The sequence below is a fragment of the Tauraco erythrolophus genome, chromosome 10, assembly GCF_009769465.1.
Source record: "Tauraco erythrolophus isolate bTauEry1 chromosome 10, bTauEry1.pri, whole genome shotgun sequence".
NCBI lineage: Eukaryota > Metazoa > Chordata > Aves > Musophagiformes > Musophagidae > Tauraco > Tauraco erythrolophus.
In genome coordinates, this window is record NC_141474.1 from 10,180,388 (window position 1) to 10,756,761 (window position 576,374).

The following is a 576,374-nucleotide window of genomic DNA, read 5'->3' on the forward strand; positions in this document are numbered from 1 at the left end:
ATGGGCATTCATCAGCGCACCCGAGTGACGGCGTGGGAACCCCCGCCTGCCGACCGACGGGAGCCCCCTGGCTAGCGGGCAGGGCAGGGGGCTTCTCGCCCCTCGGGGCGCGGGCGGGGCCGGGCGGGGCGGGGCGGATGCTCCGCGCCGCCGCGGAGACATCGCGGCTCCTGCCGCGCTTCGGCCCCGACGAAGCCTTGGGGTGGCGGTTCGGCGGGCCTTGCCGGGGGTCGCCGGGTCTCCAGTGCCCCTGCACGCCGCGGCAGGGCAGGGGGCTCCGTGGGGGTGGTACCGTGCCGTATCCATTTTAGGCATGGCTGGAGGAGTGGTGCTTGGCTGGAGGAGCTGCCTCACATCCCGAGCCCCTCCTTTGGGGGCGTCCATGGGGGCTCCCTCACAAACAGATAGCAACCTCCTCTTGTATCACCTGGGGCTTCCTCAGAAGTACTTTACTGTAAGCCCCAAAATCTGAAAAATGAGGTGTTTTGTCTCGGCAAGCTGTAGGTAGCCTCTGCGCAGACCCCGTGGAACTTATGGTAGGTCATCTGAGCTTACTTGGGTCTTTCATCACTTCATCTCTTGCTCATCTTTAGTCAGTCAGGCATATTTGGTTAGTGACACATGCCTGATCCTGTTTTGTGCCAACTCTTCTGAAATCTCAGGTGCAAATGTGGTAAGCCATTGGTCAATCTCCACTGTTAATTAATTTGGGTTTGTTGTACATATCAGGAGTGGTGGCAAAGGCCCTGTAAAAATAAAGGAAACTTGAGTTTTTCCAATGGTCAAAATTTGTAGGTAATGCCTGAAAGAGGGAGACACTCTAGAAAGTATTTTAATTTCTTACGTGACTGATGAAGCATATATTACCGATATGATGATTTGTTTGCATTCACTGTCACCAAATTGAAATAATTGGAAATAATGTTTTTTAGATTTGCTTTTAAAGGTCCACTGTAATCTGAACTGTTATACTTAGCATCCAATGCCCCAGTTCTGGTAAATAAAAGTATTACTACATTTTAGCAGCCTGTCCACCTTCCCAGCTCAGGTCTTCATCCAAACCATTCAGTCGTAGTGTTCTTTTCCTGGAATGAAGTCATGCACAATCTTAACACTGGTGCAGTTTTTAGGTGTGGATGAGATTTTTAGATTTAGCTGAATGAAAGTCTAAGTGATAAACAAGAAGTTATTTTCTAAATGTGGTTTAAATACCCCATACTTAAGTGCATGTATTCATACTGTGTATTGATGAGTGAACCTTCTATTCTCCATTCAGTTGGATTTCTGTGTAGAAGGAAAGCTAGTTAAAAGCTGATATGATACATACACTATCAGCTTAAGTATGGCAGCCTGGAGTGTACCACGTAATAATATGCCCTGCTGAGAATCCAGCTCTGAGCTTCATGCTGTGATAGAAAGATTTTTAGAAGTAACCAACAGGTAGTCCAATTCAGGACTTAGATTCTCTCTGCTGTTGTGACAGACAGTGCACCTCTCCTTGCTTCCTTAGTACACAGTTCTTAGGCATACCTCCGCTGATTGCTGTTTCTTTAGAGAATGCAATGTTGTATCCCAGGTCCTGCGAAATTCTTGTAGAATGCTGAGATCACTGGAGTGTGGTGCTTACTCTTTTTCACAGCTTGCTGCGTTCAGCGCTTGCAATGTGCTTCTCAGAAGGGCTTGTTAGATCAAGCATAACAGACGTGCAGATGTGGCAAGAGTTCAAAGGTAACTCACTCTTTGCTTTGGCTGATATGGGAAATAAATAAATAAAATTATCCCACTGCCACGTTCTTGTCAGTTTTACCATGCTGTGTTCTGAGGTCAGAGCTCTCAAAAAAGTGTGGTGGGTTTTTTTTTAAAAAAAAAAAAAGTCCAGGATCTTTTTTCTTTAGAATATTTATGAGCAGCCAATTTTTTCTTTCTTGGCTGCTTCAGTTGAACAGGCTGTCTGTTCTAAGAAAACATTGTTTCCTCTCTCTGCCTGCGTATCTTAATCTTGCCAAAACTTGAGGTTGGATGGAGCCTCTATATTATTATGGTTTGTTACAAAAGTAAAGTAGTTAGGCTAACTGTAGTCCGTTTCTGAAGTCTAGGAATCATAGATTTTATCTTCTAGCAGTCTCATTTTTTCCACCTCAATTGATTAATTTAACATTTGTTTTCATACTTGATGAGCTAAGTTGCAGTAGAAGCTTTTGCACTTTTTCTACCGCAGAAATGCATTTCTGAATGGTAATAGCTGACTGGTAAATTAGCAACCTGGTAAATAGTTGAGCAGAGCTTATAGAAAGCCAACTCATAACTAAGACTATAGTCTTAGCTATTTATACAGAAGCTTGATTTGGTGCACCTAAGTAATATAAACTCTGCAATACAAAATTAGCTGTGTTTTTACATGTCTGACAGTATGAGGTCTGGTCACTGTGATTAGCTCTAAGTATATAAAATTGGGCAGAGATGAGATTTTAGGGAGCTAAATCCAGTATTTTGATTAGCAAGTCAAAACACCTGGGAAATGCATTATATTCAAGCTGAGGAGACACTGAATCATCCACTTACAGATAGATGCTTTTACATATGAACTATTACACTGGGTCACTATGCTCAAGCTAGGCATTCCTTCTGCTGTGTTTGTGTGTTAAAGAAAAGCTGTGAGCCACACTCAGTTCTTTTTGAAGGAACAAATGTAGGTTTGTACTCTTGGGATGATACCAGTCCTCAAAAGTGTCAGAAGCATCTGTGGCCCTGACTTAGGAACTGAAAATAGACTTTAATCAATTTTTTTTTTTTTTTTTTTTCCCCCGTAACTGGTGATATGCAGGTGACTAACTCTTTCCAAGTACTTAACTCTGAAGTTTGGGAGAGAGAGGGGTGTTAAGAACTGTATTACTGAGTTTATTGCTGGTGATTGGATATAAATCTTTGGTCATACTGAAGTACAGAAAGAAGAAAAAAAGTATTTAGGTTTCTTTATTAGGCTACTTATATTTTTGATGACATATAGGTAAAACGGACTGGCACAATGCAAATGGCTTCTGGACTTTTTGAACAGTTGCAGTGTATATGGAGGTTATTAATACTGTTCTTAATTCAAGATGTTCTGCCACTCCATCTAAATCTGAATTATGCATTCTACTGTAGTAAAGTATATCAGATTATCTGGTTAGTTTTTGATATTTTCCTTAAAAAGCTTGTAAAGTTTTCTTTATTATTATTCAGTTTAATTATTGACACTCACTGGGACATTCTTTACTGTTGGTATTGATACCTAAAATTATTCAGGTAAATCAAAACTAAACCTGACTGCAAGGAGTTAGAGGAGAATCTTGCCCATGATAAACTGGTGAATTTCACCCTCTTGAAGTGTTGGTCCTCTGCATTGTGGTGCTGAAACAGTCTTAACCAGACAGAGCTCTTACTCCTGTTCCCTCCATTGCTTTTCGATTGCATACCGTGACTCAGAGAGTTGTCTTCCCCAGCTGGCAGGCTTGTCATCCTATTGTTTTTATTCTCCTAAATAATATTATGAGGTTGTGGTTGGAGTAAGAAAGAACACTGGTACAGATAAACTTTTAAAACAAAAGGTGAAGAAATATGAGACATTTATGCAGCAAATGCACACTAAATAATTTTAAAGAGTTCTGTGATGTGAACAACTTGTACTTATTGTCCTTCCAAGGCAGATAGTCTAATACCGTCTGAACGAGATTCAGTTAACTCATAAAGCAGACGTACACAAGACACCATAAGGAGTAGTACAGGCTGCAGTGAAAAACAGTAAGTGGAACTTCTTTGCAAAGTTTGCATGCTTTCTGCTGTTTGTCTGTTGGTGCTAGTAAAGAGTTAGGCAGGCTGAAAAACTGATTGAATGAAAAATAAATAAAACTCAAGCTCATTTTGAGGCTTTTTCTCAGGTGCTCACTTTTTTGATTATTTTTTTTTTCCCCATAATTAAGAAGTATCTGGGTGATTGTCACTAGTGAGAACTTTTGAAACTCTTACATTTCTGCAAGTCGATAAGTTCTCACTGGTATGTGCCTGTGTGGTTTTGAGTTTAAGACTAGAACTGGGGACTAGAGTACTAGCAGTATTGGAAAGCACATGAGACAGTTCTGCAGCTTTACCAGCTGAATAGAATATTTAGGAATTCAGTATTCATGGTTCACAAAATTATTTCAGGTTTAGATTAGTAAACTGTACTTTATTTGATCAACTTTAGCTGCAATTTCTTTTCCAAAATAGACTGCGAAGGTGGAGTCCTCTGTACAAAAAGGCATAATGACATTGTATGTTAAAATATGCCTAGATTAAGTTCTGAAATGAAGAGTCCCTGCTCATAAATATTGTTTATCTCAGAAAAGAGAGTTTCAGCATTTAAAAAAGTATAATCCTCAGTTAGAAAACAACTTTTTTGGTTTTTAAAGAAATCTTGTAGTATCTTTTTTTTTTTTTTCCTTGGCTTTCTGACCATCAACCTCAAAAACAATCTCAAATCTGAAGTGCAGGACATAGACGCCTTACAGGAGTAAAGTTAGGCATTCTGAACTTAAGAGTCACAGCATCCTGTAATCTGAATGGATCTGAGAGGCTAAATCAAACCAACAGCAAAAACTGGTGAGAGGTGTATTTTAAGGACTCTCCCTCTTTGCCTACCACGATACTTAACTGTTATTTAGTGATGTGGAGTATATGACTAAAAACTACATCAGTGTGAAATGGTTATCTAGAGGATGCCTTAATGGATTTAAGCATTTAAGCTCCTTGACTGCAATTTTGACTTTTAAAAATATGTCTAAAACCCATATGTATCACCACTGTATACTAATGATATTTAGTAATTAACATAGCTCAGGCCAAGATGCCTGAATGGGTTCCTATTGAGTTGCAATAGGGCAAAATGACCTCTAAGCCATATAGCTTACCATTTTACCTTTACCCAATACTTGCACTTCTTGAGGTTAGGCGAAAGCAAGGGATGTTGCTGAACAGCGCAACAGTTGTAGAGCCCACTACTTCAAGATTGCAATTTTGTATTCTTGCATCTGCAATATCAAGTTGTTGCACATTTGTTTTGTAAAATTTAACATACATTCCTTCTTGGATGCATCAGTTTGTGTGTCAGTTACTGCTTGGGTAAGTGAACCTTTTTTACCTTTCCCGTTTTTCTGGTCATAACACCATATCTGTTAGATGAAAGATCAACTACTTATTTCCTTTTCAATTCCAAGACTACCTGGACTTTGCCTTATTCTTTTGTGTCATTTCCTTTCCAGATGATTACTTCTGTCTTGCATCTTTCCCTAATACTCTCTGTTCCCACACATTATAATTTGAAAGCATCATCATTTTCTTACTTCTCCTTGCTGCAAAGGAATTGCCACTGTAATGACACTCTTCTCTTTCACATCCTTTTCTCAAAAAGAACTTACTAGTGAGTTAGGTTAATATGAGCATATGGATTTTGTCCATTTTTTTTGTTTGTTAATTTAAATATACATTTGTTACAGCTTACTAAATTCTTGACTGTTAGGGATGAGGCCCGTTTTTGGTGTGTTCTGAATCAGTCTGGGTGCAGAGAGGGTCTGACTACTACCATAACATAAATAATAATTACAATATCCAGTAAGTTTCTGCAGTGTTTCTGCAGAAAGAAATGCTTATATCACCTCTTTGCTAGGTAGCTGGATTGTGTGCTGGAGTATTAACAGAAATAGTTGATGATAATTTTAATTGTCCTTTAAGAAAGTGCAGCCATTGGGGAAATACTACTAATATAGTGAAACGTTAGAAAAAAAATTATAATCATAATTTTCTACAAGCAATGGTACAAGTTCCAAACTGCTCCATGTGTTTTTTTTTTCCAAAAGAAGTATTTATTTCTAAACAAATCTTGTTATTCTTACGTATCTCTAAATCTTTAATCATCCTATTTACTTTTTATTTTGCAGTTTGATTTTGCATATCTCTTCATTTTACTGTCTGATACACCTTCCAGAGTACAATGCTGCAATGTTTGGAATTATTTAAACTTCAGGGAAAAAATGTTCTTGAAGTCCTTTCTTTCCACTTGGTGCCTATTTTTTAAATGGCTATGCAGTAGCAGACTGTTCTGCTGGTGTGAAAGGTTTGATAGTGATTCAGAAACAGTAACAGGCTGAAATAGCCCAAAGTGAGAACAGAGTTTTAAGGTCACTGTAAAGCTGCAAAGCTATGGCAGAAGGAGAAATGTGAGGAATTTCCAATTTGATAATTCCTCTGAAAGGATTGGGAAAAAAAAAAATGGATGTGGTTTTGGGTGTTTTGTTATGTGTTTAATTAAACTGAAATCTTGGTAGGTATAGGGCATGTTTTCCATAGCTTGATGAGCATGACTCTGTACTGCAAGCATGATCCTCATACGGCTCTTTCAGACACGGCACACAGTATGACCTGATCTTTGTATACTTATATGCTAAACCATCATAGCACAGATCCAAAAAGGAACAGCATTCACTTCAGGGCTTCCCACAGTCCTCTGACATCTGTGGTGACCTGAAAAGAAACTGTAGGAACAAGAGGAATAGCAACACTGCAGCAGGAGGGAGAGAGCTGGTGGGAAATGGTGATAACCTCTGAATTGCCTTCCAGTAAATCTCCACTTGGCTGCAAGTAGGAGAACTTAATTTAAAACTAGAGATACTGGCAGCTGATTCTATATAGGAGGGCATCTTTTTTTGCAGAGAACACCTTTTCAAGTAATTTTCATTTTGCTTTTGAGTACAGAGCACCAAGGCAGGAGAATGACATGGTAATTTAACAAGAGTAATCAGAAGTGAAGCACAGAATACTTTTAGAATCGGACATGAGGACCTTCCCTGAACTCATGCTGTTATCTAATTTGCGTTAGAAGAAGCTGAAGGAATATTCAAAGAATTCTTAGTATTGTTTTTCTAGTTGCAAGGGAGCTCACATGGCCCATCCTTGATAAAATGACCTGAACAACAGCAGCTGTTCTGATAGGAATGTGAGTTCCAGCATCCAAAACTGTCTGAGAGTACACATGCCACAGCCGACTGTATTAAAGGAGTTGACGACCATAACCCAGGTTAAACAGTAACCAGAGAGTTATAGAGTGAGTTTTGAAACAAGGCTGGTGCCACTTTGTGAAAAAGTATACAGGACAAATAAAACTTTCTTACAATAGGGAGAACAGTGGAAACAGAGCAAGCAGTCAAAACCGGAGTTGGGTTTGACATTGTTGTGTGTTCACCCACAGGCATCAAAACCTCTGTCTGGGCCAGGCAGATCATCCTCTCTATCTGACTCTGCCAGCAGCCTGCATCCAGCTCAGGCATTGACAGTGCAGGGTGCAACATGCAGGGACTCACAACTGGGTGTGTGTATGTGACCTTGTGTGGTGCTTTCTCCCCAGTGTGTGCCTTAGCAGGTTGTAAGGCATAGCATAGGAACATATGAAGCACCCACATCTCCTACAGAAAGTGTGTGAGAGGGGGATTGTGTGTATAACCATGGGTGGGTGGGTGCACAACTTCGTGTGCTTGGTTAGAACTTTGGGAGACTGGTGAAGAGAGATCATTTAGAAATTTGTTAGGTGTTTAGCATTTTGTCTATTAACAGTGTCTTGTATGTTATATTGCCAATACTGAACCCAAATGTATAGTTCACTGATTACTGGTTAGTTATGTGCTATTAATAAATCAATAAACTAATTTGATTGTGTTTCGGTTTAAACTAAGTGAACTGTGCAGTTTTTCCCTGTATCAAGGAAATATAGTAGAATAGGACCTTTTTGTGAAGCTTTTTGGGCAAAACAGTGACTGGTTCTAGAATTCTGTGGGCTTTAATGATATTGTTAAACTCAAGTGTAACAGCAAGCATGCTACTGGAACACACTGAAATTATACTGGTCAGAGATGCTATTGCGGCAGTGACCAACTAAGCTTCTGCTACTAGTCATTACTAGTTCCCTACTGGAAGATACCGACTTCCTCAGATCTGTCTGCCTAGCACAAATGACTTCCAAACACTGTTCCCAAAGTTATTCTGGTCTGAACACTCTGAAATTTGATGTTAAGCCCCCACATTGAGTAGGGAAGAATAAAGTCTGGTTACTTGAGTAACCTTATAACTGACTCTACTTTGTGCAAGAGTTTTGGACAAGGTAACTTCCTGAGGTCCCTTCCAACATGAACTTTCCTATAACCCTGTATCTTGATACGCAGTGTTGCTAGTACAGAGAATATGTGGTGATATTTTGGCTGACTGGCTGTGCTCACAGCAATATTTGAGTGCGGCTACACCAGCTCTCTAAGCAATAGCTCTGCTTCCATAGGTAAAATCCAGGTGCCTTTAATCACATAACTACTTCAATGTTTCTGCCTTTTTTATTATTAAGAGGTAAGGATACTCTAGAGATGCCTTTTTTGCCTGCCTTAGAGGTCCTGATGCATGTTTTTCCTATGCACTCTGTTTTGGTAGAGTCTGGAGATGACAAAATCAGACATGATTGAAGACATTAATTTTGCATCAATTTATAGCCCATGGAAGAGGTAAGGAAGGGAAGAAAGCTTAAGTTCCTGATTTTATTTCGATTTAGTTAGGGAAAGTTTAATCAGTGACAAGAAGATCACGAACACAAGACTGGAAAGGACTGAGTCTGGTCTCTTGCTTTGTGATCGAAGGTGGTTACTTTGTATAGGCCTACTTTATGCCTATACAAAGATTACTTCAAAGCCTCACTAAGATGAGTCTTCTAATTTTCAGCTTGAATTTATTCATAGGGAGTTTATACCTATTGGCTCTTGTATGCTGGTGTTATCTTTTAGCTTAAATAGTTTTAACATTGCCTGTATTCATAGAGAGCACTCAGGAAATTTTTGGTACATTTTCAATTCAGTTGCAGTTTTGGTTCAGTCGTAGCTGAAAGTATCTTTGACTGTGTTTCAAGCCTGTAATGATTTGGCAAGTGGTTTAATAACCCAAAAGCAGTTGGATAAAACTGAACCACTTTCAACTTGATGACATCAGAAGATACACCTCAAATTGGAGCCATAGAACCCATGCCTGCTGCATGGATTTTTACAGCTAATTGGTTTGAGCCAGTGTCTCTGAGTCGGAATCTGAGTGCTCCTAGCACTCTGCCTCAACCTTTTTCCCACCCTTTGAGCTTCCCACAAAGATTAAGGAATTGGAAAGCAGCAGTGTCAGTGCCACATTTGAAAAGCAGTTAGTACTGCTACTGTGATGACGGGGAAGGTTAAAGTGTCCTGAGTTCCTCACCATTGCAAGGAAACTAGCTTTTGCAGCCAGCAGCCCACTGCTACAGAAGCATGTAAATGCATGCACATATGGTAATGTAGTAAGATTGGTGCAGAGAAGACACTTGGGACTGTCTTGGTGCACTTAGACCACTGCTATCTGCAGCAGCATGTGGTTCTCAACCTCAGAACAAACGGAATTAAAGATCTGGTCAGTGTAGTTCTGTAAGGGGCTGTTTCTTAGAAGTCAACTTAGGTAGGTGCAAAAAAATATCTTCCTACTGATCAGATATGCACCAGTAATTGCAAAATGCATGCAGACCAGTCATCACAGGGTCGTGCAGCAGAGTGAGAGTTCATTCTTCACATATGAGTTTCTTGGCAAGAGAAAGGGGGAGGGAAAGAAAGAGATGTTATGCTATCTGGAAGAGTTCTTGAGGAGAAACAGCTGAGTACCAGTTTTCACTAAGACCAGTCCTTTGAATTGAATTGGTAACTGAAAACACAGCCCAGGTTAAAAAGTAACTAACTAAATAAATATATGAGCGATAAAGAAAAAAAAAATTTAATTCCACCTGCATTTTGAGATGAAAAAAGTTTTAACTGCTTTGGAATTCAGCTTTTATTTGGGATCTGTTCTCTAAATGTACCCTTTTTTATCCTGTATCAGTAGACTAAGCCAGTGATTTTAAAGGTATGCTATGTGGTCTTTTGGAAGCATGTACTAGATCCATCTGCGTACACTCCATGCAAGTCAAACATCACCACTATGAGGTAGCTGGTCTGCAGCTGTTTTGTGTCTATATCCTGAGAGCACTTTGTACTCTCATATTTTTTTCCCTAACTCTCAGTATCAAATAACTGTCTTTTTATGATCCACATTCTCACTGGAGTGCATTTCTTTTAAAGCCAAGACATTTAATGAAAAATATTAATAAGGCTGTTATTTACATGAATCCATGAGGAGTTCCTCTGTTAGCCCAGTTTGTCATATAGTTCTTCTTGTAGCACAGTCTTTATTATTTTTGTTTGAACAGTTAATTATCCATATTATAATTCATTTACATCTTCTTATCTTAACATTTTTCATGTGATACAGAAACAAGTGCTTCAACATCACCTAGGTTTATTTGATCAAGTGTTTCCTTTGCTCTGGGTGGTTGGTTATCTTATGCAAGAACCAGTGCATTAGTAAATCACTTTGAATTTTAGTCTGCTTTTTGCTTCAGTTATTTTCAACATAGATCTTGAATGATATGTGTACAGTAGAGAAGTTCAGCTTTACACACATTTAATGTGAATTTCTGTTTTTTCAAGTAAGCATGCAAGACACAGGGAATCACAAAATAATGTATTTGTACAACTTCTTTTGGATACCAAAAGAAATAAGCTTATATGACTATGAAAGAGATTAGTATGAAAAAAACGAGGTATGATGTAAAAACAAGCAGACCACAGGGAAGGACTGTGTCAACCAGAATTGCCAGACATTTATTTATTTATTCATTCAGCAAACCTTGGAGAGGGAAAGAAAAAAAAAACCACAGAAAAAAGAAACACTTGTGTGTTGCAAGAGGATTAGGGGAAGTGACTGCTGAAATCAGAGTATAAATGCTTTACAAGGTCAGTCTCTGGAGCAGTTAGTAAGTAAAATAGGAGTGCAAATAGCACAAAGGAAACAAAAAAGTAAGCTACATTACTGAATGTGTTTCCTGAGTTTCTGAATCTCTAGGATGTCATTCCTGGGCTATATGGCTCTGCTCTTATGTTGGATGTATTGTACTGCAGAAAGAGGTAAGCTTTAACATTAAAAACCCCCTCACCTTTCTTAAAGTGTATGCAAAGATGGTTACTAAAGCAATATGTAATTAAAATATTGGCATTGTAGCTGATTTGAATGAACTTTTGACAACAATAATTAAGATTTCTTCTGGCATTATTTAGCACATTTAGCATATAGTATCCTGTCATAGGTATTTTATCTATTTATTTGGATAACCACTGCTGTTATTAATCTGTTGCACAACTTTTTTGATTGTTACTATCCCTTTAAACAAGAGGCAGACAACTCATTTGTTATTAATTATGTTTGTTAATTATTCTAACATCTGAGACTTGCAAACAGCTGGTAGATTAAAATAGAAAATATTCAATAAATGTGCATTTCTTTCTGTCTGGAATAATCTGTGAGATAATATGAGAAAGATGAATGATTACAAAATTGACTGAAAGGTTTATGAAATATCTGTTGAATGACAGTCTGTTTTTAATCCATTACATGATATAAAAGTATACATGTATGCTTTCATACATGTTTAAAGAGATAGCTAGTGTTCTGAGTATCTTTTCAGAATCTTCTGATATATTCTGCTTCCCTGTTGGATTTATTTTTCTTGATATTATGAGTATATTGTTTAATGTATGTTTAGTAATTTAGTTCTTTTGCTTTCTGCCTGAGTTTCTTTACATAGATCGTGGTAGAGTATTATGTTTTTATGAGGCAGTGTGTTTTTGCTTAGTTCGGGTTGTTTTTAATTTTAGGTAAAGATTATGAAGACCTTATTAATCAAAACAATCTGATGGATTTTGCTTTGGAAAATTGAAAAATCTGGACATTAATAAAATGTATTGCCTTTTTCATATATGCCTATAATAAATACTGCTCTAAAGCAACTAATAAAGTTTAATTTGTTTGCAAAGTAGTCTAGAAAAGTCCTGGAATTTGAAAAGAAAGTTTTCCTGAATTTGCACTTTCTTTTCACAATGCTTTCTTTAGATCAGAGAGATTGTAAAGGAATGTGAGTGTAGCAATATTTGATTTATCCAGGACAACAATTACCATGGGTCATGCAGGGTTCTTAGTTCAAGTTTCACATTGAAAGGCTATGTGAGTTGTTCAAGAGCTGGGGTTTTGCACAAGGGCTGAAAAATGCTTCTGCCCAAATTTGTAGTTTGTTCTTGACTTTATGGAAGTTGCTGCCAACATAATGACAGCAAGAAAGTAGCTTGAGCTATTTCTAACTGAGGTCAAGTCACATATAAATACCGAAGTATTCATTCCAGCTCTCCTGATCTCTCGCTAAAGGATTTGAAGGTATGCTTTTAGTGCATGCTTTCTAATATAAAAATAAAATCCTCTCCTTTTTGATGAGTATACATAGTGAGTACATGATGTAGTTAATATAGTTTTAAGTACATCCTGTCAGCAGATTTCTTCTTCTCAAGCTACTAAGAAATTGCATTTAAAAAAAAAATAGCTGTAGTCAGAAATATGTATACGTACTTGTTGATGGTAACATATAGTTTGACATCAGGACAGCAGTGGTAAAGAACAAACAGAGAGAGTTGAAATAAAACCCAGAAAGAAGTGTGCCTTAATAATGATGAAGAGACTATCAAGAGATTATTTTTTGTGCCTTTTTTTCATTTTTGATGTAAACAAGGAGGAGTTAAGAGGCTCCATTCTGCACAACAGACAATAAAAATATAATACAATTCAGAAGTGAGGAATAGAGCAGAGAAGCTCTCCGTGTACTAAGTAGTCTATTTTTTAAATCATAGAATTCCGAGCGTGCTTTCTCAGCTTACAAACTGAAATCACTAATTTTAATGAGCTCTAAAGAAATATTTGTAGAATTAGAAAAATTCCCTTTCTCTCCATTACAAAGAACTTTTTTGGGTAAACTAACCATTTGATGTGGTTTAATCCAGCGGGGCAGCTGAACACCACACAGCTGTTTGCTCACTCTCCCCCACTCTGTGGGGTGGGGGAGAGAACCAGGAAAAAAAAGTAGAATTCATGGGTTGAGATCAAGATAGTTTAATAGGACAGAAGAGGAAGGGGGGAAAAAATATGAATAATAGAATATACAAAACAAGTGATGCACAATGTAATTGCTCACCGACCAACACCCAGCCAGCTCCCAAGCAGCGACCCCCTGGCTAACTTTCCCTCTGTTTATTTACTGAGCATGATGTCATATGATATGGAATACCCCTTTGGCCAGTTTGGATCAACTGTCCTGGCTATGCTCCCCTCCCAACCTCTTGTGCACCTCCTCGCTGGCAGAGCATGGGAAGCTGACAAGTCCTTGATTTAGTATAAGCACTAACGAGCAACAGCTAGAACATCACTGTGTTATCAGCAATATTCTTGTACTGAATCCAAAACACAGCACTCAACCTAGGAAGAAAATAGGAAGAAAATTACTACTAAGAAGGAAATTAAATCTATCCCAGCTGAAACCAGGACACCATTTTTTAACATGTGAAAAACAAGACTAGCTAGAGGAGTCTTGTTTCTTTTGCTTAGTCCTTCATTTTGCAAAAATGTTGTTAGAAAGTGAATGTGTCTTAATCTTGCTTTGAAAAGTAGAAGTCCTTACCACTTTTTTTGATGGTAGGGTAATACCTTCTAGTGAGCAGAAGCAATAATTTTTGCTCAGATGTAACCATTCAGAGGAGGAAGCATAGTTATTAAAGTAGTTGGAAAACAGGTGAACGTGTGGGTATACTTTAACACCTCAGCAGTATTGTCAAAGCTTGTTTGCTTGTAGTTACTTAAGATAGCCAAAATAAAGCTATTAGACCTCACAATTAACATTCTTTTCTTTATATTTTAAAAATGTCATAGCTACAGAACACTTAAAATTGTACAGGTCTTTTCCTTAGAAAAAATAATTTTCCTGATTTTGAAACAATTTTCTAAAATTATGTCTCTAATTTGGTAGGTATTCCACTGACTGGAAAAAAACAAACAAACAAACAAACCACAGTCAGTGTTCAAGTGTATGTCTTTGTACAACTAAAGTAAAATCCACTTTCCTCATTTTGGTGTGGAAGAATGAGCATTTAATCTGCTCACTTTGTATTAGAAATCACAGCTACTTGACCTGTGGTTGTGGTCTCCACAGTTTAGTTCAGCAAGCCATAACTCTACATCCCTCACATGAGGAAAGATCCTAAGTTATTTTTCTGTAGTCCCACTTTCAGGCAGCACCTGGAAAATCTGTAGGAAAGATCCAGTGAGAGTATTGCTGCTTTCTGCTTTCTTAAACCTATGGTCTTACCACTAAACTGGTGAGAGGACTTTTGTGCCAGCTGTCTGCTGAGTAATGAATCTGCTCACCAAGGAATTTTCTTCCCTGATGGACATTTCTTCTCCCATTTATTTTCTATATAGAGGTTTCATTTTTTTCACAAAGTTTCATTTTTCAGAGCTTGTTTTATTTATTCTTGATGAATTCGCACCTTTCATGTTTAGATGGAAAACAGACTTCATTGCATTCAATTGACTAGACTCTGCTACTCTAGGTAAAGCTTCGGCCTTTAAAATAAGTACCTTTCAGTCACTCAAGCACAGAGAATTAGTCACTGAAATTAGATCAATTATTATAAACAAACAAAACAATATTTCTTAAGAAAGATCATTTAGTCTTTCATTAACAGCTTCCCAACATTTGTTTCTTTCCCCTTTAGTCTGATTTTTCTCCTTCTCAAGCTGTTGAGGAACTACTTAATAAAATTAATTCGGGTTTATTTCTTGTAATTCATATGGCGTTGGCTGTACATTTCATGGACACTAAAGAAGGCCCAGGAAGGAGCTTTTGAGGAATGACTGTATAATACTGAGCTACTGAGAAATATCAGACAACATCATCCACCCCCAGATTGAGTCCAAATGCTTTGACGCTAACAAAGGTCAAAGTGAATACCCAGAATTAATTACATCATGTAATAAGTAACTTGTCATAAAATGTAATCTCATGGACAGGAGGAAATAAGTTTTGAAATATCAGGTGATCTCAACCTGGAAAGTTTAGGTGGTATAAAGCTTGGGGGAGATTTGACAGAACTAGATCAAGTGACACATGACCTTAATGTCAGTAAGGGTGATGGTGGCTCCAGAAGACAATAGTTTGAAAGGAAACTCTACAGAGTGCACAGAGTTGTTTTCTGGGATAACAGAAGGGCAGGCATGGAGGAGCTCCTGCAAATGTAAGGGTAAGATATGTCTGTGGTTAGAATCAGGGCACTAATCACGTCTCAGTCTTCGTAACTAAAATCTATTTAGTGAATTATGACTGTCCTCTGTCGTTTCTTGGTACTTGCTTGACTATTCTTATGTCCTTCTAAATGTCTATTCATATTCCTACAAAAGATGGTTTCTTGGAAGTTTGATGCTTAAGTAGAAAACATATGCTTATTTGATCACAAATGTCCCCAGGATTTCTTGCTACACTTTCTACTATAAAATTATTTTGGCATTTTTAGCATGTGATTCAGCCACCAATATTTTCATTTACAAGTTTTAGATTGTAAAGAACCTCCTCCTAGGAGGGTTAAAGAAGTGCCTACTGAAAGATGGGACAGACCTCCCTATCCACATGGTACTCAAGTAACATACAGATGTCGGCCTGGATATATGAAACTTGGACGAATTGTGTTTGAGTGTGCTGATGGAGCATGGAAACAAAACCCCCCAGGGATAGAATGCAGAAGTAAGTATTTATAAAAATACAAGCAAACATTTGCCCTGACAGATCACATTCCTTGCCAGTGCTGTCAATGTGAAATTGCCATTTTATCTTTACCTGTAACTTAGTTATTTCAGCATCCTTCAAAATATCATCCTAAAAAGTATGTATGCATAAGGAAACATTTTTACAAGTTCCCTTTCTCCAGATCAAAGGATTATTATTTTTTTTTAACAGGAGAAGATCTTACTCAGGCCAGGCTTATTAACCCAAATTATTTTATTAAGTTATTAGGAACTTGCTTCCAAAATTTTAGAAAAACTCTAATGTAGAGGAAATTTACAGTCTAAGCAGAATAAAGCACTCACCTAGCTTCTGGATGCGAGTCAAGAGACAGTATTGTCTTCTTTTCAGTTTATTCAACTAGTTCTATGAAAGAGGTAATTTTTTGGAAGTGGGAAACTGTTTCCCTGCCTTCTCTTTTAATCTGTGAAGGATAATTCATTATTAGGCTGACAGCTGCTATTTATTATCTCTAAGAGTAAACCGTGTTAGGAGTTTATAAGTATCTCATACCCTCGTACAGAATTCATTAGTGAAGAAATGGAAGTTTATTATTGTTACTCAACAGATACTGCTTTTCTGTAATAAATGAGTTTTAAACACAAAGAAACTTTAGACACACAAGCTTCTGTTCTTGCATATCTAACATACAAATTTTTTACTAGTAGAATGTAAATGTTTGTTTAAATGACACCTGGAACAATTTCATATTATCAAATGAAAGATGAATGCAAATTGTGAGAAAAAATGAATTATAAAGTTGTTACTATTTTCTTTTACATTTTTTTATTTAGTCATCTTCTCAGTTTTTATATGTATTTGTGTCACTACTCGGTGAACACAGATCTTTCAAATTATACAAAATTTGTTGTTGCTTTTAGTAGCATATTTTAGTAAATACTGCCACCCAGTGAATGGATGCTGACACTGGCAAGGTGCGTATGAAAGGAGAAAAGGGATGATCTGCCACAGGTTAAGTGATAACGTTCTCTTCTCAGGATAGGCCACCCTAGACAGCAAAATTGATCATGAGATTGTCCATTCTCTCTGAATCACACTGGAGCAGATTTAAGGCCTACTCAAACACCTCTTCCTTGACAAAAATGAAGATCTTGATACGCTCCAATAAATGGAATTGCCTAGGTTGACAGGGACCAGGAAAGATTTCTTCTGAGGAGGACGAATAGGTTTTAACTGTGCAGTTTATTTTGCAGTACATATTGTAACGTCAAAAGTGGATGAATGAGAGGGATAGTGTGTTCATCTTTGCAGTTCTTTTGAGAATACAGGGCAAATAGGGCCAAACCAAACTAAATGTTCTATGGGGAGCTTTGAGCAGAAAGGACTGAGGATCAAAAGATTCCCGCGGCCTTAGATCATCCCTCTTTACTCAGCACAATCCCCATCAGATTGAGGAAATTTCGTTTCCAGTCGTGAATGGACTCTGTAGTGGAACCTTTGCATGAATTTATGTTACAAGTTCTATGAAAAGCTGAAGTTACATTTTGCCTTTAAAATTGTCATAAAACTTATGATGAGTTCAGCCTTTTTAAAGGAATAAAACCTACTAATTTGTTATTTCATTTAAAAAAAAAAAAATCAGCTTATCCTTACTCCAATACGTTCTCATTGAAGATAGTTATTTAAAACAGAGAGGTTAATAATTTTTGAATTTTCGTAAGGCCCATACTCACTACTAATTATGAGAAAAGGCTATCTTTCACGCTTTCACTTTCCTATGTATAGTGTAATTTTCTTCTTCTTCTTCTTCTTCTTCTTCTTCTTCCTCTTCTTCTTCTTCCTCTTCTTCTTCTTTTTTTTTTTACCAGATAAGCCCTGTGGACATCCTGGAGATACTGAGTTTGGTTCCTTTGAACTTACAAGTGGAAGTGAATTTGTATTTGGTGCCAGAGTTGAGTACAGATGTAATGATGGGTAATACTTATTTAATTCAATATATGGGAGTTAATGTAAGGTGTTAATGTTAAAAGAAATGTCAGTTATAGATTTGTTGTCTGTAATGCAACTGCACCTTACTAATATGTAATGCTTGGTTATTGTTTAACTTGAGTTATCTTTAGTATTACTGTAATTGCAGAAATTTCTCATGTCTGGTGCTTTTGGAGTAACTGAACTCATGCACCTGAAACTGTCACCCAAAGTGTCTAAAATACATAAGCCTGTAGGTAACTTGAAATCATGGCTGTCAGAGTAGAAAACAAAAGTAGTAATCTGCCTGCAAAACTGCCTCATGACTCCACCAGCCAACCAGTTCAGATGGAAATGCAGCTTTGTATGCTGGAATCAGTGCTCTCAGTAGGCAGTCATGATGCAGTTATGTTACTGAAGTCATTAGGCCATATGACAGAGTCTCTGTTCAGAACCACAGCTCATCAGTCCTGCTTAAATCATTTTTGTGCATTACAAAGTCAAATGTATTGTAAAAAAAGTTTGAAGGAAGAAATTTCTAATAGACTCACTAATATGTCTTCACTGACTGCTTGGAAAAAATTCTTCTCTCTTCCTCCTGTATTAATCTTTTCCAATAAAAACTGCAACATTGTGTTGTGTTTAGTTAAGTATGCCTATGACTGAATTCTTTCCTCTTAAAATGCAAATCAGCTATATGCGTGGCACAGTGATTTAGCCATGCTTTTGGAGTCTTTATACTGCTGGAATCTAGTCTGAGTTCCTGGAAAAGCGTTCCAAAATCAATATTCTCCTTACTTCTTTGAATTCAGACAGTTCTTCACTGTCATTGCAGACTGGCTGTACTTCCTCTGACTATATTTCAGACAAAGCAGAAGCCATGACATTGTGGCCATGTTGCCCTCAAACCTAAGATAATACTAGTTCATAGAAGCATGAGATACGTATGGTTTGGATTAAATTGTATTTTGATGCTGTCACATGGCTTTCAGTCATACTAGATCACAGACAACAGGAATTTTACTCTGTTTGCTATCGATTGTGTAAATTACCCCCAGGTTATTTGTCATGTAGCCAAAGCTTGCTATCTCTGTGATGGAGAAACCATCTTACTGATGCCTTCCTGCTTTCTGATTTTTTCATATTTTTTGCCATATGCAATTAAAAGAAACAAAATAGGGAAGATGCAAGCCAAAAAACTACTCAGTTTTGTCACTTTTTAGTTAGTCTGTGCTAGAACATGTGAAACCTACTTCTTTTGCTTCAAAAACAGCAGCACTGCTGTTTCTGTCACATAATGAGGCTGTATTTTAGCATTGTTTACCTTTTATTCGGTAAGGTACCAGATGCTCAGCCAAAGAAACTACCGTGAATGTCAGGCAGATGGATGGAGCAATGACATCCCTCACTGTGAAGGTAAGTGGAATTTGACATTTAATTCTTTATCCAATTGTCTTTTTATCTGTCTGATACTCTCTAGAACTTGTCTGTGATCTCTCTTCTGGTATTAATGCACATATATTTAAATTCAAGTTATGCAGCAGTGGAACTCTTACAATGATTGCTCAACCATTTTAGTCCAATATGCACTCAAGTTTTTGTTAAAAAGCGTTGACAAAATGGCATCTTGTCACCCCTAGAATGGCTTACAGACCCTGATAGAGTACATACCTGCAAAACATGATTACAAAAGACAGCTGGGGTGAGGCAGTTTGGATATATGTGAAAGCATGTATGTTTTTAGCTAGTTTCCTCCTCCACCCTTGTGAATATCCTAGCTGTTAAGATTTTGTTATTAGTTCTTTTCCCTATTAGCATACTGTGGAAGAACTTCAGTAAGTAAGAATGATGGCAAGAGAGACCCAGACCTCAAGACTTAATAGACTGGATGGCCTCAAGGAAGGCCTGAAATCAGCATCAGGCAAGATGATACTTCTCTGATTTTGGAAACCTTTTCACCAGTTTCAAACCTGTACGATTACAAAAATAAGCTTCCTTTCTTCCCAAAGATAATTTTTAACTGGTCTATTTTAATATATGTGTAGAGCAGTGAAATTTCTCTTAAGGATAAGCATCTAATGTCAGGAAAGGGTCTCTAAGTAAAGAATCACAAGTGAAAGCAGGTATCTTTCTCTTCTCTAGAGTTTGTTGTCTGTGATTTGACATTTTCTTGGTTTCAGAATGTGAGCTCATAGAAAAGGCAGATGGCTTATAAGATGGAGAACATTGTCAGAAAGAAGTGGGAGCTATGGTAGGCCAAACACCAGCCACTTTTGTACATGCTCAATGATATCTACGTGAAAAGTTAAGAATGAGCTTTGATAGTCATTTCCCCGTTAATAAGAAATATCTGATGACAGACATTAATTCTTCCTTTTTCTGCAGTTACAAAGTTAGGAGATACAAAAGGTCTAAATTCATGGCTCACATTGTTTTTGCTTACTTTAAAAATGTATTTGTTCTGATACCCTTATCTAGGATTTGTAGTTAGTAACTAAAGTGTTGTAGTCAGTCAGTAACACAGCAATTTGCAGATATTTGTCTATAGCAAATTCAGTTTGGCATATCTCTAAAGTAAATTAACCCATTTTGACAAAGTGTAATGGCCCTATGTGCCCGTCAGGGCTCATCTAACTAGATGACCTCAGGCGGGACCTCAGGAGGACATCTAGTTCAGTGGGTGCTCTGTCTTTAGCCCTCAAGGCTAAGAGGATGATCAAAAGGATGATGAGAGCTGGTTTACAAGCTTCCTCCTATGTCAGTCTGTCTTTTTGCTTAGAGTTTTGTATTATATCTGTTGCAAATGGTGTCTGCCTACATAACAAGAGTGTATATTTTTAAAACGTGTAAGGAAATTAGAATGAGTTTTCTGTACTTGAACTTTTTTGTGTGTCAATGTATTTTAAAGAATAGACCTCAAACTGGCTGTTTTTTTTTTCCTTTTGTTTTGTTTTATTTTTCAGTGGCAAAGTGTTTACCTGTACAAGCACCAGAAAATGGAAGAATAATTATGACCGGTGCATTTGAGCTAGGCCAAGAATATTCCTTTGGCCATGTTGTAAATTTTGAATGTAATGCAAAATACAGGCTTGTTGGATCTAAAGAAATAATTTGCTCTTCTAATGGAAAATGGAATAGTGATGTGCCTCAATGCCAAGGTAAAAAAGAGACTATTTATTATCTATAATTAAGAAGCTTTATTCTCACAGACTTCTAAGGACTGGTTACCATATGGAGAATGTCTACAAAGCGTTCACTTTATTCCACAGCAGTTAAGCATAGTTTGTCGTAAACAATCTCCATTGCATGTATGTAGAAGTAGGATGAGAAAAGGAAATCAGAGAATATTGGATGCTAATGTAGTCATAATGGACCATCTGTTTGTACCACATTTTCACTACAAGCTCTACGTTTTGCTAGGCTGCAGTCAATTTCTTTGAAACTACCTTCGGTATGTCTACATAAGATTCAATCACTTCAGTATTTATTTAATCAAAGTAATTACAAATAATTTTGTATTAAGTTTAAAAAATAAGTATGATTTTGAATCTTTCATATTCTTTGGGTACATAAATACAAAGAAATCATTATGAATTCTTTCTTCAGAATAATGTGTTTTCACGAGTTAGAAGGTTAATTCATGTTTAATTTTTTAAGAACAACAGAATCACAGAATAGGTGAGGTTGGAAGGGACCTTTGAAGGTCTCTCAAAAAAGCCAGCTAGGGCAAGCTACTTAAGACCATATCCAGTTGACTTTTGAACATCTCCAAGGATGGAGACTCGACAGCCTCTCTGGGTAACCCATTCAAGTGTTTGACCACTCTTAAGTAAAAATGTTTTTTCTTATGCTTAAGTGGTATTTCATGTATTTCTAATTGAGCCCATTGCTTCTCATCTTGTCATTGGGTGTCAAAGAGAAGAGTCTGGCTCCCTCATCTTTACTTCTGGCTACCCCACCACAGTCAGGAATTTATACATATAAACAAGATTCTCCCTCCCCCGCAAGGCTTCTTTTCTCTAGACTCTCTAAGCCTCTTTATATGTGTCATTTTTTCCAATTCCTTAATTATCTTCATGTTCCTTCACTGGACCTCCTCCTGTATGTCCATGTCTTCCCTGTACTGAGGGAGCTCAGACCTGGACAAAGCACTTCAGATGTGGTCTGACCAGTGCTGAGTAGAGGGGATGGATCACCTCTTTTGGCCTGCCGGCAACACTCTTCTCAATGGAGCCCAGGACGCTGTTTCTTTGTTTGCTGCAAAGGCACATTGCTGGTCCCTGTTCAACTTGTCCATCAGGACTGCCAAGTTTTTTTTCTGCAAAACTACTTTTCAGCCAGTCAACTCCACCCTGCCTTGCCCATAGTTTGTACTGGTGGATGGGATTATTCCTCTCATTTTGCAAATAGAGATAGTATGGGGTTGGAAGGAAGCTTATGGTAACAAGCGCTTTTAAATATTCTATTCAAGTTTCTTAGATTATTTATATGTTATCTAATTGGGAAGTATGTGTTCCGAAGAGCAGCGTACATATGTCAGGACATTTTTTTTTCACAATTTCAACACTGCATTTTGCTGCTTTAAAACTCCCGTTTATCATAGTTTGAACAGTATGAAGTTGGATTAAACATTTGCTTTAACATTTGCAGAATATAGTGAATTTTATTAAACAATAACTATTCCACTGAGCTATATTTCATTCTAAATACAAAGTAAATCCAGCAAAGGAATTCAAGAGAACTCTTTGGTGTCCTGCTCAAGGACTAGGAATATTTTCTGGCTTTATGAATGCAGGTTTTGGAGACTGCAAGATCTCGGTGGTTTTATTGAGTTTGGTGAGGAGCTGGGGATGCCAAGGTCCTTTTACAGATAGTGAAGCATTCTACTGTCAGTTTTCTAGACAGTTTAATTATTTTTTCCTGTTGATGCCATGATTTAATTAATCATCTACTGGCTTTAGGTTGGCTGGAAATTACAAGGCAATTAAATTATCCGAAAAATGGAAAATCCTCAATTTCTGCTTATTTTCGAATGTCCCCTGCCTTATATATTGATTCTGAGATCCATTAAAATCCAAAGCAAAGCCCTGAAATCTGTCTCATGAACCAGTTTGCTATTGATGCTGTGCTATACCACACTTTCTACCTAGCACTCTGTCCTGGTTTTAGGTGGGACAGACTTAGCTCTTCTTTTTACCAGCTAGAAGAGCTCCGTGTTTTGGTTTTACTCAGAGGCTCACTCTGAGAAGAATGTTGATAGCGCACTGATGTTTGTAGTTGGCACTGAGGTCTCAAGGACTTTTCAGCTTGCCATGTTCTTGCCAGTGTACAGGAGCACAACAGGATAAGGGGGGAGCATGGCCGGGACAAGGGGGCCACGATTCCCTTTGTGATTTGTACTTGGACTTAAGATTGAGGGCCAAACTGGCCGATTAGTATTCCATATCATGCAGCATCATGCCCAATACAGAAGTGAGGGTCAGCCAGAAAGAAGGACTTTAGCCCTTCCGGGACTCTCACTTTCGGACTCTCAGAGTGTTTTTTTCTCTCTCTCTCTCTGTGTCGGGGCCTCCCGTTCATCCAGGTTTGCGGTATCGGGTTTTATCTGTTTCGGGATTGCAGCTTCGGGACAAGATGGGCCTTGGTCAAGGGGTGGTGAGCAATTACACCGTACATCACTCATTTGTATATATTTATCCTTGCACATATCCATACATGTATTGGTAGCACATATATTGCACATATATTGGTAGCGGTAGTAGTAAATTGTTCTTATCTCAACCCATCGATCTCTTTTCTTTTTCTTCTTTGATTCTCTCCCTCATCCCTGAGGTGGGGGAGTGAGTGACTGTGTAGGGTTTGGTTGCCGGAGCGGCCTAACCCATGACACGCTCACAATCAGGTAATTGAAGAGTTCTCAAATAAATTTCAAACACTTTCTAAATGTAAATTTTTTTGTTTAGTCAAATGAAAAAAACACACCCACCTAAATTTTATTTCAGTAGGCATTTATATTCAGCAAATAAAAATAAACAAAAATGTATGGATTTTGTCTTTCTCAATTTCAGAGATTATCTGTGATGTGCCAAATATTCTGCATGGACATATACGTTCTCCAAAGCGGTCTTATAAGGAATCTGAACAACTGCAGTTTGCCTGTGATGAAGGATACAGATATGGTGAAAGAGCAGATGCACAATGTACTGAATCAGGATGGAATCCAACCCCCTATTGCACTGGTTAGTCTTGTCCGAAGTAATTTTGCACGTTTGCTGTGTTTGGAAGTCATTTCAGAGATTAGTAATGACAAAAGCTAGTTTGTTCATAACAAAAGAAATCCATCCACATCTGACCAATATTACCTGAAAATCTGGAAGGATTAGATGTTAATAGGACCAAACAACTATATAAGAGTTTTTCATAGAGGCCAGAAGCAAAATCAGTCAATTCAGTCTTTTGTTACTTCCGTGTAGTTAAATAGGTCCATGAAGCAACAGTTGCTCCAGTATACTGCATAAATGAGATTGATGCTAAAATACTTCATGCAGCACTAGTAGCTGTTGTTATTTTATGCTTGTTTTATATGATTCTGAAATGGTGGGGAGAAGATAGGAAAAAGATTTCTTGAGTTAGAAAAAAATCCTAATTTGGAAAAATAGAAAGGATAAAACTGAATCTCTTTACCTTCTACAAAATAGGAGGAAAATGTTTTCTCTAAGGAATGGAAAAATCAGACACAAAATAGAATATTTAAGCAAGCAGGAAAAAAAAAGATATTAATACCAGAGAAATTTGAACTACACAAGGAATCTGAAATATTTACTGGCACAGGAAAATTAACTTTTGAATCAAGCTTCTTGGACAAGTGGTTTTTGAAGACATTGTCTTCATATCAAGTCCTGATACCTTTTAAAATGTGTTTTATGTGAACATAACTGGTACAAGTCAGTGACTGCTGTATGTTGGAAGACCGGGTAAACAAATATTTGTCTGATACCATATGAATTGCAGCAGTATGAATAAAATTGGGGAAAGCTAATAGTCTTCACTTGATGACCTACTTATGAATCACAAGCAGTTCTTTGAGGTGGAGATACAATTTAATGCATCTTCAGGTCTTCTGTGTTCAATGTCGAGATGCTGTGTCACCATAGCCAAGACTCAGCTACTTGAAATCATAGGATTAACCTTTCAGTAAAATAACACTCAACATCTCACCCTGTGTGAACATTTGAGACAACAGAAGTTTGCTTCACCTACCGAACTGACCTCTGCATTTTGTCTGAGTGTTCTGATGAGTCTTGTAGTTTGAGCAGACTGAGCACCTGGTTGCTAGTCATTATGTCCGTTCTTAAAATTTGCAGGCTACTAGTGCTGATCAACCAGTTCCAACCAAAGAGGAACAATTCAAAAATGATCCCTGTTTCACTAATGGAACTTGGTACAAAATTGTTAGTGTACTGTGCAACTTTTCAGAACTGACTGGAAATTACAAAAATATCTTTCAAATTAAAATCCTGACTTAAGTTTCTAAGCTGCCTTTCAATAGTTCTTCTGAAATAGTAAGATAGTGTTGTAGGAAGAACAATCTGAAGTTGACAGCCATTTCCAAAACAGTTCAAACAAATGTGAAGTAGTCCAATTTCAGAAGGATAGGTAGTCCATTAATGACCATAAGTGTCTAAGCTGAAAATTGCACTAGAATTGTAGTGCTGCATTATATGTCAAGCTGAAAACAATTAGTACTTTCTACACAGCCATTATCTCAATAATCGTGTACAACATAGATTTGAAGTTCACTAACCCTAAGAACAATGGACATAAAGTGATGTATAAACAAAGACCAAAGTAACATGGTACACAGGAATCCTGCCACTTTCTATGACCCTTAGCCTAGGATGAAGACAGCAATTTGTTCAAAGTCATCAGAACTGTAATTGTACAACTGCATTATCCATGATGTTCAAACTTCCTACCAGAACGTCTGAGAAATCTCTACAAATCAATATATTTTAAATGCTGACACTGCCTCTAGCTTTCTAAGTCTCAAATGCCTTCTGAGCAGTTAAGATGGCAAATCCAGTATTTCTGAGGCTAGTCCTGTTTGACATCAGCTCTCTGGGTCATGGATTTTACATTAGTTTCATTCAACTACAGCACTTAAAGAGTATAATTAAATCTCCAAATCCCACAAACAGAAATATGCATGTTATGCCCCACCTGAAATAGTTTGATGTAAATTTTGGGGAAATCATTAGTGCCTCAAATTATCTTCAAGAAATTGCCAAATATTTGAAACTGGAAAAAAGTGTTGGCAACAGGGCAACATTGTAGGATGTTATGGACCACCTGCCTTCCTGGGACCTCTTCCAGAAAGACTGCTTCAGAGATAGAGAGTAGTCAGTCTCACTGCCCACTCAGTTCTTGACTTTTCTGCTTCAAGATTAGTAATGATACTACTTAATATGCATTGTCAATGCTTTAGCAGCATACTGCTTTTAAGAAGTGCCAATCAAAACATTCTTCCACACACTGATATACTGGGCTCTCATACTTGGGACATATTCAAACAGCGGTTCTGAATCCTATTTGAGTTACCACTGAACCTATGTATGTGCATGCAGCTGATTTTCCCACCTTCATTCCACAGCAGGACCAATCTGCCCTTACAGTCATCCCCTTCCAGCCCTGAGTGTGTTGATGATATTTACTTAATTGGAAGTAGAACACAAAAATAAACCCAAAAGACAAGCTCAAATTTATAAATAATGTGTTTGCCTGGCTTCTCCTAGTGTAAAGATATCATGAACCCTAAGAAACATCTTTTTAATAATTTTATGCAGTTATGGTCAATATACTATGAAAATAAGAACTTATGCAATAAATATAAACATATTCTTCAAATTACCATCCGATTTTTGTCTTTTTGTTTAGAAATTGTATGCTTTCCTCCAAGAATTCCCAATGGGAACTTTGAACCTCAACAAGACAACTACACAGTAGGTGGTACAATCACGATACAGTGTAATCCCGGATTTCATTTTAAAACATTGACTGGCGAAAGCACAGCTAAATGCACCAAGAGTGGCTGGGTGCCTGATCCAGGTTGTGTCCGTAAGTAGCTCTCATGAACATACGACATGTAAAGTTGTTGGAAATTTCTCAGTGATAGCGTGTAGGCTCTGGGTCCGAGCACTTCAGGAGGAACCTACCTGCCATGGCCAAGTAGGACACCCTGGATAAACGTGACTGAAAGCCTCTGGGAATGTCCTTCTGTCCTTGCCTTGTCCCTGAAAAGGGTCAGTTCTCTTGAGAAACTGAAAGCACAAAAGTAAAATGTAGTTTTAAAACAAAAATGAGAAGGGCTAGGAAGGGCTTTTGGTGCAGAATCCCAAAAGTTACAGATGAAAACAGTGACAGGAGTCATCTCAATTTCAAGAGTCCACAGTTCAGTTTCTATATCTGAGCTAGCCGTCTGGGCTGCCATTCATGGTCAGTATAGTAAATTTAGTCAAGACGCTCTACAAAAATAGTGTCATCTCACCATAGAATAAATACTTACATTTGGTCTCATGAATCAGCCTTTGATGTCCACTGAGAATATTGAGTGGATTTCTGTTGGTTGCAATGGAAACAGAGGGAACCAATGTAGACCTAGGTAGTGACAAAAGACATCAGAAGCAGAGTGCAATTGTTCCTGCACTTCTTAGGATCTGCCAAGGTGTGCAATTCTGATTCTGTCAGTTTCAGAAAACACTCAGATGATGAAGCTGCATTAATTGCATCCTGAGCATTTTTTTGTCATGCGTGTGTTGATATTGTTGCTGTTCAATTCTATTTCAAGAGAAACCGTGTGACTACCCAGCTATAGAAAATGGCAAGTTAAGTAAATCACAAGAGTACTACAAAAACTACTACTTTCCAATGAGGTTTGGGCAGCATGCTGATTACCACTGCAACAGTGGTTATTCAACCCCGAGTGGAACATACTGGGTTCGAATCGTCTGTTCTGAAAGGGGCTGGTCTCCAGAGCCAAAATGCCTCAGTAAGTACTTTTCCACTATTTGCTCAGTTCTGTTATAATTATCAAAGGTCTGTGCAGGAGAAATTGTGCCGGTGGAGCACAAGATGGAACAACAGTTTGTTAAAGTACAACTGCTTTAGCTGACCACTAGAACTGCACCCAGACTGTCATCCTGTCTGCAGAGCTCAAACTGTCAACTGGTAAGTGACGCTCTGAAGTGAGTAAAGCTGAAATGATGCTTTTGGATTTTGGAGATTCTTTACTCCCGAAACTATCCATGAGATTAAGAAATACATAGGAAACGTTTCTCCTCTCTGGCACGCACAGCTGCACATACAAACAGAGAATTTCTAGTCTGTGTAAATACATTCTTCCTTCTGTGGCTTGGTCACTTTATCTAGACTTTCCTCTCTGAAATCCATTACCTGGTCCATTTGGATAACATTTGGAGCTGAGAAGGTGGCACACTCTTGCAACAAGCTGTAAGCAAGCATGGCATCAGCAAGAGATCGAGATGCGCTGACTTAATGAGTGAGCTATAGAGAATAGATTTAAAGCAGCGAGCTGAGTCCTCCTCTCCTAACACACGTCTTCAGTCACAGTAAAGTTATGGCCTACTGATAGGGCTTGGAAGTGGATTACAAAAGGTTGATGTTTCCCTGCTGCCCTCAGTGGAGTGGTGCTCATTGCAGAAAATGAGTCCTGCCTGGAGGAAAGGACCAGTTACTCAGGTAACACAGCTGTAGCGTTCCTTCAGCCATCTTCCTTGTGTCTGGGCACAGGATGCTGTAGAGCCAGCACGCCTAGTTGTTGCTAAAATCTCTAGAGCTGGTTTGAGAAGCTAATGCGTTTGCACAGAGCTGATAAAATCTCCTGGAGGCAGACGCTGAAAATCCCTCAAGGCAGACATCAGTATCTCGGAGACATGGCAGACCAAACCAGAGCTGGTGGACGTGACACTAGATGCACTGAAGTTAGCCAGCCTTGCTTATGAACACTGGCTAAGCGATAATGCTTACTGGACCACTTCTCAGCACTTTATGTAGTGATTTGCACTCCTGGTCATGTGATTCGTTAGTTTTGGGGCAGTGAAACAAAACATTTTTTCGTTCAGGGTTGAACACAAAAGTCCTTTTGGGATAGAAGGATGCAGAAAGGCGCCAGGAGGATCTATTTTAGTAACTGTCTTGCTAAGAATTAATTTGTCTCGGTTCTTGCTGTACAAATTACTGTGGTTAAACGTACTTACCTTTCTTCTTTAGAAACCTGTCATGTCAGACAGCTGGAAAATGGTGAATTCTCACCTATCCAGAAGAACATTTATAAGGAAGGTGAAAGAATTAAATATATCTGCAGTGATGACTATCATACTGAACAGGAAGATGGGGAAGTGACATGCACCAAGGATGACTGGTCACCTCCTCCAAGATGTATCCGCATAAGTGAGTATGTTTGTATTTTGTTGAGGTTTCTAGCTAAAACCAGTAAATCCATCGTCACATCACCTACATTAATCCATCATCACTGCTTAGTAACTCTAAGTCTAGGTGCTATACAACTGAAACACAATGCTGTGATTCTCTCAACTGGCTCATGCAGCTCTCATGTCCCGCTATACTGCTAAGGTCAATCACTCTACAAACATGCAGAATGTAACCTTGTAAAAGGTCCACATGTGGCTCAGTCAGATCTCCTAGAATGTAAGCTCTGGGATGGGAGTCGTAGTCCCTTTGTCTTCAATAGTGAAATCTTGTTATAACTTAGCTGTGCAGTAACATAATAACTAGTAACCATTCGCCTTTTGCAGCCTGAAATTGCTGAAATGTCTCACAGAAACTTTGAACACTACAGATAATGATTTCATATGGACAAAAGAAGCAATTCAACCTAACTGTCGTGGTTTAGTTCAGCTGGCAACTAAACGCCACATAGCCACTCGCTCACCCTCCCCCACCCCCAGGGGATGGGGAAGAGAATTAAAGGGGAAAAGGGAAATAGATCCGTAGGTTGAGATAAGAACAGTTTAATACTACTAATAATCACATAGGAATATGTACATATGTGTAATTATAATAATATATACAAATAAGTGATGCACAGTGTAATTACTCACCACCTGGTGACTGAGACCCGTCCCGTTCTAGACTAACAATCCCGAAAGAGATAAATCCTGACACTGCAATCCTGGATGAGAGAGGTCCAAAAAGAGCGTGAGAGAGAGACAGCACTCCAAGAGACTAAGAGTGAGAGCCCTGGAAGAGCAAAAGCCCTTCTTTCCAGTTAACCTTCATTTTTATACTGGACATGATGCTGCATGATATGAAATACTTCATTGGCCAATTTGGCCCTCAATCTCAAGTCTAAGTTCAAATCATAAGGGGAGTTGTGGACCCTTTGCCTCAGCCGTGCTCCCCCCTATCCTGTTGTGCTCTTGCACACTGGCAAGAACACGGCAAATGAAAAGCCCTTGAGGTCTCAGTGTCAACTATAAACATCAGTGCGTCATCAACATTCTTCTCAGAACAAGTCCCAGACTAAAATCAAAACACAGAGCTCTTCTAACTGCTAAAAAGGGGAACTAACTGTCCCAGCTGAAATCAGGACACCAACTTTTCCTAGATTGTAAAAATATTTTTTTAGGAAGCAATTCCACCCTGACAGAAACACCAACCATAGAAGTCTTGAACCACCACCCACTGACGTTATGATATAGCAATGAGAAAGCAAAATAAAATTTTGTGATTCCTAGTGTTAGGTAATCATGGGCATTACTGGTATAAACACCAAAAAGTTTGATGTGAAATTTAAACTTTTGAATCTCTTGAATGAAAGTATCATTATCTCTGCTCCCAACATTCAATTCCGTCCTCTAGTGTTCCTCAGTCTTTTTTTTTTTGTATCTTTATTTACTTGACTATTTAGTATGCAAATATTGATATTTGTTGGAGTGTTAATTTCTTAACTTGAAGAAACTCCTTCATAGAATAATTTATTAGGAAAGAATTTAGCATAATACAGAAGTTCACTTTCAGAATACAAGACGAAAACATCCAACCTAGATGACTGATTTCCATCGATTAGACTGGCTTGAAGGATGAATTCCAAGTGATGTGAAATCAGTTACAACTGTCTGCACTGGTGTTTTAGTAGGCAAGAAGGAGTCCTTTTATGTAAATTTGCTTTTGTTATGCAGTACACGCACTCTGAATGATTTATTTTTGGTAAAACTGAGGTGGTACCTCCACACCATTGTGATCTTTGGCATGGTCCCCCTTGCAATGTGGACAGAAGGTCCTCTTTATGCATGCACGGTGCAGTGCATGCCCAACATGAATTTCATTTCTACTGAAGACCAGATGTGGACACATAAGTTTGGAAGCTTACAGGATTACTGCAAATCAAACCCCTGTCCATCCCTGTTTGTGCTGCACGAGCTGGTAACTGTGAGCTTTGACTTTTTGCTTTCTGGTTGTCCCCCAGGAAGAGAGCTCAATGCAGAAGAAAAAATTTATCTGCTCTTAAAAATGGTCTAAATTGTACTTCTATTTCATTTGTCCTCTTTCTTCTGTGTATTATAAGCATGTAGTTTAGAAGTGTTTTACTTGAAAGAAATTCTGTCTATCTCTTTCAGAAAAATGCCAGAATATCAATTTTGACAATGGTTATTTCACCTCGGGAAAGAAAACATTTCATTTACAGGAGATGGTCAGCTATAGTTGTCATACTGGCTTTGTAACTCCAGAAGGACAAGAAACAGGAGTGATACAGTGTCAAGAGAATGGCTGGACTCCACCTCCAAAGTGCATCAGTGAGTAGCATAAAGGCTTCAGGGCTCCCTTTCATTGTCACTGCTACAGACATGATGTCCTATGTACTCGGACTTCTGTCATCTAGATTGGTAGAGTTTTCTTAATGAACAGAGAGAGACTCAAATAGAGAACTGATCCTCCAGAGCTTAACCTTTCCAGGGCTCCAAGAAATAAAAAGAGAAAACATAAAGGAAGTGAATAAGGCAGGAAAATATCTTCTGTCTTCTAGGTGAGCTATCTTTTTGGACCTCTAGCGCAAAGTAGATGGTAATCACTGACTCCTCCAGTGATTCTTACCTAATACAAGGTACATATACCCGAGTTTACTCCCAATTCTCCTGCCTTTCACACTTGTGAGGGAAGATTTATGAAGAAATGCCTGTGAACCAAGGGATTCTGCCAAGAACTTTCTTTAAATGTGACCAGACTAAAGAAAAATGGAATTAATTATTTGGAAAGACATTATCATTATGCATAAAAAGCACTATGCGTATGTCTGCCCTGGTGATAAAAAGTACATTTGTGAAAAACATCAGAGTGCTTTTTCCTGACAATATCTTCATCCTGTTGTCGCCTTTTTCCTCTTAGAAGTTCCTTCCTCTCCTGAAGGGGAATGTAGGATAGTGAAAGAAGAGACTTAATCTTCCGGTGTTATGTTACCAAGTTGGTAATATTGACCAACTTTAGCTGGTATTTTATCTTGTTCTTTAATTTCAGACCACCTTCCCCTATGATTTTGCAGCTTTTTTTTCTGACCCCCCTCACAAATAACCACGGGAAACAGGAGTAAAAGCTGTTTACTATAGCATCAATAATAATAACATGCAGAGAAGGAAAGAAATCGAATCTAAGGAAGAAATATTTAGGTTAGATATAACTTCTATACATATATTTATGGAGATTAATGCAATAGATATTATGTGAGTATGCTACATATGGTAGTCTACATTCATATTCTGGCAACGCAGAATTTTTAATATTTCAAATATACTGGGTAGTTCAGTAGACTAGCACACACTAAAGCACCTACAGAAATGATGGTGTCAAAGGGCAGTGTTTCTGGATCACAAAATGCACTAACTTTGTTTTATTCTACAGAATCATGTAAAACATCTCATTTGGACATTTTGCATTACCATACAAATAAAACTATGTTCATGCCTGAAGATACAATTGAGTATGCATGTTTGGAGGGATATCAAACTGCAAATAATAAGCCAACTGATACCACAACGTGTGGCATAAATGGTGAATGGAGTCCAACGCCCCAGTGTCTTGGTGAATATTGTTGTGTTTGCTAATTGGTGTAACTCTGTATACACTTTGTGAAGATTTTTTCTTTAAGACTTTCTTTGGCTTTGTTCTAATCATTAATATTTTGTGTACTTTTTGTAGAGTCTACGCTATATGTTAAAATACTTTGTTTTTGTAGCAATAGAATGTGAAATGCTGACATTGGCCAATGGAGATTTTTCTCCCAAGGAGGGTAAATACCGCAATGGAGATGTTGTGAAATTTACCTGTGCAAACAATTACGTGAGAGTGGGACCTCCCTCTACTCAGTGCTATTACTTTGGATGGTTTCCATCACCACCAGCGTGTAAAGGTAATTCTGTTGTTAACTTTATTGTAGTAGGAAATACATGAAAATGCTTGGTCCTGAAGACTTCTGCAGACACTTTCTGTAGGCTAGTCTTACTCCTAAGAACAATTATCCCGTGTCTAAAAGGGCATGAGCTGGTCCTCTTTGGATCATTTCATAATGGTTTTTTATTTTTTAAGATTCTGGACAGTCAAACTTTCTGTTAACTTTAGTTACGCCAGTTGGAGTTCTGCAATAACTGAGAGCGAGCTGGTAAATGACTTGCACAAAATGTCACTGTAATGTATGAAAAATTATTTATTATTCAAAAAGGCATAAATAATGCAAAGCAAAATAAAGTCAGTGAAGGGTTTTCCCTGTGAAATTCCTCAGCTTCCTCCAATAGGATGAACAAAATCATGCAGAAGGAAGATAACATGCCCCTATTCTTCTCATCCTTTTTAAGACAGAGCACAACTTAGTGGCATCTGAAAAGAGTTTATTTTGCTGGTGCTATACCCTTTCATGAGACAACTTGAGAGGATTAAATGATCTCGTATTTCTTATCTCCCTTCCCACTCGATCTATTTCCTGTTGTCTTCCATGCGCTTGTCCTTCTTTTTGCTCACTCTCTTTCGCATTTAAAAACAAGTATATTTCATATAGTTGGCTCTTTAGCTTGGGAACATTTTAAACTCCTGTAACATGAGTTCCATTCACTCCATTGGAAGTGAATTCCTTTAATATACAGTACACATCACTTGCTGGGAGATTTTTATAACATAGGTTATTGTTACTTGCAGAATTTCTACCTTTTTTAAACAATATTGAAGTTGTCATCTACTTTGTAACAATTTTTTTCTCTTAAAACTGGCTAGGTTTTATCAACCACTTCTTTTACCGTAGCAGGAAATTGACAGTGCGTGGAAGTAAGAAAGTAGAGTGATCCAGGGTCACACATATCTGTTTGTGACCTCCAGCCCAACATAAATCTAGATATTCCAAGGCATAAACCAATGACCTGTTTAACCTGTTCTGCTGATTTTTCTTAGCTTTGAACAACAAATTCAGTTTATTTTTTGTTGCACTTAACATATAACTGTGCTAAAAGTACTGAGTTCAGAGCATAGATTTGATCTCTTGATTTCAGTGAGTGTCAGAGGCTGTGGACCTCCACCTGAGATTACCGATGGAAATATTGCTGGTGGCATTATGGAACAATATCGGCATGGGGACAGAAAGCAATATGAATGCAACATCAAATTTAAATTGGTTGGATCAAAGGAAATTGAATGTGTTGATGGACAATGGTCATCTCCTCCCTCTTGCATTGGTAAGCTACATGACTCTTACTTGTGAGAAGTCTATAATTCACCGTAGACTAATACTCCATAGATATTTTCACGATTAAAATTACATGTGTGCAGGTATAGCATGTCATGTTCAAAATCATGTTGCGGATGAAAAGCAAGCACACACTATGTGTAAGGCCCAAATGTTATTAGTAGTATGATTGAAATCTTAGCAGTCCAATTAAAGAATTTTTGTGAGTCCAGATGAAATGATTATAGAAATAAAAAGAAAATAAATACATAATATATAAAGAATAATTATAAATATATAAATAATACAGAACATCTAAGTAATATATATTATTTATAATATATAATTGCAGTTGTTATACACACATTTCCTCTTATTTACCCCTTTTTCTGCTGCTATGCTCACCCGCCCACTGCCTCTTTGAGTCCTAAAGTCAATGGCTTCAGTCGGGTGTGTTTTGGAGGGAAGTTGCAGCACATTATCAATATCTCAAGTTTTTCAGTGGGAGGAATATGATGTTGATGCGCATGATTTCCTCCTTACAGGATCTGCTTGGGGCAATTTTTAGGTTTGCTAGCATGCTTTTGCACCTTGCCCTTTTTTCACTGGTCTACAAATTCTGAATTAGATATGTTAAGGGTGTTTTAAGTATGCTAGATCCTTGTTCTTTGTGTTACCCTAAATCCAGTTGTGATCAGCTACATAAACTGTGTTTCTACTATGTATATAAAACTATAGTTGCGCCGTACAGAGATAACTACAAGTAAAATAAATTAACTATAGCCTAGTCACTAGAAAAATTTCTATTATGGTTGAAATAGGTAAAACCAAGACTACAGACAGGTCAGGACAGATTCTGACAAAGTATGCCTCAGAAGCCTTTATCTTGAGGCCTTGCAAGTTCAGAACGCTGTGGCCTCTTTCTAGCAATGGCAGTATTCTGTGTTACTGAGGCACAGGGCTGCAAACACGATGCCTATCAACGCTTTAGGTATGTTGCTGTCTTCCTTCAGCTAGAGTCAGACATGTCCAACAGTTTTTTATTGTCCTGATATTGAAATGGTGAACAGTTCTACAGTTGAGTCTCCTGCCTAAGCAAAAGCACCCACTTTCCATGCATGTCATTAAGTAGGGTATCTCAAACCTGAGAGTATGAATGTCAATGACAGGAGTTAAAAAATACTTCTGCAAAACTGCTATTTGTTTGTTAAGACGGTGTCTCAGAATTGAAGTAGAATGGAATACTCAAGCTGAAAATCTGTAAATTCAGAAAATAATTCAGGGTATTCTTATCACACAGGATCTAACAGCAGAACCAATAAATTGTGGGGTTTTATGGACTGATTTACTCTTTTCCTATACATATACATTCCAACACATCTTCCTGGAGCAACACTGATGATTTAAAAATGTACAGGATGACACTTGCATCTTTTCAATCCTTGATCTAGTGAGAGTAGTTTCAGTGCACAGACTTGAAAGAAGTGGTCCAAACTTGAGTGCAAAGTTGTTCAAATTCAATTTTTGAGTTTATCATGGATCTTCTCTCTCCCACATGAAGAGCAGGCCACATGCCCTTATTCCCCTTACATGTCTTTTTCCTCCTTCAAAAAAACTACTGACTTTTGTGCAAGCCATTACCCTTTGCTGTCACTACCACTGCAACAGTGACAGCCCAAAGCAGGAAATGCAATTATCACACAGAGGTGTCAGCACTGCAGCCCTCTAAGTGATGTGATGTTACAGTGGTTTTCAGTTCTCATACTGAAATACTAATTGAAAGTACACATTACAAATGTGTAGGTGTATAATCAAATATAATTTTGACTGATGAGAATCAGAGATCTAGGTGAGTTGGATTAATTGGAGGGTTTTTTTACACTTTAGGGTTTATGTACCAATGAAAAATAGTTCAGGAAATTAATGTTAGCTGAAACTACTTGTGGAGAATGTTGTGGGTTTACCACAGTAATGGAAAGGGAAGGGAAAAGACGAGAGAGGGATTGAGTAAACTTACTAAAACACATACATACTCGAGCTGTGTGGAAGTATAGCTGTTACAATTAATGGGAGTCAGTTTGACTCATCAAATGCAACTATAGTTATTTTTAAGTTCTTTCAGCTATTCATATATGACTCCAATATTACTGTGGAATACTTTTCTTTTCAACAGAAGACAAAATGCCATGTGGATCACCTTCCTCTATTCCGAATGTTGTTCTTCATCAGGAAGACCAGACCCAGTTTTCACATGGTGATGAAATAATTTGTGGATGTAAACAAAGCTCCGGCAATTCTAATGAAATGAAAATCAAATGTCTTAATGGGGAATGGAAGCCTTTACCTCTTTGTGCTGGTAATCTATTTCCATAATATTTCAGATATGAGTGCAACATAGTTTTATTCACATTTCAAGGATTTCAGCAATCAGTATGTAGCCAGAGATACTATAGTTTCATGCATCTCAATTAAGGTTTTTTTTTATTTATTCCTCTTTTATATGTAAATGTGTCCTTCATCCTGTAAAGACTTTGCACTTACCACTTTGCAAGTGCTCTGAGTAGGTCTTGGGAAGGAAATGAAAAATTGCACAGTGGGTAGAATCAAGTATGGGGGTACATCTTTAGTGCATGGTGGCTTTTACCCATTTTCCAGTATTACTCTTCGGTAACAACCCTTCAGAAGCCTTAAGACGTACCTGCAATATAGTAGTGTGCCTGTTGTATTAATTACCTGTAGTTTTAGGTCTCTGTATACTATTTTGCTTTTTAAAAATCCTACTGGGAAATTAGTATTAGTAGCCACAATGTGCTAGGCTTATCCCATCTTCACTATTTTTATGCGGATAGTCCTTTTCATTTCTGATCCATGGTTTTCTCTTTTTTCTCATCTTCCTATTTAGTTTTGCAGTGCATAAATTGAATGAAAGTAATGTCTTCTAAAAAGATCTAGAATGAAGCTTTTTTCCTAAGAGAAAGAAAAAAAATACATCGAAGTCAATAATTTAAGAAAAAAGCGATACTGGACAAGACGGAGTCTTGTCTGGGATAAATTACTCCAGCACTGCACTTATCTTTAACAGAATACAGTTTATGATGCATCCAATTCTTGGTTCCTCCTTCCTTCAGAACTGAATTTATATTCATCAGTGATTCAAGTACAGTGTACCTTTATTTACAATTATGTTGAGGATTGAATCTGGCACAAAACACAGCATGCTTAGCTTTCCGAGTAGCTTGTGTTCTGACTCTCAGAATCACCAGTCAAGGACACAAGACCTGGTTATGATTGATAGATACTTCCACAGGAGGTGGATACCTGCTACATATTGGGTGTGGCGTAGTGCTTCCTTTATGCTACTGTTTCTACAAGCAAAGAAAGGTTTGGCTTCTTCCTCATCTTACCTTTTTGTAGTTTTAGGGAAGAAAAAATGCATATTTTTTGTGTTATTTACTGCACTCAGCAAAAGACATCCTGTCAACATAAAATTAATTGCTTTGTGAGCAGGAACAGTCCCTGCTTTAGATAGCAGGAACAAAAAATCATTCCGTTTCTGTAATCTGGGAATCTCAGGCATTACTTCAAACTACAGTAAATAAAAAACCACTTTCACATGGACATGCATTAGGAAACTGATGACTTCTTCATCGGTAAATGTGTGTGTCTGTATTACCTTAACTAACTCAATTTTTTTAGCTCTTTTTTATTGATTTTTTTTTTTCAGATCCATCCCCTCGGTGTGTACTTCCAAGGGATGTTGAGCTTCTGCCCAGTGGTCGTGTTTCCAAGCAAAGAAAGGAGACTGGTTTCCGTAGAGTTATACGTTATAGATGTACATCAGCTGACAAAACTATTAAACAGGCAACTTGTGTGTCTGGAAAATGGTTACCAGAGATTCAATGTACATGTATGTTTTTAGATTTGCATACAATTCCTTCTTTTTATGTAGAGATGATAAATGCTTCTTATTAAGGCTTCTTAGCATTGTTGTGTCACTAGTCTGAACTAGAAATTCCTACATGTTTATACGTATACTTACTTGACTATATGCTAAAAAATAGTCGTGAATAATTATGGGAATCATTAGAACAGTGAACTAGGGTTAGAGATGCACTATTTTAGTGAGGCAGACTTGATCTCTGCTCTGACAATTGGAACAGTTGTCACAGTCACTTCCGGTGTGAGAAAAGAGGCAATGAAAATTTGAGCTCGGTTCTTCAAAAGGGCTTTATCCTGGTGCAAACGAAAGTAGCACATAGCTCAAGCTCCAGCCAAAGTTCCTTTATTTCCTGTAAACATTCAAAACTTTTCTATTCCCGATTTTTCTGGTTTTTTTTCCCTTCTGTTTTTTTCAAATTGCTTCCTAGTGAAACAACAAGAAAAGAGCTGAGTAGCCCAAATCAAAAGCACAGACGCAGAGGAGACTCCCCTTATCTAATATACACCAAAGGTCAGATACCTGCAGAACTGCCTTTATGTATAGCAGAGCGGGATATTGCCTGTAGAAGGCATAACTGTAAAACAATCATTACCTTATTGCCTGCTTTGATTATGCCATATTCATGAGAAATAATGCTTGGAAGTGGGAGAAGTATGCAGACTGGCAATCACTCGAGGGAATGTTCCCTTTCAAAACCAAGTGTTCCTACCTTCCAGGTTTTCTGGAACCACTAGAAGCAACAAACCAAGCTCTTGAGGTCGCCTCTTTCCTAGATATACTGCCTTCCCTGACTTTTTCTTTCCTGTGGCAGGAGCAGCTTTTTGTTCCTTGAGTGGTAAAATTGAAATTTATTTCTTTGTTTCTTTTTGTGATCCTCATTTAGCTCTGCTGTAAACTAAGTCTGAACTAAAAAGCAACAACAAAAGAAAACAGAACAAGAACCCCAGAAGTTGGTCCAATTTTCATAAAGTAGTTCACCATAGAGAAAGGAAGAGGGAGAACACACAGGGAAAGAGGAGACTACAAGATGCTTGAGCATAGATTGGTGTAGGCAACTGTGACTGTCTTTTCTGTAAGGTTGAAAGCATATGAGTATTTGAGAGCAGTTCTGATGTTTCTAGAGCAAAACAAAATGACCATGATATTAATTAAAGCTTGATATAGCTGCTGAAGAATTATCACCAGTGTTTTCTTGGTTGTTAGTATTGTAATCTGTGATGAACTGTTATATTTTATCTTATGTTCTATTATAACATGAGTACATGTCCTTAGCTGAGGAGAGTACGTGCCCACCTCCACCTCAGGTGCCTGGTGCTCAACAGATAACGGTTGGAAGAAATTACAAGCATGGGAGTAAAATAGCTTTTTCATGTCTGAAGAGTTTCCAGCTCATTGGTGTGAATGAAATAACATGTATAGAAGGGAAATGGCAATCGCCACCTCACTGTGTGGGTCAGTAGTGGATTTTTTTTTCTGTTTATTTAATTATGAATTTCTGTGTTATGCATTTACAATCATCATTAGCAGGAGAATGATATTATTTACGTTAAGATTGCTAAAAATTAAGTTGCTAAAGAAAGTGCAACTAACCAGCTGCTGGACAGTAAGACGTTTTATTTACACAGACTTACCTAAGATGAGATATAAAACTTTCAGATAGTCCCTCAAGAGCTGTGTGTTTATTTGCTTGTTTAGTATATTGCAAAATGGAGTTCCAGTTTTGACTGGAGGCCTTTAATAGTATCCTGGTTAAAAAAAAAAAAAACAACAAAAAACCAACCAGTACTGTTTATTATTTAGTTGTGTATAACAATCTTTGGGGTTTTTTTGTTTTAATTTTTTATTCTTTCTTGATTGTTCTCCTTTTTTTTTGTTTGTGGCTTCTTCCCATAATGTAAGTATAAAAGATATGGCATAACTCAGGCCATGTATTCTAAGAAATCCTCAGGAATCTGTAATCTAATTGTTAAAATATTACCGGTGCAGGTGATATCTTGTAAGCAGAACTTAATTAAGGGATAGAATAAGGTGTTTTCAGAAATGAATAGAAAATAGATAAGCACAGGACAAATGAGGTGCCAGCTGGTGATTGAATTGCACAACATGCCAGCCGTGTTTGTATTTTTAAGATGCAAATTTTTGATGCCATGTGGTTTCTCTTCTTTTACATTGCCCGGAAAGAAAGTCTCCCTTTCTCCTGACAAGTGGCAGACATAGAGAAGAATAGCCTAAAAAAAGGCTAAAAATACAGCTCAGTTCATAAAACAGCTTTGCTGAAATAAAGTTCCCAGTCCTAGTCCCTGAACAGGAACTTTGACTGCAATTAGGTCTTTAGTATTTTGGAATTCAGTGAAACATACGCTTTCAACTTGATGTGTCAACTAATAAAACTTGATTTAATAAGTGACTGAAAATGCATATAAAACATAATTTAAGCCCACCCGCTCTACAGTAGTATACGAGAAGAAAGCGTTGGGATAGCTCTGACTCAGAAGGGCTTCATAGAGATTTAATCCATTGTATGTATTAGGAAGCACATTATAATACTTTGTAAGTTTTGTTCTCTTCTTCATTTTCATCATGTCGTCATGAAACCCCTCAGGACATTGATACGGCTTTATTAACGGTGGAAAACTTCAATAGTTAACATTCTAGAAACTCAGTCTCCAAAAGAAGACAATGTCTCTTCTGTTTCTCTATGCCTATGAAATTTTCCCTGTTCTTCATACTAAGCTGTAACTGTATCTCCTTGGTATGACCTAGAAAATGGCTTTAGAGTTGGTTCAAAGGAAAAGAAAGAAACCCCATGTAGGAGAGAAAGAAGTGAGAAGTTTTGGGTTGTGTATCTTAGATGTTTCTTCATCTTCCTTTCAAGTAATCTGATTTATTTTTGGATGATTTTTTTTTTCCTTTTCAGTCTTAGACAGCATACGTCATTGGAATATTAATTGCCTTACATTTAATTGTCTTGTCTGTGTTTTCTGCATTTTATAGAAAGACCGTGTTTGCCACCCCAACCCGTAGAATGTGCTGATGATCCCAGGCTAGAAAATCAAAACTTAAAAATTGAAAGAGAAGGAAAAACAATTTATCTGGCTGGTGCTAAACTTAAGTATGTTTGTCATTCTGGATACACATTAGAAGGACCACCAGAAATAACCTGTTCTATGGGAAACTGGACTTCAGCTCCTACATGCTTGGGTAATGTCAAAAAATACTTTTTTTGAAGCGCATTTAGCAATGAAATTGGAAGAATTTTAGACTGGAGGTTGATCAGTAAGAGCCAGTAACTCTGTATTTTGATGTGGAATCTTATCCCTGGTGGATGTCTTCAGAGCAATCCTAGTTGGACGCAAGACTGACTTTTTGAACACAGTTTAGATTTTAAAATATTCCTTTGTATTCTTGCAATCTTTGCTCGGTTCATATGTCTGCCAGGTGAGTCCTGGGCACGTCCTCGTAATCCAAGGATCTTTCCTCTACAGAGTCAGTGGACTGGCTGAGTCAGGATGACTAGGACTTGTTTTGGTGCTTCAGTCAGGGAGACCACTTCTGTGTAGGAAGGGACAGAAGCCTTTCTTAAAATTTTCTGGCATGGTTGGAAACAGGTTCTAAATATTTCCCTGACTGAAGTCCATGCCTATTTAGGGGAATGACTTCTTTAATCTTCCGTATGCTACCTTTTATATGAAATCCATTATCAGCAGATGACTGTGCTGATGTTAGATAAAGCTCTCTAAAGCGTCTCTTTGGTGGAAACAGTACGCTCGTTCTATATGTATCACGTTAACACAAGCATCAAGTTTCCGTATCTTTTCAGAAATGCCCTGTGGAAGTGTTCCCAAAGTTGCCAACGCCCAGATTGAAGGCAGAAACAAGAAAACCTATGAGCCTGGTGAAACAATTCGCTACCAGTGTGATGCAGGGTTCCTGATTGTTGGTCCCCCCGAAATTATCTGCAGAGAAGGAAATTGGACGGCACCGCCCTTCTGCGATGGTATAAGTTCTACTTCCAAGTAGTCTGTGATCCTTCTTAAACTTTCATGCTGTGAATTGAAGTAATGTTAACTCAGGCACACAGGTGAGTCAGGCCCATAGAGCCAACAGGTGTCTTGCTTGGAAGAGGTTGCTACAACATCTATTTTTCTGGCTCTTGAGGAAAAACAAGAAGGGTAGATGAGCAAAGAAATCTTTTTCCCATGGACTGAAGCTGGTAGCTGAAAGTTAGCTCACTGTTGAAATCAAGCAGAGAGAGGAACCGATGATGTCTGCAAAGGAGGAGATAACTGGTAGGGTTACGTCTCTTGTTTTCACATCCCTAAGAATGTCAGTTTCTGAAAGGTGCCTTTGAATAGGAAAGAGGCAAAACTAATATTGACCGGTGAAGCGTTGCAGAATAAAGACCGTAAGACCTTCCTGTTCTACCTGTAGAAAATGATCTGCATTACACAAACCGTTTTTGCTCATCGGGGACAACGGTGCTCTGCAATGTAATATTCTGTGATTGCTGTATTGCTGCACTACTGTTCTTGAACGCACTCCTCTTTTCAGATGTTAGCTGTGGAGCTGCGCCTGAAATTCCCAATGCTTATATTGCAAGCACTCAACAGGAGAGGTATCTGCCCGGTGCCAGAGTGCACTACACATGTGAAAGGAATTTTCAGATGATGGGTGGAAATTATGTCACTTGTTCAAATGGAGAATGGTCACAAGCACCAACCTGCAGAGGTAGGAATCTGGGCTTTCATCTTGCCTGTTAACACAGCGGGGACTGTTTGTTTACAGAAATACTCTAAAGACACTACCTTTTCTACTTCTCTTTTCTTTGTGACCTGCAACCATCACTGCAGCAGTGTCTCTTTTCAGATGTGACGTGTGAACCTCCTCCAGAAATTGCTGGTGGTAAAGTTCAAGGTGTTAAAAAGTCAAGGTACCTTCCTGGGGAGAGTGCTCGCTATCAGTGCTGGCGAGGTTTCCAGATGAGTGGGGCTTCCGCCGTTGTGTGTCAGAACGGGACCTGGACAGAGCTGCCAAGGTGCAAAGGTAATTTCTCTTTCTCTTCTCCTCAAACAATCACCTGTCATGAGGCTGACTCAGTGGCATTTACTCCTGCAAATTTCAGTCTCACTACTGTGCACAAACGTAACGTGTCTGGCACGCTCAGGAAAAAGCTGTTTTCCCGGGTGTCTATTCAGATGAGTCTACCAGCTGAGTGACCCAGGTGGCTTCACTCGAGAGGGCCCCATCTGGAAAACCACCCTGAGGCTGAGAGCAGTTGCTGGCCAGGTCTAAGTTTGAGACTCAACCCTTGGACTTGATAGAATCTACTTTTAGCACCTGCCTGATGAGAAGAGAGTGCGAAACTTCGCGGTCTGTGTTGGAGAACAGACCCCGAAGCTGCCCTGTTAGTTGATATCCAGATGATGCATTGCTATATTGAATGCCGTGGAGTCAAACCAACTGTAATGATCAACTGAGGGTAGAATGTGGTGTGTGAGCCCATACCTAGATACTCTGTTGGTGCCTCCTAGGTTTTGGGGAGCTCACTTGAATCATCACAGACATACATCATTAGACATACAGAAAGTTTCAGCACGTGAACTGATGCAGCAGCATTTGACTCAACCACCACCCAGCTGGGAGCCTAAAAGGGGTGTGGCAAGAGCAGATGATTTAAGACCACACTCCATATTGTGGCTCCAGCACACAATGCCAAGCGCAAAGAGCGTCACTGCTGGTACCGAGGGATCTGGGTCTTCTGAAGATTTCCCAGTGCAAGGTCCAAAGGAAGGCCAGACTTGGCAGCAGCATGGTGCTTCAATAGCTATAATAATCCTATAAAATGAGGTAGCAGTGCTTCGGGATTGGCATGTGCCAACTCCCCAGTGCCGTCAGTGCCCCACAGAGCCCAAGGGCTATCCCATTAGGGATTGCCGGGGCGCGGTCTGTGACAGTCGTTCTGGTTTGCAACTGGATCCACTGTTCTCACTGCCCAGGCAGTACAGGGAGGAGGAGGTGGGCATCAGGCTCTTCTGCAGAAAGAGCTGTGCCAAACACTCCACCGTTATGCAGGATGGGAGGAAGGGCTGCAGGTGGCTGCAAGCACTTCAGCCAGGGTCAAATGGGGTGAACTGGCAGTTGGGAGTGCCAGCACTGGAGAAATTACAAACTCTTGCTCTTGTTCACCTGCCAGGTATTTGGTTTTCTCCCTGCCTTCCTCCAGGACTCTCAGAGCAGTGCCAACGTACTGTTCGGTAGTATTTGTGGCCAGGCCTCCGTTGCACTTAACGTCTCATGGCTTTCTCTCTGATGGGGAATTTTCTTCCAGGGGAAGGTGGGAAATGTGGCCCGCCTCCAGTTATTGAAAATGGAGACCTTCTTTCCTTCCCCATGCAAGAATATCGACAAGGCACAACTCTGGAATACAAGTGCCCAAGTCTCTATGTCCTGGAAGGATCTCGGTATATCAGCTGTACTGACGGGCAGTGGACAAGCCCCCCGGTTTGCCTAGGTAGGCTGAAGCACGTGCCGTGTGGCCAAATGCTGTGTGACTGCTCCTGTTTTCTTTTTCTCAGCTCCTGAGGGCATCACCTGTGCAGCAGCACTTGCACTGGGGCTGCGATGCCGGCAGGGCAGAACAATGATGAGTCCTTTTGTCCAGAAGGAATTTCTTCTTGAAGTTAGCTCGTGTAGTCCCTGCTGCTGCCTGCTGTCTCTTGCCACCCCAACAAGATCCCGAGGCGGGGAGTTTGGCTGAGCCTCGCTGTGTGAGGGGATCTCCATCATTGTACAGGGCTCCCAGAGGTCCCGAGTTGGGGTCACCACTACGGTCAGCAGGCTGTGAGCGGGGAGGATGGGTCTGAGTGTGTGGCAGCGCTGGGGAAATCCTGGGGTGCATCTGTGACATGGCCATGAGGAAACAAACTTAGAGAAGTGCTGGGCAAAGGGGAAGGGAAGATCTCAAAATGACGCAGGGAAGTACACTGGTGCCTGGTGACTTCCCCCCTCTGTGCTTCGATTGTGTCCTGTGGGACTGTCAGAGCAAAAAGGCTTCTCCTTAGCTCTGCATGGGGTCTGAGCTGTGGTCTTTTTCCCTTTGAGCTTGGATGTGAATGTCTTTCCTCTCACAAGTCACAGAGGACAGAGCAAATAGCTGGAGGTGTTTTGTGACACGAAGAACTTCTGCAGGGTCTAGGGGAAAAAAAGTTACTCATGGTGATTCTGTATGAAGTGATGACACTCTTCTCTTGCCTTATTCAAGTGGCCTGCACAGCATCTGAAGAAGACATGGACAGAAACAATATTGAGCTGAAATGGAAGATGCAAAGAAAGCTGTATGCCAGATCGGGTGACTTTATTGAATTTCAGTGTAAAAGAGGATGTGTGGAGGACCCAGCATCATCCCCCTTCAGAGTGCAGTGTACGGAGGGGATGTTAGAATATCCACGGTGCATGCCAGGAGGTAAGTCACCTCCACTTTGGCCACAGATTAGCTGTTCTGTTGCATTTTCAGTGCTGAAGCCGAGAGGAAAGTCTTTAGCTTTCATGGGGAAGTGCCTGGGGAGGTGCCTGGCAGGGCACCAGATGTGGGAACATCCTGTGTGTTGCAGCCCTTGAGGGGCAGTGCCCACAAGAAACCATTGACTGGCGTACCTGCACTTGAAAGACTGGTGGGGAAAGGACTGTCAGATGGTACTAACAGCTTCAGAGCATCAGTTGTCCAGTGTGAGGCCTACAGGCAAATAACAAAAGTACTTTTTGCAGAGAACTGTACATTGGATGAGAGCATTATGCAAAGGAACAATATCCAACTACAGTCATCAAGCCGGTCGCGCACTTCCACCTATCGCTCTGGGGATTATATTTTATTTGAGTGCAAACGTTGGTACCATAGAGTTTCACGCTCTGAGCAACTTACAGTGGAGTGCCTGGATGGAGCGATCACGTATCCTACATGTGGATGTAAGTGCTCGGTGCCGAGGACACAGGGGGCTGTAGGAGGCAGCTTTTCTGGAATTGCCTCTCTACTGCTCTGAGGTGTGACACGCTGCGCTGTCTCAGGCTTGGTCTTCACGCCTTTTCCCCTTTCTTTACATTGCAGGGAATATTGGATAAATGGAAATGGCATGAAGGAGTCCAGCTGTAGAAATGAAAGATCCCTCAACCGACCCAGTGATGATTCAAGCTCAGTTTTTCCTGACATTTCCCATTTTGTTGTGCTTTGTTTGCAGCTTAGCCAATGTTCTGTCTTGGAATTTGTTTGTTGTTGGTTTTCTTTTTGTTCTCCTTTTTGTTATTGGATGATTGTGACTACATTTCATTCACATTTTACCTTTTTTTGTAAATGTATTTCCATTTTGTAAATGGGTTTACATTTTATCCATCCGAATGGTTGTGCTTACATTTTATGTGTTCTATATTGATCTCACTGTTACTTTTAGAAACAATTGTGTCCTGCAATAGGTTGGCTTTGGTGGCATACTGAGACGAGAATTAAAGCTCGTAGGTAATGTGATCATCAGCAAGTAGAGTGTGTTTGGCCTTGTCTGCTCCTAGCTTCTTCTCCGTGCTCTTGCCTGGAAACTACCCCAGGGTCATGGCAGAGGTGTGTGTTCTGACTGCCTGATCAGGATGAGCAAATGAGCGGAGTCTCCTTCAAATGACTCAAGGCAGTCTCTAGATCACAGCCCCAGTTCTTGTGTGGCCCTTGAGCCTCCATGACATTTGCTGGAAGGGCAAGATGTTGGGATGCAAGTAATTGGGATTTCTGGATGGAGGCAGGGATGACTCTTTGGTCCTGGAATGGGACATGCCATCCTTATATTTGTAGGAGAGTTTGTGATGATGTCTTGATTTTTTGATCATTGATTTGGTGATAACATATTGCAGCTGATATATGGGAACACCTCACACAATTGCGTATCATTGATGTCTTGCTTGGTGAGGGATGGTTAAGGGCGTATTTTTACTGCCTCTTACCTCGACGTTTGTAGATGATACATGGTGAATGTTTTTGCTCTTTAGTTTTCTAATATTTTTTTGAAAGCCAGTATGGGCAGCCCATCTGGCACTGTGCAGCGAGAGGTAATTTTGCGTTGGCCTCTGGTGCCTTCATCTCAGATTATTTTCCTCTTTAACCTCATCTAAGTCCACTAAGGTCATGAAAATCAACGAAACCAGCACGCTGTATTTGTATGTAGTTAAAGTGCAGAGTCCTTCACTTGGGGTATAAAAACCCCAAGCATCGCTATAGGCTCGGGGAAGAGTGGCTGGAGAGCTGCCTGGCGGAGAAGGACCTGGGGGTGCTGGTTGACTGCCGGCTTGATATGAGCCAGCAGTGTGCCCAGGTGGCCAAAAAGGCCAATGGGATACTGGCGTGTATCAAGAATAGTGTGACCAGCAGGAGCAGGGAAGTGATCCTGCCCCTGTACTAGGCACTGGTGAGGCCGCACCTGGAATATTGTGTCCAGTTTTGGGCCCCTCGCTTTAAGAGAGATATTGAGCTCCTGGAGCGAGTCCAAAGAAGGGCGACTAAACTGGTCAAGGGGCTGGAAAATAAAACTTATGAGGAGCAGCTGAGGGAGTTGGGGCTGTTTAGCCTGGAGAAGAGGAGGCTGAGGGGAGACCTGATTACAGCCTACAAATACTTGAGAAAAGATGGTGGGGAGGTGGGGGAAGGGCTCTTTACATTAGTGATGGGTGATAGAACAAGAGGAAATGGATATAAGCTTAGTCAGGGGAGATTCAGGTTGGATGTTAGGAAGTATTTCTTCTCTGAAAGGGTTGTCAGCCACTGGAATAGGCTGTCCAGGGAGGTGGTTGAGTCCCCATCCCTGGATGTGTTTAAGAATAGGGTGGATGATCTACTTGAGGATATGGTTTAATGGGGATTAGGGATGGTTGGACTCGATGATCTCTAAGGTCTTTTCCAACCTAGAAATCTATGAAATCTATGAAAGGAGCCTATCTCAATATTCATGTGGAGTATTAATACGGGTTGATTTCTCTCTAAGGAAATGAAGCAAGAAATACTTCTGTTGTTCCTTTTGCTGGATGATAATGGATATTTCAGAACAGCTACATCTTTGCTTTGGTTGCCCCATTTTGTCAACCAAATAACTGGACATATTTCTCTTAGAAGAGAAAACGTGACCTGACTCCCTGAGCACAGACAGGTCTTTTGTTGCAGAGACCTGGAGAAGAGGGAGCCTTTCAGCTCAAGATCAGATCAATCAATGCTGAGGATCCTCTAGAAGAGTAGGCTCCAAAGTGGGGTGCATCACGCACAAGATGATCCATTGTTAGAACTCCTATCGATATTTATATTTTTGTAAAAAAAATATTGTTTTACTGATTTTTAACATGCAAATTTGACAGTGGTGTTTTCACTTGATCCGTATGTCAGAGGGTTCCATGTCATATATGGTAATGACGGTTCCTGGGGAGAGTGGGTGCTCCACAATGCCAAGGTGCTTACAGTAGCATCTTCACCCATTTGTTCTCTTTCCGCGTATTGCAATGCATTGCAGTTTTTTTGTGTGCCCAGTTAAGTTCATTTGTGCATTGTATTTAGTTTTAACCAAACTAACTCTCACAAAATAGACAAGTGGCTTAAAAAAATTCCTTGCAAAGAAATTTCAGAGAGAAGATAGCACACAAGCAAACAAGAAAATAGCAGGCTGACACTTCTAGTATGAGCTCTTCATCAGCCACCTCGAGGTAGAAAAAGTGTCTCTCTAATCACACTTGACAGGAAGTCAATCAAAAAAATTTGAAATTGTGAAGACCATTTGAAATATGGATTTAAATCTGCTGCTGTTAACAATAAACCTTGCCCTTAGTACATTGTGCCTTAAGATATTAGCTAATGCTAGCAAGACATTAAAAAAATAAGCATCCAGAACATGAAGACAAACCTCTGCAATTTTTTCAGTGATGCTTTATGTCGTGTTATGCTCAATCTGGTACTTCAAAAAATTTCACTAAACTTAATGATAAATGTTTAAAAGCTGCTTTCAAGGCTTCTCACTTAATAGAAAAAGACAAAAAGTGACATACCATTGGGGAAACACTTGTTCTTCCTACTGCAGTAAAAACGGTTGAAATAACACACAGAAAGTAGAAATGAACTCTTGTAACACTCACACAATCACAATGCTATGCTTGTCTGAGAAAGCCACGGCTGCACCGTTCTGTCCCTGAGCTCAAGAACTCACTGAATCATAGAATGAACGTCTGGAGATCATCGGCCCTCCTGCTCAGGCAGGGTCACCTGGAGCTGGTTCTCCAGGACCATGGCTTTTGAATATCTCCAAGGAAGGAGACTCTACCACCTCCCTGGGTAACCTGTGCCAGTGCTCAGTCACTCTCACAGTGAAAAGGCGTTTCCTGATGTTCAGATGAAACCTCCTGTGTTTCAGTCTGTGCCCATTGCCTCTGGTCCTGGCACTGGGCACCACTGAAGAGAGCCTGGCTCTGTCTTTTCTGCACCGTCCCATGAGGTATTTATATACATTGATGAGTTTCTCCCTGAGCTCGCCTTCTTTAGGCTAACCAGCCTTCTTTGGCTCTCCTCTTCTCTAGGCTAAAGAGTCTCAGCTTTCTCAGCCTTTCCTCATGTGAGAGATGCTCGTCTCTTAATCATCTTCATGGTACTTTGTTGAACTCCCTCCAGTGGCTCCATGTCTCTCTCATACTGGGGAGCCCAGAACTGAACACTGTACTCCAGGTGTGGTCTCACCGGTGCTGAGTAGAGGGGAAGAATCTTCTTCCTTGAGCAGCCATCAATACTTCTAATGCAGCTCAGGACATCATTTGCTGCCTTTGTCGCAAGGGCACATTATTAGAATTGATAGCTCAATGAAGTTCAGGGAAGATTTTTTTTTCATACACACAGGTCAAAATATCTGCCTGTATCCTCTTCAGTTATATAATGTGTAGTGCGGTTATCTAGGACATCATTACAGGATCTAGAAAGCAAAGGTACTTTTTTTCTGGAAAAAGAAAGTGTCATCAATTCCAGCAAGATCTGAGCCTTACTAGGCCACGGAGAATAATTTGCAGGCATGGAAACTGGTCACAGCCACCAGAATGCAAAGGTAATTTACCTTCCAGTTTTATAAACAGCGTATGAAGGATCCAGTTTTATTTACTGGAAAAAAGAAACTTCATTTTTTGTAAATGCTCATGCACCTTATAATATTTAATGCACTAAATCACATTGTGCTTTTTCAGCTTTTCTTGTAAATGCATCTGAAAATATGCTCTTACTTTGTGATTTGGAGCTCTCAGCACGCATTGTATGAAAACATCCTGGAAATAGACTCGCACCTCTGCTCTTCCTACACTCACAATGATATTGAATATGAATATGGCACATGAGTCTAACAAACACTTCCATTGCTTTTAAAGAGAGTTCTGGGTAGACAGTGGTTCATAGCCTTGAGGTGTTTGTCCCATTGTCATGCTCAGAAATTTCACTTGCTTCCTCCTGAATCTTAAAATAAGAACGACAGTCTTCTCTTTTCTGGTCTTAGATGTGTATGAAAGTGTTTCTACCTCAAAACTAAAGGACAAAAAGAAAAAAAAATATTTGGGATTCCAGTTCTAATCAGAAAAGAACTAAAGAAGTGCTCCTTTTTTCAATGTGAACTAAACGCAAATAAATCAATCTAAATGTATCATGGCTGAAACCCATCATGAACAATAGCATCTTCAGTGCTGTATGACACCCATCTATAGATGTCAACAAAATTATTCTAGTGATACTGGAAATATACTTGTATTTTTCAAACATATATGAAACACACTGATAAACAGGTAATTTATCTGCTCTGGTTTTAGGAAAATAACCAAGTCAAGGTTATCACAAAGTAAAGAGCTCCTTGCTGGCATCAGTGAGCCTGTCAGCCAGCAAAATAACAATCAAGAAAACATCAAACCCTCCATCAAACTATATCCGATGGAAATATTACCTCTGAAAATGCAAAGCCTTTTCCTCATTTATCTTGACCACAAAAAAAATGACAGCCACTATTTGGGTATAACTTTGAGATGATTTGAGTGATTATAATTGTCTTGAAAATTAATGTGCTTCCACCATCTGGGAAATGGGGACTGCTACCTCCTTTTGACAATAGAAATAAATATCACTATCTTCTCCTTGAAAGAGTATACACCAACTTGACAATGGAATATGAATATCTATTTCTGTGAAATTAAGGAAAATAATGCTGTCAAATAAAATGCTGGCCAATGGAGAGAGCTACTACTTAGGTTGTTGAGGACAGATATTCTATAAAATAAAATGCGAACAGAAATACAAATATAATAGAACTAGAAAGATACAAAAAACATACTTACATTTTTAACATAAAGTGCCTTTCTATTGCAGCCCCCAAACCTCAACAAACCACCAAGGGAAAAGGTATATAATTTTATATGAAGAGCAGCTCTGTATCCTGATCACTATTTTTACTGAGCAAGCATGCCAAGAGAGAAAGAGCTTCACCAGCTGTTTGTTGCTTCACAAGCAAAATAATAGATTTGAATAAAAAGAAAAAATCATTACTGACAATGAATAAATGTTATTAAATCCATACTGTCTTTTTAGCTCAAGTCGTGAATATTTCATTCCATTATCAAAACTCCTGCTACGTTCATTTATTAAAAGATATAACCAAAAGTGAGTCTATTTTGCCTGTTTTCCTAAAAAGGAAGGAATTCTATTAAGCACTAAGGTAAAAATATTGAGAGACAGGAATTGTTTGGATTATCATTTGATAGTCTCATTCTTAATTCTGTTACTACAGAAGAAGAGATAACTTAAATAGCCTTTTTTTTTTTCAACCTCTGCTGATTTGACATGCATCCTCACTAGATACAGAGAGAAGCAACACTAAGCTAGAAAAAATTTCCAAGAGTACAAACGTTTTTGCTTACTGTGGGGCCCAAGGGTGCTTTCCCTGTGAGTGTTACATCCCCAGCGCTGCGTCACCGAGGGCAGTGACGCAGCAAAACGGCTGCAGTAGCTCTCAATAAGCATGGCCAAGTCTCTGAGATCCTTTAGCCCCCACTTCCCCTGGACGTTAAGCACAATGCTGGACATTCATCTGTGAGCAGAGAGCAGGATGGGGTGCATTACAGAAACGTAGATGCATTTTGTTGATGAATATTGAAGGAAAAAATGCTTCGAGTACTTCAGCTTCATGTGGGGCTGCAATCACTGAATCACCTACCCCACTCAGTGACAGAGAACGTTTTTCTTTTTTATTGTTTTAGTGCTAGCGTAGTCATAGAATATCTTCTTGTGACCCTTGATGTCTCTTGCAAGTGTTACTCAGGTGATCTTCAGCTTTCCAGACATTATCAATACATGCCAAGGCAATGCCATGGACAGTTCACCTTGTAGCTTGTTTTTGCCACAATCTCCTATACTTTGATTTCTTTTCTGCTTTGGAGATCTATGTGAGGTCCCTGGTCAGTCAAGCCAGAATCCTGATAAATGTGTTTTCTCCTGAGCACCAGAATCAAATATTCTTGTACTTGGATGATTATGTCCTTAAAGACCTGTAAGCTTTTCTGGACTCCTTTAGAGGACTCTCAAGAAATCCCACCTACTAGTTTCCTAAAAAAGCCAAAATCTGCCCTCTCCTAAGGTGCATACTTTGTACCGTGCTACTTGCTTTTCTCTCTCCCCTCTGAATCACGAATTCCATTAGTACATGGTCACCACGCCCAGGGTTGCCATGGATTTCCACAACTGTAGACAGTTCTTCCTGGTTAGTGAACAGTAACTGGAGATGTGCACTGCACAGGTATGCCCATGCCAGGACTTGGACCAAAGAGTCATCCCTGCCTCCATCCAGAAATCCCAATTACTTGCATCCCAACATCTTGCCCTTCCAGCAAATGTCATGGAGGCTCAAGGGCCACACAAGAACTGGGGCTGTGATCTAGAGACTGCCTTGAGTCATTTGAAGGAGACTCCGCTCATTTGCTCATCCTGATCAGGCAGTCAGAACACACACCTCTGCCATGACCCTGGGGTAGTTTCCAGGCAAGAGCACGGAGAAGAAGCTAGGAGCAGACAAGGCCAAACACACTCTACTTGCTGATGATCACATTACCTACGAGCTTTAATTCTCGTCTCAGTATGCCACCAAAGCCAACCTATTGCAGGACACAATTGTTTCTAAAAGTAACAGTGAGATCAATATAGAACACATAAAATGTAAGCACAACCATTCGGATGGATAAAATGTAAACCCATTTACAAAATGGAAATACATTTACAAAAAAAGGTAAAATGTGAATGAAATGTAGTCACAATCATCCAATAACAAAAAGGAGAACAAAAAGAAAACCAACAACAAACAAATTCCAAGACAGAACATTGGCTAAGCTGCAAACAAAGCACAACAAAATGGGAAATGTCAGGAAAAACTGAGCTTGAATCATCACTGGGTCGGTTGAGGGATCTTTCATTTCTACAGCTGGACTCCTTCATGCCATTTCCATTTATCCAATATTCCCTGCAATGTAAAGAAAGGGGAAAAGGCGTGAAGACCAAGCCTGAGACAGCGCAGCGTGTCACACCTCAGAGCAGTAGAGAGGCAATTCCAGAAAAGCTGCCTCCTACAGCCCCCTGTGTCCTCGGCACCGAGCACTTACATCCACATGTAGGATACGTGATCGCTCCATCCAGGCACTCCACTGTAAGTTGCTCAGAGCGTGAAACTCTATGGTACCAACGTTTGCACTCAAATAAAATATAATCCCCAGAGCGATAGGTGGAAGTGCGCGACCGGCTTGATGACTGTAGTTGGATATTGTTCCTTTGCATAATGCTCTCATCCAATGTACAGTTCTCTGCAAAAAGTACTTTTGTTATTTGCCTGTAGGCCTCACACTGGACAACTGATGCTCTGAAGCTGTTAGTACCATCTGACAGTCCTTTCCCCACCAGTCTTTCAAGTGCAGGTACGCCAGTCAATGGTTTCTTGTGGGCACTGCCCCTCAAGGGCTGCAACACACAGGATGTTCCCACATCTGGTGCCCTGCCAGGCACCTCCCCAGGCACTTCCCCATGAAAGCTAAAGACTTTCCTCTCGGCTTCAGCACTGAAAATGCAACAGAACAGCTAATCTGTGGCCAAAGTGGAGGTGACTTACCTCCTGGCATGCACCGTGGATATTCTAACATCCCCTCCGTACACTGCACTCTGAAGGGGGATGATGCTGGGTCCTCCACACATCCTCTTTTACACTGAAATTCAATAAAGTCACCCGATCTGGCATACAGCTTTCTTTGCATCTTCCATTTCAGCTCAATATTGTTTCTGTCCATGTCTTCTTCAGATGCTGTGCAGGCCACTTGAATAAGGCAAGAGAAGAGTGTCATCACTTCATACAGAATCACCATGAGTAACTTTTTTTCCCCTAGACCCTGCAGAAGTTCTTCGTGTCACAAAACACCTCCAGCTATTTGCTCTGTCCTCTGTGACTTGTGAGAGGAAAGACATTCACATCCAAGCTCAAAGGGAAAAAGACCACAGCTCAGACCCCATGCAGAGCTAAGGAGAAGCCTTTTTGCTCTGACAGTCCCACAGGACACAATCGAAGCACAGAGGGGGGAAGTCACCAGGCACCAGTGTACTTCCCTGCGTCATTTTGAGATCTTCCCTTCCCCTTTGCCCAGCACTTCTCTAAGTTTGTTTCCTCATGGCCATGTCACAGATGCACCCCAGGATTTCCCCAGCGCTGCCACACACTCAGACCCATCCTCCCCGCTCACAGCCTGCTGACCGTAGTGGTGACCCCAACTCGGGACCTCTGGGAGCCCTGTACAATGATGGAGATCCCCTCACACAGCGAGGCTCAGCCAAACTCCCCGCCTCGGGATCTTGTTGGGGTGGCAAGAGACAGCAGGCAGCAGCAGGGACTACACGAGCTAACTTCAAGAAGAAATTCCTTCTGGACAAAAGGACTCATCATTGTTCTGCCCTGCCGGCATCGCAGCCCCAGTGCAAGTGCTGCTGCACAGGTGATGCCCTCAGGAGCTGAGAAAAAGAAAACAGGAGCAGTCACACAGCATTTGGCCACACGGCACGTGCTTCAGCCTACCTAGGCAAACCGGGGGGCTTGTCCACTGCCCGTCAGTACAGCTGATATACCGAGATCCTTCCAGGACATAGAGACTTGGGCACTTGTATTCCAGAGTTGTGCCTTGTCGATATTCTTGCATGGGGAAGGAAAGAAGGTCTCCATTTTCAATAACTGGAGGCGGGCCACATTTCCCACCTTCCCCTGGAAGAAAATTCCCCATCAGAGAGAAAGCCATGAGACGTTAAGTGCAACGGAGGCCTGGCCACAAATACTACCGAACAGTACGTTGGCACTGCTCTGAGAGTCCTGGAGGAAGGCAGGGAGAAAACCAAATACCTGGCAGGTGAACAAGAGCAAGAGTTTGTAATTTCTCCAGTGCTGGCACTCCCAACTGCCAGTTCACCCCATTTGACCCTGGCTGAAGTGCTTGCAGCCACCTGCAGCCCTTCCTCCCATCCTGCATAACGGTGGAGTGTTTGGCACAGCTCTTTCTGCAGAAGAGCCTGATGCCCACCTCCTCCTCCCTGTACTGCCTGGGCAGTGAGAACAGTGGATCCAGTTGCAAACCAGAACGACTGTCACAGACCGCGCCCCGGCAATCCCTAATGGGATAGCCCTTGGGCTCTGTGGGGCACTGACGGCACTGGGGAGTTGGCACATGCCAATCCCGAAGCACTGCTACCTCATTTTATAGGATTATTATAGCTATTGAAGCACCATGCTGCTGCCAAGTCTGGCCTTCCTTTGGACCTTGCACTGGGAAATCTTCAGAAGACCCAGATCCCTCGGTACCAGCAGTGACGCTCTTTGCGCTTGGCATTGTGTGCTGGAGCCACAATATGGAGTGTGGTCTTAAATCATCTGCTCTTGCCACACCCCTTTTAGGCTCCCAGCTGGGTGGTGGTTGAGTCAAATGCTGCTGCATCAGTTCACGTGCTGAAACTTTCTGTATGTCTAATGATGTATGTCTGTGATGATTCAAGTGAGCTCCCCAAAACCTAGGAGGCACCAACAGAGTATCTAGGTATGGGCTCACACACCACATTCTACCCTCAGTTGATCATTACAGTTGGTTTGACTCCACGGCATTCAATATAGCAATGCATCATCTGGATATCAACTAACAGGGCAGCTTCGGGGTCTGTTCTCCAACACAGACCGCGAAGTTTCGCACTCTCTTCTCATCAGGCAGGTGCTAAAAGTAGATTCTATCAAGTCCAAGGGTTGAGTCTCAAACTTAGACCTGGCCAGCAACTGCTCTCAGCCTCAGGGTGGTTTTCCAGATGGGGCCCTCTCGAGTGAAGCCACCTGGGTCACTCAGCTGGTAGACTCATCTGAATAGACACCCGGGAAAACAGCTTTTTCCTGAGCGTGCCAGACACGTTACGTTTGTGCACAGTAGTGAGACTGAAATTTGCAGGAGTAAATGCCACTGAGTCAGCCTCATGACAGGTGATTGTTTGAGGAGAAGAGAAAGAGAAATTACCTTTGCACCTTGGCAGCTCTGTCCAGGTCCCGTTCTGACACACAACGGCGGAAGCCCCACTCATCTGGAAACCTCGCCAGCACTGATAGCGAGCACTCTCCCCAGGAAGGTACCTTGACTTTTTAACACCTTGAACTTTACCACCAGCAATTTCTGGAGGAGGTTCACACGTCACATCTGAAAAGAGACACTGCTGCAGTGATGGTTGCAGGTCACAAAGAAAAGAGAAGTAGAAAAGGTAGTGTCTTTAGAGTATTTCTGTAAACAAACAGTCCCCGCTGTGTTAACAGGCAAGATGAAAGCCCAGATTCCTACCTCTGCAGGTTGGTGCTTGTGACCATTCTCCATTTGAACAAGTGACATAATTTCCACCCATCATCTGAAAATTCCTTTCACATGTGTAGTGCACTCTGGCACCGGGCAGATACCTCTCCTGTTGAGTGCTTGCAATATAAGCATTGGGAATTTCAGGCGCAGCTCCACAGCTAACATCTGAAAAGAGGAGTGCGTTCAAGAACAGTAGTGCAGCAATACAGCAATCACAGAATATTACATTGCAGAGCACCGTTGTCCCCGATGAGCAAAAACGGTTTGTGTAATGCAGATCATTTTCTACAGGTAGAACAGGAAGGTCTTACGGTCTTTATTCTGCAACGCTTCACCGGTCAATATTAGTTTTGCCTCTTTCCTATTCAAAGGCACCTTTCAGAAACTGACATTCTTAGGGATGTGAAAACAAGAGACGTAACCCTACCAGTTATCTCCTCCTTTGCAGACATCATCGGTTCCTCTCTCTGCTTGATTTCAACAGTGAGCTAACTTTCAGCTACCAGCTTCAGTCCATGGGAAAAAGATTTCTTTGCTCATCTACCCTTCTTGTTTTTCCTCAAGAGCCAGAAAAATAGATGTTGTAGCAACCTCTTCCAAGCAAGACACCTGTTGGCTCTATGGGCCTGACTCACCTGTGTGCCTGAGTTAACATTACTTCAATTCACAGCATGAAAGTTTAAGAAGGATCACAGACTACTTGGAAGTAGAACTTATACCATCGCAGAAGGGCGGTGCCGTCCAATTTCCTTCTCTGCAGATAATTTCGGGGGGACCAACAATCAGGAACCCTGCATCACACTGGTAGCGAATTGTTTCACCAGGCTCATAGGTTTTCTTGTTTCTGCCTTCAATCTGGGCGTTGGCAACTTTGGGAACACTTCCACAGGGCATTTCTGAAAAGATACGGAAACTTGATGCTTGTGTTAACGTGATACATATAGAACGAGCGTACTGTTTCCACCAAAGAGACGCTTTAGAGAGCTTTATCTAACATCAGCACAGTCATCTGCTGACAATGGATTTCATATAAAAGGTAGCATACGGAAGATTAAAGAAGTCATTCCCCTAAATAGGCATGGACTTCAGTCAGGGAAATATTTAGAACCTGTTTCCAACCATGCCAGAAAATTTTAAGAAAGGCTTCTGTCCCTTCCTACACAGAAGTGGTCTCCCTGACTGAAGCACCAAAACAAGTCCTAGTCATCCTGACTCAGCCAGTCCACTGACTCTGTAGAGGAAAGATCCTTGGATTACGAGGACGTGCCCAGGACTCACCTGGCAGACATATGAACCGAGCAAAGATTGCAAGAATACAAAGGAATATTTTAAAATCTAAACTGTGTTCAAAAAGTCAGTCTTGCGTCCAACTAGGATTGCTCTGAAGACATCCACCAGGGATAAGATTCCACATCAAAATACAGAGTTACTGGCTCTTACTGATCAACCTCCAGTCTAAAATTCTTCCAATTTCATTGCTAAATGCGCTTCAAAAAAAGTATTTTTTGACATTACCCAAGCATGTAGGAGCTGAAGTCCAGTTTCCCATAGAACAGGTTATTTCTGGTGGTCCTTCTAATGCGTATCCAGAATGACAAACATACTTAAGTTTAGCACCAGCTAGATAAATTGTTTTTCCTTCTCTTTCAATTTTTAAGTTTTGATATACCGAGATCCTTCCAGGACATAGAGGTTTGGGCACTTGTATTCCAGAGTTGTGCCTTGTCGATATTCTTGCATGGGGAAGGAAAGAAGGTCTCCATTTTCAATAACTGGAGGCGGGCCACATTTCCCACCTTCCCCTGGAAGAAAATTCCCCATCAGAGAGAAAGCCATGAGACGTTACGTGCAACGGAGGCCTGGCCACAAATACTACCGAACAGTACGTTGGCACTGCTCTGAGAGTCCTGGAGGAAGGCAGGGAGAAAAACAAAACTTCTATGGTTGGTGTCTCTGTCAGGGTGGAATTGTTTCCTAAAAAAATGTTTTTACAATCTAGGAAAAGTTCGTGTCCCGATTTCAGCTGGGACAGCTAGTTCCCCTTTTTAGCAGTTAGAAGAGCTCTGTGTTTTGATTTTAGTCTGGGACTTGTTCTGAGAAGAATGTTGATGACGCACTGATGCTTATAGTTGGCACTGAGACCTCAAGGGCTTTTCAGTTGCCGTGTTCTTGCCAGTGTGCAAGAGCACAACAGGATAGGGGGGAGCACGGCCGAGGCAAAGGGTCCACAACTTGATTGAGGGCCAAATTGGCCAATGAAGTATTTGATATCATGCAGCATCATGTCCAGTATAAAAATGAAGGTTAACTGGAAAGAAGGGCTTTTGCTCTTCCAGGGCTCTCACTCTTAGTCTCTTGGAGTGCTGTCTCTCTCTCACGCTCTTTTTGGACCTCTCACTCATCCAGGATTGCAGTGTCAGGATTTATCTCTTTCGGGATCGTTAGTCTAGAACGGGACGGGTCTCAGTCACCAGGTGGTGAGTAATTACACTGTGCATCACTTATTTGTATATATTATTATAATTACACATATGTACATATTCCTATGTGATTATTAGTAGTATTAAACTGTTCTTATCTCAACCTACAGATCTATTTCCCTTTTCCCCTTTAATTCTCTTCCCCATCCCCTGGGGGTGGGGGAGGGTGAGCGAGCGGCTATGTGGCGTTTAGTTGCCAGCTGAACTAAACCACGACAGTTAGGTTGAATTGCTTCTTTTGTCCATATGAAATCATTATCTATAGTGTTTAAAGTTTCTGTGAGACATTTCAGCAATTTCAGGCTGCAAAAGGCGAATGGTTACTAGTTATTATGTTACTGCACAGCTAAGTTATAACAAGATTTCACTATTGAAGACAAAGGGACTACGACTCCCATCCCAGAGCTTACATTCTAGGAGATCTGACTGAGCCACATGTGGACCTTTTACAGGGTTACATTCTGCATGTTTGTAGAGTGATTGACCTTAGCAGTATAGCGGGACATGAGAGCTGCATGAGCCAGTTGAGAGAATCACAGCATTGTGTTTCAGTTGTATAGCACCTAGACTTAGAATCATTGAATCATAGAATGGTTAGGGCTGGAAGGGACCTTCAAAGGTCATCTAGTCCAACCCCCCTGCAAGGAACAGGGATATCTTCAACTAGATCAGGTTGCTCAGGGCCTCGTCCAACCTGGCCTTGAACGTCTCCAGGGATGGAGCATCCACCACCTCTCTGGGCAACCTGTTCCAGTGTTCTACAACTCTCATGGTAAAAAATTTTTTCCTAATATCCAATCTGAATCTACCTCCCTCTATTTTAAAACCATTACCCCTTGTCCTATCACAACAGGCCCTCCTGAACAGCCTCTCCCCATCTTTCCTGTAGGCCCCCTTGAGGTACTGGAAGACCGCTATAAGGTCACCCCGGAGCCTCCTCTTCTCCAGGCTGAACAGCCCCAACTCTTTCAGCCTGTCCTCATAGGAAAGGTGCTCCAGCCCTCTTATCATCTTCGTGGCCCTCCTCTGGACCCTCTCCAACTGGTCCATGTCCTTCTTATGTTGGGGGCTCCAGAACTGGACGCAGTACTCCAGGTGAGGTCTCACGAGGGCAGAGTAGAGGGGAAGAATCACCTCTCTCGACCTACTGGCCACGCTCCTCTTGATGCAGCCCAGGATGCGGTTGGCCTTCTGGGCCGCAAGAGCACATTGCCGGCTCATATTGAGCTTCTCGTCCACCAGTACTCCCAAGTCCTTCTCCTCAGGGCTGCTCTCGATCCATTCTCCGCCCAGTCTGTATTTGTGCCTGGGATTGCCACGACCCAGATGTAGGACCTTGCATTTGGCCTGGTTGAACTTCATGAGGTTGGTACGGGCCCACCTCTCCAGCCTGTCGAGGTCCCTCTGGATGGCATCCCTCCCTTCCAGCGTGTCGACGGCACCACACAGCTTGGTGTCATCGGCGAACTTGCTGAGGGTGCACTCCATGCCACTGTCCACGTCACCGACAAAGATGTTGAAGAGGGCCGGGCCCAACACGGACCCCTGAGGGACGCCACTCGTGACCGGTCTCCACTTGGACATTGAGCCGTTGACCACTACTCTCTGAGTGCGGCCATTGAGCCAATTCCTTATCCACCGAGTGGTCCATCCATCAAACCCATGCCTCTCTAGTTTAGAGAGAAGAATGTCGTGCGGGACAGTGTCAAAAGCTTTGCACAAGTCCAGGTAGATGATATCCATTGGTCAACCCTTGTCCACCGATGCTGTCACCCCATCATAAAAGGCCACCAAGTTGGTCAGGCACGATCTGCCTTTGGTGAAGCCATGTTGGCTGTTACCCACCACCTCCTTGCTCTCCATGTGCCTTAGCATGGTTCCCAGGAGAATCTGCTCCATGACCTTGCCAGGCACAGAGGTGAGGCTGACCGGCCTGTAGTTGCCCAGGTCCTCCTTGTTCCCCTTTTTAAAAATGGGGGTTATGTTCCCTCTCTTCCAGTCATCGGGGACCTCGCCAGACCGCCACGACTTCTCAAATACAATAGCCAGTGGCTTGGCAACTTCATCCGCCAGTTCCTTCAGGACCCGCGGATGGATCTCATCAGGTCCCATGGACTTGTGCACCTTCAAGTTCCTCAGATGTTCCCGAACCTGCTCTTCAAGTACAGTGGGCGGTGGTTCATCCTCACAGTCCCTGCTAGTTCTTTCCACAGCTTGGGCAGTAAGACAAGAGGCTTTATCAGTGAAAACTGAGGCGAAAAAGTCATTGAGTACCTCAGCCTTCTCTATGTCCCGGGTAACCAGAGCACCAGTATCCTTCCGGAGGGGGTCTACGTTCTCCTTGGACTTCCTTCTGTCCCCTACATACCTATAGAAGCTTTTCTTATTGCTTTTTATATCCCTTGCCAAATTTAATTCCTTCAGGGCTTTAGCCTTCTTCACTTGATCCCTGGTCACTCGTACAGCTTCTCTGTATTCCTCCCAGGCTACCTGTCTCCGCTTCCACCCTCTATAGGCTAACCTCTTCATTTTCAGTTGGTCCAGGAGCTCCTTGCTCATCCACGCGGGCTTCCTGGTCTTTTTGCCCGACTTGTTCTTCATCGGGATGCACCTCTGCTGAGCTTGGAGGAGGTGCTCCTTGAATGTGGACCAACTTTCCTGGGCCCCTCGTCCCTCCAGGGCCGCCTCCCATGGCACTTTGCCCATCAGGTCCTTGAAGAGGCCGAAGTCCGCCTTCCTGAAGTCTAGGGCACAGAGCTTGCTGTATAGTTTCCTTGCTGCCCCATGGATCTTGAACTCCACCGTGTCGTGGTCACTGCAGCCAAGGCTATCCTTAAGTGTCACATCGCCCACCAGTCCCTCTCTGTTGGTGAGCACAAGGTCGAGCATGGCACCCCTCCTTGTCAGCTCCTCTATCACCTGCAGGAGGAAGTTGTCATCCACGCATTCCAGGAACCTCCTGGACTGCCTGTGCCCTGCCGTATTGTCTCTCCAACAGATGTCAGGGTGGTTGAAGTCCCCCATGAGGACCAGGGCTTGTGACCGCGAGGCTGCTTCTATCTGGCTATAAAGCGCCTCATCTGCTCTGTCCTCCTGGCCAGGTGGCCTGTAACAGACCCCTACTGTAACATCGCCTATCCGTCCCCGTCCTCTAATCTTGACCCATAAGCTCTCTGTCAGCTCCTCCTCCAACCCCAGGCGAAGCTCCACGCACTCCAGCCGGTTGCTGACGTAGAGAGCGACACCCCCTCCTCGTCTCCCCTTCCTGTCCTTTCTAAAAAGCTTATACCCCTCCATGTTGACACTCCAGTCATAGGAGTCATCCCACCACGTCTCCGTGATGACTTAGAGTTACTAAGCAGTGATGATGGATTAATGTAGGTGATGTGACGATGGATTTACTGGTTTTAGCTAGAAACCTCAACAAAATACAAACATACTCACTTATGCGGATACATCTTGGAGGAGGTGACCAGTCATCCTTGGTGCATGTCACTTCCCCATCTTCATGTTCAGTATGATAGTCATCACTGCAGATATATTTAATTCTTTCACCTTCCTTATAAACGTTCTTCTGGATAGGTGAGAAGTCACCATTTTCCAGCTGTCTGACATGACAGGTTTCTAAAGAAGAAAGGTAAGTATGTTTAACCACAGTAATTTGTACAGCAAGAACCGAGACAAATTAATTCTTAGCAAGACAGTTACTAAAATAGATCCTCCTGGCGCCTTTCTGCATCCTTCTATCCCAAAAGGACTTTTGTGTTCAACCCTGAATGAAAACATGTTTTGTTTCACTGCCCCAAGACTCATGAATCACATGACCAGGAGTGCAAGTCACTACATAAAGTGCTGAGAAGTGGTCCAGTAAGCATTATCGCTTAGCCAGTGTTCATAAGCAAGGCTGGCTAACTTCAGTGCATCTAGTGTCACGTCCACCAGCTCTGGTTTGGTCTGCCATGTCTCCGAGATACTGATGTCTGCCTCAAGGGATTTTCAGCGTCTGCCTCCAGGAGATTTTATCAGCTCTGTGCAAATGCATTAGCTTCTCAAACCAGCTCTAGAGATTTTAGCAACAACTAGGCGTGCTGGCTCTACAGCATCCTGTGCCCAGATACAAGGAAGATGGCTGAAGGAACGCTACAGCTGTGTTACCTGAGTAACTGGTCCTTTCCTCCAGGCAGGACTCATTTTCTGCAATGAGCACCACTCCACTGAGGGCAGCAGGGAAACATCAACCTTTTGTAATCCACTTCCAAGCCCTATCAGTAGGCCATAACTTTACTGTGACTGAAGACGTGTGTTAGGAGAGGAGGACTCAGCTCGCTGCTTTAAATCTATTCTCTATAGCTCACTCATTAAGTCAGCGCATCTCGATCTCTTGCTGATGCCATGCTTGCTTACAGCTTGTTGCAAGAGTGTGCCGCCTTCTCAGCTCCAAATGTTATCCAAATGGACCAGGTAATGGATTTCAGAGAGGAAAGTCTAGATAAAGTGACCAAGCCACAGAAGGAAGAATGTATTTACACAGACTAGAAATTCTCTGTTTGTATGTGCAGCTGTGCGTGCCAGAGAGGAGAAACGTTTCCTATGTATTTCTTAATCTCATGGATAGTTTCGGGAGTAAAGAATCTCCAAAATCCAAAAGCATCATTTCAGCTTTACTCACTTCAGAGCGTCACTTACCAGTTGACAGTTTGAGCTCTGCAGACAGGATGACAGTCTGGGTGCAGTTCTAGTGGTCAGCTAAAGCAGTTGTACTTTAACAAACTGTTTGTTGTTCCATCTTGTGCTCCACCGGCACAATTTCTGCTGCACAGACCTTTGATAATTATAACAGAACTGAGCAAATAGTGGAAAAGTACTTACTGAGGCATTTTGGCTCTGGAGACCAGCCCCTTTCAGAACAGACGATTCGAACCCAGTATGCTCCACTCGGGGTTGAATAACCACTGTTGCAGTGGTAATCAGCATGCTGCCCAAACCTCATTGGAAAGTAGTAGTTTTTGTAGTACTCTTGTGATTTACTTAACTTGCCATTTTCTATAGCTGGGTAGTCACACGGTTTCTCTTGAAATAGAATTGAACAGCAACAATATCAACACATGCATGACAAAAAAATGCTCAGGATGCAATTAATGCAGCTTCATCATCTGAGTGTTTTCTGAAACTGACAGAATCAGAATTGTACACCTTGGCAGATCCTAAGAAGTGCAGGAACAATTGCACTCTGCTTCTGATGTCTTTTGTCACTACCTATGTCTACATTGGTTCCCTCTGTTTCCATTGCAACCAACAGAAATCCACTCAATATTCTCAGTGGACATCAAAGGCTGATTCATGAGACCAAATGTAAGTATTTATTCTATGGTGAGATGACACTATTTTTGTAGAGCGTCTTGACTAAATTTACTATACTGACCATGAATGGCAGCCCAGACGGCTAGCTCAGATATAGAAACTGAACTGTGGACTCTTGAAATTGAGATGACTCCTGTCACTGTTTTCATCTGTAACTTTTGGGATTCTGCACCAAAAGCCCTTCCTAGCCCTTCTCATTTTTGTTTTAAAACTACATTTTACTTTTGTGCTTTCAGTTTCTCAAGAGAACTGACCCTTTTCAGGGACAAGGCAAGGACAGAAGGACATTCCCAGAGGCTTTCAGTCACGTTTATCCAGGGTGTCCTACTTGGCCATGGCAGGTAGGTTCCTCCTGAAGTGCTCGGACCCAGAGCCTACACGCTATCACTGAGAAATTTCCAACAACTTTACATGTCGTATGTTCATGAGAGCTACTTACGGACACAACCTGGATCAGGCACCCAGCCACTCTTGGTGCATTTAGCTGTGCTTTCGCCAGTCAATGTTTTAAAATGAAATCCGGGATTACACTGTATCGTGATTGTACCACCTACTGTGTAGTTGTCTTGTTGAGGTTCAAAGTTCCCATTGGGAATTCTTGGAGGAAAGCATACAATTTCTAAACAAAAAGACAAAAATCGGATGGTAATTTGAAGAATATGTTTATATTTATTGCATAAGTTCTTATTTTCATAGTATATTGACCATAACTGCATAAAATTATTAAAAAGATGTTTCTTAGGGTTCATGATATCTTTACGCTCGGAGAAGTCAGGCAAACACATTATTTATAAATTCGAGCCTGTCTTTTGGGGTTTCTTTTGTGTTCTACTTCCAATTAAGTAAATATCATCAACACACTCAGGGCTGGAAGGCGATGACTATGAGGACAGATTAGGCAATGCATATTAAGTAGTATCATTACTAATCTTGAAGCAGAAAAGTCAAGAACTGAGTGGGCATTAAGACTGACTACTCTCTATCTCTGAAGCAGTCTTTCTGGAAGAGGTCCCAGGAAGGCAGATGGTGCATAACATCCTACAATGTTGCCCTGTTGCCAACACTTTTTTCCAGTTTCGAATATTTGGCAATCTCTTGAAGACAATTTGAGGCACTAAAAATTTACATCAAGCTATTTCAGCTGGGACATAACATGCATATTTCTGTTTGTGGGATTTGGAGATTTAATTATACTCTTTAAGTGCGTAGTTGAATGAAACTAAAGTAAAATCCATGACCCAGAGAGCTGATGTCAAACAGGACTAGCCTCAGAAATACTGGATGTGCAATCTTAACTGCTCAGAAGGCATTTGTGACTTAGAAAGCAAGAGGGAGTTTCAGCATTTTAAATATGTGCTTATCTATTCTCTGTTCGTTTCTGAAAACACTTGACTCTACCTCCTAATGAAATTCTGCTTACAAGATATCACCTGCACCAGTAATACTTTAACAATTGGATTACAGATTTCTGAACATTTCTTAAAATAGATGGCCTGAGTTATGCCATATCTTTTATACTTATATTATGGGAAGAAGCCACCAAAAAAAAAGGAGAAAAATCGAGAAAGAATAAAAATGAAAAAAAAAAAAAACCACAAATGTATATTTCTGATGAGCAAATACATAAAAATAATTTACATCTATAATTTTGAAATTGCTTTCACATTCATACTGTGCTCTGGCACCACACAGATACTTCTCCCATTGAGTTCTAGTAATATAAAAACAAGGTAGAATTGTCTTCATAAAACATCTTTGATGAAGAAATGATATCTGAAACAATTTTATGAACTCAGTTGGCACCTGTATTCAACTTATTGACTCAGACATCTTTATCCTAGCCAAGCATGAAAGAGTACCTTTACAAGAAGTGGAGAGAAACAGGTAACTGCAGGACAGACTTTTCTGCTCAAGTAAAGGTATCTACAATTGTTCAGATAAACTGTGCATCTGAAATATAAATTTTTCTTTTTATTTAAGTAAAAAGGAAGGGAGATATTTTCTCACATCATGCACCTTTAATTTTGGTGACTTCCCCTCTGTGCTAGATTTACACACACCCTTGCCATGAGTAAGTGTGTGTGTGGTGGAAAGACCAATTGCCCATTGAATAAACAGCCTCTGATGTTACAGGCAGATGCAGCTCATGTATGTGAAGAACTGCAAAATTGCACACCAGATCTATTTGACAGATCAAAATTATTCAAGAATGGTGCATATTTACCAGCGATACATGAAGGAAGCTCAATATGCCCATTAAAACACTGCTTGACAGGAGAGTCTTGGAGTTTAAATCCTGTCATGCACATAAATTTCTGCCACTGACCGCTTTGAATCAAAAATGTGCGTCTTTGTCCACTGGAAAGAAGTACGTTTTGGGCTTCCAGTTGCTGTTTTGTAATAATACATGGTGCTAGGGGAAACAAGAAAATATAAAAATGACAGAGTATGAATCTTTGGTGGCTTTTAGCATATGAAGCACATCCTCAGCAAAGACAGTACATAAACATCTGGGTTCTCACTCAGCAGTGATTTTTAAAAGTAAAATACAGACCATTTAAACTACCTAAAACTAAACATCCTGAATAAATTGTGACAGAGATGAAGTGTTTCTCAATGATATGGCACAACTTCCAAGCATATTCTATCCACACGTATAAAAGACAGCTTTACAGACTTTGCAGACATCAGTGATAATCTCAAGAGGTACTGATTTCTGGAGGCTATAGTCCTTGAAACGATTAATTAATGGAATCAGAGGAGTAAGTCTAATTTTATCCCTGTTGTGTTTCCATTACCTAGGATTAAAAATGCATTTTAGAAGACTCCTAACAAAGAGCTCCAAGGAGGAAATTGCCCACAAAGCACGTTAACACAGCTCCTCCTCCATATGAGGGACAGTTAGGAAACTACACGAAAGGATGTCTTAGCAAATGTAGTCACCGGCAAAAAGAGGCTGACACCATTGTCACTGACACCATTGTCAGTACCCGTACCTTGTTTCACAAGTTCTTGGAAGTACAGACAGAATGTTTATCTGCTTGTAACCTTCCAGACACTCCAAAATTCTCGCAATAAAAAACACGACTGAGTGTAAACGATTTTGTGACACTAAAGTCCAAGTACTGAATCCAGGGATTAATTTTGGTCCATTACAGGCTTGGTAATCAAGCAACAAATGTAAATCTGATTCTGAAACTCCTACTTTAAGAATTACTAGAATTGTCTACCAGTACAAAGTCAATCAGCAATAAAAGCTACACTCACCCAAACACTGTGGTGGTCCAGGTACCCAGATTTTTTCATGGCATGTTACCCATTCTGATCCCGATAAAGCATATCCAGGGTTGCACTCGTACTGCACTCCGTCACTTTCCTTATATTCTGATTTATGCCCACTAACAATTTCTCCAAAGTCAATGAGAGGTGGATCTTCACAGGCTGCTCCTGCAGAAGCTGTACACAGATTCTTGTTATTTGACGGCACACTGCCATTTTCTTTTTGTCCTCATTTATGCCTACTAGCCAATTTCTCCAAAATCCATGATGGGTGGGTATTGCATGCTGTTCCAACAGAAACTGTGCGCAAGTTGTTGTTAATTGATACATACAGGACAGTACTGACAGCTGCAAATAATGGCACTACACAGGAGTTAAATAATATTCCAATGGCCTACATCCCTCCATCTGGGAGTATACAGCACTATCTCCTTGCTCGAAGATATTGTCATCATCTTTACTATTTTCACCATCTTTCAATTGAAAAACGTTACTAAACTAAAAGCATTTTAATTGAAAACATAAATAAACTTCTAAATTTCTCAGCATACAGTTTCTGTTTTCCAGTATTATGCTGAAATAGAGTTTTACACATATGGTCACGATTCTCAATTTTCTTTATTTCTACAAATAAGTCAGTTTGTCCCAGATGCCTAAAATTAGTTCCACCGTTTTGAAATGATGGAAGTTAGATCAATTTTTTAATGTATAAGGCATATACAAGAAGCACTTTTAAAGGCAGAGGGTGGAGAAGAATCTTGATATGATTAATAGATTTAAATGAATCAATCGTGGAGTTTAAAACTGGTTATTTTACTAAAGGTCTATATTCAGTGAAGATCTCCTTCAGGCAGCATGTTTTTGTATCATACAACTTTTTGAAATAACTAAGTACCTGTATTTTTGAAGAGTTGTACAATGTTTTAAAATCAAATCAGTATTCTGCCTTTTTAACAGTATGTATTCAGATAATAGTGGCTAAATTGAAATACAGAGGACTTTGTGTGGATTAAAGCATTTAGAGCATTTGTGGCTAGTAGTAAGTTAGGTTCTTTATGAAAGCCATTAAGTTCAGGCACGAGGCAATGAAGCAATCTCATACACGAAAATACAAAGCAAATATTCTCAAATGCATGTTTCTAAATTATAACTCTCATTACATACTTCTGAAAGGAATTCAATTAAAACGAAATGGTATATTTTAATTATTCTTTTTTTTTTTTTTAAGTTCATTTTTCTTGTCACCAGCTACGTCAGTTAAAAGCATAGATTTCCACTTAGTGACTCACCTTTACGTGTAGTACAACTCACCCACAGCAGAAACACTATGGTGTGGCTCAGCAGTGCCATTTCCAAGCTTTAGAAGTTAAAGATGTTCTCTGCAACAGACTTGCTGTTTTCTGTACTCCAAATTGCATGTACTTGTGTTCACTCCCATGATTCCTGAGGCTGTCCTTGCAATCTCTTCCCCTAATATTCTTGCAACACAGCAGTCAATCTGTACAGATAAATTATGCAATTGTTGCAAAATGGCTTCAATGCTTTTTTCACAAAAACATTTCAGACTGAATTTGACACGGAAGCATTATGAAACTCATAATCGAAAACCTCATTTTTTTTTATAAATTAAAATTTTGTTATGGGCAAACCCACCTTATATATGGACCCTGTAATTTATTATCAGTCTGCTTAAAATCTTAACCACTTCATAAAAGCACTAAGTTATTGTTAGTCCACTTCCAATAATGCTAATATTCATAGTCCAAACTAACACAAGAAAGCCTTAGTAATGCAAATTTTTTTAAAAAAGTATTTTACAGAAAAACTGTCCTACTACCTAACCACTTCCTCTGATGTTACACTCGTCCTTCCGCTGCTCCTCTGGTTGATAGCACCGGTCTTTCTAAGGGAGGCTAACAAGACAGGAGAGGAATGTCACAGTGAACCATTAGCGTACCACATTTTTTGTAGGGAAGAGTTCAATGCAAGTGGCAGGAGTCCCTTTCTCCTGAGTACCGAAGTCTCTCTGTGTTTCCTTGTGTGTATTTTCTTAACACGGACCACTTTTTTGGATCCCAGTTATTCAGCACCTCTGTTCACTAAAAGTGGGTTTATCTGGACAAGACCAAGTTGCGCTTCTGCTGGGGCTGCTGCTTGACCACTGTGATTTGTTTTCACAGTCTTTGACCTCTTTTCATCCTCGTGTCATCCTGCATTCTCCTTTCCCGCACCACATTTTAGTCTGGAGTCATAGAGAGCTCAATAACTGCTTGTCACCGGTGTAGATTAGAGCTAAACTAGAATGCACTTAGGTAGCCAAAGGTGTGATTGCTAAACAACTTCTATCACAGCTAAACAAGCTAAAATCAGCTCAAGGCAAACTCAGGCAAGCCCAGAGATCCTGCATTGCCAACTCAATGCAGAGCCTGTGTTCTTTTATTGGCAATAGCAAAAATCATATTTATAGGGCTAAACCAGCAGGACAACTTTGACTGAACCGAGCTCCACCTTCACGTGACAATACTAAGATTATTTTCAATACTATTTTCTTTAGAGTTTGCTTGCTGCTAGGAACTATTGTGAAATACGGGATTAAATAACAGCAATTGACTTTGAGTTGTTTTTTCTCCATTCAGAAACACACACGGCATTGTTTTGTTTGCCGAATGATAACATCCATACAGGACCAACGGGTATTGCTATTACTATTTACACAAAATTAATTTCATCATCATTGGTATGTCACTTCATACAACTGGCAGAACTTCAAAGCACTTTGCAGAAAAGCTTTTTTCTAAATGTAAGTCCACAAAGGCTTCAGTGACAAATGTCCAATATTAACACCTATATTAAGCATTTTTTAAGGAAATGAGCACATTCCTTAGAGAAAACTAGGAATATAAGCACACAACTAATATTTTTAGAGGCATGTGGCATTTATTTGTATTTAAGATTCTTGCATACCAGTCCCACATGATCCTAAGCACTAACCGTTGTTAGTCCTGGCAGGTTCACTATGTAAAACAACAAATCCCATGAACAGTATATAACAAAGCTTTCTGGATTTCACTCCAAGTCCAGTCTTTCTGGTTCACTTCTTCCTCACTTTCTAATCCTCCTGTGCTTCAGAAAGACAAGCCTCTCACTCAGGAATTTTTGCTTTTAGTATAGCACAAAGAAGAACAAAAAGGTGAACTAAAAGAAAATTAATTTCCCCCCTAATCTGCCACCATTCCTGTCCCTTTTAATAGGTCATTAACTTTTATAGATCTGTATAGGTCATTAACTTTTGGCCTCATTTGTAATCCAGTTACTGGAAAACACTATGTTACCAGAAAACACTGTTACCTTTTCTAAACAGCAATTGTTGATCAGGCAGCTGTTTCCAATAAGTCAGCTCCAAACTGGTAGCATAATTTTTGTTACACAAGTACATTTCTTTCTTTATTTCTTTCTTTTCATAAAAAAGACAACAGAAAGTGTTCTTCCAATTTAGGATCATGTTTCCTTATATTCACCTGATAAAATATAGGCAATGTTTAAAAGATCTGATCTCCACACCAAGATAGTGCACGACGATATTCACTGTGTACAGTCACTTTGGCTTTGCCTTAATCTAGGAGGATGCTCAGCAAGATCAACCTTCTGCACTAGTGCCACGGGCTGAAGCCTACCTGAAAGCATCACTCAGTGAAGTGAGAACCTGACTGCCCTTGCCCAGCTCTGACTAGATGAATCTGATATAGGTTGGGTCACAAAGAAACAGCAGACAGACTTCACTCTTTAACATTTGCCAACTTCACACATTTTGTAACACACTGGGGTTCGGAGACCAGAGGTTCACAGAGATCCTGTTGACAATCTTTAATTGAACTCACATGCAGATAAATTGAGTAGCTTGGGTCTACCTGATTAGAGAGGCCACTAGCAGGTTATGCTGACAATCTAATTCATGGTGAAAACCACAGCTTCTCAGGACAGGGGAAAGGGAACTCCATACATAAATGTCCAGCACTGTGTAGAAGACTGAGCCCACTGTGTGTAGGGGCAGTCAGAAGCCGGCTCTGACACATCAACTGGGTGGAGCAAGTGGCCTATTCTCCTGGGACCATGGTGTCAATTCAACATGGACCAGAAGAGCAGGGCTTTTGATTTGTCTGTGTCAGAACAGAAAGCTTACTGTAGACATTACTATCCTCCTGCTCTACCAAACCTGCTGCTTAGTAAAAAAAAAAAAATTAAATTATGTGCCACTGAGTGGTGTGGTACTGCTCTTGCATCCGCTCTACTCAAAAATCCCCAAAACAACTTCCCCTTCTGATACCAGATATTTTATTGGAGGCCTGTGATACCTCACTGACTTTAAAACCCAGTGATTTCACATTAAGACTTCAGAAAATAAATCACTGTTTATTAAAGCATAGGAAATTGCTCTGAATTCTACTCCCAACAGATGTTCTGGAGACTTACTTTGCCCTCCATTTTCCCCAGTTCTGCTCTTTAGAGTCTTTTTACCTTTACCAAATATTCTTACGCTCCATCCAGAACTCCTCAAAGGCAACATATCTGGGCAACAGGCAGGCAACAGGTCCACCAGCTTCACTACATGAAATATTTTAAAGCCAATATAAGTTGTTGAAACTTCACTGGGACACAGGTTCACCTTGCTTAAAACACGCCAGTCCAAATCAGCACACACAGCACTCAAAACTTTGTCTGTTACAGGAATTGCCCTGATCTGTGAGTTTATATCCAGACAAAAGTCAGTTTCCTCAATTATGTACCATGGAAGTGAGAACTTCACTGGAAAACAGAAATTACAATTCATAAAAAAATTTGAACATTCTTAGAGATATTAAAAACCTCAGCCAGACTGGGTCCTGAGCAATCTGATTCTTGCTCTGCAGTTCTATATCGTCTAACCATGCAGAAAGCAGCAAAACTTCAGGACTGTTAAAGGGTTAAATTGAGGTCTTTGGTATAGTGATGGTTATTTTTAAAGTTATTCTAGCAAGCACCATGGTTTGCTAAGTCTTTCTCTGCTTCAGAATACACTTAGGAGGTCAGAAACACTCTTGGGCTTGCACATCACTGAGCCTCATTTGCACTATATATTCCACGAACACCAAGCACAGAATTTTGAGAGATGTGCTTTCGGCACCCCACCCACCCTAGGCTGACAGCAGCCTCAGCTCTGTGCCTGCGGCAGCTTCTCTGCTACCGCAGCAGCCTGTTTGGCTGATCTATGTCTTCCCACACTGCCCAGCCACATTTGCATGACATACTCTAGGAAAATAGAGGCAGTGGAAAGGAGTCATTAACAGTTTCCTTACCTGCTAAAAAGCATCTTGATCACTTCCATGTCTTCATTAACTTCTGTAAGAATTCTCCATTCAATCGGTTTTGTTATGTTCATGTCGTAAATCTTTCTTTTTCAAGATTTCACACAGATATTTCTGAGCTTTTTTCAGATCTTGAAACCTAAACTGTAGCTCTCATTTTCTTTCACTTAATTCTGCTGTGCTAACTAACAGAAATAACATAGACCCAGATTTCAATCTGCAACAAATTTGTTTTCAAATAATTTGTGAAAAAAAAAAAAAGAAATGGGAAAATGAAAGAAATCTACATTCTCTTTACCAGAGAAAATACCTGGGTGGTGTTCTGAGCATGCTGAAAAAAAAAAAAACAAACCAGAATAACCGAGAACAAAAGAATTAAATGCACTGGCACAGGCTAGTGTTAGGAAGCAACTGGGAAGCTGATGCCGTCAGGCCTGGAATGGGCACCAAGAGAGTGATATGTGGATGTTTCCATCCATTTGTCTTGGGTGTTTCTCCCTGCTACCCAGAGAATGTGCCTTCCCTCCCTGCCCTGAACGGGTCTTCCAGACCACAGAAATAGGTTTGACCTCTGTGGTATGGTCAAGGCTATGGATTTGGGGTTTTGGCCTGACCTAAGCTTAGGTGATCACGTGCAGAGCTGCTTGACTGGTATCCCTGGAGAGTCTCAATTAGATCACATGCAGACCTTATTACCCCTTTTTCTTGTTTATAGATCTTTTTACCATGCTTGTACTTCCCCATCTCCACCCTGGTCTCCTTCCAAATAAACAACCTGCCTCGAATTACTTTTCCCCCTTTTGACTCAGTTTGGTTACATCTGTATTCAAATTTGTTTTTTTCTGATACTGATATCTAGGTAATGTTGACCATGTGTGGTGTTACTGATAAGGTCATAGATGTACTAGTTGCCTTGAAAGATTTTGCTTACAGATCTAGTCTATAATGAAAACACCCTTCACGTTCAAGTGAAATACAGTTTTTATTCTTCCACAGACAGAGGAATGATTAGGATGTAAAACTCAGAGGCTTAGAAGAATTTCTATGTATTTTGGCTCCAGCACAAATAGTTTCTGGATGTATAGCAAGCCTAGACAGCAGCTATTAAGGTAAAAAAGCTCAATATCCCAAAATTCACTTGATAAAAACTTATCACCAATCAATTTGTTTAACTGAGTTCCTACATCATTTCTTAACTGAGACTTGCCAATTCACATTACAGTCGTTGCTCACAACATGACCTAGAAATAAAAGCTATAGTGAAAATTTAGTTCAGACTTACGTGTCACACATCAAAAGTTCATTATATTAAATTGCTAAATGTCATTGTTCTTTGTCCTAATTTTTAAACACCATTTCACAAAGCAATGGCTTTTTAATCTACTATAAACATTTTGGAATGCTATTGATTTTTATCAACCTTTTTTCCCAGCAAATGGTTGACTGGGTTTTGATTAAATAAGAAGAATTTGTATATTTCTTGAATGCTTTCATTTCTTTGCTGTTTTATTTAGTCGCATAGCACTCAGAAAAGCCTTGGAAAACCATACAGAACAGCATACGTGCAATGATATCACAGAACATGGAGTTTAGAGACAAAATACAGAAAAGACCGTTACAATGACTTTTTTATTAAGACATACTAAAAGGATGCGAGACAAACATCGTCTGTATTCCTGAGTTTTCTTCATCATTTCAGTCACACAACATGTTCAAAGGCAGAGCCCCAAGAGTACCAATGCATAAGTGTCATAGGAAATCATACAAAGTAGTTGGACTAGACATTTTAATAGTTTAAATGCTCTCAATTAGCAAAACAAAGATGCTTGCCTGACTTTTTTTTAAGAATTATTAACCACTGAGTAGAATTTGCATATATTAGGTTTTAATGGTTTCATAGATCCATCAAACATAAGCTTTTTTTTAAAAAAAAAAATAATACTTGCTTTTTTCCCTTGTTTCTAAGCCTTGTCCTTTAGAGGCTTCTTACCTGTGAAAGGAGACATGCATGCTGTTAAGAAGTAAAAAAAGAAATAGGCCTCTCTATCTGTAAAATTAGGGTTTCACATCCATTTTCCATTGAAAGGCATGAAACTAAATCTCAATTTAGCTATATTCTGTAGTCACAAAAGCACTCCTGCTATCGAAACCACCAATATCCTCCCACAGGGCACTACTTGCTCAGATTCTTCTCATTGTGGCACTTTGCTCCAGTCCTCCACATTGTGATGCATCCTCAGGTTTATCACTGTAAGCCTTACAAAACTCCTTCATCCTAAACTTTCCACGTGTACAGCAATATTGCATTTTTCTCATGCATCCCCAGTGCTCATACTGCAAAGCACTTCCCTCTCCCTTCCGCTTAGAAGCAACAATGCCACTGAACAGCCATTTCTCAAAGCTGACTGTAGTGATCTTGACAATGAGGCCATCTTATTTCAGCTGTAAATACTAGATAAAAACATGTACCTACCTTTCCTATAGGCTTTCCCAAAGTCCAAACCTATTTTCCTCTTTCAACACATCTTGGATATATCAGCTGTCCTCTCTTACACTGCACTTGAAATAAAGTTGTACCAGATTCTGCTCCAAATGGTTCTGTTTACAGTAAAATCCAACATAATCCCCATGGTAAAAATAAACTTGATTCTCATAGAATCCTTGCAGTAACACATTATTTTTTCCATTTCCTTTTTTGACAAAGTACATGGCTCTAAAGAAGGGAGACATAATCAGTGTTAATAAATTGATTCTTTTTGAAATCACATTGTTTTGACTAGTCTACACTAAGACTGTAGATTATTTTCCCAATCTTTTAATATATATACATGAAATCACTGTATTTTTGGATACTGTAGGCATGTCACATTTAAGGGGAAAAAAAGCTAGACAAGCTTATACTGATACTACTAAAACTTTCATCTGTAACAAAAAAAACTTAGATCTTAAATTTCTAGTTGTCAATACTAAATTTATAAATTCTAAGTATCTGAATTGTAGAGAGAAATAAGTGCTTATTATCGTATCATACCTACCTAGACAAACTGGTGGTGAAGTCCACTGTCCTTCAGAACAGTAGATTTTCTCAGATCCTTGCAAAAAATGATAGTCAGAGCAACTATACTGAACTGAAGAACCACTGTCATATTGGGTCAGGGTGGGAGAGTAAGAGCTCCATTAGCAATAGAAGGTGGAGAGTGACATTTTTCTGTAGGAGCTGGAAAGACATTAAAAACATTTAAGAAACATTCAGCTTAAGAAACTAACAAATTAGCAGCTTTAAATGCCTGTCAACATTGGATATATATAGATACTGTATTTGCTTACTATTTCATTATGTCTCAGATCAGGATGCAACCTCCTGCTTAATTCTAACCGTAAGAAATCCCATGTGTGCATTTAACTGTTACAGATGTCTTCCTGCAGAGCTTTGAGTTCCTTGGACTTGGAGAACAGCTCCTCTCTCCTTTCTACAGCCTTCCTCATCAAAGAAAGGTATATTGTTTTCCCATGCTTGCATATATTTAACAATATAGCTGTCTTGTGCAAGGATATCTGTGTATATGTATATATCCTGAACATCTGTTATTTCTAACAGATTCTAGGCCCACAATGTCAAAGAAAATTGTTTCTAGATAGATCTGAGATTGATTAATTAAAAAGGCAATTTAAAAAGTATCTTTTACCTTGCCTAATGCATTTCGGATATTCAGTTTGCCATGGTTACACTGTGTCCTTCCAGGAGATGAAATCGTATTCTGGAGAAAATGGTATCCCTGTTTACATTCAAACTCTATGAGATCACCGTGTAGGAAAATTAATTCTTCCTGTCTCCATTTTAACTCTATGTTGTGCTGTTCATATCAGTTTCATTAAGAGTGCATGGTTCTAGGAAATAAAGCATACTTCAATAAAACCAACCTTAAGCGATTTCTTAGCTCCCTTTTGTATGAGCCAAGAAAGAGAAATCTAAATTAATAGTTCTAAAATGTTTTTGAATCTTGCAAGTGATAGAACTATAGATGCATAAAAAAAAGAATGCAAATGTAAAGAATGAGCTGAAGTAACAGAAATGATATGCAAAGAAAGCCTGAACTGGGAACAGTAAATCACAGAAAACACACACCTCTGGCAAAGTCTGATTTCTACAAGTATTGTAAACATATGGCAGCCCTGGGTTTACCATTGAAGAAGAAAAGAACTTATTTACTGTAACTTGAAAGGACTTTTTATAATTAAAATAGTCATCTATCAAAACTAACCTGTCAAATTTGGCTGACGGGTTTGGTAAACCCTTCAAGGATAGTAGTAGTTAATTAATACACAGTAAACTGAAACTATTAACCTAAGGAAGTGTTCTGATAGTTCTCTTTCTTTGTCTTTTTCTTTGTTGTGTCACTGTTAAAAGAATCTAGAGATCTTCCAAAAACCTTTAGGAAGCTTTGTGTTCTTCTCTGGGTTTTTTTTGGTGCTATTCAAAGTCAATATTGTTTTGATTGTTTTCTAACAGGTTTCTTAAAATTTAGTGCCAGGAACACATCAGGCAGCCTAGTTTCCCATTAGACAGTTAACCTCATTAACTTTTGAAACCACTGTCAACTTTAATAAAGCCTGACAGAGGGACAGTTGTAAAAATTAATTTCTACAAGTTCCATGAGAATCATTGCCTGATAGAGGCCCTTATTAATGCTTTGCTGAGGGAAAGGCAAGGAGAAATCAGTATTATGCATTTTGATGACAGCATCATAACAACAAATTGGAATGGATATTTTCTTGAAACTAGCTGCAGTGTATGCTCTTACTGGTCTGATAAGGTGAGGGTTGAAAAGAAATCTTAGCAAACATGGAAAGGATGATGTGGTTATTTGGATGCTTAGGAAAAACGCTCATAGGAAATGAGTTTTCATTATTTCACAGGTTTTGTTAAATTTGAGTATTCAGATCTAAGAATGCTGATCTGGACCTTTCAATCCAGAAAAGTTACATTTTATTTGTTTAGAAATAAGTAATTAAACCCAAACTGGTTATTTATTTACATTTTCACAGTAGATTACAAACTTAGAGTGAGTCAATTAACAAGGATGCTAGTAAAATGGAATTATTTCATTACAGGAAGGAAGGAAAGATAAGCATAAGCAACAAACTCTTGTAGATCATCAGAAGTAGTACTCCTGCTAGTATTGATAATTCCTAAAGGGAGTTCTATACATTGTTTTGAATAGCATGCATAAGAACAATGTGGAAAAAATTAGAAAGTCCAGGATATAAAGACACAGAATACAAGCAAAGGTAGAAGATGTAAAAACAAAAGTCCAAGAAGTCAATTTATTCCTTGTTAATCATATCTAAAAGCCATTTTGGCAATGGCTGCAGTCACTCCTTCTAAACACAGAATCATAGAATGGTTTGGGTTGGAAGGGACTGTAAAGATCATATAGTTCCAACCTTGCTGCCATGGGCAGATACACCTTCTACTCTCTTGAAGGACAGGAAGAAATCACTGAATGGAAACTATGAGAGAAAGAAATTAGAGATACAGTAAAAGCTTGTGTTCTAGAATAGCCCACTCAGAAAATTGAGGAATCTATTTAATAGGGTGTTGTAAGAACAGAACAGAGGACACCTAGCAGGAATGGCCTAGGTATATTTGATTTTGGTTCATCTCATGCTTCTGGAATCTTTATTAACTCAAATGGAAGAGAAAAGGTGCTCACAAAGGGTTATCTAGAGGTTCTTTCCAGTTTTACTTTTTGGTATCATGTATGACAAACTTACCTAAGCAAATTGGCTGTTCTGTCCAGTTTCCATGTTCACAGTAAACAGTACTAGGTCCATCCAAAAAATGGTAAAGCTGACAACCATATTCTACTGAGGAACCATTTCTGTAATTTGTCAATAAGGACCAAGAAGAACACCGTTTTTAATCGCAGGTGGAGAGGTACAGTTTTTGCTGCATTTCTAATATGAGGTAGGGAGACAGGTAATTAGATCTTTAAAACAATGTTAACACTGTCGCAAGTATCAGACTAGCAGTAGAATGAGCAAAAATCTACATACAAATGTAATGTAAACCAATATAATTTATTTCTCAAATTTCATTTTCAGAAACTCTACACTTGCCTTACTGAATTGCAGATAGGCATTCTATTTCCCTCTACACTCCTCATCTATGTCCATTCTTGACTTCTGCTGGTTTGCACTTGATGTAGATTAGTTCTTTTTCTGTGATGAGACCATCTTTATTTGTTGCTTGAAATGTTTAGCACATGTGTGGTTCAAAATAAGCAAAAGAACCCTCACTGGAACTAATCAAAGGGTCAGCAAATACTCATGAATTGGCGTGTTCAGACAACATAACCAAAGGGGTACAAAACGACTGAAGGTAAATGCTAATGTATGAAATAAAATTACAGACACAGCACAAGCTTATGGGTGTAGTTTATAATCACTAGAAACAAGCAACAGTGGCCTTTCATTCAGTCAGTCAGATTGCTACATTGACGTCTGCAGAACATGTAAACATTTTCAAGAGTAAGAAACTGTACTATAGCAAAGAGCGGTAAGAGTAGTCATAAAATGCCTATAATAGCTTTAGAGCGTATTGAAATCCCTTTTAAATAGAAATGTCACCTACTCGTATCTTCATTGCGATACATTTTGCTTGCTGTTATTGCTGCATCTGCCTCGAGTGATGGTGATGCCTCAGATTCCTGTTCATCCATCGTTCCTATAACCATAGCAAAAACTTAGAACCAATTTTCTCAGAAATAACTCATTTTCAAATACCGAAACAGACAGACACTTGATGCATTGTAAGATGTAAAAAATCAACGTTCCAGGGGAAAACTACCAATACGGATATCAGTTGAATTCACCTAGCTCATCCTTTATCTTTAATCTGTAAACAGATTGTCTTCAAATTGTGCATCACTTTCCTCTCAAGCATTTTAACAGAGGAGGACATAAACAGTTTTGCAGATGTGGAACTGAGGCTCTCCAGAAAATTAAGGCATCGTTTGAAGAATCGTTTCTGTTCAGTTGTCAGTCTTCACAAAAGTACTAACCAATACAACTAGGCGGTGATGTCCATTTTTCCTTTTTCACACTGGATTTCCTCAGATTCTCTTGTTTCAAAGATACTTTGACACTGTATACGAACTTTGTCTCCATTATGATACGTTCTTCTAGCTGTGATGATACGGCCATGAGGAGGAAGCGGTGGTGGAGGACATTTATTTTTTACATCTGAAAACAAAAAGCGCATATTGTTTCTCACTAATCAAAACCATGTACACAATTAATTTTACTATACAGCACACAAGCTTATCACTCAAACACATTTTTCGTTGATCCAGAGTAATTGCTTACTCCCATTTCTTAATAGAATGGGAGACCAGAAAAAAAAAAAAAAAGTGATTTTACATTCAACAAATATAAAATAGAAGTATCATGCTATTGCACTGCTATAAACAAATTTGTAATTTCTCCACATAGACTCAATATAATGCTCTTTAAAAGACTTCAGGAAATAAAATTTTCCATACTCTCTACTGATATAATATTTAAGCAGCTTATGTATTAATTTTAATGCTATAGAAGCAGTCATAGCCCCAAATTAGCATTTCCTATCCCCAAATTAAGTTTGTGATTACTGTATCCTCAAAACTAGACTTAGGCCATGTTTTCATTCTCCTGAGCGCCAGACCTTCTCTGTGCTCACTCAAGAAAAATTCCTGAAGCGTCATCAGAATTAATACAGGGCTACGATTCTAACATACGCCATTTAATGAGAGATTCTAGTGTGTTTTAAATGCTACCATCTCTTCTAGGAAAGCAAGATGAATTTCATCTTTGCATTCAATCATATAGTCTTCACAAGATTACCTATAAAGGAATTACAAAACACTAATTTTACTGAAAACTGTGCTTAACATCTATATTTTTGAAAATATAATTGTTTTAATCTCAAGCCTGCTACACAAATTATTATTATATTTGCTTCAGAAAACATACTTCATGGGAAAAATTCCTATTAAAATATATTGGAAAAGAATACCATAGGTTTAGTGAACAAATCAAAACAATTGAACGTCCCATCTTCTGTCATCAACATCTGGCATCCCTTGTATATAAAGGAGAGAATTTCTTATCATAAGACAGTGAGATCTCTTAAAGCTTAGAAGTAATCCTCATGAAGACCACAGTATCCCGACAAGACAATGATCCACAACTATTAGAGTATGTTGAAAAATATAATAAATTCTCGGCTAGCCTAAATGTTGATTTGCACTGTTTTCTGCTACATACTATATGTCATCTGGTTCATTAAACCTTTTGTTCTTTGGAAAGTTTCTTTTCCGAGAATCTCCATTATCCCCCAATGACTAGGGAAGTGATAGAAATTGCTGAGGTGTGTTTCTGTTGTCAGGATAACCCTTCTAGTTAATTCAGTTGAAAACATACAGTTTGGTGACGCTGCAAACTCCGCAAAGTACCACAATGCCCAAGCTCCAGAGGATCTTGTTACAAATTTTATTCTTAATGTCTCTCAGGACTCATGTTGCCACCTCACAAGGCAGGATTAAACATGTTTGATTAAACCTTCGTAAACCCGAACATGGTTTAACTTGAGCTTCAAGGGTGAGCAACTTCCCTGTAATTGGTGATTTCTGCTTCTCCAGGATATGATGTTCAGAGAAACAACAGCAAGAGACAGTATCTGCTCTGTTGTTAGAGTCCACTGAAAACTAATTCCAATTATCATTGCCTCCCTCCCTGCTAGACCTTGGCTCCATACCCTTTAGCTACCACTTGATTTCTATTTAGGCTGTGAACTGGTACAAAAAACATATTTTTATTTTTTATTCATAAAGAATTTCATAAAAGAATGTGCTACTATTTCGCTAAGAATTTGACATAGTAAAACTATAAAAATAAGGTACCTTCACACACTGGAGGGTCTGGATACCATCCAAAATAGTAACATTGAATAGGTCAAATTCACTGACAGAATAATTTTCCTCGCGAAAAGTGAACTACGTCTCCCTCTTCATAGATTTTCTTCACAGGATAAAAACCTCCATGTGCTATTGCACTCAAAGAGGGGCAAGTTATTTCTAGGAAGAAAACACCAAGCAGTGAAAATTAGTTCAGGAAGGCTTCCCCCTTACAACAGCTCATAAAACAAGCCTTTTTGCAATTTTGTTCATTTGTAGAATATAAATCACATTTCCAGCAGAATTATTTTCCAGTCCATACATACTAGTGCAGTTTGGAGTAAGGGACCACCCATGTGTTAGACACACTGCTTCTTCTGTAGTGTTTCCTCCTGCAGTATGATATCCCTCATCACATTTGTATAGCAGTGTTTCGTTCAGTCGAAGCTCTCGTTGGGTTGTGAAGTAGCGGCCGTGATGCAAATTGGGTACTTGACACAACTCTTAAATAAATAAAGCATATGCATAATATTAATTGCTCTTTTCATTTCAAGTCTTTTATCTAAAATTTTCTTTAGATATACCTTAAAAGTGATCATATCCAAGGCAAAGTCTTTGAAAATAATGAATAATTAAAAATGCAGTAGTTTACGCAAGTTTTCCAGTTGTTATTTAGGAAGAAAGTTTGGACAACAATGGATTTATTTGAAACAATGCGATTTCATCTATACTGATTCCTTCTATGTATAATTTTACCTATACAAATTCACAGAACTAGCAGCACGTGAAATCCAACAACTTCTTTCCATGAGGTACAGCTGAGGACCTATGTTAGGAATACTCAAATGATAGCCTTACAGGTACAGCAAGGACAGCAGAATTATATAGATATAAAACAGATTATAAAAGAGAAAAACGGAGAATCCTACCAAATTTTTTAGTACAGCTTGGCTGGGAGGACCATCCTTCTGGCTGGCATTGTACTGTATCTTCAGTACTACCGCTTGGAGTGTGGTAGCCTGGATTACATTTGTATTGCAGTTTCTCATGTATTTTGAAGTACATTTCTGTACCATAAAAAAAGCCATTTTCCAAAAGAGGCTTGCCACATTTTTCTAAATGAAAGGAGACAGCTTGGTTAGAAGGGAAGAATTAATGGAATGTTTTTGTTCTCTGATAAGTAAGAGAAGGGGGTTTTTAGCTATCCTGATCTCATCTTCTTTTCTTGACCTATTGAAGAAGATCTACCACAATTGTCAAACTGATCAACATCAGACTGATAGTAATAACATGGACATGACAACCAAGGAATCTAGAGCTAGGAGGCTCTAGAAGATCTATATATATGAGCAGAAATTATCTGTTAGCTTTCCCAAACTAAGGAAAACTGGGTAACCGTCTTGGTGTTCTTATAAAAAACATATATGTAAAAGCCCTTAAATAATGTTTTAGTTTAAAAATATTCTATATATAACCTATGTAGTTTGTATACATAAGGATTGATTTCAACCCTGTCCTAACTTATACATTTTATCCCTCCTGCTATGCAGCTTCTGTTCCCGTATGTTCAAGGAAATCCAGCTAGAAAAGTTTCCTGCTAGAAGCACTGATGAGACTAATAAAGCTAACTTACTGTAGCATTGTGGCACTGGAGACCATCCTTTTGCTGTACAAGTTATTCTTCCATCTTGATTCCCAGTTTCAGTGTATAACCGACTATACAAGAATAGGAAAGTTTTTTTTTTCCTTACGCATAGGGAAAATAGTAACTTTTGAAATCATAATAGTACTGGGCAATCTTTCCATTTCTTACGTGTGGCAAATCACAACGGTTATCTGCAAAAAGATAAATATATTTCTCACTAAAATCTCAGTTAGAGCTAGAACTTTTTTTGCATTCATTTATTTAATATCAGTTGAATTGATTAAGGCTTTCAAACTAGGTGAACGAAATTCTGAATACTTACAAGTATGAAGGGTCTTGTAAGACTCATTGAAATGAATACATATCAAAATTTTATCAGCTTTTGTTCTTTAGGTTCACAGGAATATCAGCTGTAGAATGAAACTTCCTAATGTGAACTAGGCAAAATTGATGCAGAACACATTTATTTTATTCTTTACGTAGCCCACAAGACGTAAGCATGAGCACCTTTTGCTGCAAAACCATACTGATGATCGTTATAAAATCCAGTGGCAACGGTGTTAAGGTTAGCTGTGTCATAGCTCCTCAATTTAGCAAACATTATCAGAACAGTATGACAAACTGCCAGGAGGCAATATAGGAGTTAAACTTGCTGAAGGAAAGGAATTTAAGAACAGAGTCAATGGAAAAGAAAGAAGAAATGGAGGTTAAGGAAAGAACAAGCAGAACTACAATTAAAAAACCTAAACAAACCAGTAATAGGAGAAAACCTTTAAAAGGAGTTGAGCTGAATATGACATTAAGTTACTAAAAAATACACCCAAAAAGCAATACTTATGCTTGAATTTCTTATAAAATTATCCTTTGGGTCTCAAAATTTCTCTCCTTACAGAGAATTACAAGGCACTCTAACCTGAAGAATCAAGTTTTAAAGACTAAATCGCTACCTATGAATCTCATTATAATTGAGCAGAATTTTCCCACGAGTTGGCACTGCTGCATTCACTTTACACATATTAAAATAAAACTAACAAACTATTGTTCTTTCATTCCATAATGTGACCAGAATTTACTGCATTTACCAGAATTCTCTGCAAATTTAGTATTTTTACTAAATAGAAAGTGCCCAGATAATTTTTTTTAATAATTCCCTTTCACACACAGCCACTGTATCACATCTAAATTAAAAAAAAAAATTACACCACCAAACCTGAGGGTAATTAAGATTTTTAAGTAATTAAAAGACAGAAATAGTTGCTACCTACATACCTTTTGTTTGATTTTCCAAAGGTTATCAGTGTAATTTCGACTGCTTTGCATAAGGACAAAACTCTAGTGAAGACAGAGGTAGTTGCAACAAATATGTCGGAGTTAAATATACATTAGCATACACAAAATGAAATGCAAAAAATGGGACACCTTTTCCATTAGTGGAGGTGTACTCTCATATACAGTCCACAGTTTTGTGAACTTCAAGTGGTATGTGAAACGATATAAACCCAGGAATTTTAAGTAATACTGAAAATAGGAAACGCAGAACCACCCCGCACTAGCTTCTGCAGGTTCCATTTAACTTCCAGTCTTGCTTTGTGGTAAACCAAAACACTTTAATCACGAAGACACTTCAATATAAAAAATGGTTTAATAGGACAAAAATCAATTTGTCAAAAATGCTCAAATACATTTCAAAAGAAACTTTTTCTGAATAAAAGTCTGAACCTTTCAATATTAGAGCTTTTAAGCTTAGATATGAATCTGTAGCCCTGAGCTACAAGCAACAGTTGAATCACAATCAGCCATCTCACAACAAAAATATACTTAAAACCAGCATTTACTCTTGGTAAAGATATAAAAGACTTAAGTTACCTTAGACTGCATATTCTAGATTCAATGTACATTTATTAATTATAGAATTCAGTGTATTTACCTTCTGCAAACAGTTTGCCTGAATACATCATAATTAGGAAGAAAAAACAGCTTTTGAATCTCATCTTCATTACTGTCTCCATCAACAGTTTCCACTACCTGTGAAAACTCCCTAAGTATTCCCTTTTGTAAATAATTAACTGGATTTTCAAAGGTATTCACAGATGTTTTAGAGTCTATGGTATTTTGTAACAAGTTATTTCGCTGAAAACACTATTTTCATTTATTTTAGTTCTCCAAATACCCTAACACTAGACTTGCTGAATTCTACTTCCGTTTGACATACTTTACATCAGTAAAGAAGACAGAATTTGTCATTTTACAGTGAAATCAGACAACAAACTATGGGACAATTTAAATTAATTAAACACTGTTCCCCTCAGAACTGTCTGAGTTCCAAGTTTAAAGGGCATTCTGTTATCAGATTGTTTGCCTTGGCTGAAATAAGAGGAAATAGAAAATTCCCCCCTCCTCCAGCCTACCCACATATAACCAGTCAGTTGGGAATGAATATATATTATTCATTCTGGAGCCTCTTACATTAAGAGCATAGCCACTACTGTTATCTGTCTGTTGGGTTTTGTTGTTTGCAGCTAGCCCCTTTTGAAGCTTTTTTTAAATAAACAAACGAAAAATTAAAAAAGAATCTCATTTACAAGGCATTATCATCTAACTGACTAACGGCTACCAGTTGATTTAGCATCACATTCCACCCTTGGAAGGTATAATCTTTAAATTTGGGAGTAGGAGGGTATGATTTTACAGTTTTCAATTTTTGGCCTTGCTCTAAGACAATGTAATTCCAAGCCACAAGAGAACAGAATCTCAGGGAAAGGCTGTGATGAACACAATCTATTCAGCTGGATGAGATGCATGCTTGTATGTACTGCTCACTTGATAGAAAGAAAGCACTCACGAATCACCTCCCTTAAAATATCAGGTCAGAATTTCTAGATTCACCCTTACAACATCATAACCTTGTAGGGTTTAAAAAAAAAAAAATTATGAAATTATTTTTTTTTCCTACAGTCACACATGATCCCTCAATATCTTACTGGAACTAGAAAGTAAACTCGTGCTCCCCAAAACCAGTAGTCAGTTTTGAAAGCTACAGACCATAGTCCTATCTATACCTCTCCAGATCAGACAAGCCAGCCTAGTTGTCCCACACAAACAACTGTTTTTAATATTCTACAATATTTAATCAGTATGAGGAATACTATGCTCTCTGTAAGATTCACAGTTGTGTAATAACATTCCAATACTGCACTAGTGAAATTTCCAGGACTTATGATTTTATTGTACAATTACTTTTGGTAGTAGTACAAAATAGGATTTCAAAAGCTGCATACAACACAAAAAGTTACAGAAATGTTAATTGCAATTTGAAAAAAACATTTCAAGGGTAGCTTGACATTTATTTGCTTTCTTTCAAAGTCATTTAGCTGTCTACTACATACATGCTGTACAAATACATTTTCATATACATCATTTACATTTCAGTAGCAGGCAATGCCAAGCGTGTCCATCACCATCAGAATTGCTTGCAGAGGATCCACAATTTCTTGCATGTTATCCTTCCTCAAAACCCAGTCTGGTTTAATTCTGTGAAAATATTAATGGCTTGTCATTAAAATATTATATTGTCACAGCAAAACCAGCAAACTAATTTTTAAGCTCTTACCTTGAAACTGTTTTTATTCTTAGAGGAGTTACTGGAACAAAGGAAGTTCCACTTAAGAAAGTGTGTGTTTTCTGCTTCACAAGTGTTCTCTCTGCATCCATTTTGTGTTTACGAGCTGTAAGTTTATATAGGCTTTGAATGCAAGTAACAGCTCTTGGAATGCTTCGGATCTCCTGAGAAATGGTGAAAATAGCACACGGTTAATACTACAAGTTTGAAAGCAACTTAACAAATCAAGGAATCTGTTTTATTAAATGAAAACTGAACATTTATAATTTAAGCTGAACTTCTACCCGCAAGTACTATGAAACTGCTTTAAAGCCAGCACACCTACAAATCAGTGGTCTTTATGCTTTCAAAATACTTAACAACTGGTATGCGACTTGAGATCTCCGAAAATTCAAGCTCTTAAGTCAGATTTTACTAATTTCTCATTAGCATCATTTTCTACATATGTCTTTGGCATATGCCTTCAACGACTGGTACAGAGGAAAATTAGTGTTAGTACCCATCTTCATAGCAATGAAAGAATAATGCAATGGCCAGAGGTGACTGGATAACTTAAGTGCTTATATCTGATGAATAAACAGCCAGTAAATTTATAGCATAGAATCCAGACTACTGTACCAACCTTATTAGGGATTTTAGCAATAAGTATGAACAAAGTAAATTTCTTTCAAAACAGGCTGTGTCTCTGTTACAATAGACTATGTCAACACAAAGACATGGACAATTACATTGCCTGTTGCTACTGACAAAGATCTTAACTTTATCTGAAAAGCAGAAATGAACTTTTAGAAATTGAATAAATGTTAATTAAATGGCAACTAAACTATATCTAATGCTAAGCAATTGATACAAAATCATCAAAACCCCGTGGAAAGAAAGGATTGCAATATTATAATCCTGCAAGGATTGCAGGAGCAGAACCTCAACATCTTATTGAATAGCTCTGGGTTACCAGGGCATACAAAGCACAAAATAATGAGTGTTTTCATCATCTTGGAAACGCCTTTTTTTAATCAGAGTTTAGTCATAAATAATATTACGGCTATAACAGGTATGGTAGAGAGGGAGAGAAAAGAAAAATTACAAACAACATCAAAACATGCAAGAAAAACATGTTAAATCAAATTATTAAACTCAAAATATTTAAGTCTTACCAAAGCTCTTTTTGAGTCCTTTGAAAGGATGGCCAACAAACAACAGGTCTTTGTGAAAATGCTTCCTCCTTTCTCCGAAACTTTGTCCCCAGCTTTCCCTCTATACATTTGCAGTAGGTCCAGTAATGTATCTATAGAATTTTCTACTTCATAAACTGCTTGAGTAGTTTTTTCATACTGTTATGCAAGAAAGACAAGAGAGTTTTACAGACAAATCTTTGAAATATATTTCAAGTTAGAGGAAAAAGCAAAATTCATATTCTCCCCCAGATTAAATCTGTAGCTGGTCTGGCATCCAAGTGGTAGAAATCACCTCTGCATGCTACACTATCATTCATAACAGGTTAAAAAAAAGCTACCCTTTGTGCTTCTCCCCTTGTTTAGAAACCCATAGAATCTGATTTTACATTTAAAATGAAAAAATAGATTAGAATAAGCTTAGAGAAATTTAAAAATAAGTTTAGTCTAAATGGTTGGTGGTTTTTTTTTTCCTGAAATAAAAATAAAAGAATTTGAATGTGACTGTCTGTAGGGAGGATACAAGATCAAAAGCTATGTTTAGCAAATATTTTAAATTTCAAAGCAAACAACTCTGGAACAGTCAATCTGCAGTCAATAACTACAGTACCACCACAGTACTGAAGCAGCTTCAAGTATTTATAAACATGAGTTTTGTAAGAAATCAAAAAGTTTGAGTATAGTCTTTTCTATGATGTAAATTTGGAAAAGTAGCCTGTCTTCTGGAACACATACAATTCTACTATAAAAAACTTCATAGTTTAACCTAACTACTAGTTTTACATTTCTACAAAATTTTATGTATTTCTATGCAGTTTCATGCAATACTTGGGATACCTTGCAATGTAATCAGTTAAAGTAAAATTATTACTTTAAGCCATGAAATTATTTTCTCTTGCCAAAAGGAAAATTAAATCATAATTATTACAAAGTAGATAATCGGTTTCAAAATAGCACAGTTAAAATTCAGAAACTTTTTTTTATCCAAAAGTATTAATTTTGTTGTTTCATGTTTATTCAGAAATGTTTTGGATAAATAAATACTACAATAAAGTAGTTTACAGCTTATGAACCTGCGAAAGAAAATATTAACATTACCTTTGAAACATTAAGTAGAACCTGAATTGAATATCTAATCACATCCATGCATGGAACACTCCGGTTGCAACTTCGGATCAGAACAAAAATAGTGAAGATTGCTCTGCTCTGGGCCATATTTTCACAACACAGTGGGGACAGCCTGGTTGCCACCTCTATAATTAAAGAAAAATAAAATAAAGAAAACTCTGAAGCTCAAGCAATTTATTTGCAAACCAAGGTTGTCTCTTATTTTTAATTAGAAGTGCAAAGGAGTAAAAACTGCAATTATTGGTTTTTAACAAGAATTTCTAAATTAATAGTTTTAATATTCCAGACTAAAAATTAAGCAGACAAAACAATCCACAGAGAACACACACTAGTAGTAAATATAACTGACTTATATAAGACACAGCATTACTAGGACTGCCAGGAAATCAGAGCAATCATATAGGATTTCTTTTCTCTACATAAACATTTTAATATTGTTCTTAAAAGACAAGGGGCAACGGATTTAACTGAAGAGGGGAGATTTAGATTAGATATAAGGAAGAAATTTTTCACTCTGAGGGTGGTGAGGCACTGGAACAGGTTGCCCAGAGAAGTTGTAGATGCCCCATCCCGGAAGTGTTCAAGGCCAGGTTGGATGAGGCTTTGAGCAACCTGGTGTAGTGGAGGGTGTCCTGCCCATGGCAGGGGGGTTGGAACTAGATGATTCTTGAGGTCCCTTCCAACCCAAACCATTCTATGATTCTATGATTAAATCAATAATATAATATAATTTTAGTCTGGGGAAAAACACATTATACTCTCCAACACATTCATATTTTGCAATCGTACGGAAAGCCTAAATATCATCATGAACCCTTCTCGGCTGAAAAATTCCAGTTTGCATCATCCTGCAAATCTATCACTTATAATAAAATAAAATACTGGACCAAGATGCTTTAACGCTGCAAGAATGTAAGAGAGATGTTTGTATTTCAGAAGGTATTCAATAGCAATTGCAGTTCTGTTGCACAATTTGTTTTCTTCTCTGCTCTTTCATTAGCCTTTTCTAAACTGCGTCTTAAAGCTTTAGTTTTTGCTGTGTCATTACCCTTTCTCCAAGAATATCCTCTCCATAATGCCTACAGAAAGGAAATTTCACAAAGAGAAAAAGGTTGTGAACAAAAGATAATAGAACTTCCATTACAATTCCAAATCAATTTTACACAAGTCTGACAAATTATTTAATTACCTTGGTTGTGAATCTTTAAGTAATTACCATTCAGTGTTTAATCTTCCAAATACTGGATTTTCAAGATAAAAGATCAAAACAGACATGCATATACACTCCACACACACTCCCACATAAGTCATCTCAACCAGTATCTTCTTAATATTACTTTGTGATCTGTTTGCACTTAGCTTTGATTTCTAAACTGAAGCTGACTTGGCTTGCAATTTAACTGACAAAATCACCAACCAAAGCAAATATCGTTCCTCTCCTCAAAAACCCAAAAGAGGAAAAAAATAAGATTTTTTTTTTAAAAAAATGTAGTTTTCTTACAAGAGGTATTTACCTGAAATTTAATTATGCCAACTGCAAATTTCCTCCTACGTCTGCAGGCAAGGAATCTTCGTACATTTCGCTGGATTATGGTTGCTGCATCATTTCTGTGATTTAGCCAGCCCCGAATCACACGTTGTAATTGAATGATTCTTTGATAATCTCTTAGAAATCTCTTTTGTTGCATTTTGCTCGGAACCATCTCTGTTTAAAATTGAAGTGACCTTGTATTTATTTATTTAAGACTTTTCTCTAAATTCCCTTTTCCCATCCTAAACAAGCATTGAAAAAACTGAGGAACTAATTTAACACGAACTTTGACAGATACAGGCACTATAAACATCACTAGCCCTCATATAACCACCATGAACACAGTTCTGATTAGCCTTGGGGTAGCTGAAATGCAAGGTTTGTTGCCCTCCTCTGGATGCATTCAAGGACCTTAACATCCTCCTTAAATTGTGGAGTCCAGAACCATACTCAATACTCGAGGTGTGGGCTCGCCATGCCTGAATACAGCGGGATAATCGTCTCTTTTGACCAGCTGGTTATACTGTGTTTGATGTGCTCCAGGATGTGGTTCACCCTCTTGACTGCCAGGGCACATTGCTGACTCCTAGTGAGCCTGCTGTCGACCAATTTATACTTGCGCCCTGTGTTATTCTGTCCTAGGAGTTTTCTTTCTCTTGGCTGGCTTTAAGGAGAACTACCACTCCACTTTTCTCATTTCCCAGCTCTGTTTCTTTCCCTCTATATACAGAGAAGGGAGACAGGATATACTGCATGCCAAATCTGAGCAAAAAAAGCCTCGTTCACCCATTCGCTCTTGCCTTAAGGAGAAAATATAACTTATGGGAAGAGATAATCGATCTGTATATACGGAGGAGTAGCAGGGCAAAGTTTGCCATAACATCCTTGACTAGAGAACAGCTCTTTCAGGGTTCCTGTTTCTGCCTCTCCATTTATCTAATGCTGACCTTCCATTACTGTGCCTAAGCTAATGGTCACTTTGGAAACCTGAAGATAATTTTTACTATTACGCAGTGCTGCAATACAGACCTGATTTTTGATCTTGCTTTTAGAGAAGTAAATCATGGTTATATTAAAAATGCTGCAACTTAGACAGGTTCTGGTACCACTGGCACGTTAGAAACATCCAACCAATAAATGACTGTATGCCAGGGGACTGTTCGTGTAAGGAAATGCTCTTCATTTCACAAGCCTTACAGGTTGTCATGTCTGAAGTTTCCTACTTTCAGTAGGATGTAAAGAAATAGGCTAAGACAGCGCTCGGATTCCTTTAGGAAGTTTGAAGTTCTGAAGGAAGGAAACTTTCTATCCATCCTCAGCTTAAAGTGCTTAAGCCTCCAGTACCTGCTGAGATCCACTTTATTATGCTTAGCTGGGTATAAGCAGCATTATTTAATAAATCGTAGTCTCCATAATTTAGCTTATTTTCACATGTGAAGAAACTATGGTTTCTTAGTGCTACAGTTTAGCTGACAGAAAAGAAGTTAGACTATGCTACACAAAATCCTTCATCCTTGGACTAACCTGTATTATAAGAACAGACGAGATCTGTTTTTGTGCAAGTTTTAAGATTAAGTGAATCCTATATGCCCTTTGAATTTTAATTGCAGAGATATGATGATACGCAGCTGCTGTAAAATAAAGTAGTCTCTTCTTTTGTTTCTGTTCTGAAATCTGTAGAAGGAAAACAAAACAAGGAATATGATTAATTTTCATACTAAGAGGTAGCTGGTCACCTATGGAAAGACCATAATACACAGCAATATACTATTAGATGCTGAAAAATTGCCTCAGAAGTCATCACCTCAGAACTAAGTAAGCTACATTTCGTCAGTACTAGATCTCTAATCTGAACAGTAACACAGAAAAGTGATTGTAAGCAATAACATTAATATATAGCAAAGAACAGCTTCATTGTGTGTGCAGAAATATCAGCTATAGGTAAGCCACAAAGATCTCAGAAGATAAAAAACCACCCAACAAAAACCTATTTTAGTACTAAAGGACTGCGAGAAACGGGTCAAACTGTATTTTGATCTATTCTGACCCACAATTCTCAAAGCAGTCAACAAGAATCTGAGTTCAACAAGAGCGATCAGGTTTTCCCTTTCTCATCATCCAGAATTCATGCTAAAACAGCTCTAGAGATAATTTACATCAAAAGTATAGGTTTAATTTGAAGCATACTAACCTTTTTTCTGACTAAATAACCCCGTATAAATGCTTGCAGTTTAACGACAGCTCTTCTAGTTTTGTTGTATTTCATAAATTGAAGCCTGCCTTCCTGCCAAGCCCTTAGATGTTTTTGGATAATTACAGCAGCAGCTGTTTGTTGAGCAAGTTTCTTTCTTGCCTTGAAAACTCTGTATTCTTTTTGGATCAAACACACAGCTTGCAGTTTCTGAAAAAGATTTTAAAGAATACATTGATAATTAAGCTTTTGTTCATTCCTGTCACAATCAATACACATTTACATTTTAGTTCTAGATTTTGTTTTCCATTGTAAGAAAGAGAACAAAAATAAAATTGGAAATATAAGCAAACTCGTGTAGTACTAGTTTATATAAAAATGCACTTTCACAATTGGGAAGGTCTTTTTCCTTACCAAGATGGGGTCAAAACATGGGCAATTTAATTTTATCCTTTCTAAGCAGTAAAGCCAGCAGAAAATTTTACATTTTATCTTGTTATTAGAATAATCTGGGGTAATTCAACAATTGGAACTGTTTGAAAACAAGAATCAACCTGATTGTTCAAATCAAAACTGTTCAATCTTCAAAATATTATATTTCCTTTTGGCTTTGAGCAATCTTTGTTCTGGCCTCACTTTTTTTCTTTTCTATACTCTGCATAATCATGACAAAAATCACTCAAATACATTGAAAGCTTTTTAAAAACAACCATGACATAGCAGAGTGCAAGTGAAAACATACCTTTCCTAAAAGTCTTCTAGCCCTGTACCTTCTATATGCCAACTGAATCTTAACTGCAGCATTCTTAGTTGCCAGAAACTGATGTTGAATCATTCGTGCAGTAAGGGTTGCTCTCCATTTTCTCTGAATGGTAAGCGCACAGAACTTCATTTTCAAAAACCTAACATGAAAATATGTTTTAGTTTTTTTCCAAAAGTTGAGAGGAATTGCATTTTAAAGTAAGAAAACAGTGAAGGCTTATAAAATTGTTAAGACCAATATTGTGAAAGTAGAGCTGTTATTAACCAAATCATGGATCACTAGAACAAGGGGATAGCTAGCAGTGTTGTCAGAAAGACTGGTTTAAAATAGCAGATACTTTCTGGTTTCCCACAGTAGATACTTCCAGAACTTGCTGCCAAAGGAGGCTGAGGAGGGAGATAGCAGTTTAAAAGGCATTAGACAAACTGACATACAACAGGTCCATAAAAAGAAATAAAGGGAAGAGGCAAGGATGTAAGTTCTAGCATCTATAATCTAACAAGCACCAGTGCTGAAGGAGGACCTTAGAAAGTCGTCAGGTTAACATATTCTCCCTAAACAGCATCTTCTTCTGCTGCCTGACAGAGGACACACTTATGAATGAGACAAGCTATCAGGCCAATCTAGTATTTATTCTAAAACCATCTCACAGCAAGATAAACACAAAAGTAGTTTAACTATTCTATTTTACATTATAACAAAATAGCTTTTCATCCTATTAGTTCTATAATGGAAGTTTAATAATATCCACAACATCCTTCCTGTAAAAATACGTAAGTGAAAAAAAGATCAAAACCTATTCTTTCTAGATCCCCAATATGTAAAATTTAAGTTTGTGAGGTAGCTTCCAGTTCAGAAAAATATTTAAACATAAGAAAAATTCTATGCAAATAATAATCCCACCTGCATCAATAGGATTACGTTCGTGCATGTTACATACATGCTGCAGGGTCAGAGCCTGAGAATCTATAGGCATTTGCCATAGTGCAAAGCATTACTAAGTAATTATATAATAAAAGCTTTGAAAAGTAGAGAAATTTACATCAAATTCAGCATTACCGGGTCCGCTGCTGTTTTGTTTTGAAGTGACTCTGAATTACACGTACAGCCTTTAACACAGATGCATATTCCTTTCGTGCTTTGCAGCCTCGAAACCAAGCTTGAATCACTTGTGCTGCTCGCATTTTGCTAACCCACTGCCTGGCTTTATATCCTCTATATGATGCCTGTTAAATACATAAAAAGAAAAAAAGTATTTAAAAACATGATTTTTTGTGGTTTGTTTAAAAGAATAAACAAAATTTAAAAGAAAAAAGTCACATTAGCATGAAAGACTTTTAGGATTTCTGTCTCTACAGTATTACAAATATCTAATTTTTCATGTCTAGATGTTTTCCAAAGCAAGAGAAACACATTCAGGGAATTACCACAAATGTCACTCTCCTTAATGTCTGTAAAAATATTTATGCCATGAAGAAACAAATACAAAAGAGATTAAAAACCAACCAAACAAAAAACCAACAAAAAACACCTGGGATTACCTGAATTCTAATGGAAGCTCTTTTCATTTGATGGTATCTTTGTTGTTCAATATTTCGCATTTGATGGGCTCTGTAGTGCCGCTGTATTAATACAGCGCAAAACTTGAACTGAAGGTATTTCTGTCTCTGAATAAATCCACGGAAAAATGCCTTAAAAGAAAAAGACATAACCTTGGAATATTTCACCACTTGCATGGTACTGACTGCAAAGATGTTTGCATATTTTTAAGTCCAGCTGTACTCACTGGCTTGTTAGAAAAACAATGTAAGTAAATATATTTCTGATTTCCCAATTAATTCTTTTTTTCTACTTTCTAAGTAAAGTAATAGATCCTGAACAATTTAAGTATAATAGGATAAATATTCAGAAAATAGCTAAGAAGCTGCCACTTCTCCAAAACATGGAAGTGAGGAAGGCACACCTGTTATCTGTTAAGTAGAGCACGGGCTCTCCAACAAGATAGTAATAGCAACCTAAGAAATGATTATGAGAGATTATTCATTTCCCTTTCTGCCCTGATTTGGAGGGGAAAAAAAATCCTTTAATTCCAATAATATCCTAAAGAGAAACTCCTTTTAGGGTAAAATAAATAAGGCTACCACAGGAAGTCACTTAAAGCTTTTTCCAGAAGGAAGAAAAAAGTTTACTCCCACTACATACAAATCATAATACAACAAAGGAAACATACCTTCCTCTCTCACCTTCAAATGAAAAACAAAACTAAAATTGAAACAGCACTTCAAAGTAACTAGTCTTCTAAGCCTCTCCGAACTCACACTGGATGGATATTTAGGCTTGCTACACAGAAATGAAGAACGATTCTCATTACTTCTTGCTGACTACACTGTTATTGCATCAATGATGGAAGGAAAAAACATCAGACTAAATACTTCCCACTTCCTACAGTACCTCTGAGAAATCACCAGTAAAGTTTCACACTAAGTTTCACATGGCACCACTCAAGGTACCAACTGAAACGTACAATAAGAATGCAATTTCTCTCCTTACATTCCTCTTCAAAATGTTAGCTAGGCACTCTAGTTAGTCTAGGGCCATTTAACAAACCTAAAAGAACATGATTGATTTACTCATGCCTTCCTAAATATAAGTCTTAAGGAATGCAGCAGTCATGCCTTTTTGCCATTAATACCCACACTTTATAAGCAATGCTGGTGCCCACTCATTTCAACATGTCAAGACAGCTTTCATTGACGTTTCAAAGAAAACATTCACTAAGCTACTAATATGTATATAGGTCAAAGCCAGTTAGGACAAAAGTGTTCTTAAAAGAACCACAGAAACACAAGTATCAGCAATTATTTGAAGTGGTAGAATTCTAGAGGAGAAACAAGAAGGAAAAGGAAATGTTACTTTTTAAGATGAGTAGTAAGCTTTATACATCTGTCATGTAGTATACTTCAGAAATTGATTCTACTTTAACATATAGCTTTAAACTGTTGCTTGCAAGAGCAGTAATCTTAAAAATGCACAAAAGAAAAAAACCCTGCACGCTAAAACCACTACTATACATTCAGAAGTACCTGAATTTTTATTGTGCTTTCTCTAGTTTTGTGAAACTTCTTCTTTTCAATGAATCCTCTGACTCTAGCCTGCACAATGATAATGTTCCTCCGGGTTTGTAAGTAAGTCGTTCTTTGGTATTTCACAATCAAGTGGGATCGGTAGCATCGTTGCAAGACAACTGCTGCTTTTTTATAGTTTGTATACTGTGATTTAGCTTTATGCATTAAGTAATAGGCTCGTAACGTAACAGCTGCTGTTCTAAGCCGAATAAATTTTCGACGCTGCACAGCCATCTGAAGAAAAGACTGAATCTTTCTTGCAGCTCGTATTTGTCTTGCTGTTTTTCTTGCTTTCATACCACGGAAGGCAGACTGAATAATTACTGTTGCTTGTCTTTGAGCAGAATACTCCGCTTTCTGTAAACGAGCCCGGTGACATGCTCTGTACCACCTCTGAATAGCAACTGCTGAACTCCGAATTAATTTATAGTGAGTCCTTGTTCTTTGGCATCGGAACATAGACTGGATCATTACCGCCGCTGCTTTCTTTTCAAGAAAACGCCTCCTCTCTATGCGCATTCGTAAGAATGATTGTATACACCATGCAGCAACATTGGTTCTATACAACTGCCTAGCTTTTTTAGCACGAAAAGAGGATTGAAGGCAAACGACAGCCTTTTTTATTTTTGCATAGTTTTCCATGTCAGTTTCCTTTGCCATTTTGGCTCTGAACCTCTGCTGTATAACTCTGACAGCCCAGCACAACTGTTTATAATATCTACGTTGTATGTACATGCGATAACTAGACTGTATTACAATTGCTGAAACATGCATGATTTTCAGTTTCTGTCGTTCCTTCATGCCTCTATACGATGCTTGAATAACAAGAGCAGAATTCTTCATTGTCAGATATTTCTTTCGTTGATTACTTCCTTTAATGTAGGATCTATAGTAGTTCTGTATAACAACAGCTGCAATTCTCATATTCTGATAGGACCTTCTATCCCTGTGCATTTTGTAGGCTGACTGTATTACACTAGCAGCTAAATGCATATGCTTAATACTCTTCCGCACTCTGATACCTCTGTACACAGCCTGTATATGAACAGTTGCTTCGCGAAGAGAAAGATACTCCAAAGAACGCTGTCTTGACAGAATCAAAGCTCTGTATCTTCTCTGAAAGACAAGAGTAGCTGCCTTAAGAGAGAGATATCTTCGACGTTCTCTAAAAGCTTTAAAATTTTTCTGAACAACGATAGCAGCATGGTGCATTTCTTGAAGTTGTTTTTTCGCCTGCATGTCTCGAAAAGCCTTCTGAATACAAGTTGCTGCTTTCTTTAATGAAGAGTAACGCTGTACTGCAATTTTCTTTAGTTTATTGGCTCTATATCTCGTCTGTATTAGCTGGGTTGCCCACTGAACTTTCCTGTAATGGTGGTACTCCCTATGCATTCGGTAGTTTCTCTGTATTGTAAGTGCTGCCTCATGCCTTTTCTTCAAGAAGCATCTTGTTTTCATTCCTCTATAGGCAGCCTGAAGAACTAAAACAGAATTGTACAGTTTTAAGTTCATTTCTCTCACACGCTTCCCTTCTCTGTAAGCACGATAACGTTGCTGTATGACTACGGAGGCAAGCCTGAGAGCTTGATAAGAAATGTAAATTCTACGCATTCTTAACGTTGCTTGAATAACTGTAGCAGCTTGATGCATCTGCTGCATTTCTTTTCTTACCACAAAGCCTCTGTAAGCAGCCTGTATGATAACAGCAGCATTAAGGAAAGAGAGATATTTCTGACGTTGAATTTTTGCTAGTTTTGTTGCTCTGTATTTTCTCTGAATTACAATAGCAGCTGTCTTAATAGAAAGAAAATGTTTTCTTTTGAGAAAAGTTCTAAATCTTCTTTGAATAAGCTCAGCCGATTCACTCATAGTTCTTATAAGTCTTCTTGTTTTCATACCACGGAATGCAGCCTGGATACGAAGCGTAGCACTTTTCATAATCAGATAGTTGCGAACTTGTGCATCTCTCTCCTTACAAGCACGGAACCACTGCTGAATTTGCCTGGTTGCGAGCAACAATTTTCTGAAATCTCTCTGTTGTTTGTGCATTCGATAACAAGACTGTATTATTGCCGCTGATTGATGCATAGTTTGTAAGTCTTGTCGGACCTTCATGCCTCTATAGGCAGCCTGAAGGATAATGACAGATTTCTTTAGCTCCAAGTACTTTTTACGTTGTACTTTGCCTAAACAAAATGCTCTATATTGTCTTTGAATTACAATTGCTGCCATTTTCATTGCCCAGTATTTTACACTCATGCGATGCATCTTAAAAGTGGCTTGGATACAAATAGCTGCTTGATGCATACGGTGAATTTGTTGTCTAACTCTTACACCTCTATAAATTGCCTGCATTTTGACCGTGGCTTTCTTTAAAGACAAATATTTCTGCTTTTGACATTTAGCATGAATAATTGCACGATAATGCCTTTGGACTACTATAGCTGCAGACTTAAGTCTTTCATAGTCCTTTTTGACCAGGTAACATCTGAAGGCAGCTTGTATACTTGTAGCAGCTTTGTTTAGTTTGTTCAGTTGTTTCCTCACAGTCATCCCACGGTAAGCAGACTGCAAGACTAACACAGCTGCCTTTGTTTTTAGATAAATTGCACGTTGTTTTTTTTTCATGCAGTAAGCTCTGAAGTATTTCTGAATCACTAGAGTGGCTTGTCTTAGTTTCTGATATTTTAGTTGATTTACATGCATTCTGTAATGGGACTGGATAATAGTTGCAAGATTATGTTTCTTTCGAATTGCTTTTCTCACAGTTTTCCCCCTCCATATTGCCTGAAGACACACTACAGAGTTACGCAGCTGAACATACTCTTGCCGTTGTTTCTGGCCTATGACACTGGCTCTATAATGCTTTTGGATAGTGAGCACAGCACGGTTCGTGAGTCTGAATTTTTTCAGGGCCATGAATTTTCGGAAGGCAGACTGTATCTTAGTAGCAGCAGCAGATTGTCTTTGAATCTGCTTTCGTACCTTCCAGCCACGAAAAGCTGCTTGCAAAGAAAGCACTGCTGCTCTTGTCATTAAAAAGTCCAGTCTTTGTCTGTAACCAGTCTTGTAAGTCCTATACCACCTCTGAATCACAATGGAGGCCTGAACCATTGCCTTATATTTCATTCTTGCAGCATGAGCTCTAAAAGCAGTCTGAATTTTAATAGCAGCTCTATACTCAAGTTTAAGCTTTTTGCGTGTTTTATAACCCCTGTAGGCTGCCTGTAAGCACACAGTTGCTTTTTTAACTTGTAAGAACTCCTGCCGCTGACACAGTTGCTTTTTGTACGCATGAAAATGTTTTTGAATGACAACAACAGCTCTATAGATGCTTAAATAACGTTGCCTATCCTTTCTCATTCTGTAGCATGCCTGGAGAAATATTGCAGTCTCCTTCCACCTTTGTATTTGTTTCCTGACAAGATAGCCTCGAACTACAGCTTGAATTCTTATGCAAGCTCCCTTCAGTTTCCTATAATCTTCTTTAAGTTGCAGAGCACATCTATGAGACCGATATCTTCGCTGGACATAAAGTGTTGCCTCCCTTAATGCACAATAACGCTTGTGTGCTTGCCTCATCTTTACAAAAGCTTGAATCTTCACTGTTGCATCTTTCAACTTTTTGTATCTCTTCCGGACAATATAAGCACGGTAACTTGACTGAATTTTTATCACAGATCTCAATACATGAGCCTCTTTCCTAGCTTTCATTCCTCTGTAGGCAGACTGCAGGACAATAGCAGCCAGACGCATCCTCTGGAAAGCAGCAGCTGCTTTTTTAGAAGAGGCATGTGCCCTATACCAAGTTTGAATTACAGAAGCAGCACTTTTAATCTCTTTGTATCTTTTTACTTGTTGGTATTTTCTCACATGTGACTGCAATGTAGTGACAGATTTTTTTAATCGTAGAAATCTTAGTTTCTCTTTTTTCTTTCTCCACAGTGATTGAACAACACAAACTGCTTTTGTTTGTCTGTATAGTTTACGGGCCTTCATGCCTCTAAAAGCAGCTTGGAGAACTGTCACTGCTGCATGCTTTTGCAAATAGCATTCTCTTTCAGTTTTTCCTAGTTTATAAGCTCTGTAATACTGCTGAATTGTCAGTATTTTTGCCCTGTGTTCCTGGTAAATACGTCTAGCCAGCTGACACCTGTACCAAGCCTGAATCTTGATAACACTTTGCTTAATACGTAGATACTGCTTCAGATCTCTGTGCATCCTATACCACGACTGTATGACAAGGGCAGCCCTCTTTCTTTTAGCCAGTTTTGAAGATTGCCATTTTCGGAAATAAGTCTGAAGCACTAAAGTTGCTTTAATTTTCTGTTGAATTTTGTATTTTCTCCATTTTCTGAATGCAGACTGAATAGTAAGTGCTGAAGACTTCAAGATTTCATATCTTTGCTGCTCTTTTTTTGCCAACTTAGATGCACGCAGATGACTCTGAATTGTAACTGTAGCCCAAACAATTCTTTTATATGCAGCAACAGACTTCACCATCCTTATCCTTGCTTGCACAAAGATAACATAGTATCTTAGTTGTAAATATCTTTTCCTGGCAGAGTATTGCCGCCAATAAGCCTGCAGGAAAAAGCAGAAAGTTTAGTATTTTCATTATTAAGCCTAGATTAGAGAACTATTGACCACAGACTTTTATAAGATTTCTTTATTCCCACTCAGTGCCTAGGAAGATAAGCCCAGATATCTACATAAAAAACCCAGAAGTCAAATGCTTGAATCATTGCTTTTTTTAAGCATTTTAAATTCTGGCAAAAAGCTAGATTTGCCCTGGCGACAAGAGATTCCCTTTGAAACTATTTGAGAAACCAGTGATTGCTTAATCTCCATTCCAAAAAAAGTCTGAAGAATGCAATATTTAGCTTTGGGTAATAGTGGGGAAAGTATCTTGAGAAACTGACTTAATTGCCCCACTACCAATTGGTAAATAATGTCTGCCATTCTAAAGGTGCCCACCACAGTTGTCACAAGACTAAGAAAGTAATTTTTCACTATCTTTTTTTAAAGCTTCTCCAGTAATGTAGGCAAGCCAACACAATCTGATCAGTCCTTACACGTTGACTGGTTTAAGGCTCAGTGTTTTATTGTATATGGAGTACCAAAATATTCACTAATTGTCAATTTAATAACACATTAACATTTCTCTCTGAAGAAAGTTACCCAAACATCTCAAAAGGCAGGGGAAAGTAGGGGGGAGGTATTGTGTTTTCATTAAGACATCAGTTGGTGCAAGCAGAACAAATGACCCTGAGCAAGTCTTTTTTTTTTTTAGAGGTTTCAAGCGGTTTCCTTGCTCTGTAATCTCACTTTAGATTGTCTTACCTGAATGACTGTGGCAGATTTACTTCTGGCTTCATCCAGTTTTGTTTTTTTCAGATTTAAAAAAATCTTCCTGGCTAAGTATCTTCTCCAGTGCTTCTGGATGAAAATTGCTGCATTAACTTTCTTCAGGATGCGTCGACGAGACAGGAAGTTTATTGCAGATTTTTGAATTATCCGAGCAGCTCTGTCTCTTTCCTATAAAGAGCGAATTTCCACTGAAGAGTTAGGATTGGAATTTTCACTCAAATTTTGGGTGTATTAAAATAACTATCTAAAGCAATCTCATAAAAATTAGGCTTGTTGATGAAAAAACCTACATAAATATAAACTCCGCCCCTTTCTATACCAGAGATTTTCAGAATATTTCACTTGAACACTGTTCCAGCACTAAATAGTATGTATCTCAGTTAGACATAGTGGTGGCATTTTATCAAGCTTAATGGTGTCATAGTTTGAAAATCATCACGATATCTGGTTTTACTATCAGAAAAGAAACAAAGTATCAAAACTCATGTGACTTGACTCAAAACACTGGTGGAGTTTAGCTCCTGAACAAAAATATTAAATCCATGCAGAAGTTTAATTACTCTTTTCATTTTGTAGACATTAAAAGGAATTAAAGATTAACTACTCCCTTTTTGTTTTAAGGGAGCCATGCAACTATTCTATATTTGAAATACTGGGAAAAGGGCTTAAGTGGTGACATGCTTTAATCAGAACACAAAAGAAAGAGCAGTAGGCTTTAAACAAAAGTAATTATTTCAGAATAGTCTTAAACGAAAGTGGTTTTTATTAGATTACACCAAGAATGTTGTCTATTTTGATAATAAAAATTGTACTCAATTTACATGCTAATATTATTCTAATAAACCTGTATACTCCAAACAGTGAATTTATATTCTTTATTGAGTATTTCTCAAAGTAGAAACTATGAATATTGCACAGGGAAAGAGTACCTGAGAAAGTTTCAGTTCCCTTTTCAGCCTGTAATTCCTCCAAGCAGACTGAATTAATCGAGCAGCTCGAGTTTCTTGCCGAAGATCTAGAAGCCGCGAACACAGAAATGATACGTAGGTAATAACAACCTATATAAACACAGAACACAGCAAGTTAAGGGCTATACAGAAGAGCAGGACATGTTCTCAGGAGAGCAGAACATGTTTACATCAAGTCTACATCTTACCTTCTCATCAGGAATTGTATTTGACATGTCTGAGTGATGAATCATTGCTGGTATTCCACCTAGGTCAGAAACTGCAGCATTGATCAGCTGGAAGTTTTTCCTTTCATTGTCCAAGAGTTCCTTGTATAGGACTGAAGCAGCTACAGCTTTGCAAAGAGAAAACATTTGTCAAATCAAATTGTACTTAAAATAAAAAGATTTATCACGAATTTCCACACATCAAATAACTCACCTTGGTCAAATATTCCTTCCATAACATTTAGAGAAGTATCAGACTCTGAAGAGGATGAGGAGGAAGAGTTTAGTCCCACTGTATGAGTTCTTGAGCATTCCACTGTTTGAGTTGTACGCTGGCATACAGCTTCCAAAGGCACGTAACATGGATGATAATGATGAATCAAATGACACAATACTCTACCATCTGAGAAACACACTGTGAAATTTTCCACCTGTTAAATAAAATACGGTAAGATACAAGTTCCTTGAATTTTTGTTACCCATTAATTGACATAAACTTGATATAGAATTTGTTATCTTCTACCTTTGAAAGTGACCAAGTGCAAATTTTTTTTGAACAAGAAAATTTATGAAACTAGTGCTTCCTTTGTACATTCACTGTGTAGCGACATACAGCTGCGAGAAATCAGAAACAAAGATGTGTGAATCACTACATAGTGAATTTCCAAGGGAAACATTTAAGAAACCAAAAAGAAAGCAATCTTTCTACAGAAGGATCCCTAAGAAACTCCTATAGATACCTTTACATTAGGTATTCAGTGGAGAAATAAGCTCTAAACTTGCATCACTCTCAAGTGCTCTACCTTGCCCCTCAGAAAAAATAGCAGGTGTGACTGTATTCTGACCAGAGACAAGTCTCTAAACTGGCCTTCTCTTCTTGGAAGGAACCAGCAACATGTCACTTCTAAACAAGCATCTCTGAGGAGAAGAATCACCCTTATGCCAAACATTAGTTTAATTCTCACATTTCCTATAAATGGTGAACGTTTTATGCACAAATACTTTTAAAATGAATGCTCATTAAAAAAAACCTCAAACAACCCCATATTCTAGCAAAAATGTTGTATTTTAAAAAGGCATTTTTATGCATAAGACTAACTGGAAGGAGACATCCTTTTGCACACATCTGTTTAAAAAGAGAGCTGCAGCTAAACCCACATAAAGAGAGTTATTTCAAATCAGTTTAAACAAAGTCCAGAAGGATATTTAAAACTAATTACCATTGTCTGTTACTATATATTTGATAGCTTGAAGAATTCTGCTCTACAAAGAATAAGGATTCTTACAACAGCAAAAGATGTATTTCTGAAATGTACACAAAACTATTTACCTTGATATTGTAAAATCCACAAACAGCATTAATCCATGCCATCAGTAGCTTCACATTTTCACTGTAACATTGAGGTGAGGAGTTACTACTATTATCTTCTTGTACTCTACAACAACTTGGAAAAGTCTTGAGAGCGCTCAATTGTGTTTTTCTTTTGTGTGCATTGTTTAAAAACTCGATTTCTTCTTTTAACTGTTCCACATTTAGGAAAACATCCACCTATTAGGAAGGAAAAAACACATTTTATTTGTGTCACCAACAGTCTGACATGTCATGCAATAAGGCAGCTGGATGCAGAGGCTTTACATACAGCATTTTAAAGAGAAATTACTCTCGCTACTTAGCAGTACCTGCCACACTGAATCAGTAGTGGATAATCTGGACTTGCCAGTATAGATGGCAGTGTCTGCTACTAGCTGCTTCAGATAACAGAACCTACACCCACACCCCCACTGTTCTGTGTAAAACAGTTACGTCGCTAATTAATAGCTGGGGGAAATAAGGGAATTTCCTGAAACAGCCTGTGTGATTTCACTGTCCTTTCAGAGGAAACAACAGTTCCAGAGTCTTGCCTGCATTTCTACTGAGTTCATGTACCTACCACTCCTTCTTATTTAAGGGATTCCAAGAGGACTTGAGCTGGCGATGTGATGGTGCGAGAAGATTTGGAGAACAAGTAGCATATCCACAGGGCTTGGATAAAGCCGCAGCTCACCGAAATTATTTCTTTAATCAAAAGCAATGCAACTATGACACATGCATCAGAGAAATTAACTGGAGGAAGGTAACTACTCAATACTGTAACAGTAGTTAAGAAAGAAAATAGTTAATTTGATTTTTATTATGTTCTTCTGGCTCTCTGATAGTTCTGTGGCTACAGTCTTTGAAATTCTTGCTTTAGATATAGTTAACTGTACTTATATTCCTGACTACTTAGTGGTGAAATACCACCTCAACTTGTATCTTATTTTACCTTTCATACTTCATGTTCCTTCCAACTGGATTAGTCAGCTGGATACTTGATTTTCAAAAGCTGTTTGACTCAGATTAACTCTTAAAATAGCCTTAAGAAAGCTATTTTTGCTTCCTCTACTAAATCTTTCCAGTGGCTTTGAAATGTCATTGCAGTAACACCTAAGAAATCTTCATTCTTATTTCAAGAATGTTTCTTCAAACTGTTTCAGTCATTGGAAAAATTGGAAAAACTGTTTCCACATTGGAAAAATGTGGAAGAGCTATAGCCTCAGAGCTTACGCTATAATCACCTATCAGTGTAACCTCAAAATGCCCTTTTCAGTTAGTAAGATCTTACCAGCATTTTGAGACCGACATTTAATTATCAATTCTCTCGGCATATAGCATAAGCCCTAAAGTGTTTTCCCAAAACCTGTAAGTAAGTATATAAGAAAACGCATAGATAAAATGTTATCTAAACTGTATTGTTAAGGAACAGTTAGCAGATTTAGGTAAAGTTCGGATGGCACTTTGAACATACAAAGCGGATCATTTCACAGTTTAAAATTTGATCAGTAGAGGCTTTCACAGACAGTAAGTATTCCTGAAAGACTGGTGTTTTCATTATCACTCATTTGTAGCTAGTAACAAAGAAACAAAATAAGTAATTGAAAGGTACCTGGAAGGCAAAGACAATTTTCCACAAGAGTGCTAATGTTCGTTCTCTGTGTCTATCCACAATATCCCTGGAGTCAATTGAAGAACCTATCAAATAAAACAAGGAATTAAAGTGTGCACTAGTCCTCTGACGCACTTAGAACAACCCTGATTTCCAGGCCTTACCACTTTCATCTTTCAAGTGAATTCCTCGCTCTTTAAGGACATTGAGAACAATGTCAACATTATGCATCTTCTGTAGACGACTTATTGCAGGAACTCTTAGTTGTTTTGAAAGATTCCAGTTTTTGGTGAGAAGTTCCATTGTTCTCCTAACAAAGGGAATTTCACAGTTTAATGCCTTTAATTTCTCAGTTTAGCTGAGCTCATATTAAGTATTGTACGAAAGAAAATAAATAGTTCAAAATAATTCTGTATCAACGCACACAAGACGAATGCCACACTGTAAGTCCACAGCCAGATTTGTTACAGCAAAATCAAATTCATCAAGGGGAGTTTGAACATGACTGACAGGTAGTCCTAGGAAACCAAGATGGCGGGAAAGGTCCCCTTCACCACTCAGGAAGTCCCGAGAAAAGGCAAGCAGAAGGTCTTTGCTAGCCTAAAAGGAAAAAGAAAAAAATAAAAGAAGAAAAAAGGAAGATAATCTTAACTGCAATATTGGTCAAGCAAAATACAATTTTCATCCCTTGTCCCTCAAATTGCATTCCATATTTCCTTGCCTAATACTTAAAATGGTAATTTATTTTTTCAATGTACTTTTAGCTGGTTCACACAGCTTTATTGTACCCAGCTACCGTGTCACTGAAAGCACCATCAAATTCAGTAATATTTTTTTCTCAGTCTGTCTACGTAGTGCAAACCCAAGAAAAGCAATTCTATTTGAACATGACATATTTGTTAATCAAAGCCTTGGTATGACAGATGTCGCATAGCATTTCTTATCACAGCAAAACAACAGAAAACAACAAGGAGAAAAGACCATCAAACTGACTTGCAGTTTAAGGTCAGCTGCAGTATGCTAGAGTGATATTTAAAACCAATGCAGAAGCTTAGCTTTAGGGAAGGAAGCCAGATAACACAAGATAACGGTGTCCTTCCTACAGGACCAACACCTCAGAATGTTCTTGGGAATTCTTTTACATGACCGTGAGATGATATGTTGAGAATGTTCATGCAAAACATTGAACAGTCAAATATGGCTATTGCAACTGTGGCTATTGCCCAGATTGCCCAGCTGGATGGAATTGATTGATTTTCTAATTAAGGTTTAGACTCTGCCTACAAAAGGCCGGCCATTTCCTCCTGGCTGTGGGAGATGCAACCACATCCTTGGAGCTACAGCCCAGGCTGGTGAGCAACAACTGGTGACCCCAACGTGATACATCTGAGAGACCCTGAAGACCGCAACTCCCTCGCCGGAGCCAGAGCCAGGGGCGGAGTGAGAGTCCTTCGGTAAAGAAGGTAAAGTTGCAAGCCCCAATGTGATATTCACGGGAGGGAAGCATGCTGGAGTCAGAATGAATGGACTGGGTCTCTGCTCACCATAAAGCCTTCACCTTCCTTTAAAAACAAAAAACTGGTAAAACAAAAAGGGGGAATTATGGCTATTGCAACTGTGGCTATTGCCCAGATTGCCCAGCTGGATGGAATTGATTGCTTTCCTAATTAAGGTTTAGACCCTGCCTACAAAAGGCCGGCCATTTCCTCCTGGCTGTGGAAGATGTAACCACATCCTTGGAGCTGCAGCCTAGGCTGGTGAGCAACAGTCAAGAGTTGTTAAAAAAAAGTATATAGATTTAAAAAAAATAATAATTTAAAAAAAAGCCTTCTACATCAAGCCTTAAGACAATATTTAAGGGAGACATCAAATCACAGCTCTCCTACCTTGAACTCTGCGTCCTTACAAAAGAGGCAAGGGTCATGGTCAATCATTCTTGACCGTTTGGCACAATCCAGAAAGCAAACTAACAGAAGCAATTTTTTCAGTGTGAATTTTGACAGAGCTTCTTCATGACCTAAAAAGATAGAACCCATTAAGTGATAGTTCAAAAATTAAGTGCTAAAAATAACCTGGTTTTGGAAGTAGCAGTTACCTTCTCGGTAAAGGTGGGGAACAGTGGGATGTCTGTATTCAGCTGCAATGTCAGGGTTCCAAAGCAACCGATTAAGGATAAATATTGCCAAACCCATAACATCACTATTACTCTCCAAAGTTATCAGTTCTCCATAAACAGTCTAATATGAAAGGATGAAAAAAAAAACAAACACAGAACCATTAAAAATTACCTTAAATACTATGAGGGTTTTTTGAGTAAAATACATTACTGAAATTCTGAAGTAGTAAATGGTAATTAGACTCCAAAAATCAATCAGTTTTTCAAATCAGTCACTGAAGGATAAAACCAAAGGAAATTTCAGAAGATCCAGTTTCATTTCAAAACACATATGATCATGTGCATCTGAGGAATCAATAAAGAACTTCCTTAAGACAACTGCATTTTTCTCCAGTTTAGTAAAGAGGGAAACTGATAGGAAACTGCTTTTGTGTTATTGGTCAGGGAGGTAACTTCCACCTTCCTTGATTAAATATTTTCCTTTCTAATAAGGTAAGCACTTTTTTAAAGCAAGTCTGTTGTAATAATTTAAGAGATGTAAACACACTATAACTGAATTGAACCTACCTGAACTAGTAAAACAGAAAATACAAAGAAACCCGAAACATCCTCTACTAAAAAAAAATTGCTAGTGTCCTTTAAACTTTAATTTATAGACCATAAAATCCACACTTACCTCCAGACCTATACGCAGCCATAAAGGGTTGTAAGATAAAAGCCAGTTAAGGACTTTCTGCCTCTCTCCTGCAAAAGAGCATCTTGTAATATTACATCCAGCAAAGACTTCATATAATAGCAAAAATTTCTATCAACCAATTTTAGATTATATCAGCTTAGTGTGTGAATAGTCCTCTTTCTACTTGCAAGAAAAGAGAGGTTGCAAAGTCGTAGTGTTCTTACCTACATCTTTCCAGAGGTGCCTGTCTCTACGAACTAGCAAACGTCTAGTTTCAATCTCAACTTCCAGCTTCTTAATAGCTTTAACCATAGTTTCAGATGTAAACAAACGGCAAGCATCACGCCGTAACTTATTCAGCTTACGATGAGCAGTATAAGCTTTTAGAGATGCTTCATCTTTAGTCGGTGCTTTAGGAACACTGGTTTTGTGATGGTTCTCTTCTCCCAAGATAAGAGCAGCTGCATTTACTGTTTAAACACAGACAAAAAGCATGCATTTACATCTCAAATAAGGGTAACTTTGCCCATCTCATTAATTCTATTCTCTCTAAGTTCACATTTTGTTATTTTCCTTCTGACTAATGATTTGATACCTCAGGAAGCTTATCAGCTGTTGCACTAAATTTTCAAGTACATGTATATTAGTCAAACATTTAATACAACAATACATATTTCATAAGCAAGCAGTGATAAGAATTTGGTCTTAAGATCAGTTGTACTACCTTCAGTTTTTTAGATTGAAGCTAAAGATAGAGGAAAAAGTATGTTACAGTCATTATAGTAAAGTGACAGCTATAATGTTTTTCAGCAAGTGGGGATTCCCCACTCAACATCCACTGAGGACTGCCACAGCCATATGTTCCAGTGTGTGTTTCTTGCTGCAGAACACACTTCCCATTCAGGTGTGTGGTATGCTGCACTTGGCATGAGCAAGTGTGCCATCCACTTACCACAAGGGGAAAATAAGACTCTGAAAAAGGTTAGATGGTTAGAAAATTCTGCTGGGATGGACAGCACTGTCTCCACTGTAAAAGCTGCTTTTACCAAATATTTGATTTATGATTATCACAGTATTAAGTCAAAGGCTGAAAAGGTGATACATAAAAATCAAAATCCAAAAATTTACACTTACGTAAGAGCTTAACATTACACAAACTAAAGTGACAAGCTGGGACTAGTGTTAAGCTAGTACTGTCGTTTGTTAATATTAATAAAGTACATTATATGTTTAAGAACATTAAAAGACAAAGTGAAAATTCTTGTACTCCTACCTTGTGGTGTGTTTGTTTTTACACTGAAGTCATCAGGGGTAAGTACAAAATTTAACCACCAGGTGAAACCTCGTTGCTGCTTCTCCTTCCAACGTTCATCATAAAACATGTTTTTAGCAGCAAAAGGCATTGGGTGCCTAGGGATGACTTAAAAAAAAAAAAAGGTAGGTGTCTGCAGTTCTTGAAAAGTTTAATAACCAATATACATTTCATTGTGGAAAGGATTAATGTTTGACACTCCATTTAGTACTATAGCAGAAAAATGCAGATTATAATCTTCAATGACTTGCAGATCAGTCACCATTAAATAGATTTCAGCCACAAAACACAGATGAAGTTATTAAAGCACTAGAACAAAGACAAGATTTTTAGAACCTAGGTCATTTGCAATGCACATCTTGGGGCAAGACTCGAGTTGAATTGCATCCAGGAAAAATCATTTTATAGATGCTTTTTTCTGATCAGATCAACTTAGTGTTACTAGCTTTGCAAAATCAGTATCTTTTTGGTAGGAGGTTTACTCTTCTTAGGTATTCTGTTGTATTAAAATGTTATCAGATATGGAAGAGGCATTCCACTGATAACCATCAGTCAGCTGGGAACGTATCTGTAACACAGCTTTTACCCTTACAGGCAAAACTGAAGCAACATTTACCTTCAGCTGGCCATGTGTTGCAATCAATTTTCTTCTGAGTAGTCGAAATGGAACATGAAAGGTTACATATGTTCTTCTACTAGATCTTGATTTGTTGTAGGTACAATCTTCTATTTCATCTCAACTCTAACCAGTTGGGTCTTACCAATCACTAGCCGTACAGCAATTGTGACATTCAGCTCAGTGTATACCATTTTACTAAATACTGGAAGTCTGCCCACCTGTTTTCAGTGGTTTCACAAACGTCAGGTGGGACTGGGCCAATCCAGGGATGGGTTTACTAATTCTGTTGGTAGTTTTAGATGCTTTCTGAAGTGAAGAACCTACGAGCATTAACACACAAATATCAACAACATAGACATCAGTGAAAGTTAATGTATTAAGGTTCACATCACTCATAAAGCACGGAACTAGAGTAATTCTCCGTGAACCTATACAAAATACCAATAGTCTCCTGTTGATGGAAAAAGTTAAGCAAACCAGTTTGACTACAACTAAATGGGAAAAATAGTTAAGAACAAATAAGTGCTACAGTATTTCACAGTTCTTCCATATGCTACGGAAATGCACTGTTTGCAATTCATTATCATGTGGTTAGACCTCTAAGTTAATTGGTAAAAACATTCATTAGAACATGTGAAAGTGTGTATTATATAAATATCTGGGGTAAGAGGCACGATTTTTATGGCTTGACTCATCTCTTACCACAGTTAGATTGCATACTACATTGATATTCATTTCAGAGCAGCCTGGCTTCTGTTAGTTTAGGCATCAAGGCACTAGGTAGTAAGTATTACCCACCATATAGCAGCAGAAAGATTTAAAACTCAAGGGAAAAAATGCAGATCTAGGCTTTCTCAAGATACAAAAATACACACTTTTAGCACAATCATTTTGTTACACTGACATCAAATGAAGGATTAAAAAAAGTATGCTGTTGCAGATGCACTATAGTTGCTGCCTGATACTCCCTAACAAGATGGTACTTCCGAAACAAAAAAGATAGAGATCATAAATTACAGGTTGCACTCTCCTGCTTAGATGACAGTGTTTTCCATAGAGCATTCACTTCAGCCTGGAGAAGAAAAGGCTCCAGGGTGATCTTATAGCAGCATTCCAGTACTTCAAGGGGGCCTACAGGAAAGCTGGAGAGGGACTTTTTACAGGGGCATGTAGTGATAAGACAAGGGGCAATGGCTTTAAACTGAAAGAGGAGAGATTTAGATTAGATATAAGGAAGAAATTCTTCACTGTAAGGGTGGTGAGGCACTGGAACAGGTTGCCTAGAGAAGTTGTGGATGCCCCATCCCTGGAAGTGTTCAAGGCCAGGTTGGATGAGGCTTTGAGCAACCTGGTGTAGTGGAGGGTTTCCCTGCCCATGGCAGGGGAGTTGGAACTAGATGATCTTTGAGGTCCTTTCCAACCCTAACCATTCTATGATTCTTCAGAAGTGAAGAAGTCATTCCAATCTCCCATGTGTTTCTAATAAATTTTAAATACATTCATTTTTAATAAAGTTGGATCTCAAATGGATCAAATTAACGATGGGCATGTCAAAGGTAACTTTTAGTAGTGAAATAAGAGTTTTCTTTTCGAAGTCCAGAGACAACGCCTGTGCAATTAAAAGAACAAGAGGTAATATTTCTCAAGAAGAACATAACTCAATGCTGTCATCATTTTTGTGTTTTACAACTGGGATTAAGAGACACTAAAGTCATTCTGGGCTCACAGAATACTTCTTTATCGAGCCCATCTATCCATACCCTAGTGGATGAATAGAAATAACCTGGTAGATAACACAGCTTTTCCTTCTGCACACTAACACTGTTAGTGTGTTATGTTTTTATGTAGACTATCTCAAAAAGCCTGAAATCAAAGTGTGTTACTGAAAGCCTCAAATCAAATTTAGATTACAAAACAGATCATTTGAACAGAAGAATGCGGCGTATGTTACTTTGATCTGAATGCCACAATGAATTCTTCCTGCTAGTTAAATTGCAGGGACTCCACGAAGATTCTGCAAATTAAATGCTGCTTTCAGTTACAGACCCTCCTTCTTCTTGTATTCCAAAGTGTATTTGGGAACGGAATATTTAGAAAACCCAAAATACATTGACAGACAAGAAGTCAACTTCTTCAACTTCTGATCTTCAAGCAACAACTTACTGGCAAATAACACGTGACAACAGCAATAGTGTCAAATATTCACCATGTTCAGTTTGCTATACAAATTTCAGGATCAAAGGCATGTTTCAGAAAGTGGTAAATGAATGAAATACTGCTCACCAGCTTTCTTTCTCTGTCCTACTCTCTCTCGGTTTGTGCGTTTGAAGGCCGATGGTCTCATAGCAGTATGCGTTTTATTGTCCACGCTAGATGTAAGAGTTCTTTTTCTTTCCACTTCTTCCACATACACTGGAGCTGAAACTCTACTATTTTCTACATATATTTCACTTTTCCTTTTACGACACAAAGAAGTTGATCCAGTAGGAGATGAATTCACTTTGTCATCATGACACTTGCTTTCAGCTGAAATGGGACCTATAACTGGAAGGTGTTTAGATATTTCTGCTTTTGTATGTACAGGCATCACACTACCACATTCCATTATTGCTTTACTGAGGCATTTTTTAGATTTTGGCTGGAGGGTTTCCGTTCTTTTTTCTTCACCAGCATCAGGCTTACTTTTTACAACAGTGGCAGAAAGAACTGGACGCTTTTTTAGTTGCTCTCTCCGAGAAGAATTGTGAGCCTGTTCATCTGTAGAAGGAATACCAAAGTGATTTTCTTTGGGTTTGTCATGATCAAGTACCTGTGATTCTACATTATGCATCTTAAAGAGTTCGTTTAAGTTGTGTTCTATACGAACATGTGTTTTTGTCTCAACGTCTCCATTTTTTTTTCCATTTTGAGGGTGGGAACTTCTTTACAACGTAAGTCTCTGTAGTAGACAATACTGAAGCTGTCTCAAGTTTAGGAGTCTTTGACTGCTTATCTGACAAGCTGTCTTTCACAAATTGATCAGGTGACAGAATTGGAACAGGCTGCTCTGTTGTATCTATATCCACTTGATAACTGTCATTTACAAAAGAATCTGGACTTAAAATTCTCCTTGTACTTAGAACAGGCACAGACGCCGAGTGTTCTGGTGTGCAAACTGGTGAGAGTGTACAATTAAGAATGACTTCATTGTTTGAAATTGGCAGTTGTGCTAATCCAGTAGAACTGTATGCGCTTTCAGATTTTAATTCATTGTGCTCATTAGCAAATTTCTTGACATTACAGCTGTCTATTTCAGGCAATAACCCCTCATTTACATTGCCGGCAATATCCGAGAACGTAGTAGATCTTCTCATGGCAAGTGGTGTGCAAACAGTATTACGATGTTCCTCTAGCACTGGCGCAATAGGAGATATAGGCAATTTATTTTCCGAGCCAACAAAGTCATTCCCTGGGGATACACTATTTTGCACGGTGTTCTGATTTTCACATGGCTGAAGTGGGCTTCGAAGTCTATCCACCTTCTGGGAAACTTGAAATGTTTTATTAACATTTTTAACTTTTGAAATACTTTTTTTAACTTTCATTGAAGCAGATGTTTCTGAAGAGTTTTTCTTTTTTATAGTATCCCAAAGACTCTTCTGAAAAAGAATCACGATTAAAGTTAGTATGCCGACTTTCTAAATACTTTTGCGTGTAAAAGTGAACATTACTAATGTATCCATTCAAAGTCTAAAAATAAGATAAAAAGAACACCCAGTCCAAAAGTCACCATAAATTATTTCCAGGCTTGAAAACAGACTTTTTGGTCACGTTTTAGTTTCATTTTCTAAGCTGTAATGCACAAGTATCTACTTTCCAACCCAGCTGAAAAGACTTGAAGGCAATGAGCGTTCCCACAGACAGCATCATTTATCAATTTTTAATTCGTCTTCACTGAATTTTCTACTAATACAAACAATATCTGTGTCAGCTATGCCAAAGTAATAGAATTAAGACACATAATAAACACACATTTACCTTTTTCTTCAGAGGCTGCTCAGCAACACCTAGGAGCACAGCTTGATGCTTTACAATACCATTAATAACAAAAGTTACCAGTTCTCTGACTTTTCCTTCTTCTAATGGTGTCCATGTTACAGAAACAAAGATTCTTTCTCCTGACTATTGGAGAAAAAGAAATGTTTAATATCTAGCACTTAGGTACACTTGTATAACATCAAAGATCAAGTAATCAAATCAAATGAGCAGCAGTATACAGTGACAACATTAAATGATAAGTAATTGTTAAATGTTCAAATGTCATTTTTTCCCCTCTGACATGTAAAGTTAAGCAATCTCTATCAAAAATGTCATACTAAAAGGGCATATGCCTCTTGATGAAACTACAATGTAAAGCAAGCAAGAACACATATAAACATAGTAGAAAGGACAAGATTTAAGCAAAGGTAAGTAGAAGCAATTACATAATTTTTTGCATGTATTAACCAAATAAGTTCTCCAAAGTAATTTTGAGAGAATTATAGTTGGACTAATAATCAGAAGTCAAGTTTTAGGACCTTAGTTGAATCTAAATACAAGGGTCAATTTTTTTAGTCAAATGACCTGCCAAGGTGAGGTTTGACACACAAGTTCATGGAATAAAAATGAAGGCACTGCAAAAGAACAAGGAAATCATAGAGCTATGTATGATCTATGTAAAGATTCTTCATGCACAGTGACCTCTACCAGTCGTTTTGGTGCTCTGCTGATAGCAATACTGACAGAACAAAGAATGCTTATACCTCAGACAAAATCAAAAAGTGTGTGAAAACGATCAATTTCTTGAGCGTTTGAATTAGGATTTCCACCTCCTCAGGCAAACACGTTTAATGAAAACACGCAAACTAACTCAATATGTGCTTATCCAGTAAAGCTGGTCAACAACAGGTAGTATTCATTCATTACTATGGGAAGATGCTATTCAAATACTCCACAGTGAGAGTCCAGCTTGTTTTTTATAAGCACGTGTTTGCTTATCTCCAGATAAGCATGGATCTCCAGAGAGTTTCTTCCTCTCTCACCAAGACTCTGGATGACCGCAGACACATGTTTGTCTAAACTTTCCTTTTAAAAATCGCCACTGATTGGATGGACTATAGTTTATATTTCCTTAGGAATCGTAAAGATTTATTCCCAGATTACGCCGGCTTTGCTCTCTATTGTGTTGTTAATTACATGCAGAACAGTGAATTAGCATCCTCTTCACAACAAGCTCCCTCAGACTTTTTCCAAACTAAACAGATGTTCTCCAACATTTTGAGAGGTCACTTTTTAAACACCTCTTATTCTTCTGTCTCCGTCTTTAAAACCACGTTCTCAGAGAACAATTAATTTCTGGTTTTGCACCTTATTGCAAAAATAAAGCCCTCCATTTGAGCCAGGATTTACGCCGTTCGTAGCCTGGGACAGCCCCCCGGCCCCAGGACGCCTAACCCTGCCATCTAAAGCTCCGGCTCTTCCCCTCCAACGCGGGGCGAGACACGGACACGGCTCCCACGAACACCGCCCGCAGCGAGGCGGCAGCTGCCGGGGTACCGGCTGCCGGAAAACGCGGTGCTACGCGGCCAGGGGCCGCGGGAGCGATCCTGGGAGTGGATGACGCTGCGAACCGGTAACACTCCTAACGCCGGCGGAGGGGCTTCCTGCGCCGCCGAGGAGCGGGCGGCTCGGGCGGGGGGCCGTCCGGCGCCCTTCACCCCCAGCCGCTGCCCGCGGGGCACGGCTCGGGGTGCCCCCGTGTGTCACACCCTCGTACCCACCCGCTCCTGCTCCTGCCGCAGCCCCGCGGCCCCGGCGCGCCCCGCTACCTGCACGAAAAAGCGGCGCTGCTCAAGGCTGAAGCCCCGGGCAGAAGCCGGGAAGCGGTCGACGACCACGTCGGCGTCCTCCGCGTTGGGGTTGTCGATGCCCAGGAGGCGCGTGCGGGAGGCGCCGACTCGCAGGCTGCCAAAGCTCAGGAACGGCGGCCGGGAGAAGTGGCTCAGGACCAGCACGGCGGGGGCTTCCTCGGCGTCCTCCTCGCCCCCTCGCTCGGCCCAGCGCCGCCGCCTAGGACTGGCGGCGGCGCTCGGCGCCCGCACCGCTGCTCCGGGGAGGAAACCCGCGGCCATACCCGGGGCAGAACCCCGGCGCGGGGACCCGCTCCAGCTCCCCCCGCAGCCCGCGCTCCGCCGCCGAACCAACGGCCGCGCCTCCGCCCGCCCGTTCAAACCCGGCCCCCGCCAATCCCCGCGCGGCGCGGCGCGGCCCGCCCCGCCCCCTCGCCTCTCCGCCAATCAGCGCCGGGCGTTTCATTTGAACAGGCCGACACTGCCGGGGCAGGAGAGAGGCGCCGCCTGGTGGCGGCGGGAGGCCCCGGCCCCGTGCAGGGGCCCCGGCCGCCTCCGCATGTGAAGCTTCCAAGTGCCCCAGCACGGAGCTGTGAATGGGAGAGGGCCTTGGGTTAGCCTTGAGTTACATTTCAAAATAAAAATTAAAAAAAAGAACTGGATTAAATGGATTTAGCAGCCCTCCATTAAATGGATTTAGCTGTCCATATGAAAAAAAAAAAATCAAGCAAAGCCAAGTATTTTTCTAAATAAATTTAATTTACAAAATATTTTAAAAGTAGAATGCAACGCTCACAAATGTGATGAAAAAGTTTGCCTCATCTGTTTATCTTTCATGAGCTTTAAAACTGAAAGACACACAGAATACTGTTTCCATGCTGCTTAAAAAAAAAAAAAAAAAAAAAAAAAAAAAAAAAAAGAGGGCTCAAGCACCCCTGCAAGAAATCCTGTGAGGCAGGCAATGTTAAGACAAAAGAATTTTACTTTTCCATAACAAACAAAATTACACATAGGACTGAGTACTTCTACATTTACAGTACACTTCCTAACTTTTCCTTACAGCAAAGAATTTCCCCTAAAAAGACGACTTTACCTAAAGACTTCCATCTAAAATATCAACCTATACAGATCACATTTAAAAGACATTATCTCATATACCAGTGACAAAATATTGAGTTTATTTCACCTTAATCTTTCATATAAAAGGACCAACATTTAAACATTATCGAAATGGTTATGGGGGATTAAAAAAAAATTGCCATCATTACTTTAATCCAAAACATTTCTTACGAACCATGAAAAAGACCCTTCCGGGCTCAAGCCAAGCAACTGCCCTGCACTATATTCTGCCAGTGTCGCTCTTCAACGCATCCCGTGAAACAACCAAATCACTGTGAGATGATATTGTAGAAAAAGATCACACGTGACAGGAGTCACAAGGACCTACAGATAAACGCACTCTATTTCCCTTAAGCTCCAGCCACATGGAGAACATACAATCTGGATCAGTTATGCATGTATGCTCAAATTACAGGAAAATTTCACATCTTTTTTCTTGTTTTCAGGGGAAAAAAAACTGTTTATCCACAACAGCCTTCTCAGAATTCATTCGCAAATCTACATTCATGAATTTCTACACAGAAATTATTTTAAATTTAAAAACTTGAGGGTCATTTATTCCTAGCACTCGAAAACACATTTCATGTTCGATTAAGCACGTTACGAGGTGATTCCTTTGAAGCATTCTTCAGAGTTCCGGATGCTCTTTCACATTAGTTACGAGGGAAATAAACTTAGCTCTTCGATGATACCAAATAGATCTTTTGCCATTGTGTTCTGGCATGACCCATCTTTAAAAATAGCTACCCGAATTATAATCCAGACTAAAATAGCAGTATATTTTTAAGGAAATCACAGCCTTACAGAAGATATATCATCACCATTACAATTAATGATGTTCAGCATAAAAAGAACCCATGAGAGCCATACCTCTGTAGGAAAAGTGTCAGTGCTCAAAGAGGAAATTCCAATATAAATAAATAAACTGAACACAAAATTCACTTAAAGGCAGTAACCCAGTCAACAACCAGAAATTTGTTCAGCAAAAAAATACAGAATTCAATGTTTAAACAGCATGAGTGCAGTAAGTTCTCAGAACCATGTAGTAGTTTAGAATTTAGAGTTCCAACACAGACTCCACTTTTCTCCCCAAAGGTCAGCATGCGGAAAAGACCAACTTTCTGCAGTGTGCCACTGATCGCTCTTCAGCGATATTTTTGAGAGACCTGCTTCTTCCTTCTTTGGCGACAAACGGTCAACCGAGCCGATGACTGCCAGATAAAACATAGCCTTTATTGTAAAAGTGCCCTCCAGTTCAACAGGACATGCACTCTTGGATAAGTACATATACGTATTAAAATGGAGGTACCAGACACCTATGGAGTTTCAATCCATGCAGCTGTGAGGTGCAGATGTCTGCCCTTCAACTTTAGTCCTCTTAAGAGGAACTCTGTCCTCCATCAAGCAGAGATCAGCTACTTCCACTTACCAAACAAAGTACCAGTCCATGAAAATTTACTTTGCTCATTTATGAATTTTAAATAGATGTAAAGCCAGAAGAATTATAGCTCGTGATATTAAAAAAATAAAAACTATGTATCTAGCACATAAGCTTTCCTATTTTCTTCTACTGTCAACTGGCAATGATCCAGCCTGACCAGCAGGTAAAAACGCTAACTAGTAGGGTTATCTGCAAATAAAAGAACGCCAAAGAACTAGTAGGTCATTTTTTCCAGGAATGACTAGTAATTCCGGTCACCCAAACAGCAAAGGTGGCACTCGTTTTTCTGAAAAACGAGCCCTTTTATATTCTGTTTTTTGTTGGGAACCCAAAACCATGAAGCCCTTTGGAAGATATTGACCTTAATGTTTTCTGAAAAATCAACTGAACTAGAGAAAAAAACATTATTCAGAATATATATAAAAGGCACAATCATGACAGAATTTTTAAAAGGACATTATCAAGTAAATATGCTCCAAATTCCATTTTAGTATTTTCCTAGAGTGCCTTCTGAACAGATCGGAATTTAAAAGAAACAAATTAGTTACCGACTATTTTTAAGCCACTGTTTTGTCGAACTCCTACAATACTTTTTTCCTACCGTAGGACAGAAAAGACAAGAAATAACAACGAGTTAGGCTTTCTAGTCTGAGAACTGCACTGACACCATTTATGTCGGGTTATGTTTAAGGGTACCATTACAAAGGCTGCAAATCATGTGTCACATCCACATGCAGTAATATGAGTGATACACACATGTTGACTTGAAAACTACACATAAACCAGCAGTTTTCAAGCCATGGAGTGTAAGGATGATAGAAATAGTTTTATTTTGAAAGGAGATGAAGGTGGAGTTAGAAAGCAGGAAGAGTAGTACTTGATAGTGTCCTTTCAGAAAGTGGCATTCTATGGCCTCATTATTGCTGTATATTTGCTATTATTCAGCTTCTTACCAGATATATTTACAGCATGTCAGTCTGAACATTCCCAGAGCACAGCTCTAAATTTTACTTTAGAGATACAAACATAGAACAGTTAAACATACATAGTCCTGTTTTACAAACTGAACTTTTAAAGTTTAGGACTTCTATTGTGCTTCTTTGGCCAAGTCCTATTTAAATATCGATAACACTTAAAATTCTATAATTCTGCCACTATTTAACAGCTAACAGAAATCTTTGGTGTGTTTAGGTTAAGAATCCATTAGAGTACAAGCTTCGAAATATGGACATTCAGGCAGCTCTGGCCCCTCTCCTGCAAACTGCTCAACACTGAAGTAGACAGGGATTAAAAGAATCTAACATCGAAATATTTGAATAGGATTTAAAATGATCCGTGCCATTTAGAGTTTATAGAACTGGGATGATAAACAAGCTTTTCACCACAGATCACTTGTGCTCAGGTCATTGGACAACTTTAACAGTTACAATAATACGCCCAGTTTCCCATTTTAAAGTTTAAGATAATAATTTCAGAATAGGGAAAACTGGGGAAAATTTTGCCTTGATATGCAATTCTTGTGAGTGTAATGAAGATTAAAAAATTACTTCAGATACTTTCTTTGGCATAATATTCACCAAATAAACATAGAATAATTATTTTTAAAATAGGCTTAAAATGGAAAGCTTGATAAGGTTAGATTATACTAGATTTTATGGTGAATTACACTAGACTTGCAGTTCAAAATGGTTCTTTTGAAAAAAACCCTTATGCCTAGTAAAGAAAAAGCTAAAAATAATTAAAGACATAAAATACTTTCAAGAGTTTGACTTTGTTTTATAAACACAGCACAAGAAAGCGAGGAAAAAAAAATTTCATTAGCAACTCACAAGAGATTTATAGTTACTGATTATTTCTTTTTTTAAACAGAAGTTGAGTACTGTACTGGAAATAATAGCCTTTAAATTTCTTCTCTAGCACAGATAACCTGACAACAGGCATGCTAATGCGGGACCCTGTTATAACTCCTGCTCTAACAAGGATAAACCATGCCAATCTTTTATGACTGTTCATAGATTAAAATGACCTTGCAAATACTCCTATTTCTTTCAAAGTTAGAGTGTGGGGCACACTTCAGAAAACAAACAGGATTGAAAAAGCAAGAAAAAACACATATTAAAACTATATAGGACTTAACTGTAGAAAATTAGACAATATCAATGTCTAGATCTTCCCACATAATTCAATATTAGAGATCAAGGAAGAATTAAGAGGCCAAATGTAGGCAGCCTAATTATACTCAGGGGGAATCACCAAACACCCTGTTTAGTGTCTTCATAAAATATCTGAATCACTTTTCAGAAGAATCTAGTTCCTGTGTCCATTGGCTAGGCTCCAGAGTCCAGCAGACTTTAAAACCCTTCAAAAATGCGTGAGGGTTCAAGTAAAATTATATTTTAATTTCTGTATCAAACATAATTCAAAGTTTGTGTTTTATATCCCTGCCTGCCCTTACAACTTTTAATTAATTTGATATAGTCCTTAATCTTTCAGAATGCTTTCAATTACATTTAAAACATTAACTTGAAGTAAGATGCAGAAAGGCAATGTTTTTTAAATTAATAGCCAGATATGTAATTACATTTTTCAGCCACTACCCTTAAAAGATATTTCAGAGCATAATTTTTAAAAGACCATCTATAAGATTTTTAAAAACTCTTAAAAATCACAAGAAATGCTTTCAGTATGCATCAAAATGTGCCTAAATGTTCGAATATTATGTAAACAAACCTGTTTTTCCAAAACTATGCAGAAGACTCATGAGCCCAAATAAAATATAAAATATAAACCTTAATTGCCATATCAGCCTTCTGTGGGCTAATGGCTTCGTAAATTAGGTGGAATGTTATGGTCTGATCATGAATGTTCATTGTTTGAAATATTCTGTACAGTAGGAGCTGTATCTAGTCCCAGTAAAGTTCCAAGATATGACTGGTCTCTAGGATCCAACATTTGCTCAGGCCTCACAGGATGAACAATATTTGCAGGTTGTGGAGTAAGAGTATATTTCTCTAGAAATGATAGATCTGTTGCTCGTTGATAATCTGTCTGCTCAGGTTGTGGAGGCAGAATGCCATGTGACTGAGGAGTATGCTGTACTAGGTCAGCTTGCGGATCAGACATCTGAACTGGTACCAGAGTCACAGGCACACATACTTCTGTAGATACATTCTGTAGCAAAGTTTTGGCTTCTGATTGATATGCTTTGGACTGTTCCACATACTGTTTAGCTTCAGTTTGGTAAACTTTGTCATCAGAGGTGTACTGCACTGGTAAAGAGACTAGCTTTTCCTCTGAAGAAGACGTCAATGCGTCTTCTGCAGCCTTTGATCCGTGAACATGATCAATATGATATTTCAGCTTGTCTTTTCGTTTAAATGTTGCATTGCAGTGTTGGCAATTAAAAGGTCGAGCATCTGAATGAATAACCATGTGTTTTGTTAATGTCTTCTTAATTCTAAAAGACTGATTACAGATTTGACATTTGTAGGGTTTCTCACCTATAAAGACACAGAAATAAGAATTAGTTACTCTGAGTAACACCGTGTCACACATAGATATGCAAATACATACATGGATTACGTCATAGAGATCTAGTATAAAACAATTTTACTGAAAACAAAGAGCGTATGTTTAGCATCAATTTTGGAATCAAGAGAGCCATTAGAGGTTTGTTTAGAAGTTACATTAACATACTCTTCTCCTTACATATAATTCTCTCAAAACTTGGGATTTCTGTCAGGTACACGCAAAGACAATCAGAACATAAACCAAATAAAAAACCCCCAGTCTTTAAACTGTTATGATACTTGTATTAAATGAGCTCAATTTGTACTTTTGTTCATTTCAAAAGGACAATGATTACCCTAAACATAAAGCAGGAAAACCAAATTTAACCATATAAGGACATAAACCTTTCCAAAGGGATTTCAAATCCTTGTTTAGGTTACCTCTTGAAATGAAGTATTCCCTGGACCACAAAAACGATTAGAAGGTCTGGGTAAATTTGGCAAGAACATATACCAGTAAATTAAAGGAAGAGGTGTGGAGAGCATATCACATATCTATGTTGAGGATTATGTCAATGTTTCAACTGATACATTCAGAGGCAGTATTCTGGAATGATCAACATAGGAGAAAGAATAAAAGGTCTTGCTGCTTCCTGCCACTCTTGCCCCGAACACTCAACAACCATAATGAATTGAAGAATTCCGTCAATGTTGATGCATAAAAATACATTCCTACATGTTTTGTGGTTTTGTTGGGGTTTATTTTTACCTGAATGCGTCCTAAAATGCATTTCCAAACTTGATTTCCCTTTAAAAACTTTCTTACAGACTTCACACTGGTGAAATGTTGCTTTGTATCTTTAAAGAAGAAACGACATTTCATGTTAGATACTTTTTTTCTTTAAATCAACTAACAATAGCTATGTGCACAGTCTTTTCTGAAATCTTTAACTGCAAAATAGCTGAATATCAGTTTCCAAATTTCCTCACTCATGTTCATATTTCCTGGCATCTGCATACCAAAACAGTCAATTAGATTCTTTTTGATATTCAATCTTATTCTCTGCTGGGATTGGCACTTAGTATTTGAATAGCAAAAGACATGAAAATTTATTTTCTGACCCCAAAAATATGCTTAAGTAACGGTTTTTGCCCGACATCCACAAAAGGCTTTCACTTTGGCAGAATTATGCCGTAAAGTACTAGGAATGGTTCAGGCTACTGGCTACCAAGAAAAACCACGGACAACAAGCAGACAATGTACTACACTTTCAACAGCACGTCTTTAATGGCTTCCACACAAAGCCAAAGAGTACCAACAGTTAAAACACATCATTGGAAAAACAAGTAGGTCTCAGTTTATTCGAAAATTTCTGAAAGGCATATTTTTGGAGCTCAAGAATTTAAAAACCCCATTGCATTTTCAATTCATAGACATAACTCAGGTTTCAAAGTTTTTACCTATTTTCAGAGCCACTAATCTGCTACCAGCTTCTAAAATATCTCAGTGTAGGATAGTTCTCACAGTGCTTAAATGATGTCTAATAATTCAGTCTTAACTAGTCTGCAATGACAATGTTACAGCAAACCATTAATTTAGAACAACATTGAGACAGCTAATTGACAGATTAAAATTTGATCCATTTTTATATTTTTATTTTATTTACTTAATTAAGCTACAAAGAAAACATGTAGCTTAAATGGTGAAGGCAATTTTCTGATATCCACTTCAAAACATAATAATCTCTCTCAGGTAACGGGCATGACAAACACACAGACTACTAGTAATCTGCACAAACAAGCAACTCCCAACAAATTCAGTTACAGCACAGAAGTATTTACACAGTTATAAAAAACTCACACTTACTTCTGCCAAACTTTTTCTCCTAGGTGAACGCTTTTATAATGAACAGTAAGGTGATCTCTGCGGCCAAAACATTTTCCACATTCCTCACACTGATGTGCTTTTTCACCTACAAGGGCAAAAATGAATAAATTTTGCTTAAATTTCTGGAACTTACTAAATGTCTAAGAGCTGTAATCATAAGATGCACAGTAGATCCATGTTCACAAAGTCCAGCCAGTCAAGCTCTTCCATATCTTACTCAGAGAAGGATTCTCTGTTATCAAAGAACAAAATTCAGGAAGCAGGTTGGTAGGTTGGTTCAATAGGAGTTAGGATTTTTACCACTTGTTAAATATGACTATTACTGACCATTTGTCATTTCTACAAAGAAATTCACGTTCATGAATTAAGGGACATTTCCCCAAACACCCACTGCATGACAAGTACAAGTGAACGACTATGAATCTACCTTCTTCGTTATGACCCAAAACGTGACACCTTCCAATAATTCAAGGGCTTTAAAAGAGAAGCTTAAACATACCGATTATTTTCAGCTACTAATTTTTAGAACTTAAAATTACATCACAGTATTTATCTTTTTAATTATCCTGATTTACATAGTTACCTTTTTCTTTTATGGTGATGTTTATAAGTATCTTGATTCTTTTTAGTCATCTTGAGATCTTCCACAAAGGGCAGAATATTTCTTCTCATGTAAGTAGGAGGAGTGTGGACAGTCAAAGAATGTAACTTTCTAGAGGGGGAAAAGCAAATAGAGTAGAAAAGAGGATTTTTTTTTTTGTACTTGAGTTTTCAAAAGATTTCTTTATTTTATAGCAGACATTATGATTTCAAACACCAAAAAAGAAGCTGTCCTTTGAAATAAAGGCTCAGGAAGTTTAGACTCTGATCACTTTCATATTTTTATGCTGCCTATAAAGTATTTTGCCTCCTAGAAGGCCACATTCCCTTTGGATCCTGTTCTGAAAAAGGAAAAGTCCCTAGTGAATCTTCGCTCTTCTTATACGTTTGATAACCTTTTTGCTCTCAGTGCAACAGAAAGGACGTTTTTCTTCCTCCTGACCATCCTCATCTGGCTGTTCTCAGCATTGACTCCCACCACCTTCCTTCCTTCCCTTTTGCCCAAAACAGAGACTTCGGAAACACTTCTTTGATATTCTTACATTAAAGTGATCAGTGTACAAACTTTGACAGAGACTGTGACAGCTTCTTCTGTGTTGTGGTAATAATGTTTCACACAATTGCTATTAAAAAAAAGAAATCTGAACTCATTAAAAAATCCTCCTTTTTAACTTTTGCTTTTATCTATTATTTTTAAAGCAATTCACTGTTACATGTTTTTGACTGTCCCTCAGCTTTCTATGCTATGGAGGAAACACTTGACTTTTAAACCTTGAAAACATGTAAGTTTAACCCTGCTTTAGTAGACCTTAAACATCGTGAGAGGAAATTTTATCAGGCCTAAAACATTGCATGTACTGAAAAAAAATAATCCATAATTAATTTTTAACTTGATCTTATTTCAAAATAGTAATTTCAAAGCCAATTTTCAAAGAAAATGCCTACCTGAGTGTATTTTTTTGTGTTTTGTCAGATGGTCATGCCGAATAAATGTTTTCCCACATTCTTCACATTCGTATCTCTTGTCATCATGGTGGACTCTTAGATGAAGCCTGCATATTCATAGTCATAAATATAATCATAAAAAGTAATTTTTTTAACATCATCTGTACTGCTAATTCAATGCAAAATACCAAAAACCACAGTCTTTAATGCTTCACGCAAATATCACGAAATAACTTTCAGTTGAGGTATGCTTAAACTGCTCTTAGAAAACAAGAGAGAATAGAGCTAAACTCTCATACCTGGTGTTAATTTAGCAGGATATTTTAGTCCTCTGCATATTTGGTCTTTGAATAACACAGATGCAAAAGTTTTAGATGTGCAAGAAAGTCAACTTTGATACAAGATTTATATGGGATTCTGTCTACGTTTAAACCACTAACGTCTTGTATTAGAAATTAAATGACTTCTCACAGGTTATTAATATTATTTTCAATATTTAAGCATGTTTAAAGCATTTTCTAATGCTTTAGAGTTGGAATAAATCAAAACACATACACATTATGAAGCATTATGTTGACATCATGAATGCATATATATCACCAAATTAAGTGAAACGGTTTGGTAGCTTATTTAATAAAAATCTGTACCTGTAAGAGCTTCCGTGACGAAAACTCTGCCCACAAATACTGCAAAGATGAGGCTTCTCTCCACTGTGAATTCTCAGATGTTCTTTCAAAGTTGTTCTGTTTAACAAAGACAGTAACATTTAATTTTGAGCAATGTCACTGTTACTTTAAAGTGAAACAAACTATCAATTTCTCAATTTCTTTAACTGTGATGGATCACAATATATCCAAATAACTGCATCAATTTATTCAGATACACAGACATATATATACATTCAAAGGCAGTACAGCAACCTATCTACTATTTACTGAACCAGTTTTATCTAGAAACAATATAAGCAAAGAAATAAAACATCGTCCCAACATACATTTGGACAACCTACATTAAAGAAAACATCAATTCTGACATTATTTTCTATGTAACAATTTCTTTGTTACTGTATGTATAAAGTCAGAACTTCAAAGTCAGACTTGAAGAAAATCTAGATCATGTATGTTAATTTAACTTAACTCAGCATATAGGTTATTTAAATACATATATATTTATACATACGTACATACGTGTATATATGTAAGTCTATTTTTACTATTGCCTCTCCAATGTAAAAAAAAAAAAAAAAATGCATGCAGGTGAAAATTTCTGTCAAGCAAAGGAATCAGACAATATAATTTACTGTATACACACCTGGTAAGTGTGTGAACTAAACAATAGAAAATTCTTTGATCTCCTTCCAGTATTACTTATAAATATTATTTTTCAAAGATTTTTTTTATGCTTTACACAAAAGTTTTATCTGTTCTACTGAGAGCAACAACACTTAAATATTCAACTGCCTTACATAACATAAACAAAACTTTAAGTGTGTGAACATATTGCCTTTTTTTTTTAAACAGAAATTCTTTTTGTAGTTTAAAGTGAGTTTTATAGAACTGAAAGAGTATCTGTGCTTTATAGCTTGTTTGTTTACTATTTCGTTACTGCATTAGTACCTTTTCTTTTAACGCATGCATATCCCATTGAACAAATTACTAGAAAATGCACCAGCACCAAAATCCATTAGGGGCAAATCTTCCTCTTACAATACTTCCAGGGGTCTTTGTCAGTCATTGGGAAAAAAAAACCACAAACAAACAAGAAAACACTGCAGTACAAAGACCTTTTCATATTGCCCAAATAGAACATAACTAGAATCTTTGTCACAGTTATAGAGATGAAGCTGTATTCTACCAAAAAGAAAAAACAACTATAAGGCTTATTGTTTCAGAATCTAAACAAAAATCACCACTTGGAAAACTTAAAAGATCTCCTTTACAGAACAGTGCAAGACACCTGTACTGAAGCCATGTTAACAACTCCTTAAAATTCACAATTTTTTCCCCTCTTGTATAGAATAGAAACAGAGGGGAGGAGGCAGGAAGAGAAATCTTATTTCTACAGCTTTTCTATACACTTATTTTTATATACTAGAATTTATGAGTCAACTTTTAGAGCTTCTACTTTTCAAAGTTCTAAATTAATACTTTTTTCCTCCATTTAGAGCACAGCAGCAAAGGCTGTACAATATTATCCCATCTTCTGTGAAACCATGTTTGTAGGAGTCCAATTTCTTCTTAGTTACGCTGACCAGCGTTCCTCATCTTCCCATCCTCCTCAGTATATTTACCAAAGTAACTATGGCAGAAAACTCTTTCCCGAACAAATGCAAGATGTTCTTGCACAACATAGGAACCCTAAGTGAACTGAATTAGATGTTAAGACTTACAGTTCTGCCTCATAACTAACTACCTACAGCTGACATCTATAATTTTAGAGGTCACCAGAAAACCACACGCTACCCGTGGCTCTGACACTACCTTTCAATACAGTAGCCCTCTGAAATGGTGTCATTTATGTTAAAATCTCAAAACTAAAACATATTCAGAATCAAACAAAGCACGTTAAATTTTCTCAGTTCTGTTGAAGTCCAAGTAGTCACGCAACTCCTTACCGTTCCCTAACGGATTTTCCACAGATGAAACAAGTCCATTTTCTCTTTCCTCCATGAGTACATTCTATATGGCGTTTCAGATTTCCTGTATCATTAAACTGGCGGCCACAAATATCACAAGGAAAAGGCCCTACAAGTAGACAGACGCACATAGTATTATTAACTGTCAGTTAAACCAAACGATGCACAGACTGGTTACTTGGGAAAACCCAGATCAATTTACAAAGCAAAAGCTTTGTCTAACAAATTAGTACAGTCAGCATACTTTAATTAGACTTTGTGTACTTTCTGCTCAGGTAACTTTTTTCTAATTTGGGTTTTTTTTGGCAAGTTTCATGGTTGTAAAGCAAAAATTTAGAATAAATAGTCAGAAGTAATTAAGCCCACTTAGACTGTTTGAAAAATCAAATTCCCATTACTATGACCAATCTAGTTCCTACCTGGCAGAAATAATTAGTAGGAATAAAAAAGTCTTTGGAATACTTCAGGAGGAAAGAAAAAGGTCTTTGGAAAACTTCAGGAAGAATCTGACTCCATAGTTGAGAACCAAGTTCATGCAAAAAAGTTTTAAAACAAAATTACCTTAATTCTTCTTCCCTCTCAAAATCTTGCTTCTATTTAGAATCATAAAATGGTTTGGGTTGGAAGGGACCTTAAAGATCATCTAGTCCAACCCCTGCTGCAGTGAGCAAGGACATCTTCAACCAGATGAGTTTGCTCAGAGCCCCATTCAACCTGACCTTGAATGCTTCCAAGAATGGGGAATCTACCATCTCTCTGGGCAACCTGTTCCTGTGTTTCACCACTCTCATTGCACCCCGGGATATGGTTGCATTCCAGACTGCGAGCACACATTGCCGGCTCATGTCCAATTTAGGTACAATACAATGCCTCAAAATCACAACTGAACAGAACAGTAAAAAAAATAACCAATAAAAAACCCCACCCAACCCCCTCATAAAACTGGAAAAGAGAGAACTGGAAAAGGAGATGGGGTAGAAATCATACTGATTGGGACATACAATGGTGGAGGAAGGTTTTACTTTAAATCTATTGTTTACATGTCAGAAGGAGGTTTCTATACCGAGATGGAATTTTTCTTGATGTTTCAGCCTTGCAAATCGGGATTTAAAGTGCTCTTCACAGTAGGTACACTTAAAGGGTTTATCCTGAGAGTGAAGGATCATATGCTCTTCTAAATGAGGTCTTCGAGTGAAAGATTTCTTACAAATCTAAAATGATAATACATTTTGTCAATAATACATCAGTTATAACCAGTCTTTTTTCCTGTTCAAAAACTCTAACAGTTTTGTTCATCTGCTCTCTGCAGCAACGTAAGATTAAACAGGTATTCTTCAAAAGCATACTCTATCCCAATTTCTAAAACCTTGCATTCAGTACCAAAATACCTGTGCTTTACACAAACCTACACCAATTAGGATGGTGATCCACGGCAGCCTAAATCAAACTACTGCCAACTCCTGCACACAGTTACGTGTTCCATCCCCGCTTCTTTCTACTGACTCCAGAGCTTACCAGACTCTCTTCCTAGAGTGTTTCAACACAGTAACTCAGCAGAAAATAAACCAATGGAAAAGAAGCAAACAGCTTTTGTTTGGTTTTGGATGCTGGAACAGCTCAGTTGGACTGTGGTGAATGCTGTTGTAGTATAAGCTACTGCTGAACTAGGGTCATACCTGTTCCTTTAATTCCTCTGGGAAATTATCTGACAGCATGTATTAAAGACAAAATGCCAATAGCAACAAAGAAATTTAACTCAAAATATATTTTAGAGATACAGAACTTTTGCAATGTTAAAATTACGTAAGCTTTTTAGTACTGTTTGCAGATTAATCAAAACCTAAATGTACAAGAATTATTAGTAAGCATGCAGTTCAATTACAGAATTGAAGCTACAGCTCAAATATAGGCATTTAAACTAGGTATTAAAATTCAACATCAAGGTCCTATGCCTTAACATAAATCAACGTGGAGCTCACTGATTTAACTGTGAAACTGTTGCCATTGTTTATAACAGCTGAATTCAGTATTACCTAACTCCCATACATTAAATTGTGCAATCCGTTTCTCAGAGCACACCTGAATAACACTCTTTTAGCCTCAGGAAATCAGTACCAACAGCTTTATTTGTTTAAAAACTCATTAATGTTAAATATAAGTGTACGAAAATCCCATACCTGTAGAAAGTGTAATAGCCTTCTTGTTTTTCTTTACTATTAATACTCTACTGTTTCTGTGAATTTGCTCATGTTCCTCAAGGATATGGTCACCAAATCTTGGTGTTCGCACATGGACTACAGCAGAAATCAACACCCTGAAGAAATCCTGCAGCTTACATCTGTGGCACCTCAGCCCATAGAACATACTAAACACCCTGAAACCAAAGTCACAGCTCCTAAGAATCACCTCCCTCGACCTTCTGGCCATGCTTCTTTTGACATACCCCAGGATATAGTTCACTTTGTGGGCTGCAAGCGCACATTGCAAGCTCATGTCCAGCTTTTCATCCACCAGTATTCCCAAGTCCCTCTCCTCAGGACTGCTCTCAATCCCTTCATCTCCCAGCGTGCATTGATACCAAGGTTTGCCCTGACCCAGGTGCAGGACCTTGCACTTGGCCTTGTTGAACCTCATGAGGTTCACACGGGCCCACTTTACCAAATTTTACTAAATCTACCAAATCATTCATCTAGTAAGAGTACTTTCCGAGAAATTAACATCAACTATGTTGCACAATTGGTTTCCACTATTAAAATGTTTCTGTCTAGTAACAAACAGGATCTGTAATATGTTCTCACAAAATAACTTCATTTGGAAGATTACGTCCTTTGGTCAGGCACGTAATATCTCCAACCATGGTACCATCGCCAGCAGATGAACACTACAAATTCCTACAGTTCATATCTCCCAACCTCCGACTACATGCTTATAAGTGAAAGTTCATAAACAAAGCAAAATTAGTAATTATGTTAGAGCACCTAATATTACAGACATAAAGAGGCATAAAGCAGCTTGCATAAATAAAACAGCTGCCCGGGGCGGGGGGGGAGTAAACTAATTTCCTTATTAAAAAAAAAAAAAAAGACCAAACCCCCACATTTGAAAATTTAAAACATTATTTGGTAGCAGACAGGTAGAGAATGAAAGTTCTATGGATTCCTTTTCACTGTAGATGTAGTTTAACGCATATAGCTCTCCTGGGAAAAATTAAGGAAAGGATTCTATGATTTCACAACTAGAGATAAATTTAGTACAAATTTACTACTCTGTTGATGCACGTATGCAGCTAAATGAAAGTGTTCCATATTTAACATATATTTTCCTCACTACTGAGGAAGCCTTCCAAAAAAGTATACTCTTCAGTGTTTGATGTGCATAACTAATGGAAAAGCAAATACTCGGGTTTTAATGTATTCATAACACTCAAGCCTAATAATCTGCAAATTGATATATTTTAACAACGGTAATAGTTGATCACATGAAAAAATAGTGCCTTCCACTATTTTAGAATTCAGTCTGGTATTACCTACTCATTCACAAGCTGTACATACAGAATAAAGTTCAGTCTTTATATCAATACATAAACAGGAAATTCATACCATCACTTATAAAGCTGAGACGCCACAGAAACACATACCATATTTTCACTTAAGTATTCAAGTCACAAAACAAGCACAGAATTGATTTGAAGAAAACAAAAGTACTGAAGTATTACTTACATCACATTTCCAACCTTCGCTCTTTGTTTTCTTGATAGAAAGAAATTCTTGTACATTCTCTGGATGAAATCTAGAAGACAGACAGAAGCTGAAAGTACTTATAACTTTCTAAGATGAAGATCATCCTAATACTAAATATCCATTTCTAAACTTTGTGTGTCGTGAAAGTTGATCACCAAACCAGCACAACAGAATACTGACAACTGAACAATTCCAAAGGCACAGGTAACTGGAAAGCAGTGTTGACTATAGACTCCTGTAGCATCTCGTATGACAATTGGCAAGACAGATGATAGTTTCAATTACAATGCTTTATGGATATTTACAATGAAAGAGGAAAAAAAGTAGTACGTAAATAATAATACTTTGTAATTAGACCTGTCATAAACAAATTATCCACTAAGAGAATCCGCATGGGAATGGTTTATCCATCTATTATCATCATCAACAGTATTGCATCAACATCTAATACCAAAGAAGATATTTCACTCTTCCACCAAATTAAAAGCAACACAGGTAATTATTAAGACTGTTGTGTTTTGACAGACTGTGCTAGCTAATCCGAGCATTGTAAAATTTCTAGTAAAAACCTGTGGTAGAACTCCCACAGAACCACTATTGGTATTCAGTCAGTTCCTACACACTTCTTGTGGCAGGTTAGTTGGTACTGCTAATCCTCGTGCCCTTTGAAAAGATACTTGTTTGAAAAAACAGTTATAGAAGTAACGCAGAATATGCTTCTTGCGTACATACATTCGTCTTTGCTTTTGAACTGAAAAAAGCAATTCTTCAGAATGTGAGACAAATTTGCTCATACTTGCCTCTTCACGTGCTTTGCTAAAGTCTTTTTGCTTGCATGCAGCTTATTGCAGTAGGGACATTTGTGTTCCTTTTTATGGAAGTCAGTATCGCTAGAGTGTTTCTTTCTGTGCACTGTCAGGTTGGACTTCGTTGAATAGCGCTGATGACATATATCACACTCAAAAGGCTTCTCACCCGTGTGTACACGTGTATGGCTCTCATATTTGCCTGTACAACAACAACAAAAAACATCTGTTTACATGAACTGTAGCGGGTATAACAGGTATAACCTACAATATACATATTTGGGGTTGTTCTATAATCTCTCTCTCAAATGTGGTCAAGGTCTAAGTACCTTCCATATACATCTGAAGATTTCTACTGGTTTATACCACTGAAAACTGCACAGTGATCACATATGCATTTGAAAGGTTCCTCCATACAGTCCCATCTTAACTTTAAAAAGAGTAAAATAAAAGGGCTCTGTATTACTGTTAAATCTACTCAAGAGTTACAAGTCTCTCTTGTTCAACCCTGCAGCATGCTCTGTTCTTAAGTACTGAAAGTTATACTACTACTCAACTCTTTACACTGATTGTGAAGTACCTTTTCAGAACAGGGAGCAGCCTTGCAACAAACTGGTATTTTTAAGGTACATTCAAATAACAAAACACTGAATGAATGATACAGAACCTTGCCAATGATCTACATTTGGGACCTAAGATATGACCATAAACAAAAATACTACTCTCTCATTTCTTTCACACTGCTTGTGTTCCCTCTTCTGTTTGCCAGCTTTTTTTCCTGAGGATGGAATTCAATCCTTCACTGAGGATCTACCTACCTCAAACCAATAGCAGGCTCTCAGCTTTGTACTAATTTTTTTCTCTGTACATTATGCATCATACTTCCAGGAGTTAGAAAAAGAAACAAAAAAAGTACTATAGCTCATAAATCTAAAATACAAATCAATTGTCTACTATAATACAACCTTATAGAGAAATACTTTATTTATCACTTGTTTTAATGTTATTTCTCACAGTTTTTTGAGCACAAAACTAGAATTCTAAGTTATAAAGAGCACAAAGGGCTTCTAATGTGTGCAAAACCAAAACGTACCATTACAACCCTAAATACTCACAAGCCATTTATTTCTGCACAATAGTCTTTCAATATTAATAACCAAGCTCTCAAGTTCAGAAAGTTTCCTATATTACTTTAAGATATGGCATTAAAAGTACAGTTAAGTCCCATATTTTTAATGTTAAATAGCTTCTACGATATAATTTGTAACCTCAGAAAACTTGTTTCACCTCAGCAAACTAAACACACCATGTGAGAGTAGGAACTAATACACACACACCAGCCCCACCTCATTTTCATAAACTCCTAAAACTTCAAAATTATTAAAGACACAAAGCATCTATTATAAGAACACCAAAAAATGTCAAACGCTGTGAGGAATCATTTCTTTCTTAACTCTCATGACTGAAAGGAAGTTAATACATTACATGACCATAATTCAGCATTTATTCCAGCTGAGAGAACACAAAAGTTCTGGAGTACAGTAGTGATCTACTTGTAACGTGGGAAAGAACAGGAAAGCATTGGATGGGTCAGGACTGGAATTTTTACTCTTCTGATATCCTGAGTAACCACACACCTCGATTTGAGTGTAACATAAGCGATCCCAATAGAACAGATTAAGCTGACAAAGCATTACTTGGCGCTAACCACAGACCCAAAAAATCAAGCTACAAGTCAGAGTGACTAAGAGGTCCTAAGCATCTATGCATCATGTAGAACAGAAGGATTTCAGGCTGTTTGACAACGGTGCTGTTTTACTACAGCAATGACAACAGCTTTGTTAGTTAAAATTAATTTGGCAGAAAATATAGTACCGGTTTCAGGCTTCACACAATTTATTGTTTAATATCTTGCTATATTTCCCTCCTTTTTCAAGGCTGCTTTTACATAGCATGCTAACAACCAGAATCCAGAGCAGTGAAAGAGAAATAAACTTAGTATTTGCAGATTTTTCATATAATGCACTCAGTTCATTTACTGAAACTGCTTAACACCCCAGAAATGACAGCTTAATACACTTAGAAAAAACAGCAGCATACTAGATCAGTGAGACGATCCAGAAATTCTGATCTTCACTCTCTAGGACAGAGAAAAAGCTGCTTATTTCCCATACAAGTAGCACCACCATATGGTAAAAAGGAAGGAGATCAAACTTGCTCTTACCTATGCGATCAAATTTTTTGTCACACTTGGGACACTGCAGTAGTTTTTTGCTACTGCTTTGAATGATGACTGGAGCTAGGCCTTCAGGAATATTTCCTACTGAATCAACTGCCTCAGAACCCTCTTCAGTATCATTCTGTTCTTTTTCACTTTGTTCTTCAGACTCTGAATCTTCACCTGACATTTCCTCTTCCTGTCCCTCTTCATCAGCATTGCATTCACTTTCACTGTCTTCAAATTCCGTTCTATCAGATGTTTCCTTGTCAGAAGTGACTTTTTCCAAATTGCTGTCAGAGACACTTTCATTGTCACTGTTCTCAAATTTAGCTGGACATTTACGGTTTCTCATAGAACGCCTAGTGGAAAAGTCAGCCTTCTCGACCATTTTTAACCCATGTTTTCTTTCCAATGAAAAGGATCTGTGGGCTTTAGCCAAATGATTTTCTAAGGACTTCTTGTAACAGAAACTTCGACCACAAAAAGTGCACTGATGACTATTTAATAGTTTACCTGTCAGTTCATTGAGTGTTTCTACCGGTGTAGGTGCATCAGTTACCACATCAGTCTGTACACTAGAAACACTTTCATTATTCAGTAACTTCACTGCATCTATGATGTCTAAAAACTTTGCTGCTTCTAGCACTAATGGAATTTCATTTTTATATACAAAAAACTCAGAGGTGTAGAGAAACTCAAGCAAATGCTGAAAGACAGAATGGGTTACATGATCTAATGTGACGACATCGGTGCTCGGATTTTTGCTCAAACAAGCATGAAAATAACTACTCCCAACGGCCACTACAACTTTGTGAGCACTAAATTCTTTTCCTTCTACAATTATGAGTAAATCACAAAATGATGGATGCTTCTGTCTATCATCATTTAAGTATTTAAGTAGATTTTTGTTATACTGCAATGAGCTTAGGAGCTTTCTTTGTTCTGATGACGGTGAAAGTTCTTGGGAAGATTCAAGCTGATCTGCAGGAGCTATTTCTGCAGACTTCGAGACAATTTCTTGTGCGCAGTCTACTACAACAATCTGTTCTGAAGTATCTTTCTCATGGCCAAGATGAACTTTTTCATTTAGATTTGCAGCGAGCCGTCTCCTTTTCTTCATTGCAGAAGTGCAACTTTAAAATCAGGACCTTCATAGGTGATTGGCAAAAAAATTCTCCCGAAGACTTGGCTCCGCTCCAGACCTTGAGAAAACACGTAACAGTAATTTCATAATCTGCAAACGAATTATGATAAAAATCACTCTTAGTACTTAACTGTAAATTCTTTTTTTTTTTTATTAATGCTTTCCGTATTTCACTCTTAGTTTTATCTACACTGCACACCTTGTTATTATTACGACACCGAAGCGCATTTGCTTTCCGTTTAACCCCCGCACAGCCAGTCAACCCTTCTGCTCCTCCCGCCGGGCGCCCGTCCGCCCGCGCCCGCCCAGAGACCCGCCAGGGCGGCGGCGCGGAGCTGCGGGGCCGCCCGGCGCGGCGCGGCCCTCTCCCCGCGCCTGTCACCGACAAGTGTCAAGCCCGCGGCCCGGCTCCCCGCCTCCCTCGGCCTGCGCCGCGGACGGTGCCTTTGTCCCAGCGCCAGCAGGCCCGCCGCGCAGCCGAGGGCCGGCGCCAGGAGGGCCCTGCGGCACCGAGCCTGCGGGGCGGGCAAAACGGGCGCCCCGGACCCGCCCGCCTCAACGGGGCAGCGGCGAGGGCCCCCCGGCCGCTGCCGAGCGGGACATAAAATGGCCGAACCCCGCCGCCAAGCTCCTCCTCACCCGCTGCCCCGGCGGAGCGGCCTCACAGACCCGCGCGGCACCGGGCGCTCCCCGGGGCCCGCTCGGCCGCTAAACGCCGCTGCACTCCGCGGCCCCGACCGCTTCCGCCGCTTCCGCCGCTTCCGGGTCCCGGCGCCGCGCGCAGCCTCGCTCCGTGCGCCGGCGTGAGGGTGACGGCGGCGCTTCCGAGCATGCGCGAGTCCGGCGAAGGGGCGCCCCCCGCCGGCGGGGCGGACGCGGAGGACGCTTACCGGGAGGGCGGCGGGGAGCGCAGAAGACGCGCCGCCCCGCGCGTTCGGGGGCCCTCGGCGCGCCGCTGCCGCCTTTCTGCCCCTCGGCTGGCGGTTCGCTGCCGCCGAGCCCGCCGGCGGCGGCCCGCGGGGTGGCGCCGGGAAGCCGCCGTGAGCGGCCGCCGTAGCGAGACGGGCAGCGAGACGTGTTTGTGCGGGGCGGGCGGCAGCGGCGGGGCGGGCGGCAGCGGCGGGGCGGGCGGCAGCGGCGGGGCGGGCGGCAGCGGCGGGGCGGGCGGCAGCGGCGGGGCGGGCGGCAGCGGCGGGGCGGGCGGCAGCGGCGGGCCGCACCGCAAACAGCCGCGCGCCTGAGTTTACCCCGGTGCCTAAAAATGCTGTGCGGGAGCGGGGGTGCTGCGCCTGGAGAGCAGTCCGCTACAAATAACTTCCCAGCTGCCGGCGTTTTTTCTCGGTGCTTTTTGCATTTGTCTTTTAGTGGAGTATTTTGAAGCACTTCACGAACGTACTTAGAAATTCCCGGTTTTCGTGCGTGCTGGATGGCAGAAAGACAGCGGACCCACGAGCGCCCCACGGCTCCGGCGAATACCCCACTCGGGGGTGCAGTTCCTCGGCGTTTCAGCAGACCTTCGTCCTTCTATTGATTATGGGTTTAGCTTCCGAAGAGAATTAATTGCCAGTGACAACGTGACGCCGAAAATAAGCTTGTTTTTCTGAGAGCTTTAAAGAAGAACCGTTAGTGCGGGATTAAACTTTATTCCACAGCATGTGTTCTGTATTCATGAGAATGATTTTTGGCTTGATACTGGCGGTCACTTAGAGCAATAAACACCGTGTGACTTTCAGGGGTTGCCTTTTTCCATAAAAATACTGAAAATTCTCAAAGCATTTGTTTCCTCGGGATTGTTGCTATGCTGTCTGTACTCAAGCTCTCTTGGGCATTTAAATTGAAGTCCACAATTATTTAACTTCATTTTTTCACTGGAATAGTGCATTAAAATCAAATTATATTTTAATATTCAGTAATTTCAAATAATATTTTAAATAGTACCAGTTCTTTCATTCAGTTACTACTACTGAGGTGAAATAATTATTAATAAAAATAATTAATATATAATAATAATAGAGCCATCAATATCACTATGTGTTTTGTGCACTGAAGGCAAAAATCTACTTACCTTTGGGGCATCTGCACTTTTATGATGTTGCTTATGCTTGCCCAAATGTAATTTCTGTAGAGTCACAGTTAAGCTGCACATAAACTGTAAAAATAAGTTTCTGTGTTCTGATTTTGTATGGAAAAAGGAAGTTTTGAGCAACATGCTGTAAGGTTTAAGCTGAGCCTTATGTTTCACTCTAATCTGAAGAGCAAGTTTGTACAAACACCATTTTGTCAGGTATCTGGCTTCTTGGGTCTCACTGTTTCCATAGTAAGTATCTTCAGGTTGGAAGTATAAAGCTATGTGCTTTATGAGTTTTCATGAGTGAAATCTAGAAGGAAAACACGACCTTGATGAGAACCATTTTGCCAGCAAAGGTAACCAAGATAGGAAGCTGTGCCATGGAACAGGCCTGCGACTTGCTTAGTTGTTACTGTGCTGTAGTGGGATTCAGGGGTTTTACAGTCTGCAACTGCTAGATTTCCATGGTCCAGAATTTTCCATACTTGTTCCTTGGTGTGGAAAAATTCATCCAGATATTCAGCATACTTATTTTTTTTTCTGAGATTTTATACGTCTGCATATACTTGGGAGATGCTCCAGATGCAGAAAGTTGAATTGCTAGTAGAAGCCATTTATTCCCATTTGAAAACAAATGTAGCACCTGTCCTTAGATGTAAATAAGTAAAGAATTATGGCCAAACAAAAATATCCTGGGCATAATTACTTCCATCAACGGAATTCAGAGTTGGCATCCAGTCCCACAAAGAAAGTAGAAGTTGCACCTCTTGCATTACAGCATGGACTTTGGCCCAGTCATAATTTTCTTCCCATTGCACTTTAAAAAGTAAATTCAATGTCTTTGATTGTGCCATTTATTTCTTCTATGTTCTTGTGTTTTTTTTTTCTCTAGATAACTACCTGGTTTTTTACTTATTTGTTGCTGATGGTATTTACTCTATGTTGAGTACTATCTGAGTTCTTGGCAATCTACAAAGCATCTACATATAATATCCTAATTGCCAGAGTCTACAATTTGAACAGGCATTTTGACTTAGCACAAGCCTAGGTAACACTTTGTCTCTTTTGCTGTTTTATGTTACATGAAGGATTTGGTTCAAAATAAAATTATACAATGCTAAGTGATCCATTACCGTGGCTGCCATTGCTGCAATTAATTACTCTCTGGAAAAAAAATGTCCTTGAACTCTCAGGTCATTACGGTTCTTTCAGCATTAATTCTTTTATAGTTAAAGTGGTTCAGGCAAAATGTAACTATATTAATCCTTTTTGTTCCAATGCTTATTTATGCTAAATTTTCTTGCCAGTTAATAGAATATCTGTCACATAGATAAAAAAAGCTTTTACATTAATTAGAGAGACAGCATCAAAGAATAATCGCTTCCTCACCTATGTGAGACTGTACATAATTTGCAAATGCAGCTGTTTAGATTTGTCCAAGAAACTAGTATATTTACCAAATAAATAATCTTGAAATGTTGTAAATTAAGAAGTAACTTTGTGCAAGAGAGTTTGGTGTTCGAGTAGGCAGTTTCATCTTGAAATACTTATTTTCCAGCTCAAAATCTTCGCTTCTGAGATACAGTGAAACTAGAAATGACAGATATTTGAATCAAATACAATTTAAACAATAAGCAGATAGGGAATCAACTCTGATGTTAAGTACTTAGCTGCCAGCCAAACAGAAATAAAATTACATAAAAATAGCAAAGGCCTGGCTGAGTAATTCCAATTTATTCCCAATATGTTCTTTAACAGCTGTTCACTGTAAGTACCCAGTTATAAATCTGGTAGCGTAAACGTTCACATTCCCTTCTAAAGAGCTGCCTTCACTTTGGCCACGTTTATCTAAAGTAAATGTCTATTTCTCTAGGAATTCTAGAGCTGATTTGCTATGGGTTCACGGTGTATGACACTGCGACCTACACTGTCATTCACATTTTTTGTATCCCAGATGTGTCGGCGATGGGTGGGACCTGGGGAGGAACCCACAAAGCCTATATTTCCTTTAGTCTGAGGTTTTTCTCTATTTTATTGCCAGTCACCACATACACACAAATGTTTTAAATTAGGCTGTGAAGTGAAAGGGTTATAAGATTGTCTAGGGACTCCAACAAGTTTTCTAGCCAACGGTGCTGAATAAAGTCCATTGCTGGATCCACTGCCAAGAAATTCTTTCAAATAGGCCATGAAAAGACCACCCCCGTCTCTCAATTCAGGTCTCTCTGGGGCTCTAATCAACTGGAGGCCTGTTGTACTCTTATGGATGTTTGGCATGTGAATCCTGTTGACCAGGCTTCTCTTCTTGTCTCCTCTCTGAAGTGCAGCAAATGAAATGTGTAGAGAAGGAGGTTGGATCCACTCTTACTGGATCAGCCTGCCCCACTCCATCCGAGAAGCTTAATGCAGGGAAGGGCGGGCACTGTACCTCTGCTCAGGCTCTGTTCTCTTGAGCGTTTTATCGGCGGGTATGGATTGAATAACAATGATCTTGGCCGCTGCCATCTTTTTCTGGGGGATTAATGCAGCATGGAAATTGCAGAGCGCTGTACAGCTACAGACTCCACAGAGCAGATTTCCTCCTGGAACGCTATTCCAGTGCAGCCCCGAGTTGAAATCAGCGGGGGCCAGGAACAAGAAACTCACTGCTCTCACAGTAGTACAGAAGTTTTGTTAGTTCTGGTAAGTCTGAACTCAGTACTAGGCTTGCTCTACAGGGAGGTTCATAGATGTGCTGTGTTCCCTTTGCACTTTTTGAAATACACCAGCCAGAGAAGTCTCTGGGTAGAGAGAAATTGCCCGTGTACGTTCCTGTGAGTGCTCACGGGGCTGTCATCCGTGCCTGCTCCACCACACCCACTAGTGCTCGGCAGCCCAGGGGAAAGGAGGGAGAGGGAGAGGAAAGCTGAACAAAAGCAAATAAGACTGGAGGAAATACCTGGACTTCCCCTCTGCTGATGTAAGTCTCAAGCAGTGTTACAAAATCACTGTAAATTAGGACTGTACCCCCTGCCTGAAGCTGTGCAAAGAAGAAACGAGGATTTATATCAATTTTCTGTTGTTTTGGACTGTACTTTCAACAGAACAAACTAAACCTTTTGCAGTAATACACCACTAGCATCAAAGAGGTGTTTTTCCTATAAGCATGGCAAGATATGGGGAGAAACATAGTCTGTTATTAAAAACCAGATCAGCTTTGGGCACATGACCTCGAGAAGGCTTTGTGTGCCCAAAATCATCTTTGTTTTTCCAGCCATATCAGCTTTTTTAATAAAAGGTATTGCCTCTCCCAATAAACCTTGCCTTGTTTATAGCCTTAGACCATCATGACTGCAACAATATTAGCAAATTTCCAGTGAAAGAAGCAAAACCAGACTTCCCAGTACAGAAATAATCTTGGCTCTCAGAAATTCTCATATTATGAAAGCATATGGGGTAAACAACTTGAAAAGGTTTCTGTGTCTTACACTGCTGCATTTCCATTGCACTTCACGAGGAGAGACCTGCAAACGCTGCCGGAGCACCCCATGTGCTGAGGCCCTATTACGATACAACAAGAATTTCAATAACGAAGGGTAGCAGAGAGCTGATGTCACTGTCACTTTTTCAGTCAACCAGAAACCAATTATCCCTGGCTGACAGGCCCAATTAAATCATCGGGTAGAGGGCAATGCCAGCTATCCTCCCCTAGAGTTAGGTAATTGGGGCTTTATTACAGTCAGACCTGGTGCTGCTTGTTGTGCCACAGGATACGAGTAAGTTCTAGTCTCTTTCTCTCTCCGTCCTTCCCATAGACATTCATGGTTTCTTACCCCCAAGAAAAGTAGTTGCATTTTGCATGAAAGTGCTAATCTTTTAATATATATTCTCTGTCATAGAAGGTCCCTAAAGGTCATTCTAGCTCTTCAAATTAATAGAGAAATGAAGTTAGGAGTTCTGCCGTGAAAGGCCTCAGGTGAAGTCTTTGTGTTGATTTATATTTAAGATCCTAGGTCTTTTATCTAGTATGCTTGCAAGGATGTAGAGACTTTACAACTCAAATTACTTTGAAACTCGAGAGCATATTTGACATTCTATTCGACTGATGTACTGAGGCGTTGACTAGTTTACTGCATAGATTGTTTGGAGCTGAAGAAATGAGGCACTGAGTGTGCCAAGGTCCGTTCTTGTTCAGGTTAGTTGTGGCCCTCCAAGGTCTTAAGGAATGCGTTGCTTGTGATGACACAAGGAAGAGATACTGAGCTAGCTCATTTCAAATTAGCAAGTTTAAAAGCTTCTTTCATATTGTAAGCAGTCCAACTACATTAAAGCAAAGTTCCACATGAGCTAAATGCCCTGCATCTGTTAGCCAGCCAAGCTTGTTTAGGGTATGGCACAATGCAACCAGATTGTCTATGCCTGGACATAAACACCTTGTTGAATTACGTATGAAACAGAACGTATGTTGCCAGAGAGAGCCATCTCCTGCAGCTTTCCATAATGCAGCTCTGTCACGCACCTCTCCATCCCATTGACCCACAGTTCCTTTGCCAAGTCAGGAAAGACCTCTGCTATACTTACAGCACCTCTGTTCGTGCCATCAGAGCCAACTTATGGCTGCTTGAGCTGAATGTGAGAGACGCTGTCGCCGTTTGAGCCATACAGTCAAGCACTTGCAGAACCCTTACATTGCCCAGTAGAAAGTAGAATTTGGTGCACAGTTAAGATACAGCTATATATATATATAAACATTTGTGTACAATATGCTCAGTAATTTGTATTTAAGAGGAAAACAAAACATTTGCTATTGAAGACATTTTCAGAAATAAAGTTCGATGCATAGAAGTTTCTGAATGGAGTAAAAAATTAGAAGACTGATAATTGTATTTTGTTGGAAGGTTAGTGCATGAAGCTGACAAATTACCATCAGCTTTTAAAACTTTGTGTCCTTAAACAATATCTGCTATGTGATTATAAGGAGAGCTATAAGCAGTGAGATAGGCCTACCAGCTCAGTGTTTATTGAGGCTTTCCAGAGCTGCTCTTCTTCCCTTTGTGATGAACCTTCACATGGTTACAGTTGTCAGGCAATCAAAATTCATCTCATTGCTAGAAAGGCAGGGTGCTTCAAGGTGTCGGAGGACATTAAAATGCTATTCTGTACTCTCTTTAATCACTATCCATATAATTTGTAGATGTAGATTCAATTTATTTTGAATTATGAAGTTAAAGGTATGTATAATCTACTTTTTTTTTTTCCCAAAGACATCTGTTTGTAAAAACTGAAGGATGTTTTAGAGTCATATAAACATTTTTATCTCTCATTGTTCATTTGCCAAATTTACATATTCTATGATGCATTGCCAGTTTACTTACAGTTAGAGTGAAAGGCTGCAGTTACGAAGCTTACGTTGTGTATAACTGCTCACTATAAGAAAGAAACACTAGATAGTGAGAGCATTATATCTGTTTCTGAAACATCACTACAGAGTGAGTGAGAATTTCAGGACCATCTTTTATTTAAGGTGACGTTCAGTATCTGATTTCTTAATTATATCTGAATAGTAATTACAACATTTTCCCAAGAAAATGTAATTAGATTCTGATATCAGGAGGCAGATTACAAGTAAATTAATTATGCTTTGAGGCCACTGTTGAAAACCTAGAGCAAGACAAACTTGCTTCCAGTCAAAAAAGCAGTAGTTAGAAGATGCACTGTGCAAGCACAGAAGAGAAATGTTTAAGTAAAAAAACCCACCAGAAATACAGAATTAATTCTGTTTTGCTAGTGATCCAATATTCACAAACAGCCAGCAAAGGCGCTTGTACAAAAGCTCCACAGGAAAGTTATTTAAAAATATCGTACTAACTAAAATAAAAAAAAATAACAATCAAATGACAACTGAGTTAGCAAAATGTCAATATAAATGCAATAGCAGGATAATGTCTTCTTGTAGTCATTCCAAAGTGCAATACAATGAAGTAATCCTGTAACAATGACCTTCCTGAATTAAAAAAATGAACAAACTAAAATTGCTGCCTGGGGTGTCACTGGAGCTAAACCCATTTCAGTGAATTTCAGTACAACATTAGGATCAGTTGTACTATGTCTCTTTTGGTGTGGTTAGTTGTTATCTCAAGATTAATGTTACTTTATTTTAGATGGAAACATGCCTTTCCAGTTAAAATAGCTGAAAGGGAGAATCAGTTCTTAAATTAATTTTCCTTTATTAAGAAAAATAGATAGAGCACTGTAATACTTCTAAACAAAAGGCTCGCAGCTCTTTTTCTGGAGAAGTTACACTCACTCACATCCTTTTCTATAGTTGAATTTTGTGCCACATGTCTGTTCACTAACAGTAGAGCAGCTTCGCTGATCTTGAGCACGTTGACCGTGAGTGCTCTGAAAACTGTTGGGTTCGGTGGTGAAAGGGCTGACAGGTGCCTTGGGATACTAAAAATCCACTACTGCTTTTCCTTTTATACGTGTTTTTTAAATTCTGCTTACACTAGTGCATTTAATTTGGATCAAGATAGGGAGAAGAGACTTCAGAGTAAATCTGGGAATAAGAATGCCTTCCTCTGCTCTGAAAATATTTTCCTTTTGCCAAACCAAACCACAGATTGAAATCTTTAATATTCGTTTATTACCTTGAAAATATTTTATATAATTGCCTTGGATTAGTTGAAAGGTTTGGTTGGAGGAAGCTCAATTTAGGTTTCAAACTTTTGAAAACACTTCAACATTATTTTACTTGTCCAAAGGAAAAAAAGAATAACAAGATGGTTTTACTTTTTAGAATTGTCAAAACATTTTCTCCAACAGTCTTAAAATAAAAGTGAAGAAAAAAAACACAACAAGACAAACAAACCACAAACCCCGCCCTCTTCCTTCTAAAAGGCTCCAAACATTCCTGGCCAGCTCCACTTCAAAGACTGGATGATTAAAAGACAGCACCATTTAACTTCGTATTCCTGCTCAATTTTTGGAAAACGGCTCTTCTGTTTATAGTGGCCTACAGTCCAAAACAATTATCCTTACCTTTGCTTACGACAAATGTGAGCGGATAAATTTGTCTCCTATTATTGCTAGAGAATGTGTCAGACTTGCATCAAATTTGGCCAGATACAAAAAAATTTTCTTCCTATCTTGAATTACAAGTGCAACATCTATTTACAGCATCAGTGTGGCTTCTGCACGTAGAAGGATATGGTCCTAGAGAAATGCCAAATTGTTAGAGTCACATTAAGTGATCACAAATAGTGCAGTCTACTAGCTAGTTGTTTCCGTAGCTTCTAATGTAATAAACAGCAAATGCAGTAAGTTCTGCCTGCCCAGTCTTCAGAAAGTTAATTCAATTTCTCGACCAATTAGCCGATTGCAATTACCACGTCAAAATGAAATTTGGTGTGATTAAATACTTTGGGGTTACTGATTTCCCACCTTATTTAAGAAGAGTGTTATATAAGGATACATTATATTAATCTACTTCGTTCAATTAATACTGAAGTCTGACTTTGCTGCTGCAGGAGTGGAGGGGGTCAAGGTTAACATGCCTCATGTTTGATCCATTCTTCAGTAGTCAGATGCTGCTAGAGACTGTTTAATTCACTCTGATTAATCTTATTTAAGAAAAGAGTGAGCTGTGCGAGCTGCGTCTTTAGACTACACTTCATTTCTACCATTTAGCAACATTCAGGGCTACGTTTTCAGAAGAGCTCAGCATTTGCTGTTCTTCAGCCATGCGAGTTGTTCCCCTAGGTTAGCTGAGGACCCAAAGCAGAAGTCCTTCAACCGTGGGGATATGGAGTTTCTCCTTGCTCTGCCACACCAGCGGTTAACGTCCTGAATTCTGAGTGCCACTGAAAGCTGAGGAAATCCTACCCTGCCAGCACAAGGAGCTCCTGCAACACATACAGGCCTTCAGGTGGTGGCTGCTGTGAGGATTTCTTGTTTGCTACTGTGAGCACATCTTTTCCTGCAGATGCTTCTTTGTGGGACAAGAAAGCTTGCTTATAGTCAAGGTGTTGAAGATGCAGTCTCTGATAGCAAAATGGTATTTCTCTGAGAGTGGTAGCTATCTTAGAAGTGCTGGCTTAGAAATTCCTGTACACCAGAAACTCAGGGGCTCAGATTTAGAAGTCAGTCTCACAAAACTATGTTTGGTGAATGCTGGAGATAAAGTCCAAATCTAAGACCTCTCAGCAGCTGCCCATGCACAACAATCATGTTCACCCAGGCTTTCACTGTATTGGAGGAAGTTACTATCAAAATGCCTTATTTTACATGTTGTTTGTTTTGTTTTGTTTTGTTTAAAAAAAAAAATGTAAAAAAGTGTTGGTACCCTAGAAAATAGAAAGCACTGGGTGAAATTCAGCCTCTGTAAAGGCCTCAGCATGCCCATACACAAAATTTAAGATGCAGTTCAGCAACTGAATTCAGCAACAAACCACCTGGTGATTTAAGGGGCCCTCTGGATTCTAACAGAATATAAATCAATTACAGTAGTAATGTCAACTCTTTTCCCCTCTCACATCCAACATAATGCTTAGAGATCAACCTGTACCATCTCCATCCAGGGAACATTTTCTTTTCGCTGGCATGGGAACATGGTGACATCATGTCAGCATGTATGTCATTTTCACTGAGGTCAGTATCACTGCCAGTGATTAAAATAGGTGTGAAATATTCTGAATTAACACAAGTTTGGAAGCCAGAATATTTCATTTTACCTTGTGAACAATCTAATTCGAAGTGACAATCTTTCAGGATTTAGTTTGGTACAAAACTGTGGCCTTTAAGAAATGCATTAACATTAAGATGAATGCTGTCTTAACCAATACTTAGCAGGAACTTGAAAACCCTTTGGGGCACTTACTGTTACCTATTGTTTCCATAACATTATCTAATACTTTAGCACAGAGGCCAATATTTTCAAGAGGAATTTAGTACTTGCCAGGACCCTCACTGAGACACTTCAGAGATGTCTGCAGGGAATTTTTGCTTTGCACTTTCTGGAAGTCACATCCTTCAACTGGAAACCTGCAAAACAAAGAGCTCCAGATCATCAGATGCTTTTCAAAACCTTGTCACAAACAGTCAATATAATGACTGAATAAAGAAAAGGGAAAAAAATTACAAGGGATATTAGAGATCAGGAAAAATTAAGCAGCTTCTCTATTTGCCTGTTACCAATATTGCTTGTTGATGAGTACTGTGTTTTGCATTTCCATTGCAAATTGCAGTACCACAGAATGATTTAGCACTGAAAACAAACGTCGCTTGCCTCACCTGTGAGCACAGTGAGGCAGAACTGGGGAAAGAATTGGTTTCCTGGCCCCCAGCCCAGTGGTCAGCCTGTGAAACTAAGTAGGTTGTCAGCTTTCTCAGCACAGGTTATTTCAAAAGACCAGAATTTGAGTAACAGTCTCAGAACCATCTCCTCCTTCCCAGCCTCTCTGTAGGACTGTAATTATCCTCTTGCCCTGTCCCTGGGACAATCACAGTATTTACTGAAAGGACAATGTTTACATATATAGTGTGTGTTAAAATGAGGCCACCTTGGTTACTAATCCTGCCTTCCTGATTCTTGTTCTTTCTCCTCGTCTACACTGTCACCTGCAGAAATTCTTGGGTCTGAATTCCTCCTGATACCACTTAGTATTGATCAGGTGAAATGACACAACATACTAGCTTAAATCTCTGCCAAATACTTTTGAAACTGTTGCTTGCCTATACAATTATCTCCTCTGAAAAGAGATGGGGTTTTCGATTTAGTCCCAATACTTACAGTTTCAGGACTTTCTGGATTGGTGTATGAATTATCCCATTCTGAAGGAAAGAAAAAAGAGAATTAGAAGAAGCTTTGTAAGTCTGTTAACATGTCTATTCTACTGAGGTGGAAAGCATAGAGGTAAAAAGTAAATTTACCACCTGTTTAGCACTTAATATGTCAGTGTTTTTGTAAAAACACTATTTGCCTCATTTTGTCAAGCACTCCGGTAACCTCAACACTCACAGGAAGATTATTGGTACAGACAGAAACTTCCTGATTAGACAGTTCATTAGCAGCAAGATACAGAATACTAATGGCAAATTTTCATCTGCATTGACAAGGCCTGACCTAGCATTCATCTGACAGTGGAATTGCTTCCCTGGTGATATCAGCCACATACAATACGGTAAAAACATGTTGTTTTGCAAAAATTAATCAAAGATGAGGATAAGTGAATCATACGCTGTTGAGTTCTGCAGGTCCCAGGAGAATCCTGTCGTACCTTACAGAGTCACTTTGTTTTGCCTATCTAAGTGTAAAATGCTCAGGAGAGACTTCATATGAAAAAACAAACAGCTTAAACACCTTGCCAGAAATGCAGTAATTTGAACAGCGAGCATCTTACCTAGTACCAGACCATGGCTAGTACAAGGTGCTAGCAAACACTGCTTGAAACTCATGTGGTTGAAATTACAGTTGAAAGCAAAGGCTGGGTTACTGCTCTCATCATATTCAAAATTAAATATATCTGAGTGAATCAAGCTGACACTTCTGTAATCTCTGGTTAAATTTATATTTTAGGTTAGCAGCTAGAAAACCCTCATTACTTAGCAGGAAAATGGCTACACGGAGAAGCAATAAAGTAGTCATAATTTCAAAAAAATGTGTTACATTTAAGGAAGCAATAGGCTTGGCAGACCTTGCAAAATAATTTTACATTTTAAAATATAGCCCTTCACTTTAATGAAACCATTTATAATCTGCAAATTGGCAGAACTGGAAGCTCATGCTCTGCTGGGTCTTCTGGAAGAAAACGTTCTGCTTTGAAGTGCTACTCAGGCTAAGGAAGGAATAAAAAGAGCAAAGCAAGAGTTTAAGGGGAATAAAAAATAAAAATATTTGAACACCCGTATAACAAGGACAAAGAAGCTCCAAAGTAATATTTGGAGACTAATATAAGAGTTAAATATAATCATAAAATGTTTATCTGTGGAAAAGAATGGACCAAGGGAGTTTCCAGTTGTTTCTTCCAGGCATTTAACTTTGCAAGTGTTGTGGGAAATCAATGCATATTGTTGCATACCCAAAACCTGATGTCAGACTTGATTTCATGCTCTCATTCTCCATAGTTTTTCATAAAAGGAATTTCTCCCAATGGTGAACGATGGCACATATCTATGATGAAATTCAGCAAGAACTTAACAGAAGATATAAACAAGAAGCAATGCTGAATGCTAGCAACAAAAGCCAAAGACCCTAGGAAAAAACAAGCACTGCGTTGTAAAACAGAAGGTATAGGTATACAAAACTGGGGACTGAGCTAATATATAGACTGGAGCTTGTGCAGAAAGTCTAATGCTATATTCAGAGGATCAGATGGGTGGGAAGGGACCTCCAGAGGTCTCTAGTCCAACCACCTGCTCAAAGCAGGTCCAGTTTGAGCAGGTTGCCCAGGACCTCGTCCAGCTGGATAGTGCATATCCAAAACCTCTTTAGGCAATATTATCTTTAGCTGAGTCACTCTTTTACTTTTCCATGTAATCACTCGCCTGCTCCTGACTAATTACCAGTGTTTTATTTGCCAGTGAAGAAAAAGGATTTAGTAAAAGCTTCAGGTTAGTCAGCAACAAACACTTTGTAAACTCACATCTTCCACTTTCAAGGGAATTTTACGCTTTTTATGAATTATTTAACTGTCCTAATTTCTGTTCATTTTATAGTTTAGATTAAAACTACCATAACATTTTATAGACTGGAAAAGAAATACAAATAACCTAAGAAAGTCACCTATAATTGTATTTGATCTAGAAGGCACAGGGTGGCATCAATAAAAATTGCACTTTAAATTGGAGCAACATTGAACAATCAGAAAACAGCATGCCTAGCAGTGAGAGGCAGAAGATACACAATTAATTAGTACTGCTGTCATCTGAAAGTTGAAAACTGTGCTTATATCAGGCAACAAAAGATGTTAGATAATGAAGGCTGTTGGCCAGAGATGCAGTATAATGTTTTAGAAGATATGACACTGACTAGTACAGTCTGATACCACACCGCAATGTAATTATTGCAAAGAAGCAATCAGACAGAAAAGGGCAGCACTTAAGTGAAAGAAAAAGGCAACACAAACTCTTTTTCCCTGAGAAAATGGCATAGGCTCTGACTCACATGACTGCAGAATCTCATCAAAGCTAAGCTGTACTGAGAAAGTATGGAAATTACATTTAGATGTTATGTTTCACTATGTACAAATGATGCTCAGGAAGTACCAGCGCTGCAGAAATTATAACTCTCTCCTGTAGGCAACTTCAAGCAACTGGGGCAGCGATAAGTTAATTTAGTTTGCTCCCCATTAAATTCTGGGATATGAATAGCTTGTGAAGAAGAAACATTTGAAATAGGCATTGATAAATGCAGAGCTAAGTTTCAAACAGGGTGAAAAAGCAGCTCTTTTGGCTATCCTGAAAGCAATTAAATCCTAGTAAGTTTCGAAAGACCTAGGATTTGTTCATACACTTGCTATATGACTTGCAATAACCACAGAATTACTTGGCCGATTATTTAATTCAAACGTCAACACATGCTTTTACACACTATAGATATGTTCTCAGATTGTTGGCAAATCTTTGTGTCTGAGGACTGGTAAGTTTGCTTATAGCACAGATTTTACATATACTTGTGTAACTTTCAGAAAAACATCCAGATTTAATAGATGTGACTGCTTCCTTGCAGTACTTACCATGTATTCCTCAGAATTGAAAACTTCCTCTTTTCTGATTAAGAATTTTAGCTCTATTTCTGCATATTTGAAGGATTTCTTGTTTTAAATTGACTGGTACATTGAATCTGTAGGTCTTCAGACCAAATGTATTCTAACAATTGTTGGAAGTATGCCTTCTTCCTTAAACTTGGACATTAGTACACAGTGTTTCCCTAGTAAAGGTGAAATGAATTTAATCAGCAGTTATAACCACCATAAAACAACGTGTCAAATTTCTGTTAATGGAGACTAATTCCACAAAACAATTTAAAAATTGTTCAAAACTGTAATGGAAAATGTTGTCCTTCTAAGTAAGCTATATAGTAACAAACTTAAATAATAATGCACTAAAAGCAGGTGATCAGCACTGAGCTCAACTGCGTAATTTAGCCCAACAGAAGAATTCCCGGATGGCAGAATAGTATTTTCATGTTCATGTTGTAATGCTTATATATTTTACTAGATAATTTCAAACATAAACTAGATAGACAGATGGCAAGGAGAGGAAAATAACCAAACAACTACAAATGTACATATAAACCAAAAGGTACTACTAAAAGAGAAAGAGCCAAAAAAGACATTTAATTATGTTTAACTTTATAGTTATCTGAGTACTTTCCACTAGGAACCCAGTTCATAGTCCTATTCATAACTCAAGACAGTTGAGCAGGCAATCCAGCTGGGGTTGCCATCAGGGCTCTTTGAAGCCCCCTGAAGAATGGCAGGTGGGGGGCTCGGCCTGCGGGAGGGTGGAGGCCTCTCCAAAAGCAGAGGTGCTAGAGCTGCTGGTGCCAGGAGGAGCAAAAGAGAGTCTGAAAAGACATGCCACAAGGTTAGCAGTGGGTGAGTGCAGTTGCACGTGAACAAGGTGGAAAAGAAGGAAGGGGCTGGCAGCAGGAGAAGTTTTGAAATTATTCTGTTCACTGAGCTGAAAGAGTGGGTGTGAAAATACCTATCCGTTCTTCCTTAAATTCATATTGGCATGAACGGTCCGCTCTCTACTCACCTGAGACCTTAAGCATATGCTTGACTTTAAGTGTGTGCTTAGTTCAGTCAAGTGCACATGTAAAGTTAAACGTGTTATGAAGGGCTTCCTGAAATGGGTATTAAGATTCCGCTGAACTGGGGAGGACAAAAGACAATGCCAAATATATTGAGCATTATTTGTTTTACAGTATTATAGCATAGCGACGGCCAAGCAAATTTTTCAGGGTTGTTCCTGGGCTTGGAAACACCTGATCTCTGCGCTGCGGCATGGAGAGCGAGTGGGAAGCATGGAGGGCCAAGAGCCGGAAAGGCTGGTAGAGGTGAAGATGGTGGAAAGAGGAGACTCACTGCCAAACAGGCTGCTCATCTCTCTCTCAGCCTCAGAGCCTGAACACTGCTACAGTTATGGTGTGGCTTACCCATAGTAAACATATTAACTTAATGCCCAGGTTTGCACTGAGACCGTAGATCTGAACATGGCTGCTGGGGCTGTGGCTATCTTCCTCCTCTCTCCCTTCTGCTGGCCCAGGCCAAGTCTTTAATATCTGTGAACAAAGTTGAAATCAATGAATGAGGCGTTAGAGACCGAGACAGCCTTGGGCAGAAACAGGGCATTGCCGGTGCCGTGCAGCAGCAAAGAGCCATGGTGCTGCGGTGGAGGCTGGGGAAGGCTCCGCTGGGCACGGGCAGACTCATTGCACTCACACCAGCCACAGTTGCCCGAGACCAGCTCTGGCTAGAAAGAAATGGAGTTTGTCCCCTGCCCCCAACCTTTTCTCTTACCGATCTTGCTATGTCATCTCCTGAATCTGTGAGTGACCGGTTCCTCTGTGAGCAGTTCAAAATTACAACACAATCCGATGAAGCTCAGAGGACCCGTGTCAGCTCCCAATTATGCTTTTTAGTGATGGCAAAAGCATTTATATCCAGTGCAAACAATAACAACAAAAACAAAAAAACAATTATGGAAGAGAGCAGGGTAATAGCTAACTACAAAAAAGATTGAGAATGGAGATGTTTCATCTTTTTACTTCATATGCTAATGAGGTAAGATACAGAAAAAAACCGCAGTAAGCAGAAGGTGCTTGTTAGCTGACTTGATGCGAGCAAGCGTAAAGCGTTTATGCTATGAATCAGGAGGACAGCGATGCAGCGGAGGTCTGGCAGAAGATGCTGTGTGATGTGTTTTGAAAGATGAGAGAGCGCTGTGCCCTGCGTGCTGTGCGGTGCTGGCCGGGCTGGGCGCCCCGTCCACCACGCAGTTCCACAGCAGAAAGCCGGGGAAAGACTCCAGTCCAGCTCGCAGACAAATCTGCACCAGGTTTGAAAAATCACTCAGACCTGCCAAAGTAAAAACCTTAACAAGCACAACCGCCTTTGGAATCAAAGCCTGTAGGTTCGCAGCAAACAGGCTGATGAGGGATACGGGCAAAGATGGCTTGTAGGGGACGGGGTGCCTTGGGTGTCACCGTAGTTTCAGAGATGAGGAGAAAGCAGTGAGGATCAGCACCAGCCCTTTGGACAACAGACAGCTCGGCAGAGGATGTCCTATCAAGATGAATATGGCTCATTCAAGAATTAACTCTCTACTCCTCTTCTACCTCAGTTTTTTGCTGCTCATCCATTTAAAAAGTAAGATTTGCACTTTTTCTTATTGTTCTGACATGTCCTCTGGGTAGATGGCTAGACGTGCACTTCTAGCAGGAAGCTTGTGTTGTCAGGAGGGTTTAAAAATTTGATGGAGATGCCAAAAAGATTTGGTCCATGAAACTAAGTTACATGAACTCGTTGCGTGATAGCTTTCCTGATCTTCATGCTTAAACTTCATTTTTAAATGAAGGATGAAAGTATGTTTAATACCTTGCTTCATGTATTGAAAGTATAGCACTAAAATGTTCTGTTAAAACTGTACCTATACTTTAAAGTCTGCGTTTTGATACTATTCATCCAGTAACTTTAAACCTCCATATCAAAATCCAGACTAATTTATCCTTTGCTAATGCTGTTCATGTTATGTGGTTTAGTAGCACCTATTGCTTTATTGTATCAGCATTTTTAATTACAACCTCCAGAGAAATCAGTTATAACTGTGATATATTTGGTGTTCTAAATATCTCCATTATAAGGGAGTATAAAAGTTCAACTATTTTTATAAAAAAATACTCTCAGCAAACTTCCACATACAGAGAAGTATGCAAAACATTGGAAGTCACGATGGATTTCCTTGATAATTTTGTCAGATGATTGAGAGTAAATACAAGCCAAGGAGGCTAAATGGCCTCAGCTGGTGAGGCTGATATATGTTTATGAAAAGCAGTAGCTCTTGAACATGTTTAAAACGAAGACAGGCAGGATGTGTGTCTGTCTGAGGAGCCTGTTTGATTTGTGTCTGTTGAATGTGAATCACAATAAGACAAAGCTTTGAGCAGCTGCCATTAAACAAGAAGACTTGGCATTAGCGTACAGTGTTGTGTAATCTGGGTCACCTTCTGTTGCTGCATCGCCCAAATTGTTACTTGGACAGTTTACAGCCCAGCATAAATTAAAGACTGAAAAGCAAACAGATGCAGTTGGATCAACCAGCACCGAAAAAAACCAAACCAAACCCCCCAAAAAAACAAATGAAAAAACCAAAACAAAATAACTCAATAATAAAAAAAGACTTTAAAACATACGAAAAATGCAGAATGTCATAGAAACATCATTTTATCGTAGTAGCTTTCTTCCTTGGGGATGTACTGATGTGAATCAGGAAAACCAAAATGTTCTTTCTAAATTAATTCACAACAGGCCATACCCTGAAAAAAAAAAAAAGAGAATGGATCATCCACTTTCAAAAAGCATTTTTTGAAGTCTGTGTACTGTAGGATGAACAACTAGAAAGTCTCTGAGACAGTCAGCTATCTAATTAATAGAAAGTGACAGGAAAGGTGTTAGTTAAGAAAATTTCATTTATACATGAGGCAGGCAAATTAGAACAAAATATAAAAGCCTTGGGAAAGGGAATAAGAAGTTAAGTTCTTATAAAATTAAAAAGGTCATGTTAAAAGCACCAGGCTCAAAGAAAGTATTACTAGAATGTAAACAAGAAAAAAGCCCACCCAAGAATCATTTAAAAAAAGAAGATAAACACAAGTTTTGGCTTTGACCTTGGGTGAGCTTTGGCATCCTGGAGGGATAAGTAGTTGTATGTCATTTTGTGCCTTTTCCTTAGCACAGTTGGCTGGGGTGACATCTCAGATGTGGCATGAGTTTTCTCTGGGCTATGGCCATACAGCCAGTCTCAAGCAAGAGGCTTTTCAGCCTTGGAGGTCTCTGCTTCTCAGGTAGATTTGTGGCTGTTATAAACTGATGTGATACAAATCGATATATCAGGATGGAGCAACTACAGCAGGAGCCAGAACCAGGCACGCAACATATTCGATGCAGTGTATTTAATGATCCTAACAGGTATTTTCTCTTGAGAAACGTGGTACACTGTTTGAAACTCCTAATAATTTCTGTTAATAAAAACATAGCTGTTAACACATAAAACAGAAATAGAAGCACAAGAATTGACTGCAATGACTTCCTTACTTAAAAATTAAAGCTGAGAAAGACCAAGGTAGAAAAGCTGAGAGTAAAACACAACAGAGATGATTGCTGATATTTATAAAAGTTTTATCAGCTATTATATTTTTAAAATCAATTTACTGGACTTGTCTTCCCTCAAAGGATTCTAACCTGAGGTCTTGCTTAAAGTCTTCCTTGTAATTGTTTATTCTAAACAACTTGGGAAATAAATAGTATTTAGAAGCCAAGGCTTCCTAAAACCATACCTGCATATAACTCTAATTCTGCAACTCTGTTTTCCTGAGGTGGATAGAGGTATGTGTACATTGAGATGTGTCCCATGCATACAGCAGGTCTTGCAGTAGCAGTTGCAATGAAATGAAAGCATTTTTCAGGAATGTTTCTACGTGAAAATAAAATATATTATGCTAATATAGCATAAAATGAGTATGTTGAACTAAAAAGAAATACAAAGTTATTCAACATTATTAAAATAATCATGTGCCCTCTTATTTGTAAAATAGCTCATGTACTTTGGAATATATTGAGATACTGTTCTTTAATTCCTGTACAACACTGAGTGTTGAATAGATGGTAAACTTTTGTTAAAGTCTTCTGGCTGCACATAAATCTTCTATAAAGCTGAAGGCTAAGATATTAAAGGATGTAGTCCTGTTCCTTTTGAATCCCCAGGATAAGTAAAAATGGTATTTCACGTTTGTTATCACTAGTAACAAGACTTAACATCAAACTGTACAGTGACAGGATTTCAACCTGTAAATCACAGCCTTCCTACAACCAATACCTATTTTTTTTCTTTTTATTCCAATCGTATAAAATACTTTCAGAAAGACCATTTGTCTACTGCAGCCCTGGCTGATACGTGATGCTGTCAGGTGCAACACTTGTAGAAATACGAATATGGGTGTTCAGAAATATATGTACTTGATAAAAAACAAGCAGGTATAGTTCCATCCTGCAAAGTCACATTTCCAAAAAGATTGTGGTCTTAGTCCTTAGCACAGAAAAAAGGAGCCTGTTGGAGAGCTCTTGATGCCTCCTTGTTTGTACACTGGCCTGCCCTGGGGCAAGAGCATCCATCAGGTTGTTCTGATGTTTGCTGCCATCATCTTAGGTGAAGGGATGCTGCTGGTGAAGGTGTGGACCTTGTACACCAATCCAGGGGCAGGATTTTTCTGCTGGCAGGCAATGTTTATCTAATTCCCATTCTGTCTTCTTGATACCACAAGAGAGATCATCACAACTATGCTACAACACAGGAAGCCTTTGGAAAGATGTGGGCAAATTGTTAGAATCTAGCCCCAAATTCATGTGTTATATGTCTCTTGAGGCTCTGCAAAACACGTTTCACAGGCTGTTTCCTTCCCATGCTGGCTTACCAATGGAGCTATGAGCCAGTTAGAAGAAAACTGTGCCTTCTTTTCTTAATTATTCTGTGTCTCTTTCTCTGTTGAAAATTTCTGTTCTGCTGACATTGGCAGATTTTATTTTATTGGGCAAAATTAAGTCATATAAAAAATACTCGCTATCTTTCCATTACCACTCATTACTTTATATACCAGTTTCTCCAACCCATAGGTGCTCAAGTCTTATACATAGTAGTATATATCTGCGTAATTCCCTGCATTTTTTTTTCCAGTATCCAAAACACAAACATGAAGAACATGTCAGACTACACAGAACCAATTATTTTTGCCTCTTTTTTGACTCTCTATAGACAGAGAGTTTGAGGCTTTCCCTAAAATTGCAATCATATGAGTATGTGAAGCAGTCTTCCCCATTACGTTAGTGTGAAAACAGTGATACACATCTGCAAATTCATTTATTCCTTGTGCCTATGGTTATGAGTATTGTATGCAAGCCCTCAATACAAGTTGGTTTAATATAGCATTTTGTGAACATAATTTGTTTCCATGAATTATACCAAATGAACTACTTATAGAAAATTAATCTAGGGGGCATCCACAGATGGTCAGCTCCATATGAGGGGGGACCATGAATTATTACATACAATAATTGACAGGAAGCATATCCCAAATCCAGAAGAACATTGATAGCTAATTGCTGCCATTTATTGTCTAACAGGAATTGCCAACATATAACACTTGGCAGATAGTTGCTTAAAACAGAGAGGAAGAGAAATTATGATAAATACAGGTATATTTAGGCATTGATTTTGGAAGTGATTCTGTCAGGGTCAAGTGCAAGTTCAGAGTCTTTTTTCTTAATCTGACATCCAACAACTCATTTTTTCTTTTCTTTTTTTGTCTTTTTGTTTTTAAAACCAGTTTTACAATGGATCATCTCTCAAAATTATCAAAATTATGCAAAATTATCTCTTTTCATTTTGTAAAAAATTCAGGAAAAAAAATAATTTAAAAATTATTTTCTCCACTTTAATGTCTTTGTGACCTTTCAGGAGAGTGGGAAAAAATTACTATTTACTTCATAATAATCCCTCCAAATAGTCATAAATTAAGAATGGAATTTAAATTGGGATTGCTATTAATGTGAGTAAAATATCTGAGCATTACTTGCACCCCCTTTTCCATCCCTCTGAGATACTGGCATTATGCAATTTTTCCCCATGGACAAGACCTTTTAATTTCCTGCAACTACTCCCATTACTCACACAACTTCTAATTACCGCTTAATTACTGCGTTAGGAATAAAGCTCCACTTATAAAGAGAGTTGTGGTTTTGCTCATACTGCTCGTCCCTCATGCACACTCAGATGATGCAAGCAGCTTTCCAGCAAAGTATTGTTAGGATGCACGTTTGATGAGTCCATAGGAGATTCGGCACTTCAGCAGATCCTCATTAGGCTGCTGTGGACCGCGGGACCTGTCAGAGCTGCAATCAGCAACGTCTGAGCACAAGCACCAGGAGCCCTACAGCTTTCCTTCTCTCCTAGCTGTAATATGTTCCATCTATATCATAATAAAAATGAAATGTATTTCAGATGTTTGCTATCATCTTAAGTGAGTTTAAAGCAACAGCTTCTTGACCCAATTGTAAGGGTGTTGGTTTGTTGTTTTTTTTTTTTTTTCCCCCTTTTCATTACGTACTGGAGAAGCTGATGCGGGAATGTTCAAGCATCTCAAACAAACAAAGGACATAAACCTCATGTTTTAATATATACCTAAACCTTTCAATGGTATCTCCATCCAAAGTTTACAACTATATCTAGCTATCCACAGGTTGTTTTTTTTTTTCCTGTGTTACTTTTAGTGAACCTAGGACACTTGGGGAGTCTTTCCTAGTGCAAGTCTCTACACATTTTCCTCTCTGCAGGAGGAAATTCAGGAAAAAAGTAGTGCTGTTTAGAGAATGCTCAAATCTTGATGGCCAAATTAAGTACTTCCCTATTGAAAAGCTGTATGGAAAGGCAAATATTTTGCTGTTATGTGTTGACAGGAAAATGACATGTAAGACACAGGAGAGTAATCAATCTACTATTCAGTACTGGCTGTATCCAGTTTTGAGTGCTCCTGTGAGAGAGAGAAAGGCAATTAGGAAAACACTGAAAAGGGACAGCAAAAATAAGAAGACATTTAGAAAGATGTGCCCTGTGAGAAAGGGTCATGAGAAGAAAAGCCTGAGGGAGGACATGATTACAGTAGTACCTACACAAAAGAGAATGGCAATCAAGGAAGATGATGAGCTTGGTTGCTCCCTGTGACCTTTGGCAGGGCAGGCTTTGCAAAATATTCAATTCCATATGCAGTAGGGAAGATTTAAGTGAATTTCCCCAACTGAAGGATAATTAAATCTCTGTATCAGAACTATTTAATGAACAGGTTAGATAAATATCTGCCATTGATTGTCTAGACTGCTGTTTCACAGCGGGTGTTACACAGATGAAGGGCAATCAGCATCTCCTTGGGGGTGATCTGCGAACATCTCAGGTGATGGAGCCCCAGAGGAGCACGGGTCCCTACTTGCCCCAAGGGCTGTGGTGACACTGAGGCTCCAGGGCAGCTCAGGCACAGCTCCTGGGCTGGGCAAGTGGATGGCTCCCTCTCTCCTGCACCACAGCTGGGGATTATCTGCTGTTTAATACAAAGGCAGCCCTGCACCCAGCTCCGTTTGCCCCATTAACAACCAAATTGTTGTCTAAATCTTGGTTGGAAAATAGTTTACTGGTATTCTTTGATACATTAAGAGCATACACTAAATTTTTTGATACCCTAGGCTTTAAATAAGCACTTCAGCTATTGAAAGCACTCATTATGATGGGGATTGATAGTCCAGCCCCATGCTAGAAATCATGTAGTTTGCTTTCTAGCTTTTGGAGTCAAATGACTTATCCTTTTACTTGCAATTTGAGTATCCTTGATATATTGGCAGTACAATGCAATAAAATATCATGAATTAATGGATTATTAACAGTATAATTTTCATAGTCAAAAAACCTGAACATTTCAAAAACACTAAGATTTAAAAAAAAGTACGCATATATCCTGCCAAATATCAAACAATAAAAAGATACGCATTAGTCTGTTTTCCATAACTCCTGATATGCAGTGCATTCCCTCTAATAAATAAATTACAGAAACAGCAGTCAAAGTGCCTTTGATCCTGCCTACAGGGGTTTGTAGCCAAAGACCTCTCAAAGATACTTCTACTTTTTTGTTCTTTTTATAATTCACATCTCAGCATTAAGAAATTAATTTAGACAAGGCCTCAATCTCTAGGCAACCTTGACTATTCTATTTGCTCTTTGTGGGGGCCCAAAAAAGAAAAAAAAAGTCCTGATATTTATATATTCTAAGGGAAGCCTTTAAAGCTAATTGACTCATTTAGAGTCACAGACAGTAGGCAGCAGGTAGATAAATGATGCATGTTATTTTCTAGATTGATATTACAGATTAATTTGTTGGTTTTAGAGACTGACACGTTTTATGAGTTCTCACTGCACTTTTCTGTTTCCTCAGCCAGCCACAGTGCCATAACGTATGAAAGTCCTCTCACACTAGCAAAGAGCAAAAAAAAAATCCCGCAAAACCCAGATAATCCTTTTTCCAATGAGATTCTTGTGTTTACTTTATATTGATTATCTTTTATTCACCCATAAAATGGGTCAGCAGAAAATTGCTTCCATCTTTTGACAAATACTCCAATTGACAAGGCTGCTCGGCGGGCAGCCTGACATGGGGTAACACGCACCACGCAGCTGCCACTGGAGCTCTAAAGGACTCCTCCAGGCTGAGCAAAACACGCTCCTCTCCAGGCATCAACAAAGCAAGGATGCAGTTGCTGCTGCAACTTGAGGGTTAGGGCAGCTTCTGCCCGCCTGAAATCTTATCAGCAGGGACAGAAATCAGAATATTTCTAGGGCTAAATATTTCTGTGGGTAGAAAAGGGGCATGGGCTGCTAACCCATTGCATACAGTGTCCCCGCTCCAGCAACTAAGGATCAGGGCACTTGCCTGATGCACCCTTCTGTGCTGGGAAGTGCTGTGCTTGAATAATTGTGGCCTGGGTGGATGCCTGGGGGAGAAACTCCTTGCTTCTTTTTCACTGCTCTTGCTTGCCTGCCCGAGGCTGAGCATACTGGAATCCTGTTCCCTTAACCTTTCCTTGAATAATGAGACAGACAAAGCGTCTTTAATTGAATTAGTCAGGGAATATGCAGACAGAACGAATTCCTTCACAATGCTCTCAATCACAGTGATGGAAATCAACATCAAGATTGTGGGTAAACAAACTGACCTGGGTACCCTGACCTAAGTACCCAGCCATGGATGGACACAATGGTTTGATGTTGCCTTTGCCACCCATTCCCGAGAGGTACCGTGAGGTACCACTGTGTTCCTGTAACACGAGACTACGGAAGGCTGGCTGCCCTCAGAAGTCCTTATGCTCAGGGCTGCTCTAATTCACCCTGGGACTGGCAGGGGAGCTACAGGAGCAGATGAAAGGCAGCATACATGGGTCACACTCCTCCCTTGACAGTTCCTCTTCTCCCTTGTCAGGGTTTCTAAGAGAGATGGTACAGAGGCTTCATTAGCTCTTTGTTCCACTTCCACAAGGACGCCCAAGCTCTGAATTGGACTGTGACACATTTCTCTCTTTGAATGTGAGCTAGAGGGCTTTGAAAACAACGTAGTGTGACAGGAAGCCAAAGCAAGGACTAAGAAATATAGACAGTCATCAGTCTGCAAGGATCCAAGCAACTGCAATTTAAGTAACCTGCCCTGACGGATTACTCACAGCAGGGAATCCAAAACTCCCACTGTAATAATCTAGCCTTGAAAAGACATCTGTATACAGCAGTAGCTTCAGATGTGTTTTGCTAAGCTTTGTGGTAATTTGTAGGTACTTAAAAAGCAGCTGTGGCACTGCTCCTGCCATGGCTAACCATCCATGAATCTGAACATAGTCAAACGTCCACACAGCTGAAAGAAGAGATCAGGGTCTGTTGTCAGTGAGAAGTCTGCAGTATAACTCACCAACCTCCTAACAGCTGGAAAGAGAGCCCCTGAGAGCGTATCTGAACTAATACACATTGCCTTGCTGCTGCTTGGACATCAGCCACCTCTGGTTGGCTGATCAGAGATGATCATCAGAGATCATGTAGTTGTGTTAGCACTGTGCTGAACCCAAGGTTGTGCTGGGAGGCAGAGCATGATAGATCAGGCACTGTGCTGTGCTAATACAGGTAAACGGCACCTGGATCAGAGCTGGCTCAAAGCATGCAAAAAAGGAGTTCTGTCTGCACCCATCTACCTATACCTTATTTATACGAGCATCTTTCCAGAGTCTCTCTCTTACATGCAAGCAGGCAATGCAAAAATGTATCTCAGCAATCTGCTGGTGATCCCATTTTGATGGGGTAGAAGAGTAAGCTGGAACTGAGAGGGATACAGATGTCTGGAAACATTAATTATGAGCCACATGAGATGCAATTCAAATGCAACGACCAAGATAAAGATGAGCTACATACCATGTGGCTGTAGGTTTGCTGACTCCAAGAAGGGCAAAAACATTGCTAAGGTCTGACACAGTGTAAAGAAGTCCTAACTGCACCTGCTGTTCTCCAGCAGCCCCTTACCTCCCTTTAATAGCCTCATGGATAAGGTACAGATAGAGAAGGCACCAGTCTCAAACAGAGGCTGCATAACAAAAGAAATACACAATGACAGTGAGAGAAGCAGCCAGAGAATGACACTGATATATCAGAGAGTACATCAGAGCTATTGAATGGGATGAAAATGGGTAAGGCCTTTGTAGGCTCTTCCTGTCCATGTTCAATCTAAAAAGCAGAAGTTAAAAGAATGTTGAAAGTAAAGCTCCACTTTGATTCCTATCTTAAAATGTGGGAAAATATGATAAATGTGTTTGTGTGAATGATTATCCGAGCCTCTTCGATCACTATTTGTATATGTATTTGGAGCAGTACATATAATCAGAGCAGATGCAAATAGGTGCCTCTACAATGCAACTGCAAAAAGAAAATATCTGGCCAGCATTTTGTAGGATCTACCAGTTCAGACTTTCTAGCTGAACCTGTCCCATCTCTCACATTAAACACAGCTGACATTCATAAGTCTTTATTCACTACTAATGGTACTGAACATTTTGCAAGCCTCAGTCCATGTAAAAGCACCCTCTGCTTGATATAACAAGAACTATCTGTTCTATTCTCTCTTGAGTGTGTCTTAAATGTCTGATTCAATTTAGTCTAACTACTATCCATTTTGGAGCTCATGGAAAAGTGCAAGAAGAGTAAAGCGACTAAAATCAATTGCTATTTTCACATTTAAAAGGCTGTTTTCAAGGAATATTGGATTTCCTGAAGAATAAGTAGACAACTTGGAACTTCTACCATTGTCCATGGTAGCGAAGTGACAAGACTGAGAGGTAGTTGGAGCAAAACTTTCATGGGATTAAACAGGAGAAGGCAGGATTAGCACTGAACACCTTTGAAGAATCTGAATAAAAGTCTTTCCAGCAAAGAGACTGAGCTAATTATCTGTCGAGTGGTGGAAAAAAGTAAGAAAGGAAGAAGATTCAGTTCTGTGCACAAAGCAGAACAAAACCCAGTCTGCTTCTGCTACATCACTTCTACAATAGCCTGAAAGCCATAAACACTCCTTCAGATACTGGATTTAGTTTAGAGAAGTGCCTGCCTGTTCACATGGGCACTTTCTGTTCCCAGAGATCTCTGTAGGCATTCTTGCTGCCCAGTGACAGAGGGAAATAGCTTACAGTGGACCTGCTGTATCCACAACCATCATTCCCAAGCTGACAGTGGTTTTGCTACAGTAAGATATGCATATGTTGTAGATACTTCTGATATTCCATGAGTAGCATTCAGCAGAGCTGATTTCAGTTTTATTTATTATGGTTTAACTTTGTAAGTCCATTTGTTTCAGTGAAGATGCTGCTGTGCTGTGTCCAGTCAGGACCAGCATGGCTTTGCTTTATGTAACCAGGGGGCTTATGGTTATAGTTGAGTGGTTTCTTTTCAATTTGGAGAATGATGGCTTTTGAGATACTTGAGATGCCTCAAAATAGGACTACATTCTTTAAACTTAATTAAAGAATTTGATTGGCTGGCAGCAATGACCTCTGCTCATTATATCTCAGTTCTTAAATTAGACTTTGAGGGAACTGCATTCTTCATTACTACTAAAAGCAAACAGAGACTGTTATTACACTTTACAGGGATTTTTCTGTATCAGATAAGCAGCAAAGAGAAATGTGTTTGCATCCTGAATTGCAACATTTCTTCTTTGGGCTAGCATAGAAAAAGTTGTTCTAGAGGTAACCCACACAACAACATGCCAAGGCTATTGAATTGCACCTCAGTTTCAGACATGCTGTGTCAACTTTTCTACAGAGAGGGGAACCTTTTCCTTACTTTTATTAACGTAACTGCAAACACCCGGACAGCTGAGAGATTGATTTTCCTGTCTTCTTTTAACTGTGCATATCTTTTCTACCATGGCTCTGAATCAGCCTGAAGAATTCCAAGTCTTCATGGGTGACTGCTCCTGTTTTGCCAATCACTGATGAGCACCAACACTTCCATTAAACACAGGCATGCAGTTATGCATGCTTACAGTAAGCCTGGCTTCCTGAAAATAAGGAATTTTTATGAAATCATTATGGAAAGTTCTGAGAAGTGGACATAACATAGGTAATAGATGCTGAGCTTTCTGCTCTAGCTGATGCAGTTTTGAGCAAGCAGGTTGGAAGAGAGATATCCAGAAGTCCCTTTCAACCCCATCTATCCCATGATTCTGTTATGTAAACCATTTTCAGTTTAGCTGAGCCCATTACTACAGTGCTGGTAAAGCAGTCATTTCAGGAAGCACATCAGTCGTGCTGTCCAACCAATTCTGGAACATTTATTACCATCCAGTAATACAAAGATCATTAGAGTCTGTGGGAAGCAGGTTAGTGACAGGAAAAATTGGGAAAAGGAAAGTATGAGGAAAAAGACTGCAAGGTATATTTCAGACTCCATTTGGAAAAAAAAAAAAAAAAGACAGACAAAAAATTAGTTACTAGCTTCAGGAAAAAAAAAAAAAATCTACAATCTTTACCGTGTTACCACTCTAGTGCAGACTTGGTGACTATTTCTTCAGGAGCCCCTGCAGAGCAGTAGGAATGTGAACGTGGTCCTGAATAAGACCCCACGCTCAGAAATATATCCTGACGTCAAAGCTGAAGAGAGTCTTAACACAGGGAAAACTCCTAAGTGCAGAACTGAGCTTGAATATTGTAACGAATGTTCAGCTGCTACAGAAACACCTGCAAAACTTGTCACTTGCCTTCAAAAAAGTTCTAGTGTTCTTAAAATCTTGACCTCGATGAGAGGTCCAGCAATTCAGCCTTTCATACTGCAGTCATGCCCTATTCCGACTATTACATGCCTCATTTCTGTTAATCTTCTCTAATTAGTTCTGCTTCTCAAGCGAAGTCTTGGAATCTAACATTTTTCTGTGCTAATGGTGAGGGCTTTGCTTTCATGTTCAAGGTCAGTCCAGCATTTCACCTTGTAAAACTCATTTGTCCTCCTAATGCTTACACTTCTATATTAAGTTTAGACATCACTTTAGACTCTCAGACTTTTAATGACTTTAAAGTTCTTGTTAAAGGCATGATCGTACCCAAAGCCAGCAGAGTCAAGAAAGTGAGGATTCATTTGGATTCTTTCTCTTCCTTGCAAATGTGCAAAGATTTTTTTTTCTATAAAAATACTTTCAGCTTTTTCTTTGCAAGCTGTATTGCGTATTTTACAAAACATAAGCAGATTGAGCCTCATAGCCTGCAAGCAGGCAGCATGTCAGTTTTACAGGTGAGAATGCTGAGCTGGAGAAGGGCGAGGTGAATACCTCACTTGCAAAGAGAGGGCTGTGATTACAGTCCAGATGATCTCCATGCTCAAGCCACTAAATTTAGATCTTGTGTTTCTCACTTCATATGTTATACACATACAAAAATATACATATACTGGGGAGAGGAGACACACACACTTTTCCAGATTTTTATTGAGCCTGAGAGATCTGTAATATGACATGTAGTTTATTTGTTGGTTGTGGTGGGGTTTTTTTGTGTGTTTTGGTTTGTGTTTTTTTTCTTTAAGAGTAAATAAACACTTAATGGTTTTATCTTACAGCAAATGTAGGCAGTCTTTGTATCTGTGATTTCCATTGCTAACTGTAAGGATTTCCTTTGTATATCACTTCTTTCATTTGATGACTCTTAGCCTTCTTTTATGAAGGGACCGATACACTCTTTGTAGTCACTCACTTGCTATCCTACAGACTTTCCTTTGTGAGGATTGGTGAGATTCAGTGATTACTAGAGGCTCATGATGGCGGAGGTGTGAGCACTAACGGGAGGAGGCATCTGAGCCCCAGGCAAGAAACATTCTTCTCCAGCTGATGCTCGATTCAAAATGGCAGACCATTTTGAGGTTAAAAAAACTTGACTGGGCAAGGGGGAAAAGTCAGCCCTCAGCAATGTATAACTTAGACTACAACCAGTTTAAACAGCCTTCTTAGAGCACTGCTGCTGCAGCTATGGATAGAATTTGCAGCTCATCTAAAAAAAGTCACCCAGGTTTGATGCTTTTAGATTTAATGCTGTCATGAATTGCAAATAGACACAATGCTGCAATAGGATAATGATAGAGTAGCATGCATTTCTATGGTTATTTTCAGCTATTTCATAGGAAACAAGTAAGAAAATCTGTTAATTATTCAATCTATTTCCTTAAAATAAAATAAATGATAATAAATAAGTACGTACAATATTTGGAAAATACCTATCCTTTTCAATTTCAAATAGTTAACACCTAATTCTTACATAAGAAAATACTACACCTGATGTATTTTGAGGAGTTTATGGTATGTTATTTCCCAGAATCTATCTACGAGTTTCACTTTTCTTAAACCTCTTAAGTGGTATTTGTAAGTCATTTAGAAGTCACTAACAGTAAGGTTTTTATATTTCTGGAACTGCAATGATATTAACTAATATCCATCTAAACCTTCTTACATCTGATTATCTCGATATTCAGAAACAGGGTAGAAACAGTAAGAAAACCCTTCATTCTCCCCACCTCTAAAACTGAGGAGGAATGCACAGAACACATGCACAAAAAGCAAATTCACAGACTTGCTACAAGACCAGTGCTTAATTTCAAATCCTGAAAACTGCTCTAAAGGTGAATAGCACCTCACTCAGCAGGAGCCTCCAGCAGAGCAGAAGTACTGCCATACAGAGCTTCGGTGACAGAATTTAGCCTCATGAGCTGTACATCTGTCCCTTTTTTGCCCTTGTAAGAATGTTTCTCCTTTCCAAGGATATTTAAGAGAAAAAATTATACACTGCAGCGCTGAATGAAGTATGTGCCTTAGTTCTGCACTGACATGGGAGTAGGATACCCAGCACCTTGCAGCACTGAACTCTGAAAGCAATTAGATCACACTCTAGACTGTTGCTGCAATCACCGTGTACCACAAGCAGAGGCTGTGGCTCGTAACATCCAAGAATGTACCCTGGATTTACATCAGGTGGGAAAACACTCCACCTTCTCGTAGGTGGGCAATGGAATATCTTTCCATGCTGAGGTATACTGTTTAGAAGAAGAAAAAAAAATATTTTTTTAATCTCTGTTCTCTAACTTTGTCAAAGTGTGCTTGTTGCAAATTAATATCGCAGAAGCTTAAATTGGAACGATGCTGTATCGGTAGGTTACTAGGGACTGGAACATGGTCTAGAAGATAATATGGAACAAGAGGAAGGGAAGAAAGGCATCCTTGCAAATTACATTTTTAAGTCCTTCTTTAACTCCAAGTTGTCACCCAGACATGTTCATAGTGCAGTAACTTCAATATCTCCACTTTATTCTCTCTCTCTTGCTCAGCACATGATGACAATGGTTTTATCATTGAAATATTTTCTCTACAGAGCACTCTGAGTACTGACAGCTCTTTTCTCTTTGCTTCCTTCACACTGTCACCCTTCCGTATTTGCCTTGACACTGTCTTCACATTGTCTTGACATTGTTCTGACAGATACAAAAACTCAATCACTGCAGCAAACAGCCATGACAATGTGGAGAAGAAAAAGGAAAAGTGTTATGAAAATTGTTAAGGAATTGTGAAAAATTACAGACTAGTGAAAACAAGATCTTACTTTTTCAAAACCATATTTCTAGGGAGTTTTTAAGAAAACCTGCTTTATTAAAGCTTCAGCCAAGGCTGGCAAAAGCCATCTCAGTGAAGTCAGTTGGCAGTTATGGATTCTATACCTGAAATTCAGATGTTCCCAAGTGACAAACCCTCTTACTGCTGTGAGTTCAGGTCCTTTATGAGAGCTAATTCAGCCCACCTCCCAGGGAGTAGGGCATGCTGGATTACTGCAAAATGCTGACTCCAGGAACTCATCAACCACACCTTCTCCTGAGCATGTCATTCAAATTGGGATTCCTTTTGGGGACAGGCAGGAAAGACGACAAAGGAGGAAGAATATCACAACAGGTTAGCTGGCACATTTCTCCCCTTTGCTAGTAATAAAACAGAATTCTGTTTTGTTGGTTCACAACTTAGAAGAGAGTAGCCTAGGAAGAGAGCATCACCCCTTTGCAATCAAGCTAACAAATGCCAAATACTGTGGTAGCAGGCAAAAAACCCAGCATGAGTGGGGTAAGTTTAGCAACTGTTAAGTGTTTCTCTGGTTGAATTAAACTTCCAAGCGACTTCTTAACAGTTTTGGGATAGTAGGGACATACTGAAATGCTTGAAGACTATGCATGTACTTGAAAAGTTAAGCTTTGTGATTCAACAATTCGACAAAATTACTACTGATTTGAGTAGGAGTTCTGATCATCAGGAACCATGTAGAGGTTTGAGGGTCTGGTGGCTTTTTTGGTTTGTTGGTGGTTTTTTTTTCCCAGAAAAAAAGAAATCCCTGCATTACCTGCAGCTTTGATCCTAATCCAAATTCTTGGTACTTATAAGAATACCTAGGTAATACAAAAATTACTTTTAAAGACTGTATTATATTTGCATACATACAATCCACATCTTACCTGAAAAGAGTAATAAAGTGCATCCATTGCAAAGCAAAACAGAGCTCGTTGGCCAGGCAGACTGCATTGCTCTGTAGCTGACGTGTAGCGTTCTCTGCAGATCAGACAAGCACTAGTTCTCCAGAAGGAGCATGGTTGTCCCTCTCCTGCTCCTTGCTTTCTTCTCCCCAGGTTAATTAGGGAAGGAAGAGTCTGAAACTTATTCCCTTTGCTGCAAAGCCCCAGGGTTTTCTCAGAGAAGACCTGTGCTTCATGGTCCAACCAAACAAGTAGCAGTCCTCACAAGAGCAGAGCACCAAATCTCCCTGGCAGGGTTGACCACTCCAACCATAGGGACAGCAGGGCTGGTGACCAGGCACTGAACCTCTCCTCACAGAGTATAGGCTCTCCACCACCACCTCCCAAACCACACAGATAGCCTGGCAATGGACACCCAAATGATACAGCAAAGATTTGGGCTCCAGAGCTATAAGAAACTTCAGCCATCCCCTCTCCTCCTCCATGAGGTCTCTAGGGAGCCAAGGAAGGGGAAGGGGCTAGAGGTGCTAATTTGTAATCTGCTGATAGACCCGCACCTGGCTGTGCATACCCACCCCAAAAGGAATCTGACCCACATTGCTGAAGAACAAAACTTTCTGCTTTCTTAGATGTAATCCATGAATGCAATACATAGAAAATACAGTAATTCCCACATGTATTTCTAGCGTGTATATTTAAGATTGCAGGGTGAAGAAAATGTTAGTAAAAGCTTCTTGCAGCATCAGAACTTACAGAAATAAACCTCTTTCTGTCAATGAATGTAATTTGTTGATGACAAGAATGAATCAACTCATCTAATAATGAATGCGTGATGCTAAGAGTAAACTGAGCATACACATATACAAACTGATGCTTATCTGGTTAACTTTGTGGCTAATTTTGTACGTTCAATCATAACGGCTAAAGCACAGGTAAGACAAAAACAGAACAGAGGCAAAGTTAGCCTAAAGAATTATTAGCAGAAACAATACGCTTCCATGTATCCAGAGAGAAAATTAAGCTTTAAGTGCACCTGCCTGAGATCACTTGATGCAGCATGGGCTGGATCCAATTAAGAAAAACGGCACAAAGGAGAGGACTCCACATAAATGCAACCACTTTTGAACTATAGACTATACTCCATAGTCTAAATGGTACATTGGACGGTGATACTCCAACTGCCCCAGCAAGCTGAATAACAAATGTTTTGGTGCTTCCTTCCTACACCATTATGCATATAACCTCCTCTGATTACTAAGGGACTAATATTTGTTACAGTAAGCTACCACAGTCAAATCAATACCAAAGAGTCTTGAAAAGATGTCACAGCTGAACCTCTAATAAAGTAAGACATTTTGTTCCTTTTAAATTAGACACTTTGAGGAGTACAGTAACAGTGCCTTGTTCTGTTCAAGGCTATCTATAATTAATAATCCCAATGATCAAAGGAAATGCAATCCTAAGAGAAAACTGCTTTTGAGAATCCCCAAGTATTAAGTACTGAGAATTACTTTCCAGTCTGTTCTGCAGTCTCTCAGCATGGTATGTTGTATGATGCCCTTTGGGATCATAAAACAAGCCCCATTGTAGAGCCCTGCTAAAAGTGCTCCCAGAAAGACAGTCACTAGGTATTTATCATGTATTCATTATTGCTATCAAATCTTAATTTTTTCCTGGCCAGACCTTTACTATTACGCAAATCTCATTTATATATATATATATATCTCAATCATAATTTAACACAAAGCAGGGTCAGTATGCTGCCCTATGATGTATTCTGTACCGGTAAGTCTGGACTGGTGTCATTGTGAGGAAGGTCCCTTCTCCCAAAATAGGATATTCTTTCTGTTTCTTCAGATAGAGAAAGCTTCTTGACGTCAAACTGTAGAGGCTTTAGTTCTCTCCTGCTCGCTAATCTCATCTTCCTCTCCCCAGCCACTACATTACCACCATACTGAACTCTGCCTGTGTCTTAAGAGCAGATTTGTGTGACACAGATCTCCGCTGTCACTGCAACAGGGATGGCTAAAGCTTGTAACCAGGGGAATAGCAGGCCAGAGCATCTTTATTATCATCCAGATCATTTTGGGGAGCATGAGCGCTTCAACACAGCTCCGGAGGCATCTGTGTTACCCTGCCGAGCTGGTGCCATAAGCGACCTTGTATCTTGGGGCTAGAATTACTGCAGGCTCACTTACCAGCCACACAAAGTTACTGTAACTCCCCATTGCTGCCCTGTAAAACCAAGTCTGCTTTGGACGTGGCCTCAGAGAAAGAAAAGAATGCATGGAAAAAATCCAAAGCAGAAAAGCGAGAAGTAGGAAGGAGATATAAGGAGTCAGATCTCTCTCTTATGTAAATTAAATGAACACAGGAAATAAAGGAGAATATTAACAGAGAAATAAAATAATTAAAATAATTAAAAAACCACACCTGCAAGAAATGACACCACTATACTGATTGCTTCTGGATATTGTTTATCTATTCACGGTTTTAAACTTTGTATCGTTTTACTGGCAAAAATCTTACTGCTCTAATGTTGATGCAGGCTTGCTGGGTAGCTCTTCATTTATAGTGGATATTTAATGCTCTAGTAGCAGGTGTATTTATTATAAAACACACCATCACATTAAGCTTATAAAAACAATTTGCCTTTCAGTGATATTCCTCTAATATGAGAGGCTGATTACTTAGCTTGTTCCCCAAGGAAGGCTCCTGGGCATACCCTGATGCTGGTGAATATGCTGATTTTGCTTTAGTTCTACAATGAAGCGTCTTACAAAAGTTTCAGAGAAAGGCATCTCTAATTATAGAGTGAGATTTCAGTACCTACTCTTGCTCTTTCTTTGGGTCAGTCACTCCTCCTCAAAGGATACAGGCACACTGGAGACTGGGATCTGTGCTGCGAGATCAGGAGATTCCCTGGCTCTGCATGGCTCATGCTGGTGCAGCTGGTGTAATTCACCTGAGCTATAGGATGCTTGCACAATGCTTTGAGCATGGAAAGTGCTTTGAAAGCACTAACACTTCAATGTAACACTTCAAAAAATAAATCATGTCCTTCTTGTCCATGTCTGGCCCATGTAGGTTTGCAACGTGAGATTTTCTTATCTTAAACTAAGAAAACCAGTTCAATCTGAAAGGCACTGCCAGGGAGCAGTAAGTGTGGGCTGCTCTGCAAGGGAAAGGAAGCTGGGAGCTGAGGGAAGCCAGGGCAGTGGCATTACCTGGAGGAGGTCAGTCCTACTGGACCTGAGCAAGGCAAACAGCGCAGGTGATGGTAGCCAGGGTTAGCCACAGCCGGTGATTGCCAGACAAGTCTATAGTGATGATGCAGGGATGTCAATGAGTTGGGGTCAGGATCAGTTCTGGGGCACAGTAACCAGGGTCAAGCTGAGGTCCAGTGATCACCAGGAAGGTCTCTAGTGAGGTTGAGCCAGGAGGGCAAGCCCAGGTGAGGGTCTAGGACTGGATCAGTGGAGTACACAGCCAGGCAGATACCAAGGGTGAGAGCCTGACCTTAAAAGTAGCTTCCCAGCAAAGGAGGGGCAGGTCCCTGCTGAGGCTTCTCAAAGCCACGGAGCTGTCCTGTCAGTGTCAGCCCTGAGCCCTGGCAGCCAAGCGGAGAGCCGATGTGCCCTGGGCCTGAGCCTGACAGGCAACAATCTTCAGTATAATCCTGTACCTGAGTTGTGAGCAGTCACAAAAAAAAAAAACCAAACCAAAGATGAACTTGTGATCCATCACTTCAAGTGGGTTTTGGGATAAAAGGCAAGTGTGACATCCTGCTTTTCTGTGATGAAAGGCTCCTGATACATTGAGTTAGAATAGAGACTTTAGTGTTGCAGAAATATAAGCTGCATTGGAAACAACTTTGGCTATGGCTATACTGCTAAATGATCTGACACTTCTGGGCATGAATTAGTATTTGTTAGTTTCAAAAAATCAGGCATAAAAAGAGGAGTTGTGAATACATTATATTGCAAGGGTTTTTGTCCATTATTGTTATGTAAGAGACAAGGAAAAAAAATTATTATCTCAGTAGAGCATCTGGACTAGTGTGACAGCCTTGAACTCTGAGAAAGTCATCAAGAGGCTCAGCCAGCCAGACAAGTGCTATGACATAAGAATATGCCAGGGCTGATAAGAGCAGGAGGTCTACCAGCCTTGTCTGACCTGGCAGTGTCACAAGCTCAGTGCACTTTGCTGTGATCACCACTACACAGACTAGTCATCGTGTTCTGCTGCAAAGTGAAAGGCAGCCAAATGAGCTGCCTAAATAACCATATGATAGGGCCAGCTCCATACCTGAACAGAATAGTAAATATCAAGCTGAGGACTTGCTTTGTAGATATGAGTAGAGTAGGAATTCTGATTCTCCTAGCAACCTCCAAAAATTCACGAATACCTCTTACAGAAATAGTTTCTGTTGTCCCACAAAATCAGTTCAATCCAAGTTCTCATATGACAGAGAAGACAATGTGACCTGCAGCTGCTATTCTCTTGGCTTTTATTTAACTTTCATTCTTTCATTTGGTTGCACTGAGTTGCTGTCAGGTGCAATTGAGTCCTGGAGTGTCATCAAGAGGGAGGGAAGCCAGGCCAGTCTGCTCTAGGATTGTAGTATGGACAAGGAAAGGGTGGTGGCTGTTAAGGAAAGGCAGAGCTTGTGTAACATGTAGCCTGCCCCAAAATACAGAAGCTGTGACATTTCCCAAGCAGTTTCTAAATCCCAATTGGTAATTAGCTCATGCAGAGCTAATTGTAGGTGATTTCTAATGAGAAGAATTTAGTAAATAACAGAAAGAGCTGGTATGTGAACTTCTCTACAAAGTTCAAGCAAGAAAAGAATGACCTTGCTTTCTCTGTATTCACCGTGCATTCTAGCTGCACTGAAGGTTTCTTCTGATTCCTGTGGCATTTAAATCACAGTACACTGTATTTCCAGCAACGTGATGCTGATCTGCCACAGGGCTGATCACTTTTTAAAAGTCTGGGGAGACAGGAGAAGCAGCATCATGATTTTGATATGAGAGTACTGTTACAGAGTATGAAACTGAAATTGCGTGAGAAAAAAACTGTGCATTCAGCAAGCCCAGAGGGATAGCGTGCACTCCAGTGGCTATGGATATCAGTGTGGTGCTAGTCTAAAGTTGGAGCTGATCTTGCTGTTCTGCTGCATTTTGTTGGCTTCAGCAACATTTAGTTCTCAGCTGCGCTACTGAGAACTTACTGGAGGCAATCTCAGCATCTGCACACATCAGTACATAGCTTTCCACCTACAAACTTTAAAACATCCATTTCTTTACAGACTTCAAAGCAGAGCATTGTAAGCCAGTTGGGAAAAAGAACAGATGTATAAAAACCCTTATGCATTTTGTCATAGTTTTTGCCCCTGTTCTAGTATGTTAAAAATCTTTATTTTCCGAATGTGCATTTTGTTGCTAGAGATTTGGCTGTGCAGAAGGGATATGGTGCATCTGATACTACGTGCCTTAATGAGATCTGCTGGTTATCCGAATGACATAAAAAATGGTGCTTGTGGAGACTATGTTGCATTGGGAGTTGTCAGAAAGTGACTGTGAACATAGGTCTGCGTGATACACCTGACAATAACATTTTCCTTATTATTTACTAGTGTAGTACATTTAACCAAGGAGCATATATATATATATTTGAAGCCAAAATCTAAGTGTGACTTACAGAGGGAAAAATCGAAATTTCTGAAGTCTGTGACTGGCAAAGTGGAGGAGAAAATATCCCTCACCAGAAGAGAAAATTTTGCCCCATGTTACAGGTTAGCATGGCGCACTTCTGACACTCATGGCTTTAAGCCTATCCAATTTTGACTCACAGAAAGAAATCACACCTGGGTCAGTGTTACAGACATTCGAGGCTATGTTTTAAAATCACAGCACATTTACATGCTACTGTATATCAGAATCACTGCTGTATGTTTTCATATTAAGAAAAGGAAAGAGGTAGTGGAGGACAGAACCATAAATAAAGAGGACTGAAAAGGATGCCTTCTAACAGCTTTCAAAAGCAAATAGCACTCGGTCACAGAATTTGGACCTGAAGCCAATTTTGTACTCAATTTTTAGCCCCTCTACTCCAAGCTCAGTAGGTTAAAGATTTAGCAGTAATTGGCAGCATTTCTGACTGCATTTTCTTTCTTGTGTTAGTAGTTGAGCACAGCGGTAGCACAGCTGCGTGCATGTTCTGACCTAAATGAAATCTCAGTGCTGCAAGTCAGCAGTAGCTGGTCTGTGGGAGGGGCAGCATCTCCCAGCTCAGCCAAGCCCCCAGCTCCTCACTGAGACTGAGTTCAGCAGGAATCAGGAGCTTGATGGCAGCTGGGAGCCACTATCTTACACAAAGGCAAAGTGCCACAAACTCCAGATACCAGATAGCTATGAATACAGGTGTTATATTTCCAACTGTGAGGATTACTTTCATTCTTCTGCTTCCCCAGCACCAGTTGCACCACTCTGGCTTCATATATCAGGTTTGGAAATGCCAGATTATGCCTCCATTAATTTTAAAAGGCTTGATGCTGCCATCTTAGTAACTCTTGGGAGCAAGGCAGGAGCAACACCTTTCACAAAAGTGTTACAAATCCATGAATTCAAACAAGTTCATCTAGGCGTGCTAAGGAACCTCACAAAGGGCAAGCAATATAGGATAACATTTTAAAGTATATGACATCATTCACACCTCTAGGTGAACCACCTAGGTTTTATCTCTTTATTTCTGCAAAACCTTGCATCTCACAGGAAAGATCTTTACACACACAGCTCTGTATCCTGAGTTATATGCTGAGGATATCCCCAGCCTTAATGAAGCTCTAAGCAGTGCAGGCAGGAAAGGTATTGATCGAATCCTTGGCACAAAGACATTTAACCTGGAGAATCGCCAAATCTTTCCTATAAGCAATCAAGTTTATTATCTAAATAAAACCGTTACAGATTGTGAGCACAATAAATTTTCCATGTTCTTTTCTTCCAAAGAGCTGATAGAAAGGCAAACTTGAAGCTGGCCCCCAGGTGGAGAACGTGGAGACATATTGTGAAACTATTAAAGAGGAAAGTTATATTCAGATAGAGCGTATACAGTAGTGGGGACTGCAGAAATCAGTAGTTTTTACATCAGTGTCTGCATCATTTACTGTAATGGATATCACCTACCTTCTGGGCCTCATCAGCCACTGTTCTGCATCTTACAGAAGCAATAATCTCTGTGCATAGTAAAAGCACGACAATCACTGTGCACTATCAACTTAAACTGCAGTGCTGTAGTGCTAAATGTAAAGGTAGAGAAGCAGTGGATAAACTTTCATCCACATTAAAAACAAGTCTGTTTGCATTGCTAGTAGCACCATGCCTTGATGTCCAATTGAACTAAAAATTCTCCCAATTCAGTCTGTTGGAGCCCTGTCGAGCTCCTGGGCCTGATTCTCCTCCTGTTCCTAGCAGAGACAACTAGAATACGATGCAAAATAAAGTGAAAGCCAAAAAATATTTACTTTTAGAGGTAAAGAAAGCATTTATGTAATTTTCAAGATGTTTGGTTGACTTGTCCACTGCTGAAAACACAACTCACAAGCTAATGAGCTGCACCCATTCCCTCCTTTCCTCCTGCACTCTTGCACTAGCTGGAAAGCAGCCATGCATGTGCTCACACCAAGTGAGCGCCTTTGAACTGGTGCACATCTCACCACCGTGCAATAAAACAGTCACTGCACGGCTGCTTTGTAGGAAAACCTGCCAAATTGTTGCTGTGTTCAGTTGGCACAGCTGTAAGGACTGGTGCTGCTCAAGTGCTCACAGGGTAGAGAACTCTGGGATGGTGCAAAGGTAAAAAGACAGCGAAGGAAAATGACAGCAAACAGTAATGTCCTTCATTCTTGGAGTTCAGCACCAAATTAGTGTGAGCTTGCAGGGATGCACCCACGGGTGCTGAGGGAGCTGGCGGATGTCATTGCCCGACCACTCGCCATCATCTTTGCTAAATCGTGGGGAACGGGAGAGGTGCCTGAGGACTGGAGGAAAGCAAATGTCACTCTGGTCTTCAAAAAGGGCAAGAAGGAAGACCCAGGTAACTATAGACTGGTCAGCCTCACTTCCATCCCTGGAAAGATAATGGAACAACTTATCCTTGGTACTGTCTCTAGGCATATCAAGGATAAGAGGGTCATTAGGGGCAGTCAACATGGATTCACTAAGGGGAAGTCGGGCTTGACAAACCTGATAGCCTTTGATGAGGACATCATCCAGTGGGTGGATGATGGTAGAGCAGTGGATGTGGTCTATCTTGACTTCAGTAAAGCATTTGACACAGTCTCCCATGGCATCCTCACAGCTAAACTGAGGAAGTGTGGTCTGCATGATTGGGTAGTGAGGTGGATTGTGAACTGGCTGAAGAATAGAAGACAGAGAGTAGCAGTCAATGGGACAGAGTCCAGTTGGAGGCCTGTATCCAGTGGAGTCCCTCAAGGGTCAGTACTGGGACCAGTATTGTTCAACATATTCATCAATGACTTGGATGAGGGAATAGAGTGCATGGTCAGCAAGTTTGCTGATGACACTAAACTGGGAGGAGTGGCTGACAGACCTGAAGGCTGTGCTGCCATTCAGAGAGGCCTGGACAGGCTGGAGAGTTGGGCAGGGAAAAATTTAATGAAGGACAACAAAGACAAGTGTCGAGTCTTGCATTTGGGTAAGAACAACCCCGTGTATCAGTACAAGTTGCGGACTGAGCTGTTGGGGAACAGCACAGGGGAAAGGTACCTGGGGGTCCTGGTGGAGAGCAGGATGACCATGAGCCAGCAATGTGCCCTTGTGGCCAAGAAGGCCAATGGCATCCTGGGGTGTATTAGAAGGGGTGTGGTTAGTAGGTCAAGAGAGGTCCTCCTCCCCCTCTACTCTGCCCTGGTGAGGCCACATCTGGAACATTCTGTCCAGTTCTGGGCCCCTCAGTTCAAGAAGGACAAGGAACTGCTTGAGAGAGTCCAGCGCAGGGCCACAATGATGATTAAGGGAGTGAAGCATCACCCTTATGAGGAAAGGCTGAGGGAGCTGGGTCTCTTTAGCTTGGAGAAGAGGAGACTGAGGGGGGACCTCATTAATGTTTATAAATATGTAAAGGGTGACTGCCATGAGGATGGAGTCAGGCTTTTCTCAGTGGCATCCTATGATAGGACACGGGGAAATGGATATAAGCTGGAACATAGGAGGTTCCTCTTAAACATGAGGAAGAACTTCTTCACAGTAAGGGTAACAGAACACTGGAACAGGCTGCCCAGAGAGGTTGTGGAGTCTCCTTCTCTGGAGATGTTCAAAACCCGCCTGGACACGTTCTTGTATGACCTGATCTAAGTGGTCCTGCTCCGGCAGGGGGATTGGAGTAGATGATCCTTTGAAGTCCCTTCCAATCCCTAACATTCTGTGATTCTGTGATTCCGTGAACAGTGAAATGGAGACACTGATTTAATAACCAGTTCTGTAATTTGAATCACAGATGTCTTTAAGATTAAAGTGTGTCCTAAACAACACTTTAAATTTTTAATGCTGTTCAGTTGTTACTCTTATACTAATTTTCTGAAGCAGAAGTATTGCATATAAGTTGTTAATTTATTTTCCTTATTTTTCCTGATGCAAATGTACGTGAAAATAAAACTGGCTTTTTTGTTAGAAATGGAATATTTGTGTAACTGTCTTTTTTTCTTTTATGCCTGTGTGCAGTGGTGGTTACTATGGTAATAATTGTGATTCAAGATTTAAAGCCTGAAAGTGGTTTCTATAACAACATGCCAGGGTGTTTTGGACGCACATTTGAAGTTAAAGATTCAAGATTAACCCTTTAGGACCACAGTATTGTAGACACAACAAGTGCTTGCTTGTTTGGCAAATGGTTGTTCATACTTTCCCAAGGTATACTTTGTCATTGAGCACACTGAGTAATAATTTCAGCTGTGGATAGATCAGGTCAGGTCCTGGGGCTAGTGCTTCTGTTCCAGGTGAAGCTTGCAAAGGAGAAATGGCACCACAGTAACTCCAAGCTGCTCATTACATTAACTAACTAAGATAGCAGGCAAATGTTTTGGGAAATGGGCAGGGAAGGGGTAAAATAGCATTCGTGCAATGTTTATGAAGTTTGAGACTTTAGTCTGGCAATCAGAACTGTGTGGAAAACCTGAAATTATTAATTCACAGAGAATCTCGATGGAAAAGCTATTTCAAGGGCCACGATAGCCCCTTACCTGGCTCTGTTTTATCCAGAATGGCATGGTTTCGTGCCTTTTTCTTCCCCATCTGCCAAATTCGGATCCTCAAACAACATCTCTGCCTTTCAATCCACGGTGAAGGTATCTGATCCTAATCTCTGCCACTGTTGATTATGCAGCTGTGCTCATCTCTTAGTTCTTCAGGATACTTCAAGATTGAATATATACACATACCTGCAACACTCCAAGGCTGTATTTGCAAGGAAGCTATTGTCATAGTGATGAACTGTATTTTCTATGTCATAGCACACTGCAGATAAACTGAGATATACCTAGTTATATCAAAGCCAAGCGCTTTCCAATGCAACACTACATGCCTCGGGCAATATTTTAATATTTCCAGTTAAACGCTAATTATTTCAAGATCTCACTAAAGTCACAGAGCTTGATATTTTAGTGACACAGATTCACACACTTGTTTTAAAATCCCAGGGGCAAGTTTTAAACAAGAAACGAACACAAGCATTGAAGGTTCTCATTTCTAACTCCAGACACTGGGTCATCTAAACCCTTGCTACCATCATGTTATCCCCTGACTTTTTAGTGAGCTTATTTGATCATAAGGTGAGCCTTCCGTCGTGAACAAATCCTCTGTGCTGTTGTTGAGTCAACAGAAGACAGATTGAAGGAACAACGCTAAGAGAAATGACAGTACCTTCATTTATCACCATGGAATTCTATCTTTCTAGTGATTCATCACAACCAAGATGTCAATTATACAAGCTATTTTTGCAAATTTAAAACAACAAAAGCCCACAGCCAACTCACTTTTTCTGAGTTGTTGGTTGTTTTTTTTTTAAAAAACAAACAAACTTTTTTTTGCTATTCTAATTCAATCATTTTTTCCTTAGGAGTATTTTTAGTTTCAACTCTCAACTCATAGACCCGCATATTTTTGCTATCCGTTTCTTTCCAAAATGTATGAGTTAATAAAAAGTGAGATTTTGCTGTGAACTGCTTTATCTGCATTAGCTGGTGTAACTTCGTTGTTTAAATTAAATGTGTGAAGTAATAACTCTTCGTTTTTGTTTTTGTTTTTTTTTAAAGAAACTAAAAAAAAAGAAAGAAGTCTTCCTCAAAGCACAATAAACTCATCAAGGTTGATGATTATACAGGTATCAAGAAGTTCTCTATCTCCTCATAGATTTTTTTTTTCCTAGAAAATAGACTGGCTCTGTTAGGAAGGTCAGAAAATCTCCGCAGCATATGTAAAAGACCCCGAAGCTGTTAGTGTTGAGAGCTTCTGTGAAGCTTAGAGTCCTCCTTCAGGGGAAGAAGACACATTTGAAGAACAGCATTGTGAATTACAAGCAGCCTCCAGGCATGATGAGATGATTAGCAAACTGCAGGCATGACCACAGTCAAGCGAACTCCAGTTCATAACAATGTGATTAGCAGTGATTGAAATTTGATTTTAAATTCTGCTGCTGATTACGATGTTTCACTAACTTGTAGGGAGAGTCGTGTCCGGAAAGAACAAGTCTTTACTGAAAGGCATTTCTGCAAAAAGCAACCCAGCACAGTTTGCTAGGTTTTGTTTGTGGGCTTTGAATGGCTGAGATTGTTAATCAGATTATCAGAATACGGGATCATCAATTTACTTTACTTTTGATTTTACCCACTTAAGATAACAGAATATTTTGAAAAGCACACATGAACTCTATAGCTGTCTGATTTGAACAAATGAAAAATCCACATCCAGCCTGTCAGGAAAGACATAAGGACGAGCTCTTCAAAATTACCTGCTTTACAGAGGAACACTAGTTTCTTTATCAGGAGTCAGAAGATCTATGCCGAATTGCTTTGGCCCTTTCAAAGCTCCTGCCCTGTTTATGTTAACTTTCCCACTAATTTAATTTTGCCCTCCTACGCTCATTGGCATGCACTTCCGACACCCAAATTGGTTTGTATCACTTCAGTGGTTTCTGATCAATATGAAGTCTTTACCAGATCAAAATCATGCATTTTTAGTGCTAATTAATTATATAAGCTCAATTATTCATGCACTAACAACAATGTAATGAATTTAAGTAAGCTTATCCAAGAGGAAAGAAATGGCTCTTTCTCAGCATTTCTTACATGTAATAGTTTGTGCCAACTTTAAAAGATGCAGGTATTGACGCGTTTCGGGTCGTTCTGAAGATTTGCCAGCAGATGGCAAGCTTTACTGCAAAGAATTGTACTGCCAAACACCTCATCTGCATCCCAAGGGTTTAACCATGGGCTAAAACGCTTGGCATTAATTCCTCTCGTAATTAGATTAATGTACCAATGTTTATAAAGAGACTGATAATCACCTCAAGTGTCAGTCAGTGTAAATCCAAAGTGATAGGCATTTTATTTCCATTTTTCTAATGTTACATACAAGTTTTAAAAGACTGTCAGAACAAGTCACAGCTGAAGTGACCTTAATTGCTTAAGAATGAAAATGACTCCTCTGCTATCTAAGCTAGAACATGAGGCTTTTTCAGGTTATCCCTCTGCAACCTTACCAAAAATCAAGCCCCCCAAAGCTCTGAAATATTTCTGACTCTTTCTGCAGTTTTGCTGCTGGGGCAAAACTAATGTAGAATACTCCTAACAAAAACTGTTGCTTCTAGCCTTTAAATCACAAGTAAGCTAAAACTTGACAGTGATTACATCTCTGCTAAGACCTTCAGAACTCTTGTGTTTCTCAAGAACTATACAAATAAGAAACATGGCACAGCACATTAGAATGAAGATAAAACTCCAAAAACTTTATTGCTTCACTGTAAACTCATAGTACAAATCAGACAAAAGCATCCTCTAAGGAGTATTAAATTGTCTGTTGGCAATTTCTGCATAAGAAATTTGTTTTATAAAATCCAGAAGTTGAAATTAAAATACTAGTTAAAAAAAATCCAGGAAAGGTTTTCCATTTCATGTTTTTCCCATTGCGGTGTCACCTTGGAGACAAATTGGTTGCCTTCACTACAGGCTGTACTTTTAGGGCTTTCTTTCCTCTTCTCTCATTTTCCACCCACTATTACTGCCTCAGAGAGCTATGAAGCTTTTTAACCTGTGCTCAAAGCTGGTATGTTGCTATCAAAACTGCAGACTGGCAAATGCTTCAGTATCTCTCACACAAGGCCATTACAACAAATTGAGTTGTTGCATGCAAATTATCTCTGGAAAAACAGTAATAATTAACTAAATTGCTTCTCATGTCACAGTGGTCCTACTTATGAAGCACTTGAATAATTGACCTCACCTCTTGTAGTTTACACAGCACAATAGTTAGATAATGTTCTAACTTAACCATAGTTAATTTCTTCAAGTTTGCAATGTTTCTTCAAACATGCTCTTTTAATGATTTTTCAGTAGGTGGACTGAAAGGAAAGCTCTTTAAAGTTGTGCAATCTCAAGAAAAATGTAGGATGTAAAATTTCTTAATGCAGTTTTGCTCATTTTAACTGCAATGAATGAAGTAAACTCTTTATTATCTAGGCTAAAGAAAAGAAACTAAATACATGGGCAATATACAAAATTATGTAAACTAGAACATCAGAATGTACATGTTGTGGGTGTGTCGAGGAGGAGAAAGGTCCATGATACTGCTGATGGTGGAGCAGGTCAGTACACCAAAGCCAATGTCTTGAATTCTGCATGAGACCTGTGAGCTGGGGGAAGTATATGACACTGCACTAGGAGGAAATACCTGCTCCCAGTGCAAAACTGAATGTTAACAGGTTTGTGGACAGTCCTTTAAAAAGCAGGCTAAATCAGAAGTACTATTTTTGTCCTGTTTTCCTTCAAAGAGCAGGAGGTAAAGCTCCAGTTATTCTCCTGCTAATCAATGTTTAGCTTGCTTTCTTAATCAGGTCTATGCTAGCCTGCTTTAAATAAAGATAATATTTACCTAGAAAAGACCATGCCTTTTCTAGAGATTTCTTCTCTGCATCTCAGCATGATAACAGCTAAAAATAGTTCAAACAAGAACATTTCTTGAGTTTTACTTATACGTGCAACACCTCAAAAGAAATAATCAAGAAACTATTTCTCTGTAATCCTTAAGACCACTGTTAGTTGGTTTTAAATCATGACGTCACTGTTACTATTGACATTACTACATAAATCTCTATTCTGCTTGTTTAAACAAGTATTAATTAGGTATTTGGCTCAGTAAATGTACCTATTTTTGAGGATCAAGTTAATTCGTATTGGTGCTTTTTATCCTCACAGGCATTGCTGCTCCTGTGTACACCTCAAGTCAGAAGGTGCAGCAATGAAGTGCAGATAACTTTTCCAACCTCTCTATTTATTCTGCTAGTGTCATATCTACATAAGCTGTCTTTCCTAAGCTGGCAAAGCCTTCTGAAGCTTTATTCCTCCACTTCCCCTTCCCGGGAAAAAAAAAACAACAAACACACAACACAAAAAAACCCAGATTAAATCATATTATGTATTAAAATACCCATTAGGAAAATACACCCTCATCAGTCAGTTTGTATTCTCTGACAGTCCCCAGTGGATGGTTGTTACCTTCAGGTGACCAATCCTACCCTCTCACTTTCCCAGCCAGCCAGGGATCTGTCCCAGGACTTTATGAGCATTGGTCTTACCCCAGTTATTGATAAGCATCTCTACGTGCTGCTTCTCTTTCAGCGCCTCATCTCCTTTTCTACTGTGTCCACCCTCCTGAGTCTCAGTTCCAAGAACCAGGAAGAAATTAGAGACCAATGGTAGACAGGTCTGAATTTCTCTGAGAAGTTCAGCTCATCTACAACACTCCGTTTGCACAAACATAAACTGTTCTGCCATTCATTTTCAAGAAACGGCTGTGGAAGACACATACCCTTCGTATTTCCAAACAAGACTACAGAATAAAAGTATAAACTGAAAGAAGAAAATAAAAATAGGATGTTTACATGACTCTCATATAGATCATTTAATGCAACTTCCATTCTGCAGCTCACTAGTCTTTCCCTTCTGAATCACTATGTTCTCTCCAAAAGGAACATTCAGTTTTATTTCATAGATTCTCAGCCTAGATATAGCTGCTTTTTTCCCTTCCGTGATAAAAATAATCTTTTTTATCTCTAGCAATACATGAAATGTTTGTTTAGAGTTTTACTCTCATATTGTGAGGAATGCCACATCATAATCCTATTAGAAGTCTGATGGTATTCAGATGTTCACTATACAGTAGATGATTTCTTACAACATAGTGAAAATCAGTCACAAAAGAAAAAATTGTACTGGATAGAACTCTCCTTATTATACTCCAGATAAGATTTTTTCCAATTTGATCAGTAGGAATTTAAACAGGATACATGCATTTGACTTTTTAGGTCAGTATTTGTATCATCCTCATCTTGTCGGCAGCTTATGTGAGTAAATAACTACTTGCCTTTCTTCTCTCCATTAATCATTGTCTATGAGGTTTGATCTGCCATTGTTTTGTTTTACGAGCACAGTATTTGGAGGCAACTGCAGGATTGCTTCCACTAACCTCTCCTCAGCATTCAGAAGCTTGACCTGTAGATCAAGATAGAGGTCTAGAGCAAACACTCCATTTGTAGTCATCCCTTTGGGTCTTACCATCTCCACAGCCTTGAGTCAGTTTATGGGTGAGTAACAAAATTCCCCAACACTATAGGATGCGTGCCGATGATTAACACTGTTTGCACTGACCCATACCAAAACATTGGCAAGTCATGACAGAAGCAACATGATTATATGAGATGATTTTAGTGATCAATAGAACCCCATTGCACTCTTCACCTATGCCTGTGCTGCATGTGGGAGATCTGGTTATAGCATACATAAAAGTACACAAGCTTCAGTCTGGCTCACTCGATATTGTTGGCAGTGCAGCTGTGATTGCAAAGGATTCAGCTCAGGTCAACATAGCTACCTCGGGCACTCAGTATTGGGCACCTTGCTGCTATTGCTTAGTATGCCAAACACTGAATTTAAGGCAGCAGGTATATACCTACACATGTAAGCTGTGCTTATCTGAATACAGCCATTTATTTTGTTATGGAGACAATAAATAATGATTTAAAAAAAATTATACCATTTCATAGCAAAATTCTTGTTTTCTTTTACTAGGAAGAAAATCTTTCACTGCTTTCACTGCTTTAAGTCTTATCAGTGTTTCTCATTTGTGAGTTACAAACCATGCTGATAACAGCTCGATCCTCCTTGATGAGAAGTCTTTACAGCAGCAAGGCTACTCCAAGTGGCCTTTAATTACTGCCAGGAGCTCAGTTCCTGGAGGGTAAGGAACATGCTTACACAGTGCTCGCCATGTCCTTCCAGTCTCAGAGGCTGGAAGGCTCTCAGAGGGCTATTTTGAATCTCAAGTGTTTGGGAAATTCTTTGTGGTGGAAATGCTATACAGCTGTCAAATTACTATTTATAATCAAGAAGTCAAAATGAAAGTGCATGATAGTTTGAACCACTTACTTGAGCTATAAGTGCATCCGAGTCATTTAGCTTTGTTGAACTCTAATATAAAAAACTTCCACCACAAAGAATAAAAAGTGGTATTGAACTGAAAACTGTAGTTCAACTCCTTTTTCTGGTAAAAAAAAAAACCCTGAAATTTGTCTTAAATACACTTAAATGCATTCCATATTGTTGGATATCTGTTGACAACTAACAATATTGTTGCAACTGTACTCTTAACATAATGTTAAGCAATCCTGACACTCCAAGCCATGGTTCTTGGAAGAGGTGAGAACAGGAAATTACAACCTCCTCATATTTTCATAATTGTTTTCATTTCACATTTATTAGTCTACTAATATGTATCATACAGTTACCAGCCCTGTTTTCTTCTCAACCGCCAACAATTTGAGCAGTTAGTTTTGAAGCGCAGTCGTGTTGAGTTGCACTTCTTTCACTCTTGGTTACTCCCAGTGCTGTGGAAGTCTTCAGGATTTTTTGTGTTTCCTTTCTAGAGTCACTTTGCACGAGCAATGATTCCAGGTGCCTGTCAAACTCTTGCCAAACGAACTCTACATGCAGTGCTGGTCATAAAGATGATATTTGCCGTTGTGCAGATGCATCAGTGGACAGCATGGAGGAACTCTGCAATAAAACCTCTGATCCTTGCTCCTCAAACCCTTGTCTTCAAAACGCTACCTGTTTAAGCTCTGCTGGGAACCTCAGCTTTACTTGCAAGTGCCCTGTTGGGTATAACGGACCTACATGTGAGATAGCCATGGGCGTGTGTGACACAAACCCTTGTGAGCATGGAGGCACCTGCCAAGATGGCCTGGCTGGGCCCACCTGCCTCTGCAGTGCAGGATACACAGGTACACTCTGTGAAATGGATTTTGATGAGTGCGTTTCTGAACCGTGCCACAACGGAGCAGTGTGCAGGGATGGGGTTGATGAATACTACTGCTACTGCGTCCCAGGCTACCAGGGCAAGCACTGTGACCTGGAAGTGAATGAGTGCGTGTCAGACCCATGCATGAATGGAGCAACGTGTCTCAACCAGATAGGACATTATGACTGCATCTGTCCGCTTGGCTACACAGGTAAGCACTATTAAAGCAACTTTTTCTTTGTATCGTGGAGAACCATCATAATTCCTGTTCCAAGTTCAACTCCCCCACCCACACACTTATTTAGCCATATCTGTATTACCACCTTGCCTTCAGCTTTGGCACCTGTGGCTGTTGGTGTATTATGGGTTACCTTATCACTGTGAACTACTGATATCAGATAGAGAAGGATTAAAGGAATGTCACATTTACCAAAAATTACAGTGTGGTTTCATGGACATCAAACTATGCCACAGGGCTACGTTAACTTCCCTTTCAAAAGAAACATTGTCAAAATGCTTGTCCTATGCTATACATAGTTTTTGGTCATCAGACAAAACCTACGTTTGACAGAGTTAAAAATTAGATCTAATTAGACTTGTTTGTTTTGCAACTCACGACAAACTGTACTCTTAAACCTAGACATTTCACATCAACTTCCTCTCTTCTGCCCTTCCCAGAGACAGAGGACTCATTTGCAACTAGAGCATTACATAAGTTAAATAGAAAGAAAAGTATTATCAGGTTCCCAAACTGCCCGTTTTTTGGTAATCTCATTTTATGTGGCTCCATTTTTAAGGTATGGGTGTGATTTTTCTTGCCTGCTTCCTCCACTGGAGAGCATATAATCCTTGCAGGAGACAGCTCCCTTCAAATTTCAAAGTTGTATTCACAGATAGAACTGCAAGAGGCAGCACACTGAATCATTAAAAGGAGAAAAGGGGAAGCATTTTAGTGATAGGTTGCCAGTCAGATAAGAAGAGAAAAAAAGAGTCATAGAGCAAAAGGGGGGGGAAACCAACTATTGCTTCAAGTGATTCAAATGAATAAGAAATAAGAGATGTGGTTTACAGCTCTGTCCCCAAATCCCCATGCAGGAGAGGAAGTCAGAGGTAAAAAGCAGCTTTCCTGTGTCTGACACAGCACCCGTTGGAAGCCAGCCCTCGGTTAATATCCCTCATGAGCACGGAGAATGTTATTTGAAGGAAGCTTGTTACCTTCCCACCACCCCGCTGCTGCCAGCGGGTGTCTGAGCACAGGCCAGCCGAGGAGAAAACTACACAACCAGGGGAAACCTGAAGAGCAGAAGGAAGGAAAAACCTATTAACAACCAGCGTGGTTACTCTGCAATGATCAGACTCAGCCCAGACCTCCTGTTGTACTCAGGAAGCTGTATTTGTTTAACTGGCACAGTTAGTGGGGTCCAGGCCTGGATCCATAGCCCGGGAACTCCGCTTGAAAGAGACAGAATATGCACCTCAGAGACAAAGAGAGAGAAAAGATAATAAAATAGTAAAGCCCAAACAAAAAGAAACGAAGATTTAGATCAACACAAACCGCTGGAGGAGACTCGCTCTGCTGGAGTCGCACCACTTTCATTGCAAAATTCTGCTGTTTCCCAGGCTGATGCTCTCTGCTTTCACCAAAAATCAAGCGATGTCATCAACTGCTCTGCACTCAGCACAAGCAGAGTTAAGAAATGAGGAGAGAACCAAGGCAGAAGAGGTCTAAAATATAGAGCAGAAGAGGCTGCAGTCTTTTGACATACAGCTCCGACCCTGCTTCCAGCAGCAATGAGACTAATCGTAACAATTCTATAGAGGAGTAGCAGGCTGCTCCTTCAGCAGTAAAACACCAGCTTTTAAAGGCTACTTAACAAAATGATTTATCAGAACCACTCTTGGTTGTTGTTTTCTGCACCTTGCTGTGAGTTGTGCTAAATGCACAAGCCAGAGGGATTACTGGATGGAAGCTCTGAAGTGTCCCCACTGGTAATAAAAACCCTCATTTACTCTGTCAGGGGATACTGCCAACCATTATTATCCTGGCCTGAGACCATGAATTACTGTGGGAAGTCATCCAGCCTCATCTCATTTCCCTAAGATGTTAAAAAGGTTATATCTCTTGATATGTAGGCAGAGAACGTACAGAAAATCTACAGCAGTAACGTTAACCAAATACTTGAGTTACTGGCTGCAGTTGCTACTTGTTTCAGGGACTATGGCTGCTATTTTGTATGATTGGTGTGCTACAGCATTTCTTAAAATAGCTGCGGAATGTCACTCAATTCTTACACAAATGGAAGAGGTTAGAACACATCAAGAGCCAAAGAGTGGAAAATTTAGCATGAAATTTGCCATTTCTGTGATAGTGCTCTGCATGTGTGAAATTATTTACAAGACATGCATCATGCAGCTGTTAAATAATGAAGCTCAATTGGTTTGTTGAAGTTTTGCTGGCTGCCTTAATCAAATGCCTTTTTTCCTCCATTGCACTAATTGCACTTGCTTTTAATTCACTCCAACAGAGCATGGTGTAAGAGCCTGTTATTACCCACAGCTAGGTACGTTAATTACCTTGCTAGACACAGCTGAAGCCAGTCCTCCATTGCCAGTGAACATTTTAAAAACCTGAACTATCAGGAACACGTGGCAGTTCCAAAAACCAGTGCCAGCCCAAGACAAGAGCAGGAAAAGTGTTTCAGGGACAGACCCAATAGTTACAATGGGCTGGAATCATGTTTGGTACAATACCTGTTACTATGGTGCAACCAGCGCTGGGATGAATTCTGTACAACGAGAAAATGATTCCTGATGGATCTTTAAGCTCTCATGCAGTATTCTTATCAAAAATATGTACACCATACAAATATTTAGAGTAGATGCATTGTAAGTCTTAGGCATCCAAAGGTATGCAGAGGCACTGAACCAAGTACCTCAAGTACTGATCTCACTTCCCAACAAGCTCATGGCAGTGTCAGTGTGGATATCAATAGCAAATAGCATTGTTCATTCAACAGCAATTGCCAACCAAGTGGAAAGTCTGCTTCCTTCTCCACCTTTCAAGTTTCAAACCAGCACTCCCTGCCCCACACCCAGGCTATCAGCTTGCTGCTGAGACTCCTAAACCGCAAGACTGTGACGTGAAAGGAGCCCAGCACTACTGGCCACATTTCAAATGGTTTCAAAGTAAAGATTAGCAGAGGGCGCACACATCCAAAGAGCGCTTGTTGCAGTTCGTAAATTCCCGGCACCGAAACCTTTGACTGGATTTAGCCCCGCTGTTCTCTGATAGCATCTGGCTAGTGCAGTGCTGCAAGAGCCCTAACAATTTAGGTCTGTCCATGCATGTGGGTACCTGGTGCTTAGTACAGACCTGTGTGCAGAAAGGACAAGCCTTGATCCAACAAACTGACCTCTTTCCCCGGTCTAATTATTCCTGCCCTTTTAAAGCTGATGCCTAGAAAATAGCTATCTGACACTCTCCATCCAGATGATGGCATGTAAGATTACTATACACAGACCGCAGAATTTGAGGACAGTCCTCTCTACCTGCTATGCCCCAGCACAGCACCGCAACACAGGAGAGCAGAAAGAGTGATCTGGATACCAATTTCCAGCCATACTATGAACACGCAGGTCCAGCTGGAACTACACTGAGTCTGCAAACCTCTAGCATCTTTGACCAGGAGGTGACTTTACAATATGTCTGTAGGCAGGCAAGTCTGAAAATGTTGGCCATATCTCTTTCATCCTTGCCTGCATTTATTTTTATTGACCAAGGCTGTACAAAGTGCACTGTAGGACTTGTTTGAAAAGCAAGTAGTATAAGAAATAATCCTAGTTCTTCAAAGAAACTGCAAAAGTTGTAAGTATCACTTATATCCACCTTCCCCGTCTTTCAGTTCAAACCATGCGTGCGGTTGGTATCTGCTGAAACACTCTGCCTGCTCTAGGACAGGACGCCTTTGCTCTCGCTGCCGTAGCCCCATGCAATAACTGCAGCAGGGCTTGTTGGTGCTTTTTTTCCTTTCTGGCATATGATATTTGGCATACAGCATATTTATGACAGAATGTTAGGCTGAGGTGCAAATGCAGATCTAATCTTTTCATCTCTCCTCTTCACGTATAAGAAAGCCTGACAGGAGATTCAGTAGAGGCTAGGAAGGAATTCCCCCCTTTTGCAGGGCATATCGCATTGGCTGGATGCATTATGCAGAGAGAAGTTTTCTTCTGAGGCAACATTGCCGACGGCAGGTTACTGGGCTTGATAGATTAAAGACATGAACCAAAACAACAACGCTGTGTTCTCGTGTTAATCGTCAGGCTGTTCTCAGGCCTGTAGTTTTAAATTTGGCTGAACTGAGGATCAGTTGAACAGGGCTTGTTTTGTCACATGATTTTTAGTGTTCACAGTAAGCTGTTAACAAGCTCTGGCAGATTTACGGTCACTAGACATACTTCTGCAAACACATTGTTTACAATTACAGTGAATTTACAGGGCAATGACCGCAGAGGGATTGCTCACTATATCTGGATATAATGTACATTACCATAAAGCCATAAGAGAGCATTCCTGTGCTAGGGTCTCGCAGTAGGCTCCCGCTGAAAGTAGTGGCTAGCTGAGCAGTGAACCTGAAACTGAGGCACGGGATGGGCAACTTCACCCGTTCAGTGTTCTATATGTGATCTCAAGGAACTACAAAAATTACAGCAGTAATATTTCTTTACTACCAGAAAAATAAACTTGCACTTTAATGTTTAAATACAATGAAAAATAGTCATGAGCTAACATCCTCAAAATTTGTTTTGGCATTTTAAGATATTTCCTGGTATTTATCCATAATATGGATATTTATTTATTTATTTTTAAACCAAAGATGCTACATGGGTCAAAATAAATTAGTAATCAAGTAACGGTGCTAAATAGTAGCAATCTCACTGTTTTGAGAAAGATGTTCTGAGAATGTACAAATTTCACAGCAGAACAGAGCTGGCAAAAGCAGCATAAAAAAAGAAACAGAGGTGAGCTCCCAAACAAATTGCTAAGATAATACTCACCCTCAAAACATGTCTGTTCCCATCTTTTGAAAGCCTGCTCTATCATCCTGTACTGAAAACTCCAGCTCTCAAAAAAAATAGAATCCATTTTCAATGCTGCAGATTCTCTTTCAAGTAGGAAATTCCACTGAAAACTATTTACAATACTACTGCTACTTTGGTAAGCCAAATAAAAGTCAGGGAAGTCTACTTAAAAGCAGCTTCTTCATTATAATTTGCCATTTTGCATCTGTTTTGTGGCTGATACTGTGGCTGTTAAAACAAATTGACTTGGCAGGTGAAAATTATTTAAAAAAATATCAGTCTGTTACTCAAAATACTAAATAAGTGCATAAGTATACAAAACCCTGGAATAATCAATGCAGTAGCTGCAAGACTCCTAGACTGTGCTAGAGTTAAGAAAAAGGAATGTATATTTAACCTGCCAACTATCATAAATAGCTGTAAATTAATATCAGAACTGACTTAGTTCCTTCAATTATCTCTGAAGAGCAGCTCCAAGATTCTGACCTGTTGCGAACATGGAATCATAGACCGATTTATTTACACATTGCTAAATCTTTAAAAAATTAAGCAATAAAACACAGCTAAACAGACAGCGTCCCAATGAATTCAATTAACTGTGCAGCTTTAAATGGACTCTTCTGAGGTCATTAAATTACTAGTCACTTCTGTATTATATAAATAGGATAGCAGCATGGGTTGAATAATCTGAAAATTAGTTTGTTCTGTTTCTGTGTTCAAGCTAACATAAAAAGTCATTATTCTACCTATCCTTGTGAATAACAGCTGGTTTGTGCTTTTGTAAATTCTCCCAAGCCTTGAAAAAAAAAATAGTCTTGTATTTAACATTGAGGAGGAAATGCCTTTTAAAAATAGGCAATTACTTAAAAAAAAAAATCAGGTGAATCTCATACTTGTAAGCTTGGAGTTTGCTCATTTTCTTTGCTTTTGAAGGCACAAACTGTGAGCTGGAAATAGATGAGTGCTCGTCACAGCCGTGCCTGAACGGTGCGACCTGCCAGGATTCCCTGGGGAGCTTCTCCTGCTCCTGCGCACCAGGCTTCCATGGAGACCTCTGCGAAACCAACATCGACGAGTGCGCCAGCCAGCCGTGCCTCAACGGGGGACAGTGCATGGACGATGCCAACGGGTACGTCTTCTACAGCTGGGTAATGCTAATGGGAGCTGCTATTAGCTCTGCTGTTTGCAGAAGGGAACGCTACCAGAGCCTGCACTGCCAGGTAGCTGGTTTAATTTCAAATTGTGGATTTCAGTCCTTGATCCTGTACCGATTTCACTTTAAATTTGAAAAGAATTAAGGAATGCAAGTCTGGTGTCAGAGACATATGACAACAAAACATTTATGGCAAAGACTGATCAAGTGGTATGTCTTTCACATTTATTCTTTTACTTTAAATATTTACAACGTGTTGTTTGTCTGGCCCTGAGGTCTGTCATTTACAGATGAATTCTGTTTCTAATGGTCATCAAATTTTAGTTTACAACAGAGATATGAGAGCATATAAAATTGAATTTGCCAACAGCAGCTGCCCACACTGACAGAAGGAAGCATTAGAAAAGAGAAGCAGAGGAAAACTGTAATAATAGTAACCATAGTAATAGATACCATTAGGAAACATATCAGGAACTTTACAGGCATATAAGACAACAGCTCCTTACTCAAAACAACCTACAGTCCATGGACAAAGAAGAACTAAATAAATAAAGACAATACAAGGCAACAGAAGAGTGAGCTTCTCCAGCTACTGTTAATAGATCTACACAGAGGTCCAAGCATAGCCCAGGCAGACAGAGTTCTGGCATTCGTTCACCAATACTGGCTTTGCATACACAGCATGAGAATCCTAAAATTGAAAAAGTATATGGATAAGCTGAAGTGTATGTTATAGGAAGAAAAAAAAAAGCTGAAAATTCATGAGTATATTCATGCAGGCGCTCTCCTCACCAGTGTAAGATTTGTCCTCTACTGTGTATTTTCCAGTTTTTATAAAGCAGTTTTGAACATTTTATTGCGTTAAACATCAGTCCAAAAATCATGTCAGCAACTGGCATGCTTGCCTTGAATGAGAGGAGGAAGAGATCATGTTCTGGGAATGAGCTTTTGCACAGTGTGGTGACATGGCACCAACCTCATGGAGCTCCTTTTCAGCAGCACTGAATGACTCTGACCAGGACAAAGCAATTTACTATTTTCCAGTGTAGCTAAAGCATGACAGCAGGGAGAGGGAGGTCACCTTTCACCCGACTAGTTCACAGCAGCCCACTTAGTAACCTGCAAGCCTTTTGAGGACACACGCACGAGGTGAGCAACTGGGGTGCTCATTCAGGCCAGACTTAATCCTGCTCATTTTTCTCCTACCTTTTAAAGCTGAGGTACACGTAAGAGCAAATTTAATTGGCGTGTAATGCTGCAGGATATCTAGAGAACGATTGGAGCTTTTTCCACATTTGTTACATGATGAAAAGGGTCAGACAACAAAGCAATTCAAAGCAGAAGGATGTCTAGCAATTTCCTTCCTTTTGTGTATTTTTTTGGCAAAAGGAAGAAATTGTAGTCTTTAAACAGCAGTTTTCCTTTCTGACTAATGCTACAGTACAGCTGAGGCTTTTGTGTGTGCCACCAGCTCTCACAGAAATGTGTAAGGCGACAGATTTAGCGTTTAAAACCATAAATACAAACACTGAACCAAATTCTCTCCCAAATTTTAGACCAATTTTTCCAGCGAGGTTTCATGAATGCAATGAAGTAGAATTTGATCTTTTAAAAAAAAAAGTTTCACATTATTGTGCATTTTTTAAATTCAACAATTTACAGAGGTGCCTTAGTTGGACCTACAAAACCTGGTGTATGCAGGCACAGAGGATACCTCTGATTCCTCCAAACCTTTTTTCCATAGGAAATACTCCCAGGACCTTCAATGCTCTTTTGATTGCATAGGAAAGAAAATCTGCACTTATTGCTTTCTGCATATTCTGAGAACGTCAAACAAGAAGCCCAAAAAAATATGTTAGGTCGTGTGTCTAAAAGTATCGCTCTCAATAGGAAAAGCCATCTGCCACCTCAGTCACAGCCTGCCCATAATCAGGGAACCCTTCCAAATCCCTGAAGGTCAACAGCAATATCAAACACTTAAAGATACCTCAGAAAAAAGGCACACAGGTGAGGTTTCACATTAAGCAGTGAGTTGTGAATACTCCTCACTGTTCCATGATTCTGGACTAAAGGGAAATGGAGTACAGACTAAGGCAGAAAATAATCTTTCACCACAAAACTGAACAGCATCAAACTGAAGGCACATGGAGAAAACGTGTGAAAAATATAAGAGAAGAAAGAGACTTCTGTTTTGAGAACGTACTTCGGAATGAAAATTCTTTTTCTGATTCACATCTTCCTCATTACTTTTTATATCCAAAATTCAAATACCACCTGGTCTAAGTCATCTCTGATTTTGATTTAAGAATAATCCATACACTAGTAATAAACTGGCCTGCCAGAAGTTTCTACTTACATACACTCAAATAGTGTAGTTAAAAGTTTACACTTTTTGGTCTCTTAGACTGCAGGAACCAGTTGTTCTCTGATGTTCCCTTTGTGTTCAACAATTTCACTTTCTCTCTGTATATTTACGCCAAGTCTAAGACTTAGATATTAAGCAGAGAAATTACCAAATAAGTATACTTATCTCTTGTTCAATAAGATTCCCCAGGATTTCAACTGTACAATAACCAGTGTATCATTTTAATGTTAAATAAACAATACAAGAATAAATTTTTGTTTCTGATAATTATTATTAGACAAAGATCATCCAAGCATGCATATAACTTAATTATCTTGCAAAGGCCTGTCTTTTTTTTTAGGACAGGTGCAAGTTGACCTTATACCTTATGACCTAAGCACAGGAGGTATTTATTTTGAAATAATTAGCTCACCTGAAAAAAAAACCCGCATACAAAAAAACCTCAGACATTGCTGATTACCTGTACATTGTTCATTTATATATACTAGTTTGTTTACTTCTAAACCCATAATCATAACATTGCTTTCAAAATGAAGCTTGTATTACTACTGTTATTGGAACTATGCAAGCAGTGGACATTTTTGTTCTAATCTAACAATAAAATATTGTTTTTCATCAAAGAGAAAAAATCACTTAGTTGAGGAACAAGAATTACCTTATTTTTTTTGCCAATTCAATTTCTATCAGTCCAAAAGAAAGGGATACTAACACACTTACTGCCTCTCTCTTTTTCATTTTGTGAATAATGTTAAGCCTACAAAAATTGCACTGGAAATGACAAACTTTTTCCCTGAACTTAAAAAAGGCAGAAAAAAAAAATTCTTAGAAGAAATGATCTGTCAAAACCAATTCAAATTCACAAGCAGGTTTTTTCCCTAGACAAAACCACATATTTCAGGAAAAAGCCCATTGTTGGTTCCCAATTTCTGCAGTTTCTCCTAGAGCACCCAGATAGTAGTCTCGAGCTGGATTCAACTACGCAAGGTGCTAGCCAAGGCTACACAAGAAGCCTGCACAGGTTTGGGAACAAAGCCCAGATCTCCTGACTTCTAGGTAAAGTGAACACTACATTCTGTGTTGCAGGTACAGCTGCAACTGTACCAGTACTGGATTTATGGGCCTACACTGTGAGATCCTAATTCCCTTATGTTGGTCACAACCATGCTACAATAACGGCACCTGCGAGGACAACGCTGACAATTACACATGCCACTGTTGGCCAGGTGAGCTCTAAGTTCTCCTATAAACACTCTCTTTCCTTGTGTAGTAGATAAGTCCTCATTTTTTTGCTGATACAATAAAAGGTTGAAGCTACGTAACCTTAAACATACTGTATGAGCCTGTGTTTAGACGGGCTTCACTCATCATGAGTCAGAGCCCTATGGGTAAATCACTCTCTTTTCCAGCTAAGGATTGATACCCTTGAACAGCAGAAGTGGGCAAAACCAAAAGAGCCAGTATTATGGAATCAAGACAGGAGATAAATTACAGTTAGGATCCATCACCCAGTTGCTTAATCCTTCAACCCGTGTGATACATGAATCACTGCTGTGGTTATTTTTCAGTCTTCATTAGCATGACCTTTAAACCAGCCTAAAAACTTCCTTTCCAGTGCAAAATGCGGTCTGTTAATGAATAAAAATTAAACTAGGTGTTACATTGGGAAACTGGTCTCCTTCATATCACCAGCGCAAGTTGTTCTAGCAATGTAGAGTGAAACACACTGGGCTGTATTCTCCTCTACCAGCAATGCTTGCATATCCAGCCACTTGTGGAAAGGCTCCCACAGCCTCACATGGGGACACAGACCCTGTGCTCTTGAGAGACACTGTGACTCTTTCAGCACGCAGACTAACTACCAGTCTCTCTAGAAAGTTTAATGTCCGTGCCCTTACTGAGGACGGAGGAGCACAGCGCGCCATGAGTAGTAAATGCCACAGTGTTGTTGGACTGCATGAATCTTGGTGCATTAGAAATGGAAAAATTAGGCAGAACCCTTAGCATTTGCCAGAAATTGGGGGGTTTTGAGGCACTTCAAACTCCAGATAAAGCACTTTACAAACACCAAGTAATTCATACTCCCTGCCCTCCTCTGTCACACGGAGGTGGTGCAAAAGACATGGAAAACTTCATACAACCTGGAAGCATATCCACACCAGAACGCAGCACCTTGTTATCCATACAAATCTGCACAGAATGTCAGGTATTGGAAGGGACCTCAAAGGATCATCTAGTCCGAACCCCCTGCCAGAGCAGGACCACCTAGATCAGATCACACGAGAACGCATCCAGGCGGGTTTTGAACTTCACATTACTTCCTAAAAACACCCAAAGTCTGTACAGCACAGCAAAGCTCAGTTAGCTAACGCAAAGCGGCCATAGCAGTGTTCTGCTGCTGAGCCCTGACGGAGAGCCGCAAGGAAGCGTTCACACCTTCGAGAAGCAGAGGAAATCTTTTAGCACATGGCAGAGCCTGAGACAAAGTGCATCTGATATTCACAACAGTATTTTTGGGTCTGGAACGAACAGATAGCACGTCAATTAAACGCCGCCTTCTCACGGCTCTCCGCAGGCTACGCGGGTTCCCGCTGCGAGGAGGACATCGGGGAGTGCAGCAGCAGCCCCTGCCTCTCCGGGGGTGACTGCGTGGAGCGCTCCTGGGCCAGCCGCTACGGGAGCGTCCCAGGCCTGCCGCCGGCCTTCAGCTACGAGCGGGCCGAGGGCTACATCTGCAGCTGCAAGCCAGGCTTTGCCGGTAAGGTTCCTGTCGCGACAGCTTAGGGAACCGTGTACCGCAGCATCCTGGTGTCTGCGCCTGCCTGTAAACAAGTCTTTAAAATAAGTTGTGTTCCAAGGTGCCGTAGTGCAAAGGGTCCCTCTGGCGGTCACCACCCACACGGTTCGGAGGGGATTTGCACGGAACGAAGGGAGTTGGTGGCGCAAGTTGCGCGTTCCGGGAGGGAGGGCGCAGCGGGCGGCGCAGCGCGCAGCCGCGGGACGGCGGCTCTCCCGCTACCTTGTCCGCGAACCTTCAGCGTTCACACGCACATCTGCTGGAGTTATGCCATAAACTTCAGTTAGCGGGTGTTTTATCGCGAGTTTGAAATTCGCTGTGCGTAGGTACATGTATGAAAACAAGGGTTCATAAGTAACACGGTATTTGCCTAAAACAACCACGAAACAAAACTCTCAAGCTTTCTTTTTTTGCCATTCTACAGCAGCACTGGGGATTGGCAGGAACACTTCTTCATCTGAGCACGAGGCAACATTTTGTGTAAACTTGGCAGTGTAGCGTTTTGGTGCTATTCTACAGCTTAAATGAAAAATAATTTCAAGTTGTGCACATAGATGTGTTCTTAAGGAAAAAAAAAAAGAAACCGATTGAAATTACATATAACCATAATCCTAAAAATTATGTGTTAAGATTAGCATTTAACACAGCCTTTGGTAATTAGCACAATCACAAGCAAGTTTGGTTTGGATTGTACACTTCTGGGTCTATAGTATTTTCCTGTCAACTCCATTCTCTTGCTCCTTCTGAAGAAAAAAATAATTAATAGCTGGATTAATTTAACCAGCCTTCAATTTCTCACTCCATTCATCTCCTGAGTAGTTTATACACTTTCCTGTATCTCCCAGTGCATTGCATGGCTGATGTCTCCAACATAGCAGATACAGAAGTATACAAAGAGCACTTTTATTCTGAATTCCTAATTTATTTTTCTTCAAAATGGCATTGAGATTTGTTTGGTTTTGTTCTGCCCCTTCCCCTTAACTGCCCTTCCCTATCCTGTCACTAAGTGTTGCTGTCGTACTTTCATTCTGCCTAAGAGAGTATAATATGAGGCTTCAAATAAGGCTTGCAGTATCCCCCAGGCTGTCCCTTACCTTTTCACATAGCACTTCTCTCTCTTTGCTTCTTTCCAGTGATGTTCAGCTCTCAAGCTTCTTTTCCTCGCCTCTTGCCCTGCTTTAAAAACTCCTGTGTTCTGTGAGACAACCTGGAAGGTGTTTTCTTGTTTAATCATCCTTTATCCTACCATTTCCACAATTGCCTTCACCTGGCTTGTTTGCCTGATTTGGATCATGGTTCTGCTGGTTGCACTTACATGGAGGACTCTTTTACTCCCCAGGGAGTCAGTGAACCCACGTACAGGCAGACTTTAACTGGTCTGAAAAAAAGTGTCAGAATTAATTTAAATGTAATAATCTTAAATAAATTTTTTCAATAGGTAAGCTCCTAAATCACAATGCAGAACTCTCCAAAGCACGACTAAGTCTTGGAGACCCTGAAATTTCTGCTGACTTTATATACAAATAATATTATGTTTTTTAAAACCTTATGAAAATTTAGTTATCTATGTACCTGTTGGATGCTATATATAACTTTTATTAGAAAAAAACCCACAAAATAGTTATTCTTACCAAACAGTGCCCAGACAGCTGGAGGCAGGAAGAACGTATTCCTTCACAGGGATGGTTGTAAAAGCTGCACATGAAATGTCATTCAGTAACATGCTGCAAAGTAATGGCAAAACAAGGTTAATCTTGCTTCTCTTGTCAGCTCCTTCCCTATCTTCGTTTTTCAGCAGGGCCTGAATTTTAAACTCTTCTTTTTGCTGGCCTATGTGACATACAATGTGGTCAAGCAATTTATGTATTTACTATAGAGAAAACAGCAGGATTTCTCCAACTGGCACTTAGCATCCAAGGTTCCCAGGCTTTGCTCTGGCAGCCCTTAGGTACAATGCAGCCAACCTCCCCAGTCCTCCCAGTAGCACGTGCGTTTCTCTCTGGCCCTTCTCCTTCTTCCAGGTAATCTGGAAGTGGAAAGTGCTCAAAATGAGCCTCAGCCTCCTTATGTGTCAGAAGCGTTGACAAAAGCCTATAAGGTGGAAAGGAAGCATTCACTTCTGATGGTGATAAATAATTTCTCCAATTATAGCCAAATTAATAATAAATAAACCACATTTTAATGAAAATTAAGGAAGATTTAAGATTAGAGTTGATAGCAGTAGTATGATTCAAAGTAGCAGATGAACGCCGGATCAGGATCACTCAGTATATGGGTGCTTTATCCGATGTATATGTACTAACAGTCAAATGTAAAAAAGGTGAGATCCTTTCATCTGGGTATCAGTACATTTCACTGACAGCCCAAGTTCTACATTTCTGCTGCAGTAGGTCAGGAGTTCTTCCAGCCTTAACACCTGAATAGTCGTATGTGCTTTAGGTGTAAAGCCTCAGCTTCCTATTGAAACAGGGCAAAGAGTTTCTTTAATAAATCACATTCAATATTTTATTATGCCTCTTTCCTCAGTAAAGCATTTGCAGAACATTATAATCATACTTCACTGTTCAGGGTAATATGAAGAAATAATAATCCACATACGCTGCATTGCGGGGGCCTGATCCAAAAGCCATTGAAATCAGTGGAAAGAATTTGAGGACAGTTGCAAATTTTGTAACAAACATAAAATGGTGTCTTTGAACTCACTGGGTATGATTGCAAGCAAATCACTGTAATTCAACTGAAAAACTGAGAGTATCTATCTTTTGGACCACAGTTTTTAGGCCCAAGGGCAGGAGATAATGGAGCCTAAACGTTTGCCTATGTCAGGATAGAATATTTCCCCTCCCAGTCAGGAGAAAGGACTAAATATTATCTGATAGTATCTTGTTATAGATAGCGCTCATTCAGGTGACTTGAAAAATAGTCAGTAGTCCCACTAAAAGTCTTGGAAGGAACAAATATGCAACCAACATTATTTACACAATTTGATTCTTAAAAATGAAAAATAAAAATCCCAGTCTGGAGACTTTATCCCAGTTAGGAACTGTTTGAGGCCATTGTTTATGTGCCTTATCCTGGATCCAGGATAGAAAATTCCCGTGCAGGTTCAACAAAGAGTTAAAACTTCTCCAGCTCCCTTTTAAATCAAAGGGTTCAGGGATACTCAGATTTCAAGAGGTCTCAATAGTTCTACAGTAGCAAGCCCTAGATTTTTTTATATTACACTGGTCTGTTGGCCCCCTGGCACAACAGTACTTTTAATAGATAGGTTGGACTTTCTTTTAAAAGGCTCGTGATTTGTTACTGCTAGCTAAAGGCAATAGTTACCCTAGATAGAATATATCCCTTTCGTATCATGGATATATCGTATTGCTCTAGCACTGCACATTTTTTTTTAAAAAAGATTGCTATTTGAAAGGTTAAACTTTTCACTTTCCTCATGAAAACATGTGGAAAAGGAGAAGAGTAAAGCTATGGATTTGATAGTGACTCATTTCACCAGGTTGTAATAAACTTAACACCATGTCAAAATTAAAGAGCCTCTGAACTCACAAGGTCTATCAAGTGGCACATTCCAGTGTTGAACTGAGCCTGAGGAGAGGTGAGCGTGCAAGGCTCCCCGTGGTTCGAAAGCAGTGCTGCCCGTGGTCCTCATGTGCGTGGGACAGTGCTGCTAGCAGGGATGAAGACTGTCCGTTTTGCTTCAGCAGAACAAGTGTAAGAGGAGCAGAGCCCACTTACCCGTTTGTAGGCAGGGTACCTCCTGCCTGCTGACATGCAGATGAGCACTGGCTGCTGAGGACCTTACCACTTCTGCTGTCTCATTATCAGCTGTGTGCCAGTTGTGCCAGCAGCACTGCTGCTTGCTTTGGCATCATAGATTCCGGTGGTTTTTTGGCATTTTTGTTTATGTTTTCCTTGTTTTCTGTTTTTCCCTTTTAAATCTCCTTGGCCTTTTTCCCAGTCTGTTGGACTGCTGCAAGAGAAAATGATATGATCAGACTGGTGTCGTATGCGTATTGAATTCCTGGCATATGCATGGGGGAAAAACTGTCTCCTGGAGCCAGAAGATGAGGCAGATAAATGGCCAGTATTGGAGAGTACTGAACACTCTACTAACTAAAGAAAACTTCAACCCAGATACTGAATTGTAAACATCATGAGACCAGTGCTTAAAAACGGAATCATTTGGACTCTCATTCTGCACTTAAGTCAGGGTGAAAGAAATGCAGAAGCACACAGGGCATCAGGCTTCCATTTCCCTGCATATCTTTAGATGATGCTATAAGCAGACCACTCTATGACAGGGTAGACAATGTGTCAGCCAGCCATACTCCTCTCCCCTGGGCTGTGACAGTATTATACAGTCATAACTTATTTATGAGCAATGGGTAGGACAGTAGGCACATAATCACTAACTTGGGAAGCTAAAAATACAAACATATATTTTTTTTTATTATTTTTCAAATCCCCTTCTTTACCATCAGTACAATGATCACAGAGCTGCCATCTTAGATATATAAAGCGATGTGAGTCTTACAAAATTGAAATCAAGCAGATGAATAGTAGAGTTCTCATCTTGTCTCCAAACTCCAAATTTTGTTTTTCCCTTTATTTCCTTGTCTGTCCTTCAGACTACACCATGGTAGTCAATCATTCCTCCATCACACCAGGCTAATTTACTTTATTTCATGGCCTGTCATCACAGTTTAAAAGGTTATTTTCTCTTGATTCTGAGACTTTAGAAGAAGACAAGACTGTTCAAAGAAAGAATGAGGATAAAAAAAAAGGAGGAGATACAGAGAGAAAAGGTAATTTTTAAATTAAGAAGGTGTCAAGGGCACCTCTCATCTTTTCAGTAGGACTCGGGCTTCTCCCGCAGGCAAGGCAAGCGCTCAAGTTCAAAATTAACAAGTCTGAAGGTACTGATAGCTAATTATTATTCCCATACAAGCAAAGATATGAGAAAGAAAATGCTGCTACTATCAAGCACTTATTCAAGGTTAGTTGGTTTGAGGAAAAATTCCAAATACAAGTACTACACATGTGAATCACTGAAAAACAGAATTAAGCCCTGATGTATATATAGGCTTCTTACCACTCTGGAAGAGAGTGCTGTAACAGGGGTGCAAACATACATCTTTTCCACCTAAATTCAATTCACAATCAGCATAGGATTGATTTTACACTGTTAGACTGCCATGAAAGCTTCCCTCACAAAATCAATTCTGTGGCACTGGGTGGTTGTGCAGCAAAACATGAAAAAGTGTCGCTATTTTCTGAGCATGGGAAAGAAATCACAGCTTTCCCAGAGATATTTTACAGTGCTGCCCTATCTCCATTCCAGACTCTGTGATCTCCATATATTCCTGTGTTCAAAAGCAGAGCGGGGAAGGAGAGGGAAGACCTTCTCTCACTGCTCTCAGCCAGTCTCTAGCAGCACCAGCATTACGAGACCAGAGTAGGTGAGAGCTGTACCAACACAGGATGCCTTCAGGGCCTGGCAGGCAGTTGCTGCCTGTGAAAACCCTACACAAAAAAGACAATTAGCACTTTAAAGTACTTTTTCCATCCCTACTAAAGCCTCTGATCTTGAAAGAACATTTGGACAAGCTTTTAATGATTCTATCTTCTAATACTAGTTAACATTTCTTCAATCGGTAGCATCCTGGTAAGGAGTTGTTCACTTGTCATCAGAATTGATTTTTTTCTCAGTTTTCTACTTCTCCTCTACTTTTGTCATGGAGTTCTTTCTTCTCCTTGTTTTCTTAATTTTTGGAACTGGTCAAGGTATTAGCTTTGAATGACAGAGTGTGTCCTATAGCCCTGGCTTGTGGACTGCTCTAGGGACAGAGGCAGAGAGCTTTGAAAATGGTTTCAGACTACAAGAATGCAGCATGCTAACTAGTTTCTTGCTTGTCTCTTTGTTTACTATAGATCAATCTTTCTTTGCAATCACTTCTCACATGCTTAGCTCCCAAACTCATTGGTAAGTTAATTTAATTCATCTTTCTCTGGATAGTGCCCCAGAAAGAAAGCTGAGGTTGAACTCACAATTCACAAACCCTGTACTATAATAGCCACATGAAGCACCTGTATCTCAGAATGTTGATGGCAGCACTGAAATTTGGCTGTATCTGGAGGAATTTATGAATTTGTCATTCCTTTATCAGTTTCTATTACAGAACTCATGGGAGATTTCTATTTGATTTCTACCACAGGTTATGCTCCTCTTCGACAACAGTAAGAAATACTATCTAGTGCAAGAATGTGTAATTTTTACATTCTTCAGCCATATAAAACATCACAACACCTGAGATGTTACTCATGTCAGCTCTTTCCTTAATGACTTATATCATATCTTGAGATACGTTGTGAAAGCCTAATACCATTTTTTGAAAAAATTAATCTTATGACTTAACTTGACTCCCTGCACAGCAGTGAGCTGTGAAAGTGAGTGTTTACATGCACTGACTCCTGTTGTAATGGTTACCTAGTGTTTACCACTGTTGTAGGAATTCCAATTTAGTGGAAGACATTTCAGAAAACAGCAACATGTATCTCTAGGTCGCATTGATTCCACCTGATAACCTTGCTGTACTTACCACAATACTGGATCTATTTGTACATCAGTATCAGATCCAGCTACCATATTTAATGTGCTCCAAGTAGAGACTGAAATAGTTTCAGATCCTAGGCACAAAATATGAACCTAGCATGGGCCCTAACCATGCAGAGGACTCCTTTTAATGAAATAAAGTTCAGCTTTATTGAAAACTTCAGCTTGTCCCTATTATTCCTATTGTACAAGGGAACCTTTTGATAGGAGAGTATTTTTTCTGGCAATGACGATCTATGTTAAAATTTTATAAAAGCTGTACCATAATCATTAAGAAAGGAGCCCTTGAACTTTTCGTAACAATGCTTTACAGAATTAGCCCCTAGACCTGACAATTTTTTTGTAACTCTGAGAATTATATTTAGGGCCCTGATATATCTATGTATAGCATCTCTCCTAAGTTGCAAGTTGCACTGGAAATGGCAGAGATCGCAGCTATCACTTCTGCATTATTTAGCACCAAAAGAATGTACAAACATCAAGATGGTTTGACTGTTTGTTTTGAGTCAGAAATATAGGAAATTAAAACACTAGAAAGCATCTATCAATTTTATTTTGAGAACACATACAGAGTTTTATGCTTTAAAATTCCACTGACCCATCATTACTATGATCTATTTTCTGTAGCTACACTGATATTTTAAGTGATTGACAGAGCCTGCAAGCAGTGGGTATTTCAAATCTGGCACATCTCTCTGTGTTAAACAGTGTTGCACATCAACACTTTTTAGCATGAAAAGCTTTCTTCCTTGAAGGGAAAGAGGAGGGGATGAATGGCTTTTCATCCATCAGCTCCCAGATCTTGCAACGTACAGACAGAAAACGTCCTTAGATTTAAGGAACCTCGAAGTCCAGTACCTGGCAGAAAGTGCTTTAAAAAAAAACAAACAAAAGACAAAATAAAAAGATTAAAAAAAAGAAAAGCAGTTGTATATTATTTGGCATCAGGAATACTGCTTTTCAAGCACCTGTTATTTTCCTTACACTCTTTTCTGGTGGGTCATTCAATCATATGATTGACTACTTGTTAAAACTAGTCTAAATATCCAGTAAGAATTTTCCTTCTGGGGCCTTCTTCAGGCTCTACCTACTTACCTTTTTGATTTCTTTCTTAACTGTGAACAAACCTTTCCTAGCCTTTCTAATTGGCATACCTCAGATATTTATAGTCTCCTACAATCCAGTTTTGCCACCTCTTGGCTGAGCTTATGAACCTATTCAGTTCTGTCTTCCCCTATTGAACAATCCCTCTGGCCTTTTCATTTCTTGCTTGCTTTGCCCTAGCCCAGCAACATGCTATGCAGCCTGGAACCAAACACAGGACTCACTTCGCCCTACATTTTCTGTTGTTGAACACCCAGTAACCTTCATTTCCCTAATATAAACAGAAACTGCTGTGTATCTCCTGATATACATCCTAATGCTAGTTCTACATGTCTAACGCACCCTGGCATTATAGATAATCCTGTTTGTTTCCTAACGAGAGGCATTTCTTGCATACACACATGCATCCAATAGCAAAGACAACCGCTAATGAAAGCAGAGTTTAAAGTGTGGTCTAAGTGATAAGGATGCACAAACCCTGCTGAAATCAAAGGTATTGCACACACTAAACTGACAACAGAACTTTGCTCGTCTGCTCAAGAATTTGATTGTCCATCTCAGGAGCTACTTTTTAGCATTGTATTGCATAAGCCTACATTGTTCTGGTCAAATTGCAGAGTCAAGCAGATGCACCACTTTTCCCCAAACAGAAACTAACTTTCTTTAAATCTACACATCATACAGTTTTCAGTAGTCTGGAGAAAGTGCTTAACAAGTAGATAGTAAAGAGAAGACCTGTGCTATGGGACTAATATATTAGGGACTAATAATATATATGGGACTAATATATTTTACTTCCTCAATATGTTCTAATTTGTGGAATATTTAAGGTCAAATGTCAAGCGATAAACAAAATGACCTAATTTAAGAGTTCAATGGCTTACTCAACAAATGATTTCGAAAACAGCCTTAATAATCTCACCATAGTGAACCTCATCAAAATCCAGTTTATTGGAAATACAGTAAATTATACAATCAAACATTTAAGGGTCATTACTTCTTTCCCCCCATAATGGAGGAACTCGGGAGTGACACTGGAGAAGCTGGAGAAGTTCAGTCAGAATTAGCACATGAACAAGGAGTTCTGAACGATATGCATGTATGTATGAATGTGTGTGTACACACCCACATGTGCTAATGCACATATATATGTAAATAAATACATTATAGCTGCTTCAGAGTACTTTATTATTCTGCTTATAGAAAGCTTTTCTTTGATCACTAGTTACAAAGATCCACAACATTCATCTTTTCTATTTTGAAGTGCACATTTTTCTGGCTGGATTGTTTTGTGGTAGGAATGAAAGATTTGTCTTCTTTCCTTTCTGCAAGATTTGCAGCATGCCATGTGTATACTTCTTAATAAGCAGAGTTTATGTTGGTGTTCATCACTAATTAATTATTTTAATTGCATGGCTTCTAACAGTGGGAAATGTGTGACGTTTGCACGCCAAACCTGTATACATTTGTTATGAAAGTAATATTGGCCTATATTCATATAAAAAGTCAAGATACATGAGTAAACTTATTTAAGATTAAAGTATGCAAGCTGCTGTTATCTTGCTGTGGCATCAAATATAAATGGTATAATGCCATTTGTTGCTTCGTTCTTGTAGAGGTTACAGTTTTTATGTAGCTTAGCTACTCTGTTTTCACACTCACAGATTTTTACATGCCTTTGAAATACTATTTCTCATATAAACATCCCCAAATACCCCACAGCAGTGGTATGGCATTCTCATTCACCCTCGGTAAGGGGCTTTACTTGGTAAACTGCTATCTGTGTTAGGCCATCCAAATAGTATAAGCTGCCCTAATATGGGAAAATACGCAATTTGTTTGAACTGGCAACAGCATTTTAGCACTAGCAGAGCTCTGAGAGAACTAAGAGCTCTTTGAGCAGTTCTCTGTACTCCTTCTGCACCTATTAACCAGAAGAGGGAGCACGAAATACCGTCTATGGGTAGCCATCTGCTACACATTAGCAACATCTTGGTTTAGCTGATATTTCAACGCAGTCATTACAGCCTGATCTGGAAGATGCTATTTCTCAAAGACTTTGTGATGGACGCTGTTTGCTAGTCCAAATTCTTAACATCATTTTTTACCTTTTGTACCACACAATTTGATTAGCAGAATCTTACATGTGGGGTTCAGGGATATTGGTCTTTGGCAAGTCACGCAAAGTCCACTCAGGGCTGTAAAAGCTGTGAAAAAAACAAGCACTGTGGTTTTAAGTACAGAATAGTAATTTGATGACCCAGATCAGGGCTATTCCTAGTTAAAATCTATTAGCACCTTGGAGGCTTGGCTTTCACACAAGAAGAATAACATAATTTTCCATTCCAAAGTATTGGATTTTGCTGATTATGCAAAGTGGTCCTGCTGATGGAAATATCGGGGTGAAAGGAGTCAAAGGAGTTCCTGTCCTGCTAAAGGCTAAGCACTCACAATGAATTCTACACTCTTGCTTGACAAAAAATATGTGTTTGACCCAAGTGTTGTGCAAAATATTTGTGTTTTCCTATTGATCCTTAAAATACCAGCAAAGGACTCTTTTAGACCCTTACATAAGGTTCCCATAATGCCAGTGGCATAAATGACATCAGTTTTTAAAGCATAAAAGGCACCTCATCTAGGCTCAGAAATGTCAGTAGTAATTACAAACTTTGTTTTCAAGTATAATCAATTCTTTATTTATGGTGTGAAATGTTTTTTACCCTTTTGAACTTTTGCTATTCTAAGCCAAGCAATACTGTTGGCATGTTCCTTTAAAAATAATTGCTTCTGGACTGAGAAATTGAATGTCAAGTTCCAACTTGATGTAAATTAAATGGGTTACATTAATAGTCTGGCCTGTGGTAGAAGTGAGTGTTTCAATTCTGGGACTGACTTCAGGACATGACCTCTTGATCACATAGGTCAGCACAGATGGGAAATATTGAAGAGGTACCCTAGGTTGACGTGGGGAAGAAAGTGTCTTGTACTGATGTATCACAAACTGTCCGATCCATTACACAGAAGCAATGTCAGACTGCACAGAGAATAAAACTTAGTTGTCATAGGTCATTATGCTCTTCAAAAAAACAAGAGTTGGAAGGAAAATCACGGTGATGGAAATCCGCAGGGCTGTCATGTACACATAATCTTCTAAACCTTCCTGCATTAACGCTGCCAAGCTTATATACAGGGAGAACAGAGTAAAGAAATCAAATATTCTTAAATTTTACAGTACAAGTATGTCTCAAATTTCCCACCTGTACCTGTTATAAAGGATTATTTAACAACATACAGCATTTTAAATTTAAAAGGAGGATATCTGTACAGCTGAGCCTCACACTTATGTGATCAGGTCTTAAGAAGAATTGCATGCGTGCTTACAAGACCAGGCAATACATAGTTCTTCAAGGGGAAGGAACAGGTGAATTGAGGAGAAGTTTAAATGTGTTTTTTTCTTTGAAATGCTATCTCTTGCCTTTAAAATTTACTTTCATATCAACTTCCGAGCAACCCCAGCTCTCACAGCCTCTCAGCACAGATTTTCCAATCCCTTAATCATCTTCATGGCTCTTTGCTGGACTTGCTCCAGTACATCCACTTCTTTCTTGCACCTGGGGAGCCCAGCCCAGGACTTGGTGTGGTCTCACTGGTGCTGATTAGAGGTGAAGAGTCACCTCCCTTGACCTGTTGGCAACATGCTTCCTAATACAGCCCAGAGGGCTGTTGGCCCTCTTTGCTGCAAGGGCACACTGCTGGCTCATGTCCAACTTGTTCACCAGCATGGCAAATCTGTTTTCCAGTCAGTTATTATCCAGGATGATGTTATTTGTCCCCAGGTGCAGGGCTTTGCAAATCCCTTTGCAGAACTTCATGAGGTTCCTGAAGATTACCCATTTCTCTTGTCTGTTGAAGTCCCTCTCAATGGCAGCACAACTCTCTCTCTTCTCAATTTTGTATGTGCAGGTGTGTACATATATACAATTCTGATTTTAATCTACCATCAAAAAAAAAACCCTGATGCCTTTAATGCTTTTGTTCAGTCAGGACTCGGGAGTTTTATACTTTGCTGCTAATTAATTATCACTGTTGAGTCCCAGGTCTAAGGTCTTCTCAAGGACATAAAAAGTATATTTGGACACTGAATAATAAAAATAAGCTGGTAAAGTGATCACTAAAATAAATTTTATGTGATATACTACATAGAAGCTCTTACGTGAATTGTTCCCTGTAGTATCTAGCTCTTTAGTCAGTGATTGCTAATAGGAGGAACAAGTGATAAAGCCTAGTATTTTTATGTCTTCTCGTTTGCATTGTTTGAAATAAACTCTGAGGTACTTATAGTAAGGCACAACCTACTTCTGTTTAGGTACCCTGATTTTTTTTCAAGTGCAAGGACAATTTCAAAGAAGTTAAGCTAGCCTTTTACTGAGCACCTGGGTGCTGATCCCTTTTATAAAAAATACTTGAATTAACTTAGAAAAGGACTTCTGCTGATTGCGTAAGGAGGCGTGGATTAAGGAAAGCACACTCCTTCCCTCGCTGACAATGAACTTTACACTTTCAATAAACAGTCTCAGATAGAAGAAAAAAAGCCTAGTCTAGACAGCTAATTTGTACTGATAATTAACTGCTAGAAATAGATTTGTTGGATGTGATTCAGATTGGTCTCCTACCACTGTAATTTTTCAAGTCTGGCTGTGTTAACAACACGACGCTATTACAGAGAATCATAATGATCGATATAGTTATGGCTGTAGCCACTGTTCTATGGGTACTATTTTTTCTTAAGAAAGAAGGTTCAGAAATCTGTTATTAGTCCCGTTTGTGAGGTCAGAACATCACATTCAATCACTGCCTATAGTAACAAACAAAGAAAACTATTTAAATGCTGTACTGCAAATATGTCTGCGCAGCTACAGAAGCTAACTGTAGCATACAAAGACATATAAAAACTAGACTTAATCTAGCTAAATCACATCTACATACTATGACCCAGGAAGTCTCCTAATAAGACAGCCAGAAGTCCATGGCAATCACACACAATCCTAGCTGAAGTCCATGCTATCCCATGCCATTGGGATTGTTAGTGACCTAGTGAATGTGAAGTTAGTTTTGGTCTCACACATCCCAGCTTCATGATCTGTTAAACATATGAAACCTTGGATAAACAAAGCCATCATTTAGACGAATTTTTAGAGTGCAGAAGAACTACCATTAGAAGGAACTGCTGCTGAAGTCAAGAGAGGTATGATCTTCTGCCATTCCCAATGGTACAGATTTTGATTGAAATATCACAGTCCAAAGTCTAAGGTCTTCTGCTTCTACATCTGCTCTATAGCAAATCACAGCTATTTACACAGGGAAGAAAACATACATCAGGTAGAATAATTGCCTTATAAAAAATTGTAGCAGTGGATAATCAGGATAAAAGACTTGGTTTTCTGTATTTAAACTGTTAATCAATTATGTACAAATATATACTGCAGGAATAAAGAACTGTAATTATACATAGCATAAATATAGATCATATTCATGCTACTTATACAGCTATGCTATGCACAGCTCAAAATACACACAACATAAATATGTTATGTATATTCACACATTCATATTTCATATTTTTCTATTTTCAGGTTTCCATTCTCAGTTAAGCTCCATAGGCCTTATTAAAACTATGATTTTCTAGCCTACTGGCTTTTTCACTTTGTTTCAATATGGACTGACAATGAAGTTACGTAAATACAGTCACTTTTATATGTTGTGGAGATTCTCATTGGTTTTAACAAAACGAGAAAATCTTGCAAATGACTGAATATTTTCAAAGCACCGTTTCCAGGGCAGAAGCCATTTCACACTAGACAGCACAGTGGCTGTGATTGCCTGCCTAAGTTAAAGCAAATAGGAAGCAGCCAACAAGAGACAAGGTAGAAAATCCCTTTTAGGAGAGACTAGACACAGCATACGTTTCTCAATGGATCTGTTCGTCAACAGCAAGCACTCTTTTAAAGCCCTTAAGTGTTTGTAGGACTGAAAATTAATTTGTTTTCCAATTCCAAAGTGAATCATATGCTCCAAACAGATTTTCAAGTCAATGAAACATGACCTTGTATGATCTAATTAAACAACTCAAAGGTATTGGTTGTTTTAAGATCCCTCTGGACATACTTCAGTTCAAATGCACACACATCATCTGTATGTACAAGCTCATAAATCTACAAAAAATGCAAATCAGATCATTAATGCTTTGAATTTGACAGTCTTTCTACAGTTTTCTAAAACGTAAAACATGAAAAATTCCTGAATTATATATACTCCTTTTACAACTTAAAGAACACACAGGAAACATACTGGAAGCAGAACACCAAATATCTTTCTCTGATTTCCAAATATCTAGTCCATAATCGGGTATAAAGTAATCAAATTCTCTGAAACGCACTATTCCAATTTCTTCTCTGCATTATGTCCTGACCCTTTGAATGGACCACATAACCTTCAAAGATTCCTTTCAATCAAAATTTTTCTATGATTCTTTCTGTGAATTGACTTCTCTGCACATGATTATATTTTATTCAAAAAAATCTATGACTGTTTTTTTTTTCTAAATATTTTTCAATCTTTTGTTTTAGGCATTGCCCTGTGGTCTCCTTTCTCCATTCTCAATTTTAGCTCAGACCTCTGTGTAGACCTTATCTCTGCTCTGCAGCCTTTGTAAGCATTCCTCGCATTTCCTACATAGGTTAATGGTCATACACATACACAATCGCTTCTCTTACTACCCATAAATGCCTCTTTTTCCAACAAGAATGCTGTCTCAAATGCCGACACAAGAATCTTGGCACCATTGATTCCGGCATTTTCTTTTCCTTTATACTGAGTTACCGTTCATGTTTTTCTCTACTTTTTCATCTGTTTAATCTCCATAATCTTATCTGCTATTTTCTTTTCTTTCTTAATGGTGTTCTTCATAAATCACCTTTCTCCACTTTGACCTGTCACACCCTGTAATTGTGCTCTCCCTCCTCTCATAGACTCTTCCTTCCTCATATCAGTGCCGTGGCCATAGCTACATTCACCTCAGTGCAGCCAGAAAACCCACTCGAGAAGGATGCTGCCTGGGAAAACTGGGCTGCCACCATTTGATTTTCTTTCTTACCTCCATCAGTCAAACACAACAGCAGCTGCCTCTCTTACCTATATATAAAGCTGACTCTAGAAGTAGGGAAATGAAAGGAAAATGAGTGCCATGCAGGGACATATTTCTTCACCGAGTTTTTCTTTACTCAGATTCAGACCCTAATCCTACAATTGGAGCCACATGGCTGGCTGTGTTAATCGAAATATAGGATGAAGGTGTAGGCTACAAGCAACAGTTTTGCCATGCTGCCCTTCTAGGACATGGCCCCTTGCCATTCACAGGCTATATGTGTCTGACCTCTGGCTGTGCCGCTCACACAACTTTGCCTAAGGATCACTCATGGTCTGCAGAGCAGGCTCATGAAAAAGGCTGGCTGATCTACCCGGAAGCTGAAGCCAATGCTAAACTCGATCGGCTGTTTCCAATATTTATAAAATAAAACAAACACACCAGATCTCACTAAACAACTAATCACCTACAGCATGTACATGATTTTCTTTCTTTTTTTTCCTTTTTTTTTTTCAAATGAAAACTGTTTTAGGTGTGACAAAACATGTGAAACAAGTGGAAAAACATTTCCAAATACTTTTGCTCTCAGAAAACGTTTAATGATTGAAGAGATTAAGGGATTGGGGGGGTTTACTACTTTAAAAAAAATCAATTTTTACTGAAAATTCAAACTAGTCTATGAAGCTTCAGGCCAGCAACATTTAAAAAGATTGAGTTACAGCATGCCATTCTGAATGTAGCACGTTATGAATTCCATATCCCTCAGATAGAGTGACATATTTAATGATTAAGCCAAGTCACTCAACTCTATTTCTATTTTAATTTTCTTTCCTAGCCAGTATTAACTTTATATGTACATTTCAAATGGCAAAAGGAAAAAGAGTAAAATAGTGAATTTGTCTGCAATAAAGGAATAACTAGCAAGGTCTTACGACTTTACAAAATTAGAGTTCTGTGTGAAAGGTATCATGTGCAAATCAGCCCAATGTTAGCAAACGCTTATTATCCTACTATTTTAAAGTATCCAATTTTCCATGTGCTCAAGCTCTGCTTTGTACTCTGTCCTTCATTTTACATGAGCTTTTCCTGCTAAGATAGGAACAAAAATTGCCGTACTAGATCAGATCACTGGTCACATTGAGTTCAATATCCAATATAAGGTAGTTCTTTACTGAGGAAAAATAGGAGGAAAAAAATCCATTTAAATACCCCCCCCTTGCTCTACACTGATGTACCTAAGAGTAAAATCTCCTTCCCGACCTCCATGACAACTGATTTATGCCCAGAAGCATGAGTTTTAATTACGATGACATAGAGATGGCCAATTTATTTCCTTGCGCTTACTCACTCATGAACGTGCATTTCCTCCTTCCAGCAAAGAGTAATTATCTCTTTGCAATTATCAGCACAGATGTGGTAAAGTTAGAACTTTCGTGATTGTCTGCTAAGACCTGGAGCCCTGAAGAATATATGCTCTGATAGATCCTTCTGCTGGCCTCAGGATTAATGAGTCACTTGAAAAAAGTTGTTTCTGCCTGAAGTAGGATTTTGTAACAGACATTTCCAAAATTGTAAAATATACATGGAAGAAGCATTATTGCAAACTCTTTGTCTTCGTTTTCATAAATCATATTCTAAAGGGTATGCTACAATTTGAGTTTTTCCAGGGTTTACTCCTACTTGCATTTTATACCTATCTGTGTGTAGATAAATATATGTGCATGCATAGTTTGACACCTTTAAAGCTAGTTGCTGGGAATTATTTTATTTGAGGAAGTCACAGAAACATGGAAAAAATAGAATTGGAAGGGACAGACATGCAGGTATCATTTGAGCTATCTGTGTGTCTAAGATAGGATCAGCTGACTTGCGTCACTGCACTTTTGTCTCTGATCTATTTTTAAGGATCCAAAATAGACCTTATGGCTCCCCATGGATATCGTATGCCAATTGTCATTAGAAATATTTTCCTAAAGCATGACTTGGATCTTCCTTGGTGCATGTCAAACCCACAACTTCTTCACTTGTTTACTATAGTCTTAGGGAACAGTGTGGTCTCTTTTTTGTACTGAAAGACTACTACTGTGTCCCATGTCCTCTGCTTGTCTTTCAACTGAACAGCCCTGTTTTTTTAGTCTCTCCTCATAAGCCATATTTTCTACACCTGTAGTTATTCTCATTGCTCTCCTCTGAATTCTTCCCAATTGATCCAAATCTTTCTTGCAGTGCAGAATTAAAAGTGGACTCAGTATTCCTGCTATGGCGTGATCAAGACTTTTTAAAAAACTGAAACTATTGTTCTACCTGATTGCTGGTTACTCTGGCCTGAGACTACAGAAACTGGATAAGTCCTTCCAGAATTGAATCCAATATATTTTAGGCCATTTCTGCAATTTCTTATGTTCACCTATAAAGGTAATTTTGTCTTTAACACACTCAAAAGTTTCACTTAACCCTGCTTTATCAGACAACTTAATAAGCAAACTTTCTATACCATCACATACGTCTTACGAAAACATCAACCAGAGCAAACCCAGGACAATCCCAAACCATACTCAATAGAGCCTCCTAGTTTGAATTAATTTCTGGGTAGGGTTACACAAATTTTATACCCGCTTTATGGTGGTTTCGCATAGATTTTTCTCCTTGATTTGTATATGAAAATGTTATTAAAGACAATAGCAAACCCTTACTGTAATTAGAGTAACTACTACCTTCTGTAAACCACTTGTTCTTGACAGATTTGTTCTAAACACCCACCAGCAGTTCTGACATGGCTTCAGGCAGCTTGCTAAATATCCTGGTATGAAGTTCCTCTGTCTTGGAGTGTCATCAACTCTGTGTTTTCACTGAGCTGTAATAGCGTATGCCTATCCCAACTTGTTGACAGTGTGTATGTTCATAATCTTCCCTCAGAACACTCATCAGGGTCATATTGCAAGAGGACTGACAATTACCAAGCATCTCCAACTTTTTCTTGTTATTTTCAGAGTAAAAATGCATATTAAACTTCAAGCAGTATCACGAGACATTTGATAAGCACTACTAATAAAGTACATACATACTAATTTATCAACATGGACGTTATTTTGTTTAAAGCTTCCTTACTTACCTTTCAAGGAGTCTGGATGACATTCTTATCCCATGGTAATCAAATTTATTATAGGAAAAATCACTCAATGCCTGTATCAGAGGCTGGAAGGAGAAGCAGTTTTCTGATCATCACCATAAAAGCAATTGTGAACTGTAGATGAAATTGATCAAAAATTGTAGCCTGCATACGAGTCTTTTGGTGAAGCTAGAAACAAATTTGATGCAAGATGTGGAATTTCTTCATTAATGAATAAATGAGTTGAGGGAGAAGGAGGAATTGAAAAATACGTTTGCCAAAAATCAACATTTTTGGGGGGACAGGCTGAGAGACTTCTGGATCCATTGCTGAAGTTGTAAAATGGGAAACTGCCAAAAGAAAGATCTGAATCCACAGTTTTTCATATGCTGGTTGGATGGTATAAATACCTACCTGGGGAAAGACTTTCTTGCTTTATAATTTTTCACTAATTACATAAAGAGATATTACTTTAGCAATATTTTCAGCAATGCATCATGTAAATAAAGTACAATTGAAAAAAAATACCTCTACTGCTGAAATTATCACAGAAATAAGTAGTTCAATCTCCTGAACTCTGTTTTCCTCTCATTAAATTAAGTCCAAGTCAGAATGTCTTGTTCAAGAGCTGAAGAAAGAAAACGTTTCAGTAAATTACTTTTTTCCTGTCTTTAGCACACTCAAAAATCTGCAGAAATTAATTTCCATTAAGTAGTACAATGAGAGCCAATAGAACAAAAATACTCTATGAAATATTAAATAAGATACAATTTTAGGTCCTTCCTATCTGCTTATCGAGACATAGAGTTTCTCTGAATAACAGTCACTGTAAAAGAGTTGATCTGGGTTAACAAACCTCTTGAAATAAAATATGGTCTTAAAAAGGAACACCTTGCAGAACAACAAAAAGTGACAAATCAATTTTGAACAGATCCTAAAAATATGCCCTTCTGTGAAACACAATCAAATTTTCATGTGAGCATACTTGGACAGAACATGCTGAAAAAGAATTTAAGTAGGATACATATCTATTGCGTAAGCAGTTTAATGAGTCTTACTTTAAGCCTTGTTGATCTGGCTTGGGCAAAATACACCATCAGACTACATCAGCAGGTACAGAAGTGGAGCAAGCTAATCCTGGAAAGGAAGCCTTTATACTAAGAACTGGTTTGAACTTTACAGAAACTTACTTTGTGGACTGCTTAAGTGCTAAACAGCCTTTTTCCTTTTCTTTGGAAAAAGATGGTTGCAACTAGGATACAGGTTTACATCATTTTAATGACAATGTTTACAGGTAAATATTTTCTTTTTGTGAAATTATATGTGCACTTAGATTGTACCAAACATATAGTATCTATCCAGACTGTTTGTACTTGCTTGATATTTATATAGCGTCAAGGGACTGGAAAGGCAGAAAGCTGTAAACAGATTTCAAACCAAAAGTGTGTATCAAAGTGTAACTTGGATAATACTTTTATAATTATTTAATCAAAATGAAAATTAGTGCTGTTCAGCAGAATTATGCTTGAATAATTGCTTTTGTCATCCTGCTTCTGCAGAAAACCTTTGCTGCTATATTTGAAACAGATAGTTTAATGAAGAGGTTAACAGAAAATAGCTGCTCCGTGGTAATAATGTGTAAGTGAAAAAAGGAGACAGGAGTGGTATTGTCAAACTGAGTCAAAGGAGCTGTTTCGTCTCTATTTTGAATAAAATTCCACAGGAGGAGAAAGTAATCATTATCTATAAAAATATGATAAAAATTTCACATTATCTGAAATTTTAAGTGGCTGTGTAATATATTTAGAAAAGAAAATGCTGAATGATTTGTTTTACTTTTCACTTTAAAAACGTAAATATGTTTAGCTGATCTAATGCATGTAACCACTGAAAAGAAAACAAGAGTTCCCCTCGTACTTGCACTTGCTTTTGGTATGTCTGACATCTTTTCAGAATACTTTTTTTACATGCTAACTTCTCCTCCAACCTAAGCTATTTGAACTGCTTATACAGTTCTATAAATATTGTCTAATCCTTTTATCTAGAGTGCTTTTATCTTGAGTGACAGTGGTCTTTGCTTGCTTAGCAATTGGCAGATAACAAGGAATATCAACACAGCTTGTAGAAACAGCTGATTTATTTATTCTTTAAATGAAAAAATGGCCTATTACTTGTCTTTTGATGTGACCTATATTTATTTTTGTGCTAATCTTATTACAAAACAGCAGGCATATATATGCAATTGTATACGTATAACATCCTTTGAGGTCCCTTCCAATCTCTAACATTCTATGATTCTGTGATATATACAACCCCACAAAATAATTATTTTGCAACATATTATTGACATGATTACTTAAAAAATAAGCATTTGTATTCAGACACTGAAATGCTTAGAAATTGCATATATTTAAGTGACTCTGTGATAGTCACTTTGCATTTAGTAACTGATGTTATTAATTTTCTATAGGCAAGGAATATACTAACAATAATATGTATCTGTCATCATAAAACTAATTTTTTTTTTGTTAGATATTGATGCTTTTGTTATCAAATGTGTTCTCTAAATTTAAAGGTAGAAACATATGTGATTACCAAACAAGTTTAGTATTCTCACAAAAACATTTCATTAAGTTAACATCTAATTTGATGAAGTAGAGGACAACACAGACAATAAACTTTACCGTAAAGTTGGGTTCAGTTTTTGCAGCTGTTTGATCCTTTCCAGGGACAAGTCACTATTGCAAGGAGCGATTCAGTCCACAAAGCTACAAGGCAAAGGTGATGCCTTGCAGGTGCCACGGGATAATAAACTAATACACACAGAGTCATCACACATTACTGAAAATGCAGCAAGTATCTAGCCATTTGCTTAGCTGATTTTTTTTTCTATGAAAGGTTTAATAGGGGCTCCCAGTCTGTAAATCCGTAAGTATGCTCTGACCACTCTGCAGCTGTATGGCAAGGCTGAGTACATCCCTGGTCCTACTGCTTCTAGGCTGCACTAATTTTTATCTTCGTCACAAAACCCAACGAGACTGATGTTTCTACAGCCATCATAATAAGACTGAGTTGCACACAAGACCTGTGGACACGTTGTTCTTGATGTTGAAGCAGGGAAGGGCGCAGTATCGGGCGGGAGATGCACTAAAACACTGACCGAAACAGGAAACTGCTCACGGTAACTTCACTTTTCATAAACTAGAATAGCAAAAGCAGGAGAAGTTGCTAACACAGAAATTGCCAAAAACTGGGCAAAGCAGACATCGTTCTGGCCCCCAGTCAGTAATGGTTTGGGAAGTGCGCTTCACTTTGAGAAAGTCAGTCCCAATGGGTCATATTTCTGCCAGATGCCACTACACATTAAGGTATACATAGACATCTCATGCTGGAATAAATACAAGCCTGGCTGGAAAACAGAGAGAGACTGCTGCTGTAGAACCCCACTGCCAGACCAGGGAGATAGCACGAGCTGCGTTTGATAATCTGAAGCTTCAAGTGGAAACTATATACTACAATTGAAGACTGATGAGTGAGCAGGATCATTGCTAAGAGGGCCTTTTATATACATGCTATGACCACTTCACTTTGTCTAATCTTTAAAACAAGTCTCAGCCAATTCTCAGTTCCTTTCTGGCTCTCCTATAACTTAACTGCTCTCTGAGATGGGTCTTGTTACAATTGTGATTGAATAAAGTGGACAGGCAAGGAATTAGCCGGAGTAACTACATTTATCTACTGCTATTTGAAGCAATTCATTGTGGCTGAACGCTGCTCTGTAATTTTCCATGAAAAATGGCTGCATTTTGCCATAAAAGTAAAGCTTGTTGCGAATTTGTATGTAAAGCTAGGTGTGGTGCCTGGTACCTAGCTGCAACTCTGTGAGTCTCAGCACACCTGATTAGCTAATTTACAGGCACCAGTTTTACTGCGGGGACAGGCATGATTATGTCTATTTGTGCTGATGATACTAGTTTGAAAACTAACTGCGAAGTATTTCTTATTTTTCTCTAGAATAGCTGCGAAGGAAAGTGGAAATATTAGGAGTTGCACTTAGCATGAGTTTTCAAAAAAGCATTTGTATATTTTGACTGCTTCCAAGGGAGATAAGAAACAGATTTTCCCTGATTCATTGCATACATATTGGTCACTTGATTGCTCAAGGGAGAAGTTACTATAATTACCACTTTATAGATGAACAACAGTGCAGAGGGATAAACAGATTAGTTTTACAAGAGGAACACATTTGTTTTTCTTTGTGAAGTCTGATGCAGTAGACATACTTAGGTCACATCTATCAAATTACAGTGAAGTTGAGATGAGGAGCTCTCCTTTTACCCAATATAACAGAAGCCAAGCATTGTATCGAAGGAAATACAAGCACTGCAGAAGTGCTCTCATCACCAAGCTCTGAGATGTTTGAGAAAATATTCCTTTCATCTTTTCTTGCTTTATATTTTTGTATATAGGAGAGTTAAAGAAAGTTCCACTGTAGATACATGGTAGTAGGACTATACTGCTGGGACATGCAGGTTTAAACCCCTTCAACATCTTCTCTCAGATCCTCACATCCCAAGTGAAGTCTCCTCACTTTATGAGACCCTGACTGATGGATCAGAAGTCATTGCTCCCTTGTTTTGGAAGAATAAAGATCCATTGTTCATTTGTGAATAACTGCAGTACACACCTGTTCCTGAAATGTGACAACAGCCCACTCATTGTGGAGGGGGTGCATCTCACTGCATCTTGCCCGGACCTCCAACAGGATGTAGGTTTAAGCTCTTCTATGGATTTCTTATTGTCAAACTGTGCAGCCCCTTGCTCACTCTGTGAATTTCATTCTTCAGATGGGCAGCTCGCTATACGTACATTTTGCAGGGATGTTCACTTGTCAGTCTGTCCCACTATATTGCGTAGTACTTTTAAGTCCTGTGACACTCACTTGAAGATTGTTGCTCCAAGATGTTTCATATAGGACCAGGAATATTAGACTGTAATGCTTCTACCTTTTGAATGAATGTGGAAGAGAAGGAAAGATGGGCAGACAATAGTCCAGCTCATAAACATACAGTATTATGAATATGAATTAAGCAAGAATTCTTGGCTTTTTATATGTGATAAATAATTAAATTCCTCTCAAAGCATTCTAGATTTCTACCGCAGAACAGGTGGGAAACTTGATTGCATCTTTTGGAGGTGATGTTTATCTCAATTTCATCACATTATCCATATCAAAACTGTCAATTTGTTTGGTTCTTCTCTCCAAAATCACTAAGGTGTTTACGTAAGACTTTGCACAAAAAAGTTATGGCATGTGAATGGTATTTTTATGTTTAACATATTTTAAACTTGTGAGTCAATAATTTCTTTATCAAGACATTCTCCTCTAATTACAGATAATTTAATAAAACAGATGTTATTAAAAATGTAATTTTGGGCTCCAGTTATTCAGTCCAGACTGCCTAATTCATTGTTTATTCTTCAGGTACTCACTGTGATGAAGACATCAATGAATGTTACATGAACCCTTGCCAAAATGGTGGAATCTGCGAGAATTTTCCTGGGAATTACACTTGCCATTGCCCACCTGCAGACAAAGAAGGGATTTATTATGGTGGCTGGAACTGTACAGAAGTCCTTCGTGGCTGTACTGAGCAGCTATGCCAAAACAATGGAACATGTATCCCACATTTAAAAAACGGCCAACACGGATTCAGCTGCATGTGTTCACCTGGGTATACTGGAATACACTGTGAAACTGTAACCACGTTTTCTTTTCAAGGAAACAGTTTCCTTTTGTTGAAGAATCCCATCAACCCGACAAAGGAATTCTTCTATAACATAAACCTGAGGTTTCAAACAGTGCAACGTACAGCTTTTCTGTTTTACAGAGGGGAGAAAAAGACATTTGCAAAGCTGGAGTTACTGAATGGCTACTTACACTTATCTGTGCAAGTCAATAACCAGCCGCAGGCTGTGTTGCGTATATCACATAATGTCAGTGACGGAGAATGGCATTCAGTGGAGGTAACCTTGGCAAGAGCTGTTACTCTTAATTTGCTTGACAGCTCTTGTGTAGAATTGTGTCTCAATGAAACATCTGCTATGATAGATAACGATGACGTGATGCTTGCATTTCAGAGCACGTTTTTGGGCAGCTTACCAGTGGGGAACATTAGCGGCAACTCTCTACTTAACATCTATAACATACATTCTGCACCTTCATTTGTAGGCTGTCTTCAGGACATTGAAATAGACTTGAATGTTATTACTCCAGAGAACATATCACCTGAATCATCTTTAAATGTCAGGACAGGATGTAGTAAAAAGGACTGGTGTGACACCCACCCTTGTCAGAACAGGGGACGCTGCACCAACCTGTGGCTGAGCTACCACTGTGATTGCTACCGGCCGTATGCAGGGCCAAGCTGCTCAACAGGTAAGGGAATGATGTTGGCATCCGCATTTGAAGTGGTTGCTGCAAACGTGATCATAAGCAATTCTGTTTACCTGGTGATGAAACAGCATGACCCTGAGGATCTCTGGAGCTTAATGTCAACTGGTAGGAAAGCACAAGAGGTTAGTAGTAGGATGTCTGTGTTATTTTCTAGTTACTTTCCCAGGAAGGCTGCTTTTCAACCTGACAAAAAGAGTCAGGCTAAACTGGGGGATTCCACTCATCCAGTTTTAAAATCTTCTTAGTGCTCTTAGCATGCCACAAACTCTGGAAAACCATAGTTCACTGGAGGTTATGCACCCTGAGTAAAATTTACAAAGCAACCAAGTCACTTGAAGTTTAAGTCATACTTTCAAAGCATTCTTTGAAAATTTTATCCTCAAGCTCTCTAGGCTTTTATAAAGAACCTCATTTAAGGCAATGAAAGGCAAGCAAAAGTACTACAAGTTAAAAAAAGACAGATTCCAATTTTAAAAAATGAATGAGATTATACTATTAACTTAATCTGATTAGCCCAAGGAGAAGGCAGGGCTGCAGAGGCTGGAAACAGGGCCCATTCATCTCTCAGCTAGTCCCGGGGCAGCTCTGGACAATTGCAAATGAAGGAGGTTGTTGCCAGAGAGCTATGTGGTGACCAGAGAAAAATGTCTCCATGTCTCAGCAAACAAAAGAGCATATCTCAGCACACAGTGTCTTTGGCAGCAATGAGCAGGAATACAAAAGCTACAGATGCCCCTCGTACTTTCCCTGCTACAAACAATCTTTCCAAGTGCGGGCTGAGGCAACGTAGAAGGACAACAGCAGGACTCTGCCCAGCTCCCTGCTATGCTGCATCTGGTCTGTGAAACCCTCTGGAGTTGTAAAGACAGCACCCCTCAGGAACATTTTGGGGTGGACTCTGCAATCCTTCCTCAGCAAAAGTTTTAGGGATTTCAAACAACCAGTTTTGTTTAAGAAAACTGTACAGAACTGAGTCTTCCACACAGTGTCCTTGCCCCCGCTTCCCTCTCTGCCCACTTACTAACCATCCACACATGGTCAATCACAGCAATGTTAAGGGAGGAAGAAATGCATACATACATACCGTATACATACATACATATATTTGTGCATATATATTTTTCAAACGGACTGGAAAAAATGAAGTGTAACAGCAGAGCCATGGTGAGATTGGAATGGACAGATCCTAAACTGGTGTGAACTGGCGCGGCCGCACTGCCGCCAGTGAAGCTACATTGATTTATATCAGCTGAACGCCTGGCCCCAGGGGTTTATTGAATGCACTGCTGCAGAAAGCTGTAGCTTGAAATACATTTCAGAATGTTTAAATACAATTTCATTTTGTATGCTATACTTAATAGTTATCAATACTTTTCAATAGTTTTTGGTTTTATTGCAAAATGACAAAGTCTGAGAGGTAATTGTAACCGACTGCTTTGAAGTCTAGCTGTAATTTATCCAAAGATTTGGAAAGCAACTTTGGAGTGTAGGACAACATCTGGTAAATATGTTTGCCTCCTTATATGAAGCAAAATTAAAACCAGTCAGGGCCAGGAGAGGCTTATACTGGCATTAGAACTGTTGAGAATGATTAGAAAGCGTGCTTTTTTTGTTTCTTTTTTTCCTTCTGACCACAGTATTCTTGCAAATTATGGCACCATGCCATTTTGATACATAGGTTCTAGACATATGCCATATTTAAAAGACTGTGGCAGGTTTCTTAAAAGGCAGAGTGGGGGAGACTTGTGGTAAAGGATAACATAAGAAATGCTAGTGTCTTTTTGAAGAAAAGTTGCTGCCAAGTATTTAATTGACAAGAGGCAATATTTTCTCTACATATACAAAATAACAAACAGATGTTGACTCATTTTGATCAACATCCAGATGTTGTGACCCAAGAGGTTAATATTGACCAAGGTGATGCTAGCCATCTCATCAAACAGAAGATCAGACTGATGAGAGAGAGATATGTGTATTTATAAATAGAGAGCAACGTAACAAAGTAATTGTAAACATGAAATACCTGTTTGAAGATTAATGCTTCCTTCTAATCCTGCAAATGCGTAATCCTCATTCCAGCAGAAATTTTCTTTTTACCCTCATGCAAAAATATCTGTCTCTAGTACCACCTTACAGAGAAGATATAACTTAAAGAGATTTAACGCCTCCAAACACTCATTTCAACAAATATTTATTTCTACATACCAGAGGTTTAACAAGCAGATGTAGATTTATAGGTAATCTTATTCACAGAATTAAAATATTTCAGATGTAATTTATTTACGCAATTTTCTGTTTAGGAACAAGTAAGGGATTTATTCCTGTTGCTAAATAATATTACTGTGCCACATAGTAGTGCAGTGTGGTTATTAAAGGTCTGTTGGGGCTTCACAGTCAGTCCCCTATTTTCATTGGGTTTTTTACTGTAGTCATAAAAAAAAAGTAGTGCTGCAGGCAGAAACTTGGCCTATGAGGTCTCTAGGAGTTTTACTTCAAAAAAGAGGACTGACTCTTTAGCTATGTGAGCATTTAAAAAAAAAGCTTGGTTTAGTTTTTCTATGAGTTTGATATATTAAAAGTAGCTCTTGAAAGTGTTTAGGCAGGAAGTCTATAATATTGAGGACAAGATCACGAAACTTAAAATGTAAAAATAGGAACACTTTGTTGTGCTTTAACAAGATGATTCGTCAGAATAAAATACGGTTTGGGCTACATATTTTGTATCCTTACAAGTCTGAAAATCATTACTGAAAATAAAGAGTAAGAGAGAGAGACAGATGGTTTTGGTTTAATCGTTTTAATTGATAAGCACAAAAGAAAAAGAAAAAGGCTTACTCAATCCTGGATCATTTTTCCCTCACAACACCATAGCGTTATGGGCACTCGCAGGACTGAGCAGCATTCATAACTGGATACAAGTTGAGCACGTGTTGAGCTCCAGCAACAGAAAGTCTGTCAGAAAACTGGAGAGCCCATGTAACACCAAATAGGTGCCCTATTTGGAGTTTTTACACAAGAGGGGTTTGCTGAGCAGCTTTTGGCTATTTCTACGGTTGGAATCAGTGCAAAAAACATCACAAAGTTCCAGAATTACGTTAACATCCATGGTCATCAGCGGATCAAAATGATCTTTCAGAGGACCAATCCAGGAAACTATAGAAACCTGTCCTTGTTTAACCATTTGAAAACATAGCATTACATAGAGCATGATAAAGGGGAAAATGCGCCCAATAACACAACATCTGGTCCTGTACAGGGACTTAATGCTACAGCCATGGAAGCCAACAGGAATTTTGAAATAGAACCTATTTACAGCTGGATCAAGTCTTTATTCATCCATAAATACCAGCACATCTTACTACCATACATAAATATTACCAGAAGTAGCTATTTGATCATCACATTGGTTCCCTTGTATATAGCCCTAACCATTTCTCCCTTCTTCTCTTTTTTTTTTTTTTTTTTTTAAATCTTTTCCCATATCTCTAACCCCAAGAGTACATTCCAGGCCGGTTTGGATCTGAGGACTCCTCAGGCTATGCTGCTTTTTCTGTTGATGCCACTCAGAATGAAAATTTGAACATATCGATGTTTGTCCGAACACGCAAATCTTCTGGATTTTTACTGGCTTTGAGAAACAGTACTTACCTCTATGTAAGAGTCTACTTGGAAGGTGGAAAACTCACAATGTTAGCTCTAAATTCCATGAAGTTATTAGGGAAACACTCCATGAACGATGGAAACTTTTACTTAATAACATTAAAAATAGAACCAAATAAGATGGAATTGTTCCAGTCCTCTCAATATCTAGGCTTTATTTCTACTCCAGTACTAACCATCCAAACTAAGGATATTCTTTACATTGGAGGCCTACCAGATAACAAAGAAACTGATAGAAATGGCAGGTATTTCAAAGGCTGCATCCAAGATGTAAGAGTGAATAACCAGCCACTGGAATTCTTCCCCATCACCAGTCCACTGAATACTCTTATCAACCGAACTCTGATCAATGTCACCAAAGGCTGCACGAGTGACAACCTCTGCAAGGTAAGAATGACACTTTTCAGAGCATTTTCACATGTTTATAATGGAGAATTTATTTTAATTTTTCATACGTTCCCGTACATTATTTGATGATAATGGCATCTTAGGAAAATATGTAAAAATACGAGAAAGAGCAGATTTCGTTGCAGTATGCTACGTATGATAAATATCAGCAGCAAAATGTATTTGCATAGGGGAGAATTAAAATATTTTAAGGTTGAAATACTGTTTTTCACTAATTATTGAATGTGCTGTGCTGTCATAGTACAGGTCTTTATCACTTTCCATCTGAAATAAACAGAATTCTCCTTTTTGCCAAACAGTCCCCCATCCGTAGAGTTGGGAGTCCATCAGCTTTTAGTCATACTTAGGTTGTCACTTCTCTTTCCCTATAGTCCAACCCTTGCCACAACGGTGGTGTGTGCTATTCAATCTGGGATGACTTCACTTGCACCTGCCCCCCTAACACAGCAGGGAAGGCATGTGAGGAAGTTAAGTGGTGTGAGCTTGGGCCCTGTCCTCATGAAGCACAATGCCAGCTGGTGCACCAAGGATTTGAATGTAGGTACATTTCAGTTATTCTTATCATCTCTGGAGAGCAGAAATAGTAGAAATTTTCATCAGCATTTCCTTAAAACTCAATATTCACTGCCTTTAAAGTTCATTCAAATGTTATTTCTGTAAGAAAAATTTTTTTCTGTAAAATAATAATTATGTCAATTGTAAGTAACATTAACAGGAAGAGTCGGCCATACTAAACGCAGAAATTTTCCACCAGACCCCCTGACACAGACACCAATGTTTACAAGACCTTTGCTTTTGACTTATTCGGCATGACTTGTTGAGGTTGTACAATAGATCAGTACATCACCAGAGTGTGAGTGTACTCCTCATACTTCCACTGGAAAGAGATAAGAGGATATCCAGTATTGGATTAACCTTAGGATGTTCTCCATCCTCCTGAAAAGACAAGCTACATGACATACATTGCATCATTTGATTTTCTTAAATGTTAAATATCTTTAAAGAAAGTCACCTTAATACCAGCAGTCCAGTTATTCAACCAGTATCTTCATAAGAAGCACCTGCATGCTAAACAGTCTATTTAAAAATTGCTGACCGTTAGCTGTCTTCAGAACATTAGCCACCGTATATACTTCTTTCCTTCTCCACTTTCCTTCTCCTTCCTACCTTGGAGTGGAATGTAAAAAGCAAGTAAGGATTTTGAAGCTACATTTTTTCCTTTTGCTATCAAAGAAAGCCCTAATGATGCTGTGAAGGAAGATAAATGCACACACAGTCTGATGGAAGCTGTTAGAATGGCTGACTCTTAGGAAGGAGAAGGTTGGTCAACACAAGATTTCTATCATAGACAATTTGCTGACAGAACAATATGATGCTATTTTTGTTGAAACTGATAGAATCAGCATTACAGCACTTGTTAAAATTTATAACGGAAATTAAAATAATTGCACCTTCTCTAACAGATGTCTTTAGTGATAACATCAAAATACATTCTCTCCAACTTTGCTGTTGCATATTACAGTAGAATACAAACATACACAGAGAGAGAAGTGAAAGGTATCTGAACTGTTTCCTTTTGCTAAACTCAAGGTCATTTACACTGTTAGATCACCTTTAGATTTCTGTGCTGTCTTATGTAGCAATAGTAGGGAGTTTCCCTTATAGATATTCAAAAATTCCTGCACTGCAGAGCTGTATTTTTAACTAGTTGTTTTCTTAGCTACTGCATAGACTTCTTGTTTTTCAACACAGAGTAATGAATAAAAGGAATTTTACTGGGCAGTGAGTTCTCTGACAGCCTGGTGTCTTATGCTCTGGATACCATTTTAAGCTAAGGCAGAAAAAGATCTGTTTTCCAGGGGCTGTGACTACAGTTCCACCTAGATGGCTATGAGTAGCAAGCCCTTTAGGAACACATGCACTCTGAAAAAAAAAAAAAAGAGAAAGAGCTAATACAGGAAGCTGATGTGGGGAACATCAAGTAACAGCAAAATCATATGCCCAGTGTCACAACTGAGAGTAAAAGCACGTCCAGACGGCTTGCTGTTCTCAGGGCTTAATAAGAGTTCTACAGGAGTATTACAGCTTTATGAGCTTAAAAACCTTCAGCTTTGTGAGCCATTTAAAAAAACAGACATAATTTTGAAAAGCTCTGGCTTTCATTTTTAATATGGTTTCCTCTAAGAAAACTTTTACTGTGCGAAAGACACCACATTTGATACTCCAGGAAAGCTGGTTACACCTCTGCTGCCTGAGCACCAGGATATACAGTCAATAATTTCCTACTGGGATTCCCAGAGGTTCTTTTCATTGAGAATTACTGAGCCCAGAGATAGTTCAGGAACCCTCCTTATCTCAGTGCTAGGATCTCGCAAAGCTAAATTTATCCCAAGTACAGACAGAAGATATTCCTTCCGGTCCCTCCTCCCTGTCCATTATCCTCATAAATCTCAGAATGTGCACATTTACAGCCCAGCGAGTTAGTGCACTTTAGTAGAAACCATGCTAATGAAAGATGTCAAATACCTTTGTGAAGATGTCCATAAAACTGCCACAATGTTGCCCATCAATTTTCACTCACAGCAGTGCAAGCTGAGTACAGTGCTGCCCTCCCAGTCCCACCAGCACCAGCTTGGTGCTGTCAGCAGGGCCATGGCCGTGTGTACGCAGCAGGAGAAGCTGGCTTTAAATGTGACAGGCATGACTCTTCTTACATTGATTTTGAAGGTGCTTTTCGCTAACTGACTTCAGTTAAACTCATCTTTTTTGCATCAGTGAGAGTAAATTGGGATCCAATCAAATCCTTTCTAAAACCTCTTCAGTGCTTTACCTAAGAAAAGAGTTATTGAGAACGAAGGTTCAGCCCTCCCAGATCTCTCATGGGGAGTAACTAGCAGCTCGTCCTTAGGGAACAAACATAAAATGACAAATATAGATCTTTTGCAATACCCTCTCAGCCTCAGATCTGAGTTGTATACAGTTATGATCAACACCTCCTCCTCTTTGTCTAAAGAGGAAAAAGAGAGAGAATGTAGAATTGTGTCTTTAGAACAATAAATTGAGATGATGCAGAGCAGCACACTTTTGATGTCAACATAGCTGGTGTTGGCACTGCCCTGTAATTTTTATAGCCATAAAGGGCAGGCAAGGATAACTGAAATCCTGGTGGAATTTGATTGCTTTTTAGCAAACCCAAAAAGACTTACCTGACAGAGTGGGGCACTGAAAAGATATTGTTCCACATGTATTGGTTTAAAGTTGGCCTGGTTTCTCAATTGTTGTCTTTGCACAGGTCTTGCTAATGCAGTGTTTAGTGGCCGAAGCAGTGCGATATTTTACAGAAGCAACGGAAAAATCAGCAGAGATCTCACCAATATCATATTTGGCTTTCGAACTAGGGACACTGACGTGATACTGCTGTATGCAGAGAAGGAGCCAGAGTTTGTTACCATCAGTATTCGCAACTCCAAATTACTCTTTCAATTGCAAAGTGGCAACAGCTTTTACAAGCTGAACCTCGCTAGTTCACTGCCCGTGAGCGATGGGAAATGGCATCAAGTGATAGTCTCTATGGTAGAACCCCTGTCCCAGTTCTCTAGGTGGCACATTGACATAGATAACAAGAAAGACACTGCAACTAGCACAACTGCAGCTGGAAGCCTCAACTTTTTAAGAGAAGAGACAGACATCTATGTGGCTGACAAGGCTTTTGACAGTCTGGATGGCCTGCGAGGATGTATGAGCACCATAGAAATCAGTGGCATTTATCTCTCATACTTCGAAAGTGCTGACATCCCTACTAAAAAACCTCAAGAGGAGCAGTTTCTCAAAATATCCGCAAACCCTGCTCTTACTGGCTGTTTCCAGGTAGATGCCTGCAGCTCAGATCCCTGTATGCATGAGGGGATATGTGAAGACTTCTATACTTCCTACCGTTGCGTATGTCCCCAAGGATGGACCGGCACCCATTGCGAAGTCAACATCGATGAATGCTCCTCAAACCCCTGCATTCATGGAAACTGCACTGACGGGATCACCTCTTATGATTGCAGTTGTGAACCTGGTTACACAGGGGTAAATTGTGAAGACGACATAGACGACTGCCGTGGCCACCAGTGTGCAAATGGGGCCACTTGCGTTGATGGGATTAATGGATATTCTTGCCTGTGTGCTGGTAACTTCACGGGAAAATTTTGCAGGTACTATAAACAAGGCAGATCCATATGATTTTGTCAGGTCTCTTCTGAAGGGTTATTACACACTGATGTCTCCATTTTAAATACAGATTTTATGCATCTATCTATATATTAATCATGGCTGCAGAGTTAATGTATAAAGAGTTTGCAGCACAGAAGGCTGTACAGATCAAGTAGATATGGACCAAAGCAGTGGAGAGCTGGCAGCTCAGGCAGAGACTGATGAGGCAAGGAGACAGGGAACAAGACACAGCTCTGCTGCCCAGCTCTGCTGCCAGCCTGGGTCCTACGAGCTCTCTGATTACAGGATCTGCCAGAGCTTGGAGATAGATGTGTTACATCTTTTTTAGAAAGAAAAATGTTTTAAGGGTTTTGAATCTCTAAAACGACACTTTATTAGAGCAATAGAGCTCTGGAACTATAGAGTAGAGAAATTCATAGTTGGTGATTAAGAGAAAATAACAATAGAAGGGCTTGTAAAGTTTTTCTCCCCACTCACAGTATCTTTGCTAGGTGGGTCTTTTCCTCCAAGCTTGCTCTCTCAGCCCTGCAGTCCTTGTGGCTGCAGGCACCATGCAGCCCAGTCTTTCCTTAACTTCTGAGACTACTCACGTGCCTGTTTCCTGTTCTTTTCAGACACTCTTCTCTAAAGACTGCAGGCTCTTTCCTATCCTCTCTCTCCTTTAATTGCCTTTCTCTGCACACTGTGAACTTCTCCCTTCTGAGCATGTCCCATTGCTCTCAGAGAAGGCAAAATCATTCTCCATCCTCCAGAGGACTCCAACAAATCCAGTCTGCTGTAGCCCAAAGGATACAAACAGACAATTGCCTTCATGCTCTCCAACCAGTCTTTTAGGCTATAATTATATGATTGTCAAATTTTGTTCACTTTTTTTGAGTAGTGAGGACATCCTGAGATTTGAAAATGCCTTATATTGCCCAATATGGGCTATCTTGTACACTAAGTCTCTCTTTTGAACTCTTCCGCTAAGCTGTCCAGGTATCACATAAAGCCACCTCAGAAACGTAGGTAGAGTGTTGTCCTTTTTTTTTTTTTTTTTTTTCCCAAGAAATAAATCACTAACTTCCCAGTAAACACTTGGAAAATTAAAACCAAATTCAGGAAATTAAAAAAGTTAAGCAAAATATGTTTTGTGAGTCTTAAACCTCAGTTCCTGCTGTCTTTCCTTTGGATGATACTCCAGCCAGGAACAGCATCACCCCCATGGTTCACTGGCTGCCTACCACGAACCATGAACACCCTGAGCGCCCCAGGCATCAGGCATGGGAATGCACACAGGCACAGGGTTTCCTTTCCAAAGAGGAAATCAAGGAGGCACTAAGAATGTGCAGCCCCTGAAACTGTGTGTTCATTTACGGGTAAAACATAATGCCTTTCCCCTTGGTATTGAATAGTATTTGCCCGCAGGAGCACTGCTCCCTTTATTTGGAGACTAAATTACTAGATTCTGCATTCAAATAACAAATTTGCAAGGTAGATCTAAGTATTTTCCACTAAAGCCGTGGACCAGACTCAGATGAAAAACTGAGAGTGCATGAGACATCCAGAAACAAGGAAAGTGTAAATAACTGCCATCGCCTTCTCATTTACCTAGATACAGAAGATTACCATACACAGTTTGTGGGAACGAAGAGAGAAACCTCACGTGTTTCAACTATGGCAACTGCACTGATCTCAGCGGCGAGTTGGCATGTGTGTGCCTGCCGGGATTTGCTGGAGAACGGTGAGATGCTTCACCCAGCGGATCTTTGCGGAGCAATTCTTCCAAAAGCTGGTCGAGAAGGGTCCAGAGGGTAACGGCCAAAGGGGTTTTGTCCTCCTGCAAGAAATACAGACAAAGCAGTTGTTTAAGTTCAGCAGTTCCTTGCTTCAGTGTCTTTGAGAGTTTGAAAGTATAGCAGTTTTACTTAGATAAAAATCACAAATTAATGCAGCAAGACTCAACCCAATATAGCACCATTAACTCCAGTGCAAGATATTATTTCTTAGACAGCATTGCACACTTACTTCTAGGTGCCCGTTTTTTGGCTTCCATGCCACTTTTGTATATGACAGCTAGAATGTTAGCTTTCCATAGGTGGAGACACATACACCCACATATCCTGCTCATATATAAAAATCAGCTCCAATACACTGACACATGAACATGCAAAATTGTTTTATTTTCACATGTATGTGTTGTGAATATACAATCTGTTCTTTCACAGGGATGGTATGAGATGAAATACCTGGTGGTATTTTAGCTCATTACTTTCTTACTGAATGCTGAAGCATGAAAACAGAGTTATTCTTTTTAAAAAAAAGTTAATAAATATTTTTTACGTGTTACAGTTTAGCCTGAAACAGAGCGGCCTTCCTCACAGTGAAATTTGTGTCTTGTTTTGTATTGTCGCAATTCACACTTACTGTTTGACAGTATTCTACAGACAATTCTGGAACAGGGATGCCTGACAGCCTCAGGGCATTAGGTGCTGTAGAAATGTAGGAAGACATCCCAGTCATAATACAGTCTGAACAGTTAAGGGTACCTTTTTGGATAGTGAGAAAGGAAATACCGTATGTGTTCTTAGTGAAAGCAGCATTATATAAGAGTATAATATCCAAAAGTTCAACAGGACCAAGCTATGCTGGCTCTGCAAACACAAAGAAGTTTTCAACACCAGGCATTTATTAGCTCAAAAACTTATTAACTCAATGATTTTGTGTAAGCAGTACAATAAGCTATAAAACATAGATGAAATGAAAATTTCTACCTGCTCAGTGCCCAGAGTAGTTGGCACATACATCTGCATTGTACTGTTTAACTCAGCAAGCAGGTCTGTGTACCATCTCACAATATTCAAAAAAAGGTAAAAAAATAAAATAAAATAAAAAAGTAAAAGCATATTCTTAGACACTTCTTTGGTGTGTGTATTTCTTGAGACTTCAAGGTAGAAGGGAAGTACTTTTTCCTTCTTCCTTCCCCTGCCAGTCAACCTGCTAACTACAGCTTTGGGAATGAGCCTTCCTTACATCCATCCCACTGGCTGGCAATAATCTCTATTTTATGGTTCCCATGATTCTAGTATTGAATGGCAGCCTTGTACCAAGTGTGCTGCGCTTTAACTGACTATCACAGCAAGGCATTCTTCTCCAATGTCTAAAATGGACTGTTTGTCCTCTTTTCCTCCAGACTGCCAAACCATAAACCAGTAGTACTTTATGCTTCCAGATCATAGTACAGCAAATGAGAAAATTTCACTCCTTTTTTTCAGAACAAATTCAAATATATCAGTTAATAAGAAAATGAAAACCAAACCCCTTTGTATATTTACGTATTAGATTGATGAAGCAGGCATTTTCCTTTAAGACAGTATTTCATCCCTCAGAAAGCCATTGATGGATAGATAGTATAGAGAAAATAGTATCTTTCTATGGCCATCAATGGACTTAGGATCACAAAAAAAAAAAGCCCAATGAACTTAATATATGAAAACGGAAAAGTGAAAATATTACTCTTCATAAAGGAGATAGTCGTCTCTTGAAAACAAATTTTTCATTCAGTTCATGCTTGGAGTTTCAAAATTACCTAAGAGAGTTAGGTGTTTAAGTATTCCTGAAGTTCAGTTGGATTCAGGTGCCTAATTCTCTGGAAGAGTTGGGGAGTTCAGGTTTTGGGTTTTTTTGTTTGTTTGTTGTTAGTTTTTTGTTGTTTGTTTTTTTTGCATAGGTAAGTTCATAGCTATACAATTTCTATACATTGGATAAATACTCTAATTTGGGGGTTTGAAGTATATGAATATAGTTTAGTATTGAAGGAAACTGTTGAAACATTTTTATAGATTAATAAAGAAAATCAGATAAAAGAGTTAAGTATAAAGAACTGCACTTCTCTGATGCAACAATGAAAATTTATCACATGGTTATGAATATGATTGAACAACGCAATCCCTTATAATTCAGTGGGAGTTTCTCACATTGATCTTCAAGAATAAAATTGATTTTTTATCTGGAAAAATTAGGATTAACCATTAGCATTATTCAAAAAAAGGGGCAAGGAATTAAAAAGGAACATTGTCATAGCAGAAAATCACCAAATCATTACTAGTTTTCAGATAATCTCACACATTCATCATTAATGTTCAATGGGTTGTCTTGACAAATTATGAGAACTCAAATTTCCTTTATCATCAGAGTTAATTCAAAAACATTTAACAATACATATTTAAGCTTGTAAAGCCCTGTTCTGCACCACAGATTTCAAATAGAGCATCCTCCTTTCTCTTCCTCCAAAAATTTCTGAATTAAAAATGTGCTGTTTGATGCATTTGATCCATGGTTTCAGATGCTCACTATTTGCAGTCTTTCCTCTAGGTGTGAAAAAGACATTGACGAGTGCAGCTCCGACCCATGTGTGAACGGAGGACTCTGCCAGAACCTACTCAACAAGTTCCACTGCCTCTGTGACGTGAACTATGCTGGAGACCGCTGTGAGATAGATGTAAGCGACCTCTCCTTTTTTGTCTCATTACTGTTGTGGCAGAATCTCTTTCAGCTTCTCTCCTATCTTATTCTGCGAATGGATGATGATCCAGCAGTTGAGTGGGGTGAACAGGAAGACTATTAGCAGTCTTTAGATTTTTGTATTTTGATGCAGCAGAAGATGCCTTGACCAAACAGCTTAGCAAAGCAATATGAACATCAGAGTTTTAAAAATTGTTTTATATTTCTTTGAATGATTTTCTATGAATCGCTTTGTACCTGGTTTAGCATTGAGTTTTAGAAAAAAAGCTAGGACCATAGCATTTCACTGCATACACACTGCCAGTGGGACACACCAACAGGCAATACATATTAACAAGTACTTGTAAGATATGCTGATGGTGGCATTCAAACCCTACTGCAATGAGTGGCAAAGATCCACTGCCTTCAGTTAGGCTAATTTCACCATTGAATCTTACAGATGGTCACTACCTTTCCATCACTTACTATGTGCATTGCTGTTCCTTTGGCAGTTTGCTCTCACGTATGTGAAATCATAGATGACATTTTTGTATTTCCCACCTTTCATACATATCCCAAAGTCTATTATTTTTCTGAATACCATTCAGTGCATAATTGTAGCAACACTTATGTTATTAAAAAGGCTACTCCTATTTTCAGGAAAGAAAAACACAAAAACAAACATTTTTTTGCATATTTATGGAAAATACCATGATTCATCCCTGGGATATGTCACATATTCCTGTCTCAAGCATCTGCCTTAGTATGAAAACTAAAGAACAATTTACTTATAGTAATTGTATTACATGAGGATAATTTCTTTGCTGTCTTTATCATACCAGAAAAGTGATTGGAGTAATTTTCTTTATAGTCTCTTATAAAAAAAAAAAAAAAAAGGCAAAAAGTTCCTTTCCTCTTTGTAAGCAAACACAAGATGGGAATGCATGTTCCAGCACTGGGCATGAAATTAATGTAGCAGTGTCAGAAACAAAGCTGTGTATTGTATCAGATGTAGGGCTTAGTTATCTTTCTTACTGGGAAACACATGTAATACCGTGAATTATATGATGCAGGCTAAAACAACAAAATCAAAACCAAACTGCATTTTTGAATTATTTTTTCAAGAAAAATACAAATTTGGAATATTTTAATTTTTACTCCAGATAATGTAATCGAACTTACAATGTCAGAGGAAAACCTTGGGTTTTTAAAAAAATTAAATCAATATTTCTGTCTAAAATGTTTGCATTGTGGTTTAAAATGTCAAATTAAGACAAAACAAAATGAAAACGTTCACCTTGCTTTTAGTTAAAATGTCAATTTTCCTTTATGTGGACAAATTTGAAGTAATAGCCAAAGTATTATGTTGGAAATTTTATTCCAAACTGTAGTTTTCATTTCATCCTGGCTAAAAATGTTACTTGGTTCAGTATTATTGAAATGAAAAATTTAAACACCATGACAAATAATTTGAAAATGAAAACTATCATATCATTTCAGAATGATAACTAGAAGCAAAGAAATTAGAAATTTTGAAAGTTTTAATAAAAAACCTGATTCTACTAACCACAGCTGTTCAAAACCAAGTTGTTTAAAAAAAAAAAAAATAAAAAAAACACAATAGTTTTGGGTTTTTTTCTCACTGAAATTAGTTCAGCTCCCACATAAGTAAATCGAACTGTTATGTACTTTATAGATTACGGATACACTATAATAATGAAAAATTTAATCCTGATGTTACTGTTGAAGAAAGCTAGAAAGTGATACATGTAATAAGAGTATGTCTGACATACTATAGCTATATGCATAGTATGAAAAGCAAAGAATATATCTGTATAGAGATTCCAAAACACTTTCTCTTCAATATTAGAAACTTGGTATTAGAGTGTACATACAATATTACAGGTTTTATATGGATTTACAGGAATATGCAAGTTATTGATCTAGAATATATTAGCAGAGCATCTGTTCAGTCTTTCTTTTTTGAGTTCACGCCTGTAATTGAATTCTTTCCTTCCTCTAATGCCTTGTCATCATGAAACATCCCCTGACTTCAGAAACGCTGCTCCTTTCCTCTTTGTACTTCTGTATTCTCAACTCCATTGTGCACATGGACATAACTTTCCTACCTTTATACACAAAATAAACCTTCTGCCTTTGTTTCTTTATGTCTACTCATTTTCTGCTAATGACTCTGTTCATTTGCTTTAAGTGTGCCATGTTTTCTGAACATTTGCACTTTATGCCACACAAAGACTAAGGTTGTACCTTCCCTGTGTCTCCTCTGGGAGCACCGACAGTGCAGGGCCAGGCTGGTGCTTCCCAATGGAGTGGGTCAGCTGCTCGAACCACTTCAGCTGGGATACAGAGTGACCCATCAAGGGTGATTAGCTCCACTGGGTAGCTCTCGCTACCTTGCAGAGCACAGCTAAACAAACAAGCCCCTAGACCAACGGTTCAGAGGAAGGGATTTTGTCCACATGGCTTAAAGTGACTCTCATTACTTGGTTCCTCTTCACGTACTGTCAACACTTACAAAACTGTTGAGCGTTACAAGGTCTCCGTTAACATTTTGATGGGTCATCCCTTTCCATTGAGCTCTCATAGCCCATAGGCTGGACGAGTCCCGTGTACAGGTCTTCCAACACACCCAGTGGAGAATAGCCTTCATATTTCTAGTTTAAAAGGTTAGAAAATAAGAAACAAATGCCAGGTTAAGTAACAATTCTCTTGCATGTATATATATATATTTAAAAGAAATGCAAGTGTAGGACATTTAAAGGGAAACAGCTATAGAAGCAAACATGAAAAAACAGCTGGATTAATAATGACACTAAGCACTATTTTTTTTGTAAGTACATTCGATTGCTAAGATTTTTTAGAATTTGAGTGGTTGAAAAGGCCATTATTCATGTTTAAGATTAAGACATAACAGTAAGATCTTCATACATCTCCAGTTTTGCAATTTTATTGCAAATCTTTCAATATTTGATTTTTTTTTTAATTTAGAACACAAACTCACAGATGAGTTCACGCTTTTGTGAGAATCTCAGAATTCATAAAAAAACAAACAGACCAAAACAAAATCATACCATTTTGGGTATTGAGAAGAGCTTGAAAAAACAGTCTCAGTTTTTTCAGAATTAGAGAAGGGATATCAGACACATAAACGAAAGAAAGCAAACAAGCAAGGTCATGATTTTTGGAGGCATGGCTTGTGATGATGAATACTGATATTATCTGTAATGGATCTCCCTATATTTTGATACTAAGAATCAAACCGTTTTTCAGACACCACTGACTGTCATTCAGAAATATGGGTAATGAGAAGTACCAGTGTTTGGGCTTGAGGAAGAAGTAAGATTTCTGAAAAGAAGGGAAAGACAGCAGTGATGGAGGTACTGGAAGAAAGAGCAAAGGGATTTGCACCAGCTGTGAAATGAATGAAAGGGTGTTCTTTAATGTGTTTGGCAAACACATGAGAGGTATTTCACCAGAGAAGCAGACACAGGGAATGACAGAGTTGCTTTATTGACAATAGCTCCTGCTTCTGATCCTTAAAAAGCAGGCTCTGACTAACCCTCCTCTGCAGGTGCTCTAATACAATTCAGACTCTGACAGTAGTATCCTATCACAATTTTAACTACAAAGAGCCCATGTGTTTGTGAATTGGAAAATATCCTTGATGTTGTATGCTTACTTGAATTCTCCTGCTTCCAGAACATTTAATTTTTAAGAAACTAGATCCAATACTCAATTTACTCAGTGCATGTGACTACAGTATGTTAGTGAAACTAAAAATAGGAAAAAATCTGCTTCAAACTCACAGTGATTAAATCAGGTTTCATTCTTTCACTGCAAATATTGTTTCCTGGCTTGATGCCCAAAAGTTCAGCCAAGGGAGCACTTGTGTCTATCAACTTTTAGCACTTGAACTTACATTTTTTAATCTGGAGTTAATAATTCTCCCTAAAAAAAAAAAAAAATCAAAAAAAAAGGAAACTTTTTGCAATGAAAAATTTCTCAAAATTTCTACTTCAGGAACCATAAACCCTGGTTCTAAGAACTATAGCCTTAAAAAAGCTACAACAAACCTCCAGCCAGTCTTCTTTCTGTGTTACTTAGATTACTATTATCTGAAATAGATCTCTAGAGAGTTAAAAAAAGCAGTTTGGTTGTTCATTTTACTTTGTGTTTCAAAAATGCCCTAAGGCCCCATTAGCCTCAAGAGCACATCCTGCTAGTGCTGCATTCTGCTTGTGCCAGCAAAAGGCAGACGTGTCCCTGTACCAACTGGCAAAGGGCTCAGTCTGTTCTTTGAAATTGTTTCCTGAACATTATCATAAGCTGTGTCTTTGGGACAGCACTTCCTCACAAAGCATATTCTCTCCTATTGTACATGTGAATATACATGAAACTTGAAAGTGGTGGTGGATTTCCTGTCCCAGAATTAAAGTTTTGCTCAATTTATCTCCTGCTATGTGCTCTGGTGTGCACCATTGTTGCTTTCATATCCTCTTCCAGCTGGTACCATTTTGTCCTCCTGGGCGCAAGGACAAGCATCATGCACTGGAGGTTATGACTCATATTTAACGTTATTAAAAATACACTGATAAGCATGTAAGATATGTTCAATATTGAATCTAAATTCAATAAAATTCTCTCAGGCTTCCATAGCACAGACACACAGAATTTTGATTGAATCTGCTCTACAGCGATTAGCTAATGTATTCATTAACTGCAAGGGTTAGTAATATGAACGTAGCAAATGATACTTAATTACAATAATTAATGCCTGGTGATCCATGAATAATGCATTCCATAGCTATTTACATATTCATACTTATGAGGCTATTAATGGATAATTATCATTTGACTAAAAGATGTGAACATCAGCAATGTAACGATACCATTTTCCCTCAATCTCACTATGGCTTTACCTGTTTGTCTTGCTCATGTATACCTCTATCTTGCCATTATACAGAGAAATATAAACAATATTTTGTTTTCAAGACCTATAGAGCACTATAGTGGCAAATACAGCCATGCAAGTTAGTCTTCTTACAGCAACACTTCTGAGCCAGTACTTTCATCAGTCTATGTATTGAGGTTGCAAAACAATTCAGGATATTGTTTGAAAAGAAAAAAACAATGTTTCACCTCCTCTTTCCACCAGAAAAATTCTTAAATATTAGGAGGTGGAGTGCAAGAGCAGCATTAGCATTCCGCTTCTTCAAATGCAAAAAACATTAAAAACATCCCCAAGGAGAAATTTACACACTTGTAAGGGAAAGTATTTGGTGAAAGAGCTTTGTTCTCTTTGTTATCAGTATAGATTTGTTCATGTCCTGAATTTACACTCTTTCCTACTGCAGATGGTTAGGACACTTCCATACTTCAAAGTTTGTTCATTAGTGAAACTAAGGTAGCAATATTGTCAACACCTTCAATCTGAACAAATGATTCTGCCCTAGATGGCTGGTATTAAGGCTCCAGATTTCAGCCTCCATGAAAGCAGTAAGTTGCTAGCCCTCCCAAGCTTGGAGAAGAATGTAAGAGCCATAGAAGGGCAAAAATACAACATAGAATTTTTATAAAACATTTTTATATTCAAATATGATTATTTTAAGGCAATATAATAATTTTTCTTCTTAGTCTAAGGTTGAATGCTCAGTGTTGACAACACTAAGACAATAATTGTCAGCTGCCAGCCTCAGGAGTGTGGTAAAATGAAGAAGTAAAGCTGGGTAAGTCAACTGAAACTGAGAAGTGCTACCACCCTGATTTTCAGACAAGACGCTCACCTCCTGCTCCTCCACAGCAGCAGCTGAGGAGCTGTGGGTGCTCTGGGTCACTGAAAAGCTTATCTCAGCTGTCATAACCCACAGAGAGTGAAGAGAGGGGCTCACCACACGTGAAAGTCAGCTCCAGGTTCCCCTCATATGGTGTGGTTGAACAACCTGTGACTCCAGGCAGCAAGATTGGGTCAAGCCATTGGGAAGCATCAGATTGATGTCTTAGTAAGTGAGTACATTTGTATCTACTGTGGCTTTTGTCTTCTCCAGTGCTCTTGCAACCTGTTGAGAAAGACTAGTGTGTACAGGAAAATATTTTCAAAATTAAACCATTTTTCTGAAATTCCTGTCCTGTGCAGCTACCTCCACTGTGTTTGAGGTCCTTGCCTCACAGCAATATAACCACATGAAATCAGAGATATTTAAAACCACTCATTTACATGCTCTAAAAACATACTGAAGCCTGTGGTACTTGAGGACCAAAGGAGAGAGGACTGAACCCCTGTTCAGAAGTGATGCCCTCAGCCTCCTGCAACCACGGTCAGTGTAGCCAGCCCATGACACATTCCTGCTGGCTTGCTTTGCCAAGCAGGGAGCAAGCCATGGGTTAGGATAACTGTCAATGAGCAGAAGCCAATTCTCACCTATCAGCTTTCCTGATGCTCCTAAGATCTAGACAGGGAGCAGACTGCAGGAAGGAAATAAGCAGTCTGGTCTATATAACCTACATTCTGTAAGGCTGCTGCTGGAAGCACAAAGGGTACTCCCTGGTAGTTCTGATTTATTCTCTGTAGTACCTTACTTCGAGGAAACCCTCATCATGTCAACTATATGGAGAAAAGGAGCATACAGCACAGGTAAACTTGTTACAGTTTGATGTAGGTTATTGAAATTATATTATTTCATGGATGGAAGTAAGTTTTTACTATTTTTATGAGCCTAGCAGAGTCAGCGTAACTGAGCGGGAAAAAGCTGGAATTTATTTGTTTTCATGTCATTCGCACGGCTGTAGATCACCAAACATGGCAGAATCGTTACCACTGATGGTAGGAGCCAGAGAGACCCCAGCTTTATTCCCGTGCCAGGTCAAATGGGGGGTAAGAAGAAACATCTTTAGATTTGTAAAATGAGCAGCTCTGCTCTGGAATTCATTGGAAATGTCACAATGCCATTTGTACAGTAGTTTTTCAGAGCAGAACTGCCCCTTGATTTCCTTTGCTATTTTCTATTAGTCTGTATTTAAAACACAGGATTTAACTAAAACTTCTAAAAGGATATTGCAAGAAACACAGTTAATATGTGTCATAACATAAGGTACAGAAAGATTAGGATGCAAAGCCAATAAGGTTATCTGATGTGTCTTAGCTGGGAAAGACAGGAAAGCTCCTCACAAGGCCAGCATTACTGCATGCATCAGTGAAAAGCAGTTGAATATTTAATGTGCATGGTAAACATAAGCAGAAAAGGGAGCCCAGATGACATGTGACAGCAAAACGCTCTGCAGTATAGGAATCAGCTCAAGCACGGTATTCACATAACACATTTAGTATTCAAACTAACACATTTTGTCTGTACACCATCCTTTATGTTGCAATGCCATTGTTTTCCTTTTTCTCACCTTCTGATGTTTTCCCTGTAGACTCACATTCACATCACATGGGCATTTACTTCAGTCATTGCTCACTTTATAACACGTTCATGCACTCCATGTCTGCATTGTTCAGATACTAAATTTTACATCTTTTTTCTCATATGGTTCATGAGACTTCATGTTCTTTTCTCTTTTACTTATTTTTTTCTATCTTCAAATAGCACAACAGGCTTAGTACTGAGGGAAGGTGTTCTGAAAGTTGCTTTAAGACAATTAACTCATAAATATAAAAAATAATACCTTTTTTTACTTTTTTTTTTTTGTTTTGTAAGAGCAGGAACAAATACTTCTGTCCTCCAGTTATCTCTGTAAATAAAAAGTGTAACTCTGATCTCATCCTAAGGACTATCCAAGCACAAAAAAAAATTTTTGGTAATTCTGGTATTTCTGGCTATTGCTATGATCTAATGCTGAAACTTTGCATATTTGCATTTATTTTGTTTCTTAAAGTACAACTGATGAGAAAATTACCTTTCTCCAAGTATTGAAAAGTCTTTTGTTTGCATTTTGGTGTCAGTTTTCCACTGAAAATGGAAATGAAGTTATGTTCAGTGGTAAGTTTTTGAAACTTTGTTTTTTAAAAAAATAGGGATATTTATTAGAGAATAGCAAAACAGGAGTGATATCCCAACAGCAGGCATTAGTCACCTAGGGGTTCCACTTTCACCCAGTAAGATGCTTTTTATTCACTTACCAGCTTGACTGAATACTGACTGAAACCAGACCATAAATATGTTTTAAATCCATACATTTCAAATAACCTAATTGACCAAAGGTTTCTAAACAAAAGAAAACTCCAACCTCACTTTCAAGCTGAAAAATATAGTTTGGGCTTTCACCTGAGGGAAAAGGAGGAAGAGGAGGAAGAGGAGGAAGAGGAGGAAGAGGAGGAAGAGGAGGAAGAGGAGGAAGAGGAGGAAGAGGAGGAAGAGGAGGAAGAGGAGGAAGAGGAGGAAGAGGAGGAAGAGAAAAAAAAAAGGAAAAGGAAAAGAAGAAACTGGGCAGAAGTTAAGGAGTTCACATTGGAAAAGATAACTTGTATCAAGTGCATGGCACCAGCACTCTCTCAGGATTCAATGTTTGTCCTTGTCGCTAAAATTAACAGAACAGAAACTGGGTGTGAGGATTTACATGGAATTTATTGACAGATCAGGACCAATGTGGCCTCAGAGGAAGCTCGTTCACCACCATTGCAATTAGAAAGAACAGAGTTAGCCACGCCTTAGATGTGTTTATATATATAAAGGATGCCAGATAAGGGTAACTATGGAGATTTCCCAGGTATTACTGATTAAGCCAATCTAACCACATTATTCAAGTGCCTGAACAAGAATCATGGTCCTCAATTCCAACCACTACTTTATTTAGACAGTGACAGTGCTATAGCTCCTGAATGCTGTGGACATAATAGCTCAGCATAACCAATGCATCTTGTAGGTTAGTGTCAATGTCTCAGGAACTAATCATATGCTTAAGATTATTATCAAAGTTCCATGAAATTATGTTGTTTCCCGATAAAACAGGGCTGCCTACGTATCTCTTGAAGAACTCTGCCTGTAGAGTACATTCTTATGCAGGGTATTTTTCATTTCTTGTTATGAAATTCCATTCCTAATAATGTCTGAAAAACCTTTGCATACTTTACTAAGCCTATAGAATATTTTTCCACTAAAAAGTAATAAAAAGAATTCCTTTTCTTGAGGATCTGAAAAATAGTTTGGTTTCAAATGATCAGGAACACTTATCTGTTTTGATACACAGAACCACTTAAATGAGAGGCAGAGCTTGTTATCTGAGCTTTGTACCAAACCAACTGTGCAGCAAATACAACAGTCCTTAAATTTATTCAGACAATATTTGCTAGAAAAGATTATTCACTTTTCAATAAGAATAAGAGCATTGAAAAAAAAAAAAAAAAAAAAGTGATACTGCTGTAATTCAGTGGAAAGGACAGGAAAATCAGCAGCTTTACAAACCTTTGTAATTGTTTAATACTAGCAGATTTTGCACCACTGCAGACAACTTTGGTTGGGCCCTGTGAAATTCTAGGGTAGGGATTTTGGAGATTCTCAAGCACATAAATAGTTTGAGGTCTAATTTATACATTACTGAAATAAACAGAAAGGTTTCTCTTTATTGCCAGTGGGTACTGGACTGGGATCTTGGGTACTGGACCTAAACTTGCTATGCCAGTAGCTCTTCAGAGTGTAACTCACAGAAACTAGATCAGAGCCAGGAAAATTTCATTTGGTCATTATTTTAAGTGAATACTTGTTGCACATCTGTAAGGTATAGAAGTGTTATTATTTTGTCCTTTACTAGGAACTGAAGAGAGAGAGACCAAAAATCTATGCTAAAGCGTAAATAAACCTGCTGCTGTGTTTGAAACAGTGAAGTTCTCTAGATGGAGCTCGCATGGAAGCAATATTTTCCTTCAATACCCAGCTACTCCCCCTCCCCTGAAGAAGCACTCAGGCCTGACGCACAGGCTGGTCGGAGGGTAACTGGCCTGGACACAGAACCCTGAAACAACATCTTTGACTTTGATAAAGTTTTGAGTTGAAAATCCCTAGCTCGTGATCGCTATTTTCATCCTCTCCCAAAACCACCGATGAAAGAGGAAGCCAAAGTATTTTCCCAGAAGAAAATGCTAGTGTATGACACTTCTGCCAAAATTATATACAACTTGATTGACTTCATGGCTACCTTCCTGATCTTGAAATAACTATGGATTGGAAATATTTTAAGGAAGCATGCAAGTATCAATCAGAAGAGTTACTTGGAGCCATAGAGAAGCATCTTGGAAATCACTGATTAAATTATTAGTTGAATTAAATAGTCTATTTGTGGTATAAAAAGTAAAGACTGCAGATAAGCAAAGCTTCAGGTCTGTAGGACTTCAGAATGGGATTACGGCAGAGGATGAACTATCTCCCAGACCTTGCCAGTTTTCATTCCCAGTGGGAGTGTCCGAGCCTGGGCAGGGCTGCCCTGCCCTGGTATGACTGCTAGGGACTGATCGCAGGTATTTGTGCAGGCAATGTTTAGGCAGTATGAAGAGATTATATTCAATTACCATTTCCACCTTGGGTTGCCTAACTGGTCATAAGCTAGTTGTGTCTCTATTTCATGCTTCAGTTCACTCTCTGACAGAAGGATATTGGCCTGCTTTAAAGGGGATCTCCAAACTGAAAGCTACTATTTAAAAAATAAGGCATCAAGGGTGGAGTTGAGAAGAAAGAACCACTTAGGTTGCCTGTTCATCAGAGGACAATTCTGGTATCCGAGAAAGGCAGAATCAAAAGGAGGGGTGTATCAGAAATAGATTACATCTGCAGATAATGGTGTATTTTGACCTGACTTCACACACTGTAGAATGCTACTTTCACCCTGTATTGAGGAGTCCCCAGATCTAAATTAATCATCTGGCTAGAAACAGAGTTGAGCTGCACTCGTAGTCAAGATACCTTGCCTTGGAGCACCAGAGATAAATTCAGTGAGTTGAGCCAGTAGATTTCTTTCCTATGTCTAAGAAGTATGATCTTCAAGAAAATCTTCTGAAAGCGTAGGAAATCTTCTTAAAATAAAGACATTGACAAGGCTGCCATTAATTCCTAACATGTGAGAATAAATCTCTGTGATCTGAAGTACAATGTATTTTCTTTTAGTTATCTTTAGGTGGCAGTAAGGTAAAAGCATGGAGTAGAAAGTTAAGAGAAATCTCTAATGCATTTTTAGAGACCATTACTCACGTACTGCGCTAACTAGAACATAGAAAGTCACTTCATAAACCACTTGCATCTTCAGCAGATATCCAAAAAGCAATTATTAGAGCTGGCTTCATCCAGTTCACATTCAGATGCAAACCCATTGAATGCCAGGAGATATTATGTTAGGTATGCAGTACTTGATCCAATAATCCCTGAGGATGGAGGTAAGGTTCACTGGTAGAGACAGACTCATACGTTCCTACCAACAAGCACACCGAAAAGAAAAAAGCCACACAAAACAATGAGTTCAGTGACAAAACAAACATCTGAATCAAGATTAAAACAGGGTTTCAGGAAAGTAGTTATCAACATAGATGTTCACAGAGATTTTTTTTTTTTCATTTACAATTTTCATGTACGCATCTCTTCTAAAGTCTGTCCTGAAGCTAAGATGTAATGATGTTTGTTGTCAGTAATCAACTTTCTACTAGAAAAAAACGCAGGAGGATAAAAACATACTCAAAATTTTATCAAGGAATATATTAGCTAAGTTATGCGACAGTGTCATGTAGTGTGCTAAGGCGAGTATTATGTAGCCAATAAAGGTCTATTTTATAGCATTAATATTTACAGTTGGAAGCACGAGATGGCTGCAATTGAAGTGCTGCACCCATCAAAGGCTAGCTGTTGACTTGATACCTTGTTGTCTGACAGTGTGAAACAGTCAAACTTACTTCATCACCACTTGACAGCATAATATTAATGCTAGGTAGCAACACATGGCTGTTTTGCAGGAGCTTAGCACCAAATAGGAAGGAGAATTTCATGGAACAGCTTTGAGATTGTAGGCTTAGCTTATTAGCAGAAAAGTAGAGATGGAAAGTACCTGGTAATCACGAAATAAAACAGGAATTGTAACTGTCTCTGCTATACTGTACACCACTGAACCACCTATTATGCACCATTGGACTGAGCAGTTTCTTATTTCCCTAGGAATTGGGAAGAGTTCAGACTGACAGTTTCAGCCCAGGTTGCACTTATTCTTATGGAGAACCAGAACCTGGGGCAGATAGACGACCCTGCTTCATACTGTCACAGGCAAGGACCAGAGCCCACAGAGGGTGGCTGTGTCTGTGTGTGATGTGAGTCTTTGATGGGTATTTAGTGTTGTTCTCAAAGGTCTGATTATAGCAGTGAAAGAACATCTACCACTGTCATCACTAATTAAAGAAGAGATCTCTAACCTCAACTTTTGTGTGCTGGAAAGTAGTTTTGAACAACTGGTTGTGGGCCCAAAATTTGGATTGTGCAACTTTATAAAAGTAAGCGGAAATTGATAACGCACACATGAATCATGCCGGGTGAAAACAATGCACATGGAAACATCTAAGTGAGGAGAAACAACATGCAGGTATTCACTTAAGTGGGATTTGTGCTTTCAGACTGCCAATACCTCAGCAAAATTCCTCATATTTTTCCTAATACAGAAAATATGGGAAAAGAGAGAAAGAGAGAGAGAGAGAATATGTGCAAAATTCAGAAAAATCAAAAGTTTGTGTTAGAAACAGGTTAGTTTCACCCTTGGCATGGCTGTTGGTAGCCTATGTCATAATTTCCTGCCTTGTTCTTTTATCCAAACGCTGTCATTCCCATCAGCCCCATTGTGAATGTTATCACATCATCCTTCACGTGCTGGTCTGCTCAACACCTTTGCAATCAATGAAGAAAGCAGTTTTGAAATTCATTCTTCTTTCTCATAATTCTCTTTTTCTCTCTACTGAGTATCTCTTCACTTCTTTTCCTCGGGAACTGTCCTGCCCTCATTTTCAGTATTGTAACAGCTTTTCCTGTTCTTCTGCTTTTGGGTTTAATCTACTGACCCCCTTCCACCCACCTCACTCTCCCATGACAACAGGAGTAGATGTCCTCAAAAATCCACTACTGTGTGTTCTTCCAAATCCCTCTTTAGGAGTCATTTCTACTGTGGCAAGTATAGGGAGGTGGTAAACTCAACCCAGCTATGTGCAGGGCAATGACAGAAAGCTGCTATTTTCAGCAACAGTCTTTTGATTTTGAATATCATCCGTACCTTCCTGCAAGATGCTTGCCTGATAAGGCTTTTATCCATCACCAAGATTTATTCATATAAAGTCTGCTGTCTCGAAGCTGTTAATGCAGTTATCCCCTATAGAGAAACGCTACCCAATACGCTGCACTGTTACCCATGTACAAAAATAACTCTCTATGATACCCCAAAGTATTTCCCAAACTGGAAAGGGATGTTATACCCCAGAGACTGACACCTTTACTAAAACATTTGTCTAGTCTGCGATTTAGCAGCTATGGAACAAACTCCTCCTCGGCATTGTTTGCCTGGATTTGCACCAGCTATAGATTTTCCTTCTTATCCTTTCAGATTGCAGCAGATGGTGAAGTTCCTACACCAGAGGCTGTCGATAGAATTTTAAAAGGCATCTCAAAACAGCACATCGGAGCTGCACATTTAATTTTTGCTGCACCACCAAGATGATCTTAAAAAGAGCTGGAGCACACTTACAAATTTAGCACTGGCAGTTGCTTCAGAAACGCTATCAAGGAGTTTTCTCAAAGCCCACAGCTTAATGAGAGCTCACCTCCCAAACTGCCAGCCAAATCACTTCTCTGTGTATAACCAACACTCTGCTTTCTGAGTGAAAAGGCATTTGATACTCTGTCATGTAGATATTGATCCTGCCAAATATCTGATGGAGATTTTAAGGGGCTACTTAACGTACTTCTGGCTTTGTTGGGTCCATGGCTGAGCTCATGCAAAGTACAGTGGCCAAAACCAGAAGTATTATCTCTTCTGCCTAAGATAGACCATCTCAGACTTACTAAATACCACTGTTTTCATGGCTAGACTTCTTTCATTAAATGTTTAATGTAAGTCAGACATCAATACTACAAGTAGTTAAATAAATTACAGTCACTGTATGTAGCGTGTTCCTTAGAGTTGAATTCCTAAAAGTGAGCTTCTGAGTCTGAAAAGCCACATGCAAAAGGCTAATACTGTAAATAGAAGGCTACTTGAGCTGAACGTTACTGCAAGTACTAGCACTGAGGAGGGGGCAAACTGTTTTGATTTAAACACAGCACCATTTCCAAATGATCCACGAACGGTCCTGCAGCCCAACGTGGGAAGGAGGCCTGTGTACGCTGATCTGACTGGAAGATAAAGACTGACGTGAATAACATCTCTGTTTAACCAAAGTCTGCTTTACAATTTAGTTGCAACACTTTAGAGAGCTCTAGCTCCAGTTTCTTGCTCCACTATAATTAGAACAAACCTCCTCATTAACGTCTGTAGTGCCACAACAGTGTGACTTCACGTGTCAGGAGGGAGGCTGTCAGCATTTCTTAATGAGTCACTTTCCTTGCAAGCCCAGCTAAATCCTAGACTTCAATCATCTCCGACTTCCTCATATTCTCAAAGGACACCAAAGGTGTAATTCTTCCTTCATAAAAGAGATTGAATTTTTCTGATTTATAACTGGTCAATCTAGATAATCAATTTATCATTATAGCTGCTGACACTAATTCTCTCTACATTTCGCTTCGATTTCAAGAAGAATTGTCAGACAAGTAAAAGTTGACATTTTCCAGGAAGGAATTCATTCAAACTGTCACATTTCAACTAAGACAAACTATTCAAACTACATTTTATAGACAAATGTATTCTAGATAGAAGTGGTAGTGAATGTAATTTCTTCAGAGGCATTTTAAGAAAATATTCAGACAATGATGTCCACCAGAAAATAGAGAAATAAAAAAAAAGATTACTTACAAACATTTTATTTCAAGGTGAGCTGCCTATATATATCATACTGTGGATCTCCTACATCAGAAGCAGTCACCTAAGTTTCATCTTCAGCTATGTCTGTAGAGGTACGTATAGGACTCGGGGTCTCATTCAGGCCCTCCAGCAAAGCGATTGCCTTTCCCTGCAGATATCAGGAAAACAACTCGGAGGCTGATAGCAGAAAGAGCAACTGCAATGATGAAAATTCAGGACTCTCTTCAACTCTGTATGTAGTACAGACAGATTTTCAGAGGACTACAAAGATAGATGAGGGATGACAAGATAGCCTCCTCCCATGGACATGGTGTCAGAGGGAGAAGTTCCCAAGATGTGGAGAGAAAATCATCCTTACTTTGGGGTGTTACCTGGCACACAGAAGGCAAAGCTACCTGTGACCAGAGCCGCTATGCAGGAAATACAAGCCAGCCTGCACTGGAGCTACAGGCTGGCTGATTGCAGGGGGCGCAGTCACATCTTGAGGCCACAGAGATCTTCATCAGAATTTCAAGGCTCCAATTCTGAATCTGGTCCTTCAACAAACCGGTCTTGCTCTTATTCATTAAGGAAGCAAAGCTAGAGAAAAACCCTGCAGCAGTCTGTCTAGATCAGTTATTTTCTCTTGCTTTCTGCTTTTCAGTTTCAGAGAATTCAAATACTTTTCTTACTGGATAATTCCAAAGCTTGCTAGGCACCAGGTTGGAAGTACAGCAAATATCGTGCCTTTCAGTAATGACTTCCTTCACACACAGAGACAAGAAGGGCTGTTCAACGTGACTGCCACAGAAAATGCACGAGATAAACAAAACCCACAAGATAAACTGAAGAATTGTAAGGTGTGCAGAAGGAAAGGGAGTTGGTGGCCTCACTAGTGATAAGCAGCGGAAAATGAGCTGAGGTGTGCGACAGACACTGAGTCCTGCCTCCTCTGTTGCCACAGAGTCCAAAGGAATAAATTATTCCAGTACCTGAATGATAACTGTGTATAAGCACACTCAACACAGGTGAGTGCCCACATGGACAGCAGCATGAAGAAGGAAACCAGGATAAAGCATAAAGAGGATAAGCAGTTAAAGGAAATAGATGATGCGTATATAAATTTAAAAATTATTTGCCACTTCCAGTGGCCTGTGCACAATTTGGCTCAGTTGGACATGAATCTTCTCTCTAAATGAGTCCAAAATGGATTATTGGTTCAACTCAGCAGCCCACCAACTAGGTCAACATGGCTCTTGGGATCTGCTGGCTGGTGTTTAGCAGGCAGAGAGCAGCTGATGGGAGGGAGAGCAATAGGTACTTGATCGTGAAGGTGAAAAAAAAAAAGTTAACAGAAAAGGGACTTCATGTGCCACTCATTTAAGGTACTTACTTTGGAACGAAGTCAATCTGTAGATTTATGACCACTTTACTGCTGTTGAAAATAAACTGTACTCCCACAAGCTGAGGTTATCGATGCATCTCATTATAATAGATTTGTGTTTGGCTGACTGGATTTCTCCTTGAACAACTGGGATTCTTATTTGAATTCAGTCTTTAACAGAAAAAATTTCCGATAAGATGGCTGTAAATCCTCAATTAAATAAACTCAGCACATCTATGGGCTTTTTAATCAAGGTAATGGCTTTTCTTCGGCTGCTCAGTATTATCCTTATATGCCCCCAAACCTTTCAAAGTAATTCTGACATGGATTAGGACCACTCAAGCCAATCGTCCCTCCTTACTATACCAAATGGTTTTGATTTGGGGGCAGTAAATCTGGATAGCGTGGATCAGATGTTCTTACCGTGAATTAAGTGATAACCTCGCAAGTGGTGTCAGGACTCGGGATCCGGAGACTTTGCCAGCAAAAGCTCCAGTGCACACAAGCAGCTGCAGAATTCCCGGAAAGCCTCACACGTGGCAGAGAAGGGAATTCTCCAGGGTTTGGCAATCCCTGTCTTTTAAACTTGTCTTGATGTCTCTGTCTCGCGAAGCATCCAGAATCAGGCACATTTCTATGGGAGCGCTGAAATGAAGGCTGATTAATTCTTAATGTCCAGCAACAGGGGCACACTTCTGCTTTCAGAGCACATGATGCTTTTCACATCCCAAAGACACGTGCCCTCAGCCCAAGCCCCACTTTCCCACGCAAAGCTCATGCCCAGGTAGCAGCATCCTGAGGAAGCTCAGGCAACTTCTCTCACACCTACGGCAACTGCTCTGCTGGCACCACAGCTCCCTCGTCTCTCTCCCAGCCTGGCTCAGCCCTTGGTGTCCGTGGCCATAACTCTTATCCCTCGTATCGACATAAAGCAGGATTAAGTCCACCTAAGTCACGCTGATGAAAAACACACAAGAGGAAGAGGCCCTGTGTATTTTGCTGGCTCCCTTGTGCTATTGCACTTGCCTTTGACTTTTGGCGCACATGGAAATGTTCATATCCAGCAAATCCCTAATGTTCCACTCTTACAAAATAACCGCTTGGCAGACATACTGGATCGATAAAGGCTACCGAGCTTTGACTTGTGAACTGGACCCTCCTTATCCAAACTGTTAATCTGCAAGGCAAATCAAGGAGCGAGGCTGAACAATTAATTTATTTCAATAACCAAATGTAAAGTAAAATCCAGCCCTACAATGAATTTTCACTCTATCCAGTGATTTATTTTATCTAATCTAACATTTTAAATCAATTTATTTAACAATTTGAAAAAACTAAAAAATTAATCACCTTTGAAATGAAACCACCAGTGAAAAGCCAAAAGACTTCGTTTTAAAAAAAGTCAAAAAGGTTTTCTTCCTGCATTTTCCTCCTGTCGTAGCAGATGAAGCTATTCACTACATGAAAACTAAATGCAGGTATATTTTATTTTTCCTGGTGTTTTTTTATTTTGTTTGGGTTTTTTTTCCCCAAAAAATAAATTCATCTTGCTCCAGCTGACATCCAAAGACATATAAATAGAACATGTTACCTAAAATACCGTGCAAGAAGCAGGTTGGCCTTCTAATGTTAGCAGACTTCATTTTGTGGGTATTACCATGGCACATGACATCATCTTGCCATTAGCATCCATTACCATTAAGGATACAGCTTTTACCGGCAGCTACTGTATATTAGGGGCAGGGGAACTCTCACAGGAACTGTCCTGTCACTGACTGCTGTTTGAACAGGCTCATATGATAATCCAGGTTGGAAGAGCCCCCAAGAGGTCTCCCAGTCCAACCTCCTGCTCAAAGTGTAATGAAAATCTCTAGGGTATTGCCCAGTCAGCAAATTAACTCTCCTTCAGTTACCCTACATATATTTAGTTACTCACAAGCAGTGCTAAGTTACATTCAGAAAGAGCTGTGACCACCATGTGGTATTTATTAGTAAGAATTATTCTGGAAAGGCTATCACACTGTATGGGGGTCTCGTAGTCTTCTCTGACAGCAAAGGTCTTCAGCAAAAAAATTCAGTAACTTGCTTCTTTTCCTAAATTTCTAGCTGTCCTGAGGCTTTTTTTGCTTGTGCTAAGACAAGATGAGGTTTGCCTCACTTTGTCCTTTCCTTTCCAGAGCTTTCCCCTTTTGCTTTTGAAGCCCTAGGCCACAGAACCCCTCTTGCATAGGACTCTGTCACTGTTTTGTGATAAAAACACACCAAAAAATTGTGTATTCACAGTAAGTGGCCATCTCCCAAGTGGTCAGTTCAATAACCAGATCTTAACGAGCTGACATAGGGAAGTGAATAGCAGCCTGTGTGATATGAAGTTGAAAAGCGATGTTTTAGTATGGTGGGCTAATCAAGGAGACCTCAGTCATGCATTGCTCATCAGCCAGCGCTGTGAGACTTCCACAGACTCGCAGCCACAGGTGACCCGCTACGCAGCTGTGGGCACCGAGATAAGCAGCTACACGCATGAGCAGTCCCATGGTGGTCAGGGGGGCTCTGCTCTCTGAACCATCAGAGAGGCTCATACCCTACATCCATCTACGGTGGAAGCAACAGGCAGATTTACCAGAAGAGCCTGAAGCAGTGATATGGGACCTCTAGTTTTAAACTGCTGTTTTAAAGTCTGCGCCCTACCATAACACAAAATACACAGTAGGGTCAGTAAGAGAAAACTTCTTTTTCCACTCTCAGCAGCACTATATTTCTAAAAATGCTGCTCAGTTCTTTTTCTTTTTGGGATCATCAATTACAACCATTTCAGTCTACCATCATCACCAAATACTGTGATGAACGGACTCCGAGATGATGGGGATAGAACTTTTCTGATTTATTTTTCTTCCCAGATCAGCCAGTAAATTTTCCAATTAATTTAACTGTTCAGCCATTAATTACTAAAGAAGCAGTTGATTTTGATGGGACCAGACTGCAGAGCCTTCGGGCAACTCTTCTTATCAGGTCAGTGCTACTGCTAAGGGGGCTACCTATATTCTAAGCTTAGGCAGCGATCTGTGGGCTAATAAACCAGCGGACAGCACTTGAACAGTAGATTTTTTTTTTTTTTATCAATAGAATCCACCCAAAGAGATGACATACAGGCCGCTTTTTTATAGTTAGAATTTGGAAGCAACATAAACACAGAAATCTAGCTTATGTATCTGATCATGGTAAAAAAAACAGCTCTCTAGATTTTAATCAGTGGGCTTACTTTTTTTACATACTAGTTCAAGAGGAAGTGTTTCGATCGACACAGATACAGGCAATGCAGGCAATTTTCAGTAGTTTTTTCAAGTTCAAGTCACTGGTTGACCAAACCAAATCCAATGAATGAATAACAGTTACTAAACAGAAACAAGAATTGGAACAAAATGTGTAGTGGATTGTTACGGTGTGCTATGGGTAAGGTTTCTGTAAAAAGTAACAATTGCAGAATGAAAAAAAAGCACTGTTGCAATGATTTTAACCTGAGAATGAGGTTTAGATTTATGACTGCATTTTAACAAGTTACAGGGGTTTTTTCTTCCCAATTCCTTTGCATAAAATTTTTCTTTGAGAAATGAAACTAATTTGAAGGATATAAATGAAAATGTCTCCATAGATATCGACATACTTACAACAGGACTGGAAAGAGTATGGACTGGAAAACAGGAGAGTAATTTAGAAATTTCACATACCAGACACCAGGCAATACCATCCATTTGCCTACAGTAGTGAATTTCTATCACTAATGTCCCGTTCAGCCCTAGGATCAGAGATCTTGGACTATCTTGGTCCTCAGTTTCTCAGAGCAGACAAGGAAAATAAAAGCTTCTGAGAATAAAAATTCCATTACAAATTTGCAGCCTCTCTGAGACAAGAGGAACAAGGGTCATATAGTCTAACACAGTATACAGAAAAACTAAGATCCCAAATGTATCTGTAAGACCATCTAAAGATCAAATGACCTTCCCCAATCCAATACAATTTAATGGACTAACATGTTTCATGCCACCTCACTTCAGGGTTGAAGTCATGTGATCTGTCACCTGCACTAGATTATTTCTATTGGAAAAAAATGTTTTTAAAATCATAGGAACCATATATTTAGCCCTCAAGGACAGAGGAAAATACCCGAGCCGGTCATGCGTCCCCTAGAGAGAATCCCTGAGCCAAACTTGCTTTTATTATTATAGTAGGACCTTTTACATCAGCGTGGAGGTGGGGAGGGAAAAAAAGAGGATTGCTTTAACATTTTTCCTCTGGCATTGTCGTTCTTCCACAAAGTCATCTGAGCGGTGTGAGTCCAAAGAAAGTATGCACAGCAATAGCCTCCATGTACTGTACATCCATGGTTGAATGCAAAATCAGCACGGTTCTCAGGACTGCAATTGCACTTCCTTAGATATGACGAGTAAGCAGGTCACTAAAACACCCTGTAACATGCAGTATCTAACTGGGAATGGGCTTTGACCTGCTGTTTTCTGTTTCTAAATATTTTGGGATTTGAAAGTTCAGCCTCGAGCACACTTTCATGTATGGTAGTTCAGCTGTCACTCATAATACAAATCAAAAGATGATGGATGGCAGAATCTGCCCAGAAGTTCAATTCCTGCTAGGGCCATTCTGTCCGCAGTGACCACTTTTCCACACTAACCACATCACTTCATTGGCTTACCTCACCACAAGCTGTTTTTACACATAAAAGCGCATACGTGGATGTATATAAAACATTCATCTACCAACTATAAAATTTCTCTGGTTTAAAGCTTTTCAACTGGCAGATTTGTTTATGCGCACTGTGCCTTCTGACATTATCACATTTCCCACTGCCACATGAAAACAGAAAAAAAAAAATCAGAGCATCCTTACATTCATCCTGTACCGTACTGCTCGTGTTTCTGTAGATGAAGCTACAAAGCCTGCATGCAGAAGAAGAGCTGGATGAATATTTTAAAACATATTTGTGAAAATATACTGATTAATTCCTCACTGAATAGATTTCAATTGCACTCTCGTGGAGCCTCTATACACTTATTTCATGCAAACATGCTTGTAGAAAAGTTTACTGGCAGGAATGCCTGTAGAAGTAGTACATTTTACAAAAATATATATAGAAAATATGCTTACTGTAAATAAGTACAAGTCTTCACGTAAACTTGACTCCTCCAGCAAGGGAAACAGAAATATGGCTGACTGTACATCCAGTCAAAATAGCTCATGTTTAACTTGCAGTAGCAAAGACTAGCAGTTATGTGCTCACAACCAAACTAGGGGTAATGGATTACTACTGAAGTGATTAAAGAAATAATTGCTGGATTACTACTACAGTCCACAGACATATTAACTCAGGCGTTATTTTCAAGCAGGAAGGAAGCTGTCGAATGAAATGGGTCATTACGTGAAATTCATCCAGCTCTGCTTTGCACATTAAATATCCAGCACCATGTGTGTAATTTTCTGAAGAGTCCAAAAAAACAAAATCTGGAGGGGCTAATGTACTTCTCTACCAACAAACGGTGCTTCAGCAGTAGCTAATCTATGCAAAGCCTTATCCATAGAATGGTTTTTGTTTTCCTTCCACAGTAGCTCAAATGTGTCTCAGTATTCTCTTGACATAAATTTTATTGCGATTATTTCAATCCTTCCAGTTGACAACTGACTTGATCTCGAACATATTCGCCTCCATTGGCTCAGTAACGCTGGCCTTGTTATTGATCCTCTTCTTGGCAGTTGTGGTTTCAGTCGTCGCTGCCAATAAACGAGCGACTCAAGGGACCTACAGCCCCAGCCGGCAGGAGAAGGAGGGATCCCGGGTGGAGATGTGGAACATGGTGCAGCCACCACCGATGGAAAGACTGATTTAGAAAAAAGCACTCCTCCATCCTGGAAGACGGCTGAAAGGGGACAGTGTACATATGTTAGATATGCTCGTTTTCATTCTGACACCAGGAATGCTCACTATAAAGATTACAATGACTGTGAGCTTTCAATACTTTCAATATTTTCCTTTTAAGTTTCATAACATTAAAATTCTCTTAGCATTTAAGTGAACCAATGCCATTTCTCATTGTTTTGGACCAGCTCATCCAAGGACAATTTTTATTTGCACTGGAAACTCACGCCTTGATAATCAGCAGTAGGCATTACGGACAGTAATGGCTCCTGGGACACACCAAGTGCCTGCCTCAGATGCAACACAAGTGACAGCTTCTCGTTTGTGCTTTCCTTTGACCACCTAGCAATCATGGCTGCAGAAGATGATGCAGAGAAATCAAATAAGCCTGTACAATAAAGACACTGTAATTCTGTTATGGAAGGGTTAAGTTCTAGAGCTGTGTCTCAGCATATCTACTTTTGTCTGTTAATCAGGGATTAAAACGAAGCAGTGTGAAAACTCTCCAAAATAAATGCTTCAAATTTCAGTGGTTTTCTTGCTTCCAGTTCTCTCATTTTCTTGCTGCCCCTCCACCTTCTAATGAAAAGAATTTCACTTTCCACAAAAACACATATTCCTCCGAATATAAAAGACCATGTCATAAAATATCCAGTGGGCACAATCTGACCTCTTAGGAGACATGGAAACTAAACATCCTAAACAAACTCTGTGCACCCACGCTACCTCAGTTTTCTTATTACAATATTTACTGATGGTCCATTTTAGAAAACTATTGCTTCTTGCATTGCAAACATACATTTGCTGCCAAAAAGCATACACAAAAACGTTTCCCAAGGCTCATGGAAAATACCAGGAAAGAGGCAGAAGTGGCCTACAGGTAAAGCACTGCTTGGAAATAATTACGACAGACTTGGTCCTTCTCCTGGAGCTCAGACTTCTCATACAATCATGGGCAAATAAATTTTTATGCCTCAATTTTCCTCTTTTAAAACAAGGATAATCCCATTTAACTACCTCGTAAACCTCAGCAGCAAAAGCACTGCAACTCTTTGCTGAAAAAGAAACAAATGCATAAAATGAAATGGAATAACAGGATAAGTTTGGAATAAATCTTGTCATGCAACAGACTTTTGAAAATCTTCATAAGATTTAATGATCATAATGATTAGTAGGAAAGGATGTGCCAAAAATACACCTAGGTCAAAGCAGGTTTTTGTAACGTAGCAGCAAATTTTAGCAGAAACTCATGCGGTTAATTTTCATACGTAGTTAAGAAATTAAAGCATAAACATGGCTCCCATATAAACTGAACTCACAATAAAGAGGCAATGGAGTGGAAAGTCCATGATGGCACTTCTTTCTTCCTGCAGTTCAGCTCATATGTTCCTGCAGTTGTGAAACATCCCAGATATATGCATCAAACCCCAGACGGTTATTCCAGGAGTTGCATAATAGAGTATGCACAGTCAGTATCCAAGTTTAACTCATCTTTTTAATTAATGATCAATTCATAATTCATTTTGAATGAACCCCTTAAGGGATTACTGAAGATCAATGTCACTCACATTTATTTTTGTACTAGATGATTAGCAGTAACTATGATAGTAAGCACATTCTGGATTTTTTGCAGTCCTTACCGATATCTTTCAAAACAAGGCACTACAGAAAATGGGAGTGGATGGTAGGATTCAAGCCAAGTTAAAAATGCAGAATGTAGTCACAGTGAAATTCCACAACAGATTTTATTCTAGCCCAATTTACAGCTCTACTACTGAAGCTTATTATTTTGAATGCAATCGGCGTTGTACAGCTGCAGTTTAAATCCAGAGAGTTCAAATGCCAACTAAGGAACGAATGGAAAAATAAGTTATCAAAAATATGATGGTAGATAAGAGAGAGCAAAGATTCAGGGAAGATCTGTTTGAATCATGGCATTGTGTAATAACAGATGTAATAGCTTTTAATTGAAACTCTTGGTTTAGCTCAGCATTTGCCCTATGAGACACTGCTAAGGCATAATAAAAAATACCATAAAGTTTGTTAGGCGTGATCATTTCCAGAAAGATACAAAAATATTGGAAATAAAGAAGAAGTTGACTCAAAGGCTGTAAGTTTTCAGGTAGATATTGCTCAGCAAACAAGACAGCAAAGAGCAGCATGTGAGGATGAGAGATCACAGGCAAAGCAAGGGTGACTTGTACAGATTCTTATACACATTGTTCTAGCCTCACCCCAAAAAAGTTCTGAGAGACCCAAAGACAAGGTCACTTTCTAGACAGACACAGCAAAGCAGGCAAAGACACAGGAAGCTGTGATAACAAGAGGGCAAGCGATAAGTAAGTGGAGAAGAAGTGCTGTAAGGCTGCACGCTGGGAAGGTCTTGGAGACAGAGAGCTCTGAAAACCAGAGGGAATCTAGAAGCACCAACCGGGCACAAGTAGCAGAAGCAGCACTGAACTAGTAAAGTGGATGCAAAGAAGATGTTTCCACATACCTGCTTTGTATTCTTGGGTTTCTGGTTGATGATAATGGTTGTATGAGCTAAAAGGAGAAAAAATTTGATAGAAATCTCAGTGAATAGCAGAGATGGAGAAAGAAAAACAGAAATTAAGTCAATTCAGAGGATGGTTATAATAAAGATCTAACGGAAGTTCGCCCTTCTTTGAGCAGTAGGTTGGACACAATGACCTCAGCAGGTCCCTTCCAGACTAATTATATGATTCAAAGAAAAAGAACTAAAGAGAGAAAGCAGTTGAATATGGAGGAAGTTTGCGTGGAGAATGAACTTGAAGGAAAGCATTATTGTTCACAGGGAAAGATAGAGGAAGGATAAGGAATGGCTGGAAGGAAATTCTGCTCTTCTGGTTGGTTTGACTTTTTGAACGAAATTTTTGACACAGTAGAAGAACAATCTGTACAGAGGTAGTAAAATATTTGAGAAAGTGTTGCCACACAGAGGATCTATAGGGCTGAGCAAGATACCCAGGAACGTGTACTGAGAAAGGGCGAGCAGAGAAGACAAAAGCCTTAAGAGTTAAAAAGACACTCATAAAAGCACAACGAAGGGAAAATCTCACAGTGAAATATGAGTGTGGTTTGTAGGAGGTAAGTCAAGAAGACAGAAGCCGGGGGAAAAATCTTTAAACTAAGATTAGAGTAAGTCATAATCAATTGCCATCAGTCTCAGTGGAGGGGAAACGATAAAAATAAAGAGTGGTGAAAATTCATGCAAAAGTGAGAGAAGAAAAGGAAATGAAAGTGGATGGCACTTCAGGAAGGTGCAGGTAAAAGCTGGATCACAGTGTTTCAAAGGCAGCAATGGTGAAGTGGGGCTTTTATAGCAGCGAGGTCATAGGAACAGGAGGGAGGACAATGGTGAGTCAGCAAATAAGAATTACCTACTGAGGCAGATCTATGTAAGATAACTTAGAGGGAGCATGATTTATTGCAAATTGGGATTAAAATGCAAAATATTCAAAACTCTATTTATGATCTTGCAAGAAACAAAACAAAACAAAAAGCCCAAAAGGCACAAACATCATCTCTAAATATGCTTTCTGAAAAGCTGAATTAACAAAGTAACATCCAAAGGAGGCAGGGAGACAGACCACAGCTGGAAAAGCTCCGCAGCAGTCTGGAGAAGCACAAAAAAAATCCCAAAGCCATCACTATATTAACATGCTGTAGTGACTATGAAATGCAGGGTAAGGAAGGCTGACCCTTCTGGGCCATATCTCAACCAGGGAACAACAGTTAAAACAAAAGAGAATACATTATGAAGAGTGTCTAATACCACCTTTGCTGAAATATAAACCGCAGATTAAGACTGATATAGCAGATGTCGAGCTATTTACTGCTTCTCAGCCCAGGGGTATAACAAAATGTGTGTAGAAGCACAGACATTCAGCGAGGAACAATGACATCTAAAAGTTGTGGAGATCATTTGTGCTGCTATAAGGAAAAAAATATCAAGATTGGCTTCTAGTTTTCCAAAAAGCACCTCCACTAATACAGAGTTATCTCCATGCAGAAGACCTAAAATATTTCAAAATTACATTTTTTTAATCTATTTCACTATTTTGACTCAAAAGCTGAAAGTAATCTAATTTATTCATGATGACTCACAACCTATCTATTAAAGAAACAAATGCACAACATGCTCCCAAATCTTACACATTTAAACTTTCTCTTCATGTCTAATAGCCTTCTACAAAGAAAGAGAAGGTGCCAAGTTAGAGCACATATCTGCTCTGCACCAGATCCCTCTGAAGATACTCAGAAGCAGGGGAAGGATGAAGCAGCTTACTCCCCTTTCACAGTCCCATTTTCCCTTGGAAAGAGTTGACATCCAGCCTGTGAAACAGTGAGGAGTACCTTCAGAGTCCCAGCAATACTTACACTAGGCAGAACACAAATATTGCAGGTGGAATTTGGCTAACCCCCAACAATCATAGTGTATCACTGCATTATGTGCCTTTTCCATCTTATGTAAAATTCACTGTTCCTTCTCTGTGTGTATGTACTGTGTTTATAGCTTAGATGTGTATTCATATTACTGTTTTGCTGCATACAGGATCAAAATGACCAATAAATAAGGTTTATATCAAGCCACATGCAACTAATATTTTTTGCTTTATGGAATTATTTCATCATGCATTTACAAGGGAAATTATCTCCAGGCCAGGACTGTATTTGCAGTTTAAAAAGGCAAATTCGCCTTTTGGAATCAAGTGATCAAGAAACATTTTCCATACTTGGAAACGAGATGAACATGCTTTGTGCTGAGGTCCGGGGCTGCCAGCCTCAGCACTGCAATCTGCACCATCTTCTGACAACATCCACACCGACTGATCGCACTGTGCTCATCAAAGGGAGGTGTTTTGTGCCAGGTCCCAAGGTGGCATGAATAAATACAGCTTCACTGAAGCTAATTTATACAAGCTGAGAATCTCATGCTCTTTTTTGTTGTTGTTTGTTTTTTTTAAATTACTACTGTCTTTCCAGCACTGTGGATGAGTGCAGGCAGAAAAACAGCAGAGCAGAAAGAATTTTCTTCACTTAGAGCCTAAGCCCCATTTTCACAAGGGGCTTTATGGTCAACCCAACGGTTTCTCTGCTACTTTTCAATAAAGATCAACAACCTCAGAAACCAAGCGTCTTAGTGTTTCAAAGGTATCAGCTAGATGTAACTGAAAGGGTCTCCTTGGAGGACCTCAGCTGTATAGATGCTTGCAGCTGTGTTGCAAGCTCCTCTCCAACCCAGCTTGCCATGGCTGCACTCCCTAGGATACCTCCAGGTAAGACAAAACGCTGTTCTTTCACTTTCACTGGCCTTCTTTAAGCAATGTTCAACCCTGCCCTGATGGTCATTTAGCAGCTGAGTCCCTGAATCCAAGTGTGTCACGGGGACTTCTGGGGAAGTCTATTTCACTGCTTAAATCAGTCGTGCCTCTTAAGTCTGACACCGAGGAACACCTCAAACCCCATGAAAATCATGCTTTGCCACTATTTTGGTAACTGGATGGTCTAAGACCTTGCTCTCCCAAGTAATTAACACTGATAATCATGATCTGACCTTGTGGGTTTTAAATAGAAAACATTGCCTTTCTGCATTCTCTAGAAGACGAACACCACCACCACCAAGGATTTGTTTCATGATGCCACAAGAAAGCTCAAGAATTCTTATTTATTTCAACAAAATATGATTACTTTTCCTTTTCAGTACAATTGAGTGATTCAAAACCTTGACGATATATGACTTACAGCTACAATGCCAGGCTAGCTTTCCAGCCACAACAGGCCACTCTCAGCAGAGGGGTCTCAAATGGGGAATCCTCTCCCTTCTGGTCTCCAAAACTTGTGCCTCCTGGCCCTTGAGGAAGCAAGAAAGCATTTGGCCCATCCAGCTTTTTGGTCAACAAGGAGCTAAGCTACGATTTATTGTCATTGTCTGTGTCTGAAGTCTGGCTGGTGATTATTGTTCAAATAGATGCTAACTGATAATAAACATCATCTAAATTATGATATTAAATAAAGAACACAGTTGATGCACTTTTAAAAATGGCCCTAATAAATAAAGGCCGACAGCAGAAAGCTTGACTCCAGATAAGAGACAGCTAAGTCTTTTATCCAGCCAAAAATTTCCGAACTATGTTTTATTTAACATAAGCTTCGAGTCTCCTGGAGGACAAACCTTACACGTGTAATGTCACATAACGTCAGGACTCACAGATCAGAGGATTTTGGCCAAGTTCCTTTTCCTCTGCTATTCAGTCACCTCTCAGCTAAAGAAAACTGACACCTCTGAAAACAATTCAGAAAAAGAGCATCAGATTAGACGTTGTAAGTCAATAAAGTTGAACAGTGAGTAGCTGACAACACTGAAATTTTGCCTATTGCAAAACGTCACAGTTGAATGAATGGATGGGGCTTTCATGCCCCGCTGAAGCATGCACAGGCTTCAAACTACTGGCATGTGTCAAGATGCTGCAAAACCAAACATTTATGAGAGATACATCTGGTGTGTATTTATTGGGAGCAGAGTAAGATCTTGTTTAAATTGCACACATGAATTTGATGCGGAGAGCGGGCAATACCCTATGCCTCGCAGTAAAAGCATGTTTTAACCTAAACTCCTCCATCTATAATGCATGCCACGAGGCACGAAGACTTCTTGCACATTGAAAAGCCAGAGAATAAATTATGAATCAAGGCACAGGTGGAGTCCTGAAGGCCAGATAGGGTTCTCAGTTCAGTGGTGATTCTTCTAGGTTTATGTTCCTTCAAATTATATTTATGGAATAAAAACACATTGGAGATTTTATACAGTAACCAATCTGAGAGAATTCGTTGTATTTTGACTTGGTTTCACAAAAGTTGCTTTTAATTTCTTCTTTTATCAGGCTGTGATTTTTCTTTCCCTGAAATGATGTGGCAAAGCAATTACATTTGCCAGCAATTCATCTAACATCATCAAACACCAGCAAGACTGACATGTCCAAATCATGACTTTAAATAATCTTTTTGGTCAGAGAAAAACGACACAGCCCTTGAACTGGTTTTATGCTCTTCATGGCACTGTTTAAAGCATGACATTTTTCTCGGCTCAAAATTGTGTATGACCTTTCAGATTTCACCTGTAGTTTCAGCAAAAGCGCAATTTTCATTGGCATGTATTGCAATAACGAGCGATGGCAAAAATGTGTGTTTTCAATTTAAACCCACTTAGTTTCATTCGGCACCTGCGCTAAACTTTACTTGGCAGCAGAAATTCAGAAATTGTGACAGCAACGTAGGCACTGGAGGAGTGCGAGCAAGGTAAAAGGGCAGGCTCCGCGCGGCAATCTTCATCACAGGCGACCGTTTGGGCTGGGAGCCTTTTCCACCTGTACAGACAGCTATTGGCACCGCAGCACGTTTGCCATGCACAAGCAGTCCCAGCGTAGGGCAGCCTCAGGTTAAAGAGCTGCTTTCTGTCCCACAAAATAAATAACTTAATGTCTTCCGTGCAGCTAGAACAAGGTATTAACAGAATTTCAGGTGTTACCCCTAGGTAATTTCACAATCTTCAGGCAGATTAGAAAAGCATAAGTCTGCAGGGAAGACGTGTGGGGTGTTTCCACATTATTTTTACTCCAAGTGTAAAACAGCTTAAACAATCAAATGCAGCTTTAGCTGCTTCTAATCATCACCTCCTCAGCAAGCAGGCAAGCAATGCTCAAACGCCAGGTTACATGCATCCAGCGGTGCTGGGACACTCCGCCTGTGCTGCTAGCCAGTTCCAGACCAGCCAGGAGCCCAGGCATCATTTCAGAGCGAAAAATACAAGGTTCTCCCTTCAGGCTGCCTACGCCATAACTGTTGGAATGCTGTTTCAAGCCTTGGATGCAACAACCAAGACAGATACCCAGGAGTCGCCTTGACTCAGACCCTGATGACAGAGCAGAAAAAAGGCAAAGCAGAGGAGCCCGCAGGTGCGCTGCTTTCCTTCCTCGGTTTATGGCACCACACCCTCATATGCGGGTGACCCCAGCTCTTCCAGAGATTTAAGTATTTCCTTGGGCATACTACTGTCTCAAGTGAGGGTTGTTTGAAGTAAATCAGTAGGTTGACACTTTCCTTCTTATAGGCATAAAACCTCAATGTCCAGCTGAACCAGCTCAGTGCCTAAGCATGTTCTTCCAGAGGGATCCATTGCAGGATCACAGACAGCTGTGTTAAACCTGAAGCTGGGGACACAGAGCCTCTATTAGGTTTTTGTATGAGAAACGGGCCCAAAAAAGATGTGGATTTGCATTTCAAGGGTGGCCCAGTGCTGGCACAAGCCATTAAACCAGACCAAGAAAAGACTGTTCTGGTTCAAAACCATGAGTAACAGTGACTGCTGGACAGAAAAATACGTGGCTGTGCTCAAGACCTGCATGGACTAGATGTGCCTGTCTTCGTCACTCAGTCCTGGGCTCCGTTTTTTTTGTGTAGCCTGCCTGAGACGAGGAAATCATTTGTCAAATTTTCTGACACTGGGAAGAAAAGAAGTAAGGGGAAAAAACCAATTACACAAGTACTGGTCTGTTGACATTTAAAATGAGACAATGATGAGCATAAAAAAAAAAGGTTAAAAAAAAATCCTGGGCCAGCAACCCAAAGGACCAAAGACAAATCACAAAATAGGATGCAACTAATTAGGCTGAAATGCCAACAATGTTCAGTATATCGTTCAAAGTATCTGCGGTGTCAGACTGCTACCGTGACCCCCGGTTCGAATATGCCAAGGGGAAATGTAAAAAAGGAATGAATCAGATAAGTTAAATACAAATATTTTAAGATGACATTTTAATTTCTACCCCACCATTTTAACATTTTCAAAATCGTTAAATAAGCATGTCGCCTATTCTCAGAGCAGGCCAAATGTCAGATGTTTGTATGTATTATTCAGCTGAACATTTTAAGTACATAATCCTTCTCATTGCTAAACAGGTGGTATTGTATTAACAGGTTATTTTCTTAAAAGGAACAGTGAATAGAAAACTGTTAATACTATAAAATGGTGTATTACTGAATGTGGAGCCAGTGATAGCACGGAACTGAACAAAGGTCTGCAGGGAGGATGAGGAGAGCAGGTAGCCACAGCTTTCTGCTGTAGCTAAAACTTCTAAAGCACATTTCAAGGCACTGGCACCCCGAGCCTCAGAAGTCATCTACCACAACTTAAATGAAGCCACCAATGCTAAATCACTCTCTAAAAAACTGGGCTCTAGAAGTTTTAAGTTAAGCACATCAAGGCTAAAAGACAAACACGGCTTTTAATATCTGGCCTTTCAACGGCCCAAGCTGAGAAGAGGATCATCTGCTCATCCTGAACACAAAGAAATGTCTCCCTTTGTCATTTAGGAAGTGTCTTAAGATAAATCAAATGAAGTGATTTTTATATCAGGATAAAAACACTCACCTTGAAAAGCATATTAGTTGAGCTATTCATAGAACTATACATACCTGAAAAGCTTCTGTAGGCAAATTAGTCTTGTGCAAGTGCTACATGGAAGAGTACATCTTTACTATGTCTCATCCATGGTACCAAGTATTTTGCAGGACTTAATTAAAAACAGGTAACAGATATAAAAGGAAAAGTTTTGCAACCAAATTTGAAGGATTCTTTGTAGCCCATGTTGGACCTTTTTCAGTGGTGTTGTGTGTTGGGTTTTGTTGCTGTTTTGTTCCCTATGTTTCAGTGACAATTGTTTGAGGGAGTAAGTAGACCTGAAAAAAGAAAATTAGTGGAGCAGTACATCATCAGGAATCTGGCCCTTCGACTGTCAGGAGGAATGTGAAATATGCAGCCACAGAAAGGAAACTATATATGGCCCATAGTATATCCCAAATGTGCTTCCCAAACTTTGCTTTTAGAACTAGTACTTGTTTATGTTTCATACAGAATTTGTAACAGGATTGACAGCCTCTGGGGTTTTAAAGCTTAAGAAGCTGCTATCATTTTTTCTGACTGATAAAAATCTGCAGACTGACTCTGCTTTGCTTCATCCGAATACCAGCAAACCCACAACATCACTTCAGGCATTGCTAGGTTTTTGTTGTTGTTGTTGTTATCACTTGTCATATCAAATAACAATCTAAATCCATGAATTTGATAAAGTTACTTTTGCTTTTGTGGACATGAGGTTAACATACAGCGAAGTTCTGGAAAGAAATGAAATGCTTTGTCCATCATTCAGGTATGGCTGCAGCTGCACTGTGTAAAAGTATCTTGCAAAAGCGATATTCTTAGCTGCTTTTGAAGCACAACCGAACAAGAAGCTACTCATGAATAGGAGTGTTTATGATTTCTCCTCCTGAATAAGTCCTCAACAAGACATTGCTTTGAGTTGCATTTTTCCCTCAAATGCCACAACTCTTAAATGTGCCAGCTTTCATACCCGGGGTGCTACCACATAACTGGTACACCAAACTCCTCTGAAATAATTTTTTGCAGACACTTGGTATAGTTGTGTCAACAGGAACAGTCCTGGTGTACCATCTGTGTAAAATTTGCCAAGTTAACTTAGACTAACTTGTCTTATTACCTCCTCTTTTTTAATCCGTTCCCATGCTTAGGCTAGAAAGACCTTACTGAACTGAAACGTCGATAGAAAGCAAGTCACAACCACACTCTCAGTGCCCCGAGATAAAAGTAAGGAGAGTAGGCAAACTTAACTTGAAAGACTTGATCTTCACTTTCTCACTCCTTCTGCAAAAATTAAAGGCTTCTACATCTTTATAACGTCCCCCATTGGCTCATAATCTGGACCTATGACAAGTTCATTGTCACAGCTATATTTTTAACAGCTAAATAAATGTGGGAAAGTCTACTGGTGAAATGAAGATATGACTGCGAGATGTGCTATGGGTTAACTCAGCAGTGGAGATCCCTGTGCTACCACACTTCACAGCTTGCATCACTCTGCTGGCTACAGTAAGCCAGTGCAAGTCTAATAGTGAGTGTTAACATCACACCTTCGTTGCTTTGTGTGAATAAAATTTGTAATTTTTTCATCAGTTGTGGATTAAGTATATCAATATTGAAACCACAGTCTCTTTGGTTTGTCCTAATATCAAAATGCTTTTAATTTAGAAGAGCAAATCACACAGATCAGGTTATGCTGCACAGCCATTTAATGTAAAAAACCAATCTAAATTATAGATATACACTTGCATAAAATGGCTCAGCAAAGCAACTATATTAAAAAGCTAAGTCCCATCCAATAACATATTCATGATGTGTTATTGCGTTACGTGTTATTTAGTCTGCCTAAGCTACAAATAAACCATACCTTCATCTTCACTCCTGATCGCCACCAAAGCCAAGAGGTGCTTTCTGCATCAGCCTCTCCCCGCCAGCAGTGAGAGGAGGGGACAAAGGCAGCCCCCAGCCGTGCCGGCGACCAACAGAGCCTCGCATGCCAACGGTGCCAGCGGGCGCAGGAGGGGCCACAGGAGGGGCCGCAGCCCTGGCGTGGGGGCAGTGAGGGAGGCAGGCCGGTGGTGTCGAGACCCAGCTTGCACAATGGAGGTTGAAACGGTGAGGTGCCTGCGACTCAGCAGCACATGGACTGACCCTTCAGTCAGACCCGATGACAGGAGGTCAGGCATCTCTCTTCTCTCACTAGCAGTGTCCTCAAGACCTCTCTGACACTTCACATCACATCATATAATGTTAGGGATTGGAAGGGACCCCAAAGGATCATCTAGTCCAATCCCCTTGCCGGAGCAAGACCACCTAGATTAGATCACTCAAGAACGCATCCAGGCAGGTTTTGAACATCTCCAGAGAAGGAGACTCCACAACCTCTCTGGGCAGCCTGTTCCAGTGCACTTACAATACTTGGCTCAACAGTACAAAAATACTTGATAATATCATAATTATTATTATTTTTTTAATATCCAGTGTTAAAGGTTCAAACCATAGCACCCATCAGTTATCAGTTACTGTATCTTCTGCATGCAGTTTCCCCTTAATATCTCTATTTCTTAATCTACAAAATCAGAAAATATACCTACTTTTTTGGTAAGGACTTGAAGACCTACAGACCAAATAAAGCTGTTTAACAAATAGGCATGATTAGCTAAGATTTTTAAAAGAAGCAAAATACCACCGGAATTACAACAACATCAGCATTTAACTTTTGTACTGTATAAAGAAAACACATTCAGCTTTCTCTATATTTGAGAAACCAAAATGATCATTTATGGAGAAAACCCTCCAATATAATACAGTATCATTGTATTACTTTAACCTGTATGTCTGATAAGCACGAAAACGCTATTCGGATCAACCCATCAAACAAGAACCTGCACCACCCAAGGAATTTTGATATTGTTAAGTTTTATTTTATAATACAGTCTTGGGCACTTTATGGTAATGTGGAGTTCACCAAAAACTTCTACTGACGTCACAAACTTGGGAGAAAAAAAAAACAAAAAACAACAAACGACAGAACACATCACACATCACAGCTCATTTACTACATCTACACAGTGCGCTACTGACAGTAGTCTAAGGTCTGAATTATAGTTCTTGAGATGACTTTGAACAGTAGTCCAGAGGGTGCAAAAGCATAGAGTAAATTCTTAGATTTGGTTCTAGTTTTATTAAAGGTCAGTGAATAATCAAATTTTTAGAACTATTAGGACAATGCTGGTTGCTTTTTTTTAAATCTCCGAAATTACTAGAATGACCAATAAAACCTCAAAACGCCCTGTACTCCATGCCTTTCCTGTAAGTATTAAAGGCTCACAACAAGGACATTATCAGGAACAGCTTTCAAAGGTCACTAAAAAAATATTCTGAAAAAAATTAGAAGCATTGGGATACACAATGTTGCTTTGCTCCATGTTGAGGCATTTCTCATCATATCTGACACAGCTCTAGAAATAGCAAATACAAATCGTCAGCTGGCTAAATGTGTAAGCATTTTAAATTTCTCTTCCTCCTCAAAAATCATGAAGTAACAGACGTGATGTGCTTGTGCGCAAACTGCACCAAGACTAGCTGTTCCACAGTGCTTTATTGCCTCATTCAAGTATATTAATTTAAAGAAGTTCTCAAGGGAAAACCAAAGGTTAAAACGAAATGTACATCAATATACAAAGAAATTAATTTACAAAAAATTAAAAGGATACTGGCAACATTAGTAGGTATTTTAAGTAATGACATGATAATTAAGGATGTCACAAACTAAATTCTTGATACGTGTATATATATATATGGTCATCGCCATGAACTCTCACTTCATTGGTGGTACCGAAAAGCAATGCTTAACTCGTCCTCTTTTTATCAGTGACAAACAAATGATCAAACGATAAACTAAACATCACAAATTCTAATATGTAACCTTACTTCAATTTACCCGGGTTATAGTTTTAAGAATTATCTAGGACTATCGGTATGTGAACATTGGCTTAGGCCTTATGATTTCCATAGTATGTGACATCCATAATCATTCCCGTCATTGGAAACATACATTTGCCTCATTAGAATATATTCTTCATGCTTTTATCATACAACCATATTTCAAAGCTACATGTAATTTTACACATTTTTGAAAAATACCATTTCAAGGATCTGCTTAAAAAGCAGATGTGCACTACTAAATTACTTTGCAACAAGGAGAAATATTGCACAAAATTCACTGAAGATTTGAAAGTCAACACATTTCCCCCCACAACCAAGTAGCTCCCTTTTTTTTTGTAGCAGAAACAGAATGTCAATTCACACAGAATCATAACAAATGTCAACGTACTTGAACTCAACTTATTTTTCAAATGGTAATACTGTTACTGGACTATAAATACAAGTCGTTAGCATTGACCTAAGTAATAGCACAAGTTAGTTTGAGTACCCTTTACTACAGTAAACCTTGGAGGAACTTCCAACTGTGTTACCTGCTTCATACTCCAACCCAGCAGAAAAGGGCAACAGCCCTGCCAGCTCCATGGATGGCGGATGGCCCTCTAGACTAAGGTGGCTGTGGACTCATTAGGCAACTCTATTTAGAAGTTTAGCATCTTCCAGGAAAGACCTATCAAGTACTTTCAATTGGCCACTGACTAAAACTGTAAAATAGACATTACAAAGCAAATCAAGGAAGGTTATGCACAAAAAACCATACCATTCCTTTTCCATTCCTTTATTTTCAACCACCCTGAAGATCATGAATTCTAGACCAGCTGTGCTCCATGCCCTTGGGGTGAAGTTGAGGACACGTTCTATTCAGCCCACGTTCTGTTAACAGGTAGACAACACTTGGCAGACATACACATCTAATAGCAGCAAAGAAGTTACTGAAGACAAATCACATCATCATTCATACTCTTTTTGCTGGTGCATTTATTTCCACATTCATTCTCCAAAGGTTTACCGTGATACCATAGGAACAGACAGCCTTCACCATCCTGAGCTTTGCAGTAAGGAAGCTGCTTGCCTCAGGTGTAATTTTGTTAGCCATATTTGTTTAGCCTGAAATTTCAGGCTGCTGGGAACATGCTGGCTGGAGTCTCACAGCACCTGGACTAGAGCCTGGTGCCAAGAAAGGAGATGCTAACTCCCTTAGAAATAAAGACCACCCTTGACCTCTCCCTGCAGAGCCAGGGAGGTCAGCAGTTACAGGCTCCTTTCTGCAGGGCAGGGTACTACAGACAACATTACACAGGGGGTGCATTTCCAAAAGGGCCTCATGCTGGCACTTTGATTATTGCATGAAATGTTTCTTCAATTAATCACATGCATAGAGAAAAGATTTTAGATGCTCCTAGTGATTCCATTAGACAGCTGCACCAATGAAAGATTGTTATGTAGGACTGAATATGATTGATTGTAGGTGGAGAAATAGAAGCCACTTTAAAAACTTGGCTTAACTGCTCTTTTGCCTAGAATTTACATCATTTACAAGAACACAAGGTTGTCAACTATCTCATTCTAAAACCCAACAAGACATCTAAAACAGATTTTTGAGATCTAAACCACTCCTCTAATTGGGATTGATTGGGTGGGATTTTCAAAAGCACCCAGCATGTGTCTAAAACTCTGGCTGAAGCCTGAGTTACAATGCCTGAGAGGGGACTTCAGCCAGTGCTGAGAGTTTCTGACGACTCCACCCAAATAGCAGCACTATTACTGAAATGCTAAATGACAATGAAGGGTTCAGTCAACAAGTTCTATGACAACTTCTACAACTACATTTTCCTTCAGAACAAGCCTAATTTTTGGAGCTACATGACACCCAAATATGTGGGATGGAAGAGCAAACCACTGCCTACTCTACACAGACTGCCCTCTGCATGCATAGAGGGTGGGTAGGGATCACCTGTGCATTTGCAGTACTGTCCTTCCCTGAGTATCTGCGCTGTTTTTCACGTGTTGCATCTCTACATACATGGATGGGAAGGCTTTGACTGGGACAACATGCTGTCCATTCTGCAAATGTCACAGGAGATTAATTCCATAGGCAATATTACTTTTGCCTACATGGCTGGGTTGCAATCACTACAACTGAGCTAGAACATCAAACAATATCCTGAAATCTGGATTTCCTCAAAGTTATTATCCCTCCTGAGGTCTCCTTGGCTCTGCTTCACCACACCCTGCTGGAACAACCCAGGAATCCCTTTCTCTTTCTGTTGCCCTTACTTTTCCTCCCAAATCAAATGAGTGATATGGCTCATTTCAGGCAGACGTCTATGCAAACCAAACTTGAAGACATTAAATTCAAGTCCTACTTTGACTTTCTACATCAGAAATTTGTTCCTATGTTTAAGCAACAGATTACAAAGCTTAATCAAATAACCTCTTATCTCCCTTAAACAGGAGTAATGGGAAGATTTTTGAGATCCTGAAGAAAAGAGATGCCTCTGAAGAAGACCACAGGAGCTCTGACTGAGCAGAACTCAGTTCTCACCAGTAGCTGGTGATGGATGTTGATGATTTTTAAAGACATTAGAAGAATTTCCACAAATAAAAAGCATACAAGTATAAAACTTGTAAAAGGTACTGGATGTGGACAATTTATCTTAATATAGAACCCAAGGTGGTAATAAAAATACTGTATATGTAGCCAATAAACAGTTTTATATTATCACAAGGACAGAGAACAACAGCGTTGAACCAGAAGTATCAGTTTGGACTCTTATCTATTTGGTAACTGGTAATTCTGTTTAAATAAGGCACAAATATTAGCCTTTTTAAAAGATCACTGATAGTAAGTGGAAAAGATTCTGTAATATTACTGAGTTAAAAATGTACCTACAGATGAATTCAACATAGGTATAAGATTGAGTTATTTTTGAACTCCTACAAGGTCTAAAAAACAAAAAAGACATACCATTTAATGACTGTAAACACTCTGTGCTTTATAAATAGTAAAGGAACAATGTGGCATAAGCATAGTAACTAACATTTTGACTGAAATAAAAAGAATTATTGAATTTTACCTTCCATCTTTTAGTTCATCTGTTTACTACTTTTCAGCCTGCATTTTCACTCAATGAAACAGCAAATTATTGCTACAATGCCTCGATTTTGAAAGATTCCACTATCAAACTTTCAACTTTATGTTCCTTATAATAACTTTAAGAATATTAGCAGTCTCACATGGCTTCCATATTTTTCCCACAAAGGTGAGAGTGGGACAATCTATGTGAGAAAGGAGTTCAGTGCCTAACTCTCATGTTAAGCCAATAAGATTTATTCTGTCAGAGAGGCATTTTTGAAAACCATTTTCTGGCAGCACTCCTGGACTTATGTGTTTAATAGTTTTGAAAGTGATGATGGCCATAGTTTCCATTTTTTTTCTGTTTTTCTCCTTAAGACATTAATACTGTTTACTATCTTTAATAAATGAAGAAAACAAAACATCATCTTAGAAGGAATCGTGGAGAGAAACACCATGTCAGATGCAGAGGAAAAGAAAACATGAATCTTGAAATTCTTGTCAACAACATGCAAGGACATGAATGTGAACGAGTGACAAGTGCTACAAGAACAAAAACCTTTCTTTTGCCTTTTCTTCTCTTAGACACACTTGACAGCACTACATTTGGGTAACGTTTAGTATGAGCAAAGGAGAAGAATGCCCTCTACCCAGTCATTAATACCACCTGTAAACAAGCATCCATGAGGTTGCTCTGCAGCTTTCTCATCTGAGCAGCACCTGAGCCACCTGGTCTGACCCACCTGTAAAGTTTAGAGTGAAGATTTGAAACAATTTTTATGACACTTTTGATTTTTTTATAGTGCAAAATATTTTGCCAAATAACATTTTTATGTTATAAAAAAACCCCAAACAACCACAACATATCATGTTGGTACACAAGAGGAAACCAAAGGATAGATAAATACTTAGGAGTACAGACCTCTAGACATACAACCTCTAACTGGAATATTGAAATTCTCCAGCAATGAGGATTGCAGATGCCCTCAGGAATGTTCATGGTCTAATCAGACACAGATATTTCTGTAAGATTTGCACTTTTACAACCTTTTACCTTCATTGCACTGATTAAAAAAAATAATAATTCTGGAGGCTCATCCTCAATGACAACTACTGGCTCAGCCCTTTTCATTCTCGAACAAGCTGAAACTTTTGCATAATAAAGCCAAGGACTCACTCTACTGCATCTCTTCAGTAAAGCACCAAACATTGCCTCTGTAATAACATGGATCCATTTCCTTAGGCCAGTCGCCTTGCAATAAAGCGGCCAAAAAACTCCTTTCCATTTGTCTTAGCTAGAAGGAAAATTTATTCATAAATCGCAATGTGGCAACTGATACTAAACTTTGTTACAAACTACTGTTAAGATATTAAAGCGCAATCTGATCCAAATCCTGACCTCATGAACGTGCTCACTCAGGCCTATACTGAGATTAAGACTAACCATTCATGTCAAAGAGAGAAAGAAAGAAAAAAGGTTTCTGACATGAGTTTAGGAGAACATTCTTCTCAGGCACAGCTCGTTTTATATCCATGTGCTAGTTCTGCCAACTACATCACAAATATCCTTCAAAGCTGACATTCTTGTCTGTTGAAACTTACTTCGTGCCTTTCCTGTCCTGACCTACTGTGGAGGATAATGTATGTACAGTAAGGCGGAGAGGTGAAAAAAGAAAAGAGGAGGAAAATTAACAAATAAAAAAAAAAGGAAAGAGCTGCTCCATATAGCAGTGAGAATTTTCAGACTTTAACTATCCAAATATTCCTCAGGAACGCTGCCAGAAGGAGGACAAATGCTTGTTCTAAATACAATATACATCAAGTCCATTTATTCTCTTTCACTGATAGAAAGAGATTTTTGGTTGTTCAACTTGAATAAAATAAAAGCTGGGTATGTGCAGTCTCAAGCTGAATCTGTAATTTTAGTTTTCTAGTGTTACAAGTAATTTTCAGTCACAATTCTTTAATAATTTAACTAAATATGACTTCTAAGTAAACAGTAATTCAACTACCTTCAAAAAGGTAGCTACTAAAAATGGAAAGAAAATAGTTCAGAAGAGGCACGAATTAATTTTCAGATACTATTAAACTGTAGAAAATAAAAAATAATAGAAATCTATCAATTCCACTTACACTTTCCTTTCTGAAAATTTTTAGGCGAAATAGTCTACCTAGGGAAACTGGATAATATGTCTTTAAAGTGTCTTAGTTGTAAACAGAAGTTAATAAACGTCACATTATAATTCAGCACTTCATGTACTTTACAGAAGAGAGAAAAGCATGCGCTACCTTTTCGAAGTCTGGAAGACAGGGTGACAGTTTTCGTTTGGAGTAAGTTCCAAGTTATGTTCACAAGAAATTCCTTAATCTAAAAAAAGTCTCCTTTTCCCTCCCCTTTGCTGAAGCAAATTCTGGCCATGGAAAAAACATTATTGCTGTTTTGTAGATTTGCATTCATCTTCTAAGACAGTTAAACCTCTTCTCAAAAGATTAAGGCAGTTATTATTTGTTACAAATATTAACATTTGTACATTTCAGACAAATTGGATTGCTCGGTTCATTTCATGCTTAATGAGATTAGTATAGTACCTTCAAAACCTGGTTACATATTAAGTGATACTTTTCCTGCTGCTTAGGGCAAGCAAATGCTAGGAAGCACCATACACCTGCTGTATTTTTAACACAGAGACTAACTAGTACCTGATTTAGGAGTGCATTTATATACTTAGTTCCATTTTGTGGACCTAACTACAGCCAACAAATGAACTGGGTAAACATAGAAGCAGATGTCCCAATGGCAGAAAATGCATACTCAACTGAAGAGAATTATTTTTATAATCAAAGACCTCTTATTCCTTTTTCATCTTTTGGTTATCATGTTATATGGAGTCCTGAGTAGTCTCCCTTTAATCTCTGATGGGAGTTAATTTTCTCTTCTCACAGTTTTCTTATGTTTTACTTCCACTGTTACTGCTGGATACACTATCCTTTGAAATATTTAAACCATAGTGAAAAGCAGAACTCAGTTTACATAATGACACCACTTCTTGAAGAAGCCCACCCTCTTCTGGGGTTTCATCTCCTTCCTTCCCATCTTTCTCCCAAGGGACCAGAATGGATGGATGTTGAGCAAGACTTGCTGCGAGCTGATCTTCTGAGGTATTGCTTAGTGTTTCATTCTGCTTTGCGTACTTACAGGAAGAATAGCCTGCTTTGAAACTTTCTAGAGAAGCAAACTGGGCACTTGATTGTACTGGAGATGAGGAGGTCATACTAGTGGTGTCCATCTTGTCAGTAATAAAGGTTTTGTCACTATTTTCTTCTTCCAGCCTTGAGAGAGATTCTCTGTGGCCACCAGAAGAAACTTGCTTCCTTGGAGATGGAGGGAGCTGCTTCCCATGAAGGACACTGTCATCCTGACCAAGGTTCCACACTGCTTGATCATTAGCGCTGCTGCAGAGCAGGGTAAGGTTGCTCTCACTAGGTGCATTCGACTTGTTCTGAAAGAAAGAACATGCGTTTATAGTTAACGTCACAAGAAACATCTCTACACTGGCACTTTTGAACAAAAATACTGTGATGGATTTTGTGTGTTCCTAAATCAAGATCCCCTTTGGGGTTCAATGGTACAAAGCGACAGTCCCAGAAGCAATGTAAGATCAAGCATTTTTACTCTTCCTTGCCAGAACACTCTGTCTCTTCTCCTAAGGCTTGCCTTTGGTACAGAGGAAGGATTTCTGTCTCCCCTGCCCGTCGGGTCTTTGCACAAGCAGTTTTGACAGTGAACAAAGACACACTTTGCTGGTTTGTTCCCATAATATGAGAAGGAGCTGGACTAAAACTAAAACCAGATGGCATTTCCTCTTTGCTTCAGTAATTAATTATACCAACTTCCAAAATTAAATTTGTTTGGACAAACAAACAAAAATGGGCATTTTATTAATGCGACCCCTGTGTGACACTCACAATATAAAATTTTACAAGCTTTTTAAACATTTGCATCAGAATCTGCTGTTCCAGTAATAAATCTTCTCCTATTGGATTCCCTTCAGCAAAAGTAAATGTTGGACAGCTGATAAGAGCTGGAATTCAAAAACACTAACTTTTTTTGGCTTACATCACAGCAGTGACTTGGTGAGTGTTCTAAAGTTGTAGGCAAGCAGTTTGTTTACACTACAAGTTCTATGCAACCCTACCTAAAAAAGGATCAAAGAGCCCTCTTAGAAATCCCTGGAGTACTATTCCAGCAGAGTTTCAGGTGCAATTACCACATGGATCCCATGATTTAAGACAGAAACATGACCATATACCTATTACTAGTTTAAGGATGTGAGGTGAAAATGGAAATAAATATCTTCTAAGCTGCATAAAAAAAAAAAGACTAAAACCAGCTCTGGGAACACAAGATTGAGTTGCTAAATATAGTATTAAACTATTCAGTTAAGTAAATTATTACATTATTCACAGCTTTATATGTGGTTACTGTTGTAAGGGAAAAATAGTGTTCCAAGTTGACCTGGTAAACTCAACAAAGGTATAATCAACCTCTTGGGTGGTGAAAAAAACATGATGCAGTGGTCAGTAGCCCTAGGAAGACACACTAGAAACTCTAAGGACTATGCTGCAGTGTCTGAGCTGTATGTTGATTTCACAAGTGCGGTATTCCACTATAAAGGGCTTGGAGTTATGTTTCAAATGAAAGCAGAAGACTAACCTCAGTCTTATAATCAATGTCATCCATTGACCTAAAGAAATCCAGGCTCTTTGCTCCTGAGAGCTTTCCTTGATCCGAACTGTGTGTGCTCAGCGTGTCCAAAATCTCCCCAAGCAAATCCATTTCTCCTTGATGCTGAGGAGTTATTCCAGTTTCACCAGAATCATCACTATCATAAAAGTAAGCAGAAGCTTCTTCACTGTCTTCTGATGATAACCTGAAAACAAAAACTTTTCCATCAGCTAAGAACATAAAAGCCATTTTGTTACAGCCACTTCTGAAAGTAAGTGGGAGAATGTGTTTCAAGACTTCTGAAAGGGAACATAAACACGGAATTTATTTCTACTCAAGAAATTTTCCTAAACATAGATGTATGATATACAGGGAGATGCAGTTATCATTAGCTGTTTTTCCTGTCTCCTCCCCAACTGCTATAACTGTTATTTCAAGTCACCATTAATACAACAAATCTTCCCTCCAAATTTTACAGTTATTCTAAAACCGTTTCTCTTTTCCCTTGTCTGCACCTTATATTTAGGTGAGTCCTGCTACACATCTCCAGCTGACCTAGCCACATACTTTGTTCTAGTGGCAAGACTCTCATACTGCAACTCTCTGTCATATGACCAGATTTACTGGAGTACTGCCTATATGCAAGGAGAACTGGTGCTTTTGTCTCTTATTTTCTCTTTCATTTGTTGCTATATCCTTCCCCCCATACTACTGCAGTCCTTCTCTATCTCTGTCTATCCAGAATACTACTACAAAGGGTATTTCCATGGCTCACTGTTCTGATGATATCCTTTGAACAATTCAGTAGCTCCCTCTTCCCTACTGCATCACAGCTTAAGCTGCTTGACTTTGTTTTCAAGGTCCTTGATGGTTTATATCCATATGTTCATTACCAAAAATCCTCTCCTGAATTCAATCACAGAATGCTTCAAAGCAACTTAAGCCTCAACTTATGATTCCTTTAATTCTCACATAGGAAGACCTTGATATAAAACTCACAAGGCAATACTTCTCTTTCGGAACCTTCAGAAAACTTTGCATTGTCATGACCACAACACAAGACCTAAAGAACAGCTTAGCCGAGGTCACTGCCCACCACGTTGACGAATATTATTTCACTGCTTCTTTGTGTAGGTAGTCTATCTTTTTATCTTGAGTCTGTGAAGACTGAGGATTATGTCAAGCTCTCCTAGGCACTATAAATAGTGAAAAGATATAATAGCCTGTCCCTCTCTTTAAAAGTAGATTTAATCCTAAACTACTCGACATCATCTAAATCAAGAATCAAGCTGGCAGCCTGGACAGGAGAAAAACGCATCACTTGAACTCAACTATGCTGAATAACACTAGTTACCCTTTCTCCCACACACATTTAAACAGTTTGCTTACTTGCTTGTTCTCTCCATTTCATCATCATCATCTTCATCCAGGGCAAAATCCTGGTTACTGAGATGCCGGGTGAAACGAGTCTGGAGGACAGAAAATTAACATCATTTTTTGTTTGTGTTTTGTTTTTTTTTTTTCTATTTCAGCATTATTTATGTGAAGACTAGCTGCCACTTTAGTCATTAAGAGTTCCTGAGCACTTGATGAGGAAAACCACATATCAATCAAGTCCTTTAAAGGTTGTTATAAGAGGATGGGAAGTCTTCAAGCGCCACGAATTAAAGAGAAAGAGAATCGTTTTTCTTCATGGCCCATAGAGGGCCTTATTATTTATGCAAGGCCTTGATTAGCAGAAGACTGGCTATTGAAGGAAAAGCATTGAAGTCTACTACCTACCCTTTCTTGCAAGCGTATCACAAAAAGCATTATGGTTTACTACTTTCTGATAGAAATATTTGCCAAGTTTTGGTTGAAGTGTCCTACCGAGCACAAAGAAAAATGGATTTTTGAAGTAGCAAATACAAAAGTCAGTAGTCTCTTTACATAGCTACATTTATGTTAGGGTGTTAAACAGAACTGCAGAGTAAGTAGTCTGCCAGCTTGAAAACTGTGCACTACAAATGCCTTTGTGCAGGATGATTTACTGTAAATTACAGTTAAAGTTAGTGTACATTCACAGCATCCCATAGACAGCTCGTGTAGATTCACTGGTGTGCTGTAACTTCACACACAACCATACTGAGTACTCACTAACCTGTTATATCACATTACTATCTAGCAAACAGAACCAGGCTAAAGATTTCCACAAGACCTGAAAAAAGTCTCTATCTTGACCAGAACATTTAAGTAAGGAATTTTAGTCACTTGTGCTTCACAAATGACTGTGCATCTCTTATACTTGTTTTATATCAAAATCCTGCAAAGATTAACTATGCAGGCAATCAGTCCACTGAAGAGGTTCTGAACCTTGGAAAACTGGCCAAAATTTAAAGACATATGGATAGAATTTGTGCAAAGGGAAAACAGTGTTAGCTAACTTTAAAGAAAATCATACACAAGTAAAAATAAGTGCTGCTGCCCACTTCTCATCACACAGTTCACCAAGTGCCTAAACCTACACCAAGCCCCTGATGTGGAAGAAATATGGCCTTAATTTCAGACTACAAGCAGTGTGGAAATCTTTTACTGTGAGGATTTCAGTACATCACCTATTACAGATGTTGTTAGCGCTCTACATACGCCAGGACACTCTCTATAATTTTTTTCCCCCCATTATTGTCAGGAACATCTCAATGTTCACTCTTTATAGACCGACACATTTGTTCTTGTTCAACAAGAAAGGAGTTAATTAAAGCAGCAATTTTGATAACACTTTCCATAGTTGTTCATCCACAGAGGAAACACGTGGTTCTTAATGGGTTAAATCAAGTAACACTTGACAGAAAATGAATTATTAGAGTATTAAAAACTATGAAAGAATCCAAACTAAGCTTCATACTGAGCAAAAGTTATAGGATGGAACACAGAGAAATAAACTATTGATATTTCTCTTTCCCAGTTTTGTGAGTTGTGTCATTCCCATCAGTGTTGTGATCAATCATAACCCTGCTTGTAAGTAAAGGGAGGTTAACCACTCTGTCTTAATCGATATTGTTAATTGGTTATCTTACTGATTACTGCCACTACAGTCACTGTTTTCAGTTTAAAAGTGGCTGCTTTAAGTATTTACCCTCACTGGGACAATTAAAATTCTTTCTTTCTATAACACTGGTAATTCACTACTTCCTCAAGAAAATTCTGACACGACTTTCATTGTAATTAAAGCTCTAATCCTGGAACTGACTCTTGGAGGGCAAAATCCCATCTCTGTCTCACTTTCTTGGAATTTGCATCAGAATTAGACGCTGCCACTACATTTACTTCTACTAACGTGAAAACAATATTTTGCAGGAAATAAGGTTCTTTAAAAATGTTGAGAAATTTCAGAAAACAAAACCAAACCTGACACTTGTTCACCTGTAGATGGACTAACTCTGCCAATAGAATGAAATCCCACAAGATAACACTCACTGATTTGTTGAAATAATAAATAATATTTCAAAGAGCATAGATGGCAAGTTTTGAAAAATAAAATTTAAAAAAAAAAAAGAGAAAAAGAAAAAAAGAAAAGAAAGGTTGTGTCTTTTGAGAAACAGGAAGTGAATAAAATTAATTAGGATCAGCAAACACCACATGAATAGCAGTGGCTCCTCAGAGCACCTACAAACAGAATTATGCGAGTCTGTTGGTGAAAGCAAGAATAGCATCACATAAAGTAATATAACAGAGTATATGTTGATAAATCTAAAAAAGCCTCACACCCCCAAAAACCCAAAACCTTCTAGTTCCTGATGGTTAGAATCTCTCTTTAGAAAAAATATTTTTGTTTCAAACTAAATGTTTAGGCGGACAAAAATATACAGGAATATTTTCAAGAACTAAACCAAATAAAAATGGATTTACATATGAAGAAAAAAAAAGCAAAAAGGGAAGAGAAGGAAAATATCTGGCTGTAAATAACAACATTCTCCAGAGTTTACAGCTCTGTGAGCTAGCCACAGAGACAACAAGCAACACATGTTTTTGAATAGGTGACTTTTCTCTAGGAGCTGTAATAAAAACGACTGCAAGGGAGGGGTATGTCCAGACTACTTTGCAAAGAAAGAAAAAGAAAAAAAGAAACTCTTAATAAATTCCAAAAGGAGAACCATAAATCTTTTTCAATGCTCCACTAGGCAAAGTGACATAGCATGTGCACCTGCAAAAGCTGTCAAAGCCATTTAAGAAGTCCTTCCATTACTGACGTACCCTGCTGTTTGCAGTTATTTAAGCTTTTAATTTCTGTCTTTTCTGCATTTTGAAGTGTGTAACCTTTTTATGAAAAAAGGACAGACTTCTGTTTCCTTCCTGATCAGCATTCTAATAACAACCAGACCATTTAAATTTATTACCACAAGAAATGATATGGTAACACTCCTTTCTTGCTGCACCAGAACTTTATAAAGTCTTAATAGACTGCTGTCATGTTTTTTCCTGTAAAATAAAGCAACAAACTTCTTTGAAGTACTCAATTGTTTTGCTTCTTCCAACTAGTTCTGCTTACACAATAAATCTATTATTTAACGTTATCTTACTTTATATCAAAACATGAATAAGGATCCAACTTCTGCTGTTTCAGATTTTTCTGATCTTCAGGCACACTGTACCACAAGAACTCATCTCTCATCTTGCTCAGAATATAGGAGAATTCAACATACTAAAACACAACAAGCTCATGCTCTCCACAAGCTGTTGTTGAACCTTCAAGCCTGTGCGTAAAGTACGGCGAAGGAAGAATTGCGGCTAGCACGAGGTTATCTATCCTTTTTGTATACATCGTATACAGCCTTCTTGGGCTTCTGCCCCACTTCAAAATCTCATTCTGCCAAGTGGTCTTCTGCCTATACAGTTGTGGTAAACGCTGATCACTGAAACTAGATAAAGAAGGTGCTGACAGTATAAATACAGGTAGAACCAAACAAAGTGAGAATAGGTCTTTAAACCATTCTCTTCTGCTTGCTGGGAGCCTCACAAAATATACTACTTTGGTGTAAAAATGTAGACAAAATACATGAATGCTAAAGGATTTAAATGTAAGATGGTTACATTCTTGATTGGGCATGAAAGTCAATCTTTGAAATGTCAGCTTTTTATTCAATGCTAGACCTTTCAGAAGCACAGCTTTCTGGAATGAGTACTTATTGATCAATAGTAAGGCAGGACTTTTAATGAGGCTGCTCTATTAATTTTCCTCAAAGTAAGAAGCAAATAATCTTTTGATAAATGGCACCATGTATATAATTTCACATTTACTGGCTACTCAATACATCAACATGTATAAAGTTTCAAGAAAAGAAGAATATCCGTGATGGTTTAAGTCTACGAAGTACTGTTTCCTTTTACTTAAAAATTGAAAGATTGCTCATTCAGTAAAAGAAAGCAAAATAAATACAAGTCTGCTGTTATTTATGATTTAGTATTTTATTTTACCTATCCTCCTCTACAACTGAATCATGGATGTAATTATGGCTTCACCTCCAATAGGGAAGCAAGAGATCTCTCAAACACACTTTATAGCTAAGCACAACCTGTTGCCTTCCTTTCTGGTTAAAGACTGTGACCTAAAGCAATGGATAATGAAATCACAGGAAAAGCACTTCACATTACACTCCACAGAGCTGAAACTGAAGGGGGAAGAGAGAAAGAACAGAGAGAAAAAAGAAATACAGTTTCTAAATTTTCTCTTCTTCAATACCCTTCTTTTTCGAGGACATGGTACAAACAACCACTAGGAATACCAATTAGCTACACGGACACCAGACCAGGGCAGATGCAAACACTAATTCTAGATTAGTTTCTATAAATTCACAAAATTGCGTGCTTTTACTTACAGAAGGCAACACGCAGTAATGATGCCTCACAAAAAAAAACGCTCTGATATCAGAAAAGTTGTCCTGAATATAAGTTACATAGATATTATCTAAGATTCCATATTTGCCTTCTACATTTTTTAAAACTTATTTCTATAATGTAGGACTCATGGATAATTTAAAAACTGCTAATGTTAAATAAAAAACCTCTTAATTCTTCCTTGGATAGAAACCTTCTCTGCTTTAACAGATTCAGACAGAGATGATACGTTTGAAAGAACATGAACTGTTTGGAAACACCCACAGCTGTATGACATGAGACAGAAGTGTCATCAATTCTGAGATCCTGCTAATTAAAATGATAGGGAAACAGAGATCCACAAAAAGTAGGTTCCCAGTGACAGAAAGAAATCCTTTTCTGTGACAATAAAGAGCCTGCAAGAGCAGGAAATCCCCAAAAATCTGTTTAGAGACATAGACAACCAGAAATGTGTAGATAGGAGTACGAGCACAGTGCTATGAAACGACAAGTAAGATGTAATGCAACAGAGATCGCCACTGACTTCTGTAAAGTTAAAGGAAACATTAATGTCCATGCTGAGCTAGGATCTATTATAAGTAAGGATGATAAATTTGTTGAGATACTTAGTCATGGATAGCACATGATAATTATTTATGTTCTGAATTACTGTGGTGGAAAATTAACAAACTCTAAGCTTCCTACCTTTTATGTACGCTATACTCCTGAACACATAATAATTGAGAATTTTTGTACACTGCTTTCAATTTTTAAGGAATAATGATGCTTCTGCAAATATTTTTCAGAAATAGTTACGGTTTTTCTCCAAAACAGCAAGTAAACTTCCATTTTCTCTAAAGAACCGCAGACCATTTTTCCCTCAGGAAGCCTGCACCACCTTCTGTCCCTTCGAAGCAGACCAAGACCCCACGCTGCCCACAATCAGGTATCACCTCCAGATAGCCAGACCTCACTCACTCTTTTCAATGGCACAGAGGCTATTCTTAGCAAAACCGCCCATTTTCCGCTGACACACTGTGGCACCATGCCACACATCACTCTAGCTGCAGAGAGTGCACCATCCGAAGGCAGCCTGCCTTTGCTTTAATTGGCAACAAGCAGAAGCGTTAGCCTTTTAAAACAGGACATAGATTTTCAGTGCTATTAGCAACAACTAAAGCGAGCACCTCTTTTGTAAACAAGTATTCTTCGTGGATTTTTTTTTTTTTCAGATGATTTTAAGAATCTCATTCATCAGGTAGAATTTCCAGTTACAAAAATTAACAAAGAAAAATATCACTTATTTTCCGTTTTTGATGGTTATTAATGCCCTAGGTTCACTCAATGATTAGAGGGAAGGGAAATGACAGAATGTAGAATGGAGGGGGTCATGGTGGAGAGAGGAGCAAGAAGGTAAGAGGGAACACGTGTCAGAAGAGAAAAACGGATCAGCGTCTGCATGTACAACAGCATGTGAACGTCCATATGCACAAAGGCAGAAAAGAGAGTACACTTTTGAAGTAACAGGAAAGTCAAAAGACCTGGAAGTAATTTGAGTGCACAGTCTCTGTGATGTTAGTGAACCAAAACCCAGTTTATCCAGCTGGAATGCAGTACCTATTGGCTACAATTCCTAATCTGGTAAAACAGAGATTACTGATTAAATCAATCTTTCAGTTGAAACGTTCATCACATCCTTATATCAGCAGAACTACCACATGATCAAATCACAGTTGGAAGAGCTGTTTGGAGATCATGTGTGACTTTTTTCAAAGGAAAATGTGCCAATTCCCTAAACATGTTAAGTGAATAATACAAGTGACTGAAGCTAAAATGTATGATGTGATCCCAAACACAATAATAATACCTCCAGACTTCAAGATTTAATTAAATGACACAGAACTTCAGATAGAAAACCTGAGCAGCACTGAACTCTGTCCATCAGAGTTTCCACCCTACAGACAGTGGAAAAGCCTATCTGAGGGAAGTTCTGTATGAAGCACAAAAACAAAGAGACTAATCACATTTTCAAGAAAAAAAAAAAAAGATTATGCCTTAGAAAGAGAAATATTGACTCCAATCACGTTTCTGTCTCAGGCTTCCAAACAGAAAAATTAGTTAGCAAGGCAGAGACCCTCCTTGTTTGATGCCAGTAGGAGTCTTCTGCTCAACAAAGAAGATCTCTCTCTACAAGGTGTTGGGAAACATGGATGGCACTCATATTTGGATTCCCTTCACCAATTTCAGATACTTTAGGGACTAAATAGAAAAATAAACAGCAGGAGAGGGCATCATCAGGATGTAATCTAGATTCTAGGTAGGCTGAATTGCCCTTTGGCATGCCTGCCTCTCTTGACTTTCCACAGAAAGAGTCTAGGGTAGCATTGCTACTAGCTTCAGCATTTCAGTAGAGTCTAAAATCAGACAGGTTGAATCTGGGCTTTCACATTTGGAGATGCTGAGATTCCTGCAGGAAAGGCTTTTCCTGTTTCTTCTACTCCTTCCTTTTGCAGCCAGTCAAACTTTATTCCTTACTTGAACTTCTTCATTTTTTCCACTCACGCACACGATTAGAAAAAGAAAAGGTTAGGGAACATAAAGTACCAAAGCTGAAGTTTTAGACATAAGGTTGTGCTCTCTAAATTTTCAGGCCGGAAAGCAAAAGCAACATGGAAGTTGGGAGGACACAGGTCTCAACTATTAGCTGACAGTTCTTTTGGCTCCCTGCTTTGACTAGGTGGAGCCAAAACACAACTCACGGAAGACAGAAGATACTGTTACATGAAGATGTCCAGTTCTCCTGATGAAAAAAATTAATCCAGTTATTTCAATTAAGGACAAAAGGGTTTATCCAGTTTTGAAGGTACTTTGTGAAATAGCATTTTTCTTTCAGATTCTTCAGAAAAAAAGAAGCCTTGGTAGACATATCAGTATGGTTGGTTGGTTTGTAGAAGGAAGATCCTCAAAAAGGCTGTCTATTTGTTAAAAAACTAAAATAGGTAACAATAATAGACAGAAAAAGCATCTGCAAACTTTTTCACTTGTCTAAATGTCTCTCTCAGTAGGATTAATCAGGGGTAGATGTGTTGATGACTTTGCCCTGAAAAAAACATGAATGTTCTACTAAATGCCCACAGGGTAACAAAAAATTCCAGAGCGATTTCCTGACCATTACCCTATCTTTCCACTCTTTCTTTTTTTTTTTTTTTTTAAATTGGAGCTCACACTAATAAAAATACTGAAATAATAAAAAAAAAAGCTTTACAAACTTATATTGCTTCTCTTTTCTTTAAATGTGTTCACTGACTAAATTAAAACCAGCCACTGTCACTGTTTAGAAGCAGTATCTACTACTTACTTATGTGTGGGAGGGTTTGAGCAATCTTGTAATTATACCTCTACTTGGTAGTGTATATTCCTGAAAATAAACTTATGCATGACACATTAAAGCATCTAAATGTTTAATTTGTGCAAAATCCAGATAATCTTTCAGTTAAATAAAGGAAGTACCTCTTGATTTCTAAGAGGTCTTCTGTTGTAAAAAGGAAGGTTTACACAAGGCAAAGGATACGTGTGTGCCTGTACTGCTTCAGAAATTATCAGAGCCACGAGAGGGCACTCTCGTAATCTACAATTTGAATTTTTCCTGCCTGGCTTTTTCATTTTTAATTAAAAGGAAATCTGACTGTTTTGCAGAATGAAGAGATCTTACTTGACACACCAAGACAAAAGATTTTTCTCCAAATTAAAGGAAGCTAATGATATCTAACAATATTTTCAAATCACACTACTTTGGCTACAGAAACAGAATTTACTAATCAACAAGAGCTTACTTCAAAACTATATTTTTACAGGAACAAAATGTGATTTACATTAAAAACTAGCTCTTTCTGTTTATGGAATCTGACAATTTGTAATATTTTAGTCAATGAGAGCAGAAAATACCTCTGGCTATATAACCACTATTGTCTGTGTATGCTAGGCTTAGATGCAATTCCAAGAACGTTATCTGAAAATCCAAATACAGGTAAACACCCTTAAACTGAGCTTTTATGTTTCTGCAGGATTTTTTTTTTCTTTTTTTACTTAAAGGTTCAGTCACTTTATACAGAATATGTATATTCAGCAGCGCATTATCACAAGCATTTCCTCTGCTCTTTTATGTTCCAGGCGGGAAAAAAAAAAAAGTCTTCAGAATAGCCCACTCTCAACCACCTTTTTCAGGTTAGGAGGGTAATCAGTTACTGGAAGCCCTTTGTAGCTAATGATTATGTCATTTATTTTACTGGCCATTGTAGGGGTATTGATAAATGGGGCACTCGTGAAGGTAAGGTTATTCTGCTTATTCTGAACACATCTTCCTGCCTACCATTTACTATCTTTGTTGAACAGAAGCCAAGTATATCAGCTCTAGCAAGCTGAATTACATATTGTCTAGTTACTAACATATACTTCAATCAAGTGTAAAAGATGCATTTGTAATATGTGTTTAAAAAAAGAATAAAAAATGGTAATTCTCTTCTGCTCGAGAATACCAAGAAAAAAATTTAGTCTAATTTGGCTTTTATTACCTTATGCAAAAGTGCTTTTAAAACCTTCTTAGACACTGTATTTAGATCCAGCAAAGTCATGGGAAGTAGTTCACTTGGTTTCTTCGGTATACGGACATTTAAAGTAGTGCTGACACACAGAGATTCCTGGTAAATCCTCACTTAGAATCCAAATGGCCATTTCCATTACGTGCAAGGTAGTGCACGCCTAAAGGTACAGGTATTACATATATCTCCTCAGAGACAGACAAGGGGGCAATGCTAACGTATTTTTTACTAATTATAAAATGAACTGGTAGTTCCTACTCGGTAGTCTGCAAATCTTCAAGAATGTTTCATTAGCCACTAAATACATTAGGACTATTGACATCTTGAAATGCTCTATTTTTAATAATCTACTCTATACCACTGATATAACAGTAAAATTACAAAGATTATATTCATGAAGTCAAACAGATCTTCCTGGCATACTATCCAGGCTCATAATAAACACGCTCTCTTTTTAATTATATATTCATTTGGAACAATTTTATAGACCTCTGACTGCATTCAGGCCCCCGTCTACCCAGAAATCTGCATTACCTGGGAGCATATAATGAAACAGAATTAAAACAGATTATGCAAAAAGTGAATGCATAGTAGTTTAATACATGCACTGCCGTATCCTCCTCATAAATAGTTAAAGGAACTCAGCAATATCGTTGGCAAGATTCTGCAGAGTTGAAACAATCTCATGCTTCCATTATTTTTTTTCCCCAAAATTTTAGCTAGTAATTTCTTTTATCGTCTATATATCTAATTAATGTAGGAGATGAAACATACCAGAGACATATTATTAGATCTAGGCATGAAACAGTTAACAGCAGGGCACATGCCAAGGTTTTAATAAGGCTTAACAATAAAAAGCGTCAATCCTCCACTTTCACTAGATTTTGTTGTTGTGGTTTTCCCTTGCTTAGGGCAATCCATCTGTTAATGTTGACTTGCAATACAGTTAAGCTTGCACACGTATAAAAAGCCTAGAAGAGCTAACCTAAGCAAGACTAAGCTCAAACGAATATTAGAGATAGAACAATTCATCCTAGGCAAAGATTAATCGTGTGTGTGCGCACGCGCGTGCACACAAGCATGTATGAGTGCACTCCCATTATTTCTTTTTTTAAGAAAGACTTTCAAAATGCAAATTATAGGAGGGCAAGGTGATCACTACAGTATGCAATAAAACATTTAATTATTTATCCTCTGATTAGGTTTTGACAGCTATTTTACATGCTATAATTTGTTTTGATTTACTGTTAATTTTTAAGTCTATTGCCGATCTGGCAAAAAAGGAAAAAAAAAACCCAAAACAATAAAACCACTATGACAGCAATGATAAAGCTTAGTAAATATTCATTGTTAAAAACAGCTCTGCACTGTGACCAGTGCTGGTATTCTCCCTGGGCCGAAGCGGCCTTGTTTTCAATAAAACCAGAGAAGTATCCTTTCCCTTGAGCCCTGTTAGGCTGAGGCTGCAGTTGGAACTGTCATCTTCACACAAAAGCAAAGGGGTTGGGTTTTACAAACGTAAAGCCTAATTGGGAGATCTTCATGGCTGTACCCTTGACATTTATTAAAGCCTTATCAACAAAACAGGAAATAACCGTACTAATTAGCAGACCCACATACAAACTACTATTTGTTGGGGTAAAAGTAGATTCACTTCCTATTGTAAAGGAAACGTCCTCCCAAACCCCCAAATCCTGTTATGAATCAGTTATTTAAATGATCTTTTACAGTGAAGCAAGTGTTCATATCATACATAATGTTTCCAAGTAAATGTGTTTCACAGCATCTCAGGTACTGTTACTAACAGTTAGTATTTATGCTTAACTGTGTTAACTCCGAGAAGCAGAGAATGAAAAGCTCAATGCATGCATCTAACATGACATAAAACATAACACCAAATTCTTTATATTTACAAGTTTCTAAATGTTTCACTACAGAAGAGATAGTAATAAAGTGCAGAAGTACCTCTTGTTTGGAAGCAAGATGACCATTAAAAGCAATCTCTCCCCTTTGTTTGTTTAGGTTTTGGGAGGATATTCAAATACACTGACATTGCAACTTAATGAGTATCTGGTCCTTACTTTAAATACACATCAAAGTGCATGAACTGCCCGTCAGCACTATCCTTATACTGCTACAGACACTCACAGGCAACATTTTAGAAATCTGGGCGGGAAGGTTCATTTGCAGGATAAAGAGTTTCAGAAAAAAGGATTAAACCTGACAACAACAGCAATCTGTGAAAATCACTTCTTTCAAACAGCAGATTCAGTACTAGATCAAACATAGCCTCTCTCATACACATACACTTGTGAGTACAGATATATATTTTTATTTGGACATTAAGTTTAAAATCACCACTTATTCATAAAGAACTTGCATTTATGTTGTCTTATTCAAATACTTACCAAGAACCAAAATACAAACAAGAGTAGCAAGAGCAGACTACTATTTTTTAGAAATATTTTGGTTTGTTTGCTTTCGGAGAGGAGGAAAAAGTGGACATAGTGTGAGTGAGAGATGAAGGAAACTCTGCGAGACCGGAGTTCTTGCAGAGCGATCATGATTTGCTCCTTCCTGCCCACTGGGCCCATGTAACATTTGGGACAAGAGCTGGGGAGAAGACACAGGACCTTCGGTTTGAAGCAGGACAAAACTGCAGGGCTAGTAGTTACAAGCTTCGCTAGGAAACAAACCCTATATATATGTATATATATGTGTGCCTACACATACATAAAGACAGGTGTATATGCACATATGCAAACGAAACTATGGAAGGACATGCACTCCTTCTGTCTTGTTTTCAAAACTAAAAGATCGATAGAAATGGCAACAATTAAAAGGCTTAGCAGTATGCAGCTGTATGAACACAAAAATGTACAGAAGTTAAACTGTTCTGTTCAAACACAGGCCTTCAAAAGACTTGTTTAATTGTACCAAGGTAAATTATATTTCTCTGTATCACTCGACACAGAGGCTAACAGTAGGCAGCACTAACATATCAGTAAGCTACTGCAAATTTCTTCAAGAAAAGCTGCCTACACAGGTACATGTGTTATTTACACAGATACATACAATTGTAGGTTCACCTACACTAATCTGTGAATGGTGGCTTATAATGCATTAAAAACTTTTTAGTACCTCACATTATCAAATTATTTTGGTGAGAGAGAAATTGCTATATATTAAAATGACATTTATCTACTAGAAACAAATATTTTAAGAATCATTTGTGTTATTAACATTAGAGGTCTACACTCATACATTTAGAATTGTGCATCTCCTCTTCTGATACTCATTGAAAAAAATCTAATGTACACAAGTTCCTGAAAGAACGCAGGCACCACAACTGCCTGTATATAAAAATATACTGAGGCTGCACAGTTTAAAACTTTATCACTGGCTTTGAGATCATGAAAACACGTACAAAGTAAAACCTGCCTAAATAATTAAAGCAGAAAGTCTTTGTATTATTTATAACTCTAATAAAAATAATGACTTAGTACTAATGTACAATTTCAGTATCATTCAGCAATAATCTGCATCAGTTCTATGTTAAATTTCACAAACTTTATATTTTTTACAGATAAAAACTAATTCAAAATCAAATTGATTAAATAGACAATTCAGATTGTCATCACTGCAACATCTAAATTAAAAAAAACAAATGTTGTTACATCAACTGGACTGAATTTCTAAACTTAATTCTCATATGAGAAAGATTAAAAATCCATATATAAACATTTTTACATGTATTAAAACATGCAATAACAATACAATGTAAAAAATATACCCACATATTAAATTATGTACATATGCAGGTATTTAGTCTCAGAAAAAAAGTGTTACAAGAACTCTTTTACTGATATCCTTGAAATAAAACTGTCAAAATGAATCCAAAGACATTAAAACAGTTGCCAAAGTTGAGACACTACACCTGTTACTTCCAATCAAGACTAGAAAGGATTAGAGAACAAAAGGACAGGAGATTGGCACCGCATTAACTAGCTGACTTATTAATAAAATAATAAATCATAACTATCTGAAAAAGGTTAAAGGCCATATGACTGCCAAATCAATTTATTAGAAATACAAAAGTAATGTGCCTCACTATAATAAAATAAAAAAGACAGCTTAACACTGATCTGTGAATAGACCAGAATGTATTTGCTGTGAGAAGTCTTTATGAAAAACAGTATTTAAGAACTAAACTTCAGATCTGTACTTAAATATCTCCTCTTTTTTACCCTCTCGGCAGGGATGAAATACAAATAGCACTTTTCCTCCATTCAAGCAGTATACCAGTATTTCTACAAACATAGTCTTTTAATCACACTATCCAAACACAGAAAACAAAATAATCTTAAACAGATTCACCAATGAATTACTACACGGGGCAAACAATTTTCCTCATGTGTATGTGTATAAGTACAGAAGTTTCAGGTGTCTTACCTGTGCCAGTCGTCTTTTTTCTGAGCTTGTTCTTTTCTCATAATGCAACGTGTAGACAGGAGCAGTCTGTACTGCACTAGCACTGCGAGTTCCATACTCTTCCTCACTCTCCTACACAACAAAACAGATTTAAATTCCTTTATTTATAATCATTATCTGCAGACGTACCCTCCATATTATGCATGCAGAATGCATTCAAAATTATCTTGCCACAATCTATTACTGTCATGAAAATACCATCTGTAGTAAGAAAATCAAATTTAGCTTTTCAAGAAGCTGAATTATCAACATTGTCATTTAAAAGATGAATTGTTCAAACGTCTGGGAAATATTTTTGAAAGTTTCCTTAAAATAGCATAAAATATATCTAAAAAACAGTTCCTTCTCTGTATTGAAAAATCCTAATGTGGAAACAAAATTTTCAAAGGGAAAAGCAGCTACAAAATGCCTAAAACATCTTTCCTGATACTTCTGTGATGTTGCTTTTGCAAAACTAAACTATACCTTTGTTTTTAAACATTTCCATTTTTCCCATATCATACGAAATCGCAACGGACAACTACACCTTCTGAAATGTATTGTACTGCAAGACTTTTCCATCTCAAATTCTCAGCTTGAAGCAAAGGCTTCGATTGTGATATCAAAGCAATCAACTTTATGAAAACATACATCCTGTTAATGTATCTTTGAAGACCTCTGTTGTTCTATGATAAAATATGCAAACAATAAAGAGATTATTCAGTGGATGCATAGAATGACAGATAGTTGCCAGAGGGCTCGTTATGAAAAATGTATTGTTGAACAAAGGGCTAAGCATATTTCAAAAGTCATTAAAAACACAAATCTCATGTGATTTGTAAAGTATAAACTTCAAACTGATACAGGAAGCAAGGTAAGAAAGTAAAAAGCGTACTACGTACCTTGTGTTTTAACTTACTCTTCACTTCTTTTATTCCTTGTCTTGCCTGATTTTTTGCCTAGAAAAATAAAAGGATTTAAGAAGCTCTGCAAGACACTGGCTGTAGTCATGGAACATGCTTTATGATGCCATACTCATGTTACCTTTTTTTTAAACACCTGGTGACATAAAAAAGGGCAACAACCTCTATCACAAATTTCATACATGCATTGTCAGTATATTTTATATATTCATGCTTTCTCCGTATGTTTAAGGATTTTTTTTCAGTACATGCACGTCAATGCTGTGAAAACATACATACTCAAAAATCCTCCAATATTACTAAGGACAGGCTCCAAATGGTCATATACATCTCTCCTTTATTTGAAATGGTCCTTTAAATTTGAACGGGTATTTTAGCAGTAAGGCACGTTGGAAAAATGTTAAGATTTTCAAGATGACTGCTACAGTGTTCCAGTCTGGCAACTTGCAGGGCAACATCAATCTTAAGAGAAATGAAGTGATTTCATATGCAGATGGAGATTTTGCCCAGTGTTGCTGAACAGTATAGTGCTGCTATTTAGGGGAGAATTCTGTATATATTAAAATAGGCAGCCAAGGATCACTGTTGCATAGAAAACAGCCAAGAATGTTCCTCAACAGAAAAATTAATTATCAATACAGAATACCATGTACTTATACTAAAAAGCATTAAAAAAAAAAGAGAGAGAAGGTGGGGGAGTAGGAAAAAAGAAAATATGAGAGAGGATGACACTAAAAACCCTAACCTTTAATAGAAGAAAAAGTATCTATCTTACATGAATATAGGAAAAAAACATGAAAGTTTTCAAGGCTGTCTTGAAAAAAGGACTTTGAAAAATATATTTAAGGGCATAAATATGTGGAAACCACCTATTTTTCCATGGTTTTCTGTACATGGAAATTCAGAGAAAGAAAATCATTTTCTTGAACCAAGAGGTCAGATAGTCTTTTTGATCCTTAAATCATACATCTATAAGCTCAATAACAACACAATGGGGTGCCATGTAGCAGATGCCAACCTGAGAGCCACTTTAAACTTTCCAGATCATGCTCATAGCATTTGGATGAATTTTGGAGTGCTTTGTTAACTCTGAGGGATGGTACCAAGCACATTACTCAAGACTACCAATCAGTCATCTAGCAATTAAGAAATGCGTGTTTCATTTCTCTAGTAGTAGGCTACATGAAGGGCAACAGCATAAGAAATGAAATGGGGTATAAATATGAATACTTTATACACATAGGTCCTCACAAAATTTACCACTGTTTCCTGGCATACACAGAAGTTCACTTTGAAGAACCTTTATTATCAATGACATACTTATAAAAATTGAAGGCTGGGAGAAGACCATATAACCACAGTCTAAGCTAGTGCAAATTAAAGAAGAATAATTTGCAGATAGCCTGTTAATGAACCATTTTTTAAATTATAAATGAGTCCATGAATATGAAGTATATTTCATTTATTCACCTGTTTCTCTTGACGACTGTTGTGTTTTTCAACTGATGTAAAATTAAAAATTCTGTTTGAAAACTTTACTGGAAATACACTAGCTTAGACTGATGCACTGATTTATTCGGGACTACTTATTATGCATCCGACTGGTGAAACATTTGGAAAAGCGGAAAGAAAGCCAAAAGTCTTTTCCCATATATTAAAAATGCGACCTTAAAATACTTCCCATTTCATTTTACACTATTGCTGTTTTTCTGTACTGCATAATACCGTATAATCTCACATGCTTTCTTGGTTAGGCAGTCTTTGAAAACAAGATTGTTTAAGCTCAAACGTATAAGCATTAAATCCAGTTAAATGTGAGTATTCTAGTATCATCTTTAAAAGAGCAGATGATAGAAAAGACTTGCTGCACACATTACTGATGCTTTACTGCATCTTTTCAACAGTGCAGCACTTAGTGTCAACGTGAAATTGCATCTATGTAAGGCAGGACTTCATTTGTCCAGCAGGAACTGTATCTCTTCTGAAGCGAGATCAATACATCATATTAACACTATATACTATGTAACTATATACAATAACACTATATTTAGATGACATATAAATGTAACATTTACAAAATGTTTTACGCTCATGTTAACCTTGCAATGCCTGTGTTGTGTTACAGGACCTTAGCGTAAATGAGAATTTCTGGTTTCAGAGTCCATATTTTAATCATGTTGTCATCGGGTTAGGAAGAGATTATAGCTCTGTATCAAATATCTAAATGATATTCAAATAAGCTTCTAGTATGTATTACAATTGAGACAAAAACAGCACACTGATGCTTTTAAAATGCCTATTGTTATGCACAAGCTATCTGGAAGACTGAATCACGTCTAAATCCTAGTGCTATATGAGAAAACAAATGAAGCTAAAAACTTTCTACAGGCTGAAGTATTTTTCTGCAGTACATTTATAAAATGCTTAGGGTTTTAAGTATTCAAAAAGAATGAGAGATTGTAAGAAGTTGCAGTATTTTTATGTATTATTTATTTGAAATCGATGATCTTACAAATTTATATGCTGTTTTCACAGCCGGAGTGGCTTTGGTCATTGCTGTGTTGATCAGTGCACCGCCTTTCTGAAACACAGAACAAATGTATTTTAGTAACATTTTAACACAAGTCAAACCTTACGACAACAGCAAGGAAAAATAATCAGTGTGCTGTAAGGAAATAACAATCTTCCTGTTAAATTGGTAAGAATAACCACAGCTGTGTTTCCTCCGCAACCCGCTGTCTGCAGACACACAAGGGTTACAGTACGTCATTATCATAGCTGACACATTTATCAATGCATTCTAACAGAATGATGTATTTTCATTCTTCATTCATTGTTACCATTTCAAAATCAATTCAGAAGTTACGGCTATTTTTCATGTGTTCCTATCATATTTATTATGCAACTTAAAAATACTTTGACCTGACAAAGAACTATATCATTTAATCACACAAGAATACTCTTAATCTAAAATAACATATTTTACTAATCCTGCAGAATAACAAGGTTACACTGAGGATCTTCTGCTAGCCAAACTGCACAAATACGTATTAACGAAATTGCTATTTACTAGAAGTGATAAACTTTCAAATTGTGCTTTCACACTTAATTAACCGTTACAGAAAGCAACATGATACAGAAAGCAATGAAATCCCTGTCTATACAGACGGAAAATCTTGTGTGTTTTGGCATTTGTTCTGCATATGGGATTTTTTTTTTCTTAAAAAAAAACACCTTCAAGAAAAACCCCACAAAATTATTGCATATACCATATATATGTTATTTATTATAGAATGTACTTGTACTTTCCTCGCAGATGAATAAAATTCTAGCATTACATATATGTAAAGAAAAGGACAAAGATTTAAAGAACAGGATGGCCGGTACAATTACTTAACCAACTTCATACCTTCACTGTATGCATCCACTGCTGATAAGATCTTGAATTTCCTGAAATAGAAATGCAACATGTAACACAAGCAAACACACATTCAATATTTTAATGTTTCAACCCTCCTCATAATCTGCATAAAAAATTCCCTTAGAGGATTATTCATTAATTTCATTCTTTCCAGATAGACAAGAAATGTAAAGACAACAATATGTATACACTAAGAAAAAAACCTAGGTATCTCTTATTTCATGTTTTCTAATTTCTTTGTAAAAGCGTATCTTTTCACTGCACAGAGTTTTTAATTCCAACTGAGGTAGAAAGAGAAATTAAAACTACGATAAGGTAACATACTGCTAAAGGTCTAAAAAGAAAAACATCAACTTGAAGGAAAGAAAAGTATGATGTGAACTGACTCAATGACACGGACTGTAGATGGTACCATCCCAAGGAAAAAGAACAAGAGAAAAGTCTAAGCATTCCAGCATAACTATATACTCCTGTGCAGTAAAAATCCTTTTTAATTATTAACTGTATCTACTTTCTTTCACAGAGGAAAACCTCTAAAAGGCAAGTGAGAGCTACCGGCTTCTGCAGGACTACTGAGGATTATTGTGCCACTAAGCTGGCCATGAAGGGATAGGGTTAAACTCTACCGAGCACTTGATGAAGAAAAGAACACTACTTCCCAAAGGTGCTTCAGCTGAACACCAAACATTGGGTCCCTGATCCCTCAGAAAGTTTTGGAGTACATCAGTACTCTGGTACTGTGAGCTGTTACTAACCCCAGACAAGACACTCACATTGACAAGAATGCTGAAGTTTCAAACAGAGTTTATCCATTTTGAAAGGACCATACGGATATATCCTTGACATTACAGACTTTTAACAGGAGTTCTCAAAACTTCTTAAGCTTTGCAATGATCAATTAAGTCAGGCCTGGGTGGAATCACTGCATTGGCTAGTGGAAAGCCAAAGCATTCTCCTAGAACATGGCTGAGAATTAACTGTATTGTTGTAAAAGTTATTCCCAAGTTTCTTAATTAAGTGAAAAAAATGAGCTGTTTATACTCATGTCAGGCACTTTCACCCATTCCACTAAATTCTTTACAAGTAATTTTGAGACAGTCAGACTCTCAGGAATGATGGCACAGGTGAAAGCAATGCTCACTTAGAAAGAACAGAACCTGATGATCATTACTATCCTACCTCCAGTAAGAATTTCAAAGAGCAGTCTGAAGCAAAAATGACATTTTTCACTTCTTCAACCTGGCTCCCTGGAACTACCAGAGAAGGTAGCATGCAAATAACATGTAATAGGGTGAAATTTAACCACTGCTTGTGTGTTAATGAAAATTCAGTGAACCATAAGTACTTTCTCTAACATGGTTTTTCATTACTTCAAATTCTTATCAACAACATTCATGTATCATCTGGCTTGTGGTGTCCTTAGCAGTGACTCTTTCCACATGTGAGCTTTCTCTGTCACAGCCTGTGACTTAAGCAATTACTAAAGACAGTAAATGAGATCACAGAAAATCATCAAGAAATTTAACTGTCTTGCAGTTGTGTAGAGAGAATTCAGAGAAGGCAATAAAGAGAACAGATATTCATCTACAGAAAAGGCCACGTTAACACTGCATATGCTCAGCTAGAGCTGAGTTTCCTGAAACTCCAGCAAGAAAACGCTGACTCCTTTAAATAAATTATTATTAAAAGATAGGTTCAGAGGTTTACACTTTTTCAATTTTCCTTACACTAGCACCATTGATACTAGACCAACTCAAAAAACCGACTGCTCTAGTAAAATTAACATGATTACAAATTACTTTAATGGATATATTCTACAAAAAATCCATGTGCTAAGCCAATTAATCATCACTACATTCTTGTCTTGAAAGTTACACAAAACTCTTGAGAATTAATACTTCCACAGAACAATGCATATAACAGAAAATAAAATTTTAAGTATAAAGTGCAAATTGTAATGAAAACAGCTGACAAATTTCTTTTCCCATACAGTCACAGGGAAATAAGTTTTGACCACTTTAGTGGGAAAAAAAAAATCATAAAGAATAATGAAATCTAAGTTTTATTCTCCAATTTCCAGTTTACATTTCCATGCTCGTTTAGTTATGCTCACGTGTGTGGAGAAATGCAAATTAAAAAAGACAATTATCTAAAGAAACATTTACCATTTGATTCAAGAATTTCTAAATTATACTCTCTATAGCTAAGGATATGTTCACCTGTCCTTTTAACAGCTTGCAGCTTATGCTAACTTTCTGTGACTTTTCTGAAGGCTGGGTTTCACCTGGTTTTTTTTAAAACCTTGGGCTTCCTGGTAAAGTTGATGGGAGTTAACTCTGCAAAGAGATCATAGTTCTATCCCATTAGCGTCACAAAATGTCACCTTCAATTGCATACATATTGTTAGCCCTGCACTTCATAACGATAATGAGACAGCAGTTATGTAAATACTGAATATGTGCCCTAAGCAATTTGTCCACAACCTGGCAATATACAGCTTGTCTGACTTGAAAAGTAAGCACGCAGCGCAATCTAACCGAGAACTGCTAGCGAAGCTGAGTATTCCCTCCTGAGCAGAGCCAGGTGAGATGTGGTTCACAGGCTGCCAGCACGCAGTCAAGAAACAAGCTTTATCTAACTTCTCTTGCAGTTTTATTGCAGCCTCCTGACCCCCTAACTGCAGTCAGCAAATGAACTCCGAATACTGACATCGCCTATCTGAATAATGGATGCTCAATGCCTAAAATCTGTTTACAGAGAAGCAAAAGTTACCCTAGAAAGGTAGAAAAGACGTAAATCTCTGTATAACTAACCACACTTTAATCAGGAAAAAAAAATAATTATGTGCTAGATCATAGCACAAGGCACAGAGGGCAGGAAAAGGCAGTGAAAATCTTGAACAAAAGGATTTATGTACTCTGAGCATAGAAAAGGTATTTTGCAGAAGATGAAGATGGCTCTGCACCACTCAATGATTTCTTCGTGGCGGCCAAACCTTTCCTCTGCAAATATGCCCATTTAAGGGTAGTCTTGCAAAGCAAGACCGCATAAAGATGTCATATGCAACTCAGCGGATTTGCTCAAATCACACAACCTCCATTAATTGAGAAAGCTTTAAAGACCATAAAACAGTACTTGTGCTGTCATGCACGTTTTGATCCAATATTTTGATAGCAAATATGATACCTCAAATAATAATATAGTTGTAATAAATGTCTAACAGGAAAGCAATCAATAATTCTGTAATATTCAGCAATGGATTCAGCACACACCCTTCTATACGGGTTAACTTTCTAAGCTAGCGAATGTGAATAGTATTATAACAACTGTCAGTGAACATAACTGAGGGAAACAACACAAGAAATAGTATTTTTATTTATGAAGAAGGTAAACTTTCAATGTTCCTTCTGAGAGGATATACAAATGTTGAATTTTTTCCCTCTTTTTTAGAGTAACACATTTCTAGTAGAAAGCAAATTTCTCTAAAAACTAAGGAAATCAGTCCGATTTCTGCACTGCAGAAATAATCAGATGTGAAAAAAGTTCGAAGTGTTTATGGAAAACATAACTATCTAGAAAGAGTTCAGCAGCACAAATTTCAAAATTATTTTTAAAATATTGTTTACATATAAAGTATCACATTACATAAATATGCAGTTGAAAATTTAAATAATACAGTGATATTTTATCATATATTGAAATCTAAGTATTATTTTACTGGATTAAAGCAACATATCTTCATTTAATATACTGATATAACGCAAGACATAATAGTGTATGTCCCAGTAGTGATTTGTTAAAGGCTAAAACCTTTCCAAGAATGAATGGATACAACGAAGCAGTAATAATAATGACTTCTAAAATTTACAAGACATTCTGAGAACATCATCATGAACAGCTCCTAAAGAAGCATTGTCAGTGAGTAAACTCAAATTAATTCTGTACCTCCACAAAAGCCTCCTGCTGTGATTTCTTCTTCAAAAACATCAGAGAATCCTCTTCCTGCATTTAATTTTGACAGCCGACCATCAATAAACTGAAAAAAAAAAGTCACACTGTTGACCCTTCTATTGCTATACAGAGTCGTAGTTTTCAGCATGAACATTAAAATGGAATACAGATGTTTAAGACAACATATGACTTACAGATAATATATTGCTTTTAAATGGATTTTGCAAGAGCAGCTGCAACAATAAGCAACAGAAATATCAGAGTATTTTACATGTATCAAATAAATTACATGTATTATGCAAAATTTATAAATACATTTGTAAAATTTTATAGTCAATGAAATTACACATCAGTTTGTTCAGAAATATTTTAGACAGCTTTCAAGCTTTTCTTGCTCTTCTAATGGCACGAAAATATATTAATTTATTTCCTTACAAATGGTAACTTTGGATTTGTAGTCACAATTGAATACAGATCACTGAGATGCTCCCTGATGTTCTGTTTTGAAATCATAAGTTTGCTTTGTATCATTAACAAAAGAACATAACAAATTTCCCTGTGGTATCCCATTCAGGGTATGCACTAGTGGGTCCAAAGTGGAACTCATCATGCACATAAAGCACCTTTAGAACAACTGGAAACCTTTCACCACACCCAGTTCAAAGGAACAACAGGCTATGATGTCTACTTGAGGTCCATTAAAAGTGTATGTGTTTTACATGAAGAACGACCCTATAAGAAGGACAGTACATGGAAGCGAAATTGTAGCAGAACCATCCCCACAGACACAGCAGAGGAAGGCTGTGGCTTGGTTTCAGAAATGGTGGTAGCAGAAGGTTGGATCTGACTGGCAGCGTGCTAACTGTCTCGAAGGACATTTCATTTAAGCATATGGGAATGTGATGCATGAAGTCCCAAAACAAAATGAGGTATGATGCCAAGGCAGACCCCTACAACCCTCTCCACCTGACAGAGCCCCATTCAGGGTTGACACCACTGTATTTTCAAGTTCCAATGCATCTTTTTGCCCTTTTCTTTTTTTAACCACTAACACTTGCATCTACAGATGCATATTGCAGTAGTGGTCCTTATGCAGAGGTTACAGCTGCACATGGATTTGCATCCACATATGAGTGTATATAGAAAGACTGAAATGATCCAAAAATGTCAAAAAAAGTCAAAGTAAGGTAACCAAGGATTAAACCTTTCAGAAGGAATGAATACATTCTGTTCAAGAGTTAACAGGCTTCAAAGTAGTACAATGAGCACATTCTTAAAGCTCTAAAATTCTTTCAAGAAGCAACTCCTCCCTTTTTGTTTTGAAAAGGCTAACTCAAGTCTGAGAGATAAAGCGAGAAAGCACTTTTCCAATTATACATGGTTCATCTTCTAACAAGAATTATGATTTATTCACTGGTAATAAACAGTACATAGGAACTAACCAAAATTAATTATTTGGCTATATCATATTTTACCACAGACTACCCAAACAGTGTCAGTGACAATCTGATGCTTGTCAATGAACAGACTAGGGACATGAAACAAATTACTTTCTCAGAGCACAAAAATTCCAGCAGCAAGAACAATGCAAGCATGCAGATAATAATTTCTTTCTATTTCTTGTCTAAATTCCTTCTTTTTTTTTTTTTTTTTTCATTTTACTCCAAGTTGGCTTTTTTCCAAGTAGGTTGGTTCATGGTCAGACCACTATGGGATCACTGGATTATTTCATAGTAAGAAAAAGAGATAAGAGCATCTTTAGCTACTGCTGTGAAAAAAAAAAACACAAACACACCACCCCTGCCTCCCATCCCCAGCCTTTGAACTGTAAGACATTATCTCTTTTGGGAAAGTTATGAATTCATTCCATACTATAAACTAACATAAGATTTATGGCCATACTCAACATTTGGTAAAATTTTGTCAACAGAAGGTTGAGACACTGACTGAATTTTAGTTTTTAGAGGATCATTCCAATGAAGTATTTAATGTAAATACTGACAACGAACTGTTGGCAAAAAGATATAGGAGACATTATTTAAAGGAAATGATAAGTGTTAGTAGTGGTAGTAGCAGTTACTACTTTTGAGTAATTCACTGTTAATGGTTGCCCTTAAATTGTAACATGAAAAGAACAGCACGTGAAATTATACATACACTTTACGGTTTACTCCTCTCATTTTTTAAACCCACACTCCCTCAAAAAATCTGGGCTGCTATTTCAAGAAATGCATTCACTTTGAGATCCAGAGAGCCCTTGGTTGACTACTGTTTTCAATGAAAAACTAGCAATTTCAGTGCTACTCTTGGATTTTAAAATGACTAAAGACAGAACTACCATAATCCTTAAATAATTTGAATTCTAAAAATGAAATATAGACCATATCCACTTCAGAAGATCTTGTAGCACAGGTGACAAAGGGTGGGGGGTGGGGGAGGAGCGATAATGTTTGCCAGTGAAACTCAGTCTATTTAGACAGGAGTAAAAATTCCAAGTCAATTCACTCATTATTAAAAGTTGGTAGAAGCAAAGAAAATATCATAAATGTGATTTCCACACAGTAACAGCTTGATAGCTTGCAAGAAGTGAGCTCAACTCATAAAGCTTGTAAATGAAATTTGAAATTACTAGTAATTTTCAAAGACTTATGATTTTTCAAGTCCCAATCCTGCATTCATTATTTATTTTTCTAGTTAGCATCTATCACCATTTTAGGAACAAATCCCCCCAAAAAATTGCAGATTATGTTACTTATACAATTACATTATTTAACAAGATAGTCTAGCATTAGGCTTCATGCTAGTTCTAAGACTGAATTAGTATTTTCCCTGGACACTCATCAGAACTATTCGACATATAAGATGCAACTATCAATTGCTTATATTTGCATCTTGAAATAAATATTAGCTACCTTCCCTGTTACCCTAGTTAAAGGGGAGCCTTTCTAAGGCTCAGAAAAAGCTAACAAAGAGTCAGCATACGTAACAATACACATATCGAAGATGTGGAAAAAAAAGCAGTGAAAAAAGAAGCAATGCAAGTAAACAGTTTAAGGGAACAAACATTTAATCTGAAGAAAAACTGTTATATACAGGATATTTAATCAGGAAATAAGAATATTTAATATATAAATAAATAGGGTTTTTTTAAAGACAATTATTTTTATATGATTAAATATCCTAACAGTTTAAGAATAATGATACCCAGGTTTTTTAAAATTAAACCTATTCAGGGCAGTAGACATCTTTAGAAAAAAAGTCAGCAAATTGTAGCAAATTGAACTTCAGACATCCCTATAGTTGTAATCCATATCAGGGTATTTCTCATAAATTACTTCTATGAATTCCTCGAAAAAGTATGTTTTGCATAAACAGTTTGGTGTATTCTGTTTCAGAGCAATAAAAAAATCCTTTCAACTTCCAAAAACGTGAAGTCATCAACCTGATTTAAAAGGCATCTCCATAATTTATAAGTCCAAAAGAATGGTTTGAGGCTAAAAGATAATCTAGGCATGGTCCCCACCAAAAATATCTTGTCTCAATTTTCAGCACAGACTATGATGCTAAATAAGAAAAAATACAAGTGTTAATGAGATACAGAAATGGACATTGTAATACCTGAGGAATAAAACTCAAGTCAAAAAAAACCCTAGATTCACCTCTGTTACACAATTCTAAGGAAACCAGCACATATATCGGGCAGTAAAAAAAAAAAATTCATGAGTCTATCAAGGCTGAAGTGAAGAATAACAGTACTATTACTTAAGAAACAAATGTTGTGATAAATGCTGCTTTGTGACTTTGCCCTTAACAATTTGATGAGGCTTACAAATAGATTTTTTTGGGGGAAAAAAAGGTAAATGAGTAAATGGAAAGATATAACATATGAGTTATCAAAACACTTGTTCTCACAGATTCTTTGACAATTAATTTTCTAAATAAAGGAAACGCAGTTTATCTATACCACAGAAAACTCTATTGCATGTATCTCAAAATACTAGTTTAGATGAAATAAAAGCAGAGTACCCAAACAGTACACCTGAACTTTAGGTTGGATGAGGACTGGTCCAAAAAGGAGACAGCAGCTTGAAATGAAAGGAAAAGTGTCAGGCTGGAAGTGTCACCAGTCATGGTATTTAAGAGTAAGTGTTGGGACTGATCCGCTTCACAGGTTAGTCAATGATTTTTGGTACAAAAGACTGGCACGCACTAATATATTTGAGATTATCATTAATAAAAAGCAGATCAATATGCACTACAAAGTAAAAAGAGATGATGTTGAAGAGGAACATAATCTGAATGGGAGTAACACAAAGAATGAATTCAGCAATTTATTCCAACGGAGATTTTCTGGTACTTTGGTGAAAAGATAACTACAACTTCCAAAATGAAGAGAGAGTTAAATTAGAGGAATTAACCTGTTTTAATGTAGTAGAGAGGGGGAGAAGATTAAAAACCTACAAATAAAAAAGAACAGAGGAAGGATTTTACAAAACGGCACAAATAAAGCTTATTTGTCAGTTATGGCAAAAAGGGTGCATTTAAAGTACTGTTTTCTGCTTGGTCTAGGTTTAAAGCTGCTTCTAAGAACTATTTTCTGCTTAAAAGGTTTTCCAGAACAGAATAAAATAAGGTTTAGTCTTTCTGAACGCAAACAACTTTGAAAACAGCTCATTTGTCAGTGGGAAAAACTGGAGAAGATGCAGCTGTGCTGAGGATTAGCTGCAAAAGTAGGAGTAACCTTCACAAAAGAAACTAGAATGATGAAAAAAACCTACTACTACTATTAAACCACAGACATCATCAAAACTGTTACTATTTCCAAATCCTCTAAAATATATTATTTCCTCTACTTGAAATAAAATTAAAACAAGCTATAAACAAACTGTAAACTGATTCTGTTTAATTGCACACATATTAAAATGTAATGGGTAAATACAGAGCCACACTGACAAGCCCATTCATTTCAGTGGAGTTAAACCTATTTTTTACAGCTGAAGATCTTGCTTTAGTAGTAGGAGCATGGACAATTTAGAAACATTGTTTGTAGGCAGCTTTCTATTAAGAAAGTCTCATGCTAGCTTATCGCACCGATACACAAAATGTAAACAACACTATTCACTCCGTTACTTCTTCCCATTTCAATCATATGTGCTGGATATTTCAAAAGGTTTCATATTTCTTCACTATTTTATAGTTTTATTTACATTTTATTATTGTATGAAATAAATCACAATAAAATTAAAGGAGACCGATTCTATGATCAGTATTTCCTTAACTTTTAGACAATTAGGAGAAATATTTTCACAGCACTTCTACAAACTATCATCCGTGCATAAATCTTTACTTTAGACACTAGCCTCTGATTAACATCAAATGTTTTTTTGAGAATTAGAAGATTCTACATATAATGAATTTCCCTTATCTATCAAGGTAGTATATCTTCAAAGAAGTCCACCAGATTATTTAAACGTGAACTCCCATGCCTCAATCATTTCAGATATTTGCAGGTAAATATATACTTTTATGAGTCTTCTAATTTCATTCAGATTTCCCTTGATTTTCCTAAAAATCTAGTAATGTAATAAGTTTCTTAACACTCTTTTGATGCAGTGAGGTCATGTGATGAGAGGGAGAAAAAAGAGTTACAGAATAAAATCAAAGAAAAAAATTCATTTCAACAACTGTAATAAAACTATTACTGAGCTGTGCCAGACATTGAACCATTTGTTCTCTATTAGTTCAAAATTTGCATTAACAGATCAGCTAGAACATTCTTCAGCCCACCTCTATGGCTCGGGTTTGTAACATTCTCTGTGTGCATACTTCAAAAAGCCTAGCAAGGAAAACTGCAATTACAGCATGAATCCAGTTTTTAAATAAAACACCACTGAAGTCCAATTTGAGTAAGCATTATGTTGTTTAGGTTCTTTGGTCATGAGCCAAGACAGCTGAAAATGAAGTTCAACTATCAAGCTGGGAGATGTATGATTTTTCTTGTTTAGATGACTTCTTGACTAGATCTGAAGAGATGCTGCACTGGTTCTGCACCTTGGGGTCATTTTTTGTTGAGTTTCCCCATCATCATCACTTTTTTATTGATAACTGAAGATTTAAAAATACAACAAAACTGGGATGACTGTCTGTACACAAAGTACTTATTTGTACTTTGTCCCAGAGCTTCATACACTGATAGAAAGGAAAACATTTAAATATGGATATGTTTTAAGATAAAATAATTAAACATCAGCCATTTACTCTCACATACCTGTTTAAACAGTTGAAGATTAACAGCAGTTTCCAGGAACTGCTTAGTAGTACTGGAACGATGCTTCACAAAACTATTCTCACAGAAAGTTATAGGCTCTCCCTGAAAAATTCAAACAGAAAAAGTTAGCTGGTAACTAGAGTATACAAATATGCTAATTTATTTACAAATTTATTTATTTATTAATAGTCAATATATACAAATATTCCCTTTCAAGCAATCTTGATAAACATGCATCCAATTAAATAGACACAGACCCGAACAGAAAAAAAGCCCAAAATCTTCATACAATATTTAAATAGTTCTCAAAATACATGTTGCAATTGAATCTCTGGGTTATGAAGTCAGTCTGCAAAATATGCATTGCAAGGAAAAAGTAAAGTGGTTTACATTTGGTTCATGATGCCTTTATAGCACTCTTCATTAACAATTTCAAGTGGTTCAAATTTTGAGGAAGAGCAGGTCCACTGCTTCAAATAATTTAGCACGGGTTACGTTCAGGATTACTTTGCTTCCCTGCTATGCGAAACCAGCAATACTAGTAAACCAAAACGCTAATTCAGTCAAAAAAACATGTATCTGCACCAAATTATTTTTATATTTCTTCTACCAAAACATGAGAAGATTGATAAATATACTGCTGATTTAACAGGAAATTACTAAAATACACATCTATTTTATTTTTATACAAAAGCTACAAACTTTTTGGAACATTGTGATGGACAAAGTCTGAACAGATGAAATGAACATTAAATAAAATAAAATGTATTTGCCCAACATGGGAAAAGCGCACAGCCTATCAATACCAAAAACCCTTCACCAAAACACTTTGGTAATGAAAGAAGATAAACAAGTACTAACTGAAAATACAGTGTTTATTGAAAAAATTATTACTTAAAACAGCACTAATTTAAAAATAAAAAATAGTAATAAGATTATTTATAAACAATCAAATTGAGTCCTATGTTATGCCCTAATTTGATTTAAAATTTGCTATCTTCAGTATGCATAGACTACTGGACGTTTCTGATGAGCATTCTCTCCAATTCTGTTATTTTTGTCAACACTTTGTGATAAATACTTGAAGCTGTTTGACATAACTGGGTAAATAATACGTACATTACAAAGTTTGTGTAGTGATCAAGGCATGTGAACTGATCTAATCACAAAGCCAAAAGGCCTCTCACTCAAGTTTACAAAATCAAAATAATTACCAGGTTAGGAACAATTACCAAAGGTCTCAAAGACAGACAATTTGGAATCCAACAAAATGCCACACCTGAATCTACCATAGAACATTTTACTACCCAAAAGCTACATATACAGCGCAGTCTCACAACAGAATAAAAGACACCTCAGCCAATCAAAAGAAAAAAGATCAAAGATAGCTGCTATACTGATCTTCACAATAGCTCTAACTGTTAGCCACCTCAAAGACAAAATTATTCATGCCAACAATCACCACAGCTTTCTGCTCCTAACCCTGTTTAACTTTCACCACACACGCTACTTCACGCATTCTCCTATCACTCTGGCTGACTGCGCAGTTATGTGCTTCCAGAATATCACAAAGCATTCTCGGCATGTGACCTAGCTGAGTTTGGTGGAGTAGCTCTAAATCATTTTCAGCTGCTGTTTGTACCTTCCACTTTGTTTTTAAATGTTTCAAGCACAATCCAAGGAAATGTTGCAGTAAAAACATCGTGATGCCATTTTAAAATCCCATTCTTACACTGTCAAAAGCTTCCCCTTTTTTAAGTCTCTTTTTAAAGAGGTCCAATCCTACTCAGCAAAGCACTTAAGCTCATGTTTAACTTGTTTTTAAGTTTTACATTCTTACTTCTTTATGGAACCTCCGATTTTAGAAAAGAAATCTCACTGGAAGAGCTAGAAGCTATACATTTACCTAACACGATCCTTAGCTGCAACATGGTGATATGCAAACCCATCTCAGTACAACATGTAGCACTGTGTCAATCAAGTCTCCAGGAGAAGCACCCAAGTTACTCTACCTACTACTTATTCTGAGTCAACTGGTGAACACTGTACACATGCAGGACATTCTGGATCCGCCAAACAGCTTGAAATGCTTGCGGTACTTTAAATAGCACTGCCTTCCTGACCCACTTTGCATCAGCTATTCTTGAGCTCCTAAAGACTCTTGTCTTAAGAAGATGACCCCAAGCTACTTAGCAAATTCAAAGTGCATCAAAACGAATGGAATAGTCTCCAGTGAGACATGGTGGTACAAGACATAGTGTTCCTGAGGGCAGACTCTCTTCTCAGTTCTGCCATTCTTCCAAAAAATTTCAAGGCAGCAAATTATAACAACTCCTTATTTATATATATTTTTGGTAGTTGTTGTTAGACAAATAAACGATTTCTGGAAATACAGAGGCTTTGTGGGAGCGCAGAACTGACAAGATGATGGCTCATGACATACTGTAAAACATTAAATTTAGGACCAAAGAGAGAAAACAGTATTTTCAAAATATGCTATTTAGAAAAATAAAAACTAAGCTATGCCTCCACTGCCACTTTCCCAACTGTCTTGGGAAAGATGAAAGAGAAAAAGGAGAGGTTATCTCCCAGCAGAAAAGAAAATAGGCACACTTGCTCTGCCTTTCTCATCAGCTTCGGAAGAGAGAGCAGTCAGATAGTTCTACTTGATGGCACTTCTCCTGCCCGAGCTATGTAACAGAACACCAGGAAATGGTAGTTCAACACACATTTTTAGTGCATGGCTGTAATACTTTCCCAAATACCTTCCTTTAATCACTGGATGCTTCAGATGCTTAGTAAGCACTCATGCATCGTTTCCCTTATCAGTACAGTTCAGAGGGAACCAAAGTTACTCCTTAGTTGAAAATTTATTTAGATCTAGAAAGAGTTCACACCCAAAAGTCACTTATGTTATTTGAACCTACTGATAACAAGAATGCTTTAAAAATTTGAGTAGGTTTAAAGCTCCTACCTGTTCAGCATATGAAAATGAGAAAATCTGTTGAAACCTGTAGTAATTTCACACTGAAGTTTTCTCAGGGTATTTGCTGTAACTTTACTGAAATTGCATTAAATAATACATTTATTTCCTAGCTCTTTTATTTGTTCAAGGCTCTGAATGACAAAATTGTTTTCCAAATAAAACTTTTACAAATCGTCAAGATTATTACTGTAAGCATTAAAGTCTTTTGAAGTGCTATTTAAAAAATACATTATTGAATCAATATATACAAAAATAGCTCTAGAAGTTTTCATACATAAAGCTTGTGACATTCTTGTTTCTGCAAACACAACCGGGTACCTTTAGAAGCTGAGTTTTGGAGGAATGCTCCACTGATATTTAACTACTAGACCATCAAATGGCCCCTGTCGTATTGATCTACAATGTACTTTCAAAACAAGTTCGATCAAAACCCAGTGGGGACTCTATACTGAAAAGTAGACAGCTAATACTCAGACCAAACAATCTATGCCCAAACAAGATATCTGTCCTTTTAACAGCAGTTGCCATAGAATTTTCTTCCCCTTTCATAGCCTGCCACACACAGCAGGAATTTCTTACTCTAAGCTACATTCACATTTTAAGCAAGCTATTTATACAGACCTCAATGGAACATGAAAACAGTGAGCTAAAACAGCGTGAGCATTTTAAAAGGAAAAAGAATCTAGATTAGAAGGTATGTTTGTGCTTTCTAAATCCAGTGATATGTATCTTGAACAAGTACAAACATTTTAATTCTTTACTTCAGAAAACACTCATACCGCTCGAGCATGAGATGACTCATACCAACTCTTTGTAACATTGCTATAATTAATAGAATTTCATATGGTAGCTCTTGCTTATTACATCAAGAGTATAAGGCAGGTGGGTACAGCCATAGCTTCTTTGGTTTTGTATAATTTAAAAACAAAATTCTAAACATCCTCTTGGTTTTGATATTAAAATTCCTCTGTTTAAAATCAAGGAACTACAAAGCTGAAATTTCATCTGCTGTCATGACATTCAGAGACAAAGGCCAAGGGATAACTGAGTATGACCTATGCAAATTTCTTGCAATCTACCCAAAAAAAAGATTCAGATGTGCTGATATTTCTTACTGTCACAATTAAATCCTACAACAACTCCTATTAATACAAAATTTCTATTCAATAAACAACTACTATAGTCCTTAAAACAAATTAAACAATAGGGTTTTCAACAAATAAAATACAATTCTTTTGGAAGTCACATTAAATACTTATAACAGATATTACACAGGGTGGTTCTGGATTTAAACACAACCTATGGTCTTGCATTTCATTACTCTTTGTTTATGTATTCTGCTCTACTTTTTATGCCTAACTCTTGGGGGAAAGGAAAACGAGTCAAGATACCTGTCCTCAAAAGGTTTCATTCTGAAACTCAAATATAAGCAATCATCACTTATGCATTCTCAAGTAATTTAGGTGCCTTCTGAATCTCAAAATATCTTTTTTTTCCTAATATAACATTTAGTTGTATTATTTTGATTTATTGCATATTGAATACAATCTCTGTACCTGTTAGAGAGCTAATGTCACTACTTTAAATAGTGTCAATATTGGGCCAAAGCACTCCAGTTAGCATTCAATTAAAGTGAGGTCTGACAGGTTGTGCTATCTTCAAGCTGGAAGTTATCTTGGCACCCCTGGTGTGCTGATGAGACCATGAACTCCTACTGCTGAGCATTCCAGAGCAAGCTATTAGCCTTTGCTCTTCATTTTTTAATTTCTGATGAGTGATGTTACAACTATCATAACTTAAACAAAAGCTATCCTGGGTTTATTTCTTTTGTTTTAACATTAAGAGCTTTGAGGACTTTTTCCCCAAAAGAAGTGATTTTTAAAATGACTTCATCTTTTGTTAACTAATTCTTGAAGAAAAGCCAATTTTTCAAAGGTAGAAAATAAGTTACTGTTGCTTATATTCCATAATCTTTTAATAGATGTGTCATAAATTAAAAGGATTTGTTTATCTGAAATACATTTGAAATGTTTTTGTCTTACCATGATGAATTACCTTTTTTAAAAAATAAAAGATAAAAATATCACACCTCTATTTCCTCCTGATGTTTGCTGCTTAGAAGCAAACAAGCTTTTTGCTTTGCTTATTGTCCTGATAATGTTATAATTAATTTCTATCATGGTGAATACTCTTATACTCATTATTTTTCTGCTCCTTCTTCATTCTCTCATTTATCTCTCCCTTTCTAGGCATAGATTGGGACTATTGCCTTTTTAAGAATTCTTTACATCATATAGTGTTTTATCAACTGACCATACTGTATATGATTAATAGAAGAAATTCACTAGTCTTTGCTTTCATCTGCAACATTTGCACAAGTACATGTGTACGGTTATTTTCCCCAGCCATCACAGAGTTGTTAAAATATTTGACTGGCGTGGCTCCTGTCTGGTATAAGGAAGGTTGCCTAAAAATTACTAATGAAGAACGTATGAAGTAAAATAGCAGGAAAAAACACAACGCTGCACATACATGTGCCTATGCAATTCTGAAACATGGAACATGCAGTATTATTCCATGATAAACTCCCAAATGCTGGAAACCTAAGGAAAACAGGAGCAACAAAAGGTTCAAGTCTAAGTTGTGATCACCCAAAGTAAACCTAATTTGGATTTGCATATGCATTTACATGATGTAAGAAGCACTTATCTCACAGCACTCTGATCATTTGCAACACCTCAGCAGGGTTAGACTCTTGTGATCAAAAGTCTTTGCGAGCACTGATGTTGCAGATCATGCAATGGCTCACACTGCAGCTGCTAGCTGGGTGACTACAACTGTGCACTGACCACTTGCCTTTCTATTCCCCAGGGCTCCTTACAGCAAAACAGTTTGAATGGCCTCATGGCCACTGCTGGAGACTCCCCCAAAGTCCATGCACGTTCCCCTGTGATAAAGCACCCCCCCGAGCATTTCAAAATGTGTTGCAGTCCTCGTTGCAGAGAATGAGATCATATACAAAAACATTATAATTCACCATTCCACTGATGAAATTTTGTTCTGAATTATTTTTTCATCATTTATTAAATGATGGTGAAGCAATTTTTTCAATCATCCTCACCTACCATGCATCAATTGAATTCCCTCTGGATCAAACTAAAGCAGAAAATGAGCCCCAGCTAGTCATGGGTATTCAGTATTCAACATCGGACTAAAATAAAAACCACAATAAAGCTAGAAATGCACATTGTATGGATGTCAGGTCCTTAGCACCTATGGCACTGTTTTGCTGTACAGATCCACTCCTATTATGCAATATTTCCTAATGTAAAGTGTAGCATATTACAAAAATACGTTTGGCAGTTATACCAATATGACCGATTTCTTTAATTCAGTATTGTGATTAAATCAGAAAAACAACTATTTCCACTTTTCTTTAAAACTTCTACTAGATAAAGTTTTTTATTATCATTTATTACACAAAAAAAAAAAAATATGATCACCTTTATCTATTACATGTCACATTTTCTGCCTGTATCAGAGTGGTCAAATTTTCCATATGGTCTTTCAGAGTCCCATGAACTCCTTTCAAGACTTCTGAAGCTTCCCATTTTCCCTTTCACCAATCATTTTTTTTCAATAATTGCTAGGCGTTTGTTCAAGACATATTGCTATATCGAGGAGAATCTGTCCTATGCTGAAAACAAACAGTTGCACAGAATGAGTGTTCAATGTGATGAACAGCGTTTGGAGCGAAGAGAAGTGTTGGATGAGTACAGACACTATTAAAGCTGTTCTTTACTCAAAGTGAATATTAATGACAGTTGTTTCATGTTTCAAGTTAAAATCATACAGCACACACCGTTGCAAGGAAAACAGTTCACTTAAAAATATTTTTCAACTTACATGCAATCAATAACTATCCAAATACATTATTTTATTTTTCATCAGGATGTTCATGATCCTAAAAATAGTACCCCAAAACCTCTCAGTTCTTGATTCTGAAAATATAACAAGCTAATTTATAGCAAAGGTATTCCAAATCTAGATGGAAATTATTCTCATTTAAGTATATCCCCTACAAATTTTCTACCTGAATACTACTTGAGCTCCTGAAAGAAGGTAAGTAAAGTTCATAGCTGTGGTTTAGATTTCCCTATCAGATATAGCACCAAAAACTCTACAACAAAGGGTAACATTTTCTTTGCAACAGCAATTCACAAGTTATCAGGCTCCTGACAAATAGTCTTAATTCAGTCAAATGTGAATTGATTTTTTGAACTTCCGAATTCAATGCACTAAACTGAGTTCAAAAGGCACATGTAAAATCAGCTGAATAATCATGGGATAACTCCTCTTAGTTTCTACTAATCCAGAGCAAAATCAGCTTCTAATAATTTTTTCTATCACAACAAAAATTCTGTAAAATACTAATTAGTTAAAACTATGTGAACACAGCTTAAAATAACAGTTACACTTTTTTTTTTTTTTAAATATGCTTTGTCTTTGGACAAGTTGATGCCAATCCAAGATATGCTGGTATTTGCCAGCAGACTTCTGCCTGTTAAGATATTCTGAAATAACATATCTTTAAAAAAGAAAAAACCATCAGGCCACAATGGTTTCATAAATATCTTCTCTTATATGAAATCATTGGAGCCAAGAAAAAAAAAATGGGGGAGGCAAAAGAAAATAACGCAGAAAGAAAGACTGCAAAGGTCATTTTGACAAATGTTTGCCAGCTGAAATGATGCATGGTGCACTACTTCCAATACAGTGAAAACATAGATACCGCGGGTATGCTAACAGATAAACTGAAATAAAATGGAAATCAGTTAAAAGGAGAGCGCATTTCAACAGATACGCTAACCAGAATGCTAAAGAACTTGCACATTCAGTTCAACAAACTTACCTAAACAAAGGACTGACTGAAGCCTATTTCTGGTCAGAACAGAGGTAAGGACATCGACCAGACTGACATCATTCTGTTTGCAAATATCAAATGTAGATTAAGACTCTTTTTGATTTAACAGCTCTCACTGCAAGCTGCCATGACTTGACACAGACCAGTGCCCTCACCTTTATACTAAGGGACAAATTAGTTAAGCTCTCATGACAACTATCTGTTTTGTTGAGATTATTTGTTTTAATGAAACTAGTACTGTGTTGAACTCTAGTGATTTTGAAAACAGGTAGTCAGCTCAATATAGTATGCAAACTGGCTTTCTATAGCTATAGTTACTGCTAAACACAAATACTTGAACTAAACCCTTAAACATTACTTCATTTCTGCATGGGTTACTTTTCATCTCAATAACAATGGCCGTCAGTGGCACAGACAGCTAGTGTGTAAAACGCTTCCGGCAAAAAAGACTACCTGTAAGAGAACCACTTGGGCAGAAAGACCACTGTGTCATACTGTATTTTAATGTTTTCTCCAGGAAAAAGCCTCATCTTGAATTAATATCTTATCATATCCATTTCCATCAAGGAATACCACACAGTTCCTTACCCAACAAGAGAACACACCCCCATCCTTGCCCCCAAATAAACGTCCACCCACGCACCCACACACTCAACAGTTTTACAGACTTGACACCTCAAGAGAGGATGATTTTCTCCTATCAAATCTCAATATTCATCTGAATTCATCAGACCACCAAGCATCGTATCTCATTCAGCCAATGTCATCTCAATGCATTTTATCAAATGGAACTACTATGAGTAGTTTGCGAATATTACAGGAAAAGAATCTGGACTGACAGATTAAATGAACCTCCAAGTTGTTTCAAATGATTTTATCTCTAACAGGCTCAATAAGTGCCAGCCTCATAAACCAGAAATGATGAAAGCTTGTAACACATGAATCTACTGAGTGCCAGCAAAACATCAGAAATACAAATTCTGAAGTTCTGATGGGATTAAATGGGTTTTGATTTCTCCTAATTTCTCAGTGGAATCAAGATAAGTGTGTAATAGAAGAGATGCATGTTTGATTGTATCTGACTTCTGCTAGGAAATAAAAAGCTTCTCGCCTCAAACATAGCATAGTCTCTAGACCAGTACAGTGAAAAATGATGGAGTCTGAAAGGCATAGCCTCTTCAGTTCTTCACCACATTAAACCAGGTGAGCTGTGTGTAAGTAGTTTCATTAATACAATCTGTTTTTACACTAAAAGAATTATAAAAGTGATACAAATAAGAAAATAGCTGACTTTGGATGAGTATTTTTCAGTACAACTCACCATCAAGAGGTGGTAGTGTCTTCTAAATTGCCAACGTATCCTTAGCATAGACTAACATTTAAAACATTTTCTTTGAAATGTTTCAGACTGAGATAAAACATGTCGTATTTTCCTTGCAAGGAATGAGAATGTGCTCTTATAAATTAAGGAAAAGAAGAAGTAAAGAAGCAGCCTTACTGGTTTGTATCTTAGTGCATCTCTGTAGGATCCAAACAGTGCTGCCTGTGCCCGAAGAAAGGCCTTGGCCACTCCATCACCCGTAGCTGTAGACTGCTTTTTCAGTTTATTCTTCAAGGCCGAGACCTGCACGACAGAGTGGAACAGTTAAATTAACACCTCAGAAATTGGTACAGCAAGGTATGAACCCAATCAGCAGGCAAACCATGGTGTCTACAGGTCAGCTAAAAATTCATCCTCCTCCTTGATAGCTTATCTTTTTAACTGCAAAGAGCACCTGCTGGTCTGTTAATTGAAATGAAAGCAGGGGATGACGGTAGAGTGCTAATGCAAATTGGTTTATGCTCTCTTTTTTTCCCAAGGCCTCTTGACATAAATAAGCTTAATTATTTTACAGTAAAGTGCACGCGAGCCACTTTTCTGCAGACTTTTTTCTCAATCATAACATGTACCTACTTGTTTTGAATGAAGACAGTGGATATTTTTTATTTATGCTATGAAGGCTTATTTTAAAGGACTCAATGGTCACTATTTAGTTTTAGGGATTTTTATTTTTTTAACTCAAATTACTATCTTACATCAATTCTCATGCACCACAGGAGTAGCTGCTACCACTGTTAAATAGTTGAGAAAAGTTTGTGTAAATTCAGTGCTATGTTGTCTTTAGAACTGTCCTCAAAGATAGAATGTGTGAAAGATAAAAAAATAAGAACACCACTCGTGAGACACTTGTAGTTAAAAATAAATAAATAAATAAAAATTCCTATTTCAGTGATTGACTTATTTTATTTCAGGAGGTCTGTCTTTTTTAGTTGGCAAATGCCAATCATTGATCATATAGAATTACGAAAAAAATAAAAAAGAGAAATTTTAATTTAGATAACCCTTACTTGGAGGCACTTTGGAGAAAAATCATATAATTCTGGAATTATTACAGTATTCCTTAAATATATGTGGAATTACACCCAGTTACAGCCTATACTCTCCTAATTTTCATCATGAGGGACATCTGGAGAAGTCAGTCAACTCCAATTACATTGAATACGTTTCCACATCCCTTTGTATTGCAATATACCCAATAAAGCAATATCTAAGTCACCAAATACTAGACAAAGTAACATTCAGAGTTACTCTATAAACAGCACATTATAAACTATCATCAAAATAGCTTTCATTGTTTTAGAAATATATGCAAGAACTAGTATCTTTTTGTTTCGTTATGCAAGCAGTCCTGACTGCTCTTGTAGATGATGATTGTAATTGAAGTGTCAACCTAATTAACAACTAAACTTTGAATAATGCTAATGAGAACTGAACATGGCATCAGAGAAAAGACCAGCTCTACAGGTGATAAACCTTCACAGTAGTGACATTTTCCAGTGTAAAGTCACAGTTACTGTGATCTGATCAAAGAGAGAGACCCCCATTGGGTCCAATTATAACTATAGTTTTGAAAAAAAATTATTGAGTTATGATGTTCATAATCTATGCAGAAAGGCCTTTACAGTATAGGTCTTTTCCCCATAGCTGTGATCTTTTCAATTTATATCCAAGCTCCATAGATCTAGATAAAAGTTTAGAGCCTGATTCGTTTAGCCCATGGAAAGCATACACCAAGGCTCATTTATGTTTTTACCTTAAACCTCGAAAAAGAAAAAAAAAAAACCACTACAGGTCTGATTACAAAAACCAGTAAAGTAGTTCAAGGTTGAAGAAAATAAATGCTTTTTTTTTTTTGGATGTTGTTGTTTTTCTGTACCACATGATTATTTTAAAGTTATTAAAAATGAAGTTTATTTAATTCTGGGGGGAAATAAATGTATATATCCTTCGTATAAGGGAAATCTGCCCACCAGTGTTAGGTGAGTTTCACTAAAACAAAAGCAGTAACATAAGGTCAAAAAAAAAGAATTGTCAACCTTAAAACATTGTCTCTGTCATGATCGACAAAGCATCTTCTAAATATAAGGGAAGGAAAAGGTAGAAAATTCTATATATTCTTTTAAATCTAAATTCTTCTAAATTATACTTGGTGAGATTGGGGAAATTATGGCAGATGATAAGAGAAAAAAGGGGGTAAAGATGATGTAGAGAAGAGGAATTGTAGGATATAATTATAGGATATAATGGAAGATGTGAAAGAAAATGAGATTTTCTGATTTTCTCAGTTCTGGCAGGCCCTATGTACCCTAACATGAATCGATAAACAGGATGCTTTAGGCAAAAATGTGTTAAAAAGAACAACAGAAAGCAAAAAGTCTCTCACTTTACTGCAGTGTTGGTACGTTTTTAGTTCAACAATATTAAGAATATCCCCATGGGCTGGCAGTTTGAAGGCAGGTTCTCCAGCACAAAAATGTGTTAAGTCAGATGCACATTTTTCTGCTCCCATCCTGGAGGGAGTTGGAGCCTCAAAAAGGCTATGCTGGAGTTCAAAGAAAGTTCCTCCAACTTCTGCTTCTCAGAAGGCTATGCTAAAAGGAAGTAAGAGCTCTATTACATTATTCTGCAGAAGTACTAGTAGCACAGTGCTCTTAAGAAAAAGTCTGCAGAGCTAATGCAGGCCACAACCCTGATTTTCCAGTCATCGCAATTGGAGTCCTGGCTGAAGCACTCTTGAGACCTGCCCAGGTTTCCTTCAAGCTGAAAACACGCATGCAGAGGGACAGTGCTTTCTCAGGGCTTATCTCACCACCAAGTGATGACAAAGCCAAGCTGCCCATTTGGGTAGTTTGCCTGCAAATTCTCCCAGTTCAATCAAAGATAGAGCGATAAAGTAGTTATTACAATCAATACAGTAGGTACAGATAAGAGACTGGGTGCTTTGAACTACTTGGAAGGACTTGGTGCAGAGCAGGATTGTGATTGCTTAGATCCACGGACCTAAAACCAAGGAAGTGCGAGACCTCTTTGGGTGACATCATTAATAGCGCTTAAAATTTCAAAGAAAATACACAGTTCTGGCACCAAGCAAAAAAAATAACAAGCAGCATCTGTATCAAAATCTTTTACTCCTATATGCTTTAATCCATCTACCTATGATTAAGAATGCCAGACTTTTCTTCTCCCTTTCCTTGCATGTCTTAAGCAGAAATAACCTTTTACAAAGTTCAAAAATAAAGAACTGGAAACAAACAAACCACAGGAGTTAGAATGCTGTTAACGTTTGTTTCTGTAAGACACTAGTGATCCGTTTCAGAAATGGTATTATTAATTTACACTAGAAGCAAACTGTTTTTATCTTCTCCTAGCAACAGCTTCTCATAGGAAGGTGACTTCATTGGACTGTTAAACACTACCAATGAAGAGCAATCAGAGCTTCAAGAAGGTGTAAGTCAATAGAATAGTTTTTCAGAGATTCAGAAAGTCATGAGATTGATATGTGATTTTGCTTTCATACATACAGACTGTATCTAAAACATAGAAACAGCCTGTTGGTCATTAAAAAAAGCATCATTTTTAAAAAGTCGCCCTATATCCTTTTCAAGATTCCAAAAATATAACTATCTGATCAGAAAAAAAGCACGAATCAATAGAATCTCAACTCTAAGAATTTATTCAAAATAAATAGCTGTCTTATAACAATGCAAACACTGCTGACTGTTCATAATTTCTAAAATATATTAGTAATATTTTTGGCAGAATTCTGATGGGAAAACATATTTTCATTTTACAAAAAAATATTTTTAGTTGCACTGTTACACATTGACCATAACATCTTTACAATACTTTTAATCATTGTATTTTCAGAAATAATTTGCCCTCCCAGTAATTGTTTCATAAAGTAACTGCTTAATTTTCTACATGAATTACAGATAACTTCTCAAATGCTACTTTTAGAGCAGTAACGTTCATATGGTCAATTTATGGAGCTAAAATCCTGTGACTTTAGGAATCTCAAAACTAAAACTCTAAAAACCCATTTGAATTCTGTATTGCATCCTAGTGTGTAGGCACCTCACACTACAAAGGCTATGCATCTTCCAACAGCTCTGTAGATTTTATGGTTAACAATATTTAATGACCACAGAAGATGCTAAAAAACCTATGAAGCCTATTGTTTTCTGAAGATGATATTTCTAGAAGTTCTGCTTAGTCTATGGAGAAGTCGGTAAGTCTTGGCTGCTAAACATCATGTCTCCAAGGTTTTTTTGAAAGTGTTCAAATTTGAGCAAAGGAGTAGTCATTTTGTCAGAGTTAACTGCAAGCAGGTATTGCACGATCAGGACCAAAGTTTATAAATTTGTGTCTGCGGTCTCCACTCATTTATATACATCACCAGTGTTCTTTTTCTAACATCTTATATTATTGAAGTGGGGATCTAAGTATTATTTATTAGGAAATTTACTCCCACAGAATTAGCTGCTTCTTTTCTTTTTTTTTTTTTTTAAAATTAAAAAATAGAGAAATTCACAGTGAAATGATGAAATTTAAAAACAAGTGTTCTTGTCAGAAGAGAGGAAAAAGAGGGGTTTTTTTCCCCCTCTAAGAAAACAAAGGATTCCTGAAAGTCTTGCACTGATTTATTTTTCCAATTTTAAATACCTTAGGAGTAGCGGAACTGCTACTGGCATGGTAGTATTTCTAACAGTCAATAAATCTAAAATATTATGTGTGAATATTGGAATGAAGCCATTAAGAAGATTACAGCATGCAACACAGCAGAGGGTCCACATGAAAAAAGGACTGGTAATTCAGGACAACTGTGACCACTGACCTTTGCACAGTCAAGACCACTGGTCAGTCTGACAGAATAATAGAGTTCACATGCATAGAAAGTCATCTAGCCTGTAACTATAATTTAAATGCCTAAGTGAATAATTTAAAAATGTCTTTAAATCTCAGTTAATTTATTATACAGTTTATTAGACGATGCTATATAATAATGTTTTTCAATCTTTAATTTATCATTAAAAAAGGCACCATCAGGGCATTTTAATAGGCATACTACTTATACATGGGAAACTATTAAATACCTACGCTGTGAGGACATCATCAGGCTTATTGATCAAGAAAATAATTTCTCGATTTCTTTTGGACACAAGAAACAGTTTTAGAAAACTCTTTGAAAATGTTGTGTTTCTTTTGTTAGGCTGTTAATCAACCCAGAATCAATTTTTGAAAGGGATAGTAAGACTTTCGAAAGGGATAGAAGATAAGTAGAGCTTCTTTTATATTTTCAGTTCTTCATTCTATTTTAACACCCTTCAGAGGTACTCATTATATCTTTTCATCAGAAGTTTTATTACTTTTGTACATATGCTTACGAGGTTTGTTTATATAGGCTAAAATGCTTCACATATGTATCTTTTACATTTGCTTTAATCTTTTAACTTACCATTTGGACTCTACACTCCTATGTCTTATACTTTTTAACCAAGATGTTGGCAGTTGCGCTGTCCCTCTTGAACACAAAAGAAGGACAAGCATTTTGACATTTTATAAGCCAAACACGGACATTGTCTATGCCTTTTGTTTCCAGGTTTCCCAAATATAATTGTATATGTTTTCTATTACATTGTTTTAAAGATTGAAGTAAGGGAAGAGATGGGAATATTAAAAACTTCATTATAAAATCCTCAAATTTTGCAAGTATATTTTGCATAAAACACAGTTGTTCTGTTTTGTTCTATATTAGATATGGAATGAAATATTTTAAGTCTACTGTATAGGCCATACACTTCAACAACCTTCATTAACATTAATAATAGTAATATGCATATATCCTGGAGGAGAATATACTTCTAAAAGTATGAAGATCTGTATCTCTATTTTCTTCATGCTAGCCTACTCATTTAGAGATCATTTTGATAAGTATCTGTAAAATACAGGAGAAGTCCCTCTCATTGCACAAATATCCATTTTTACTGTTCATAGGACCTCCAGCTACAACTCCAGTATCTTATGGAAGATGATGCCTAATTCTCAATTCTACATCTAGCTATTATTTGACAAGAGCTATGTACCTCTCTGACATTATAACCTCAACCTTACTCACTGAATGCAAGGTCAGTTAAAACTACCGACACACTAGAAAATGACTCATTTTTTACTTAACTTGTTATATTCTTGAATGACAGCTTTCATATAACAAGTTAAGTAAAAAATGAGTCATTTTCTAGTGTATATATTATGGTATATACATGTATGTGTGTGTGTAAATTTTCATGCACTAACGTAAAATCACAAAACATCGCAATAATTTTTATATAGTCTTTAACATTTCTGAACTATAGTTGATATTGAGTCAAAAGAAAGACTGAGCAGATGATCTATAAGTCATCTAGATTTTAACATCGTTAAAATCAAAGGGAACCGACATTAATCATCAAGAGTTTCATTTCTATTGTACCAAATATATACGAATTACCAACAAAACCAAAAGATACAGTACATAACTACAGCACCTTACTTTGATTAAGACAGTTTGGTTTTATGATTTACAAATTCAGAAAATGTGACTTTGATTTCACATTTCGAGATATAATTCTTTGTGCTGACAACCGTTCGCGATAGCTTGAGCATCTAAACCCAAACAATCAAAACAGAGGTTTCACAATGATGTTATTTTAAAGCTCTATTGGGAAAAACAAGGTAAGTGAATTTTCTGACTATTTAAAATGATATACAGAATATGTTCCCCTATAGGCAAAAAGAAAAAAAAAAAAAAGAGGGGGGACACCCTCTGCAAGATCAAAGTCCAGAAAGAACTGGCACTTAATTTATCATCCTTTACAGACAAAAGACAGTTTTCATCATTTCAAAAGGATCAGATGTCTTTTATGACAAACTGAGTTTGCAGTTTAATTTACAAATAGAATTCTAAGTAAGCAGTCTTTGCTCTGCCAAAGCAAATGACAAACAGTATAGGTTTTCATTCATGCAGCCCTCAGCAGGATAGAAGAGATTAAAATAAAAGTGAAATAATTTAGAGAAAACAAATAAATGTTTCAGAAAGTTGAAGAAGATCAAAGTCTGAATTTTCTGACCCCAACTGTACAAGCATTTCTTATTATATTGACCAGTGCCATCAGATCATTAATTAAAAGGAAAGCGCTGGCAGGTGGCAGGGAAGCAGAAGCCGATAATTGGCCCCCTTCTTCTTTTTGCCTTCAAAAACTCTCTCGTTCTTTTGCAAGACATGCCACTAGGCAGACAGAAATGCCTACTTTGTAATATAATGATTAAGATGAGATGAAGAGACTCTTGCGTTTAAAGCAGCTATGCCTAATGAATGCAGCTAGCTTTATAATTACGATCCTACTTTTACAATAAGGAATATGATGTCCCATTCAACATCTCCTCAACTGTCAAAAAGGTAAAAATCTCAAATATAGGAGTCTACACTTGGTGCTTTTCAGCACCTTATTCCTTTTATAGCAGTTAGCAAAATCAGGCAAAAATAACTACTTTAAGTATCTATATAAGAAAGAAAGAACGAAATATCTGTAAGACTCACCACTTCACCAGGTAGGTTATTCAGGTCATTAAAAGGGGTTTCTAGAGTGTTTGTGTCAACATTTAGCAAAACCACATCCTCCAGTGATCTATTTTTTACTCTCTGTTAAGAGGAAAAAAAAAAAAAAACAGTGGGAAAGCATTTTACCATGGCATCTTTCCGAAGTATATTTTTATGTGCTAGATTAGAAACGATGATTTGACAAAGGACAATAATGGCAAAAAAAAACCCAAAACATTTTAGCTTTAGACACAGGATTTGTGAATCAGACACAGGATTCAGAGTAGCTTTTAAAAATGCTTCCTTTTCATCAGTAAGGTTATATTTATAATATCTGAAATGAATTCTTAAAAACCAAGATTTAGAGAAAACACAGTTAAATACATTGGAACTATACAACGTTTCATTCTCTCATATTTGTGAAAATCAGATAGGATGTTAATCATATAATGAGATGAGAAACAGAGAAAACTAAGTAATTATTTGCAGATTTATGTAAGTCCCAGGCATGTGATGTCTAACCAGTATTACAGAAGAATGGATGAAACAATCTGTCATCAATGCACTTGACTAGCAGCTAAGAATTAAACAATTTGTTCCTTTCAGGAATAAATGACAGAGTTCTTTTCTATATGGTCCTACAATAATACATAATAGCGCAGTCCACAAAATAATTCTAGAAGGAACTGAGTGACTTCTTTCTAAGAGCAAGCCTTTCTGTTCCAGTATTTTCTGATGGAATAAGGAGAAAGATCCTAGACATAGAACCATAGAATCGTCTGGTTGGAAGAGACCTTCAAGATCATCAAGTCCAACCATTCACTCTGCATTGCCAGGGTCCCTAAACCATGTTGCTCAACACCAAATCCACACGGTTTTTAAACACCTCCAGGGATGGGGACTCCACCACCTCCCTGGGCAGCCTGTTCCAATACTTCACAACCCCCTCTGTAAAGAAATTCTTCCTGATATCTAACCTAAATTTCCCCTGGCGTAACTTGAGGCCATTCCCTCTCGTCCTGTCATTCATAACGTAGGAGAAGAGACTGACCCCCATCTCCCTACAACTTCCTTTCAAGTAACTGTAGAGAGCAATAAGGTTCCCCCTGAGCCTCCTCTTCTCCAGACTAAACAGTCCCAGCTTCCTCAGCTGCTCCACATAGGGCAAGTTCTCTAAACCCTTCACTAGTTTTGTTGCCCTTCTCTGAACCCGCTCCAGCACCTCAATGTCCTTCTTGAAGTGAGGGGCCCAAAACTGGACACAGTACTCAAGGTGTGGCCTCACCAGTGCTGAGTACAGGGGGAAAGATAGTTACAATCAATGTATGCAGATCATTAAGAGCTTGACTTGAGAAAAAATAATGTGATGCCTAGAGTTAAGAAGTGTACGTGACAGAAGGAAACACACATGGGCTACTGGCTCAGATTGGGGTAGAACCCACCTCATCAGCTTAGCAAATGTGAATATATCCTTAGAAACTGCTTTAATAGAAGTGAAAATGGAAAATGAAATAAAGTTCCCAAATTGTTTATCTACTCAGCACAATAATCAGACTACAAAAGCAGGCTTAACGGTGTCATCAAATGGTTATGGAAAGTGGCAAAGCTATTTATGACCCAGCTATTACTTACTGCTCAGGTGAGTTCTATTGTTCTGTTGTATGTTTAAATCTGAAAAGGTTACCTCTTGTTTTTTGGCAAAAAATACTCATTTCTAAATTAATGGTTACGAATGTTACAGTATGAATGTTACTCTTAGATTTTCAGAAAGACAGGAACATAAATTACTGGGAAATGAGAATGATGCTGAATTCTGATTAATGGCGACTCCAAAATAAATTTTAACTGTTCTTATTACTAGGATAATCTGTAGCTCAACCATTAAAAAAGGCGAAAGAAAAGCTATTATTGAGCTATTAAATAGACACAGAAACAAATTGTGATGTAGAGCTCACACGTCTCCACAAAACACCTCAAAAGCAAGATTTCAAAGAGGGACACTTTTTACTTTGTAAAGCATCTGAAGCTTAAATTTTGTAATTCTGTATGCTATGTAACAGGGATTCTTTCCAAGGCATTTCCATTAAAATTATAATTTATGGCACACACACCTCATGCTTACCAGTATAGAGAAGTGTATAGTAAACTTACCTCTATTAAGCTTAAGTGGACACCAATTAGATAAGGCATCGGTGCACTGAAGAAAAAAAAGTGGAAAAGATCAAATTATTATTTTTAAGTACCAACTACTACAACATTTGCGGAGCAAAAAATATTTAAAATTTTGGCACGTACAGTCCCTCGTTAACATTCTCTGTTTAAGCCTGTATTAAATGTACATAGTTGCTACTGAAATTTTTACCAGACAAGAGAAATTTTATTTTACTTTCTCTTTTACTCCACAGTAAAGAGGACGAAAAAATAAAGGATGCTGTTCCTAGCTACGGATGTATGAACGAGAAAACGTGTAAGACTTGCTAACCAGCTTGCCATATCTAGTTTTAATAGCCAACCATACTGTACAGCAGAGCCAACCTAGCAGGTGTTCCAAAAGTAGTCTGTCTCTAGAACTACGATGGTTTTAAAACACCATTCTGGAGAACGTGGTACCAGTTAACATCATCACACTGCAACGCAAACATCATTAACGCCAGTTAGGGTTCTGAATGTGCTTCTGAAACCTTTCCTTGATGGGCACTTGGAAGCTGTATAATATACTATTTAACTCAAGTTAGTAAACTTCTAATTTCCAATTTGAATAAGACAAGGAACTATATTCTCAAAACAAAACAAATATCCACACAAAGCCTCTGGAGTGAGACTTCCTGCAGCATACAAGCAAGAAACTGAAGTAGTCAGGCTGATTTATCATGGTTTTCTATAATCTTCTGGTTTTTCCTCTAGTGAATGTGTTCTGGAAACATTTGACCAGGAATATACTCAGTATCCACCACTGAAGAGAAAAACATCCAATAATCATCACCACACTTTTGGGTACTGTGAGATTACTAAAAATATTCACTCCAGAGAAGTGAGCAATAGATAGGCTGGTTTAAGCAACTCAGTGGGAAATGAAATACTAAGGGAACAGAGAGAAAAAAAACCCTAAATAATAATCTCTGAAAAATAAATGGAAGGCAAGATTACTTTTACGAAGTTACACAGATAGCTGACATCAAATAATTTCTCCCATCGTATTAATTCAATCACAGATCTGAGCCACTGGCACCGACTGATTGGCGATGGGCTTGCTGAGGCCCAGGGAGAGGCTTCACTGCATCAGTTCATGTGGCCTCATCAATTTGGTCCCAACTCTGGGAGCAAAAGTAGCAATTCTCACCCACCTGCGACTGCAGCCAGTTTTAGAAAAATCTGTACACGCTATGGATTAGCCAATTGCTCTCATTAACCATGTCCCGCAGGAAACAATCGATGAGATAAAAAATCATTAAAAAAAACAAACACACAAAAAAAATCTCACCACTCAAATTCCAGACTGACTGAGGCCAAAATAAGCTTTCATCATGCTTATACTACTAAAATAAAGGTTTGCTGAGCCTGCAAACTGTCATGGCTTAAGGTTTCTAGGCAATGGGGCTTCAAAAGAGGGAAACAGAGCCTCGATGTCGCCAAACATCTTTTACTTAGCCCAATACTGAAAAATTTTAGTACCTCCTGATGACTTCATCCAGGCTAGAGCCTTATGCCTTTACGGACTAAACACAAATTACATGGAATCGTAAACGGGTGTCCCTCCAGAGCAGACACACATTTGTATTCAGTGAGGAATCACACAGCTTTAAAACACTCCATAATTTTAAGAACGCCTTATACATAACATATTTAACGAGACTGACTTCAACTGACGTGTAACTGATGATTCTTCTGCTGAATATGCAGGTTCATCGTGTCAGAGTGTCTTAAGAGTTACAAACAATGTGAACTGGAGAAACTATGGTGAAAACAAGTGCTATATCATGTACGCATTTTATGCACGCTTGTTTTCTTGTACACTGACGCTGTTCTAGCAGCTTTACCAGGCCTGTACTGACTTAAAATTGCTGATGACTTGCTCCATTAATAAATCTGTCATTAAAAAGGGTAGCATGTAGCTCTTTTCTGTAGAACAAAGCAACAGCTACATCATTTCAATTTTGAAAAGTTAACAGAATAAAGGTAGAAAGCTAATTAGATAAACAGATCTTGAAAATGCATGAAAAAACTGTAGGTATGGAAAGTAAATTTGATCATTTTCAGCAAAGAATGAATTTTATTACTGCTGGATTCTGAAGCCTTAACAGTAGAAGTTTGTAATATGTACATGAAACTGCTTAATATGATACTATTGGGAGTTGCTATATAGTTTTTCTCTTGCTTATGCATGTTATTACCAAAAATGTTGTTAATCTACAGCATCATTGCCTAAAATAATTACTATGTTATGCAAAACATGCTAGTTAATTGGAAAATAATTGTCCCATTCTCACAAAAACAGGTATGCGTATATCCCGATTCAGAAGAGATCAAATCTCATAAAAAGACACATTGCAATTGTAACTTGAATTTTCTAATTGCATCATATTCTTAACAAAGCATCAGTAGAACAGATGCTTTACCATCCACAGGCGGAGCTGTTATACATTCTTATATCAGTGACTTAGTTTGTTAAGAAATTACGCAGGAATTTGATGAAATTAGCTTTCTCTTCTACAAAAATTAATTTTGTTCAAACATAATTACTATATCAATGCTCAAACTTAATTTTTTAAAAAGTTTTCTTGAAAGCCAGCCACCTACTGGGCTGAGTGCAACAATATTTTTTTGCTTACTTAAATGTAGAAAAGAAATCAAGTCTTAAAAATATTCAGAAAATTCAATTTTTTAGTAACTCCACTGTGTTTCCATCCTCTAGAGTTAAAAGGAAAGTTACTTTCACTGCCTAGTATTTTGCTGTCTTTTAGAAAAAGAACTTTATTATCTCTTCTTTTCTGGATGGCTGTTCCAATTCTCACATTGGAGTTCTCATAACAGAATTCGAGGCCAAGATAAGCTACATGGGGAGGGGAAACATCCTGAAGTAAACAAATACACACACTTGCAAGTACTCACAACCCAGACAATCCTGACAGTATTACAGCCCACAGTACCAGTGGGTTTGGACTACTTTAAGAACATCTGTTACATTATGTCTAAAACCGCTCTGTGTATCAGGTTGCCTGACAGAACCTAAGAGGCTTTTTGATTAAAACAAGTGGAAGAACATAAATAATTTTTTAATATAGATTTGTTTTACTGAAAGATACATTTTTCTTTTTTCATGCCCACAAAATGTACCAGCTGAGAGGTTTATGTAATTTATCAAATTCTAACCCCCACAGAATTATAACATTTATCTTTATGAAATTTTGAAGATATATAGTCCCAGACATTTTTTTTTAAATCATGGTTTTCTCTCAAAATATGTTGGATGATTAACATACAAAAAAACAGTTGCAGGATCAGGGCCTGTATTTAATCTATATTTTATCTTTGTGTAAAAATGGCCTTACTCCCTTGAAGTGAACGAAATTATCAAACTGATAATCCCCTACTTCATTTATTTGAATACAATTTCAGAACAACACTAAGAAAATGAGAGTTCATGGGAGACATCCCTACAAAGTCCAAATGAAGCAACAACAAAAGTTGTTTCCAGGTATGAAAATGCATGTTAAGTTAAAAGGAAAAAAGGCACTTTTATAAAGAACTTTGTTCTATCAAAATGACACACAAATGAAAATATTAAAAAAACAGAAAATTATTTTACTAATTTTAAATTGACATGACCCTCTTGGACCGCACGCTAGGTCTGCCCTAGCATAAACTTTGACCTTATGAATTCATCAAGGTTTTCTAACTTGATATATTATATACTCATGAAAAAAACATTTATTCACTGTTAGCTTTCCTCATGTTTTGGCATATTAAGTATTTTATGTGTTTTCATTACGCTATTCCAACCTGTCTCACAAAAGAACCATTCAAACCAAACATGATCAGACAGAGAAATGTAAATGTACAAAAATCTGAGTTAAAAGGTTTGAATTATAGTTACTGTGGTAAATTCATCAATTGTGCATTCCCTTTCATGAACTTTATGTTTCTATTTGAACACCTCTAAAAAGGGAATTATTTTTTTTCCCCAGTCTATTGTACTACTGTGAAAAAGAAAAAAAGGAAATATATGAGTTTTACAAGTTTAAGAAACTCCATGCTTCTTTTTAATGAGTAAAAAAAATTCTCAGGTCACACCATAATGACCTAGAATCTCAACTATTATCATCATCACAAGAAGCTGTGTACAGCATTTAACATTATTATTTCTGGAAACATTATCTGTGCTTAGGAGGGGAAATAAAAAAATTTTCTAGTATTCAGGATGCACTCTGCAGGGTACAGCTTGAATAAAGGCGTTCATCTACCTTCTGAGAACAGCATTTATGGATGACAGTGAAGAAATTACAAAGCTTCTGGTGGTAAGCTCAAGTAATACAAAAACTAAACAAATACATACAAGCTTTACCCACATCTTGGTGCATTTTATCAAAGCTAGGAGGAAAAACAATTAGAACAGAGTTTCTTCAAAAGAAAACTATCATGATGAAAGGGCTTAGCTATAGTTGAAAGTAAAGGGAGGAGTGGCAGAAGAACATTTGATTTCATTTTAAAAACAAGAAATAATACACATATGAAGTATATAAACTACCACAGAAAAAGATATACCATGGGCAAATATCGTAAACAGGAGGAAAAAATATCAGACACTTAAGGAAATATAATGAACTTTTTCTGAAAATAAGAAGTTCAATAGACTGGCTGAAGTTCAAGGGAACATCAATATGTATAGGTTCCAGGGGAAGGAAAAAAAAAAAAACACAAAAAAAAACCAACAAAAAACACATAAAGCCCAACAAACATACAAGCATCATTTATTTCTGTGAATCAAAACATTAATAACAGAAACAGACTTATATTGGTAGGCATCTGACTTGGTTTTCATATATAATAATAATTCTTGAGCTCTAAAATGGCTTTAAATGGTTCATTTTTCCACCACAGATCCATAGGGTCTAGTTAAAGTGAAAGTCTCCAAGGATGGATACTCCTGGTTTAGGTGCTTTAACGGAAACTCTCATTTGGTATTTCTGGCACTACTATGAATAAAAGAAAGTAGATCTCTTCTTTGCCTGAAATATTAAAACACAGGCATGTAGAAACATCATCCTCTTGAAGGATCAGAAGTGACTCAAAAAGTGATTCTTTCTTGTTCAACTTAAAAATTTGCTAAAATTACAAACTCTGTCATGTGAATAGAAACATGTCAGAAGCAGCAGAATTCTCACAATGAAAATTTTGGAAGTACCAAAAAGAGATTTTAAGCTCTTTTGGAAAGGTGTTGGAAAGGATCCTGAACCTGGCTGAGTCTAAAATACAAATATGAAATCCTTGTATAGACCTAAGGGAAACATTGATGCCCACTAATGTTTTATTCCAGCAACACTGACTGTTTTTTTTCTGAATGCGTCTATCAGTATCATTTATCTCAAGATAAAATAAACACCAAATAAAAGAAAACCATAACACAGTCACATTTAAATTACTGAATTCATTCTCTAAAAATAAATGAGGAAAGGTTATTACAAACATGATTCTAAACGCTGCATTGACAGTAATCAGCACTGCAATTCAAGGCACCACTTCAAACACCATGGAAAGGCACGCTGAAATATCCCTACTCAAGTTGTCATTTAAGCATTGGCTTAGGTGCTTTCATGAACTGAATCCTGTATATTTATTCACATAAGTATTTAGTGCTTTCATCGGTTACTTAGAATTAAAAGACAGGTCAGAATTTCAGAAATGGGGATAACAAGTTAGCTGTCTTACCAGCAGTAGTCCAGAAGATGTGGAGGAAGCACTGGGATGTAAATGTGTTGCCAATACATTGGATATAACAATGCAGCTGACGCATGAACACAAGCAGTTAACTAAAAATAAAAATACACACACAGAATTGGCAACAAAAAATATGAATAAAAAGAAAATACAAAATCCAAAATTAACGTTTAGAAATGCAAGAGTCTTAACCTCCCCAAATCGCCTAATATAGCTTTTTTAAAATTACTTTCAATTGCTTAAATGCATATATGAAGAACTTTGATATATGTATACAAGCATAACATTGCAAAAATAAGACTGAGAAGTCAATGAAAAGTTATCCCTGCTCAGCTATTTCCTTGAAAAAAGGAAAATAAACATGCACTACTTGTTTATCATGGTCAAATACGAGCAGGGCCACAAAGACACGGAACTCGAGTGCACCTCAGCTGCACTCAGTGCAGAAAAGGCTCAGGGGAGTGGGTTTGGTCCACATTTCTGCTATTCGCAACAACTGGAATTGACCTGAACCCGCATGAAGCCGCAGAAGGGCACTAAACTCAGGAGCAGGATTAACTTCTGCTTGTGTCACTATCATGATTTCCAAACTACCTTTAAAAAAATCTAAAGTGAATATTCCCTGTGACAGCAAGGCAACTTCCTTACAATTTTCCAGGGAATTTCCTTACAATTTTTCCTTACAATTTTTGCAGAGATTGGCAAGTCTGGCACTAGCATCACCAGAAAATGAAGGATTCCTTGACTAAGAAAGGAGATGTTACAATCTGCTTACCATTCAAAATGGACATCCCTGTTTTTATAAAACAAACAAGTAAACAAATGAAAAACCACCCCTCCAAAAAAAAACCACCACCACTCCCCTAAGAAAAAAAATAAAAATCTATGGAATTGATTAGAAACTTGGCCTAGTTTGATCCTTGAGTGAGTAAAATAATCCGCAATACCTAAACAAATAAAATTTCACCTATTAAATACCACTTTGCTATCAGGGAGTCACTCAAATTTATTTATTTTATTATGCAGCCACAGACTTACAACAGAATGACAAAATATCAAGACTGCTTTCAAAATAAGGTAGCCTACATCCAGCACATAAAACACTGCAAACCTCATAATAAAAAGAAATTTTTTTTTTTTTAAAAAAGGGAATGCCCCACGTAGAAGACACCAAGCTTATGGAAAAAGACAACACTGTCTAAACATTTTATATGACAACAAAATTTCTATCTGAGGTTAACTCAGTAATAGCGCTGTTTATTAGACATGTACTTTTACTGTAACAAAACGAAGAGCTAAAAATAAAATGTAAATCCTGTCCATACAGCAAGTGCTAAAACATTATGGATTTTACAGGGGAGAAAAAAAAAAAAACAAACAACCTCTTTGTGGAACAGATCAGCAGTTAAAGCTTTCACATCCTGACCGTCTTGGACATTTAGACTTGTAAATAAAAATTATACTGCAATTTTGTTCACATATTTTTTACACTAAAAATGAAAAAAATCATTGTAAGACCATCGCAGCAGAAATCACGGACAATTACAATTTGTGCAGCATAGTTTGCTCAGCACTCAGATTAATATAACACGATTAAATATGGAAAAGAAGAGGGTCTGAAAGCTCCTGAGGGATATCATTAGGGCAAATTGCCAAAGAATGAAACATGAGCCAGTCAGGAGAGGCTGGAAGCTGCAGCAGTACCAAGGGACTTGAATGTTCGACAGTTGGAGCTTCAGTAATGTGTGAACTGCAGGTTAAGGTATCAGGAGACTCTGTTCACTGACACACAGAATGTCACTATTGACCAGCGAACTGCCCAAGCCTGACAGCTACGCTACAGAAAGCCAAGTATATCATAATTCCGTATTTAAACTCTTCGTTTCAGATTAACATCTCGTTTCTTAGCTTTACATCAAACCTCTGCAATTACTCTCATTTTAGACTTATAATAATGACTAGTTTAATAATTACTGTGCTGTTACTAAGAATTCATTGATTTGGGGGAAGAAATAAATGAGTATCTTGTCCCTCTTCTACATAGTGGGATTTATGAGTTTTATTTCCATATTATCTCTCTCTGTAGTTTAACTAACACTACCGATAGCACAGTCAAGCTCAGCATCATGTTTGCTGCTCTTTTACTCAAAATGGATATGGAATTACTAATTACTACGTCCACATGCTATTGTACATAGTATGTAAATTTCAAACCGCAACTGCCTATATAAAAATCAGCATTTCATATACTTCAATCGCAGACTGAAATAAAGCTGAGCATACAGTTATACAGGATATCCCCTGATGTATATAGCTGCCTCCTCCTCCTCCTAATAGGCATTCTTAAATTATGAATTAAGATGACTATATTATTTGCATGAAGAACTATCTTCCTGTCTCATGCATATGTCTGTGTTATATTTTAGCTCTCACGATAACAGAAATGGATAATTCCTTAAAAACATTTGAAGTTTTATTGACTCTCTTGTTTTACAATCTATATTTCGGTGTGGTACTCAGACTGGCATCTATTTAACATTTTTAATTTAAAAAATCTAGTAAATTTTAGCATTTCTTTCAGGAAAGGTAACGATTTGAACACTTACACATCAAGGTTTTGCTGTACTGTTCCTTGCTCTTCTATTTAATAACATCTTAATGTCACATCTTATTTAAACATTTCCATTTATGCTACTGCAGTAGGTTTCCAAACATTTTAGTATGCCATGAACATGTTTTATAGTTTCCTGTTGTATATAGCCTGTAATACAAGCAGCAATGGGATTCCGCTGCTCTTCAAACTGTGTGACATTTTAATACTTTGCCAACTCTGCCTTTAAGCAAATACTGATAAGATGCACACTTTCTGGCAAATTCTCTTTTTGTCTTTTTTACTGTTTCAGCAGCGACTGCATTGCTCAAATGCAATAGCTATTTAAATAACTTACCTCTTTAACTGACATATTCACTCTGCTAAATAGAATGGGGACTACCGTAAATCTTGCAATAACGCTGCAAGTCTTAAGTAACCAGACAGTTCACGAGATCTGAAAAGCATTCAGGGACCAGGTAGAGCCCAACTGCTTAAATCGGAACTCAGAAGCCTAAAGGCGACATTGGATTTGGGGGGTGTCTGATAGCATCTGCACTTGGGAGCGGAGCCAGCCAGGGCCCCGGCAGGCACTCTGCCCAACGCTGAACGAGGAGACGGAAAGGCAAGAACACAGCACAAGCTCCTAGGTGCAGAAATGAGCATCTGTTGCTTGACCAAATGGTGAGATCTTCGCAGAAAACAATTCCTTACGCTACTTAGGGAAAATGGCATTTGCATGGAGCCTGTCTGTTGATTGCTATCTATTCCAAAAGGAATTATCAAGATCCACCTTTAAAAAAAAAAAAATTCTAAGAAGAGAAATGTCATAGATGAGAAAAATCTCTTTTTTAAGACAAGCAGTCACTCTAAACTATCTTGAAGTCCTCTTCAAGGCTGTGAAGAACATTACCCATCTTGCCAGCAACAATTGAAGATTTTATCAACTATGAACTGTGATCCCCTTTACAGATAAGCTTGTCTATAGAAGGTGAAGTTTTTGTCTATTGAAACTTATTTGTCTATATTGAACAGAACTTTTAATATTTCTGCTTCCAACAATTTTGATTTTTTAGACTGTTTTTCTCCATTTCAAAGAATGTCTTCTAGCTTAAACAACTTCTATTTCAAAAATAAATCCAATTATGGTTTTAAAATTTATTTTAATAGCATGGTTTTAAATCACATAAACAACATAAGTCAATTGACTCGAACTAGTTAAATAACAAAAAATTTCAATGTTCAGCCCTCTACTAAATAGACTGACATTTTTAAATTTTAAATCTCTAGCATTTTCATTAGACAGAAAAAGAAGTTTTCTGTCCTGTTCTATCAGTAATGAATTTATTAATATTACTGAATACAACTGAAAGTTTCAGTCCGTTTCTGATCTCTTCTGATAAGACACTCCAGCCAGCATCACCATATAAGGTTTCATCACCCTGCAAGGAAACCATGTGGTGTTTTCTCCAGAGTTTTGTAGTTATTCTGGTACAATTTTATCTCGTCTCCTGAAAAAAAAAAAATATGCTGGAAATATACCTGATGATAATATAGTCTTCTCCAAATAGTGGGAGATCACAATACAAAATTTCTTAGCAAAATTCACTACTAGGTGACAACAAATTGACTTCTACTGAAATCTCTGCAAGGCTGAAATAATGCAGAAATTCCAGAGAATAGCGAGTTACTTCCCACCTTATGGCAATAAGCAGCCACTTGGGAAGACTGTTGTTCACAATCTACACACTGCTGAACAGGAACAGTCAGGAAAAGTTTTAGTTCAAGACTTGATCAAAGCAGGTTTACCTGCTCCTGGGAACATGAAGAGTGCAGCTCCTCCCAGCCCTCACATGGATGCACTAGTTCTGATGTGTGTAGCTGCTACCCCAATGCTCACTTCTACCATTAAACCTTTCTACTTCGGATTTCAAAGGGTCTGGGTCTCCTTCTTTTTTTCCTTTTAATTTTAATTTTTGCTAAAACACTGTGATATGTCTAGAGTCGCACTACTCTTGTTGAAAGATTTTTCTGCAGGCTCACACATTCTGCTTATTTGATACCTGTTATTCACATAATTTCAATGAGTAACATGACAACTGTTCTCTATCCTGCGCAAAACTAGTGTTTCTTATCTGGCAGTTAATTTCTATCTATATAAATTATTTTCTTCAAAGCCTTTTCTATAACCAAAGGTAAAAAGAGAAGCAGAGCATAGTGGCAACATTTGCACACACTGCAATGCACAAACTAGAAATACAGAAACTGATTAGCAGGATCTTGTCAGAAAGCCAAAAACAGCAACAGCAGTTAGACAAAACGCTAAAGTAAAATTAACCTGTGATACCGTACAACCTTTCAAAATCTACTGTAAGCAACTAAAGAACTACTGTGATAAAACCATTTCCTGAAAAACTCTCAAACACTGTCAATCTCTGTCAACACCATGTCCAGAAATGGGTACTGGTGTGCTCTCTCCCTCCTCCCTCACAGTCCCATTGGGCCAAAGAACTGCTTCCCTCCCACTGCCTTGACCACACATATGTTGAAAGATGCCAAAGATTCTGTTTAGTTATCTCATCTACTTATTAATACCTATTGCAATAAATTGTAGGGGATGGGTCACTGTTTTACCACAATTCCAGTAGCTACCATCAACCTGGATGAACTCTTACTGCTGTTACCCCGATACTCTCAGTTCATGAGAACTACTGAGGAGCCACTATCCACTTCCTGAAAGAACAGTTGTACAGGTGAAAGGAAGATTCTGCTTTACATTATTACAACTCCTAAGACTATCAGCTTTGCGAGAGGGACATCCATATTTAAATGCTGTTTGACTGGGAATGAAATCAGGCCCCAAACCTGTAAAAGATACTTAGCAGCTGCTAAGACCTACCTTCCCACCCATTTCTTGAATAGGTGGGGGAAAACTGCTAACTGCTAGGCAGTAAGAGTGGGAAGGGAGCCCTTGCATTTGTATAAACCCCTTCCCTGCTCTAAAGAATAAACAGTCAGACTAAATCATAAACTTAGTCCATTCTGCTGGCATTGGTGAGAAGTCAGAAGTCACTGATGAAAATAAATTTAGCAAAAAAAAAAAGGGAACAGAATATACCGCCAAAGCTATGATATTCAAAGCCACTTCTCATGCATTTCTTTAATTTAGCTCCTGGCTAATAGTTTCTCATCTGCCATCCCCATAATCTTTAAGAAGAAAAAGAGGGAGGACCTTAAAGGAGCCATAATGCATTTTCCTCCTGTTGGCAAGATGAGATCCTCAGCTCTCCTCTCTCACAGAAGGAAGAGAGGGGAAGGGAAATATATTTCCAGTCCACAGATGAAAATTTTAACTTTTTGCATTGTGAAAATTAAACGTGGAAAAGAAAACACTAATATAAAAAAAGACTTATTGTCTCCTGGAGTTTGGTTGTTGGGGTTTTTTTAGTATTATTCACTTCTTTTTATCCTTATTTCTGGGGGAAGGAAAAGGAAGAGGAGAGTGTTATTCATGAATTTGACAGCACTTCATATACAATCAATTTCATTCTTTTCTTGCAATTCTTGATTCACAAAGCAACATTATGGCATCATTCTTGTGCAATAGTTTGGAAGGGAAATGAAAAGACTGCAGACACCATTTGTTCCTTGACTATGGCTCCAGGAGTGACATGTTTCCCAATAATGGAAGCTGAGCAGAAAATAAAATTGAAGTGGTACTAGACAGGTGAGCACTCAACAAGCAATACCACTGGCATACTGTGCCTATACTAAGGACCTACATGCACTTTTAATCAGACGTATCTATATAACAAAGTAGGTGTAGGTAGCATAGAAAAAGCCATGTAATTTAATTGCGTTACTCACTTTCTTTATCCTAAAAAGGTTTTTAGCATTTTTCATAGGTTGAAAATGAAACTTCTGGAAGTCAGTCATCACCTTTTATTCCTAACATGCTACACATTAGGTTAACTAACAGCTCTCTTCTGATAATCGTTTATCCTACAATAAACTAATTATGCTTCGTTATCTCATTCATTCAAATATTTCAGTTTTCCTCATATTTCTTCATTTCATCTCTGTACATTCTTGATAATTTTTTTATTCTTGATATTCACTTATTTCTTAACTCCTTTATCTCTTCCTCTCTCAAAAAACACAGAACACAAACATATACCTCTTTTCGTCCCTTTTCCTGACCATCTTCTGACTCCTGCTTCCCTCCCTCCCTTATTTTATGGCATGTCTCCATGAAGGAAGAGCTACCCTGCCACAAAACAAGGGAGTTCTGCAAATGCTTCTTGCTTCTGAACGGAGAGTTTCCAGAAAAATAATTTTTATTAACATTCCCCCCCCATCCCCCCCCCCCCCCGAGTAACTCCATGGTATGTTCTTCTGCCATACACTAATTAAGAAGCAGCAGGGAACAGCTTCCTTGTGAATATCTGACAGACAACTTATTTACTGCGAGCAAGAGTAGAGATAACCACTATGTTATAATTCATCTCGTCATTGGCGAATTTTGGAAAAAAAGAACAATAAAGCAGCAGTGACCGTGAAAAAGAAGAAATCTTGCCAAAATGGCACACCAGAACAGAGAGCCAGTACTATGCTCACACACCAGTAATTCATCTTCACATGACCACCAACGACTTCAGTGGTATGTTTTTTAGGGGGTGAGACAGTTCTGGTCAACAGAATATGGACTCTTTCAGTTCTCATGCAGCCCAACCACAAAGGACGCAGCATTTAAAGGCTTCTCTTAAATTGTGTATGTCCACAGCAGTGCCTGCACTGCCTCTACACAGCATTTTGTTCTGTCAATTTTTACTGAATTGCCAAAGATTCTATGAATTGGAAAAAGAAACAACTTTTGCCCCAGGTTATTGTAACTTGGATTTGTTCTTTTTTCTAAAAGTGTTAATAAGTGAAAAACTTAATTTTGAAATTAATTTGTAGATCTGTCTTTCTGTCTACATGCTTTTCTTTCACAGTGGGGTTTTTGGTTTGTTTGCGGGGGGGGGGCGGGGAGGGGTTGGGTTGTGTGTTTTTTTTTTTAATAAAACCCAGTTACCCAGTTTCTTCATGTTTTACATAGATGGCAGGTAATACCAATCTGCAACTTTTTATTGTTCCCTCCCCACCCCTTATAAAACAATTATAATCATTTGCTGACCACACATTTCAATTTCTTTTCACAAATTCTTTCAGAATTATTTCTCCTAATATTGTGCTGTGGCAATGGTAAAACTATTCTAAGCTTCAAGAGTGGGAGAGCTTTCCAGGTCTGGCTGTGTACCCTAACCACATTTTGATTCTATATTGACATCCCACAGTTTCATTGCTAGAAGTACACTCCCTACAGGTGTTCCCACAGGACCTCAACTGCACTCACAACACACACCTCTGCCCAGTTTATCTTAGACTGCTTACATCTGAACTATAAAAAAAAAATTATCAAACACCGCTCCTCATGTACTCCCAGATTAAATGGTCTAATTGACCTAATATTCCAAAATAAATTCTAATTATGCTACTGGGAGCTCAGTGAGTATCAGCAGAATATCTGTTCTGCCTTGCAAGTTAAAGATAAATTCCCATCCATTTCTTGTTTCCCGAGAACTCAATTTAGCCATAGCACACTTCCACCCACTATGTACTACGTCACAGGAATCTGAGATACGAATTTCATTTCAGATCTATAATTTTTTTAATTACTGGAACAGTATTATTTACAATGGATCTGCCATACACTTCATAAATACATTTTTAGATAAAATTGTGGGTGCACTACAGCACACAACTAAAATAAATTTGATGCTATAGTTGGTTTAACTGGAAATGAGAGGATCAGCCCAGCATAATGAACTGTGAGGACATCATGAAACTGCGCGACAGCTCCCAATGCCACTATTTTCTCCAAAATGGAAGGCCTGTATAGAGCCACTGTATTGAATCCTTAGTTTGCACCAGAGAAGTAGCTCCACAAGAAGCCAGCTTTGAACTCAGAAACATGAAAATACAGAAGAAGAGCTTCCTGTCTTTCCAGGCTCCACACTAATGTGTGCTGTGTTCCAAAACCACATCCCACTGATCTGGTCTAGTCACAAAGCACTGCTTGGTAGTTTTTTAACCATATCCACCAATCTCCAACACGTAAACCACAGAGAGATTTAAGTGAAGTAAGAGAAAGAGACAACCACCACAGCCGCTTTGTGATTCAGTTGACAATATTACTGCCTTGAGACATACAGATTTTGGAATAAACTCAAGAATCTCGGACTTAGGGTTTCAAGCAGGAGGAGTGAAGCGATTCACAAAGACAATGTGTTTAGAGTAAAGAGCGTTGTGCTTTCTCTAGCAGCTGGTATTACATTCTCCAAGGAGCATCTGTGTCTTCCCAGTGCCTGAGTGACCACAGATAGTGTAACCATACCTGAAGACTAACGAAGCAAGGAACATGAAGCCACTGCTCAGTCCAACACACTATGGCAACTGAGGGCAACTGCTGGAAGCTCTCTTTGCATATAAGCAACAGTAAACATGATTCCACAAATGTATGTTTGTGTGTAAATTTATATTCAGTGCTTCTTCACAAAAATAAATAAATAAATAAATAAATAAATCTTTTATTGATGGATACGTTTGTTTTTATAGGGACCACCAAAGAAACCTACAGCCAGCGCAAAGTAGAACTTTGTAACCACTGCGCTCTCAGACACATCAGACTTGCATTACTTGAAACAAATACTGGTCAAAACGGAGTTAACGTTTAGACATTTGCTTTAAAGTGAAGCATCCTTTCCACCTGCCAGTGCAGGCCGCAGAAGATACACTCTAGTTAACATATTACTGACAGGATGATGAGAAAGCTCCTGTCAGACACTGGCCAGCCGGGTGTTTGAGACAAAACGCACAGCCCCAGCTGACTAGTTAGGGAAAGACTGGTGAGCTACAATTACAGAGGCATATGACAAGCTTTCATGCTTGAGTGACTTGAGAACCGATGACATGGCTTTAAACAGCAATCCTTCCTACCTCCGGTCACAAAACAGCAATAAGTCAACTGATGCACTGTTGTAAAATCATGATTTATTCCTTTGCTTTGAATACATGAGAGTGTGGTATGATGTTCTGGTAGACTACCACAGCAGGTGCACTTGGGGCCGAAAACATCTAGGGCCTGCCTCCAGCATGCATAAAATCAGTGCTGTAGTTCAGCCTTCCTGGAAAAGCCATCCCCAGTGCTTTAATAATTTATAGAAAGGCTGAATTAAAATATTATTTGTACTGAAATGTGTACAGCTTCATGCAACTAATAAGAATACATGCAGATGCAGTGACGTGTGAGAAAACGGTGCTGTGCAAGAACATACAGCATGACATTTAGGAAAGGTCTTCCTTTTACAGCTAAAGTGAAACAACTCGCAGTCACCTCTGTGAATAGATCGATTCCTTTGTTTCATTCATCTTTTCATTTAATCCAAAACCATATAATTTGTTTTTCTTTCATAGTTTACTCTTCAAAAGCCAGAAATGGTAATTTTTGCTACAAACAGATCTTACAGAGCGTAATCCTCAGGCTAGCTGAATCCATCTCACTCTAATACTAAGCCTGAAGCAAGCTGTGAGGTTGGTGATAATCACATTATTAAAGTGGCTGGAAAGTCAAGCTAATAAAAGAATCAACAGTTAGGGCAAATAATGACCCAGAAGCTATGACAGAAAGGAGCAGTGGGAAGTTTCCACTTATGCCTTGATAGTAATTGCTAGGGCAAGTAGACAAGAATCTCCACCAAAGAAGGTTTTTAAAGGGGTTAAAACCATGGAAAATCAATTTTGCATCAGGAAAGATGCAAAGAATACATAACATTTGCAAAAATCAGAAGATTCATATAAAACAAAGCCTGCTTGGCTGAAATAAGATAGAAGCTGACAATTGAAACACACCCTCAGGATAAAATTGTACTTATCATTTTCTTTTATTTTTTTAAGTTAAAAAAATGCTACTGAACAGCTTAAAATAGGCAAGCTTCTCTTCTCTTTCTCTTTCTTCCTCCGAAGTAAACCTTCTTTTTAAATATAGCATAATTTTTTCCCCTTTTCCCATAACAGGATTGATCCTTTACTTCAGTATAACGAAAGCATGAAATTTACAGGACAGAAATGCTAGACAAAGAATTCCTGTACTTAGGTAAGTGTAGTTTTCCATTCCTCACCCCCCACAAGAAGGGTGAAGAGAAAGTGAGCAAGGCCTTGAATTATGCCTTTTGTTATCAGTCACTGCCCTGAGATAGTGAACCGAAACAGAGCTGATAACTCGAAGGTGACATCACAACCCAGTCTTCACGAACTGACATAAACACTTGATATTCAGTTAACCCCAAAGATAAGGCACAACTCCCTTAACAGAATGTTGCACTTGATAGCACTATTTTTGAACAAATAATCTTTTCAAGTATCAAGCTGTAATTTAGGAATATTAAAACATGACCTTTGCAACACAAAGTATCAGTCTTCTGTGGTTTGTATGCAGCAGTAAAACAGCACAAAGCTAGCACGTGCTAACGTTCAAATACACTCCACTTGCTTACTTGCATTATATTAACCAATCCAACATTTTAAAGAAGAAATATCTTATGCCAAGAACACATTAAACATTCTCGGCAATTCAATTAAATTCTTACAGGAGATACTGAGAAGTGTTTAATTTGCTTTCTAAACTATATCGCTCTCTAGAGAAGCAAGCCTCGCATCAGTCCTGTTCCGTTTATGAAAGTTTAGCAGGTAGCAGTTCTGCTGAAGTTCCTGATAAGCCAGTTCTATTCTTCTGATTTATCAGAACTCACTAGTGCAAGTGCAAATGAACCCAGCCCTATATCAAAAGTGGATCCTACATGACATGGCTAGTAATTTCATTTAGCTATGACTTAAGTAATGCTAGTAGACTGAAAAAATAACTAGAAGAAGGTGAAATTGATGTGCTCGCTCTTTTTCGACTTGACCTGTAATCTACTATTTATATTCACAGGACGTCCAAATGCCACTACAAATGCCTACTATTGCTACCTATCCTTGTCCAGGAAAGTAATATAAATCATTTTCAAGTGACAACAGCATCAAGACAACTATAACTTCATGAAAATGTTTGAAATAAACAGCTGAATTTTGAACAAAGTTACAAGTCTCTCACAACCAGCATATAATATCTTTTGTTCTGTAATGAATCCCAAAGAGCTGGGAATCTAAACATAGAAATAAGGTGGTCTAGATCAGTGCAGTGTGATTCTGATACCTCCTCTTCTCTTGTCATACCACAGCAACAAAAATCAGCTGAGCTGAGCCTAACAAAAACAAGTCTGAAGAGGATCCAAATGTACGCTGAGAGTACAATTCTAAATCGTGTTAAGCAGACGGACACGTGCCCACCTGCAAAATGAATCTTCCACAGGCACAGAGCTGCTATGGCAACTCTTATCTCCTCTACTAGAGCAGTAAAAGAGGTTTGACTGGGGCATCATTGGAGCTGAGTTTTTTTATGGTGTATTTTTTTGTCTCTCTTTTTTTTTTTCTTTTTATTATAGCAAGCTGGGTTCCAGAGTGGCAAACTGGAAAAAAAATAAATTTGATTCCATGGTTTTGCTATATCATGCAAACTTCTACTAAGCCAAGTTCTTTGAAAAGGCTTTCCCTTCAAATTCTTTTTGCCCATTTGGGTGGTCTCATTACTGTGTTGTAATGCTCTGTGCTATAATGCTCAGTTCTTCCCCTAGCCATTTCCAGGGGGGGAAGAAAAAAGTGTAAGAGAATCTGGACATTTCCTAAGATAATGTAAAATCTTCAGTGGTTAAAAGATATATCATAGACTAGTAATTTGAAGACTGCTTATATTCATTCACTGTTTATATTTCTGGTTTCCAGTTGTTCATACGGCCCATGTTTCGTTTACTCTCCAATCACCATGGACTTATTTAGCTCCATATTCTGCAACCCCCTGGTAAACTGCTGTCCTGTTCATTCCCCTAACTGCAATGGTGACCACAGGTTCAGGGACCCAACACTGTGGTGTTTTAAGAAAAAAGTAAGGCAGTTATATAATCGCTGCTACCACCTGTCAGCCTTTTATGAATCTCCTCTATCTCCAATTTACTTTTGACTCAAAAAGAATTTAAAAAGGTTTTATCTACTATTTATAATCCCAAAATTCCCACTCCTTTCATGCACACATATGTATTGGAAAGCACCACCTGCAAGTCTTTGAAAATATTAATTTTTTAGTACTATATCCAACCTTGTACCTATGTGTTGAAAATAACTGTTCATTTATTCAGTAATATATATAGCAGTGTTCAGGAACAGAAAGTTGATTTTCCACCATAAAAAGCATAATAAACAAAATGTTTCAATGCAGTACTGTTGGCAAACAAACAAACAAAGATATTTTCAATGACCATGCTTAATAGGCTAAAGATTCTGAATAATCAGCATACTCTATGATGAAAATTGGTTATAAAGTGACAGTCCTGTACCAATCCAAAATTAATCTTTGGAATATTTTCAAAATATAGGATATTTTAAAGACTCCTAAGATTCCACAAAGAGTAAAAATAATATCTGAATATTTAGGTATGCTTTCAAAATGAATAATCAACATTCTTTCATTAAGCAGTCTAAGCAGGCATAAGGGGGAAAAAAAATAATGTGGACAGTAGCCTAAAACCTTTAATAATAAAAATGCTATTTTGAGTTGTACGTTATTATCAGTCTGAAGAGCTGCTCCAAATCAGAGCTATTACAGTATGCACTCCCAAACCACTCTAACAAAGATGAATCTACCTATTACCAGGTTAGGATAGCAGCTATTATTACAGACCCTTGATTTCTTTCAAGTAGCTCCAATGGAATAAGCCACAAGTGAATAATAAAGATCTTATAATAGCCCTTAAGAATTCTTTTTAGGTTAGAAGGCACAGAAATGAACTCAGGAGAGTTAAAGAACTCTCATCTCCTGATAAGAAAAATAATTAACCTGACTTAATGTATCTGAGTAGGTCTTAAATAAATCAGACTTTTGTACTTCAAGAGCCAGACTAAAACCATATATCAGAAAAGTACGTAGATATTGTCTTATAAGTACACATGGAACATATCTAAAACCACAAAGGTCTGCAGGTCATTTTGTGAAATGTTCAATACATTCTACTTAAAAGGAGATGTGTGAAGTACTTACAGTGCTTAGTTTGCTAGAGGTAATAATGATTCGTCTCTCATGCAACATACTGGCATAAAGTTGCAGCATGTTGTTCACATCCACAGCAACAAAATATTCAGTGAGGTTTCTCTGTTTAAATAAATAAGAAGTTAACAATATAGCAACAGTAGTAGCTAAGTGGAACATTGTATATATTACTTACAAAAAAATTTTGTCCAATTAGTAGATGGGGAAAAAAAAACGACCCAAAACTGAAATAAACCCTTTTTGCACTAAAATTTTTATGCTTTAAGAATAATTGATTGGGTTTTCAAGCGAATGGAAAACTAACTTTGGTGTAATTTATATTTTTCTCATTTAATTATGCTTCTGAATTAAGATTTGCCTTTTTTTTGTTTTAATTTGACAAAATATGGAATTCAGTATTATATCAATAGCACCATATGCTATTAAGTTAACTATTACTTCCAACCCAGGAACGGATCTTCCACCACTGCAATAACTGTTCTGTCACAGCTACAATAATAAAATTGTGCTATTTTGCCAGGCTCTCCCCAAGTCAACACATTTTATTCTACTTCAAGTACAGCAAAACAGCTTGTCAAAAAAACACCAAGCTTTTGCTTGAGCTGTATGTGCCAGGACATCGAATGGCCAGCAGCACTGGTAGGTGGAACTGGGTCCTTCCTGCAGCCACCCTTTTCGCCCCTAGTAAGAACCCCACTGTCATCCCCACTGTGGGGTTTAATAAAAAGCAAAGTGACCAGCACCTCCTACTTATAGTTCAGACAATACAAAAGTGGTGGAAAGAGAGAAAGGTGGGAAGGATCTCTGTGTTCCAGCTGAACTTAACAGTATTTCTGCATGGCACAATGCCAGAGACATACAAGTTCTGAATAAGCTGAAACACCTACCACCAAGAAATGCCTAGGAAAACAACAAATTTTTGTAAATGTAGAGAGAATTTGTATGAAAATATACAAATACACCCCACAGTATACAAAACATTTAATTGCACGTATCCATTATCATATCTGCAACCAGAACTCTTACTCATCTCTTCTCAGGAAAAACGTATTACTGAAGGTTAGGGTAGGAGGTCTATCAACCATACCTCCCAACCCAAGGACAGAAGCTGAAGAGTGGAGCTGTGAGTCTATTCTGGATGTGGCCAACACCTTGCAGCAAGGTAAGGCACCCCAGAAAAAAAACACGAGGGCAAAACAAGTGGTGGAGGCTTCGGAGCGGGGTGCCTCATGGGCGCTACTACATGAAGAGCTAACTTTAGTTAAAGCCCAGATGATGATCAGAAGATTGACCTCTTTTTCAGAGCATAAAGTTATTCTCGGCTACAAACACTCCATTTAGAAAGAAACCCTGGTCTTTCGAGTGCTACTTTTAACTGGTCGTCAGAGGCTGATGCAGCATAATCGGAGCCCAGTTTGCCTCAGCCAGCCTCTCGCGCCACCCCTGATAACGGTATGCTGATTCTGTGTTGCAAAATCTGTGGTAAAGAGAGTTCGCTGTCTTGTACAGACCGATGTATCTTTGGGACACACTCACAGTTATTTCTGCGTTACATCTGAAAAGTCACTGCCCCTGAAACGTGTGAAGCTGACAACAAAGAATAAGGAAAATTCATTTTATTGCTAATTTACTATAATTACCTCATTTCTTCACTCCCTACATGGCCTAGCCCTCCACTTGTACCATACTATTCCCATTCATACTGGAAGGCTGAGACTTATATAAATGGAGTAAAAAATATATATAGAAAAGGCACCTTGGAAATTACTTTTCCTTTCTCCCACAGAATCAGCAAAATAAATCCACAGCAGCACCATCACATGATCCTCCACAGCCAGAGGCCCAGAGCGAAGCTTCCTCACGTTTTCTTCAAGTGGAAGACAACACACCTTCTAACCTCCAAAGCTACCTTCTAGCAGAACCACAAATAACAAGCTAGAACAAGTCAGTTCTTTAAAATAGAGGAATACAACCCATAGGGTGGAACGGATGGAATTAAACATTTAAAAACTAAGCCCTGTCCTGCCCAAAGAGTCCTTGCAACACAGGTCCTCTCTTTTGCTCCTCTGTCCAGTCACTTTCCATAGTTTTCTGGTTTGCACCAAGGGCTGTGCTATTCCCCCCGGGTCCCTGGCACAGACTCCTCTCCACCACCACAGACGTAACTGCAGGTCCGCTCTCCACTGCGAGCACCCTACCACTCCTCACCAGCCAAGCTTTCCCCGGCTCCGTTTCCTTCCCTCGCCTGTCCCACCCCACGGCCCAGGAGCCGCTGTCCGCCCAGGACGCCGCGGGGCACCACCTTCCCTCTCAGCCACGGAGAGGAGGCGGGAGGGGGCGACCGTGACGCCTTGCCCACCGCATCCTGCCAACACGCCACCGCAGCAGCCATGAGCACGCTTCTTTCTGCGCCAACACCACAACATCTGCCAAGAACGAGTTCTGCCGTCCTGCGCGATTGCATACTGTGGCGAACCCCCAACAGCTTAACTTATAGAAGGAAGTTGTTATTTGAAAGTGTAAAGAGTGCACATCTATACATCCATATTCAATTCCAGATTGAAATGCAAGAGTGGAAAGCAGAAAGTTTTGAAGCTTTTTTATTAGACATAATCCAGCTGAACACATCATAGAGAACGTGATCTGAGATTTCACATTTGCAATCTACCCACCACACCATCAAGGATTTAGCATCTACAGAATGTACTTCATAAAAAGAAAAATAATAATAATAACCACCATTCCTGGTGCATGGTTACCATCCAAATGTAAATAGGCACGGCATGTTTTCATGAAGCCTGAAACAATGCCTTCTTACACAAAACGTAACCACATAACTCGATAGCTGAATTTGCAGCTTAGCTATGCAGTGTTTAAAGGGCAAGTAACACGAGGTGCAGAAGTGGAATATAGTTTACATAAATAATCCTCATAAATGCAAACAAGCCAAGTAATTATGAACAAAGGGTGGATATAGCAGCAGTCAAAAATGCCCTGTTAATGCTTTAAAACGAGTTAATGATAAATGCAACAGTAACTACTAGCTGAAGGTTGTAATAATAGACATCAATCATATTCTAAAAACAGGCTTGGAAAAAAAATATCTCCTATTGATAAAAGCAGAGTTCAGCACTACCCGCAGAACAAGGCTGATACTTCTCCTAAATATTTAAAAAAGAAATTGCATACTTACGCTTTCAGGGATTGTTGGCAATCCAGTTATATCAGGAGTAATGAAATACGAGTGCTAATCAATGGGGAAAAATAATTAATAATTTATGCACACAGAAACCAAAAATTCTTTTTTTAAAAAACCCAGCACTTAGGATTTCCAACCCCATCTTTGTTTATGTAAATAGCCATTTTTCCAATAGCATTCTTACCCATACTAGACAAAGAATTAAGCAGATCACGACACAAAATGACAAGCTCTGGTTCAGCACAGCACACAAACCAAGAGAACAAAACGCTGGGCTGCAGTTTTGAAATAACACTGAAATTAAGCCAGCTTTAAATGTTGTCACGAGCCTGAGAGTAGCACTGATTAACTTAAGTATCAATTTAAAAATTGCAACCAAAACAAAAATGTTAAAGGACAAAATGTAAATTTAGAAAGGAAAAGGAAAAATCATTTGCATGAGAAAATTAATTAGAATAGAAATATTATTACTTGATATACATTCTCTTCTCTTTCCAAACATCTTTGAAACAAAAACGCGCTAACAGAAATGCAAGGTCTGACAGCTTGAGATTCTGCAATCATTTAAGAAATACATTAGCAATTTTATGTATCTTAGTTTAAGGCCATCTAGGACATAAATACAAAATGGATTAAACTAAAACCAGATGTAATTTAAATTATTCCCATTAATCCAGTGCTTTTAGTAATCAGACATGGATTTAGCTCAGTAATTTTAAGGCAGTTTTGCATATTAGTCTAAATCTTGAAGGACAAAAAACCTCAAGTGCATACTAAGTAAATGGGATAATTATTGACTTTTTAAGCTTTTATTGGTTTTTAAGGGAATTTTTACATTTTTCGTAGGCTTTCTTTGTTTTTACAGTGCATTTTAAAATGATAATTAACAACACAAAGACACAGTTTGTTTTCAAGTCAAACTTGAAAAAGGTATACCAAATCATAAAGGAAGTCTATAAGATCTTAAATGTGTCTTGTGTTCAAGAAAAAAAAAATAATGTTAATACTATTAACTCTGTGTAGGAGACTTATTAAACCAGCTTGAAACATTTAATAGAAAATTTTCCCCACAAATTAGGTCATTTGGCAACAGTTAAAAATTTAAGAAAGGAAAACTCACTTTAAAAAGGTATCCCATAAACCTCATCCCATAAACATCACAGCACTTGCACAATAAATATCTCAGGTTATTGTTTTGCATCAACAGAGGGAAAAAAGGTAAGATTTTTTTTCTCTAGTCAAGAATGGGAAAATATTCAGATTAACAGAAGGTCTACATTCTTCAGAAGTACAACGTGAACAGAAAATTATTTCCTATATGTAATAAGGTCACAGAATATTTATCAAAAGATTTCCGAGTAACAAAGTTAACTTTGCGAAGTAATTATTTATAATTAACAAAGTAATAATATTTCACTCATTAAACAGAAAAGGAAATCAGAACTCTGAGAAGCAAAGACCCATTACTGCAGTCATTAAGAGTCATAAAGCAGCAAAAATAATGTGGTATGGAGTCCTTGCACATCTTTGTGAACTCCCTTAGGAAGATGTACAACCTTGGAAGAGATACTAAATTAATAGTTGCTGTCCTGTATAAAGTTTTCTCTAAAAAGGGGCACTAGAAAATGCAAGTTTTCTTCATTAATTTAAGGGTTTGATTTAGGTTGCGGTTTTTACGAAAGGATTATGACGCGCACACACACATATAGCTCTGAAGTTAGACTGATTTAAACAGAATAGGTACATTAATATTAGACTGCTCTTTAAGGCTAAAGACAGCAGCAGAATTTCCCAAAGGACAGGTATAAATAAGCCTGAAAACAAAAGAGATATCCTACAGCAAGTAATTATTTCTTTAATTACAGTAGGCTTTAGATAGTCAGTGCCTTTTAAACTCACCGATACAAGACAAGGCTGTTTTTTCAAAACTTGCTCACTTGTAAAAATCATCTCTTGGTTCTTATGCAAGACGAGAGAAAGATTGAACAATTGACTTTTTAGTTTTCCAACAAAAAGGCTAAAGCTGACTCTAATGCTTGTAATATTCCATGTTTAAAATATTGGCTGAAAATATGTTTCATTCTTTGTATTCCTTCCCTATTTGAATTCAGACTTAACTTAGCTAGCTTTTCCAACAAAATAAAAATAAGAAAAAAAAAAAGAAAAATCACTTTTGTTAGCCCACCATGAGTAAAATAAAAGTGATCCAAATTATATTTAAGCTGAGGTTTCATAGAACGAATGATCACTCCTCAAATTTCAGTTGCAGAGTATTCATTACTGGGACCACTAAACGAGAAGACGAGAACAGAACTTGGTCCCTAACTGGACTAAGGCATTTTGGTGTTCTCCTGACCAAGGATTACTGGGAAACACCATGTATCCAGATACTGAGTGTAATTTATGCATGATTATATACATGCTATCCTAAATACCTTTGTGGTCTGCCATTTAAACCTCACTTCAACATCTATCAGCTTTACCCTGCATACCTGAGTAAACGGTGGGAGGGATCTTTTTAATTGTGCATCATGGATTTTGAACGAGACTCATCCTGACACAATGAAAAGCCACCTCATGATGTCATTTCTACAATTATTTTTCAGACTGTAACTTCTTTTTAAGTGTATTACTACTGATGGTTTCAGTCCAGCTTATTTACAATATACAAGGAGCAAGAAAGGAACATCAATACAAAAGACTAGGCACACAAAGTTAAGAGTTGAAATTGGCCATAAACATTTCCCTGCTCCCTGCAGTACTGAGCCTTACAAAAACAGAGATGCCTGTAGATCCCACAAGCGCTCTGATTGAGGCTAACCTATTTCTTTCTGCTCTGCCCCATCTGAACCCACAGTAGTTGCTCAACTGTACCTGCAGCAAAGCATTTGCAAGAGGCCTGCATTCAGATAAAAATACTCCAAAACTCTCTGATTTAACAAGCTACTGGGAAGAAGAAACAACTGAGGAAAAAAAATAAATTCTAAAGTCAGATAATATTGAAATAAAACCAGCGAGCATCAACTTGATTGCGAGTGATTTGTCATCCCACTATTGCCAGCTGTATTCACCACAACATTCAATTCCAGGTTCATCACAACATTTGGGGTAGGCAAGATCTATGCGAGATGAACTGCAACGCTGACAGCAATAGGCAGTAACATTTTGTAAAAAGTGCAAGGAAAAAATACCTTTAAAATATCTCTGTCCCTCTGAAACACAGTAGGATTTTTAAAGGACTTTATCAAGTGTTTTAGGGCTGCCAAATTAGAATTGGTTATAATACTGCAATAATGATAGCAAAATATTATTTGATATACAGAAATATTCTTGGCAAAGGTACTAAGAACTGAAAAATAACTTGAAAATGTTACACTGACAACAGAAAGAAAAAAACAGCAACAGAAACAATTCCAACTGCAGCCTCAAAACCCAGTACGTTGTTCTGGTGAAAAAACAACACACAAGACTGGAAGGACTTCCAAGCACAATGGGGCAGCACTGTTCAAAGGGGGAAAATATTAGGCCTCTATAGCTTAGTGAAAAAATGTATAACAAAGAATCTGAAATATGACAAATTAAAGTAAAACAAAGGTAGCATTATGTTAAGCAGCAAGGGTGAATAACTATTGGAACAAAAGTGGTAGACTCTCCATTTCATACGTCTTTATAACAGGGCCAGATGCTCTTCTAGAGTCTGTGCTTACTTGAAGTATTGGGCTAAATTCTAAAATAAATGAGTTAAAAGTAACAGGAAATGACACAAATAAGGTCAAGATAAATAATCTAATGATCTTTCAGTATGTGCACAAGGGAAGACTTTACAAAATCACTTCTTTCTGTGTCCTGCAAACTGTGATAGTTCAATCAAGGAACAGGGAAGGAACTTGCACCCAGTTGCTTATACGTGCAGTACTTGTACGGATGCTGAGAACAAGAACAATGTCTCGAAGACAGCAGAGGCTCTGTATTGGCTTTATGTTTCATGTGGGCTCTACAAATATATTTAAACATGCATCCATACGCTATTTCTGTTAAAACCTTCAGGAACGTGTGACAGGCTCACGTTTTCATGTTTTCTGCGGCAATCCCATCTTGCCATACTACCCATGTCCAGTCCCACATCATGAAGAGTCAGTGCACAAAAGCAAGAAAGGCATGGACACGTTCTTTCACCTAGATGTGCTGAAAGTTTCACATAATGCAGGATACTTTTCCTACCATCTCTCCTACAGCATTTTTGCATGATCAAGCAAAACTTGGAAGGAGGGTAGGGAAGATGGGAAAGAAGCCAGCTTACACAGACTTTTCTCCAATCCTGCAAGTCTACCTACTCAGACATAAGAGGCAATAAAACAGAGTTAGTGTCTCCCAATTCACAGCAGGAGAAACGAAAATTATCTACATGAAACAGCTGGAAGCACAAAAAAGTAGTTCTAGAACTGCCAGATCCCACTGCAGTTTACTTTCTCATACACAGAGCAAAATTTGAATTTCTGCTTCTTTATGACTTTAAGAGAACAACATGAGACAGAGACAAACTCTATTCTGCACAGAGAAAAGAAAAAAAAAAAGGTCGCTTAAGTCAGTTAATGATGGGAAGCAACATAAGTTTACTCTTTACAAAGGGGTGGGGGTTTTTTGCTTCAACCTTACCTACTTAGTCAATAATAGGAGTAGGAGTTAAACAGAATACTTACCACGCTTAAACTGACTAAAGCATTCGCCTTTGGCACAGGATGGCTATACAATGATTTTAACAAATCATTTGAGTCATCTTCCTATAGGGAATATTTTTTGAAAGATAGTTAATTACTGTATAAAAACTGACTAATTACCATTTACTACACATAAAACTATATATTGACAAAGATACATGCATATATGTAATGAGAAAGACAATTGCAATTTGCAGTGATGTATTTAAATATTAAGTACAAAATTTAGGTCAACTTTGTATCTCAGAAAATGATGGTATATGCAAGTTCAGTCAATCTCTTATGTACTTCCCCATATACTCCTTAAATGAATCACATTATTTGCAACTAAAAATAGTGTTAACACGTCTAGCTGGTCTGCACATTTTGAACGTCATCTTCCTAAAGCTGTTAGCCATGGCATTTGTCTATTCGAAGCTTTACTAAATATGCAGCTACATAGCTATATCGTACACTTTAAAAATGATTCATCAGAGCACACAAAACACTTAATAAGGTTTACTAAAAAGTACGTGCAGTTACCAGGTTTAACTAGGATTCCCCGCCTTGATCTCTAAATGATAAATTTACTTGGGAAAGACATGATGGAGGTTTTGTTTGGTTTAGAGGTTTTGTTCACAGAGATTAAATTCTTTTTCTGCTCCAAATAAAACCAAGAATATCAGCAACAAGCCAGGGCCAGCTTTTAAACATACTGTTTGAGTTTGAAGGAAGCTTCTGCCTCTCCCTGCAAGAGCGAAGATGTTACTGGCTCTCACAGCAGTGAACAAGATTTTGAGTCTAGCTCCTGATCAGACAAACAGCGCCTGGGCCAGGGAGGGAGCAGTGTCTGCTAACAGCCTCCTCAGCAACACGAGTGGCACTAAGCAATATAATAAAATACTTCTGTACACTGCTAAAACTTTCTGATCCATCAAAACAGTTTCCTCAGCATATAGGGCAACAAGCTTATCAAATGGCAACTTAAACTGGTTGCAGCAACAGCTGCAATGTCAGAACCAGTGATCAAGAAACAAAGGAAAAGACAATCTCTACTCCTTCTCTCAAATACAACCCTAACAACAGTTTTTACTATTACAGTTGAATCAGAGCCAAAACCAAAGTCTCATTATACCACTTACGACTTAAATGTATTCCACACTATTCAAACACAGCTAACACCCAACTTTCCCACTGAATTTTCTTTTTATATAAAGTATCATCGTTTTCTATAGTTCATTTACTAAAATGCACAATAATCGCTTATTCTATAGTTCATATACTCTTGAAATGTCAGCTTTTCCAGTCTACAGCATATGGCTGACTATTGATGCGCTTTTTTTTTTTAATTACAATCTAGTACACTAATACAGTTAAAGCAGAAAGGTATAGCTTTAATGTTCTCAGTAAAGACAGATGCCAGTATTTCCTTTCCTGCGTAATGTTGGAATATGTCTAATTGCTCATGAATATGCAAACTAAACTATCATGATTCTTCACCAAATGCTGCAAGTAATTTTGTCTTGCTAGTTGAGATGACAGAATTACGAGAGGTAGTTTTTAGTTAATATGAAGGGTGAAACAGTACATCATATTTTATGCAGTTTTGAAAAAAAGTGTTTGTAGCTGATAATCAGATAGTTCCAGAGATCTACAGTTTACAATCAATACGTCATACAGATCTCCAGTGATGTGACACTTTGCTCACACTTCACGCAGGACTTGTTTATGCTAAGACTGACACTTTATAAAGGTATATTCTCAGCAGTTTTAAGAGCAATGCGGGATTCAAGTGACAGCGGCAGCTGTATGTTCTTTGAATTCTATATGATGAATGTAAAAACTTGCTTCTAAATTCTACTACAATTTTAAGCTTTTTATGAAATAGTACAGAATCACTTCACAGCACTTCAAATGGTGACTACTATTTCAAGGACAATATTTTACACAAAGAAACAGAATATCTAAAATTACCTGTTCTTTAGCCAAATAATCTGCCAGGGTATTTAGGAGCTTGTAGTATACCTCAAACCATGGTAGGTAACTAAAACAGGAGAGGGAAGAAGTATTTTAATAAAATATTAATATATCTTTTCCAGTGCTTATAAAATTCTACTACAATTAACCTGACTTGCACATTTTTCTAATATTTCTACACATAAATAAAACGCATATAAAATTTTTCCCCACAAATTTAATGACACCACTGATAGATAGTAGCAAAGCTACATCTCTTTACGCTGGAAACTTGCTTGAAGTTCCATTAAGCACAGATTTGCTCATAATGTTTTCACTTCCTTATATTTTAAAGGCACCAGAAAGTCATTTTAAACATTGCCAAATTACATTCCCATTATCACTAATTGTTACAGCCTTCAGTAGTTATGCTATTCGCAGCTTTGAATTTCTTGGTTCTGTTGTACCTGAGTGGACTGCCAGAACTGCTGTTTCCCTGAAGAATGAAAAACAATTTTGCCTGGGCAGAGCAGGTACCCCATATTTGACAAGTGGTGCAATGCTATGCAATAGCATACATGTCGCATTATATGTAAGAATATTAGAGTCTCTATAAAGTCATTTCTATAGATAGAATTAACTTATAAAAATAAGAGAGCATTCACCAATATTATAAATACACAGCACACTAATACCTGAATACTTAATAGACTTTTAACACAAGTCTGCAGCCCATATGCATGCAATGCTCTTGGGGAGTTAAACAGAACCCAAGGTAAATAAGACATAATTGAACTGCATGAGAAAAGAAACTCAAACACAGTGGCATCAGTTCCATTTTTTTGTCATCTGTTTATAGAATAGTTACCTTTAACGATGACATCATCAGTGACTGCATGCTACAGAACTTTCCATAATCACTATTTAAGCGTATGATACAGTTGTAGTAAGTCTGGTAAACTAAACAGTACCAGTATAAATTACTCCTGATTTACAAGTTACACACTTTCTCATGTCTGTTAGAATTTTATCACAAAGAATATTGCTGAAATGAATAGCACGGTAAATATCAGTTGAGATTAGAAGGGGAGCTGTGGACAAAATAGCTCCTGAATGTTTTTACTTCATTTCATACCCATATGTAACAACACTACACATCTTGTTATTCAAAGCAGTGTAAATCCACAGATATACTTTCAATGCATTTCTTAAAAGCTCTAGTGTGTGCCGTAGACAGAGCTTAATATTTCAAATTTATACATTTCAGGAAACATGCTAACTGCAACTGAAGAAGCCCAGTATGCAGAACCTGAATGTTTTCCCGATAGGAAAAGGAAATCTGTTAGGCAAAACCCTGGCTAGTAGAGAAGCCAAATCTACTTTTATCCAGTCAGTCCAGTGAAGGGCTATGTTTTCTTCGTAACACCTCTGTTCTCAGCACGCAGCTTTAGAAACAGAGCCTGAGTCTTAGGGCAAAGAAAGAGAACAGCAGAAATCTGAACCAAGTGATAGTTATGCATGTTCTAGCAATCTTACTTTGCTATCCTTATAATGCTTAACTGTTGGTTCTTTAAAAAGCTCTCAGAAAATCATCATGAATTTACTCTTGCCAAGCCAAAGAGACACAGAGGCAATGAATTCTTTTAGAGCCACTGTATTCATGTCTTTATCACACTTTACCATACACTGTACTGGCTATTAATCAAAACTGTATCAAATTCTTAATGCTCACAGACATTTTTAATGCTTAGTATTGCTGCCAGTAGTTAAGGTGTGACATTATAGCATTTGTTTTTCAATATATTCTTGTACAATCATCAAATTTACTTCATTGCACCTATGTAAGGCCACTCACGCTGCACGCCTTTGTAAAACACCCATCATAACAGCACCTAAAACACCTCTGATCTTTGAGTTTTCTTCCACCTAGGGCTCCTGTTCTATTATCTTCTGAAATCATGTTAACCTGCTTTTACATGTCACTGAAACACAGCATAGATAGGCAAACAAAATTGTCCAGAGTTCCTGCAAATGTCAGAGCTCTTACCAGCCTAGAATTACAGCAGGGACTGGAACACTGTTCCAGTGTTTTGTCCAAGTCAAGGCACAAGGTAGGTATAAACCACAAAGTATTTTTATAACACTGGACACACAAACGGGTGAGATTGTCTGTACACTTTCCCGTCTTTTGCTATCACCTCTGCATTAGTAGTGCACACCATCCCAGCATATTTCACTGTAGAATACTCTAAATCTTATCTGATCATTCATTTTTCATAATGAACATTTATGAACAGCATTCTATAAAAATAAATGCTCCTACTTTGATAAAATATTAACCATATTTCTTTCTTGTATCTATGATCTCAACTCCCCTCTTACTGTGAAAAGAAAAATTAAATGCTATTTTTAAGTATATGCATAAAAAGGTCAAATTCGTTATTTGAAGTTAATGAACCCTAGCAGAAAGCCAAGGGAGATTTTTCTTTCATACTGCAAGGCATGCTGACCAGAGTACTCATACAAGAATTTCTTCCCTTAGCAAAATCAGGTTGATGATACACTTCCATGTCTTCATGTAACAAAACCACAAAAAAAACACATTGTAAAAATAGACTACTTGAACATAGTTTAAAAATGCCAGTTTCCTTTCTGAGCTGAAAGACTGGAAGAAGAATTGCCTTATAACCACAGACACGAGGTTAATATAATTTCAACATGCCTCTTAAACATGAAAAATCAGGGAAATCAAAACAAGTACTCCATTACATTATATAGCATGAAACCAAAGGCCATCAAGACCTGTTTCTTTTCCACATAATCGTCAGTTCTTCAAAAACTGTTGCAATTAAACCGCGCTTTTGTCGATATTTTTAATTATACTGTTCTTATCGCAACGAAATATTACAAAAATCTATTACAAAGCAAAAAAGTTCCCTTCATAGTTTTCTTTTATGTATTGCTAATTAATATTAATTCAGTAGAATAAAGAATTGTTACATTTGTCGTTCTCATAAACAATAGAGTGCATTTGTGTGTGTGCATATACAATGCATCTCTGCATTCCAAAGTAAACGTAAACACAGGTTGTGTTTGCTCATAATAATGACAGCTATCAGGTGGTATTTTAGATTCTCAATTCAAAGAGCAAGTATAAGCTCTTTTTATTTTGTAACATCCTCAAGACTGTCAAGCAACATTTTTGGCTGATTTTGCAAGCACGTGTATTAATAATCCTACTAATTTATTTGGACTATTCTAGTAAAGAGATTTATTCATAGATGAACATTCTCACGATATAGGCTTTACATCTTTATCCAGTACATGGTATCAGATAAAGCACCGTACATGACACTTGTGTGTTTGATAGCTAAAAAACAGAAGCATTACAGGTTAAAGAATCTTCTTAGCTTGTCCTGTTAGCAAATCTTGCAAAAATCAATCTTTCTTTAGCACAGATGTACAGAAAAGTCATCCAGCACACAAATGTCCATTGACATCTGTCAGGTTGGGTAACAATTTTTTTTCAAGCCAGTACAGAAATGCACTGTCTGCAATAAATAGTTTGGCTGAATTTAACAGAGGAGACCTGTAATATATTACTCCTAACTCAAAACTGTTGTACTAATATGTACCTTAACAACAGATAAAATAAAAATTAAAGTCCATTACTAGAAAGACCTTACCATCATACTTGTATTCATAAAATTATTTATGAGCAGTGCATTTCATAATTAATTAGCTGTCTCACCAAAACGTCAAAAGGTTATCAATGAAGCCCCTTCACAGTTGATAAAACAGAAAAAACCCAGGGCTTTAACTTTCAATTTTAATGTATTTAGAAGCCTAAACTTCAAATAAAAATAATTCAGGTTCTTAAACTATGAAACTACTATTGGTTTCTTGTTTTATTTTTCTTTACTTGTAAACATCGTCTTTGCATTTATGTTATAATCAATAACTGTTTTAGAAACAAACATACAACAATCTCCACCAACATACAACAACTTCTCTAAAGTTGCCACAAAACATTTCTCCCATAGTAAAGAAAACACCGAAACATATGCAATATTGTTTTCACAGATATATATTCTCCGGCTGAGAATACAGTGGTCTTTATTTAAGAGTACAGCCGCTGCCTGTCACGAAAGTAAGAGCCCCAGATATTTCATGGTTAATTAAAAACTTACTTAGCATTTTCTTTTAATCCAAATGAGCCACAAGGCAGGAGCTCAGACTTTTATTCAAAGTCACGCATAACCCTTGTTGCCGTAAGTAGACTTCCACCTCACCGGTGCTTCTACTACAGCTCTGATAAAACTTTTACATTCGTGAGTCAAAGGTTAAATAAAGGAGAGGAAATGTTTTCTGTCAAATAGTCAGGTAACCACTAACAGTCCTGAACTATCAGCAGGAATCTAACTTCTAGTAATCAAATAAAACTAAGGAAACTGCCTTTCCGTAGCTAAATGTCTAATGTCTAGGGGCTACTTTTCTGTCTGGAAAATTGACACAAAATGTGTAAAATTGAAACATTCTGCTTCTAAGGGATTTGCCTAAAGGAAGAGCGAGAAAGCTTCAAGCGTGGTCTGAACTGAAGAACTACAAAGGCTCACCACATAAACCTGTCTTCCTTATTAGAGCATTTCATTTGGAAACGTAGGTGACAATTTTACAGTCATAAAATTAATGAAATCTAAGACTGAGCATTTTAATGATGCATTTTGCGTTCCTCTGGCTACATAAGGTCAACCTCAGAGTCCATCAACAGTTTCAAGATTTTTAACAAAACACGTTTCAGTCAAATTATTTGCGCTTTGTACTAAAACCGTTCAGGTAATTCAAAAACAATTTCATGTAAACCCAGAAAGCATTATTCCTACTGCAAGTAGCAGTGATATTTAGAAACAATACCCAGAAGAATTAAGTCTCCTTCTATTATTCAAAAATGAACATTGAAATTTCTCCTGTGCCACTTTAAATCTCCAGTAAAATTATTATTTAAATTAAAATATAAAAAGTAAAGTTAGAAAAAAATGATCCAGTATAGTACATGAGCACAAAAGGTATATTACGATATTCCTACTGTGGTAGCCCTCATTCTTACAGGGCTGCATTAGCTCAACAGTTTGTGGAGAGGGAGGAGGTGACATGGCAGGATTCACACCAAGAGCTTCACAAAGCAGCTGTCCAGTTTAAAGAAAAAAAAAAAAATCAAAACAAAACTTGCAAAAGAATCACACAAAACACTTGGAGAATAATCCAAGGCTTATTTTCTCATCTTACCACAGTTTTGCCCTTACTTGCACTTTGAATTTGGTGACAGCATCAAGCTCTGCATGATCATTTCAGACAATACTGTATCGCAATTAAGTTCTTCAAACAAAAATGGCTGAGATAGTTACCCTGGGGATTTTTATTTTACTGTATAAACATGCAGAGAACTTGAACAAAACATTCTGATTTGGGAGAAAATTCTGTTTAAACAATTCATATACAGGTGTATATAAAACATTAAAAAAAAAAACCACAACATAAAACTTGCAGAGGAGTTTTAGATATACCAGTATATTTTCTGTTTCAAACTGTCCAGTTTAAAGCAGGACCATGTGTCTGCAAATTCAGATATAATTTCCTTTAATTAGTGTTTCAGATGAAGAAGGAATTACAGAGAGAAGTCCCATAAACCACAAGACCTTAATCTCACAAACAGCTTTAGGTTGTTGGTGTAAAACCTGAGGACAAGCAGCCTTTCCTTAGTTTTTGGTTAGGAATCCCATTCAGCAGTTCAAATTCTGCCTCTAGCAGCCCTGGCATAGGTTAAACACACGGACTGCTACCATCCACAAGAGAAAGCTGTGTCCGGTTCCCCTCTTATCAGTCTACCCAAATTTCTATAGTATTTCCTTCTCATCACTTTGACTGGCTTGTTTCTGCTCTTCTTTTCAGGGAATCTTACTTAGATTTTAGTTATTTATGATCATTTTTTTTTTTCCGTACTTGACTCTCTCTAGCTGTCTTTATTAAACCCTCAGTCAGCAGCCTTAATGCATTCCTCCAGTTTGAGGCGATATACATGTACGTGCATACGCAGAAGTGTAGTTAGCCATGGTATTTATGTACACCTGTGTTTGTGTGTTTATACAAAAGTCTATGACTATTGTGTACATAGCTGTGACAGACAAGAAGTTTGAATTGCTCATACATCAGTCATTATGCGTATACACACAGTGAATATAAATTTATGCTATGTTGATATATTAAAGAGAGCAAGTGTGAACATGCGTACACATTCTTTTATATATAAAGACAGCATTAATTTCTTAAGATTTCTTTGATTTTGGTTAATTTAAGATAAACAAGCAGGTACAAGGGACAGCCATATAAAATGCAAAAAGAAATCCGCTAGTAAGTCTTCTTTCACTTGGTCACTTCTAATGAATCTTGGATTCAGAGCAGAAACCAGACTGAATACTAAAACACATCAGATGGAAACACTGATGCATTCTTTCTGTCTGAGCTAAACGCAATAAACACACAAATTGGAAATCAACAGACTACCATGCTAGAAGTACAATGCTATGAAGCTAGTGCTGTTACGCATTCAGCTAGGCGTTGTAAATTTGAAATTGTCACAATAAAAGCCATAACAGCAATGCTTTGATTACGGTTCGGTGAAAAATTATAGCTTGCCACTTTTCATTTTCCTAGTTATTTCTACCAAGTAACAGACTGTTGGCTAATCTTTAGCTGATGTATGTCTGTGGGGAAATGTTAAAAGAAATACTCAAGTTTACACCAGCTGATAATTTGCATCCTTTGCTTCGCAGCACTACATACAGTATTTAAATGTGCATACTCCAGTATGCCTGACTGATTAAACATTGTTGTTATAGCATTAGAAGCCAGCCAGCCAATGTTAGGAATACAAGTAAAAAAAAAAATCTATTTCTAGCTTGATGACAGAAGAAAAGGCTAAGTCAGAGAAAAAGAGTTAAAAGCATAGACGCACATTCTCTTTCTGGGCCTTAACAAGACATATCAACAAAAGGTATCACAGAGAAAAGAGTTAAGTCTTATACACTCCAAAATCCTAAGAATTAAATCTTTCTAAAGTATTATTAAAGAACTACTGTCAGGATCACAGAAAGTCAAATAATTTCCAGAATAAAACCTTTTCCTTTTGTTATTTTCGTTATATGGTAATAATTATTACTTTTTGCAATATTTATAGCAAATATTTAAATTACTTGCTCAAAACCATCTAGTGTACTAGCTCTCAACACTAGTTTGGAATCTGTTTAAAAGCTCACAAAAGTCTGGATGTGATATTTCCAACAATTTTAGGCACTACTCTACAAGATTTTATATTTTCTGGTCTTTTTTCCCCACTTCTGCATGTTCTTTTAGTGATATTCTTCTTCAAGTCAATGTTGGGTTTGTCTCTCTAACTCATGTGGTCCATCCTAATGACACCTGTGGTCTATTCCATGACTGCTTGACTTCCATACTGTCCAAATATCCGATATCCTGCTTTTCTCCATAAGCTTCCTAGTTTATTCTTCAAAATTCTCCAAGTCGCCCCTCTGCTGCCAGTGGGTTTGGCTCTTTGGCAGCACATGGCTCCTTTTTCACCTTATGTTTGGGGATTCACACTTTGAAGGGCAGTTACACTTAGATCTTGTTCTTTTCATGCACTGCTGCGCTGGATGTTCCATTTCCTCTGTGGACATTATAGGCTGCTAGGCTCTTAATTGAAGTGGCAAATTTGCCTTTTAATTAAAGCACTCTGCCTTTTAATTAATCTAATTAAAAGGAGTTTAGGACAGTTAAACAATAGCTTTTTTCACTATCAAAATGATTAAGTTACAGGAGAAGAAAGAAAAAGCAGAGGGAGAAACAAAGTATTTCACTGGGGTCAACTTCTCCATCAGTATCTTCTGCAACATTACCTGCTCTAGCATTTCTTATATTAGATATAGTCGGGCCAAAGAACATGGAAGAGAAACCCAAAAATCATATTTCCAAGAAGAATACAGAATAGTGCACTTTACTGTTACATTGACTGGATACTTGCCAAAGATCTCATTAGAAAGTGAAAATATCCACATAACATTCCAAGTCGCTAAAGCCACAGTGAGATTTCATGTTATTTAAATAGAATTGTTTAGCCTCACGCAAGAATACCATTCACATGGAGTTTGGGACCACTTTTCATGTGAAATCACTGGTAATATTGCTGTGGAAAAACGATACTCTGATAGAGAAGCAGAGGATTTAGAAAAGGTTTTTTTTTTTTCTTATATTTTTCTTATATTGACTCCTTGACTCATTTTTTCTTATACCAACTTACCTTAGAATACAGAGGCAGACCTTGCCTCCTGACGTCAAACGACAAAATCCAAACCTTTGCTTACTTTCAATGTCGGTGAGCACGAAGGTAAAATGTTGTCCTACTTGGTTTTGGGACACCCTGAAAAATTAGATACAGAGCATAAAAACACTAAGTCACATGAAACACAAGCATTTAAGTTGTTGGTCTCAAGCATTTTCATGCTCAAGCCTCACTATCTTGCTCTCCCTTCCCACCATCCAGGCTGCCTCCTGCACCCCACTCCCTGCCCTCGGCACAGAAGAGCCCAGGTCCCTCCTCCAGCCGTGTCTCCGGCTGCCACCCCGGCCCCACGCTCCAGCTGACATGCTCCACAGGGTCTGGTGCCCAGTCTGAATGGATGGGACATTTCAGTAGGTCTATTTCCTAAGGCCTAAGCAGAGCCAATACAAGCCTGCCACAGTTTGATGGCTTTGAGCACAGTTCAATAGCGGAAAATGGTAACCCAAACCGAGGTTTAAAATTCTACAAATCATCCATTGCATGTCATAATACAGGCCTGGCTTAAGACAGCCATTAGAAAACTAGTTTGCTGGGTTTTTTTTCTTCCCCTTCAGAATAGCTTCATTGGTTAAATCCACAGCTTTCCTATGCACCCACACGCATCCTCCTCCCTTTTTGCATCACACATTGCCCAACAAACAACTTTTTGCTAAGTTCATTTTCCAGTGCAAACTTGTTCAGTTCTAGAAATGCAAAAGCCATAAAATAGTCAAGAACAAGCAGCATGAGAGTGAAAATAATAAGTAATAATATCTTCAATACCGTATCAAAACATGTACCCACTTGAGACAGAACACATTTACACAAAACTTTCCTACCTGATGTTCCAGCTGCTCTCACCCCTAAACTGGGCTCAGCCAGTGCTCCCTCAGTAACACAAGTTTGTTCTCAGTTTCTGCCTTCTCTCCAGTGTCACCTCTGAGTCCTCATACTCAACTCCAGGTCCCAGCCTCAACCTCCATTCCCGATTCCCCACTTTCTGTTTGACAGTATGAACCTGTTCCAAATTTCTTTTTAAGAAGAAATGGCATCTTCACTGCCATGATGTGTCTCTTATCTCCTTTATGCTCCCAAAACAGGCATCTTTCTCTTCTGTGCAATTTGTCAGCTTCAGAGGATCACTGACAGCACAGGACAGACTCGCTCTTCAATGTGGCTAAACTTCAGTGATTTTCACAGAAATTGCAAAATATAGTCAATGTAAGCATTTTAGAACACCAATAAACTGCATCTGAAGTTCACTCACAGGAATTTATATTCCAAAATCTCCCAAAGAGAATCAGCTTTAGGTAGACTTAGCATTTTCAGTCAGGAGAGGTAATGCATGGCACAGATCGAATCACAGAATGGTTTGAGTTGGAAAGGATCTTTAAAGATTTAATTAAAATCAAATGAAAACTAATTATGATGGAGAGTGCATGAAGATTTAAAAACGTAAAAGGTAGCAGTTCTGCCTAGAATTCTATTGTTCTCTGTTCTTTTCTCATTCTTACATGATCTTCTACAGCAGAATACCTAAGCATCTGCTGGTAAGCGTTATGATTAACATGTGTCATGTGTGGCTCATTCTTAGATGCTAAGCTGAAAATGAACTCCTGCAGAAGCTGAGAACCATCATAGATCTCACAGTCCTCCAATCTAAGAGCACAAAGTAGTTTTTACCCTAATTTATCCCCTGCAATATGGAGTGGGAATTTTTTGTTGTTTTTCTTCTTAAATCTCCACTAAAATAAAATATAAAAAATTTTCCCCTAGGAAGGAAGAAAACAGAAGATGATCAAAGGGCGAGAGAAGTTGCCTAGAACATACACACATTAAATTGCTTAACATGCGCATGACAGAAGCCTGAAGATAATTTAAGTGATACCACTACCCAGACCATAGAGTTTTCCACTCATTTCAGTTTCATCTAGTCCCTCATGAACATTCAGTGACTAGGCTGAAACAAAAGCCTGTGCTGAGCATATAAGACATTACAAGATACCTTTAGTCCAATATAATCACTGGAAACCCGTGATAATTAATGGACTTTTTTTAGTTAGGTAATTAAATTTAAATCATTAAGACTGGAACAACCTAGTATGCTCTTTAAACAGTAAACCCTTGATGGCTTTCACTCAGTCCTTCATTTTTCAGGTTCTGCATAGCCAGCATGCTGCCAGTACGTTCTGCCTGGTACAACAGAGACCCATCAACAACACTGCGTTGTTACTGCCCTGCCTAATGATGCAATTTTCTATTTCACACCTTTGCATCTTCCTCTTCATTCCCGAGAGCAGATCGCCACTGAAACCTGCAGCGTGGTTTCAGGGTCCCTGCACACACTGGGGCCGAGGGCTTACACAGTAAGTCAGCGGTATCTGGCCAGTGGGTACACTGGGGAGGCACCCTGCACAGCGACAGCAGCTGCCTCCTGCTCCCGTTCCCTCTGCTCTGCTGTGTCCCACCGCTGGCCTGGGAGCTTTCTGCAGCCACGACTGCCTTTTCCTTACACTGCAAAACACCTGGCACAGTTAGACTGGGGTCTCCACGCACCATCTTAACCCAACGAGATCAATAATAATGCACAAAAAGCAATTGTTAATAGATGCCCATCTATGCAGGTGCTGCTTTTAGTGTACTGTGTACATGTATGTCAGGCAAATGACTACTCCACTACTGATTGAAAACAATTCTTTAGCCCAAAAAACTCACATCAGTAAGGATCTCTTGCTTCCAGTTATTTGCCTTCTCCCTTCCCAAACATGAAGATGCATGGGAAAATAACCAGTATTGCAACTAAAGCATACATAAAAACGTTGCTACACAAAATCACCTTAAAAATTATATTTAAATTCCGATATTTTCTATCAAAAATAGCCCAGTCAAGTTATGACAGTTCAGCAGGAGGCAATTCCAGTGCTATCTCACCATGTCCAAGTCAACATCTTCCCTTTGCTTCTTTAAGACAGATAACTCCATGTTTCAACAGTCAGTGTAAAAGTGGCTCAGCTTGAAAATTGCTTACCACAACATTTAGGAGATGTAAGCAGCATGTTACAGATTTTCGAACTGAGGAAACCTCCTAGGCTAAAACTGAATCCCCACAAAGAACCCAAAAGTTTGCATTTGGTCCCATTTGCTTCAAAGGAACAGCTAACAGAAGCTAGTGACCATCCATCTGGACCATGTTTTCTGATCAGAGTTTAAAATACTGAATTAATTCTGGGTTTTGAATTTGAAAATTCCACTTAAGATCTGAGAGCAGCAAGGATGCTTGTGTTTTTACTCCTCTTCAGCAGAATTAAAACTGAAAACATCCAAGCCTTACAGAAACAAATTATGTTTGGGGATTTCTGTCTATCAATAGATAACCACAATGTATAAACCAGACACATAAAACACTCAAAAAGTGCTAGCACTACAGTTTTAACATATATATTGTATGCACTATCATGTGGACAAATGCTGGCTATGTGACTCAGGGCTAGCGCCTCTGTTCCATGTTCAGTTGTTCAGAAGTCAAGTCTCACCTTCAGAGGCAGGTAGCAGCTCCTGGCACTGCTACTGGACCACAGCAATGACGCCTCTCAAGTTATTCTTAACGTGAAAATCAACTCAGGTAAAACGCAATTATTACGTACCAGAATCCCCTACACAAAACGTTATCTAGACTTTATCAGAGCGCAGGATCGGCTGGGCGAGCCTCAAAAACTTTCTGCAAAACACTGTTCTGGTCGGCTATTTGAAGAGAGCGTGATCTCCTCGCTTGCAGGGCGAGAGCAGGCACAAATCATTCCCAACCATCGCTGACCTTCTCACTCATTCCTCTGCCTTGCTTTTGACTTACTTTCAACTCCTGCCCTGCATGCCTACATTTAATCTTAGTTTAACAATAATAAATCACTAATAGCAAAGAATGTGTGTAAATACTTATTAACCCTGCAGACTACAATGGGCTCTTTCAAGGTTATTACAGTTCACTATAAGAACAAAAGCAGTTTTTTAGATTTTCTAAGTACATATCTTCACAATGCAGAAAAGGCTCTTTGGTACCCATGGAGTAGGTAAAGAGTCATTTTAAAGATTTTTTGTTTACACTACAGCTATTGTTCAAGCCTCATTTTAAGGGTGCCTTGAGAGAGCTGATTAAGGCAGGAATTAAATCTTTTCTTCAAACATACACCAGGTTGTCTAATCATTAAATTTATCCCTTATTCTCAATAAGAATTGCTCTTCTTCCAAATTAATCTGTTTAGGACACAGAAGATGTTTGAAATTATTTTTTCTTCAAATTTTAGGAATTTTTAAAGGGTGTTGAATTTCAGAGAGATTTTTCAGAGAGTTAATTTTTTCAGCAAGTTTCAAAAAAAATGAAAGACTATGCATGGGAATACAGATTGTGATGGCTTATTTTTAAAAGAAAACAAAGTTATCAGTATCATTAACTGTAAAATGCTACATACACATACTTGGCCAATATAATTAAAGTATACAGTTCTGATTAAAGCTTCGGCAGCTGCTACCTAAACCTGAAAATTTCAAATGTATTTCATCTCCCAATCGGATGCTGAAAAGCAAACCCCACCAGTCATTCACCCTAATTCTCCCCAGATCAGAGAACAGATTAGAAACCATTTCAAGTAGGAATTTGAAAACCAGATGTTAAAGTTGTGGCACAAGCTGATGGAGAGACTGGGGAGACAGTAACCCTAGTTTGGGCCGTCTCCTTCAACTAATTGCTATCCCTAAATCTAAGCTTCAGGGATTTTCTCCACTTCCAAGGCCACTCCATGATCCATGACTCCAGAGCTCAGGCTCCCTGTGTGGAGGGCTCCTCTGCTCCAGCTGAGCTACCTGACTTGAGCTCGGCTTCCCAGAAACCCCAACCCCTTACGCATCAGAAAGCAAAGGAACAGGAAGAAACCACAGAAGATACGAAAAAGTACAAAGCTACCATCAAATAAGGAAATTCCCACCCAAAAAAAGCACAGTTAGCTTACAATTGCAGTTACGTTCTCGAAACAACAGAAGCATTAAAAGAAACCACAAGATAGAGTCTCACTGGGTGTACTTAAGTCTCAACAAAAGCCGGCTCTGTCCAGGGGCCCTGGCCACCGTACCTGGCCCAGGGTCTACTGGAGCACACCGCAGCTCCCTCAGTGTGCCCAGGTTTCCTCTCAGACAGGTCCACTTCTGCACACACATGGAAACCAAATAACCCATGTTCGAAACCAATAGTTACACTCTTCCACGGTGCATCTGCAACCTGTCCTTACAAAGACTTCTCTCTTACACATATGTTTTTCTATTACGTACACACATATACAGTGAGATACAGGACAGAAAGAACTCAACTGTATGAAACTACTGCTTCATTTTTGAGTCCACAACTTGCAAACTGACTGGAACAACTGAAGTGTACAGGAAATGCTACAGCTTATTTATCCTCATCTGTAAGCCTTCAAGTACATCTTTAATTGTTTACTTTTCATTCTCAACTATTTACTTTGAACAGAAAAAATGTTGTGTAAGATACCTTACAATTGCCTAACACAAGATCTACAAATCCAATGATCTCTACAGTCATTGTTTTGCACCTGTCTTGATCACAGCTGTGTTTCTGCACACAGACTTTTACCAAAAATACCAACAGAAACAGCATTAGCCAGAAACAAGAGAGTGAAAGTGATGTCACTCCTGCCATCATGACTCATTGACTCTAACAGATTGAGTTAAACAACATGCACAGTAATTCCCATACTTGAGCAATATTCTACTGCTAATGAGAAATCTCCTACAGCATCAGCATTAGAGTCACTTCTTACACTCCCAAATACAACACTTCCCATGCAATCGGGTGAGCGCAGCGGGGAATATGAATGAGGCACGTATCATTGTCTCCATGCTGATCCTACAGGCAGTTTCCAAAGTGTCTTAGCTGAGAAGGCAATCATGCTACACATTCAGCAGAAGAAATGCATCCTGAAAGGGAAAAGACAGAGGAATGGAAAGAGAGAGGGGAAGTATTTACGGCGGAAGCAAATGAGAGAGATTCAAAGCACAGACAAAATTGAGGAGTCAAGCAGCGACGTAGTGCAACTTACAACCAAGTTTGAAATGGGTCCAAAAGGAACAAAAAGAAAAGTTGCATGCTCACTAGTCATCATCCAGCTAAATAACTGGTGGATGTAGAGATGGAGGTGTGGACTGTCGGCAAAGTTACACCTGAGTTTTGGGTTGAGAGTGAAAATACGGAAGACTGCTGCAGAAAGAAAAGTGAAGAAAACTATGCAGAATTTGCATAAAGGATTCAAGGAAAAAGACAGCAGATAAAGTGCTTTTTCCAATGTATTAATACAAGTTTAGCAAACATTGAAAGGAAATTAAAATCTCTGCATTCTCAAATGTTAAATCCTCCTATTCCATATGAAAAGAAACAGAAAGGAATTCTGTAGCAGAGAAAGGGAGCTTATTTGTAAATATCTACAAGTAAACCATTAGAATGTTATACAATTGTGCCATTTATTAAGCCTCCAATAATTTATTCACAAAAAAAGACCTAAGTTCTTGGAGCAAATGCTCAAGAACTTCTATGATGCAATTCATTTCTTAACCCCTTCAAAATAAAATGTAAGCCATAACCGGCAGTAATGAAATTATGTGCTTGCTTTCAATAAAAAATTATATATAAAACTCAAAGTTTAAGTCATAGTCAAAACATTAAACCATTGTGCCTTTTTGGCTTGACTTTCAGTTTAAATTTAATGGAGCTACCTCTAGATTTTTAATCACCATTCACAGTATGTACTTACAATAATTAGAATGAGTACTGCACAGTTATTTATAACATCTGCATAAAAGATAAAGTAAGCATGTCTGGTGAGGTGACGTAAGCAGCATCAAATAGTGAGAACTAAATCTGGATCTTTGTCTATGATCACTGAGTATGGTGAATTAAAAAAAATAAAAATAATCAAATACATGTTCTCATTTCATTCACTTTTCAATTCACTCACTACTCAATACAGGTGAGGTGCAGGAAAACAGGTGACAAGGATCTTACCACTGTGTTTTAACTTTCCTGTTTCCATAATCTGAAGAATGTAGATTTTCTACTTTAATGAGTTTTATTTAACTAGTTACCAGAAAAGACACTCTATTCTCTCCAAGTCTGCTGTACAGTAGGATCTCAGGAGCAATCTATGGAATAGAGTCACTTTTTTTTATTCTACGTATCTTGATCAGCAGCATCAGTGGAAGTTATCATTTTTGCACTGGTAATTTCTCACTCTTAATAGGATCAGATTTTGCTTGAACTGGTTTACGTAGTACACATAATACAGTTTAAGAAACTATGCTCTCTAAAGTAATGAAACAGATGCTTTGTGATTCACTTCAATCAAAGCTTTCAGTACAGAAATCGTCATTGAAACTGCCTGTAAAATACACTGGAGTACTGGGTGTATGATCTATCCTGATCTTCTATATAAGAAAAAAAATTACATGGTTTTATATATGTATTTTTTGTGTATATATATATTTTTTTTTTTCCACCAGACAAGTGAAAAGTAGATTTATGGCCAGACAAAAACTAAAATGCTTGTCACATCTTAAACATTCATTGGAAAAAAAACATACAAAGACGAGCTACAGCAGAGTTTTTCTCAATATATTTCTTTATAAGTCTAAATTTCAAAACTAAAAATAAAATTGAGAAAGTACAAGTTTCTTTAAAAAAAGTGGTAATATATGTGTGCACTACAGAAAACGCCTGAACTGAGTAGTAACTGGTACATACACCGCACAGCCATAAGTCGTTCACACAAACAGGTTGCCAGTAAACAGTCGCCTGCTTTCTTGAATGAGCTTCCAGTATTTCTGTCCTTTTGCCCACAATAGCTCTGTCCCTCCTCCTTGTCCGTACTCTTTTATACTCTCATGATACCTCATTGCCTTTCATTCTCCCACAAATCCCCTGAAACCCAGCTCCCAGCTACACAAGGAGCTGCAAGTGTGGTGAATGATTTTAAAGATACCACAGTACCGCCTGACAGTCAGCAGGCCAGACCCAACATGTTGGTTCTGTTCCCCTCATCAGTCTATCTCAGCTTCCAAGAACCTCTCCTTCCTCTGTCCAACTGCCTATTTTTATGAAATTTGTAGAAATTTTGCGCCTTTGAGAGCACTGTTTTGTAGTTGAGTGTGAGGTCGAGAGTCTAAAAGCACATCCGGGAGCAGGACACGGGAGGGCATTAACAAGCAACAAACATCCCATAACTTTTTCTTTACTTTTCTTTTTCCTTATTTTTTTCCCCCTTCAGATGCTCAGCTAAAATACATACCTAGCTATGCTATAAATTCTTGTATTCCCACAGTTTATTGATTAAGCTTATCCATCGCATACAAGCAAATAAGCGTCTTCCGAATGTTCAACAGAAATAGTTAATGCGAGACAAGTTATTTGGAAATAATTATTTGCCGCCACTGATTATCTTCTTGCCACTGGATGGCAGCAACAGAACCTCACCTTTTTCTGTTACCCTCAAATTTTATTTCCATTATTCATTCTCATTACCAATTTTAAACAGAATTCTCTATATATCTTAAGCACATTAAAGACTTTAATGCTTTATAGCCAATACTGACAACTGTATTTGTTAAGTCATTAAAACAGCTTAAAGGACAGTGAGCTTAACCAGTTCAAAACCCAAACAACTTAATTAAATTCAACTATAAAAGACTAAATGAACCTAGTTTACTTCAGGGAAGTTGTGTTTATGAAGATCTTTACTTCGCCAGTGTGTTTTTCCACAAAGCCTCTCTTCATTCCTCTATACACACAGCGTCTTTTACTCCAGAGATAGTAGCTTCTTGCGTCTGATAGATGCTTCTCATCTTTGAGTCTCCATCTACAACTGATGCCAATGCTGTTTCGAAACCGGCTCAGCCTGCACGCTACCTGGGTGTATCTTTCATTAATTATGCAAATCAATCTTCTAATTCATTCTTAGCCAATTTGGACAATATGAGTTTTCCAAACTGAGTGAGTACAATTGATTAAATCAATTATCATTAATCATTTTGACAAGCCTAAATAAATATTTTAATTAATAAAAATGTTTTATATGAACAATTTAAATGACTGACAGCATTACATGGAAGCCATACTATAACTGATACCAGAAAGGTAAGGGCTAATTAATTATAAATAATGGTCTTGATTCTTCTCTGAGAAAAATCAATTGCATATTCAGTTACTTCCATGCAATTAAAGTCTTAATTTCTTTGAACTCAAACAGCATGTTTTCAGTACTGCTTAGTGAGTTTTTATATCCTGGTGCACCGTAATATTTTTATGATGCTTGCCGTTTGAAGGAAGCTATGTTATATCCTTACATTAACACAGATGGTGTTTACAATTATAATGGACAAAACTGGGAGCCAGAACATAGCTCTATCTTGAAAGAGATATCCCTAAAATTCTGCAAAGGTTGCATTTTGCTGTGATAATTTCCTACTAGTGATTTCATACTTACTTGAACAACAAAGGACGTGTTCTTTTCATCTGCAGGTGCAAGTTTAGGGAGTACAGTATGTCTTCCTTTTCTTTGAATCTTTCCTTGCAATTACGCTAAATGTCATTTTCTATTAAATATTTTAAAATTAACAGTAACTATCACATACCTTTCAATGTCAAAAGGAAAGCAGAACTTTGGAACGCTGTTCAGCACTTCCTGTAAATAGAAGTGAAAGAAATAAAGTTACGATTTTGAAAAGGCTTTTATCTGTATTTGCTGGCAACTGCCCTACAGCTTGCTTTTTTAAAATATCCAAAAAGTACTCTTAAATAATAAATTCGAGAAATATATACGATCACAAAAAATACAGCACACGTTCCTGGACTGAAATAATTGATTATTAAAAAGGAATTAAGTTTGTGCTTCGGCAGATTGCAAAGACAATGCCATAGAAGCCCCAGGAGGGAAAGGCCTGGCCTGAAGGGTATTAACACCCTTCACATCCCCGCTGGGATTCCCTTCAACAAGGCCATATGGATTTTACAAGAAGCACCACACCATATGGGTAAGCCACGTCTGCTGCTACTTGTACCACAGACTAGCCACAGGGACTTCTGACAGATCCTGGCTCAAAAATACAAATGTTGTTTCAATTAAAATGCAGGCAGAGAAAAGGGAATGAAGTTGGCAGCAGAATGAATTACAGAGAGGTATAACAACTCTATACATGTTCCATAGTCAAATGCTGAAAATGATGGAAATCGTCTGCTGGTCCAAAGCAGAAATTTATATGATTAACCCTTTGCGTTTCACAAGCAAGCCTTGCTATTAATAAAAGGAAGGGGGGGGAATCCGCCGGATCTACATTCATACTATAATATGAAAGGATAATGTCACTCTTTCTTGCAGAATTTTATTTAAGAAGCTGTTTAGTGGCAAATAAAATGTGTTAATTAAAATATAAAAATGTTCTCAAACTAGTCAACAATTTTTCTTTTTTTTTTTTAAAAAAAAAAGTGATTTACCAGATCAGTTAGTAGCAAATATTAAACAATGACTGTACAAAATCCCAGAAAACAGGTTCTAATTCCTTGCTCTCAACTGGGAAAACAAACCCTCTGAAATGCTTTAGCTAAGAAGAGACAGCCAACATCAAGTTGGTCAAGGCTACAGAATTCCCTTTTTGTAGCAGACCATCAGACATATACTGCTGCGTACATGAGTTATCCCACAAGGTGTGTGTTCTCAGAAAAATGTGTATTGATTGCAGATTTCCAGAGCTGCAGACGGGGTTTAAGAATATGATGTAAGATGTTAGTGCTCTCCAGTCTGAACTCTCTGTTTACTGCGTACTGAACAGTAAACTCCCATTAGGGGAAATTATGTATTTAAATTCCTACACACCACAATGACTATTTACTTCAAACATTTGCCTGGCTCAGTGGATAGCGTAAAACCTGAAGAACCCATGCAAGTTAATCAGCAAGGGACGAACAGTGCAGGAAAAAGATGCCTTTGAGTACAACATGCATATGTTAGTTGCAACATTTTGAAGGTATATGATGTGTCCCAGTAAATTCTGCCAATGGAAAAAGTCGACTTTTCTAGAGTTTCTAAACTGTACAAGAGAGGTCAAGAAATTTTTGGAACTTTTACTTTGTCAGCACAGATAAAAGAAGGGTATGAAAGCCACGTGTTTTGGGAAAGGTTATTAACTTAATTATGAACAGCAGTATGTATAATATTCTCCAAAAGAAACGGCTCAAGCACCATCCTGATTGCTGCGAGTGGCCACTGAGAAGGGTGAGGAGCAAAACACAAACAGGGCAGGTAAACATTTGAATTTCTGTGGACAGGAAACAAGCATAATCAATGCTGGTAGCAGTAATAATAAACTCTAACAAAAGAAAGCAAGCAGAACAGGCTAATCAAAACTTTTAACTTGGAAGTTTCCTAAACATTTCCAAATAGTCTCTCTCACTTCAGGCTCACAAAGCTTTTTTTTTTTCCCCTGTTCCAAAGAAAGAGTATTTCATACTCTATTTAAATTCTCTTTCCAAACCTGCACCTACTCTCACACTATAGGAAGTCATTTTCTCCTTACTACCGAGGATTTTAATTGCTGCCTGGTGAGCTTAGCACTGACACAGAATTGCGTATGGAAATGTATTCATTTATGTTCCCCATCGTATTCTCTCAGAATAAATTATCACACGAGAAATAGAAAACAAAAACAAAAAAAAAAACCACCAAAAAGGTATTAGCTCAATATTTTGACTAAACAACCTGAAAATTAGGGGTCTGTTTTGGGGCGTTCTCCAGTCTGAGCTGCCGGGCAGCGTTTCGCTCCCCGCAGCTGGGCGCCGTGCCCCCCCAGCCAGCACCCGGCACACGCGACTTCTGCGCAGCAGCCTCAGCTCGCTTCCCAACTGGCAGGAGCATCCCTCAGGGGACAAGTCTTTAAACCTCCGCACTCTTTAAAATTCAACCAGCCAGCAGGTCTATAGACTGGCATATAAACAGTATAGACATACAAAAAAAAAAAAAAAATCTCTCTCTCAGCTTCTGTCAGTGACAAAGCAGCTCAGCAGTTGACTGCTGTTCCCCTGACAGCATAAACCAGGTTTACACAGATCAATAGATGGAAGTCCTACCTAGCTTCCAGGGCTCACTTTTCTCCCTTAATTACAGGTGCTATTCAGATTTTTAAAACAGAAGAAAACAAGATGCCTCCAAGACGCTCCTAGACAAATTTAAAATGCAAATGACATTATATACACATTCACACACAGTCACTGTTAGGGTACGATTAACAGTCGATACATCCAGTAACCTATTGGATAAAATTTGAGCTCTGTCTCCTAATGGGTCATCATTTCCAAGGATCCATAACTCCGCAGTACTTCCTCTTGAGTCAACATACACACTCTCAGAAAAAGAATAACGTATTTATTTTCTTTTATTTTCATAGCTTCACAAAAGCATGAAGCAAAAGGTTGTACAAGAGGTTATACAAAGGTTGTAGAAGTCTTCAGAAAGCAAATATCCCCAACTCACATGTCCCATGATTATTTCCTCCTCTGGTTCTCACAGCATTAGTGCTTTCAGAAACAGTCACTGTGTCATAAAGAAAAGAAATCGTACATAGGGGGAAAAGGATAACAATGGTGTAAAAAGAAAAAAAACACACCACAAACAAGTAAAAGATTATCTATTTGCTTTCAGACACCAAATAAACATCTACAGTTGCATACACAATTGAGTTTAATTGCTAAGTTAAAGGATAACTATCTCATTCCTTACACAAGCTGTGAGAAGAAAATCATAAAATTAATATCATATGAACTACAGCATGCTGCTTCCCTTGCAAAAAGCTAAAAAAATGGAAATAGTATTTAAGAAAATATTTCCTTTCTGCCTATAGCACTGCATCAGAAACTTGCACTCTCACAGGCTCATGGTCCAGTGATTTTATTAATTCATCAATTGCACTACACAATTCCAGCCTCGCCTGGTCATGCTCACTGGCTCTACATTGAGATGATACTACAGAAGCCTAAAAATTAAGAATTATTTAGCATTCCTTGCTTATCTTGATACCCAAACAGCAAATTCTGTGTATCATCATTTTATAGCACAATATAAAAGGTGGTGGAAGATGCTTCTGAACTCATGCACATCAGTTTTCTGGACAAAAGCTCCTGATAACTCACAGTCTTACCCTGAAGTGAAATTACTGGTTAGTCATTTTGGTTAGATCCAAGATAGACATCATATTCCTTACTAACTAGTAAAGAGAGGATTTTTTTTTTTAATATAATATCACAATCAATTGATAGAAGCACATGAAAGCTTCATGACTCTTCAGCACACATTGTAGAATATAGTTATTTGGGAGGATACTCGTTTCTTTTCCCACTTGAACAAGACACACTGTGATCTCACTATAGCTAGAAGAAGGTACAGGAGCTGCTTCTACAGGAAAACTGCACCAGCTTGGATGTATATTACAGAATCAGCTTATTAATGTATCGCTACACAGTGGGTTTTTTCACTTTAACTCACACATTTCAGCGTGATTCACTCCTTTTTCTATGTAGACAAGATGACTTGATTAACTGACAGAAATTAAGTTCATCACTTGTTCATCACTTAATATTATACTACTGAAATAATTACGTATTGAAGCTTAACCTGATTAATTTCTGAGGTAAGAAGGATGTGAGAACTATTCACCCCAGCATTTTTTTTCTTATATCATATTCTGCAGTTCACTTTTAAGTGGGGAGGGAAAAGAACCTGATTTTTTCCAAGTGCATCCCTGTGAAAGGATTGAAAATCTTCCCTGATAGGATTATTTTAAGGTATCCAGAATGCTGAACCACTTAATATACAGCAGTTTAGACATTGTGTTTTAAGAAAAAGTCCTGTTACCCTCCAACTATTTCTATGTTTATCTGCAGCATAAGACTGTTCCTCAAGCAAGCAGGTGGGTTGTCCCCAGGTCCATTCACATATGGAAAGAGTATCTCTGGAGAAGAAAGAGAACAGCCTTACACTGAGACACAGTCACACTGTGTCCGTTCCAGAGACATGTCAGGATACCCAGGGAAGAAATAGCCTAAATAGACAGTAACCAAGACAATTTGAATTATTTAATTATATAATCGAGACCAGGTTACCAAAATTATTATTCATATAAACTAGCACTCAAACAACTATCTATCTTCATCTCTTTATTCTATTTTGAGGCAGAAATTAGACAAATAAATAGCAATTACAAGAGCACAAATAAATGGTCACCCACTTAGTTACAAAATACTTTTGCACTTTTCCCCCCTCATTATCCTTACTTCTTCAACTGTTCTCTTTCTCAGTATCAATCCTTTTCTAGCTTTTGTCTCCCTCTTATTTTTCTACCTTATTTTTGTGAAGTCCTTTTCCCCCCATTTCTTTTCACTGAAAAGGGAAATTCTCTTTTTTGTCAGTCTTTAATCTTTGTCACATATACTTTATTAAACAGTCTCCTCTTTTTTTTTTTGCTTGCTGACAAAAGCTACTTGCTATTCTATTTCAGTATTTCATCTAATTGTCCTTCAAAACTCTTCTTTTCTTCCTGCTACAACTTCCTCTCCCTATTAACCTCTCTTTAAACATCTTCTCTTGAAACACTTGACTGTAGGTCTCTCATTTGGTTCTTATCAGTTTTCCCTACTCAAATCTCCATCTCCATCTCCGATGTCCCCTCTTCTGCACTCTTAACCCAACTTGCTCTCTGATCCTTCCTCAAAGGGGACTCTATTTCCCCATTCCTTACCATAGCTTTCAGTCAGCCTGTGCCAGTCCAACCATACAAAGCAGAGATCTCCTTGAGATTTAAGACTATCACGACAGGTATTTCTGACTCAAACCAGTGACGTCAGTGGTAATATTTAAATGCTTAAAGTTAAGCACAGATTTAGGTTCATTCTTAAATCAAAGCCAGGCTCCTTAGCATCTTGCAGTGTTCAGCCCTTCATCATTATGGCTCAACCAAGGTGAAATTCTAATGCTGCCACATAAAACAGCTGATGAAAGGCAAGCTCTGTCCTCGCCACCAACTTCTCCTTTTCCTTCCTCTGAAGCCGTGCACACCCACAGCAGGGACTCATGCGAAGCCAGCAGCAGTAGTTCTATTTCAAAGACTTACCTCTTACTCCTGCTAAAAATCTCATCAGAAAGTTGTAGCTACAATAAAGGCCCAAATGGTTTGAATAATAAAAAATTTTAATCTTAGATTATATTCACAGAGATCCAAAGGTCTAAAGTATGGAAGTCATTATCAGGCCTCCAAAACATTTTTGACTTCTATGTGCCTCTCTCCAAAATGCATCACTCAGTGATTATTGTAGTTCAGTAGGGTTAAAAAAAAATAAATCAGCTGCTTTCTGAACTCTTAAAGCAAAGAAAAATACAGAAATTAAATGCAAGTCATTTAGGGTGGAGATGCAAGGCTCTTTTAATAAATAAATAAGTACCTTAAGGTTACAGAACTTCATTGTTGCAAGAATGAAGCACTAAATTACATGGCTTTTTTTAAACTTCTTTTTTTAAACCTTTTTTTAAAGTCAGAAATCTCCAGTTTAAAATATTTTATCTATCATTTCCATGTTTGTTAAATAGAGTGTACACATAATTGAGAATTTTCAGGAGTTCAAGGCTACTTGCGAAGAAGAGACTTGAAAGCAGAAGTGTACAACTATGCAATTCTAACGAGCTCCCTGCAACACAAGCAACACCTGTCTCCAACCTTTATGAATCATTTGAAACAAAAAAGTTTTCCAGACTTCACAATGAGTCCAACTTTGTACGCTGGAAAGTAACACAATCAGCAGTTAAATTTCTGTGGTTTTGCCTTCAGATATTTCAAATATTCCTCTAGGTCTAAAGGCAAATTATGAAGAATTCTCTGAAATAGTTCCAGAGAAATATTAATATTTAATAGCAATTACCAATTGGCTTGCTAGTCATATTTACGGGGTAGTCCCACGAAAGCCACATGCACATAGCACCATTCCATTTGCAGCATAACACCACAGGATGGATGCTGTCATAACGTAAAATGGCAGGGGTAACGCAACGGCGTGACACAGGAGTTTCGGTGCTGTGGGGGTGGCAAATCACAGACCCGCATATGTGCCCTCTAAGCTCTACCTGTTGCAATACTTCTATTCCCAGAAGATAAAAAAAGAAAATTTGTGCAATCGCAGCTCCCTCAAAATAGACCTGCTCTTTTTATCTCACAGTTTTTGGAGTAAGCTGTGGATACTGCTGTGTTTTCTGACACCGAATTCTATCCCCATACAGCTGACACGTAAGAGTTCAGACATCCCTGACAAACATGTAAAGGAGAAGGTGAGTCTGGACCATGCAGCAGAAGTTGTCACTAATGAATCCAAGAAAGATTAAAACTCCACTAAGCTGAGCTATGAGTATATTCCTACAATCATATTGTTTTGATCCACAGAACACAAATTCGACTCCACTGCCAAGAACAATTTCTGATCCTCACTTAGTTGGCTCACATGCAAACTACAACTGGAGAGGCCCTACACCCTATGAATGACATTCAGAAGAATCAGGTTGCTCATAATGCTTAAACACCAAGCCTTTTAGGAGACGACTTGCCCTCTAAAAAGTGTCATGTTTTCATCTTTCTAAAGCTTATTCAGAAAAATAATTGTTGTCTAAAACGAATGAGGAGCTGAATACCTGCAAATTAGAAGATCTCTTACGGAATTTCAAATCAGTTAATTTCTATTGTACCTGCTCCCTATCACTTCTCCACTTGGTCACCTCTCAGTTACATGCCTCAGGGGAGGACAGAGGAAGAAAAGGTCAGTTCACCTGCCTGCTCCTGCCAGACAAGCAGATGAGATTTTTGATAGCTTACTCTAGCTGCTCTGTACTCTACAAGCAACAAGAGCACAGTTAAATCATAAAGACAGATGAAGTGGCAGGACAGAAAGACTCTAGACAACAAGGTAACAAGAAGATCTTGAGATCTTTGAAAAGACAAGTAACTATCACAGAGGTGGCAGTGGAGACCTGAAGTTCAGCTGTATCTGCTAATGAACTTACAGATGACTGTTGCAACAATACTTAGAACTAACAGTAAATACAGACAAAATAAATGAAAGAAAATTAATGACTGGAACAGTAACATGACCAGGGTGTGGTACGCTTCGGCTGGAGGCACACTACAGGATGCTCCTGCCCTGTACAGCAGACAGGCTGGTGTCCCAGGCAGTATGCTTAAGACTTTACAGCTTTTAGAGCACCTTTCAAAGGCAACTCACAAGGAGAAAAGAACAAACGTATTAATTAACCCTGAGCACTTTAAAAGGCATTGTTAATTTTACTATCCTGTAAGACTGAAGAATAAGGCTCCCTAAACAATCAGAGAGTAATTTAAAAATTCAGAGATTTTTACAAAGTTATAAAACGTTGGAGTCTCTATTTGTCTGTTCCTGAATGTCATCATGTAACCAGTTAAAAAAAAAGCATATTTCAGCCACAGTTCTGTCCAGCATAGCATACAGGGACCCAAAGCTCACTTTAAAATAACAAGCTCAATTACAAACAGCAGAACAGTTAAAACAATATGAAGTCCAGCACAGGTTAATTTAACTGCTTAAAAAACCCTCAACTTTCCTGGAACTCATAGTAAAAAGATAAAAAATTTACAATGCTCTTCTTCCTACAGGAAGCTCTCATTACAATAAGCATAGAGAGAAACGTTACCATCTTCCCCTCTCACTGGCAAGGCAAACAAAACCAAGAAAAATAATACTTCACCATATAGCTCTAGCAAGCATATAATATTTGCATGCCATGCACCAATAAACAGTTTCCCCTTACTTGCCTGACTCATGTCAGGGAGACCATTATTCCCCAGGCAATATCAGAGAGCTGGGAAAAAGAGGAAATATGCTCTTCCGTCTCCACTCTTGAGATTACTATGTGGGCAATATTTAACTTTTAAGATAGTAGAGTATTTATTATCTTTAAGAAAGTTCATTGCATTTTGCACCAAAAAAAAAAAAGGACACCAAAGTATGACACAAAATTTTCTATCATCATGCAGTAGGCAAAAAAGTTACTTTTTTATTAATATACAATTTCAATGGCAGCATCTCTAACATTATCTGGAAACTCAATAAAGAAATTAAACTTAAACTAGAGGTAAGGTAGACACTGCTTTCAAAATTCAAATATGTAAATCTTTGAAGGCCAAGTTAAAATCCACATGTCATCCTGCATAGGTAAGAGGGCAGTAATATCTGTTTCACTCAAGACATCTCAAGATTTCCCACTGCTTACACCACCAGTTAAGATGCATCTTTGGCAGCAACACTGAGAACCTCCTGCACATCCTGTTCAGATGCTGCTTCTCCAGCAGTGAAGAAATAACCACCGTAAAATAAAGCACTTGATAAAATTGGTTCTTATTTATTTGTTTTACATGTTAGTTCTTTCATTCCACCTTGGAATACCCTGATAGCTCAGGACAGAAATGAGCCTATTTGTTAAATATCCAACTCTACCTATTCAAAAATATTACTTTAAAGTGAAGCTTGCAGTCTCAGAAACATCTGCAAAACGGTATGAAGGAAGGAATATCACGTGTAAAGCATAGCTGACAGTCAGGTCAAAAGGCTCCTATTTGCAAGGTTTTCTTCTCAATCATCAAGGAAAGAAATTCTTAAAAGGAAAATTAACTACAGAAGTATGCTACAAATAATAAATATCTGCATTTCCACAAAAATAAAATATACTGAAAAGTCATAAAATTTCAAGTATGACAAACTACTCTTGATGACACTTGATAGATATCAGACTCATTTCAACTCCAAGTATATTTTGTTCCAAATATATTCCAAGCATTTTTTTTACTCCATAAATGCTAGCATTTCACCAGAGACTTCAAACTACACATAGTACTAATTATAAAAGAAACAAACAAAAAACAGCAACTGCAATTTTGATAGAAGACCCACAACACACAGCAACTAGGAAATGAGAATGAAAGGTCAGAGGCAAAAAAATGAGAAGATCATTTTTGAGACAGAAGGGAGAAAGCAGCTAAATGGATTAACTTTATAAATTAGATAATGGTTTCTATCCACACACAGCACCACATTGTCTTTTCAATACACATGCTCAGAGGTTGCCGGACTTTCGGATGTACAACCAGCAAACATTTTTGACAACTACTGAAGTCCTTTCAAGTCTCCTCTTAGCATATTCAGTCAAAAGTCTGGATCTTGCCATAAAACATGGTTTTGCACGCTGACAGATTAAAAAAAAGAAAAACTCCACCTTGTTTGAAATACCACTTTACCATTCCCGACTCCCTCAGTTTTCTAACCTTTACGCTTTTGCCCGTGCATATGTCAGAAGCAGAAGCAAGCAAGCAAACACTATGACTACAACAGTCAAATTGGGAACAGCAGCCTGAGCACAACACAGGAAATTGCTCCTTTTTCCAAACTAAATCCTCAGTATAAGTAATACTGTATTAGTTACCTAAAAGACAACTCCTGAAACAGAGAGCGTCTGTAAATACTAGAATGTCATTCCTTGCCTAGAAAGCTTCTACTGAACAATTGGCCTGCCCAGTAAATGCCCAGTACTGATGCACAAAGAAAGGTCAGCACCAGATCTGTAGATTACTTATATGCAAGAATTGACCTGCTCAGGCTGGGAAGTGAAACTGTCTTATAATGCCAAGTGATGCTCTTCCAGAATCAGAACTTTCCACAGATTTTTTCATAAAACGACCATACAGCTTATGCCATGACAAAATCCTGATTTTGCTGGCAACTCAGAAACTTAGAAGTAGTTAATAAATGAAGTATCACACAAGCTCATGAACAACTTGGGTGCCATGCTGAGAGAAAATACCTGTAGTAGAGAGTGACTTATGCAGATACATAAGGTGAGACACTCCAAAAGCTAAACCTTTGACTGGGCTGATCCACTTGAAACATATGGGGAGCGTGCCAGCTCACTCGGCTGCGTCAGGAGCAGAGGAAGTCAGGGAACCACATTACATTGTAAAGGGTAGTGAAACCAACTACACGCGTGGGCTGAGTTTCTCGAGCTAGAAGTATCTATAGCCAAAAGAAAAGGAACTGAGAAAGAAAATAAGATTTTAAGGAACCTGCTAGGTTTGTTGTTTCACAGTTAAAATTATTTGTCATATTTTTATAAAGAAAACTGTTTCTTGTGTTACGGGCAGCATAGGTCAAATTCTAAGCCTTACCATAACACAGCGCAACAATAATCACTTGTACTAATAGTTTTTCAGCACTAATTTCAGACATTATCAACAATGTGGAAAAATGGGAGAGATGAAGTAACTGCAAGATCAAAGAGAGACAGGGAAGAAGCAAACAAGTGTAATTTTAAAGCGCTAACACATCCCTTGTGTTACTAGATGCAGACAGATGACTATCACAAAAAGTAAAACACAACGGATACACAATTAAATGCACTTTTTCCTAAGGAAATAGGCAATGTACATTCACTTCATCCATGGTTGGGCCTGTCCAGATCTTCTGACTCCCTGCAATGGCGTTGTTGCTAGAGATTACTCTGCAACAATTTCAGGTTGGTGTTTCTGCATGTGAGTATCCACAGCCACTTCAGCACAAAGTCAATCAGCTTAGCTTAGACCTCTGATACAGCATAAGCCAACTTTGAACAGCTAAGAGGAGAGGGAGGCAGCTTCCACCAGCCAGCCAGGCAGCACAAGCAGCCACAGCCAGGAAGATTTTCAGCTGCTTCACTTGATCCAGAAGAATGAAACTGCCCGTGCTCAGGAAAGACACTCACAAATCTAACCCAAGTATTCACTACACTTACTGAAAATTAACAAAAATCCTGTTCCTGCAGCAGAGTCTCTCTAAAAACTGAAGGACATCTTCCCCCTTCCTAACTTCGGTCTAAAATTCAAGAACTGATGCGCTAGGTCTGAACTGGCCCAGTATGTTTTTTCAAATAGTAGTCATTAGTACCTAGCAAAGGACAAAGGACAGAGATAAGCATGTGCTCTCATCTCAGTGACTGGTTATTTCTCAGATGTGGATCTTTTGTTACTGATTGTACATTTATTAATGATTGCAGACAGAAATGGACTCACACAAAACCCAGAAACTCGATACCTCTACATAGAATCACGGTATGATTTGGGTTGGAAGGGACCTTAAAGATCATCTAGTTCCAAGCCCCCTGCCCACACCTTCCCCCAGATCAGGTTGCTCAAAGTCTCATCCAACCTGACCTTGAACACTTCCAGGGATGGGGCATCCACAACTTCTCTGGGCAAACTGTTCCACTGCCTCACCACTCTCAATGTAAAAAATTTCTTCCTTATATCTAATCTAAATCTGCCCTCTTTCAGTTTAAAGCCATTACCCCTTGTCCTATCACTACACATCCTTGGAAAAAGTCCCTCTCCAGCTTTCCTGTAGGCCCCCTTTAAGTACTGGAAAGCTGCTATAAGATCACCCTGGAGCCTTCTCTTCTCCAGGCTGAACAGTCCCAACTCTCTCAGCCTGTCTTCATAGCAGAGGTGCTCCAGTCCTCTGATCATCTTTGTGGCCCTCCTCCGGACCCGCTCCAGCAGCTCCATGTCCTTCTTGTGTTGGGGACTCCAGAGCTGAACACAGTATTCCACAGGGGGTCTCACGAGAGAAGAGTAGAGGGGCAGAATCACCTCTCTCGACCTACTGGCCATGCTCCTTTTGATGCAGCCCAGGATACAGTTGGCTTTCTGGGCTGCCAGCGCATATTGCTGGCTCATGTTGAGCTTCTCATCCACCAGCACTCACAAGTCCTTTTCCCCAGGGCTGCTCTCAATCCATTCTCCACTCATCCTGTATTTGTGCTTGGGATTGCCCCAATCCACATGCAGGACTTTGCACTTGGTCTTGTTGAACTTCCTGAGGTTCACACGGGCTCACCTCTCAAGTCTGTCCAGGTCTCTCTGGATGGCATCCCTTCCCTCCAGTGTGTTAACCACACCACACAGCTTGGTGTCATCAGCAAACTTGCTGAGGGTGCACTCAATCCCACTGCCCATGTTGCCGACAAAGATGTTAAACAGCACTGGTCCCAATACCAACCCCTGAGCAATGCCACTCATCACTGGCCCTCACTTGGACATCAAGTCATTGACTGCAGCTTTTTAAGTGCAACCATCCAGTCAGTTAGGGAAGAAGCAAACAGAGTCTACAAGCCAAGTAGTTCACAATGCCTTAAAAACATATACAGAAGTAATGAGTACCAGAAACAACCATATTCTGATTCATTAATATATTTCCCTTCCTGATCACCTGCCTGGCGCTGTTTCACCTTCACTTATTCCTCATCTAAGATCCCAAACCATGTAGTCTGGACCTCTCCAGCTGCAGCCCATTAACCACCCTTGCCTTGCTCTTGCTGCTGGCAAAGTCCTCTGCTGCTTCAATTCCTGATCTCAGTCCCATCAAGTCTCGTTCTTTGGCACCTGAGTGCCCTGGTTCCTTGATTTTATCATATTTGGATTATGACATTTGGCCCCAGAACATTTCCTAACACAATAATATGTAAAAGACAGTTATTTAATAAATAGAAACAAATTGATTGAATGGACACTTCAAATACCTGCAGCAGTAACAGTGAACCAATGCACCTATTACGCTCTCTCAGTTCTGCAGAAAATTATCAAGAAAGGCAGAGCAAGACCCAAGAACCAAACACAGGGTTCAGGAATATTACAACCAGTATCAAACATAAAAAGAGGCTGAGCAAGTAAGGATACTCTTCAAAGAGCAGCAATAAGTTTGAGACATAAGGCAAAACATCAAAAACTGAAGTGGACAGAGGGTAGTAAGCAAATAGATGAGAAAGTATAAGGTAGCAGGGAATAAGGAATTAGGTGACATTAGGCTGGAATATTCTGAGGGCAGCTGAGGTCAATCAACAGCGACATCACACATGACAATTTGGCAGTCTTTCTGGAAGACGTTCCAAATGATTGTCATCACTGTTTCAGCCATCAGTTAATTTTTTCTTCTTTGGTTTGGCACATCGCTGAAGTCCAAAGGAATAAGCCAAATCACTAACAGTTATTTTCAATAAGCTGACACAGAATATGTGAAAGACAGTCAAATATTAATACCGTACTTATTTGAGCAAACAGAGAAAAGACATTTCTACAAAACATAGTCCCCCAATATCACAGCTGTATGATTTAAAAAAATAGCTAACATATGCATACAGTCTATTAAAATGCACATAATTTATTTGACTAAAAATGGAAACATATCTAACAAGTAATTCCATTCATCTGGCCTTTTTTCACCCAGCCTTAAGATATACAAATGCATGCCTTTTCACCAGAACACAGCAGCTGGGAATGAAAGGGAAAGCATTCAAATGATCATTTTCACATCATATTCCATCGTCTTTTCACCAGCTTCTCCCCAGTCTTTCTTTGAGTCCCATTCTGTTACAAGAGAGCTGCTTTTTAGATCAATTCATATTTCCATAATCCACACTGCTGTTTCTCCCTCTCCTCCCCAGGGTGGACTAACCCCTGCATCCAGAACTATGGGTTACAACTGTCATTAAGACCTATAACAATAACAAGATAACAAAAGAGCTGGTAGAGATGAGGCTAGCCAGCACCATATGCTGATCAACATTTTTAGCTTAAAAGCTCTATAAAACAAAACTGCCACAATCCTGAAAACAAGTATATTTGAGGTTGCCACCTGTCCTCAAAATTTCAAAAAAGTTCCAAGTTTTCAGTATTGGGCTTTTATGCTTTTAAAAATAAAAGTCTCAAAGTAAAGATTTATTCTGTGTCTGATGGGATGAATTTAAAAAAAAAAAAAAATCAAGAATGCATCTCGGGATGTTTATGTCTTGAACAATGTAAGGGTCTCCGTAATCATGGGTGTTCCCAGCATGTCTAGGTGGACCATTTTCCATAGAATATTTATCAGGACTGGAGAGATCTTTTCTGTTCACATCATGCAGTCAGGAACTATAAATACACCTCTGAGTGTTTTCCTGCTGATTGTTTATCAGATGTGATTTGCACAGACAGAAAGCATTGCTGCCTTACACACACCATATTCTTCAATAAAACCAATATGTATTTCAAACATGAAGTGTCAGGAAATCACAGGAAACTACCTTAACCTGATAAAGCTTACAACGCACTAAGCTGCCTTTATCTCAGCTGGGTTAATTGTGGTCCTCAAAGTTGCACAGGGATTCAAGTTCCAAAATATCCTTAAACTAAATAATAATGTGTAACATTTAGACAAAAATACTTTTGAAAATTAATAATCTTATTAGATTGATTCCTCTTTTCTCAAACCAATGTACCCCAATACTAATCAAATTTATTAATACACAAGCAACAAAATCCCCAAACCCTTTTTAAGATTTACTGATAAAACAAAAAAGAAAAACAAAGCAAGAACCTATCTGGTTAGCATAAACATTTGAAACATGTATTTAATGCCTCATCAGAATAAAAGAACAAAGCCATCAAATGCAGAAAGCCGGTGAGATGTATCCCCTAACAGCATGCCTGCAGCCTTGAAAAGAGTGTAAACAGTCTCGTACCTCCTGGGTTCCTGCTGCTCTCTTAGGAGAGCACAGAGGAACACAAAATCATCATGACTGGCTTCAACACATGATTATGACCCAGACAACAGACTTTAGCATGCTTCTTGAGATCACTTTTTTTTTTTAAATAAAACTTGTGCTATTATTTAAATCTTAAAAAAAAGAATATAATCTCTTTCATGTTGACCTCATTTATATAATTGCTGCTACGATCCATGCAACTAAATACTCCATCCTGCAAGAAACTGAGCATTTTGACTCCCAACAGATACTAATTTAAGCCAGGCTTAACTTTCAATAGTTAATCCACACATTGAAAGTAAAGCGTGCAATTAGTGCTTTGCTGAGGGAGGGCTAACGTATTAGTACTTTTTAAGATTTATCCCTTAAACTACTGATGTATAAACACATGCATGTGTATGTATATATTTTTATATCCATAAACACTTTCACATGAATCTGATAGAACTGCATGTATAATATGAGGCTTTAGTAGTTGGGTCACTACAGAATAAGGAGTAAGGTTTATTGCTCACAATTCAGTGGTGACTTTTGCATAATGTGATACCTTAAAAATAAAAACCAGATGTTATGATATAAAATATGAGATAATAACACAAGGGGTGTTACAGTAACTTCATAGAAAACAGTAGAGATTCCTCACACGGGACGCCATACCCCTTACTGGTTACTCATCTACAGGGTTGGGAAAGGCCTGACATGAAAAAGCAGATTTAGTCTGTGTGCCTTAGAAAGCAGAAGGCAAGCGAAGATAGGATGAAATCTGCAACACAACTAACAATCTAATGCAGAGTCACAATTCCTTCTTAACCCACATATTCAGCCAACAACTCCTTGTCATACTTCATATGACTAAAGTGGCTTCAGGTAGACCATCTCCTGTCATATTAGCTACCTGTATCATCTTTCCAGTGAGATGTCTTTCACCAACAGAGAAGTGGCAGACTAAAGAAATAAATTATTATGTGATTAGAAGGGAGAAGAATGAGAACTATTAAACGGATCAGTTTTTCTATACACCATATACTCTGGGACCTACCGCAGATAGAAATCACTTTGGGCCAATAAGGAATCAGATTAAAAAGCAACCGTATTCTTACACGGCTAAAATTAGTATCCAAAATAGTTGTAATTACTAACTTTGTAAGAAACATTAAGACTTCCCATGCTTCAAAGGTTAAGACGACGCAGAAAGCAGCACTGCCTCTGACAGAGCCACTAACACCTGTGGGTGCTATGGGCACCGTCTTCTCGTGCTTCCTCATACCAACACTACTCCTTTTCTCAGGAATGTTTCAACCCAATGAAGTTACTGGGAACCGGAGCGCTTTTATTTCCAGAACAGCTATGAATAGAGGCATACTGCAGACATCTGGACACATCTGACATCAACAGGGCTTTGCAACTGACTCCACTGCCCTGAGGAGACAGCCAGCATCAGCAGATCCCAGTTCGGCTGGGTGACATTAATTTCTGCAGAGACAAACATTTTCTATTTCAAGAGTTACGAAGTATTTCATTTTGGAAGCAAAGGTGTTGGTTTTATTTGGGTTACTTCTCTAAAGCACTTAAAAAATACTTTATTTTTAAAAACTACTTTATTTTTTTTTCCAGATAATCGTAACTTTACCACTTCTTCTACATAGACTTCCAATTGAAAATGAGCTTGCAAGGTTGAAATTAAACTTCAGTCTAACTAGACTGAATAAACAAAATTGAAATTCCAAGATTAAAAACATACGCATGTTTTATCATAAAAATTTCATTGAGCACAAGGGGAGTTTTGAACATACTACAAGACAGAGCCTGTAGGCATATACATTCAAAATATATTCTAAACTGAAAAACCATTCCATTAAATGGCTACAATCCGTTTCTCATCCAAATGTGAGCTTGTGAGGATAACCATAGAAGAGCTATATATGCTCAAATCAGGAATCTTCACATTTTTTCTACAGTGTTGAGATTATTCAAAACTTTTTAAGCATTGTAAAAATCATGTTTATAGCATCGATGTCAGTACAACAGTAAATTGCACCTCTATGATGTCTCCAACGGATTAGTTCTTTCAGCTTTTGGGGTACCTTTTAATAAAGATCTTCTTTGAAACGGAGTGCGGTTCTTTGTACTTAGGAGTTCTACCCGGCATTAGTTCATTGCTTAATTGGTAGTTTTGAGAGTCACTAAAAATTGAATTACTCTCATTATCAAAAAAAAAAAACCAAATCAAAACAAAGAAAACTTTCTGAAATACTCCTGGCAAAAACAAATATTTTTCATTTCCTGCCTTGAAGCACTACTTTTTTTTCTTTCCCCATTCTGTGTTTTTCCCCCTTTCCTTCTTTTCTGGTATATGAAGAATTACCACACAGAAAATAAGTTGTTTCCCTGCAGCCTTGTCAGATAAGGAAATCAACAATGAATAATGTAAATTCTTCTGTGGTACCAAAACTGCACCTTAATATCTCCTTTACTTAACGGACTGCGCGTGAGTAAGTGACTATGACAAATCGCTAGTCTTTTCTTTCTCCTGATCATCTGTAGTTTCTACACTCCATGCAAAACAGATGGGATGTTTTGCAAAACAAGATTTTGGAAAGCCAACATTTAAGAAATAAAGAGACCAAAAGAAGAATACTGCCGAGCATAAAGGAAAATGGCCGGCCACAAGAATAAGAGAGCGGATTAGGGATGAGTAAGCATTGGAAAGTTCAGGCATACTGAGAGGACAAATGCGAGAAAGAGGAGGAATATATCAAAATGTCTTAGGCAAGTTTTCTTTGCATTATGAACGCAACAAAAAGGTGACATGATAAACTGTAGAAAAATTCAGGAAGAGAGGAAAATATTTTGCCCACTGTTATCACATCACTGTGCAAACAGACAGCCCTCAGATTTTAGGAAGGATGATTCTTTGGGATAGATCCAAAAACTAACTCACACGTTTTACATTTAAAATAGAAATGACTGGAAAATAGGATGGAGAATGTTCTTTTTCTTTTTTTTTCCCTAATATTCTCCCCACAATCTTTCACTGAAATTAGCCTTGATAGTTTTAGTGAGGGCTCATTTAAAAAATAAAGAAATAAATCTGCTAAGTATTCAGGTCTCCAATCCAAACCTACTGCATTCAACATGCACACACACATGTGCACAGAAGGCTCCTGCTGATTTCACTTGACTACTTGGCTCGAGGGTTTGCTATAGAAGCTGCTATATATTCTGTTCAAATCCAGTGGTTCTAATAGGAAAATTTCCCTTGCAAGGATGAGGATTAAAACATGCTTTTTTCCAGGAACACAAGTAATTTACCTGAAACACTAGATTCCCTACACTGCTGAGACACAATGTGCAGGCATAGGTTTTTCAGAGCCCAAAGGCAGAGAGCTGCCTGAGGACTCTGTTTTTTATAGATTAGGTATGTCTATTGCATCTTTGTGTGATTCCCCTCCAGTCTTTAGTGGGCTTCATCTTCTAATCATTTTTCTACACCAGCTGTTCTTTGAATAACCTTCGACTTACTGAATAAGCTCCAATTTTTCTTCATACATAATTTCTCTTTCTTTTTTCCCCCCCTTCTTTTTCTTTTTTAAGACCAAGTCTTTCTTAAGACCAAGTCTTTCTTAGGGAAAAGAAAAAGAACAAAACAAACTAGAAAAAAAGAATTTAAATGACAATGAAGATTATAGTTCCGCAGCCAGGAAAATCATCACAAGTTGCTGGATGTCTAGCTAAGCACATGTAACAGCACACTTTGCTCATGTACCATTTATCACTATCTTACAAGCTGCATGCGCTTCTGACTGATGCTATTCCCTAACCAGACATCCTACCTTCTATGTTTGTATATTTATTCCTTTCATCATGAATCACCTTATAGCTGTCTTTACAGAATCTTGTATTATTGATTTAAAAAAAATAATTTTTAAAAAGTCAACAATTTATCAAGATCTACTGTACAAAAATATTTCCAGATCATCCATTGTGGTGGTACTACCAATGAAGAATATGTTTGACTCAGTATCAGTCTAAAAAGAAGAGCAAAGAGAGACAGTGAGTCAGAGATATTTATTCTATTTAGTGTTTTATGTATTCCTGTTTATGAAAATGAAAATATTTCTATGGAAGAAACTGATCTAAAAGTTGCTGAAATAATAAAAGGTAATAGTTTCATTAGATTTTAATACAGTCCAAGGGGAAAAAAAAAAGAAACAAACAAACACCACACTAATCAATAGCTTTGCTATCATTACAAACAGTGAAATAATTAATCAGTCCTGTATGTATAAACTTTCCTTTGAGGATTAATTAGAAATAGAAACTAAGATTTTCATGCTTTCAAAATCAGTAAGTTTAGGCCATTGTCTCTTATAAGGGTCCAAGAATATTTTTTTCCCCAAGCAAATAACTAGAGAATCTCTAAAATATTATTAAATAAATATATAAAATTTTGCATTGTAAAGGACTAAACGAACAGGACACACGTTAAAAGGACATTAAAAGGACATACATGTGCAGTTCTTCAACTTTTTTGTTCTGTTGGTTTTTGTTAACACAATTTATAACATCAACGTTCGGCAAAGTTTTGTTGATAAATCTTCCACGCTTTCAATCCTACAACTGCTAAAAACCCAACACTTCAAGAGAAACAGGTTTTAAAACACTCCATATCAAAAATAAGGTGATACAGAGAATTAGTATGATATGCAGTGCTCTGCAACTACTATTGCATATTCCTGTCACAAAGGTTTTCTAATCACCAAGCCACCAGTCGGGTGAAGACTTCCTCCCCACTATCATTAGCATCTGCCTCTCCACAGCTGAATAGGAGAGCTTTTTTCTTATTATTCTAACATAAAAAAAAGTTCAATCTCATGTTTCCAACCTGGTCTCCAAAGTCCTCCGGGAACTTCCACAGTACCACTGGATCTGTAAATAATTGACAGACAGCATTAATCAGAGGCAAAGGAACAGAGTATTACAGTCAGAGTACATTAATATTAAAGAGAGGGTCAGCTTAGCGTCAAGCTTTGAGGCAAGTGCAAAAATGTATCTAAAAACTAAGGAAGATACTGGATTATTAAAAAGACTTATTTCATATTTATGAAACTATACGTTTATTGCTTTACATATGGTACCAGGTTATAATGTACCAAACTATTTTCATATTCAACTCTTTCTTTTTAACCTTTGAGTATTTCATTTTTAAAGTACATGTTCAATTTTCACATTTTAATTAAGAAATAACTTAATTAATAATCCAAGAAAAAAAAGATGTAAAATGATAAGAAGAGAAAACCAAAGATCTCTATGAGGTATAGAAAAGTGTCATTTGTGATTTTAGAGACAGCAGCAAGGTAACCAGCACTCTCAAGGAAGAGTCTGAAGAGCCAGCAGGTTTGAATATTTTCTGTTAAGAGCCATTTAAAATCAGCATTTCAATCAAATCTTAAAGTTTTTATTAATCTATTATAAACTGTTAATTATCAAAACAAGTGGTTTTTGGCTACATATTAGTCTACAATTAACATTATTTTGAAGGTATCTACGACAACCATAACCTTTCAAGAAAAAAATCAGAATTATGCTCTTCATCCCCCCAAAGCTTTTAATCTCCTGTGACACAAAACCTTCCCGAGGTGCTACTGTCAAACTGCAACACAAAGACCCGTGAAGCTTCACAGCACTTCCACACTATAGATCAGCAGCAGCATTTATTCACGTGCTAAAAGTGAAATTACCCGTCCTCCTGCAAGGGAGACCCAGGTCGGTGCCAAAGCCCAGGCTAGAGGGAGAGCTCTCCAGTTTCTGCTCGCACCCTGGCCAATGCCAGGCAGATCCTTGCGTGGTCGATGACAGCTCTGGGTGCCCGAGGCCAGTAAAACACATGGAGAAACCTGTCGGTCAGCCCCGGGGGACACTGCCTGATGAGAACTGCAGCCTCTTGGCTACCTCGGGAGCTGTTGGGATTCCTGTCTTCTCAGCAGCCAAGATCTGGGAAATGTATTTGGATTTCCACTTCAGCCTCTAACACTAGCACTGTCTGATAAATCAGAAACTTCCTTCTTATTGCGACGCTTGACATCAGAACCAGAGGGTTCCCCGCTTTTGGCAAAGCATGGAGGTTTCTGCTCTCCTCCATCCTCCCACGTATGGTTGCTGCTGCAAATCAAAGCTTTAAAGCAGAGGAAACGCCATTGATGACATTTTCATTCCCAGCTGCTGATTTCAGATCCCACTATTCAACATACAGCTGCTGCACCCACATTTGCCGCTGGCCTGCTCACAAGGAGCTGGAACTGAAGCCAGCATTCCTCCCTCCTTCTGGGCCAGATGTTAAACCAACAGTGGAACACACATACTGAACGTGTTGCAAAATTCAAGTTGTCAATCAACTCAACCTAATTTTTGACCTGATTCAAATCTATTTTAGATAATAAGGTGGCCATTTCACTCTTGTTATTGGAGAAGCATATTTTTGCTCCTAAGAACATCTTGGGAGGGTTCTGCAGCTATTATTTATGAAAATGCATGTGTTTTGTACACGGAATCTTTCTCCATCTACTACGGGGAGCAAGAACTTCTGGAGGCAGGCATGAAACAAGAGATAAGATGTTATTTTGATAAAAATATGAGCGCTAATAAACACAGTTATTTAAAACTGAGACTTTTTTCCCTAATTGTTCTGTATTAAAATCATAAGCACATCTGTGTAACGACCAGATGCAAGAGAAGTTTGAATAACTTAATGCCTATACTGTAAGAGAACTTATTTTTATTCCAATTTAGTATCACGAAAAAGAAAGTTATTATATGTCAACAGTGACTTCTGACAAATTCAAGAAGCAGCAAGCATAGTAACAGATATCAAATACTCAATGTTAAGTAATTCATAAATTACTTGCTAAAAACCACCGGAAATTGTGCAGAATCAAAAAAAACCACCTTAAAAGAGCTTACGAATCGAAGGCCATATGTCCACAAATATTCCAAGCATAAATTTCTCTGTAAAGGAGCAATCAATCCCACTGCACTCCCACTACCAGCTTCATGCTGATCCTGTACCATCATCTCTCTCCTGCTGGTGCACACTCTTCCACAGCTACATGGCGAACCACATGACGGAACTGACCAACGTCAAACCAGCCGCCTGGGATTTTTCAGGTCAGTGTCAACTAGATTGGTTCCCCAAAACCCTTGAGTTTGTGCCAAAAAAAAAGGAAGGAAAAAGGGGGATGGAGACTTGTGGTGGGAAGAAAGCAGGACTGCTTCACCATGCAGCAATCTGGCCTTAAGCACTTGTTAGACCTCATGAAATACAAGTTGGTTACTAGCTACGTCTATTCCCATTTCTTATCACTTACTTCTTGTTCAGAACTTCCTGAGCCTTGCTGTACCATTTATAGTTGCTTTTATGGCAGACCTGGAGAGTCATTGCCTGTGAATAGGTGCGCACAACGCTCTGCAGTAAGGCAGGCTGACGGAGCATCGCCAGGGAGGAACGGACTTGGCAAGCTCGCCTCTTCGTAGCAACGACATCAGGCAGATTATTTTGGCAGATGAGAAGTACATGAGAAACTTTCAGTATAGGAAATGATTTAGCAACACAGTAACAAAATCAGGAGATTTTCTGATACTTTTTAAAATGGTTGATGTGTGAACGTCTAAATGGGAAAGAAATGTAATTTCTTTCTTCTGCTGTTCTTAGTGGAAGTATGATTGCCAGGCTTCAAAAAAGGAAGCAGATCACAATAGCAAAACCTCCAAGGTTGATTTTAAAACGTCACAAAGTTTAATTTCAGAATTAAGCAAAACTTGGCTCTAAGTAACTTGGGATATGGAGTCAAAAACCAAGTAAAATTCACACCTCAGCGAGCTGCCAACGGAGGGGAATGGCATTTCACAGGAGAACCCTTTACCTACTGGTAACAAGATCAACAGGTCCAATAACTTATTTTGGTGCCCTGATATGCTAACAGATATAAAAATCTACAACTATAATTCAGTGTCCTGCTCAGTTTACTATCTTCACTTCATATTATTAGGGTGCTCTTATACTACTTTGGTCTCACTTGAAAGAATAAAAACAACTCTAAAGTAAATTCCAGTTCACTGAAATACAGATGAAATACACTGAAACAACATTTATTTTCATACCATGAAAGGATGTTTATATCATGAGAGGATAATTAAATCCATGTGATATAAACAGGCAGAATAATGCTCTTAATACACCTTCATGAAAACAAAAAGGGGCCAACATTTAAAAAAAAAAATATTCCTAACTCGATTCAAGAAAAACACTCAGTGCTGCATTCAGCAAAAATTACACGCCTCCAAGACTTGTTCAATTGCTTTGAGCTGGTTTTTGCAGTTGTTATTACTGGCTTTTAACTGGTTATTTTAGTAGGTACTTGCCATACATTTATTAAGTAAGAAAATCTGACATGATTTGTGCTTCAAAAAAGAAAGGTTACTATACTCTTTCTATGCCTTCACTCTCTGAAACCGAGCCCTCACACCTACAAAAAGCCTTGGGATTTTATGATAATTATGTGAGTCAGGGATTGGGCTTTTTTCAAAAGATTATGTTTGTTTGTGCTTTTGGAGCTAGGCTCAGGCAGCATCTGACACATCTTTGTGGCAACTTCTCACAAGCGCTGCAAAGGAAGAAACAAAAGGGTACTGATTTAGGAATAAAAAGAGAAAGTATAATCCGATTCTGCAACTTTATGTACTTTATCTTCAGATATACAAAGACTGAATTTTCTTTTCCCTGAGGATTACTTTCCAGATACCCCATCTGATCTGGCAATGTTAGGTCAATTTTATGCTGATTTTATGGGTGAGAGGATGAGAATCAGGCAGAAATAACTGTTGTTATAGCCAGCTGAGGAACTACTGAGTTTCTCCAAATTTTCTTTTTCTAATAGACTTTTTGGGACACATGCTTTGCACCAATTCTAAGTAAACAATTTCCTCTTACTACTATGTTAAGTGCACACATAAAATAGCTTGTGCATTGCATGTGTAAACGTATACACTGTTGCATGTGTAAATAGCTATATATGCACACACAAGCATCGCTCCTTTCTATGCCTATTGCACTCAGGGAAGGCATTTCTTATAAAAGTACATCTTAGCGTGTGCCAGTAATGCTTGAAAATTCCTTTGGTAAATATCCTACAGCATTAGCAGGTATGTCTCCCAGGTGCGAATCTCACACCGCTGCAAAGCTGCGCCTCATGCACACATTGCTAGACATAGCTTGCGATATTTGACTTATTTGACTATTTTTCCATCACTTGTGATCATGTAAGTCTGTCTACATATATTTTAAAAGAAAGTTTTTTATAATAAGATTCAGAAAGAACCAGTTAAGCCCCTGAGGACCACAATTAGAAGTAGATGCAACTCTTGGTACATGTCAGAAGAGAGACAGGCACAGAAAGGGTGGCTGAGGGACTAAAACTTAGAGTACAGTATACCAGATACAAAGAGAAAAGTGAGTCACATGCAATGCTTAAAAACAAAAGTATTCAAAGTGCTGCAATCTATAACCACTCCAGAAGGAAAATACAGACAAGTATGATATATACTAAAAGACGTGGAAAACCTATGTGTATCCTCAAGGTAAGCAACTCCTCTCCAACAATCTATTCCCATAGAGGTAACTTCACAAAGCACATCACCCGTATTTTTAGGAAAACCACTTCTAACACATTTTAACTTCTGTAACAAGTCTAGGAAAATATAAAAGTACTATTTCTCATGACAGACAATATTAGAGAAGTAGAGTATCCAAAACTATGAAAAAATTAAAAGAGAGAAAGCTTTCTGAGTGGTAACTTCCCCAAAAATTCAGTAGTTAAATATACTCTACAAATACTCTTCACAGTCATTAAGCTTGACGATTATTAACGTCACCCAAAAATACAACAGGATAAGTTAATTAGCATACATTCAATTTGGCAATGCAACAGAAATTACAAACACATGCTGAGAAACATCATCTCAGGTAATTCTCTTGATAGCAACAGAGAATAATTTCAGACAGGAAAACACAAAGAAGGTAAAATGCAACGGATTAATTAAGCAGTCCAATATTCTGCCTGGAGAGGAGGAAGCTTCATTCCCTGTGGGTTTTACGGAGCAGGATAGACAAAAAGACTGCCAAGCAGAGCTCGTCATGTCTCGGGACAGACGAAGGGACTAGATGACTGCTCAGCATCCCTCCAGCTATATTCTCTCTGATGCTGTAAAGATACTCATTGGAAAAAAGCTGTCAGTGCAGAGGGGAAAGAAGAAACTGGGGCCAGGAGTCATGCGGGCGGGAAAGAAATGCAGTGAGGAAAAGGAAGGCAGCAAAGTAAAGCTTATTGCAGACAGTTCTGCTTTCTTGTCTGGAAGAAAAAAGAAGTTCCAGATTGTTTTTCTTATGTGAATGCACAAATGTAATTAATAAAGCTGAAATTATATACGATTATCTCAGGGAACAGCTTTATAAACACACATTTAAGCAATAAGCAGAATTTATTTTGTTAGAATAAGGAGTTTTCAGCAATAAAATATTAGTTCTCTAAATCAAGTTTATAATGCTGCTCTTGTTCAAAGGCAAAAATCTGCTACATACTTAAAATAATTTGACAGAAACCTGCAACAGTAATTACAATGATGTTTTCGTATCAATACAGTATTTTATTACTACAAAAGTGATTCCGAAACAAAATAAAGAGATGAACCGTAACACACAACCCAAGCGTTTTTACAGATGAAATCATCTGATTAAAAAAACAGCATTCACAGAAAAAGATTACTTCTTGCAGAAAAAGACTTCTGTATATCATATTAAAATCCACTTGTTAACAGTTTCATACATGAAGTGCCAGAGGTGCAGCAGAAAGAGGAGGCACCGCTGTCAGGGAGATCCGAGTGCAACAGTGGCCTTCAGCTCCCAGGTTTGGGGGATCTAAGTGGAGCATCAGCCAGTAGCTGGAGGAAGAGCAAGATGCCACAGAAAAGGAGGGGAAGAAGGGAGTTACAGTTTTTTCCAAGCATCAGTAATCAAAAGAAAGAACAAGGACAAAACACATTGAAGCAACTTCATTTAAAAAAAAAAAAAAAAGTGAAACTAAGGAACACTTGCTAACTTCTCTGGCATTTAAAACCTGTCAAATTAAAGACGATGCAAATGAGAGTGCCGCTGCAGAAAATACTTGAAAGTACGCTTTTATGCAAATTATGTAGTCCACATATTTTTTTTTGCTCATCAAAGGAATACTGAAAGAAACTTCTACAGGACCGTTAAGTCTGTTCTTCAACTATTTCACAGAAAGTTTATTGCAGAACGCAACCACACTCTTCGTACTTTCATAAAAGCAAAAGAAAACGTATTTACAAAATTCTATCAAATCTTAACAATCCAGCCCCTTCAACTTCTTTACTCACACTTTACCCACTAATGTGCCTTCCTAAATCGCCACCAGTTTCCAACAGTTGCCACTTCAGCGAACAGCAAACGAATACAAGGCAAAAAAAACACTGCACTGAAACCGGTATGTTCCCCTGGAAAGGTGACTACTTCCAGCCAAAGACCAGTAATATTGAGTGCTTGACCACTGACAATTTCAAGAGCGAAATACTGACACTTTACAACCATGTGAGTTACAGAAACACTAACGAGTTTCAGGAATTACACTTGCCAGCTTTTCCTGCGACATATTAATGCACTGAGACTTTTCTGGGTCTCTAGGTGCTTAGGCAGTAACCTCAGCAGCACATTGGAGCAAAGTGTTGAACCTGGACTCGCCTTTCCAAATAAGCCACAGCGTGGCCTCAAGGCAGGAGCCTGGTGCCTCCTGTCCCCTCTCCCTTCCCCACACCAGCAGCCTCCGCCTTGTCTTCAACTGAGTGCAAAGCTCACACCCCATGTTGAAAAATTATTTAGGCAGTGAAGGTACCTCTCGCCGGCATCAAAGGAGATACTTGGAATGTGTGACTTCCGACATTTTTCCTTTTAACTTTTCTCATACAAACTGAAGTAGGAACTAAATGACACAGTGTCAACAAACACACACTAAATACTGCCCTTTAAGAAAGGAAAAACGGAAAACAACATTTTTGTAGCCTGCCTCAGTTAACAGTCACAGTAGCTGCTGCCTGCAAGTCTCTGTGGCTGCACATTTGCAAATCAGAAATGTGATTTTTGTAACAGTCATTTTCCAGTCAGGTACAGAAACACAATTACAAAGACTGACTCCTCACAGGTAAGATGAAAACATCTTCCTCCTGTGAGGAAGTTTTCCTAAGGAAACTGCTTTTAACTGTAGCCGAACATAAGCCAGTCAGGCTTTCAAGTAAGCTGAAAACTGTATCATAGTATAAAATAATTTCTGTAGGACTTATGCTTGAACAACACCCCAAATTACAAGTCATGGACTTCTCAAGCAGCTCAGAATTTAATTGCATCTTTTCACAGGCACGTAACTTGGCAATGTGCACTGCCAGCCCAGAAAGCAAATCGTATCCTGGGCTGTATCAAAAGAAGCATGGCCAGTAGGTCGAGGGAAGTGATTCTGCCCCTCTACTCAACTCTCGTGAGACCCCACCTAGAATACTGTGTTCAGCTCTGGAGTCCCCAACACAAGAAGGACATAGCTGCTGGAGCGGGTCCAGAGGAGGGCCACGAAGATGATCGCAGGGCTGGAGCACCTCTGCTATGAAGACAGGCTGAGAGAGTTGGGGCTCTTCAGCCTGGAGAAGAGAAGGCTCCAGGGTGATCTTATAGCAGCTTTCCAGTACTTAAAGGGGGTCTACAGGAAAGCTGGAGAGGGACTTTTTACAAGGGCGTGTAGTGATAGGACAAGGGGCAATGGATTCAAACTGAAAGAGGGCAGATTTAGATTAGATATAAGGAAGAAATTTTTTACATTGAGAGTGGTGAGGCAGTGGAACAGGTTGCCCAGAGAAGTTGTGGATGCCCCATCCCTTGAAGTGTTCAAGGCCAGGTTGGATGAGGCTTTGGGCAACCTGGTGTAGTGGAGGATTTCTCTGCCCATGGCAGGGGGGTTGGAACTAGATGATCTTTAAGGTCCCTTCCAACCCTAACCATTCTATGATTCTATGATTTACTAAACGGTTTCAGGACACCAGTGCTCGCATTACATTTGTGGAAATTCAGAGTTTTGTTTCTAATACATGGGAAAACAAAGAAACAATCCACAACAGTAAGAGTCACTTGGCCTTTAAACAAAAACCACACACACCACATTCTTCTCTGCTTCACACAAACACAACTGGCGTCTGAAGTCAGCAGGTCCAATGCAGTTGCTACTCACAGCATTACAACGTCACAGCAACTCCACAGCCTTTATGTGCAGGTCAGCACCGCCCCACCAAGGCATGAAGAGATCACAATCTGTACTGAAGCGTGCGAGTCTGGCATGTGTACATTGCACCGTAAAGCCACGCAACACATTTACTGACTGCAAAGTTTCATAGAATTATTTTCAAGTACTTCTACTTTTAATTTATGTGATAACGGTTCCTCAAAGTACTCATGAAATCAAGGATGTGAAAACCGTGTGCAAACACTGAACTCCAACTAACCAGGCGCAAGGTTCAGCCTACCACAATGCAGAGACGCGGGGCTCTGTCTGACGGCACTACAGGTTTCGGACCTGACAGTTCCTCTGATTTTCCCCTATTTCCCTGTCTGTAACCCATTCAAACCAGGAAATAAGCACTTTCTCCCTTTGATGGAGATGGTTAAAGCTTCCAGTTGTAACTTGCCATCTCCTTCTGAGCTGCAAGTCAATCCCTTTTTGCCCAAGAATTTGTTACCGCTGAAGGACAGAGCAGTAAGTCATTTCAGCTAACTAAGGACAGAAAGAAAGGGTCCTTGTGGCTGCAATGCTATTAGCCATGCTTCAGGATAAAACCTTAATCAGGGTGAGAGTTCATGGCACAGATAGCACACAGATAAAACTAACATGCTCAGCCTTCGTTTTAGTCTCTTTGCAAGATAAGCAGAAGTTTCTTTTACCTGTTAATTCTTTAGAATGAGCTCATAAAGTGTGGCAACAACTGTTTGCCTTTTGGAGCCACAGTGTTACTTTTAATTTTCTTATTTTTAAGTTGTAATCATGAGTGAATTACAGCTCATGAAAAGGAGGATATAAGAACTAAAGTAGCAAAACAACAATCAAGTGAGCACCATATATGCCTTCAGTCATTGCTAATGTTTGAGGAAAGTTTACAAAACAAAATACTTCTGTTCTGCTGTCACTGGGTCTCTTGTTCAAAGAAGTTTCAACGAGACAGGCTGTGCAGTGATCTAATGAAATGAACAATAACTGAAAACAATAAGACTAAGGTCATTCACCTCTGCAATACAAGTTTTACATCCCATCCTGTAAGGAAGGATGACAAACTAACTCACTACAACCCCTTGCACACAGATCCACTGTGCAGTGTTTTGTTTGATTTAAATGAAGGCACAGGACCTAAAGTTCTTAAAAATATTGTGGGCTACATGACATTTTCCTGTATCAGTGCTGTGAGATTGATTTTGAGAAAGATCTAGAAAAGTTCAAGCACATTATTTACCAAACAATACATACTAAGTAAATTAGGAAGAAGCAAACCTCCTGCGCAACCAAGCATACTGGAGTTGGCCCGTCACTCGGCTCTCCCATGTCAGTGATGTCTGACCAGAGACAGAGAAAAACATTTCATCTCACCAAGTGAAAAATTATATCCACTTTGTGGAACCCACACAGACTGCATATAGAAAAATCAAAAAGTTTTTGGCACATGAAATAGACTACATCTCAATATCTTACGGATGCCTGAGCTACTGCTTCTTAATTTCCTCCAAGAAATACAAATTTGGTATCAGCTCAGACATGAAACTAGGGATATATGTGACCCTGTAAAGCAAACCGCCTGGCTGCAGAAAACACGGAATAATATTCAAGTAATTTTTGACTGACATTTTTCAAAAAGAATACAAAAATAAATTTTACATTACAGTTTACATCCCTAAAACAAAAAATTAAATTAGTAAAAAATTTAACCAAAAACTTAATGCTTCCATAAACCTTTTTTCAAAGCAGAAGTTAGTCCAGTCCTCTTGCTTTTTCAAGAAAAAAAAAAAGTGTTGCTGGGGAACTCCCTCTTGACCAGAGAAGTTAAAATGATTATCTATTTACACCACTTCTTCCCTGAACAGTGCAGCAACATTCCTTCCACTTTCCAAAAGTGAGGCCCACATCCTGGTCACAGCCCAACTGTTCAATACTTCAGGGCAGGACTTCCCTGTAAATTATGCCTCCTCCCTTAAATACCAACTAGCTCAAGCAGTAAAACGTGACGATTCAATAGCTAATAGGTTTTTAGGACAGAGCAATGCTCAACACATAATACACTGGAATAATGGCATACATAACATTATCATGTAATACATAATATCATTATCCAAACTATAAAAGCAAGCACACTAAATATATTTAGTACATCAGTAGACAAACACTGCTTTCAAACATCCTCCACTAATATTGCCCCTGGCCAAATACTTTAGACAAACTGCTCCTGAAGAGAGAAAATATCCCCAAAACTTAAGCATATAAAATTTGTCATGTGGAAAGCACAAAGACAGAAAAATATACTGTCGTCTTCTGCGTCTCCTTGCCTCTGTCCTTGCTTCCTACCCTGCTCACTATCTAAGGGTTCTTCTCTCCCCAGCAGACACACAGAAGAGGAACATTTTCTTTGAGTTGCTGGGAAAAACCTCAGGCTGTTGCTGGGTTTGGACACAGCACACGCAGCAGTGACCAGCCTGTGGGATGGGGCTGTGTCCCCGCAAGCACACCACCACCTCCTTTCCGGCAAGACTATTTTGAGCAAAGCTGAAACTGAGTTGGCAACATGGTAATTCTTCAGATGTTGCAGGCTGGCCTGTGTTTTGCTTTCTCTTCCCAGAGGCCCTGCCTTCCCCAAGCACAGGGGAGAAGGAAGGTAAACTCAAACAACAGCTCTTTGCAGGTGCAGGAGCCGAGGGTAGCAATAGCTTAAAGGTGTGAAAACTGCTGTCTTAGATACTGACTTCATATTCAAGCACTTCTGATTTGCAGGAGGAAGAAGACTATCGTTCTTGAAACTGGCCATCTCTGACATTTAGGGAGCTTCCAGCAGCAGTGAAAGCTCCATCGCCTGTATTACTGCACATCGCTCACAATCCAGCATTCACCTCGTATCATGATACAGACCCCATCAATACCTTCTGAATGCAAAACACACATGGGAATCACGAGCTTTTCACTTGCTCTGGTGAACACGAATCTAGCATACATCTATACTATGACAGAAGACCTTCATGAAAACATACACAAGAGAACTCAAACCAAGAGGACTACTTGTCCAGTCCTCAGCCTGCTTCCTGCCCTCTGTCCGCGCGGATCGACCTCTCTGGCGCTTGGTGAGCACAGCAGAGCCAACCCCACCTACACTGTCGCTGCAACCAAGGGCAGCTACAGGCAGAAGATGTTAGATTATCTGTTCATTGTTTTATTCTAGAATATTTATGACATTTCAATTAATTAATACAGATACTACTGTATCGCATACTCACCCCATCTCTATGATTACGCTGTGAAATGAGGCTGGGGATGGTGTAGTGATACTCAGTTTACATGTGAAAGAGAATGAATGTAACTGTACATTACAAAAACATAGTTTCAAATTCTCTATCTTTATCCTGTCTTCATTCGTCCATTACAATTACTGTTCTCTGTCTGAAATTCAAACCTTTCGCATTTTGCTCACTGGCAGTGATAGGAAAGGGTGGAAGGAGAGCAGCACTGACAACAGGACCTGGCCTAGCTGTTTCCTACTCCTCAGAACATCTACAGCACCACAATTGAAACACATCTGACTATGAAAGCTTTAACTATATCAGAAAACATTTCATAATTTTATATACATACCAATCTGCTACAAATTAAATTAACGCAATCATAAACATTCTCAGTTTCACAAAGCTCTAAAACCATAACAACCACGTTGATCAGCCATAGCTTATGTATATAGTTTACCATGTGTATAAACAATTCACAGATTAAATAATTAAAATATAAAAATATTTTTTCTAGCCTATTCTGATTCAGTGTTCATTTTTATCTTAGTTGTTCATGATACATTAAATCAGAATAAAAAAATGAAGGAGCATTGATCAATAAGCACAAATCTTTTTTTGCCTTTGCTTTTCATCTTATACCAAATCCATTTTAATACCATTGAGGGGAAAAAATAAACTCATCAGTCACCTGATGGAGTAATTCAAAACTTAACCAAACAGGGCTAATGGGTGAGAATTGAATTGAAAACACCTTGACAAAGAAAGTAATTTCTTTTCTTCGCACTCCTCAGAAGCTGTGGGTGACCACTGTAATCGAACCATCACCAGCGAGGGGCCATCTGTCCCAAGGGCCCTCCATGCAAGCAAGAATCAACAACAAAAAATTTTAGAGGCTGGCCCACATGCAGCCCTGATTTGTCTCTGACAGGCAGCATGCAGCTGAAAAATCAATGTTTTGACGTTTTTCACATACCAATCCTTAAAAGTCAACACCAAACTTTTGATAAGAACAAAACACAAAAAGCAGGTTAAGAGGTAGCTTCCAGAAAGATCAGTGTTACTCCAACAGCTAATAAATCTCTAATCAGCTGAGATTCTTGCTCTGTCATGCAGTACTCATGTTTTAGTATCCAATAGCCATGTTCAGGAAAAAAAGAGTACATAAAACAGACTTCACGCTACTATTCGTTACGAGTCCGTTCTTACTAGAGGGACTTACGAGAGCCCACACAGCTACTGAAGATACTCTAGTCACTTATCAAACCACCTACACAGAAACCCCAAACCTTGGGGTTTTTCCACAGAAAACAAGGAAAACATTAAGAGAGAGTCTTCCGAGAAGCTTCCGAGCCAGTGACCGCACACAATGCACACTGAGAGCAAGAGGCTCCGGCTGATCCTGCAGAGGCATCGTGGCTTTGGCACCTGACATCCCAGGGAGCAGAGACCCCGCTGATCCCCACCAAGGACCTCCCAGGACAGGAGCACAGGTTCCACAGCACATCCCTCCCAGGGATGCTCCCAAACTGGACATTTTTCCCTTGCTGAACGATTCAAAGTGGAACAACACACAGGGCAGAAGACTAATGCAATTAATTTCTTTGGTGGTTTCCTACTGGAAAATACATTTGATCTTGCAGTGAAACAAACTCTAACATAGGCACCTCTCTGTGCCTTTCTCTCCAACTGCTTCAAAGCCCTGAAGAGTCACAAAGTACTTAGGGCAACAAGAAAAACATTTTATATTCCTTTTTGTTCAGCTTCAGTAACAGCATTTGTCCCTCTTTGCTTCAGCAGAGCTAGAACGTGGGCCCAGGCTTACGGCACAGCCGGCGAGTGTGCCAGCCCCCAGCCGCGACACGCCGGGAATTAGAGAACACATGCCCTGATTTTCAGTCCTGCCAGGTATCTGCTGCCTGAGCTTGAGTAAGTCATTTCAGATTTCCAAATATCATGAGATCCTGGAAAAATGAATTCTTTTTTATTCAGAAGAACATTTACAGGCATAGAAAAAGGACATTTCCATGCAAGCCCAGGGTTAGTTGTTTTAGAGCACAGGCCACGCACATACATAGACTAGTAAGAGCAAGTCAGAAAGAGCACGTCAAAGGGTTTTCTCACAGGTGTTTACAGTTACTCAGGTCAAAATTCCCAATTATGTGCCAGACTGGAGTCAGTAAAACAGGGGATGTAAATGGCATCCCAATATAAAGGGGCTGTAACCAGAACGGTATCGTGTCTTGCTGTCCTGATGGCAAGAAATCTGCGTTCTAGTCTCTGTGAGTGACTAATACCAAAGCACATTCAATAACCCTGAAACTCACCAGGACATTTCTTGCCATGATGTGCTTGAGTGATGAAACAGAAGAATTACACTTCCGTACTGATTTCTAAAGTACTATTTATACAGAACAGTAAAGTAGGAGGGTGATGTAGATACATTATTTCAATTTACATCCCATTACAAAGTAACTGTGATGTGGTTAGAGTGCAAAACTCTTAACCCTTTGAACACCTCAATGCCTGATCCCTGCTTGGTCCAGTGGAATCTCAAATAAATTGAGCACAAAACGTTAATTTAACAGTGTGATAATAGCAGACAATATATTTCACCCTAATAGAAAAAGCTCAAAACAACAGAAACAGTTCAAAACAATACACTTGCATGTCCCATGTGGGGTCAGAACTCAACACATCCTTTGTAAATTGAGCCTTTCCAGAAGGCAAGGTCAGAAGCCTTCCTCTCCCACTTCAGCAGCATGCATCCAAACTAGATGTCCTAGAAGTACAAGAAGGTAGGTCAGGAGGAGCCGTGCCAATGAAAGCACCCTGCAAAGTACACAGCTACGCTGCTGGCTGGGAGCCGGACCCCGGCCCACCTGTCCTGCTGGGGTACGCCAGCCGGGCTGCCAGCTCCCACTGCTCAGGCGTCTGGTCACAGAGGCAAAAAAGAGGCCCAAAGAGTGGTTATTGCCAGAGCAGAAAGAAGAGAGGAAATAGACCTGCACCACTCAGAAGAGCAACAGGGCGTTTGGGGATGGGCAGATAAGGGCTACAGGAAGGAAGAGAGTATTACAGAAAGATGGGCCATCCATATGTTTGAACTAAGTACTTCTGCCTCTTAAGTACTGAAGGTCTTAATTTTACTTTGAAAAGAGCATTAGCAGAAAGAAGTGAGATGAGGACAGGGAAAACAGGAGTAATGCATGTGTATGCACAAGATACACAGCAGTCAAAAATACTAGCAAGGGAAAAAATATTATTATTGATGTGAAAGAACAAGGAATGACTTATTAATAAATCAGCACCAGCATAAATTAAGGTTATTTCTCACCTAAAAACATCTATTTACCAGATAAATCTAATGCTAAGTATTTCAGAATGAACCTATGAACCTACAAAACAGTAACAGCTGTCAACATGCAGAATGAATAAGAAGCTGAAATATATTACACTCCATGTAATATTACATTATTATCTTATAAATCTGTAAGAAATTTTTCATGAAAAGGCCTCCTTTCAACCACAAAAACAATTTGTGTTCACTATTTGCATGAAAGGATTAGATGCTATTATGCCTTCCACGTGTTGGAGGGGCTGTAAGATTCTAGAATCCATTTTGCATCTGTTTCTCCAACTTCTTCCTTGATACAGGATCATTATACAAACCTCGGGTTACCTGCAAGCCCCACATCACCAATCACTTCCAGCCGTTTCACACCCGTGCTCTGTCCTCCCATACACTCACCGTCTCCACCATAAGACAGTACTGCTGCCACGGCTGCACGCTCACCATAGGAAGGCTGAAAAGGATGATCTGAATGATCAGTACGGTTTGATAACAATTTGGTAACTACCTGGAACTTTCCTCTCTATTCTTCCTGTTGTTTCCAAAAAGAAAAGGAAATTCCCCTTTAGGAGAAAACAGCTAAGCTCTACGAATGTGTGTGAAACCTAGACCAGCAACAGCGTACAGCTGAAACCAAAGCTAAAGGCTAACCATTTCTGATCTAAGCACATACTAAAACCACAACCAGATGAGCCCCAAGAAAACAGTACCATTTTCTTGTTGGTCATTTATCAGGAAAACTAAAATACTAATAATTAATCACAGGAGCCAATCAATCTTCACAAGGCATAAAAAAAGAATTTTCAGAGGAAGTATCAAAATGTTTTCAGACATGCAAATTCTTGTGCTGAAATACACTATGCCACAGCAGAAATCAATCATTGACTATGTGCATGCGCTTCTCATCAAGAACAGTTCAATACACAGCTAGAGAAAATAATTGTTTTGCTTTGAGACAACTACTTTGATTTTTTTTTTTTTATTAATGAAGTATAACCATAACCATCCATGCTGACAATTTCATAATCAGTAGCATACAACGTATTTGTAAATTATGTCTATATAAAATAAGGTATCTCCTTAACAGCACCTTTTAATTAATTGTTTTGATAATTAGCAAGAAACATAAAGGGTACAAAAATACTGCTGCACCTTCCAAGCAGAAAGACACACTGCCTCTCAAGTAAGCCTCAGATTACTACTCTCTTATCTTGAATCTTCTAGTACTCTGATAAACAAAATCAGCACACTTGCCAGAGCAGGGAAAATACACTCATTTCTGAAAAGACCAAAAACAGATTTGAAGAATTATGGATGTGCAAATGGCACATCTTAAATTTAACAAGTTATCCCAGATGATTTGTTATTGCTTAAATTCTTCATTCTTATCGAGGGGACTAATCTGCTCTAGGCAAAACAGGAGGCGTGTGACCTGGGTGTCTTGTCCATGTAGGCTGAACAGTATGTCCAGGACAGAACTGGAGCCTAAAGCCCCATCCATCCACAGAGGATTTCTTTTCAGGGTAAGTAAACTCTGGAGAACAACATTCTGCTTAAAACTGTGAAGTGTATCTCCTTTCTTCTGGGAAAAAGAACAGTTAAGATTTCAGAAACAAAACCCTGTTCCAGCTCAAGTGCACACTCATTTGTCATTTGCTTTCCCAATGTACCATCTGACGATATGCATGACTTAGGAGCTTTGGTTTTGACACACAGAGTAATTTTTATCACGAAGTTTTCTCCCATTGTAGCAAATGGGGAAAAAAAAATCCAAAATTTAGCAGGGAGATATTAACTACATCCTACCATACAGCAGTGGTTTTAGCCCATTTTTTTCCCCTGAAATATGGACATGTTGCATGCGATACTATTCCAGAACACAATCAGCAGTCATCTTTCATAAGATACAGAAGAGGCTTAGATTGTTTTTAAAGATTCCAAAAGAAATTATTAAGGGGAAAAAAAAAAACAAACCACAACTGCATCTCTTATTTTCCAAACTCAAATACAAGATACCGGAGGACCACCTACTCTAAAATGCATAAACCTTTTAACTTCTGGTACTTCCCCAAGGGCAAAAACGTCAGTCATTTTGCTCAAGAACACCATTTCATGCCATCAAATTTGAAAAGCCTAAAAGATCGAAATTCATATTGTAGGCTGCCCAATGAAAAAGTTACAAAAGTAACCCACTAACAGCAAGGCAAATAGAGTATAATGAGTTATTCATTTTACTTTCACCTAATAGCTATAGGAATCACTTGCAAAGGTACGTCCAGCAACAGCCACAACCCTAAGTTTTTCATTTAAAATTTATTTATTAAACAACCCTTCATATTTGACAAGCTCTCCACTACAACACTTTTATTTTTAAATCAGCAAACCCAAAAGGGTTTCTAAGGAATGTAAAGCAAACAGTCTTCTCTCTTATTTGAAAATGTGTCAGATCATGGGAGTACACCTAGTAATACCTTTCTGAGGAATTTACCCCTAATATACTTAAAAAGAAGAAAAAAGTATGTCTACGAAATTGAGAAACGAAGGATTAAGCTCAGCCAAGTGTCAGGGAAAGCACGAAGTTTGAGGCTGTGCTATTTGCAAGCAGAAATAAAATCAAGCGCGTACCAAAACGTATTTCTCCGAGCGCCGAGAAGCCCTGCCACTGGCTGGCTGAGGAATGCCGGTGGTTACTGACCACTTCTTTTAACGCAAGGGGCCTAAAGCTGTCCAGGTCATAAGCAAATGTTTGAAGATGTGACATGTAAAGAGGGTCAACAACAAAGCCCAGCTTTAATCCCTTTGTGTGAAGCAGGAAGAGGAATTTACCTCGTATATAAAACACATCTATGTCCAGTGAAGTATAAAACTTCCAGAGGTGCACAAGCAAGGCATTATGTCGTCTTGCTTTCTTGCATGCTGGGAGAGATCAGGACGGAGGAGAAGAGTGCTTCTCATGGGCTGGATGTAGTGATGCACAAGGAACAGTTGTATGCCAGGCAGGGAGCTGAGCTTTAACGCACCAAGTATATTAATCACTGTTGGTATCTTCTGCCAGCCCGAGTCAAGAGTAGCATGACCAATTAGTTCAAACGGGTGGACCTGAGAACATGGGAGGCTTAACTATTAGTTAACATAACTTCCATCATTTCTAATTGGATTGCAACTAAATTCCCAGCACTGATAATACCAAATGAGATCAGAGGGGAAAGCCTCCATATTCCCTTTGCACAAAGGTTGGAAACAGCTCTCCCCTGCTGTTGTACAATAGCGCTGACCACCCAAAGACCCGCGGCTTTAACTGAAAGAGACCCATCTCACTGCCTGTTCAACGCGTGTGAGGAGGTTATTACCATGATGTTTCTTTATGAACTTCAAAAAAAACAGCCCAGAAAGAGTGGAAACAGTTAAAAGGCCAAATGCCAAATGATGTTAATCTACGCAAAGGAAGATTAGAATAAAAAATTTTAATAAAAAAAGGACCTGATCTGGGCTGGGGAGGATGAAATCAGAGTAACCATGCTTTTATGGGTTGCTGAAAGACCACGTTTTCATTTGGGGATCTCTTTATCAAGCATTTCTGAAGAGAACTATGCAAGCTCCAAACTCTGTAGCAACGCACAGCTAAGCCAGCACACATCTTCAGACTCCCTTGCATCCCATCAGAACTCCTGTAACCATTCCTGACACTCATTTGCTTGACCCATTTTTGATAAACAAAGAACGGAGTACTTGAAGTATTTTTCCCCCTTGTTCATCCCACTCTTCGCTAGTCTCTTGTTTTATGGTCAGAGGTTAAACTGCTGACCTCTCACCTTCAAGGCAAGTCTTTCCCTCCTTCTATAAAAGGTTTTTCACAGCGTGCAGCATTCGGATTAGCCCCTATCCCCTTGAACAAAAGCTATGCCTTTGTACTACTGGTTTGGGCATGGAGTCCGTACATCAGAGGAAGCTGCTCCTACTTACCATTCACAATAACGATATTGTGAGGCCCCTCTAACGCCTCGTCTCTCGGTGTCTAGACTTTCACCCAACCATCCAGCAAAAAGAAAATCCTGTAACGCACTCAACTGAAAATTAACTATGGTCTCCTGTTGTGAACCTGATGAAGACGTTATCTGAACATACGGTAAAACTTTCCATTGTTTAACATAAAGATAAGAGAAAAACTTTTAGAACCCTAAGCTTTAAACAGTCATAGGGATCAATTCACTCATGGGTCAGTAAATGCATTTTATTAGCAAGCAGCTATTGCTTATGTATGTCTTTAAAATAATACACAGGTTATTAAATACTCAAGCACCTAGCGTTCTGGGTATCTACAGAGCCTAACTTTATACTCACTAAGGATACACTAAGGCAAAGCTCAAGATATAGGAAAAGAAGTGTATCTTCAAGAATTAACTGAAAATGTAACATCAGTACTGCCCACCATCCCAGTTATCTTCCGCAACTAAAATAACAGAAGTATAGCAACAGAAGTATTTTATGCTTTGCTTTATGGAACAAGACGTGTAAGTGCTCAGCATCACTTGTCATCAAAAAAGGTGAACTCTGGGCAAGAAAGGGTATCTACAGAGTTAGAATGTAAATAAACCACGGGATTTTCAGGGAAGGGGGGCAGTGGAGAAGGGAACAACCTCCTCACACTGCAATGACTTGTATTTCGTTCCTTTTTAATACTTGCATTTCTATAGCGTAAATAAAATACAGTGGCAAAAAAGGTTACCGAAGTGGACTAACATTAATAAGAATATATTCTTTCATCTTGAGGAAAAAAATCCACAAGCGGGGCAGGGGGGGAGGGGCGGGGAACACAACAAACATTATCTGAGCATAATATCATATGTTTGAGGAAGCATATGATAGATACATTATGAATCTACAGATCACTGAAGAGAATTTATTATTGCAGACAAATAGATGCTTGCATCTGTGCAGAGTTCTTATGGCCCCTCTCTTGAGCCTGCATTTTCGAAAGAGTTCCCATGGCTTTGCTAGGGGAATAAGCCACAGCTGAGAAAATGCATCTCACCAAATTCACCAATCTGCTTTGAAAAGAGAGCCAGAGTGTCTCAAAATAGGAGGCAAACAGATTTCTGTTTGGCAGGTTGCTTGACTGGAGGAATGTGAGGGTGTTTGCTTGGGTTTGGGTTTGGTTTTTTGTTTGATTTTTAAAGTGTGTTTTGTGATGAAACAAGAAAGTGTGAAATTATCCCTGTCATAATAGGAAAAATAGAAAAAAACAACCCACATTTATTCCTTACCAGCTGCCCCACAGGGTCTGGTCATGGCAGCAGTATGCAGAAATCACCAGGACCTGAGAGCCTGAAATCAAACACTACTGTAACTGCAACACCCCAGCATGGGAACAGCAGTAACCTCAATTCTCTCAACAATCAAGAAAAGGTTGGATTTGCAAAGAATTTGCGAAGAAGGCAGAAAACAGAAGATAACCTTCTTTGTCTTCAGACATCAGGCACATGCCAACATCTCCCTCTGCCACACAGGATAGTCATGCTTAGGTAGCCTGAGTATTTTAATGTTCCTTGTAATGTCTTTTAAAAAAAAAAAAAAAGTCCCACACAGGATAGCTGCTGTCATACCTAGAGACTGCTAGGTGGTAATATCTTTGGCTATAAAAATATTTAAGTCAACCTCTGATGTGTTTCAGGCTCTGTAATCTTTTCCTAAGACAGAAGTCTAATTTAAGAATACATTTCTGTTGTTCTCCAAATTACAAAGCATCACCTTAACAAAAAGCCTCAGTCACAACTTCCTCCCACATACACTTGCACTCAAAACTAAAAATGAGAAGACAGCAAAACAAGGAACCAACTGCTCTAAGATAAGGAGATACTTCAATAAGATACTGAAATCTCATTTCTGATGTGCTTAGAAAAATTTCTTTTATACACAGTTATAAACAAAACACGTATTTAAGAATCATCCTGCACAGATGACTTGGTTGACCTGCTTTGTCCTCTTCTTCATGCGTATGCTATTGTTTACCATCTTGTTCTTTTTTATACCTAGAGACAAAATTAATTGTTTTTCATTCCTGATCTACAAACATATAATCAAATTAATATCTAAACAATTATGCAATATGCACCATCCTAGAAGAACCACACGTAAGAAACTAAACTACACATAAATGTACATCTAAATGCTTCTTAATATTGAGAGATATACACAAAGAGCTACTCATCTACTATTGCTTTTGGGCTCTTTAATCATTTTAATCTCTGCTGGTCAGTTACTAAAACTGCTTCATAAAATGGGAGTTACAGTTCTACACATACAAAGGATTAAGTCTTTAAGCCATGGTACAACACACGAGTCAGTTCAAGTACCACAAAGCCCTGCAGCTAAATTTAAAAGAAAAAGGTTACTGAATATAACCCTCCAGTAATATTTGAAAACCACTGTGCTGGTTTGGGCTGGAGTAGAGTTCATTTTCTTCATAGTAGCTCCACCATAGTATGGGGGTGTGTTTTGGATTTGTGCTAGAAACTGTGTTGATAACCCAGGGACGTTTTCCTTACTGCTGAGCAGTGCTTACACAGAGTCAAGGCCTTTTCTGCTTCTCACCCCACCATCAAGTGGGCTGGGGGTGGGTGCACAAGAAGTTGGGAGGGGGCACATCTGGGACAGCTGACCCCAACTGACCAAAGGGATATTCCACACCATATGACGTCATACTCAGCACACAAACTGGAGGAAGGAGAAGGAAGAGGGGGATGTTCAGAGTGATGGCATTTGTCATCCCAAGTGACTGTTACATGTGATGGAGCCCTGCTTTCCTGGGGGTGGCTGAACGCCTGCCCACTAACGGGAAGTGGTGATTAATTCCTTGTTGTGCTTTGCTTGTGTGCGCAGCTTTTGCTCTCCCTATTAAGCTGTCTTCATCTCAACCCACGAGTTTCCTTGCTTTTACCCTTCCAATTCTCTGCCCCATCCCATCAGGGGGGCAGTGAGCGAGCAGCTGGGTGGTGCTTGGTTGCTGGCCACAGTTAAACCACAACAACTACTTCAGAAAATTTGGACTACAAACTGTTTATTTTTTCTCAAAAAAAGATTCTAATAAAGAGTAAGTGAATACATCACCTTTTTGTTTTGCTTTTGGAATGAAACTCTACAGCAGTTTTAAAAAGAAATGCACTTTAGTGTTTGTTATTTCTTTGCCAAATATACAATATTTGTAGCAAAAAGCAAGCACAGCAGATTAATCTATTTTTACAGTTCTTTAAAATATTGATCTATTTTTAAGTCCTGTGTTTTACATAAAAAAACAATATTGATCTAGTATTAACAGCAGCAATTATTAGATGCTCTGAAATGCTACAAACATATTACGAATGCAGCAAAAGTTTCAGCCTGAACCAACAAGACTTCATAGTCTATTTCACTACTCCCTGCACATTAAACTAGCTTTTAGTGAATAAAAAGAAAGAATCAAATAAGCTCTGTTACCTTAAACATAACGCATCTGTGTGGTACTTGGAACTTTTTGAGAACACAGAGTTCAGCAACACTCTCCCCTCTAAAAACATCAACACAAAGAGCGATCCACACACCAGCGCAATCCTAATCTGCTCCCTCTCTCAAGTCACTCATTGCTCACTGGATTTTCTTCCCAGGTTTCCCAGCTGCTCCCTGTATGCCACGGGGAGCCGTTCACCCTTTAACAGTCACAGAAACCTACTCATTTTGCTTGGCCAGCTTTCTTACACGGGACAAGTTTAGAGAAGCAAAGCAACACTGGGACTGTAGTACAAGGTGACAGGAGTCCTTTCGGCTTCCCCTGCCGCAAAGGGGATCAAAAGAAAGAGGTGCCAAACCACATCTCTTTCTGAGCGAGGCATCCAAGCCCCTAATGGCAAAAACAAAAAGCAGAGTGGGTGCCATTCTCACAACCGCTAGTCCTTGAAGAGCAACAAGGCAGTAAGTAACTAAGGGTATGTTTGAAGAGCTATGGGTAAAATGGCATGTAGTTTTTTAACTGTTAATTTACTGATTTCCCTGGATTAAGAGTATCTTGAACATCTTGCAAATGTGTTGTTGCCTCAGGCAACGTTAACAACTTGAATAAAGCCTACAACAATTTTCTTTTTGAAGTTACAGGTCAGCAGGAAGTTATAGCTTTCACACAGATTCGCAGCTGAAGTGCTGCTGTGGTGCAAAGGTAATAACAATACATAGTCTTGTTTAATTTTTTCAATAGTAGATGTTACAACACTTCAAGGAGGTCACAATCACAGTCCCCTCATATTTCATGATACATAGCTTATACATAGGCTATTTTTGGTTTTGGCTTTTTTTGTTACAGATTTTCTACCACTTAAACATGTTTAAAATGTTATACAGTAAATTTTCCTTGCTGTTTTACTGACCAAACTCAGATTATGTGAGGTGCAATTGTTGCTTAACCACAGACTTCAGCCCCACTGGCTCCTGCTTGAAGAGAAACTCATAAAAGCTTCTGTAACTACAGTCAAATACATTGCTAATTAAGGTTTAGTCACCAATGAACAAAACTAAACTAACATAGGTCATTTTCTGATATTATAAAAAAAAATATTTAAAAAAAATATTTACTTCAGGGATAGAAAAGGCTAACATTTAGGAAAACTATGTCATTTCTCTATAATGCACTTACATCTTTATTTCCAGCAAAGAGAACCAGCACATGCATGCCATTTTCTTTGATGGCGCTTTCAGGAGCGCTCATCCCCTCACTATTAATTCAGTTATACCAACACAATTTCTGTGCAGCCAAGCAGTAAGTCAGACAGCTTTTGCTTTCTCCCCGCAGCCCATGGAAAGATCGGTTGTAGAACAGAAGACAGCAACGCTTATCACTGGCACCGGAGAACTACTACCAAGAAATGCACTGTGCTCAGTATTAGTCATTCATTTCAAACTTGAAGCCTCTATTTCCTGGAAAATGCTATTCAAAGACTTGGGTTTTTTGGCAGAGCTTGCCAAGTGGATGCTTATTAGCAGTAAAGACCATTGATACGGCCCACAGTAACACATCACTCAGGCTTTCAGCAACGTGATCATGGCTTTCTTCACTCCCCTTCAGAGGTGACTGCACTTCCTACTAACATAGAGTATGTGTTTTACCTTTGTGCAACCATTTTTTTTCCCCAGTTCGGCTGAAGCTCAACATCAGCAAAGTCCAAAACGAATCTAGGATTATGTCTAAACCCTTACAACGTGGCAGAAGTTTTTTTCACCCTTTTCCTTTTGTGCTGCTAAGTCAAATGAAAACATAAACCTCACACATGCAAAGGAGGAAGCATGGACAATAACAGGACACTCAAAAGGAAAGAAAAAAATTAAAAAAATCCACGCTAGCTCTGTAAACATATTCCAGAGCTGAAAGATTTTGTATCCTATTAATAACTTCTGAGCCATCTAGCCACAAGTTAGGAAGATATTTCATCTATTGTTTATAAAATGCTTTTCTTTGTGGTCTTATAACCACTCAAAACCAGACTTGGTTGGTACTCTATATGATACTCTGTTCTGAACCACCATATCTTTGGTGTATGTGATCAGTTTCCTGGGCACAGGAATTTCTAGAGGAGAGGACTGCAGTTGATCATACATAAAGCAGATTTTATGCAGACACCCATGCATTCTATCAATGCCCATAACTTCTAGCATAGGTACATATGAAAGAGCATTCTTGTTTCACTGCTCATATATTTTACCCGAAAATAATTAAAAATCATAATGTCTGAGAATATCAGATTTGAGGAGTCCATTAGCATATCTCAACAAACCACCATTTTCCATTGCTGCTATATAGTAAACATCCTCTTAAGAAGAACCTAATGAAGTTGAAAACATTGATTTCAAATTCATCTCTCAGCTATTGATGTTCAAAGTAGATCTGAGAATAAAATCTGGCTCTCTGCCTAACCGTGCATATTTGCAATATTCACGTCACTCCAGTGTGTCTAGTTGGTACACTGTAGAGTTAAATAAAATCCTCCAGAAATGTTAGTGAACAAAGTATGAATACGAGGGGGTAATTCAACTTTAGAACTATTGATTTGTATTTCAAATGTGATTTCTTTGGTTTCTAAGGTGTATTATTCTCTTGTAAAAGATCAGTATTGCTCTGTCACAAGAATATTAATTTAGAATAACACACAGTATGCACGATCATTTCTGTAACACTTAACTGTTTCAACATTTATCTCAGATAAGGAAAATTATATGTGTTTCATGATTTGCATTGTGTTCTGACCCACAAGCACACCGTTACTACATTAGCTGCTAAGATAAGTAATACATACTGTTCTACATATCCAAAGCAACATTAACTTCATGCAGGTCTAAAAAACCCACGAAACAAAATATCAAAATCACTTTGGTCTCACTGCATACAAAGCACTTTGAAGCATCACTTTGTTTTCAACTATTGTTTATGCTGTTCTGGCATTTTCTGTCCTAGCAAGACTTTTTGTCTTGCTCACTGAAAGATGAGTATTTCAAGATGTGCTGACAATTAAAACATACTGGTCATGCTTAGATGAATTATTCCTAGCATTAAAATACACAGGAGCAGAACCCCAGGAGCAGAAGTACGTCAGTATCAAGTTTCCCTGTTTATATTAAGATATAAGGAGGCATGTACATGATGAGACATGAAGTAAACAATGCACTTTTACCAGCTTAGACACAAAGCAAACAATGCACTTTTACCAGCTTATAAAACCTCATTAAGTTTTTAAGACACAACGTGAGCAGTTCTGATTTGGCTCCATACATAGCCCAGTTATGTTCCCAGCAGGAATCCAGAAGAACAGCATATACTAAGGGTATATATTTACTTTATGGATTGATTCTAAATCCATGCTACAATACAACCATAATGAGTGCCTCTGCCACTGCCCTAAGTTGAATTCATTTCAGTCTCTCTTTTACTAAAGTCATTAATGATGTCATTAACTGGTGAGCGCAGAGACCACTCTGCAATCCCAGGCCACAACTTACTGAAGTGACTGCATACACAGCCAGATTTTTATCCTGACTACTTCTGTCTCCCTTTAGATGGGCTGAGCATTTTAAAACTTGGACAGCATATGAAATACAGTCACTGTTCACCACAAAGTCAAAATTTCTACTGAGTACTCCTTTTGCAAAGGACATCTTGTAACAAGACATCTTCATTTCGACACATTACCACACAGAGTATTTTTCAGTTTACAAGACTCAAGCAATCATAGAAAGTATCATGAACAAAAACACTCAGGTAGGAGAAGCCACACGGATGGGTTCTGTGAGAGTAAATGCTGTTACCAAGATCTTTCCCAGGAAATGGAGAGAAAAGCAGTATTTCAGAGCTGAGACACCTTCAGTCTCACGTTAGGAGAGTCAAGCAAGCCTACAGATTGAACTGAAGTAATTTAAGGCTGGAAGCAAAGTACTTTTTCTCTTTCTAGAGCTTCAGAGCATGATGCAGTTTTAGATCTTTCTCATCTATTTAAAACGCACACAGCCGATCATACATGAGCAGACCAAGTTAGTGTTCCCCAGTCACTTACAGAGCAAGCTCTCGGGCTTTGCCCGTCCTCATGGATTTAGCGGCTCCAGGAGCTCTGCTGTCCACAGCCAACACTGAATCACCAACCTTTCTATTTCCAACCTTCAGCCTATTTCGCTTCCACTGAAAATTCTGGTAGTTCAGTTTATTTTATTATTGTTTGATGTGATTTATCCTCTCCTTTGTCATTTTCCCCAATAGTAGGAGCTGAAAGGATTTCTGGTTTGTTCACTGTTGAAAACACAATGTAAATTTCCTCCGAGGTTCGACCAGCATTCTCGACGACAAAGCAGTTTGCTAGATCTGTCAGTGTCCAGCAATGTCACATAAAAGTGTTTATTTAAAAAGATGACAGTCACCATCATTAGTTGCCAGAGAATTTAAGGCAAGCTTTAATTTATTACGGTTTTTACTGCTAGTGAAAAATGTTTTCAGCCAGACACTTTAGAGGTGGGTATCTCAAGCATTTTTTTTTTTCTTGTGATGCAGTTTCATAGCATTGATTTCTAACATCACAACCAGGATGGCAAAAGAATACATTTCAAATTGCTCTATATAAAATACAGCATATTATATCAAGACTGAGAAAAAGAATTCTCTCTTTCAGTTGCTTACTTATTAATTACATATGCTAGTTTGATCTTTTCTTTCCCTAGCTGATACTTGTATAAGCATTTTTAGACTAGACCCTGCAAGATGCTACCGGGCTCTGACCCCAGGTAAAAGCAGATGTAAACATGTACTTACATTGCATGGGACATGCCCCTTCCTATAAACTAAAATGGGTTTACTCAGATGCATCAATTAAAAATGCCTGATTGAAACTGTGACTGAATGCTCAGAACCTCACCTAACTCAGTTTCCAGTGTCAGAAGGCTTTACCTGTCCTGGCACGCAATGACTGTCATCACACAGGAAAAGTTCATTAGTTTCCGAAGTAACCGATTCATCTGCCACTAAGGAACTAAAGCCCTCTCTTGTCTGGCAATATTTCAAGGAGGGAGAAGATACTTAGAATACGAATACCAGCAAAACTCTTTCCTGGACACAAAAGTTTTTCAGAATTTCCCATGTTGTGTCACAATATCATTACCTATTTTCAGTTCTATGAATTACCACAATATCAATCTAGCATACTTGTGCTCTTTAGACAGAATTTTCTTTACACAAAATGAAAATTTAATCTATCTCCAAATGTGCAATGCCTTAAAGTGACCACGGATGACAAGGATTTAACTTTGAGTATTTGTTTTTTTTCCTGAAGAACTAAGTTTTACTATGTGAACAGAAAACTGGAAGGCACAAGCAAAGTCGTTGAATCCATTCCCTCAAAAAAAAGGACAGGAGCTTAACACGCCCCTGACACAATTCCAACGTGCTGAGAGTACCCTAGAAGCCCAATAGACATCAGGAAGGTGGCAGGAGAGAGTAAGGGCATCCCTAGTTTTTTTCCGTTTCCAGAACTGGCAACAAATTTATTTTAACAAACAAATAAAAACTTCAAATTAATGCTCAGAGATGAAACAACAGCCTATGCCACATTGCATGGCATGAAAATCCCACTAGAACATCCTCATCTGACCTGCATGAGAAACATGTCGTATCAGCTCCAGAAGCAGCCACACCAGTTGTGGGGCGAGCATACCCACCGAGCCAGCCTGCCAGCTGTCGTCAGGAGCAGGAAGGATGCTTACCTCATGGGCTGCTTTTAGTGGTGCTAACTATTTGCAGTAAAACACAAACAAACAGCACACAGACAGTTTAGGAGCCAAATCACCTCCAACGGATAGGAAGAGGACACATGAACGACCAGCTCTTGCTAGCAAGACTAAGTTACAATAACTGTTTCCCCCTTGTCACTCTAAAGGCACAGTGGTTTCACTCCATTACTTCAATCTCATTGCAGACCTCCAGGTACATTTATAACTGTCACACAATCCTTGTCTTCTACCTCTATGCTGCTGCTTTTTCTTAGTTTGCATTTAAACAGAATGTAAACACGTTCACTGTAACATGAGACACTCTTTTACATGTGCTTTTTTTATACTGTATCTTAACCCGAGGATATAAAAATTATCCTCGCTCTTCAATAATGCTACTCCACTCCTGGAAACAGCTGCCTTAAAACATTAAGCTCTCCTTTGCAACTTCTGAGGGAAATGATGCTGTGCCTTATAACCAAAAACAAACATTTCACTCTGTCTACAATGACATCATAACTTGACAATGTTTAGATGTGTTCTAAAACAGGTTCAACTGGTACCACAAATAAAATGCTTGATGCAAACATCATCTAAAGTCAGATGAATAGGCATTTCTTGTTCTCTTTTAGAAGGTAAGCAAAGGTATTAATCATTCTTGTGTCACTCTTTCCCATTCTAAGTTTAAGGAAAAATGCAATGGTAAACCAGGTTATGGCAAAATATCTTGGTTATGACAATTATGCCTCTATGATGATTAAAATTTGGCATTAACTAAGAAAGTTCATAAAATCCTGAAGTAAACACAGAAACCCTAATTAATATGCTATTTTCAGACACCACTTCATAATTTTAGCTAGGTTTTAATCTACATCTGAATACCCACTCCAGTGTGTAACAAAACCAGATGCAGACTCAAACTCTAGGAAACGTAATCTAAGGGCAGTGTTCAAGGCTTACTTCTAATTAAGGATTTAATATATGGACAGTACCTTCCAAACAAGGATTAAGAATTTTGCAAAGGAAGACATTATGACTGTAAACTGCTGCCTTGGCTTTCCCAGCTCAGGAAGTGCAGATACCACACCCAAAATCTTGTTCAGGCCTTTTTTTCTCTCACCACTTCTGCTTTTCCTCTTCTCTTTTCCACATAAAGTTCAGTATTAAGTTTTAATCTTTTCTCCTAAACCAGAATCACAAAATACAGCAAGTCTTTGTCCACCCAAATTATTTGGTTCTAAAAGGAGAGCTACAGTTCCAGGATACATGGAAAAATGTCAAAGGCAAATATAAGAAGTTAATGTTTTCAGCATTTTAGTACTTTATCTGTCAGTCACATAGAATCTTCCACCCTAAGTACATGTCTGTAAATACCATGTTTTTACCTAAATCTTGGAGTCATCACATACCAGCCTACCACAAAAAATACAGATTCTTAACACATTCGTTTCAAAGTGGTGCTATGCTCAAATTGCTCTTACTATACAAAATTATTTTAAGGAATAATAACAGCACTTTACTAGGAAAACTTATTTTAGCTTCAGGGGGTTTTAAGCCCTTCATGAACAATTATATAACTCTTCCCTTTGTAGTCTTGATCATATTTTATTTTATTTACAAAAAGAAGTATTGATCCTAACAGTTACATGATGAGCACGTGCATCTACATGTATCTGCATCCCCAGATAATATCACCAGTGGCAAAGGAGAAAGAATTAAGACTATTTCTGCGAAACAGACAGGAAACCCTACACTTCAGCCTCAAGTCAGTGCTAGAGAAAGGTGTCTTATGGCTTTGCAAAAAGCATTTTAAACTTTGAAAGTTTAACCAGTTTTCAAAGCTTTCTAAGCAGATTTTAAATCCTCCATACATGAAAGACAAGCCATTGAACTATATATGAAGAGAGCTAGCAGCAAAGCACATCTCCTTAAAGAACGATAAACCTCTGTGTAAGATGGACTGTTCAGCGCGTGGGAGGGCAGAAGCGTGTTGACATTAGCTTAGAAAAATATGCAAACTCTTAACACTTCTGAATGTAAGCAATTTAAAAACCCACAAACTATCCCCCAGGCAGCTATCTCTAATAGTTAAGTACTAAACCAAAATTAAATTTGAGAAAAAGCACAGGAACATCAACTTTCATACTGATCGACTACGTTACATGATACAGGTTGCTGTTTTCAGCTTATATTTAGTTATATCAGTATGTCTGTTTTACTGAATTTTATATAAAATTCTTTTTATAATAAGTTATTATTTTTATTAGTTAACTCATCAAGTTTTTCCCTTTTAATTTCACTGTCCAAAACCCGATCACACAGCTGAAAGTGGCATATGGCATTACATGTAAAAAATGACACAGTCGGGCAAATGCCTGCAGGGGAATAATCCATCTCTACCAGCATTGATACCACAGCGCCTGCCCCCACATTACTACAGCTGGAACCTCTGGAGTAGAGCAGGGCCTGCTGCTCCTCCCAAGACTGTCCTGTGGCTGCTGGGGAGTAGGGTCATCCCTCCCCACCAAGGTCTCTTCTCCCTGGTGAAGAATGCAGGGGAGATAGGATAAAGGGCTTCCTCGACCTACTTCTCCAGCAGCTCTCATCCTTCCCCCTCCTACACACACATATCTGCACCCACCTCCAAATTACACATACATTCAAGAATCTCTGTAGGTTGGTGAAAAAAAAAATAATCTGTAGGAAATGAGGCACTGAAAAGCAGCAACATTTTCTTCCACATTTTTGCATCTGTGAAGAGAAGCTGAAAGCTGGAGTGACTAACCCTCCATTTCTCAGTCTCTGGAGAATGAAAGGAAAAGGTAAAAAGCATCAAAATGCCAATCTTTATCTTAGATGCAAAATCATTGTTTTGTTGTTCACCATTCTCCAACACCCACTCTTAGCTAGTGACAGTCCAAACACACAGAAGACATTGTCCATACCCTGAGGAGCTTTCCAATTAAATGAAAGGAATTTGAATAGAATGAAAGCATTTCTTCAGATGCAGCTGGAGGGTTTAAAGTTATACAAAAGATTATAATTTATGAAGGACTTAAAGGTATGCTTGGTGCTCATACACAAGAGAGCTTCAGCCAAAGTCTGGCTTATATTCCTTAGTTTTGTCAATAAGGACAAAATGATGCACAATCTCAGGCACTACCCGCTTTTGCCCTCAAAACACTTACATAATCCTCAACAAAGGACTGTAAGATATTCTGCTCTTAATCAATCAACAATCCTGTAGAGAAAGCAGGCTAGATTAAATGTCCTCTTCCAAACTTTTTAGGTACCACCAGTTGAAAATTTCAGTAAGAAAAACAAGAAACCGTTTTGGGGAAGCAGCACTAACCTAAATAACAACATATGAGTTAATGAGTTGAGGCGGGGGGGCATTAAGCGTAATGAAACTTCAGAGGAGTATGGAAAGAAAGCTTAATTTTTTATACACAAAAACTGCATCTAAGACTATAATCAGATAGCCCATGTTCTGAAATGACATTGCACAAACTGAAAAAGCATCTTTTAACTTTTTATTGGTGTAAAATAAATTCTAATATGGTAATACAATATTTGAGACTAAAAATCTACAAATAAACAAGAGACTTGTGAGAAATCTTATCTTGTTCATAGCAATATATAGTTACTCTTCATAGTCACCTGAAGAACACAACATCCTTTAGAGAAATCTAACTTTCTATAGGCCAGTATTTATTTAGTATCCTTCCAGTTAAAACCAATAGGAAAAAGGCTGGCAGTATGTAAAGATCGTATGAAAAGTTTTAATTGCTCTTAAAAAAAAATGCTACAGACTTCTTCACGTACTACAGTGATAGAATTATCTTTTTAATCAGGTTCAAGTGATGCTTTGCAAAAAAAAGTACAGCAGAGGAAAAGAGTTATCTGATCAGCACATTACACCCACAGGCTCAGAGTCTGTGGTTAATAAACAGCTCTCTACAGTGAAGGGAAAGGAAGGAGGGGGGAAAAAAAATAAGAAGAAAAAATAGGGCTTGCTCTGATCACAATCCTGAAAGCAGCTTTGGAAGACTCTCAGTCAAAACCCTACCAAAGCTAGACACGTTACCCATGGACAGAACTACCAACTCCATTAAATTTTTTTTCTGAAGTGGGACCTTCGTGGAACTATTTATCTTATTAGTACCTTACAGACCACAATCAAACGTTATACAAAGAATTTTGTATTTCTGGCCTAATTCCTGGACTTAATTCATACAGTTCATAACTCCACCATGTATGTATGTAACTACACTTATGTAAGTAGTTTTCATGGCTTTTCCTTGAAAATTTTAATTAAAGAGGGTCCTTTAAAGAAAAATAATTTAGAGATCATGCATCACTAAGATTTATTATCATTCTGGCAAAGGCAAGATAAACTACAGGAGTTATTCATGCAATTCAACACAACCTATTAAACACCTTCTCTGAAATCACGTATCTAGCCCTAGAGCTATAGAAGGCTTCCTAGCATTTAAAGAGAAAACAGAGACAAAGCAATCACATTTCAAGCCTTGTTCAAACAATTATTCCTTGCCTGAACAGAAAATGAACTGCTGTTTCAAAGGGGTTTTCAAGTAAAACTTGAACAGTCAGGACTAAAGCAGTCCTAGACCCAAACCATGCCATTCAGTGGTTGAATTTCTCAGGTTTACCTGCACACTCTGTGGAGCCTTTTTGTTGCTTTACATGCATGCTACAATCAAAGAAAATGAAGGTGTAGCAAACAGCACTCACTTAACCACACAAACTGAAACCAATCCGAGTCATCTTCTTCTTGGGAAACCGTGGACAGAAACGCTGAAGACCTCATGTGCGCCGAAGTTGCTGCACGTTGCCTTTCTACTGCTAGCTGGTATATTTGCACTGCCTTTTGTGTCTGCCCTCTGCGATTCAGTTTTAACAAAATCAATACAGGACGTACAGTTTACAGAATGAGTTAAACTACCAACTTCATCTTTGCACATTTAACCAAAATGTGAAGTTCAGATACATACGTGTGTATGCACACACTGCACATGTTTGTGTATATATGTGTATGTTTGTGCAGGCATACATAGATACACATACACTCTTCACAAAGATTACACTGGCACTATTATTTTGGACATGTCCTGTGGAAAAGTTCAGAAACATCAACTTTCCATAAATTCAGTTTACTTTTCATGATGGAAGGACCTGGATAGAAAAAAGAAAAAAGCTGCAGACTGCTTTGGTTAGCCAATTTCTAGGCTCAGCATATCTTACAGCACCACACGCAGCGTAACTTTCAAGAGCCAAGAGAGCGCAAGAAGAAGAGTAAAGTCGCTCCAATGCAATCTTGAACTGATCGCCTCATGTTAAGACTATACCCTCAGGACAACTGTAACACTGCATTACTCCTGATCCCTAGAAAGGGTGAGTCAGCCCAAAGTGCAAAAAACTTGCATCTTTTTACCCTAAAGCTAAAGAGCAATGCTCGTCCTTGAAATAACACAACTGTTTCGATAACACTAATATCTCTTATCAAGTTGTCCTCTGGATCTGTAACTGAAAACTTAATACAGAAGATCAGCTGCTGATGTTAAAACAGGCACACATTTTTGCTATTTCTTTTGTTTGCTTGTTCATTGAGGAGTGACACAAGAAAGAATTACGAAAATCTGCAACTGCCTAGGAGGCAATGTAAAACCTTTTGCTATAAAGCGCTACTGACGCTGCAAGCCACAAATTCACAATTAACAAATATTGGGCTGTTAGAATAGCTTAGCACTCATCTCTCAGTCACTTAGCAAACTCTGGTGAATGGAAGTTAATTCATCTCAAAGTTCTGCGAGAATCGGGTTACGAATTTTCTCAAGAAAAAGCTGTCACACTAACTACTTACTATGTTTCAACACACCATGTTAATTGATGCTTACCATCTTGACCATGCTGCAAAGGACTGGAAGTTATGACACATGCTGCAATCTGATTTTGGTCCTAAAGGTTTTTTCTCCTCTTTGGAATACATGTCTCAACTGCCTAATTAAATACAGCTGAAATGCAACTTCCAAGGCAAAGTCCTCAGGTGTAGTATAACATCAAAAGCATCATTTACTCTGAAAATACAGTAAGCAATATATTCTAAGCTGTTGAGGGAACCACATCTTGGTTTTTGTGCTAAGGGAAGACATTAAGCCTCTCTAACAAATATTTTTTTTAACATAATCCAAGTGAAGAATAAACAATGCTTGTCAGCAACACCAAAAAAAAAAAAAAATCATAGTATTAGTTAAACGGAGTGCTCAATTATAAGAATATTTACATAAAGAGTACTCTTTCTTTCTCTCCTGCACCAAAAACGAGAAAAGGGTTAGAAGACCACTATTCCAGCAATGCTATTGTGCACTCCTGTAGTTTAAAACAGAGAGAGAGACAGAGCAGACCAAAAGTATGATCTACTCAGTCAAGAACACAGTATTAAGAGATAAATAAACAAGTATGCAAGCTACTCTTAAATCACCAAAAACAGATACACAACGGGAAAGCAAAATTTTGATCCAGCTATAACTAAAGACATGCTAGCACAACTGAGCCTGTAACCAATTCAGGCGCTACCTACCATACCTGAAGTGATAAATTCATATTAACCTACATGAAACCTCTTAGGTGTTTACAATGAGTAGAAAACAATGTTGGAAATAACCAGTGGAATGATTTAAGAACAAATTTCATAATATATATAAATGTTGCTCCGTTTTGTGTATGCATAATCCTTTATAGCTGGAAGAGCCTTAGGATGTTGCCAGATCCGCAAAACTAACATTCCTTGCGAGCTATGCTATAATTAAGAAGTAATCTAAAAATACTTTTCCAAAAGCATAATAATTTTAACAGTAAAATTTTTCATCATGTCACACAAAAACATCATCTTATTAACAGCTACACATGCAGTAGGGCTACCTCAATTTTTATTTGTTAGAATAGTTACACGCTGGCACGGGGAAATTAAACCGGAGAAGGCAGCGCGCTACAACAAAGCTTAAAAGCTCAAAGATACACGGGTCACATTAAGGTCTTCCTCTCTCCTAAATCAGCTTCTCCTGCTGCTCACTCATGCAGGGAGATCATAATTTTGTGGCTGTGATATTTCCACGGCAACACTGGTGACAGTGATGTCACAAATTCAGTCCTGACATAGCTTCAGGATCAAGTACAAGGAGCAGATGGGATGCGAGGGAGAAAGCCCCTATTTAAACACAAATCTCTTTCAGAAGAAAGAAAGAGGCACGAGCAAAGAAACAGGTGAATGGATCATGTTTTCAAGCATGATATATTCAAAAGATGATCCTAGCATGAAAATCTATTTAAAGGCAAGACCTACAATACAGGGTAACTGTCAAATTTGTTAGGCCTTATAATAAACCAACCTTGAAAGCTCCCTGTTTAGCATGACAAGCCTGGTGCTCCCTTTCTAAAGTGGCGGTGAAGACAATACACTTTTGTCCCTTGTGAATTTCCTTTAAATAACTTTAACATTCAGATATATTAATTTGATACATCACTGTGCTCATAATACCATACGCAAGTATGACGTCAAGCCCTTACCGGAGTGAGTTTGTTATCCAAATTAGATATAATACGAAAGAAATTAAAAGGAGTCTCAGATGGATCACAAAGTACAGCAGGATGGTAACTGGAATATTCAGTCAGCACAATTGGATTGGCAGGAGGAGACAGTACTTTGGTCCTGATCTGCAGACTCATGCAAGAACCAACACAACCTCCAGGCCAGCTGAAACACATCTACACCCCTCGCCAGTCACACGCCACAGACTCCAACGCTCCCAGTATCGGACCCCCTCTCTGCCTTTGGCCAGCCCATGGGCGAACAGCAACCGAGCCTGCGCCAGGTAGAAGGGACAATAGGAAAAAGTGGAGTTGAAGAGGCTGCACCCACAGCAGAGCCACAAACACAGTCTCCGCATTAACTCGGGCCACAGTTCAAGGAGGTACACAGATTTCTTAAAGACGCTACTCTGCACAGAGGACAATCGACAAACAGCACGAAACGCCCACTGAGGGAGGCAGGGGAAGGGACTACGACCAGAATTCATGTGTGGGTGGTCATTCACAGAGCTGCAGGTAAAGAGAAGCGGTCCCTTACAGCAGCAGAGGCAGAGAGATGCAAAACAGAAACCAGAAGTCAAAAGGGAGGTAAAACGAATTAAAAGGATATAGATCCACGTTCTGATCACAGAAGAAAAAACTCCACATTTGTCAAGATTTCAAGCTGAAGACCAGAGAGGATTATCAACAGTCTAGCTATCAGGAGGGAAAGGAAGAAAGGGAATAGAGTCTGCAGATTGAAGCTGGGCCGACGCCGAGATGTGAACAGGCCCCCAGGAAGGCACGTCAGTGGAGGCAGAGACCAAATACACAGCGCAAGGAGGAGCAGAGCAGAAGCCAAGTAGCCACGAAGGGTTCACAGACACCATCTATGAAATTATTAAGGTAAAAACTGCAAAAAGGGAGAGAACAGAAGGTAAAACAGGCCATGATACAAACCACAACAATGATCAGAGAGTTAGGAAAGCCGATCTGATTCCCCAAACCATAAATGTATCAACAGCAAATCAAAAAAATAGGCAATAAACCAAAGGACGCTGGCTGGTCACAAAAAAAAAAGGTGAAAATACCCAAGGACTACACCAAGACCAAGATGTCACTCCACAACTAAATGAACAATCTTATGAAAAGGAGAAAAAAAGGGAGGAAAAAAAAAAACAGAGGAACTTCAGATATCAATCAAAGGATAAATACAATAGGTACAGAAAAGCCTGTTGAGATTGTCAAGGAAAGACCTAAAGAACTACAATTGCTTAGCTTCAATAAAAAAGATTTTTGTAAACATAGTGAGCACGTACCTATGACACCACTAACAGAAATGTTGGCTGAAATGAAAACAAAGGAGTAGTTTGGGGCTATAAACTCCTATAAGCTCCTAACTTGTTAGAGTAGTAACCTCTGGAAACAGCATCCATTAGCACAGTAGGATAAGAAATATACTCAATTTTAAGATGCAGTATTGGTTTTATAATTGTGACTAAGACACAGCTGTCGCAGACTAACATGACCATAACATAACCCCAACAAGACTTCTCTCCCTGTGTTTTTATAAGGCCAACAACCTCGGACGAGGACACAAACCGAGTTCCCCTAATGGATTTTCTAGAGGTGGCTTTAATTTCAATACTGGAAATCCCATCTTATTTTTACCCAAGAGGGAAGAAGCCTCTCTCGGGTAACTCTTGCACTAGTACATCTCTTTTACCATGTGTTTATAGAGACATGAAACCGATGGCTAATACAAGCTCAAGTCAGTTTTCTTTACTGTTTGTATCGTGTCAAACCAAAGCAGCTGGCAAACATGAGCTAGAAAGTCTCTTTCTTTTGTTCAGAAAAGAGCTTACTTTCTCCCTATCACATTGACCAAAATTAATGTTCCACTGATGCACAGAAGTCCACTGTTCTGCCAAAATGAAATCTTATATAAAACCAACATTTTAAGACTTAAGAACTGTAGAGGACACATTTCAAGTCCAAGCCTTGCAAGTATTTCTCTCAGAGCAAAAGTATTTTTACAATAACCAAAATGGAAATATAGCAATAAAAAAAAAACACATTACAACTATGAATTAACACATTAACGGATTTCAAGAGGCAATAAAACAACCATAGTAATTTTCTCATACAATCCCAATCTAACAGCAATTCAAAACACAAGATGACACTAGATCAGGATGCAAACTTTTTTCCACCTCTCATTTCTCTAAATAACATCAATAGGTGTAGTATATTACCTTCGTCTTCAGATGCTTGGCATTTTACCTTCAGTACCAAATCAAAGGTACGTTCTGGATTTTCCCTGGAAGAAGTAAACACAATTGATTAATCATATATATGTTTCAGACAGTGTTTCTACCGTGTTATATCTTTTCCATTCTATTTGTACAGAATAAAATTTAAACAAATTAAAAATTCATTAAAGTAAAACTAGAAACCAGATCAGTTCTGAGGAAGAACCAAAAAGTCACATTTCCCTGTACAGACTTAAAAAAAAGTAATGAGGAAGATAAACAAGCTAAACTGTGTGATTTATTTCAGTGATACTGTCACTGCCTTATACATCAAATAGCTTTTAAGTCACTCTATCCTACCACACCTAACAGCTGAAAAAAAAAAGTGCTACTAAAATCCTTACTACTCAATCTGAAACGTATTCATGAAGTTGTGGCAGCTATCTACTTAATAGGAATAGCCCATCATTAGACTTTCATTTTAATGCCATAAATTTAGCCACTACCTTTTAAATGGATACGATTACCACCATAAGGCCAAGAATCACTTAGCTTCCTCTTTCACAAGAGTCTGATCATAGTCTTTGACTTTAAAGGCTGAATCTCTAGCATGATTCAGTGAAAAAAACATTAATGCAGTAACTAGGGATGGACACAATCCCAGACTAGCCAGAAAGCTGGAGCCTCCATCTCTGCCATAGCCTTCATCACCAGCTCTAGGTGATGGCCAACGCCTCTTTCACCTCCCCAATAAATACACACACCTGATAATAATGAACTACATATGCTAATAGCAATTAGCACTCAACCTGATCCCAAACTAAATATTTATTAAAACAGTTCTAAATGCCATTATTATACCACCCACCTCTCTCTGCCTACCAAGCACACGGCTATTTATATTAAAAACAAGTGGTATAACTGCACCCGTATCAATTATCTATTTAACCACATAAAAGGCTCACACTTGAACACCCTTCTTGAGTAACTCTCCCACTGAAGTCAGCTGGAGTTTTGGGCAAATAAAAAAAATCCAAGGCTCGGTTCCAGGTTTCTAGAACATTTCAAATAAAGCATGTAGCAAGTTAACACACTGTTGTTTCTTTAAAGAAAGTTTTGAATGAAATCCAAAGGCTGAGCTGGGGAAAATTTCAGCTGTCACAAAGTAATTGACGTGCTTTCACTGACCTCAGCACCATCATCAACTGAGATATGCAATTACAGTCTAATTCAGGTTATGGAGACATAACCTGCCCCTATCACAATCTTTTCTTGCATCGTATTTTAAAGCATTTAGTCGGGAAAATCCTCTATCTACTGATCCTGTGTGTAGGAGATCAAATTCTGCTCTGAGTTACAACGGCCTAAATCCAGGATATTGGAGATTTACTCTTGCATTAAAGTCCAACCATTGTTCCTCCGGCTGGCAAGTGGGTTCAGAATGAAACTGATAAGGCTTGGCTTCATTCAGCCGCCTAGAAAAGCGAACCACAAAAACGCTTCCTTTTTGAAGGGGTGACATCTCCCCACGGCGTTTCTCTAGCTCAGGCGCTGGGTTTATATGCTCGAGCCATTTTCCCCTTTCGTTTCTTCCTAAAAACCAGGCTGTGCAACACTGGGTTTGTAATGGGAATCGGTTAAAGTGTTACGAACACTGAATGAGGGCTTCTAACTCAACTCCTAGCTGAATTATCCTCATGAAGAAAGCTCTTTGAAGTAACACCCCCTTCCGTCTTTCACTACACCACTCTAAATCTGCTTTTGCAGGAAAATGCTTCTAAGTTTACTCTTCACATCCCACTACGCTTAGAAGTGTCAAAAATGTGTCAAACTAATCTGATAATTGTCAGACTGTCTCTCATTTCCTTTACAGCTACCCTGTAGCAGCCTGCTCATTCATCATATATTTACGCAGAGATGTTTGTCAATTTCCGAAACCTGTGTTTGTCAATTCCTGAAACCTGCGTTTGTCAATTTCCGAAACCTGTGTTTAACATCTTTTTGGTTTCCCATGTCCGCTCCCGAGGAGTAAGGCTGAATAGCAGTGCCTGCAAACACCTAAAAATCTCTTTTCCACCTGCCATACCATAATGGCAAGAAGAAGGTCCCTAATGACGGGAGAGATGGATGCCACACGCCCCGGCCCACCCGCCGCTGCAGGCAGCGGTGCTGCCCAGGCCCGAGGGAGCTCCGCGGACGGCTGCAGGGCGCTGGGCCCGCGGGCTGCGGCCGCGCTCCCGCCACGCCGGGCGGGCGCCTCGGAAGCAAGCGGCCACCATTTCATGATCCCCCTGCACCGGCCACGGAGCGCAGGCACCGCTCCGCCCGCCCCCGCGCCCCACCGGGCGCCGCTCCCCGGCACCGCCGCCTCTGACCCGGCTGCAGGAGCGCGTTCCCCCCGCGGCAGCGGGAGGGCGATGTCAGGGCAGGCGCGCTGGGGCTGCCGGCGGGCCGGGAGGCGGCGAGGGGCGCGGGGGCGGCCGGCGGCGCTGCAGCCGCCTCCTCCCGCTGCTCCGGGCCGGGGCGGGGGGCGCGGCGCCGCCCCGCCGCTACGCGCGCCCCGCTCCCCCCGCGCCGCGCGTCCCGCCTCGCCCCGGCCCGGCGCGCAGCGCCCGCTCCCGCCGCCTCCTGCCCGCCCCGCTGTCACTCAGCGGCCGCGACGCGCCCGGCCCCCTCGCACGCTCCCGCCGGGTGGGCTTCTCCTCCCCTCCTCCCCGCCGCCCGGCGGGCCCGGCAGGCCGGGGCGGGTGCGCGGCCTACTCGCTGCCTGCCAGCCGCGGAGCTCGCCTCGGCTCGGTCGCCGCGCCTGACAGCCCCGCCGCGGCCCCGCGCCGGCCGCCCCCCCCCGCACTCACTTGAACCTGCTGTCCATGGTCACATCGCGGGCCCCCGGCGGCCGCTCCAGCGCCCCCCAGGGAGAAGCAGCCCGCCCGGCGGGGGCGAGGGGGCAGCGCCCGCCCCTCTCCCTTCGGCGGCGGGGGCGGCTCAGCGCTGCGGCGGCGGCGGCGGGCGGCGGCCCATGGCTGCTCCGCTCCCCCGGCTCGGGCCGCGACTGCAGCGGAGCGGCGGCACCGCCTCCTCCCCCGTCTCTCAGTTCCTGTTGCGGCCGCTCCGGCACCTTCTGGGAACCAGGAAGCTCCGCGGCGGCCCGGGGAGCCGCCGGGGCCGGTGTCACCTGAGCCCGGCGGGGAGGGCCAGGGGCCGAGCGGGAGGCCGCGGGGGTCGCGGGCCAGCCCCGCCAGGGGCGGCGAACAGCCCCTGCCCGCCGCGGCAGGTGCGCTGGGCCCGGGCGGCCCCGCTGCGCCAGGCCAGGCCCGGCCCGGGGCGGCTGCAGCCCCTTCCCGGGGCCGGCGCGGGCGGAGGCGCCGTGTCGGTGGGGCAGGGCAGTGCGTAGGTACGGCAGCAGCGGCCGCCGCCGTGTTCTGCCTCACGGACACCTTCACCCGCTGCAAAACGCGCTCCTCATCCGAGTCTGGCGAGCGGGTTTGACTCGCGCATCTCAGCATCCCTTGTACATTCTCTGTGCACGGCAGGAGAGTGGAGCTTTTCATACGAAAGGTCATAAATGTTAATTTAACCTGCGGTAATCTGTTTAGCTTTTATTTTAAGCAAGTGCTAAACAAACAGTCTCCCAAACTGCGTAAGAGGTGGGGCAGTGGGGGAAGGCGCAGGAGTAAAAGCACCGTCCCGTAAACACTCACGTAAAAAGCTTTATACCCTCGAGTGTTTCCAGTGAGTTTGGAAAGGAAGAAAAAATAACACCATCCTTGAGAGGCTTCCAAGTCTCATTCATCTGAGAGGCACTGAGCAGCCAAATTCCCACCTACACCAAGTTTCCCTAACCAGCTTAGTATCATTGCAATGAAAAAATGCATAAAATAGATTCTGTGGTACTGGGCCAAAGAAAAAAACGTCATTCTATTCACTCTTCCTCCAGAAACTAATCATTGTATCAACAGCTAAAAAGAAAAAATTCAATCGAATTATATACTAAACACATAAAACAGCATTAGTGCATTACTGAGGCTGAAAAATCAAATATTCAAAAGTCAGGAAATTACAAATACAAACTTTTCCAAAGCAATATTGTTTTGGCTCTGTTGCACATCCTACACACCTCACAGGATATAGATTAAATAATAATAAAACGTATAGATGTGCTGCAAAAACGACTGAATGTTGTGGCAGAAACCTTAGCTTTGGGATTTCTTGGTTTTCAAGTACTTACTTTCCTAGCTTTCATTTTGCAATAGTTCCTGGCTGTGTTTTAACGGCCAGTATTTGCAGCTCCCACTGAAGTAAGTGAAATTGTTTGGGGCTTTGTATCCTTAACACATAGCCACGCACTTCATAAAGCTCAGGCTTTTTTTTCAGAAAAAAATCATCAAAAGTGTGTTTTTGTATACCACGAGAGGCCCTTGAAGCAGGCAGCTTTAACTCACCCGCTGTTAAATTTAACTTCTCTGACAGGATCAGTGTGGACTAAGGGCCGGGAGAGAGGGGAAGTGATGCCTGACCCTGCTCCCCCCACGGTGATGGGAAGAGCGAGGCAGGGACCCTCCTGCAGCCGCCCAGAGCTGCTCACCCGAGGCAGGAGAGCTGCATCCTGCACACAGGGGTGTTGTAAAACCGAAAGGGCTTCAGCAGCAGTGAGTAAAACTGGGTACACGAGAAAGCGCGTGTGGGGAGGGAGACAATCTTGTCTGTACGTCTGTCCCTCTACCTCCCTTCCGCCCTCCATCTCTCTCCCCCCACACATACGTAAAGCACACAGAATCTGAAACTTTTTGCTGCAAATAATGGCCAATAATTTAGCAAGATTGAATTTGGATTGGATTATTAGCCAAATATTGAGACTTTTTGTTTGTGGAAAAACTCCATTTGAAGTATACCAGAAAGTGAAAAAAATGCTGTGTTTCAGGATTTCAGTAAATCTAAATTCTGCATTATACTAAATATTTTATAAGCCTACTGTGAGTTTGTTTCTGCCTTCTCTTAAGCTGCTGATTGCCTGCCACTTCTCCAGGCAGAAGAGTAGTTTCTGGCAGCCCATCAGGCTGATCTACTGTGCAATTCCAGCCAGTCTCTTGGACTGGTGTCTGTCTTGGCAGATATGACCATCAGGTCCCTTGGAATTTGTTTTATCGTAATTGGAGAAAAAATAGGTAGGGTTGCTTTCCCAAAGTAAATATGTGCCTTGTCACTAAGAGGAAATTGACTGGATGCAGTGACTAAACCTTGCCTGCCTGGAAGAGCTGGAAGAGTAGAGTAAGTTCACTTTTAAAATAGAGGGCATACAAGAGAAAAGCCTGTTGAGATGAGGTTCACATCTCTCACAGCTATTATTTCAGACTCAGTGAAAACTTAAGCAGACATCTATGCCTAGGTTACACTTAGTTCATGTTTCCAAGACTGTTTTGCAACATAGCAGCTTTTAATAAAAGGCAATGTTTTAGGAAAGGTGCTGGTGTTCAAAACCACTTCTTGCTGCTGCCTTGTTTTCAGCACTTCCCTGGGAAAGGATTGAGGCAGAAGAAGAAACTGAAAGAAATGTATATGCAAAAAATTGATTACTTTAGTGTGATCTGAAGGTGGGAATGTCTGGTTTGCTTTTATTTACTCCTTGGTTTCCCTCTGAATTAGAACCATGAAACAAATGATATTTGGACTTTTCAGAGTCAACTGTTCTACCAGGTAATTCAGAAGACACAAAGTGTTTTACTTTATGCTTTGCACAACATGAAAATGGCTGCACTCTGCCTAAATTCTCTCCAAAAAGTTAACGTAGAGACTGATATAAGAGGATTTGCAGAAGGTGGGGGCGATGAACATTTATTTCATAGGTATGAGCGACTGAAAAACAGGTAATTTAAGGATGAAGATTCCTACTCAGTCTTAATTGTAGTTTGCCTGCAGCGAATACTCAAGTCATCTTTGTAGCACTGTAATAATGTAAAGGAGCCTTAAAACATATAGATATTTACAGGCACTGTTCAGGTCTTATGTCCTGTCAGTAAAAGCAGTCTTGATGTAAATGGAATTGGACCTACAAGTCTCAATTTTCTCGCAAACTGATTTATGCTTTGCAGTAAGAGATTGGATGAAAAATACCAAAAAGTCTACTTCATCTGATTCAGATAGCAAGAGGATTGAATCACGTCAGTGCAGCTCCATCTCAAGGATCCACATAACAAAATGTGTAGCAGACTTACGTAAGTATGGCCTTAAGTATTCATGGCCAGGTCAGATGAGGCTTTGAGCAACCTGATCTAGTGGAAAGTGTCCCTGCTCATGGCAGGGGATTTGGAACTAGACGATCTTCAAGGTCTCTTCCAACCCAAACCATTCTATGGTTCTATGACTCTCTGATATATTTTAGTTTACAACCAAATTCCATATGGAAACAACAGGAGATGTAGTTGAAAAACACCAAACAAAACCAAAAACAAGCATCCACATCTTTTCTACAAAGGAGCAATCTGCTATTCTCTGCCAAATCAAAACCATGTGGGTTTGGGTCTATAAAAGTGATGCAGAGCAGGGGTTAAGATCTCAAAAAGGGATATGAGAAACAGACAAGAAATGGCCACACATCATGTCACTTGGAAATGGTGGAACAGGGGAGAGAAGTTCCATGAGAATCCAATTCCTTTTTAAAAGTTGAAACCGTTACATACACACATTTAGTGATTTTCTTTTGGCAGAGAGAAGGTAAAAGGAACAGAGAGAAGGGAAAACACAAAACCTCTGAAAACAAGTAGTATTCTGTGAAGTATTTAGCATGGAGAAATTTGAATCCGACCAATGCAAACTGCAAGCGCATGTGCTTTGTGCGAGGAGATTCACAGGGAGCACAGGAAACAATTTATCCTATAAACTAAGGTGACTCTATGAAATAACTGGTGGTTTAGGGATCACTGGCTGAATCCACCTCTGTACAGGTCTAAATCTCCTGCCCCAACTAACTGCAGCAAGGCTTTTTTTCTTTACTGCCTAGTTCTGAGGTAGAAGAGAGCTCTCATCATCTCCGTAAGCCGGAGCGCACATATTGTAAATTACGGGATCTTAAGTATTACAGAAGTCCTCCTTGGCCAGGTACATTTCATGTTATAGTAAAACATACTACTAATAAAAATTGTCTTCCTTTTAAATGCTGCTGAAACCAATAAAGGGATTTCCTTCAGAACATTGTTAGCAGTTTAAGTTAACACTTAAGTTTCCCTGCTTAAGAACAGCAGCCTTCTGGCACCTAAAGGGTACCTACAAGAAAGCTGTGGAGGAACTTTTTACAAGGGCGTGTAGCGATAGGACAAGGGGCAATGGCCTTAAACTGAAAGAGGGTAGATTTCAGTTAGATCTAAAGAAGAAATTCTTCACTCTGAGGGTAATGAGGCACTGGAACAGGTTGCCAGAGAAGTTGTGGATGCCCCATCCCTGGAAGCGTTCAAGACCAGGTTGGATGAGGCTTTGAGCAACTTGATCTAGGTGAAGGTGTCCCTGCCTGTGGCAGGGAGGTTGGAACTAGATGATCTTTCAGGTCTCTTCCAGTCCAAATCATTCTATAATTCTGTGATTTAAGGAAAACATGAGCAAAGATGACACCTTGAAAAGGTATAGACATGGCTGGATAGGACTTTTGTGTGGAGGTTATGCTATGCTATCATTAAAGTTTGGAGACATTCATTGTCCCTTCAGCCATGCTATGTGCAAAGGCTAATCTACCCAAACACGCACTCACAGGTAAACACACTCATTAATTAATCAGTGAACCCCCAGGGAGAGATCATTGCTTGGACAGGAATGAGGATTCCCGGCCTTTCTAATCAACGTGTCTGACCAACAAGATTGAGAAAGCAGGTCGTCTTAATCAGGTCAGCTTTAATTGAAAATTTAACAAAGAAACTGGGGGAACTTTTATGAATATAAGTTCAGCCTACAGAGTTTTAAAGAGCTAAGACACTCAATCATTTAATTGTTTACGATACAGCTGTATTAGCTCAGCATTTGGTTTGCTGGTAGTATTTGCAAATCCTCTCAGTCTGATCCATAATACCTTTTGTTAGTTAGATTTGCACCACAATCTACAGAAGATGTGAAGTGTATATCTAGTAAATATTTACAAGGCTTCGTAAGGTTTAACCAGACATTTGCTTTACCTATGCAGTCCTAACGTCTTACCAGAGGTTTGGATGTGAATTAATGTAAAAGTTAAAGACAAATAATATTTCCATGCACACTAACCTCAATTCATAGACTATTTAGAAAATTATTTGGGTGGATTTCTGATTTATTCAGACATGACAGCTGGCAGAATGTAACAGTAGAATAAACCACCTTTCAGCTCTGCTGCCCAAATCCAGCCTTCAGCCTGCGAATACCAAGCGCTTTCCGGGGATGTTGATTATTCCTAGGGGCATTTGAAAACAAGCAGTGGTCTTGCCCAGTTTCAGTTCAGATGTGGGTCAGACACCTTGCAACCAGCCTCCCTGTTAGGAAGTTCAAAGAAATAAAAGACTGAAGAAAGAAACGTTCTCTTCTTTGCATAAAAAAAATATCTCCCAGAAAGATTTGAGAAACACTGATGGCAACAGTAAGGGAATGTACCCAATGCTTTCCCACAGCATAGTGGGATTGTGGAGGTTTTTTTCAGCCCAGGAGATAGTTTTTCTCAAGGATGAAATTTTTAGTGAAACAGCGGCATCTTTCAATGTGCCTGTGTTCAGTAGAAGGAAATCACTCATTCAAGTCATTTGCAAGTAAAAGTTTCTTACCACATTGAACGCTTTCTTGCTGAGTGAATTCAGTTCTTCTGTTTAGGCAACAATATACTCCTCACGCTTCTCAAACGCATATTTTAAATGCTGCAGGTTGTAGGCTACCTGATGAATCTGTTACTCATTAAAACTACCATGGAGCAAGATTTTCTTTCCCATATTTGAAAGTTATTTTTTAAAAAGTTCTACTCAAAGCAGTAAGAAACTGATTTTGTTATCAGCCATAAAAATTTCATACTGTTGTAATCTTCTGAATGTGGACTTCTTGCAGTGAGGCCAAACTCACATAAAATTAGGAACTAAAATTTACTAAAATGAGGATGTGTTAAAAGTCTATAAGCTGTTTTGGAAACTGCTGTGTCCACCAGAAAAATTCCAAACAATAAATCAAGCAATACTAAATATTAAAAAAACAGTTTCCAGTTGTTTATTTGCCATGGATTAAGGCCTTTTGTATGCACTAGCATCATTATGAAAGAGTATATACTGGCAGATGTTTTGTGTAGAAATTAGTTATACAAAAAGCCAGTTCCTCAGCTCTACAAACAGTAAGTTATAAACAGCCAATAATGATAGGATATTTTTATATTTACTTGCACAAAAAGATTAAAAGCACTGTACAGTTTCCTCTATCAGAATATCTCTAACCCACATTCTAATATTGCAGCTGGACACAACGGGGAGCCCACAGCACCAGCCTCTTCGGCCAGAGATTGCTTCATGTTTGTTGTCAGTGCTTTGCTCATAATTAATTGCATCAGATTATTCAGTAATGTCAACTTTTCTTCTTAGGAAAAGGCAAATTTCTCTAACATAAAATTAATTTTTTTCTATAAAGGAAAAATTATATCCCTGTGCAATGTATGGATCCTAATGTAGGTATATAGCAAGCTTTCTGAAGAAGACTTCCTACACTGCAGTGGCTACAATGCTTTGTCGTGCAGTTGGATCACAGGTAAATCACTGAAATACCAAAGACATCTTCTGCAGGTTTCTTCATTCAGAGGTGTTAGGACGATTGACCCAGTTATCTTCGTGCTAAATAACTACAAACAGTTCAGACAGATGATTTTAGGTCCCTGTATGCATTTGCCATTGTCAACTCACCATTGGATCAGATACTGAAGGCACTAAACTGATTGAGAGAGTCTGAGCACAACAGATGTGGAACGTAATCTCCAGTAATTAACGATACAGTAAACTACCGTAATTATTGGTATGCTTACTGAAGAAATTATTCAGTTTAATATCTGGCTAGAATGAAATTGGCAGAAGGAAGTGACAGCACAGGAAAAGCAAGGCCCATGGGCTGTCCTTGGGACAGTACAGCCCTACTGCAGCCATGCATTATACAGCTGATGACTTTAATTACTGGAGCTAGTCCAGCTGCCTACCCTAACCACTGGAGCTGTAGGTCCAGATTAGAGCAGGAGAGTGCTAGGACACCACACTACTTGGCGTTTGAGAGGGTGCATCTGCAGAATTCAGGAGGTGGCAACAGCTACCCTGTGCAACCACCTCGCTATCTTATTTCAGGGCTTTGCTCCTTACTGGTGTAAAAGGGAACCCGAGGTATTTGCCGGTTCTCAAATGCTGCTCTACGTCTGCCGCAGAATCAGGCCGTTTGTTCTCAGAGTCCCAGGCAAACGCATAAATTAAATCACACTGATATTACTTATTTGCACAGAATTCTCCATCTGTTGCTTTTCTCAATAGTTCCATTAGAAGTCATTTTGCTTCATACTCTGTTATATTATTAACAGATGTTGGAGCAGAATAATGTGTACGTGTTACTGAGCATTAGAAGTGTTGCTAAGTGCAAATCTCTGGGTGCTGTCCTAGGACTTGCGTTCTGACACTGCACCGGAGTACCTCGCTGCCACATGAAATCACACAGGTGGGAAGGGACCTCCAGAGGTTACCTCCTCCAGCCTCCTGCCCAGAACCGGTGGTGGTAGAGCAGGCTGCCCGGGGCCTCATGCAGGTGGATGCTGAGAATCTTCCAAAGGGGGATGATACCGCAGCCTTCCTGAGCAATCTGCTCTGTCCAGTGTTTGACAACCCTCACAGCAAAAATAAGTTACCTGTACCAAGTTAGAATTTCTCATGTTCCAAGTCATCCTCACTGCCCCTGTCCTTCTACTGTGCACGTCTGAGAAGAGTCTGGCTCCATATTCTCTGCACCCTCCCCTCAGTAGGTGCGTACAACAGGGGGTTTCCCCCTGAAGGACCTCACCCTAGGGCTGAATAAGCACAGTTCTCAGTCTCTCCTCCTTCATCACGAGCTCCAGCCTCCCAACATCCTGGCAGCCCTCCACTGGACTCGCTTCAGTATGTCAGTGTCTTTCTTGTGATTGGGAGCCCAAAACCGGACAGAATAAACAAACAGAAGGACTAATGAGTTCCCTCAGCAGCTGGCTGTCCTTTTGGCTAACAGAGCTGCGAGTGCAGTCAGCCTTTTTTTGCTGCAAGGACATGTTGCTGATCCACATTCAGCTCGTTGTCTGTCAGGTCCCCCAGGTTTTGTTCTGCAATTCTGCTTTCTCTGGCAGTGAATCCCAGCCTGTATTACATCAGGGCCTTGAGTGAACTCCTCCTTCCAGGATTTTAGTTGGTTCAGGAGTTTAGTTGACTGAGTTCAAGGTCAGCCTTTTTGCTGATCTGAGCTGTTTGTTGGGAAGAAAGCTAGAGGCAGCCTCAGCATGGGCTGGCCCACTCTCCATCCCTTGGGAGCTGCTTTCAGGCAGAGACTTTTGTGCTTGGCCTCTGCCTGAGCCACACTGCAGCTGTGCTGCAGCTCTGTCAGTGCCCAGTCTCGTACCTCCCTGAGCCTGAACCGCTGATTGATTTCCTGGGTTGACCTTGAACCTGCCTCATCACAACAGACTTGCCTGGGTGGTACCCAGACCGAGGCTGACAGCAGTCACTGTTTTCCAGGCCATACACACAAGAAGCCCTTCACATGCTTTGCTAATTTCAGCTCAGCTGAGCTTTGCATTTCGCAATTCCTTCTCAGCACACTCTAGCAATGTCTCTGTATTCCTCCTGGGCATCCATCACTGCTTGCTTCTTCAGTTTACTTCCCTTCTGCATCTCAGCTCAGTCAGGAGCACCCTCTTCATCCATGCTGATATTCTGCTATGCTTGCTTTGCTTTGTACATGTTTCAATAGACTACTCTTATGCTCTAAGGAGGGTTGTCCTTGAAGAGTGACCTGCTCTCCTGGGCCCCTTTCTCTCCAGGTCTGCTTTCCATGGGAACTCGCCAGGTCTTACAGTCATTGCAGCCAAGGCTGCCCTTGACCTTCACCTTTCCAACCAGTTCTTCCTTGTTTGTGAATAATAGGTCCAGCAGAGCATTTCACCTAATCAGTTCAGCAACCATTTACTTCAAGAAAATGTCTTCAATATACTCCAGAAAACCCCTGAATTGGTTGTGCATGGCCCTGTTACCATTCTAGCAGATACCAGGGTGTTTGAAGTTCTTTATGAATGCCAGGGCCTGTGATAAAGAATTGCTGAAATAAAACAGAACTAAACAATAATTCAGCTTTGCGCATACAGTATGTTTAGACCTCAAATATCCCTGCAAACACATTATGTGATACCAAAGAAAAACTTCATTGTGCACACTATAACTTGAGCAGGAAACACAGCTAGAGCTGTGGTGTAACTGCAGTTGACAGGACAATGGAGACTGACACGATGAGACTGAGCCTCCAAGACAAGTGCTTGAGACGTCAAGCAAGACAACATCATTCCCAGTCCTGAATTTAGTGTTGACCCTGAAGAAGTAGGGATCACTACATCTTCGTCACTACTACTTCTTGAAGCAGGTTAATCTCTGAACGTTTCTATCCAAATACTGGTATTAGCAACACATGAGATCTGATGGACTATATAGAAATACAATCATCTTGAAATGCTAATTTCCAAGGATCAACTTATTTCTGTTGCAATCTCCTGGAAAACAAAGGAAAAATATCGTTCAAGGACCTTTTACACATTAGCATGTAGCTGTATTATCACATAGTCCAAGGGCATGTTCTTTCTGCTCTATTATCTCCTAAGTTTCTTTGATGCCAGCTGTTAAACATGGTATTTGTTTCCAGGCTTCTATGGCAAAGCTTACTAATGCGCATTTCAAAAAAAAACATTGTGAAAGCTGTTATCATCAGCTCTTTACAATTTGCTGGTCTCATCTGGTATTGATTATTAACATCCAATTGTATATGTTAGTCAGGGCTGGGCCTGTTCCACAGAGTACAAACCAGTCAATCTGAATATGCAAAGTGAAAATATTTTGGAGAGCTTAATAAATATTCCTGGTACCAGCATTTACACTTAACTAAGTATATCCATTGCTGACACAGTCATTGCAATAATTTGTTCCACTTTTCCTACTAAATTACAAATATTTTGCACAAGGTTTTTTTTTTCCTCAAATAAGGTATAGTAGCTTGGCCAAGTGGGAAGACACAGGGAATAGTTTTACAAAACAATATGTCGGTTTTCTTTTTTGCAGAACATATGCAGCCACTAGCAGACTCAAGAGATCTAATCCATACGAGAATTCCTCAAATGTGTTACAAATACAGGCAGAATCTTGCAAAAGAAATTTCTTTCTTCGATTTATAAGTTTGGGATGATGATTAGGTCTAATCCATCATTCATACAGTCAATTAAAAAAATAAAATTACTTTCTGTTTTCCACAGGGTATTTCCAGGCACTAGTTGAGTGAATAAAACCTGTTTGGAACTGTAGGACCTCTTTAATAATCTCCTAGTTTAGCCTGGAGACATGGAATACTGCAATTCTGATGTGATGCAACTCATTTTCAGTTTTGTAATCTACAGAGTGTATTAAGATTACGTGCAGTACAAAGTGTGCTGTCAATCTACTCACATCATACAAGTTGTTTTTATAACGGACGTGGTGAGAGGTGCTTGAATAGTCTAACTGTAGTGCCCATGAACTTACCCAAACACTTGTGATTCCCTCTGCTGTTTTTGCAAGATTGCCTCTGTTAAATATTATCAGTGAAAAATGTATATTTCTCATCATGTGGTCATCAACTTGTAACAGCAGTACCCAGAGAGATAATGTGCTAATGTATAACGTGTTATGCTTTATTGTAAGATGATTCCTGGTCTGCTGAGGAAGTCAACCACTATCTTCAACAAATCTGGGCATTATCCATGAAGTGAGTCTTCTTTGATCACGCAGTTATATAGAAGAAGAATGCAGTCATCCACTGCCAGTAAATGTTAAGATATTTGCCTAACCTCTTTTCTTTTGGACTTATTTAGAAACAAAGCAAGCTCTCTGCACTTCTCAAACCAAATATTTGCAGGTTTTCACTCCCTGCAACAGAAGATTTGGTGCAAATTATCTTTAACACACACAACAAATCCACATACCTCCAGTCCATCTGCTGTATTCCACTACACATGAAGTATGCATAACTGGAAACAACCACTAAAGTGTGGCAGTGCAGGGTTCTGCTACTATAGCTGCTCTTTTTGCTAAACTCATCCACCCATACTAAAACCAAGTGAATTAACTAGGGACAAGCAAGAATATTCAGCCAATTCATCCCTCTATTTCCTAGTGACTGTGTTCACAGTTAAGCATCTAAGAGAAAGCATTTGCAGAACCAGGCCATGGAAATATCTCCAACAAAGATCTTTTTCTTGATACCATAAAACTGAAATCTACAATGTCCTCACAGCTTTGGAAGAAGCTATGTTGAGAACATGTGTCCCTGCAGCTGGACTGCAAAGCAAACTGGATCCTAAACAACTGGGACAAGTACTGGCTGACCTGCGAGGGAATTTTCTCTGTGCCACTTTGCTTCCTTTGATGCTCATTGCTGTCTTCTTCATGCAATACAGGAGATTTACTGCTGCAGAAAGATCAGGGAGCTAACAGGTGCTTGGGAAAAATACAGAGAGTCCTAAAGGATAAGTACTAGTGGTGGAAAATTTCTCAAAGCTCTCTGACAAAAAAGGTGCGCTTTTTTCTCTATGAAACAGTATACTTTTACATGACAAGGAGCAACAACAGTATATACACAGAGGTAGAAAAAAATCTTCCATGTATTATGATCAATTTACTTTAAAAAAATTGTTTTCTTTGTCCTTAACCTTTCTTTACTTTTTATGCCTATTTTTTTGTATCTGTGAAACACAATTTGTAAATGTTCTTTCTGCCTGTAATGTTGATAAATTACCCTGAGAAGGCTAATTAGCATTTTATGTTTCAATGAACATTTTCTTGATGTTCTCTGCAATCATTTTTTGGGTATAAAGTTTATATTACTAAACCTTTTGAGCAATCTTTATGTTCAAAGAAGGAATCTTGATCTGACTACATTCACTTCAATCTTGTCCATTCTGCTATTTTCCCAAATATTGTCAATATAACTTTCATTGGCATGCTTTTTTCTTCCACATTCCTATGTTGCAAATTCTTTTTTGCAGGTAGATCCTTGCCTTCCGTTTCCAGTGCTCTGTGCAGTTGTGCTGCCATTTACTTATCAGTTGCATCTTCTGTGCTCCTTCCATCAGCTTTCCTCCGTATTGGACTGAGGCACAGATACCAGATAAAGCCTTGAGCACTGGGATAAAGTTGTGTTTTCCCATTACAAAAAAATACTCTTTCATTCAATCTTTCATTCCCTAGCTTGTATACAAACTCAAATTTGAGAATAATTGATGTTGAAATGTCTGGCTGAATATACAGCCTGCTGAAACAAGAGCAGGAGAGCTCCCTCCATCCACTCCCATAGTTTGTGTGAATCCATGTGGATCCATTAACAGACTGATTCAGTGTGTCAGGAGTACGGACAGAAGGAGACCTACACATCCACCCAAAGAGAAACACAGGTCCTCTGCTGTGTACAAGGGCATTTTCCAGCAAGAGAGGGGAGTGTGATGATGCTAAACCAAACCGGAGAGGAGAACACAAAGATCTCTGTCAAGTTTCCAAGTTGCCTTCATCCTTTCTTGGTGTGCAGAATGCTTCCCCTGGCCTCCTAATGAACGCTGCTGAACACCCGCCCACTTAATAGTTCAAGCATCGTTTCACTGCATAGACCTTTCTGTCCTCAGCATCTATCCCATATCAGTTTTTATCGACTGTATCCTTACAGTCCTGGGGAATAAGTAATTCCATTCATGAGGCTGCTGTTACAGAAGGCAGTGCTGCCTTTCCCAGTGAATCCAGGAAGGTTTTACACTGGGACTTCAGACTATAAGAATGAATCTATGTTGTTTTTCACAGGCAAAGCTGTCTGATCAGATTCTGTCAGCAGGGAATTGCAGCTCGAGTTCACATTGGGGATCATTACTGTTTTCCAAGAGTTAATATCAAAAAAACCAAACACACACTAAGGATGCAACCTCCAAATCAACAGATTATAAAGAGTAATCCAAACCAAAAAGTTATACACGGTTACAACCGTTTCTGTTTATTGCACCTTCCAGCACAGAAGAGTGTTCCTTTGTGCAGCAACAGGAAGCTCATTTTGTGCTTGTTCAGATGCACTTTGTTACCAAACGAGTCAGTGTAGTCTTCATCTCTCTCCTGAAATGAGTTTATATTTGGGGTTTTTCATCGTTTTCACTTTGCATACATGAACTTTTTTTATGTCCATTGTAATGTTCAGTGTTGTGTTGGTAATATGTTTCCATTTTTCAGAGCAGCCTTCGTGTTTTTTTTAAATCCACTTAAATTCACAATAACAGACTATGCTTAAAGGCAGGGAATAGACATGTTGAAGGAGATAGATTTGCCCCAGACCATTAACATCAATCCATCTTCACAAAGTCAGGTAATTTATGCCAGCTGATGATGTTTTGGCTTTGCATTTTAAGCTTCCAATAAGAAATTATGGAAAACAATACTGAGAGCAATCTAAAGAGTTATAAAAAAGCTTTGGAATTATTATTTTAAGATTTCATTTCTGCATTTTTGTGTAAAATCCAAATGTTTACTAATCGGGTCAAGGCATGCGCCTGTTCGGGAGCCATCACAGTATTGTCGAAGCATTTGGCAAAATTCTCAAGTTACTCTCGTTTATAGCGCTTATTGCCAGAATGGTCTGTCATTTTCCAAGAAATGTGTATTTCTTGGACTCGTTGTCCCAGCTCATTTATTGATTTCATGGTTCTCCTTTCCAAATCACTGTTCCAGCTCATTGATGATTCTATCCAGTGCTAGTTACGCAAAATGTTGTTGAAAGTCATCTTTACTTTGAAAAGCCATGTGTTGACCAGTATTTTTAGTTGACAGATATACTTAGCCAAGATGACAATCTCCAAATTTTCTACTTCTGTGTTTTTTCCGCAGAAGGCAATGAGCTGTTTGCTGCAATAACTCTTCTTTTGCCCATACTTATGGCCACAATCCATGCTCTAAATCACTGCCTACATTATTTTAACATAAATCCCCTTTCAAATACCCTTCTAATTCAATGGCATGCTGTAAATCAAATACGCACTGTTATAACTGCCTTGAGACTCTACTGAAGCTCTTCAAATACACTTTTTAAAAGCACTGCCTTTATGGCGAGCTTCAGGGTAAAATTTACAGCATGATTACACAAAGACTTAGTCACAGGATAAAATTCTGCATGCAGAGAAGCTTAATAGCTTGATCTTCTTAAACACACAGGTGGTTCACCTTAGAAATATATATAGTCCCACTGAAGTCAATGGAATTATGTGTCATGCTTAAGTTAAAGTATATGCATAATTTTTTCAGGAATATTTCCAGTTTCCCATTTATCTAAATAGCTATACATTTAAAATCTTACCTTTAGCAACTGGCTTGAATTTTTATCTTCCAAGTGCTTCATGTGCTGTTTGGGGTGGCTAGCAGATTCTTGTGGTTGGCAAAACTTGCTAAAAAGAATCCACTACTTTTAGATCACACAAAGATGGCTCCAACTATCACACTTATTAAAAGTGTTTCTAAGAAATGGACCTGGGTGATACAGTCAAGACAAGGACAAGTTTAGGGCCATCTCAGTTTGCTCTTACAGTTTAGGAAGAGAAGGGACATTACAGGTATGTAGAGCTTTATTAAGCAAAGTGGAACATAGGCCAAGACTACACCACTGCCTTTTTTCTCCTCCCCAGGAGAAAAGCAGCAAAATAGAAAACCTCAACATGATTTCCATCCATCACTCACACTCCCCACAGGCAAAGCAGAGAAGTCTACTTTTGCCAGGCAGCCTTGGAGTGCTTCTTTCCCCTCTTTGTATGTATGCCTGAGGCTTTAAGCCCTTTCTACCCAGCTGATTAGAAAGGATATCAAGCTGACAGCCACAATGATGAAGATCAGGAGCAGCATGAATAATAGTCCTCATAGTTTGATATAAACTAATGTATCAGCTATTTTCCAAAAGACTTCTACCACTTCACAGCAGCTTCACTTCCAACCTGCAGCTGGTCTCTGGGTTCACGAGCACATGAACAAACCAGGACTAACCCTGAACAACCGTAACGAGGCACAAGCAGTCTACACTTCAAACCCCAACTTCCTGATCATCTTGTCAGGAATAATAGGCTCTGTAAGAGACAGGACATGTTGACAATACTAAAAAAAACACAAAAGCATTTAAACTGGCTAATATTTGTACAGCAGTTTTGCTGTACTATAATCCAAAAGAAAGTGTTTTAGTCTACTTGCCTTCCAAAGGAGTCCCAAAGGAGGAGTCCAGATTGCAGTTCACGTTCAGATTATCTGATTTATTAAGCTCCTCATCAGCTGAACTCAGCAGCCTACAGGAACTAATCCCAACGTGCTACCTTTATGAGAAAGCTAAATATTGTCTCTTTCCTGGGCAGAGAACTGAAAACTGGAAATAATCCACTGCATAGCACTGGGCAAGATATTGGCAACGACAGATCATGCCAATGCCATTTCTGTCCAGTGTCAGTATTTCAGGTCACTGTCATACACCATCATGAATGATTGCTTATTTTGTCTGAAAAATAGTTTCTTCCAATTGAACAGAAGTCAGGTAATAAGTTACCCTTCTGCAGTCTTTTAGTTGTTTAATGGGCTTTTCCACAAGTTCAGTATTATAAAATAGTTAATTATCACAGGTGGATTTATTCATTTTAAGGCCACCTCAGATCTTACTACAAGATTAAGAGTGCTAGTTAGAGGCCTAATCTAACAACTTCACTTGCATAGATAACGTCTCGCACACACATAAGCACTTCACTCTCTGAGACGATGCATTTGACTTACCCACATAAGCGTAAAAAGTTCTGGAATCATAGTGGTCAAGTTTAGCTGTTCAATAGATAGTAAGCATCCAAGTTATACATAATGTGTCTGAGTAGTCTAAAACAGATGTCTACCTTCACTGTCATTTATATAATACAAGAAATTTCAACAGAAAAATGAAGAGATAGACTTGCTAATGTGCAACTGAACTCAGATATTATACAGATACTCAAAACCTAGGGAACATGTCACCCTAAACCCAATCCAGGTACCTACAGCGGGTATTTAAGAAATAAAAGGTGTTTAAGACAGCAAAAATGTTACAGAGAGGTAGAATTATTTATCAATGATGTAATAAACTATAATGAAATAAGCCAGGATAGCATTGTTAAAAATACAAATATTTGTTTAAAAATAACATGGAAGAAGCATGAGGAGAGAGGTTCTAGAAAGCCCATCCCAATAACCTTCTATTGAAACCACTCTTATTGGAAAGCTAAATACTGACAGGAATTCTATAATAAGCAATTTTCATTTTGCATATATGAGTCAGTGTTTCTACTAATAATTTGTCAAAGTTATTCCTGAACATGGCAGCTGACAGATTTCTTTATGAAATAATTATTGAACAAGACTATTTTAGAAATGGTGTTATAGAAGAGTTGCACAAGCAAAATAAATTTGAATTGAATAATCAGAAGTTGATTTCAGTATAGTTAAATGGAAAAAGAAACAAATGTTGGTCTAATGCTATGATTTTTTTTTTCAAAAGGGCAAACTTTAAGAAAGTGAAACTGACTGAAGTAAACTTTCCTGAAAAAGTCAAGATATCAACACTAAAAAGCCTTGGAATATCCTTGACTGAAATGTGCAAAAACTACCTGAAACTGCTAAGTGGGGAAAATTGTAGGGAAAGGTCTTCAGAAGTAGCCAGATGATAACCATTTCCAAAAGCATTTCAGGAGTAGCAAAGAAACTGACACAAACTTGTAAGGCCAACATAGAAGTGGGTAAAAGCCTCACACCAGGTGAGATATGTCTAGAAGAAGGAGCAAATGGTCAATCCAGTTTAGGAAAGCAAATGTTGCAAGAGCAGTTGATCACAGTTTCCTCACTAATCTGAAAGTTGTTACTACCAAGAGTTATTAACCTAAGTTACAATACCAAAAATGCAAAGAGCGGGGTTTAAAAAAAAAAAAACTTTTTCATGAAGGTTTAAAGAGGAAATAAGATTTCTTATGAGAAAAAGTTTAGACAGAGTCTGTTAAGAGGGGCAGAGCGAGCAAAAACCTAACTAGTTTTTACAGTAAATTGTGAAAGGATAATGTCAGTATAGCTGCTCGGGTTAGGGCAGCAAACAGTGACTGAAAAGGTCATTCCAGGCGTGCAACCCATGCTCCTATCTTTAGCCTGTTGCTCTGCCCTATTCTAAATACCCTAATAAGTAAATGCAATTTCTTGCGCTTTACCAAATTGTACAACGTAGCTTCAGGGAAAACAATAACCAGCTCTTGTGCATGTCTTTTCCCAGAGCCAGGGACTGGAGCCATGGCATTTGGATGAAAAAATCTTTAGTCTTGCCCAGTTTTCTTCTGTGGAGCCAAAGGTGTCTGATTCTGCTGGCATCCAGTTTCAGTTCTGATTCAGTCCAGTGAACTGGTAACTCTGGACTGTGATCTGTTTGCGCTGCAGAATTTCTCATTGTCTTTGTAGCCAAGTTTATCATCACCACTTCTCACAATAAAGTAATGTGCTGACTGTTGCAGATTGTTTCTCACTGTACTTTCTGGCCTTCCTATCCTGAAGTTCACAGAACTGACATGTAAACTGTTTTTCCCTCCTTTACCTCCTTTCTTTCTTGATTGTACAAAATTATTCTAAAGAATCACATCATCTGTTTCAGTCATCTTTGCTTTGGCAAGTAATGTTTCAATATCCATTTCCTGATCCTATTCTAAATAATCATAAATACAAAAACATGAATATTAATATGCCAGTATGAAGTCAATGCCAATGAACTCTTACAATCCCCAATGTCCTGTGTAACACCGATATAATCAACGTTTTCAGATCCTACAAAAGTTATTGCATTTTCGCTGTCACTGAGGGCTCCATGAAGCTGAAACTAGAGTGCCTTTGGTTCGGCCGAACACCAGCCAATCCAGCTTTAGATTTTAGGCTCAAAAAACTAGAACCAACTACCATATTTTCTAGATGGCACCGAACTGCAACATAGGTGAGGTAAACACAAATCTCGTGTGGATAAGCGTGTCTTATTCCGTGGTCTAACAGGAAACAAGGGACAGACTTTCCTCTGACTTTGGGAAAGGTGTTAGTTTGCAAGAGCACTGGAGTTTATAATGACTAAGAGAGATACGCAGATTTCTGCATCATTTGACAACTACATGCTCTTAGTCTTTAAGTCTTGGTCTACTTGCTCTTTTAAAATTCCCCTAGCTGAGGCGACAACTGCTTTTGGAGAGAGAAAGCAGATTCCAGTGTTTTCTCTCATCAATCAACAGGAAAAAAGGCACCTAGCTAGCATAGGCAGCTTGGCATTTCTCCAGGCCACCAGCAAACAAATTAAAAGTTTGCACCAGCAGACTGCTGGTTAATTCATATGGACTCAAGGTGTCAACAGCTTGATTGTTTAGGCAGATATGGTTTAGTTTTAGATTTAGTTTAGTTTTTACAGTGAAAGATCTGCATCACATTCAGTAGATTTTTCCACTGATTATAAAAGGCCCAGATTTCATCTTTCATTCTCAAGCATTTTTATTACACCAAGGCATACATCACAGTCCAGCACCCTTATACACAGCTTCAGTAGAGAATCGCATCTTGTTTGGAAAAAGGATTATTTTGATGAGTTTTGGATATTCTCCAAGTAATCTTTCCAGTTAGGATAGAAGAAACTGAAACAAAGCTTTCAAAGTCCCTTATGTTTGCCAGTCTGGATCTGAAGCCAGGAGAAAGCTCAACACACCATGACTTTGCTCGCTGTCCATACCATGTGTTATGTTTTGCTGAAGACCCTGGACAGGCAACAGGGAGGAAAGCTGCCCATTCACCTTGTGCTGGCACCAGCATCCTGGTCAGGCAACACCCTCCCAAGGGACAGGGAATTTAGACCTTTCCTAGCAGTAAACGAACATGCTCATCTGGAAGCAGCTTTAAAAAGTTTCCTGAGTTAGTTTTCTGCCATTCAGTGGACTGAACCAGCCCCACAGATGGTGAGGCAATTTCCAGAGCTGGCAGAGCAGGAGCAGGATCACCTCTGGCAGAAGACCACTCCAGCAACTCCACCTCCAAGGTGAGGGAAAGTTTTCCAGAGGAGCTAGAAGGGACCATAACTCAGCTACTGAGAACTGCAGGCTCAAGAGTAATGGCACAGTAGACGGATATTCTTTATAAAGCATTTAAACAGTGACTTGTCTGATGCAGTAGTTGGATTCCTCTTTAGAGAGCACCTTACTTTGTGTTCTACTAGATCATCTTTTAGAGATTAAGAGTCTGTTTGGTGTGGTCACTGCGAGGAAGAGCTACAGCCATTCTCATCTGAATGCTCTCAGACCTTTGCTTTCACCATACAGACGCTGAATTAGTTTCCCAAGCAGAGTGTGCGAGCTCAGGGAAGCATCTGCCTGCGAGCAAGCAGTCACACACTAAAGAGAGGGATCAGATGCCACAAACATCTCCTTTCAGAGCTACACCAGGTCACTTCAGTCCCCCCCAGGCCAGGCATGGCTTTCTGGAAGCATCAGCCCCTCAGTCCATGAAAAGGGCCATTTGCTCCCAGTACCACGGTGCTGCAGCCGTGCAGCGCTGGTGCTTGGGGAAGACAGCGAGCAGATGCTCCGGATTGCTGCTTGGTGGCCTGGGCTCTGGGCATTGCTGACTGCAGCTGCTGCTACACTGTTCTGTACATATTCAATACACTTAAAAATCTGTGCTTAAATCTACCTGGCTGCCCAGCTCACTAACTGTGAAGTGGGATGAGAATTGAACAGAGCGGTAGTTAAGTCCAAAAGGAAGGTGGCCCCATTTCCTCCATCACAGAAACCAGCTCCAAATGCAGGTATTCCCCACTCAACTGAGCCATTTCTCTTCAGAGTGAGCTAGAGGCATCCCTCTTGGCCAGGGCCACCCCCACTAAGGCTTCAAGCTCTCAGCGCTTTCAGAAGCAACACACCTCCAAGCATTTGCTCCCAAACATCTAGCTTTTGGGGAGGAAAACCTTCTCATCCCCTCACTAATATCACTGTTAAATCATGCCATCTTACAGCCCAGTGCCAGGATCTTGTTTCTGGCCTTGGAGGTATGTTTACTTGCTTCAGCATGACTTTACATGTGCTAAAACCAAACACATGCTAATGCAACAAGCCACCCACTGCTTTGCTGTTCTGCATATGCACTATTACTTGCACTGAATCTCCAAATTAGTCTCCTAAGTCTAGATTAATTCACAAGAAAGGAAGAACACTTGTCACAGCTACCAGGGTGGGCACAGTGCTCTTCCAATGTGGACCTGTGTCAGGTTCAGTTCAATCCCCAGCTGCAGAGCAATCCATGCTTTCCAAATGAAGGAGGACAAGTTTAGTGGATAACATAGCAAAGCAGAAAATAACTCTATTCATGAGAGGTTTTGAAGTTTCTCCATTTATTTTGGTTCCACTGCAGAAGTGTCACAGTCAGTTTCCTACATCCCAGATGACTGACCAAACCACTCAGGTCATAGAGCTACCCCGAGGGCAGTTTCAGGATTGTCACCAGGTACCAGAAAACTGTCCATGTCAGGCTGTGTGTGACTTCAGATCTTGGGTCTTGAATGCAAGCATTAGACTAACCTCCCACTTCTCTTTTAGTGAGGCTGTCAATAAAGGCATTCCATAACATTTAACTTGCATTACAAACATTAGCTAGTCCTATAAAGTGTTTTTCATTTGATCGTAAGGTAAATAGAGATCTTTCCAAAATACTGTCACTGAGATACTGATTTTAATAGGGAATTCTGTCTGAATTCTTGATTTAGATGAGTTTTGGTAAGTTCCATTCAGTTTTCTTATCAGGGCCGAGTGCACCAACAGGCTGTGCTGCCATTTCCCCCCAACACTAAGGGCTTGGCCGGCCCTGCCCAGAGCTGCCTGTGGTTCGGTACAGCTCTTCCATCTGGGATCAGACTTGCATGGAAAAGCATTGTAAGAAACCCCACACCTTCACTTGGAAAGTGATTTTTTTTCAGAGCAAAAGTTTTTCCGCTAAAAATCTTCATCATGAGAATATCCAACTATAAAGTTCAGTTCCCAAAATTCTAGTAGTCGACAAATATTAAAATTGTTTGAAGAGTCCCTGCAACTATTACTTTTTATGTACGATATTTAATAAAAATGCTTCAAGGTTGTTGTTCTGGAGTACCTAGATCACCTGCAGCTATAGGAATGAGCATCCTGTAATGTATAATGAATGCTGAGGCTCTACTTAGTTTTGCCCAGGGCTTGTTTTGCCTTAAAATGTTGGGTTTTGTTTTGAGGTTGCTTGTCTGAGTAAGATTTGTTGTAGTTTTAGAGGGCCTAACAATAGTCCAGGGAGAATTCTAGTGCTAGTGTTTTACATTTTTATATACTAAGTACTAAACTTTTTTGGATAGTTGATCTTCAACTCATTCAAGATCAGTTTTAGCACAAAAATCCCCATCACTTATAACTTTATAGCTAGGACCACTGATAGGCAGGATAATGGAGAGGTAGACTGATCTGCCCTTCCCCTGGGACATGGGAGAAATGAAAGTGTTCCCTGTCCACTCCTAGCTTAGATGAGATGCTAACAAATAGCAGGGAACTCTATACACTGTCAGGTCTCTATTTCAAAGGAAGCAAAGCACTTACATTTTTATGAATGGTGCTGAGAGCCAAAGGTATTGGATAAACATACATCATTTCCACACAGTTTTATGAATCATTCCATAGCATGTATTAATCACAGATGGTAGGGGAACATCACCTTTTAAGTGAATACTGGTGTCAGCTCTGTTTACTTCTCCTGACCAAAACAACCACAGCCCTATAATATCCACCTGGAAGGCATAGCTTCCTGATCTCTCTCATCTCTTGAGGGACAAGCCTTCACTTTACAATTTAAAGTTAGTTTAAATGCTAAAAAAAAGTGTAAGAGCTCATCAGTTCCAGGCCTGCTGAACAGGTTTGTCAAGCTTTAGATATTTGACAATACTAGGCTATTTTCATCATGCAGATGGAGAACAAAAGCACAGACAGGCATGCAGCACTTTGTTTTTTCAAGGCACTTGGCTGCCTACATATACAGGTAATTGCTCAGTACTTCCAGAGGGTACTCAGAAACAGAGGTGTGCATAACTTGAAAGCACTCATTTCCTTGATCATCATCTTTGTGGGAAGATCACCCAAGCTAAGTCTTTTTATAGCAGCAAAAGTTACTGTACCTTGATCATTCCTGGGATGAGTCTCCAGTTCAACTCCAGCTGCAACTCTTGAATTCTACTAGTCAAACTATTCCAAATCTTTAAGTGTTCAATAATTTCAAATAATTAATACAGACCTTAAGTTCAGTGTTTACTGAAGAGTGCAAACATCTACAGAGGGCCACAAAAATGAAGTGGAGTTTAGCTTCTTCATTCACTTTTTCCGACAGCAGCAACACTTCTGTGAGCACTTTAGTGAGGATTCAAGAAACCTGATACATCCAACCGCAGCACCATTACTTCAGCCTAAAGCAAACCAGAGCCAGTTAATTCTGGATGACTAACTGCTCTATGAAATCCTAGAGATCAATGACAGAATGGCTCGTGAGAGTCAATGGGATGAGAACTAAGAGGCTATAAACAAGCATTAACTCCCAAATTACAGGATCCTATTCACTAGTACTTTCTCTAGACATACAGGATCTACCAGCCAACATCTTTAAAAGAAGTTTTAAATTCAGTAGATGAGAGGTTCATCCCATGAATGATCCCATTGTCATTTTTTTCCATATTGCGTGTAATGACAAAGTTCAAGTTAGCCTCTTTAGAGCATCATTTCTAAATTATCACACTCTAGATTTTGAGCTGTTTGCTGAACACTAGGCATCTTTACAGTGTGCTGTACAGAGGAATCAAAGCTCATTACAAAAACTGATCAGCTTTCTCAAAGCAACAACTCCTGGCATATAGATAGTTTTCAGAGACAAAGATTATTTTTAATTTTTCTAAATTACTTGCCAAAGACCATGCAATTCATCACTAGTCTAGGTTCAATTAGTGGCATGGTTTAGTTACCTGCTCAAGCCACAATACCCCATTGCTGAAATAAAGGGCAAAAGGGGCACAAGAAAGCTGTCTGAAATCTCTTTTTTCTTGTCCCTGCCTGAGAAAAGTATACTGTAATTGTTGAATCAGAGTAACACATTTTTACTGAGATAATAAAAAAATACCTTTTTCCCATTAACTAGCAATATATTCTAGTAAACACATTTTTCATTCATGCACAAATCAGACAAATTATTTCATTATCAAATAAGAAAATATATTTTTGACATGTTTTTTGCCACTTAAAATGATCCTATTCTGATGGGATTCAAGCAACTGTCCCTTAAAGCATGCCAGGGGCATGTGAATGATAATGAAAACAGAAGGAAGGTCTGAAAAGACTCACATACAAAAACTCTCCTGAATTTTTAAACTTTTAAAAGCATGAGCTTATAACTGCAAACATATAACTATTTGGTATTAAACCATCTGAAAATAATAAAAAGCATCAAAACTACCTCTCCAATTAAGAGTTATTCTTCATTTTTTAGAAAAAATCATTTGAAATATATAATAAAAACTTCTAAAATCACATTTTTCTCATAGTAAATGAGATCCACACATGTACTCAGGGGTCATATACAGGATCCACAGTCCTCAAAGTCAAACCCTATTCCAGGTCCCATCTTGCCTTCTATAGAGAAGACTTCCAGATTTGTAAAACAAATCATAGTACATCATTTTCCAAGACTTTCACTCACCCACAAGTGACTGGAGGGGAAAAAAAAAATCAAGCCAGACAAAGAGCAAGAAGAGTCCAATAGCAGTGTAAAAAGTAACAATACAGCAGCAAGCAAGGTAAGAAGAGATATTTGCAGACAGGCTGCACTTAATTGAAAACATTTAATATATATGAATGCTTTCCAGCTGCCTAAAACCCAGTAATTCCTGCTAACTGTTTGCATGAATAATCCTCACAAGGAGCATTTATAAGCTGTTTCTTGAGCACAGCATTATTTTAACATTCTTATAGTTCATACTCCATTTACAACCTAGTTTCTGGTCACTGTACATACTACAAAAGATTTTTCCTTTCCTTTGAGTTGCAGGAAAAGGAGACTGAAGCTGCTAAGCATGAGCTCTGGATACATTTCAGTTTGGGATATTTCTTTGACAGTAAAAGACAAGATGAGAGCACAGACAATTCACAGTACTCCAATGAATTAACATCAGATGACTTTGCACAGCGGCTGTGACAAGCAATAATTTGAATCCAAACCATGTAGAAGGCCTAATTCTGTTCAGGCATAAATTGGAGCAACTCCACTGAAGCAAATCCAATTTATTGCAGAGGTAGCACAGGTTGCGCACGCCGCAGTTATAGGTGTTGCTGGTCCCAGCAAAGGACCCCATGTAGGTATGGCAATGCATATAGACACACAGGCTCCATTTTCAGTAGAAAACCTGGAGCCATTTGCAAAAAACTCCCCAACACCTTTGTCACAGGAATGGTACCACCCATGGTGACAAATACCAATCCCAACTCACCACTCCAGAGCAGCAACTTCCCTCTGCAAGGACTGCAAGTTACAGCTGTATCTAAAAATTGTCCTGACACCGCTCAGAGCTCCTGTTTTAGGATCACTTCTCCAGCATGACAAAAAAAGCTGCAACAATTCTCCCCGAGATCCTCTACGCTGCTGCTGCAAACAGACATCCCCCTGCGGTGCGTGGCACCCGTGCCAGCCCTGCCTCACAACAACCCCAGCTGCTCCGTTTCCCACCCGTTCCCCAGCCTTCCCCTTCCTAAGCTGGTGCACAGCCAGGACTGATGGCAGGTTTCTCTCTAGTTCTTTTTGGTCCATGTTTACAGCCTCCTGGGACTCAGAGGTGGACCCTGGCTGTATCAGCACCTCCGCAAGCACACGAGGCAGAAAGGTCCTGTGCTCACAGACTGACAGCCTGACCAGCCAAGGTGGAGGGAGTTTGCATATGAACCACAATCCCAACAGTGCTGCCTCTGTCCAGAATTTCTTTGCCATCCTTGCTCATTCCCTCTGGACACAAGGAGCTGAAGACACTTGCATTGACTTACCCAATGCAACAGGATACATTTACATTTTGGCAAAAACTTGAAGGCAGTTTTATTGTCACCTACGTCTGCTGTGACTACAAAAAAGTAATTGCATGTGTAATTTGCATATGCAAATTATCCCCCAGATTTCATTAATCTGTTCCTAAAAATGCTGCCAAGGAAGTGGGAGGTCTGTTTAAGGATAGATTTAAGAGGATAAATTAATTGTTATTTAATAGAGCAATCCTTCCATGTTTATTTAACAGTCTTCTCCTAGCCACTGGTGCACCATTATCAGATTAAATAACATCTAAGCAAGCTATCAGATTATTGTATTTTTGTATGAACCAACACATGCTTAATGGGTTTTATTTTAGGAGCAAAAAAGATTCATATTTCAGGAGATTAATGCTATGAAAAAATATCTATATTAGTATCTCTCAGCAATAAGGGATATGAATTAATGGATAGATGACCCAGTTACAAAAATGAGATGGTTTCAAAAAACTCAATACAATGTATTTTTAAGCCTCACACTGTTGAATCTTTGAATATACTTCAACAAAGAAGCCTTCTGTTATGCAAAAATGTTGTACATCCTGGCACAGAAACATGAATTTGATTTTAATTGAAAGAAATCTTAACACCCTCTCACCTAGGAAGGAGGCTTATATTCCTAATGAAGCTAGCATTCAAAGTCTTCATGGGCAATATTCTCTGCTGCCTGCCTGAGTTTTAATCCAGCAGTAAGCAAAGACACTCTGATTAGGGCCAAAAAGATAAACTGCTTTTGACCATCACAGCCAATATTCCTTCAGTCTCTGGTCCATGCTGCTGAGCAGCTGGTGCTGTCACCAAAAGGAAGAGATTAACAGGAGTAAAGGTGGTCAGTCAGCATTCACCACCACCTCAGCAGAGTGCTCTGATTTCTTTGTAAGACACTGTCACTGAAGTAAAGTCTTGAGGCAAAGAACATCATCTGCCTCCAAGTCTTTACCCAATCTATAACTCTATATGCAGTGTCTCTGGTTTCTGCATTGCATACCTAAGCAGTTCTGTACTCTTTAAGAACTGAACACAAATTTATTCTTAAAATGAATTAAAGACTAAGAAAAATGTCCAAATTGCATGTTCTCTAATGAATAATATTTTCTTTTCTCTTATTCCACAAGTTCTTCTGCTTGCTTACCCAATTATTCCTCCCTTCTCTATCCAGCTCCTACCACTCAGCTTCAAAACAGCCAGTCATCACTTATTTCCTTCATTCTATTGCCAATGACTCCAATGCCATCCAGTATAACTGTGTTGAATAACTCAGAGCAAAATTTTCAGACCAGCAGCACTCACCTCAAGGTTGGACCTTGCGATATTTTAGCAATAATGCCTCCATAAATGAAGTTGAGGCCGTGTCAACTTAATTTTTTAATGCTGTTTCCATTCCAAAGAATTTGTGGGGAAACTTGAAAGTAGACAAATAAAAAAATGAAGTTTTTTAATAGTTCTCTGTTGTTTTTGTCTTATGAGTCAGTAGCTTGTAAATACTGTCCTATCACATCTCTTTGGATATTACTCAGCCAAGCCTTTCTAAAATATTTAAGTAATCATTCTCTATCTCTATTAAAACAACAGATGGAATTCCTAACCTTCAATTTTATGTCAGGATTCTGCAGCAATTTATTAACAGCTTGAACTCTGTTCTCTTGAGGGTTTAACCTGACGGTTGAACCCAATTACATTACAGTCCTTTATTCATCAAGGGACATATGTAATATGATATTAAATATGAAACAACTCGTGCCTGAATAATGTAGTCTTTGTGATACAAATTGATGAAGTATGGAAGCCCAAATTTCAAACACACAAACCGTTCTTAGTTCTGATCTTATATCACAAAAATCAGAACTAATTCCACTGCTGTCAGCTGACTTCATGTAAAACTAACATAAATTAGAGCTTAATCATGGTTTGTCTTTCTCTTATATTATCATCAAACCATTCTGAAGTCCTAGTCATGCAGCTCACAAGCTGGCTTATGACTCCCAGAAATGAGTATACATTTAAATCAGTATACACCACCTCCATCTCACGTCAGTCCCATCTACACAACCTAGAGGAAGCCCTCCACACACACAGTGCCCAGGCTATAATATCATGCAGCTCAAATAGTGTTTCAAGATACACAGAAACCTCCTACACAGAGTGAGAAATCTTATACTTTGCTTTGGCAGTTGTATTTGCCATTGTATTTTAAAAATCACTCCTTATAAGCTAACTTTGACAGGTTAACGTATTGCTTTTTCCATTATGAATCCTCCCTTCCTACCCTATTTTTCCCTCCGTGCCTCATGATGCAAGCCTTGAGCGTTCATTACTGTGCTTCTCCCAGAAACTGCTCCTGGTCCTAAGCATCATGGATGATGTACCACTCTCGAGCTGATCCAGCAGGCTCAGGCACTCCTGCTTCATACCTGTGTTCCAGATGCACTTCCACTGCCAAGCTACAGATACGTAAAAAAACTATTAACAAGTTAGACCAACAAACACTTAATAACCAAGCAACCTTATATGCAGAAAATGTCACCTGCTAAAGAGCTGTTGCATATTTTGAAATCATTTACATTTTCATTCTAAGGCTCAATGTCCAGCTGAAGCATTGCTGTGGAATGGTTCCCTAGTAACACAGGGGACCAAGTGCACCTGTTTTTTATGTTAGGCTATAATTACAGTAGCAAAGGAGTTTATTTTGAAACATCCACACACTTAAATTAGCAGGCTGTCAGTATACTTTGCACACAATAGGAGAGACCAGATGGGTGGAATTGCATCTCCCTGAACAGCAGATCTCAAAAACCCACACCTAAAGCAGGATGGAATTGGTCTATAGGCCACAGAGCAAAAACAAGCACTTCAAAAGCATAAATAGCTTCATTGCAAGAGAGATGTTTCAGAGAGATTAATTATACTTGAGAAGAATGCGATAACTGGACTATAAACAGAGTAACTGTCAGCTCAGGTACAGGTACTTACAGTGTAGGTGTCTAAATATGGAACGAGTAATTCCACACATTGTGTTTGAGGGGAACAAGCTTGAATATAACCAGTTGTTCTGATGCTTTAAAATACCACTTGCCCTGATCACAAAGTCCTGCTTAAAATCATATTAGTTAATATACTCCTCACATAGGAAGTCTAGAGATGACCATGAAGATCTTTGCTTCGCCAGATATCAGCCTACTAGAAAAATTGTATTTTTACTAGCAATTCAGATAAAATGCAGTTTAAAGGCCACAATTCTGTTTCCATCCTGTGAAGCAGTTTTGCTGCCAACTAAGAACTTCAAAACAAAACTGGATTTTGGAATTATTTCAGAGAGCAATAACACTTTCTTTATGGTTCAGTTTATCATGTGTAATTGCCAGTGTTAATCTACACAGAAGTATTCTAAATCCTAGGCCTAAAGAAATGCTAATCTAGTCCTCCAAGTTTTAGTTTTCTGGAGTCAAGAATTGAAGAACACAGCTCAGTGTTTGAAGGAATCCTAGGAAGTTTATAATCATTACCTTTCATGTGAAGGGGGTCCCCATTTTTTTTAACCTTTTATAAACTAAGTTTGTGGTTTGCATCCTTTAGATTCTTACAGATTGTAAGATTTTTCAAGTACATTCCTGGTACGAATTTAAAGTCCAGTCAAAAAGCTCAATGACTGACTCCATCCCAAGCCTCATATCTACATTTAGCTCATATTGGGAGCTAAACACAGCCAGCTGTTCTATTATCCAATAAACCCTCCCCACTCAAGAGGGGGAACTGGGAAAAGGAGAAAGACCCATGGGTTGAGATAAGAACTATTTAATAATTGAAAATATTATTGAGAAGGGATGGTGGGGAGGTAGGGAAGGGCTCTTTACATTAGTGATGGGTGATAGAACAAGAGGAAATGGGTATAAGCTTAGTCAGGGCAGATTCAGGTTGGATGTTAGGAAGTATTTCTTCTCTGAAAGGGTTGTCAGCCACTGGAATAGGCTGCCCAGGGAGGTGGTTGAGTCCCCATCCCTGGATGTGTTTAAGAATAGGGTGGATGATCTACTTAGTGATATGGTTTAATGGGGATTAGGGACAGTTGGACTCGATCTCTAAGGTCTTTTCCAACCTAGAAATCTATGAAATCTATGAAAAATAATAATAACAATAATAATACATACAAGTGTTGTATGGTGCAACCACTCACCACCCCTTGACCAATATCCAGCCCATTCCCAGCTAGCTATCTCGGAGCAGTAAAATCCCAGAAACCACAATCCCAGCAGAAAGAAAGTAGACCTCATGAGCAAAACAATGGGCAAAACCCTTCAGGGATAGCAACCATTGAGGAAGAGAGACTGTTCCCAACAAACTTTCCAATTTATGGTGAGCATGACATTACACAGTATGGAATACCATCTGCCAATTTAGGTGTCAATCACCCTGGCCACACTCCCCCCAGGTTCTTGGATGTCTGGGTAATCAGCAAACAAGTCAAAAACCCCTTGATCATTATGGATACCTGCATCCCACAGCTGGCTACAAACTAAAACAAAGTGTCCTGTCAACTTTGTTCTCACCAATCAGGTGCTGCAGACTTTTTAATACAGTTTACTTTAAAAATGCAGCTTTTCTGAACAGAACATTGATTCTCTGATTCTATCTTAGCTAAATCAGGACACCTTGGTACAAAAGGACTTCAACTGCATTGTTCTAAGTGCCTCCATATACCCAATAGTCTGCTTTGCCTGAAAAGAGAACGAATTGCTTAGGAAGGTTGGGCTCTTCCAATCGAATCACTGACATACACATCAAACAAGCAAACCAAACCCAAGGATATCCTGTTTCTCCTGTCTTTGTTCACCTCTAATGCTCACATATCTTGTAAGACAATCAACCTTTTTCCTTCCTACAAAGCATAAGCCAAACAACACCTTTTTTCCTCACAAAAGATATTTCACCTCTGAAAGTCAGTCAGGTTGTTTTTCCCTTGCAACTCCTCATGCAATCTAAGTTTAACTAAGACTACTACTTTCATTATTCTCCTGTGCCTTTAGTGTCTAAGCAATCATGCTTTACTGCAGAGGCAGCTACAGTTCAAAGGCGCATGCCAAGACCTCTTTGTAGGGTATACATCAATCTGTCATATGTTAAAGTAACAATCACTTAAGACAATTGAGGGAAGCATTGGAAGCCCTGCCCCAAGATCGAGGTGCATAGGCCTCAGTCTATCCCTTTGTGAACGCATCACTGTGGCACATTGTGATACAGAAGCGATTGCACCAAGTCTCCAACCAAACAAGCGCAAAATTTAGATCAGAAATGAAAGTTTTGCTTTTGTGACAGGGGAAAAGTTACATTGATGGCTTCTTTAAACGACCTTCCCATCTTGTTGCACAAAATCCTGTCCAGCCCCTGCCCTCTCCAGCTCCCAGCAAGCTGGGGGACACACAGCTGTAACCTCTCCTTTCCAGCTCTGCAGAAGTCTGATGCTCCTCACTCACCCACACAGGCTCTGTCCTACCAGATAACAAGGCTACGCTCTAGACTGCAGGTGACCTGCAGCTTACACAGGAACACGTGAACTAGTTAAGAGCTTCCAACTCTCAAAATACTCACACATTTCAAGACTTCAGGGAGCTGATTGCAGAAATGCTCTATTAAGGCTTTGCCCTATTCACTGCATAGCAGGAGCCAAAATCTCATAAAATGTGAGGTCTACTTCATCTCTGCCATACCCACCTGTGGGGAGTGCTAGAGCCCTCACAGGACAGGACGTCAGCAAGCTCAGGTCCTCAGTCTCCTGAACTGCATACACATCAGATTTTTTTGTACTGGATTTATTTTCCCTTGTCATTATATGTAATACAGTAACACATTCCACAGTGTAAATGAGAATTTTTTTTCTTAATCAGAAATATCTTTAGTTAGCCACACACAAACCAGAGAGCATCAAATAAGCCATCATTCTACAAAGATGAACCATTCACAATAGCAAGGAAGACAATGAAACAGTCTATTGACTAGCCTGTTTTAGTCAGTTAACATTTGTGACCATAATTACAACACAGGTCAAATATCCCATTTAAGATTAAGATATATTTAACCTTTACAAAAAGAACACAAAAACACTTGCATAATCCAAGATTTCTATCAGTTCAGCTTCTCACATATTTAAGCTGTGTGCATGAGTCAAGATTATTACAAACTCAGCTTTGGTGTACTGTCTACTGGACTATCATCAATGAACATGAAGTAATTTTGGATATGTTTTTGTAAATGGTCTAGAAGTGTTTTAAAAGCACATTCTCTCTATCAAAACAATAATAAAAGACACAACTCACCATTTATGAACAGCCTTGCCTTATCAAAACATTAACCACACAACAGTGCTTAGCTACTGAACAGTAATCTGTAGGTGAAAAGTCAAGTGGATTTTCAAAATTTTTTTTCCAGGAGCTTTTTTGTCATGTAGACCTGGCACTGTCATACAGCTGAAGGAGAAGAATCCAGAAGACAGGGAAAGATACATTCAAAGTTCACACAAAATCTTTGAAACCCCAGACTAGAACCTTGGTGCCTTGGCACACTGCTGTGCTGTACCCGGTGTTATCACAAAGGGTTAAAGCCAGGAAAGGCAATGAGGGTGATGCCTTTGAAAGCATTGAAATTGAGCCCTATAAGGGGAATTTTACATAAGTCACTCTGGGTAGTAGGTGCTTTGATTTTAATTGACTGAAAAATAACAGAAGTAAACAGCTATTATCTTCTTAACCCTTATCAGTTTTTTTTATTGCAGCACAAGAAATCAAGTGACATTCTTATTTAATTGATTTTGTTGATTTTTTTTTTAGTAAGAAGAAAAAAGCAGAAAGGTGATACATTGGTTATAACCACAATATAAATGCAATACTGCTCCTTGGTAACCAAACCAGATCTTAAACCCTTCTCTAGAGTCTTAAGGTCTCTGTTAAATAACTACCAACAGGCACAGGCAGCTGGAAAGGCAGGAAAAAGGTAAAAAGCAGACTTCATGCTTCTTGGGAAAAACACTCATTTTGCAGTTAAAGATGCCTTTCCTATGTTGCTGTTATACAATACTATTGCTATACAAAACCACTGGGTTTTTTTCATATACACAGCAAGAGAGCTCATGATGCATACTACCCTGGAGCACTACCCCAAGGAAAAAAAGCATCTGTATCAAGCTGGCAGCATTCACATGAAATCCATATTCTACTGGCAAATATTGATCCCTCTGAGCAAGAACTAAGTGAATTTCACTGATCCAGTCAGGCAGGTGGCTTATCATCCTGTAGGCATTGAGGAAAGGGAGAAAAGCTCTACAGACAGGGATCCAGAACATAGACTGAATAGTTTAGAAAGAAAGGACATTTGACCCTCCCAGCAAAGAGCATTATTATTATTATTAAATTATTTTTAAACTGTTGTGTAAAGCTCTTGCCAGACATGGGTAGAATTCAGGGCAAAAGCAAATTTCAGATCCTAGACCTCACAAGTTACCTAGAAGAGCAAATGGGAAAGCATTAACAGCGCTACCACACAAATATTAAAAGGGATCTGTAGCCCACAAACAGAACTCTTCACACCAACAGTGGCTTTAGGCCCCCAAAGAGTAGAGTAAAACAAACTTCCAAAGTTGCCCTTTCAGTCTGAGTAAGCTTAAAATAATAATAATACTCAATAAGAGTCGTACTCTCATTTAGTAGACTATTCCTACATGCAAGCAATAAAAGTCTTCATTAGTTAGTGTTTATAGTAATCAATTCAGATCATATGAATATGATTGTTTACAGTACTCTGCTAAGTCATGACAAAAACACCAAACGGAAACGATGTTCAACAGCCTGCAGGACCCACACGGACATTTGACTGGTGTTTGGCACAGGGCTGAATGAAGAGAACTACTAGAAAGGAAGACTCTGTGCTTATTTCCTAGTTGCTAAGCCTTGAAGAATGACATCCCCCTCTAAAAGATATATATTAAAAAAGCAATAATTTCATCATCCATATTATCATCAATATCTGATAATGATCAAGGCACCATTCTTAATTACTCATTATTTTAAAGTACAGAAATATTAGAGGAATGATTACTCAAGAGTAGATGCAGCCCTAAATAGCAGCAGTACCACCACACTGTGGCAGGGACAGCATGCCGTACCCCCTCGTGTGAATCACAGCCCCCTCAGGCCTCACTGCAGCTTTGTGACAACCACAGTCAACAGCAGCTCCTGTCCTGTTTCAGACATCATCCAAGCTATTTATTTTTCCTTCCTAGTGCCAACAGAGATTAAGAGCTTGAGTAAGGGCATCAGAGTTACCGTAAAGGGAAATGATCTTGTACAGGAGCTAAACACCATTAAAAGAGAGTTAATTCCCTGCAATCAATTAGGGTGCTCACATGTTCAGAGCAGAAAGCTGCCTCCAGTGTTGAAGAAACATGTACAAACTGTGCTACTCCATCAAAACCTAGCACTGGAGGCAGCAGCTGAGAAAAAGTTTTAGGTTTTTGCTGAGATTTAAGTTCCAACCATAACAACTTTTGTCTGGGTTTACCAGCTTCTTTTGCTTAAATCACCCAGCAGCCATGAGACAGCTATAAGTTACCATTTTACCTTGTTGTAGAGCTTATCTCTTGGTTCAATTGGTTAGTTATGAAAAATAAAATACAGTTATACAATGCTTTACCCCCACATCCTTGCCTACTGAAAGAAAACCATCAATACACATACTCTACTCCTACAAATAATAATTTTAAAAAATCAAAATAAGGCAGCCAGTAATCACTAACATCCTTATTAGAGGAATCTTGATGTGTTCCTTAGGATAGTATTAGTTCCATTGCTTTCCTACTGAAAAAAAATCCTTGTCAGGTGCATTCAGCAGATAATCCACTTCCAAGCTCAGGAGCAAACATAGACCCACTTTCCAGCAATACCTGGTAGGGCACTGCAAGGGGCCAGCAGCTCTCTGAGATGTGAGGGTTCTCTCCTGGGTACAGCAGGGCAGGATCGCACAGCCAGGGAGCAGGGCAGGCTGAAGACTCTGGCCAGGCAACGTCTTGGGGAAGGAGCAGATCCAAGGTCAAGCCAGAATATCAGTTGGTCAGCATTTGGATCAGCAGGAGCCACAGCCAAGGGAACAGTAGTAACGCTTCAAAGACTAGCACACCTACACAGAGCTAGAACAGAGACTGGCTGAGGCTGAGCTTAAATAGAGTCCCGGGCATCATGGGCAGGGTGTGGGTGGGAGCACAGGTGAGGCTGTTCAGAGCATTAAGGCTTGTTGGTGTCCTCAGGGACTTGACAGCTACTTATACTCCTTCCAGCTATCACGTTTTATACCATCTTGTTCAGGTGGAAGATGCATATATGTCCCATGTACACACACAGAGAACAAAATCCTCGTGGCACTTTTTCCAGCACATTCCTACTGTTGAAATTAGCTGATCTATCTGCATTTGCTCCTGTAGGAAAGTCTTCACCATCTTGCTCAGTAAGTGCCTTCATTCAAATAGTTGAATTTCTGCCATATAGCAATGCTAGGTGTTTTTTATCTTTGGTTTGGGATAAAAACAATATGGTAGAAATCTCCACTTTTATGGAGCTTCTGCTAGCACCATCACCCCTTAAACTGTGCTACTGATAAAAATATATTTCTCAGTGACCATAGGGCACAATAGAAGACAGGTAATACAACCTTTAATCCAGAGCGTGATAGGATACTCCTTCCTCCTACCTTGCAGAGATGAAAGGGAGCTGTGGACAAACATGTATCCAATCTCTGCAGGCACCACAGGGTGGCTTCAACCAACAAATCTAGATTACGTGGATTATGTCTCTAATACATGCATCATTAAATGGTCTTTCTGGCTTGCCAGAAATCAGTCCAGACAGAGTCCCCTTATATTCACAAATACAAATGGATCGTTCTTTATTTGCCCACGTCTTACAGGTATGATGACTGCTACTTCAAGTCACAGATAAAGAGAACAAGAGTTCAATGGTAGTTTGAAGTAGACTGAATTAGTTTATTTTTTGCTTTAATTATTAGCTTTATTCAATTTTTTTTTTATTAGTTTAAATTATTATCTTAATTTCTTTTGCCCTAAGAAAGACTATGAAACCTATGAAGTGCTGTATCTTTTCCTTACTGGAGCTAAAAACTCTGTGATAACTGTGAGTCTTATACAAGTGTTCCCAAGTATTTATCTGTGTTTTCATTTACAATCCTTAAAAAAATAGTCTGAGAAGATTATGATTTTTTTTTTTGAGAGGGAGAAAGAACATAATCTTCATCCAACTTGCAGAGGAAAGAGATACTCTTCCCAAGTGGAGCCCTTTGCATTCCTGTATTCCTTATAGAAACAAAATTCCCGAGTCCTTGTGATGCCATTGCAATGGAAGCTAGTCCTTGCACCGGACTCCCTCATATGTGCTAGAGAAAAAGCAATGAATCAGAGGGGAAAACACAGGCTAAAGCAAATCACCCCTTTCACGCTAAATGCTACCATATACAGCATTTCAATTAGTTGATATTGATACTATAATTTTGTATGTTGGTGATTGCAAGTGCAATACATAACAGCAAATTACTGCAATCACCAACTGTTGAATGAGTGCTTCTGATTCATTAGCTACTCTCTGATGTAAAAATTGTATTTTCCTGTTAACAGTTAAGTACCATAAATGTACATCAATTTAAATGACAAGGGAGATAAGCTTACATAACACAAGAAAAATAAGGAAAGGAAAAGGTGCAGCAGTGCGTATCATGTATTTAACGGCAGTATCCCATTATGCTCTTTCCTTTTCTTGCTTGCTCACTGTAACAATCAGCGATTGTTACTGCTAAGGAGAATTTGACACTACAACAATTCCTCAGACCCCTGAGATCTCCCAGATACTGATGAGCGTTTCAGATTGCTTCCCTTTCCCAGTTTCCTTGACCTCAAAATGTGTTGTAGGCACTGGGCAGTCTATCTTTTGTGAAGAGATGTGCAGAAAATTTGCATCTATATAGTTAAATGACCTGAGATGATATTCAAGATTGTAATTTTTGCTAAGATTGCCTTATGTCATGATAAAGTAAAGCAGCATTAGCAGGCATCAGGCTCTCATAATTGCGTAACTGCCTGGTTTTTCTCTGGCTAAGAGTGGAATGGTGATGCGAGGAAAACCAAGAGAGAAACCAGAGTCAGAGAGTAGCAGAGATAATCAATCTTAAACAAAGCTAAGGTATACGTCAACTGTATGCTCATTAATTACTTTGTCATTACTGTGCTCAGATGTCCCAATGGCACCACGCCATGTAGTAGTACATGTACCAACACAGCTTCTTTACCAAAAATAGATATGCTGCGTTTAGCATTATAATGTGTTTTTCAATATATCAGCACATAGAAAGTATAAGGTTATTTTCCTTTCTGGATTTAAAAATACATGTCATTGCTAAGCTCATAGCTGACTGTATTATCTGATGTAGACAGCTGAGAATGTGAGAAGGTTCACTAAAAACCATTTCACAGAAATTTTTTATTATCTTCAAATAAAGGTTAATCCATACCAAAAAGCAGAGTCTATTAAAAGATGCTCAGTAAGATACATTGCATATTCTCCAAATGTCTGTCACAGATGGCTTTCTGTCTGTAAGTATGATTTGAAAAAATACTGATTTATGTTCCACAGAACACAGGAAAAAATACACATGGAAATTAGTGCCAGCTACTAGAAAGGAGCAGGCTCTACTAAATAAATTGCAAAGCTGTAGGAAGAGCTCCTATTACTCAGGGTTGAAACTCTCCTAACATCCAGGGAAGAGGACTGAACGATGTACAACTTGTCAGCGTGTCCTTACATAGGGACTGCCATGTTGGAAGGGCTGCCAAACAAAGGGAAAGCAATTAGACCACGAGAAAAGTAGGCAAAAGTTCTTGGCACTATGTCTCACAGTTCGCACATACAGGAGGCCCATAACCAAGCACTAATCGCAGATTAACACTGCACACCTAGTGACTGCACAACCTGTACCATCAGCACTGGGAAATGACGGCATCCTGGGCTGCCAGTTCAAAGAATTTACTAAACCTTTGCCAGGACTACTTACTGCTCTTACAAATGCCAGTTTTCTGGAATGTGCATGGAGGTACCAAGTGGCAAAGCAAGAAGATGTATTTCCATGAACATGCCCTAATAGGCACTATGCAGAGCTCACTCTTAACAGGCGATACTCATTCCCACTGCTCCCAAAATGTGCTCTAAAGGTGGTGCATTCTGCAACAGCGCTAAGGAAGATTAACATTTTTGAAGACTGATTCCACACAGTCTAATGAAAAATTCCCATCATCTCAGAGGACTCAGTAGACTGCAATAGAAAGTTTACTCTCTGGTAGTCTCCAGACATACAACAGCTAATACAACCTTTTGTATGGGCCCCTGCTCAATGCCCTGAACAGTACCTCCTCCTGGGCAGCCACACAAACCCGAAGGAAGATATTGCCATGTGAGAATAAATTTCAGCAACATCTTTCCAATGAAATAAAGAGTTCATATTCTTATTGTGACACGCCACCTTGAATTTAATCACTGTACCTGATCTAAAATCCTTGTTATTGAAGGACTGTCCTCCACACAATTTTTACGAAGGAGCAGCTAAAGCCTGTGAGAGAACATTCTGCCTTCACGTGTTCAGTGCTTCCTCTCTGTAACGAGCAAAGTCAGCACTGCTCACTCAAAGCTTGCTCTGTATCTCAAGAACATAGTTACCAGTTATTCTCTGAAAATAAGCAATTTGCTCACACCTGCAGTCATTTTTGGCCAAATGGACCAATACATGCCTTACCTGCCCATCCTTTTTTACTCCCTCAAAAAGTAGAGGTTAAGTGCTTTGGAATAAATGAATAAAACTAGCTCCTTTTGGTTTTTTTTCATCGAAAAATGAGAATTTGTCAAACTGCTACTGAAGTTGAATCCTACAATGATTACAGGACTGGGACCAACATCTGCAAAAATGAGTCTAGTTTTATTGCATTCAGTTAACTGAAATATATAACTCACCCACTTATAAAATAGGCTACTCAGCTGGGAAACCAACATCTCTTCAGTTTTTAACATTTTAGTATATACAGATTTTCTTAAATCATTACTTGTTGTTATGGTCAAAACTGCTAAACTGCATAATCCACCAACTCAATTTGTAAGGACAAAATAAGTAGCTGTCATTCAACACTCCATCTACGCTCCCTGCACCAGATGCCTTCTCAATCTTCTCTTCATCATCCAAACTTAGCTGCAATACCTATCTTGAATGCTACTTTTTTTCAAATAAATTCCAATAATATGATATATAAGGTATAGATTTTAAGTTAGTTTAGGGCCTGTTAGGAACTGTTAGGGCTGTTAGGAACTAGATGTGCGTGCTGAAATTAGGTGCAGGATTTCCAAAGGACTGCTGTGGGGCTGCAGCATCGGTGAGCCAAGTCTCTTCTTCCATTGCAGTACATCAGGGTTTACGTCACTGAGGTCACTCAGTATTAAAGGTAAAATCAGTGATAGCACAAGGGAACCTGCACAGTCATTTATAAATGAAGATGTAAATGTCAGGTGAACTAAGATTACATCATTGGTTTAGCTGCTGATTTATTTGATTATTTTTCTAGAGATCAGTGATAATGAAATAATTTTATGAAATAAGACCTCTGGTGGAAGGAGTATTTATATGAATTATGAACTACACTGATGATGCATCCATCAAATAAATAAAGGCAGTCCTATGAAAGAAAATAAGCTTCCAGATTAGGCACAATGTTTGCACACATTTTTGGATCCTGCAAAGCACCACACAGAACATTGCATGAATTTATGAATAAAATTAAATGTTTGAATCGAATTTGATGCAGTTACTCAATCCTAAAGAGAATTATTTAGAACCATTCACTGCTACTGAACAGTAGGTTTTTCATGAGTTCATAGGTGGAGCCAGTGTTTCCCTATCTGTAGAGCTGCCCCACATCTTTCTTGTTTTCAGCTCCTTAAAACTGTGCCACTTGTAATAAATTAATACCCTATTTTCCAGGTTACTCTTTGCTTTAGGGTAAATATTTTACAAAATTTTAGCTAGAAAAGAGATAGCCTTTTTTTTTATAAGGCTATGAAAAAAAGTGTTTTGTTGTGTTCACGTTAGTAGTTCCAACAACTTTAAGCAACACTTGTCCACCCTGCTCAGGAGCAGTGATGTATTTGTCAGGGAGATAGTCTGCTAGGAGCTCTGTGTGTTGGGAATGCGACTTTTGCCAAATAACTGAAAATGTATCATAATTTGGCCAAGTCATAAACTGTAGCAAACCATGCCTTACATGCACCCATATAACCTGCTACGCCTGCTGAATACATGCAGCTAAATTCTCTAACAATTGAGTTCCAGTAGGAATGCTCAGATTCAGGGTAAAGCATGACTTTAATCTGCAATTTTTCTTCTGGACTCTTCTGGGGTCTTCCCAGACTTTCTGAGTCTGGAACCAGTGACAAGCAGCCTTTTCTCCAGTGCTGTCTGCAGTTCCTGCTGACCTTGGAGCTTGTGGGAGAGGAAAGTGTCTGATTTACACACAGAACCAGCAAGGGTTGGACTTCAGTGGGAGAGAACAGAGGAACGACTTCAACTGAGGCAATGAACCGACACTCAGCATGGAGGAGGAATAAAGGGACATCTGATGACCAGCTGTGTTCCCTGAGAACCGTCATATTTGGAAAGGAAAAAAAAAAGGAGTAAAGAGATGATCACTACCCTGGGAGAGGAACCAGAAAGGGAACTGAGTCACCTTGAGGCCATGACTTGAGAAAAAGGACAAACCCATGTGGGCAACTACAGAAGACTGAGCAAAAAGTTTGAGTACACGGGCCCAAGTGAAAAAGCGCAGCAGCCAGGCTTCAGTTCCACCAAAGCTCCTGAGTCTGATCCCTTCAGTTCATGCTCTGGGCTTTTGGAGATAGCTGGTTCTGGTGAAACTGATTGAGCGGAGGCAAGACCCAAAAGCCTGGAGCAAGGAAACCAGAAATGCCTTATGGTCAGGAATGGGACTGAGGCTGAAGGCTTCAGAAGGAGCTCTGAAAGGTAAGAGTATGTCTCCTGCGAAACACCATGTGCAACCTGAGATCGGGCTATCAATCCTCCGTCCAGAGGAGGAACCGGGGCGGCGCTGTCGCCGTCGGGGCAGCCAGTGGCCCCGCGTCTGCCACGACGGCGGCAGCGCCTCCGGTACTTTCCGGTCCCGCCGCCACGGGAGCCTCAGGCAGCCGGTACGGAGGAGAGCGGTGGGAGCTATAGGGGTGTCGGGGGTTTTTGGGGAGGGGGTTGACGCATCCTCCGGCAGAGGCGAGGAGCTGGGGCTCCGCGGGGAGCGGGGTTCGCTCAGCCCCAGCTGAGGGCTGCGGGGCAGAGGAGGGGGCTGTAAAGAGCCCCTCAGAGGTAGAGTTGGAAATAAGGTGAGGAAGAAGAAGAGCAGGTCACACGGGAGAGCCGAGGCCGCCCATCAAACTTTGCCCAGGGCCGCTTCCCCCGAATCCCGGCTCGCTGCAGCCCGTTGACCTCCGTTACGAAACGTTTATCATTCACCAATTACGGGTTTGATGTAATAGGTGAGCGTTACGGAAGAAATGACCTGACAATCGCTCGGCAGCGGCGTGCAGATGTGACACGTGACTCCACACTCGCAGCGCGCCCGGTCCCGCTCCCCAAGCCCCCGCAGCGCCCGGCTCTCGGGGTCGCCCGGGTGCCCTGCAGCAGAGGGGCCGCCGGCTGCTGGTGCGGGGCTGGGGTCCAGCCTTGCTTCGCCGCTTTGCCGAGCGCTGGCCGCGCTGCGAGCACGTCCTTGGCGAGGGAAGAGTGAGCCCGGTCCCGGGCAGCTGCCCCGCCGGAGCAGAGGGTGAGAGCGGGCGGGTCTTGAAGCCATCTCTTGCTCCCCGGCTCGGAGGCTCGGTGGCCCCGGGTTTGCGATTGGGGCTCACGTTGTAGCGCGGAGGCTGGGGGTTTAAACGTTGCTTTTGATCAGGGAGCTCTGAATAGCAGTAAAATGTGTCAAATTGTTTCTGATAGCCGCGTGAAAACGTTTTACAAGTAAAATTCGAGGAGCTGAAATTTGGAAAGGGAAGACAAAATAGTGAAAAAAGGCAAAACGTCCGAAGTGAACGGAGTGTGAACGTTCCACGATCGCCCGCGAAGCCGCCGCCGCCGTGGTCAGCCCGCTCCTCCCGCAGCCGCCCGGCCTGGCCGCCCGCACTCCTCCCGCTCGGGCTGCCGCCGCGGCCGCCACCGGGCCGGCGGTCTGGTACCGTCCCGCCGCACCGACAGCTGAGACCGGCTTAGGCACTGCGCGCCGCGGCTCTGGGGGAACGGGCGGGGAACGGTGAAGCTGTGGCAGTGTTAAAAGGACAGCTGTAGGTATGCACCACTCGCTCCTGTAACTTATCCCCATCTATTTATTTCTAAGTCTTTGTGTACGACAGGCTGTGATTTCTTATAAACGCGTTTAATCATGACTCACCAAGCAGGCTTGTTTCATTTAAGCCGTTATAAGCGGATAATATCAAACTCGCTTGCAATATGAAACCTGAAAGAACTATAACCTCAGAGCTGGGGTTGTTTGGTTTTGCTTTACGGCTGGCCAGCAGACCTCTGTGTACCCAGTTACTGGTTATTGAGTCCTCTCCGAAGTTGCCCACTTGCAGAGAGGTAAATGCTGTGGTTCTGCATGCAGACATGTGAATATGAAGCCTTGTCTTTCGGCATCAGCTTGTATGTTGTCTCCGTGACTTAGTAAAACCATTTACTCTGGGTTAGTAAGAGTTGGCAAGCCATCTGATGTGCTTTACCGTGACTTTAAACGAGTCAAGGACGTTTTAAGTCCAGGAAAGATCGTTGACGGATTTTCTTAAAGTTAAAATAAAATATTGCAGCATTTCCCATTAGCATTATCTCTTGGAAATCGCATACTGCACAGGAGTTATTTAATCGACTGTCGTTTTATAGAAGTTCTGTTCCCTTTGGCAAGTCTGCCACGTCTAGGAAGAGAACCAGCATGCCAGAAAGTCTGTTTGTAGCAGCTTTCCTTTTTTTAAAAAAAAAAAAATATAGGACCAAGACGAGTTTTAAAAAAAAAAAAAAATATATAGGACCAAGACGAGTTTTGTCTCCACGGTAGTTCAATTTTTCAGTATTGTTTGTAAAACTTTCGGAATTATGTTTTGTAGTGGGACAAAGAAGTGACAGAAGATGTGGGATTTGGTGGGAGGTTGCGTGATTTTCATGAAACATCAGGATCTGGTACTCCAGCTAATGAGAAATAAGTTCGTATTCTGTACATCCAAGAAACAGGCCTCCCGTGGGAGCAAACAGAGAAAGTTTCGTTGCTTTCAGGGGAGCCAAGATCAAGGCCACAATAACCCTCTGATCAAGCTCCAGTTACTCCTCCAGTTGGTGCCTGAATCTTCACCTGGATCCCACATCGGCTGTGGTGTATACCTGCGGTGTATTGGACCTAAAGATCACACTTTGAGGCGGTGGCAACGGTGGGTGACAGCATGTGCCAGGCAGCTCGAACAGGCACAGCTTGGCTCTGGGTCCGTTCTCAGCATTTCCATTTTATAGTTTGTGTGGCTGGCTGAGTGGCGGCAGGGACTTGCTCTTTTGGTGAAATCCCCTCTGGTACTTCTCTAAGGAGACTTGTCGGGAGGCAAGGCTTTGGGGAAAGCAAGTTTCATATGATCAAGGCATATTTACAGGCGACACTGGGAGACTGGGATCATCTCGTCCTCCCTTCTGCTCCTGGTGCGGTGCTGTGTGTACCCTTAGATGAGCTATTTTCGGAGCTCCGGTATGCAGAGCGTTTTTACAGTTACGTACAAAATAAAGAAGTTTAAGAACAAAAGATTGTTCTGGACAGTCAAACTGGAATGAGTTGGAAGGATATATTTAGGAAGTGGTTTCTTGGACGCTAATTAGGACCATTTGCTTGGGGTTGCCATTATTTTCCTTTAGTCTGGAGGGCACAATAGATCAAATGATTTATATATCATTAACAATTCTTGTTAACCATAAGCAGGGTTGGGCTTTTCCATACTGATTACCGAGTAATGCAATAACGACTTGTTTTATTTCTTCTGCAGTGTCCATATGAGCAAGTTAACGTGAAAGACCAGTCCAAAAAGAAGCGCTTCAACTCATTTTTTAAATATAAGAGTATAAACGTCTTTCGTTCTGCGAGAGCGGCTGCGAAACCGAAGTCCATCAGCTCTTTGTGACTTCCACTGCTGAAATGCTGGCATTTGCTGTACCTGATCCTGGCTCCCACTGAATGCATTTTAATTGTAATAAAACACAAACTGAACCATATGTGCACGTGTGTTTTAGACGCCGCGTTATTGATCTCCCTTTCCCTTTCTTTTGCGCTACAAGTAACGGGTTACAATCCCATAATACAATTATTTTCACTTTAAAAGAAACTAAGAGAGCGAGCATATGCAATCATTAAAATGCCGCGGTTTTATTTAAAGCTACTTTCGTGTGCACCGTGATGCCCAAGAGTTGTTGATGCTTGTGGTACGCCCAAGAGTTTCGGCTGTTTGGAGGAAGGGAGGGGCAGGGAGGGACGACGCGGTGCTGTGCGGTGCGATGCGGTGCTGTGCGGTGCGGTGCTGTGAGCACCGCTGAAGTCGGGCGCTGCTCCTCACCGGCAGAGGCGGGTGCCCGGGGCGGCGGCAGCGCTCCCGCCGCGCACCCCGGGAAATCCGCCCTCTAGGATGAGCCCATCCCCTGCGGCTGCCCCGGGGGATGCTCCGGCGCCTTTGTACCTCGAGCTCGGGGATGCCTAAGCACAGGCGCGGCATCCGGCCCCGGCCCCGGCCCCGGAGCCCTCCCGAGGGGAGGCGGGCCGGGCCGGGCGGCTCCACCGCGGGTTTCCCGCCGCTGCCGCCTGTCCCCCCCAGCCCCGGAAGCTGATCCTGCCGCCCTGGGGCAGGGCCCGAGGAGGGTCCCTGACACACTCATTACCGGATTAAATCCCTTGCACTGAGACGGGGAATGGGAGAAAGAAAGGCTCGACAGAATCGCTTGGGTTCCTGAATAATTTGAATTCTTTGTATTTGATTGAACATTGGGCTGTTTGGTGTCCAAGTTTGTAAAAGCCTTTGAAAGACAAAAGAATTCTGTTTGCAAACATAATCTGAAGTGTAAAACACACTACAGATATTCATGAGCACCCAGGAGGTACTGAGCGCTGGGGTGCGTTAGAGGCAACCTTGCCAAGAGCTCCTTCGTCTTTGTTTCATTAATACCAAAGTCCTCTTTACTTCCTGCTAAAGTTATTGATATCTGGACTACTGTATTTATTGTTTAGCGCGACTTCCCCACCACATATCTTCATTAAGATCGAATGGCACTCAGATAATATGTCCTATCATAGTGTAGATGAATTGCTACGTCCGGAACATCCTAAACGAAGCCCAGGCTCCGGGAGTATCTCTGGGATGAAGCTGGTCTCCTCTGCCCGCTCCCCGCAGAGCGCTCGGCCAGCGGGGGACTTGCAGGCAGTGGCCTTGGGGACATCCCGATGCTACACAGCAGCCCCGAGACGGACCTTGGGTGGGACGGCATGGGGTTACCCAGCGGGGCTGTGTTAAATGGAAAGGCTTTTTTTCATTTGTGTACTTTCAAATGAAACAGACAGTTTCATTTAGACAGGAAACTCTTTGTCAGTTGCTTGGTGTCCCATTTTGATCCTTCCTCAGCTATGGCTGAATTAAATGTCTTGAAACCTGTTCCAGAAAGATGCATGTACGGGCTTCCAGATGCTAAGAGTTAGATCATTTGAACGTCAGCGCAGCCTTCTGGTAACAAAAAAACATCCAAATGGGTTTCGTTTGTGTATTAACATCCGTCAGATGGGAGAGTCGCACAGTTTAGAACTAAAGTCTGTTTTCACCGTTTTAGCGACTGAGTCCACATGAACGTCTCGTCTGGCAAGTCAATAGGTTGAAGCTACATTGAGCAGACTGAGTCCAATATCTGAAATGACTGGAATAGCTGTGCTAACAAACAGCGCTTTAACGTATGAGGCTATTACTGCTGTTTATATAGCTTCGCGCGCGCATGCAAATAGATGGGGAGGGGGGTCATTGCGGGATGAGACAGCTATAAACGCATCCCAGTGAGCTGCGCACCCCAGACCTGAGGGGACTGAACTCGGCCGCACGGCGAGGTCCTGCTAGTGGGTCCCGGGTCCGTGAGGGGGAGCCGAGCATCGGTCACTGACTGTCACCCAAAGGCCACCAGCCACTGCTTCCCCCGCCGGCGTGGCGGGGTCCTCCTCTGACGGCTGTCGCACTAGGGGGGGAATTTGTAACGCAAGGTCCGGTTGTGTTGCCGCCGCGGCAGTAATAATGAAATAAAGCATAACATTAGTTAGGCGCGACGCAGCAGGTGGCTTATTATAAGCCTCGCATATTCCTCTGCCTCCTGCTCCCATTAGAGCGCCGGTAATTGGGGGGGAAAAAAAAATATTTTAGGCTCTTCGGAGAGTAAGTGGAGGAGCGGGGAAGAGCCCACGGCTGCGGCTGCCGCCGGCTGCGCAGTTTAGCCGGGCCGGGGCCAGGGCTGGCCCAGGTTGGGCTTTCCCCAGCGCCCATGGCCCCAGCAAGGCCCCGGCACCCTCCCTCAAAGTCGCAGCAATAACAACCGTGGTGATTATGATAATAATAATTCTTATTATTGTACCTTGGCGCAGATGGCGGTTGCTATCTCAAGGAGATTAAGAAGGGAGCAAGTCCCGTGAAGGCACCCCGCTCCCTGCGTGGTCAGTCGCTTCCCAGCACAGGCACAGACTGACGGGTTCAGCTAATCCTGCCCGAGGGCTGCTCCCGCTTTTGACAGGGATGGCTTTAAACTGCCTCATCGCCAGCGGGTCTAATGAAAACCTTATTTTAAAAGTTCTCGCCATCCGGACCACGGGAGCAGGAGGGACTTGAGTGGCCCCAGAGCCGGCACAGCAAACTTTGCGTGCTCGGAAGCTGATGGTCACCTGCCCCAAACCCGCTCCTGCTGCAGGCAGATACCTCGGCTTTTAAGTTCTCCTCCAGAATTACTCCCCCTACCCCCGACCGGCACTCCCTGGCCGGTTTCTCCAGATGAGCTGCTGCTAGGCGGGACGTGCTCTTGGCTGCAGGTCCGCGCTCACAGTGACCGCGGACCCGAAGGCGCTGCGCCCTCCGCGGCGCCCCGGGCTCCCCACGCCCTGCCCGCGGGGAGGGTGGGCGCGGTGCCGCGGGGGGGGCCTCCCCCCGCCGGCCGGGACGCAGCCCGGGGCGGGGAGAGCGGCTCCTCGGTGCTGTTACCGGGCCGGCTGCCGAGCTCCCTCCCCGTCGGCAGCGGTTGGCTGGCAGCTCCGGCAGTTGGCGAGCGGGACCCGGCCGCCCTGCCCCGGGGCGCGGGGCCGGACCTCCGACCGACGGTGCGCACCTCGGCGGGGAGCACAGCCCTGCCTCCTCCGCACGCCGCCGGGGCTCTGTTCCCTGACAAACTCCAAGGAAGATCATTAGCATCGCTTTCTTTTCTTTCTTTTTTTTTTTTTTTTTTTAATAGATTACCAAACTGGCCACGCAGACCTAAGGGTCACAGGGCTCAGGGGAGAAGAGCTGGAACTGTCACAGGAGTTACGAGAAACAGACAAACAAAGCCAAAGCACAACAGCTCCCCGGCCACAGGGTCCTTGCAGTAAGCCCCCTCCTGCGGGAGCCGCTCCGTAACAGCCGGCGAGAGGCGCGTCCGCAGCCCCCTCCGCAGCCCGGCCGGGAGCCGGCTCCCGCCTGGCCGCCGGCTCCGTGCAATTCCCCTGGGGAGTGAGACTCCGAGTACGAGATACGACTCCCGACCCTATATTTTTCTATTGTTTTGAGCCGGTGGATCAATTGTCATCAGTGCTGTCACCTAAGAAGCAATGATTCCGATTCATCTTGGCATCTGATTTTATTCTAATGGGTTAAATTGGGTTCACTTTTACAATTATCCCAGGTTTGACTGCGTAGTATTTCATGACAACTCACAGTTTCATCGGGTTTGGCAAAGCGAGGTTGCTCCATGAATCCGTATATCATATCACATCAGATCAGGCTGAAGTTTGCTATTTAGCGACTCCATTTGAGAGGCTTTTTATGAAAGTGGGAAGGGTTGATGCAGTCCATGGCTGGTTCAGTGCGATTCGAAAAAAAATAAAAATGTGGAGAGATGGCAACAACACGGGGTTTGCTGCTCAGCTGTGAATAAGCACGGAACGAAAAAAACGACATGATGGGGAAACGCTCAGCTCACTACAATATTTTTAGCAGCCTCTCAGTCCTTGCCTTTTTTTAATTTCCTAATATGTTCTTTGCTTTATTAGTTTTATTTACAACCAGCTCCCCATTAACACCTCACCTGATTACTGAGGAACTGAGACAACTAATCAAGAAAATCCAGCAAACCAGCCAAAATTGAGAGGTGGGATTTATTTTTGCTTTCATTCATTCTTCTCGGTTAATTATTTATTTTCTTCTGGAAAATATTTCGAAACAAGCAGAAAATAAAAGGCAGGTATAAGTGTATGTTGGTGAGAGGTCAGAGGTTAGAAATTCACGTCAATTCTATATTAGAGGCTATGCAGAGGAGGGGGAGAGAGAGAGGGAGGAAAAAAAAAAAAATCTTTCCACCAGGCAGCTTGTTTATTTTAATTAACATAGGGATCCTCTGCTAGGAACAAGGAACAACCTCCATCTACTGGCTAGATCATTGCGTCTCTTCTCCATCCAAAACCCATCCCTCATCACGCATTAAGGAGGGTACAATTTTGGAAGAAGCTTCTAAGGTCTCAATGTAAGCTCCTGCATGAGTCTTTGCTAGCAATGCAGCTATTTAGACCTCACGGATGTCATTTGCGGGGTGTCTCTTTGGCGTGGTGTTTTTTTTTAAGCAACACAGAATGGTTGTTCCCCCAGGTGTATTCACAGACAACATTTGGTTCGTCTGTGTTTTAATCTAGAAAAACAGCAGCCTGGGAAGACTGAGCCATTCAGCTCAATAAGAAGGAAAAAAAAAAAAGTCTGCGTTTTTCCTTTCTTTTTAAATTATTTTTTCCTTTTTTTTTTTTTTTTAAAAAAAAAAAAAAAAAGGAATGGCTCCTTTCACCTGTATGTGAATTTAGTCTGTAAGGGAGTCCTTTCCAAAAGCAGTAAAATACCATCATTTCCAATGGCTTAATTACAACCGGAGTGCAAATACGATTAAGGTTGATATCAGACAGCTCAGAAGCTAACAATGCTGAGGTCCTTGGCGGTGAACAGTTTCGTGTTAGACAATAATCTGGCTCTCCTGCTTTCTGCTGGCTGCGTGATCACTTGTTTGTGGTCAGTCACAGCGCTTGTCTATGGAGATATGTGTCTGGGATTGCTATGCACAGCACCTAATTGTTTATTATTTGAATATAATCTCCTTAAGCGAATGAATACGTGGCTTAATTTACATGTTTTCAGGATACCGGGAGGCACAAGCATGTTGGAGGTTTGGGTGTTTTAATTCGATGATGTTTACGGTTAAAGACACCCTGCGCTTGCGTTCCTGGCAGCACCGGCCACCGCGCAGCCCGGCTGGGGAGAGGGGCTGGTGCCCGCGCCCGGGCAGCGGCCACCTCCGTCTGCCTGGCACCAACGGTCCCAAAGTTGGGCTGCGGTACACTCGAGAGGACTCGAGGCAGAAAAAGATGGTGATAGTTAAATATATCGTTTCTGACATCCAAGTGGAATTTTAAACAATGTCGGGCTTTCACAAAAAAAACCCCACGCAACCCATTCCAGTGCTGAATTTGATGCCACTGCCGAGATTTGTAACTCTATTCAGATTTTCCTTCTTTGTGTCTAGGTGGCTTGTACTAGCCGCGGACCTCACAAAGAGATGAGGCTCATCATTAATAGCACTGTACTCCACCACAACCTCGCAGGGCAGAAAATAGCGTTAGGATTTAAAAACAGACCAGGCTTTAACCGCCCGACTCTCAGGCAACGGGACCGTAATCCTGTTGCTGCTATCACTACGCGCTTTAGATTCTGGAAATGATTGAACTGGAAGTGTCTCGAAAAGTTCAGGTACCTGACGGAGGCGGTGCGAAGTTTTGCTGCCCTTGTGCGGCGGGAGGCGGCTGACCCGGCGCCTTCCCGGGCAGCGCCCTGCGCCGGCAGCCCGGGACGTGCCGCGGCCTCGTCTAGGGTAGACTGAACCCAAACCATTTCTGCTCAAAGAACTCCCCTTCCTCCCCACCCCCACCATCCCCCTCCGCCTGAATACCCTCCCCTTTCTTCTAATTATTGTTGGTCAATTATTAATTTGCATGTAGACCTTGTCCTAAATCCTCAGAACTGAACACAAGATCGTTCACGCTGTAATAGGCTTTAGTCTGTAGCCCGTGGCCAGGAAGAATAAGGGCTCTATAGCAGAGCGGATGGCAGTGGCCGCATGCTGAAATCTGTCCAGGGCACATGCTAATTACGAAGGTGGAAATGGCTTCAGCGAGCGCCCGGAAAGCTCCGGGCAAGGGCTGCGGCCGAGGCGCGGGCAGGCGGCGGGAGCGCCGCGGCCCCGTCTGGGCAGCGGCGACGCGCGGGGAAACGTTTTACCTGCGGAAATCGCAATAGCGGCGCATTCCCCCTCGTCCTCGTTAGCTTGGGAATGTCCTTGCAGAAAGGGAAAACCTGAGAGCGCCCTTCGCGTTACTGAAAATATTCTGAATATTGCACATCAGGTACCCTGCCCAAAACGCTGCGGCGAAAGGAGATAAAAGCACCCCGCAACGAGAAACTACGTTCGGAGGTGAAGTGCTAATGCAGATGGATTCATAAGGGATAAACCAGTAGATTTGGGTTTTAGATTCCCTGACGAGTTCTTGGTGAGCTTTTCTCTCCCCTCCCTAAGCAAACCAGCAAAACTATATAGAGACCCTCCTGCTGTAATGGCAACCTCTCGCTACCAGCCTGCCTTAGAGCGGCGGAGTTTCCATTTGCAGAGAGAAACGAGATCTCAGGAACATTGAAGTAGATTTACCTTGATCTTCTACAGGCCTTTTGGAAACGGAGAAGTCACGTTTGATGCTAGCAACGAACTTTTAGTGTCCCTTTAGGTAAGAAGTGATCTGCCAACATTAGGATGTTAATCAGAAAACGCCTTGGAAACCCCTGGCCTCTTTTACTGGAGCAGCAGTCGCTGCAGCGTGTCCCTAACCGTACCTGATGGAGCAGAAAGAAAGGACCCTCTAATTAATTAAGTGTGCCCAACCGGAGGAAGTTTAGTCATTTCTGAGTTTTGTTATGAGTCTGCCCAATTATTCCTAACGGCGCCGACGAGCTAAGATAGAGATGGGAATTTAACAAACAATATTTTTGGTTTGGCTCGGACCGACGCTTTGCCACTGCACCTGCGGACAGCGATTCCCTGAGCGAATGTCAGGGAAGTGGGAGGAGAGGGGAGCGGTGCCCGCACCCGGAGCACCCGGGGCGGAGGCACAGTCCGCTCGGGGTGAACAGTAGCCCCACTTTAGCCGCCCAGAGGGAGCTGGGCCCAGCGCCCCCCGGGAGCTCCCCCCAGACCCCTCCTCTCCGCACTCCCAGCGGGCGCGATGAGTTTGACTGTCCTCAGCCCGGCAGGGGCGCGGGCACGGCGGGGCGGCGGCACTTCCGAGGGGGTCTGCAGGGACGGTTTCGGCGGGTATCTCTGCCTGGCACACGCGGGGGTATCTTTAGCAACACAGGGAGGGCATATCATGTCCAAGAGAGCAAACACAACACGGAACTGAGGCAGGGTGAGTTACTCTTGGCAAAATAGCTGGACGGGAATAAAAGAACATTTCGTTCAAAGGAAAAAAAAAAAACAACCAAACAACATCATCCCTGAACGTGCCAAAAGAGCGGAAAGATCATATTGCAACTGTTAGAAATGAACTCATCTCTAAGTGAGATTTTTTCACCTCTGTCCACAGTAGCCACTGCAATCGCCCATGCCAGGTAGGCGCACGCCGTGGCAACTCGTAGGCGCAGGGTGTGCGGGGAGCGAACCCTTCTGCACAGGGGTTACCCCCTCCCGGAGCGCGTCCGCCTCCTCCCGAGCCTCCGCGCGGGCTCCTTCCCTCCCTCCCTCCCTCCCTCCTCCCGGGCGGCTCCGCAGCGCTCGACAAAGCCGCCGTCCCCGCAACGGGTCCCGGCGGCCCGCCCGGGCCGCGCCCGCCCCGCGTGGGCTGCCGGCTGTGCTCCTGCTCCCCGCGGGATTGGGAGTGCGAGAGCAGGACCCTCGCCCGTCTCCCGGAGCAGTCGGGGCACGGCGGAGGAACGACGGGAAGGAGGGGATCCCGAGCAAACAGTTCCCGTGTCCCGGACTGAATCACCTTATTTATTTCTTCCTGATGGCTTGTGCTAATTGACTTGTTTTCTCCAAGGAAAGCCTGTCTCTCCCTCCCCTTCCCCACACACAGAGGTTGTTTTTTTTTCTTCCTTTCTTTTTTTTTTTTTTTTCCCCCCTTCCCTCCTCAGGCCGAGAGTGCTCTGCAGGAGACTACAGCTTGTGGAGAGATCTACCCGTTTTAAGGGAGATTCCCTTACTCCTTTGAGTCTAGTCGGTTTTATAGCTATTACTCTCTTATTAAAACACACACACTCATACAACACATTGATTTCCATCCAAAAGGGCTAATTACATTACTTACAGTAAATAGCAGCCCTGCTGTCCAGGGTCTAGTGTGCCAACAGAGAAAAAAAAATCCCGGCTTATTTCACTTGATTGACTTCATCTTTGTGTGAAATTGTGTTTTATGAGCTGTATTCTGGCACTCGGAGGAATGTAGCAACATTCAATCTGCAAATAACATTAATTTTAGCTACTTAGGGGGAAAGAGAAGGGAGGAAACTGGCTGCCTGAATCTTGGGTTACATGGAAGAGGTGACTCGAGGAGCCCCTGAGGATGTCTCTGGGATGCTTTGGAAAGGAAGTGGGGGCTGGGGTACTTCTTTCAATAGTCGTGCTCGGGTTTGGTGTGGAGCGTCCCCCAGGGAACAGGGCGCGCAGAACTGCCGCCAGGAAGATCCTTCAGTAGGGATCGAGGTGTCAGGAAACAGCCGGCAGCTGTTCCAGGGAAAGGCAAGGAAGAGTGGTGTGAAAAGTAAGTAGGAAAAAGGGAAAAGGAGGGGAGGGGGAGCAGAGGGACAGAGATTAGCCGGGGAAGAATGCACAGCCCAGTCCCCTGCACACAAAGATCGCTCGCAGCCCCTAGCCGGACGAGAAGGCGAGATTAGAGCCCTGCGAGGGCGTCCCCGGACGGTTCCGCGCCGCTCCGCGCCCGCCCCGCCCCGTCGGCGGCCGGGGCTGGCCCCGCAGGCTGCCCGCGGAGGGTGCCGGAGGCCCTGATGCGGATACGGCCGGGATCCCGCGGGGCTGGCGCTCCTCGGTGGCAGCAGGGCGGGTGGAACCCGAGTAAGCGCTCGATCCGTCCGGAACCTGGGCGGGCGACGCCGTGCCCCCCTGCCTCCCAGCCCCCGCTCACCGTCCCGCCTAACACCCCTTCCGCGGCCGCCCGGGCCCGGGGCGCGGGGAGCGGTCTGGCCGATCCGTCCCGCCTCGGCTGGCCCGCAACGGCGCTTCTCCTCCCTCTCCCCTTCCCGCGGCGGTGCCAGCCCGAGGGGCCGCGGAACGCAGCTTCCCCCGCGCGGAGCGGCGCGGCGCGGCCCCGGGGGGAGCGGGGGGGGCGGCCCGGGCCGCCCTGCCCCACGCCAGGCGCTGTCGCGGCCAACTCCCGGGACTCTGCGTTTGGGGGAGGTAATAAACCCCACCCCACCCACAGCCCCGACTGTAATGTTTGTCACTGCTTGCCCATCACTAGGGGTTGAGAGGAGTATGACAGGTCTTTGTTGTCTGAATAAAAATCAGTGGCAGCTCAAGGGAGAGAACTCCTCCTACTAAATTATCAAAAATGGGCTGGCTTTAGTCTCTTAACAAATTGGACAGAGCTCCGGAAAGCAGCAGTCCCAAATCCAACCTACAGGCACTGGGAACTTTAAAGCAACCAGGGACTGCTGAAAATAGCACTTCTTTTTGCTTTCTTTGTATTCAAAACTATATCCTTTCCCGACCGATTCTACTGCCCCAGGTCCAAGTCTCTCCAGTCAGGAGCCCCAGCTCTCCAGAACAGTAACAGACCCTTTAGCTCGCTTTTATTATTTTATTTTTTAAATTAATTATTATTACATTTTCTCCCCTTGTTTGTTTTCTGCACATCTTCAGGAAGCCCTCGGTGCTTGTGCAAAGAGAAGCTCCTATTGCAACCTCCCTCCCTGCGCTGTGCGCCTCGGTGTAAACGTTTTGGATGATCTAAAGACTCTGGGGTCTGTATATGGAAATAGTAGGGTGCAGAGCAGAAGAAAATACTTGTCCTTTCCGTCCCCCAGCCATGCTTTTCCACGGGATCTCCGGAGGCCATATCCAGGGAATCATGGAGGAGATGGAGAGGCGATCCAAGACCGAGTCCCGCCTGGCCAAAGGGGGACAGATGAACGGCCGAGAAACGGTAAGAAAGGAGTTGGCACTCTTTGAAAGGGGATTCCTGCAAGCATGGACCCGCAGCGGGACAGTCCCTGGCTTCGGGGAAGAGAAAGACGCTGCTTTCCCCTGCCCCTTCCCTGCCACCCCTTGCTTGTAGAGACCCTTCCGAGGCTCCCTGTAAACCCACCCGGAATGCTGGGTGCTGTGCTGGCCAGGCTCAGTCATGCATTTGTCTAACCGATGTCGTTGCGTGCGCTCTCTGGAGCCACGGGGAACAAATATTTTAAATGGTTACAGGGACGCGTCTCAGTCCGCGCAGCGGAGCAGCTTCTGGCCCTGCTCGGCTCGCTGCGGGCGCTCTGCCCCGTCCGAGTGGGTCTGCAGCTGGAGTTTCTGAGGTGTACTCGACTTTTTTTTTTTTTAGCACTCCTGGCACCTCCTAAATTAACCGCAAACCGCGACCCGCTTACTTTTCGTAACCATTTTTGGTCTGAAGCGTGGGATTGATACAAAGAGGCACCGCTCTCTCTGACCGTTATGCCCGCCGACTACTTTGCTGAGCAGTAGCATCTCCTCTTTTCTTAGTCAAAGGACCAAAGTCTTCATAAATGTACTAACGGATGGCGGAGAAACAGAGTGTCACGCTGCGTTTTGTGCAAAGCGAGATCTCCCTTTCTCCAACTTGTAGGGCTTCCGCCGATCGCGCACAAGGCTCTGCACACAAAGTAACGGCCTGGAAAACTGCTTTAAGGCTTTGAGCCACAGGATCCTTCCCCCCTTCTCTTAAATAAACTCCTGCTTTGTTATGTGAGGATTTGCAATGTAAATTCAACTCGCCTTTTCAATTGCTGCAAAAAAAAAGGGGGCGAGGAGCACAACTTCAGTTTGGAAAGTGAATGCGGAGTTGCCACTTTAGAACAGTTGCGACTTTAGAACAAGATGTTCGGGATATTTTTTTTTTCCCTGTTCGTTTATCAGCAAACGCTGCCCCAAGTTTCACGGCAGAGCTTTTTGTCTCCGTCGTCCCTCCGTCTCCCTTTGTCCCGAGCGACACTCCTCGTGGGGAGCAGATTAATGGGGACTTGCAGAAGTTTACTGATGAAAAGATGCTAATTTTAGCTGAAACCAGCCTGTGCCACATTTCTGTCCACGTCCCCAGGCAGGGTGGTGAGCGTTCGTGCTCACTGCTCTTTACACCGTCCACCTGTCTCCTTTCTCTTACTTCTGTTCCAAAGGGCCTGGTTATCTTTGGATATGGAATTTTGGCTGGTTTAAACACGGGTGAAAATTTACCGGAAAATCGGTGCAAGCCTGCACCCTCTGCCATAAACTTTTGGGGCAGCAAACCGGTATTTTCCTACTTTAAAATACCGTTCTCGTGGAGTGCACTAAAATTAAAACGCTAAAGTAATGAGGAAGCTGCAGACTTTAACTTCGGGACCTCAGAAAAGAATGGGCTCTCCTTTTCTTACTGAGGCCTAATCAGTTGCCTTCACATATTGAAATGACATTAGATCGTTAGAAAAGGTTTAATGGGATAAACACGAAAGCCGAATCCCAGTAAATACCTTCCTAGCGAGGATGGCCCCGGTTCGCCCTCAAACTGCCCGCCGGGAGCAGAGAGTTTGGTCCCAGAGAGCAGTCTCTTTGTACAAGCCCCGGGCCCTGCGCAGGATCCCGTCCCCAGCCCGGAGTGCCTGCCTGTGTTTCTCTCCCTGTCTCATCCCCTTGTGGTGTGGTTGTTTTGCAGAACATGCCCCCCATGAGCCCCGAGAAGCCTGCTTTGTGTGCTGGTTGTGGAGGGAAGATCTCAGACAGATATTACCTGCTGGCTGTTGACAAACAATGGCACCTCAGGTGTCTTAAGTGCTGTGAATGTAAACTGGCTTTGGAGTCAGAACTCACCTGCTTTGCCAAGGACGGCAGTATTTACTGCAAGGAGGATTACTACAGGTACAGCAATCAGTCCCCATGGGTTCAAAAGCGCATCCCCTCACAAGGCAGTATGAACCGAAACGCTCTTTTCTCCACATGGGCTTTCAAAGGTAGCTTTTTGCAGTCAGCGATTCCTTAATCCTGAAAACGTGTCCCCTCCGAAAAGTCTCGCACGTTTGAAAGCCGAACGGATGGACAGGGGGACACGCCGACTGAGCACGTGTGGCGGTACACAACAGGCGAAGGAGACGACCTCGGGTCTCCCGCTGCTCCGTGGTTTCCCTCCGTAAATACCAGCGTAAGACCCAAGAGACGTTTCCCTCTGTCCGTAGCTTGCCGGTTTTTCCGCGGGCCGGGGAGCGCGCCCCGGGGCCGGCGCGGCGGGAGGGGCGGCGAGCCGCGGCGGAGCCCGCCCGGGCGGGAGCCCGCTGCCCCCTGCCCAGCCCCGCGGCTGTCCCGCCGAGGGTGCCCGGCGGCCGGGCCCCGGGAGTGGGCACTGTTCATCCGTGCGTTCGGCTTTCCCGGGGTTCAGCTCCCCGCGGCCCTTCCCGCCTTCCCGCGAGCTCCCGCGGAGCGGGGGCTGCCTGTTGCCGGCCCCGGCCCCGGCCCGCCCGGTTCGGTGCGCGCGGGCAGCGGGGCGGCTGCCGCACGCCACGAGTCCCGAGCCAACGGAACGGGCCGGCCTGGCAGAAGGCCCTTCCCCCGGGGCCCCGGTGCGAGCTCCCCGGCGGTGATCCCGACGAGCGGAGCGCCGGGACCACGCAGGCCAGGGGCCACCGCCGGCGACAAGGGCCGTGCCGGGGCCGGGGAGGGCGCGACCCCGGCAGGGAGAGGGAGGGTCCCTGCGGACCTCCCGCGGCCGGGAGGGCAGGTGGGCGGCCCTGGGGCAAGGTCTGCCTTTACCTTTCTAGTTGATGCCCACTTTTCTGTTTCCTTCAGAAGGTTCTCCGTGCAGAGATGTGCCCGCTGCCACCTTGGGATCTCAGCCTCTGAAATGGTCATGAGAGCCAGGGAGTCGGTTTATCACCTGAGCTGCTTCACCTGCACCACCTGCAACAAGACTCTGACCACAGGCGATCACTTTGGCATGAAGGACAACCTGGTTTACTGCAGGGCCCACTTCGAGTCCCTTTTGCAAGGAGAATATCCCCCTCAGCTGAGCTACACCGAGCTGGCTGCCAAGAGCGGAGGGCTGGCCCTGCCTTACTTCAACGGCACTGGCACAGTCCAGAAGGGGAGGCCCAGGAAACGAAAGAGCCCTGCCTTGGGAGTGGACATCGTCAACTACAACTCAGGTGGGAAACACACAGCGAACCTGCCTTCTGCTCCTTTGAAAAGAGCGTTCTCGGGCTTCCCCTCAGCTAGGCAGTGCGTGAGTAACTCAGCCAGGCCAAATCTTGCTTAACCATTGGAAAATCAAACAAACAGCCCTCTGAGGGTTGGAGCGTTTGCAGGAAAGCTAACAGCAGCCCTCCTCAAAGGCTGTCTTTGCCTATTAATGTCAAACACCCAAACTTAGCCACTTCCCAGGGTAAAGACAGAAAAAAGGAAAAGGAAGAAAAAACCCCAACCCCAAAACCACAGCGTTCTTTCTCTGTAGGAATCTCAGAGATACTGTTATCGTTATCCGTATTTTATCAGCAAAAAGTGCTTCACCCGTTAGACCTCAAATTAGAAGCAACCAAATGGATCAGGGAAAAAAAAAAGGAATAAAAGTTACAGTATAACATAGTGTATTTATATATATATAATATATGGCTCCTACAATGCCAATGCAGTATGTATGTAACTCGTTACAGATAACCAATTCATAGTAATTAATTCTTCAGGCTAAATTATCCTGTTCTACTGGCACATAAACGATCAAACTGTACAAGAGGCCAACGAATAAATGTTGTTCACTGTAACTAAGCCCTAACAAATGCAATTAAGGAGAATGTTTTCTGCTCTCTCAACGGTAGGAAAGGAACAAGTATTGCCCCGTATTAACTTTCTTCTCTAACTCCAGTGACTTAAGGGCCCAAACCGTGCCTAAACACACAGTGCTAGGGGGAAGAGGAGTTTCAGGTATGATCAAGAAGTTTAAGCGGCGTTTCATTAAATGGAAGACAAAAGCAATAAGGGTAAATCCGAATTAACAAGCTACCGACTCCAAAAATTATTTCAGTGAAACTTAAGCTCCCCATGGACGGCAACGAGGCAAGAAAGATGTGGGACGCAAGAGTGGTGTAAGGGGTTTCCCTATGAAGCGGGGAGACAGGGCTCCGGCCCCAGGGCTCCGGGCTGGGCAGCGGACGAGCACTGCGAGGCGCCGGCCCCGCCGGGGAGCCGGGAGAGGGGTCAGGGCCTCCCCTTCCAACAAACGCAGGTCGATAAAAGTGCAGAGATTTCGGCCCGGAGCTCTCTCCCCTCCACTCAAGTTCAACCCGCCGCCAGTGAGATTCAGAAGCAAACTTCCCCCGCCCGCCCCCCCGCAAGCCCCCTCCATCCCTCCCCCGGCACCTCCTCCGGGGCTGCTTGTGAAACGGGCTTTAGCTGGGAACTGGGTAGCTGTGCGAGGCCATTTCATCTCCTCTGATGCGTAGACCTTGGAGCCAGGGTAATCACTGTGCTAATTGTTCCTTGTTAATTGAAAATGACATTGGAATCCCTGGCTACGGAGCGGTTTCCAATCAATCCTGAAAGCTGCTAAAGAAAAGGGAACCTGTAGCGCAGCCAGGCTTCATTCAGTCCCGGCTTCGACTGGTGCGTTTCCCGTACGCCCGTGCGGCGGTCCGTACTGTCTCTGATCCGTACACCATCGCCCAGTTCCCCAGATCCCTACCTGGAAATATTTACAGGGAAAATTTACCGTTAGATTTAGAAACAGAAATCAGGGAAAGATGAAAAGTTGTGGATATGATAAAACTTCCCTTAAACTTTAGGTCAGGACTCAAGGGAAACGTTTTTGCGAACGCTGTCACCGTTTTCGTGTGCTAGTCTTATAGCTCTCCTTCTTTACAACAATGGGGCATATAAGATGTACCACTGACTCTACACGAGATTAAAAAGCACTACCCGGTATGAAAGTACAGCTCACTTCACAGCTCACTTCGCTGAGATCTCACAGGATCCTCCGTGCAACGGAGAAAAAAAAAAAAAAAAAAAGCCGCTCTAATCTGGCGCTTTGGGCTCAGTCTAGATGGCTGAGAAATTTGATCTGTTAGGGCCGTGATTTTTTAAAAAAAGTGTTATCTAGCAATGCCCAGGGTTGACACATGGTCTCGAGAAAATACATTTTGCAGCCAAACTGCGCATCCGGTGCAAACGGCTCCAGCCCATTGAACCCCTGCGCTCCAGGCCCAGGGGCCGGCAAGCGACTCCCTGACAGTTACAAAATGAGTTGCAGCGGGCGAAATCGCTTCTCGAGAGCAAAAAAAACCCCCACCACCCAACTCTAAGTAACTGGCAGCCGCTTTCCTGCACGCGTTTTTCGTTCCCTGCCCTGTGATTCAGTAACTGCTCTCGCACGTAGTCATTCACAAAGGGCAACCAGTCCGCAGCAGATGAAATGTTGGATACACGACTGCCGCCTGCAGAGGGAGAAGCGGGACGCGGGTGGGATCAGGAGCACGACCCCGTCCGTAACGCAGCCCGCAGCCCGCGGGCGGGCCCTGCCCTTTCTCCCGGGCATTCGCTGCCGGACGCGGTGCCCTCCGGCACGGCGGGCCAGCGGGCAGCCCCGGCGCAACCTGCCCGGCGCGGCTCAGCACCGCGGGCTGGGCGCGCAGGGCCGGCGGGGTCGCGCAGCGGCGCGGTTCTCCTCTGCCAGCCCGGGCTCCCCGGGGCGTCCCCGGCTCGGGCAGGAGCCCCGGGGGGCACAGGGGCAGCCCCGAGCCGTACGTCGCCTCTCTGCGCTAAAGCAGCCCGGGGCGGGAGGCAGCGCTCCGCCTCTGAGCAGGCAGCTCCTAAGGGACAGCAAAGTTGACTCCTGTCGCTCAGTGTTTGGTGAGAACCAGGAGTTTAACTTAAACCAAACCGCTATCTCACCAAAAGAGTGGTACCATCGCCATGGCGAGCCATTGTGGAAAATGAATTAGACTTTAAAAAACAAACAGTGCACTAACTCTGATTAAGCTAAAAACTTCACCAAGCTGAGCATAAACATACACGTATTCACAAGCCATCCGGCAGTACCTGGCTCGGGTTTGCGCGCACATTTTGTTTCAGGGGAGCTGAGCACAGGGCCAGAATGGAAAATCAGATTCTGCTGCTGGATCTGCAACAGCTTTTCTATTCTGTATTTTGTTTAGTATTTTAATTTCTGTTTCTCAGCTCCTCGGTTGTAAAGTGGAAACGCAACAATAAATAACTCAAAATGTTATGAGGTAAAAGCCATTCATACTTGCGAGCTGTCTGGAATTAATGTGAAAAATGGAAGAAACTATTCAAAAGTACTTAAAACATTCAAGGCTTTCTCTATGTTACCTCTTATATCATAGAATTAATATGTATTTTGAGGGAAACTGTGTTGACTTACAGCCCACAGGATATAGAAATGAGATGGTGAAGAAGATTTCCCTAGGAAAATATTTTACACAGCTGTTGCTCGAAGAGCTGTTTACTTTATTTCATTATATACATGTATGTGTGTGTGTGTGTATGTGTGAAAAACTATGAAGAGTTCACTTGAAGAACTCTTGGCAATAAAAAGAAAACTGTTTTAGCTCTAGCTCTTTCCAGAGCAAAATTAAACAATCTCCCAATCAGGCTGCAAAGAAATGAGCAATTCTGTCTTGCTCGATTTTTAACTTTCCCTTAGTTCTCCAGGCTATGGTGTAAATCTTTGCTTTATGATGTGGCCAAACCACATAAGGCTGTTTCACCCATTTAAAACAGAGAGTGAGCTAATCATTGTCTAAACTAGGATTGTCTAAGGATGCTCAGGGTCCTCTTCCCATTTTCTCTCTAAAGTAACAGCCAAAATAAAGTAGATCACAGATTAAAAAGGAGATCACTGAAACAAAGGCTGTAAGCAGGACAGAGAAGTCTGAGAAAGTTCATGTTGCTGCTGTAAACCTGAGCGACCCAAGGAAAACAACACAAACAAACAGCTTGCAACTCTCTGAAGTAAACCTGAGGACTGGATTCTGGTACTCTGATTTATGTCAGCTCATAAGTTATGGCCCACGTAGTTTCATTGAAGGCAGTGCGATTGCTTGTGAAAACAAGTAGTAAATACAATCCAAATCTGGTCTGAAATTGTTTTTAAGGCAACTTTCAACTCCTGGTATTTTCAGAAGTGTCAGCTTACTTTATTTGAAAGGGCAGATATACTTCTTACCAAGATTAGAAGCAAATCTAGCTATAATTAAATATTCACCTGATTTTCTGTCAAAGTGTTGTCTTACCAGCATCTGTTCTTGTTGACTTGTCTTATAATTCAAAAGAGAAAACACCATCAAGAAGCTTTTTATTTTCTCTTGGTTTCAAGTTGCTTTGCCTCTGTTTTTAGCGTTGTCAATGTCAGTCTGTCTGTACTCTGTGCTTTCTCTCTTTCTTCTTCTCGCTCTTTTTTTCTTTTTTTCTTTTTTCTTTTTTTTTTTTTTTTGAGAAACAGGGATCAACTAGGCCTAGTAAACAATCCAATAACTATTGGAAAGCAGTTCAAAAATTCAAATGAGCAACTAATGAAACTTGGTCTAGTTTACAGACATTCTGAATAATTTTTAATTAGCTATTCTTTAATTAATATTCCCTGCTATGATGACACCATTAATTTTCTCCTGTGTGACTGAGTTATCTTTATAAAATGAGATCCCACAAACTATTAACCTATTTTTTTCTTACACCGAAAAGAAAAATATAGGTGTCAGTCTTACATTTTTTCGCCAATACTGTCATTCCTTTCCCCAATACGAAGCAATGATGTCATGGTTCCCCAATGGCTGCAACTGTTGTGTACAATACACACCCATAACAATATAATCTGAAACAAATTCATCTTTCATAGGCACTTTGAAAATCCTGAAACAGGGAAAGCAGGGAAACTCTTTTAAAGTTTAAGCCACTGGTTGGTTGCTTATAGAAACATCCTAAATCAGTTACTGACTTAGAGCTACTGCTGATTGGGATTGAGACTGAGGGACTGGATCAAGCCTTGATGCAGCTGCTTTGTAGACATGTTTACAGACAAAGGTCTTTGAGCAGTTCATATAAACTCCTAGGCAGAGTCCAAAAGCATTTATTTTATCAGAAAAAAACTCCAGATTTTGTGCTTTCTTGATGAACTGTCACAACGAACTTTCCTGCTGTACATGTCTTTTTATAGGTGCTTGTGATTTGGGGGAAAAGCTCAGGAACATTCAAAATGCTGGTTTGACCTTTATTCTTCTCTCAAGCTAAGAGTGTTTCAATGAGTGAGATTTCAAAATCTGAATGAGATTTCAAATGACTCTTTGAACGCCCAAAGCAAAACCAACACCACAGGGAAAAGACTTGTTTGAAAATAAATGCCAAAGGAGAGAGAACTTTCTAAGTCTGCCCTTAGCAGGTACAGGCCTGGGGGACATAGCATGTTTTGAGAACAGGAAAAGGTTGTGTTCTGGATCTTTTTTGTCTCGTTTAATTACCACATCTGTACTTATCCTTGCACCATCTTAGCCCTTCCTTCCTTCCTTTCTTGCTTGCTTCCTTCCTTCCAGACAGTATGTGACCCAAGATTTTTGCCTTGATTGATTTATCCTATATGATGCATGGCCACTAACTCCATGTTTAATTTTGTTTATTGAACAGGTTGTAATGAGAATGAGGCAGATCACCTGGACAGAGACCAGCAGCCTTATCCCCCATCCCAGAAGACAAAGCGCATGCGCACCTCCTTCAAACACCACCAGCTTCGTACCATGAAGTCCTACTTTGCTATCAACCACAACCCAGATGCCAAGGACCTCAAGCAGCTTGCCCAGAAAACAGGCCTGACCAAGAGAGTTCTTCAGGTAAGAAGCCACATCACAGGCTTGACAGAATTTTCCCCTACCCCTGCCAGTCAATAGCATTTCCCTTACGTGTAACGATAACTATGTATGTAGAAATGCTTTTGCTAGATGTGTCCCTAGTGGGTGTGCAGAGGGGTATGGTATTATATGACAGGAGTGCCAAATGTACGCCCTCCTACCCCCAGGCAGCCAAATACTGAAATGTGATTTGTAATTAGTTGCATCCTCAACATGAGAAAATTATCTCCAGAGCCTACCAACCCAGTAGACATCCCGGGATCTGTAGTCTCTCTGTGGTGACCTTATTACGGGTAGAGGTATCAAATCTACTCATTTTATACACATTGGGTGGAGCCTTTGGGCTCTCCTGAAGTAGTTAATGTGGCCTCTCAGTGAGCAGATCCCCTAATATGTAGGAAGCAAGCTTTGAACAACATGATCCTCCAGGACCAGCTGGCTCCCTCTCTCAATGCCTGTTAGACAATTGTTATTATTAAGAGCCTATGTCGCAAAAACTCACTTCCCTGTGAAGGACAGCCCTGCAAATGGCACTGAAAAAATGCCTGTACGTTATGTGCTAGCTCAGTGAAGTTAAAGCAAGGTGTGTATTATATGCAGAGTGTCAAAGAAGGGCAGCGATCCAGGTAGAAGGAGAATCTATTAGCGGCAATTATTTGTCCGTGTTACAAGTCACCTAAAATATTCTTAGTGAACCTTACAGAACAGAAAGACTAGGTGACCCATGTCAACAATCTTTATGATAGGGATGGTGTAACCACCACTCCTTCCTCTTCAGCCTTTTAAAATGATCAAGACAAACTTCCAGCCTTGGCAAAAATCTGCTCATCCATTCTTCACCTCAAACTTTGTCATGTCTTGACCCCAAACCTACCCAACCAGAGAGTACACTACATGGCCATCAAGAAAGTTGCTTTCCTCGGGTGAGCGAGTGAGCAGATTTTTCTTAAGGCTGCCCTATGAGGTCTGCACACTGGGCTGCAACGTTCCAGTGAGTGCGCGTAGCACTGGGCTTCCTATGCAGGGTCCTGTCTGTGAAAGAGCCAATACCGCCAGTAGCAAGTGGAGCTGTAGAGTGACTTAGTTGATTTGCCACACAAAAACAAACATCAAAAAATTACTTAAAAGCAAGAACGAAGACGAAAATAAGCAAAACAAAACAAGCATCGGTAAAGAAATCAATTGGGATTGGTTTGCAGGTTTGGTTTCAAAACGCAAGAGCCAAATTCAGAAGGAACCTTTTGCGGCAGGAGAATGGGGGTGTCGATAAAGCTGACGGCACCTCACTTCCGGCACCGCCCTCAGCAGACAGCGGCGCACTCACTCCACCCGGCACTGCGACCACTTTAACAGACCTGACCAATCCCACTATCACTGTAGTGACATCAGTGACCTCTAACTTGGACAGCCACGAACCCGGGAGCCCCTCACAAACTACCTTAACGAACCTTTTCTAACATTTCCGTTTTTTTTTTTTTTTTTTTTAATTCTTACTCTTCTTCTTTATTATTATTATTATAATTATTATTTTTATTATTTTCAAGCCTTTTTTTTTAAAAAAAAAAAGAAACCCACAAAATATTTGGGAAAATAAACAGCTTGATGTGTAGCATCTGCAGCCACTTGGCAAATGAGTTTGAAGTAATATGTTGCTATAATAAATGAACATTTATTGTTGTTAAATTGTACTCAAATTTTTTAAAAATTCATCAAATAACTGAAGAGAAGGTTATGAATCATCCTAATAAGTGCCTCTTAAAATTGTATGTTACTTATTTCCAGAACCTTGAAAAAATTACTGCCACCACCACCACCAAAAAAAAAAGATTATTTCCTCTCCTTGATAATCAGATAAAAATAAGTTTAATTATAGCCAAAAGAATGCTGCTTCAGGATTGTATGTTCACTTACAGCATTTAAGAACTCTGAATTTCATCTTATTTTTATAATGTATCTAAAAGTTTTGTATGATTTATTTTTTAAATGTTGAAAAATAAATACAAAATGAATTAAACTAATCATTGAATAGTCAGACTGCAAGTGCCAGTGCTTTTTTCTAATGCATTAGTCACAAGCCTGATCCTCCCTGAGCACTGGGGAGTCTCACTGGGATAGCTAAATGCTCCTCTGCCAGTTCTTCACCCAGTTGGGATGTTCTTAGCCACCACTGAAAGCTCTGCCTGGATGGAGAGAGAGACCCAATGGTGAGAGTGCATGTGGGTGAGGATGGCAAGATCAGGCTGTTGGTCTCCAAATTTGTGTCCTGTACATGAAGAAGGCAAGATCTGGAAAACACTCTCCAGAATGAGCTCACTCCCATAAGGATATTATTAAAGTAATAACAGCAGAATAACAACCTAAGTGAGGGGTCCTGCTGATCTGAAATATCTCATAGGGAGGGTTTTTCATTTTTATCTGTCAAGCAGCTCTGATTTGGAATTTTAAAAACAAGAAGTGTAGTTCACTACATGGCCTTGATGCCCATTAAAGCAAACAGGAGGTTGCTCGGCTACTTTAGTGAGCACAAAAATAATTTCCAAGAAGACGTATGCATGTGTACTGTTAAAATGAGGTTTTGGTAAATCATACTTTTTTCAGGGAAAATGGAAATAAGCAAAATATAATTTATTAAGATGTTTAAGAAAAATGATTTCAGTACGACTTTTTCGTTACTATTTTGAATTTACTTTAGATGTTTCCTAAGATTGTATTGGACACTTTGTTTAACACGTGAACTTGAAATCTTTAGTTCATTAATACCTCTAACACATACTTTACCTTTTTAAACTTTGTATAAAAGAAAAAAATGTTAGCAAAAATTCTTACGATAATGGGAATTGGCAGTGAATAATTTTAAAGCAGTTAAACTCAGAAGCCTTGTGGATGCTGATCTGAATACATTTCTTAGTTTACAATAGTGATCTTTCTTTTTTTAATTTTATTTAAGCTAAAAGTCTGAATGGTCTGGGCAGTGGTGAATGTTCATTTGTATCCTTTTATTATAGTTGAACACCAATTAGATTGTGGAGAGTCTCAGAAACAAAACCGAACAAAAACCAGTCAAGATCTATGTCTTGCTTTTAGTGGATTGTTAAGAATAACTTTGCACATATACCCCACTTTTTAGACACCATCAAATCTCTTTTTTGGTGGTCGAAGTGGCTATTTAATATATTTCAAAGGTGTCCTTTTTGGCTGTATAAATGTGTGGTTACATATTGACAGTTCACTGCCCACATTAAAGTGCATTATTGTAATTTTTGCTCAGGGTTTTTAGAAAATTAGCACAGAAAAGTAGCTTATTTTTAAAAAAAAGATGATGGAAGAGATGTTAACACTGTAATAGAAGAAAGGTGTGTTTGCCATTATATATTTAGCAAGTATGGTTATCATCTTCTATGGATATTAAATCTTGACTTTTCCTATTTCTATTACCTTATGGGCATTTACCACTAACCAGACCAAACGACCTTGGTAAGGCTGAGATCTTTATTAATACACTTTTACAGGTAAAAATATTGATACTTATAAATTTTGTTCTTTGACAGAACAATATATGGTACTAGAGATCTACTTTATTAAGTAGACTAATTAAAACTCAGTTCTACTATGTGCCTTATGATATACCTTGGGAGTAAGTTTGTGAAAAATCAGGATATATGTGTTGTTTGTTAAATTAACTGTTTTAAGCCCTTTTGACACCTCACTAGTTTTGTACTGTTTTACCTCTTATTTCTGAAACTCTTTTTATGGTGTATCCTGTTAGAGGGGACAAACATGTCATAGAAAGCAGTTGTGCACTCTTTCAGATATAGTTGATAAATCCAATAATCTTATATATTGAGCTTCGTGTTTATAGTACAGTAAGTGGTCTAGCAAAATTGTCCATGTTTCTTTGTTTATTGATAAATGCATTGTATAGAAACTATTTCCCCTAAATATTTATGGACCAAACAATTGTGATATATCTTATTAAATTTGTGTGAATAAACCATTTTGAATCTAAGGAGTTTTATTTCCCATCAGTTTTTTTTGTTTGTTTGTTTTGTTTTTTTTAATTTAAACTCTACATATACCAGTGCGTCTCTTGGCTTTTACGGTACCCATGAACAATTGGTATTAAACACAGAAACACGGCCTTTAAAATATTTTAAAATACGGTTCCTTCTTATGTTTTCAATTTCTTCGTATTCAATGTATATGCTACTGCTGGTGCAATTTAGATTTTAGCCTTTTAACCCCCTTTTTTGAACGTGCAAAGTAATGCCCCATTGATTTGATACTGAAACCCTCTCTTAGACTTCTAAAAAAGCCAGGAAACTAGCAGCTAAAGTAATTGCATGACAAATATAACCTAAATAATATGGTGAAATGAATCAGGATTTAATGCTAGGTATATTGAACACAAAATAGATTTGCAGACCCCGAAAAGCCAGGTTGCTCTGTAGTTTAATAAATTGTCACTATGATTTCTTTCAGGGAGAACAAATCATGGGGCATTACAGCCAAACATCCCGACGTTTGAAAATTCCCTAAAGTATTAAAAGAAGGGGAAAAGTTTGATCGGAAATCCACTGCAGTGAAGACAAAGACAATATTAGGTTATGATAATCATACATTTAAAAATCTATTGAGCCAAAAAATAAAAATAAAAGACTTGATGTCATTTCCTGAATGTTAACAAAACATATGTTATTTTATGGTGTCTAATTAACAGAACTGAAGGCTTCAACAAATTGTGTGGTATTAAAAACAAATTTAGAGAAACTATGTATAAAATCAGAGCAACCTGGCAGCAATCTACCCAGCCCATATTTGAAGAAAACTTTTCTTAAAAAAAAAAATCACATTTGTCAAGCACAAGTACTTGTAAAATAAAATCTGAGTGCATTCATTCCACTTGCTTGCTAATGTGTACTAGTCATATCTGTTAAATGGATTTTTGTAAATTCAGAGAGAACTTTTCACTCATTTGAGATCATAGGAGTCACAACCCAGTAAATTTAGTACTATTGTTTCTGAATTCTTTTTTTCCAAATGAGACAAATCTGCATGCACTTTTCCATCTGTCACACATAGTGTACATTTCTGTATGATGAATTTCTCTTTGATGTTTCTTGTATAATAGCTTTCATTAATAAACATTTTATTTGATGCAAACATAGTTAACTTTATGTAAACACATAGCTAATTGTTCCAACTAATTTAAACTTTTCTTTTGAAAAGGAGCAGTACAGTGCAGTTCCAATATGTTATATATCTCTAAAATCAAAAAGAATGAGGTAGCAATACTGTTGCACAGTGCAAAATTATTTCCTTTGGTGTTAACTTTTTAATTTTTTAATTTCTTGTATAAAATTGACATGTTTTTAAAAAAATTCCCATCAGCATCAGCAACAAAACAATCCCCAAATTCTTTATCAATATAAGAAAACATAAGCAGTACAGTGTGTAAAATCCTCAATTACTTTTAGAGTACAGGAATATAATTTGTGGATCCCTGAGCTGTTTACATGGTCACTATGCAATGAGCAAGTATGTTACAAAAAGTTGGTCCTAAGATGTCCAGTCCAAATCACAGATGATTTTTACAAGCCAACAAGCAAGTGTAACAATAACCAATTCTTAGTAATGAGGTTTTGTAACTGTTGAGCAACTATTTGCAGAAAGATTTTTTAAAATATATTCCTATTTAGCTGTATAGCCAAAGCGTATGTTAAATAAATTAACATATAAAAGACTTGCCAGAAAATCTTTCATTAAGATGACATTTTTATTATATACTAATGAACCCTATGTAAACAATGTAACTTTTATGAATGATGGACATTAAATATTTCACTTACGTGTATCCTCAGCATTTTGCATGTTTTCTTAAACTTTTCCAGTTTCTGAATTCTAAAAAGAAAACCATACAATCATTAACAACATAACACAAAGTTACGTACAGGTTACTGCAGCGATCTCTGGAAGCTGGTAACCAAGAGTGTTCTAACAGCAATAAAAAGGTATCATTTATTGGTGGCAATTATGGGAAGCATTGTTTAAACAACACTTTTATAGTATGTTGTAAAGTTCTATTGAAAAAGGTTAGCTTGATGGACTTAGCTCAAATCAGCTTGATCAGAAATTTAAGTATATTGTGAAATTCTTAAGCTGAGCCTTATGTGTTTTTATTACTGCAGAAAGTAAGTAAATGTAGGAAAGCAATTATTTGTGTCACAGCCATAATGTGGTTTCCCCTTGTTGTCCATAGAAAAATATTACAAACATTAGTTATTCAAATCAAGTAAAGAACTTGATGGTGTTTAGGGCCAAGAAAAAACTGTGTACTATAATTTTTCTTTTGTAAATCACTGCATTCTTTAATAAGTTGGATTCCTTCTCCCCCTGCTTTAATGCTTACAGACATACTTCTAGTCTAAATTATTGTTCATGTGCTGCTTTTTTCACTTGATTTGAATTAGAGAAATAAATTAATTAAATATTCCTGATGAGGTAGTATCTCCACTGAAGTCAACAGCAAAATCATCACTGATTAAAGTAAAACCAGGACAATTTAATTTCTCTGTGTCTGATTAGAAACAGTAAAGTTTGATTTTTCTTAACAACACTATTCTGTGTTTGGAGACAGTCCTGCACACAGTGCTGTGATTCATCTGACTAGTTGCATTAGCCCATCCAATTTTTTTGAAAGATAAAGATCTGTCTCTTGCATTAAGAGAGTAAACATATTGAAAAGGCAGCATTATGTGAGAAAGAAAAGAAAGGGATAATTTCAGACAACATTTGAGAGAATGCAAGTACAAATTTAGGTTTTCAGGATTGTTGCAAGTGAGAAAAGTGTTTGGGGTCTATCTAGTGGATACTTATCCACATCTAGATGCAGCATTTCTTTACATTTCTGTTCTCGAAAAAGAAGTCAAATTGGTTGGTCCTAGAACACCTCACTCAGAATTACCCAGGAGAGAAACGGCTTGCAGGACCAGGTCAAATGACAGAAGGCTGACACTGCAGCCCACTGAGATTGGTGAATATTGTGTCTCTGATTCTGTGGGCTTTGAGCAAGGAGGTGAATGAACATGGAGATTAAATTACTCTCTTGCCTCTACAGAAAGTGTAACCTTCAGAATGAGACAGAATATATAGGACAGCCATGCCGCCTGTGCTTTGGACTTCATTCTTCAGAGCTGCTAATCCAAGCACCTGGCACATGCATTAAATTGACTTAAAAATATTTCTTCCTCCTTCACCCAAATACAGGACACAAATTATACTACTGGAATTTCCAGAAGCTACTATAGAGTCGGAGATTTTATTCAGTTATTCTGCAATGTTGAACAATTCTTCTGTGCTTCTCACTTGACATAGACTTATCTCGACACATACCTATATACACATCCTTGTCTTGCCTTCAGATAACCAGTACTTTCATATTCATTTAAGTCATTCAAATCTATGGGAAGCAACTCTCCATGCTTACATGTTCTAGCGAAGGCAGTTGTCATAATTTTTGCTTTGATACTCCTCTACAGTAAAATATTTTTCTGGAGTAGTTTTTATGTTATGAATTTGTACTTTTGAATGTTTTTTCTCTTTTCATATCTTTAGACCAAAAAAATGTAGCGCTTGAAACATCTAAGTGTACAGATTATTTTGCTAGCTTTTCCTGTAGTATCTAGCAAAACAAATCTACTGCAATCATTGTATTCATTGCTTGCATGTTACTGTAAGGGTATTCCCCTCTACAAATTGATTTTATTATAACAAATGATATCAAATACATTCAATTCTAATTTTAACAAATTTGATTAATATTAGAAATGATAGCTTTTTACCTACTCTCGTTTCTTGCTCAAGTGTGCTTCTGTTTTTGGAAATGGGATTGTGAGCAAGCATCCTTTGAAATTTCTGGTATTTGCTACTGCTAGGATCAGAGGGCTAGACTGATAGCTTGATCTAGCTTGACAAAAATCGGTGTTATTTTCCAGTTTGTCCTCTTTTCAAATTGGACTTTAACAGAGGATAAAAATACTGTCAATCATTATTTTACTGCTAGAAAATAAAAGTTAAATATGCTTCCCACTTCAACATATATTTCTGAGTCTGAACAGATGCACAGTGTTTTGAATCTGTAGGACTGCTGCATATAGCAAATAAATAATATGGGAAAGAACAATCTAAGAAATGGTTATCAGACTGCAAATGTAAGCAGTCACTGGGAGAGTTGTGGTAGTTTTCTATTTGTCATCCTATGAATTCTTATTTCACTGTTTTCCTTCAGAAATTTGGACTTACCTGAGAGTAAATGACCAAGTAGGTTGCTGTTGCCACATGCATCTAGATCCCACAACTGAAAGGCAATAGAGAATCATCCGTAACAAGAATTTTTCAGGAATAATTATCTAGCAAAATAACAAAATGTTGGCCAATATTCTAAAATCAGTAAAATAAAATGCAACGTCAGGAAAGGTGAGAGCTGAGAGCCCTGATTACTATTATATCTTAAGACATAAACATATACAGGCTCATGATTTCAGTTTAATTCAAAGAGGACTCTACCAAACAAACACATATCCCATCACAACAAGGAGCCACGCATGTAGTGTCGGTAGGGACAGTAAGATAAATTTAGAAAGTAACCAACTTGGCAGCTTGGAGGTGAATATTTTTCATCTGCAAAGATAGTTGCATAATTACTGCTCAGGCTGCAGCTACAAGTGTTACACAATACTTCTCATTTTCTTTTCTGGCTGTCCAGCCGAGTGTTTTCTGACTTTATAAGGAAAAGGGGGCTACAGAAAAGAAATTTAAATGGACACTGTAAAGTGCATGAATGGGATTATGTGTCTTTTATGTGCCTGCCAGCACATATGATATAAAATGCTGCTGCACTGAGGCTCTGAACATCAGTCTTAAAGAAGCTACTGCTTTCTTTCTGCTTTTTTATTTGAAGGTGCCTTGCTTCTTATGTGTGAGGTTACATAGACAAGCTGTAAGTATGATAGCTGAAGTAATCTTTTACCCCACTTTGTCAAAACTTTTCTTAATAATGGAACCCTTGGACAGCTATGTTTTTTTCTGAATCTGACTGGAGCAAATTAGGAAGTTAGAGCTATTGTTGTTCATTACAAGCTATTAGAAACAGTTTATCTGCCCAGGACTGCTTTCCCCATACAGCAATGCTAGAATTGTCCTGAGTGAATCCCTTTCTTCTGCTGTTTAACCTGTAACAGCAGACTAACAAGACGCTAAATACATAGTAATCAGTGGTTCAAAGCACTAATTTTAAACCACTGCAGTTGTTGTGGATGGACTCAATTCAAGAAGCTCTCCAAACAATTTACCACTAAACCAGTAGCATTAAAATACTAAATGACTTGGAGTGCTCATCTCTTTTATAAATAACATCTAGATCTTGAGATCTTTTTGCCCCATTGTCTTATAACAGTAAGAGATTAAAACCCGAGAACTCAAAAGTATGGCTGTGTCCTTGAACCTATTCAAACTGTATAAATTCAACATATTTCCAGAATGAACTGTTGAATTCTGGTGATACCTGGAGCTTTTTGATTAAATTTCCTTAATTTATTCATTTGGATTTGTAAAAAAACAGAAAATAGCATTTTAATGGGCTGTTAGACTTTCTGGTCTTTAGCAAAACTGAAAAATGAAGTAATGTATAATATCAGTGAAAAAACAATTTTACAGAACTAAGATTAAGTTCAGAACAGTTCTAAAAATGTCCAGAGGTTTGGTTGGACTTTTTTTTGGTTATTTGTTTGTTTTCAGAAGAGAAAAGTAACAGGAAAAAATGTTTTTTGGAAACATGCTCTCCGATAACTGGTTTCCAAAGGCCTCACCCTTCAGCCTCTGAAGGATTTTGTCTTTAAACTAAATAATATTTAACTATGAAAACCTCTTACTTCAAGCAAACTGAATCCTCTAGTTTCTTTTACTGTTTGTTTGTTTGTTTGTTTGTTTGTTTTTTCCCCCAGTATCTTTAAGCATTTATGTTTCCTCTGCATCATTTTTGCCCATGTAAAGCCCATCTGTGCTGGGAGGTCTCGGTCGTTCTCTGCACTGCCTGTGGCACCTGCAGCCCTCCCTGGTGTGGTGCTGGGTCACCGTGGGCAGGCTGGGCTGTGCCCTGCAGGGCTCAGCTGTCGTCTGTGTGAGGGGTGGCAGCTCCCACCGGGCCCATGGGCACCTTCCCTCCCGTGTGCAGGACACCCACCGGTAGCCTGGAACTGCTTGTTGGGAGAGGGAAGTGTGGGTCTGAGAGCCTCCGGTGAAGGAAGGGATGAAACCTCTAAGCCAGCCTTAGGGCAAATGTGCTCTGGCTTCAGAGCTGCCAGGTGAAAAGAAAAATGTTTATGTTTAAGTGTACTGAGCCTGGCTTGTGATGGTGTGCTGCAGGAACTCCGTAAGGCTGCTGTCCCGTGCAACACGCTATAATGCTAATGGGCAGCAGAACCCTGATAAGAAAACTAATTTAAGCTTCTCTTTCTACTTCCAACTTGCATCCATATGTTATAATCCTAGTTGTGGAAACATTTATGCATGTCTTTAACTTCCTTATCCTGTGTAAGACCGCTGAAATGTAGTTAAATGGAATTATTTGAGGTACTGAACTTAACCAGAGGCACAAACCAATAAAATCAGAGCTTAGTGTATAGTTTATACCAACTCTGCTTCCTTCTAAAAGACTTTAAAGATTTTCAGCTATGTTAGTGTAGTACGAGTGAAATATCCCTACAGCTGCTGAATTTTGTCTTGCTTCTTGTAATTTGCTTTTATTTGCTCAGGAATTAGCGTTGGAACAAATGGAAGCAGTTGGGTTAATGGTCAAGAGCACAAATGGTCAAAGGATGAAACTATAATTTGAATATCCTGCAAATATGTCACTGCCATATATGAAATACATTCTACACATATATTATTATTTTGCTGACTGGCATGGAATGAAAAGGCCTACTTTTGGTATTTCAGGTTACAACAGATGTTATTTCTTCTGTGCTTCCAAATTATGTTACTTAATATTCAGCACAACTTTAAAGTAGCTATATGAGGGACAGAGATAGCAATAAAGGATGCCCAGATTTTGTTTTATACTGCCAATGTATGAATACAAAGCAATGGGGTTTTTAATTTGTGCTTGAGTCATGAAGAGGATAAGCAAGAATCAGCCTGGGCAGCTCTTAGAAAGCTGTGAAAAAAAGTTGCTTCAAACTCAAGCCAGTGTTTCTAGGGTTTTTTTTAATCCTGATTTTCTTGCTCACAGTAAAAGCGGTTTCATGCTCCTTGCCTTTAGGTAAAAACATTCAGGCAACCTAAAGCCTGAAGAGGAAAGGAGAGCAGAGTCCAACAATGTTTTCACAGCCGTGTTAATAGCATTTAAAACCCAATTTCACCTTCTGCACGCAGTTCCACATGGTCACCTCAGTAGGATAATAGTTTGCCCAGAGCATAAATCCCCTTGTGTGGTGACTGTCAATTGACTCTGACTGTAAAATGCAGTGAGAGCAAACGCAGCGGTGGGAACACATGCCAGTATCCGCATCGCTGCTCCCCTGCTCGGTGCTGATGCTGACATGTGTCAGAACGGAGGCTGCTATTTCCTCTCTGGCTAATAGGGGAGTATGTCCTAGGGTGGTTCTTCACCTGTAGTGCTAATGGCAGTCCTGTTCAGAGAGGTTTCCTTTCAGATCCTGCAGAAAGCTGTTATTTTTCTCTGTCCTGAATAACACTATTTGGATAACCATGAATATGCATCCAGCTGGTATGAATTTGTAATTATGTAATTAATTAAGGTTTAAGCCCTTCCTACAAAAGGTGGGCCAGTTCCTCCTAGCTGTGGAGCTGCAGCCTGTGTTGGTGAGCAACATTTGGTGACCCTGATGTGATTGGAGAAAAAAAGAGACCTTGATGCCTGAGCCAGAAGAGCTGGAGCCAGAGTGAGAATTCCTTTGTCAAAGAAGGTAAAGCTGCTACCCTGACAGAAAGAGGGAAGTGAGAATTTATGGAGTCAGAATGTTAAAATCTTTGAAGAATCTTTGAAGCTATTTAACTGGGTCTCTGCTCACCTTAAAGCCTTAAAAAAAGTGGCAAACAAAAAGGGGAAATTATGGATATGTGTCCAGCTGCTATGAATTTGTAATTATGTAATTAATTAAGGTTTAGGCCCTTCCTTCAAAAGGTGGGCCATTTCCTCCTGGCTGTGGGAGATGCAACAACCTGCTGTGGAGCTGCAGCCTATGTTGGTGAGCAACGGGTAACTGACCAGTTACCAATCTCAGAAGGCAGAATGCTAGTATGGCTGTAGATTATATAATTTTGTAATGTTCTGTTTGTGCTGTGTACAGATGAAATTCAGAATGTGTGGTTTGAATTCTCTGGAAACATAGTCTGACTCTAAAGTAAATTTTAATCCTGTTATTTAATATCAAAATGGAGAATAGCTCTAGGAGACTGAACAAGTAAATATCAACATCTTCCTCAGAAAGAAGTGCTATTTGCTGTACGTTTACACTCAAACAATTGTATGTAATGAACTGAAGAGTTCATAGGATCAAGTCTTTAGAAGATAGTGTTGTCCAGTGTGCAAATTCCTTTGTGGTGAATGTCAGCTAACTGTGACCTTACACATACCACTGCCACTCCTCTGTCTTTAATCAAGTTAGGCAATGATTGCACTTGAGTGACTTTCAAGACAAGCAGACCTCCAGACTCCAAACTGTGGAGTCTCTGTGAATCTTGTTCATGTGTCCTGATTTTGTACTACATCTTGCTTGAAAGGGAGATAGGATCATAGACGAGTATTTAGTTACACACATGGAACAAATGATTGGAATTAATCAATATTATTTGTAGCAACCCTCAAATTCAGCAGCCTGTCAAAGGGAGTGCAATGGGTGTTAACCAGGTGTCTGTGTATTGCCCTTAAGAGCAAGGAGTGCTGGCAGTACTCCCACTGATCCTGGGGAACCCTTCCCTGCATGGAGGTATTTCTGTGCTACTACTGCAGTACATGTATTATCATTAGTTTGATGTTAGTAAAAGTGAAATCCAACGTACAGCACTGGGAACTAGGAATCTAAAGTTTCTTAAAAATGCTTAGTATAATGACAAATGTAACATCCATAAAAATATTAGTAGACTATTAAATGATTTGTTCCCTGTGCACTGATACTGCATTATTGTTTTCTAATGAACTTTATTTACATGACCGGAACGCTCACTCTGTAGACTCTGCAGTAAATAACGGTGGTAGGCTGATACACTGTTATGACATATAAACTCTAACTACCTTTCTAATAGCCTCTCCTTTCTTCAGAGACTTTTTTTGCTGCAACTCTTAATCTTGAAATGTTCTTTCTTATTTTACCTTCGCCTATAATTGTATGTTGCTGTTAAATCATAACCATCCATGACACACCTCAGTGAAGTTTTGCCCAAATTCACACTGGAATTGTGAACAGGATCAAAGTCTGTGGTGTAATTAAACCCATCCCACTCACAAGAATTCAATCTCTTTTCCAAAAGAAAAAAAATATCATATATATATATAAAATGAACTCACTAGTGTCATCTGTTTCCCATTATCTATGCTTTGAGACCCATATATGAGGAAACATTAAGTAAAACATTTTTATTAGACACTTTTAAACTACATAAGAAAATTGAGAAAGTATTCAACAAGTAGGGCAGTAGGTTAAATGAACTAGCTATACCCAAGGCAGCATTTGCACCCTAGAGCCTATGGTGTGACAGTGAGGCTGTACAATTTCAAATTTATCCAGCAGTGTGGTAACAGGTTAAACTTTGACTTTGTAGCTAAAGACAACAGATTCACTCTGGAGTCTAAACCTTGGGCCCTGTGACTCTCAGCTATTCTCTCTGAAGCTTTCCTTTCTCCAGAAGTCTTTCTGAATGCACTGTTGATCACTGCCTGCAAAATGATTGTGCAAATGTGTGACATTAATCTTGCAAAAATGATACTGCATGCTTAGAATGAAAATAGTGTTGGCATCGTATGCTGTATGGACTGCTAAACTAATTTTTCATCTTAATTCTGCAATTTGGGCTTTCTGGATGTAGTGACCCTTGATGTTGCTCACATGCCTATGTAGTTGCTCAATGATGCAGGTGTTTGAAGCAACCCTGACGGTTTCATGCTTTTTATGGATGCTTCACAGTCTCATAAACGTGGTTAGATACAAACTTTTCTGTGCTCTACCAGGAGGATTTCTCATTTAAAATGCCAGTAGAATTTTTGGATGTAGCAAAAAGACTGTGGCCTAATCTTCAGAAGTATTTATCTTATATTAGCGTGGGAGAAAAGTCCAACTGGCTAAATCTGGCTAAAGTGTAAGAAAATGAAACATCATAGTGGGGAATGTAGACAACTAGAATGATGCACCATAATCTACACTTATTATTAATAAATTGAAAAAATCAGAGCTTCATGTGATGTGGTAGAACTTTATCTGGTTGTCAGTAACAACATGTTTACAAGTAAGAATTAAGATTTTAAGAAACTTTTTAGGAATAATAAAACTGTTTTAACAAATGTGCTAGCACGCTGGTAAGTAAGCTACTACTCCCTGTGGTTTTGTACTTTATACATCCTCCTCTAAAATATTGCCAAGGGCCTTTCTTCTTAATAAAACAAATTGTGTTTGGAACTAATTTGTAGTTAACTAGCTGATTAGTATCTTCAGAGGTCTCCATTCAGTCAATGGCTACCTATGAGTAAGTATTGTCAATGCCATGTATTTTCCTTGCAAAGTATAAGGCCTTCTCTGTTCTGTTTTGGTCCAACTGTATGTACCAAATAGTAATAACAAAACTATCACCAACTTAAAAGATTCAGGGTTGAATTAATTCTGTTTCAAAGGGTCTAATCCTGTAAAGCATCAGAGGTATTTCTGTGGGAGCCAAAGCTGCTCAATGCTCTTTTTTTTTTTCAAAAGCAGCATAGGAAATTTATTAAATTTTCATCTAACATCTGGCCAGCATTCTATTTTCATAAAAACTTTGCTTTATGATTTTTAGACTTTTTTTGGATCAAAATAAGATGGTCTGTTTTAAAATGAAAATTTAATAGGGAATTTGAATTTAGAGGAAAATAGAGCTTCTACCTCTGTTAGTCTTCAGGCAGCAGCATAATGCTATTACTAATTGTGGTGGTATAGGAAGGATTTAATAGCAGTTGTTTCTCATAGCTGGAGGAGTACATCTGAGCACACAACTACTCTTCATTAGCACCTTTTTAATCATTTCAGTGCCTGCAGGTCAGCATATTTTGCATTGCTCCTTTAGAAGTGATAGATCTGTGTCGAAGAAAATGATCTGCAGTTTTATGAAAAAAATAAAGGGGGAAAAAAAGTCAGTTATCAGCTTTCTGTAAATAGGCAACACAGCATGGCCCATTCGAAGGAAAAAAAATCTCTTTCTTCATCTATGAGAACTAAGGCCTTTCTGCCACTAGAGGGTGAGACAACTACAAACCAAATACTTAAGTCTTAGTCCTTCCTGCAGAGGGTACAAATGCAAGTTAACATGCAGACAGGACCTTGGTTATTGATATTTAGGAGAGACAGATACATACCGTAAACATAGCAAGAACTCACATGCTTAAAGCCAGAGCTGCAAAGAATACAAGAACAATCTGTGATGATGAACAACAGTGGAACAAAAGTCACTATATAGACAATAGATTTTTGAGCCTTGTGAGACATAGTTACAAAAAATAAGTTCTGATCTTGATTCGAGTACTGAATCAAACTGTTCTGCTTCAAGAAATAACTACTTCTGGCTTAAAACGTTTCCCTTTTAGAAAAAATCTGAAAACAGGTCTAGCTTCTTGCTTGCCTTTGATCTATGCTCAAGATTTTCTTAGTTGGTTTCTCATTGTTCTTTGACTTTTCTAGTATTTCCTTCCTTTTCCTACAAGATGGCCTGATGCTGTTGCCCTGGCATATCTTTCAAAACTGTGAATTAATTGTTTTATGTAGTTCAGGATGGCTATGCATCTTGTCCTGGCAGAAAGCACAAATTCCTACTAACATGTACAGTGTTTCTTGACCAAACATTTTACAAATAAGCCATGTTTTGATGCTTGCAGCGTCTCTTAGAAGATCCTTTTCTCTGAAGACTTCCCTAACACTCAAAGAAAATATGCCATTCACATTTCAATTCATAAAAGCTATTCTTATATCAGAGATTTAACAAATCAATATGCTATTTCTTCAGGAACAATATTTCCTGATTTAAAACAAAAATCAAATCCCACAGGGTACTGTAACATCAAGTAATTTTTTTTTTGTTCTTATGAGGCACTCTGAAGAATTCTGTCTTTAAATATGTTTTGACAATGCCTGCTGCCTTGTTACTCTGTTGCTTCAACAATCTAAGGGTCCAAATTCAACTTCCCTTTTTTCCTGAAGAAAGACTTTGATACTGAGTTTTTAAAAAAATACTACAGAGGGCATGTATGGGGTCAGGAGAAACGGAAAATATGTGTCACTAAGTGGTAGTAAAAGAAGAGGCAAACCAGAAGAAAATATTAAGTATTGTAGAAGAAAATACATATCATAGACAGTCTTAAACTATTGCCTGGGAGACTTTAGTAACTTACTCAACTTATCTTAAATGAAAGACAATTGTGGCAAGAATTAGAGTGAGATTTTGAGATTCTAGTCTAGTTAGAAAATAACAATATACATTTTTGTTTAGGGAATTATAATTTCATGCTACACAATGATCAGAATTTTGTTGGAAACTTTTTGTTTATCAATAGCATTTACATTTTAGGGAAGTTAATTGTGAGTTTGAAGTTACATGTAGGATTTCACATGTTCTAGTCTGAAAACTTTTCATGCCCAGGCTTAGCTGCATGCCCAGATTTTGTTGGCTGCACACTTAAAGCATAATACCAGTCCTTATTGAAATAAATAAGGTTTAAGATCATATTAAGCTGATGTTAAATAGAAACTCACTCTGCTGTTTGTTAGTTATGGTTCTTGTATAATATTTGTATGACTTCAGAGAAACTATAGAGCGAATCTCCCTTTTTTAAAAAAGATGTTATTAGAGCAATGAATGCTTGCTATTCTTTATTTTTTGAGGATTTTAACTGAAAGGAAACAAATGATGACATTCCCTTGTGCTGACATTAAAAATCCCTGGCCCTTTTCTATGGGCTCTTTTCTTTTAGTGTCCTAAATACCATAGAAGTAATAGAGCGTTTACAGTTGGAGGCAATGATTGCTTTCTTCATTTCAGAAGAGGAGATTTTGAACTCTATCAAATAATTTTAACCCTCAAGCCTATCCAGAAGCTTTGCTGGGAAGTACAAATGAAATGGCATAGAACAATCAGTTGGAATATTGTTTTGCTACTCTGAATATCACATGAAAAGTATGAAATGCTAAAAGCACTTTTTTTACTACAACACTAGCATATTTAGCACAGTTCCTTATTCTAAATAGTCTTTAGCATTTTTCTGCTCAGTGATTTCTACAGGATTTGCAGCTATCCAAACACTTTGCAGTAACACATCCCAAACTCTTTTTTTTCCTGGACAATAGAACAGAGTAACGCTGTTACAGTGGAGAAAACTGGAGATCTGTCCAGCTTTTCTCTTTCCACTACAGCAACAATACTAGATGTTAGCTGCCTACTACTTTTGAAGGCTCAGAGCCAGACCTGATTCCAAACTAGGTGACTAAACTTACTATTAAATTAAATAACATTCACTATCAATCTCAAACTCCTGTTAGCAGAAAGGCCCTTTCAGTTGACATGCAAGAGACATGATTTGATTTCAAGGAAAAACTTGAGGTAAAAGGCCTGGTCCTTGTTTCAGTTTCTAAGATATTGTTGCTATCTCTCCCTAGAATCAAAATTCCAGAGGCTGAAAAAACACATCTATATGACACCTGAAAATAGTCTTAGGGGAGGTGTTGTTTAACTGATTAATAGAAAAACAATAGTAAAATTCTTAGAAAAGTCCACATTAGCTGAAGGACCCATGTAAGAGAAAAGAGTTCAAGCACAGCTTGTTCTCCTCCCATGATCTAATTTGAGTGTTTGTGATTCACCATTGCACAGCTCACATGAGCCTACTCATGCCTCAACAGACTAGTTACATTGCTGTAACAGAACTCTTCTTATCTAGGGTAAGTGATGGAGGGGCTTTGAGACTACAGTAGAGGGAATGACCTCTCCATGGCCAGCCATGACTCTGTGAATACTCATCTTTTCACCATGGTATGACTGATGAAATGATAAGCTTCTACATTTTTTCCATCTTCTTTCAGACTAGTAACTAAATTAGAGCTGTTTATATGTTTTCTTGAGAACTAGCTAAGAGAAAAGTACCACTTAAGTACCATTTTCTTCCACTGTGCATAGCAGTTCCTCAGGCTCTCTTGCAACAGAATGCTTGTTGCTTTGGTGCCACGTTACTGCTCTGGGATTTCAGGAACTTTTCTTACCCTGTCTGAGCTCCTTCTCTTCTCTTGATATGGCTTGGCCACTAGTTTTAGCTGATCTGACATTGCTTCCCACAGAAACATGAATGGAAATGACAGGTAGCAACACAGTGGTTATCTGTTGGTTATTACAAATGTGGCAGTCAGATAAAAGCTGAAAATGCTATTTTGTAAACAGCACCCCAGACAGGCTACTGGAGGACTGAGCAAACTGCCAGAAAAACCCCTACCATCCATTTTGAGACCTTGAAAATAAGGGTAATTTTATTATACTTGTATGTTTTAGAGTTTGACAGTACTTTTAGGCCTGAAGAACTCAGTGATAAACATTTGAGTTCATCATTCTAACAGTTTTCAACTTTCAAAGTAAATTATTTGTTTTAAAGGTTGAACATGTCACATGGTAATAACATCTAACCAGCAGCTATGAAATGTCTAAGAAATCAGGGGAGACAGAAATCTCAGTAAGCAAAAGATAATGACTGGGTCAGCAGAGTGCAAACAGTAAAAAGGGGCAAGATGGGGGAGAGGAAGTGCAAAACCTTAATTTTGACTTCATAGTATGTATTTGGATCATGTTATAACATCGCAAAGATCATGCCTGTCATATAAACTCAATTTGAAAAGGTGTTTCAGTCAGATTTTGATTTATGGAAGTGTCAGAAGGAAATAGATGGTAAGACAATGGACCAAAATCTGACCGTGGTTGTACATGATGAATCAGTAACAGGAAGTTTAAAATCTATTTTTACTCATTTGTGGTTTTTTGTAGTATGATGCTAAAGCCTAATGCACAATTATTTTTGGTTCTCATTCTATTTTCTTTATCCAGCCAGAGCCAGCTCCAGGCAGAAGAAAAGTTTAAATAAGATAGTTGAGTAGGAGGAAAGCTTCTGGTGGGAAACCCTCCTACTATGAATCTGACACATTTATCTGCTTTTGTGGGAAAGGCATTATTTTTAAATTAAAAAAAATCAAAGTATTGACTATGAAATTTCTAGACAAACACAATTAACGCTCAAATGCACCTGCTTTATATTGTACACTAAGACAAAACATAATGGCTAAGTAAATTTTTTTGGAACATACATGTAAGGAGCTGGTTTTATACTGCACTGTACCTTGGAGAACCATTTGCTGTGCAAGCTGAACTCAAACTTTAACAATGTTATCATTGCAGACTGTCAAGTTTTATTTCCACTTTTTGCTTGCTTGGGGGGGAGAAAACCCTAAAATTCTTCATTGTGTTGTAAGACATTGCAGTGTAAGTAGAAAGTGTATTCCTACAATACAGACTACAAAAACAAGTCGTACTAGCTTTGACACGATGGATGTTTAATGTGTGAGGTCTATTGTTACAGAATACATGGAATATTAAGGTAGCAGCACCAAGGTTATTGAAGTTTATAACATGCAGCATGACAATGTTAATAAAACTAATGAAACTATATATTGAACACTGTATACCCTATTACAGACTTTATATAACCCATTCAATTCAAAATAATAACTGCACTATTAAAGCATGTCTCAGTTTTTGCTGGAAATGGACTACACCTAATTAGGACACTATGGATGAAAGATTACCGTTTACTAATGATATATTGTTGGTGTATTTGGATAAGTCTTGCACTCATTGCATATTCATGAAGATAATATATAAAACACTTAGTAATACGGATAAGCAGGCTGTAAATACCAGATACATAGGCATAGTAGAAACATTGAGGGGTCACAGAGGTTAGAACAAACCCCTATCTACAGGTGAAGCAGTACTGATCAACTTAAAACCAATTTTTGTCCATATATTGAGATAATTCTGTCAAACTTTCCATATAAGCATTATCTATAGATGAAATTAGGCTTAGATCTTGCAAAGAAAATTTAATTCTGCTGCCAACTATTAATATTGGCTATTTACTTACAAATGCCTTCATATTAACCTGCAGTTTGCTTGCTAATAAACGGGAGAAGCACAAATCCAGTATCCAGTGGCAGGGGCTTGCAAAAGTAACAACTGATCCAAAGGTGCTTACTGAAGCCTGTTACTGGGAGCAGAATCCTCCCATTTAGACATTCAGTGTATAATTCTTGCCTATGCATTTAACTATAGATGTTTTAATGTCCACTATGGATTAATCCTAAAGAACTATAAAATGTGAATATTACTTACACTGTTTTAAAAAAGTAATAGTATCTAAAAGTAACACAGCACTTCCTTTAGAGAGATTAGAGTATGGCACTTCCTAAGAGGTAGCTTGAACTTGCAATTAACTAAACAAGGAACAGAACCAGTGAATACTGTTTTCCTATGAATTTGTCTTGTGACCTGCAATGAAGTATAAATGCTGTTCCAAACTTCTGGAGCATTTATTTCCTGTGTGGATTGGACTGGGTTGCAGTTAAGCTGCTGTGGCTGCTTCTCCCATCAAAGGGGCTTCTACTCACAAGCTGTATTTACATATTATTAACAATATTAAAGACTCTACTTTTGTGATGGACAATAGATGCAAAAGTTACTAGGGGAGGGCAGGCAGATGACATAACTCTTACTTCCTTAGAGAACTTGTCCCAGACATAAAAATTCTATTAATCCTTTGTGATTCCTAACAGGTTTTGTAACAACAAACTGGCAGACTCTTTATACATGAGGGTACACTCTACTACCTACTCTGGGAAGAAAAAGTGCTAACCTGTTATTTTGATTATTAACTATTTAGTAAATACTCCAAGCACTGCAGGAAAATTGAGATGCAGCCCCAGCCCCAAGGACTTTCCGTACTCAAGTACTGAACCTCAGTGTTCCGTGCTTGGTACCAGCCAGACACACATACAGGACAGTACGTGACTCCAGCTGTTCTAGAAAAGACAGTACTAGATTTTTCTGCAATTTAGCCCTTGAAGCTTCCAAACATCTAAGGCCAACTTTTGCCTTTATATGATGACAGCATGATCTGTTTTTCCATAAAAAGCAAAAAACTAAGTCTTGTGCAGGGAGGTAGCAAGGCCTGTGGTAACAAGAAGTGGGAGAGAGGGAAGGAAAAGGAACAAAGGGTGGCAGAACACTGCTGTCTGTGGCATGACAAACAGGGAAGGGAACAAAACCCACACATGGTAGCTAAGTCTGTCACTGGAGAAGCAAACCAAGATATTTGTCAAGGGTAATGCCAGAGAGTAACTCTGAAAAGAATGCTTTTTAGATACCCTAATGTGTAACCAAATTGATCATTTAAATGAGATGTCTATTGCAGTGTATTGAGAAGGAAAGATTTTTCCAAAACTCTTTGAAGTGTTGTCCTTTACAAATCTCAGCAAAAGTTTCAGCTGTGTAAAAGTATTATATGAATGCCTTTGCACAGCTTAGGAAAGCTTTCAGGTAAATTTGTTCAGGCTTCTTGAAAGAAGATCTCTGTACATACACTGACTCTGCACAGAACTACTTGGGTGCAGATGAGCTACAAAACATATTGTTTCCTTATGCTGCATAGAGATTGAGAATTATAAATAAAAACTATTGGCAGATCATGGGATCTGGGATCAGTATATTCTTTTCCATAACTACTAACAATTGGGAAAACTTAAACATAATAAGGATAAAATAGTAACTCAATTAGTTGACTTCATTTTCATCTATGATTTATTTCATTTGGTAACACTCTTCTACTAAATATGGGCATATCTGAATTCTGTGTTTTGGAGGAAATGTCGACTGAGACAAATTTGTCATTTAAGTAACATTTAATGTTTTGAAGCAGTCAACATCTGGCAATTAAAGGTGGCAAAAATTAAAGGTTTTTTAGACTTGAATAGTTTCGTAATTATAAAAATGAAGTTTTTAAAATAAGTTTTATTTATAATAATAAAAAGTGTTTTTTAATATATTTTATTTATATTTTAAAAATGTTTTTTTTGTGAGTGACTTTCAGGTCCGTGAATGGTTATAGAAAGAAAAGTATCACAGAGATGTTGGTAGGCTTCTCTTGTATTAAATCTTTCAAATGAATGAAGAAGCACAAAACATTTATTTCAGAATATAAGAAGTGAAATATCTCAGAATAATAGAGTATTAGTGGCAGCTTTCCGCTATGGCCTACCGATATCAAAATGAATGATTGAGGTATCATACCAGATTTTAAAAATGAATGAAGGATAAAACAAACAAGTGGCAGTTAGAAATGGTTAATTTAAAAAATAAAGGTAAGAAGGAGCAAACTGATATAGGATAAAAATGTGTGAAAAACAAGGAAAGAAATCTTGAGGTAGTTTTAGGGGATCTGCTATTTAATAACTGGAAATAATAAATTTGGTTAGGACTGCTTTCCTGTGTTAGGTGTCCTGGAATCCTTTTTCAGGAGGTGTAGACAGAGGTCATGGAAGTCATAACTGAATAGAACAAAATGGGAAGGAATAGTAGTAGAGCAATCACCACTTTTAACTGCTGCGAAGTGTGCCCTGAATCTGTCAGCAGGATTTCTGTTTTTGTTTTTCAGAAGAAAAAGTATAGGAAAACAGATCAAACCTAACATTTTTTGTCTGGGTCCCCATCATTCACTAGAGGAAATGTCAAACTCATTTTATGTGATTTTTATGGCAATCCCTTCCCCATTCCTCCCAATTCTGTTTTATTCATTAATTGCAATTCTCAGTTTTTGTTTCAAGCTTCTTAAACTGGATTATCACCTTTTCATTCCAATATTCTCTCCTAGTTGCCTATAGTTATCACTACCTTTTTAGAAGAGTTGATTTCATAACCTCTTGATCTGCTTCAGTACTTCACTACCCATACTTTATAACACAACCATAATGATTTTTCCTTATGAGGAAACTCAGTTTTGTTTTCAAGCTCCTGAAAACTTTTAATTTAAATGGCCTAAACATTCATTGAACTCTATTCATGGCCTATCTTACAAACTCTCAGTTATCTGTGGTTAGACCCAAGATATTTTCAAGTTTCAAAATTCGATTTATAAATTTTTATACAGGGGGAGTGTCTCATACAACATTGCAAATAGAAATTTCAAAGAGGAGGAACATCTAAATGAAGAATCCCAGCTAAAAAAATTGAAACAATTTTTCAATTTAGAGCAGTAAAAAAAATAAATCTATAAAGATATTAGGGCAGTAGGAGCAAGACTGTGAAATGCTTTTGAAGTCATGTCCTCCTGTGAGTTCATCTGGCTGGCATGCAACCATACGTTGTCAGCATGGCTCTGTTACGTGCTCCTTGGCCATACCATAATGGGGAAGTTCAGTATAATTGACAGGGAACGTGACTTTTTAAAAGATGCTATTTCTCAGCCACCACACTAGATATTTATTTAATTTGCTAAGGTAAAAAGCCATTTTAATTTAAAAGATCCAGGCACTACAGTTGTTCATGCTTTGCTCTTTCATTGTGTTTTAGGCCTTAATGTCTTAGGCTAAATGTTCCCCACATTTTGGAGCAAGCCTTCTCTTCCTTTCTCTTTGCCATTCTCCTTTCTTTTTCCCATGCTGCAGATGGCTGTCTTGTGATTTGGCTTTTTTAGACTAAAAAAAACAGTTCACAGTGGTACTGGATAGATTAAAGTTCTTCAATAAATCACATGAATGTAATTGTTATACTGCCATTGTTCCTACCACATTAACATGGGTTTCACAGTGAACTCCCAATAGAGGAGTTAATGAAGAAAATATTTTATTTTTAAGATTTGACTATTAAGTATGAATGATGCTTATTTTGAGGACTAAAATTTGGTTTAGAAGATTGGTGTTCATGTTTCAAAATAATATTGTAATGATTTAGCCATATCGTAAGTTGAAGACTAAACTTTGAACTTGACATAGCACAGCTAAATCCTCATATTGACACTTGTCAATTATGGTATACTTTTAAAGTATATTGCGTATTTTTAAAGAAAAAATATCGCTGTAGTCCATGGAAGATAGATTTATCCAAACAGAAGCCATACCAGCAACTCTAGGAAATGTCTTTCGAAATATAATTATACCCAGAGGGAATAGACACATTCATTGGTACCTTATGCTTTATAAAGCCATGGGAGTTCGCCATCAGATAATAGGTGCGTTACCTGTCATGGCTTATTGCTTAATTATTATATCTATTTGATATGAATTGGAATTATACACAAACAATATTGAGTCTGAAGTGCTCTTGAACTTGTCAGACAAAATCATATCTTCAGATCTCTGGTAAAAGTCTCATTAGACTGCCTGGCTACTAGCTGGTGACTAAGTTAGTGTGACATGTCTTTAGTACTAGATATGTTTATATTTGGTTTTCTCTTTGCATTTCTTTGTGCTGCTGGATTTTGATCTTAATGTTCCCCTTAGAGTATGTCTGTTTCCTATATATTTTCTAAAAATTAGGGTTGCAATACATCATTTACTGGTTTAATATTTTGCCTTAATTCATGCAGTGTGTTGTCATTCAGATTGTGAATAAAAGTAAAGGCAACTTGTTTCCTGGACTTACTTTTCTGTGCAAAATATTAAAATAAAGGCAAACAAAAAAGGCGAATTGTCCTGAAAGAAACAACATCTGAATACTAATTTTTCAGAAGACTGGTACTAAGGGCAAAAGTAGGAAAGGAAAAGAGTCCTTTCTGAAGTCTTTAAAAAAGAGTTGCCTGGAAGATTTTTTGGAAGCAAAAATTAAATTTGGCAGAAGATATGTAAGGCTCAGCTACCTGCTAAAACTTGTCAACTCTTAATTTTACATCTGTTGTTGATCACACTGCAGGACTTGATAATATGTTTATGATCATGTCACTGCAGTGGAAGAGGCAATGTTAAATTGTCATGTCTAGCTGAGTAGGGGGCTTGGTCTTTCATGTATATTTGATGACAAACAATCCCACTGGAGCATAGCTGGTGCACTGCAGCAGTACCCTTACAGGAAGGACTTGCGTTTAGATTTGTTCTTTGCTGCCTCAGGCATAGGCATCTATGATCTCTCAAGACATTTTAAATAACGTAGAATTACAGTTATATAGACTTCTAACAAAAGAGTAGTTTTGTCTGTAATCCTAGTTTTGTTTTAAGGATTATCATTTTGCCTGAGCAACTGAATAAGAGAAGGTACTGGCAAACACTCAGTGTTCAGGTTAACTGAAGATTTTTGTCTTATAAAATTATTTAGCAATTAGATTTCAAAGTAGCATATGATCTATGTTGTTATCCTCAGGTTCCTTCCTCCTTCTTGCATGGTAAAACTTACTAAATTTCATTTAAAATGTACATTTGTTTCCTTTGTAACTATTGCTCCCATTGCCATTAGTACAGGAGATGCTACCACACTACAGTTTCCTCAAATCTAAATACATTAAATATGAAAATTCAAGATGAAACTTACTTTAATAAAAGGCTTTGGATATATATTTATAATACTTTTTTGCACTCTGCAGGAAAAACAAATGTATGCACAAATTTTTGTTGCATACAATAGGTTGTTGTTTGTCACTTGCCTTTGCTGAGCTATGCACAGTCATCCTATACCTCCCAGTGTTTCAATATATGCTCATGCCATTAGCTCCCTAAAGATCTGCCTTGATTCTGCCTTGAGGGTTTCACTCCTAGAAGCATGTTTGGAGCTGGAAAACTTCATAGTATAAAGATTTTTCTGCTGTATATTTTACATTTGTAAATACACTTTTAAACCATCTCTGGTGGTGAGGAAATATTTGTCATATCTCTAGCTATATATTTGAATGACTTGATAAATGATTTCTGAGATCTTTTCTATTGTTTGATGACAGGGGTTTTACCCATTAAAAACAACGATCACCTGATTAGGAAAAGATATAGCTGAACTGCTGAGCAGATGAATTAACACAGTTAAGTATTCTTTTGAAGAGTTACCAGAAATGCTTCAGAGTCTTCCAAGATTTTATTGTTTAGCTTGCTAGCAAATTTTCAATCTTGAGAAGGCATATAGAGTTGTTAATTTTTACTGTGAAAATGTTTCTATAGAAAGTGAGTGCTGCACAAGTAAGAGTGGTGGTAGTTCCCTTTGGCCCCAAGTGATGACAATTCTTGAGTTAGAGTTGCAGCTTTGCTAAAATATTTAAATTATAATTGTCCTGAATTCACTATCACAGGAACAGTATATATGTGCCAGTAAAGAAAAGTACACCTTTGCAAACCACTCGGCACTGATAACAGCTAAGAAGCAAACTCTCAAAGCCTGAGTGTCATCTGCGTATTCCTTGTTTGCTGTTTTCTTTCCCAGAGGAGCTTCCAGGAAAAGACAGTCAAATATTGGTGTGAAAGTGCAGTACGATACAGAACTTGCCTTTCTGATAAAGCCATTTATGCAGACTGTCAGCCCTTCTGTAGCCTAATCCTGCCCCAGGGCTCCAGGAAAACGTCTCAGATTTGCTGTTCACTGTCACTTGCTTTTGGAAACAGGGTACTTTGTCCGAGTGGCTCTGCACTCATCTTGGAGCTAAATGCAGCCTTTCTCCCCTTTTATCTTCCCATCCTTTGCCTTGGATCCTCTGACACCTAACCTGAGAGCTCTGATTTCCCAGTCTTCTGGGAAAGCCTTTCCCTTTCTCTCCATTGTGGAAAAATGATTCAACAGCTCTATCTGAAAGTTTTGAGGATGTGCTCTGAAAGACCTTGGTTTCCTCCTAGGACACTTCCCCTTCACGCTGCAAGGCCTGAGTAGGCAATTAGCCAGCTATGCTGGCCTGCCCCTCACCTGACAGCATAGAGATGTTCTAACTTCCCACAGACCTGTTTGTGGGGAAGGGAAACTTCTGTTTTACGTGGTGCAAGCCAGGCTGAGCCAGTTGCTGGAGTCTTGAGAGCATGTGTGTTTAAAAGTGAGTGTGAATATTTTGCAGTAAAATATGAAAAGTCTACTTTGTGGTCTTTTAAAAATATTTCTGGCACAGCAAAACAAGAAAGATGGAAGACAGGCTTTTTGTATGGTATTACTTGGTCCTAGTGTAGCATTTTCTCCTTGCCAAGTTTTTGGTTAAGTTGAAAAGTGTATTTCCTTGACTATGATGAGGCAAGACACTCTTTAAATAGAAAATAAGTTTTATTGCCATCTGCAGAGCAATCTGATGAATTAAATGAGGAGTTACAAAAATCTTCTGTTGGCCCTTTTTGAATAAGCAGGTTCATGTGGATTTTATAAATCCAGAACTGGATTTTTAAATGTGCTTCCCTCAAAATTTATCACAAAGTAGATTGTTACACAGTGACAGTCTTGGTCAGATTATATATTCCTTTTTGATGCTTTGTCCTAATTTGAGAGATACATGTATGTACACACAAAGTATTTTAAATAAGATTTTAAAAATGCCAATGTGATCTTACATTTACAGGAGAAGTCTTGATCTGCCAGTCTTCTGTCCGATGTCAATTATGGTAAATGGCAGTGTTGCATACCAACATACAGTAGTCCATTTTGACCACGCAGTCTATACTATGTGAACATCTATAATGAGTATGCAGTAGAGAAGATCTGAATCTAAAATGTGAAGTTTGTTAGTTTAAATTGTGCTATTAGAAGTGATGAGAAGACTGTAGCAAAGTATCAGAACACTGGACTGCTCTAGGCTAAGGCCCTGCCAGCAACCTGAAGAGCTGTTCAGTCTGCTGAGCTATGGTCTGCTGCATGGTCGTGGGCAAACTATTTAGCCTGTCCGTGCTTCAATTACTTGCCCACAGAATGAGAGGGGAGACATCAGTTTTGCTGTCTGTTTAGTCTGTTGATGTAGAAGAAAAAGCCTGTTCTAATGCAAATAGTATCCAGCATAAAGAAGTCTTGATCTCTTTTCTATATGTATTATAACATGAAGAAGACAAAATGATTCCACTGTGTTGCTATGAGATTTAAAATCCATGTATCTGTACTAGTCGTGTATTTTGAACAGTTTGAGACACTTCAGGTGTTGGCATTCATATACTAGCAATCAAATACAGCAAAAAATTACCCTTTAGCACCAGAAACCCTGTATCTTACTCAGGTTTAACAAGTAACTTCATGAATTAAAACAAGAGCTTAGGTATGCCAGCAGCTATAAACATCTGTTAAAACATGTTAGGGATTATTATGGCAGTACCTCAGCCTTGTTAACTTGAAGTGTGAGCCAGCTTTGCAGTCCAAAGCAAGCATAGGAACTGTGATGTAGCAAAAAGAGGGGAAAAACCTCATTCTTGCAGAGTGAAGATTAATTGGACATATACAATAAGTACACACAAGCTTTTAAACTTTCATTCAAATCTAGTCCAGTCATAAAAACACAGCTGTTCAAGCTAACAAAGCCTTATAGGTCTAGACCTGCAAATGAGCACATGAATGGTATTAGAAATTAAAACCCGCAGTAAAAGTTTTAGGGCACAGTTTGTCACATCTGTACCCAGTCAGATCCCATTGAAAACAAGGCCAAGTTCAGAGTCAGACTTTGGTGTTCATTATAAATGCACTCCAAAGTAGTATGATTGAACAACAATCAGTCTTGGGTTCTCATACTTCCAATATAACGCTGTGGGATTAGGGAAGCTGAGAGCCCGTGAGAATGACCAGTCTCTCATGCAGAAAGATATCTGAAAGTGTTCTTTCTTTTTAGAAAAGATGAGAAGAATGTATCTATTTAATCCTAGTTCTTCTCAAATACACTTGTATGCCTTAACCATAATTGAAATACCTTTGCCAAAGCCACTACTTCACCCAAGCAAAATCTCATGACCGGTGGTCGTGTTCTGAAAGGTAAGTGTCCTTCCTTTAAATCTTGTTCTCTGGCCTCCTTGATTTTGTGCTTTCTAATAAGCTCTTTCCATTAACCAGGGAATCTGCTTTTCAAGAATTGGTGCTGTGCAGGTGACATGCAGATCCATCTTCTCACTCTTTCATCTTCATGCTTGTTTCCCTCTATCCAAGCTAAGTCTTTAGCTATTCTGACATGATCTTATGGTTGTTTGGATTTTAGTTCATATGTAAGGCAGCTAAAAAAAACCCTTAGTTTTTCATCATATTGTTCCTTTCCTCCTTTTTAACCATCGAGAACAAAATTAACCTTTGTCTGTCATTTATGCAGTAATCATTTTATCAGCATTTCTTTGATTCCCACATCTAGGTGATAGTCAAATATTTCATATTTTTTCATAGCTAATTGAGATTTCTCTTTTCTTATTCATTAACACAAATGGAATTTATAATTAAATTACTTAATTGTGTCAATACTCCTTTCAGTTCTGTCTTGTTTATGTCTGCTCAATGTGCTGTTAAATGTTTTTCATTCTCATTTTGTACACATGGCTCATTCTTTTTAAATCTATCTAGATTAATTTTTTTCCTCACACCATGTGCAAACTACTTCCATAACTTTCATGTTCCCTCACTGATCAATCTTTGGGTATTTCTTAATTTCTAAATGAGATCATGTGTGAATTACAGCCTAATATTGCATATAAATACATATATGTACTTCTATTTTTTAGTAAATTGTTATTCGGAGTCATGTTTTAGGGAAACTGGATATTTTGCTGCACTGTAGTCTTCAAACAGGGTGGGTAGAATAATGTGTAGAATAGAGGAGACAATCAAAAAATAGATGTGAGAATGGATTATTAGAATACCTTGAAGTGAAAAACTGTTTGAATTTAAGAAATGGAAGGAAAACAATACAAGCAAGTATTTCACACTTAGTGTGCGTATATTGTGATGATGGAGCACAACAACCAGGCACTTACACATGGTAGATTTCTAGCATTTTTATCTTGAAGTGCCAGGGGAAGGAAAAAAAGACAAATCACTGTCCTAGAAATATGCTTAAGTAGTTTGCCAAGAAGTGAATTCTGCTGCAGAGTTCTTAAATGATTCAGTGTATCCTCTGGTTTGAGAGAATTACATTTTATCTTATTCCTGTGTCAAGTTATCTATTCAATTCCTTAAATACATCTTTTTTTCTTGTTAGGAGAAAAAACAACTTTCCTTAAGTGCTGGAAGAATGAACAGCTTACGGAATTGTCTCTTTTCTGTATACGTTTATTGGGAGGATGAGTATTTGAAAGGACTAGTATGGGGAAGACTTTTAGCAGTAATTGCCACTTAGCTGTGGAAGGACGTAAATTCTGTGTGATCTACTTTGCAACTTACTCTGTGTATTTCTCACTGCAATCATGAATGGGCTAATTTTCTTCAAAAGACTACTTTGCATTTATTGATGCTTTTTAAATATTAGTATTCACATTTGAAAACAAAACTAGACTTAGTGTGATCTTCCAAATGGCATTGCTACAAAGGGTGTTCATACCTCCTAAAAGAGTGGTTCCAACTTGGCATTTTTTCTAGCTGGAGTCAGTATGATAAAAACATGACAACTGTGGGTGAGTGTGGCCAATTTTCCCCAGAAAGACTGACCAGTACATCTAAACAGTTGCTGAAATATAACATCAAAATCTAGATAAAACTTTGGGCTTTCAATTCTTGAAATGTCCATATTGATAGGACAAGGGGCAATGGCTTCAAACTCAGAGGGTAGATTTAGATTAGATATAAGGAAGAACTTCTTCACTCTGAGTATGGTGAGCACTGGAATAGGTTGCCCAGAGAAGTTGTGGATGTCCCATCCCTGAAAGTGTTCAAGGCCAGGTTGGATGAGGCTTTAAGCAACCTCATCTAGGGGAAGGTGTCCCTGCCCATGGCGGGGGGATTGGAACTACATGATCTTTGAGGTCCCTTCCAACACAAACCATTCTATGATTTGGAAAAAAATGCACCCTACTCCACAACAGCAATTAAAAATCCTAGCATATTCTGGATGTAATTAATTATTTTATAAATAAAAATTAATTACTCACTAGCCCTAGGTGATTAGCTTTTCTAATCTTCAGGGAAAATATTAAAACAGTGAGATTGGTCAGACATAAGAACATCTCAAGAAATTTGTCTGTTCTCCAGTGCAAATCTCATTCACCTTGAAGAACTCAGATACTAAAAATAGCATTGAGTCTTACAAATTGGTAAAGTGGTTATTCTAATACAACCTTCAGAAAATGGAAAGTGTGGTTACTCTCTACATAGTAGTAGAATTGGGCCAGAAAATACAGAAACAAGTATCTGAGATGTATTTCAGCATCAGAAAAGTGATTGCTGTCATTTGCTGAATTTAGTAGTGGGATGCTGACAACCCCTCTCTGCCTATACCATGCCTGAACAATGAGATTTGTTTGATTTATGCTCATAAATTCAAGATTAAAGATGACTTTGGCTCTCTTAGAAAAATAAAGCAAAAAAAATGTAGTTGAAGATTATTCAAAGAAGGTTTTAAAGGCAAACAAGAAAATGGCAAAACCAGTGCTGCTTAGAGTGATGCATTCGACAATTCTGATTCTGACAGATTGATTTAATGCTGAGTGGGTTTTTTTCCAGCACTTAATTCACCTCTTGCTTTGTTTTGAAATTTAATAATCTAAGCATGTTCAAAAATTTAATGACAGATTTTTTTTATAATCAAATTTAAATTCAGGAAAGCAATGACAAGTGTTCTAGTACAAAACCAACACACCTAATTTCAACACCTAAAGTCAATGTAATGTCTAATGTACAAATAAAGTGTATGGTAGAATAATTATTTGATATTGGTTTTGGTTATAGTAATACAAAGTTTTGTAAAATTGTTGAAGTATGAAATTGAAAAAACCCACAACTGATGATAAATTTTAACAGGAATAACACAATTTTTCAGTATCAGCCATAAATTTTAGGAAAGCGTTGAATCCTCTCAGTCTTTTTCATACTAAAAGTGGCAAATCCTGCCTTCTGACAACTCCACATGCAGATTCGGACACCAGCTAGCATATTCGAAAAATCATTTTTGTGCCCTTACGCTCTATCCTTCCTCAAACCTCTCCTTTACTGCGATATCTACAATACATTTGCCAGTTATGAGTCTGCTGATACAGTGATATCACACACTATCTTGTGGATCAATAATCTGTACTTTTTCTTCCAAGCATCTGCATCTTTGAATTTTTTTTGAATTTACAGCAAGGACCACTTCTGTTTTGTACAGTCCCTTGCACAGTGGTCCACAACAAGTACTTGTAGTTGCTATGGTAACATAATTGCTATCAAAGAATATTGCAGTCTAAAAAGCACAATTTAGAAAACATTTCATAAAAACATAATGTAGGTTTACTTTCTTACAGTGCACTCCTGTTTTTCGCCTCTGGTAGCCACCAACCTGCATCAGTAGTAATCATGAATTCATCCTTGGCTTTCAAATAGGACAGTACAGATAGGTGTTGACTGGGTGAATTAAGAGTGAATTCATGAAAAATAAGGAAAGCAAGACTTTCCTGGAAGCATGTATCATGGTACTCAACCTGTTGAATTGAACAGTAGTGGCTGTTGAGCAAAATGAAGCAATAGGTCATTCAAGGAATCCTGAGTTGCTTAATTCTCACCTTAAGTAAAGGAGGAAAGGAAAGCCTGCATGGAAGGAACCAGAGCCATAGTGAAGCAAGAAAGGAATAAAAGTAGGAAATTCTTTGTATCAACAAATGTGTCTTTTTTCCTTTGCTTTTATCATACATGGGAGTTCTTCTCCTCTGTCTCCCCCACTGCCCCTGATTGTTTGCTCCTTCAACATTTTGCTGTGGCCTGCTCAGGAAGTCATCTTCAATGTTTGCAAGTGAGTTTCATATGTCGTTGCCTACCTTTACAATTTCTGCCCTTGTACAGTTAAACTGTTAAGAACATTTTCATTGTCAAACTCAGAATGGAGGCAGGCTACATGCATATACTCCCATATGCTACAGTGCTGGGAGGAAGATACTTCATAGAGAAGACTTTCATATGAATATGAGGAAGACACAGAGGAAAATAGGGTGTGTATTTACATTGCAACTCCAACAACAAAGAAAAATTGAAAACAAAACAGAAAGCATGTTTGCAATATGACACCCTAAAGGACATCTTTAAGCTGAAATATTAAAAGCATTCTCAGTAACAGCAGACTATGCCAGTTTAAAACAAAGCCCAAATTTGTCATACCTCAAGAGTTCAGAGTGGTGTATTCAAAGCAATTTCAAACTACTTGAATGTCTTCCAAACCTGCAGCCTACTTTTTTTTTTCCCTTTTTCCTAACTTGTTCCCCTTTTTCTCTGTCTCTTCCAAATGCCTCACATAGATCGATCATCACATATTGGAACCCAGACAATCTGAAGTGTGCCTAGTCAAGGGATAAGAAAAAAATGTTATGCCTATTTTTCACATATTTCTTTTACAATTAAAAAATTACTTTCCTCTCTATGAAAGACTTGGGATTTAATAAAATATTTGGATAAATAAATATACCCTCCTAGCTATGAAAGATTCTATTGTTTTGCTTTAAAATAATAATTTAAGAGATGTTTTAAAGCTATGAATTGTTTGCATTATAGCACCTAGGGCCCTTACTGTGCTGAACAGTTTATGAATGCATGGAATTAAAACTTGGAAGGCTTAGAGCTTGGGAGTTTTACTGTTGATTGCAACACATCAAGGATTTCACCTGTAACAAAAAAACATTCCTTGCCCCCAAAAATCTTACACTCTTAATGAGCAAGACAGATTCACAAGGGGAGGAGAGGCAGGCTAAGTGATTCGTGGTTATGAAGCAGATCAGCTACAGAGCAGAGAACAGGTCCTTCTGTCTCCTGTCACAGCGCAGTGCCCTGGGCGTGCTGCCTCGACACATAATTAACTACTAAATCTTTCCAGCACCCTCTGAGAAACCGGGTAAATTAGCCTGCATTAAATACTTTGCTGATTCCAATGCTGATGCAGCTTGCTTAAACCTTGCTTTAATATCTCTCTGTGGTATATTCCAGCCTCCTGGGAACCTGCAGGGGGAGTTGTCTCTGTTTTGAAAACTGGTTCCTGGAAGGAAGGCTTGATTTGGACCCAGAATGGTGTAATGTTTCCTTCCCAAAGAAGGGAACGGGGGGAGAGAAAGGTGACTTTACCTAATTTGTGATGAAGAGTGTGAATAGTGCCATTGATCACAAAGACTTGTAGAGATCTGGGAGCACAGCACTAACCTTTATTGCAGGAGGACTCTCATGGGCAGTGAGGTCTATTACAAACTTCTGTTGGACCATCCATCCAAGCATCCCAAAGCAGGAGAAATGTCACAGAAGAGAAAGATACAGCACACAATGTTAAGATGGATCCTAAGTGCTTTCAAGTGTGTTTTTACTGCACTGAAACCTATAAAAGTTACCATAAGAAACTGCTTCTGGATTTGGTATTATTTTTCCTTTTCATTACAGAGTTCTCGGAATTACGGTCTTGGCATCCAACAAACATATTATAGAAGATTTTTCCCTTGAAGTTATTTTCATGTTAAAAGTATGAAACAAGAGAACATAAATGAAACTGGAAAAAAATGAGCCAAGTTAATCTTTGGTGTCACTGTGCTAGCTTCAGTCTGGGCCAGACTACATTTTAGCCTCTCCAACCCCTTTGAAAATACCCGGTCATGATATGAGGCAACTATTATGGTAGCGCTATTACACCAAGGTTTTTCAGGTGGTCCGGAATGCTGACAGGGATGTGGGAGTGGATTTTACAGGAAATAAAAATCAAAATTACTTGAAGTTTTAAAAGGTCTTTTAGATATCCCAAATGAGCTTTGAGGAAGGTAAACAGATTTCAGGGTTTTTTTTCTTGAAAGTTTAAAACTCAGGAACCAATATAATGAAACTTGCTTTTGTTTGTTCCTCTTTTTGGTAGCATGAACCTCTTTCTCTCAGTCCCCCTAAGCTTATGCCTTATTGCTTATTTCTTTCCTATCATTTAGATATGTTTGAGCCATACACTCATGATGTACTCTGGCTATTCTTACTTCTCCCTCCCACCTTCCAAGAGATGGAGTTTAGCAACATGCTTACGAAATACTTGCAGATTTCTGCCAGTGCTAGCTCCAGCTCAGACGAATGGGATATTCTTCTTGGGAATGGGACAACATGGTCCCTGAACTCTTCAGAAATCTTACAAAGTAGTTCATTAACCATGCATGTTTCTGCAGAATTTGGCCTGAGACTCTGTAAGGCTACTCTGACTTAAAACATTGCTGTGTGTTTGCCCTGAAAGTGTCTGTGTCTGCCTTGGTAAAGCAGGTGGACTTTAGTTTTCTCTTTTTTTTTTTTTTTTTGAGAGATGCTACTTGAATTACATATTTCCTATAGGCTGTGAGGATGCTTGTGGACAAGTACTGTAGCTCAGTTGACACAGCTGGCTAAACTGTGGAAATCTGATCCTGGGTCTCTAACATTCCCTAAAATAACATTTTCTTGATCTAGTCTTATTAACCCCTAATATTTGCTTTCAGCTGAATGTTTGTGCTAAATTAAATACCTTAATTTCTTAAAAAATACACCATGACTAGTTAAACCATCTTTACTCTCCTCTAGAACAGTTGTGGCTGTAGATCATGGAATGTAATTTTATATTTATATCCATACAAGTGCCCAAAGTATCCAGGACATGATACAACTCCATAAAAGAAGTAAAATATAGTGGGATACAGGACTCATAAGCATCTTAACTGAGGAACAGGCAGAGAAATACTTTGACATAGAACACATTATTTGGAGGCAAAAATTAATTTACTCAAACTGAGAATTCAATAGCTTGGTTGATCATTGCTGCCTGCTTTTGGGAACTAGAGTTGTGGCGTGGTACCTTGCTAATTGAAGCCACTCTCCAATTTCACTCAATGAAATCAAATGCTTCCATAGAAATTTGACTTTTTTTCTTTAAATACTGTATTTTTGTTTTTACTGTAGTGCTTATAACACTGTATGGATAAATGATAGCCAGAAACTATATGTTGGATTAACTGCTAGCAAGATGATATTCAACTTACAATTTAGAATCATTTAATGTATGTGAAGATGTGCAATATTATGACTATTTTCAACAGTGACATTATTTTCAATATTCAAATGCAGCTAAATTGTAGACACCCAAATAAAAACATATGTTCAGATCCATTTCTATGTGATATAAATGCCATATTTTAAATAAGTAAAATTCTAAATTGTTTCCTAATGTGGAATAATGTGTTTCTATACTTGAGCAATCCATGCATGGATTAATCCACTATAGGTAGTCTGGAATAACATTCTGTAACAAGCCCTCAACTCTAAGAAAGCTTAAGTATGCAATTTTCCTAAAATTTAGCTTAAAATATTTAATGTTTGGTATGCAGAATAAGAAAAGGAAACAAAGACTAAATGGAGTGAAACTTAGTCCTGCTCAGATTCAGTAAAAAGATATGACTTGTGTACCACCAATCTCCTGCATAAATCCTCAAAAAGTGATAAACTGAAACATCAGATATAATTACACGTTTATATAAACTTTCATGCAATATTTAATTACCATATTTTGTGCATGCTCATGTACTGTGCTGGACTTCTGTAGGCTATTTTATCTGTTGGCTTGCTCTAGAGGAATAATATAAACAAGTTACTTTATTATTTTAAAAGCCTTACTAGTAGTGTTACAATTTGCTTCACGTTTCTTAACTCTTCTACATGCCTGAAAAGAAATAAAAATACTCTTTGATTTAACAATGACATATTAGAAACTGAAGCATGTGAAACATACTGGTGTTTTGCAAAAATAATTCTCCTGAAAGTTACTCCGTGCTTATGCTGTCGTCAGTGCTAGGAAATTATACTTTCTTCTTTGTCTATGCAAATTCTGCAGTGAGGTTTTATTTTCTTTCTACTGTGCATTTTGCACTCATTTTCATATATCTGTCATCAGAGCATTAAAAAATCATAAAAAAGCTTGGTGTTATAAAAGTCCTGACAGCACATTTTCAGCTTGCTTTATTTTTTTTCTTGTTCAATTCACAATGAATTCTTGGAAACATAAAAGTCTGTAGAAGAAAGTTCTTTATTTTTATCTAGACTTTTTATTTAGCATGTTTCTAACAGCTATTTGACAGCAACCTCCCTTCCCCCTCCTTCTTCCATGGCAAATCCAAAAGATATGTCAAGTTCCTTCTTAGAGTTTGCAAAGAACAACATATGATTGGGTTACTGTCTCCAAGGTTCCTCCCAACCGTACAGACACTAGGTTTGGAAGGCACTTCCCAGGTCATCACTCAGGCACTCCAAGCATATAATGGTGTTCATGTAAGGATTGACCTCCACATGAAAAGTACTTAGGCTCTTTGCCTTAGTGTTTCATTGGGAAGCTGTTGCAGCTTTTCATGTCTCTAGTTCAGCAAAGAGGCCACATGGTTAACTCTGCATTAGTCTTTCCTCTGGCTTATCATCAGGGCATAGCTGAAGTGTTTATATGCAGTAGATGCAGTGCTTCTGAGAACGCCTGCACATAGATGTGTGCATAGATTAGTCTCTGTTCTAGAAAATGAGTGAGAATCTTATTTAGAGGACAAATAGAATTTGCATCAAGTATGTGATTTGTTAAGGGTATAACAAAATTAAGAATTTTAACTCCTTTATTGTCTTGCCTTATCTTAGGCTACTCAAGCAACATCATCCTACTAATCAGGTGAGTAGAGACATGAACCTTGCTCCTGCCTCTCCTCCTGTCTCTCCTACCATTTCATATGGATTACCAGATGTAGCAACCCGTCCTCTGTATGGCTAGTCCATTACTATTCTTGTTGGGAAAAGGTACAGAAAAGCAATGAGTCCCTGAGTGTCGTGTGTTCATATGTGCAACCTGTGCAACCTTTTACTATAAGCAACAGTAGAATGCAATGAGGACTTCTGTGACTGAGAGAAGCAACCCATCATGGCCTTGGGTACATTATCAGGGCTCACTTTTAACACCTGGACAGGATGCTATTCTCTAGCCCCATAAGTCTTTCTAATTTGATGTTATTTGATGTGAATTGTGTGTAAGTAATGTTAATTATGCAATAGGTTTTGAAGAATATGTTTTGATTGTACAGTGGAAATGTCAGTCCCATTAACAATCATTATTACCTGTCAGAAAGTAGAAGCAGCTTTGAATGAATGCTAATTTTTTTTCTTGCATCTGTGCAGAGGCATACCAATGTTTCCTACATGTTTTGTTTGTTTGTATCCTCATCACTAAAACAATATTTTTCTCTCTCCAAGTTTTCTCTGCTTAGACTGAGTGCAGAAAAGAGAGAACGAGGCTCTAACTTCAGGCCTGCTGTGAGTCAGCTTGTACTGAATATGTTTTTGAAACAAAGGTTTCAGTTTTCAGAAAGTGGTTCATCTGCTGAAGTGTTTCCAAACCTTGCTCCCAGTGGTCTCTGGAATTTATTAAGGCAGTGGCAAGGGTTCAGGAAGATTGGAGCAGGGGTTTGGAGGCAGCAGTTCAAAAGGAAGAAACGTGTTCTGTTTTGCCTTGTTACATAGGTTAAGGTAGCTGATATAATAATTGCTTCTGATCAGAGATCCTCTCAATATTTTTTTGTCTTTAGTATTATCGTCTCAATTCAGCAAATTTTTTGTGAACTTCTAAGAATTCTGCCATATGTTGTGAGGAAAACCTACAACTATGAAGAGCCATTTTTATTGACTCTAAGGTGACTGGTATAGGGTTAAAATAGACTATTTTTAATTCCAGGTCTGTTTCTGGATGTTATTGTTATTGTAACAAATGTTATTGTTACAATCTCTGAATATACAGCTCCCAACGTATCCTATCATTGCCTTAAATGTCTTTGACATTGTCAACGTCATCATTCTGTAGTCAAGCAGATGGATGTCCTTCTCCTCAGATTTTTCCAAGAATAAAGTTCCAGCTCATACCAGAAGACCTTGTTATTCCTGTGGTTTATCACCTTCCATTCAAGACTACTGAGGTTTATCGCTTTTTTTATTAGGCAAGTATAAAATTTCAACAGAACAAAAAGTTATACTGTATGTTCTTGTGAAGCATGTAAGCAGCAAACAGAAGATTGCATGAAAAGGAAACCCAGATGAGCATTAGAGGGAACAAACACTGTATCCCACACTTCTGTAAAACTGTGTTATTTTGTTAAAGGCTATGTACACTGTCCTTTTCACTGACAATCAGGACCTACTTAGGATTATCAGATTTTTCAGTCCAAAACCATGTCCTCTTTTCATTCTGTTCTTGCAGAAGACCTAAAAGCTGAACATGAGGATGGTTCCTCCACACTTTTAACGTTGCTATTGAATGACCTGCATACCTTAACTTTTGAAAAATGTAGTACTGGGAAACTGGGCATCTTCTGTTAGTTATCGGTTAAACAAAAAATCCTACCTATATGTTTCCCTACATACTACCTGTTTTCGGTAGGAATGAGGAGGTAGGCAGACTTTCATAATGCAGTCTGGTCACAGTTAGAAACAAATGATATGGCAATAAACAGGTATAGAAAAGATTACAACAACAATAATGGTAATTCCAAGTCATGTTTTCTTAAGAAAAAACAAATGAACAAGTGCAATTTTTCTTTTCCGAATTTAAGACTGCTTGTTCTCACTTGTGTGAAATATTGACAACAGGAAAGTCTTTTCTGGGCAAATTAATGTACTTTGTTTGATTTCTCTGCAATTCTGTTCTTCGATGTTTGTTTAATTAAAGATCAGTTCATACATTAAAAGTAATATTTTAGCAATTTAATAGGCTACAATAATTATCTCTAGCAACCTAACTTTTTTTTTGAATGTTTAATTGTCAGCCTTTAGGAAATCAGATGGAATAAGGAGTTAAAGAGCAACAACATCCTTTGAACACTCATGAACAGGAGGGGATAGTCAGTGTACCTGTATAGATTTCATTCGGCAGCTTGTGTGTAATTGAAATGACTTTTTACTAGGAAAAAAGCAGCAAGCGAGGAGCAACAGGAGTAGGAAAATCGTTGTTGGATCACTCTGATTTAATGTGAATTGGATATTTTGGAGTAAAGTTTCCATTCATACTTTTTTTTTTTTTTTTTTTTTTAGGGAGAGCCATCCAGGAAGCCTCCAAATTCAATTGTAGCTGAAATGTCATGCCAGATGAAGCAGAAGAGTTTGTGGAAGTATCTGGAACAAAGCAAAACTATATATTCCATTTTTCACTCACAAAAGGAAACCCCACCAGAGATTCCCGTTTTCTGTTGCATAAGGCAAGACTAAAAGAACAAATCAGAGAGATGGGGAAGATTGATTAGATTAAAGAAATTTAAGGCACTAGGAATGGGTCTTGAATGTTTGTCCATCCACAGAGGTGAAGTTTATAGAACAAAGAATGGTACATTTCTAGGTGTTTAACTAGACTATTTAATAATAGTATATATGCTCATATTTTTGCATGCATATTCTAAAATCAGTATTTCATTTTTAATAAGTTTGTACGTGTAGGTTTATCTCATAACACTGCAGATGGAGCAGCGTTATGCTACATTAAACTTATCATTAGTAAATAATAGCAGTCACTTAACTTGCAGGTTCAGCTCACATATAGTAAAATTAGCACTCAGTTTCAATGCAATCATTACATTCCACTGTATCAAATTCCCAAAACTATGTATGAACTACGTGTACCAGACCACTGTTTTCATAAGACACTTGGTTATGTTGCCACCTTGCTGCAGGTATTTCAATACATGGCAAGATATCTGGTACAATGTTCAGTTTTAAAACAGGGCATTGGGTTGCTTTCAGTTCTTGTAGTAGCCCTAATACATCAGTGCTTAACAGAAGGTCTTGCATGAGCATTTGCTCTGTGAACTCTGAAAATTAAGTATATCATATGTAACAGTATCTAACCATATAATCAGCTATATAGGAAGTTACAAAAATAATACAAATGTACACTCTAAAAGAATATAAGGCATTAATCTTAAAATATCTCCAAATTTACAGAGTCTGAGAATGAAGTAGCTTGTAAGAAGCCTTAACCTAATCAAGAGCATTTTTTGAGTACACTGGGTATAAGACACTTACAGAAGAGTGATTAATACTGTTCCTCAGCGAGACTGCACAAAAAAGGTGAAACTACTCCCACATATTAGCCTTGAGAGGCTCCGAAGTTTACAGCAGACAAGGAGATATTACAAAGCTTTCAGTGTTTAAGATGTGAAACAGAGAACAAAGATTCATTTAAAAGTCTACAAGATTTGTTTTCTAAACAATAAAGAACTGCTTTATGCAGTTGATGTTATGCTTTTTCAAAAATCCAGAATTACAATAGAATTGTATAAGCTTCAGTTCTGAAAAATGACTGATGGAAGATGTCTGCTAAATGTCAAGTAAACGTTGTTTGTTCCACTGCTAGAACATTATTTTGGGTAATTACAGAGGAATAAGTAATTAGAACAGAAAGCATGATGTTAGGCGGAAATTAAGTCTTTGAAGAGAAATTCTGGTCATAGAGAAATAAATGATGATTTCCATTAGCTTTAACGAGCCAAGATTTCACTTTTGAAATTTATAGTTTTGTTTTCAGTATTCCTTGACCTGATACAACACTTTTACTGCATTTATTTCTGACATGCTAATTATAAATATAACATTTTATAAAAATATATATACAGATAGATATATACACGTGTATATGACACACAAATATAGAAATACATATAGACACAAGTTGCATACATATAATGAACCAGAAACCTGTATTGTTCTGGAAGGTACACAGTTCATGTGCTCAAATTAAACGTGAATAGTCTAGTCCCATATAAATCAGATCCTTGATGCTAGGTATGGTCTTACATACGCATACACTGCATGCAGCTCCTTTGTGGACAAAATCAGGTATGTGTGATCAATATTGTTCTCTTTAAAGTAAATCTAGATTTCTAACAACAGTGATTCAGCAACAGAGAGATGTTCAGAATTCCACTATAACTCTAAGAATGCATTGCTTTTCACTGTGTTCATTCAAAAATGTAAGTGTATTCACAAGAAAGGTCAAAAAAAGTTTACTGTTGAAACTGAGTCTGTCAGTCTTATCAAGAAGTTATGCACATCAAAACTGTGCAGCTTGCCTTTTGATGTTTTGTCTGATAAAATCTGTTGTGAACATATCTTGAAAAACATCATAAAATAATGACCTTACATTGGCCTTTTAATTAACTATTAATAATAAGACTCCACTGTTTTACAATTCAATAACATAGTTTTTCAGTGGATAGTGTGCTACACTGATTGCCAGCTATTACAGTGTATTCAGACAAGCATCCTCCACCCAAAAGTTTCGTGAAAGGAACGAGAGAAATCTTTTAAAGTTCCCATTTAATAGTATATGCAGTATGAAAAAAAAAAAAAAAGATTAAAAAATAGGCAGGGAAGGAAGATATGCAAATTTTAAGGCAGGCATTACTGTTAAACACAAATTATTTTTTATTTTTTTAGTGTACATTCTGTGACAAATCAGAACCTGTTGAATACAGGTGGTCTGTTGTTTCCTTAAAGCTACATCCTCAAATAAGATCCTGTATTCCCTTAATCAGGATGCATGAGAAAAGGCAACATTTTTGCTGGAGCTACTCTGTGGGCATGGTACAGTGGGATTAATTTACATTTCACAAAATAAAATGACTTCTAAGAACTGCATAAATGAAAAGGGAAGTGTATTGCTTGTCCATGTGTCTCAGTGACTGTACAGCACTCTTCTTCACGCTCTGCTTTATAATGACAGTCAATCAAGCAGTCACAAGCAACTAAATAAAAAATATGTTTCTATTTTTCCTCAGGAAAAAAGGAGTTAAGTAGTTTCCCCATGCTGGAAGAACTGGAAGCTCCCGAAAGAGAGAGGTGAATGCTGTGCTCCAAGGCTGGTGTGGTAATATAGAACTTTGCGAGAAGTTATGTGAGTTAGACCTCTGAAACACAAAAGTTAATATTGGGTTAACTACAAATGAACAATTTGAAATATTTCCTTGTCTTTTCTAGACTGTTTGAATATTCCCAAATAAATAATGAGTATTCATCTCCCCAAGAGAGACAAAAGTTTCTGTAAACTTGACTTTAAGAAGTATTGCTGCAGGCGATGAAATCTATACAAACAAACAAAGCCTGGGAGATAGGTTGCCTTCTGGCAGACTATTAGAAAACATTTTTTAGCAACTTGCTACATTCTTCAAAATAATAACTATTATTTTTAAATGGAAATATTTTCTGTTTGAAGTAGTATTTTAAAAAGCCTTGAGATCAGAGCACACCAGAACAAGTATTATCGCTAGTCTTAATGAATGTGAATGTAGTATGGCTCAAATCTACCAGAACATAACCATTTGTAGCTTGGGTTTTACAATGTCTGAGCTAGAAAGTTGTTGGCTTTTGTGTTTTTTTTCTGGAGGGGAGGGGGATAGATTCCACAAACTCTCAGACCAGCTTTGGTTCTGAAGGTCTGGGAGACTGCAGAGCTTTTCTCTGCTTCAGACCAGTTCATTCCATGGTCTTTTATTAAAGGCCATGCAAGTGGATATGGACACAAGTCCTCCAAACTCTGTGGAAGACAAATGATGCTTTATTGAAGCATTTTCCTACAATGTTAACTTGGAAAGATAACTGAATGTAACTTTTCTGCTAGGACAATCCAATTAGAATGGTACAACGCCTACCTCTAAGAAGAGCTCAAAACATATTGTATGAAAACTCCTATTTTATCAGTAGAACTATCTAATTCTCCACCATGCAGCTGAGAGACAATCTGGACATCAGAAAAGGGCAGGCTGTGGTGGAGCAAGAGGTGTTACACTATACATGCTGTCCTGCTAGCTGGCAGTCCACTGACAACTTGCAGTGATCTATCTGAATTTGTCATTTTCAGATTATGAGAAGGAACTTAGAGATCTAGTTTCTTTAAAAAAAAAAACTGAAATAAGCTTGGAACAGTAATTTGAAATGTTATATTCTGAACACTGTGAGTTGTAGATTTTAAAAAATTTATTATTCTAATAAGCCAGCTAAATTTTTGAACTGGACATCTGATCTCTAAAAATGTATTTTTCCCCACCCTACAAAAACGACAATACACTTGTCACTAAACAGCTGCCTACTTCCAACGTCCAAGAGTACAGAGTGAAGAATGTGCATCTGACATTTAACATAGAAGATCTACAGGCAAAATTAAGGTTTCCTCGTGTAAATTAAAAAAATAGATTATGGTATGAAATCTTAATGGTACCTATCTACAATCACACTAAGAAATTACTTGACAGACTGTTAACATCAGCCATTAAAATTAATATTAAATGTGAGAGAAACATGTAACAATCTTATATTTAACATTGGTTTACCAGAACTTTCTTTTTTATTCATTTTAATGACAGTGCCTTTAAGAATAATACGATAGAGGAGTATCTTAAAATATAGCAAGTGACAGCTTTATTTTAGCCAGTGATTTCTGTTTTCTTTAGACGAATTACTGCAAATACTTTGCTATACCTGTTGTTAATTGTAGGGATTTAAAAAGTCTTAGACTTTGATCCTGTACTCTTGGCACAAGGGAGTACAGTAACTTCAGGACTGAGTTCTAGACATCTCCTTTAGTAAATCTCTTTTGAAATTAGTTATATGGGGAAACCTTCAGAAATTCAATAGAAGTTGTTGATGTGAAGTCCTGAAGTCTTGTTTTGGAGGAAGTACCTATTGTAGGGCTAAAACAATGACAATGCTCAGCTATGGGGATTTAAGGGCCAAGTCCCGCAGATTACATAATCCTTACAAAGTAATAGCTGCAGTTATAAATAACATCTTAGACATGACACAAGCATCATGTATTTATTTTAGATGCAGCAAAGAATACAAATGAGTTTCTGCTAACAACTGGTATTTGAAAGTATTAAGTTTTCTATTTAGATGAAGTTTTCCCTTTATGTCTCATTATTTCAGTCAGCACTTATGCTTTTATGCCTTTTTCTTTTTTTAGGAGGTATTCTACCAAAAATAAATAATTAAACCACAGATGATCTGTCAAAAGGGAACATTCATATTTTAACGCAACATTAACATTTTGGTAATTAACATGGCAGTTAATGCTTTTAGCAGATGTAACAACATTAGACTTGTAAATTTTAATTAAAGTTAATGGTTCACGATAGCTGTAGGGATCAGGCATCCTCTCTGGATACTGAAAACATGTCTAATGTGATTAGAAATACTAATTGAAGAAAAAAGGACGGCAATAGTAATGACTGTACTTCTTTATCCTACTAAATTATTACAAACCTGCAGCAACTTTAAAAAATATATTTGCAAGAGGAAGCTTGAAGAGTCAAATGCTCCCCTTGAAGAAATTAAAAGGGGTCAAAAGAACATTGCAGGCATTTTCTGTGTGTTAGAAGAGGGAAAATCATAAATTGAAAGCCATTGCTCCTTTCTTATACTCCTGAGACTATATTCCCAAGAAATACTATAAAGTTATTTGGTAACATTTCACATCCCTTTTGGATTTAATTAGGAACTAATGTGTTAGTTTTAATTCCCTCAGAGGCTTTGAATTCCAATAGCAGGCAGAGAAACAGGACTGGCACTGGGAACTATGACTCAAGTGGACGTTTTTCAGTTTTAGTGCAAGTTAAGAGATTGGTAGTGAGTCCTTTTCACGGCTTGCTGATACATGAAACATTTTAATAAGCACAGGGAAAGGATTAGTTTTACTAAGGGTAATTACAAGCTGCTAGCCCCCTATAAAATGCACTCCCATTTTATTGTAAAATGCCAACAATATTTATTTCACCTGTTCTGTGGATTATTTTTTCTCTAAAGCTGGCTCCAAAGTGTGCTGAAGTCAGTAGAAAAATTCTGCAGTCCTTATTCTAGAAAAATTGCCACTGAAAATCATGTTCTTTCTGCTGGGAGTTTCAGCTAATAAAGATTAAACACTGGAAATTAAGTTTGCTTTTTTTGACTGACAACAGTTAGTTTTACTATAAATGCAGTTATTCCCCGCTAGTGTCGTTAGCTCTGTTTCTGTCAACACCCTTCCAACATCATCATAAATTATTATTCATTTGCATTTCAGCACAGGCATAGGCTCCGTTCTACCAGGCAAAGTGCAAAGACATGGTGAGAGACAAATCTTGTTTGGAAGAGTTGTACTCTAACCGGTTGTGACACAGGCTAAGAGAAAGGATGCTAGGAGAATGCATGCTGGTTTATCTTCATTTTATTCCTAGCTGAAAGGCTGGAACAAGAGATTAGGAAATTTGGTCAAGCTTATATAAAGACTGAATAAAGCTATTTGAATTAAATTTATAGAGTAACATTGGAATTCAGAAGACTTTTGTGAAGACTTATATTAGTCCCTGAGCAAAGAGCCTACGTGCAATGTATTTACCTTTTTGTCTTGTATCCGGACCAAATGTAAACACTAAATGGGGTTTAAGTAATCATGAACCTCAGGCTGCCTTTCTACAAAGGTGTACATTTTGTGGAATTCAGGTGAGAAGATATTAATTGTGCATTTTGAATAGCTGTCCAATTGTATCACCCGCTGTGATACAGCGGATAACTTCACACATTTGAATATGCACCTCCATGAGGTCTGTGGCTTCACACGTTACCTGTGTGCTAAAGAGTCAAGATGCTTTGATCTTATCACTTTCCATTGGACGATACCAATATGTTTTACAAACTTTTTTCTAAACTTAACCTGTGTTACTACGTAAAGAAAAATAAGTCGCTTCCGCAGATTCCTCAGGGATTCAACACTGCAAGTACAACAGTGTGGATGTCTGATCTACCCAAGGATTTAGTCAAGTGGGAAAGGAAAATAAAAGTTATGGTTAAGGTTTCAGGAAATTTTTTAGATACTATTTTTCATTTTCTAGACACCACTGAAGCTTCTGTGATTCTGCACATGGATCCATAAATACGGGTATTTATTTTATTTAACTTAAAATGTAACAGCTGTGGATTTTCTTTAATAATTTACTACTTTTTTTTGTAATTTTATAGTACTAATGACTCAAGCATAACATGATTTCTGGCAGCTATAACTTACTGAAGGAAAGGACAAACTTGACTGAATTTTCTCTTTTTTTGGTTAAAATTCCCAGATCCAATCGCTAAGGCCCAGGTCTTCAGCTGTGTAAATCAGCATGACTCCACTGAAGTCAGAGCAGCTGTCGATTTACGCTAGCTAAGAAGCTGGACCTCGGTGACACCAAATACACAGTTTATATGTTTTATTGGCAAGCGCATGTTCATAGACTTGAAGGCAGTTTCTAATCCTGTGTCATATCGTAAACGCTATTGCCTTGGACAGACAGAACAATTATTTGGAAGCAGAAAGGCTTACTTGCTTTTCTAAGACTTTCTTTTATATGAGTAAGTTTCTGCTTTTCTGTGAAAGAACCTCGTGTATAAAATCAGAGAATCATTTAGATTGGAAAAGACCTTTAGTTTATTGAGTCCAACCGTAAACCTAACACTGCCAAGTCCACCACTAAACCATGTTCCTAAGTGCCACACCTACACATATGAAGTTATTGCCAGACACGAGTTAAATCATTTCTACCATTGGAAAAATGTACTAGCAGACAGATTCTGGCATTCAGAGCAGGATAATCAATTAGCTTACAAGGTGGAAAATTAAACATACATAAAGGGAATACTTCTCAGTCATTGATTAGAGGTTCACTGTCACAGCGTTCACGAGGCCCAGAGATTTGTGAGGTTCAAAAGGGATTGGACCTTTAGAATAGACATAGTGGATGTCCTAGCCAAAAAAAAAAAAGTAATCTTGAGAAGAACAGTAGCTTGATGCATAAGGGTTTATGATAAATATTTGTTAAATATGAGCAACTGAGGTAAGATGTTACCTCCAGGGTTCTTGAACAGAGTCATTGCTATCGTGTGTGACTTGTACAAATATCTCTAAACTGAATTTGAACTTCCTAGCTGAGTAGTCTATTACAGAAGTTTCTAAAATGAGGGGGTGTAGCCCTGCCCTTGAGGAACATGGGGGATGCTAGAAATACGCTAGGACATACTGAGGGAAGATGTGGATGGCCCAGGGCCTTACCAAACCCGAAGCCTGCTCATCTAGCTGCAATGGAGAGGGACTTTGGATGGGCAGAATAGCCTGTCCTATACTGAGATGAGCTCCTGGTCAACTATCCTGCACCAAACTCTCTTTCTCTTTATTACTAGTGCCCAAGCTAGGTTGGGCTTACTGCGGTAACTATAGTAAACACACCAATGTTTTCTTTCTACAGTTAAATGAAAATACACATATTATGGTAACCCACAAAAATAACTGTGAGAGAGAAAAGGAAAACTTTGGAAAAAAGAAATATTTCAGAGTGATTATGTATATGCCACAAAATTGTAGGAAAAAGTATTGCACAGAGAACTTATTTTAAAATCACAATTTTGGAGAACAAAATTAAATTTTAAGTGGCTAGTTGTACCATCAGACACTAGCCAAAACATTCATCTTTATGAACAGATCCATGGTTTCAGGGTGCTCATCATATCATAAAAGTTACATGGTCAGCACTGTGGCAGAAGCACGTACGCCTGCGCTGCAACTAAGCTGCCAGTTAATCCATAGGACAAAACTGGCCTCAGCATCTTGGGAATGACACTGCTGTATCCAGGCCTTGCAGCAAGAAGTCATCATGAGTCCTGCTAGGAAGGGCAGCGCCTGGGAAAACATGGCAGGCTTCCATCTGCCCAAGCAAACAATTTTTTTCTATCCTTATCTTGGTTGAATCCTTCTGTCTTGAAATCATGATGGTTTATTGACCCTGCAAAGTCTGCAACAGCAGGCTTCCTGCTGCTGATGTGTTTGGAAGAGGTTTTACAATAAAGTTTTATACCATTACCAACATTTTCCTTCGAATGCTTTTGGTCTGCCTTTTATAGTTTCACATTCAGCTTGCCAGAGGTTTTGCTATTTTCTGTTTTCCTCATCTGAACACGATTTTTTTAGGAGTGCTCCTTTGTTTTTAATACTACCCTTTATTCTCATGCAGAGCTCTTACTGGCTTTGATAGATGACAGATTCTTACTCAGAAATTCTAATACAGGTCATTTTCCCCTTTGGCTATTCCTTTTAATTTACTTTTAACAAACTTCCTTGATTTTATGTAGTCCTCTTTTCAACATTCAGTGTTTCTATGGTAAATTTATTTGGCCTTTTCACTTCTACAGGGGTGTTGAATTCGAATATATTATGATCAAAATTCTGAAACGGTTCTTTGATACAGAAGTTCTGAAGAAGGTCTGGTGCCCTGCTTTGCCCAAATCAGGAGTTCTTCAAGCTTCTCTGATGAATTGCTCCATTTAATGATTTATGTTGTCTAAAAGCTTGAGTTCTGCATAAGGTCTTATCATAATATTTATCCAGTGCAGATATAACAGACCTCTCTCTTTACGCCTGCCTTTATAGCCTTTCTGATTTCCCCTATCATGTCGCAGACAGCTATCCTAGCCTTTTTACTGATAGTAACAAAGAACTAGGATAGAGGGAAACTTGAAGCCTGGATTTTCAGGCTTCAAGGACTTAGAGCAGAGCAGTTGCTTCTTTTGATTAATTTCCTGTAGTTTATTGATTTAAAGAAACCAAAAGAATTGTTAACCAGTGAGCTGTTATGTTATGCACCTACCTCTCTGACCCCAAAGACATCTATTCCCATCCTCCACTGTCCTAGTAAGCTCTCCTGCCTGAAAGTTTTAAAGTTTTGAAATCTATATTTTTCCTGAGTCTTAAGTTTATTCTGTTAATGAACATCTCAAGAATCTAGATGTACGGAGGCATGGATAACAGCGAAAAGCAAGTTAGGAATCATCTGAGGAGTAGGTCTAAACATTTGAGCTCCTAGTTGACTTTCATGTTGCTACTTAACAGTCTTTAGCTGCTTTTAAGTCCGACAGCTTAATCCTGTCAAAGGACACCATTTTCTAGTTCAGTGACAACCCAAGCGTAACATTGCCATTCCAAATAATATCCTTTGTCACCATTTGATATTTTTGATATCCTTGAACCCTGGCCATATTTATAGGCCATATATATTCACAGATTTCAATGATACTGCTTTCAATGATCAGAAAAAGACTGGTGGAGCTTTCTTAAATTGATATGTAAACAGATTTATAATAGCAAGGCTAGTGAAGTGCAGAATCAATTGACAAATAGTGAGGTACTCATTCCTTCTGCTTGTGGCCTGTTTGATTCCAGGTGTAGAGCATTTGCTGGCAACACCTTCAGGAGTTGGTAAGACTTAAAGAACAAGCCATGCTCTCCCTTCTAGATCCCTAATTGCAGCATGTCTTTGTCTATTTTCTTTAATCCTTTTCTAGCTGGTTAGGCAGTGTCCCCTCCAGCCTCCAAGAGAAGCATTTGCCAGAGATAAGCCTGCTCCTTAACAATCCCTAAGGCTACTGGATCTTCTGGAACTTCTTCTGCCTTTCTGATTCTGTCTGATATAAAGGCTCCATTACAGAGAATGCTGGATGAATTTATTTAACTGAAATTGTGCATTGAAAAGCAAAGAAAAACATCCTTCTATAAATAAACATTTGTACAGCACAGGTCTGAAGACAATCTTCTGTGATATGTAGAAGATTTGTGACTTTGCAAATTTAAGATTAATGAGTGCGCTGTAGTTACATTAAAGGCTTTTTGCCTAGTCATGATGATGGACTAATTAACTGAAGCAGCCTCTTTGTTTTTAGGTTTTCTGATTCTCAACCATCAAAAAAAGAAATGAAAACAGCCATCCTTTCTGAAGGGTAAGGTTGGAATACAGGAAAGAGGAGATGCTGCAGCAATGGGTAATGTCAGGCTAAAGTGGCCATTGGATTCTGGCAACTAAACAGAGAAGTCAAGACATTATGGAAATGTAATAACAGTAGCTACAGAGAAATAACAGCATGGAGAAAATCAAGGAACAAGAATGAAAGTAAGTGCAGTGAGTATAAAGATAGGATGAAAGAAAAAAAAAAAAAGCCCAATACATTCTGATTAAGCAAGGAAAAAAAGAGAGAAAAACCTACCAAAAAAAAAGCAGAGAGAAACATACCAGAAAAAAAGGCAAGTACGCTCTGGGTTATTCGCTTTAAATGCATGAACGTAGAGAAGGCTTCAAATGCTACCTAGGTCTTGCTCGGTGATTGTGAACTGCTCATTTTCCATCTGAGTGAATCTAGAAAAGAGCAATAGCTGGACAACATACTAGTAATTGCCTTTACTTGTAAAAAAATTATATTTAATAAGACTCAGTATTTTAGGGTGAGCTACACACCAAATATCAGTCTCTACTTTTTCCATCAGAGGTTTTGCAAATACATGACTCTTGCACAACTAAATTTCTGGTTGACACTAAAGGGACTTTTGGAGATGGAAAACATTCAGTGGAATTGCTCATTGTATTTCTTTTGAGTCTTGGTTTTGCTGGGATAGAATCATAGAATCTATTTTCTCTTCAGAAAAGCTGCATTTCTAAAGTAAGCTGCATTTTAAAAAAGTCTGCAGCAACCGATTTGGTGAGAATAAAGTTGGTTAGACACTTTGTTTTAGTCTGTAGCCAGCTGTCGGATGCAGGTATTCCTAGTGATCAAGGACTTCTCAACTTGTTTTTTCTAATGACTCAGATGCCCAAGAATCTGGGGGGAGTGTGGCCAGGGAGACTGAGACCTAAATTGGCAGATGGGTATTCCATACCATGTAATGTCATGCTCACCATAAATTGGAAAGTTTGTTGGGGATGGTCTCTCTTCCTCAACGGTCATGGCCTCTGGAGAGTCTCGCCCATTGTTCTGCTCCCGAGGCCTACTCTTTCTCTGCTGGGATTGTCGTTTTGGGATTTCCTGCTCTGGGACCACTAGCTGGGAATGGGCTGGACATTGGTCAAGGGGTAGTGAGCGGTTACACTTGTTGCATCGCTTGTCTGTATGTATTATTATTATCATTATTTTTCATTTTATTTTATTTCAATTATCAAATAGTTCTTATACCAAACCACGGGTCTTCCTTCCTTTTTCCGATTCCCCTTCTTGAGTGGGATTAGGTCATTGGGTAATAGAACAGCTGGCTATGGTTTAGCCCTGGCATGGGCTAAAAATAGACAATCCTTAACATTATATGGCAGATCTATCAAGTTTTCACTCTTAGGTATGCGATGCACTTTTTACAAGAAAACAATCCAGGGAATTCTTGTTCAAAAAACTGCTTTTGCAAGATAGCTTACCTGTGGAAAAAAAAATAAAATCTGTTAATCACTATTCCAATTCATCCTTTTAGACTGTACTTTTTAAAGAACTACAAAATGTACTTCAAAGGGGAAGATTATGGGGTATGTCTGATTCCACAGGCAGAGCGGTCACCTTGTCACTGTACTTGGCTAGTGACATCAAATAATCCAATGCTAATTAAGAGGAAATGTGCAGAAGGATTAATAAATATGTTAACATCAGAGAAATGATAGCCAACAAAAAAATAATTTCCTTTCAAACTTTGTTAGACTTTGTATCACTGAATATACTGCAGATTTCTCAAAGCTGAAAAGTTTGTGTTAGAAGCAGACAGTATAAGTGTGTACAGAGGGAGGTGAATAGATATTTCCCAGACACGCTGGCCCATTTCCTACTTATTCTGCAAGAGTCTTAAATCGAGGATAACGTTATCTGTTACAAGGAAAAAAACCCACAGCTCAACCCTTATGAGAACTGAGACTTTGCTTTGGAAAAAATAAAGTACATCTGATTCAAGACAGTTTTAAATTACTGTTTTCTCACTGGAGTACCAGACATCGCTCTTTTCCAGAGGGTTTCCACACCTGAGGAAGAAGCCATTTGATCGCAATAATATGTAACTTTACTGGGGAAATTGTGGTTAGCTTTCATCCCTTTTCCCCATCATCAGTTCTTAACATCTCTGTTCTGTGAAGTTAATTGCTTTTCCTCATCCTGAAGCAAGCTAAACTTTCAGGAACCTGAAAAATAGTAGTATTCTGGAATTGTTGTTGCAAAAGTAGAAGCTGGTGGGACAGGACTCATCGAGCCTAGTCTTTTTTGTTTCTGTCACTTTCATTTCTCCAAGAATAGCACAAAGGAGTGCGAGTCAGTTTCAGCCGGTATACTCAGCCAATACCTAATGTCTTGTAGATGGAGTAGCAAGATTTGTATACAAAATGAGAAGTCTGTTGTTTGACACGCGGCGTTTTCCAAAGCGGACTGGGCCAAGGCCTTAGACCTGTGCTGTTCACTGAACTGCAGAAGAACCAGTCTGGTTTCCAGGGGCCCCGAGTTTGTATTCCTCGTGCTCCCGTACACTTCTGGGTCTGCCAGGGGAGCGCTGCGCTTTCCCCAATGGCTGTGCTGCCGCAGCGCCGGCACGGCCAGAGTGGATGAAGGCCCCATTGTGCTTGACAGTATAAACATGCATCAGATGAATGGTCCCTGTCTCAAAACATTCACAAGCCAAGAAATTCTCAAACGAGCTGCAAATTGCCCCGCACGCAGAGCGGCAGGGAGCCGGCCGGCGCTCCGGGCCGCTGGCGGCTCGCTGGCTTTATCGGCTGGTTGCCGGCCAAGCCCTCGGCCGGAGCGTTGCCGTTCCGGGACAGCGCCGTGCGCGGCACCGCCGGCCACCCCCGCGGGGCGGAGCGCAGCGGGGTCCCGGCTGCTCAGCGCCCGACGGAAACTTCTGCCGGTGCCGCGCTCCCTCCGGCGGGCAGCGGGGCGCGGGCCCGGGAAAGAGAAGCAGCCCGCAGCGCCGGCAGACCCCACGCCTCGGGCCGGCAGTGGGGCGGCGGTGCGAGGCGGGGCCCGGCGGCCGCTCCGCCTCCCTCCTCGGGGATTGCCGGGATGTTTACGGGCCCGGCAGGAGCAGCAGGGGGCGGAGAAGAGGTCGGGGCCGCCGCGGGTGCCCGAGCCGCCCGCCAGGAGCCCCGCTAGGCGCCCGCGGCCAGCTCCGGCCCGGCCGGGAGGCGACAGAGAAGCCGGGGAGGAGAGGAGGCCGGTTCCGAGCCCCTGCGCCAGGAGAAGGTGGAGCCAGGCTTCCCGGTGAGCGGGGCGGTAGCAGGGCCGCCGAGCGGGCGGCGTGGGACCGGGGCCGTGCCGGGCGTCCCGGCGGCCGTGCCCGCTCTCCTGGAGGCGCTCCCCCCCGCCGCTCCGGGCGGACGGCCGCCGAGGGTCCCGCCTCTCTCCTCCTCCCATTGGTCGCCGGGCCTCTCAGTCACAGTGCCATTGGGCGCAGCAGCTGCCGCTCCGCCCGCCGCAGCGGGAGGGAGCGGTGTGGGTTTGGAAGTGAGAAACTTTTTGCGCCGCGTTGGGGGGGCGGGATGGGCCGCGGCCGGCCCTGGCGAGCCGCGGCAGTGCCTGCGCCTCGCGGGAGGGCATCGCCACCAGCCCGGCGCCCCGCGGCTTGCGGGGCAGGGCAGGGCAGGCTGCTGCGGGGGCGCCGGGGCGTTGTGCTGGCGGTTGGGGAAGCGGCTGCTGTGGTGGTTCGGGCCGGCGGCCGGCCCCGCTGCGGAGCACGGCTGCCTCCGCCGAGAGGCGAGCGGGCGGCCGGAGACCCTGCCGGCGGCGGCGCGGCCACCTCGGCGCGCCTCGGGCTGCCTGCGGCCGTGCCTCCGTGCCGCTCCACGCGGCCCCCCGTGCCTTTGCCCCTGGCTGGGCTCTTGGGGTTAGTACAGCAAGTGGAGCATCTGTCCGTGATGTTTTCCGTTGTTTCCAGCTGGTTTGCTCCAGGCTCCGCAGCTTCCCGTCTCACCTGGGAAGCTGGTGTCAGGCAGATGCTCCCGGGGCAGCTGATGGGCCCCGGCTGGAGGGTGTCACACAGCGCTGAGTAAAACCAGCACCGTCACTGGGAGCCATGGCCGGGGCAGGGAGTGGAGAGAGCCTCGTGGCAGGCAGGAGCCTGCCCCACTGCCCGGCTCCTGCTTCCCGGGCCGCTGCCGCCCTGCCCCGCTCTTGCTGCCCGGGCCGCTCCGCCGGCTGCGGGGAGCCGCCGCGGCCCTGCACCAGCAGCGCCCGGGGCTGCAGGAGGGTCTAGGGGGTGCCCGGCCGTGAGGGCCCCTCTCGCAGGTGCCAGCCTTTTCTCGTCTCTGCGCGTACCAGCCTCCGTGGCTGCCGGGTTTGCCTTTCTTCACCGGTGCGTCAGGCTCCCGGATGGCGGCGGCGCCGGTGGCTGTGCGAGGCTGTGAAGAGCTGAGGCCTAGTGGGAAGCGCTGGAAGCCAGGCATCCTCCGTCTCTTGCGGTGTTCTCTTTTTCTCCCCCACCCCCGCCCCGCTTGTCTATCTTGTGTAGCGCCTGATCTCGGTTACAAGAGCGCTGGCCCTGAGTTCCGTTTTGTGTCCGTGAGAACCATACCTGCTTGGCTTTAGGATTCTGAAGTTCTGAGTATTGTTCTTTGAGTGGAATGTGCTTTTTTCTGCTCTGGATTTCGTGAGCAGCATTGCATCTTGCATGATAAAAGTATTTAGGATGTTAAACCTACTTCTGATAAAAGATGATGAGGTGTCTGTGCATTAAATCACACAAATATTTAATGCTTGATGCTGGAAAAAACTATCATAAAGTTTTTCACTTCCTGCACCATTGAGGTAAAGTTTTGTCACCTTTGAGGTGATAGCACTGTTTTCTCAGATTTCAATGGCAGCATCGCTCCTCAGGGAGGGTCACACACATAGTAATTTTACTGAATGTACTGGATATATTTCCTTTATAAAGCTGTATTACAAGCTCGAGGTGCAGAAATTACAGTGAGTGCTATCTTAATCTGTAAGATAGATGCTTTGGATGATTAGATGTCAAGTGGATATTTGCAGCTCTGTTAAATTAGGAAGAATGAAGTTTAAAAATATTTCACTTTCAGGGCTGTGTAGGAGACAGTTCAGTGTTGCAGTGCTGTAGAAATTTTTGGACTCAGCCTGTCTTGAGAGGGATTAAATGCGGTAGAAAACAGTCATTAGTTCCTGGGCTGTGAAAAACTTACGCAAATGTTTTGTGTTGTGGAAAGAGGGAAACTTACAAGCATGTCCAACAGCTTTAAAATAAGAACTTGAAGCCCTCCTGGTTTGTTTGTTTGTTTTGTTGTTTGTTTTTTCCTTTTTTTGTACCGGAGGAAATAATATATTAAGAACACCTGTTCTTTAATTTAAAAACATGAAGACACTACGTTTATAAATATCTGATGTTTGGGTAGATGTCTTGTTAAAGCACACTTCGAGGTTTTCCCTGTAGGGATAGAGATGCTGCCTTTGTCGTAGGTATCTTGTATTCAACATACCGAATAGTCATTGGAGTAAAAAAAAAAATTTGAGAACAAATCAAGGAATTCTAGTGGACAAAAATCTTTTTTTGATTGATTTACACAGTGCCTTTGGGAGTCTAAAAGAATTAGACAAGTAGAATCTCATCGCCACCATAAAAGCTTGTTTCTGAAGAAGAAAAAAAATCTAAGAGTTCATCTGAAGGCCTGTAAGTGTATGAGAAACTCAGATGAAAAATAAGAGCACAAGAGACGGTTGCTCAGTTTACTGTGACCTTTGGTATCTTCTGAATTGTGAGATCGAGCCATATAGCCCACCCGTACCTTTTTTGTGCAACAGAGTTGAGCTCGGTTGCACAAAACATAGCCAGTCCAGTATATTTGTCCACAGAGACAAATTGGTGAGGCAGTTTGTTCATGTGTGCAAAAAACCTCCCATGTTTAACAAACTTAGTATAATATCCTGCATTTAGTTCTATCACCATCGATGCCTTGTTGCCTTCTGAAGTTTGGCGTTGTTCCAGACATCTGTGCTGAATGGATGAGTTCGCATTACCTTGAAAGTCAAACTGCAATAACTTCTTCTCTACCTCCAAGGGATAATTTTTTTTTTGGGGGGACTTATCAAAAAATCCCTCCTGATTCCTGAGGGCTAGTGCTTAGGAGTGATGTGGATTATGGTTATCTTGTGCAAGTTAATACTATGAATAGTCATAGGAGTTAACTGACTAATTTCCAGAAAATTTGTTCGGTTTAGCTACGTTCCATGTGATTTACAACAGAGATGGAAATAACTGACCAAAATACCAAAGTGGTGATTTAGAGCACTGATTTGCTGTATTTATCACCGTTTGACGCCCCTGCCCCAGGCACATGGGAAGGAACTCAGCCCTAGAGTGAAGTACCACATCGCTACCTGTTTCCTTTTTAGTAAGTATTAAAAGGATTCTTCCTGTCAGGTTAGTTAAAAAAGCTGAAGAGAAGCAATGCTATTAAGATGAGTTGCTTCTCTGATGAGGGTAAACCTGAGCGTTTTTGTCTCTGGCATGTGAAGCATAACTGTGATTCAGTCTTGATTTCTGTAGCTAGAAAATACACAGTATATTTCAAGTGCCGTTATTCCCTGTTGGGCAAACAGAACACATGCTTATGTAAGGGAATTTGTTATAAAATTTTAAACAAGGCATTCAAAAGAGGAATTTGTAAGAAATACTATGAACAATCATGTTAAAACCCAATTGCACGTAGCTAATCTTGTGATAGTAGAGACTTCTCACTGTTGATTATAGGTGACAAAGTGAATAGACTGTTTGCATCATCTGGCATTTGGGAGTTTGCATTCAAGCCTCTTTGCTTTAATCTGCTTGGAATGATTTATAACAAAATTATTGCTATCTTATTTAATAGATAGATCAGTGTTGGATCAGATTAACTAATTTATAATGTCGTAAAAGTACATGTAAAGCTTGTAGATTAGATCCTTGCTGAAATCTTTGAGAGAGGTTTGAGTTAGGTGCTGTGAAGTGTTGATGAACCAGTCTTTTTCAGTTCATTTTAATCTTCTGTCATCAGTGCGCAAAGTTCACAAAATTATTGATTCCTCGAAAGCTGGAAGGGAAAAATATCACAGGTGAACTTAAAATTAATTCTAAAATAAGTAAAAACTTGTGGTGAGAAAATGTGTAGCATTCTGTCCTGTAGAGGCCCTTCTTCTGTACCCTTTTCATTCTCATCTGAGAGCAGGTCCAAAAAAGGAGTTGTCTTTGCAGCAGTGAACTTCCAGTACTTGCCCTGACTGAAATTCAGAACTGTGTGTTAGGTACGTGAGCTGCTTGTGAAGTTCATGGAGATAAGTAGGACTTCAGGAGAGGAGCAGCAAGCAGCCTGCAAACAGAGCACTTAATGTGCAGCTAGTCATTGAGGATACTCCAGAACCAGGAATGGATCTTGCGTGTTTTAGCCAGTGGTGGTTTAATGTAAAATATAGAAACAATTGGGAACTTGAGCGTTGGCCTGCTTCTGAAGTGAGTGTGCTGGCTGCTACCTGCTTTGCTCCTGTACCCAGGGATCCTGGATTACTCACTGCTGTCGTGTGTGGTTTCAGGATTCAAAGGGAATGCTAGTTAGAAAGCCTAATAATATGGCTGGTATTTATTTTCTGATTCTGTATAGTGCTTCATTCATTTCAATATCTTTAGGGTGGCACAGATTTTAAACTATATACTACAGATACATTTTTTCAGCTTGCGAATGTGTTCTAACATCACAAGGTGTTGTCTTGCACTGGTTTCTAAGATATTTAGACGTTTCTTTAAGGATTATGTGGAATTTATTGTTAAATGTGTTCTACTTCACTTGTTGCAGCGTGAACATTATTAGCCATGGTTGTGGCACAGTTGTATGCAGCCAGCCTTCCAAACTGGGTTTTTTTTCCACTATGCCTAGCAATAACAGGTTTATCTGACAATGCTTTCAGCCTTTTAATTTGTCCTGCATCTTTTTAAAGTCTTGTGTGAAGCTCAGCTATTTGTGCTTTTAGTGAGTCTTCAGCATGTCTTTATGAATAACTTATTTTTACAGATACATTTAAAACCATCCCTTCGTTAGGGAAAGGTCTCCTATTCTCCCTCTGTGTATGCTGGAGTTGTGATGTTTTGGAATTGTAAAGATTTCCAAATCATGTCTTAGCCTCCTTTCTCTGAAAGTCTTTTTTTTTTTTTTTTTTTCAATTCGACAGGTTACCGTAGTTTATTCTCCTTCCATTTATTTTGTTTCCTGTTTCTAGTTTCACATTCAGTATTTTGTTGACAAAAGTCTGGGCTTGGTGTTGAATAAATTGCTTTTTCTCTGTGCTGGCTTTTGCCTTCCTGTCATAGCTATTTTAAGTTGGCATCCCTACCTGAGGATGAAGTAAAATAAAATGTGGTGAGCTAATGTACTGGTGCTCTGTTCCCAGAAGGGCGATATTCTGATTCTTCTACAGTCCTCTTCCTACCTCTTCCATCTTTGAACTTCCCCTACTTACTTTTTCTCTGGCACTCAACAGGCTCCCATATGATTCAGCTCACTGCTTGCAGAACATAAACCCCAGCTGCGTTAGGGAATTGAATCAGCTAAGCAAAAGGTCCAAGAGTTTCAGGTGGCTACGCAGGATCATGTGGCAGAGAAAGGGAGAGAAGCAAGACCTTTGGTGTCACTGAGGTCTTAGATTGGCTTGTATAATTTCATTTTAGAGATGTAATTTAACAATAGATTTAACAGATCTAAGTTAAGGCTGCTCTACCCCCAGTTATGTCTTCCCCTCTCCCTTTTGCCATCACAGTTCTGTCCTTGTCTCTGCAATGGAACAATCTGGGAAACTGAACTGGGAAATGTGACTTTTTGTCAAGATTAGTTTTCGGCTAGTTTGAGTTACCTAACCAGGAGTCTGGTTAGGTAACTTCCTCACTGGAAGGAAGAGGGTCTGGAGATGTGGCTGAAGGCAGGGGAAGCAGCAGCATCACATACTCGGTTCATACTGTCTTAGAACCACATCCTTACAGAGGCAGTAGCACAATGGAGTGTGGTGTGGGCTGAGGATTTGCTTTCTTGCTATTATCGTGATTAGGTACGATACTTAATTCACTGCAAAACTTCACTGTGACATGATCATGATCCACCTATGTCCTTTATAACTGACTATTCAGCATGAAGAAAGGAGTTACGAAATTTGTTTCCAGGTGAATAGAAGCTAAATGAAAATGTAGAAGCCTGCTGCCCGAGCAGTTCCTGTTTTTTCTTCAGTTCCTATAAATAACAAACAAGTGGTTCAAAAAAGGGCAAGTCAGTGCATGTACAACCCTTTGGGAGCACCTCACAAGATAAGCAATCTACTTGAGTGACATAATTGAAATGGAGAGAGAGAAGTAAACAAAAGATAACTTTTTAAATTGTGCAAATGAATGAAGAGGAAGTGAAGTGGACTTGTGAAGCAAGAGAGCTTGGACTTTCATCTTCTATTCAGACAGCACTGACAGAGAACAAACTCTTAATAGCTGGGGAATGGCAGTGACTGGCATGTGTCTTTTCAGGCTTGGGATGAAAACATGCCTGATAAATTGGAATGAATGGATGAGAAACTTGCATATGAACTCTTAGCATAATCCCTTACTTTTTTGTAAGTAGATTTTGTTTGTGTATAGTTACTTCTGCTCTTGCTAAAGCCCTTAAATTAGCTTAACTGCATGTTTTGGCTTCTGTCTCCACCACCCATGGGGAGGGAATTTGGATCTAAATTTGCTGAAGAATTTAGTATTAGTTATTTCCATATGGATAGATGATAGCTACTTGTAGATTAAAAAGAGCTGAGAATTTGTGTTGTCCACAGTCGAGGCTGTCCCTACAGAGAAGAGGAATGTCCTGCCATTGTGCGTGGAGTATTGATCTGGTAGTATATTAAAAAATAAAAGACTTTTAGAAGCTGTTTCTAAACAGTCCAGGTGCCAGGTGATCAGGCCCAGTCAGGATGGATTTATAGTCAAGCAAGACCTGCCTTTCAACTTAATCTCCTTCTATGACAAGGTGACAAGGGAAAGGCTGTGGGTGTTGTCTACCTAGACTTTAGTAAAGCCTTTGATGCAGTTTCCCCCAGTGTTCACCTGGAGGAAATGGCTGCTCATGGCTTGGATGGGTATGAGCTTCACTGGGTAAAAACCTGGCTGGATAGCCAGCCCTAAAGATTGGTGGTGAAGGGAGTTAAGTTGGCAGCTGGAAACAAGTGATGTTCCTCAGGGCTCAATATTGGGGCCAGTTCTGTTTAATATCTTTATCAATGATCTGGACGAGGGGATTGAATGCACCCTCAGTAGGTTTGCAGGTGACACTAAGTTGGACAGGGGTGTTGATCTGCTAGAGGGTAGAAAAGCTCTACAGAGGGATCTGGACAGGCTGGATTGATGGGCTGAGGCCAAGTGCCAGGTCCTGCACGTGGGTCACAACAACCCCATGCAGCACTACAGGCTTGGGGAAGAGTGGCTGGAAAGTTGCCCAGCATAAAAGGACCAGGGTTGGTTGACAGTTGGCTGAATATGAGCCAGCAGTGTGTCCAAGTGGCCAAGAAGGCCAGTAACATCCTGGCTGGTATCAGAAATAGTGTGCCCAGCAGGACTGGGGAGGTGATCGTCCTCCTCAGCACTGGTGAGGCCACACCTTGAAAACTGAGTTCAGTTTTGGGCCCTTCACTACAAGGAAAACATTGAGGTGCTGGAGCATGTCCGCAGAAGGGCAACAAAGGTGGTGAAGGGTCTGGAGAACAAGTCTCATGAGTAGTGGCTGAGGGAATTGGAGTTTGGCCTGGAGAAAAGGAGGCTGAGGAGAGACTTTATTGCTCTCTACAATTACCTGAAGGAGGTTGTAGCAAGGTGGGTTTCAGTCTCTTCTCCCAAGTAAAAAGTGGTAGGACAAGAGGAAATGGCCTCAAGTGACACTGGGGGACATTTAGATTGGATATTAGGAAAAATTTTTTCACTGAAAGGGTTATCAAGCACTGGAACAGGCTGCCCAGGGAAGTGGTTAGGACACTATCCCTGGAGGTATTTAAAAGATGTGTAGATGTAGCACTTAGGGACATGGTTTAGTGGTGGACTTCGAAGTGCTAAGTTAATGGTTGAACTCGATGATCTTAAAGGTCTTTTCTAACCTAAATGATTCTGTGATTCTAAAATGAAGGCTAATCCTACTTCTGTATATGCATCTATATTCAATCACTCTCAGTGCTTTAAAAGTTGCAAACGCAACTCTTCTGTGTGGATGCTTCTGCAGACAATTGTACAAATGAGTATGTAAGTTTCGCATTTTAGAAGACTTTTCTTTTCTTCACAATGTAAAGCAAATATTTCATTTTTACCATTGTCAGCTAATAGTAAATATTTTGTGTGTACACACATGTAGGTGTGTATGCATAATCTATAAATATGCATAGACACAGGTATATATGTGCATATTTCTATGTTATTATGCATATACAAAATGTTTATGTATATATGTATGTATGCTACTTGGGATAAATTACATATTTTACTGTGCTAATGATTAACTTGGTCTTCCAGTCTTGAGTTTGCTTTATCCCTTGCCAATTAAGGTCTTGATTGCTTTGGTGGAGTTCAAGTGAGTGTCAGCTTGGATGCATTTTGCTTTATTAATGCATATATCTAACTTAGCTGTTCGTGGAGTGAGAAAAATAAACTAGCGTGGTAATTATTTGGCATATATCAAGTACGTGTTCATTGAATGAATGAGTAGTTTAAATAATCAGCAACATTACATTACACTATAAATTGAATAACTCACTGTAATATTTTATTGACAACTTTGCATTGTGGATTGTATGTTTCTTGTAATTTGTGATTAACAGCAGACTGATAAAAAGTTTAGTATTTTTGAGAAATAGACGACGTTGACTGGGCAGGAGCATAGAATGGTTTGGGTTGGAAAGGACCTTAAAAATCGTCTAGTTCCAACCCCCTGCCATGTGCAGGGAAACCCTCCACTACACCAGGTTGCTCAAAGCCCCATCCAACCTGGCCTTGAACACTTCCAGGGATGGGGCATCCCCAGCTTCTCTGGACAACCTGTTCCGGTACCTCACCACCCTCACAGTGAAGAATTTCTTCTTTACATCTAACCTAAATCTGCCTTCTTTCAGTTTAAATCCATTGCCCCTTGCCCTGTCACTACACGCCCTTGTAAAAAGTCCCTCTCCAGCTTTCCTGTAGGCCCTCTTTAGGTACTGGAAGGCTGCAATAAGATCACCCCGGAGCCTTCCCTTCTCCAGGCTGAACAGCCCCAACTTTCTCAGCCTGTTTTCTTAGGAGAGGTGCTCCAGCCCTCTGATCTTCATGGCCCTCCTCTGGACCTGCTGCAACAGCTCCGTGTACTTCTTCAGTTGGAGGCCCCAGAGCTGAACGGAGTACTCTAGGTGGGATCTCATGAGAGCAACATGATCAGTCACATATCATGATAGTTAATGGAAAGGCGTTGACTGGCTATTATTTTTAAATATTCAAAGTGTTTCATCATTATTTCGTCGCTTCTAATGCTGTCTTTAAGCTGAGTGTGTAACTTTATGAGTGTGTGGCATAGTAATGTGGGTGTATTTAACCAGGTTTCATTTTAATGGTCTGTGTTAGTCAGGAATAATTTACCAAAAAGACACTGTATGTCCTATGCTGTCATTCCTATTATTGGGAAGTTTGTTGTTGTTTTTTTTTTTTTTTCCCCAATTAGAATCTCGTGCTACTTGTGTTAAATATACCCATATTAAATACTGAGTTTGGAGTGCCAGTGGTATAAAGGTGTTGAATAGCTTCTTGAAATGTATTTTAGCTTGCGAACTACAACCCAGTTGAGTTTCATCTTTCTGATTGCGTTCTGGTGTGTGGAGGAAACTGCAGCAAAACCAATTTGAAGTAAGAGAGCAAAGTTTTAAGTAAACTGCTGAGGGTGTTGGTTTTCTTGTGTTTGGTTTTTTTTTTTTTTTTTGAGATATTCAGATACAGGAAATGTGTAAAGGCTTTGGACATGTCAGTGTTCTGAGAGCTGCTTTTGGAGTACTGTGTGAGGGCTGTTGTTTTCTAAGTATTTCCTGGGCTTTAGGGATGCACTGAAAATATTATCTGTGAAACTGACATGACTTTCACTCTGCAAGTAAAATGTTTCTATTAGGACATCAAATGTATGTGTTTCTCCTGTTCAGTGATTTATGCAGAGCTCCAGGAAAAAAATTACATTTTAATGTTAAAGAATTATGATAGATTTATGTTCTAAGTTGGTTTGCTTTATTGGACATGACTTCCGACTTCCCATTTCTTTGGAAAACTCTAGCTGTGCTGTCGTTTAACATAACATGAATGATAAAGTCGGGATGCTTGGTTTACAGCTGCCGACATTCTTTTGCTTCATCCAGGATCTTCCCCATGTGCATCCTGAGCCACTGCTTTTAAAATCACTTTGAAAATTAGTAAACTGCAACCTGCCTCCTGGGTGCCAGCAGTGAGTGGGTGCTGAAGAGGGTTGATCAGTGAAGATCTGAAGATCTTGTGACCTGAAGAAGTGTGGGCCAGTTTTGACCAGCCAGTACCCTCCAAGTGACCAACCTTTTGCCTTAAACAGGTAAAGAATGACTGCTAAGGCAGTTTGTTCTATAAACCAGTAGGACGCCTGTTTCTTAACCTGCTTGCGTCAAGCTTAAGGGCCAAGTTGTTAGTGCTGGGTCTAAAGTTTGTCTCCTCCCAAAAGGTTTGTGGCTTTGATCTAGGAGCTGAGGGTTGTGCTTAGGTCAGTGTGGCTCTCCAGGTGATGGAGAGCACAGCTGGAGTTGGACTGGTGTGCTTGGGCTCCCTGACATAAACTGCTGGCATTAACACTGGTGTGGTGGTTTGAGTAGTTGTGTTTTGGTTATCTAGAAAGGCATTTGGAAATCTAAGCCCTTGTTTCCAGAGCATGTTTTCGTTTTTTTTTTTAATTTCAGGAAAGGTGACTATTTGAATATTCGACCCAGGTTTAAATTGTGCTTTTGGAGAGCTGCTTATGTGGTGTAAGCAAATGGGAATATTCCTTTAGCCTGTACACTTATATGGAAACTAGTATTAATATGTATTGATTTTTTTTCCCTCTGCTGAGGATGATCCTGATCTTTGAATTTAATTAGTAAAGATAGTTGAAAAGTTTAGGAATCTAAAATTTGTCATTTTAAATCCATGTTAGATACTGGAGAATCTAACACCAAAAATAATGAGTATTAGGGTGTTAAATGGATAGTTGTTTCTCAAGAGTCTGGGCTGTAACCTAACTAAAATAATGGTTATAGTAAAAACTAAAAATACCTGCCTTATTTAATGGTGTAATCCCGAAGTAAACATAGTACATTCCGTCCTCTGTGAACAGCAACTGAAGTGACCGTGTGCCTGATCAGCACCTTGTGAACAGCGTAACTTCAGGTTTCTCAGTGTTAGCAATTATGTGGAGTAGTTACATCTGTATTGTGCAGAAAAGAAGACACAGGTTTTCAGATTCTCAGCAGAACTTTACCACTCTGAATATACTTTTAGGCATATACTTTTTTACAAAAAAAGTGTAGCCGTTTCTTCTTTGACATTAATTATTGAATATCCCCGCTTAAGATCCACAATTAACAAACAGGTATACGGCAGGTAGCTAATGGGCACCATGTGTCATTGAGACTATTAATGATGTTTTCTACAGGAAAGCATTGTAGTTGTTTGTTGTTGTAGAGCTGCGGTCTGTTAAAGCCATAACATTATTGCCTGAATACCGTGAAATGTATTTCAGCGTGAATGGTTTATGGACTTTGAGCTATGAAACTAGTATTTAAAAAGCATGTTTCATGTGATTAGGCAGTGCGTTTAAGCTGCTTCTCCTGAAATTATTTGATCATGTTTATAAAGACTTAAAATTCACAAGGATTTCAAGTTTTTCCTAGGTATCTTCTTTTTTTTTTTTTTCTTTTAAAAAATACTACTTTAAAATATATTCCAGTGAAATGTCAATGATGAACTCTGATTCCTGTTCAGGTGTAGGTCCTCTGCTCTGATTTCACTAACAGTTGTGGTTAGTCTCACCTCTCCTCTAGCAGGCTGGTGGGAACCACCTGGAAAGCTGAGTGCTGATTGTGGCATGTGAGCTTCTGTTGTGGTGTAGGAATGTGCCCTTGCATTTAGGCCTACTTTGTGTCTTTGCATGATCTTTGGATGTGCAGGCAGGTATCCGAGAGCTTTGACAGGTGGCCACTATGGAAACGAATAAGGACAGCAAGGTCTGTGTATGAAGGAAGGAGAAGGTGTTCTCTGTTCAGGCAGTTGCAGTTTGATAGTCTAACTTACTGGTAAGGACTTGAGTTCCTGTCTTGTGGACTCAGTACGTGGAATAAATAGTGTCAGACAAATTGCGATGCAGTTGCAATTTCGAATGAAAAATTGGTCTTGTCTGTACCCCCAGGTACTTCGTCCTGCATGCTTTATGTGTAGGTGCCACCTGCTGTTTCAATCAACTGAAAAAGACAAAGATTTAAAATATAGGTTGTTAACCAAAAGTCTCCTCGTACTTGCAAAGTGTTAGCAACCATAACTGGAGTATAAGATTTAGTGGATATGCTTGTTGTGGGTTAGGCCGCTCGGGCAACCAAACCGCCCCCCCAGTCGTTGACTCACCCTCCCCCAGCCCCAGGGATGAAGGAGAGAATTAAAGGATAAATGGGATACTCGTGGGTTGAGATAAGAACAATTTAATACAGATGATTTAATACACAGTGTAGATGCTCACCACCCCCTCGTATGCGAAGCCCGTCTCGTCCCGAAGCTGCAATCCTGGACGAACGCGAGGCCCCGAAATAGAGAGGGGCAGAGAGAGAGAGAGAGAGAGAGAGAGAGAGAGAGTACTCTGAGAGTGGGAGTACTGGGAGAGAGAGAAAAAGAAAGAAAAACAATAGAGCAACAGCGCAGCAAGCGCAAAAGAGCAAAAGTGGCGAAAGAGCCAAAGCGCCAAACCCCTTCTGACTGGTTGACCCTCACTTTTATACTGGGCATGACGCTGCATGATATGGAATACTAATTGGCCAGTTTGGCCCTCAATCTTAAGTTCCACCACAAATCACAAGGGGAATCGTGTCCCCCTTGTCCTAACTATGCTCCCCCCTTATGCCGCCGTGCTCCTGCACTCTGGCACACTGAAAAGTCCTTGGAGTTTCACATCCAACCACAAACATCGACTTGCTGTCAGCATTCTTCTCAGAGCGAGCCTCTGAGTAAAACCAAAACACGGAGCTCTTCTAGCTGCTAAAAAGAAGAGCTAACTGTCCCAGCTAAAACCAGGACAATGCTTGTGTTCCTGTGATCGCTATTGTGTACAGGTTGGTCTGAGTCCAAATGATTTTAATTTTCAAAATGATCAAAGTAATCTTTGCAAGATAAATGATTCAGAGTCTTTCATTGTTCCTGTCTTTGCAAGTAATGCGGTGAAGAAGGCAAGTCGTCCTTTCCTTCTGCATAAGTGTGAGAGTGTTTAAAAACATCAGTTAATTTTGGCACTTTGGAAGTTTTGGGTGGTGGTGATATAGTTGGCTTGCCTCTCACTTCAGCTGTTATTTGTTTTCCATGAACCAATGTATATAGTGGTGATGAATTTGCAGAAGGTCATTGTATCTTGTTTAAAGAGGCGATAGACATGTCACATTTAGATGTGTTTTGTATTCACTTTTCAATTTTAAACAAGCGGTGACTTTTTGGCAGTATTTTTAGTGTCTTTTCACCATAAATTAGAACTTGAAAACGGTCTTTGGAAGAGTGATAATATTGCCCCAATTTAAATTTAAAGATGTTAAATATTATACCAGTATGTTTTGACCTGAGGATTTTATTATCAGGGTGAAAGGCATGCCTCGCTGTGCAAACAGTCTTCAAGCAGCAAAATCTAATTCTTGCTTATGTTGACAAACAGTACAAAAGATTCATTTTGCATCCTTGGCATTTTTTTGCATTCTTGGCATTTTGTATGATCAAAATGCCAAATTACTCTAAAATGTGAATCTATCATGCAGTCTTCAAAGACAAAAACAAGTTACACAAAATAAAAGAACTTCCATATATGGACTGAAAATACCAATCTTTGCCTTTCCTCTGCAAAAACAACAACAAATCTACAAGTTAATAAATCTTCCATGCTTCCTAGGTAGAACATTTGTTACCTCTTTAGTTTGCCTGCTTTTGTTATGAAAACCAGCCACAGAGGGCAGAGCTACTGACAGTGGTAATGACGTGACTTCTCCAGTTTCTACTCTTTTCCTAAATTAAAAAAAAAAAAGGTACCAATTCCCAAACATTTCCAGTCAGTGCCTCTGACCATTCAGAAAAGACAGAATGAGTTGTACAGTTCCTGAATCAACATGTATCATATAAATGTTTCAGCTTAAATTTCATTTGTCTTGGATAAATGTCTGCAATCACAGAGTGGTTTGGGTTGGAAGGGACCTCAAAGATAATCTAGTTCCAACCCCCCTGCCATGGGCAGGGAAACCCTCCACTACACCAGGTTGCTCAATGCCTCATCTAACCTGGCCTTGAACACTTCCAGGGATGGGGCATCTACAACTTCTCTGAGCAACCCGTTCCAGTGCCTCACCACCCTCAGAGTGAAAAATTTCTTCCCTATATCCAATCTAAATCTATCCTCTTTCAGTTTAAATCCATTGCCCCTTGTCTTTTCATTATACACCCTTGTAAAAAGTCCCCCTCCAGCTTTCCTGTAGGCCCCTTTTAAGTACCGGAAGAGTAAATAAAAAAGAAATAAAAATAAAATAGAAAAAAAAGAATAAAAAATAGGAAAAAAAAAGAAATAAAAATAGAGGATAGAGAGTTTTTAATTTACTTGCTTTCCCTGGGGATTTTTGAAACAAGTGTTTGTGACCCATAGGAATTATCTATTGGTGCATTACGTGATCAACAGTCTTCAATATGTAAACATATTAGTAAAACACTGCAAAACTTTAAGTAGAAATATTGATGCTATCAAAAAGCATTGTTTTTTATTCTTATAAATTCTTATAGAGACTTTTCAAAATAACATTTCAGAAAAAAATTCTTGACAGTGATAGAAAGATCTCTACGGCAAGAAATTAGCAGAAGATTCCTTAAGATTGCCATGCATTCCTCCTCCAGAATTTGTCACAGCTGCATAAACCCGTGAATCAAACTGGAGAATTTAGGTGCAGTTTTATGACAACAGTTTCATTTTCAGTGCTTTTGCTATGATTTCTTGCCTTAGTAGGGAAGTTGTATGGGAGATGATGTAGAACTTGCAAGAGCTGCCAATGTTGGTGTCCTAGGGCTGGCTAGAAGATTGCCTAGCCAGTGGCGTGCAGCATGTATCTGCTAGCTGTTCCCCCCTTTCTCGCCACGCTCATTCTGACAGTCTTAGAAATCTTTGGAATTCCGACCTCCTGTTCTCTGCCTCTCACTTCAGTTTGATAATTGATTTTTTTTTTTTTCTCTTGACTTGCCTGAAATGGCTTTTTTGTATCTCTTATCTTTGGATTAATTACAGCTGATACTCAGGCAAAACAACAAAGTCCTGACCTGTATGCTTTATACAGGAGTACTGAGGACAGGAAGGCAGAACAGTGGGGATCTGTAGTTGCTCTGGAAGATGACTGCAGTTTGGTGTCACAAATAGCTGATGGTACTGGAATAGCATAGGATGATTGCTTTAAACGGGGGAGTGAAAGCAAATTGCTAATGATTTATTTTGTGCATCCAATCCACTGCTTAGTACGCTAGGGCAGTATATTGAGAAACTTTAGAAAGCTGCCTTGTGGTTATTTTGTCTGTTAGAAGCGTTATCATAATGATGCTGTAAGAGTGACAACAGTACTGTGAACACAAGCTATTTGTTAGAGCTTCTCAAATACTTTGCAATAGGCTTTGAACATTTCTAAGGTTTGCTACTTTCTGTTGAGAGTTATTTCTAACCTTTTTAATATTCTCTGAAGAAATTCCTAGGAAGATTGTTTTTGTGTGTTTCAACAGAGATAGACTGTATGCTTTCATGCTGAAGTTAAACGCTATTTGAGAAATGTTTACATGCTCATTCTAAAGAAAGGTTTGTGCAACATGAGTATCTCAGTGCAGAAGGACATGTTTGTAGTATTTGAAGTATTTTTTTTTATTTATCTGAATGTATTTCTCATAGGAAATTTCCTAATGTTAAAAATTAGGAGATATCAGAACAGTGTTTTGTTAAACCATCTCTAGAACTTTGGATATTTAGAGCAGAAAAGAAGAAGTAAATAAATAATTGAAAACCAAGAGTTTTCTAGTCAGACACATGACTTCTGTTCCTCTGAAGGCCTTGGCAGGTTTGTCCAGGTAATAGACAGAGGCACTTCATGTGTGTGTGATGAAAAAGTTGTTCAGGGCTTGGCTCCTTTTTGTATAAAAGTTTATTTCATTGTTTTCATTCAGAGATGACAGTGGACTTTCTGTCGTCTTCCTCTGAATAGAGATGGCCCCCATAGGCACCAGTAAAACTGGGTGCTGCACCTGCTCCCCCTCAATGAAGTGTCGTGTAGCCTGAGACAGTATTTACTTAGCTGAGAAAAAAGCTTCATGAGCATTTGCATTGTTGTCTCTTCTGTTCTTCCTAATAATGATTCTGCACATTTTGCAACCCTTGTTATCGATCGCAACCTTATATCTCTATCTTGGGAACTTGGCAGTCATCTTTCCTCCTATCTTACTGATGGGATATTAGAGGTTCATAGTTGGGAGCAGAGGCTGAGCTCCTTGCAGCGTATCTCAAAGCCCCCTTAACAGCTTGTCAGAATGTAATGCCTGTGTGTGTTTAGCTTTTTTCTGTTTAGATGGAGCTACTCTTGCATACTCACTAAATTCTACAGATAAATTGATGCAACACAAACAGTATGCATGCAGCAGTTATAACTCTTCTGATGATGTATGATTTCCCATGCTGCCCGTAGGTCTAAGATACTGGCCAGCAGACGCCTATGTAAAGTGGTGCCTCTGAAGAATACTGGCATGATACAGCTTTTATCAGAGCCACTTGTCTGGCTCAAGTAGTTTAATGCCCATCTTTTAATAATAAATTCACATGTGTATAATGGTTTATTTCATTTTATAGAACAGCTAAACATAAGAAAGCTTCCTTCCCAAAATAGTGTAGGGCTGGAATAGTTAAATGTTAGTAACTCAAGCATGCGAATGAGAAAATGAATTCTTCAGTTCCTCTGCTGATGTTCATTGATCATAAATACAATTGAATTACAGTGTAATAACTATATTTCTCTTTTCAGGACATAGGGGACGCTTTTATGTGATAGAATGGATGAACAGTCGCAAGGCATGCAGGGGCCTACTGCTCCACCATTTCAGCCACAGGTATTTTTTTTTTTTTAAAAAAACCCCAGTTAATCAAGAGCGGATGCTATTGTTTCTTCAATAGAAAAAGAGAGAAATTAGAAGACTTTATTTCTTGTGAGGACAAAGAAACTGTAAACAGATAGAATGTGTTCTGGTGATCTTGAAGTTAACTGAATATGTCCTATATTTTATAGAAAATAATTACTTTTCATTTTTACCTCCTACTGCTTCACCAGCTTTGAGGGTTTGAAGTTGGAGTGGGAGTAGGAAGCAAAGATGAAGGCAGTTGTTTTCATGAGAAATGGTGAGCTGTTAAACACTGTATGTTTCAAAATTGTGTCAGAATTACCATATTTATTTGAGTGTTACCTTCAACTTTCACTTCTTACAGCTGCTGATGGTGATACTATGTGAATTAGTGCCACTATCTGTTGAAACCAGGCAAGAGAACTTCCCAGTATCTGTAGTTTTGTTAGAAAGAAGATGCATAAGAAATGTAGTCTTTGGATATGTGTTAATGGTGTGAAACAAAGGATAAAGATTATCTGATAAATAATATTGGGATATTGCTTTTTGACATTTTTAAGAGGTAATTCTTGGACGGGAGTGCAAGATCATGTAGAGGAATACCTTAAAAATATTTGTTGCAATGACCGTTCCAAAGTAAAAGCTGGACAGTTCTTTACAAAGCAAAAACCTAAACCTAAATTTTGTAAGTTTTCTTGTTAACAGTGTAGATGATAGGGCAATTTGTACCCTTTCTTTTACAAAAACTAAAGTGAATTCTAGTTCATGAAACTTAGTAAATTTACAATAACCAGCTTTCCTTAGCTCCAGTGTTTCTATTACAGCATTGTGATAACAAAAAAATCTGGATTTAATAGCATTTATACCAATGTGTTTATACCAATGCAAAAAAGTTAGAAATTTAAGATGAATGTATAGCTATGCATACAGATATTTTGAGGAAATACATTTGTAATCTCAAAACAAACAAAAAACAACTTAAAATTCTTATTATGAATATCATAAAGGATCCTCATTATAGTTACAGTTTTTATTTTTCTGGCTAAAGAGAAAACAGAACACAGCTGATTAAGGTTGCTGTATTTCTGGGAAGCCTTCCCATGTTTTCTGTTTGCTGACTACAAACAGGTTTCTTATTTTCTCATCTGTCTTCTGAGTATTTGAATACTTGTTTCTGATTCACAGAATCAACCTTTTGAGGGCTGTTTCGATTTTAGGAATTTTACTCTAACATACAAATTCAGTTTATGAATTCATATTAGTAAAATATGCTTCTGGTTTTACTGTTCGACGTAATATGCCTCACCTACACGTATCCAGTTTCCTCTGTGGTAAACTAAGGATGCCGAAAAGCAATACTGCTGTAATCAACTAGACACTTTCTACAGAACAAAAAGCTGATGTTGGTCCTCACCTTTGGTTAACCATCAAGCATTTTCATAATCTATGTCTCATTATTCTTTTTTAAAATCAATTACTGTGTAAATTGCACTAAGCATGATTTTTGTGATTTGGTTTTTTCTTGAGACGAAAGGTTTTGGGTTTGTGAATCTGAGCTAGACCTGTATCAGAATATTGACTGTTTTGCATTTCAAGGGATGAAGAGTGAAGGGGAGCAAGCATGCTCTAATAGTCATATTGCCAGAGTAATATTAAAATAATCATTCAGTGATGATCTTGTCTTGTTAATCCAAATTGTTTTTCCTGTGAGCCAGATACATACTTTAATTCTTACGGATTTCTCTGCTAATGGAGCATGCTTATGGTGAAAATTAGTAATGAAAAGAGGTTACTGTACTAATTGCTGATACATTTAGGAGAAGCAAGAACTAGAATTGAAACTACAGCATGTTCTAAGCAAAAGGTGAGGTAATGATTTATGAAGAATTGTGTCAGGTTTTGGTAAACCTGTGAATCTCTTCTAATGCTCTAGGTCATTATATTGTATAAATACATGCTGATGATCACAGCTAATTAAATTACGCTAATCACTGAAAATTCTTGTTGAGGAGCATGAGAATATTTAGCCAAACTGTAAAATGATTCAGTCCCAATTAGTCTGAAAACACCATTTCACAAAATCACAGAATGATTGAGGTTGGAAAGAAACTCTGGAGGTCATCAGCCCTCTGCTCAAGCAGGGTCTCCCAGAGCAGGTTTCTCAGGACCACATCCAGACTACTTTTGAGTATCTCCAAGGATGGAAACTCTACAGCCTTCCTGGGCAACCTGTGCCAGTGCCCAGTCACCCTCACAGTGAGAAAGTGTTCAGACAAAACCTCCTGTGTTTGTCTGTGCCCATTGCCTCTTGTCCTGTCACTGGCCACCACTTGAAGAGAGCCTGGCTCTCTTTTTAACACCGTCTCTTCAAGTATTTGTACACATTGAAGAGATCCCCCCTGAACCTTCTCTAGGCTGAACGTTCCCAGCACTCTCAGCCTTTCCTCATGTGACAGATGCTCTGGTGCCCTGATTTTTAATGGCCCTTTGCTGGATTCCGATATGTCTATGGATGGATGGCCCAGAAGTGGACATAGTACTCTGGGTATGGCCTCACCAGTGCTGAGTAGAGGGGAAGCATCACCTCCCTCAGCCAGCTGATAACACTGCTTCTAACGCAGCCCAGGATGCTGTTCACCATGTTTGCTGCAAGGGCGTGTTGCTGGCTGAAGTTCAGCTTGATGTCCACCAGAACCCCCAGGGTCTGGCTTGCAAAGCTGTTTTCGAGCAGCTCAGTGCCCAGCATGCGGTGATGCATGGCGTTATTTCTGCCCAGGTGCAGGGCTCTGCACTTCCCTGTGTTGAACTGCATGAGGCTCCCGTCAGCCCGTTTCTCCATCCTGTCGAGGTCCCTTTGGGTGGCAGCATGACCCTCTGGTGCATCAGCTATTCCTCAGTTATCAGCAAACTTGCTGAGGTTGCACTTTGCCCTATCATCCAGATAATTAATGAAGATGTGGAGCAGGATTGGACCCAGTATTAACTCCTGAGGTACACGGCTAGTTACTGGCCTCCTACTAGACTTTGTGTCATTAGAAGCTCATTTTCTATTTGGAATTAAGTGCCTGAAATCTCTGTCATAATCAGGTATCTACAAAGTTAAAACACTGTACTTCATTACATCACAAGGACATTTTGAAAGTGCAGATATCTAAGTATTCCCAAACCTCTTGCATATTATAAAAAGGATTATGCAAGAAGATAGAAGAATATGGATTAGTAGTCTGATACAGTAGACTTCAAATTCTAGAACTTCCTCAAGAGCAGAATGGGAGCTTTTTAGCATCTGAAGAGAGAAAAATATTGCTATCACTAGACCTGATAAACCAAAGGCAGCATTATTGTATTCCTTACTGTTTTTTTTTTTACCCTCCCCCCGCCCCCCAAGCTGAAGAACAATAGTTTATCAACTCTCTTCTTTTACAGAAGACATTGCAAATCTCTGCTCAGCATTTCTCATCCGTCCTTTGTTTTCTAATTCCTCTGTTTTTCTCTCAAAATGAGGAGTCAGAGCTCTGTGCAGTATTCAGTGTGCGCACAATAGACTTAGGTAGTGAAACATTTTGTTTTCTGTTTCATTCAAATGCTTTCCATGAGGTTCAAGAAGGCCAAGTGGAAGGTCCTGCACATGAGTCGGGGCAGTCACCGGTATCAATACAGGCTGGGAGATGAAAGGATTGAGAGCAGCCTTGAGGAGAAGGACTTAGGGGTACTGGTGGATGAAAAGCTGCACATGAGTCGGCAGTGTGCACTTGCAGCCTAGAAGGCCAACTGTATCCTGAGCTGCCTCAAAAGAAGTGTGGCCAGCACGTTGAGGGAGATGATTCTGCCCCTTCACTCCACTCCATGTGGAGTACTGTGTCTGGGTCTGAGGTCCTCAGACAGGAAAGACATGGACCTGTTGGATCAGTTCCAGAGGAGGGCCACAGAAATGATTTGAGGGCTGGAGCATGTCTCCTGTGAAGACAGGCTGAGAGAGTTGGGGTTGTTCAGCCTGGAGAACAGAAGGCTCCGGGCAGACCTTATTGTGGCCTTTCAGTACTTACAGGGGGCTTGTAAGAAAGCTGGGGACAGA

The 576,374-nt window shown here is 39.1% G+C and overlaps 9 protein-coding genes across 13 annotated transcripts in view; 4 read left to right on the plus strand and 5 right to left on the minus strand.

The window, feature by feature from the left end:
- The first annotated feature begins 10,993 nt into the window (after nucleotides 1-10,993).
- On the plus strand, nucleotides 10,994-46,521 carry CFH (complement factor H). The gene is made up of 24 exons (XM_086617709.1): nucleotides 10,994-11,054; nucleotides 15,575-15,760; nucleotides 17,629-17,734; nucleotides 19,068-19,144; nucleotides 20,692-20,886; nucleotides 23,797-23,967; nucleotides 26,663-26,842; nucleotides 27,573-27,773; nucleotides 29,015-29,194; nucleotides 31,384-31,560; nucleotides 32,660-32,839; nucleotides 32,994-33,167; nucleotides 34,294-34,476; nucleotides 36,640-36,822; nucleotides 38,191-38,373; nucleotides 39,679-39,858; nucleotides 41,401-41,607; nucleotides 42,227-42,403; nucleotides 42,958-43,134; nucleotides 43,273-43,449; nucleotides 44,735-44,917; nucleotides 45,668-45,868; nucleotides 46,171-46,368; nucleotides 46,508-46,521. The coding sequence occupies exons 1-24, from the start codon at nucleotides 10,994-10,996 to the stop codon at nucleotides 46,519-46,521; spliced, it is 3,951 nt and encodes a 1,316-aa protein (XP_086473835.1).
- A 7,404-nt stretch (nucleotides 46,522-53,925) lies between these two features.
- On the minus strand, nucleotides 53,926-69,794 carry LOC104383148 (complement factor H-related protein 1-like). The gene is made up of 11 exons (XM_086617710.1): nucleotides 69,734-69,794; nucleotides 65,605-65,784; nucleotides 64,674-64,874; nucleotides 63,249-63,428; nucleotides 58,044-58,220; nucleotides 57,313-57,489; nucleotides 56,998-57,174; nucleotides 55,530-55,712; nucleotides 54,579-54,779; nucleotides 54,079-54,276; nucleotides 53,926-53,939 (listed from the first exon to the last, which is right to left on the minus strand). The coding sequence occupies exons 1-11, from the start codon at nucleotides 69,792-69,794 to the stop codon at nucleotides 53,926-53,928; spliced, it is 1,749 nt and encodes a 582-aa protein (XP_086473836.1).
- A 6,495-nt stretch (nucleotides 69,795-76,289) lies between these two features.
- LOC104375239 (coagulation factor XIII B chain) lies at nucleotides 76,290-86,358 on the minus strand. Its single transcript, XM_086617620.1, is given in 19 exon segments — nucleotides 76,290-76,378; nucleotides 76,381-76,470; nucleotides 76,473-76,499; nucleotides 76,822-76,944; nucleotides 76,947-77,003; nucleotides 77,473-77,496; nucleotides 77,499-77,639; nucleotides 77,642-77,674; nucleotides 79,562-79,684; nucleotides 79,687-79,736; nucleotides 80,417-80,513; nucleotides 80,851-80,878; nucleotides 80,880-81,031; nucleotides 82,729-82,902; nucleotides 83,049-83,225; nucleotides 83,652-83,837; nucleotides 84,356-84,430; nucleotides 84,433-84,558; nucleotides 86,295-86,358. Coding segments are annotated over 19 exon segments (1,836 nt in total).
- Nucleotides 86,359-87,744: 1,386 nt separating this feature from the next.
- Nucleotides 87,745-118,275, minus strand: ASPM (assembly factor for spindle microtubules). The gene is given in 32 exon segments (XM_086617711.1): nucleotides 87,745-87,898; nucleotides 87,978-88,150; nucleotides 89,141-89,317; nucleotides 90,257-90,411; nucleotides 91,174-91,281; nucleotides 91,284-91,365; nucleotides 91,801-91,973; nucleotides 91,976-91,991; nucleotides 93,342-93,491; nucleotides 94,009-94,218; nucleotides 94,751-94,910; nucleotides 95,831-95,997; nucleotides 96,313-96,462; nucleotides 97,855-102,480; nucleotides 103,240-103,434; nucleotides 104,196-104,324; nucleotides 104,423-104,568; nucleotides 104,655-104,871; nucleotides 105,771-105,989; nucleotides 107,404-107,489; nucleotides 107,568-107,713; nucleotides 107,828-108,003; nucleotides 109,290-109,420; nucleotides 109,499-109,640; nucleotides 110,196-110,263; nucleotides 110,420-110,665; nucleotides 111,469-111,615; nucleotides 112,345-112,446; nucleotides 114,410-115,025; nucleotides 115,027-115,764; nucleotides 116,144-116,287; nucleotides 117,973-118,275. Coding segments are annotated over 32 exon segments (10,404 nt in total). The 3' UTR covers nucleotides 87,745-87,792.
- A 2,822-nt stretch (nucleotides 118,276-121,097) lies between these two features.
- On the minus strand, nucleotides 121,098-138,728 carry ZBTB41 (zinc finger and BTB domain containing 41). 2 transcript variants are annotated; one of them, XM_086617185.1, is made up of 11 exons: nucleotides 138,681-138,728; nucleotides 136,901-138,099; nucleotides 134,671-134,878; nucleotides 133,850-133,919; nucleotides 131,194-131,341; nucleotides 130,110-130,239; nucleotides 128,143-128,238; nucleotides 127,496-127,602; nucleotides 125,930-126,035; nucleotides 124,832-124,920; nucleotides 121,098-124,053 (listed from the first exon to the last, which is right to left on the minus strand). In XM_086617185.1, the coding sequence occupies exons 2-11, from the start codon at nucleotides 138,015-138,017 to the stop codon at nucleotides 123,410-123,412; spliced, it is 2,715 nt and encodes a 904-aa protein (XP_086473311.1). In that variant the 5' UTR covers nucleotides 138,018-138,099; nucleotides 138,681-138,728; the 3' UTR covers nucleotides 121,098-123,409. The 2 variants fall into 2 exon arrangements, with proteins under 2 accessions (XP_086473311.1, XP_086473312.1); XM_086617186.1 differs by having other exon boundaries at nucleotides 136,901-138,131.
- A 16,658-nt stretch (nucleotides 138,729-155,386) lies between these two features.
- On the plus strand, nucleotides 155,387-259,404 carry CRB1 (crumbs cell polarity complex component 1). The gene is made up of 12 exons (XM_086617603.1): nucleotides 155,387-155,462; nucleotides 188,191-188,775; nucleotides 194,580-194,775; nucleotides 198,248-198,387; nucleotides 199,737-199,919; nucleotides 223,420-224,373; nucleotides 227,888-228,438; nucleotides 228,831-228,996; nucleotides 231,752-232,658; nucleotides 234,272-234,400; nucleotides 237,031-237,157; nucleotides 259,189-259,404. The coding sequence occupies exons 1-12, from the start codon at nucleotides 155,387-155,389 to the stop codon at nucleotides 259,402-259,404; spliced, it is 4,230 nt and encodes a 1,409-aa protein (XP_086473729.1).
- A 19,455-nt stretch (nucleotides 259,405-278,859) lies between these two features.
- Nucleotides 278,860-437,650, minus strand: DENND1B (DENN domain containing 1B). 2 transcript variants are annotated; one of them, XM_086617344.1, is made up of 23 exons: nucleotides 437,634-437,650; nucleotides 434,782-434,846; nucleotides 396,577-396,620; nucleotides 376,666-376,715; nucleotides 366,958-367,077; nucleotides 358,623-358,692; nucleotides 356,652-356,732; nucleotides 353,851-353,910; nucleotides 351,946-351,999; nucleotides 348,744-348,854; nucleotides 334,915-335,015; nucleotides 329,140-329,185; nucleotides 326,989-327,090; nucleotides 319,530-319,655; nucleotides 310,122-310,223; nucleotides 303,848-303,938; nucleotides 299,891-299,931; nucleotides 298,994-299,062; nucleotides 296,461-296,517; nucleotides 295,541-295,648; nucleotides 282,027-282,106; nucleotides 280,626-280,842; nucleotides 278,860-279,411 (listed from the first exon to the last, which is right to left on the minus strand). In XM_086617344.1, the coding sequence occupies exons 1-23, from the start codon at nucleotides 437,648-437,650 to the stop codon at nucleotides 278,860-278,862; spliced, it is 2,364 nt and encodes a 787-aa protein (XP_086473470.1). The 2 variants fall into 2 exon arrangements, with proteins under 2 accessions (XP_086473470.1, XP_086473469.1); XM_086617343.1 differs by having other exon boundaries at nucleotides 295,541-295,651.
- A 52,509-nt stretch (nucleotides 437,651-490,159) lies between these two features.
- On the plus strand, nucleotides 490,160-505,230 carry LHX9 (LIM homeobox 9). Of its 2 annotated transcripts, XM_086617354.1 has the most exons (6): nucleotides 490,160-490,388; nucleotides 491,671-491,789; nucleotides 493,515-493,717; nucleotides 494,639-494,994; nucleotides 500,474-500,676; nucleotides 501,894-502,151. In XM_086617354.1, the coding sequence occupies exons 1-6, from the start codon at nucleotides 490,160-490,162 to the stop codon at nucleotides 502,149-502,151; spliced, it is 1,368 nt and encodes a 455-aa protein (XP_086473480.1). The 2 variants fall into 2 exon arrangements, with proteins under 2 accessions (XP_086473480.1, XP_086473481.1); XM_086617355.1 differs by lacking the exons at nucleotides 490,160-490,388; nucleotides 501,894-502,151 and adding an exon at nucleotides 505,174-505,230 and having other exon boundaries at nucleotides 491,616-491,789.
- Nucleotides 505,231-555,103: 49,873 nt separating this feature from the next.
- Nucleotides 555,104-576,374, plus strand: part of NEK7 (NIMA related kinase 7) — a 73,218-nt gene continuing 51,947 nt past the window's right edge. The window contains exons 1-2 of one of the 2 annotated variants that reach the window (XM_086617193.1): nucleotides 555,104-555,138; nucleotides 572,206-572,290. In XM_086617193.1, the coding sequence (XP_086473319.1) occupies nucleotides 572,234-572,290 (57 nt within the window). In that variant the 5' untranslated portion in view covers nucleotides 555,104-555,138; nucleotides 572,206-572,233. Of the gene's footprint in view, nucleotides 555,139-565,397; nucleotides 565,497-572,205; nucleotides 572,291-576,374 lie in introns of those variants that run through there. The other variant, XM_086617192.1, reaches the window with a different exon arrangement.

Excerpts from the sequence above, each read along its gene's own strand:
- CFH (XM_086617709.1), top strand. The coding sequence starts at position 10,994 with ATGTCATTCCTGGGCTATATGGCTCTGCTCTTATGTTGGATGTATTGT. Across the intron at positions 36,823-38,190 it reads GCCTTTACCTCTTTGTGCTG|ATCCATCCCCTCGGTGTGTA; the intron begins GTAATCTATTTC and ends TTTTTTTTTCAG. Across the intron at positions 45,869-46,170 it reads TCCACGGTGCATGCCAGGAG|AGAACTGTACATTGGATGAG; the intron begins GTAAGTCACCTC and ends TACTTTTTGCAG.
- DENND1B (XM_086617343.1), bottom strand. Across the intron at positions 335,016-348,743 it reads CCTCTAGCAAACTAAGCACT|TTAACTGCTTGTGTTCATGC; the intron begins GTAAGTACTTCA and ends TTTTATTTTTAG. Across the intron at positions 295,652-296,460 it reads AGAGTAAGTTAAAACACAAG|GAGAGTGAGGAAGAGTATGG; the intron begins GTACGTAGTACG and ends TTTGTTGTGTAG.
- LOC104383148 (XM_086617710.1), bottom strand. The coding sequence starts at position 69,794 with ATGGCACTGCTGAGCCACACCATAGTGTTTCTGCTGTGGGTGAGTTGT. Across the intron at positions 63,429-64,673 it reads TCCAGAGCCAAAATGCCTCA|AAACCTGTCATGTCAGACAG; the intron begins GTAAGTACTTTT and ends TTTCTTCTTTAG. Across the intron at positions 57,175-57,312 it reads ACAAGCACCAACCTGCAGAG|ATGTGACGTGTGAACCTCCT; the intron begins GTAGGAATCTGG and ends GTCTCTTTTCAG.
- LHX9 (XM_086617354.1), top strand. The coding sequence starts at position 490,160 with ATGGAAGAGGTGACTCGAGGAGCCCCTGAGGATGTCTCTGGGATGCTT. Across the intron at positions 491,790-493,514 it reads AGATGAACGGCCGAGAAACG|AACATGCCCCCCATGAGCCC; the intron begins GTAAGAAAGGAG and ends GTTGTTTTGCAG. Across the intron at positions 500,677-501,893 it reads TGACCAAGAGAGTTCTTCAG|GTTTGGTTTCAAAACGCAAG; the intron begins GTAAGAAGCCAC and ends ATTGGTTTGCAG.
- CRB1 (XM_086617603.1), top strand. The coding sequence starts at position 155,387 with ATGAATATGGCTCATTCAAGAATTAACTCTCTACTCCTCTTCTACCTC. Across the intron at positions 155,463-188,190 it reads GCTGCTCATCCATTTAAAAA|AGTCACTTTGCACGAGCAAT; the intron begins GTAAGATTTGCA and ends TTTCCTTTCTAG. Across the intron at positions 224,374-227,887 it reads AGGGCCAAGCTGCTCAACAG|AGTACATTCCAGGCCGGTTT; the intron begins GTAAGGGAATGA and ends TCTAACCCCAAG.
- ZBTB41 (XM_086617185.1), bottom strand. The coding sequence starts at position 138,017 with ATGAAGAAAAGGAGACGGCTCGCTGCAAATCTAAATGAAAAAGTTCAT. Across the intron at positions 133,920-134,670 it reads TTAGCAAAGCACGTGAAGAG|ATTTCATCCAGAGAATGTAC; the intron begins GCAAGTATGAGC and ends TCTGTCTTCTAG. Across the intron at positions 130,240-131,193 it reads TCAAGAAAAATTCCATCTCG|GGCCTTTTCCTTGTGATATT; the intron begins GTATAGAAACCT and ends GTCTACTTGTAG.